The 576716-nt window shown below is 40.2% G+C and overlaps 15 protein-coding genes and 4 long non-coding RNA genes across 31 annotated transcripts in view; 11 read left to right on the forward strand and 8 right to left on the reverse strand.

Moving 5' to 3' along the window:
- Positions 1-2641: 2641 nt before the first annotated feature.
- LOC131139551 (uncharacterized) lies at positions 2642-23210 on the forward strand. Its single transcript, XR_009132257.1, has 6 exons — positions 2642-2770; positions 12822-13016; positions 14784-14924; positions 17743-17850; positions 20436-21009; positions 21757-23210. It is a non-coding gene; the product is annotated as an uncharacterized LOC131139551 (long non-coding RNA).
- LOC131139549 (ribosomal protein S6 kinase alpha-2-like) lies at positions 18869-35661 on the reverse strand. The gene is made up of 22 exons (XM_058089252.1): positions 35199-35661; positions 32512-32628; positions 31497-31578; positions 30441-30521; positions 30138-30217; positions 29010-29116; positions 27792-27829; positions 27563-27705; positions 26604-26674; positions 26305-26393; positions 25927-25991; positions 24549-24651; positions 24224-24369; positions 24012-24134; positions 23302-23391; positions 23021-23179; positions 22745-22906; positions 22008-22084; positions 21749-21866; positions 21589-21645; positions 21374-21454; positions 18869-20567 (listed from the first exon to the last, which is right to left on the reverse strand). Exons 1-22 carry the CDS (start codon positions 35301-35303, stop codon positions 20418-20420), a joined length of 2244 nt encoding a protein of 747 aa, XP_057945235.1. The 5' UTR covers positions 35304-35661; the 3' UTR covers positions 18869-20417.
- Positions 35662-37625: 1964 nt separating this feature from the next.
- Positions 37626-41811, reverse strand: rnaset2 (ribonuclease T2). Its single transcript, XM_058089058.1, has 10 exons — positions 41677-41811; positions 40749-40820; positions 39986-40040; positions 39657-39706; positions 39382-39439; positions 39213-39277; positions 38968-39081; positions 38826-38871; positions 38679-38753; positions 37626-38590 (listed from the first exon to the last, which is right to left on the reverse strand). The coding sequence occupies exons 2-10, from the start codon at positions 40811-40813 to the stop codon at positions 38411-38413; spliced, it is 708 nt and encodes a 235-aa protein (XP_057945041.1). The 5' UTR covers positions 40814-40820; positions 41677-41811; the 3' UTR covers positions 37626-38410.
- A 2321-nt stretch (positions 41812-44132) lies between these two features.
- Positions 44133-67802, forward strand: myom2b (myomesin 2b). Its single transcript, XM_058088953.1, has 39 exons — positions 44133-44204; positions 45604-45707; positions 48278-48335; positions 48524-48678; positions 48771-48857; positions 50336-50424; positions 50492-50539; positions 50625-50789; positions 50907-51068; positions 51186-51327; positions 51482-51681; positions 51919-51972; positions 52073-52200; positions 53545-53728; positions 53807-53981; positions 54049-54170; positions 54247-54434; positions 54517-54643; positions 54780-54958; positions 55358-55472; positions 55657-55819; positions 55937-56043; positions 56702-56746; positions 57111-57247; positions 57518-57662; positions 58470-58532; positions 58979-59046; positions 60683-60796; positions 60939-61026; positions 62594-62632; positions 62996-63101; positions 63771-63837; positions 64151-64247; positions 64931-64967; positions 65685-65707; positions 65814-65869; positions 65959-66048; positions 67097-67222; positions 67357-67802. The coding sequence occupies exons 2-39, from the start codon at positions 45625-45627 to the stop codon at positions 67567-67569; spliced, it is 4245 nt and encodes a 1414-aa protein (XP_057944936.1). The 5' UTR covers positions 44133-44204; positions 45604-45624; the 3' UTR covers positions 67570-67802.
- Positions 67803-87964: 20162 nt separating this feature from the next.
- LOC131139316 (CUB and sushi domain-containing protein 1-like) lies at positions 87965-449402 on the reverse strand. Of its 10 annotated transcripts, XM_058088816.1 has the most exons (76): positions 448871-448988; positions 446374-447910; positions 349427-349643; positions 317083-317195; positions 254227-254421; positions 253408-253615; positions 243878-243990; positions 241648-241725; positions 234104-234185; positions 231401-231525; positions 226685-226806; positions 209402-209505; positions 208662-208774; positions 201632-201814; positions 201266-201451; positions 198936-199076; positions 197580-197701; positions 197400-197472; positions 196697-196835; positions 194346-194533; positions 193970-194158; positions 192343-192459; positions 191465-191680; positions 190842-191030; positions 189076-189245; positions 184362-184518; positions 182910-183101; positions 180130-180256; positions 179197-179408; positions 176100-176291; positions 170356-170494; positions 167524-167711; positions 165103-165297; positions 156474-156590; positions 156271-156384; positions 152429-152524; positions 150904-151107; positions 150436-150560; positions 149468-149564; positions 148261-148365; positions 144815-144933; positions 144641-144710; positions 143295-143411; positions 142763-142972; positions 140653-140841; positions 140058-140235; positions 135050-135195; positions 134836-134916; positions 133870-133983; positions 132315-132431; positions 131502-131573; positions 130576-130722; positions 128515-128703; positions 128235-128420; positions 127738-127935; positions 127465-127638; positions 126648-126821; positions 126248-126421; positions 123820-124008; positions 120535-120711; positions 118062-118247; positions 114286-114462; positions 112987-113172; positions 108026-108199; positions 107879-107945; positions 107550-107656; positions 106680-106753; positions 106383-106494; positions 106067-106246; positions 104515-104577; positions 102688-102849; positions 101602-101714; positions 99122-99209; positions 98771-98897; positions 98002-98064; positions 87965-95387 (listed from the first exon to the last, which is right to left on the reverse strand). In XM_058088816.1, exons 3-76 carry the CDS (start codon positions 349429-349431, stop codon positions 95228-95230), a joined length of 10491 nt encoding a protein of 3496 aa, XP_057944799.1. In that variant the 5' UTR covers positions 349432-349643; positions 446374-447910; positions 448871-448988; the 3' UTR covers positions 87965-95227. The 10 variants fall into 10 exon arrangements, with proteins under 10 accessions (XP_057944799.1, XP_057944795.1, XP_057944801.1 ...); XM_058088812.1 differs by lacking the exon at positions 446374-447910 and having other exon boundaries at positions 448871-449402; XM_058088818.1 differs by lacking the exons at positions 446374-447910; positions 448871-448988 and adding an exon at positions 445909-446358.
- LOC131139320 (uncharacterized) lies at positions 204299-211236 on the forward strand. Its single transcript, XR_009132224.1, has 3 exons — positions 204299-204439; positions 210842-210953; positions 211125-211236. It is a non-coding gene; the product is annotated as an uncharacterized LOC131139320 (long non-coding RNA).
- Positions 218394-221088, forward strand: LOC131139319 (uncharacterized). The gene is made up of 3 exons (XR_009132223.1): positions 218394-218539; positions 219245-219332; positions 220313-221088. It is a non-coding gene; the product is annotated as an uncharacterized LOC131139319 (long non-coding RNA).
- Positions 440381-449351, forward strand: LOC131139318 (uncharacterized). Its single transcript, XR_009132222.1, has 4 exons — positions 440381-440527; positions 447076-447182; positions 448393-448533; positions 448879-449351. It is a non-coding gene; the product is annotated as an uncharacterized LOC131139318 (long non-coding RNA).
- A 22949-nt stretch (positions 449403-472351) lies between the features above and the next one.
- chs1 (chitin synthase 1) lies at positions 472352-485563 on the forward strand. Its single transcript, XM_058089784.1, has 34 exons — positions 472352-472398; positions 473478-473613; positions 473681-473866; positions 473949-474150; positions 474322-474482; positions 474600-474675; positions 474746-474864; positions 475027-475218; positions 475414-475508; positions 475591-475687; positions 475786-475907; positions 476051-476146; positions 477394-477558; positions 477634-477781; positions 477917-477982; positions 478071-478246; positions 478362-478420; positions 478661-478861; positions 478947-479115; positions 479179-479294; positions 479378-479557; positions 479647-479751; positions 479834-479951; positions 480086-480167; positions 480267-480499; positions 480629-480726; positions 481408-481489; positions 482162-482315; positions 482476-482580; positions 483659-483769; positions 483882-484019; positions 484128-484207; positions 484284-484350; positions 484821-485563. Exons 1-34 carry the CDS (start codon positions 472352-472354, stop codon positions 484893-484895), a joined length of 4257 nt encoding a protein of 1418 aa, XP_057945767.1. The 3' UTR covers positions 484896-485563.
- A 388-nt stretch (positions 485564-485951) lies between these two features.
- Positions 485952-493519, reverse strand: ddx21 (DEAD (Asp-Glu-Ala-Asp) box helicase 21). The gene is made up of 16 exons (XM_058088823.1): positions 493351-493519; positions 492373-492612; positions 492147-492266; positions 491937-492012; positions 491377-491555; positions 491166-491283; positions 490642-490827; positions 490205-490350; positions 489821-489970; positions 489492-489653; positions 489284-489403; positions 489101-489174; positions 488794-488953; positions 488389-488523; positions 488009-488053; positions 485952-487625 (listed from the first exon to the last, which is right to left on the reverse strand). The coding sequence occupies exons 1-16, from the start codon at positions 493429-493431 to the stop codon at positions 487338-487340; spliced, it is 2280 nt and encodes a 759-aa protein (XP_057944806.1). The 5' UTR covers positions 493432-493519; the 3' UTR covers positions 485952-487337.
- A 3169-nt stretch (positions 493520-496688) lies between these two features.
- On the forward strand, positions 496689-505456 carry LOC131139817 (globoside alpha-1,3-N-acetylgalactosaminyltransferase 1-like). Its single transcript, XM_058089721.1, has 11 exons — positions 496689-496922; positions 500384-500425; positions 500662-500820; positions 501610-501642; positions 501774-501908; positions 502476-502584; positions 503195-503308; positions 503403-503519; positions 504006-504139; positions 504366-504443; positions 504521-505456. Exons 1-11 carry the CDS (start codon positions 496858-496860, stop codon positions 504666-504668), a joined length of 1134 nt encoding a protein of 377 aa, XP_057945704.1. The 5' UTR covers positions 496689-496857; the 3' UTR covers positions 504669-505456.
- Positions 505457-506045: 589 nt separating this feature from the next.
- On the reverse strand, positions 506046-507731 carry psmc3 (proteasome 26S subunit, ATPase 3). The gene is made up of 2 exons (XM_058088781.1): positions 506752-507731; positions 506046-506493 (listed from the first exon to the last, which is right to left on the reverse strand). The coding sequence occupies exons 1-2, from the start codon at positions 507694-507696 to the stop codon at positions 506155-506157; spliced, it is 1284 nt and encodes a 427-aa protein (XP_057944764.1). The 5' UTR covers positions 507697-507731; the 3' UTR covers positions 506046-506154.
- On the forward strand, positions 507701-511597 carry tbp (TATA box binding protein). Of its 2 annotated transcripts, XM_058088784.1 has the most exons (9): positions 507701-507849; positions 508213-508397; positions 508888-509047; positions 509135-509312; positions 509467-509554; positions 510084-510175; positions 510311-510478; positions 510565-510659; positions 510843-511597. In XM_058088784.1, exons 2-9 carry the CDS (start codon positions 508347-508349, stop codon positions 510920-510922), a joined length of 912 nt encoding a protein of 303 aa, XP_057944767.1. In that variant the 5' UTR covers positions 507701-507849; positions 508213-508346; the 3' UTR covers positions 510923-511597. The 2 variants fall into 2 exon arrangements, with proteins under 2 accessions (XP_057944767.1, XP_057944766.1); XM_058088783.1 differs by having other exon boundaries at positions 508888-509312.
- Positions 511598-512006: 409 nt separating this feature from the next.
- On the reverse strand, positions 512007-514491 carry pdcd2 (programmed cell death 2). Its single transcript, XM_058088782.1, has 6 exons — positions 514202-514491; positions 513308-513416; positions 513149-513205; positions 512723-513052; positions 512267-512481; positions 512007-512191 (listed from the first exon to the last, which is right to left on the reverse strand). The coding sequence occupies exons 1-6, from the start codon at positions 514379-514381 to the stop codon at positions 512012-512014; spliced, it is 1071 nt and encodes a 356-aa protein (XP_057944765.1). The 5' UTR covers positions 514382-514491; the 3' UTR covers positions 512007-512011.
- Positions 514492-514843: 352 nt separating this feature from the next.
- On the forward strand, positions 514844-524117 carry rhoua (ras homolog family member Ua). Its single transcript, XM_058088785.1, has 4 exons — positions 514844-515380; positions 516972-517030; positions 517593-517781; positions 518263-524117. Exons 1-4 carry the CDS (start codon positions 515122-515124, stop codon positions 518545-518547), a joined length of 792 nt encoding a protein of 263 aa, XP_057944768.1. The 5' UTR covers positions 514844-515121; the 3' UTR covers positions 518548-524117.
- Positions 524118-532827: 8710 nt separating this feature from the next.
- ppm1g (protein phosphatase, Mg2+/Mn2+ dependent, 1G) lies at positions 532828-541221 on the reverse strand. Of its 2 annotated transcripts, none has more exons than XM_058089075.1 (14): positions 541203-541221; positions 538899-539035; positions 538693-538762; positions 538420-538505; positions 538204-538333; positions 538017-538128; positions 537506-537711; positions 537238-537422; positions 537029-537175; positions 536331-536433; positions 535787-535918; positions 534907-535036; positions 534228-534327; positions 532828-533923 (listed from the first exon to the last, which is right to left on the reverse strand). In XM_058089075.1, the coding sequence occupies exons 2-14, from the start codon at positions 539007-539009 to the stop codon at positions 533720-533722; spliced, it is 1716 nt and encodes a 571-aa protein (XP_057945058.1). In that variant the 5' UTR covers positions 539010-539035; positions 541203-541221; the 3' UTR covers positions 532828-533719. The 2 variants fall into 2 exon arrangements, with proteins under 2 accessions (XP_057945058.1, XP_057945057.1); XM_058089074.1 differs by lacking the exon at positions 541203-541221 and adding an exon at positions 539326-539487.
- Positions 540175-542428, forward strand: mis12 (MIS12 kinetochore complex component). Its single transcript, XM_058089077.1, has 3 exons — positions 540175-540267; positions 540450-540890; positions 541214-542428. Exons 2-3 carry the CDS (start codon positions 540501-540503, stop codon positions 541478-541480), a joined length of 657 nt encoding a protein of 218 aa, XP_057945060.1. The 5' UTR covers positions 540175-540267; positions 540450-540500; the 3' UTR covers positions 541481-542428.
- Positions 542429-554490: 12062 nt separating this feature from the next.
- Positions 554491-561542, reverse strand: LOC131139441 (delta-like protein D). Its single transcript, XM_058089073.1, has 12 exons — positions 561139-561542; positions 560710-561012; positions 560035-560095; positions 559401-559658; positions 558249-558309; positions 558009-558139; positions 557763-557932; positions 557455-557671; positions 557163-557342; positions 556342-557080; positions 556013-556250; positions 554491-555929 (listed from the first exon to the last, which is right to left on the reverse strand). Exons 1-12 carry the CDS (start codon positions 561190-561192, stop codon positions 555924-555926), a joined length of 2418 nt encoding a protein of 805 aa, XP_057945056.1. The 5' UTR covers positions 561193-561542; the 3' UTR covers positions 554491-555923.
- A 9020-nt stretch (positions 561543-570562) lies between these two features.
- fam120b (family with sequence similarity 120 member B) overlaps positions 570563-576716 on the forward strand; it is a 12088-nt gene continuing 5934 nt past the window's right edge. For both annotated transcript variants that reach the window (XM_058089631.1, XM_058089632.1), the window contains exons 1-11: positions 570563-570640; positions 570871-570984; positions 571700-571890; positions 572053-572186; positions 572443-572565; positions 572989-573180; positions 573253-573511; positions 573783-573966; positions 574050-574154; positions 574349-574521; positions 575785-575877. In XM_058089631.1, the coding sequence (XP_057945614.1) occupies positions 570873-570984; positions 571700-571890; positions 572053-572186; positions 572443-572565; positions 572989-573180; positions 573253-573511; positions 573783-573966; positions 574050-574154; positions 574349-574521; positions 575785-575877 (1566 nt within the window). In that variant the 5' untranslated portion in view covers positions 570563-570640; positions 570871-570872. The remainder of the gene's footprint in view (positions 570641-570870; positions 570985-571699; positions 571891-572052; positions 572187-572442; positions 572566-572988; positions 573181-573252; positions 573512-573782; positions 573967-574049; positions 574155-574348; positions 574522-575784; positions 575878-576716) is intronic.

Below are 576716 nucleotides of genomic sequence, written 5' to 3' on the forward strand. Positions count from 1 at the left end.
GCACGCTCCCTCTCATGCTAATCCAATCCACTTGAGGAAGTTTGTCATGTTTGGCCGAAGTGAACTTTGCGGGACGAGCCGGGATATCCAGATGGACAGTACGGCGGCGCCAAGCTCCTCCACGGGCAAAGGATGTGTAGTCACACAGAAAATGCAGTGTGATCTCAAAGAGGGATTCTGCGAGGGGTCTCCTAATGCGCTGTGAAAAACCTGTGAGGGAGGCAGATGCAACATGTTTCGCATCAGCACGCCTGACAGCTCTTTACTCAAACCAGACATGAGAAAGTCAACACGCCTCGTGCCATTTTGCATTTGACCACACCGGGCGTTATTATTTATTATTATATGCTACTAATCATATGGAGGCAAATGCGCTTTAACTGTTCACTTTCATTGGACCTGCAGGCATGCTGTCTTAACATGTTCATTGCATTGCATCTACATAAGTAAGTACATAAGTAACTAGGGCTCAGCGAGTACACCGCTATCTGTATCAGTATCCTGGGCGGGGCATAAGAAGGAAATGGGCGTAGTTTAACCGGAAATTGGTGGGGCTTAAATCTGTACATTATTTTAAGTCCGAAACTGACATGGATTGATGACAACTTTCAAATTTTATTGTTTATTATTTAGCTATATGTGTACTGTGTATGTGTGATTCATGCAAACATGGCAATTAATTGTTGGCTGTAATTTTCTCAAAAGTACTGATTTCAGTATTAAAAGCTTTCCAACTTACTTTATATCCCAAGCTAAACTAACTGAAGCAAACAGATGAAAAAAAACAAAAACGTCAGTGACTGATGCACAATCGTGCCCAATGCCTTATGAAATGTACGTTATGAAACAAGTTTAACTATAAAACAGTATAACTATAAAACAAATACATTTTGCAAAAAAAATTGTAGGAGGGTCGTACATCCACCCATCCATCTTCTTCTGCTTTCCAAGGTTAAGATGAGAAGCAGCCTAAGATGAGAAGCCCAGGCCTCCATTTCCTTCCCCAAGGCCTCCTACCAGTTGGACAGGCCCTGACCCCCCCCGGGAGGCATCCTGACCAGATGTACAAACCACCTCATCTTGTTACCTCACCTGTTATCTACCAGATAACTTCCATCCATCCATCCATCCATTTTCCTCTGCTTATCCGGGTCCGGGTCGCGGGGGCAGCAGTCTTAGTAGGGAAGCCCAGACTTCCCGGTCCCTGGCCACCTCCTCCAGCTCCACCAGGAGGACACCAAGGCGTTCCCAGGCCAGCTGTGAGACATAATCCCTCCAGCGTGTCCTAGGTCTGCCCCTGGGCCTTTTCCCGGCTGGGCATGCCCGGAACACCTCACCAGGGAGGTGTCCGGGAGGCATCCGGACTAGATGCCCGAGCCACCTCAACTGACTCTTCTCGATGTGAAGGAGAAGCGGCTCTACTCTGAGCCCCTCCCGGATGACTGAGCTCTGAAGCTCATGACCATAGGTGAGGGTAGCGACGTAGACTGTCTGGTTTTGACTTTCGGATCTGCTTATTTGAATACAGGAAGTGATCAAATGCATTGGTAATTGATGTGAAATAGACCGTATTTGGAACACAGATTAATTTAAAAAGAAAAGCAGATTGACACTTTATTGCCTGGGTACCGACCAACATGGTAGGACGTGCTTTAGTATGTCCAAGATACATGCACGTTAAAAAATAGCCAACAAGCCATGTGGAATTGCGCTGTATTCCAATGTAACTTCTATGTTCAAATTAAATTAAAGCGTTACCGTTAACGCTGATGCTGAGAATGGAGAGTATGAATCTTTTGCACAAGCATAAACATATTATTTATAACTTGAATGACCTCATGTACAAGCAGCATAGAAGATGGATAGATGGACAGATGGATGACCTTATGGGTCCCTTTTTTGCAGGGCCATATCAGGTGCAATGAAACTTCACATTTTGAGTTTCGGCATATGTAATGTTCTCAAAATGAAGCAATTTTATTCACAAAAATGAACGTCTATGAAAATTTGCATTCTATAGTCGACCGAAGTTCTCTTAAGCCTTTCCAGACTAACAGACCTCAATTTTCTTAGCCAACGAAACATTAGCATGCTTATTGCGCTCGCCGATTATCCCAACTATGTACGGTACATTAGCAAAGTGCGCGATTGGCCAACCCCCCGCCTGCACAATCAACAGAGAGCGTGAACAAATGATCAGCCATTAGCAGGTCGGCTGTGAACTGTGAAAATGGGCTCTCACACCAATGACTGCAGGAGGCCTCGTCGCGCGCGCGAGCCGACTGGCCCTTCTAGCAAGGCACCGCACTTGTTGTTGCTCCACACACACAGTAGAAACACATGAGGGGGCACGAGCTGCCCTGCCCAACGTAATGCAGTGGAACACACCGACTAGTGTAGCGTACTGAAGCCCAGTCTAGTGGAGGGCTGTGTGCAAGATCATAGCAAGACTTCTTGCTAGCATATGCTTGTGTTTAATGCAGCGACCTGCTTCTGCATGGTGAGTTTACACATACCCTGCAGTGAAGGTACCGTGTGGATGTGTGTTTAAGTGTGTGTGTGTGTAATATCAGTAATCAGTGTACCTCAAACAGACTGAGTATAACTAGGCCTGGTGCGGCAAGAGGGCTGCAGACCTGCAGTTCCCTGCCGGCACATGTTGACTTTATCAGACGCTGCACTTTGACCTGGATCTTTGTGTGTATGTGTGTGTGTGTGTGTGTAAGTGTGTGTCTGGGACTCTCTACCTTCAGCTGAGCTACAAGTTAAGGTAAAAAGCAAACAGGAAGTGAATGTCTTTGTACTTTGGGAGGGGTGGGGATCTCCTACATGCATGCGTTTCTTTGCAAAGAGTGTGCATGTGTGCGCATGTGTGTGTGTGTATGACGGTGATGATTTAAGCAGTACTAGTATGGCTCCTGTGAACAGGATGCTCTTAGAGTAGGCAGCATGTCAAGGGTAACTGAAAATGATGGACATTGTAATTATTCTAATAATAATTATTACCATTTATTTGATCTGTGTTTTATGTAATTATTACATAATTCCAAATACATAATTCCACTGTTTATACTAGTACTATAAATAACCATAAAATGTATGATATGGATGTATATTTTTTTATCTTGTATTGTATCTTATATTTGTTTTATTCATTCTAAGGGAAATTCAGATTAATTCACTTTGGACTTTTTCACATATCCATAAACATTCATTTCTATTTGGTTGTTTTTTTAGTTAGTTAACCAGATTATAAACACATTTTGTAAAACCTTTTGGCTTGGTGAATAGCAGTAAAAATATGCACTTCTTTTTACAATTGTAAATGAAAATACTTTTAGGGAATAATGCTTATATTTTAAGGAAAAATGTCAAACTTAAGCATGAAGTGAGGGCAGATCCAAAATAGGATTGTTTGGCCTTGTTCAGAGTCCTGTGCCATTTTGTTTTGACACATATTTAAAGTGAGAGCGCTTGAATTTTGGGGGTTCAATGCCTTGCTAAAAGGCACCTCAGCATAGTCGAGGAAGCAAACTAGCGCCTCTCAAGCTGGCAGCCATGATGACCGTATTTCTAGAGTCTGTCGTCCATGGAGTTGTGGAAAAGTTCTAAGAACTTCCTTGATCACTTTAAAAGTATCATGCCTGACACACGTGCATGGCTTCATCATTCAGGTTAGGCTTACAGGAAACAGGCTGTGTTTTGTATTCCAGAGCCAAAGATGGCACATTAGTCATGACAGAGAAAACAACGGAAATATGAGCGTGAACAATTTTCTTCTTTATTGACTTTGACAGTGTTGAGGTTCAGAAATGAATCAGGCATGGCAAGCAGGATAGCGCCATTCAACCTCGTGCTTATGTGCTTTTTTTCCACTTTCACACCCTGCTCTAATTTCACACTGTGGTTGCGTGATGGCTCGTAGTCGTGTCTCGAATCAGTGGACCAGTGGACCAGAGCGGACTCTGGGCTGCTTACTTGGGGCCCACAGCTCACCGATATGAGCTCCGTGCAGTGACGCCTGTGTGTGCATGGCTAATTTGGTTGTTATTGCCGCTTCCAATGGAGGCAAAGCGTGTTGGTTGGCGGGGGCCAGGTTTTAGTTCCACTCGCTAGTCTAAATGTGCACACAGAGACTGATGTGAACTCCCTCTGGGTTACCCCCCCCCCCCCCCCCCACCAAGCCCCTCACCCACTCCTGAATCTCTTTCGTGACCCTTTGACAACATTAAAATAGGTTGTTTCATTTCATTGATGGAGATGCTTACGCCTGAATGACAGTGTTTCTATTCTGATTGGTGCACATTGCATGCACTGATGGCTTTACTTTGGATGACAAACAAGTGCTTGTTAGCCATACTGTCAACACAGAGACAAAGAAGGGCAATACAACACAGGCTTCAGCCAAGCCAAACTATGTTTAAAAAACAGAACCACAAAAAAATGATGCATAAATATAGTAAAAAGTAATAGTAAAAAAACTATTGGGCATCACGTTTGCACATCAATACTACAGCCAGGAAGTTGTGGGTTAGAATCCAGCGCACTCTGTGTAGAGTTTGCATGTTCCCCCTGTATTTGCTTGGGTTGATCCCAAACCACCTGGACAAAAGCACACACAAAACACAAACAGTTAGTGGTTTGGCCATAGCACCATAACAGAAAAGAGGCAAAAATGTCAGTGACTATTTTTCAAAGTCAAAGCTGATGTGTGTGAATATCTTGTTTTGCTTAAAACACAACGGCAATCTCTCTGCTTTCATGGATGACTAAGAAAATTAAACAGGATACACTGAAAATAAAGGGGCTGCACGGCGGTCGAGTGGTTAGCGCGCAGACCTCACAGCTAGGATGCCCAAGTTCAATCCCACCCTCGGCGATCTCTGTGTGGAGTTTGCATGTTCTCCCCGTGCATGCGTGGGTTTTCTCCGGGTACTCCGGTTTCCTCCCACATTCCAAAAACATGCTAGGTTAATTGGCGACTCCAAATTGTCCATAGGTATGAATGTGAGTGTGAATGGTTGTTTGTCTATATGTGCCCTGTGATTGGCTGGCGACCAGTCCAGGGTGTACCCCGCCTCTCGCCTGAAGACAACTGGAATAGGCTCCAGCAACCCCCCCCCCCGCGACCCTTGTGAGGATAAGCGGTAGAAAATGAATGAATGAATGAGTAATAATTGTTGTAGTTAATTATACAGTCTTAGCTTTTCTGTGGGTGACAGCTGGAGTAGCCTCATGTGAAACAAGTGGAATAGGTTTCCAGTCCGCAAGTTAACCAAGCTCCCGATCTCATTCCACATCACAGTGTATAGTGGTGTATATAGGAATGCTAGTTGTCACAAGCCTAGAGCACCCTGTTGCGGCTGTTGATGGTATAGTTCACTCCTTTGCTCATGTCAGTCAGTATGAATTAACATTTTAAAGCATGTATATATATTTTGATGGATGCAGTAAGTCACAGCCAGGGCCAGCCAAACTATGGAAGAAAGTGTGACTTATCGTTCGGAATATATGCTACATACTGTATCTGTATGTAGAATACAGTTTATGGAGAATATCCAGTATGGAGGGATGGAGGGATGGATAGACTGCATCACAAATATGACATTTATGGAATATAAATTTTATATAAATATAAATTTTGAATAAAAATTGTCTGACAATTATTATAGTTGGATTGACTTGAAATGTATCAAAAATATGTTTTTATTATTTTTCTTATTTGTATTTTTATTTTCTTATTTATTTATTTTTCTATTTGTCTCAGTGCGCTCTTCAAAAAACCTACTGTAACTTTAGGGTGCTTGGCCGAATCCCCACCAAATTTTGTACACACCTTTAATGGACTGGCAAGCGCATGTCTGTAAAATTTTGAAAAACATGGCCGCCATCAAGCAAAACGTAAGATGATTATTAGTGATGATACAGTCCAAAGAGACTTTCACTTTATTAATGTTACAGTCCCTCAAACCAAATCACACTCCCATCATCACAGTGCTTCTCGCCTTATAAACAAACATCTCATTAGCAGTTTAATACATCTCACACACAAATAAACGCATACATATTCCAGTCTCACTGCTCACTGCAAATGTCCTGTCTCCAGGATGCGCCCAGTGACTGTGTGATGTGGACACTGTGTGTGTTGTCGCCAACTAATACGTGCGCTTGCAGCAACTAATGGTTGAGCTTTACCATCAAACTCTCACACTATAGGCATTTGTAGATTGGTGTTCGCGTGATGTGCCATCAATTGGGGATCATCATCATGCAGAGGCAGGCTTGGATTCGTGATAATGAGGAACGAGACTGGATGCAACTGTGAGACAAATCCTGGATGCATGTGCTGTAAAGTGTGAGCACTTCTAACTGGATTTACCTGATTTGTGCCGGTTTATGACCTAATATGATACAGCAGCCAGCCTCATTATGAGACCTAAACATGTTTATGTGTGTGCGTGTGTGTAAGTCGACCGATCAGGGATCTCTTGTTAGAGTGCTTAAACACAACAAGAGAGACTGCAAGAAGGAAGCCGTGCAGGGCCAGCTAGTGTTCCATGCTTACTTGGGTGTAATGACCCATCAATGGTGACATCTTGTTGCATCAACTTCTGCTTCCCTTCACTTGTCTGTCTGGGCCGGACTTGTCCCTTTACACCATCCCTCTCCCCTTCTTGCTCCCACTAAGCCATTACCTGTATTCTGTCCTCTTTGTATACCTCTGTTAACAGATTGAAAATCAAACATTTACAAATCATTCTATCATTGTTGTTTGGTCTTTTTTCGATGGATGGATAGCATATTTATGGAAAAACATAGCGTTTCCAGTGGAGCACATGTATGTATTATAAAGCGGTGTATCGTCAGGGCCAGCATAGCCTAAATGCTATCAGAAGCACTACATTTAGAACTTAAATTCTAGTATTTGTTATTCCCAACAATCTATTTTCATTTTGAAGCATGTCTCTTGGCTGCACTGCGTGCAGTATCAGTGTATGTTTGTTTTTTGTCCCATCAGATTTCAGCTTCTATGTGTTACCATGTCTAAACGTCTCAAGGCCTTCACAATCAGTAGTGCAGGCCTATGTCACTTAAACACTATTAGCTATAAGGCTGTTTCTTTAACCAGTTAGATTTCAGGTTCCCTTCAGAGATCCAGGGAGTAGGTGTAAACCTATGCCTAACACTCAAAGTTACCAGGGCCCTTGAATGCATTACGTGAACAGCATAGCATTCTGTTCCGACAGGACGTAAGCAGGCTCTCGGATGCATGATGGATGCATGATTACTGTTAAAAACATCATTTATTGTGGGGACATTTTTTCTTTTGTGCTGGTCTACACACAACATTCTAGGAAGATCTCCCTTTACGCTATTAGACTGTGTTTGTTTGTGGGCGTGGGCATGGGTGTATGTGTGTGAAGAAGCAGCGGAGAGGGAGTGGGGTCAGCTGACGAGTTGTCTCACTAGGACACTGAGGCTGACTCGCCTCAGGGTCTGCTCTGAGCTCCACCTCTGACAGGCTTCATACTTATTGCTCAATGACATTCCATGTTTTCTTTTGGTTTTGCTGTAAGATTGATTCCCCACATATGTTTGAAATATCTCCAGAGCCCTACAGCAGGGTGACCGCCACAGTGGCACACATGGAGGCAGCCAGAAACAGAGGTGGTGCTGCAGGAGCTGGGGTGGTTTGATGTTCATAGCTAAAATTTGAAAAGGCAATGAGCCGTGCAAAATCAGACCATGACTTATACCTCAAACTGTAAAGACTGGTCTCCTATAAGTTTATCCCGAAGCATCTATTAAACTGCTGTAGCGATAATACTATGCGGTATACTTAAATATCAAGAAAAAAATTCCATCATATTACATTAATTAATTTGTCATTTTTATTTTCAGAGATTATGTTTTAAAAGAGTTTTAACAGTATTTAAGAGTTGTGAAGTGTGCACATGGATTCGGTATGTATGTATATTTACTGTATGCTACTTGTGCTTGAGTTGTTGCGGGCGGAAAACAATAGTCAGTCTCATCCTAAAGTGGACACAAAAGATGGCGTCATTGTAGTTGGGAGGGCGAGGCGAGGAGCGGTGAGTTGCAGAGAGTTTTAGGTGTCAAAATATATTACATTATTTTACATATTATATACATATTATATATTATAATATTACATATTGTATATTATGACAGCACTAATATACTGTATACATAGAAGGAATAATTAACACCATATTCCTTCTGAAAAAATAATACAATTTGTCAAAAGCTAGAAATGATATATTTTTCAATATTTTGTCTTTTTCATAGCAAAATGTTGTAATATTACAAACAAGTTGTGCTTTTAAATGAAGTTGTTTTTAATTAAACAGTTGGCTGCACGGTGGTTAGGGTTTAGTGCTCAGGCCACACAGCTTGGAGATTCGAGTTTGATTCCACCCTCGGGCATCTCTGTGAGGAGTTTGCATGTTCTCTCATGTTTTCTCCGGGTACTACGGTTTCTTCCCATATTCCAAAAACATGCTAGGTTAATTGGCGACTCCAAATTGTCCATAGATATGAATGTGAGTGTGAATGGTTGTTTGTCTATATGTGCCCTGTGATTGGCTGGCGACCAGTTCAGGGTGTACCCGGCCTCTTGCTCGATGACAGCACCCAATGACAGCTGGGATAGGCTCCAGCACGCCCGCGACCCTTGTGAGGATAAGTGGTAGAAAATGAATGAATGAATAATTAAACAGGAAATGAATCATTTTATAATGTATACATCCACACACATCTACCCCAAATGTAAAAATATTGATATTGTCATATGAGAACCTGTAATTTCAATGTTATTTTTGTAACTTTATTAGTTTCTTTTTGCTGTAACTCTAACACTACTTTGCAAAACAGTGATCGTTCATGGGAAATGGCCGTGATGCAAGACCTAATACAACACAAACAATGTTGGAGACAAGTTGACACACTATGAAGGTGATGTTGATGAATAAAACGCAATTTTTCTCGGATTGTGCTGATGTGTGAGTTTGGGAAGTTTTCTGTCCCTCTGGCCTGCCTCCTTGCATCAGGCTCAGGTCTCTCCTGAGGTGTACCATAATTGTTTAGAGCCTTATGATGCCATGTTCCCCTTTATGATAATGGTTCCGTGGTGCGATTGTGTTCACATCCGGCTTTGTTGTCTCTGAAGTGAGGTGTGAGAGAAGGGGGGGCACAGATCCACTGTTTTAACCACTTTAATGCAATTTAACAATGTCACGTATTCTTTTCACGTTTCATTGGGGTCCTTTACGTGTGAAATTGCGGCGGCCTGAGCGATACGGGGGCGCAGCAGAGGCGGGGTCATGCTGAAGCGCCAGATGTGGGAGGGCGAGCGCAATTAATGGCTACACATTGTTCAGTGGCTGTATGCGCACACCTTCAGTGAATTAAGCGGCACTCTCAGGGCGTGACTGTTTGAATAACGCGAATGAGGGGTGAACCCTCTCGCTCACAGCTGAAGCCAAATGCAGCCATTGCATCCAATTAGCTTATATGTCCTCAAATTACATGCTTAACTAGTCGTTTTATTAGTTTGCACAAATTGTTTGTCATTGGATATGCTCTGAGTCGCTCAATTCAACACTTTGTACTTCTTCGGTTTCTAATAACTTGATATTGTGCAGCAGTGGGCTTCATCATCATGACATTTTTTGCCTTGACATATTCAGGTGGACAGTCGGTTCAAATGGCAAACCAATTATGGGAAGGACTATTAATGAGGTCTGTGTGCTGCTGTCACTTTGGACCCCACACAATGCGGTTGAGAGCTGAGGTAATGCTCATTATTGACAGTCGTGCGACAGACACGATGAGCATATGGTGCTCTCTTACAGCTATTAGCAAGATCATAACATCTCTTCATCCTTATGGAGGATGACAAGAACATCAAGTGTTTTTCAGTAATAATGACTCTATCAGGGCGAGTCAAGTCAATTGCATCAGGGCCGCATTTTCAGAAAACTAAGTGATAAACTAAGAGCCTTCACTATTAGTCTTAGATTCTGTTGCAAAAACACAAACTTCAAAGATTCTCTCTGACTGACATAAGCGCTCTGCTGTTTTGAAGGACCTCATGCAAATGTACACATCAAAGATCCTCTACGTGGCTCGTCACTCCCAAGTGTTGAACAGGCCACGTTGAAACCAAAATATGCCATCAAATGACTTGACACTCAGAGCTTTTCTTCCTGTCACTCATGCACACGCCAGTCATTTGGTGATTCAGACACCCACTGGAAAAAAAGTGGTTGACTCGATACTGCTCACCGAAGGAAAAGCTGTAAAGTCGATACTGACCATCGCTAAAAAAGCAGGCGTCGCTGTATTTGCTATTGAAGCATCGGCTCATGATGATGCAATGCTCATTCATTCATTTTCTACCGCTTTTCCTCACGAGGGTCGCGTGGGTGCTGGAGCCTATCCCAGCTGTCTTCGGGCGAGAGGTGGGGTACACCCTGGACTGGTCACCAGCCAATCACAGGGCACATATAGACAAACAACCATTCACACTCACATTCATACCTATGGACAATTTGGAGTCGCCAATTAACCTAGCATGTTTTCGGAATGTGGGAGGAAACAGGAGTACCCAGAGAAAACCCACGCATGCACGGGGAGAACATGCAAACTCCACACAGAGATGGCTGAGGGTGGAATTGAAGCCTGGTCTCCTAGCTGTGAGGTCTGCGCGCTAACCACTAGACCGCCGTGCCGCCCATGGTCAAAATAATCAACTTCAATTGTTCAGGTATACCTAATGAAATGTCCAGTGAGGTTTGTATGAAACATAAATATGATCAGATGAAATTGTTTTTAATCTCGGTTAAATTATGCAAATTTCAAAAATTTTTTCTCAAGTTTCAGCTGACTCGAGTCATCATTGACTGACCCCCACACGGTGCCAGCGGTATTGATGACAATCCAGGGCCTGTCCTAGCCGTGGCCCTGGTGTCATCTCTCCAGATTCCTTCAACTCTAGCCCGACAGTACGGCACACCTCTACCCTCCACCTGCCCCCTCATGTCTGGACGGAGGAGGGAGTCAGGTGGGGGAGGCAACAATGGTGGTGGTGGTGCTCCCCCCGGGGCTGTCTGCTGGAGCGAGGTGACCCAGCTTGTCGCTCGATGACCTGTGAGAGGGACGTTATGAAGTGTGAGTGGCTGTCACCCTAACTGCTTGTGACAGCACGACTCCCGGTGCAGCTGTGCCAGGCCGCCCCAGCCAGAGAGCCAGTGTCTGTGCAGGGAGGCTGTGATGGCTGACGGCGTGGGCTGTGGTGGGGTGCTGACACACAGGAGTGGTCTGGTGCGGCAGGAGAGGGAGGTGAGGGTGTGTTCAGGGCCCTTTTAGTTCTCATGGTGTAATGACTTCTCCGTTGACTTTGAAGCTTAGAGGGTGGCCTTGAGGCCTTGCCTTGTCAGTCCTGCCTCAGTTGGGCGGTTGGACATTGAGGATTGAAGGAGGAGGTTAGGAACCAGATAATGCCCTTAAAAACCAGGAGGGCTACACACATATGCATAACATTAGCATTCTGTTCTGACAGTTCAGTCGCAAATGGTCCAGGATGCTCTAGATCAGTGGTCTCAAACACACGGCCCGCGGGCCAAATGTGGCCCGCAGGACACTAGTTTGAGGCCCCCGCCTTGATATGAAAGTTTAATGTTAGTGCGGCCCGCGCAAGTTTGATATGGATGCTGTATGGTATCATGTACCCACAAAACAATATTACGTTTGATTAATGTTCATGTTAAAGGTTAAATAACTGTTAATAGTTATCCTCCCTATCCGTGTGGAAGTGGTAAGTTTTTGGCTTTTTAAGTTTAAAGGAAATAACTTGGAGGCTACCATTTAGGTCGCTAGCCCTCTAGTTTGCGAGTTAGCATGTGTCTCAAGACCCTGCAGTTGCGCAATATGTTGTAAATAAAAAGAGTATAAATGTGACTATAGTCGTGTTTTGTCATGTCTACAGGGCTCTAATAATGCTTTGTTAATTTTAATCAGAAAAAAAAATAATTTGTCCAACCACCAACTATATGTGGTTTCTTAAGTTTTTATTATTTGCCGTTTTATTAATATTATTATTATTATATTTATTTATTACTGATTGATTGATTTTCTTTATTCTTGATTTGTTTATTTATTTTATTTCTTATTTCTTATTTTGTGTAGAAAAATAAAAATTAAGATATTTGAGAACTGGAATGTTTTATCAGAGCTTTTCTTGTAGAAAATCGAAACCAAAGCAAAGTTTAGTCATTTTTCTGTTTTTAATAAATATGTTGGTTTTTTTTGGAAAACCTGATGCGGCCCAGCCTCGCCCAGACCCTAGCTCCAGTGGCTCCCAGATAAATTGAGGTTGAGACCCCTGCTCTAGATTAACTTCAAAGTGGATTTTACAATGATGCATTACACGACAATGGTTTATCATATAGTCATGTCATGTATATCACGAAGCAGTTACATTTTGGCTGCATCTCCGGTTCATGACCTTTATGTTCAATTTTCCTCACAATTCAGGTTTACAGGGTTCCATGTTACAACTTGCATCAAACTTGACTCACATCGCAGTCTACAAACGGAACTGACTCACAACCAGAACATCGTTGTCTGTCTGTGATTGACAGAAGATCAGTGCATAGCGAATACCTCATCAGTCATCTAGGATTGGCCTTTTTGGAAGTGCAATTTTTCAAACCCCTGCTCTGCATCACTAAACTTTGCACCTCTGTCCTTCTGTCTGCGTCCCGCTGTCACGGCTGACCTGCGTCCTCTCTCTGCAGGGTCTCTCCTGGTTGCGCCCAGCTGGCGCCCCTACGAGTGGGCTGGGCAGAGGCAGGAGGCTGTGCCAGCTCTACTGGTGCAGAAGGGGGCACACCAGGCAGACAGGCCCAGTGTCAGCAGCAGCAGCGGCATCGACTATCCCCCTGGCTACAGCACAAACATATGCCGGCGTCCTCCATGTTTGTGTATATACAGTATGTTTACTACTGAAGCCCAATTGCGTGCACACCAGCATCCGTGGAACAATGCCAAATAGGTTTGAGCCGACTGGGACCGGGCGACTGGGACAAAATGAAAATTGAATTGGAAACTTGCTTACACACTTGAGAGCAGCTTGAGAGTGTTTACAAGCTAATTCATGCAATATATTATTTTAGTGCATGTAAGCACTAAAAACTGTGACAATCCAGATAGACAGCTTTATAGATAGAAAGAACAGGGAAGTACATTGTTTAAGGTTGTTTACACAAGCATAAAAAGACGCTGCTGATAGCGATTGGAACGCTATTTGACAAACTTGTTCCATTTCTGAATAGTATAGTCAATTTTCTTTTTGTATTCAATGCAGCCATTCAATCCATTTACAGTACTTTTCATCTTGTTATATTGCTGTTTATTGAATGTGGTTGTGTACTTCAGTGTCTTGCTGAAAACTATTTTCCAAAGGAAATCATGGAAATTAAATTACATTACATGTTAAAAGGTTATACATTGAATAATACAACTTTAATTTTCAAGTGTCGTACAGTGCAAAAAGATGTTAACCACTAATTATATAACACGTGCAAATGTACTGTAAATAACAGTATACGTACATTGCTTTTTCTGATGTTCGCTTAACTCCTCATGTTGTCTTATTTCGTAATAAGTGTCACTAAAATAAATTAGGGGAATTAAAGTCAAAACTCAAAGTCAAATGTTCTTGTTCTGGTAGCAAAATATCTCGGCTATTTATTATTACTTATGTATGTACAATAAGCAAATTGGTCATAGATAGTGTCTGGTATTTTCCGTTTTAGTAAGCACTTTTGACTTTGATTTCAGAGATTTAATTTGTCTTAAAGTGCCATATTTTGTAGTATACACGTGTATTTGTGTCACTTTTAATGCAAACAAATTGATGAACTGGATGCATTTTTCCTGCCTGGTGGCACTTGTGCCCCCGCTGCCCACCACTTCAGCTTGACCTTCTTCCTGCTGCAACTTTGTTAACCCGACGAAAGCTCCCTGCCTTGACGCCATTGGGGTCTTTGCACCTACATTGTCTGTGTGGAACTTTAAAACTTATGAACTGAAATGTCAGGAAACAAGCACCCAAATGCTTCAAACCATATTGAAATTCTCCAGTGCTTCTGCAAAACAAGTACATTTGCATAGTCTTTGATTATATTACAGGGTTCATGAGTGTTCATCCAAACTTCCTTATTTGTCCCTCTGTGAATGTGTGTGTGGTGACCTCTTTCACACAGAGAGACCCCCAATTGTGCTCCAGCAGACAGCCGAGCTCAGTCAAGCAGAGCCGGCATGCTCACTGGCATTTCACACGCCCAAACGTGTGCACGTAAACACACATGAGTACCATTTATCTAGCTGGGGTCACATGTGACACATACAGAGGATATGGGGGCTCGGATATGGAAATAATGGTTGGGGTCTTCGCCTTTAGAAGTGCTGCACTCAAATCCATCTATTTTGCCACCCCTCAGAAAAGATGCCAGGCAGACTTCCGCTTTTAAACTTGTACATCTTTTAAAATCAAGTCACAGCCTAATTGATGCCACCCATGCAGAAGCTGTTGTCGTCTATTTTCACACACACTTTTTGAGGAGGTGGGGTGGGGGGTGGGATGTGGGGGGCGGTCTATCTACACTGTCTCAACTCATCCAACTGTGAGATGCTCCTTTCCCCTTTCCCCATCCTGCCAACATCCCACTAATGGTGTTTCTATCTCTTCTCCATAGGAGGCAAATGAAGCTTTTAAGCAGGGTGGAGGGATGTGGGTGAGAGGAAGAGCGAGAAAGGGGGCGGTGGTGGCTTACCACTGAAAAGAATAATTGACTTTCTGCGGAGCGTCACTTATCCTCCATCAACACCTTTGACTGGTGAGTGCATGTGTGTTTGGACTACAAGATAACATCACCATATTTGCAGCAATTTCAGCAGAAATATCAAAGTGATTAATTTTTTTCCATCAAATTAATCACAGGTGGCAAATTAATTAATCATGATTAATCACCCTTTGCAGATTTTATATATTTACAATTTTATTTCTTTACATTTTATATATTTGTATGTATTAATAGGGCTAAATGAACAGAACAATTAAATCATGTTAAAAAAAAAGTACAAAAACAATACAAAACACTATGTATAGTAAGCAATTCGGAATGCAAGCTACAAAATCCACGGAAAGCACAGTACCGAGACCATACTGAGACTGGTTCGAGACCGCAGAATTTTATGACTTAAAGAGAAGACCATCGTCATTTCAGAGGTATCATCGACTGCAATGCACACATACATACATACATACTACACATCTCCATTTCCTGTGAAACAGTCTATCAACGTGTTTGGGTATTGAGGGTGTTTCTGCGTGTCTAACATCCATAACACTCATTTCTGGTTCAAGTAACAAACGATAAGCCTTCAAATGCGCTGTACTATGGAGGTAAACATAGCACATGTCACCAAACACCTTATATGGCATCCTAACCATTCATGCTAGGTTAATTGGCGACTCCAAATTTTCCGCAGGTACGAATGTGAGTGTGAATGGTTGTTTGTCTATATGTGCCCTGTGATTGGCTGGCAACCAGTCCAGGGTGTACCCCACCTCTTGCCCAATGTCAGCTGGGTCAGCTTGGGTTTTTCCCCGACAAAAATTTGTAAAACTGATGTTCAGTTGTCCATTAATTTTTCTATAGTCATTATTTTTGCATTATTTTCTGCACATGTTTTGTGTTATCATTTTGGGTGTCTAGAATGGATTAATTGGACTTTTCTATGGGAAAATTTGTTTTGGTTAGAGTTTGTTTTGGTTTGAGTTGGACATCCTGGCACAGCTAATGACATTAACCAAGGCGCCACTGTCTTTTTTGGATTCATTCATTTTTCTCACCTTCTTATCAAAGTGCTGCTGACTTTGTTTGGCTCAATTGTGAGGTACTTTGCAGCCGTAATCAATAAGATAATGATTTTGCCGCTTCCTGGAGTCCATAATGCCCTTAGCATCCAACTATATTGCCAAATGGGCCAGCTGTTTGCAGGTATACCTTGTATACCAGGTACATAGGTATACGTATGCACACATTCTCAGCTTATTCCACAAACTTAAGCTCATATCTGGATTTGAGCCAAGCGTCACGCATGAGGATGTACATAGAGTAACATAACCCCCACCCCCACCCGCCTGCTGTAAACACCACCACCACCCACAGCTGCACACCCTTCTCCTGTCACGGTGATAATCTCTTTGTCACTGGCCGTCTGTTACACATTTGAACGTCTGATTCGGTGAATGTCCGAGTGGCAGGTTTGACTTTAGTGCCACAGGATGTCTTCAGCTGTGTGTGTGTGTGTGTGTGTGTGTGTGTCTGTGTGTGTTTGTACACCCAGTGCCATAGGTGGTGGGAACTCCATCCATGTCAAAGTGTGTATGTGTCCAGCTAGAATGTTAAACAAAGGACAAAGAAAGATCTCTTGTAAATGTTGGAATTTGTTGTTATATTTTCTTCACAAATGTACTTTAAAAGGCAGCTTTAAAAAGTATTTCTTTTTGCCTTACCTTATGCAAAATCATCACAGTTCCACATTTGGGCAAGGCAGATTTCTGTCCCCAGTGCACCAAGCAAAGGCTATTAAGGCATGCTTGGATGAGTTGGTGTGAAGGAGCCCCTTTGGGATGACCGAGAACAGATGATGAAAATACACCAGACTGGAAGCTGTCAAAGTGGAGACCAAGTTCATGTTGTTTTCCTGATGGTGTGAGGCACAGGTATCCCAATACTTTTGTCCATATAGTAATCCCTCATTTATGGCGTTTGTGTGTTACTATAAATGTGTTCCCTAGGCAACCAGCAAGAGAGGAGGACAGAGTTTCATTATTGTGTGGGTAGCCTGTGTTTTTTTCATTCCTTCAATCATTTTCTACCGCTTATCCTCACGTGAGTCGCGGGGGTGCTGGAGCCTATCCCAGCTGTCTTCGAGCAAGAGGCGGGGTACACCCTGGACTGGACTCATATAGACAAACAACCATTCACACTCACATTCATACCTATGGACAATTTGGAGTCGCCAATTAACCTAGCATGTTTTTGGAATGTGGGAGGAAACCGGAGTACCCGGAGAAAACCCACGCATGCACAGGGAGAACATGCAAACTCCTCACAGAGATGCTCAGGGTGAAATCGAACTCAGGTCTCCTAGCTGTGTGGCATGCGCGCTAACCTCCTTTACCAAATGAGTTGATTTGATTAATATAAAATATGTTGATGCGGTGGCGTGATTAACATCGGAAGTATGAAAGACACTTTAAGTGGCGGGTGAAAGTTTTTGTTTTTCTTCAAAAAGCTCCTTAGCTCCTTTTCCTTCTTTTGCCTTTCACCCCGGCACCCCCCACCCCCCCACCCCCTTGCCTGGCGACACCTTCTTCTCTTTGCTGGATCTGTTGTTTGCGCTCCTCTTGTCACTCCACTGCAATCATCCTTGCAGGGGGCCTTGTCATCTCTATCTACTCATATCCTGCACTCCCTTTTTGCTTGGAGCACTACTGCACTTAAATGTCAGGCCTGATGAGTCGGCCACACCCACCTGCCACATCAGCTCAGTGCCTGCTAAAAGCTTTTATGGAGGAGAGTGTGAGCCTGGTGGTTGATACAAATTAAAGACTTTCTTGTTCCTTTTTTGTCTCTTTTGAAGCAATGCAGGTACTGAAGAGAACAACTTCTGGAAGGAGAAGGAATGTGAGAGATGGAGTGGGACTGGCTGCCATCCAGTGGCTTCATATAAGTACATCGATGACCACTGGTAATAAATATACAGTTCCAAGATTATTCATAACAAGGCCACAAGGGGCTAGTCTGGCTGGAAAGTGTGTTTTACTTCATTATAGGTTTTTTTAATATGAGGTTATTCATATTCTTTCTCAATATATTGAGAAATATATATATATATATATATATATATATATATATATATATATATATATATATATATATATATATATATATTCTTATATATAAGCAGTGTTGTAAATAGTAGCTCAAAATCTTTGACATTGTGCTAGAAGTCACCAAGATATAATAGAAATGGTGGAAAAGATTATTATCGCCAACATTTGAGATAAAATGGTGAATGACCTTAGTGATTTTCACTCATATTTTTAAATCAACTTAATAGGCTTTTGTCACCTAATTTTACATAATGATTTTCATGAATAAAAATTAACTTCTGACACGTAACATTACAACTTTATTCTTGTAAAATTATTACTTTATTCTCATAATATTCAGACTTTTTCTCGTTAATTTACAAATTTATTCTCAACTTTGTTCTTGTAAATTTACCACTTTATTTTCAAGAATAAAGTCAGACTTTTTCCTCGTAAATTTGCGTAAATTTACAACATTATTCTCATTATTCTTGTAAATTTAACACTTTATTACCAAGACGAAAGTCGTAAATTTACGGCTTTAATCTCATGACAATGTTTAAGACTTTTTTTTCCTGCAATGTGGTCCGATACTCTGTCGTAAATTTAGGCCAACGTGTGTTCATTCATTGATTCATTTTCTACCACTTATCCTCACAAGGCTTGCGAGCGTGCTGTAGCCTATCCCAGCTGTCTTCGGGGTGAAAAAGGCACATATGTTCTATTTAATCTATTATTATTATTATTTAATTACTTTTAGAATATTCAAAAACAAGTAAAACACATTTCCTGCATTCAAGTCCAACAGCTTTTTATGTTTTACATGTATTTGCATCATCTGTGTTCTATTTAGTCATCTCCCACCCTTACATACAAACATGCTAGGACACATACTGTGATGATTCCTATTCCCAATCATATTCTTTATTTGTAAAACTTTGGCATATTAACCAACCATGTCAATGATTAGCCAGGTATAGACAGTATTTACATCCATAAATCAGTGCACAACACAGTGTCGTATCGCATATACGGTCTGCACGCACAATATTTACAGTCAGAATGCTTTCTCATAATTGTACACTATACACAATGTAACCTCGTCCAGGTGATTTGGCGCCGTAGTATGTACATTCAAAATAAACTATTTACAGATTTACCTCCAGCATGAGTTTTACCAACTTATGTTTTACCAACATAGGAGGAAAAAGCAATGCTACCTGACTTGGCTATGCAGTGCAAATGGATTCATCCAAGTTATATCACTTTTGCTATATCGCTACTGATTAAACATCAAAACACGATTATTGGGTGGAGGTCAATCTACTTTTCTACGGAGACTTTGCACATCAAAAAGGTGCTACTTCAGTCTTACCTCGTATTGTTTGATTGCATTCTCTGTTCTGTTTGTATATACATTTCTGACACAGTGGTTCTCAAATGTTTTGTCTTTCAAAAGCTACAAGCAAACAGATGCAGAAATGGTATAGCCACGGTACTTGATCGCACACGCAGATTAAGATTGAGCGTGGTGTGCACAATAAGAGCCATGCTGTACCCTACATAATCATTTTAACATGTCATACAACATAAATAACCGTACTGCTAAATTGTCTATATGGGTGACTATGACCTCTTGGTAAGACTTTTCGGCTGCATCTATGGGAGGACAAATACAACTACAAATACAAAACTATTAGATGATTTTGCACATGGAGAGCAATTAGACTGCCATGGGACTGTTAAGACTGTTCACATTGACATGATATTTACATTTACAACATGCATGTATCTTTAGAATTCAAAAGACTGATTAGATGAAACACATCATGATTGACACGGTTATGTAAATATACTGCAGAGGAGAAATGGGTGTGTCTAAGTGTGATCCTAACTGATCCAATGAATACGGTCTGATGAAAAACATACTGTATCTCACTACAAGTTTAATAAAGCCATGTACGACCAAACAAGGGTAAAACTACTCTGAAGTCTAGTAACAGAGGTTAAAGGATTCATTGAGTTCACCTTACTTCCTATGTTATTTCCTGTACGTTTGTTTTTGTCTGACCTTTTGGAACGGATTAGTGACAAATACTGAGGTCACTGGACACTTTATTAGGCACAGATGCACGTCTCCGGAAATCCTGCATTATGTGTTTAATATGTTGCCCATCTTGTGCACTATAGCTAAACCAATGTACCCAAAATATTAGATGTAATGCAGTTCAACATGCTCACCACAATAAACAAAATCAGATGATGCAGCTCTTGGAGAGAGTGTACCCAAGAGCATAGTTTTTTTTCTAATGACAACTGAGAGAGAACCAGTGGATCTGACAAAGGCCACTGCAACTTTAGGAACCAGGATCTCCAATTCCAGAGGCAAGCGTGAATAATAGAGTTATCCTCTCGAATTAGGAATAGTGTTACTTTCTTTCATCTACCCCTTTTCTTTTAGGTCTGAATCGATGACAACACTTCCAACTTTCTTCATTTCCCGACGCTGGGCGAGGCCAGAGGACTGTACAGGCTCCAGGACTGGGGTTGGAGCACAGCGCCTCAAAGCAGAATAGGTGGCAGACAGCGCCCCCTGGTGGAGATTACAGAATATTACATGCATTGCTTTCATTATTCAATAAACAGCAAACACCGCCACCTCATGGATATACTGATAAAACAAGTATATTATGGTTGTTGTTATTGTCATATTTTCAATATTATTATTATTGGATTAAATTACCCGTGTGTGCAATATCTCGGCGTTGCTACGTCCCAAAGTCACGTGATGGGTGTCACCAAATCACGTGACAGTGCGCCACCAATCAGTGCGGTAGGCTATCCGGAAAAGATTACATACCGGTAGCCGTGAGAGACACGCTTGGAAAGAGTTGCTGCAGGTATGTCAAAGTTGTCGTTATTTTTTCACTATCTAAAAGTCTAAACAAAATGCTTGTGTGGTCGGAGTATCGGGGCCGTCCACCGGCGCCACACCGCTTTGAAAGGAGCAGTGCTTTGATAGAACTACGGAATTGGTGAGTGTTTATATCCTGTTGCTAACTGCATTAGCAGCGTTTTTACCAGTTAGCTTTTCATATCAAGCCTGTTCTCTCCATGGAATCAAACTACTGGTTTCATTATACAACAAACTTATTGTGGTCTGAGGTATTGTATAGCCCATCTTTTGATTATTATAGTGAATCATTTCATATGGCAACTATTTATTATAAGGGAATTAACTTGCAACTGTCCATGTTTTAGTACTTAAGTCAACTCTGATAATGCAATACACATGCTATGTTTGGCTTCTGTTAGAATTAATAGTTAAGTGCATGGAAAATACCAAACACAAACATTTAATTTGATATATTTTTGCATTCTTAAGCAATTATGTCTGACCTTGACAGTGAGTACATCTTGTCTAGTGAGGACTCTGTCAGAGAGCTGGTCTCTCTCGACAATCCAGGGATGGCGAAGGACCTAAAACAAACAAAATAATAATACTGTATTTTTTATCATGTACAGGTGTACATAATGGGGTATCCAGGGTTTGTACAAATATCATATGTATATTTTATGTTGGTGAATATTTGTAAATAATTCATAAAAAGTACCTGTGGCGCAGTTAGGCGCTGGTGAGGGTCCACATGGAGCATCTTGGTCACAATGTCCTGTCATACATATGGGAGATGCTGTAACAGGACTGACTAACACTAGTACTTGTGTGTCTCAATAATAGGACATCCTGCGTATGTATTAATATATGTATCTAACCTTGGCAGCGTCTGACACCAGGTCCCAGTTACCGCCACTGATGATAAATTTCCCACAGCCAATTTGAGCCAAAATTTCCTCTGCTGAGTCATCAGGACAGCTGGCGAATGGACTGAAGCTTGAGGTAAATAGAAGAAAATGGGTGAGTGTGGCGAGGCATTCACAACATTTGTCCACACATTTCACTTTATACATGGGAAGAACCATTGTAACCATTATATTTGCAAGCTACGGGTCTGTCATTGATTGTTAAACTAACCCAGCAATGATGGTGTAAAGCAGGATACCCAAGCTCCAGATGTCACATGCAGCATCATAACCTTGCTTCTTCAGAACCTGCACACGCATAAACACCTCTAGTCATTTATTTATACTTCACTTTTTTAGGACACTCATTATTATTATTATACAGATTCATGAATTTTGAATAGCCACACTGAAGATCCCACTGACATCCCCATCAGCAGTGTAGTTGATCAACAGTGACCCACCCTGCACTTTGCCCATTTTTGGTTGGATTTCAGTGATTAGGAACATAGTTCCGGTTAGTAGCTAGGGCCATTTAAGTAAAGGGTTAGGCTGCTCAAAACAATGTGTTCAAAGGATTAATACATTTTTATAATTGCAAAAAATCAGACCTCACAAATGGCTTTCTCTCCCGCCATATCACTGCGCAGTGCTTCCATGCACGGATGATGGTGTTATGACTGCACCTTCTCGCAATACATGCACAACAATGGACAGGCGACAGAGTGCAGTGCTACAACAGTAGAGGAGGTAATGCAGAGCGATTGTGAGGTCTGTTTTATTCTTTTGAACGCCTATTGTTTTGAGAAGCCAAACTCTTTACTTAAGTAGCCCCATCAGCTAACCGGAACTATGTTCCTCATTGCCAAAATCTGACCAGAAGTACACTGATGATGGGTTGTCAATGTCATGTCAAAACATCTAAACTATTCCTTTTAAGATACTAAATTAGATGTCTTTTTAATTTACCTCTGGTGCCATGAATGTCGCTGTGTAACATGGGGTCATCAGTAAGCCATTTTCAGCCCTCAGCTGTTTGGCAAACCCAAAATCACATATTTTGAGGCATTCTGAGAGTCCTCTGTCATCTGAGTAGCGAATGTTGCTGGGTTTCAGGTCCCGATGCACAACCTAAAAAATAGGTGTTTAGATTTTTTTTTATGGCAATCAAACGTAAGTGGTCTGCACTGCATCCTTTTTATCTGCAGTCCAATGAAAACAATGCAGTTTTTGGCTCAGTCTTACCCCCTGGGAGTGTAAATATTCCACAGTCTTGGCCAGTGTGCAGATGATGTCTGATGCGTCTTTCTCTATGAAATTTGGCACCGTCAATACTCGGTCCAGCAGCTCACCTCCTCTCAATAAATCCTGAACCAGGTACACACAGTGGCCATCATCAAACACCTGAAGATGGGAAGACAAGCATACATATACAAAGAAGTAAATAAACAAATGTTTCTAAACAATTTATGATGGTTGTGTCAATTCATGTTCTTTAAAGTTACTGTCATGACGTTTTAACTCACATCTTTTAGTGTAATGATATTAGGATGCTGTCCATATCTTAACAGGATCTCAATCTCTTCAGATGGATCTTTCCTTGATTTGTCGATGATCTGCAAAAAATTAAAACACACGCACAATGGCAACTCTTACTCACATAAGTAGACTTTGTTAAAGTATAAAATCAAAATGATATAATGATAAAGAAAATGGTATAAATAACAAGAGTTGTATCAAAAATGTTGCTTGTACAAAGACGACAACTCAGTCGAGAGCACTACATCATACCAAAAGAGGTTGCTAATATTGTGGTTACCTTGGAAACACTGGCGCAGTATACCATTCTACAGTATTAGAACAATCAAAAATAAATGAATACCTATTTGTGCAGATGGTACCATTATGTCAAATTAAACTACTAATAAAGTTTTTGTTCCAGCTTGTGTCTACACAGTTACCGTGCTTCAATCAAACTACGGTGTGGGCCAAACAGGAGGCGTGTGCGTTAATCTCGGGTCCAGAAAAAAGCTAAACGAACCTTCAGTTAACGCGTTAACTTTGACAGCTTTGATTTTTAATGCTTGAAAATGCTTAACTTATAGGCAAAAAATGCAAAATTTGCTGAAACATACGTAGGTTTTGACTAATAATAGGCGTGACAGAGTGAAGCTGCAAAATTTGTACAATGAAATGGCAAAGGGCGACTGTACATCCTAATGCAGAAGCCTACTACCTTCACTGAATATTCCACTGCAGTAACTCTGTGAAGACATCTTTTGTAGACAGAGTTGGCTGGCTGTCCGACGTCCTCCTTTAGCTCATAAACATCACTGAAGGCCACATCACCACGGAGATGCTGCAGAGACACACATCATCATTACGCCTGCAGTGACGATAAGAGACAGGACTTAGGAGGTGGAGTAATCGCTTAAGTACATTGTGTACCTGTGCCATTGGGATTATGGTGTTCCCCTCCTGGCGAGAAGGCAGTACGCCGGTCACACTGTGCTCCTGATTTTGATTTGTGGCAACAAAACTGAAACCACGGAACAGCTGGTGTGTGTTTGCACTGGGTGGGATGCCAGGAGAGTCTGAATTGGTAAAGATGTGACATGCACACACAATTAATATAGCAGGCAATTACCTTTTCATAAAAGCTTGATCAGTCGCTGAACATTCACTTTGTGACTTGGCATATGCGTATTCTTCAGCAGAGTCATACTGTCTCCCCCTAAAATACTGATGTATATTGTGTGTGTGTGTTGGTTACCAGTAGGTGTTCTAGACGTGAACTCCGGGTCAAAGTGAAAAGTATCCTCTGGTCTTCCAACTGTTGGTTTGAATGGCGGCCTACTTTCCTTCCTATACAGCTTCTAAAGAAACAAAAATTATGATTGTTGTCACTGAACATGAACAAATTTAACCAGAACTTAACCATCCATTTTCAACATCACATTAGATTTACTGCAATACTAAATTTGGCCTTTAAGTGTCGCTACTGTTACGTGTTTAAAAAAAAGAGTTAAAAAAAGCTTTATAATGCCTGCAATTATCGTTTCTGCACTTTTATATTATATAGTACACATCCAGCATTCAAAATGATATGGTACACAAAAATGATGCAATAACCTTGGACATCAGAACAATTGAATGCAGATTAGCACCACTCTCAATAATAGCTTGTCACACCAAGTCAGCATAACAGCTTGTGGGAGTGGACTTTATCAAAACAATCAATGATAAGACTTCAATTTAAAACCTTTTTGATTCATCTATTCATACGAAATATTTTAGTGCCTTTTATGCCTGAGCAAACCTCGTGCTAAAAAGGTTATTAAAGATAAGAGGATTAGTATGGTAGAATATAATTTGACAAAACAGGCAGAAAAGGATTTAGTTGTATTATTATTTGTGCCCATCTGAGCCTAGCTGTGTTATGCACGTGTGGTCCCACTACCATATATATATATATATATATATATATATATATATACATAATTTCCTTAAATTTAGTCCTTATCAATAATATACTGTAATACTGGTGTGTATTTCCAACAGTAGTGAGTGTCGGTTACAGTGGTGTGAAAAAATGTTTGCCCCCTTTCTGATTTATTTTTTGCATGTTAGTCACACTTAAATGTTTCAGATCAAACAAATTGAAATAGTAGTCACAACTGAACACAAAATGCTGTTTTTAAATTACACCTTTTATTATTAGTGGAGGAATATTCTTTGCAAGATTGTTGTAATTCAGCCACATTGGAGGGTTTTCCAGCATGAAGTGCATTTTTAAGTCATGCCAGGTTTAGATTTTTTTCTCAGTTTATCACAACGTTTCATTTAAAAACTGAATGTTGTTGTGTTGTCATTGCATTTGTTTGATGATCTGAAAACACTAATTGTGAAAATAACAAAAACACAAAGGGAGCAAAGTTGGTGGTTTGGATGCTGTTCCTGTTAGCCACTGTAGTAATGTACTTTGCTTTAAAACCCGTTTATAAATATGGATTGCCCATTTTATGCAATTGTACATGTTTTTACATGCTGCTTCGATAAGTGTATTAAATATCCTAACATGATATGCATGTATCATGCTAACATGATATGCATATGATAAAATGTATGCCTTTTTAAAACTGCATACTCACGTTCCAGTTGATCGATGCAAAGAAGCAATGACTTTTTATTTCTTCCACTCCATCTGGCCCTGCACCTGTGAATAACACATTTGTGTGAACAGTGAACCAGGCAAATACCCATACTACTGTATTGAATACTACATGAGGGTTCCCTTATACCTCTATAGATGATAGGTAATCTATTTCAATTGTATTTGTAGTTGATATATCATGTGACAATAGTGTAAAATAGCATCTCCCACATTGACACGGGGTTCAGGTCTAGATGATGCAGCATTTACTTTATTTGACCTAAAATTACCTTGTATCCAAAATGTGGGAACAGTACAGTCATTCTGAATGTACTCTAAAGACTTATTACTGCAGTGATTTCAATGTGTACAATACCGAGACGGTTAGCAGGGTTCCTCTTGAAGAGTGCTCTTAATAGACTCTGCACCTCTGGACTAAGGAATTGTGGCATTCCCAATTTGGCCCTGCAAAGCCATGACAAAAAGCATTCTTATTTATGCATGCATGTTTAGGTAGCAATTATAAGTAACATTGTTTGCTTTTGGTCAAAAATCACAAAGACAAAAACACCAAATTATCTACGTAACACTAGCAAAAATAAAAAAAATCAATGTACTGTATTATTATATTTGCAGAAAAACAAACAAATTTCAGCGAAGTTGAAATCATCTTACTTTAGAATAAGAGCCATTGTTTCTTTACGATCTTTCCCTTGAAATGGTAATGATCCTGTCAGCATCTCAAACTGCAAAACAGATACCAGATCAATTATTAGAGCTATCACATCTTTTACTTGGTAAGTGCTAATCTATGTGGTTTGAAATGATGACTAATTCAACTTTTATCTAAATTCAGGAACTTCTATCCATCCATTTTCTATGCCACTTATCCTTACGAGGGTCGCAGGTATGCTGGAGCCTATCTCAGCTCTTTACAGGCGAGAGGTGGAGTACACCCTGGACTGGCCGCCAGCCAATCTCAGAGCACATATAGACAACCATTCTGCCTGAGCTTGTTCTGTTTATATTTGTAAATAACTAATTTTGATGTTAAGCAACCACTTTTCTGCATTGTTTACGTTGATATAGGTCTTTAGATATTTGAGCTGTCGCAAAAACAAAAAATATTTTTGTCAAAGTTATGCTTGAAATCTATGTTTTCACAAAAAGCTGTTTTCCTCCCTTTTCTAGTCAGGAACTGATATGATGGCACAGGTTTATTTTCCCAGCTTGTCCACCAACCCTCAACCATAGCAGCTCTCCAATGCTGGTCCTAAGCCCGGATAAATGGGAGCGTTTTGTCAGAAAGCCCATCCGGCATGAAAATTAAGCCAAATCATGCGAGTGACTCAACCCCTGATGAGAAAAGCCGAAAGACAACCGATATTCTTGTCATGAGCCAGCGGCACATGGTGATGACACTTCTTCCCAGGCCCTGGTGTGGCCGTCAGTAAATGTTAACCTCCTTTCCAAAATGAGTCAAGCAAGCCGCTGGCCAACACACAAGCGGATGTACGAAGGTGACAGGACATAATCTGCCAGATATGGTAATTAGGCATCTTTTCTGACACAAAGAAGGTACATTGAGGGTATTGAGGGTCAGGATCAGGTGTAAATGTGGAAACAAATCTTACCATCAGCACCCCAAAAGACCACCAGTCTGCACTTTGTGTATGACCCCTTCGGTTGACCACCTCTGGCGCCATATACTCTATTGTTCCACAGAAGGAATATGCTCTCTTATCATGGTCAATGGCTTCCTTACTCAAGCCAAAGTCTGTGGATGGACAGAGAGAAAGAGGCCAAGTTAGGAGATGGATGAGGAACACACTTTAGAGTTAGGGAGGGACATACTGTACGTACCAGTTATCTTTATATGTCCTTCTTCATCCAGAAGAATACTGTTGAGAATCATCACAACGGATATATTAATGAATTACATAAATAAGTATTGTGTGAATGATAAAGACTTCTGCCAAGGAAAGGTGCTGGATGCACAGAAAAGGGAAAAACGTGTTCTTGTCTCACATTGGGATTTTAGCTGATGGGCAAAATTAAGCAAATATTGCCAAACCCTTTGGTGAGCTACTCAAAATCATCTGGCAAATGCTGCTAGCTCGTGAGCTGCTAGTTGGAGACTGTTGAGCAAAGGGAAGTTGAACTATGTCCTGAGCTGTGTTTCTTTCGCATAATGGACAAATTATAACATTTATTCGATTAAAGGGGACCTATTATGCTCATTTTCGTCCTTTTGTATTGAGCTGTGGACTCCTATAGAACAGCAAACTTTCTAGATCTTCCACAATCTGCACCTGCTCCAGCTGTATATAGTATCATTGGATTCCATAACGGTCTGTTTTAATTTATTCCATCCACGGCCCACCTCCAGGCACGACCACTCCGCTTTGATTGGTCCCACTACGAAGCTCCCGAGGACTTCCGAACTACTGCTGAACCTCACTTTCTAATTTGTCGTTATAGGAGTTGATAATAAATTAATAACCCCTTTGGAGAGCTACTTGAAAAGTGGCTACTGTAGCTGGTTGGATACCCCAGACTTACAGTGTATGGCCATGTATAGACTACAGCTTGTACCTGGGCATGCTCATTCAGCCGGTAACTTCTCACAGTGAGCCGGGGTGAGAAAAAACTGTCTGAAACCAAGCGTTTAGAGCCTTGCCGAACTTCTTTCTGGGCTCACTTCCAAATGTGCAAACCTCATTATCTGAAACTTTGTCATCATTTAACATGAGAATACTACATTCTAACTACATTTATAGGTTCGAAAAGTGGAAAAAGCATAATAGGTCCCCTTTAAGGAAAAGTCAAATGCCCATCCTCCTTACATTGCCTTTCATATAAATTGTCAGGCTAGGTTTTTTTGCATATCCCTGCTGGCAGACTGACAATTTGAAAGGGCATTACCACCTCCATATTTAACAGATTTATTCTCTGGTCTATGCTACACCCCTCAACTAAATTCTCAGTCAGGGATTTAGTATTCCTGCTGACATGACAGAGCTGGCAAAAATATAACCTCCCTGGCTGAGGTCAATAAAGGAGAACCAAGTGAGTTTATACTTCTCAGGTTTGAGGTCCCTGTAGATGATTCCCAAACTGTGTAAATGGTCCAAGGCCAGTGCCAACTCTGCAAGGTAAAATTTCACATCTTCTTCTGTGAACATTACCTGGAGGAAATAAATAAATTCAAATGCAAAAATACTTGCAGAGAGAAGCTACAGTTTCCCTCCTTCCTGATTTATACATGTTTTCAGGTTTGTCACAGTTAAATGTTTCAGATGACCAAATACGGGCCGCACGGACGAGTGGTTAGCATGTTGGCCACACAGTCACGAGATTGGGAAGACCTGGGTTCGGTTCTCCGCTTGGGTTTCATTCTCATTTGGGCATATCTGTGTGGAGTTTGCATGTTCTCTCTGTGCGAAACTCTGGTTTCCTCCCACATTCCAAAAACACGCATGATAGGTTAATTGGCAACTCTGTAATGGCGGCCATTACACTACCACCACCATATTTTACTGTTAGTATGATGTTCTGGAATGCGGTGTTTCTTTTACGGCACATATTCAGCTTTTGTCTCATCAGACCACAGGCTGTTGCCTTGCAGGCCGTTTTTGCTCAGCGTCTTTCTTACGGTGGAGTCATGAACACTTAATTGAGGAGCACAGTTCTTTGGATGTTGTTGCGGGGTCTTTTGTGACCTCTTGAATGAGTCTTTGCTGCACTCTTGGGGTAGGTTCACCACTGTTCCATGATTTCACCATTTGTGCATAATGGCTCTCGCTGTAGTTTGCTTGATTCCCAAAGCTTTATAACCTTTTTCAGACTGATAGACCTCAATTAATCTCAGTTAAGTTGTTGATGTTTTAACAGGGGGGACAACCACTTTTCCACACAGGCCCATGGAGGTTTGGATTGTTTTTCTTCCTTAATATTAAAAGTGTCATTTAAAAACTGCACTTGGCGTTCAGTCGTGTTGTCATTGACTAATTACATTTTTCTGATCTGAAACATTGAAGTGTGACAAACAAAAAAATAAGAACTCAGGGAGGGGGCAAACCACTTTTCACACCACTGTATATCATAGTCTTGTGATTGTTAGACAATGTTAAGTCTGCCTACAACACAGAACTTGAAATGTACTGTAAAGACTTGACATGCTTTAAAGCTGACATATACCAAACTTACCTCTTTTGACAGACGAGTGAAAAGGTCTCCCCCTCGGAGAAAGTCTAGGATTAGATAGAGCTTCCCTTCTGTCTGGAAGGCTACACACACACACACACACACACACACACCAGATATGACACATTGGGGCTTAACAGCTGTGTCGGGGCTTTAGTATAATCACTGTTATTTTCAGCATGTATTTAGAGTTGAAAAGGTGAAAAGTGAACACGTTCCACCTTAATGTGGTACACCGATGCAAGGAAAGTACAGACCTTTATTCGACTTCTCTTATTCTCTTAACATTCTTAACACCAGACTTACCATAGTGTAGTTTGACTATAAATGGGTGGTTGACCTCTGCCAAAATATCTCTTTCCATCTTGGATCGCACACGATCTCGGACTGATGAAATGACATGGACAGAGAAATTTGTTTAATCACCTTTTAGTTGTTAATATCAAAGTGGAAAGCCTGTGATGCATGTCTCTTGCAGGATGAAATAGCATTTACTTGAATGAAACCATAATTAAGATTAAATACAAAATAAATACAAAAACACACTCACGATACTATCATAGCAACAGTCCCCTTGACAAGACAAGCCCACTTACATTCCAAGGGGTGCAGGTTAAGAGGATTAAGGATAGTGCAAAGACACAACTCGACACATGACAATGCTGGCTTATTCATTCACAATAACGCTGCTCCATCATTGACAATAATCCCATTCAATACCAGTTTATCTGAATAAAAAGTACAAACTAACCTCTTTTACACAAATCCCTCACAAAATGTAGGGCACGCTGAGTTCAGATAACCATGGAAACTAGATAATGCAATGATTTATGTATTCTGATCTTTCTTTAAGGTAAACTGGACATTTAAACTTCTATTTTAACGTTTTGTTTCATTACCATTTCAAATCAATGACAACATGTGCCTATAATGCAGTTAAGTGGCTCCTCGCACATTTGTAATTCAGCATTCATGGCCTTCGCAGTCTTCTGCTCACAATTTTATTTGTTATTTTTATTTCTTCTACCAATAATAGACAAACACTAGGGATGAGGCCGATATTCGTTACAAATGAGTATCTGATATGGGTGTTGCATAAGACATTTGCTGTGCTGTGCATCAATGGTGACTTACCCCGCACTTGGTCCCATAAGCCCTGTTTAACTACCCCAATAACTAATCAGAACTATGATTCTCATCACTGAAATCCGACCAGAACTAGGCTCACAGGACTAAGTGTCGGGTAAGTCACTTTTGATGCACTACACTGCTGATGGGGATGTTATGTCATCTTAGTGTATTTCCACAAATTTCAGTATTGAGTTTGGTTGTCCTTAGTTCACAAAAAAGTAGCCAATTTACCTTTGAGTGTTGCTTTCTTTAAGACTTTCATTGCGTACAGTTGTCCTCTGTCCACTCCTCTGATCTTTCTCACCAGAAACACCTAAAAACGATTGAAGCCATCCATCAGTGTTGTCATCATGTCTTTATGTCACTTTTAGATGTCATGAGTAGTAGTTTTAAATTAACCTGAGTGAGAAATAACTAAGATATATATACTGCAGTAAGATAGAACAGTGTTTGTTTACAATTCCTCACGACGCCACCATTAGGCACAAGTGGGTGGAGTTCCCTATTTGCTACCAGCAAATGAAATGGATTTTAAACTTCGGACTGTCTAGTCTCTACTCTTGGATCGGATTCGGGATCCAACACATGTGGCTTCATGTTAACAGTCGTCATTTTAAAATTATAAATCGACGTTTATTATCAACTCCTATACCACTGGCAGCTAGTGGCACAAATGGGAACTTCTTTTTAATACTTGCTAGTGTGACCAACCACAGTGGAGTGGGCGTGCCTGGAGAAGTGTCGTTGGCGGGAACTACAAAATCCATAGAAATACAACTGAATAGGTGCAGATTCTGGAAGAACTATAAAGCTTTGTGTGCTGGTTATGGAGTGTAGCTGCTCTATAGGAGTCCACAACTCGATACAAAGAGCTAAAAAGTGAGCATAATAGGTCCCCTTTAATAAAGGAGCATTCTGATAGCATTTCTCGTCCGTGTGCGACTCAGTTGGATTTTGCTAATTCAAACCGAATAGTAGGTCATAGAAATTGCCACACAGTCCATTTAATATTACAATAGTGTCATCATAATGGCTCTAACAGCAATGGTACTCATCCTCTAGCCACTAGCCTCTATGAAATTGCAACCTACTGCACGGTCAGTCATGCGAGTGGAAATGCCTGCAGGTGGGAGTTAGCATCTGGCCTGCTGTCATAGACTACACCGTGTCTTGTTTCTGCTTGTCTTTTTATTCTTGCTTATCGCATGGCTTTCTGAACAACATGTGTGCAGTGTAAAACATGTACCTTGCCATAGGATCCCTGGCCAAGCACCTTAAGCAGCTGGAACTGAGAGGGGTCTGCTTTCTCAAAACCTTCCTTAACATGGTGGCTGATGTCGATCTCCTTTAGTATGCTTTCATCCTGAGGAAAAACAGACTGCTGTAGACAAAAGTATTGGGACTCAATGGAAGACAATACTGTTAAGGAGGTTTGAGCGTCACAGAGTTCCCAAAACCATAACAAGGTTGAGGTCAGGCTTCTCAAGTTGTTTCACACTAAACACTTCCAACCATGAATTTGTGTACCTCGCGTTGTATACTGTATACTATACTATACTGTATACTATACTACAATTTCCCACAAAGTTGTAGGTCTACATTTGTCAAAAATGGTTTGTTCAAATGGAGAATTAAGATAACCCCTGACTGATTGAAATACAGTGGAACCTCAGTTAGTGTTCGCCTCGGTTAGCCTATTTTTTGGTTAATGTCAAAGATTTACGCCACAACTTTGCCTTGGTTTACATACATTCTTTGGTTAGCATACAACTTGTTGTGTAGTTAGTTCACTGTGCGTGTCCAACAGTGTTTTTAATATTTGTTTCCTTTTTATCACAAAGCATCTTTTTTGTTAGCATATAGCTAGCCAAACAAAATGGAAATCACAACCAAAAGTTGTTACTTTATGATACCCGTCTAGAATGTCACCAGCAGTTGATTTTCCAAAAATATCAACCCAAAACATGATTTATAGTTTTACAGTTATAGTTTTACATGCATAAAACAATTATAAATTCATTAATGACCACCATGCCTTAGCTGTCCCCTAATTTGAACTGCCTTGTCCTTGTGCTTTCCGGTGCTGGTTTCCTCATATTACCTTTCAGAGTTGAACAGCTGCATCCGTGTTTAAGTCCAATCAGAAGCTGTAGCAATTCTACATTTGATCAAACTACTTAAGATTTGTCATAGCAAAACAAGCAGATGTTGGGATCTGACTGCCCTCTTAATCACTAAGTGTTCTAATTACAACTTCATAACACACCTAAATAAGTAGAGGAGATCCATGTCAACAATATAGCGTCATGGTCCGTATATTTAGCGAGTAGAGGTATGGATTATAAGTGAAAGACAGGAAGTGTTTCTGCATCATGCATTTATTTGGTAATTAACAAGCGGTCAAGTAGGTCAAGTAGCTGATGTACAGCCCTCCAATCTCGTACTGCAGTGCAATGCAAGTCTTAAAGCTGCATAAACCCCTCCACAATACAACCCAACCATAGTGTCCAAGTGTCCAAGTCCAAGAAGACAGAGCTTGGACACAATGCTCCATTGCCTGAAACATGTATGGGTGTGTAAAGCTTTAATTGTATTGTTTAGCCTGAATTGCTGGGACAAGAAACATTTCAAAATGCACATTTGTCCAGCCATATTTTGTCATTGTACATTTCTTAAAATTAATGTTCAAATCCCATTTTATCGTTTGTATAATTTTTGTCCATTAGGAATTACAACTGTGTTTGTATGGTTGTTTGTCCTGTAAATAAAATGTATCACCACTCAGCAAACACACTGAGGTAGCAAATTCTGCACTGGTTCTGGCAGTTCTTGTAAATTTTTGTTGTACAAATACAATTGACAGCCTAGTATCAGCTGTTGTTGTACTACTCTGAGATGACTGCATTTATTCCCTAATTGGTCAGTAACAGTGACTTCAGACAAATAAGCATGGGATTTATGGATGCTAATCTGCAACTCTGGCCTTGCCTTGCAGGATATCTGTCCATCCAAGTCTCACATAACAGATGCTGAGAGGCAGCCTGATAGGTAAACAAAATTAAATGCACGTCTCAGCGGAGGCGCAGTCAGACACAAATCCTCATTTGTATCCCATTACATGAAAAGTGTTTCTTCTATTTATATACCCCAAAACACAGTGAGCCACAAAACAGCATCCTGCCACTCTATGCTGCACTGGTCTCTCTTGAGCTATAAATAGACCTCCCGTGCTATGGCATCCACTGAATCAATCTGTCTGCATCCATTTATCTATCAAGCCGCCTGCCCGCTTGTTTGCTCCTCTTGTCTGATTGCATTTCCGAGAGGCCCCTGCCTCTCTCTCTCTCTCTCTCTCTCTCAGGCATAGGGGTCAGCCATTCTTCTGAGGTGTCCTGGAACCTTGGCAAACTACGACATCTGTAACACTGCAGTGACCTCACGCCTCATTCCACACCAAAGCAAATGACACACATCCAAAATACCGCAGCACTACTGTGCTTGCTTTCCTGATCAACATGAATTTGGTCATCTTCAACAACATGCAGTAGCTAAACAATTATAAAGCACAAATAACTGCTGAGTATCATTTGTTGACATTGTCATAGTTGTTCAGTCAATTTGAGAAATAGGGATTTTTTCCTTAGATACTGAAATTATAAGTTACAAAGTTTAAAGTCCTATGAGAGTACAGAACGGAGGAAATATTATTGAATCGGTTAAACTAAATGAGCCTACTTGTACTCTCCAAAACTGAAACCAGCGTTACCGGAATTGAAACGAATCAATGATATGATGGGATCATAGTTTAGGACTGAATTGTCCATACATCTCCTAATACATCAAGTAGGTGTTGTGTTTAAATGTTGTGTATTGCCCCATGTGTCTACGTCACAAATTCTGCCATGCATTTAAAGCCTGACAAACGTGACCCACCTCAAGATGACAGAAACCCGTTGTGTTCTTGTTCCTGGCGGCCTTGTTCTTCAGGTAGATGGAAAACCATCTCCGCACTGTGAATTTTCGCGTGCTGGTATCCATGACAACGATCAGTGCTGCGCATCCATCCCAGTTGTGAAGGACATCTTGCTCTCCCGTGTGGATGTAAACAAGCACAAACGAGCGGATTTGTTTTGCCTAATTGCAAAGCGGTTGCGCTGCAGATCCCACCTTGACGCGTTCGGTGTGGCGTTTTAATTTCGCCATCATTTCACCATTCCCGCCCCATCGGCTCGTCTTCACTCGGTTTTGTTCGGCGCCGCTGTTAATCCGAGTATTGTCTTGTGTGTGTGTGCACGCTGTGCTGCAGGAAAGAAGAGGTGGCGAGTTAAAATCTGCTGTGCTGAATCTGTAAAAGGGTGCGTGCACACCATTCACGATGTGTTCATCCGCTGCCTCCTCTTCCTCACCCCCCCCCCCCCCCTTCTTCCCACCAGCAGCATGCAGCAACAGCTGGCGAGGTCACGTGGTGTCACCTTGTCTCCCTTCGCCATTCCTCTTTTAACCTCCTAATGATGGAGGGACACATTAAGTGCATAAAAAACATTGAACATAAAATTAATTCAAATGTTAATTCATTTAAAAAGCATTGGACATGAGAACAATCTTTAATGTGACAGTGTGTGACATAACGTCAATCAATTGTTCTCATCAATTATATTGAATCATGCAGAGCCACTGAGTGTGCGTGTGCATGTGGACAGATCTGTCAAATCAGCAGCTTTGCATAGCTGCAGTGTTACATAACCCCGGGTGGGGGGGGGGGGGGGGGGTATTTATGACAGCAAGGGGTAACTTAAGACTCATGCACTATATACCTGGGTCAAGTGTCCATGTCGCTGAAACTTTGCATTTTTATTAAATATATTTTATACCTACCCAAATTGAAGAAGCACAATTCCGACTGTTTTGTGTTTAACAGGATTTCGTACAGATTCAATACTGTTATGTTCAACACAGATCAGTTACCACTTTATCATATTATTATTCTTCTCAATGGACAATGCTAAATGAAAACTTAGTGGCAGCTTTTACAGCAGTATGGATTTACTGGCCTCTGAAAATAAGTCAACGCAGTCATTGTTGTTTAACTCTTCAGAGAACATGTCCACATTGTGTCCAAAATGTCAATGAGTACCATTGTTATCTATTCATTCATTCATTTTCTTTGCTGCTTAATCCTCATCAGGGTCGCAGGGGTATGCTGAAGCCTATCCCAGCTGACTTTGGCCTGGTCGCCAGCCAATCACAGGGCACATGGACAAATAACCATTCATGCTCACATTCAAACCTATGGACAATTTGGAGCTGCCAATTAACCTAGCATGTTTTTGGAGGAAATCAGAGTAGTCTTCCTGACTGTGTGGCCAACATGCTAACCATACAACCATTGTTATCCAGCACTGCCTTAATCCTCTTGGGTATGGAATTTACCATAGTTGCAAAGGTTGTCACAGGAATCCTCTACCACTCCTCCATAACGACGTCATAGTGCATGGAAAGTCAACTCGTAGATGTTAGACACCCCTACTTCTACTTTCCGCTTCATGCCCCAAAGGTACTCAGTGAATGTCTGTGGTCCCTTCTCAAAATTAATTTTTTGAGTCCTTCTTTGCCTGGATGGGGGTTCAGATCAGGGTATGTGGTCAATTGTTGCCAGATTGTAAAGCCCTTTGCGTCTCTTTTGTGACTATTGAAATAAACTCAACGTAAGTGCTTTTGGCAACCTCAGGAAGGCTTTGTGCGACTGGACTTATCATGTTGGAAAGCTCGTGTCTGACGTCAGCGTATACTTCTGTTGGAATTTATTGTATGGAACCAAATTGACCCGTTGGTCCCCCGACAGCACTCATGCAGCCCCAGACCGTGGCGTTACTACCACTTTGCTGGACTGTAGGCGTTGCCAGCTATTTTGTCAATGACTGTGTTGAGTCAGTTTGAGCGGGCAGTAAATCTTTACTGACACTAGAAGTTAATTTCTATGGTATTGTCCCTTGAGAAGATGTACTGTAATAAAACACTGAAATGTGAGAGGTGTCTATGTAGGAGGAGATTCAGGATTATGGACCGGGTATCTTTGTCCAGATAGGATTAAAGCACTGTAAGGCGATAACGATATTATTATCCATGCAAGCTGAGCAAAACGGCATCAGTGCAACTCTACACGCAGCAACCACAACCTTCTAATGAGATCCAATCCAAAATAAAGTCTGTCTTCTTCACATTGCCATGACGTATCCAAAACAGAAACCGCTTAATAAATGCTCAATAACAACCATATTGTTAAACTATCAAATAGTCACACTTATCTTATTGTTGCTCTTTAGGTAGAGCAGATGTACCAATGAAGAGCCAAGTCAGTGTAAATACATTTAATGATATAGACATGATTTGTTTTTTATGCAACATACACTGAATCAAAACATATTTTGACATTTAACAAAAATAATACACTGCAGGGATAATCAATTCATTTACACCACACGAACAACAGCATCAATAGTTATACTAGGCTATGACCGGGTTGACAAATGCTAAGCATTGTGAAGCTTCTCTGTATTCCAGGACAGACCACTTCACATTGACATGTGAACTTTAAATAGGCTTGAACTATAAAACAAAACACCTTCAATAAAAAATGGTGTATTTTACAACTACCATTAATTCTTAGAGCTACTTATTTACTTGTCATACACTCTAATGTTAATATTGTTAGCGTTAACGGCCTGAAAAGGCACAAGGTTTAAGATGAGCGACATGAGGAAAGCTCAGCAATAAGAATCGCTGAGTGTGAAGACCCTATTGTGCAATTATTGTAAGGAACAAAGGAAACCAAAAGATTTTCACATTGTTGAAATGATTTATAAGCTTTCTAAATTGGCAGAATAGTTAGTTCATCTTGTGAATATCATAGGTAATTAAATTTTTACTTTAAATAAAAAACAATTCAAATTACAGGAGATTGAAAGCGACAGAATCTGGTATAGCACTGACTGTTGCTTTTTATGGACAAACTATTACCAGAAAAAGTACAGTTATTATGACCAGGCTGTTTGCATTGCTCCTTGCTAAATTTACAGTACAGTTGAGGAGTAAACTTCTAAGAGAGTATACAATATGTGTGCAATAGTAAACACTGTTGTGTGTTTTCAAACAGGTGGATAGTAAACTGGTATGTCATGTTCACAGACACTGAAACCAGATCCTTTGGAAAATCTCTGGTCTTCAATAGAGAAGATCTCCAGTGAGAGGTGTTTGTCGCAGTCTGTGAGGGAGAAGTCGGGGCTGAAACAAATCTCAATCTGACCCAAAATCTGAGCACCGCTATTCTGTAGAACACACAAAAACAAAATATTCAGTTCAATTCTACAGCTCACAGGGACTTAAATGACTTAAAGTGTTATAAGATGATGATACCTTTGAGGGGTGGGCACATTGGATCTTTGGTTTGACACCATAGAAGTTCTCTATGACTCCTTCAATTTGGGAAAACTACAAAATGACACACAATGGAGACAAGCCATCTTTTTGATTGTAGTAGTGTTATTCTGTAGTAATACTTACTTTGTAGTAGTTTTCTGACGGAACAATATCAAATTTCTTCAGGATACTACAATAACAGAGACATAGTTGTAAAATGTATATGTATTAAAAAAGTTGTCAAGTGTGAAATGTATGAAAACAATAAAGAGGAGTGTTCCATTACCTATTCAAGTCCACTTTATGATACAGTTCCAGGGCCTTGCTGAAGTATTTGTGTTGACTATCAAGCGAGGGTGCTTTGGCAGCACAAGTGCCATGTTTGCTCCACTCATACTTCCTGTTGCAACAGAAAAAAACATTTACTATAGGCATTATAAACTGTATTATATCTTGAGCAAAACTAAAACTCCACGCCTGTGAATTAATTAAAGCTTATATAACCCTGGAGAACAAAATAGTGATCTCTACCAAAATCCAGCTGATGTTGGTTTTAGTAAGTCAGGCCAACTCTTCTCCATGTCTGGGAGCAAATCCTGAAAATAAATCAGAGAGATTTTTCTTTTTAGCAGTTATAAAAATTAATAAATTGAACGGCCATTTATAAAAATACAAAAACAGCGAAAGGACAATACACTACCTCTATTTCAGAAGAATTGAAATGCCATGATGAGTTGCAAAGATTCCCTTTGTCGGGCCTGCAAATGGCATTACATCCTCATTTACATCTATAGCTTCATGTGAACACAAAGATATTCCTTCTGTTATTCAGTGCTATACTTATACATACACTATTGGGGGTTAACTAAACGAATTAATGGCACACAAGTCTCCATAAGGTCCTCTCAAAATTAGAACATCCTTGTATATGGTTAAATATCACACACATACTTGCAAAAATCATACAGTACTTACCAGAACCCGTGTAGTGTCCAGTAACTAATGTTCGGGTGACAGTGCTCCATCTGAAATTCATAGCAAACATTCTTATGAACCAAAACAACAGGGATATTTCCGAGCAGACAATGCACCAATAGCACACGTGCCACATAAGGGTTAAAACACTTCCCTAGTTCTGGGCTGCAGGTTGCAGCAATCGAAAACACACTGCCTCGTGACTTAATGTCACATGACTTCACAATTTTTAAATGTGAGTCAGTAGCAAAGCTAATCCAAACAAGGATAGATAGATAAAGAAGGTCAATGATTTGCAACCATGTTAGGGTGAGCTTTAGGAAACTTACGCCACAGAAGGTGTTGGGCCAATGGTGAGTGAGGATGAGTTTTGTCCACATTTGTCTGAAACACACACAGATACACTTCTTAATGACTGTACTACTAAGACAGGAGTGTCCAAAGTGTGACCCGAAGGCTATTTGTGGAAACAAAAGAAAAACAGCAAAAATTTTAAAATTAACAGCAATTTTACAAAGTCAAAATATTAAGAAAAAAGTTATAGTCCAACAAGAAGAAGTTGGAATTTTAAGAATAACGTAATATTATGAGGAAATATAACATAATTTTAGTAGCATAGAGTTGGAATATAAAGGAAACACAACTTTTTAAAAAACTTATGAGAAACAAAGTCAGCTGGGATAGGCTCCAGCATATCCCCGCGACCCGAATGAGGATAAGCGGTATAGAAAATGGATGGACGGAGAAAGAAAACAACAAATAATGTTGTAATGTTTGGAAAATAGGGTTGAGAAAACATTGTATTATGTGAATAAAGTCACAAGATTACAAAAACAAAATTGCAAAAGATTATTTGAGAGGAAAGTTGTTGAAATATTTTGAAAATGGGAGGGAGGTGATAGTAATAATTGGCTTTTTCACCAAGTTGAGATGCATTTTTTTCTTGAAATATATACTTTACAAAATATCAAAGTGGCCCTTGCATCCTTTCATCTTTCAATATGTGACCCTCACTGGAACAAGTTTGGACACTCCTGTACTAACAGATAAAAAAAGAGCACTGCAAAAATGAAAGCATTTTTCTGCACTTACGGAGGCAGCATTGGGAAGGCAGAGACGACTGCCATACAGAGCAGGAAAGGATAGCCATGACTCATGTTGGATCTAAAAGAAAGATACAAGTTCATAATTACAGACGTTTATAGATGCATAACAGCATTGTTTACATTGTTTATGCATATGTATATTAGTATGTTGGCCACACAAGTCAGGAGACCGGGAAGATCTGGGTTCGATTCTCCGCTTGGTTCTCCCCATTCTCCCCAATGTGCGTGGAATTTTACTCCGGTTTCCTCCCATATTCCAAAAACATGCTAGGTTAATTGGTGACTCCAAATTGTCCATAGGTATGAATGTGAGTGTGAATGGTTGTTTGTCTATATGTGCCCTGTGATTGGCTGGAAACCAGTCCAGGCTGTACCCCACTTCTTGCCCGGGATTAGCTGACCCCTCCGGCCCTAGTGAGGAAAAGCAGCATAGAAAATTGATGTTGCAGTAGATGGGGACAGGACAGGAAATGGAAACTGCTGTAACTTGGGGGGAGACTGTTGTAATGAAAAAAACAACAACCTGAAAATGGTTATGCAATCAATATAATCACCCTTTTGTAATCAGCCTTCAGTTCTGAATCACCGCAATCGACAGTCACAACAACATGATGTTAAGTACCTCCCTGGCTGTGTCAATGAAAACGAATTATGTTTTCTAAATACTTCACAAGTCCAATAATGGCTATTCACTGGTTGGTGAATATGGTTATTTACTTCCAGCTGATATGGATTATTGACGTACTTATAACACTCTACAGTATATGAAAGTTTAAAGTCCAAGGAAAGTAAATCGACAACTACAGACTAGCCATTCTATCAAAAATGAATTCTTCTTAATCGCTGCAAACACACTAAACATAGTGCGTTCAATCACAATGTACATCGGTTGAACATAATATCGAGTACTTCACCTTTTCTAGCGAATTTGCTTCGTGGAGGTTTGTCGGTCAGTTAGCTCATGTTCACAGTAGCAAGTGAGACAACAGTTGCAGAGACGAGTTGTTTACGCCTTGCATGTACTTCCGCACTCTGCCTGCTGGTTTAGCCAATCACGAGCGGTGTTCATCTTAAAGTTGGTCACATGGTAAATTATGCGCAACTCTATTTGTTGTCCGACTGCATCTTAATAATACCTCTAAGTATGATGCATTTCTGCGTCACTGCAAAGTAAATGCCCATAAGATCTCCGTTTAAATATGTTTTATTTTGTCTTTTTAACATTATATACACACAGTACAATTCGTTGCTTTTTCATTTTTCCCCTGCATTGACTTTTCACAATTTCACGTTCAGACAGGCTTGATTAAATGTATGAATAGCTAAGGGGCTCTTATTAAATTAATGAGCCATTATAATCTAAAGCGAAAAATTAAGCTTGTCAGGAGAGGAGAAAAGCAGAATAATTCAACCACGCTACGTCTATGGGGAATGAAAGAAAATTACCACCACTTAGCTAGCACAGAATTTAAGCTTACCAACTTGTCACTGTCTGCCAGCAACATAATGCACTAAAAATATCTCGGAGGTTTGTTGTCACAGTGCTAGCATTTGGCCAACAGGGGGCTCTTTTTGACCACACTCAGGATTGAAAATACTAGTACTGTACAGTAGTTTCCATAAATTGTTGTCTCTTGTGTTGGGGACATTTTTTTTCGTAATTATTATAAATACCTACACGTTTTAGAAGGACCTTAATGCAACACATGTGAAATTTGTAATGCCTCATACTGTATGTGTTTAAAGTCTTTTTTACAGGGTATCCACTGTTGTCAGGAATAGGCCAAGTTGTAACTGTAGCTTGTTTTATAAATAAACACTGGCCAAAGTTCAGCATGCAACTCAGTGACTTAAGACATATCCGAGTTAAGATGAATAATTTGTGGAGAGATTTCAGTAAAGCTTAAAATGTTGTTAGGAAGAGCCAAGAAATTGCTATATTATATATTAATAAATAGTTAACAATGCCCTAAAAATATGTTATATGTCACTAGCAAAACACTAATAAAGCTGTAATATTTACTTAATTAAAAGTACATTTTGTCAGTCTTTAATTTATGAGAATAATGACGGAATATTCCAAGCATAAGCACGTGTCTAGATGACACGTGTTAAGATGAGGACTGTATCTGAATGGGAAGTTATGGTATAGAATGAAATAGTCTGTTATTTGGCCCATCATCAGTCCGATATTTGTGTTTGTTCCTAAGAAAGAGCTACAATAGTGTTTTTTAAAGTGTGTGGGGGGGGGGGGGGGGGGGGGGGGGGGTTGGCAGCAGCCTGAGAAAAATAAAGAAATATATGTATATATAACACAGTTGAGTAGGCCCATTTTTCAGTTAAAATGTAGCTAGGACATAGTTAGGAAGAAGAAGAGGACTGAGCTGATTTGTGTTATCTGCGGGTAGGCTCACTATCCTGCAGGGGTGACACAAGACAAAGACGATAAACAACATTACTTTTAAGAAACGTATAATTACAAATATTTCACAATATATAACATTCTATTAATATCATTTGTACTACATTACACTGTGTGTATGCTACCGGCCCCGCCTCCACCCACCGAGACAAAGAGACTGTATGACCATTGATGCCATTGTTCTATGGAACAAACACCAAGGTGCTGAAACCGATGCAAAGAGTGAAATCTCTTTCTGTTTGGCAGGAGAAAGGCGAGACACGCATGCACATTGCAATATATTAAGGCCGGAAAAATTGTCATTTATTGTGTGATTATAGAATTTATTTAGTTTTAATCTTGAGAGCTTGTGACAGGAGCTCTTGCGATCCCCCCTATTGACCTGTACTTTGCAAACCCCTGAACTACAATTAGTGAAATACCTACTTTTGTTGGGGTTTTATCATCTGACTCTAACAGAAATGTTTTAGCAAATATTTTATGATGTTACGATGTGATTAATATGTTGCATGTTTCAAGAGAAGGACAACAACTTTTGGTTTCAGACTGCGATTTTGGACATACAATAGTTGTGTGTTGAACTAACATGCCTCAAATAAGGAAATGAGGAAATGATGGCTCCCATACAAACTGTATAGGGCAGGGATGTCCAAAGTGTGACCCAGGGGCCGTATGAAGAGCAGTTTAGTTTTTTTAGTTTTTTTTTTTTTGCAGTACATTGTAAAAATGTTTTAATGCAATTTTTATTTGTTTTTTGGCCCTTAGGAAAAAAAAGTTTGCACACCCCTGGTATAGGGAAAACTGCGTTCATCAAATATATGACTGGTTATAGCAGCCCTGAGTCTTGAAGGTTCCTAGTTATATATAGGCACCTCTCGCTCCTTTTAAGGCCTCAGGGAGAGGCAGGTGGGGGTCCGTTTGAGACACTGGTGGTTTTGTTGGCCTTGTATTTGGTTTAGGCTGACTCCCCCTGTGGATTTGGGCTGACAACCAGAGTCTCTGCAAAGGAAATCTCAAGGGGTGAGCGAAAGTTTTGTCAAAACTTTTGAAATAATTATTTTAGAACAAGTCTTCCCCATATTTGGATTTCTAATCTGCTTTTTTCCCCCCACACTGGAGAGGAGCAGGTGGGATCAGGATGATGGGATCAGGAGGGAACAGAGTTGAACACAAGCAGTGGGTGTGATATACTGTAGTTGATATAATACTGCAGACATATGATAAACATCAATGATGAAGATGTTTTGACATAAACGTGCAAATCAGTGTTGCTGGCTAATTTAGGGATGTGTGTTTGGCATGCTGATCTTTTATAGATTTTGCTCCTGTGTTGTTTTAAGAGCTTAAAGATAATGTCTTGTCATTTCAAATTAATTTCACTGTGTTAATGGCATGCTTGGTGATTTATACATCTGGCAGGTTTGTACAGTTATAGCTAGGAAGAGGTTTACTGTTACAGAGCAAAAGGCTCAGGTGTCATCTGACGTTTGTATACTCTTACAGCGTTGGCCTCACCAAGTTGAAACACTGGCATGGCGGGAACATAATCTCACTTTCAGTTGATTTATATAAAAGAACCTATAGTTTATCTGCATGCCTGCTGGTTAGGTATTTCAATGTTTTGTGAAGGTGAGCTATATTTCCTCTCGCTATTGGAAGAAAAACTCAACATTTTTACCTCCCACTGCTGTTTGTGAGCCTAATGTATAGGGCTCAGATTTAGAGGTCAAGAGTGTGAAAATCGTATTTAAACACGGATGGTGTCCCCTCGCTTCAGAGGTGTGGAAATAGGACCGTGTCTTTAACAGTTATTTGGGATTGGGTAGACGAGGAGGATCCGTTCAAGTAATAATAATAATAATATACATAATATGTGGCTTGCATTGTGTTGCTCTGTTACCATGTGGAGATGTTGCAAGATGAGTTTTTCATGGTTCTTAGATGTTCACTGGTGTTGACTATGGCACTGGCTTCCATAAACCACATGCATCAAACAATGTTTTCATTAAGAGAAAAATAATGACATTCAAAGTCCACAATTGCTAAGTTGAGTTGAATTTAGTTTTAGGGAAAAAAAAAAAAGCGCCCACTCATCCCCAAATAGAAAACAACACTCCTGTCTTTGTTTATTTGTGTGAACACGTGTGTCTTAAGTGTCACCTTGTCATTGTGACGACTGCCAGTGGGACCGTCATGCCTCCGTGTGTCTGAATGTCTCATGCAAATTCCATGTTGGTAACACAACACTAGCCACTTCATTAGGTACACATACACTATAAAATCAGGTAATCTCTTCCACAATCTCCTGCTGTTGTCGATGTTCATGTTTATGGTCACGTGTTGCTGTGGCTTATCACAGACAACACTCCGTTGTGTGTTGTTATCTTGTAAGTATATGTGTGTGTTGCTGGTCCAACAGGTCAGTGTCTGCAGTGTCACCATGTCGGGGTGGATCAAACGAGGGAATTACAACCATGAGTACCACCATAAACAGAGCCAATATGTGCTGAAAGAGTACAGCAGGTACTGAATATGAGCTGATGCTAAAACACACTGTAATGCTGCCTTTGCTGTTATTACTAATAGTGGTTTTTTTTTAACAGTAGACAGCTTTGGTGTTACTGAACTTGCAAATGCAGCCACGCTGCACTGCAAGGAATGCATTTGCAGGTCACATTACAGTAATCCCTCTTTTATCTGGATTAATTGGATGATAAGATGATAAGTGAATTTCCACAAAGGATTTGTTATTTATATGTGGAATGTATTCATAGTTAGAGCATAGAAAACCTTCTGGTTTTAAAGGGGATGGACAACTGTATCTGCAAATGTTAGACCTATCTCTAAACCAGATGAATTCACTCTAAAGTATGTATGCACCAAGCTGAGATTGACTAAAGTCTTAAAGTGGATGTTATTGCTTGTGACAAGTGACACGAAGGCCACATAAGGACCCTGCCTTCTGTTAAGACAGCAGTCAAAACACCCCAGCCTACCCCAGTTAGAAAAGTCACTCCTTTTTGTCAAGAGTGGTTGTGTCCATTCTGACAGCTTGCATTAAGGAGAAAGTGAGATCAAGAGCTGCTTTTAACTGTCTGATTACCTCACGCCAACTCACGGCTGCCCAAACACAGTCATGTAGTTTCACGGGAAGAATGTGTGTGACTTTTGCTGTCACATTAATTCCCTGTGCCTGGAGTTGTTTCTTTGTGTCTTGTTTGTGATCTGCTGAGGGTCACGTCTTCGTCTCTTATTTTTGCTTCGGCTTATATTTTTTGCTTCTTTTTTAAATTCTTGCTAAATCACAGCCTGTCAGTGCTCTAAGCTGAACAACTTTTTTGGCTGTGGCTTTCTCGCGTCAAATTAATTTCCTTATGAAAACTCCAGTTAATGTGAAAGCCTCAATGGTGTCGGACAAATTACAAACTGTTCCAAAAAAGTCATTACAAATTACTTTCCCCAAAAGTAATTAAATTAACAACGGAATTGCTCCGTCATGTATGTAGTTATATAGTTACCAGGGAAAGTAATTATTGGTTATTATAATTCATCCACACAGCGTGCTTGCACCTGTTTGTTATGTGGCTTTTTGCACACCAAAATCTGTTGAATCATCTTCCCAACCTGTCATTCACTTTTTTTTTTTTGGCAATAATTCACATTGTCTCGGTTCCTCTGTTGATATGCAACATCACCCAGCTTCCTCTGTGCCATCACTGTTGCTCATTCCCCATGGCAACATCTCTGATTGTTATTATAGCCAGCTTTCAGGATCAACCAAATTCCCCAGACTGTTGAGCTTTCTCTTCTATATTTAAGAAGCAGCAATGGAATGACTTTTGCTGAAGGGCATAACAACAGTCTAGACAACACCTCACATGGAAAACACAGCTTCCCACTTTCGGCTCTGTTGGAAACACTTGGAGTTTAGCTCTGTGACATTGTAACATAGTCAGCAAGTAAACAGAAAAGGTATGTTTATTCATGTCGGTCAGTCACGTGACAATACAGATTATTATGAAGTGTATAAGAAACAATTATTTCTCAAACTTAATTGTTTTTGTTGTAAATTAGTTGGAAGAATGCATGTGTTTTCTGATGACACTGACAAAACAGTGCAACAACAAACTTAAGTATTTTCTGAACATCTTTGTCTTTTCTCACCTTGTATAGGGGTCATAGGTGAGCCAGTTTATATATATATATATATATATATATTGTTGGGAGTTGGGCAGGGGTTGTTGAAAGGTTCATGCCTTCTTTGCATGTGCATGGTTCACATTCCTTATGTCCTATTTTGGGGTGTTGGCATTCTAGTAGTCTCCTCACATTATTAACGGAAAAGCTGAATACAAAGCAGGTTTGCCCGCCCCTGCTGGGCCCCTCCAGCCGTATTAGCTGCCTTCTGAACCGCAGATGCAGCCGACCCCCTCTTCTGTGCCCTCGGCATCCCGGCGAGGAGACAAAATACTGGCTCTCGTCTGTCAGCTTGGCACCACTGCTGGAAATCACAACACGTGCTTCACGCATGGCGCACATGTGCGTGCTTCCACAGCCGAATTGGGGAAGTGTCGAGACTGACGTGCACCCACCACGTATGTGCTCACGGAGTCAGAAGTGGTCGCAGAAGGCACATGCGTCACACGTCATCTGTAGCCCGATGCAGCCCCACACACAATGGAAGTTCCTCCTGCACTAAAAGTTTTTGCAGGGTGCAAAACGTATATCAGTTTCACAAAGACAGAACATCCCACACACGACAATCATGCTTATTCTGGAAGCTGCAGTGGGGATGGAGTTGAATGGCGGAGGGGATCGCCGTTATCGATACCGTGCTTTTCCGATAGCAGCCCTAAGAAAAGTGGAAAAAGCACAATAGGTCCCCTTTAATGTTTCATCTTATACTACAAAAATGATGTTTTCCTTTTATTTATTAATTATTGATTATAATTATTATAATAATAATTATATATTTTTTTGCTGTGGTTGCTTGGGTCTGGGGAGTAACAGGATAACACAAAAACATTTCAAAGCTTTTCACTTGGAATTAAGAAATTGAGAAACACTGAATGAATGTTCTATCTGTTGTTTAGTTCTGAGGAGATGGTGGACAGATATGAATATAAAACACGAGCCCACATCCAGGAAGTGGTAAGAATCGATGACTGGCTTGTATCTGGACATGCATGTAGTTGTGATTGTGTCACTAAACTGATTTAAACAATGTGTTTGTTTGAAATGTTGCACCTTAAAAACATTCAAAATCCATCGTCTGGATAAGGAGAAGTGTGTGAACAGCGCACAGCGTGTGAATAATGTTGTATGATTATGCTTAATAGTTAAACATGAAGATGCCACGCAAATACGTGCGAGAGGAGCCAATGATCAGGGGGCCAGCCTTCCTGGTCAGACTCAGGTCTCACACAGTGTTTGAAAACACTCCAATCAAACTCTTTTGCACTGTGGAAGGCTTCCCTATGCCTATTGTGAAATGGTGAGTAAAATCTATTCAATCATAAACCAATAACATGATAGCATTATCCTGTCTCAGTGTTAGTTAGTGTGCCACTGTTTTATCAAATTCAGGTATAAAGACGGTGTGGTCCTGGATATGTCATCTGGGAAGTATCTGGTTGAAGCAAAAGCTGGAGTCCACTCTCTGGAGATTCCAAGGTACAGTGTATACACAAAATGTGATGACTTCTTCTGATGAATCAGCCGAGGTTGGTACCAATATAGAAAGTCATGCATTTCCAATTTTTTGTCTGATCAAACCATTTTTTTTACCATTTTCTTCACTCAGTGCACAAAATAAGGCGCATAAAGGCATGTTTGGATTAGTTTGGTGACAAATAACATGAGAACCCCAATTCCAACCACATTAAACACCTTTGTTTGAGTAAATGGAATGCCATCAAGGCTCCTGTAGCGCTATTCGGTCTTTTTTAATTTTGTATCCTTAAAAATGTCAATATTTTTTGGGATTGAGTTCAAATGTTAAATTGACTGATGACATCATCAGGATGTGAGTGACTTGGAGCCCCTCCCTCCTCTCTTGAGGAGCTCAGCTGTTCAAATGCTGACCTCAGTGTTACGTGATACCCCAAGATTCCATCAGCCATCTCTCTTTCTCACTCCCTCCAAGTAACCAATCATCTTTAGATCCGTCTGTCTGTTATGTACACATAGTTTTAGACAGTTGGTCAACGTGATTAAAATTAGCATTGGGAAGTAAGAATTACATTTTTTTCCAGTCATGCTGAATGTTTTAACCATGAATAATAGAAGAATGTCCAAAATAACTACAACTATGTACCTGTGTTTTTTCTTACTTTACTTGCTGCTGACTGGAATTCTGATGATCTGCATATACTAGGGGTGCACAATAAATATTGCACCCATCATTATCGGGCAGAAATATGACATCATACTGCTAAATCCCCCAAAATACCTCTGATAACCGATAAATAAGAGATTACCTGTATTGTGCTTTAGGTCCGTTAAAGTAAGCAAATCAGGCGCTCCTTTTCTTGTGCTCGTGACGTGTGCAAACTCACAAACATGGCGTCGAGCGTGATTTCCTCACATTTTGCCTGCTAGTGCCAAGAAATGTTCTGCAAACATGTTCTGTGATGCGGGAAACAACATTGAGCTTCAGCACATCAAACCTTATCATACTCCTGAAATGCGAGAATTGCTATGACGCCTGGAGCCCGGGCCTTGTTTCTATTGCCGCAACATTTGAAAAGTGCAAACAGGTTTTCCCCAGACAACCCATGGGCTGAAGCGGTCTGTGATGGAAATGATGGTGCTTGACAACCAGTCCATTACCATTGATGAAGATACTGGCTTTTGTCTGCTACTAAACCCCATGGAGCCACATTAGTGATGTTGTGTAGTGATTAGAGCAAATCTGCAGGTCAAACTCAAGTTTGTTTGAGTTGGTATTACCTCCATGTGCACAAAATACAGTTAAATCTACATTTTAAAAATGATAGTTAGAAAAAGTGATTGGTTATTGATATATCGGCATCCCTAGTGTATACTGTACTTTACGTACGAATTACAGATCCCTAAGTTCAATATTCTGAATGTGGAATGCCATTTTGGCCTTTGCAATTTGAGCATTGAGTTTACTTTTTTTTTTGCAGATGCTGCACTGACGATACTGCTCAGTACACAGCTGTGGCTGGTAATATCCATGGACAAGCCTCTAGTCAGGCTTCCATCATTGTGAAGAGTAAGTCCACATTACTTGTTCACTAGGACTTGGCTGAAATAGGTTAATTCTGTTTTTACTCTAATAGGGTACAAGCAAGAGGAGTTCTGTCCATACACATGGATACCTTACAATGGTACAGGCCTCAATTAACTGATTGGGAGCAAATTTGGAACCAAATTTCTTGATAACAATTGTCTTTATTCTCTTTTGTTTCACAGCTTCCGAGATTCCAAAAATTCATTTCACTAAAATCAACATTACTTTTGTGGATAAGTTCGGCCCGGTGTTTGCTTCTGAAGGAGAGTCTGCCACCCTGACTGCCACCATGAACCTGGAACCTAACTTGGCCAACCTGCAGCCGGAGGCACAGTGGTACAGAGATGGTAATTGGCTAATTGGCATGATCATATATTTCTTTAAGAATTAAATAAGTCCCCCTCCCCCCTGAGAGCAATTGCATTGACTGATACTTAATTGTATTGCTCTGTTTCCTTGTCCAGATACTCGTTTGTTTGATTCTAAATGGGTGAAGATTGAAACGGGTCGAGGTGTCACCACCTTGAGTCTTCCTAACCTATATAAAGATGACGAAGGCTTGTACACGCTTCGTATGGTCACAAAAGGAGGCACAGCAGAGCATAGTGCGTACGTGTCTGTTGCAGGTAAGAAAGGTGCCATTCATCTTACCAAGACAAAGCGAATGCTTTTCTACACTGTATAGACTAGACATGTTTTACCTACATAGAATGACCAAAACAATGCTGTCACTTTCTGTATAGACGGTCCTCCTCCAGTACCTGGTGCACCTGGTGCTCCAATGGACATGAAGATCCACGATGCCAACAGGGACTACGTTATTGTGTCATGGAAGCCTCCCAACACCACCACAGAGGGTCCAATCTTGGGATACTTTGTGGACAAGTACGCTTTTTTAAAGAACCATAAAGAAAATAAAATTATTCATCAGATTTCATGGGCTTCATTTGATTTGACTTTTATAGTCTTTCCTTTCAATGTACTTAGAAGAAATATTATATATTGTACTGTGATCATGTCTTCTCATTCGCCTTTATAGATGTGAAGTTGGAACAGAAAACTGGACACAGTGCAACGACCAACCCATTAAGATCTGTAAATATCCCGTGCCCGGCCTGTTTGAGGGACACTCCTACTACTTCAGGGTCAGAGCCGTCAACTCCCATGGAATCAGCAAACCGTCCCGCATGTCTGAACCCATCGCCGCACTGGACCCGACTGAGTTCGAGAGGCTGCACAGTGGGTTGCACTGGAATCGTGATGCCAATCATATGTATTGAAGACCACTGTCTGGGATTTTAGAATAGAATAGAAATAATAAGATACCACGAATAAAAAAAAAAATCCATATGGATTTACACCCCTGATTTATACCCGAATATCGACATACGGTATTCCTATACCCCATACAGTATTCTTTGATACTACGAATTATGTAACAGTGACAATAATGTCTTGTGTTCTCTATTTCTGCAGCTAAAAAACTCGGAGGAAGGCTGGACGTTGTGTCTTACCACGATGAAGTTGAAGGTGTGTTTTACTGCCTTTTAAGTTTTTCTAGATTAACTATTTGTAGTGTATTTTTGTGTACCTCCAATATATTATTATATTGATGCGTGTCTGTGTGCAGCTGAGGGAAAGCCTCCATGTTCTCCATCGGGAATTTATGCATCGGAAACTGACAGGACGTATGTTGTTCTGAGCTGGAAAGCCCCGGCATATTCCAGCAAGGCTCCCATGTGGTACTACATAGAAAAGGTGAGGCGGTTACCATATGGTGTATAGAAGATTCAAAACAATCCACAATATCAAAACTGACAGCAAGCTTGTTCATATCTGCGAGTAAATTCAATAGTACATGCTATTTAATTCATGCAATTGCTCCTTCCACAGGTTACAATAGTAATTTTAAGTGTATTGCCTGCAATTCTTATTTGCCCACTTAAAGGACATCTTCCACAATTTTTATGTGAGATAAGAACACATCTTCCCTTTTTCTCTGCGTTCTAGATAGCCGCCTCATGAAGGTATTGGGTTCTCACCTCCCTTTATCCCTACTTGTCCCAAAGTAGTCGCTGTCATTGGTATTTGTCATTAGAGGTAGCAAACACAGAACACTCTGTCTAAGTACTTGTTGACGGACATAGCATTAGTTGCTTTGCGTTTTGTGAATCAATATGCTCAGGAAAGAAGTTGTGGTAATGCTTGAAATGACCAGAAGATGTAATTATTACATGCTATAATCAATGTGTCTGTTACTACATGGTTACAGCATGTATACAAAATGTTGTTGGAGAGTTTTGGATGCTTTTTTTAGAGGATTTTGTAGGCAGAATAGCTTCTGTAAATGACTATTGTTAGTGGAAAAGCTTCCAGCATAAGACGGCTATCTAGAACACACATACCTTAATGAACATTTAAGATTACTTTTACCTTCAATGAAGACATGATTCTTTACCTGAGTGTTTCCAAAGACTCAATGTGGCAGCGAGACACATCATTGGGTTTTGCCATGCATCATATCTTGAATTCAAGTAAGTTCAATCATGTTTTTCCACCTGATTTATCAAAATACCGGCACTTAAAATTTTCTGTGGCTCCATTGTGGGTTATTGAGTTGAGAAGCACTATGGAATTCAATAAATAACCCATGGCAAAACAGGAAGGTGGTGTCCGTGTGCCACTTTGGGAAGAGTCCCATCAAAAATCACATCTTCAAAGAAGGTAAAAGTAACCTAAAATGTTAATTTACATGCATTTTGAATTGTTATTGCATGTAAAAGTATAACAATGTATTTTGTGTTAACATTTTTGGCTTTCAGGAATGGATTAGTTGGTTTTACATTATTTCTTATGGGGAAAATTGATACAGTTAGCATCTGTTTCGGTTACAGTCAGACCTTCTGGACCAAATTAATGATGATAACCAAGGTTCCACTATAATAAGTTATCGGTCAAGATTAATAGAATTCATGCATTGACCATAATTTCATAATGAAAAATTTAATAATAACAACCTTCAACAAGACACTCACTTGACTTCTCATTACAACTGAGAAGTTGTAAAGTTACTTTAATCATAATTGTGTCTTTATGTCACAGAGCATGGCGGACAGCGATGCCTGGCAGCGTGTTAACACTCAGGTCCCCATCCGCTCGCCCCGCTATGCCGTCTTTGACCTGGCAGAGGGTAAACAGTATAAGTTCAGAGTCTTGTCTGCCAATATGTATGGAACCAGCGAGCCATCGGAACCAAGTGGAGCCATCGAAACACAAGAACTTAAAGGTCTATAGATATTTTTTCCACACACCCACTTGAAGGACATTTGGAATTGTTGGGATTTTGTTCATTCTTTGGATTTAGGAGTGCCTTCAGCTCCTGGCCAGGTGATTGCAACCCGGGAAACGGACACCTCCGTCCTCATCCAGTGGGCTCCTCCAAAAGAACCCAACAATCTGATTGGCTACTACATCGACCAGTGTGTGAAGGGGTCCAAAGACTGGACCTCCGCCAACCACAAACCACACAAGAACGCAAAGTAGGTTTCCAACAAAAATGTGTGGATGACGCTGCATATTCATAGCGTACTTGATGTCTCCCTGCAGGTTTGTGGTTAGCGGTTTGACAACTCTAGAAACCTACGTGTTCCGTGTCCAGGCTATCAATGAGATTGGCCTCAGTGATGAGTCCCAGGAGTCTGCGCCACTTACAGTAAAGGCTGCCCTCAGTCAGTATTTCCTCCAATTACCATTATAATGAATTATGTTGTTTGTTTAGAATTCATTATCACGTCTTCTGTTTAGCCACGCCCTCTGCTCCTTATAAGATTTCTTTGGTTAACTGTGACGGACATTCAATGGTCCTGAGCTGGAAGAAGCCCCTTCACTCTGGAGGTACACCAATTAAGGAATATTATGTAGATAAGCGAGCCAGTGGAACAAGCATGTGGAGGGAGGTCAATATCCCACCGGTCACAGAAAGACTCTACAAGGTAAATGTGGTCGAACATGATTAGTCATTGCTTGAGCCTTTATTTCCAATCTGATTCATAATGGCACTGCTATCGCTGACAGGTGGACAGCCTTACACAAGGCGAAGTCTATCAGTTTCGAGTTCATGCGGCCAACCTTGCTGGCCTGGGACCAGCATCTCAACACTCGGCCGACTTCACCTGTGAAGCATGGGCTATGCCTGAGCCAGGTTGGTTGCTACGACTATACAAAGTATTTGTTTTACATGGAAATGAGCAAAGAAAACATGGACGGAAAAAAGGTCTCTTGTGAGAATAATAAACATTTTAACCGTGTAAATGTTGAATCTGTGTGCAATGCCGCAGGCCCTGCATATGATGTGACCTTTTGCGAGGTTAGAGATGATTCTGTGGTTCTTGAGTGGCAAAAACCAACCTACATCGGTTCTGGAGACATCACTGGTTATCATGTGGAATATGCAAAGAAGGGCACTAATGAATGGACCACAGCTAATGAGACAGCCACCAGTCAACGCTTCCTCAAGGTGAGGATACCTTTTCATAGAAATGCTTATTTATTCATTAGATGTTTGTTGTGTTGTATTAGATCATTTAATAACAACAAGACATTGACTGCCTTAGTCCCTTCTATGCAATCCTTGGTACATTTAGTTTTAATGATGAGTATAATTGTTTTCAAATTGTGTGACATGTCCACTGCTGTGACTTCTACCTGTGTGACACTGGCATCTAGTGAACAAAGCTGGCAATTACACATTGCTTTTGAGACCTTTTTTGTAAGAGGCAGAACATTTGATAATAGCAAAAGTGTCAGTGATTTACTAGCGCTATTACCTTATATAAAAGTGCATGTCCTATGTGTTAACAAAGTATCCCGAGATCCATTATTGAGCATCTTATGTCAACATTTTTTGGTGTCTTAGGTAACAGGTCTGGAGGAGGGCTGCACTTATGACCTCAGGGTGCGTGCTGTCAATGCTGCAGGTGTAGGCATGGCGTCCATGCCATCTGACCCTGTCACTGCCAAGGCTGTGCCAGGTAAAAACGAAGCATGCTGCAGTACTAGTAAATATTATAAGTTTTAGTAAATGTTGAAGAGCTACAGAAAAACACCACGGAGATGTTACAATAATGAAAAGTCACAGGAGGCGTTACTGCCAGAGAAGGACAATGCAGTCAAGGCACTCCCGGTGATGGTTGGGATTCTTTGTGTGTAATCCAGGCTCCCAGGAGGTGTCCTGTTGTGTGGATGAGAAGACGGGTGACATTGTTTTCACATTTGAGTCGTGCCAAATGAATGCGGGCTCTCAGTTTGTCTGGAAGAAAGATTATCAAGAAATCACCGATTTCTCCAAAGGAGTTTCGATTGAGACCGAAGGCAACAAGTAAGGTCTCACACACACACACACACACACACACAGAAATACACTCTTTGAAATCTGTAATGTGACTCATCAGTCTGTCTTTATCTGTCTTTGTCTCTGTAATACCCTTCTTCACAGAACCAAGCTGATCTTTAAGAATGCAGATAAAGAAGACTTTGGGACATTCTCTGTCTCTGTCACCAACACAGAAGGGGTTTCGTCCAGTTTTGCGATCAATTCTGATGGTACGCTATACATTTTTGTGTTACTACAAATCAGATATTTATAGTATCGTAACCTACACCAAACATTGAATTATTTTTTATAATGATTTGTGATGTAATTTATCAGATAGATAGAGGGGAAATAAACAAGCGTTCCAACGAGATAAGGTATATTTATGAAAGATTTACCATCAGAAGTGAGGACGCTGAGGTTCTCATTGGGAGTGACCAGGATGGATAGGATCAGGAACAAGTACATCAGAGGGACATTACATGTCAGAGGCCTTGGAGATAAAGTCAGAGAGGCCAGACTGAAATGGTTCAGACATGTCCAGAGGAGAGATAGTGAATATATTGGTACAAGAATGCTGCGTTTAGAGCTGCTCGGTAGGAGGCGTAGAGGAAGACCAAAGAGGAGGTTTACTGATGTAGTGAAGGAGGACATGAGGGTAGTTGGTGTGAGAGAGACAGATGCAAAAGACAGGGTTGGATGGAGGAGATTGATTTGCTGTGGCGACCCCTGAAGGGAAAAGCTGCAAGAGAAAGAAGAATATGAAAGATTTACCGTGAAGAAGTTACTTATGACCAAATATTGCACAAAAAACAACATTCTACTAAACACCCACATCAACTTTGCTAGTTGTTTTTCATAACATGAAATATGCTGTGTGTGTTTCAGAGTTGGCAAAGATGTTGGTACTCAGCTATGACATCAGACACCCAAGTAGGTTCCTTTGGACTCCTGCAATGTTTTTAAACCCGCATCTCTCCTTGTATCTTTGTCTTTCCTTGGTTTAAAAAAACATCTGTCCTACAATCCTTTGCTACTATTGTGTCTAAGTTTAAAAACAATTCTCTTTTTGGATCCCAACTCACCTTACTTGCTTTTGCATCACCTGTCTAACAACTATACACCTCTGCCCTCCATCTGACTACCCTCCCCTGCTCCCATCCCCTCCCTTTTGTCTCCTCTGCTATGAATGCTGAGAGATGCTGTCCTCAGGCCCCAGTGCGAGAGAAAGAAATGAAAGGAGGAACTATAATGCTTTTTAAAACCTCTTTTAAACATTTTCCTCTTTTTTTTTTAGTCATCCCACTGAAGTCAGAGTTGGCCTACAAAATTTTGGAGAGAGGCAGAATGAAGTTCTGGCTTCAGGCTGAAGACATTTCTCCCAAAGTCACCTACAAATTCTTTGTTAATGACAAGGAACTCTCTGGAGCTGATGTAAGGCATAGTTGTAGTGTGTGAGAATAGTTAACGAAAACAATAAGGAACAAAAGTATTAAAAAAAACACCCCTTGGCAGTGCAATGCAATGGCAATATGAGGATGATTCAGTAAGCTGTGCAAAATAAGGATTTACTCAGAGATCTATTGTTACAAAATCATTTCACAAGATAATTGTGTTCATTTGCAAGAATTTTGAATACAAGACAAAGACACATCCTTCATATGGTCGCCCTGCTAAAAAACAAGAACATTCTCTTCTTTGTAGCCCAACAAGATGGGCCATGACGTGTCTACAGGAGTCATTGAATTCACCATGGACCATTTCACTGAAGACAATGAAGGGACATACACCTGCCAGATTACTGATGGAGGCGGCACAGCACAGAGCTCTCTGGTTCTGATTAAAGATGGTAAGATAAGCCTGATGACGTACCCCATACTGATTTAAGTGGAGTTTTGATCAGTGATGAGAACCAAGTTCAATTCCACCCTCGCTGTGTGGAGTTTGCATGTTCTCCCCGTGCATGCGTGGGTTTTCTCCGGTTACTCCGGTTTCCTCCCACATTCCAAAAACACTCCAAATTGTCCATAGGTATGAATGTGAGTGTGAATGGTTGTTTGTCTATATGTGCCCTGTGATTGGCTGGCGACCAGTCCAGGGTGTACCTCGCTTCTCGCCCGAAGACAGCTGGGATAGGCTCCAGCACCATCCGCGAACCTCATGAGGACATGCGGTAGAAAATAAATGAACGAATGAATGAATGATCTTATATCTAAATGATAACTAAAATAATTCCCGGTCAGGTTTGCTATACAAAAGGCACCATGTACATGTGCAGTGTATACATAACAATATTTTGTCATGAAAACCTACGCAAGGAGGCTCCAGCACATATTCAAACTACATAAAGCATCAGCAACAATGGGGCAATTAAAGCCAAAAGGTGTCAATAATAATATGCTGCCCCCCCACATCCTTTTATGTTTCCATATGCAACCCTCACTGGAAAAAGTTTGTATACCCCTAACTTATACATTACATTAGTAGCTAAAGGCAAATTTGTTAGTATTCAAAAAAGAACATATAGAGAACACTGTGATCCAAATGGATATCCTTGATTTCATAGCGTAATTGTTGGAAAATGTCCACTCACTAAAAGGATGTTGCTATAGAGAAACGCTTGCAGACTTGTTTAAATGACTCTCCGTGTGTACAGCTTTCAAGGCTGCTTTGGCTGAGGCTGAATACCAGAGACGAGAGTACATCAGAGTCAAGGAGGGTAAGTAACATTTAGCGCTGTTCTTCAATAACATTGAACCTCACAAAAGAAACACAACGTAAGCACAGTAATAAAGTACATGCTAAGTACTGTACATAATGCTACAGAACACTGAGACCCAATGACCGAGACCGGTGAAATTTGCCATTTTATCCTATTTGAAACCTATTAGATATTACAAATGCACACACTTATTTTTGTCAAGTAAAATTGAGCATTATTGTCTTTATAACAGCAGAATTTTGATACAGCCCTTACATTTTCTGGTGCAGTGCACCAGTGTATAGGTGGCCACCCTTTTTGCATTAAAAAAATGCGAAATCTTTACTTTTAAATTATTCACATTTATTCTGCTACGCCTGCATTTGAGGCAATAAAGAGCCACAAGTAGTTAAATGTAATTATGTTTCATCTCTGAGTTTTTGTGTCCCTTTGCGCCGCAACAGGCCCCCACTTCTGTGAGTTCCTGTCCCTTCACGTGGGAGATGACTGCTCAGTCACACTGGCGTGCAAGGTAAACTCAGCCAAACTCAATTATTGAACATTTGCACTTGAAACAAACACACGGCTCACTTGTGGCTTGCTCATTAGACATTCATCTCAGGGTGGGTGCAGGAAATAATGATCTTTTATGATAAGGGACACACAGAGACTCACCAAAATTGTCCTGATCTTCGTTTTGCCTTTATGAGTTTGGTGTAAAAACAGCAGACGTACAGTATATTAACTCATTCAATACCAAAGATGCAGTTTTTATAAACCCAAACGCTCCATCTCAACAATGTATTTTACATCTTTTACCTATTTTTTTTGCAAAAGTGGTCATGACGCGACTCTAGTACATTTGGCTTCAGAGCAATTTGAAGCCATAAAAACAGCCACCAGGTGGCAGAAGTGCATTTGATAAGAGCTCAGCAGAGATTATAAGGGCGGAAGAAGAAACACACATGACAGAAAGGAGGAGCATGGAGGAGTGTAGTGTGCAGAAGGTTACGTATTGTAGAGAATTTTTAACACATGCACACACATGCAGTTCAGTTCCAAATCTGAAAGTCGTAAATAGTTTATTGTGTAATATTTGTAAATAAATTATTTTGAAAATATTTGTGTCAAAGTGAGTTATATTTGAAATGTCTTTTTTCACAAAAGGCTGGTTTTCTTTTTAGTTGGGAACTGATATTGTCCTGAAACTTACCTATGTTTTACTGCTTATTACTAAAAAACAGGAAAAGGTAGAAACAAACCTTTTTTTCTGATAAAAGATGGGAGTCTAATGTGTCTTTTGGTAGGTTAAAGGGCAACAGAACACATTTTGAAAAATGGTTGGGATTGAATGAGTTAAGGTAGAACAAATCCATGCACAAGAGAAGCAACTCAGCACAGAATGCATAAGCTTCCCTTCCAGCAGCTGCCATCCTGTAAAAAGTGTGATATTGTCTGTGATTAGTCAGCGAGAGAGTGCTACATTATTTAGGGTAACTAACTGCAAGTTATAACTCTACTGGGTGACAGGGCCGCCTTTTTCATCCCCATGACAGAGTGAGAGTAACTCCCCAAAGTGACTGTTAATGAACATTCACATACACTGAATTTAAACACACTTCAGTACAGTATGAGTAATACAGCCTGAGGTTTGGCTACATTAAAAGCATTAGAGACAGATTTATGTTTGAGAATTGAAGTGTAACACTTCTAGTTTCAAATTGCTTTCAACGAAGATGATGTTCACACCATCAAAAAAGCCTTAGAGAGGTTGACTAATGATCGAGAAGCCTACAGGATTTAATGCCCAAACTTCATACTTTTAATAAAGCGAAATGTACTGGTGGCTCACCATCAGACTCTGAGATAAACATCTCCATATTCAAACCAGCTATAACCAAATAAAATAAATGCGGCATACACATTCTTGTGGGTCGATAATGTTAAACATCCACTCTGAAAGCATTGACGATGCATGGATACAGTTACCTATATACAATATTTCAATATTTACAACAAACCTATTGTCATGCACCATATCCTGCTGTTTACTTTCTGTTTTTACAGGTTGTAAATTTGTTGGGCCTGAATTATTTACGCCCTCTGCTGCTTTCTGCCGTGTAGTGCCCCTAATGCTGTATACGTTGCTTTTGTGTTCTTCATTGTAGGTTGCTAACTTGAAGAAAGAATCTGAGTTTCACTGGTTTAGAGAAGACACAGAAATAATCCCTGATGTGAAGCCTGACCTGGCCTCAGGCGTCTGTAAACTGGCAATTAAACTGGTAAGTGTGAGTACAATGATACAGACTCTAGAAGTCACGTCTTGAGTAGGTTTTGCAACATTTGACGAGCCACCAGGGATTGTTTAGAAAGGAATATCTTCATGTCTCATGCATATGATCATTTCCTACCTCTGTTGTACAGTTCTCTCTGAAAACTTCAGGAATTTACAAGGCCACCATCAGTGATGATAGAGGAAAGGACATGAGTCAAATTGACATTTCTGGAAAAGGTAAACAAACTGAAATATTCATTGAATTGGTTAAAGAGAAAAAAATGAAATAATATTTATCATAATAAGTGCCTGCACTAAAATTGAGCCAGCTCATGAAAAAATAAAAAGGCTGAAGAACACAGCATATTTCAGATATAAACACTGCATCTGTGGCTATGCTGTTCACTTTAACTACCCATCCAATTTCAAATCCTGTAACTTTGAACTGCTGTACAAAAATAGCAAGAAGTGACAGCTTGCTCGCCCACAGGACTGGAAGCCTTTCTGAGAAAATATTATACATAGAAATGTATTTTTGGATATTATTTCCTCATGTATGTTTGAGGACTGTAAGACAGATGTGCCGTAGGTGTGACAGAAGAGTTCAAGGTGGAGGTGGGACTGCATCAGGGATCAGCTCTGAGCCCCTTCTTGTTTGCTATGGTGATGGATAGGCTGACAGATGAGGTTAGACAAGAATCTCCATGGACTGTATGATGTTTCCAGATGACATTGTGATTTGTAGTGAGAGTAGGGAACAGGGGGAGGAGATACTAGAAGAGTGGAGGTTTACCCTGGAAAGGAGAGGAATGAAGATTAGCATTAGCAAGACGGAGTATATGTGTGTGAATGAGAGGGACCCAAGTGGAAGAGTGAGGTTACAGGGAGAAGAGATACAGAAGGTGGAGAATTTTAAGTACTTGAAGCATGTGCAGGCAGGATGGAACGGGTGGAGAAAAGTGTCAGGCGTGATGTGTGATAGAAAAGTTTCGGCTAAAATGAAAGGAAAGGTATACAAAACTGTGGTGAGACCAGCCATATTGTTTGGTCTAGGGACAGTGCCACTGAGGAAAAGACAGGAAGCAGAACTGGAGGTAGCAGAGATGAGGATGCTGAGGAGTGACCAGGATGGATAGGATCAGGAATATCAAAGGTTGGCGATGCCCCGGACTGCGCTGCTCATGGAAAGTGCGCTGGCCACACCCCCTCGGAGCGGTGTAGGCTCGTCGCTGGGCAGGTATGCCGTGCCTGTGCCCGGTCTACAAAATTAAAGCCCCATGAATGAAGGCATGAAATCAAAATTGTGACGTGGTTAAGGATGACTGTGCTGATCTCTGTATATTTTGTTTCCCTTTGTTAGCACCATAAGAAAGCTCAAATTTCAGATTAATTTGTATTGCTTTGTACAACTGTCTATTGAAGTATTCACTGAGTATTTATTGTTGGCCAAAGCATATATACTGTATTTACTTAAATTAGGGATGCTCCATCAGGGTTTAATGCTGCAGATTTCGATACCAATCATGCATTAGTGAGATTGGGTAATACTGATACTCGTCACATGGATTAACTGAACATTTTTCGATTAATTTATGATGAGTGGCATCGGTCTGGGGCACCAATTTTAAAGTAATTATAAGTAATTATTAAAAAGTAAACATTTGGGCGGATTGTGGGAAATTATTTTTGTACTATTTGACACAAAACTGAATTTAATTTGATGCATATTTGGAGTAAGCTTAATGTAAAACAGCAGATATGTGACTTGACATTCTTTTTTTTTTCGTGTGTTTTATTGTTTTAGTATTTGATGAGGCCATAAACCAGATCACCCGACTGGCTGGTAGGTGTCCACCTTCTCCTCACAAACACATTGCTTTTTGGGATATGATGACCCGTTACTACTAAACTCAAACTGTACCTTTTTAGCTCTGGAAATGCTACCTTGAAGTCCAACAATCAGGCCTACTGGGTACAGAAATAGTAAAAATAAAAATGGAAAAAATAAAAGGGGAATGTGTCACCATTTGGAGGAGCATCAAAAATACTTTCTAAAAAAATGATGAGTCTCCTCATGCATGTAGGCTGAAATTGAATTACAGTCCCTCTTATGCTGGGGAAAAGTGCATAGTGGCTCTCACCAGTGCAGGAGTGATTGTGTTATTTTCAAAAGTGACCTCTTCGACCTCTTCCCACCACCCCGCAGGAGCAGCTGCACAGGAGCTGGTCATCCAATGCACGGCCACCGGTATTCAGCTGCAGTGCCCCATGAAGTATTACACCTCAGAGATGAACATCACTTGGTACCACAGGTAAGGCATCATTTCAGTGTGTGCCTCTCACCCCTCTAAGCCCATGACTGCAATTATTGCGACTGCTACAACAGAAATAATAAAAGCGGAGCTGATGATAACAAAACACGGGTTGTTTGGTTTTTCTCTTAAGTTGAAGCAAAAACAATACACTTTGGGAGGACTGTTGCAAATACTTTCATTATCCTTGTTTTTACGGCAAAATTGGCCTCTTCGGTGACAAAAATCACCACCTATCATTTTCTATGAAGAAGTGAGGATGTTTGTGCACTTACAAACACTCCACGGGGCTCTAGAGAATATGAAATGTGGAAACAGGTGGAAATGCAGTACGAGAGTAGGCTAGGGGGGGAGAAAAAAAGAGGGAAGAAGGCAGAAGGGTGACACGGGTTAGTGGAGGCTTTTCAGGTTATTTAATTATTCAGAGAACACAAATTACGGAGATGAGATTTGTAACCCCTGCTCACGCCTTCTGTGAGTGCACATGAGAGAGAGTGACAGATAGCAAGAGAGGGAGAAATTGCTATCCCTAGGCATAACGTTAGGCTGGCATGTAAACATGATTTTCTATTACCTCTGAAGTAGACGACACAACACTTGCATATAAACAATAATTGCGTACAAGCCCACACATCTCTAACCTCTCTCCCTCCTCTCGTGTCTCCACAGTGAGAAAAAACTCTCCCACAGCGACAAGATCGTGATAGGAGGAACCCCTACTATGGCAACAATGGAGGTATTAGCTTCTTCTTTACCTTTAGGAGAAGCCTTCAACCGGCCATTTGCATGGAAGGGCATGTGCAGAGGTTAAAGCCGGATGACCTACGGATGAACGAAACGGATAATGTCCTCCTCGTACATTTTAGTCTTCATTAAAGTTAATTAATTGAACGCCATCTTCTTTTTTTACCCTGTGCCAGAAAGTGTCATAATTGTAATTACCTGCCATGCGAATTAAGCATGAGTTATAGTCATACAGGTAAAATGAAACAGACTCTGATGAAATGATGTTGCGTGACATGTGGCTTAATGAACTTATTGATGCTCAGGTGATTGAGCCAACCGAGAAGGACAAAGGGAAGTACTCCATCGTGATCACCGACCCAGAAGACTCACACAAGCGCACACTGGACCTGAGTGGTGACGGTCAGTGGTTTGTGCTGCTTGTTTATTTAAATAACTTCACAGGGCCTGTCATGGTTAAACTAATGGAGGGGGTCATATTTGAGCTGGACCATATACAGTATCTGTGGTGGCGGAGTAAAATGTAATGTTTCTGATGTCCAGTTCAGGACATGTACGTTCTCCCAGGGAATACACACTGTCTGTCAAACATTTGTAACATTTCCTGAAATGTTGACTTTTCACAATTGTGTGCTGTTTTTTTGTGTATCATCATTACTTTGCTGAATCACTACTTTTGAAAAAAGTTTTCGGCGGTGCTCATGCGCTCAAATTCTTCAATCTGTTTAAAACCAAACTATTCCCTCACTAGGGCTTAGAAACCATCGCTTCTGTGCCTTTATGCATGTTAGTGTATGCTGGCTCACTTGGCTAACTTGCTGCTGGCACTCTGTGTATCCACTCCCTGCCTCCACGTACTGGGACAAAGAGGCTCAATATCTGAGAGGAGGGTTCACCCTCTCCATTCTTTCCACTGGAGCACCAACACACACAGACAGCTGCAGAGAAAACAAACATGCAAGCATGTACATATCAATTTATCAAGGCTGGCAAAATGATTGACTGTTGACACTTTCAGTTAATGCCCCTTGTGAGTAATAACAAATCATGTTGGGAATAATTTTTCTTTTTTTTTTTTTTTACAGTTTATGACAAAGCATATGCTGAGTTCCAGAAACTCAAGTAAGTCTACATTTTCAAATCTGTGCCAATGCATAGCTCCATACTGTATCAGCATTGTTTAAACTTGTGGAACCTCGGTTTTCATGATTAATCCATTCCATAGGGTCCTTTTTAAACCAAAACGTACGAAAACTGAAACAATGTGCATCTAATTCGTATTTAGTGTTATTAGTAGCAACTTATTTTGGTGGTTTATCAGAGTGGGCTACCTTGCAGCCGTGAAGCAATTAAAAAAAGCGGAGCCTTGTGGTGTAACTGTGTTAATTAGCAAAGAACTACTGTATATAGTTAACTGGTAATGATGTCAAAGATGGGCGACAAACCAAAGTGAGAATGACTTCTGGTTCCGGTGTCCATTTGAGAGCATGCTAACATGCGTTCATATTTTGTAATAAAGACGGCATACGGACACAGTTGGACTCATACAAGGTATTAATAACGTGGTAAGACTGAGTCTACAACTTGTGGGATTCTTTGAGTCCATGAAAACATATGTGGGCAAACGGACAAGTTTGTGTAAAAAGCAATGCTGCGAGTAGCCCATCCTCATCCCATATCTTTATTAATACTACAAGATTCAACTTGTCAAAAGGTATAATACACGTTTGTTATGCATGATATTGTACAATAATCAATGGGGGGTATGAGAACCGAGAGTTCCACTGTATATAAGTATATGATGTGGACTAAAAAACAGTTCCTTATTTGTGTGTTTAGGGCTGAGGCTTATGCTGAGAAGAGTGAGTGTGCATCCTTTCATTTTGTATACATTTTTTACAAACATTTATGGTATATTGTTCATTATAACAAAAAAAAAAAACACTTTTCTAAATGCTTTACTAACAGACCGTGGTAAAGTGATTGGAGGCCTGCCTGACGTGGTCACCATTATGGAAAAGAAGGTAACACCCGAGGGGCTGTAATATAGTGTTGGCCAGTATGTACATAAGTACATGAGTCTAAGTTGTATGTATGTGTTTGCCTCTTTTAGACACTGAGTTTAACATGCACAGTGTGCGGGGACCCCAAACCTCAGGTCTCCTGGCTGAAAAACGGAGTGGAGGTCGAGCGTGACGATCAGGTAACATAAAGAGACATGCTTCAAACACACACACACACACACACACACAAACACTGGCCACCATAACAAAACCAGCATCTTTATCAGTCCTTGTCTCGGACCACTTTAAAAAGCAAAACACTTTGTTGCTGCTTACTTGACATCAGCACGATATGACACAGTGTGTGTCTTTCGTTCTGAAGCTATCTTTTCAGTTTGAATTATTATTTCAGCAGTTTCTGTTGGATTTAAAGCTCGCAGTACACACTCTGTCATTTCTCTATTTCATTTCAAGAGCATAATCTAACTGGCTGTCTATTTGTCTATCTATCCATCATAATGCCGCACATAATAAGGATTTGTGTAGCTCTTAAAATAGTTAAGATTTCCACATCTTCAGATGCTGAGGTCAATACTATCAGTAATTGGACAAAACAAAAATAATAATCCCTCCTTTCTATACCTTAATGGCCTACTTGCCAACGTATGTACATACAGTGTGTCTCTAGTCAGTTAGGGGAGGTTCTCGCTATACCATCAATAGCATCCCAGTGGCTCCTGCCGGCTTTGAAGATTTAAGTTAGAGAAACAGCAAAGCAGGAGGCCCGTGAGGAATACGTATTGAAAGTTTGCCCTCGTATTTATTCATACCCTCACCTGCTAACAATATGCATCTAAAACAGGAACTTCCTTGTCCTTGGTGATGTGTGCCAAACATCAGGGATGCATCACCGCAACTCCGTGTGGAGTTTGCATGTTTTCCCCGTGTGTGGGTTTTCTCCCACATTCCAAAAATATGCATGTTAGGTGAATTGGAGATTATAAATTGTCCACAGGTATGAATGTGAGTGTGAATGGTTGTTTGTCTATATGTGCCCTGTGATTGGCTGGCGACCAGTCCAGGGTGTACCCCGCCTCTAACCCGAAGACAGCTGGGATAGGCTCCAGCACCCCCGCGACCCTCATGGGGAAAAAGCGGTAGAAAATGAATGAATGAATGAACGTATTTTTAATTTATTGTATATTTGTGATCCATATTAAAGATTCTTTGTTTGTTTTCATGTTCCAGTACGTGGTCTCCCTGGACCAGGGAAAGTTTGCTAGCCTTACAATCAAAGGTGTGTCCATGGAGGATTCTGGTAGATACTCCATGATTGTCCAGAACAAATATGGAGGGGAGTCTGTGGATATTGTGGTGAGTTTACACTCGGAAGCTAATTTTTTTTCTATGACTGAATGATGAGATATAGCGTGGTACAAACGTTCTATTTTTTTCCCTCATTATTTTTGCATTAGTGAATAATGCTGCAAATTTTTTGCATACTTCAGGTCAGCGTGTATCGCCAAGGTGAGAAAATCCCAGAAGCAAAACCAACGGTGACGGCGAAAACAATAATCCCTCCCAAACTGCCCATTGAGATTCCTGAAACAAAGACCCAGCCAACCCCCAGCCCTGCCCCCGCCGCTCATAGCCCCACCCCTCCCAGGGCAGCCCCCGGAAGAGGAATGAAGAGTCCCACCCCCACTCGAAGGAAGTTTTAATTAAGAACAAAATCATATCAACAATCTGGTGCTCATTTTTAGTGCGCAGTTTAGAAACTTTTATTAATGTCTTCAAAATGAAAGGAAGCAAATACTGTGACATTAATTTAGAGTGTCGGAGAATTCATGGTAATTAAATGATTCTTACAAGTGTGATAAAAAGCAGAAGTATGAAGGAAAAATAAAAAAAATAACTGCCTGTGTGGGATGTTTGAATTACAACCCCCCCAACCCCCTATTAAATTATTCAAATGGAAAATTTGTGTGATTTGAATAAAAGAAATAAAAGTGAAACTTGAAAACAAATATGATCTGTTTTGACTAACACCGCAAGCGGCACTGTCCTGTTGTTTTGTAATTTCCAAAACAATATATCATGATATCATGTAATTTCCAAAAGGGTAAAAGAAAAAATACAAATTTGAAATGCTTTGCACATGTCTTAATGCCTCAATGCATCAAATGCTTTAATTTCCCCTTCACAACACTTTGAAGACATGGCCAAGTGGAGATAGGTAGGTCTACTTTGTCCGCAGGGAGGCCCTGCCGTGGACATGATCAATGACTTGGCTCGCTCTCACAGTCACCCCACATGGTTTATACATGAAGCATCTTGGGATGTTGATGCATATCTCTGTCTCCAGTGTGTCAACGTGAGCTGGCGGCCTGCTATATTCATGAAGATGTATTTTCACACTTTGTCACGACCGTGCTTGAATGTTCTCACGGAAGATGTTAACACATGTACAGGAAAAAAGAGCCACTGTCACCTCTTCAATCCTGTCATCAATAACAAATATACTGTATCACACACCTTCACGCACAGTGTGATTCTGAGCTTTAATGAATAAGTAAATGAGAGCGCTGCAGGGGACACACTGCAGAAAGTACAGTGGAACCTTTTTTGCACTGTTAATTGGTTCCAGAAGGTCCGACTGTAACTGAAACATACTTTAACCAAATCAATGTATCCCATAAGAAATAATGTTAATCCATTCTAGAAAACCAAAAATGTTAAGACAACATGTTTTCATAGTTTGACAATTGGTTTTATACAATGCTAAATGCAAATAAATGACAAATAACGGCATAAGTAAACATTTAAGGTTTTACCTTCATTGAAGAGAGGTTGTTGCCAACACACGATGTAGCAGGAAGATCAACACCATCTCTCTGCTTTTTTATGATCATGGCTGCAAAATAATGCAAATGGAATCAAGGATATTTACATGAAAGAATGTGAAAAACACAATTTGAATTAAAGTCATAACTCATAGCAAAACATGACGGTGGTGTCCGTGTTGATCTCACTGCCAATCCTGTCTTTGTCAACAATCATGTCATCAATGAAGGTAAAAGTAACCTTCACATTGCTTTATGCATGTAAAACTATTATTGTAAAACTATAAAAATTGTGTGTCAACATTTTTGAAACATTTGTTACTGTGTTAGTCAGCAATGAACTACAGCGTCAACCCATGATGACATCATCGACCAGATCTGACTTCTGGTTCCTGTTTGCATGTGTTAGCAAGTAAATCAGCCATGAACAAGGACATTTTGTCATATAAAAAAACATAGTCGGACGGACACAGTGCATTAACAATAAGACAGGCCTTTTTGTACGGTAACTGGAAAAATGTGAAAAAAACACAATAACCGGGGCGTACGCTAGCTGACGTTCCACTGTATGTGTGAACAGAGCACACAAATAAAGACCTACAGAAAACATCGTTGGGTACATATAATGAGATCTACACTTCCTTTACAAACATATAATACAGTAGTACTGTTATCATTATTAAATTATTCAAAAATGTCCAATGAACACTGCAGCAGTTTTCCCATAGGAAATCATGGAAATCCAATGAATCCATTCCATACAACCCGAATATATTAACAAAAGATACATTTTATGGAGAACAATTATAACATTGCATGTGGACAACAATGTGAAACATTTATAAATGATGAATTACATTGACAACATTTAACATAGTTTTTAATTTTATTGGCGAGGATACAAATGCACCAAGAAGTAATATTGCTGTTTAGTTTTAATAATTTAAAATACTGGTTTCTCTAAGACAATGGACAGAAAAATACCATTGTCCCTGTCACATGAGGAACAGTAAAGCACTTACTATTAAGTAAGTACCCTATTACAGCCACAGGAGAGCATATTTCAATGATATTCTGGGGGTCTCTAATTAGGTTAAAAACATTAACTGTGGCTGGAGGCAACCTCTTGACAGGTCGTCTTTTAATTAACTTCACAAGATGCGATTGAAGTATCATGAGAGGTCAGCAGCCAGAAGCTTTATCTACTTTTGCATGCGCTTTTACAATGTTGGAAAAGAAACAAAACGTATAAAGATCCATCCATCCATTTTCTATGCCGCTTATCCTCACGAGGGTTGCAGTGTATGCTGGAGCCTATCCCAGCAAGAGGCAGAATGTATAAAGATAGTAGTGTCACTCCATATTGAGCATCCATATCTTTGGATATGACTGGATTGTGCAGCTGTACCTAATGTTGTGGTCTGCTGTTGAATAAACTCTATGCTTGAGCATGTCCCTGTTCATCTTTAAGCAGTATAGAGGAGAGGAGCCGTGCTTATGAAAAGATGGCTGATGAGGTTTGTGCTTCATTACAGCTGATGAGGAGGGAGCAACAGAGATGAGAGAGGAGGAGAAGGAGGAGGAGTGAAGTCATTGTTGGTGTGTTTGCTGCAAGCTGCTAATAAAAGGCGAGATATTACACTGAGCTGTCAGCTGTAGGACCGGGAGAAGGATGGTGAAAGTGACCAAAGTACGCTTAGCATTGTCTGGTGCTCATATTGATGAGGAGTTTAGACTGCAGACTTTAGCAAATTAATGTCAAAGCAGACCATACATGCATATATTATGCATATATGCGTGCATGTATGTGTGTGTGTATGTGAGAGAAGCACCGGGATCTGAATCATTGTGATGTTTCACTGATCATATGCTGTGAGATCATTTCCTTGACTTTTTCATTCATCTGCACATTTTAATCAACGTAATTACACAGAACCCAAATGTTGCCATGACAACCCGTTTCCTTATTCAATTAAAAAAAACTGAAAACTTGAAAAGGGACAGGGAAACCCAAGCGGCAGACTGTACACAGAGACACACAAACATAGCATAAGGAGGGGAGAGAGCACGTACATCAACACACACACACACACACATATATACAGACAGACGGCAGCTATCTAAATGGAATAGCTAGCCAGGACTGATAGCATGAAATTGTGTTTCCAAATATAACACCGTGTCATTGGAGTGTGTGGCTCTGTGTATGTATGTGTGTGTGTGGGTGTGAGTGTAGGGACGAGTGCATGTCCTTCTACAAAACTCCATATGGGGGCACTATTGCAACATGAATTTAAATCTCATAAATTTTGGATAGCCACACACACACATATCCACATCCACACACACAGGCGTGTCCTAATTAAAACATTGCTGTTCAAACAATGGCATAAAGTAGTAGCACTGACATTTTGTTGAAGTGCACACAGCCAATTTAAAAACATACACACACATACACAATGCCATTAGCATGGTGGGGGACAATTATTCTGATGATGATATTGATGACAACTGATTGGGGGATATGCACACAAAGCCGTGTAGCAGTCTTTTAGTGCATGTAAGCTTTGCTAAACACGTACAATGAGACAAAGCAGAGTGCAGAGGAATCCGAGGAAGAAGACTTAACTGTGTGCATTATATCGTCTGCAAAAAATATTACATACAATAGGGGTGCTTCGATTGATCGGCCACCGATCAGTATCAGCTGATACTTGAGATCTCGATACTTGCTTTTAAAGGGGACCTATTATGCTTTTTCCACTTTTCTGACTAAATGTGCTAAACAATGCCAAAGTTTTAGATAATGAGGTTTGCGCATTCGGAAGTGAGCCCGAAAAGAAATTTGGGATGGCTCAAAACACTGTGTTTCAAAAGGCGTGATAAAACTGCTCCTTTGTGATGTCACACAAAGGACTTCCTTATATGGGCATGTCAGTAAGGGCTCCCTCCGCCCTCCCCCAAGCGCTGCTCCTCTGTTTACTTGCTAGCAAAGCTACATTTGTTTACAATTCCTAACGACGGCATAATCAGGCACTAGTGGTTGGAGTTCCTGATTCCATACCAGCTAAAGAAATTGATTTTAATTTTTAATAGCCATTCCCCACCGCAATTAGTAGCCGTATTTGAAAACCTAATGCTAAAATGCTAAAGCTACTTACCATTAAGAGACATCTTGAAGTAAACTCTTTTCTGACAAACTTCGGACTGTCCAGTCTTTACTTCCGGATTCGATTCGGGATCCAAAACACATGACTATATGTTAAAAGTGTGCCTGGAGGCGGGAACCATGAAATCCAAACAAATACAGGTAAATAGGTGCAGATTCTGGAAGGACTAAAAGCTTTGTGTGCTGGTTATTGTGTGTAGCTGCTCTATAGGAGTCTACAACTCAATACAAAGGACCCCACCTGAAGTAAAAAATATAAATACAAAAGTCACACTAAACTTAGGAATTTGATCTTCCAGCGTATCATGCAAGACCTTACTCTTTAACCATTTTCTGGCCATTTTTCCAGGAAAGTTTTCTTCTGCGTCATCAGGGCAGCAGTGGCTCAGGAGGTAGAGCCAAGAAGGTTGATGGTTCAATCCTCACTCCTTCCACCCAGTCCTTGGGCGAGACGCTTCACCCATCTACTGCTGCCCACACCAGTATATGAAGGTTTGGGGGTGATCGGAGAGGCCATAGGTGTGACTTGGCAGCCATGTTTCCTCCAGTCTATCCCAGAGCACCTGTAACAGTGTGGAGTGAGAAGTAAATGAATAATGGCTCCGTGGCTGAATTTTTCCCATCCAATGAACAAAGAAAGAACAACATTTGACACTTGACCAGAATATTTCTATTTCTATTATTTCTATTATTGCTGTTGGAAATTGTTGAAATCATATGGAATCCATTAATCAGACTCATGCAATAAACTCACAAAAAGCAATGTGTGACCAAATTCCTTGCTATTTTCAGATAAGAGCATTAGTCATTTCAACGTTTCGGTGAGTTCCCTTTCTCTGCTACAGGGACAAAAGTTAATTTAGTTTTGATTCGAAAGTGACTCATACGCTGTATGAGCTTGAGCCATGTTGCCCTTGAATGAAAGAGCATCCTGTCCTCACAAGGAAAAATAACAAACAAACTGTATATCTGGAAACACAACCAACCAAAAAATACCATGATATCGTGTACAGAACAGGTGTCTAACTAAATGAAAGCCCACAGGCCACATCATTACATGATTGCACGATAAAGTAGAATAGTTAGTTCACATACTTCTTCAGCCTGATTGTACTTAAGTGGCCACAGTATTATATATAGCACTAATTGCACAACCATTGTTACTTAAGATGCCAGATTCCGACTCAAAGTAATTTAACTGTAAACGACTGAAAATGACACCACTTCAAAACCTGTCTGCACAAAATAATACCTCAAAGAGCCATAAGACAGTCAAAATGATCATTTTAAGTACAACAAAGCATACTAGAAAAACTATGCCCATTCCACAGTTGCAAACTCTTCCGGGTTGTGATGTTTTTGGTTTTATGATGACATAAAATACTTTTTGTACTAGAATGAGGATGATGTTCTTCGTCAACAATGATTTTATTAAAGTGAATAACCACGCCAAAACAACCAATAGTTGTATAGCTGCAGCAATCTCACTCTACTTTTAGCCATTAGGAGTCAGGACACATTCAAGGTCCTGGAGACGATCAGAAAGTAAGCATTTCAATCGGGAATGAACGGACACAAACAGATATTTAAAAAAAAAAGCTCATTCCCCCAGTCTGATATAAGAGAAAACATGAATAAAGTAAAGAAAATGTCTGTCCACATAAAAACTGGTTGCCATGTGCATTTTGTCCAGCTTCCTGCTGCATTATATTGGTATGCAATGTTGTTGGGATAATAAATATGTAGGCTGTTTACTTATTTACGTATTTGTCAATGCTGATATGACATTTCTCAACTCTGACTATGCTATTTTTTGAGACTGGATAATTGGGGCATGCCTTGTCATGTACACAACTTCAAACAATCATCCGTGTGTGTGTTCACCCATGATGCACAGGAACGAGTGTGGTACATGAATTAACCAGTTTACGTACGCTGGTTAAAAATACAAGAAGATTTTTTTTTTAACATGAAGAAATATACAAGTGTAGATAATATCTGGATGAATAATAAAGATACAAAGTTGTTGGGAGTGGAGGGTGGAGGTGTGCTATTGTGTTGGCTTACCTTACCTGTGACACATGGCAGATGGACACAGTAAATGCATAGCTGTATTCTCATATATCCATAACTGGTCAACATGGAATGTCAGGGTGGGTTAACACTTGTGATGTTTGGGTTAGTTAAAATGGACTCTGGCCCTCTTTCTTTGCTAGTACAGTTCATTTGGTCTTGGTCTAGTTGTGAATTCTGATGCGGTTCGGTTCACTTAAATTCAAATGTACAGAAATGACACATATGCATTGGAAGGGAGTGGTTAGCATGTTGGCCTCACAGTCAGGAGATCGCGAAGACCTGGGTTCAATTCTCCACCTGGGCATCTCTGTGTGGAGTTTTTCTGTGTGTGAGTTTTCCGGGTACTCCAGTTTCCTCCCAAATTCCAAAAACAGACTCCAAATTGTCCATAGGTATTAATGTGAGTGTGAATGGTTGCCCTGTGATTGGCTGGCGACCAGTCCAAGGTGTACCCTGCCTCTCGACCAAAGACAGCTGGGATAGGCTCTAGCACCCCCTGCCACTATAATGAGGATAAGAAGATGGATGGATGGCATTGGGAGGGCTGTCACTGCTCCTCTCTATCAATGTGTGTGTGCTTTAAAAGTATATTTTAGGAGCTTTTTGTGGAGTCTAAGCTTGTAAATACAGCAGAATATAAAAATAATTTGCACATTGACTCCAAATTGTCATTCTTATACCTTTTGGTGTGAATAAATGTCATTTGAAGGGAGTTGCATACCGTACCTTTAATGGGGGGAAAAAGGTGAGATCATTTTGAGGAAATGAGACTCCCATGCAGCCATGCAGCTCAATTACAGACAACATTAACCCAGGAGCACAATGCATATTCAAAGTCTATGTCTGAGGCCAAGTCTGCTTCTCACCTCTATCCGTCTTCCTTCTGCATTTGGAGTCCACTCTTTTTACATTCTCCCTCCCTCCTTCTTTTTTCACTCATTCTCCAATCACTGTGAAATTGCAAGACGGCTGGTCGGGGTCTTTTTCTGACAGAGAAATTTGGTTGCGATCGGAATCACACATTCCTTCGTTCCTTTCCCAATTTAAATGATTTTGCCGCTTCACGGGCACACCCACCCAGACAGCCACACACAAGCAAGCATGCGCGGACCCACACAGACACACACACACAATGACAGCCTTGCTGCTTAAGACATGCTTAGAATGAAAATACCCACTTCTGGAACCAAGTGGCTTTCAGTGTCATCAAAGCATGATTATTATAATTATCTTGGATTTCTCCTGTAAAGCCACCTGTTGCATTGTTAGGTAAATGTTCACATTTAATAAAACCAGTATAAAATGTTTTGCATTCACATAAATAATATTGATATTCTTATTGACACAGTTAGAGAGGTATTGGTGGAACATTATGTTTATCATTGTGGTAGTTTGCAGCCGTGGTGCCTTGACCCTAACCCTAATTGCAATCCCTGCCTCTAACCCAGGGGTCTCAAACTCACGGTCCGCAGAACTAAGTGGGGCCATATTTTGTGGCCTCCTACCGGATATCAAAGTTTAGTTTTAATGCGGCCTGATCTAGTCCCACAAGAGAAGGTCAGAGGCACTTCAGCCTGGGTAAAGTGCCCATGACACCAAAACATGCTACTCTTGTTACTTTCAGCATGAAAAATAAACATGAAAGGCACATTTCCTGAAAGAAATAGAGATTCCGCTGATGTTGATAATGATGATGATGGCTGTGTTTGCATGAGAGGTGAGGAAGAGTATGCTATATGATACATGGACATTTTTAGCCTGGTGACATCATAATATGCACATTATATGAGTGACTTTACTCCTATCACAGACTTTGAGTCATGCTGATGATTGTTTATCATTTCCTGTATGCCTTTATCTCTAAAAGTTTTCAAGATACAACCGTTTGAAATATCAAAAATGAATATTTTCTTGAAAACGGGTTAATTCAGTGACTAGTCCACGGTGGACCCTGTCTCTCGCCCCAAAGTCAACTGGGATAGGCTCCAGCATACCCCCACGGCCGTAGTGAGGATAAGCGGCATAGAAAATGTATATAGAAAATAGAAGCTGGATGGGTTAATTCAGATGTAGAATGTGCTGCATTTAATTATGCTGGAAATTACACCGAAAAAATTTAATTGACCTTAAATTACATGATGTCTCATTGCTCATAATAATGCACTTTAAAGTGTGATTCAAATGTTCCACTCCTATCAAAGAGACTAGTGTTACTAGTGTTAAATAGATTTTTAGACTTGTGTTCATATTCACACATTCAGTTCCTTTGTATGTTCATATATATATATATATATATATATATATATATATATATATATATATATATATATATATATATATATATATATATATATATATATATATATATACTGTCTATCTATCTATCTATCTATCTATCTATCTATCTATCTATCTATCTGTCTATCTATCTATCCCTGTCAATTATCTTTCTATTCATTCAATACAGTAAGAATTGACACATTTCAGACAGACTTGCTAATGGTGACTCATTATGATTAATTATTTTTAACACATCTCTGATTAAATTGATTTTCATCATTATTTTTATAATTTTTGTCACTTTAAGAACCCTCCCACCCGAAGTTTTCATTGGCTACAATGATTTCTTTATGATTGTATTCCAGTTTGTCAGCTTGTTCACATTTCTAATAGACAACATTCGTCAGTGGCTTTGCTGTTTTGGACTAAATGTGAAATATTCCAAGAATATCTAAGAATAAGGGCCAAATGCCAAATTGCTAGCTAAGCATGGATCTCTGTCACTGGTTGCCTTGCCTATCTTGCAGTTGATCTGTCAGTTTCAATAACTAAATCCATATATTTTTAAAAGATCTGGTTTACGAATCTTAGACTAAAGTTTCATGCCAGGACTAGCTAAGCAACGATCGCTACCGGTCTTGTATCTTGCAGTCTGCATAGAGCTGTCAGTGTCAATCACTGCCAAAAGTGTTTTATTGAGTAAGTACTTTTAACTAAGTTTTTTGGTGTCATTAGCACTTCAAAAGAAAAGTCTCTCTAATTGGGCGAGCAACAGCCAGCACTGAACTTGCAGTGATCTTGTCACACAGTGACATGAACAAAAAAACAATAAAAAAACAACAAAAAAAAAAACCAACTTGACAGAACACTACCCATAATCACTGTGTAAACGTAAAAATACAATCACAATGAAACCAATATTAAACCATTTTCTGTATTTACCCAAATTCTGCCCTAATAGTATACCAAACCCAAACCCTGACGCTAAACCCCAACCATAAACACAAACTCCACCTCACTCATCGAAAATCCCGATCCCAACTCCTAACCCTAACTTTAAGCTTTGCTATTATTTCATAAATAAATTGTGTTAGTTCTTCTATCTGTTCTGAAGGACTGCTACCATGGCAACATCCAAGCTAATCTTTGCAATGCAACTTTGCAGTTTCAGGATACTGATTGGTTGCATCAGAGTATATCAGGACACATCACATCACTTTGAAGCTGAAAAAAAGAAGAGCACTCACATGGTCATCATATTAGAGCGGCAGGTAGGATGTCAGTGTTCATTCCGAGTCTCTCAATTGAATCCTGGTCTCAGTTCCAATGAAACACTTCAGTCATCAATCAGACTATACGTTTCATTCAAATAAAAACGACATAAAAAAAGTAAGAAGCATGACAATTTGAAATAAACCAGAGACCACCACTTTCACAGGCGATGAAAGTGTGTGAATGATCAATCTGACTCTCAGAGATTGCTTTGTGAAGGTGCTACTGTACAATTGTGTGTGTGTGTGTGTGTGTAGGCGCTGCGTTTTTGTTCTTGACAAAGATTGGCCATGACAGGGGAAGTATTTGTGCGAGCAGTCCACACATGTACACAACACACACACACACACAGGCAGGATCATCTTATATATTTTCCCCAACCTCTGACATTTTGACAACCTTCAGAAAATCTACATTCATATTCTGTGCTTGAATATTCTGTAACATAAATTGCTAGAGAAATTGTACTGTAGTTTGCTACCATTCTGAGAAACACACAACAAAATGAGTTGTGTTACTTTGAAGTAAACTGCAGGTTAACAATATATTTCTTACACTGAGATAGTGAGAACGTTTTAGCAAAAACCTTTTGCATTCTGACGGACATGTTTTTCCTGCTCAAATTTTACAGCCATGTGCTTGCCAGTCCCTTAAATGTGTGCACCAAATTTTGTGATGATTTAGCTGAAAATGCTAAAATCACCATGAGGGTTTTGTAGAGTGCTGTGTGAGAAATTTCAAGTGTGGCTCATTGTCAGAAAAATACTAGTACAGGTTAGACATGTGCATGTTTTAGCCAAATGGTGGCTCTTTTGTATGCCCTTATATCAATGTACAGATATGCATGCACAAAAGGAGGCACATAAAGTTAGGGTAACGATTTCAATGCAACCTTTTATGATCGCTTTCATGCTTCTATACTGCAGCACCAAAGGGAACATCTGACATCTGTGTTAAACTATGCTTGACCACGCACTATAGATGCTGACTGGGAGAGGTGAATCGCCTGAGGGCAGTGAGCTATAAGTTGCTGGCCTCTCTGGTGTCAGTCTATGGAAGCTACGAGTATATAGTATATAAGTCTGCAGAGAAAGCATTTGCAGCAGGCAGGGAGCACGACTGACTCACTTGGTTGTCATGCATAGAAAACTGTCTGCCTCGAATGCAATGGAGCAGTGGTTTCCAAAGTGGGGTGCGCGTACCCGCAGGGGTACGTCTATAACAATGAAAAACAATTTCATTGAGCGCCTAACACTCAATATTACAAGTATGCAGACTTTTACAATTAACAACAATATACTAATTTAAGCCTCACCCATGTTCCGATTATAAATCATGTCCGGTTTATGCCCCGCCCATTCCAAGTCCAGATACAAATACAGGTAATTTAGCTGGGTGAAAAGATACAGATACAGATCATTGTGTACTCGCTCATCCCTCAGAAATATGTCTTTCAATGTTATTTTTTGCCCTGCTAACGCTAACCACTACACCACATAGTGGTGGACTTTGGAGCAGACACCTCGGGTTTGAATCTCCACTAGTAAGCATCATCGGTATTCGTCAGGAAGGGCATCCGTAATTTAAAGGGCTCAAGCTAAATGAGTATGCGGATCAAAAAGATCTGCTGTGGCGACTCCGTAATCAGGAAAAAGCCGAAAGAAACAAACATGTTATTTTTCGCCCTGTGATTTGCCAGCGACCAGTCCAGGGTGTATCCGCCTCTCGCCCAAAGACAGCTGGGATAGGCTCCAGCATACCTGGCATAGAGAATTAATTTATGGATGGCATTTTTCACTGTGAAAATAAAAAGATAAACACATGTTTTGGTGACTTGAGCACTTTAATACCAAGCAAATAATAATCGCTATGAAGACTTGTCGGTGAATGAGCGATGTGCCCCTCGTGTGTTTGACCTTCTTTCTTGTGGATGTAAGGCCAAGTTACAAAAAAACGGCTTTCCAGAGGTAAAAAAGAATATATGTTTTTTTTTAACTTTGTGGGGTCGTATATGCTGAATCATGAATATGCAGGCATCCATCGTTTAGCGACAGCAGTATAACCTCTAACCACCTCCTGGGCGGTGGTAATGAATACATCTTTTTTTTTTGTCTGTACCTTCACAATCAAAGCATTAGCAGTGATATGCATTACCTCCTACCAATTTTCAATTTTCTCAGCCAACCATGTAAGATGATAAAAGCTGTTTTGTTTGGCACCTGCTGGTCTCGGGCTCAGAAGTCAAGATGACAAGTGGCAAACTAACGCATTGCCTGCTGTCAAACGGCACAGAGCGAAACAAGAACAAAAAAGATGACTTGGAAATGTGGTTTTGCCTTTCATCACTGCGGGACAGATATGATCGATTAAAGCTGATATGGCTTCAATCAATCCCTTGATTCATTTTTCTTCACACAGTTGTAGATCAATGCGGTCAGTAGAGCAAGTTAACATCGTGTAAGGCTGGCAGTGATGCAAAATAAATATAAAAAACAATATAAAAATGAAAAAAAAAAAAATATCAATTCAAAATAACTAAAAATCAACCCAACCCTGACCCCCACCTCTAATCCTAACATCTATCTCTAACCTCTAACTCCAAGGTTCCACTGTACATTCAGTCCATCGGAAATAATTCGCTATTTGCGGGGGGTTCGTAATAACCCGTTTACATGCCAGTGCAAACAGGGTTATTCCTGTATACATGGTAATTATAAACAATCAGGATATCCAATCAAAATGGCGATGTACGGAGAACGTCACGTCCGCTTCTTCTTCCAACACCAGCAAGGCGTATAATGAACAACCCGGGACCTGTAGTACTTGTTATAAAGGACATACACATTTTCATATTCATCTTTCACCACATTAATTAGATGGTTAGTTTCCTCTTTGTTCCAAAAATGTGCAGTTTTGCGTGCCGCCATGTTTTCAAATTCAATATTTCCAACATTCTTTTCAAATGTAACACAAATCAATATTCCCTTGGATGGAGATATCCCGATAGGTGTATACATGACCCAATATTCAGGTTAAAAAGTAGTAACCCAGGGGTAATATTCAGGATTATATTGGCCGTGCACATCCGGGTTATTGCTAATATTCCGGGTTATTTGACTGCATGTAAACGTAGCTACTAACACAACAAAAATGCTTCCAGGACTCTTTTTGTGAAAGTGCCGCAAGCAGTAAAGTGTAAAGAAATGAAGGTCTTAGTCTGTAGTGGTCAAGCTCTGTTGTACGATCATTTCATCACTGAACTCAAAGAGGAGATAAAATGTTAGTGTTTGGTCCAAATGGAATTGCAGTGGATGTTCGGGCAGCAAAGGGAAAGGACACACACTTTTAGATGTGTGGAGATTAAGTCACAGTGCTGCACAAGAACAAAACCCATGACACCACTGTGTGTGTGTGTGTGTGTGTGTGTGTGTCATAATAACCCCCAAAAGGTGTGACACCTGACGCCCATATGGTGTAGGTCACTGAAAAAAACACTAAATGGACAAAGTATACAGCTTTAATCTAAAGTTTATAGCTAGAGCTGCAATCTAACTACCTGTGTGTGTGTGTGTATGTTTGAAGCCTTACGAGGTCACAGTGGCCAAACAAATGGTGCAACTTCTTTTTAATATGCTGAATTTAAAATGCCATAGATCGTGACCTGAAATATTAAGCATGTTTTTCACTTTTGAACATGTTAAAATATTTACAAAGCAAAATACAAGTCAAAATGTTGAATACACATCACAGATTTCCACGTATACAGTTCAACATGACCAAAAAATTGGTAGGAAGAAGCATGGTTTCTCTTTGTAAGAAGTTGCTGCCATGTTGAATATCCACCTTTGCATGCTGCTGCGGTTCAGCCGAGCACTGCGAGAGAAAAGAGAAAAGGACGGAACAAACAGACATACGAGTGTAGGAGAGTGGAAGATGAGAGGAGACTCAGGAGGCTCTGCCCTAAAGGAATCCTTCATCCGCTGTCACATGCACACACATACGCGACAAGAGACAGAGCCAGAGATAGCAAAAAAAAAAAAAATTAAAAAAATAATGCGGCAAAGCTGCCAACCGTGCAGGCTGCCAAAATGATAATCATGCCCCAATCCTGGCAATGATGCCAAACTGCACTGCCATTCTCCACTTTAGGCGACAGGCCAATACAATAAGTACATAATAGCATTTCAGTGTTTCCCCAAGATATGTTTGCTGGTCGTGTCAAAAATGTAGATGTGCTGCTAAAACTCTCACTTGAAAAAGATGATGATGAAACCGGAGTGAGCAAACTACAGTGAAGTTTAAACTCCAGGTAAAAGTACGACTCATTAAACCTGAAGTTGTCTAATCTGTGCTGGTGTTATCATCTGATTCACACACCCACTCACTACTGCTTAAACGTTTGTTTACAGTCATCCTGCCAGCGATCACTGTCTGATAATGTTCAGATGGGATAAAGATGAAGAAATTAGAGTTTATCTAATGTTTGAGGCTCCTGCTTCCATCTCAAAGAACGAAGAGAACCTTGTTAATTTTATGCCTCTTTTCCACACTTTCACACCACTGGATTGGGGTCTGATTGTAGGCTTTCATGTGTTCAGACTTTGTAAAGTATTGGCTGGGAGTGTCTGTGATGGGTTTGTGCAAATCTGACAAATACATCTTTAAATCTGAGTGGAACAGTTGCAGCCGGTGGCAAATGGACGCATCGATCACGTCCTTATTAGAGCGTTGGAACACCTCACCGTGAAAAATCTACAGGAAGGAATAGGTAAAGTAGTACCTTGGTTTTCATACTCCCCTGGTAGGGTTTGGTTTTTGGATAAAATAGTTGACACAAGTGTCTCAGTTTGTGTACACTGTCTCGGTTATGGTACATCCAAACATTGTGCAGAACAAAACAGTCATTCCTTTCATTCCATTTATTAAACAGGACTGGGTTGCAGCAAGAAACAAGAAAACAAATATCCCAACCACAACAAAACAACAGATATACACCTTGGGTGACCTTGGGTGTTCTGAAAGACGGCAACAAATAAAATGTCTTCTTTCTCTTTCAGCCTTTCCCATCAGGGGTCGCCACAGCAAATCAATCTCCTCCATCCAACCCTGTCTTCTCCATCTGTCTCTCACACCAACTACCCTCATGTCCTCCTTCACTACATCCATAAACCTCCTCTTTGGTCTTCCTCTACGCCTCCTACCTGGCAGGTCAAAATGCAGCATCCTTCTACCAATATATTCACTATCTCTCCTCTGGACATGTCCGAAACATCTCAGTCTGGCCTCTCTGACTTTATCTCCAAGGCCTCCAACATGTAATGACCCTCTGATGTACTTGTTCCTGATCCTATCCATCCTGGTCACTCCCAATGAGAACCTGACCACATTTCAACAGTAGTCAGCAAGCATACATGGATTCTACGTTCTTTTCTCTACAGCTGCAATGTCCTGGTGGAACAAGACTCATCACTAACTTCTCCACAGTTCAAAGGAAAGAAATCTAGATGTGAATGCAAAAAGTGTATCTTCAGTGACATCCAATATTTGTAGGACTTTATAAGGTTTGCCACCAGCTGCTTATAATTATCTGTCTTGTAGTTTCCAAGAAACTTTGATAAAAAAGCTAATTTTTACTACCGTTCATAAAATTTCTCTACATGCATGCATTTTGTCCAAATAATAACAAAACATGTCAAAACTCTAGACATATTACAATGAATGTATTGTATGTGAAGACACACTTTCAGATACAACTGGTTGCTTGTAGACACACTGTACCTTACCTTCTGATAAATTACCGTTACTTTGCATAAATTTCCTATTTTGACCCTATAGTGTATCTTGGAAATAATTTGCACTTCATTTGCTTGTAGACCAGTGACATTTTTGTCAGTATGCACATTTTGGGTTTGTATGGTATGGAGACTTTTAGTTAGAATTCCATTAACATTTTTATAGATGATAAATTACCATCACTTTGATAAAGAAGATGAGAAAGACTACTGAAATAAAAAAAAATGGTCACTTCTCCATTTCATTTGTTATTTATCAGCATTTAGAGTTGTTTTCTGCATGTAAATGCAACCAACCAGCCATGCTCATCGCCGTAGGCTTGATGTAAGGTCCTATGGCATGAGAGTCGAGAGCGCTCAGCGTTGAGCCAAAAGGTCTGACTGTCAACTTGACTCCCAACATGGCTTTAAGGTTTACAAAGTGATGTTTACTAACTTACAACCACACAGCTCGACAGGCTGACATCTGTTAGATAAAACTATTGTTAACATTTTGGGTGTCTGGATTAATTAGCGAATTGAAATTGTGAATTAATGTATTAATTAATCATGCATTGGTATCTAAAAATCATGTGAGTGGTGTCCAGTCATCACGACTGTGAACACCGTACTTCGGTTTCATTTGCCACTATTTCAGAAGTCAACATTTTACCGTTTTTTATGTGTGATAGAAGGCTGTAGAAAATGAACAAATTTGGAGAGCACTTTGACTTTGATTTGGGCGACCTTGTCAGGTTTCAGTATGAAGTAGTTTTAAAAGACTGAATAATTTTAAGTAGAAAAATATATATAGAATGTTTTTTAGTACAGTGAATGAATTTAATGGAATAACCAGTCGGGTGTGCAGAAATGCGTGATGTATTTACCTTGACAAATGTTGTCATTTTGACATGAATTGTGATGCTTTTCATATTTTCTGCATATGTTATCTTCTCAAATTGAAGGTGTCAGTGTTTCATAAACTTTGGAGAAACAGATGAGGTTTAATCCTCCCCAGTGGTGGCACCAAAGTGTTCATTATTCAAGAAAGAAACCTTTTAATATGGTGTCAATCAGAAAACTAATTGCAGTCATAATACTAGCAGTAGTCATAGTTTATTTAACTTCAACATCTACACTATGTGGAGCTGTGACCACTTTTAAAAGATTCTGTGACATGATCCATAAGTGATAATATGACGGGACATTTTCTCATCTCTTGTCAAGGATTTTACGGAGACGGAGTAAAACCCCAAAATGGATGTTCTCCTTGGTCGCTCTGGCATGAAATTGAAGAATTCTACATGTGTTGTGCAGCGTTTCCTACATGTGTTACCCAAATACAATTACTTGTTGTTCCCAAGTTAAATGCACGGCTATAAGCTACTGTTGTTTCATTCATGAAAGCCAACATTTTCTGTATCGCTTCAAGTCTGTAAATTCTGTTTTATTTCATCCAGACAAACAACTCCATTCCGGTTCATTTCCTTCCCAATGCATCTTAATTCACTCACATTTCATCTTAGTCCTGCAATGTTTGCCCTGAGAAAGCAGCTCAGAGCTTTGCTGTACATGGAATTAAAATTTGGAGCCGCTGTCCGTTATCCCCAAGCATGCTGACTGCTCGTGCTCTTCTCCGACAGATGCAATCTCTTTACTTGTTTATCGTCTCTCATTTCTCGCTGATATGATTTGTAGGTCCCAGGGTACGTGACCAACCTGGCGGTAACCAAGGGAACCGGCTGAAAATAATAGTGCTGGGGTAAAAAAAAACATGTTTTACTTACATTTCATTTATGTATGAATTCATGAAAAGCTGCGCTCAGGTGGCCTTCTCATATTAGATTACAACGACAAAATTGTTGAATGACAGCCTTTCCCACACATTAAAGGTGCAGTACGGAAGAGCCGAGGATGAGGTGTCACTAGTGCAAACCTCTTTAGGGTGAGATGTACCAGACATTATTGTGCATTATCAAAGCAAGAACAGTATTCTTTTGGGAAGTTATCCAACACATGATGATGGACACTGGCAAGTCGCAAATTTCATTCAAAGGATTCTTTTCTTACTTCAAAGCAAGATGAGGTTCAAAGGTGAAGTCCATAAACATCCATCCATCCATTTTCTGTACCGCTTATCCTCACAAGGGTTGCGGGGGGCATGCTGGAGCCTATCCCAGCTGTCTTTGGGCGAGAGACGGGGTACACCGTGGACTGGTCGCCAGCCAATCACAGGGCACATATAGTCAAACAACCATTCACACTCACATTCATACCTATTTGGAGTCACCAATTGACATAACATGCATGTTTTCGGAACACTGTATTCCTTTTAGTTTGAATTCTATGTCAACCGGTAGATGACCTAAAAGAGAATGTGTCATGAAAAGAATGCTCCCCAGACACAATTAAAAGGGTAGAAATCATTAAACTAATTAAATAAAAGAGAAAAAAGGGGTGAAATAAATTCCAGGGGGGCATACACACTCTCCCTATTTAAAAGTCAACCCTTTGCTAAAGCATAAACGTAGTTAGAACTGACCCCTGGTACATATCCTGTATGTTCCTTGGACTATAAGACTAAGACTTCTGGCTTGATCTACCATCTATCACTCTACTCTATTTTGATATCTTAGCCCAACCAGTCAAGACAGACAGCCGCGCCACAGAGCCTGGGTTCTGTTCAAGGTTTCTTCCCCAGAGGGAGTTTTTTCTTGCCGCCGTCGCCAAGTGCTTGCTCATGTGGTATCTGAGTTGGGTCTCTGTTCTCTGTATCTGTTAACTCATCTAAATTAGCCGTATCCGTATTTGGAGTGAGCGGGGCATACACCGGAAGTGGGCGTGGTTTGAATGGAATAGTATTGTTTATTATTCAGCGATATGTGTACTGTGTATGTGTATAAGTGATCCCTGAGACTTTATTCTTGAATTATTATTATTATTATTATTTAATGACCTGCATGATGTTGGTGATTCATGCAAACATGGCAAATAATCTGTCAGCCTTCAGCCATTGTCAGCCAATCAGTAGGACTGATGTAGATGTCCAGTTTAAATTCCATGAAATTGTATTCACTCATTCCCAACAATCTATTATCTTCATTTAGTAGCTTGTTTCTTGGCTGTACTGCTGCCAGTACGAGGATGTCAAGCTAATATGCCAAGGGTCTTCAGAATATGAATGGCTGGCCCATGTCACTTAAACTCTATGAGCAATGGGGCTGTTTCTGGAGCCAATCAGATTCAGATTAGCCTCACAATGTCGGGATTTTTCCATCCTCTGATTGGCTGAACAGAGCAAAACTGTTTGACAAGCCTAGTTACACCCACAATGGCTGACTGAGGAGAATTGACTCGATCTGTGGTACATACCATGTAATATATTTTGACTCTGAACTGCTCCAGATGATGTTGTAGTGTAAAGGTTTGGAGTTGTCTTAACCCCTTATATATCTGAGATGTTCTATTTGCGTTCATTAAATTTGGCTGAGCACCAGCTTCCCAAGCAAGGAGATCATAGGTGGAAGTTACTGATGATGATGACATTAGGAGCAGAAATGAAAATCAGGCGTATCTGTAACAATGTATTGTAAGATAAAAAGTTAAACAGGACCTATTAGACTTGTTCCACTTTTCCAGTCTATAAATATTGTTACAATTTTACATTTGGAAGTGAACTCTGAAAAGAAGTTTGTTCTAACACCGAGTTCTACTGTCGTTTCAATCTAGACTTCCTTATATGGGCTGCACTCAGTGTCCGGAAGTCCTCTGGAGTGCTTGGGAGTGTGACAAATCACGACAGAGTGGGCGTACCTAGAGGAGGGCAGGATGTGAAGTAAATTAAACAGATCGTTTGGGTTGGAAGCAGGAAGTCCATGGAAACACTACAGATAGAGGTGCAGAATCTGGAAGATCTAGAAAGCTTTCTGTATGTAGATGCTCTATAGGAGTCCACAACTCAATACCAAGTGCTGAAAATGAGCATAATAGGTCCCCTTTAATAATGATATGTACAATAATGGTAATGGTTATGTACAGTGTTGGAAATAGGCTGGGTGGTACAGTGGGTAACAATAGCGGCTTTTGGCCAAAGGCACCTGGGTTTGAATCACAACAAGGGTGAATGGGCATGGCAATAAATCATATATTTTTTTATTTTTATTTTTTTAAAGCACTGGGCAAAAAATTGTGCTGGGTGAACGCCACTGATATCACCCACTGTTTATTAGGCTCCTCTATGAAAACAACTTTTTGATTTTGTTGTTAATGCGGTCTTTCCACGAGTCCCTACAGATATTAAAGCAGCACAACATCCATTTTAAATTGAATGCAGACAGAAGCTGGAGCCGATCCACAGTTGAAGCCGTCTGTCAAAGTGCTTTCAAATCTCTATGGAGAAAAAAACACACACACACACACACACACACACACACACACACACACACACACAGGCACGGTCCACAATTAATCTTGTGTGAACATTATCACACTGTGTGAAGAGGATGGAACACCTGTGAGAAGTGTAATCATGCAAAGTCCACACAGGAAGGCCTCTGCTGCTTTGAGCCTGGGATGTCGCTGCTGTGCTTCAATCATGCACAAACACGCCGTCTGATTTGTTATTTAACATGCGCACTACGCTGAGAGACACAGTCGGCAGGCCAGTTTACACACGGAGGACAAAAGTTGTTGTATAAAAACTTTATTCTCAAATCTTCAAAATACTGTAGCTGTTAAAGTGTGAGTCTCTTTGACAACAGGTTATGAGGCTGCATTCACATACTGTATGCTTGCGTTATTTATGTCTCTCTCTGGGTCATACAAAATAATGGGTCGCAAACATTGCAATAGAATCCAATGGAACTGGAGCCTCCGTACAGTATGTGTCCCTATTCCCCTGGGAGGAACCACATCTTAGCTCATTTATACGGACACGGGGCATCGCTTTGGGGCCAAAAAGGTCATGAAAAAGCTCTCAGGAGAACACTTGTCTCTAATGCAGTTGTAGATGTGTTACTATTAGTTGATCTTTCACAGGAACACTGTGGAAAACTAGCTTAAAATATATATATATATATATATATATATATATATATATATATATTGTGCAAAAGTCTTTGGTCACCTCTTGCTTTGTGTTTAGACAGTACCATGAGATTAAATGGGATGTTCAGTAGTCCCTCATTTATCACTGTTAATTGGTTCTAAATCCTGACCGTGATAAGTGAATGTCAGGGGCGTTCAGAGTTGACTTTTAACAAGGAGTTGATTATGGCTGCAACAGTAGCCCATGTTCTAATTCTAATTATTTATTTTTGGATGATTGTCATTATTGTGCTTGTTTTCCAAACCGCATTAAAAGCTTGTTGCTGCAGTTATCAAGTCTGATGCTTGTGTGTCCCATCGAATATTATAGTAACATTACTGACATTTAGTGTCCAGTGTAGAATACTGTATAGCATAAGGTTTTTGGATGCATCTTCCAAATGCATTATATGTGTATTTTAGTTAATGTAATATTTTTATGCTTGAAAATTTTTGATTTAGGTAAAAATCTATAAGATTTGTTTCAATATGCATATTTTAAAATTAATAATAGGCTGTATTTTGTCAGGAAACAATATAATTTATGAATTAATATATGCAAAACATGATAATTATGAAAATGAAAGTTACATTTTTTTTCACTTTACCACTTTGTGTGTTCTAAATGCACCTTATAACATCATTTCCCACTTAGAAACTGTTTTAGGTGTAACGTGGTGTCAAACACTAATAGCTACTAATATGACAATACTAACAACGCCGCCTTGGTGGAGGTCTGCTCTCTTCCACTTACCGAATTAATGGTTATTCTCGCATTACTAAAACAATATACTATACTATACTGTATCTGTATCTAATGGCCGCCTAAGACTTTTGCACAATAGTGCAGAGCTGCAGTATAATGACCCCACTGTTACCACCATCACTGTAGTATTAATGCTATCATTATTGAAATTAAAAATGGAGGAAACATTTCCAGTGTTCCTGTGAAACATCACCCATTCTACTATGACATCTTCTCTCTGATCATTTGACATAAGTTATAACAGCTCTAAAAACATTTCATGTCTTTCCGTAAACAAGGTGTTGGCCAGCCTACATCAGTGATCATAAAAAGTACAGCATATTTATTTATTTATTATTATTATTTTTTTTAAAACAAACTCTCCATAAAAAATAGATTTCTGTACAAAAATGTCTCTTCTGTTGCAATTTCAAGTTGAGCAGCACATCACAATGGCGACAGAAAGGATGGTGACGATGGTGATGGTGAACACTGCGCCTCCTGAAGGACCTCCCCGGCTTTTAAAAAATACATATTCTGGGGGTTTGTTGAAACAATACAGTAGTAAATCTACTTCACACAAACAAGGAATAGTGTAGGAATAGTGTATGTCCCAAACAAAACGCAGAAATGAAGCACACAGGAAAAGTTTGGAGTGTCTGCCCATACCATTTGAAGATAAGAGAGCATTTCTGGAAATGCTGATTTTTCACCAGAATTCCTACTGTGGTGCAATTATGTTATTTTACTGGCATGCTTCTTTTATTTTGAAGGCTTGATTTTACCACCTACAGGATGTTACACTGATGTGTTTCCAAGCAGACCAGAAGCTGTGCTGTGTATTAAACAGGAGGGTCCTGGGAAAGAAGGGCACTTAGTAAGTTGTATGATCATTTGGTAAGGCCATGTTACACAACTGCACTATTTTCTCTATCCAGGATTCCCCTTTTGATTACAGTATACCGTATGATGAAGAAAGTCTAATACTGTCGTCCCTCGCTGCATCGCAGTTTGATTATTGCTCCCGCTGTGTTTTTCAAAAATTAATCAATGATTGCGGTTATGTGGTTGACTGTTCCAATGAAAAAATTCCTTGGGGAGAGGGCATGAATGGAAATGATTGAGAAGCACTGAATTAGCTTAACTTGCAAGTCCAACATGACATAGTGAAAAAGTGTTATTCTCCCATTCCGTGTGGAAGTGGTACTTTTTTGACTTCTTACTTTGTCCTTCTTCCCCACTCAGTTTCAAACCACTACTTAATTTGAAAAAAATAAAAATAAACTGGAGGCTAACTAGTTAGCTTCGTAGATTGCTATTCAGCCAGTGCACAACACAGCTAGTCGTACTGTTTGAGTGTGTGTCTACGTATGGCAGATTGATGTTAGATTCACTTTTGTGTACATCAATCAAATGACAAATATCATTGTGAGGATGTTGATCTGTTTTTTAATTCCATGCGATTGACCCACATTACGTTCAAGATACTAGAACAAGGCACGTTCCCAATGCTAACGGTGAGTTATTATGTCTTATTATTGCTTATCATGTCTACTATATTAGGTAATATGAGTACAAAGATTACTATAGGGGTGTTGTTTAATGTCTAGAGGGCTCTAGACATAAACAGGTCATTAAAAACAAATATATTTAATTATTAATATAGAATACTACCATTCGGAAATTCACCTATCACGGTGGGGCTGGAACCAATGAACTGCGTTAAAACGAGGGACGACTGTAACGATCCATTTGTCAAGTTAGTACCAGCCCACAGCTGGTTAGTGAAAGATAAAACAGAACTCTTTCATTTCATTCCATGTTGTTTGCTCATTCTGCATGGCCGCTATCTCACAGAGATCCCGGTAATAATTTCTGATTTTGGCTGCAGGCTGGAGACCCTATTATGGCACCAGTAACCTTTGAGGACGTGCACACACGCTCACTGTGCATTTAGCTCAATTCCCACCCAAACGTAACCTCTCACAGTGCAAGTTGAATCATTACATGGCAGGATAAAGAGGACTATAATAAAAAGAGTCTACATTTTTTGTGTTGGGCACACTTGGAGATCAGCAGCATGCCATTAGCAGTTCAAATTAGACCTTTTATTGTGGAACCCTTGCAGCCTCTTATTTCCAGGTTATATTATGCCCTCTTGGCTCAATGGGAAATCTCAAATGATATAATTAGATCAATTCAATGGGTGCACACCAGCATACAAAGAGTAACAAACAGCTATTTTGCTTGTCTTTAAAAGCTACTCTATATTGTCATTGTCACTGTGTCATTTGTTAGGGACATTTCAATGTACGATTTCTTCTCATTTTCCAGGATAAATGAAAAACCACTTCATGTTTTTCTTACTTTTTAAGATGAGTCTCCAGCAAATGGAATACTTATTTGTGTGAACTGGATTTCTCATGTATTGTTTGCAAGTTCATGACGGACATATTGAAGGTGAATTATTTATACGGCAACAAACCACAGTGTAAAATTAATGCGGACAAAGTCATGCAGGTTACAAACAAAAAATGCCTGAGGCGTAAACCTAATGTGAGAATGTTGTATGCGCATTGTGAAACAAGCCTGCAGACACTGGAATGCACACACTGACAGCAGTTTCATCTGGCATCAAAACCCAATGCAGCGCCTTTTCAGACACATGTTGTTGCATGCTGCAAAGTATTGTGTGGAAGTTTTGACTGATAATGCCAAAAAAAATCAGCTGAAGCTTGCATATTTTGCTGCAGTGAGCTTCCAGCATCACACGTCAAAACTTGGAACACACGATATTGTGCATGTTGTCTTTTTGTCTGATGAGCGACATTTGTGTAGTAATTGGAAACTAGCGCCAGCCAATCGTTTCTATTGTAGAACTGAAGATGCGATATACAGTGGAACCTATAAAGTCAAGATTTGGGAGGAAAATATGCCTCTAAAAACACAAGATGCCAGCACACGACTTGCATTTCCCTGTACTTTTATACGGATAGTTCAGCCCAAAATAATTCATTTTCCAGCCAAAATTTGAAGTGAATTTTGGGTAGTTTCTGGCTTGAAAATCCACAAAAAGTGTCAAAAAGTAATACCCCGCCACTTTACTGTTATTCAAATATGTTAGCCATAATATTGAATTACTCCAAAAAATTGGTTATTTAAGGATCTGTGTACATATATTTTTGCCTAAATGAAGCATTTTCATGCATAGAAATAGAAAAATTAAAAAAAATTCATATGTAAGGCATTTAGACATATGTAGCATTCTACCTTGGTCTTTCGCTGTCAGTAATGTTACACTGATTAGACAATAGCCACTGCATGAAGTACTGTACAGACCTCTGTAGTGAAAAATAAAAACAAGAAACTCTCCCAGTACTAACACGTGTGATTCCTGCCTTATTTTATGTGTTATATGCAGTATTTTCTTATTATATCAACTAATGAATGCAAAGTGGCTGTAGGGGTGTTATTTAATGTTGAGAGTGCTCTAATAATGTTAACAATTTCTAGTGGGTTACGTGTCTTGGCCTAGGCAAACAATTTTTAGCGTAATGACCTGGTGCCCGTGAATGCACCATGCAGGAGGGAAGGGACATTGAGTGGGGACTTAACGTGCCATCCTTCCGACATACAGCTGCAGATATCTGCTGGAGAAGAAGGCGCCAGAAAGGGACATCACCATCGGATGCTGCAGCTGACAGTGTGTTGCTCAAAATTGATTATGTTGATTCAAAATTTTAAAACACAATATTATAATAATAATAAAAGTAATATTGAGATCCTTCCATACAAAAAAAATACCGGTCATAAATTGCTGGACATTACAGGTTCCACTGTCTATTTTACTTCAGGCAGCAATAGTCAAGTTTCTGTAGCATAAATATGTAGTGATCCCATTTGGTCACCTTTCAGATTATCCTGTAATATTCATGACATCACTCTTTTAATTGGTACTTTAACCTGGAAGTGAGGAAAGTGTACTTAGAAAATCAAAACCTCAAGCTTTTTTACGTTACCTAGCCTTGTATTGATTGGGAAGGTGCAAAACACAATAAAGAGGTAATTTGCTCAGATAAATTGTACTTTTTAAGTGATGAAAGGCTGTGCTCTTTAAAAAGGTGTGTTGGGGTGAAAAAGTGCATTAAAAGGCGTGAAATACATGAGCGTAGTCAGGGACATTAACAACACATCTTTTTAAAGACTTTGTTGCTTCTGAACACTTTTGCTACTACTGTGTGGAATCAATGAGTTCACTCTGAGATATATGATATGTGAAGCATCACACTGTCTGCTATTTCGTTGACCTTTAGTAGCAGGTCAATATGAGCCTCCAGATCATCAACACAACAATGGTGCCAATATGACACACAAGAAGGCCGGAGGTCCACAGGTAAACTCACCACAATTTTCTTGGTGGGGTAGACTGTTGTCTACGGCGATAAAATATACAGGGCTGTAGCAGATGCTCACACCTTCAGCGAGGGCGGGGGCGTGAAATATAAATGTATATATACAAACACTCTGTAACCCTGTAATTACCCATCATTTAGTCATCTTTTTTTTAAAGATAGAAGCTTTGAATAAAATTTGAAGGACTCATTTTCCAAAACCATTTCTTACCCCAAAATTATTTTTTTGTTCATAATCCAGTCAGAAAAACACACTAGTGCAAAATTTGTGCGGTTTAAGAGTCTGTATAAAGTTTATACTTGGGCGGTCCCAGCAGCAGCGGATTGGGAAGTCCCATTGGGCCACTGGGTTTTGAACATAAGTTCATCGATATCTTCACTGAAGAAAAGTGCCAGAAGAGACAATCTGCCTCTGTTTCCATAGCAACCCCACCTTGTCTCTATCCCAGTCCACAAACAGAGAAGATCCTCCGTCCGTTTGTCTCATGTCAGTCACTCAAACCATCTATGAGAGTCTTGATCTGCTTTTGATTTTGTGGCTGAATGATACAAATATCACCTGGCTCTGGATCATATCCTCCTCCTCCACTAGAGACATGAAGATGTTTCCATCCTGGGTCGGCCGTCCTGACAGTTTAATGCCTCCAGGTCTCCTCTTGTTCAGCCAACAAACAGGGAATCCTGGCGAGTCCAAGTACGGACTGTTTGAAAGTGTGTGGATTTCTGCTTCCGCACTGTCTAGTTGTTGTCTTGGGACTGTTTTATGGCATCTAATTGGCAATTCATATGAGCTATAGGAGGACTGCTTCACATGTTAAGGATCATGGAAATGGGTGGAGACCATCCCACATGACCACGAGCACAAGGTGGACTACCTGTGCACCTTATGATTGAGCAATTTGAATGCACTGGAGACCTCACATCATAAGCTATGTAGAGAGAATTGTCACGTTTCTGATGGTTTAGCCTAATTGGGTGCCAGATATTGTAATAATACAATAAGGCATATACTGTAGTCAATAGTGAAAGATAGACAACTTTTTTGATTGTCCTGTCTTAATGAATGGGAACCTTCCAATAGTCTAAGCAGGCTAAAAAGGTTTTCAAACCTTTAAACAACCACTCCAAGTACCATTTACGTTCTGTACTTGATTTCAAGTCTGATACAAGTGGTCACTTTGTTTAGTCGATTTAGATGCCAGTGAGTTTGTGCACCTTGCAGCAAAAAAAAGGCCATCTAAGTTGCCATTAAATTCAACTTAGTCCTGTCTAACCCATTCTGGTGCCCAGTGGGGGAGCCAGTAAGCCTTTTACCACTGTGCACATTTATTTGGCATAGGGATATAGAGTTGGATTGGGGTAAATTCCCGTTGGAGGAAAGGTCTCCAAAGGCCAATGGAGAGGTTTTCACCTTTCTAAGTTGGAAGTTAAGAATCTCTGGACTTGCCTGTTTTCCCTTCATGTCTAACCCCCCTGACAAATGAACACATTTTTCAATGACATCACTGTCTGCTCCCATTATCACCTGTCAGACTAGAGGGAGAGGCGGTGGATCCTCATGTTGGGAGGAAGCAGAGGCACATGACTGGAGTGTATGCTGACAGCACGCCACCACACAGACTGCGCCGGTGCCATTCATTGTTTGTTTGTTTGTCCTGTTGGATTAAACCACACCGCAGACAGCCAGGGTGGACTGCTGTTTTTAGCTAGTGGTGGATATGATGGACTATACCACAGTGCATACTGTATTGAGTGTGGTGTCAAATCGAACGGCTTTAGCCTCGGTGGGCTTCATGTTCGTGTCATACATGGGGTTTTCGAATGATGCTTGACCATTGGTGCTTTCATGGCCCACATAGCCATTGAACTGGACCTTGGGACGGGTTCTGAAACAGACAGTAGGAAAGAGTGGCATTATGACATGATGGTATCGTATTCATATTCACTTCTCACATTTCAGCAACCATTTTTATTGCGCTATATCTTCTCAGGGCATAATAAAAAATGACTAAAAAGAGAGATTGTTGTTGTGGTTATATCTCGCAATACTACAGTCAAACATGGTGGTGGTAGTGTCATGGTCTGTGCTAACATTTGCTTTTTGTTTGTTTTTTTGTAGCTTGACACAGGTCTTGTAGCTTTTTCTTTCGACTTTTGTGGCAAGGACTCGCTTCATCATGGGAAATTAGAAGAATATTACTTAGTATCAAAATTAAGTGTTTCATTGTTGTTAGATTTTAGAGCAGTTAACTTCTTTTTACACTTGTCTGACAAGTAACAATGTTAAAAATGAGCTGCAACAGTTAGACACCGGAACAGATTAGTTGTAAATCACTCATTGGTCGCCAGTGGTAGCCAATCACAGGGCACATATAGAGAAACAACCATTCACACTCCAATTAACCTAGCATGTTTCTGCAATGTGGGAGGAGAAAACCCACGGGGAGAACATGCAAACTCCACACAGAGATGACTGAGGGTGGGATTGAACACGGGTCTCCTAGCTATGAGGTCTGCGCGCTAACCACTCGACCGCCGTGCAATCCTAGTTGTAAATCCACTGTTTGAAATGGAATTAATGAGTGTGTTTGAATCATCAAATCATCTTCCACTGCAGATGTAAACTCAAAACTGCATGTGATTACATTTTTATAAGAATTGACCAAGCATATGAAAATAATGGGAAATGATTTCAGTACAGCCAATTACAAAATGTTAAAATTTCCCTGTTACTTTTGGTGGATCTTCAGTTTTAAGATTTTAAATCAAGAAACCTTTGCATAGAGTGATGGTACACATTAAGATGCCATTGTAAAAAAAATACAAGGGAATACCTAAGAATCCAAAGATGCATACAATTGATCAGATGTTTTATTAAAGGTTATTTATCATGGTAGACGGCCTGATTGGTAGTAGGTGTCATGCCAGTCTACCAACTTCTTGCCTCAAAGGTGTGCCCATCTGCTCTTCATGTGCAGAGATGAAGGTGAAGTGAAAGTTGCTATGTTACGCAAAATTTGACTTCTCACATCTCATTCAAATCATGTCATTATAGAATGATTTTTAAAATATGTTTTTCCCGCAGCTCTGTGGAACTATGGAATTGCGTGGCTGAATCACTTTTTGACTGTGACCTCATTAAGTGTGTGTATATGTCTGCACACGCTGTTAAAATCCAACCCAAGGGAGCTACAACGCTTACCTTATGGCCTAAACCTATTACTATACACAAGCACACAACAAAGACTCCCCTGCATGGCAATAGTTCAAGTCGCTGCATTAGCTTCTGTTTGTGGCCCCGTGTGCAATACTTTAATTTTATTGCTGGGATGAAAAGCAGCACATGTAATTGCTTTGACAGTATTATAGGGTCTGCACAGACTTACAGGCCAAAGCAGGAGAAACTGCAGCAGACGCACTCTCACTCTAGGCTTTCATTAAAAACACTTTGCTATAAAATGCATAGATAAAACACTGGACTGTAATGCCAGGATATTGTTTCTGTTGGCTTGGCTTTATGAGAGATTGTTTTAGCATGCAAACAAGGATCAAGCGGCAAACTGGAGAGACACAAGGCCATTGGCACTTGTGAGGCAGCTGCATTCATGAGAATACATGAACTGTCATCTCACATTTTGCCAAGCTTCAAGCTGATGCAACGATGCCATTAGACCAAAATTATATACATTTCAAATGAAAATGCCCATAAAATGAGTATACGGTCTATTGGTGTACATTATCACTTAGAGTTTTCCTGTTCTTCCTGGATTTTGTACTCAAAATGGAAGCTCACAGTTCAGAGTTTTCCCTTGTTTTGTCAACCATTCAACCCATTGACAAAAAAAAATATACAAGTATAAATGTAGACGTCACCCCAAAACCCCCAAGCTAACCAAAGCTGCCCTACATAGTAAAGGAGGAAACACTTTAATTCTCTGGGCTAAATATCTAGCAATATTACTCATGTATTGCAGTGACTCAGCAAGCCAGGAAGTAGCAGCCAGTGTAGCTCTTGGTAGTCAATGACCTGCAATTGACTCCTCTGACATAACTTATCGATGATAATTTACAGGAAATAGGCCACATGTTGTTCGATAGGACCTCACACACAGGTGAAAATAAAATGTTGCTGGCATTAAAAGCTTTGAAGAGGCTTCTTAATGACATCATGCTGACAGAGAGATGACAATGAAGTCTAAGACAAAATAAAATTCACGATAGCTTCAAATAACAGCCGTTTAGACACAGTAGGGCTGCACATCTTTGGTAACATCAAATCAGTTTTTTTTTTGTTTTTTTTTTAACCATTAGTGGATTTTAACATTTTCCTTGGATTCTATTTCAAAACATATAAGCTATTGTCCTCCATTGTGCAGCCATACGTGAAAGCATGAAAAAAATCTTTGCAAACAAGCGATGGCAACATTGACGGAGGATGTGGCGGCGGGCGGAGTTCTGGTTGCCATTGGAAACCAGGTGATTGACAGGCGTCAGTCTTACCTGCCGCCTGGCCCCCAGGTATCTTTGGGTCTTTCATTGTCATCTGTGTCAGCAGACAATGTCCTGCATACAACCATCAGCTTTAACATCTGTACACATCCATACACACTGGGAGCTTGTCATTTAATAGTATAGTAAGTGTTTTTTATCCTTATTTAACATGCAGAAAGATCATACCTGGGAGGCTGAATGTGCTAAATTAAAATGATAAGCCGTTATGCTGGTTTTATTTCTTTTTGAGGTATGCTTTTATGAAATTTGTCTTTAGATAGCAATAGTATGAATTTGTCTGTACTTTCTATCTACAATAACCAAAGTTGCTGCTCACTGTTCACTGCTTCGATGGAGAGCCCTAAAATCCAATCCCGCTATGGTACCTCTTCCCAACATGAACAAAAATGTAGACATGCAGTAATTAATTAGCAGTCCGAGGAGACTGCCAAGTAGAAGCGTGTTGAAATATGGCAGAGAATAAGCTAATTTCAGGCAAATATATGAAATTACTTATTCAATTAGACAAAACAAGTTAGGGAATAGGGGTGCACTGAAGAGAAGTGATTAAGCAGTCAATGTAAATGTTGTTGTGCTTTCCAAATTACCATACCATTATATGCATACATAGGTAAAAATGGAACACCAACTGCCAGTTCAGGTATAAACTTTACATTAAATTCTGATTAAATCAATGTTGAATTAAGCATGATTAAAATTTAAAGATGCAGTGTTTTATTCTCAGCCGCCGTGCCTTCACATCGAGTGCATAGCTTACCTGTGCTTGTAGAGGTAGAAGGCGAATCCAGACAGGATGAGGGCGAAGAAAGGAACCAAGATGGCTGCTGCCACAGAGCTGCTGTTAGTGTACGGGTTGGATGGGTCTATGACTGTGGTTACAGGGCCTGACATCATACACACAAAGAAACCCACACTTAACTCAAAACATACTTTTCTGCATATAAACATTAGCAAAAATTTAGAAATTGATATTTGGTGTCTTAATTGTGAGTTGTAACACAGTCACATTTACGTGATGAATAGTACCATGTTTAAATCCAGCACAAACGGAACATATTCTACAGTGCAAATCATGAAATCGAACCTCTGTGGGGATATGCAGTCCTACCTTGCCTCATCAGATGGAACTTGCCAAAGTCTTTACTGTGAATATGCCCCTGGTAGACAAATGTTTTCTGGTCTGATTCTGCAGTCACCTAAGGAGAGAACATCAAGGAAGATTGGCTTTATGGTGCGATCATAAGTCAGAGCTCTGCAAAACATAAAATATACACACAAACAGGCTGTTTTGTGGCAATGAGAGAGGCTACACATTCTGGAGTATGATGGCATGCTATTATATTCTTTATGACATCATGCTGACATCAAAAGAATTTCATCAAAATATAAACCAATACATTGAGATTGCATTGTAGAAATATTGTCGGAAAATAGGTTATATACCATGAACAGTTTTTTTCTCTCCAACTCGTAGTGGTAATATGAGTACAATAATAAAAAATAGTAAAAAAATTGATGTCGGTTCATATTGGTATTGTTTTTTTCTGCCGATAATGATATTGGCAAGTGTGAGGTACGACACCGTGCTCCCCAAGCTTGCTACAAGATATCCAGAGTGTGGAATTCCTTTGGATTGTAAATATGCAATTTGCATATTGCAATTTGCAACACATTGGGTGAGGCGTCTTTCTTTAATGCTCTTAATCTAATAGCACACCTCGGGAAGAGTCACACGCAGCTAGCATACTAACAGCAAAATAACAAGTGACTGCAGCACTGCTGAATGAGTCCAGTTCATATACTTACACTGATGTTTGCGCCACATAGAAATGTGCAACTTTCAAAATTGTATAGTTACCAGCATTTTTACATTTATTTGTGAATTTATTAAAGTTAACCTGTCTTACTAGTACTAGAACGTTATTTTAGTTGAGTATTGATGATGTTTTGACTTTTGTACAGACAAAATGTTTCAAATAAATATGGCATTTACAGTATATCAGATGCCTGTAAAAAGGCAAAATTGAGCATCTCTAAATAAAATATCAGAAGTGGGTATAAATGCTGTCCAGGAAAAAAAAATCCTGAGAGGAATAAAGAAAATGTAAATGTGACACTGATGATATTAAGTTTATTCATTACGAAGGGCAAAAAAGTGTTGCTGGATATCATGCTAAAGTGATAAAAGGGAGCTTCTAATGCCTTTTTATATCTTATTTCATTCAGTGTAAATAAAAAAAGTAAGTAAGAGTTTTGTGATTTTGGCAAAATTCTTTATACAAGATACGTCTATAGAGCTACATGCGTTCACAAAGATAACAAAAGCTTTTTAGGAAACTACACACAAAAAACACACTGAAAAGATAATTAGACTTCATTGTATGCCATTGGAACTCGTTTGCATAATGTGACAGATGCAAGAACTCTCTGGAATTTCAATGGCCTTTGTGATGACCTGATGCAGGCACATTATAGCTAAATAAACTTCTAGTTTGTGGGGTCGGATCACATCACATGGATGCTTCATTGACCAAGATGCTGACCTACGACCCAGATTCGGTCCTAGGGCATCACACAATGGTTGCTCATTGCTCCCCAAGAGGATGGGTAAATGGTCATCCCAAATTCTTAACCATGATAAAGTGAGGGAATCAAACACACTTTTGCATAATATACGTATAAATTCTGTAGCTGTAACTCAATTAAATTTCTAGATAAGGCAGTAAGTAAGACGTCCTCCAAGGATGTCTGTCAGCATATTGTTGTTCTGTGTAATCACCTGTAAACATCACAAGAGTTTTAAGCAATTTTTCTTGCCAAGACTTTATATCGCAGGCCGGTGCAATGGCACGGCTCACGGTGTTTGTCTTTCTAATTGGCTGAAAGATGAAAAAGTTGGGAAGAGCTGGGGGAGAAAAAAAACAGGGCTATTGAAGTGGTTGTTGTTATGCTCGGCGCATGTCAACAATGATTACTTTGAGGAGGTTTGCAGTGTTGCCAGTGAGCTTGGATACAAGGCAAGGCTGAAGCCTTCGGCTGTCCCTAACATAAAATCCCTCCATGACTTCCAACATGCAAAACCTGTCCAGGGTGTACCCCACCTCTCGGCCAAAGGCAGCTGGGATAGGCTCCAGCACACCCCTGCGACCCTAATGTGGATAAGTTGCACAGAAAATGGATGGACTTAAAATGTAAACATTTATGGACAATAATAACCAACCTGTTGGGCGTATTACATGTTCATTGACAAGATTATTGATTATTATGGGAACAATTATTATGATTATTATTATTGTATTATATCAAGCTTGAGCAGACACAACTCACTGACAACAAGCTCTACGTCACATTGACGAAAGCCACCGACTTTGAAATGGCGTACATTTTGGAAGCTGTGTATACATGCATGTTGGGAGGCACGCTACATGTCCCCAGTATGGGGGAAATAGAACCCTTTACATGCAAAGAAAATGTTTGCCATGCATTGTACTTGATGATTAATTAAAGATCTTCCAAACATGGGGAGATGAAGTCTACCCCAGAATGTTAGAACAGTTTGTTTAAAAAAAAAAAAGAGATGTCTCTTACATATCCATCCATTGCCCAGTTGTCATTCTTAAACTTGTTGTAGTAATGCTCTGTGGGTCCTTTGACCTGGTAGACCTTCAAAAGAAGCTGGTTCTCCTCAGACTTGTAGGTACCTTTGGAGGATGGACAAAGAAGTTCTGTTAGCGAAGGAGAGGGGATGGAGATGATCACGCTTTGACGTAGTTTGGTTTGGTCTTTTGCTTGCATTGCTCTTTCCCACCACCAAGGCACTCAAAGAGCTTTGACACTGTTAGCATTTACCTACTGATGATGCAGCATTAGGGGGATCCTGTAACCTTCAGTTTCGGAGATGACCACACTACCATTTGAGCCATGCACATTACTGTCATGAAGTTGCACTGTTCAAAAGTAGTAATCACAGAGGACATGAATCGAAGGGATTATGTGGATATTTCTTTGCAGAGGCACAAAACCTGTCAGACACTTTATGGATTGCTCCAGTGGCCCTGAATATCATATCATTTAGCACATTAACAAGCAAGTCTCACGCCAAACCATATTGTTTGTGCTCTGCCAACTGTGAACACTCCTAAAAAAAAATCCCACGGTATCTATCGATTCTATGAAGCATCATATCACATCAGCTTCAACAAAGTGTGGAATAAGTGTGACTCAATGTGAGATCTACTAAATTGAGTATTAACACGTTGAACCTCCCGAGCCCCCATCTTCTTCATGCTGGATTGTGAAGTCATGTTGTTTATACTCTGTGAACTTACAAGGAGTTTTTTGGTTTAGTTGCAATTTTTTGCTCATCAGAGTTTCCTGGAAACTACAAGGCAGATAATTATAAGCAGCTGGTGAAAAACCTCCTGAAGTCCAACAAAGTCATTGGCTGCAATATGTCACTGAAGATACACTTTTTGCATTCCCATCTAGATTTCTTTCCATCGAACTGCGGCGAAGATTCAGTTTCATTAAAATATTTTCTTTCAAAATTCCCAATGAAATAAATACATAACACAAAATAACAATTCAAAAATATTAACACCATAGTCTTTTACACTAAAATCAATGATAAAACTTGATATTACAGTATGACATTCTTGAGGACTTTTGTATTACCAGAAAGTCTGATGGACACGCCGCTGGTCTCCAGTAAAGTGATGTTAACCCTTCCACTGGTCGCATTAAAGCCAGTCACTGTAAATGTGGTGACCTGTCGCTTGCCCAGATACTCGTAGAAACCTCTCCATTCTGAGTTGAGGGAGAAAACATCCACTGGAACTGTATGGGAAGAAGAAGAAACAACACCCTGTATTATTTTTCTTCCTTTGTGAGTTTGAGGAGCTTCTAATGCTACTGATCGCAATGTTATCTTTCTTATATTATAAGTCCTATCAATAATCATTAAAAAAACACAATCCTACAATAGAGTACCTGAAATACAGTACATCCCACGCCACTTTGCAGTTCGAACATCGCCCCCTCACTCGACCGAGTTTTAACAATTATGTTAACATTTATTAATACATAAATGCTCACTATTTTGTGGTTGAATATAGCCTATTATCAGTCAAAAATATGCACATTCAAGCAAATGTTATGTACTGTTGGCCTAAATTACCTCACTCAATCGCAGGATGCTGAGGATTTTGACCGATCTTTCAAGGAATATTGTATTCTAGGGCAGTGGTTCCCAAACCTATTTTTTTTGCAGCGCCCCCCTTTTGGAGATGGATTTACTGGATCACAAACTTTGGGTCATACTGATGACTTTTCTCATTTATAGCATGCATTTATGTGTAACCATTTTCAAGTGTAATAGCCATTTCAAATAGTAATATCAAAACTGAATGTTTTCTTGAAAAAAAATTCTGGCACCTAAAAAGGTTAATAATGCAACAGTAGTCAAAGGAGTCCCGCACCCCCGCCTGTCATAAAGTTGCGTTATCATTAAGTATAAAGATCATATTCTTGAAAATGCATAAGGATCTGCTCATATGAAATGGACAGTGATAACAGCATAAGCAGAGTAGTGGTCTCATTCCACCCCAATACAACCACAGAGATAAAAGATACAGTTGTCTTTTTTATTACTGTTTCTTTTAATACTTGCATTAATCCTTATATTATGTGTATTGCATGTGTTTCTTGTGTTGTGTGGACAGTTTGAGTGACTGAAGAGTGGTACAACACAGTACGATGCAGCACAGTTGTTCACTGATATCTCACTGGCCCACATTATGTCGTAATATTATCTTTATAAAGGCAGATTTTTTGATAAAGCATTTGTGTCTGACATCATTAGATTGCACAGGTGGTCAACGACCGTGTGTACAAAACAGAGCTAAATATTATTTTCTTGCAGCAAAAATGAGCAGTCCACAAAAGGTACAAGGACAATGCAATGGCAAACCCCTCTATGAAAATGAAAATTGTGATCTGCAGTATCTGATGGGACATTTAGAAGGAACCTCTTCTCAAATATAGTTTAATGTACCGTACATCCACTGAAAGCGTACACTGCTTGCTGTAGCCATCCATTAATCAGAAACCTTCCTAATTCAAAACTGCTGAGAGTTGCATTCAGGTTCCTTCAGTAAACCACATGATTCTTTGTTCTATGGTGCTAAGTCTCCTCACTGTCTCCCTCTAGATGCATATATTGATCACAAAAACCTTACTTCAAAACGTATTGCATACTATTGCACCTGAAGGTTTTCTACTTATTTATTGACATGGTTTGAGCCTCTGTATACTCCTCTCGCACGATAAATCACCAGCCTCTGAATGTGGGCCCACTACATTCTGCATCAGCAGCTCTCCTCTTGTGTTAAAAGTTTGTGGTTTTGAAAAACAGGAACTTAGCAAATAGTAGAAGTAAACAGGTAAAAGAAGAAACATGCATGTGCAAGTCACATTTTATTGTGTTGTGTGAGTTGTTGATACCTCGAATTTTGTTCTTCTGGATGTCTGACTCTCCTCTGCCTTTGGGATTGACTTTAACTCCAACTGGAATGTAAACATAATTTGGTTTAGTTGATTCTGTGGCGAAAGCAATTCCATGTGTGTCAAGAGAAGAGACCAAAATGATTTATAACAGGGGAAATTATGTTATGTGAATGATTGCGTTGTCAATTTGTAGTGACATTTGTCATTATGGGAGTTCTGCAAAAAGGAATGGAAGTACAATACAACACCTGGCTGTGTAAAACAAGTACATTATATTTTGTTGTGGTAAAGTTTCCACAGCCGTAACAGTGTTTACGAGTACATTAATAGCTTTATTCATGGCCACTAATTGAACAACTACTGTGTTAAATGGTTTCACAAGTGGCCGCTTAAGTGGTGGTTCTTTATCCTTTATAGCGGCGTGAAAAAGTCTGCCCCCTTCCTGATCTCTTGTGATGAATGATGCCCTGTATTTATTCTTCACTTGCTCTAGTTTCTCACTCTTAAGTATTTCAAATCAAACTCATTGAAATATTAGTCAATGACAACACACCATCACACTACCACCACCATATTTTACTGTTGGCATGATGACATGCCAGTTGTAATGGGACACATAGTAAAACTTTTCTCTTGTCAGACCACAGGGTATTTTCCCAAATGTTTTGGGCTCATCAAGATGTATTCTGGCAAAATTGAGATGAGCCTGAAAAAGCCGAATTATGTTCACTCGGCATGTTGCCATGTTGCCGTTAGTCAGATGCTGGTGGAATAAATTAAAACAGACCGTTTTGGCGGGAAGCATAAATCCAAGGAAATACAGCTGGAATTGGTACAGATTCTAGAAGTTCCAGAAAGTTTTCTGTGCGGGTTATTGTGTGTAGCTGCTCTATAGGAGTCCACAACTCAATACAAAGTGTTGAAAAATAAGCATAATAGGTCCCCTTGAAGTGTGACAAACATTCAAAAAGATAAGAAATCAGGAAGGGGCAAACACTTTTTCATACCATTGTGCAAGATAAGCTCACACAAGAGAGATGGATACAGTTCACAGTGAGAGCAAGTGAAGAATAAATACAGGACATCATTCAAATCTATGCAAATCTCAAAAGGTCAACAAGTACACATGCTTTAATCAGTCGCTGTATTCTGCTTAAATCAAGCTGATAAGGAGAAACAATCCCCTCTGCAAACCTTTTTTTTTATCTTTCAGAGAGATTCTTGTCAGAAAGCCGAAAAGCTTTTGTCTGCTTCTAAAAAAAGTAGTACGCATTTACTATCTGGACGTGTGTTTTTTTTTCAGCTCTTTGCCTAGCTCATTGAAAGGAACAGTAATGACAATTTGCCTGCAGAGTCTATCTGAGTGAGCAAGGACAGCTAACGGTTCTGAATAGTAACATTAATATAGGCACTTACCCTAAAATCACTAAAATAGCTGATCTGTGGTCAGTATGACATTCATAGAGGTCTTTTTGTAGCTGTAATGTTCAAGTAATACTACTATTACTAGTACTAATAATGTCTCTAGCAGAAGACTGGATTTAAATACCTTTACACAGTGGTGGTTTCCCTGACCATCTCCCATCACTTTTACATGTTCTGTGTTCCGATCCACCGGCCAGATAGAACCCGTCTTGACAGGTGTAGATTAGCGTATATCCCAATGTCGGCAGGTCCATAGAGCGAACATCCACATTACCGGGGGTCTCGGGCTGACGGCATGAGTGAGCTGAGTAATGGAAGAGACGCAAATGGTCATGTTGGACAGTCATTTTTATATCTTTTGATTTAATAAGCAGGAATCAAGGTTGACATAAAGCGTGATGATAGGACAGTGAGGAGTAACTTTCATGAAGAGGTCTCACCAATACATTCGGGTTGTGTTCCACTCCAGGTGAGATTTTCTAAACACGTTCTTGTGGTGGAACCAAGGATGTGGTAGTTCTTGCGGCACTTAAACGAAATTTTATTTCCAACCTAAATTGGACATAATAATAACATCTTAATTATAATCAGCAAACAGAACCTCCTAAAATAATATGATTGTTTAAGATTTATCGAAAGGAACACAAAGGTGAATACTTTTATAAACAATACAGAAGAATACTTTCATCAATAAGTCATTTAGCATATTATATAGAGAGCAGACTCTAATATCTGACCTGAAGGCCCTGAGCCTGGACTGGGATCCCATAGGCTGGTGTTCCTGGGTCCCGACAGCTGTTCAACGCCGGATCTACAGACACACACACATTTGACAGTATGTCCTACCTGAGAATGGCAGTTTTTGAATTAATCATGATTAATCACCATTTGCAACTATGTCTGTAGTATGTCAATTATTACTTATAAGACATTGCTGTACCTTTTGTATACTACAGTTTTTCATTTTTCTACTGTTTACAATAGACCTAACTCCTAAACATGAAACTAAAGCAACAGTTTATAAGATACAAATGTTAAGATAAAAAAAAATGATTTTAGAAATTGGTCAAATCTGTCAGATGAGGGAATTGACAATTTTTATTATGCATTCATTCATTCATACTGCTTATCCTCACAGGGGGTGCAGGCACCATTAGACAAGGGGCCCTGGCAGACACCTTATTAAGTAATTATTCAAAAATAAACATTTGCATGAATTGTCTTTTTTGTTTACCTTTATTTGTGTGACACAATTTTTGTACTAATTAAGACAAAGCTGAATTTATCTTGATGCATGTTTTGGGGTAATACTATGATTACATGGGAAATAAACTGTTCAAGATTACAAAATGAACAGACTAAGATAATACAAGCTGTGAAAAAGCTAAATACAAGATGAATCATTTTGTTGGCAACGCTACGTGACACAGCACACATGCAGGATTTGCTGCCGCATGATGATCGTTTTTGTGATTGGCTTCGAAAGGTGTCTATTGGCAATATGCCGATCACATGGTTTTCTTTACAGAAATGATCTGATATTGATCAGTGGCCGATCAATCAAAGCAAATTTTGGGTATTCTTCTTCGTTGCTATGTGGTTTTTACCTATACAAGCTGGTTGTTGGCCACTCCACATCCCATCAGCCTGACACTCTCTGGAGGCAGAGCCAACCAGCAAGTAGGGGGTCTGGCAGTAGAATCTGACCTCTGACCTATGAAAGAAATCACCCCACAACACAAACCTGTGATAAACAATAACAAAATACATCATACATCCTCCCCTACATCATTTTAAGCGTCCTGTACTGCTTCTTAACTCAAGAACTGCAGCGTCTTGGGTCTATAGCCATATAAAATCCAGTTGGCCTCTGTGTTTTACTCCCAATGAAATAGGACAAGGTAATAGTCAGATATCAATATTGTTTACCACTGACCGATAAGTAAAGATGCTCCCTTCTCTGAATCCTCCTCCAGGAAAGCCTGGATCACCACACAGAGCCGCTAGAAACACCAAACATGTCAAGTTAGAAATGAGTAAAAAAAAAAGTGCAAATATTACTTGTGAAAGCCAGCTAACTTACGCAGACACTGCGGGACATCTCCTGTCCACGTTCCATTCCCCTCACAGGTCAACACAGTTGGTAGTGACAATTGGTAACCATGGAAACAAGTGTAGCTAACACCTGATCCCCAAGAATGGTCTGTTCCTTGCACTTCTCCATGTTGCACATGAGGAGGTGGTCCACACTGGATCACTGAAAACACACGCACCACGTTATTGCATCACCACGTTATTGCATCACCATGTTATTGCATCACCGCAACTTCACAGCAGCTGAAATGGCATGGGTGCCTTTTGTTTTTGTGCAATTTAACCCTGTAATTGAAAGATAATGTGGTATATAAATGCTCGCATCTTGTCCAAAGAAAGTTAAAAAGTTAAAGCAGCAAAAGTCATGTAAGTAAAAAATAAAGATAGGAGAATTTTTGAAGGACTTAGAACTTACTATTATATTATCATGACACCGACACACCACTTGTATTAGCAATTTGCCGCTTGGTGCTTTCAAACATGCATGTGCATTAGAAGTCATAACAAGTTGATTAACACTGAAGCGTGATCACACATAAACGTGCTTATCACTAACTCCCAAAGATAATATCTGATAACCATCTGCAGGATCTCCAACATCTGATAAAGTCCCTGTAATTCTCATCTAACCAGGAGACAGATGGTTTCGCACTAGATTCATTCACACACACACACACACACACACACACAGGCACACAAGCACTGATATAATACAAAAATGTTAACGTATGCATACAAGGCAATGCAACCATAAGATGATACCAAGATGGAGCGAGATCAATGTAATTGTAGATATAAAACAATATCCCAACAATTACCACGCTAGTACACACACCCGCACGCCATATGGACATGTTCCTTCTCACTTGTTTTAATGAGTTCTCCTTCCCTTCCTTCTCGCCATTCTCTGTTGTTGTTTTTGTACTTTCTTCACCATCTTGCATTTTGACCAATCAATGTATATAGCTGTAGAATAATTGCCAGGAACAAAACAGAAATTACTACTTGTGTTTCTTTGTTTTCTACAAATTGAAGGGCTGTGAGGAGTCTGATGATGCCCCCCCCCCCCAAAGCTTTGCATCCAACACAACAATGCCAAGACTTAAAAAGGGTCACATCAATGCATTTGACAGCTCCTGTTTTGTCACTTCTACCTTCAAAACATATACCATGAATGCTTGTTTGCTTTGCAGATATTGTGATGTGATTGTAGGATCATAGAATCATCATTCCAAGCCTATAGTAACTATGTGTTTGTTTATGTAGACTAAAAGGGTGAATATTTGGCAAAACTTGCGCCTGTACTGTGTTGTAATTTGTTTTCTGACAGATACACATAGTGGTGCTGTACCATTAAACCCCAATGATTAACCCCACAAGTCATATTGACCTGAGATTTTACACAATGCTCTCTTTAAAACACTGTAATTTCAGAGTGTTTATCCAAAACACCACACAATTTAATATACATATTTGCTGTGTAAAATTTGAACAAGATCGGTTGAAAAACAAAGCTGCAAAACATCTTTGTAGTATCAATGACGGGATTTAAATTGGCCATAAATTATCAGAGGTGGCAAAAAGTCAGTGTTTTCACATCAAGTGAGTCTCTAGTTTGGTGCAAGTTCCAAATAAAGACATGAAAGTCAGAGTCTCAAGTCATTGTGTTCGATGGCAATATAAACATGGAACCTGGAGCCATTCGAGGACAAGGGCAGAATTGTCACCATAAACAATTTCTTTACATCGCAGTCACTTGTGCAATGACCGCTTAGTCGGAAAACCACTGTCCTCGGCACTGTCAATCAACAAGATTAGCTGGGAAATTCCACAGTAAATTCACCACACATGTATGCTGCAGATGTTTATTTGTCATCAACATCTCAAAGTGATCATGCAAAAAAAGTTTCCTTCAAGTAGCTTAGCATGTCAGTAAATGCCGAGTTCACACAACAAAAGCATCTGATTAGCATAACACTCATGTCGGAGAAAGAGGAAAACAAACTTACGCATGTCAATTTATCCACGCTGGCGAAATTTGTTTTTATTTATCGTGCCTTTAATTAATTCATTGATTATCGTGACATGCCTAATTGTGGTCCATGTTCTTCATTTGCTCAATGATTTTCTCTTTTGTTTCATTATCTTTTTTAAGATTGGCGCTCAAGGCAACATTATTATCCTGTAATACCATGATTGGATTGCACTATTCTCTATTTTCCTCCCTCAGGTGGTTAACCTCCTCTGGAAGACTGTCCTTCTGCTGTTTTACAGCTCCAATGGGTTTTTCAGAATCTGTTGTACTTATGGCGCATTGTTCGCAGTATGACCCAAAATATCCTGCTGCAGCTCTTTTATTTGTGCAATCCATAGACACTTGAAGACATTTCATAGTGAGAGTTCCCCATGGGTCAATGGCTGAGATGGTATAAATGTCGCCCCGTCTTCCTGCTTCTTGGGTGGCCCCATGGCTGTTAGCAGCTCTGTTGGTGGTAGCATTCTTTCCAGGGGTGGCCTTTCCGGGGTATGTGGACCTGAGCTCTCCGTACCTGAATCTAATAGTTTTTTCTAGGCAATGTTGCGATGCAACCGCTTCGGCAGTTAGCCGGTTAGCTTGCAAGGATTTGTTTGTTTCGACAAGTTCGTACTGTACCTCTCGCCTGTTGAAATAAATTCAATTTCTGGTTCTATAGTTATCATCACACTTGGCATGCTTTTGCATCACAAGTACCCTTCTGTAGTCATCCAAAAATCTATTTAGAAGCTCGCCGAGCTTATGTATGAAAGTATAAAAATTCAAGATTTGTTGAGTTACAAATTTGACTAACTTTTGGCTGTACACATTTAGTGATTACTCTGCACTTGTTTGTCCTTCAGCAGGATTACACAAGAAATAACCTTCAGTGATTTTCATAAAAAAAGGCAATTTATACTGTGGCAGACTTTCATTAAATTCTATGAAAAAATGACCTAACACCGAACATGGGCCTATCTATGCTCTTAGTTATCTAATGTTTTTTACTGCCACGCCCTTTCATCCCTTTAATCCCACAAACCCTTCACATATACAGTGCTCAATTCCTCCTCTTCGTCCAAACTCTCACTTGATTGATTTTCCTTGTCAGTCGACACGTTAAAAATGCCCTTTTGAGATTCTTTATTAAACCCAGAAGGGGAAATTTGTTTTTTAGGTGCACGCACAGACACACACACACATGCACACACACACAAACATAGGCGCTGTTTCTGGAAAGTCAGATGCCTTGCTTCAAGGCAACTACAGTATATGCTAAAAGGATGAGGAAGGAAAATGCCTCTTTAGTAAGACGGCTCCTGCCTCCCCATTTGTGTACATGTATGAGAAATCTGCTGTTCCAAAATGGGATGAAATGAAAAAGTGAGGATTGTTTGAACAGCTTTTTGCTTCCCTGAACTTCCTCTTTCTGCTTGTTCTTCCGCTCTCCTTCTAATTTTGTATTTTCGATTTCCTGCCTCCCTCTCATTTCGATCACCTATAGTACATTCCGCTTTTGTGTTTCCCCTCTCTGTGCATCTTCTCTCTGTCGGCTTTCTCGGCTTTTTCATCTTAGTTCAAAGCTGCAGCATCCAGCTGGAGATTTTGTGTTTGTGGGATGAAATGGCAGGGAGAGTTTTGGGAACATTCCTTTTAAAGTTGTTGAGCACTGCGGCCTAAACTCTAAATATGAACTGGTATAAAATCTCAATCTCATTTTAGTTTCATAGATTTTTTTTCCGAATTAAGGTGGCTCTGGAAATAACCCAGAACTTAATTTGTTAATTTGTTAAACTGGGCAAAGTAGCCCGGGAGAGGGAAGTCTTGGCCTCCCTGCTTGGACCCAACCTCGGATAAGAGATAGAAGATGGATGGATTGGACAGTATTATTTTACTACGCGAGCCAACAATAAAAAGTTTTAACTTCACTTTATCACTAAAATACCATTGCATAGTCTTTATCTGGTTATAGGATTGGTGTTCCCACTTTCAGTTTCTTGTTATATTAGCATAGAAATTGACAGTAAGCTTGATATGCATAAGAGTATCAGACATCAGGCAGTTTTAGCAGCAAAAATGTAAATGTAATCTTTTTCCAGTCATCACTGTATGCTGTTTGGGTATATTGTACTTTTCATATTCCTCTCAGTTTCTAACAATAGGGTCTGTGTTGACGGTGATGCCGCTTCTACCAAAGTGAAAGATGGAGGAGACGGATGGAAATTTGATGGACACCTTTGGCAGCAAGTCGAGGTTTAATTGCATCACAGTATGATCAGCATTTGTTAAACATGCAGTGCTGACAGTGAAAATATCGTGATGTCTTAAAATGGAGAAATTAGTTCCAAAAAGTCAAAAATGTTAAAATAAAACGTCTTTACGGCTTTACAATTATAGTTTCAAATACATTTAAATGATGAATTTAATGGACAAATATATATATACACATATTTTTAACGTTGATTCTACCTTCAGGAAGAAATGAATGCTCATGTTTGCCACAAGCTATTGCTTGCTATTGTTTCTCACCTTCTTTCTCAAATCTAGCATTTACAACTTTCTTTGAAGGTAAAAGTAACCTCAAATATTCATGGATGCCTTTCATTTGTCATTCACTTGTATTGGCATGCATTTTGAACGGTTTTATGCATGTAAAGCTATAATTGCAAATCTATAACCACGTGTTTTGTGGTAAAATGCTTGAGACTTGCGGTGTAAATGTGTTAGCGATAGAAGTACAGAGTCAACCGCTGATGACATCATAGACTGGTGACTGAGCCGACACCAGCTTTTCCTTGTATTGGCAAGGTGCTAACAAGGACATTTTGACATTAAGTTGCACTCAGTGTATTAAAAACACAACAAAACGCTAACCAGAGAATGTAAGCAAAGAGAGACAACATTTTGGAATATCATCATTTTAGTTAATTAATTACCTTTACAGCTGGGTTTGGTTTGGTTCCACGTCCCGTCTTTAGTGCACCGTAAAACACTGTGTCCCATTCCAGGTGGCTCCATCAGGTGACCCGGGTTACAACGGTAGGCCACCGTGTGGTTAAAGGTGAACTCGCGTCCCAAATAGACACCGTTGGCTATTGGCCCCGGGTCTCCACAACTGATCACTACAGGAAGTGGGAGAACATCAGGTTAAAATGGCTTCATGATTAAATGTATTTATTTTAAGTTTGGGAAGGAAACAAATGAAAAATGTTGGCCTTGAGCCTTCTACTCAACTTCCTCACAGGAACTTCTTAAAGGGGACCTGTTCTACTTTATCCACTTTTCTCACCTATAAATGTAGTTAGAATGTTGTATTCTCATGTTAAACAATGTCAAAGTTTCAGATAATGAGGTTTGTGCATTTGGAAGTGAGCCCTGAAAGGAGCTTGTAATGGCTCAAACCGCTAGGTTTCAAAAAGCATGGTAAAACTTCCCCTTTGTGATGTCACAGAGGAGCGGACTTCCTTATATGTAAACTCTCCGCCCCAATCTCTCCTCCTGTTTTACTTTTGCTCAGGCAGAAGTTATTGGTGATTCCCAGCAAGAGAAAAAATATTTTCATCCATTGGCTTCTGAGTTCCACAGTACCATTGGCACCTGTGATAAAGTGTGTCCGACAATGAGCACTCTTCCTTGGGCAGACGAGGTTGCCACACTTCCGGCTTCTCCTGAGCTCCACTGCACCAGCGGTGCTACGTTACCACTCTGACTTCATACATGTTAAGTCAGGGCTCTCCAGCCAGTAGCTCATGAGCTGCCAATGGCTCCTAAACACTTTTCGATTAGCTGTACAAAGACTTTATTCATTTATTATAACTCGTACACCCACTACATTAGGAGAGTGGGGTTCTTTTGTAGTTAGGAAACACTTAGGAGTGTGACCAATCACAGCGGAGTGGGCGTTGTGGGTGGAATAAATTAAAACAGATCATTTTTGTGGGAAGCACAAATCCAAGGAAATACAGCTGGAATAGGTGTAGATTCTGGGAAATCTAGAACGTTTTCTGTGCAGGTTATTGCCTGTAGCTGCTCTATAGGAGTCCATAACTCAATACAAAGGGTTGAAAAATGTGCATAATAGGTCCCCTTTAAGCACACGCATACACTCTCCTCAATTCATCTATCTTCCTTTTTTTTTCCCCCCTCCCCCCTACCCAAACGTCTTGGGTCTCCTTTGAAGCAGTGCTGTCTAAAACAAGCGACAAACCAAAGATCAAGTCAACTCTATCTCCTACCAGTGCAGTCTGGAGGTTGTCCTGTCCATGTCCCATTTGTTGTGCAGTGTCTGGTGGTCAGGCCCGATGTTTTGAACCCTTCCCAGCATGCGTAAGCCACCGAGCTACCAAAAGTGATGCCATCATTGAAGACGATCCTACCATGGGCCGGGGTGCCGGGGTTGCCACAAGATACAGCTGAGAAGTGAAGACAATCCACAGTGGCGATTAATCATTGTGACAGTGTCAGCGTACACAATACTGTCTTGCTGTCACTCAGGGCAGATCATCTGTGTTGTCTGCAATAATGAGATTATCACCAGAGCCAGCTGGAAATGACAAAAACAATGTCCTTGAGGTAGTAAGGCTAATTAATAATAATGGGTTGTTGGACAGATTCCCACCATTGCATAGCAGACAGTGCAGTATTTTAAAAGTGAGCTGGAGGCTAACACACCAACAGTGTCCACAGGGGTTTGTAACTGCTCCTTGTTGGGTTATATCAAACACAAATACATTTTGTCACACTCAATGATGTTTTTAATATTTTGGTTACACACGTATTACCCAGTGTAATTGACATAATAACAGAAAATGAGCCATTTAAGACATACGACGTGTGTTCGTGTGTGTTGCTAAAAATGCCAGGGAACCTGAGTGGCGGGCAGACAGGGGGTTCAGACTGCCTCATATTTGTATTTTAGTTCATTTAGCCATTTTTATGCTTCAGTTAGACAAAGTATATGTAAAATTTAATTCCATATGCATAGTTTTTGACAATCATGAAACAATATGATCTATAAATTAACATTTTTTTGATAACAATTTTAAGTGAGATGTAGCTAGGGATGACTGTATATCAATTTAATCACTCCTCTCGCCAGTAATTAATGATAACAGTCACCTTGCATAACATAAATAACCAGAAGGTCTAGAGCTACTTGACCATGCAATATAAATAATCCGCAAAGTCAATGCCCACATGTATGCAGGCGTGCAGCATTTGCCATATAAATATTCCTCCCACCAGTTATTGATAATCACCACCTAATTTCACACAAGAGAAATAAACGGGATGATTTAAAATAGTAATTTCCCTGAAAATCAGTTGGGTTTAATTAAAACACATTTGCATTATCAAGTGCCGAAACATGCGGATTTAGTGCACATATTTTGAGTGGGCCCAGTAGGCGACAGGGGAGGGAGGGGGAACCCTGACGAAGAAGCGACCCAGAATGAGTGCACCCTTAGTCATTTGTTATTTTGTGGGATTTCCTACATGTATCTTGAAGAAATGTTGGTTCAGGATGACATTGTTATCACCTTGACTTCTTTGGGATTGCGTGCTTTAGCTGATCTTATAAATCCAGATTTTTTGATTGAGCTCATGTATGTATGTGAGGAAAACAAACACCCAGCAAATGCATTCAAATTTCATTCTGTGCATTTCATTCTGTGCATTTGATGCGGCAGTGCACTGGTGCTATTTTGTCTGCAAGCTTTGCAGCTGGTTATCCTTGCTAAGATCATGCTGTGTGATAGAGGCATTAACATTGTTTCTTTGTCTTTGCAGGGTAAACAAATGCCTTGTCTAATATTTTTTCAGTGAGGAAAATGTTTGGATATTTGGGCCTACTTTGTGCCGTTCAATTAGAAAACAACATTTTTCAAAGCGGACACAATGCTCTTGGGACAACTATGGCAACTGGAGATCCATGGAGTCACACTGAACATGAAAAGAACAGTGAAGAATTAGCAAGCCACCACAGCGCATTCACTAATGAGAACATGCCAGCCAACAGCTTTAACAACTGAACACCTATTGATGGGAAACATCAATATGTGGCACATCAAGGAAGGCTGTCTTGCTGTTTGTGTATGTGTGTGTGGTCTGCCTACAGACAAGAACAATATTGTGTACGTGACTGGATGCATGGATCTGTATGTCTCAGTGATTGATGCCATAGTCTTTCTGATTCAGCTTTAAACCCCATTAGCTTAATGAAAACAGACAAAAAAACTTAATGTCACCAAAAGAGATTCTTGGGTAAAATTGCAAGCAATATTATTTTATTTGTGCATTTGTTGTGATAAAAAATGGTGCAGAAAGTGGGCTGGTTATCTATCTATCCATCAATCTATCCATCTATCCATCCATCCATCTCACAACCTACTGGGGTAAACTTCAGCAGTGTTTTATTCAGATTACATTGTCAGTGAGAATAGGGAATTAATTCTGCTTCCTTTTTCCGGGTTCTCCACAGGCTACAAGGACCCACTTTAATTTCCTCTAAACTCTCAAGGGTTTAAGGAGGCTCTTTGAAAACTGCTGTTGTGTAGGGATCCCTTTGTTAGCACAGGGTGGGAAATCCAGTGCAGTCAGAAGCTGAAATCCTCCGTATCTAGGACACACACACACACCTCAGTAGTTTTTCTTCTGTTACACTCTAAATGAGCATCAAGCTTCTGCAGCTTCATGTCATATGACCCGATGCATATCACATGTAGTTACTATTATACAGTAGTTTGACCCTTTGAAAGGATTCCTCAACAGATTTATGAATCTGTCAGAAATTCTGTACTCATTACACAATAATGTACAGCATATACAGCAAGAATTATAGACTTACTATGACTAGCATGCCAAGTGGCTGGATGCGACTGCATTCACCAAAGAGGGGATTAAGTTGCTCAACTTGGGAAGCTAAGCTGATTTATTTTTACATACTGTACATTTCAGAATAATTAAGTCCATATTTCATAAACGTCAAGCGGTTTATACAAAATTTGCACTCCTTCATATTTTGGTGGAGTATTTAGAAGAGCATTTAACCAAGACTGGCTTGACATCCAAAGTCAAATATTAAGAAAGATAAATAAATGATGATGATGATAAATGCTGCTTTAGCAGTGTCTGCTGGCCTAAACACCAGCAGAAGCACTGACCTACATTTACAACTTAAATTTGAGTATTTGTTCCATATTAATTACTTTATTGAATTGTATTGATTATATATAACATGTTGCCATGTTGCCCTGTGATTGACTGGCGACCAGTCCAGGGTGTACCCCGCCTCTCGCCCAAAGACAGCTGGGATAGGTTCCAGCACCCCGCGAGGACAAAGCGGTAGAACATGAATGAATGAATGAACAAATGTTGCCATGTCAATCTAATCTGTCCAGAGCCTTCAGAATCAGGAGGGCTGGCCACACAGCTAGGAGACCCGAGTTCGATTCCCCCCTCGGGCAGTTTGCATGTTTTCCCCGTGCTTTGGTTTTCTCCGGACTCTCCGGTTTCCTCCCACATTCCAAAAACATGCTAGGTTAATTGGCGACTCCAAATTGTCCATAGGTATGAATGTGAGTGTGAATGGTTGTTTGTCTATATGTGCCCTTTGATTGGCTGGCAACCAGTCCAGGTTGTACCTCTGTACTTTTGTAGTCATTCCCAATTCTCATGCTTCACTTTCTTACATTGCATTTTACATATTATTGATGCTTTGCATAATTATGTCTTGAGAGTGGATTGGGTCCTGTAAGCTCCCACCAAAGTTCCCTGGTACAAAATCCACCGCCTTCCCCTGCTGCATAGTAATATAATTTCTCACATACAAGTCACATGATTGAGTATCAGGAAGGGAAAATATGTCTAAATAAATACATGCAGAAGAATAGCATTCTGTATTTGCCACAAGCAAATGTTAGGTGATTCTATAATAAGCCCCCGTCGGTAAAGTGAGAGTCTTTCACATCACTGCAGGTCTGCTGTGTAAATGCTTGCTGCTGTGCTTGCTCACCTTGACAAACGGGCTGCGTTCCACTCCAGGTGCCATTGTGGAGGCACGTCCTCTCAGCGGAGCCAATCAGATTGTATCCCGCCTCGCAGCTAAAACGCAGCAGGCTCTTGGTTTTAAACTCCTCTCCTCCTAAACGGTTACCGTGGGGAGGGACCCCCATGTCTCCACACATCCCTGGACTCAAACCTTTAGTGAGAAAGGATAGTTAGCGTTAATGTCCCTAGCATTCCGACAGTCTGGAAAGGTGCAGACCCACATGTACACATACTTATATTGCGAGTGCTATTTTGATTCATCCTTGGTGTACACTGATAGTAGATCAGCTGTGTGCTATTGAGTTTGCATGTGTTTTTATACAAAGGAGCATTTTGTATATATATTAAATTTGGCACAAAAAAATACATTAATGACATTATGCCAAAAACATGCATTCAATTAAACTCAAGTCAAATAGTACAAAAATTATTTCATGCAAATAAAAAAAGGCAAGAAACGAACAAAAAAGCAATCCAGCTGGCCAGTCTTGCCAACTAGGGTGTCCATTATTTATTTTTCAGGGAGTTTCAAACCCTTCGTGAGACTCCCACACAAACTAGCATAACTTTGCATTTCGGCTAGGCTAAAATTGTTCTAGCAGTGAAAGCGCCGAGCGTGTCACAACTTTAGGAGCTTAAATTCCACCGGTAGGGATTTGTGAGTTTAAGAGCTCCCACCGCGGCGCCGCGCATCTCAATGAGGTTCTCCAGCTGCAGGATGGATTCTGCCCCGCTGAGCCTTCTGGTCCGAGGCCAGCCGAGCGAGCTTATTAAGTTCCGGCTGTTGAGACAGTTGACGCTGGCTTTGGAAATGATCAGTTGTAGTGTTATGAGGTGTGCATAATAGCTGTACTTGACAACATAAGTTTCCTACCTCCTTGGTCTTTATCCTATACCTCACAAAGGTAAGCCAAGCAGGATAAACTCTTTCTTACTTTCATTAAGTTATCTCAAAGTTTTTCCATTTGGAGATACAGGTTCTAATGAATATAACTTATTTTGTTGAATAGTTACTGTACAGGGTGACTAAAAAACAAAATCAGCATGCAATATTTAAAAAACGAAAAACAATAGAAAACTCCAACTTGGATATGTGTGTGTGTACATACCTTCAAGTTTTTATTTCATGTTCAAGTGCTCAATGTGGCAACCAGCACGGACAACATCAAGCCAATATGGTCCACTGTGTTGATTCACTGTTATTTGATCTTTCATGTTATCGATATTTGCACCACCCCATTGGCATCTTGTAGTGCCAGCTTCTCTGACCGTAAACGGGCCTCAGTGGTGGATTGGTAGGAAAGCTGCTAACGACAGCACTCTCTGGGCTTGGCTTGCCAGATCCCTGGACCTCAACGTTAAAGGCAAACCTATTGTGATCATTTTTTAACTCTTTGTATTGAGTTGTGGACTCCTATAGAGCAGCTACGCACAATAACCTGGAGAGAAAACTTTTTAAATTTTGCAGAATCTACACTTATTCCAGCTGTATTTTTTGGATTTGTGCTTCCTGACAAAACAGTCACTCCGCTGTGATTGGTCACATAGGAACAGTTTTACCACGCCTTTTTAAACCGAGCATTTTGAGCCATCCCAAACATCTTTCAGGGCTCACTTCCAAATGCGCAAATGCATTTTTTAACACAAGAATACAACATTCTAAATACATTCATAGGTCAGAAAGTGGAAAAAAAACACAATAGGTCCCCTTTAAAGACACCACTCCCAGCAAATATCGATGGCATGAAAGATCAAATGACAGCTGTAATCAACACGGTGGGCTGTGACATCCTGAGGTGCGTTTGCGAAGAATTCTGTATAAAAATATTTGATTGGGTACCTTAGATAAAGGAGATACAATATATCCAGAGCACGAACGTAACTCTTTGTTGTAGTTTTGAATTGGTTAAATTATAATGCATAATAAAATAAGACTTAAAAAGCCCTTTCAGAATTTTGTGGTCTCGTCTGGTTGGTATGCTACTGGCAAGCAACAAAATCAAATACAGCAAATATTATGAGCAAGAGCAAAGGCCTCCTGCAAGTATATCATCCCTGCCAGCATTACCCTTAGTGTTCTTTTCCAAATTTGATTTATTCTATGTTATCCCGCTTTTTGGTTCATTTCATTGTTTTGATTATTTTTAGATTTATGGGCAACTTTTTACAATGTGCAGATAAACTCGCTCTGGACTTATTTTTTTGTTTGAGAAATGGTGTTTGCTTTGATGCTATCATCAGAGCTGACGATATAAAGCACATTTCCCTTCTGGCATTGATTTGAACGGCTGTGCTGCTGGGAGAAGCAGTGACCCGGTGAGATTTCTGTGCTATGCACACAAAAAAGACTATGTCTTAATGTTTGGATTTTGTAACCAACTAAATTTGAAAACTTCCCCACAGCTTGAGATGAAAAGTATACAACTGAGTGATTTTACCCGTGCAGTAGGGCGGCGCCCCACTCCAAGTGCCGTCCTCTTGACAGTGACGTGTAGCATTGCCCACCAGCACACCTCCTGGCAAACATGAGTATTGCAGCACAGAACCGTACGTCCAGCTGTGCGTCCCAGACAAGACCACGCTTGGTGGCAAACCAGGGTCACCACAGGAAATGGCTGGAGCGACAGAGAGAGGTTGAAAGGAGGGTAGGGGAGTGTTAATGTACACGGGAACGAATCCAAGTATGGATCGCCTCTACTTCTGCATTAAGTGTTAGCGCTGGGTCGCTGCCGAAGGGAGGAAGAGGATGAGGTTGACAGGGGGGATTGTATGGTTTCTGTATGTGTGTGTGTGTGTGTGATAACTTTAATCTTTTCTTTTATAAATCACAGGCTGTTTGGATCAGAAATTTCAGTTAAATATATCATATAGCAGACAAACACAGTGATAGAAGAGAACTGAAATGAAGTTTATATGATTTACAGAAAATGTGCAATAATTATTTAAACAAAAGTAGGCAGGTGCCTAAATTTGGGCACCCTTGTTTTATGGATTTGAATATCTTTAACAATAATTATTGGAACACAAACTTTGTTTGATAAGCTCATTGACCTTTGGCCTACATACTCAAGTGAAACCAATTCCCAATTGGGCCAATTGCAAGTTGTTGTCCTCTTTGCGCTTCTCTGAAGAGTAGCACCATGGTAGCCTCAAAACAACTGTCAAATGACCTGAAACCAAAGACTGTTCAACACCATGGTTTAGGGGCAGGATACAAAAAGCTAGGTTAGATATTTCAGCTGTCAGTTTCCACTCTAAGGAGCATAGTCAGGAAACGGAAAACCACAGGCACAGTCCTAGTTAAGGCCAGGCAGTGACAGGCAAAAAAAAAAATCTCAGATAAGCAGAGATGAAGGATAGTGAGAACAGTGAAACTCAACCCACAGACCACCTCCAAAAGACCTACAACATGATCTTGGTGCAGATGGTGTCACTGTGTATCATTTAACTATGCAGCTATTCTGGGAGAGTCATGCAGAAGAAACAAGGAACAAGTACAACGTTCCGGAATGGCCATCTCTGTCCCCAGACCGACTGTAAATATTATTGAAAATCTGTGATGTGATTTAAAGCGGGCTGTCGATGCTCAGAAACCATCAAACCTCACTCAACTGGAGATGTTTTGGAAAGAAGAATGGTCAAAAATACCTTGAACCAGAATCTGGATCCTCATTGGAAGCCATAGGAAGCGTTTATTTACAAAAGGACAATTGACTAAATCTGTTGGGGTGCCCAAATTTATGCACCTGCCTACTTTTGTTGAAGTAATGATTGCACAGTCCTATAAACTTCATTTAACTTCTCATCTGTCACTGTTTTGGTCTGCCATATGATATATTTAATTGAAATGGTTGATCCTGACAACCAGTTATAAAGGAAAATCTTGAAAATTATCAGGCGTGTCCAAACTTTTTCTGCAAATATGTGGCATCATATCGTCATAATTCAGTGGGAGCTCTACAGCTCAATACAACGGAAAACACACTCCTTGTGTGGCAACCAGGGTAACAGCTGGTTATCTCAGTGCTTCTCAAAAATATAGGTGTCCAGGGGCAAGGGGCTAATGTTTGGTCTCTACTTGCTAGCTCAGATGACAGAAAACAGGTTTAGTTCCATTTCAGAGCTTTTCCTTTGAAGCACTATAAAACTGAAGATACAGAAATAAAGCATCAATTATGACTTACAGTACATGGGATACAAATAATGTCTCTGACTTTCTACTTAAAAGAACACATTTAAACAAATGCCCTAGCTCAATGCTTATTTCCATTGGAAATCCCATATACCAGCTCGCAATTAGCATTACCAATTTACCAATTGCCTAAAGTTTCTCCTGGGACCATGAGGAACCAATAACTTGCCCCAACCAATTCTCCCTGGAACGGCAAATCTCAGGCAGTAACCTATTAGTCTTTGAAGAGGTCTACTGGAAATCCTTCAAAGTGTCAAACATCAGACAACAAAATCTTCTATTTTCATCTCCAATCTTTGAAAAATTGACATTTTACAGAGGTCAGGTAACACCACTCTCTGGATGACACAGATATGAAACTGCTCTCCATTTTCTATTTCTGCCAAACAATTGGCCCTGCAACACCAAGCCAAAGTCGGATTACTCCATCCTCTCCTTTCCCCTCGGTCACCCGCCTCATCCCCCCCCCCCCCAATTTTGTGATAAGACCTTGTTCCTGGAATGTAATGCCCCATGCTCAGAGTCCACGTCTATCTTGCCCTCTTTGTCCCATTCCTCATTTCTTCAACCCTGCGGCTGTGTTCTCATTCTGAAGTCTTGTTGGCCTTTCAGAATTAGACATGTTCTCTTTGTTCCAATCTACTTTAATCTCGATCACACTTTCATCTTTATCAGTCATGGTCTTTCTTTTTATTTATCATTGTGTCTTCTCGTACAACACAACACAATCTCTAAACATTGTATTTGTTTCAGTGTAGACATTTATTCAATTAATGCATTAGCTTATATTAATGTTAATGAACTAAATCAAAGTGCCCTGTGAGGGTCCGTTTATACATGGAATCATACAGAAACGTTCATGCTAATGTGTATTTGTATTTATATGAATAGATTTTGATGTTTAATCATGATTAATCCCATTTTGTCCATAGGTAACTCATAATTAATCACATTTAATCACAGATGAAACAAGTTTTTTTATCTGTAATATGTAGGGATGTAAATCTCTTTGTGGTAAACAATTTGATACGCAAATACAATAACTACATAAAATTTCATGTAAATATGTCAATTTTGGAAATGTGGGCCATTAGTTTATTAGATGAATAATATACAGTTGGAAATCCTACAGTTTTAGTGTTTAATGCGGGCAGTGTTTTGTCCCACATTATTTTACAGTACTTGAACAAACTTTGTCCCACGTTGCACAGTACTACAACAGTAGTACTACTACTATACTGTAATTTTACCCTTTTTCTTCCACCTCACCTTTGGTTCCAAATGCTGATACTATATGTGGGAATGCATAAAGGTAAGATTTGATAACCTTATTGTGCTAATGGAGGCGGTTGATTTGCTGTGGCGACCCCTGAAGGGACAAGCCAAAAGAGAGAGAAGAAGATGATAATGGTATAATGGATAATGGATAATGGTAATGTTTGTTTGGTGCACAACTTATCTGAAAAGCAAAGTGCAGGCTCGTACTGGTATATGGACAGAGGACATTTTGGACACTCCTATCTATACTCACCCAAGCATCGAGGGGTGGGTCTGTCCCAGCGTCCATCATGTTGGCACGTGAGGACCGCAGAGCCCAGCAAGTAGAAGCCTCGTTTACAGTGGATGGCCACTGTTACGCCGTAGCTGAAGACTTCTGGATAACGTAGCCCCGACTGACGAACACCATTCTCCACATGCCCGGGGTCAGAACAGTTTACCACTAGAGAGGCAGACAAATGAAAATGTTGGAAAGTTACTTGTGCAAATTATACAGTGTATCAAATAGGTGTGAGATTAAAGATTAAGATTAGGATTGTGAGTATGACAATATTTCTGGTTTAGCAAATATCAGTTTCACAATAATAAATACATGAATTAATCACATGATCAAAAGTACAAATTTAACTTTAAAGAGTTCTTACATGACCGGTAAGTACATGAGTTAGTGTCCATTCTTCCTTCATCAGTCTAAAGGCTTAATTTCAGTCAAAAAGTTCAGTTTTGTTTTCTACTTGTCACCAGGCGGCTGACATTAATGGCCATTTACGTCCATGGGGACATGGAATATGGATATAAGTGTATGTGTGATGGCACCCAAGGGGAACAAAGAAAGTTTCAGCATCATAATTGACAGATTCTGATGAAAGGAGAGAGGTGGGTGGAAGGAAGTAAAAAAGAGAGGGAGATGCACAGAGCAAGCATGCAGGGATAAATCCCTTCAATGAAAGACCCATGTGAGCCACTGTGCTGTATCAATCTGTCCCTGTGACCGCGTGGAATGCCTGAGCGTGTGCGCGTTTTAACACATCATAGCTGCTACACCACCATGATGTCCATGGAGGTTGGTAATGTAACAACCACGCATGGTTAGCTGAGAATGTATCCCTGGAAATGTGCTTAACTGTGTTTCTGTGCGTGTGTGTGTGTGTGTGTGTGTGGATTGTGAACTGGCCACAACATTAGATACAGCTGCACAATTAATGAAATCCAATAACAGGAGCTGAATCAAAAGTTCTGCTATAGGAAATCTAATAATGCTCACTCTGAGCCAGCAGAAGCATATTATGCAATGTGTCCTAATTTATCAATACAGGGAAATTATGATAATAAAACATAAAATGGGCTAACTATATGTTAATATTGTAAAAAAAAAAACTATAAACACTAATGTGAATTCTACTTTTCAAATGCCACCTTTACACTAACAGCATAGCAGTGGTGTGGAAAAAGTGTTAACCCCCTTCATGATTTCTTTTTTTTTCATGTTTGTCAGACTCAAACGTTTCAGATCATCAAACAAATTTAAATATGACCCAATGACAACACACCTGAACACAAAATTCAGCCATTAAATGAATTTATGATAAAAAAAAGTCCATCCAAAGCCATTTCTGATGCTTTGGGACTCCAGCAAACCACAGTGAGAGCCATTATCCTCAAATGGTGACAACATGGAACAATGGTGAAGCTTTCCGTGAGTGGCTTGCCAACCAAAATTACTTCCAAGAGTGACCCCACAATAACATCCAAAGTGCCTCACTTGCTACAGTTAAGGCCAGTGTTCATGACTCCACCATAAGAAAAAAAACAGCCTGCATAGCAGCATTCCAAGACAAAAAACATTGCTGAACTAAAAAGAACATTAAGGCTCATCTCAGTTTCAGGCTCATTTTGCCAGATAACATCTTGATGATCCCCCTAAAAATACTCTCGCAAGCCTACCTCTGACTGGCTCAAGAAAAACAAAATGAAGACTTTGGAGTGGCCTAGTCAAAGTCTGACCTGAATCCTGACCTGAAAAAGGTACTTCATGCTGGAAAATCCTCCAATGTGGCCGAATTATAACAATTCTGCAAAGATGCGTGAGCCAAAATTCCTCCAGAGCGCTGTAAGAGACTCACTGCAAGTTATCACATATGCTTGATTGCAGTTGTTGCTGCTGAGGGTGGCCCACCGATTTTTGGGTTTAAGGGATAGTCACTTTTTCGCACAGGGCCATGTCGGAATGGATTGTTTTTCTCACTTAATAAAATGTTTAATTTAAAAACTGCATTTTGTGTTCAGTTGTGTTGTCATTGACTGTTGCATGTTCTCCCCGTGCATGCGTGGGTTTTCTCCGGGTACTCCGGTTTCCAACCCACATTCCAAAAACATGCTAGGTTAATTGGTGACTCCAAATTGTCCATAGGTATGAATGTGAGTGTGGATGGTTGTTAGTCTATATGTGCCCTGTGATTGGCTGGCGACCAGTCCAGGGTGTACCCCGCCTCTCACCCGAAGACAGCTTGGATAGGCTCCAGCACCCCCGCGACCCTCATGAGGAAAAGCGGTAGAAAATGAATGAACGAATGAATGAATGAAACATGCAAAGATATAAGAAATCAGGAAGGGGGCAAACACTGCTGTATATGCATCCCAACACAATCATTTGTAAACCGTTAACTGTATATGTTTGTGACCTTTGCAGACTGGTAGGGGGCTGCTCCACTGGCCGTTGAGTCGACACTGAGCACGTGCATTTCCACTCAGGAGGTAACCTTTATTGCACGTGAAGTTGACGACATCGTTGAGGTTAAATTCGCTGCCGTTCGTCCGTCCATTGGTTGGGTTGCCCGGGTGACCGCAAGTGATGGCTGTGGTTAGAGAAGGCAGAAATGTTTGTCACTGAAAGATCAGTTGTAAATCCAATCCATCCACTTTTTTCAAGAACAAGTAAAAGAGCAGAATTGCCGTGTTTGACTAATGAGTTTATTTTTATGGAATATTTATTTGTCTTGGTAACTTTTCAGCTTTTCCCACTGTGTAAAGGAAACATAGATAATTAAACACTGTTGTGTATTTGTTATAGCATGTACTTACGAACACAAACAGGTGTTGCTCCAGACCACCGATGGTCTTGTTGGCAGATTCTGACTGATGTGCCAATCAGACGATATCCCAGCATGCACTGATACACCACTGTGTCGCGGTAACTAGAACCATCGCCACTAATGTGCCCATTGACAATAGGATCTGGAGAGTCGCAGTGGCCAGCTAGAACAAAGAAAAAACATTTAAAAACTAAGCAAATAAAGGAGGTGTTTTTTGTTAATTTTGTTGCTATTGTAGAACAATAATCTCAGAATAAAAAAACAATGTGATGGCGAGCGTGCCCCGAGCTTTATTCACACATGCAACATTCAGGATGAATCTCATTATTGAAATCACTTTGACTCATCTCTCGTCAGTGCTTCGAGGAGATATTGAAGCATTAAGTAATAAAATGTCTCAGTAGTACAGTAGATCATTTGAGTTAACTGGGGCATGTGCATAGATTATCTTGTTCTTGGCTGATCTCATTTCCATGGTGCTTACCTCGTCTTTGACACCTACAACAGCTACATGTATGCGATATGGAGAAATGTATTGGGACTCCGAACCATCACATATACAGGACGTAAAAATAGAAGATGTAAGGTTGATTTTAAAAGCTAACCCTACAAAGTTATATAGGTACCGTCATAGGCGATATTTTATATGTCGATAATTTACATATCTTACAACAATTACAGAAATACAAAATAGGTGTGTCTCAGTACATGAACCATTGTAGTTTTAGTAATCAAACATTCCGTTTCATGGGAGTACTGCTTGTATACTCTATTTCAGAAAATAAACAACCTAAATTTTGACGTACCAAGACATCTGGTCTCGGAACCACTCCATAGCCCGTTAGCTCCACATTCTCTGACATGTGACCCCACCAATGTGTAACCATGGTTACACATAAAGATGGCAGTAGCTCCGAATGTAGTCAGTGTGCCCAGTTTGGTGCCAAAAGGTGGAGAAGGAAGATCTCCACAGGACAAAACTACAAAATAAAACAAGCACAATAATATATAACAGCAGTCATTTCTGATAATTTCAGAATAATAATGACTACAATCAGAATACTATTTATCTGACTTACTCTTGCATGTGGCTGGGCTATCAGACCCCTCCCAAGTCCCGTTGGCAAGACAGCGCAGTGTCCGATGTCCCGCCCCGAAAGAGTATCCTGCGATGCATTCCAGCATGACCACAGAACCGAATTCTCCCAGCATACCAGACAGAAGACGGTAGGTCATGTGATCTGACAAGGTGCCCTCAATGCTCGTACAGTGGATGGCTAGGGAAAAAAAACATGTAAGGTCATTGAATAAATGCAGTCAGTTCATTTGTAAGATCTTTGCATCGAGCTGCACGAGTGGTCAGCATCCACTCTCTAATTCTGCATGCGCTTGACTGTTGGTGTTATGTTACATACTGTACTGTTGTTTATCAGCGTAATTAATTCTGTTTGAGCAGCTTAAACTTACTGCTATTACAACATCACTTCAATTTCTGATGTGTTGTGAAATGCATTTGTGAATGCAAGCATTAAAAATAAAACTTCCACATAGATAAAATTACAGCAAGTATACTTACGGAGGCATCTAGTAGGGGAGGCAACATTACTCCAACTGCCATCCTCCATGCATGCAGCTGTCACTGGAAGACTGGGGTCAAGGTGGTAACCATGGTTACAAGTGTAGGTCACTTGACTGCCCACAGTATACTGGTAGGCATGGAAGCTGCCATTGCCTGGCGACTGAGGGATCCCACAGGAGATGGCTGCCAATCACAATTACAGTGTTGGATTATCTAACGTGATAATTTGGCTGATATGTGATGACCACTTAGAAGCATTTATATTCATTTATATTACCTTGGCAGAATGGTGGAGGTGTATCCCACTGGTAAAGCCCATTGGGGTGGAGTCTACAAGTGGAATTCATAGAGCCCACCAGACGGTAACCTTGGGTACAGTAGAACTGAAGTCGGCTACCTAGGCGGAGTTTGGTTCGGTTGGTCACGCCCCCATTCACTGGGAGATCATTAATACTACAGTACGCAGCTGAAAAGAAAACATAAATGAAATAAAGTTAACTTTTTATATTCTTACAGCATTTTTGATGGTTTTTGGATAGTTCATATTTATTTTTGGGGTGTGGGTGGAATGACTCACAGAAAAACAGATTCCGTAATCAACAATTTAATATGAAATATTCATCCTTCTATGAAGTATTCTTTTTCAGTCGCTCGCAAATGATTCATATGACCTTTCGTCTTTCACTGCCGTCATCTCCTTGAAAATACATCTGCTCTCTTTGCACCACAAATTTTATATCTCATTACAACGCTCCTCTCTCCAATGTTGTTTGGGTATAACGGCCTAATCATTTAGTTGCTAATTAACAATCGGAACCACACCTGGAAAGAGCCATTATAATAGTATGTGATATTTGATATTTTTATGGTAATTTTAACACATTCATAATTACGAGAAAAAAAAATTACGTCTCTTGCAGCTTTGCGGTTCAAAGTTTGCGGCTTCACTTGATCATGCTTTGTAAAATATTTATATATTTTATATGTATATATATATATATATATATATATATATATATATATATATATATATATATATATATATATATATATATACATTCAGCCTATTATTATTCAATATATGCACAACAGGCACAATAATCCCTCATAAAATTTCCTAATAAAAACAGCTGTCACTGCAGTGACCCATGCCGAGCTAAAACGTAACTCTGGACCCTGGACATCACTTCCTGTCTGCCCAGCGCTCAGCTTCTCTCGGAAAAATATTAACAGCAACACACTTGAGATTGATTTTATTTATGTCTTAAATGGCTCGTTTTATGGCTCATTTATTCTCACTATGTCTACTATATTGGTTAACATAAGTGTAAAGGCCCCTTGGAGATGTTCCCAAGTCACGTCAACTGACTCCTCTCCATGTGAAGCAGAAGCGGCTCCACTCTGAATCCCTCCCGGATGACTGAGCTCCTCATGCTATCTCTTAGGGTGAGTCCAGCTACCCTACGGAGGAAACTCATTTCAGCCGCTTGTATCCGCGATCTCATTCTTTCTGGTCACGACCCAAAGCTCATGACCATAGGTGAGGGTGGGAACATAGATTAACCGGTAAATTGAGAGCTTTGCCTTCCGGCTCAGCTCTCTTTTCACCACGACAGTCTGGTACAGCGACCGCATTACTGCAGACGATGCGCTGATCTGCCTATGGGCCTCACGTTCCCACCTTCCCTCACTCGTGAACAAGACCCCGAGATACTTGAACTCGTCCACCTGGGGCAGCACCTCATTCCCAACCCAAAGGGAGCACTCCACCATTTTCCGACTGAGAAACATGGCCTCTGATTTGGAGGTGCTGAGTCTCGTCCCAGAAGCTTCACACTCAGTCCCAGTAAACGCTGAAGGTCACAGCCGGAAGAGGCCATCAGGACCACATCGTCCGGAAATAGCAGAAATAAGATCTTACGGCCCCCGAACTGGACTCTCTCGACGCTTTGGCTGCACCTAGACATTCTGTCCATGAAAATTATGAACAGAATCGAAGACGAAGGGCAGCCTTGGCGGAGGCTTGACCAAGCTCCTGCTCTAGTTGTACAAGGACTGAATGCACGTTGTGGTGCACCACCAATCCCGTACACCCGGAGCACCCCCCAGAGGACACCACGAGGGATATGGTCGAATGCTTTTCCAATTTCACATGTTTATAATATTTCTTTTGTGGTTTTAGTGGCATGAGTGACGCATAGCGTTGTAGTGGTCTAACACCATGCATTACAAGTTCACATAGCAAATACTATATTGTTCTGTTAAGACAATGCAATGCTTTGTTTGTATTTTGCATTAGTGTATAATACATTATACATACTGTATGTACTGTGTGTACCTGAGTATCTTATCTTGAATCCCTTTTTGTTGGTTGCGTGGTCAGTGGACCAGCGTAGGTAAAGCTGATTGGTTTTGGAGGTGAAGTTGAGCTGAGACGAGTGGTTGCCACTGAGAGCCACAAGCAAAGGGCTCTGTCCTGAAGATCCTGCAAGGAACACATGAATAAAACATGCCATGAGACGACCGCTGGAGGCACAGTCAATCCTACATTTCGGACTGCATGGATAGCTGCATAATTTGTTTTTTTTCTACTTGTGTATCAGTTCCATTATTCTCGTAATCCTGTAATAATACCAGCACAGGACTGTGCAACCCAAAAAGGGGTTGCAAGCTTGACAATAAGCATCTCATGTAGAACATTCTAAATGGAAGTCATTTTTACGAGTTACTCTTTTGGAACTTGACCTGACCTGGGACATAATAAGTGCATTAGGGACTATTTTAGATGACTGAAAAATGATGTAATTGACATACAAGGTCATATCAGTTTGATCACTGTATGTTGATACCCCTGCCTCCGGTTGTGATGGATGAACTGGTACATGGCTGTGGCGTTTTATCCCAGTTTAATATATTACAGCTCCTGGTAAGAAGCTTTTGAAGCATTCCAAACATTAGGTTTTGAACAGTGACATTAAAGTAACGTATGAACTTCTTGAAACATTTTCAACCAATGTAAACACACACACACACACACACAAATATTCAAACAACAAATGTGTTCTGCAAACTTTCAGATTTACTGTTATGTAACAGACTTGGACCTCCTGGGGGGAAATTCTGCACACTGCAAATGAGAATTAACTGCTGTGCATCTTATTAGCAGTGGTGGTGCTTTTCATAAACAAATAAGCGTTAAGGAAGCATGTGTGTATGTGTGTATGTGAGAGAGAAAGATAGAGATTGAGGATGGGCTTTGCTTACCGTCAAAAATTTCCAGCTCGTCAAACTGTTTCTCACTGTGAAACATTTCAACATAGATGTTGATGACGTAACCTGAGAGATGAGATACATGAAGTTGTATACATATTTAGTCAGTACTTCACTAAGTACACATGCACATAATATTATTATACGAATTCTGCCTTTACTGAGATAATAATATTGAGTGTTGTGGACAAAGTCTGAAAAGCATTAATTAGCAATATGTTGATCATTATTATTTCACTGGCTTGGAACTAGAGATGCTTGATATTCCAATAATTGTGGAGCACAATATCATCACTCGCACACTGATATTAACGGCTGAAAAACTATTTCAAAATATCATACTATATTATTTATTCGGCTGATAATACTAATAAATTATCAGACATCCCTACTTGGAACTTTCCTTCAAATTTTGGTGACTTATTAAGCTACATATTTTGAGAAAGCAACAGTACCAATTTTGTTGTATTTCATTGTAAACAATAGCAAGTGTAACAGACATAACACAGCTGAGTAGTGCAATCAACACTTTAAAGCGCATACAGATATAGACAAAATACTCTTGATACAAATGCAATCAGTCAATAACTACATCAGTGGGTTTCCTACAGCTGCAGTTATAAATGCCAATGTTTCCTGAAGCGAAGCTAATGCGATCCCGGCAGTTATTGGCTTTTGTAGACCGGCGGACGAAAGAAGGTTGAGCAGTTCATTTGTGGTATGTGGTGTGTTCCATTGCACTGCAAACAGTATTTATCTTGTGAAGGCATACTGTACTTTGCATTGTTTCAGCAACGCCAACTGTACCTGGAAGCATTCGCAGTAGCCAGGAGCAAGTTTGGCTGTTGGGGTAGTTGCTAGGAAACATGGGACTGAGTATGACACCTGATGATGAAGATCGCTCCTCATTGGCAGGGCACTGGGCTGGAGGAAGTAAAGCAATAAGTAAACATAAGCATGGTACAAGCCATTTGAGCTGTAAAAAAAAACAAAACAAAAAACATCACATCACAACATTTGTCAGCTTTCCTGAGCTTCTTTTTACACTTCATTCATGGCTGTCCTCAGTTTATCATCTCACTCTGAATACTTACACAAACCCACTCAAAGGAGATCAATATTTTTTACTAGGTTTGAAGTGCAAAGTGCATCTAGGCAGAGTTCTTAAGCCCTTTGTGAGAAGTACACAGGATGTCCCGCCAACTGTCTTTTTGATGATTATTACAAAGGCACACAGAAAGAGGAGCTGAACTCTTAATTGCTCTTGAGAAGCCCTTAAGTGGCATGTGTGTGTTATTGTAAGAATGCAGCCTTTCATGCTTTTTGCTGCTTTTTCAGATTGCTAAAACACAATTGTGCATAGTAGACTCGTTTCATCAAAACATTTAACACAATTCACAAAAGCACACACCCGAACTGTCCTTCAAATTAAGCATCTAACACATACAGCATGATCAAAATCGGCAACAAACAACACACACTTCATTCATGTTACCAGATTTTCACACAGTTGAGCATAATGAAAAGCACCCTCATCTTTAGTAAGCTTGGCTATAATACTAAAATTGTTCACAACACAGGTAATGTCTTCCCTTGCCAGACATGGAGGTAAGGAAGCACCTTGAGTGGCTGAATGGCACCCGCATTAGTATGATTATGCCTCTTCCATACCCTGAGCGACATGCATGGACACAAAGGGCTGCCGGGCATATTCCTTCCAGCCCCCAAACACTTTTCGTCATTCCCAGCAGCTCACATTTCCCATAACCATAAACATAATTCACCTGTTTCGATACATACCTGATTACTCAAAACAGTCTTCAAAAGCTTACACAAAAATGGCCAGGTAAATCATTCATTATATTGTATGTTCATTCAGCACACATGCTCTTAATATAATTCACTGAAGTTACCATAACTTAAACACCTCTCTGATGAAATCCGTGTCAATCTCGTTCATCACGTGGTACAAAGGCGGGCAAGAACATGAGCTGGTCAGTGTGCCTCCAGTGTGTAACAAACACTCATGATCAAGAACCACATGGAACAACAAATGCTATCAGAACTGCATATTAGCAGCTAAAAACATTGCAATGACCTCCAACCTTCAGCCAGAAGATGGAACTAAATGATGATGACTCCTGCATCCTCCCACGGTCCAAACACTGACTCTAAATTGTCCATAGGTGTGAATGTGAGTGACTGTAAGTGTTCTCTGAGGACTATTTCAGGCTGGACCACACTTCTTGCACAAAGTCAACTAGGATAGGTTCCCCGCTCCCTGTGGCTCACCTGTGACCCTAATGAGGACAAGCAGTATAGAAAATGGATGGTTCAGAAGTCACAAGAGATTCCGTCTTACCTTGACAAGTTGGGGGCGGGGCCTCAAAGAGTAAATGGGAGTTGAGTGTACACATGAGCTCCGCCTTTCCGACCAACGTATAACCAGGAAGACATCGATAAGTCACAATATCACCTTGAAAAATAGAGAAATATATAAATGTAATGCTACATTATATATTCACAAATGGTGCTTTAAGCATTAAAGATGTATGCCTACAACATTACAAAAACAACAACAGGTTACCCTTGAAAAAGATCAGCCTGAGCGATATAGAAAATGAATGACATGCATTGAGCTGCTTTGGTGAGTGTTTGCTGTGGAATTCAATGTAGAACATTACAAAGTTGTCAACCTCCACCCCCCCAACTAACTTTTATAAGTGCTTGAGAAACAATGAAAATGTTCCATAATGGTTGCAGTCATAATTATATGTTTTTCTGCTGGGAGATGATGGCATATTTTGTAGAAAAAGACTGTACTATATAGCCGTAGTAGAGCAAATTGATCTTGCAGGAGATTTACAAAATGTCAGCTTTTTCTCCCCTCTAAATTACACCTACGGTTGATCTAAAAGGTCATGGAAGCTGAAAAGCAAGAGGCTCTGAGCACATTACATAACACGATACTGAGGGAAAATGAAAAACCTTGACAGGTGATTATTTCCCCCCCAAATTGATGTTTTTCAAAACCTGCACACATACTTTTTTATCACACAAAAGTCTAGCATCTATTTGAGCATATACGTCGGTGTTATATCTTATTCAACTTGGAAAACAATACATTTCAAAGCTGAGCATGTGACAAGGTTTAAGATAGATCATGTGTAAACAATGCAGCCAAAATCACTTGTCTGGAATGCTAAATGTTTTACAATCGAACAAGCAAATGCCAAGACCTTCAAGATACGATCTTACCCTTTGATTACTTTTCCCAGCTGCATTACAATACCAATTGATTAAATATGCATTTAATCTGGATTAATACCTATTAGGAAGTCTTCGTCCTCATAGATTATGTCTGTGTTGTTCACTACAGGTGGAGCAGGGCATTTCTTCAGACGATAGGCTAGAAAAAAAGCATACAGTATTTTGATTAAAGAATTTGAATATTTTCCATAAAGTAACTTCACCTGGAAAAAAAATAGATGGCGTCCCTTCAATTGAATAATTGTAAATGTAAAATGTGAGTGTTTGTGTACCATGAAAGTTGAGTATGAAGAATCCACCAGTGGAAAAGTCAGAGTGAAAGCGAATCAGAACCTTGGAGCTGGAACTGTAGGCCGATTCTAAAGCTGTGTTGCCGCTGAATACTCCCAGCTGAGGACTGGACGCATCTGGACCGTCCCTGCATGAGGACCAACACATGTGATGAAGGCAATTAAAACTCTATTTAGTCATGAAGCTTGTAACCCAAAAAAATCTGATGATACAGATTCATTTCCACACCACAATCTAAACAAAAGAAGAAGGCACACTGCAAAATAAACGACTGCCAGACGCCATTTAAGTATTATTACCTCGTCTTACATAACTTTAATTTGCTGCCATTCAGTTGCACTTGCTGTCCAATTTTAACATTTAATTTACTGCTGAGTAAGGAGAAATAAGGAAGTGAATCAGCCCCACTAAGAATTACAAAACGAAAAGCTATTATATAGTTTATGCAAGAATTCATCGAGGTTTGAGGTGGCAGTGATTTGTTTGCTTTATCACCATTTTCAACTATGTTAATCAAACAAAAGCCCTTGGGTTGAAGGCTTAGCTTCGCTCATTAAATATTTAATGTTGTTGAAAGGTTACATTTTGTAAAGTTCCTAAATGCACCTTTTTTTTGGTTTTTAATGAGCATGCCTTTGGATTAAACAAGGCTTGTAAAACTTTAATTCAAAAAGAGTGCCCGGAATCTCTTGGCTGCTCAATAATTCAAGGTCTTCTGTAGGTGTTGGAGCTCATTTAGTGAATGAAAATGTACTATTTGTCCAGTTCAATCCAAATTGAATACTGGAGCCTTGAGTGCTTCTTAGTTTTCTGCTTAAACTCACTCACATACACACATACACACATACACACACAGTTTTTACTGTGCCTCCTCATATTTCCAACAATGTAATTTTCATTGCCATAAAACATTCTTTGGTGGCTTGTATCTATAATTCATACTTAAATATAGAAAGTGCAGAAATTATCCTGTAGCACGGTGGAATCATGCACTCAACTTGAGATGGTTACACTGATCTGTTATCTACTAGCTACCGCATGCTGTATGATACAAACTTGTGAGCTAGTTTAACTTTGTTTGTCCATCCATCCATCCATCCATCCGTCCGTCCATCCATCCATCTATATATATATTCAAAGATGTCTGACTATGCAAAATGTACAAAGAGTTAGAAAACAGTAACAACAACGCTCACCTTTGTCAATAAATAAATAAATAAATAAATAAAAGTGCAATATCTGAGTAGTATTTACATATTGCAATAAATGATGAATGTCATCTCTTTTGGCTTGGAACAATTGTTGGAAATGTCAGGATATGCACTATTGTGCATATTTATGTCTAAATAAATGGAAGCACAAGCAGTATGGCAATGGTTGGCACTGATTCAGTCAAATAGAGTATGTGCTGTGTATGTGCTCGCTAATAATCTCCGTCTATCGCCCGTCGAAAGAAACAGTGTGGTGCCATTCAGCAGCAAGCCAAACACAACCAGTGGGCGACGACAAGGAAAGTTTGGCAATATTCCCCGACAACCGGATGCAGCTGTTACCAAGGATACCCGTGGGTATCATGGTTATGGCGGGCCGAAAAACAGCAGGCACACATCAGTGAGATATGGAGCATACAGAGCATAGCAATGCACAAGGCGGGACATTTTACGCTCGTATGATTAATGAGAACGAGGAACAAAAGAGGGTTGGTGAAGGAAGAAAGCAGAATAGATGCTAAAAAGGGATTGCATAAGAAGCAATATCAAGTTGGAGCAGCACATTTTACACACTGTACTTGAACTTGTACCAAATTGAAATTACTTGTACCAGAAATTAAAGCACATGAGATATATGACATATGATTTAATATAAAGTAAGTTAAGCAAGAAAAAAAACTTCCACACGTCCACTTCCAAGGCCAAACAATCCTAAATACAAAAATGTCAAGATCTATAAAGTATTCAAGGAGAAAGACAGAAAAAAGTTGGGGTGTACGTATGTGGTCTACAATAGTGACGGTCTACAAAAAACAAGGCCTCCTTATCTAGCTCTGCATGCATTTGAAAATATTGGGTGCATTATGCAACTGTTGGTGTGATTTCACTTGCTATGCTGTTGTTTACTCATCAGCGGAATTAACCTGGCTGAGCAGTTTGCTCCTTACTTTTATTACAACATTGGTTCTGTTGCTGCTGTGTTGTGCAATACACTTGCCAATAAATGATCATGTAGTAAAATGAAGCTGTTTTCCCTTCAACTTTCTCATGCACTCTGACCATTTACTTATAATGAGTTTTCAAATTTTAGAAATAGTAGTCTCTCTCCAATTATCACTTGCTTCCAATTAACGCCCTCTCCGCTTTGTGGCTTAGGTAAATAAACACCCTGGCTATAATTAGAGCATTCACCTTAAATGTAATCAGTCAATATAACCCGCTGCCTCAATAGCTTTGTAGCACAACAGCAAAAATGTTACCTCACCTACTTTATCTTGGTGTCAGTGCTCTTCCAGCAGACATTTGGTATAAGCCTCAACACAGCATGAGAGGTGGACCATTAAAAGTAGCAAACATACGACTTCACTGTGTCCCACTGGGAGCCTTCAGTAGTGTTCTGAATGCATCATTAAATGCAACCTCAAGCTTTGTAATGTTTATTTTATTCCAGGGGCAGCAAAAGTGGGCAACATTGAGAACAGATGCTGTAAAAGCTTGTTTTAATGTCATGTAAATGTATGTGGAATGTAGTACATGTTTGCAGAGTATCTTTTGTATGTGACACCAGCAATGATCCGCCTTGGTTTTAACAATTGTGACTCAATAGTTATTTGTTGGTGTTGGTAGTACAACAGTAGTAAAAAAGTCTTTAATGAGACGGTGATATAGCAACATTAGACCTTTAGATCAGCCTGTCTGCATCTAAATGGCCCGGAAGGAAAACGGTTTCACTCCAATTCAGCAAAAGCTCCCTTCGCTTTTGTGTCAGACCCACTTGCTTCCAAATATAGTCCTAATGAGGTGTAGGTAGATTGAGCTGTGCAATCGTCCATCTTGTTTGCACTAATGTCTCATTATATGGATATATTTTGCACTATGTGGTCTGATTTTATAATTTTGTTCCCAGCACTGTGGTGCCACAAACTCATGCATCACCGAAATCCATTTGCAACTGCACACTCACATGTTATTAGGTCTCTCCATATATGTACCAATAGACTGTGAAGGTTGGCCAGATTGAAAGCAAGTGCTCTTCAATTTGCCACTGCATTTGAACTGCTCTCTTTACAGCTGGACTCTAAAGCCCCCAAATTAAATGGCAAGGCCAATTCTACTAAATTTCACTTTCATTGCAAGAAATTCACCAAAACAAAAAGGTGCTGCGGGGCACTGTGCAACTAATAAGTGAGAATATTGTCTTGGGGTGACCTAAACTTGTCAGATGTAGCCAGGTCCCACTGGATTTGGGAGCCCAGCTCCAGCACTCCTTTCATTACATTCCCCACTCCCCGCTGAATCTGATCATTACTAGCAGGGTTACTGAGCCCTCTCTGGACTCACTGGCTCTGCTATGGCCGCTCCACTGAGTCAGATTAAATTGGTCAGTGGTCCCATTGTAAATGCATTGCTCTTTCACTCCCAGTATTACAATCCGAACCCCACATTGAATCCCATTACACACCTACAGTAGAACCAGGGTGTGCATAAACCAGGGTAGATATTAGGAGGGATTAGATCGGACAAAGAACAGCTAGTATAATGAACCTCATCTTCTTACAGGTCATAACATTTTGTTTTGGCGTTGAGCTGTACTGCATCATTCTGAGAAAGTCGCTAACATTAGGGATATGTTATACACATGCCTCTCAGTATATAATAATAATAATAATAATAATACATTTTATTTATAGGCGCCTTTCAGGACACTCAAGGTCACCATACAGAGTTGTTAAAATATATAAAACACAGTTAAAATTATGCACATATATATATAAAACACATACATAAGATGGCACATAAAATGGCAGAATTTGAATTACGGGATAGAGTAAGCCTGTCTGAATAAATACGTTTTAAGCTGGTGGTTTGAAGGTGGTAACCGAGTCTGAAGTTTTTATGTGATTGTATAGTATCTGACTGAAGTGAGTACATCCCCTTATTTCATCCATGATATTATTGTATTGAATGAAAATAACAAAGAGTAGACGGTGTACAGTTCAGAAAATAATATCGATTTTTAGTCCTCAGAAAAGAACTCAGCACAACACAAACCCGCCACTGCCTCCACCTTGCCTGCCCGAGGAGGTGCACTCATTGTCGGACACACTTTGTCAGAGGCGTTGCTGGTGCTGTGGAGCTCAGAAGTTTTCTGTGCGTTCTAAAGATATAAAAACAGCTAAAAAGAGAAAACTAAGAATGCACATATTGGGATGCAAATATTACGCCTATAAAGTCTATTGAAAAATGCTTAATAACACCAACAATGCTTCATTTACTCTACATAATGTTTGCTGCATATTAACCAAGCTAAAGCGACATTGTTGAAAAAAACTGACAAAATCAATTCAGTATAGATGCACATAATCACATCTAAAATACCTATATACATCTTTAGAATGCACAGAAAAGAGAAAGACGCGTGTTCATGTCTCATATAAATATTGCAGTTCCCTTTAAGTACCATTCTAGCTATCTTTGTAGGAGTCAAATTCTTGGAAGAGCCCTTGTATTGCACATGACCAGACTATGTATGTGCACCTAATGAAGTGTTCAGTGAGTGCGTATATAATAAAAAGCATGCCGTATGTGAGTGAATAAGAGAGAGTTTGAAAGCACATATACCGGTGTAGTAACCTTGACATCCCACTGATGTTCAGGGAAAAGGCACTGCTCAAGTACCTTGTTTACCAGTCAGTAATGCAATCAGTCCAAGTAATAAAGGATGGCTTTGGAAAAGGAATGTACAGTATTATATTTTTATATTTCTGTTTGGGCTTACCAGACAGCGATGTAATCAGTGACGGGCTCTGTCTGCAACAAGGTGAAGTTGATGTAAACGCCGTGTCCGTGGGGAACGGTGATGAGCCAGCTACAATCTTGGGAATTGGGGTATTCAGTGGGATACTGTGGTGAATAAATGGTCCCATTTTCAGCCGTCACATTGTAGCCACACGGAGCTGGAAAGGCAAATGATGTATGTATTATGAATATCCAGCTGGGAAAATACAGTATTTGTACAAATTCCAAATATATTAACAGTCCGGAATTTGTAAGGTAGGTTTAGGTGAAAATAAATCAGAAACAAATAACATTAAGAAAGCTTACAAATTAATTTCTATCACAATGAGGGAAGTAAGTATTTGTTCCAATGAAAAAGGTGGCTTAGTACTTGGAGAAACTATTGTCAGATGTTTCAGTAAAACACTACATTCACAACAAAACAAAGAAAAAAGATTGGCCCATCTCATCAAAAAGAATAACAAAAATGGTGCTGCTTTTATAGCGAGCCTCATAGTCATCCATGGTAATTTAGTGAAAAGCCCATCTCCGACCTCAGATACACTACTTCAGTACATCATATTTATTTTCCTTACCTTCGCAGCGCGGAAATGGGTGGTTCCACTTGCGGTTTGTGCCATGCAGACATGTCAGGACTGGATGTCCAATTAAAACATATCCAGGGTAACACTGGAATGTTATTGACTGTCCAGCGGTGTAGTCACTGTTGATGATGTCACCATTGGCGAAAGGCGAAGGATCCTGGCAGTTCTGAAGTTGATAAGCTAAAAGACAATAAAACCAGTAAGTCCATAAAATAAGCAGAAATGTAATATGCATATAATGTATGCTATTTTAAACTATCTCACACAGAAAGATACTTTATATTAGCTCAAATAATGTGATGGACGTATCGACAGGAGTGGAAGCAAATTGCATCCCATTATAGGCATCAAGAGAGTGTGACTGGCCTTTCTAAGAACACAACATGAGTTGTGTCATTAAAAACAACAGCAGACGTTTTAGAAACAGACACCTGTGGTTTTAGGCTGAGGTATTTGAGTGGACTGTATACGAGGGAAGAGATGTGTACTGGAAGACTTGTGCTGCCACTTAGTATTTGCTCAAGTGCCAGACATCCAGATGGAAGATGTCTCAAAGGATACTTCACGATGACAGGACTTAGTTCCTGTGCACCGCGTAGTCTTATACAAATACATAAACACCATTTTTTAAAAGGTTATTCAAGAAATCAAGCGTTAAATTCAACTGGTGGGAAAACTGGTGAGTTAAACTGGATGGATTATACAAAATCTTAGTTTATTTAAAGAAGGATTCAAATCCCATGAACAGCATTTGTGATCTTTATTCATATAAATATGCACCAACAAAAGCAAGGCACCTTGGAGCTAATACTAGTGATGGAAAATGCCAATGTTTTAGTTTTAGATGCCCATGCTTATCCCAGTAGGGATGTCCATGTGAGTACTCTAGTCTATAAAAGTGTGGAAAGGCATTCAAACCGACAAGTCATTTTTGGATTGCAAATTCATAAGAATCTTAATTAATCATGTTGTTTGTAGACATAGGTAAGAATTCTTCCTAGAATTATTCTTAAAGAATAACATAGTGAAAGTCCCATTCCTTATTTATTATTTTATATTTGAATCACAGAAAACATGTTTATTGCTTTCTATATGCAGTTTCTAGAGCCCTCTAGATACGTAATAACAACCCTATCGTCACCTTTACACTCGTATTACCCAGTGTAGTAGATACTGTATAATAAAAGTAAGTATGCTCTTGTTGGCCAGAAAGTGACATTGGGGGTTCAGAGTTGAGTTTGAGCTTGGATTTTTAATTACAGTAACTTTGCTGACAAAGAGTAACCGGTGTGGAATGTTGTATTTTCCGCACTATAAAGCACACTTGCTTGGGCTAAGGTATTTGCTTTAACTGTTGTCCGAACTTTAGTGAAAGCTGGCATCATTGCTAAACAGCCACCTGACAAGGAGGGAGTGGCAAGGATTAACTACAATAGATCAATTAATTGTCATTATACCTCGCAATTGACAAAACAAAATCATAGCAAATCGCCATGATTGTATGGGATGCTAATATTAACTAAATAGGATACCCGAATGGCTGATAGAGACATGCACGGACGTGAGCACTGACATAAATTACAGTGACAGGACCTGACTGTTTCAAATTAGGAGGAAAACAGACACGGTTATCTCATGCATGTAAAAGTGACTGAGCTTGTGTGTACAGCCCGTCTATAGTAATGCTGGCATGCAGGCCCTAAGTGCATTATTTTGTGGCTTTGATGAGAGGCACTTGGGGCTAAGAGTAAAAAGCATGCCAGACAAGATGTCAACCCCTCATGAGGAGCTTTGTTAACAATCCATCCCTTTTCATGATGAGAATAAAGTCATAAGGTTCTATGAGCATTTTTTTTTAAAAAAGAACTGATCAAAGCTTCAAATTGTTCAGCATACTCTCCATTTGTTGGAGTTGGCAGTGGCATTTGGATGATAATCTATCCCTAGAAGTTGACAAAATCATGCAGGTGATCCCTAACCTGAGTTCAGTGAAAATAAACAGATGGTTCAAATAGATTAGAAGTCAGATTTTGTTTAGAAGCCACTTACAAATAAAAACACATTTCATATGAATCTGATGTGTGATCAGAGTTGAAATCACCTTGATAAGTGAGCTTGAACCCCAGTCTGTTCTCTGAATGGTCGCTGTAGAAGTGAATGATGGTCTGGTGAGTGGTACTGAGCAGAGGGGGTGGGAGCTGTGACCCAGTGAACTGTCCAATAAGAGCCGAGCTGTGCTGGGGTCCTGCCCGCACTTCCAGAAAGTCATGGTTGTCCTCAGATGAAAAGTTCTGGAACTGGATATGCGCTCCTAGAATTAAAAACATGTTGTTTTGAATATTGACAGTATTTTCTGTCAAATGAAATTCGGCTTTATATCATTATTAAATACAATGCACTGACGTTGGTAGTCCAAGAGGGAATACATTTCTTGCACACATATTCCAGGCACACAACCAGATGTTATCAGTATCAAATTTGAAACATCACACATCATGTGCTTGCTTCTAATTAGACACGCGATAAAGCTTTTAATAAACCATTCGTCACTCCTGCAGATTTCACACTATAATAAAACTATGCCAACAGATGTATTTAGTGTCACATCCTCTATTGTAGCCAAACATACTTACCATATCCCGTCGGCAAGATGATTTGCCAGGTGCAGTCCAGGTTGCCTGGATAGTTGCCAGGGAAACCCGGACTCAGGATGACTCCAGTGACCTCTGACAACACCTTGCCACAACGAGCTGACATAAGAGAAAGTAAGGGTCGTGTTAAAAGAAGCAACACATGCCGACTGTAACAATATTACAGTAGATCCAATTACAATTAATATCCCCATAAAAATGTTGCCATCCCTCCCAATCCACCTGTAAACCATCCTGCCAGCTTGATGTTGACGTTCTCCTCAATGAAACGGATAAATGAACATTTATGGTTACTTTTACCTTCACTGAAGACCTGTTCACAACAACGTGATGTGGAAGTGAAATCAACCAACACTTCCTGTTTTCATTCACGTCAAGAATCACATCTGCAATGAAGGTAAAAGTGACCTTAAACGGATTAATTGGATTTGCATATTTCTTTTATTTTGTTTATTTTATTTGGTTAACATCCATTTCGGTTTAGAGTTGGGCCTTCTGGAACAAATTGATGACACTAGCCAAGTTGTAAAGATTTTCCTATTTCAGTCACTTTAAAAAAATGTCTGGTGGTGGTTGGAGAGGCCTTTGGTGCAAATTAGCAGCCTCGTTTTCATCGCTTTATCCCAGAGCAGCTGTGGATACAGATGTAAATTCCCACCACCGGTATGTGACTGTGGAGTGAATGAAAAATGGGACCTCTGTGTAAAGCACCATATATCCATCCATCCATTTTCTATGTCACTCACTAGGGTCGGAAGGGGTATGGTGGGCCCTATCCCAGCTGACTTTGGGTGAGAGGCAGGGTACACCCTGGGCTGGTCGCCAGCCAATTACCAGCATATCTAAAATACATGTTTTTTTTTAAAGTGAAAGGAAACCAAAGTAACTAGAGAAAACGCACGCCTCCTGATGTACTGATCATGTGGCTAACCACTAGTCCACTGTGCAGCTGTAGAGCTCCTGTATATAAATCCAGTCAATTCTTTATTTTACTTATGAATTATTTATGGGTTTATGGATATTTATTTAGCATGTTGAACGAATCAACGGGCACATCCATTCACGTTCACATTCACACCTCAGGACAACTTAGAGTCACCAATTAGTCTCACATTAGTCTCGCATTTGGGACATAGGGGGAAATGAGATACATAGAGATCTTCTAGTACGGTATATCACTGTGCACAACCTAGAATCACCTCAATTAAATATTAACTGTGCTCATTGCTTGCATGTCGTGCTCGCTCACACCTATGGTACACATTTTTTTTACACCATTGTATCATTCATCACATTGGCCTACAGAGAAATGTTGATGTGTGTGCTACCAATGCAAAGTGGAGGCGGGTAGTTCCATCGACGCACAGTCCCAGGCATGCAGGAAATATGAGAGTGACCCTAGAAGTGTGAAAATGTGGGGAAAGAAAAAGTATTTAATTAAGTTGGAATGTGTTCATATCAAGAAGGTATGTTGTGTTTGGTGGTGTCAGTGTATGTCTTACCTGTAAGTCGTACCCAGGCTCACATGTGAAGGCCACTACCTCATTGACCATGTACCTGTCTCCTGTTTTAATGCCATTTGCTGGGATCATAGGCTCTGGACAAGTAGTCAAGCCAACCGCTGCAACAGATTTAAGATTAAACAATTTCAATGGTATACATTCTCATGACAATAATGACATTACAACCTTAAATCAAAGCTCGAATCACATTGACTTAGCTTGAAATAGCTGAAATAGATCATTTGGTTGTGACTGTCAGAGCCCTCTTGATTTAAGAATGTTTTTTATTGTGATTTTCAAAGCTGTTTCTAGTATGTAGTTTAGTTTCAGCTACAGTAAAGGTTTTTTTTTTCCCAGTGAGCCATGCCTGCGCCAGGCCTGAGCTGCCATTAAGTACCAGCACTTACAGGTGTTTCTGTTCTTGGCACCCTTCAGAACCCATAAGTGCGTGACAACGTCTTAACATAGTGGTTCTCAATTATTTGAGAACCACTGCCAAATACAACAAAATGAAGAGCAGTGAAGCATACATGCGTATTCAAGAGTCAAATTGCATGTTGAGCACAACAAATTCATACGTGTTGGCAGGTCTGCATTCATAAATAATAAAATAATAATACATTTTATTTGTATAGCGCTTTTCAGAGTACTCAAAGATGCTTTACAGTAGAGAAAAATAAATAAAAATAGAGTTGAGTAAAAACAGTAAAAGATGCACTAAAATTCAATATCCAAACATTAATTCAGAGCTAAAACAAGGCTAAAAGCGGGGCGGGGCGCAGCAGTCAGGTATAAAAAGTTAGACATTAAAACCAAATTTTGGGTTTTAAATTGTTTTTTGAAGGAGGGAAGGTCGGGGCAAGCACGGAGTGAATGGGGCAAAGAGTTCCAGAGGGTGGGGGCAGCAACGGAGAAGGCTCTGTCTCCCCAGGTTCATATTGAAAGCCCTCCGTACTGCTCACACCACCTGACAGTTGTGACCCCCCAGGGGGGGAAGGCAGCCCCAGTATTTGAGGAGCACTGTCTTAACTTGAGTTCAAGTAAACCAGTTTAAATAAACATCCATAACATCAAACGTAATCATGAAACAGCAAAAAATGACATTTCCATCCCAATGCTAAATGATTCTCTCGAGAAAAACCTTTATATAATATAAATTATAAAACTGCAATTAATTTGATGAAAACTACAAGCGGCAGTATGAATTCGACACTGATGTTTGTTAGCTTTTTAATCAGAACACGTTCCCTCCTTTTGAAAGCATTTCTTAAAATGGCTTTTGGGATAAAAATCAAGTCAACCTGGCATAATGACTGTGAACATGACACAGTACTCCCAACACAATAAAGGTCTAATACATTCTTAATAAGTTTGACAGCAGCAGCCCTTTATCAAATAGCACCAGAAAAAAAGGTGTGAGTTTGTGTTTGTGTGTGTGTGTATGTGTTCTATTGCGTGGTTCAATCCCAAACTTCCGCGGGAGACTGCCCCGGAGTGAGTGGTTACTATGGCAACACTAGGGTGGAATAAACGAAGGAAAGGTAGAGAGAAGTGAATGCTTGTGTGTGTGACTGGTCTTGTTTGTTCATCATCTAGCTGCCTACCAGCAAAACAATGTGATCCCGCTGAGCTCATACACATAAACACAGACAAACACATACATGTAACGTATGCACACAAACACATGCACACACAAAGGCCTTGGGTATTTATGATGACATTTGGGAGCACACGAGCCGGCATGCGAGGAGGAATGAGCTGGAGGAAAGTTCTGTAGGATGGAGCGCAAGTGAGAGAGCTGACATGAACACAAACACGCCACAGTCAGTGTATTATTAGGCAGAGCATCAGCAGGCTGTCGTGACAACTGATCAATGAAACTAGTCCATTTGGCTGACCATCACCCTCTCACTCTCAGTCTCTCTATGGAGGGATATAAGCAGTGATACCATTTAAAATGCTGACAGGACGACAATGCATCCCTCTATGGACGTTCGACAACAGCCAAGCTGTGTCAGCATTTTACTCAAAACTGACAAGATTTACTACAAAGAGTCTTAAGTCAGCTAAAAATGATGGGGATATTAGTTCATTCATTCATTTTCTACCGCTTATCCTCACGAGGGTCAGGGGGGGTGCTGGAGCCTATCCCAACTGCCTTCGGGCGAGAGGCGGGGTACACCCTGGACTGGTCGCCAGCCAATCACAGGGCACATATAGACAAGGGATATTAGTTGTGCCCCATTATTTATTATTGTACTGTTACTCCTTTGTTTTGTTATTTTAAAAACATCAGAATTGATCTTTAATGACTGAATACTAAATTGAGTACTATGGTCACACAAAGAAATGGAAATAAAACGTTGTATATGTGACAACTGTGTACAGAGAACACAAACTCCACACATAGATGCCCAACAGAGATTCAAACCCAGATCTCCTGCTAACCACTTGACCACCATGCAGATAAATGACAAGTTTCATTCATTCATTCCTTTTCTACCGCTTTTTCCTCACGAAGGTCGCAGGGGGTGCTGGAGCCTATCCCAGCTGTCTTTGGGCGAGAGGTGGGGTACACCCTGGACTGGTCGCCAGCCAATCACAGGGCACATATAGACAAACAACCATTCACACTCACATTCATACCTATGGACAATTTGGAGTTGCCAATTAACCTAGCATGTTTTTGGAATGTGGGAGGAAACCGGAGTACCCGGAGAAAACCCACGCATGCACGGGGAGAACATGCAAGCTCCACACAGAGATGGCCGAGGGTGGAACTGAACCCTGGTCTCCTAGCTGTGAGGTCTGCGCGCTAACCACTCAGCCGCCGTTCCGCCCTAAATGATTATTTATCATTGTTTATATTTATCAAATGTTTATTTTAGTACATAAAAAAACGCAAAAGCAATACCTACAATCGAGAGAAAAATTTGTTCAGGTTAGCACCACAGACTTCACAAATACATGCAGACATCCCCCCACCCCCCAAAAAACCTCTAACACATCCTGACAAAAGGAGACATGCTCATTGATCTAGAAATGATTTTAAGCTGAAAGAACTACAACGACCTGAAAAAGCACAGCCATGACCTGACAGGTGTATGTGTGTAATTGTGTGTTAATATTTGCAGCTCAAATGTTGTGTGTGTATGCATATATCTACGAGCATCTCCTCTTCATTTGTGTATTATGACACCTGAACATGCATGGTGAGAATCTATGTGTCATACGTCTACATAGCTTGTCTTTGTGTACCCTTAGGCATGTGTGTGTTCCTCTACAGTACCTGTTCAGGTCACTGACTTGTTATTTGATGTTGAAGGTTTTGCTCTGTGTGTGTGTGTGTGTGTGTGTCATACGTCTGTGGGTGCATTAACCCATTCTGGAAAAAAGGGACATTTTATCACTCAGTGTATCACTGAGCGTAGAAAGCTTTAACTTACTTTTATACTCAAGGTGAAAACCTGCAGCAACAACACTAATGTCACTCTGAAAGTGCAAGAGAAGCTGATTGGATGTGGAGTTAAGGAGGGCGGGAGCTGTTGTTCCTGGAAGAAGAATACAAGAAGAAAAGCGTAAATTATTGAACTTAGGACTAATTATGATATTACATGAACAATAACATACACTTGCACAATGAAATATGATCTAACACCAGAGCTGTAACAAAAATCGTGCCTTGACAAACACGATGCTTGGATTGATGGTATTAATTCAAACTACTAATTACTGTACTGACATTGAAATCAAATTGTTCATTAAGAGCAATACAAGTACTGTTGTTATTGTTCTATTATTATTGGTGGTGGTGGGAGTAGTAGTAATATGGTGTTTGATGCTGTTTTACACCACTGCATGCTACAAACACAATATCAATATATTGTATTGATTCTCATTTGATTATCTTGCTGCTGTATATCGAACATTGCGGCTGGGGACTGTAGAATAACATTAATAGTGATGATTAAGATGACCAGTTGGGGTGTGACGGGGACTAGAATGTCAGCGACCCCTAAACCTCCGCAGACAACTAACATCTTCTTGTCCCTATATGAGGAAACTCTCATCAGTGCTCAGTGGCAAACGCTCAAGCACTATGGTTAAAGTGGGCAGCTCCCCAGTGTGCCTTGTGAAGAAGGGCACAGTCATTTGTGTGCTTTTGTGTATCGTGTGTGTGTACGCTGCCCTATGGGCGGCATGTTTCATGTGTGATAGGTTTGTGACAGGTATGTGCTTGGGGCAGGTCACAGGGGGAGCTCTGCCGGGAAATTGTAAAGGTTAGATCATTCTTTATCCCTCCCCGTTTTCTCTGTCTCCTTCCAGCCTTCACTCAAAATACAAGTGAAGCTGTTCTTTCTTTTCTCCTCCGCCTTGCAGCGTTCACAGAGGAAGACTTCTAAACGCATCAAAAGGACATTCAAGATAATATCAGATTTCTTGGTATTACAACTCATCTGTTATAGATCTCTGGTGTGTAGCGCTATGAGTGTGCATGTGTGTGCTCATAGTTTAATAACTGTCATAGCTAATTCATCAAAGATCCTTTGCTGTGTGTGTGTGTGTATGCAGCTATAGTTTAGGAGCTGTCATATCCCATCCATCATAGACCGCTAGATGCCTGTGTGTGTGTGAGTGAGCATATTGTCATACCAGAAAATGACCCTAATTTAGGAGCCGTCATGTCTCCTCCATCGTAGATCTCCAGAGAATCCCAGTTGTGCTCTGTGGCAAATGTTATCACTTGGATCTAAACAGAAAACAATACAAAATATACATTTTGTATAAAGGGTTTCCAGAATTGTTTAAATGCTAAGAGACAAACATTCCCACTAATGCTACTGGCAACAACTGGTAACAATGCCAGATTGGTTATTCCTTCCTGTTTCCTGAGAAGACCCGGTACTGTGTTATGCGTCATTTATGTTCGCCCTGCCCTAGGAGTGCCCACCAGTCACCTGTTCACTTCCATTGTTGTTTCTGTGTCTCGTTCCAACTGAAGCAGTACAGTTTTGGAAGTGGTAAGCAGACCGCTCCAAACTGTGATGATGTTATCAAAGTATAGCAAAGGCGAGACAATGCAGTGGAAAATATAATACGGTGGTTTTCGGTTTTTGTTATTAACCCGTTCCAAAGGGTCTGTCTAAATCCGAATTGTATGAAAACTGAAGGCTTTTCTAATAAAGACGCTACAAACACAGTTGGATTCAATCAGTATTGAAACGCAAGGTTCCAGTATACCCGTGATCCTAATGGGGATAAGCGGCATAAAAAATAGATGGATGAAACACAATTAAGACTATAGCAATTAACACAATAGCTTTTCGTCCGGTTACTCCCCACATTATTGACATTGAGAGCTACAACACACACTCAAAAAACTGTGCTCAAATATTGGCCAAGTTTACAAACAGAAGAGCAATTTAACTGAAATTTAAAACATTATTCAAAAAACAAAAAGATCTGTTTTTCTCTCTTTTTCCATTTTGTCCAAAAAAGGGTTTTGGCTAAGACGGTTGATCATATGTATGTGGTAGGCTTATATTTAATGTGAATACTAATATACATATACTAATAGTATTCGTTAATGCAATACAACACAATAAATGAAGCAGCATCACCTGTATCCCAGCCCCTTCGCTGACATGGATTCTCCACAGACAGTTGAGACTGTTTGGGTATGGCTCCGGATAGCCAGGAGACAAGATGGTGCCACGACGTTCGGTCAAATTGCCGCTGCAGGGAACTGAATAGGAAGCAGAAATGACAGATTTCTCAATAAGGTATAATGTGACCTGATTTGAAAACTCAAATGGCACCAATAGAAACAAGGAATGCTCTGATCGATCGGCCACTGATCAGTATCAGCTGATTTCCATGAAAAGGAAATAAATGATCGGTATCAGAATCAGCAGTATGGAAGCCTGATCGGAGCATCCCTATTGAAACTGTAACCATAATGATAATCACATTGTTAAAGTAATACCTGACAGTGTTATTCAAAACTGAGTAGCAGATGAAGATTTTTTCATTTTGTCTTATATTGATTGTCCTGCTATAACATACAACATACATCATGTCATCCTTACCGATACAGCTGGGCGTTGTTGCATTCCACTGTGCCAGAGCTCCCGGTACAGCCCGGCACCGGATTGCGCTTGATCCCTTCAAAAGATATCCTGGACTGCACTCGAACCGGACCACCGATCCAGCCGAGAACTCTGACCCAATTCGCCTGCCGTATCGAGGCTCTGGCACCGAGCTACACTGACTGTCACTGGTCCGAGGCACAGCTTCGGTAACGATAGCAGCATGCAAAGAAGGAACAAATAGTTAATGCAATGGCGCTCATCTGTTGTTTACGTATACACTTTATACACTTTTTAAAATGTACTTAATTGCAAAATATAAATAAATTGATTTTAAATGTGTTATTCTAATCGTATTTTTGTTTAGAATCAGGTGGTAGTAAAACAATTTTGACTGATAGCATGGTTGTAATAGTTTTTTCCTAATTCCTACAAGTTGTATAATGCAGCTCTTCATAGAGCAAGAAAGAAAATTTGTTGAATTAAACAAATCCCACCAGACACTTCATGCTTCACTATACAAGGCTGTGTAACTTTTCTCAGCCAATCAGTGAAGAAAACTGAGTATAACAATACAAAAGCAAAACACTTTATGAAATAATGGAATGGATTAGTAAATAGAACATTAGAATACTGTGAAATGCTTCACTTTTGAAGGTCCAAAAAGTCTAATTCTAATCTGGAAAGTAATCCAAAACCACTACAGAAAGGTCCCAAGCCTTTAAAAAGTCTTAGGTTGGCTCAGACATGGGAAAGACTGCTGATCTGACAGTAGTGCAGAAAGAGATAGCAAAAGAATCTGGGTGTTCTCAGAGTGCCGTCACAAAGCACATGAATGGCCAGTCAAGTGGAAGGGAGAAGTGTGGAAGAAAACTGTGGACAAGCTGAAGAGATGACCGCAGACTGGAGAGGGCTGTCAGGAAAGGGCCATTCAGAAGTGTGGGGGAACTTCATAAGGAGTGGACCGATGCTGGACATGGGCTTGAAATGTTCAATTCCTGTTGTCAAACCTCGCCTTAATAGTAAGCAGGTCTGTGAGACTGGTCTGTTGCTCAGTGGTCAAAAGTCCTCTTTTCTGATGAGAGCAAGTTTTGCATCTGATTTGGCAACAAAGATCCCAGAGTCTGGAGGAAGACTGGACAAGAGGACTATAGAAGATGTATTGATGTGTTCAATACATTCAGTGTTCAGTGTTACGTTTCCCCAATCTGTGATGACTTGGTGATCCAAGTGAGCTACTGGTGTTGGTCCTCTGTGATTCATTAAGTCAAACATAACCATATCAGCCTAATAGGACATTTTAGAGCACTTCATGCTTGCTTCAACGGAACAGCTTTATGAAGATGCATTAGGCATCATTAATTACAACTTCAAAGGTAATGGAATTACAAACTTCGGTGCAAACCATTCCGGGCCACGATACAGAAAATGCAGACTTTCCTTAAGCACTCTCAAGTGAAGGACACACACAAAGAGAGACAAACTTTTGGTATAGGAAACCCATTGAAAGAAAAGGCTTTGTTACCTTGGTAGACAAAGTGAAAGCCCTTAGCTGATTGACCACTCTTGGCGTTGAAGCGCAGCATTATCTGATTGGAAGTAGCCAGTGGTAACGTCTCTCCTGGAACACACAAATCCAAGAAAGGCATGTTTCAGCTTTAGTGGGTTTGCGGACATCTGTAGCAACTAATTGTAACAGCAGGACCAGTTTCATTTGAGCGGAATTCTCCAACGGGTAATAATTTGACCTTTTTTTTCATCTCTCCATCAAATTGTGTACAATCAAGATCTAATTTGATGCTTGACAGGATGAAGTCTGCCAACACTTGTAGCTCTTCATCTGACATCTGAAAGTGACTTCTCCTTGTCTCTCAATATTTCAACCCAATCCACAATAAAAAGATGCATTTTTGTCAAGATGCTCAATATATTACCAATATCCAATACATTTAAATATTGAATTGGTGATAAGTGAATTGAACGAGGTTTTCTCCGGGTACTACGGTTTCCTCCCACATTCCAAAAACATGCTAGGTTAATTGGTGACTCCAAATTGTCCATAGGTATGAATGTGAGTGTGAATGGTTGTTTGTCTATATGTGCCATGTGATTGGCTGGCGACCAGTCCAGGGTGTACCCCGCCTCTTGCCCCAAGACAGCAGAGATAGGCTCCAGCACCCCCTGCGACCCTCATGAGGGTAAGCAGTAGAAAATGATAGAATGAATGAATGAATTGAACTAGAATTCCTTATTTATAAAATGAATATTTTTGTAGAGCCCTGCTTACACCCTTCTAAATATGGGTTTTAACAATATTAAAGCCCCCTAGACAAGAACTAACACTCCTATAGTCACCGTTACATTTACATTACCCACTATAATAGACATATTAAGAGTAAACAAGCCCAATCGCAGGGTTTATAATAACTGTAGATAAATTATATAACAATCATAATAAATAAAATATATATGTAATAATAACTGATGAAAAGGTTAATAGTTAACTGAAACATTATTCAATGTTGAGTGAGTACAGATAATGTAGTATATATAGTACTCACAAAAAGGGATATGCACAACGGTTATGTTAGAGAACAGCAAGATGTGTGTTAAATACTAGGAAGTACATCTTTGGGACTTTGTCATTTAACAAGTAGTTGGCAGGCTGAAAGAGCGTGAGCACCCCTGCCCTACACACATTTACAAGGTAGATATACACACACATACCAAGAGTGATAAATGAGACAAACATGGCCTTGTGTGGCTGACATTTAGAAACATTACCAGCCATGTCAAAACATGTGTTATGTTTGTTGAGTGCAGACAGGGTTTTCTGTGTTTAATGTACAGAATTTGACCTGTGTGTGTGTGTGTGTGCGTGCGCGTGTGTGTGAGTGCACACTGGTGGCTAATGAAGCGGATAACAGTAAGTTTGTGAAGCCTGGTGTGTTTTGTTCTTTACTTTATACTTTGGCCAAAATGAGAATTTCACTGGTCTACAAGCAAAATGCTTCCCGAAACAAAAGTAGTGATTTTTTTTCAGGTCATCAATAAAGAAAAAGTAAGTCAGAAATGCAGATTGGCTATCGTTTTTGTGTCAAAATGGGAAATGCATGCAAAATGAGGCAAAACTGTAATCTATCAGAAAGTACAGTGGACAATGTAGAGTTTTGACATCCAATGTTTTGTTTTTATTTGTAGAAATCTCTCTCTTGGAAGTGGACGAAATGAATGCATGTAGAGAAATTTTATGAACGGTAGCAGAAATTGACTTTTGCATCCGAGTTTCTTGGAAACGGCAAGGCAGATAATTATAAGCATCTGGTGGCAAACCTCCTGAAGTCCTACAAAGCCCTTGGCTGCAATATGTCACTGAAGATACACATTTTGCATTCCCATTTCAATTTCTTTTCATTGAACTGTGGAAAAGTAAGTGATGAGCACAGGGAACGATTCCACCAGGATATTGCAGCTATGGAGAAAATATACCAAAATATACCAAGTGGAATCCATCTCAGGGATGACCCTGCTGGTTACTGTAGACAGTATTAGTAGACAAAAAGCAAAATGCCAAGATACCGAATAAAGGAAACTTTAGCTTGTTTTTTTTTATAAGATATTTAATCACCTGATGGCTTACAATATTTCTTGACGGATAAAGAAGTGCAACTAAAATATTTCCAAAATATAAATATTATTTTCAAGCAAATATCTAAATCTATTGTATAAACAGATGTGATTTTTTCGCAAAACAATATCACTAAACAGTTACCAATTGAATTTCAGTCCATCTTATCAAAATACTTTTCTCTTGGAAGCAGATTGAGTCCAAATGTTTGCAGAATCGTGTTTCCAACAACAACAAAAAAAAAACCACTTCCTTCAGACTAACTTTGGTAAGCCACAGTTGGAAAGAAACATGAACATCAACCTCAACCTCCATTAGGCAGACCAAAAACAATCATAGAGTGCAGGAAAAATCAGAAATAAGTTTCTTTGTTGACATTAACGAGTGTAACATTAAACACATGCAAACAATAGTATAAAATAGCGTTTTACTACTGCAGCCCCCCCCCTCCCCCATTAATTTATTGGCTATTGCAGTTTTTCCTGTATTAAAGGTGCCCTGTTGTGCAAAATCCATCCGTCCGTTATCCATCAGATTGTCTTTCTACATGGTGTACACCAATCTACTTTAGCATGGTAGTTTGGTCAAATTTGACTGCAATATTAGCAAGTAGCTCATAGAGGCAAGTCATATATAGCAGATAGCAGAACTGTGATGAAATTGCCGCATATGGACACCAGTGGAGTCTTGATATGTTGTGTCCAGTACAATACAGCACTGCTACATACTGCTCTGCAACAGCGAGACATCTTTGCCATTGATGCCGTCTCATAAAGATAAGCCATAATGGATTCTCACTATATACATCACTGCCAAATAAGCTGTGATAACAACTTCTGGTGCTGTGTTCTCATGATCCCCAAGAGCGGCTTTCTTGCAGACAATTTCATTATATTCTTCGTGCAAAGATGTGCTGGGAAACCTAAAGTGCAGAACTTGGATTTGATTTTTCTTCGAAGATCGTTTTCACAGCTGGACTGTTTGAGGAGGATTTGGGTCGTGATAGAGATCAGTAACAAAAAGGTGACTTCCTCCATCCATTGATTCAACGACTTTTGTTACTGTTTGGTTTGGCAAAATAACATTATGAATAATTACGTAGTATATATCATATTGTATGCATAAGAACTCTCACCCAGCACAAAATAAATTGCACTGGTGAGAAAACTTGATTTTAGCCTAGACGTTTAGGTGTACCTCAATCCGTCTTGCACCTTCGTGTTTTAAGGTAGAGAAGTCACATTAGTAAATACCTCAAGTCAATTTTAAGAGCAATCTGGCAACCCTGGAAAATTTGAGGCTTATTTTAGGAGTGTAATAAAATTGTCAAAATTGTCACACTTCCTAAAGTGTTATGTCACGCCACTGCACTCGAGAAAAAGAAGCCACACAATAGAGCCAATCAGTACTTCAGTCTCTCAATCCTCCTCATTCCCATACCCGTACTAAGGACCAATAGCAGTTCCTGAGTCTAACGGGAGAAGCAAACAAGAGCGCAGATTAATCATTTCACCAGCCTAATTATTGGACCAATTTTTCACAAACTTTTTTAAAGCACCCAAAGGCCAGAAAGGAGAGTAGAGCAGCCTGGTGAAGGATTTCAGACATAGCAAGTTGTCTCCCTGAGGTGAATTAATACGACATTTCTCCAGAATTGGCATTTAATAAGGATAAAAATGTACATGCTCTGCCATCATTTTACTTAATAGTATTCTCTGTTGTAATCTACTTCTTGTCACCTGAATGTGATCCTGCCAGGGAGCTTAGCAATCGTGAGTTCTCATTGGCTCCATCAAACAGCTCCACAGAGTCGTTCATTGCAGTCTGGAAGACGGCAAACTGACCGAAAACAACTGGAGGGGGAAAAGCAGAACAGAGGATGAGACCTTTGCCAATTGGGACTATTGTGTTGGTAAATCACTTCATTACAATATGAGCATACCAAACTGTGGTGGCACAGTGATGTAATAGGGGCACATTTGTCTGGTGGTGTAGTTTAGAGGGTAGTTTGGAGATAGGACCACTCCCTCAGATCCGCCATATTGTCCACCGCATGGTGCTGCAAAAATACATAGAAAGATCATATAAGGATTGGGCAGGTGGAAAGAGCACATTAAAAATCACAAAGGACAACATAGTACCCACTTTCACCACATGGTCATTTATTGACCAGCGTACTGCACAACTCAGCAGCAACAGAACCAATGTTGTAATAGCAAAATTAGCAAAATGGTAATGAGCAAAATGTTTAGCCGGCTGACGAGTGTGAGTTTCACAACAACAGCTGAGTAGCAGAACCAACATTTAAAAGTGCATGCAAAGGTAGATTAATCCAAGTGTTCAATATACATACAAGAATACAAATGTAAGGCATTTAAAAGACGCATTCAAATACGTTGACATTGTATTCCACACTGGTCACGAGGTGTAAGAAATATGACTGTACTATTCGGTGAGACACACAATCTCTAGACTTAATCACAGGAACAACAGTCTTTTATTGCAGGTTTAAATCATTTCCCAACAGGCACAATAATCCCTAATAAAAACACAGGCTGGGTACTGTTGCGGCTGGAACCCACAGCAAGATTAAACTAAACTCTGAACCCCCGATGTCACTTTGTGTCAGCCGAGGGAGCACAATCATAACAACATTGGAGTATGAGTCTTACCTATGTCTTAAATGGCTTATTATGTCTACAATATCGGGTAATACGAGTGTAAAGGTGACTATGGGTGTGTCAATTCACATCATATGGCTCTACTAATGTAAAAAAACTGTATTTACAAGGTAGTCAACTGGGTTTTCTAAACACAAAAAGATTCCATGTAGAAATAAGGAATGCTACTGCATGGAAGTTAACTGATCTCGGTTCTACTGCCGGAAATAAAACCTCAATTTTATTACAGTATATCCGCACAACCATTAATATGCAACTGACAAGTACTAAGTCTTTTTCAGCACTCAGTATGTCCTTGGTACACAATTGACAGCATGGTCAAAATATTATATGTACAAGCCTTCTATACGCACATGATGTTTTTTTTGTTTTTTTTAAATATGCAGAAGATGACATATGTTCCTCTTTTTGTGTGGTTATTAGGAGGACAATATGTATACTGTGCCGGGCTATTTTCCAGCAACAGCCAAGTATGAAGAGCATAATAAATTAGAGGGCAGTTTATTTTGCTGCTGGCCCATGGCTGCACGCTTCACCACCCTTGAACACCATGGAAATTGCATTCACTTCTATTCATGTAACTTGGTGGAAAGCGGCAACACAAGTTTAGCAAACTAATTAAAGAAAACACATTACATTTTTGCAAAAGATGTTAACATTGCATCCTTCTAGATTTGATATTCAACACTCTACACGGTGCACCTTATTTCATGTCAGCTAGTGAGGCAATTCCATTGCAACATCAAGAAAAGAGGATTTCAAAAGTTGTTTCATTTTCCATGCACCAAAGTGATATTTCTCAGACACAGCTATAGTAAATGTTTTGGAATCTCAGACAAACCTCCGGCCGCGACAAATCGCTATGTTATGGACTTGCCTTCACTCATAATCTACCCATAGGTCACTGGATGGATTATGCAACCACACTAGTGAGTCCAATCCTAATTTCACACAGACAACCAGCAGAAATCAGCTGGGCAACCCCGTGTATAGTTGTTTACAAATGTGAAGCACATAGCATTTGGATAACACACTGAACACTGATTTTATAATAAGCTGCTGAAGAAATACCTCAATCAAATATGTTTCTGCTACTATATAATACACTTGATTGAATGAATATTTTTATTTTTCCACTATATTTCTGAATCCTAATTATTGGTATGGTGTGTTACTTATTTTGATGTTTTCAACCGATGTGTTGTTAAAGGGCTTTATAAATAAAGTTGCTATGGTGTGGGCAGTTTGAACGTTTGAAGTACAACACAGTCGACAATAAAACTAGGATGTTTATGCTTCGGGTGACCAAACATCCCATTTTCCCAGGACATGTCCTGTTTTCATGTCCAGTCCTAGCTGTCCTGGCTTTCTTTTATAAAAAATGACTATAAATGTCCTGGTTTTCAGTGAATTGAAAACGTGTGATTTAATCCACAAGAGGCTGCTCTGTGGATGGCTTTTTGAATTGGTTCTTGCCAAAAAGCCAAAGAAAAAGCAAACCAGATGCACAAATCTAATCCACTTGCTAAGTTGAAGTCTGGTAAAATCTGGTACGATACATTTAAGGAAGATGTTTTTAGTGGGAAACACAAGACCCAGTGGACTTCAAACCAGAACAGGATGCATTACCGTAATAACAAAGCCAAAAGAAAAGCGTGGCAAGGACTACAGTACGGTATATCTGTTGGCTAGAATGTGAGGAAATGAGACCTTCCTGTGCATACTCCCCGAGAAAGTCTGCTTTTTCAAGAGGCTCTGTCTTCTGAAATTGTATTTTTAATCCTTTGCTCAATCAATGACACAGTTAAATAAATCTATGATGGTGAATCTGAAATTGTCTGCCACTTGGTGAGTCTTTATTAGACATAAAATAACGCTGACAATATGATTTTATTGGAATGGTACACACAGTGGGTGATAAAAATGGACATTGCACCTTACTTTTTAGCTAATCAGTCTAAAATTGTATTTGAGCATAATTTGGTGACCAAAGTCACCTGGGATATGCCACAGCTCACCCTCGACCATAATGAATATGTATAAAAATGGATGGATGGATGAATATTATAAAATATATCAATATTAAAATATAATATAATTATGGTGAAAGCCATTTCCCTCCATTCTGAAGTTCCAATATTTAAGAAGTATAGCCACTCTAGTCCACCAACAATTCTCACAATGAAATATGTATTGATGAGTATTGATGATCAGAAAGTGAGCAAAGTTAGACATGGCCATGAGTGGATGGCACACCAAATTATCAAAGCATATTGAACTCTAAAGTTGTCCCATCTATTTATTCATCATCACGCTCCATTATACTACAATAGTTACTATTATTACTGTATTTACAATGTGTCAACGGTTGTACCTCATCAATCATGCATACACTATGTGTCATTTTTGCATTAGATGTATGTTTGTGTAGAAAAAAAAAATGTCTCAGAGAAGTATGGATGTAACAAGAATGTGGTTGTAGTTTGCATTGCACAGAGTCAGCTGGGATAGGCTCCAGCTGATAAGCAGTAGAATGCGAATGAATAAATGCATTAGTGAGGGCACCAAGCACACAATAGCCATTAGTGCCGGTGTCCTTGAGGGCGGAGATCCCTCAGCAACTAAAAACTTTCAAAAGCAATGATAAAGAAATAGACCTTGAATGAATATATTATTCAAATGCTTCCATTCTACCACATACAACACTTGATAATATGAATATGATACATGTACAGTGGATCCCTTTTTTGCTCGGGGTTAGACTGTAGGCTGGATTTACTCTACAAATGGTGGATTTATGATTTAGTTCTCATGTGGTCCAAATAAAGTGTAAATAAAGATGGAATCATTTCAATATTGACAGATGAAAACAAAGACTGTTTTGTTCTTGTTGTTCAGTCGAGTAGTAGTTTAACAGTATTTTGGGGGTATGCACATGTGAGTTGCCCCAAGTGTTTAGTAAAGTCAATCATAATAATGTCATATCACACATGGGTAATAGAGCAAATTGACAATCAATAAAGTCTGATATAGGCACAGAGACCTGCTGTATTAATCTAGTCTTAAACGTGCAATAATTTGGAACTGTGCAGGGCCCTGTCCATGCACTGCACCTGATCACTTAAAAAAGCATTCGGAAAATAACATCTCTGCACCCGTGTGAGGTTATCATGATTTTAGCATAAGAATGATGCTCACTTGGAAAATACTAGTAGTTGAACACAGTGGAAAAAATACCCTGTTAAAATTGGTTTTGTTGCTATTTGCAAGAGAGCTGTTGCACGCATTGGCCTCCCCTGCCCCACGACGCTGTCCTGCTTCCAGTTTGCTTCATAAACCAAAAGAGTAATCATCCGCTCCTCTTGATCCTCTGCACTGAGTGATATTTCTGCATTGATTCTCACTGTGCTGCTGCATTTAAACCCTCCGGTCTGGAGGTGTGTTCTTGATCTACCCACAATCCCCCAGTGGTGTTGCTGCAGGCTCAGGTGTCAAAAAGCCTCCACACAAATGTGCTTTGATCACTCACGCTCACACACACACACTCAGTCAAACACACACACATACACACACTTTTGAAGACTTACAGTCTTTCAATCTGCAACAAATACACTTTTTCTCTGGTGCAACGTGAACATGGTAAAAGGAAAAAGTCTAAAAATGTCCCAAAGTGTTAGAAGGTTATGTTGCAGCACCTCCTGCAGTTTTCTGAAAACAAGCTAATAAAATTGTTATTGTGCCTTCAATTTTCCTGGGATTAGATTCATCACAGGAAAGAAAATAACCTCAAACTCTTGAGTGCTGCACACCCACACTTCCACAAACAGCCGGCAATTATTACTGTCACAAAATAATGATGAGGTTTGTTTGAAAATAAAGCACAGTCAGTTAAGCTCCATGAAAATAAATTAAAAAACAGTGGCTATATCACCCTCACGAGCCAATGCAGAATTTTCCATAGAAAATAATAGAAATTAAGATTACCTGCTATTGCGATACAATCTATACTGCTTAGCTCTTTGTGTAAGATACACCCTGGACTAATTACACTCACCTTCACACTATCACCAAGTTGCCACAAACCCTACACTGGCTGCAAGGAAGTCAGCCAAGTGAACAACTACACAGTCACTCGACGGTAATCTTATATACAGTAATCCATCGTTTATTGCGGTTAATTGGTTCCAGATGTGATCGTGACAAATTAATTTTCATGAAGTGTGATTCCTTTGTTAGAGATAGATGGCTATAATTTCGTAGACCAGGCACACCTGCCTTGTGCCACACCTACGCCACGCCAACGGGGTGTGGCCTGCACACTTGCAAATTTCGTGAGCAGTGCAGTCTGGTGCAGCGCCGTGCACCCAAGCCTCCATCCCTCCCACGGGGAAGTGACAAAGAGGCAGGAGACAAGGCGTAAGATGGTTTAAAAGCTGAGTTTTTTTTTTTCTGGCTGAGTTTTCACTTCTAAAATGTTGCTGTCAGGGGGACAGGCCATTTTTTTAGGGGGACCTCTGCCTGTGAGGTTTTGGTGATGTGTTTGCACTGTCCGCCTGTCAGCCAATTTACCATTACGCAGGCTGCGCTTCGCCTGCGCCCCTCAAATAGACCAGGTCGGAGCTGGCGGGCTCTTTTGTCACAAAATTGTCACTGTGCCAAGCTGTGGACTCCTCTCCTGGTGCACCTCCATGCCCATCTCAGCGCAGTCCAGTCTACCAAATTACCAAATTGGCTGCGAGCAACAGCAAGCGATGTCAGAGGTACAGAGTGGAGTTTTATCTTGCCGTGGGTTACGGCTGCAACAGCAGCCCGTGTTGTTATTGTTAATATAATAACAATTATCACTACTATTATGAATACATTTTGGTAACACCTTACATACTGTACAATTTGGTTAAATATGCATATATTTTGACTAATAGTAAGCCACATTCGACCACAAAACAGCATGGTTTATTAATTAATATGCTTGAAAACCGTGACACCAATAAATTAGAAGGGCGCTGTGGCGAGCGATGACTATGCATGCAGTGTCGATGCATTGACACTCACCCAATAATGCACAGACACACAGCTATGTATAAACCTTCTATGCAGGAGTCAAATTTGGGCCGACTGCTCACAAGGCTACTCAAACAGTATTCAAGTATTCATAAGTGTACATATATGTACTGTAGCTGTATGTGTGTATGTGCATGTGTACCCTGCCTCTAGGCGGCACTGTATAATAGCTCCATCTTTCTTTCCCTCTCTCTCTCTGAAACACTATACAAAAGAAGAGGACGAGAGAGAGAGAGAGAGAGAGAGAGAAGCCCATCAACAGTCACTGAGAATTCCCTCTTTCTTGCAACAGCTCTTAGTTACCATGGGAACCAATAAAAGAGCATTTTGAGATGGGAGGTGTGTGTGGGAGCGAGAGCAGCAGAGAACAACACACAGCAAATCAGACAGACAGGAGCAGCACAAGAGTGAGAGAGAGCGAGGATGAGAAGTCGTTGCATGCAGAGGGAAAGAGGAAAGGTGGATGTGCGAGGGGGCGAAAGGCGAAGTGAGAGGAGATGGAGGGAGTGTAAGTGGAGCTGTATTATTTAAGGGGGTCTCAACCTGTCTAATGAGCTTGGTCTAGGAGCCCCCAGGAGCTGGCCCAAGACAGAGTGACGGAAAGGGAAAAAGAAGTGGCCAAAGTATGTGGTAAGAAAAGTAATTGTGGAGAAGGAAACAAGAGAGGGAAAAAGAAGGAAGGAAAACAAAAACCATGCATTCAGACTTATATCTGAACAATCTAAGGAGACAAAACATACTATTTCTTGGACCACATCACATTGCAAGTCTAGTTAAGGAAGTGATGATGACTGGCCATATAGGGAACACTTTGGGTCACCGGTAGAGCCTGCCCCTTCCATTTCAATAAAGAGGGAGTGGGAACCACTACTGTAAATGTAAACCAACACACTGTTCTACTGTTCATCACACACGGTGACTACAGCGGCCTTAAGGGACAGAAAAAGACTAATAATGGAAAAGTTCAGTTGTGCTCGCTCAGTGAAGCCGTCTTTAAGTATTCTTTATTAGTTTTCTATGCTGCTTAATCGGGTATGCTGGAGCCTATCCCAGCTGATTTTTAGGACTGGACTGGTCACCAGCCAATCACAATTGTTTATTATCCTTTAGTTAAAGTATTATATATAGTATCCGTTTGTCTACTGCACAGTGTTCGTCAGTTGTTTTACATTTTATATATTCATCATTCATTCATTTTCTATACCACTCGCGGGCATGCTGGAGCCTATCCCAGCTCTCTTCAGGTGAGAATGGGGTACACCCTGGACTGGTCGCCAGCCAATCACAAGGCACATATAGACAAACAACCATTCACACTCACATTCACACCTAAAGACAATTTGGAGTCGGCAATTAACCTAGCATGTTTTTGGAATGTGGGAGGAAACCGGAGTACTCGGAGAAAACCCACGCATGCACGGGGAGAACATGCAAACTCCACACTGAGATGGCCGAGCATGGAATCGAACTCGGGTCTCCTAGCTGTGCTAACCACTTACCACCGTGCAGCTATTCGTTATTCTAATTGTTGTATTTATTCATCTATTACTCATCTATTAACAATACAATTACACATTTTTTTTTCTTTCTTTCTCATGGAACTGTGGAACATACAATATTGTTGTATGCATTGGAGTCAGTGTTTTTCTGTATGTGGCAATAGTACAAGAAAAACAGCGTCACTAAATCATATTTGTACTGTCTACTGACTACAGTCAATAACGTTTTTAGCGCCGGTCTGCCTCTGGTGGCCAGTAATAGTAGAGTTCTTTGGTTTGGCAAACCTTGTGGTATTCTGTGAATAACCCATCCTGTGATGACAAAATCAATACTGTTTGATATTTCAATAGTTCACTCCAATAATATCAGCTAATCAGCTGAAATCTGGTGAGTGAAATGGATCAATTTGGAGAATAGTTATTTTACATTGACTGGAAAAGCGAAACAACAAAGAACATGCCATAGCGTCTTTGTCCTTGTGAAGCATCCTTTTTGTGTGTGTGCTTTGAACTACAAATGACAGTGGTTTTGTGTCTGAAAGAGCTGAACAGAAATCTAAAGTTGGTAAGTGGTGATATTATCTCGATAAAACGTTGATGGATGTGAACATGAGATAAAACCACTTTAGTTATTTGCTGCTATTCTCAAGTACCTTCCCCCTCCCTCTTTGACAGCCTATCAGACTTTATAAAACACAGCGGTGGCTGAGATTTAATTAAAAGTGTTTTATTGTGTTCATTTTAAAATCCCTCCTTTATTGCTACCCACCACTGATTTGTGGCTCTTTCATATTTGTGACTTCGATGCTCACACACACATGCACACACACTTCATATGACAAATACAGTGCAAATGGACATTTGGCAGGTGCCACTTCTTTGGCTCTGTCAGCCATTAATCAAATAGACAGTTGTGACAGTTTAGGCTTCCAATCCTTGACAGGATCTGTCTCCGATTTATACTCACACACACACACACCACATATGCACACAATAAAGCACACATCACTTGGACCATAATTTAGGAATATAACACCAGAATAGGGACAGAACACAGACAATTGCATGCACTGCACCAACATAGCCATAAGCTATATGCAATAATAAAGATGTTTCCATATATATGACATGGTAAACAATAACCATAATAATAAAGTTACATTTTATGCACTGTATATATCTCTGTGTTATACTTCATCCAAATGTGTTTTATGCTGTTGAGGTCAGGGATATCAAGTCTCATCCAAGCATGACCAAAGCATGGAATTGTACATAATGTCTTGGTAAGACAAAGTGTGTAACAATGTGGTTGTGCATGAATTAGCCCTACCTTTACAGGACGGTAGAGCCTTATCCCACACCGGCTTCCCATCACGCCCCATCACACAGGTTATGGTTTCCCCGCCCATTATTGTGTAGCCATGGTGACAGTTGTAGGACACCTGAGATCCCAGTTTAAAATCATGTCCGGTCCGACTAGCGTTCATAATGTTACCAGGATCAAAACAGGCCTCCCTCGGTTTTTCTGTAGAGAAAGGAAAGAGACTTGAGAAATGAAGTTGGGGTAGAATGAGGGGACTATAACCACTTTTGTGTCAAAACATTTTAGAAATCAAATAAAATCAAACAAAACTGTGTCTGTGACAATGGTATACTTAAATGTCTTCTTGTCCAAGACTTGACTATACTGTATATTATGTAATTAGACCGGATGCTATAGTATCTAGCCAAGCTTTAGATATACATATAACTGACAGAGGTCCACACCGCATGGACCGTTTCATATTAAATGGAATTCATGAGCAACCGCCAATGGCGTATCAGGGGAAGAGATGTGCTTGATGTTGCAGTAGTAACAGTTTTATCAAAACCAAGCGACAGGTCTTGACTAAAGAGGAATAAAGAACACTAATGGAGGCTTTCATTAATGTAAATCATGTTTTACTCCTCTCCTGATTGAGTTTAGCAAGCCAGCACTATGTAGTTTAGTCTGTATTTGGTGATATGATTAGATGTGACAGAAACAAACACTTTATATGAGATATGCGCTCTCTTACATTTCTATGTTGTCATAGAAGAGGAAGGGCCTAATGGGGGTAAATGACAAGAAGCAAGAGCGATGGAGTAGAAGTCAAACAATGTCAAAAACTGTCAAAGTCTAAATGACTCAGTGTTGGCCCGGGCTGTTTGCTTTTCCCATGAAGAATGAGAAAAAAGAAAATGGAGAGATGGGAGCAGGGGCTGGTAGGCAAGACGCAAGTGAAAGAGGGAGATGATTAAGGTTGCATTTTAATTAGAGCGATGGCAGATGAAAGGTAGTGAATTAATGACAAAAGTACAGAGGTGTGAGGTGTCGTGGCGAGACAGACAACAGAGGGGGAGATAATCGTTTTTAATTACAGATAAATGGAGTGAGAGGCACACATTTTTTTATATAAAACTTGACAGAGGAGATCTAGTCTGCAGTCAGGCAGTGAAGTAATAATCAGCTTCACTTTGACAATAGCTGTTAAATCACCGGCAGTCAAGCAGCTTCTGTAAAACCAGGATGAGTCACAATCTGTGGAGGCAAACAACTCATGGGCTGACACGGAACATCATGCCCTTTCAGCTGAAAAAAACCTCATGATGTGAGGCTGAACTGAATAGAGTTGGCATCTTAAAATATTAGCCAGTCTGCAGATAATACCTCCCCATATTGATATTTAAATCATCACCATATATAAACACTCATAATGGTCAAGGTAGGATACAGTGCATCAAGTCAATGACATCCACAATTTAAATGCTAGTGAATGACAACACAATTATTGGGGGGGGGGCAAAAAATCCAAACCTATATGGCCCTGTGTGAAATAGAGATTGCACCGCATTTCACAAAAAAAAAAAACATCATGCCAACAGTAAAATATGGTGGTGGTAGTGTGATGGTCTGGGGCTGTTTTGATGCTTCAGGACCTGGAAGACTTGCTACAATAAATGGAACCATGAATTCTGCTGTCTACCAAAAACGACCATCTGTTCCTGACTTCAAGCTGAAACTAAGTTGGGTTCTGCAGCAGGACTATGATGCTAAACACATCGGCAAGTCCACATTTGAATAGGTGGAAAAAAATGACTCTGGAGTGGTCAAGTAAAAGTCCTGACCTGAATCCTATTGAGATGCTGTGGCATGACTGTAGAAAGTCGGTTCATGCTTGAAAGCCCTTCAACGTGGCTGAATTACAACAATTCTGTAAAGATGAGTGAGGCAATATTCCTCCACAGTGCTGGAAGAGACTCGTTGCAAGTTATCGCAAATGCTTGATTGCAGTTGTTGCTGCTAAAGGTGGCCCAAGCAGTTATTAGGTTTAGGAGACAATCACTTTTTCACACAGGGCCATGCAAGTTTTGATTTTTTTTCCCCTTAATAACAAAACGTTTCCTTTGACAACTGCATTTTGTGTTCAGTTATGAGTAATAATTTTATTTGTTTGATGATCTGAAGGGGGCAAAAACTTTTTTAATACCACTACCACAAAGTTGCAGTAATAAGCCAGAGACTTAATTATTTTGTTGTACTAATTCTAAAGATCTAACAGATTCCTGAAATGGACTGTGTTTGGATTGCAAAGGCCCACTGTACCAGTAGTGTGGTACTCCAGCTGTACTATTAGGCAGTCAGTATTCTGCATGATACATCTCAGCCCTTACCAATGAAATGTTAGTACTATTTGAGAAAAAGGCAATGATGCAACGACAAAGCTTTTACCTCTGAACTCAATGGCAAAGCCAGACATTCCCAGAGAGGCATCTGATCGAAATGCCAGGAAGAGACTGTTACCACTGCTCTCGATGCGCTCGGGGGCCTGGTTACCTTGGAGACTCGCCAGCAGTGGCCCATTAGAGTTTTCTCCCTCATAGATGTGCAAGAAGTCATAACTGGGCTCCATATTAAAACTGACAGAAGCAAAACACAGACAGAAAATTATGGTTAAAACAGACACTTTCATACAATATAATCTCCTTGCCATCACGTTGACAGTGACGTGGTCAGTGGAGGCATGTTAAGATAAAATATATATGAATATTTCCCCTTAAACTATATTATACATGTATGTTCTGTATGCTTCTAACCCTTTAAAATATTGAAAACAACTGACATTGCACATTTCCTGATCAAATACAGAGAGGAAACCTAATATGAGGCTGACGCAAGCGTTTCTTGGATGCTCATCAGAAGGTGATCATAGCTTTACAACAAAGTATCAGAACTTTTCCTGCAGAATGATAGCGTGCATGAACTTCATATACGGAACCTAGGTGAAACCACAAATGAGGAGTCAGTGCCTCACCAGCCATGAACCTCACTGCACGTCACTGAATATTAGTAACATCAACATTCTAGCCAAATCTGTGATATTATGAGAGGCTCATATCTTTCGTTTAGTATTGAAAATAATCCAACTCAAACCTATAAATGGATGTAAATAGTCAGTCAATTTGTGCACATTTACATAGATTTGAGCAAATTTACATATAAATTATAATATTAGCAATAAACCCTGACAGCAATTACACTATTTTATGTCTTAGCAGCCACCTGCCATGCACACATGATGAAACACACAAACAAAATACACACAATACACATACTACATGTTTACTTTTGTTCTGATTCCCCACCTGTCAAGTTAAGCCAACCCTCTCTCTGTTTGATTCAAAGTCATGTGTCGTGTCAGGTGTAAACGCAAAGTGGAAGCAAAAGCAAAATGTTCCACTGTAAGCAATATTCCTATGTCCACATTTTTATTCTGTTGATGTGTTATTGATTTGAATTTGACAGAGGCCATCACTGTCCTCAGTGAGGTCTGAGCTAGACTGAGTGTCATTCCAGTCCCAAGTCGGAGCAAATAAATAGGGGTGTCACGATACACTCAGCTCACAAGACAATACACCGTACTGGGTTAATGAAAACGATATTTCAACATTTGTTTCGAAAACTACAGTGACAAGATCCTCTGGTCGGTGGATCTTGGCAGTACGGACCGGTGTCGGGAGATTTTGGAGGACTGGACATTGATTCAATGCAATGTAAAAAATATTTTTAAATGATTTAAATGATTAAACATCACCAACTTCCTCACAGAGTGCAGCTAATGCAATATGCACAGCACACCTTTCTTGATAAATGATTTGCACATACTGGTAATTTAAATTCTAGCTTGATATTTTTGAACCTTTCATTTAATGGGTATTGGCACATTTCTGACAACATCATCTGTTATCGGATAATACCTGCCTGTAATCACCTAATGCAATCATTTGCAAAGTTAACGTAAGCCCTGTGAATGCTAAGGCTCTGTATTCATATCTGATTTGGAAAGAGCTTAATGGAACATAAGCCCTTTGGTAGTGACAAAGCATTAAAAGCGATCCATACCAATACATTTTTCTTGAGCGCCACATTCTTAGTATAAATGTCATAAAATGAAAATGCAGACAGAGCGCTCACATTCAATAAAGATCAAATCTTAGCATAGCATTCCAGTTACAAAGGTCAGTGTACTCATTACATATGCTAATTTAGTCATGGAGCAATGGATTTCAATAACATAACACCACCGAGGTTTTGCTGTAATTAGTAAAAAAATAAATAAATAAATAACAAAAAAATATATATATATATAGTTTGAAGGTAAAGATTATACTGCTACAATTTTGTTACAGTTATTTAGTTTGTATCGGTTGTATGATTTCTGACGAAACATTTGAGAGAAAATGTGTTTTGATGTCGTTGAGCTTAGAAAAATGTTATGTTTGTTTTATTTCCTTCAAAAACAAATTTGTCTCATTACTGATAGAGGTCTCTTTCAGCTCAAATTATCCAACACAATTCTAATTACACATAGGAATTCAATACTGCAGTACACACCCTATTCACAAAACAACAAATCTAATTAGGACTTCTATTACAGACTCGCAGAAGTGAGATGAGACATGCCACGCCACTCCCACAACATTGTATTCACTCCGTTTCATTAATAATTATCAGGAACATAGACATTTATTGCACAAGCTGAAATCATCAGTAGGTGAAAAAATGATATTTTGGGGTCAAGGAGGGATAACACCTTAAAGAAAAGAATGTTTTGATCAATCAGTGAAAAAATGTAGTCAATTCACCAAGGACCTGATCAAAAAAATTCACAACAACTGCTGGCATTACAAGAACAAGCGAGATCTTTGGTGCACAGTCTAATTTTACTTCACATTTCAACCCAGCCAATTTTGGTTTTAAAACATTGAATGTCGCTTTCATCTAAATCGAATGTACCTGTGCATCAAAAATTCTTAACAATTCCATTCAGAGACCAAATCTGAGGACGTGTTAATATTGAAAAGAAACCTAAAATGGAGCTAAAAGGATATGCACTCCTATTTAGGCCTAAATATTTCAAGACTAAAATCACATGTTTGAAATACGAGCAGAAGTGTTTCTGCAGACACAGAATTCCACTTGCAGGTGGATAGCTTAGCATGCATGTGACAGTTACATTTTTATTAAAAGCCACCATGGTCACGGATATTTTGGGTTGCCTACCTTTTGAAGATGAGCGCAATGACAAAGTCTGGGTTGACTCGGATTCGCCAATCACACTCTTTCCCCGGAGGGTAAGGCTGAGGGTAGTTTGGAGACAGGATCACTCCAGAAGGACTGCTGACGTTACCTCCACAGGTTGCTAGGGAGAAAACCCCAAAAATAGAGAGATGAACATTTGGGCCTTTGGAGCTGCAGGGAGAATCACCCTTGAGTGAGCATCCTCGCCCGCAAATATTAGCACAGGAGAGAAAGGGTTAGGTACTGATGGGAGGTGTGGCTGCGGTTGCTGAGGAGAGAGAAGAACACCTAGTGGATGACTGATATTGCTTTCACAGATGCACACAGCAGGTAAAAAGAACAGGCGAGACAAAGACTGTGAAATTTTGAAACGGATTGTGGCTGGTCCAGCAGTAAAAAAAAAAAAAATCCCCCTGGTGGTCCTGTTATCCTGCAACAACAAAATAAGACAATTATTAGCACCGGCGATCAATTCAGGCACCATTGCACAGACAAGAAAGAAGACTTGGAGAAGAGTCCTGGAGAAGCGGGTGGGTTTGAATGAATTAGCAACGGTGAAGTAGAGACAAACAAAGGACTGAACCACACACAGACAAACACTTCACTATATAAACTGGTGTGTATAATGCTGCTCCCGGGAGATATATAATACCACAAAGAAACAAAGACAAGACACAAGGTGATTTTAGCTGTGGAAAGTCAGTGGAGGAAGAAAGCCATGTTTGCATAAAACGTAGGAATCGCAATGATGCCATAATACGGATGAAAACCATGCACAATGCCCCAGTGTTCCTGAACACTAAGCATAACTAAACATAACTAAAAAAACATTACATTAAAACATTGCATACAAAAATGCACTTTTGTACACATTGTTTCTTTGTGGTGTGTACTTGTTTGTTAAATATTCCTGACTGTACACAGAATTGACAAATTGACCAAACATCGGATTGCAGTTTTTATATCATAGACTGCATACGTCATAATATTGAAGTGATTTTATGTTTTTATTACCTCATGCAGTTCGGTACTTCCTTCTAGTAGGCTGGACCAGTAAGTCTGCACAAGCCTTTCAGAAAACTTTCTGGATAATTATTTTTCTCCCCTGCACTGACTCTGCCATCCTGCATTTGATGATTGCAGAAGGAAATACAGACTGGGAATAACTTGTTTATTTCTGTGAGGAAATCAAGTGTGTCAGAGGGAGTTGTTGAGACTAAATAAAGGAAAGCACACCTGAGAGTTGGAGGGTGGAAAACCAACCGCAGAAGTGGAGTGTTAATGCAATGTGGAGTGGGTTGCAGAAATTAACTGGGCACTTGGTAGCAGGTGGCTTGGACGGTGATAATAATGATACTGTATATTAAAAAAAATAGACAAACTAGGATCTGACAGTGAGCAATGATCTGAATTGTAGTTTTCGAACAGTGGATTTCAAAGTGTAGGGTGGGCCTCTCCTGGAAGGTATGAGAAAACCTAAAGCCCGAACAGAATGCATGCGGAACCGAGCGGACCTTCCCAAGCACGGTGCATGCTAATCTCTAAATTCACTACCATGTGGACTCTGCTGTGTGCATTGGTGCAACCACTGGTGTAAATCAACCCATTTTGATACCAATCTGAAGCCATCCTGTGGAGCGATGCCACCCGTAGTGTAAAAATAGCGGAGCTCTGCACCCATTAGATCACAAAAAAATTCTGATGACATCCGAAAGTACCTGAATTATTTTCTGCATCAATATCTATCATGTCCTTCACCAGTATAGCATAGTCAATTTTGAGACAGCAAGCACCTTTAGGGCGTACTCACACTAGGGCAACCGTTCAGTGTCTGGGCCCACTTAACACCTAAAAGACTGAAGGTTGAATCGTATGAGTGCACAGGAGTGGCCTGGTTCAATTCCATGCTCAAGCACATACACTTGCGTGGCGTAGCAGAGTTATAGAATGACCGGATTGAGACTTCATAATATAAATACACAAGACTCCAAATGAGCTGAAATTAAACAGTTGTGTAATTAATGTCCTCCACACTCCAAACTAATGATAGTAGCAACATTATACAAAATATATACTGTAATCAGAACGACTCCAAATAAGGCTGCACGTAGTTCACATATTGGGAAAATTTGTTGCAATACAGCAGAATCATTTAATTAATGTAATTAATTAAATTCATTAATGTACTTAATTAAAGCACACTCAACAAAAATATAAAAGTAATACATTAGTTTTCAATCCCATCTTTCCTGAGCTGAAATCAAAGAGGTAAAACTTTGTATGTGTACAAAAAAGGCCTATTTATGTCAAATATTATTCACAAATCTGTGTAAATATGAGTCAGTGAGCACTTCTCCTTTGGCGAGATAATCCATCCACTTCCCAGGGGTGACATATCAAAATGCTGATTAGACAGCATGATTATTGCATAGGTGTGCCTTAGGCTGGCCTCAATAGAAGGGCACTCCAAAATGAAGACAGGTCGAGACCCAGATGAGGATGACGGGCATGCAGATTAGCTTCTCTGAGACAGTTTCTGACAGTTTATGTAGAAATTCTTTGGTTCTAGTTGCAAAATGATCTGTTGCAGCAGATGTCTGGGTGGCTGGTCTCAGACGACCTTGGAGGTGAAGGTGGTGGATGAAGATCCTGGTCTTGTGTGGTTACACGTGAGGTTGTGAGGTTTGGATTTATTGCCAAAATCTCTGGAATGCCTTTGGAGACGGCATATGGTAAAGAAACAAACATTTGTTTCACAGGCAACAGCTTTAGTGGATATTCCTGCAGTCAGCATGCCAATCGCATGCTCCCTCAACAATTGCAACATGTGTGGCATTGTGCTGTAAAATACAAATGCACATTTTGGAGTGGCCTTTTATTGTAGCCAACCTAAGACACACCTGTACAATAATCTGCCAGGAGGAGATGGACGAAGTGGCTAGGGAGAGAGAAGTCTAGGCTTCCCTGCTTCGGCTGCTACTCTCATGACCCAATACTGGATAAAGGGTAGAATATGGATGGGATGGATGAAGAAGTGCTCCCTAACACAGATTTCTGAACTTTTTGAATACGCCTTTTGTGTTCATAGAAAGTTTTGGATCTGAATTTATCTCATGAAACATGGGAGCAAAAACAAAAGTGCTGAGTTGATACTTTTTTGCGTGCAAATTAAGTAAAGGTTTATTAAAGCTGCATTGTGTTCTCTATGGGGCTCACTGTGTCACACTTTGGAAACCCCTGCTATAGAAGAGTTCTATTCACTGCTACCAACAATAGTTTTCCCTTCACTGCAAAGATCATCATCATCATCATCTTCCTACCACGGCTTCTCAACTGCCCAGAATGAGTTTCAGGTGGGGCTATGCATATTCATTTCCTTATAAATCTATGATCTCCGAAATCCAATTACAATGTACTCAGTGCTGTTTACTTGAGCAACATATAAAAGTGATTGCACAGCTGACAGTTTCTCTGTGGAAAAATTAAAAACGTGCACCATTCCATTTGTGCTGAGATTTATCCCACCTATGAGGGACCCTGTCATCCAGTAATCCCTCAAAACCCAATCCAACTCACATCAGGTTCCAATCTCACTCATGAACATTGATAATGGAGCTTTATCTGTGTGACATAATGCTAAAACTTTAGTCAGTTTGAGCTTCACTGCATGAATTTGACAGCCCACGCTAAAAATCACGACCAATAGTCAACTAAAAGAACCTCACAAATTAGAATGCAATTAGATAATGCTGGCAATTTCTTAATTTGGAAAGCTACACATTTATATGTGGCACAACATCCTTCAAGAAGAAGGTAAAGTTCAAACTTTGTAACTTAAGAATGAATAGACAATAAATGAAACAAGCTCATTCAGCAAGTCACAAGTCACGTGAAAGGAACATATTAGAAGTATACATGGAAGACGCCTTACTCCCTCCTTTCATTGCAAATTTCATATTTTAAATCGTGAGTATAAAATAATTCCACAGTGCAGACATACTCAGGTAGCAAGCTTTTTGCTGCGTGGTGCACATCATCACTTGCACGTCGATATTATCATTAGCGGCAGAAACGCTGTTACCGATATTTCATTTTTACATCAATATCAGTCAGCCGATATCATTAGAAATCCCTATTTTTAATTGGAGTTCCTTTTAGTCAACAGTTTTAATCCATGTAAGACTGTGATCAAAATGTCAGGACACAAGTAGAAAAATGACTCAATGTGGAGCGGAGACAGCACATAAACTAATTGTGTGAGAAAATGAAAAATTTATCTTCCCACAGCCCCAGCTTCACCAGCCCATATTTCAGTAAACAAACATCACCTTGGACACTTGAGCATAAAACTGGATGAGATCTATAAAAAAGAGCATCTGTAGCAAATCTGCAGGGTTGTGGGGGCCTGCTGATGAGTTATTTCAAGTCACTGCTTCTCCTCCTGACATATCTTAAGATCCACATTCAGGCAGCAAAAATAAGGGCACATTTTGTTACTGTGGAGTCTGTTTTCAAGAGATTTTGTATGGAATGGAATGTACTAGAATTGATAATAAAAGTACAATATATATGTTGTATTACTTGAAATTTTAAATAAAATTGGCATGCTCTGACTAGATACAATTTGAAATTCTGACAATATGGAACGCCAATGTCTTAAAAAAGGACAGATCAGACTTGATTATGGCATTGGGTTACTCATCGTAGAGTATTTGCATTTTTACTGCAGCATGTATACGGTACATTCACCGTGTTTTTAGAGGTCGCACATGCGCAGACACAGAAGGAGACAAACTAGGAACACAATACAGTGTTTATTTCTGCCTTCATTCTTAAGCAATCATGTTGCACTGTTACATAATGTACTGTAAATTCTGAATTTGAGCGACCTGAATATATGCTGCAAAGAGATTTGTACATATATAGAAAGACACACTAAACCTTGCAATCCTCCCCACATTGAGACGTGAGATACGTTTTCCACCGAAGTTCAACAGCTGTCGTGGTCATAATTCGCCACATGTTCAAATTTACTTGAGATTTGAGAGATGAAAACATGATTTCTGCGTAAGAATTCAAAACATATTAGCATCTACTTCAGTACTTCCTGAATCAGCACCCCAAACATCATGGGAACTGTAGTTCTTGTATCCATAAATTAGCTGCAGGGTTCAAAGTGTGTGAAAAAGGCAGAGTAGACCTTTAACCTTAGCCTGTGATATTGGAGACCATCTGGCACAGCAACATAACACCAGTCAAAGGACCATCCCGCTCGCAATGTTCACACTTATGGTTTTCTTGATATAGTAAACAAAGTAAACAAAATGATGGGTTGGATATGTAGGTTATTTTCATATTGTGCTATATTTACCAGCTGCAATCCCACAGATAGCCTATAAAATATACTTTTGAAGAGCAATGATGTCACACGTGCAAAGAGAGAGCAGAACCAGAGACACATTTTGTCCTACATATTTGGAATTAATGAAGGCTTCATGCTGTTTGGCTTTTGGCTGGTCTAGCGTTCACATTTGGGATCCAGAGTTCACTGAGACCCATGCACAGGTGGTATTGGGCTACTTGTTTGATGCAGGATTCGGATAACATTGAACAAACAAACCGTACTCGCAAATCGACAAACTTTACACTTAATTTACTCGATGTTTTTCACTCATCTTATCAAAAGAAGACATTTTAATTCATTTCATTGAGTACTGTACACTTACCCATGCATGTTGGAGGATCAGGCTGCCAGTAGAACCTGTTATCCATGCGGACACATGTGATGGTATCAGGGCCTTGGAGGTGATAGCCAGGGTCACACTGGAACGTCATACTGTCACCGGGCTCCTTACTGTCCCCATATCGAGAGCCATTTACTGGGATGCCAGGGTCATTGCAGGTTGTTGCTGTTGTGGCTACACAATGCGAGACAGATATTGACACAGGGACACTCCAACACAACAATATTATCTGTCTGAAAACAACAAACTACAATTTAGAGACACACAATAGTCCATTATGTGGTGAGTCCAAAAGGCTTCCAGTCAGCATATTGACAATGCAGAGGGAAATGTTGTATTGACTATAAATAACAGCAGTGACGCAAATTGAGATCCATTATAAGTAAAAAGGCCAACATCCAGTTGTAGTTGTATATATTTTTTTAATATGCCAAAAATATTGCTATAAAGTAATAACACCAGCAATTTGAATTGAATTCAATAGGAGCTTTAATACTCCCATTAAGACATTAAATTCAATCATCAGAGTCAATTCACATGATCTCCTTTGGGAACCTGATTTGAAATAAGAACAACTTGGAAGTCAACCAGCATCATGGGATGGATGGTGTGACTTTGGAGGTTCCAAAATGTATGCACTGACAATGACATTGATAAGCAAACTTTCATCGTGCAGTAAATCTAAAATATATGAATGTATTTGGTGTACTATTACATCTCACCTTTACTTTGTTAAATGAGCATGGGGAACATAAGGTGCGATTTACATAATAATGGAACAACCTCGCTTTGATTAGCATATTAGCGAGTGTCAATATTTATTGTTAACATGAGGAGGATTGGTGGTCCTGCTTATGAATATTCATCACTCGTCAAGACAATAATTAACAAAATGCATCTTAATATACGGTATTCTGTAGTCATTGCATGCAAAACACTTCTGTCCGCTTCAGGTTGATCCCTTGAGGAGGCCCGGACTATAGTGACGGGTCTGGTAGAGACATTGGTGATGACTATTTTTCTGATCTGTACACTGTGTATTAAAATATAATTGACCCAATTAGAGTTAGTTACTCTGTCACAGTAACAGAATATATGCGATCAAGAATACCAGTGCTAGTGTGGACCTGTAGTAGACTGAACTGGAGTAGACTGACTGTAACCACCTAAGCACTGGGTTGCTCGACTTCACTCTACTTTCAGACGCTCCCCTGCTGGGAGCCCTAAAGCTTATTGACTGAGCCTTTCTGCAGCATCTCTCTCCATCCTCACCAAAGCTTACTTCCTTACATGCTTAAACTATGTGGATGCCTACGCAGTGGCACTGTTGTTCGAACAAATCCAATGCATTTTTAAGCGAAAGATCTGTGCCAAGGCAGGAGGACACTTTGACAACCTTCCCAGGCCTCACCATGATGTCCCCTGTGGCTTGGCCTGGGTGATGGCATGGTGGACCATGTTTGTTGGTAAGAACTTGGATCTATTTACAATTAAAAAAAAAATTGCTGCAGCCATTAGAGTAGCCTCGAACTCGAGCTCTGATCTGACTAAATTGAATTATGTTTGTATTCTACCTTGCAGGAACAAATTGCCTCAAATCAGTTATTCTATGTCCAAACAAACTCCTGGATTTACCCCTAAAATATACAGATGTCTCTACATATATGTCACTACAAAAGCATATACAGACACATAGTAGAAATATGCCGTATATATAACTAAGTCTTTGCAGCCACTTTTATTAGTCTGTTGTCTCTGAGACAGCTTGACTCGGTTTTTAATGTACTAGGATGGCAGTTGATGGGTTTCTATGTATGGATTAAAATACACCATGGGGGAACAATTATGTGGGAGCAAAGTCCCCCAAAAGAGAATTTATATTCCCATTCAGGCAATAAATTCATCCATCTTCCCCCGCATTGCAGGTCTAAGTGCTTCATTCCAATTCATTGACTATATCTGTTTTTTCCTATGAACTGTACTGTATTATACAATTTAACATGTGCTTTCGAGTGACACATAGCCTAAATCGATGTGTTTACATATGCTGAACACTTGAAACTTGTGCAAGCTTCCAAAACGTACATTTGCAAGGCACTTTTTTTCCTTTGCATCATATGGGGAAAAAAAAACAAGACCGTGGAAATTGTGTGACTTGATTCCTGCCTAAGTCTGCAGCAGTGGAGATGAAAAGGGAGGTTGCTCATCATAGGGACACAAACAAAAAGCTAGGTTTTAGAGACTAGGGAGTATATTTTTAGTTACAATAGATACCCTTCAAAATTTTCCATCTGTGTGTGTCGCCACTGATGCAAGCACCCTGACTAGGTACTAGTGTGTGCCTGTAGTTTTTACGAACACAGTTATTGCGAGTGTGTTTATGCGAGTGAGCTGACATGAAAAAGTACAAATACAATGGTCTTGACTGCCCGTCTATTTTCTTACTTGGTGTGCTTGTGATTGATTTTTGCTGCCACAGTGGATTTCAGAGACACGGAGGATGATTGTAAAAGGACGGGGCAGAGACATTTTTGGGTTGAATGGCTCAAAACTGCAAGGCCATCCTTGCACTGAAAGGGCAAGTTATTGTGCAGGTTACATTTTTTTTTCATGAGGACCAGAGTATTAGAAGGTAAAGAAATATATGGTTCCATTTCTTGACAATAAGCATGTTTCACACATGTAATTCCCGCAACCCTGGACAGCAAAATTATTCATACCCCGGCTGAATCCTGGTGACTAATTATAATTGAATTAAAAAATATATGGACAAAATATAAATAGGTGTATAAAGAAGGTGTACTTTTATAGGAACCTAAATGGCACATCTGTAAGCTCAAAGTTTATATATATACTATATATATTCAGGAAATCCTATTAAATTCTGTGTTAATTCCGGATTATTTGCATTTAAAAATAAATCTAAACATCACATCTACAACAACTCAGAAGGCCTGTGTAATGACAGCTGACGGTGTTGTTTAGCTAAATTAATTGTTAAGTCAATAATTGGCTTCTTATTGCCTCTTGATTTAATTGAGCTATATAGAGTGTGACTTACCACCATTTTTTTACTTACTGGAGAACTGGATGGAAAATCCCTGCTTGCTGATGAAGTAGTCAGCATCAAATTGAAGTGTGAGTATGTTGAAAGTCGAGTGGATATCTTCAGGCAAAGCTGGACCCGACCACTCTTTCAAAAGGATCCCTCCATCCGACGGTCCAGATGGTCCATCCCAAACTCTCAGGGTATCATGGCCAATCTCAGTGTCGAAAACGATGAAGTGGAGACTAAGGAAGAAAACAACATAAACAATTGTTCTTTATTTGATAGTTTCCATATGAAGTCATATCCATGATCAAATGCACCAAAAACACACACACTTAGGAAAAGTAGATAGTGACATACTGACTAATATGATGTACTAACCTACACAGCAGTGCCTTTGGCAGAAAACTCTTATCTAAAATTAATGGCTACAATAAAAACCTGACAGTCTTGTGAATTTTGAGGAGCAATGAAATTTGTTCGGCGAAACTCATCCCCAAATTTTGCCCACACTTGCAAGTACAGTGGGTTGGGCTGCCTAACGGATGATCACATCGCGAGCCTCACCACACCCTGCAAAGTGTTCATCCCCAAATGCTGCACCTACCTAAAGCTTTTTAAAGCTCCAACCCGGTGAGACATTTTTGCAGGGTGCAAAACTTATATACAAAGACAGGAAGTCCCACACACATGGTTGTTTTGAATGCTGCAGCGGGGGCGGAGCAAGTGTAAAGATGACTATAGGGGTGTTATTTCATGTCCACAGGACTCTAATAATTGTAAAAAAAAATATTTAGAAGGTTGTCAACAGGTTGTCCGTGCTCTAACTACAAAAATGTTCTCTTTATAAATAAGGAATCCTATTTTGTGGAATTAACTTATTACAATTGGGTTGGGAACCAATTTGCAATAAACGAGCGGTAAATGAAGGATTAGTTTATTTCCAGCTTTCCTGTTAATTACCTGATAGTCTTGCCAGTATCAGCCTCTATAGTCCAGGTGCAGTGCAGGTTGTTGTCATATGGGGCAGGGTATCCCGGGGACAAAATCCGTCCAGACACTGCTCCAGTTATGTGACCTCCACATTCAGCTGCAAGGACGTAATCGTCATAAACGTAATCGTCAAACATCACTTGAATCACCAAAGTGTGTGATTTACAGCTGGTACCAACTCTTGCTTCTACTTGTTTCACAGAAGAAAATATATCTTAAAACCACGAGGGAGAAAACCACAACGGTTGTATTGGATTACAGTAAACAAACTTTGCAGATGCTTTTGCTGACTTACTGCCTTCTTGGTTGTAAATCAAATTCTAATCCATCAAGACAATGTTTGAAGTGTTGTGAACAAACATTACCTCTTTTAAGATTAACAACTAAGGACAATAAGGCCTATAAATCCTCATACTTTGAATTGTTAATACTCATTCTTATTATTGTCTCCAACAGATTACTGGTATCAATAACTTTTGTCTCCAAGTCTTCTTCTTAAAGCCATATTAAGCTGTTCAACTCAATAAGAGGCTTTTCCTTTACTTTGTTATAAATTACCAAGAGGTGTGAAAGTTGACTTAAATGAGAAACAGTATGGACAGGCTTGTATCATAAAATCAACCTTGAATTGCTTAAGCTCCAGCTTTAGACTTCCAAGGTTGGCGAATGACTAGCTGTAGTATCTGTTATTCTTCTAAAGATCTCCCACGAGTGTCGCGAGTCCAGGCATAAAATAATGCTCAATGCGCAAGGGGGAAGTGGTATTTCTTGTTATTGTTATTTTCATTCCAGTGAGCAGTTGAATATAGCAGCAAGTAGGAGAAAAAGACGGGGTGGTAGCACAAGGGGCATATGGTCATCTAATGAACCAGCAGATCTATGAAGATAATTAATCTGTGTCATAACAGTCTGCATTCTGCAAAGCAACCTACTGTATTGATTGGATAGGAGTGGTTCCAAAGACAGGTGAGTGACAGGCACTCACATATACAGTTTAAGACCATTTCTCTCCTTTGCTAAATCTGAGAAAGTAGGGTAGTGGGGATGGTATAGAAAGCAAAAGCGCCTCATCTACATGGCAGTACAAGCAGACATTGTACTGAGCCAGACAGACAGGGAGAGAGACAAGCATAAAGGCAAAGTGACAAATGACCCACAAGAATGACAAAGGAGGAATATGCAGTGGTAGCTGTAGAGGTATTTAGCCCAGGGGCCTGCCAGCTAGTATTCTCCTGGCTGCCGGCTTACCTGAAATAAGGCAGCAACAAAGCAGCTGCAAATTAATGACTATGAAGGAACACGGGGACAAACACACACACACAAACACACATACAGTATATTAGCTAACTGCATGCACACACACACATTATTTTATTCTTTGTAGTTGCCATTAGCAACCAAATCAGGCCATGTCCTGCCTCTGAGAGCACAGGTGTGCAAGCAGGTTAGAGAAAGACAATGTCTGGTTTGGGATTTGGGAATTCCAAATTAAAATGTTCCAAGAGCCCACACAGTTCCCCCCGCAATGTTGGAATGCATACAGGCCTTACTGTGTTGAATATGCACATCCAAAGTCAAGTCAAACTTCATATTTAATAGTCAGTGAACTTTGAGTGGCTACTAGAGGACACGTGTGAATAGTCATTGTAGGTCTCCTTTGCCAAATAAATCATAGCTGACTTGGTTGATGAAAATTACAGAATTAAAACTTACAGTAGTCAAGTAGTCACCAATTCCGGTCTGAACTATTGGAGCGCGGTATCTATACTATATAGATAGACTATAGACTGTACTATACATCCTGATCGACTGGTTTGATGGCAACCACAGTTGATAATGTGTTGACAGGACCCTAAGAGCATGCTGTGCAGGAGGCTGTGTTGTATACAGAGATTTCTGCAGTGTCAAGGGATCAAAAATGTGATGTGTGTCTTGGCTTAGTCAAAGCTCGTGGGCACAGTGTTGTCCATCTCAGTTACTTCCGCTCTGTGTCCCATTGCTTGGTCGCTTCAGGCCCATACATCCGACTTGAATGATGGGTAAAGTGTGTGAAGTGTGTCTCTGCACCCCACCAACAAGTGGGACTGAGCAAGCCAGACTTGGCGAGGGGGAAATTCCAAGCTTTGTAGTGCCAAACTCTCTTGTGATGAAGGTAGATGCTAAGAGCAAGGCTTTACTCCAGCATTCAGGGGGGTCTGCATCAGTAACCATATAGGAATGTGTTACATCTGATAAACAGTAAGCTATTAAAGAGGCTGAGAGGATGGGTTGAGAGCATTTGTGGTCAAAGAGCTTCATCTGGAAAACTATCAGATGAGCAACACACGGGTCAGTGCCTGAAATGTGTGGTCTTGGTCACACAGGGCAGCATTCAGCATTAAAGCACAAGCCCAGAAGCCACTTGATAGAAAAATGCTAATGAACAGTGACAATTGATGCGTTGGTGCCCTTCGGTCATTTGGTCATTTTAAACTCTCATTTGGCTCATGGCTCCCTGGAGTATCAAACCTTCTAAAATCAAGTATAATGCGGCACCACAACCCATTCAAGAAAAACACTTGACGCACCAAAGTTGATTTCTAAATGTCTAAATGTGCTGCCTGTAATAAACATGTCTTTCTTGGTAGCCCCTTGGACCGACATCATAATCACTTGCTATATTTATGTCCCGATAGTACAAATGTTGTAATGATGTTGTAAATGTAATGTTGTAAATGAGTTGTAATAGACAGCTTAATTCATATACTAACCAATACAGGATGGAACTGGTTTGTCCCAAACACGTCTGTCCCCACTAAGACAGGTCAGTGTACTGCTGCCATGGAGACTGTAGCCAGGGTTGCAAGAGTAAAGGACAAAAGTGTTGGCGTAATGGCCGTCATCCTGGATTTTGTAGCCATAACTGGGGACACCAGGTTCCTCACACCGAACCAGGTCAAAACCTAAAAGAAGACACAAGTTCATATTTGTTTTTTTAAATAACAGACTCAATACATGCAATAGTAATAATAGTAATTGATAACAAAAATAACAAATTCTGGACTATAATCCACTACTTTGAACCCTGCGTTTAAACAATGATGCAACTAATTTATGGCTAAAAGTACGACAGTTCCAATGATGCTTCAGGAATTCAGGAAGTAGAGAAGACCGCTAATGTCACGTTTTGAAATCATGGGCAGCGATCATGGTTTGATATAACAAATCTTAAATAAGTTTGATCAAGTGTAGAATTGCTACAACTTCTGCTTGGGCCATGGCAGCTGTTTAACTTCATTGAAAAAAACATCGGAGCTGATGAGTGATACTAGGAACACCAAAGTAGGTTGGATTGCAAGGTTTAAAGTGTGTCTTTCTATGTTACAACGTTCTATGTTACATATCATCTGCATGGACGGAATTAAATTTATTCAAACCCTGACTATGGAGAGATGTGATAATAAGCAAAATAACTTCTATTTTTAAACAGACATACCGTAGGCTGTTTGGCTTTTAAAAGCCAAAATTTGGGCAAAAATGTTGGTTTATTGTCATTTTCTGTCAGGTACACACACTGTCCATATCTTTTCATGGCAAAGGCAGAAAAGCTTTCTCTTTTTGCATGCAGTTGGATTGTTGAGCCTGCCTCTCGCAGTAGGACTCAGCTGGGTACTCATTTTAGACGTTTTTTTAGTTTTTCCTCAACTTGCCTCTATTTCGGTTTGTATCTAAAGTTGCTTGGTTAAGTTGTTTCATAGACATTTGACAAGAAAGAGCTCATGTTGCGTTGGTCATTTCAGTTTTTTTTTTTTTTTTGCTTCTAATCAGCTGGAAAACAGCTTGTAGTACTGAACGTGGTATAGCCTTTCTTAAAAGATGCTCTTTAATCCTGATAAAAATGTGTTTGTCTTTTAAGAATTGACATCAGATGTCTGCTAGCTTACAAAGCACTTGCACTTTGGTCCCAACCCTCAGCAGAAATCGCTTGCAAATCTGAGAGCTTGTCTTTTTTTGCCTGTCAGAAGTGAAATAAATTGGTATTTTGCTGACTGTGAAATACTATCCTCAAGAGTTTTGTAGTACATGACATTTTTTTTTCCAAAGGAATCACTTGACCATAGCGCCAAGCCAGCTTCCCAGTAACTAAGGAAAAAGGATACTTTCTTGGAAAAAAATATAAAGCAAATATTGAATTCAGGTTTCAAAACTACATTTGAACTCACTTGTGTATGTAAGGTGAAAGCCTTGAGTGGTTCCTGAGGCGTTGCTGTTGAACTCCAGCCACAAGTGATTGGAGGTACTATTGAGGACGTGACCCATCATGACTTCAGAGGTGAAGTTGCCAAGGAGACGAGATGAACTGTTCTCTCCATCATACACCTGTCAATCAAACACATAAAAATCTCAGAATGTGTCCAACTGTGAGCAGTGGTCATGAAATCACTTCAATATAAGCAACCATAAACAGGAAGTACGGTGGGCTTCCTTTAAAGACGGTAGCATCTATTTGCCATTCAGTCATATTTTTCTTCTTTTTTTGTTCGTCTCCTGTTGTCTGTCTCCTGAACAAGAAATGGAGATGACATTTGTGAGAGAGGCATGTAGGAATTTGACTGCCACTCAAAAGGGAAGTACAGTGAAGCCTTGGCTGGCATTATTCATTTGTTCCAGAAGGTCCGACTCTGACTGAAACAAATGTCTCACAGAAAAAACTTATTCCATCTTATTTCATAGAAATTCCTTTGATTTTAATTTATTCCGCTCACAGCGCGCCTACTCTTCTGGGATTGGTTGTAATCAGCTTGTAAAGCTAAGGCACGCTCCGGTCCGGTTCACTGTGATGTCACATAGACACCACAGGTCAGCAGCATTCACCATATGGGGTGCTGTTTTTAACTTGAAATTTCTCACACAGTTCAAAGCACCCTCTATAACTTTAGGGCATTTAGCCGAAACGCCATGTCTGTAAAATTTGAGCAAGAAATAGTGGTCTTCTAAACTTAGTAACTAATATCCACATAAGTCATTTGTCTAATTATTACAACACCTTGGCGATATATTGGATGCATTGTTAGCATGCCTTCCAAAGCATTTTGAGCAAAATCAATAGCAGTTGACACAATTGTGATTTACAGTGACTGGCTTTGACCATTAAGTGTGTGTGCAATTTTTCAACCTTTCCTGACTTTGTATATGGTCGCAGTATGCCAAGTAATAAAATGCCCTTCATCAAAATCCAATCCAAACTTCTTCTTGGGTACACAATGTCTTTCTTAAAGTAGTCAGTTATAGGGGACATTGTGACAAGAAGTGAAAAAAGATACACCCGAAGTATAGGTGTGAAAGAGTCAAATAGGTGAAACAATAGCGAGAAATCGATCAATGTAAGACAACTTGCCAAAAGTTTTTTCCTTCCATGTTCCTCACTTCCAACACAATCCCATTTCCTCTGTCACTATCCCCTAATTTTCCCTCTCTCTCCCTCTCTGACACCGTGTGCTTGTGTAAAACTCAGTATGGTTAATGAAAAGCCCTGCAGCTCATAAATCAACATGTCACCATCTGCCACCCCGTTCCCCCCACTGTCTGACGGACTATCTCAACTCTTTTCGCATATAACAATTCCAGCACTTGGTTTATATCTTAATCGTCCTTTTTTAACCTCAGGGTTGCGGAATCAAAGCGAATTTGGTCTAGCACTTTATTAGCATGTGTTGAAAATGTTAGGGTGAAAAGTTAGAAGAGCTGCAATGGCCTCCAGCTTGATGGAACTGTAAAACAAAGGGCTTTTGTTGGAATTAGTCACCTTGACCTTCTTATTAATGTTTTTCTTGCCACAGTATCTCTAAAGCCGAGGCATCTTGCTGAGGGATAACTGTACGTTTTTATTTTCTTATAGTCATGTATTTACTTAAATAACAAATCTTTATCTTCTGTCATCAAGAAAGAACATGTGAGTCTACATTATGTCTTGCTTTTTATGATTATGTCTACTATATTGGATAATATGAATGTAAAGGTGACAATAGGCGAGTTCTTTCATGGCAGTCGCCGTGTGTGACTCGCCAATCCCAAAGCATGAAGTGTGAAGACATTATGAGGATTTTCCGGCATCACAATTACGGATAATGACGGGCAGTACTCCTTTCATGCTAATACTAGGCAAAATGCATTATGCATAACAGATACTCATCTACAAGGAGTATCCGGCTCATCCCTACTTTATAGTGTGACCCTGTAGTGCCACATTATATAATAATGGCGCATTATGGAAAATGTCATACATTTTCATATAATTATGTAATAACACCCCATTTTTAATAGGCTGGCATATTTTGTAACAGAATTCATGAATGCATTATGTAAAAGGCGTTGGTGCATTTTGTAATAACTTGTTACACACTGCCAAAGTTATTACAAGATGTGGATGAGGCACTTTTTTATTACAATATGCGGCAATGTTTATTACAAATGTGTTCAAGAGTTTTATTATTACATAATGCAGCGTTATTACATATTTATGTATTACATAAACAGACACTAATGCCACGACATATAGGTAACATGATGGCACGTCAAATCCAAAATATTTAATGTAGACCTGAAAAGTAAACTCGCATATTAGGACAGCGGTAGTAGTGTCTCTGTTTAGGCTGCTCAGTACAAAATGGCAACACCAACAATAGGTCATAATTGTCATATTTTTTGTCATTGCCATTGTCATAATACAAGAACGAAATGCATTCTGTAAGTAAGTTGCTTAAAAGGCTTTATTCAAGGTATATTGAAGTAACTACTTTGCCACTCCAAATCAAGGTTAAGGTTTTATTATTTTCTTATTTTACTATCACAACTGTATGGCAGATGGGAATAGTGAAATGTTGATTAAAACAAATGCCTGTGAAGTAAAAAAAAATTGCTTTATTATGCCAACATTTTTGTCTTCTGGAGAAAATGAATTTTATTTTCATTATTTATTTTGGCTAAACAAACAAATCATTCATTCAGCAGCATGTTTAACCACAGTACTGTATACCAACTGTGCACCCAAATGAAGGGCCGTACAAAACAAATTCTATCAATTTTATAAATAATACCATTGAATGTAATAGGATATTCTTCAATCTTTACTTCTTCAAACTTTGCTTTTTTAAAATGCTTGTGGAATCTGTTTACCTTTGGAACTCATTCATTCCCACTCAATGAGCTGCCTCCTTCCAAGATGTACAGAAAATATTATAATAGTGGAAGCTATTATGCAGTTCATCAGATCTATTCATGTGTGTGTCTGTTTGCCGCCGTGATACCTTCCCATAACAGGATCCCATTGCGAACAATTTTTTTTTTTTTTAAGAATCACGTTAAGCCTCTTTAAAAGCCAGACAGAACCCCGCTAATACAATCTAACCACATACGCCCTCAGTCAATGCTCCAGGCCTAATAGTGATAATACAATCCAACCACATACTGGCTTAACCATGCCCTCAGGCCTAATACCGCTAAGAGACATTGTGAACAGAAACGGTTTTAGATGGTGTCTGTCGTACAGCGTCACAACTGTAAAATAACTCTTTTAGCTTCTCTTAACACACACTTCACATTGGCAACAGCAGATGTGTGATTAATTGCATGCCTTGAGATGATTTGGCATGTTCTGGTGAGGGTGAGCAACTATGACAAACAGCTGTCTGATTGGATTTCAAAGCAAACTAGCCAAATTGTGTTCAGAGGGTCAACAGCAAAAAACTGATTATGTTGTGCCATGTTTTGTTTTTTGTTTCAGCTTTTGTAGCTTTTGTGGCACAAAAGTGGGTATATGAGCAATTTGGCGCTCATTCAAATTTAAGACAGTCTGCATTCCACTGCACGTAAAAAAGTAATATATATACGTATATATATATATATATATATATATATATATATATATATATATATATATATATACTCCTCATTAAAATATTTTAAGTCAGCAATTTTCTGTAAGCAAGCATTAAAGTGAAATAGGTTCACCACCTGATATGAAAAGTTAAAGAATACAGCCTTTAAAAGCCAAAATCTTGGCAAAAATGTAAATTCAATGTCATTTTCTGTCAGGCATTCGTATTGTCATAATCTGTTGATGCCAAAGGCAATAAAGCTTTCCCTTTTTGGACACAGTGAGGTCTCTCGCAGCGGTTGGACACAGTAATTTGAAACTTCTTCAAAATCCTGAGGGTTATGGAACAAAAAAAAAAAAACTCAAGTGGTAGACTAAAAAAAATGTCACCAGCCCCGGAGCACGAGGATCCGATTGTCAAGTCACAAGTCTGTCAAGACACGGGGTCATCCTGAGCACAAATGAAGGTTGTTAGCGGTGCAGAGGGCAATTTCAATAACGGCATCTGTGGAAGAAGGCTTTTAAGAAGAAAAAACATCTTCAAAGGCCTTGTCTCCTTCACTGCGTGGAAACACGGAACACTGAAAGGTGAAAAAATGTTTGATTCTCTGATGAGAATAAATGTAATCTTAACGGCTTCCAACGTTATCGGCTTGAAAAGGAGATCCCACCTGAGATGTTTTCCACACAGCACAGTGAAGGGGGCACAATCATGCTTTTTCCTTCAATAGAACAATTAAGCTTCAGGTTGTGCATGGGCGTCAAACGGCAGGTGTTGCAGGAGGCAACATGAAATTGAAATTTTTCAACTGGTCTTAACATGTTGAGCAGGAGTGTATATATATGTGTGTGTGTGCATATACAGTATATAGTATATACCATAGTATATAACATAAAACGTGTAATTGTGCAAATAAGTATGTTTGTGTAAAAGTGTACATACACATACATGTACATTTATTTGCATATAGAACATTTTGGTCCTGACCTGCATTCTCTCTGTGTGTGACTCTGCATTGAAATGCATGTATTTATGTGTGTGCATGTGGATAGACAAATACCCTGAGATAGTCTCCATCTTGCAGAGAGAAGCTCTCGGCTTTCAGCCTGATTCCTTGTCCCTTCTCCGTCGTGATGCGATAGATGCACTCGTGGTTATTGTCGTAGTTGGATGGAAAGTTTGGAGAGACAAGAACACCTTCTGGTCCCAAAGAGGTGGCTCCACACTCAGCTGGAGCGACAGAATAAAATGGGCAGACATAACATGGATCAAAGTCAGTGCAATTTCACCTTATTATCTCTGAACAGACACATATTTGGTCTGGCTTTGTCCACATTGTGTGAGGATACCAGTGGGCCAACACAGTAGGCAGGGAGGAACACACAACACAACCTGACCATGGTGATGAAAAACAACCAACCACTTGGAGTAAAATGTCCTTTCCAGAAAAGAATAATGTGCTGTGGCCTATAGTAATGTACACTAAACATATCCATGGGGGAATATAACAAACAAATCTAGAGTACATACTTTATATATCCAATATGTATGAATTGAATATTTCGGAGTATAGAAGGAGGATAGAATACCTAGCTCCAAACTCCTAAATACATTTTTTTTACATTATTAGACCCCCCCAGACATGAACAAACAGCCCTAAGCACCTTTTTACTTGTATTACCCAACACACTAGATAATAGCCATTTAAGACATAAATAACACTCGTGCTCTCGTGTGTTGCTATAAATGTGTTCCAAAGGGGAACGGAGTGGCAGGAGGACAGGAAGTGACATCAGGGGTTCAGAGTTGAGTTTTAGCTTGGTGTGGGTAACGGATACAATAGTTGTAGTACTCCTTGTTTAAACAAGGATTATTGTACCTGTTGTGAAATCATTCAAATCTGCAATAAAAGCCTGTTGTTCCAGGAATCAAGTTTGGTGTGTGTCTCATCGAAAAATGCAGTAACATTACTGACAATTTTTCCTATAGCTCTTGTATTGGATCTCATTAGAATGTCCAAATGTTGTGGCCAGGGAGTGTAGGGATAGCACATTTAGCAAACAAGTGCGGGATATGTCTTGGTATGGAGTACAAATACCGTAGTATCAAATACAAATACTTTACAGGCAGGAAAACAAATGGCATTAGCAGTTATAGAAGATGACAAAAATACATCATAGTCATAATATTTAAGTAACTTTCAACAAAGATAACATATATATAACATATGTAATATTGTGAATAAAGTCAAATGGAGAGGGGGTGGCAGGCAGAAATAATGAGAGAGAACTGAATCTAAACAAGAGCCATTTAAGATTATGCGTGGAGAAATTAGGATAGGGAAAACAGGAGTAACAAAAGTATTAACACATTTTATATTGCTGGTAATACTCTAATGATCTCCCTGAGGAGTGTCTGTGGAGAGCAAGCGGGATAATGTGAGGGACATTTACAAAGTGGATAAACCCAGTCAATATTTTAAAGTAAACCTCTGCGTACAGATCAGTATCCAAACAAACAGTGAGAATAAGATCAGGACCTTTACAAGTTTCACAATAAATACCTCAAATAACCAATCATGCAGACTCTACATTATTATTCTGCCACTTCCAAAAGGCCCTATATCAAATAATCAAGCATAAAGTCACAATGAGAAGAAAGTGGCAAGCTACCAATTTATCACACGGTGGATAAACTGACATTTGAACTGAATGCACCAAAAAAAAAAATGTTGATTGCTGCTGGATAGAACTAAAACAGAAATGCTCAGTTGTACAACGATACAACTTTGTCTTGATTTGGTTTGTGTACACTTGTTTGTCTCACCTATACATCTAGGCAGTGTGTTGCTCCACACTCGCCTGCCTCCACCGAGGCAGGTGATCTTGCTGTCTCCCTCGAGTCGGTAACCGTGAAAACAAGAGAAGGCCAGCGAGTCACCGACTTCAAATCTGAATCCCGTTCGTCTGCTGAACGCTGGTACTCCTGGATCCTCACAAGGCTCCAAGTCGTATTCTGTACAAAAGCGCACAAAAGTGTAAAAAACTTGCCATGCGCCCTGACTGTTGAGTGTGCTATTATTTTTCAGACAAATATACCACACCATGACATCGTTATTAAATTCTAAAGTTTGACCCCATAAGTCAGACAGACTTTCAATTTCTCACACAGCTCCATGTGCTCTACAAAAAAAAAAAACACCGCTAACATTTCAGTGTTTAACCGAATCATCTAACATTCGGTGGACACCATTAAGGGACTGAAAAGCAAATGTCTATAGAATTTGAGGAAGACTGGTTATAAAACAAGTAAATCATCTTTGCAGGGGCATAGGTGGGGCTTTGCAACTCATATTTGTATTAAATATACATGTCTTCCAACCCATAGCGGGTGAAACACATGTTATTCATCTGACAAGACTGTTTATACAATAAAAAAAGCTATCTTACCTGAAAACGTAATATTAAATCCTTCATAACTCATGGAAAAATCGGATATGAATCGCAGCTGGGCACTGAAATTCCCGAAGAGCCCCGCTTTAACGCTCGGGGGCAGCACTGAGCCAGTTAGTCGAGCTACTGGAACCAGGAAATTGCCGTCCTCCGTGATGGACAGGTAGTCGTGGTTCTCCTCCAAATGGAAAGTATGGAAGACAAGGTGGACTCCTGGGAAAGTCACAGTGAAGTAGAGGGATTGACGTGCAGGTGAATGGATGATTGGATGATTGATGGAAAGAGCCAGACAGAAAGTACATTTTAGTGGATACACACCAGAGAGCATTTATACACATACATACATTTTTGGAAAGTTAAATCAAGATATATGATACACAATGCAAACTCTTACAGGAAGAAGAAAATACCATGTGAAAGTGAAGCTTGACATACTCTTAACTTTCTTAACTTAAAGGTGCAACAACAATTCTGCACTGGAAATTATATAATTTGCAATAAAGGCAGTATAATTTACCACAATTTAAAAAAAGATCCAGTCAAGAAGATCGGGGGGATAACTGAATTCAAATTCTGCCAAAGGATTTTCCCAGTTGCATACATTATGGTTATTGATAACCACAAATATATACAGTTTATTGCTTCAAAAAAACAAATGAAAAATATGAGTCCAGAGTCAACAAACTATATACAGTATATGTGTATATGTGCATATATATATACATATATACAGCATATATATGTGTGTGTGTGTATGTGTGTATAATCCTACCTCCTACCACGATAAATGAGGCATGACTGTATCTTCTCAAGTTTGATAGCACCCGTGTTTTTTTTTAAGCAAGTGAGATAACACTGTGTAGGTGTCTTCTTACCTTTACCATGAGATACCTCTATGGTCCAGGTGCAGTTCAAAGAATTGGGATAGAAGTCAGGAAATCCCGGTGAAAGAATGGTGCCCATTTTTCCATAGACATATCCTCCACACAGCGCTATGGAAACACAAACATTACTATGTTTAAAGCTTAAAGAAAGTGCAATCAAGTCAGTTAATGTCATATTTCTCCAAACCAAATGTTTCTTTTAAAGGACCATAATCAAGTTGAATTTGACTTTATTATATGTGTAAAATGTATAATTGCTGGACCTTTGTGAACCGAGCACAGGGCTGACATGGTTGATATTAAAATAATTGCAGGAAGGAGAGATCATTTTAAAAGTCATAAAAACTTTTTTTCCAGGGGATGCACAGAGGCAACTGGAAGAAGTCAGAAACAAGGAATTTACAGGAAGATGGGTTTGTGGAGCTTCGGAAATAAATGAAGATGCTCAAACGGTACACATGGAAGACATGGAACTGCCATTGTTCTGACCGCCAACAGACTGGAGCATCACGCAACACTCGCTGGCACAGAACAATAAAGGATCTGCTGTTGTATTGTTGGAAGGTTTATTAGAGTTGAAGTGCTAATTAACTCCTGGTAAATCATATACATTGTATTACCTACAGTACTGTATATCTGAGTGTTGAAAGAAGTGAGTGTTGAACTTACATATTACAACTCACATATTTTATCCAATTCTGTTGAAGTGCTTCAAATAACAAACACACTGCACTGAATTGATTCTGAATGTTTAACTTTCATACAATGCTTCAATTTTCGAGCCTTGAGAAATCATCATTTATCAATCAAATGAACATATTACAGCGATTTTATATGGACAGGTAAAACAGAGCTTTTTTAGATCGTATTATAAGAAATGTGTGATATTTTCTTGTGTTTGTAACCATATTTAACTACAGAACAAGTTATTGATTCTTGGGTGTTTCATGCTGTGGTAGACACACATTTGTGTACCTTATTCATGCATACGGCCATTAAAAACAACAACACAAACATCCATGATGTCTCCAGGGCTCCATGTAAGTGAGGGCTGATATTGAAGATAATGTACATGTTATTGTATACCTAATATCTCATTAAAATAGGCACATGTAGACAAACAACCATTCACACTCACATTCATACCTATGGACAATTTGGAGTCGCCAGTTAACCTAGCATGTTTTTGGAATGTGGGAGGAAACCGGAGTACCCGGAGAAAACCCACGCATGCACGGGGAGAACATGCAAACTCCACACAGAGATGCCCGAGGGTGGAATTGAACCCTGGTCTCCTAGCTGTGAGGTCTGCACGTTACCACTTGAACGCCGTGCAGCCAGCAAATAGGTAAATAATAATAAAACATGTTTGGGTGGACTAATGAAGACATATCTTAAATGCACCACCCACCACTACTGTGTTTTATGTCTAACTCGACTTATATGACGGTCATAGAAACTGAACTAATTCATAATATGGTTTTGCTTTTTACCTCAGCAACATAGCTCTGACAGCATGAAAATGACTTCCACCAGCTGTCTCATCATTTGTTTACTAAAGAAAGATCATCTCTCTGCAGGTCTCCAAGAGGGGCAAAAATCATTGCAGCATTCTCACCATCACAGCTGGGAAGAGCGTGACTCCACTGATGATTTTGCTCACAAACAATGGGCTCCTGATCACTCAGCGTATATCCTAGGTCGCATGTAAACGAGACGCGAGAGCCGATGGAGAAGCTGCTGCCATGGCGACGTCCATTGACCGGTATACCAGGGTCAAGACAAGAGTCAGACTCCATTTTCACACCTGGAATTCACATCACACGTGCATAAATGCCACAGAGTCAAGAGGGTGTGTGTGGATACGTGCGCATACATAACAGGGTTGTCATTACACATTTATGAATATACGATTTGAGTGCAGCCTTCATATTCTGTATGAAACGTTTCTCATTGCATGTCTGCTAACTTGTTATCACTCAGCCAATCCTTACTCTCGTATCTGATGCTGAAGCCTGTTGCTGAGCGACTGTTGTCAGTGGTGAACAACAGGAACAGGAAGTTGGATGTAGAAATCAGGAAATGAGGTGCCTGGGTGCCGTGGTATTCCCCAATCAGGGGGGAGGAGGATGAGGGGCCATCCCTGATTTCTAGTGTATCATAGTTGACTTCAGTCTGGAACCTGGGCAGCGACACAAAACAAGGCAAATGCAATGTTGTGGAATAGATCTTTAAACATCAAACTCCAAGATGACTTGTGTATGCAAACATTTTAATTGCACAGCTAACAACTGAAGCAACAGATGAGTACTTCCATGTTCAACCTGCTTATTATTTATCTAAGTGATCATCAACATATTTCAGTTGCTGTGCATGAGAACATGTTTTCCCTCACTTCCTGTTTTCTTTCAATTCAAAAGGCATCTTTTTTTCCCTCAAGAACTTTCTTGGATTAAAGTAGCCATGCCTTCTCCAACCTATCATTATTGGAGAATAAACATTATAGGGATAGGGTATTATTTGAACACAATTAACTATTGGCAGAGATAGAGGAGATAAAGAAGACGCACAAAAAAAAAAAAAAACCCACAAGCTGCAATTTAAAATAACTTGAAAATATTCGTACAAAACTAAACAGCAAAGTTGTGTTGTGTCTGCACAACAGATTTGCATAAATGCAATCCAACACAAATTGAATGCCTTATAGGCAGCAAGGGTGATGTGGCCTTTATGTTTAAGTTCCAAAATAGATAGATTTCAGCCACAGCAATTTCATGCTATGCTGCTTCTGCTTGTGGCTCATTGCCAGAAAGAAAAAGTGAAACTCCATCATTAATCATTTACTGCAGCACATACTACGTTTACATTTATCTGACCATCTCATAGCACCTGACTAACTGAAAGAGTGACTGACTCAACCAAAAAACTGCATTTCCCATAGAAACTGCATGTGCATGCAGAGAAGGGGTGCCAGCTAACGATGGCTGAAGCGGAGGTTGCGACAGTTTGGAACTCGCCCTGACAGAATCGGAGAAGATCTGAGGCGGTCCACCTCTTAGAGGCACTGCCACAGAGAGCTCCGCTTTGACTGATGATCATCCCAAGACCCGCGGCAGACTAACTCTCCTGATGTCACTTCATCTTTGAACGGGGGCTATTATGTCATTTCAGTTGACTTCATATACAGTGGTATGAAAAAGTTTGGGCACCCTTGGTCATTTCCAGGATTTTACTTTATAAACAACTCCTTGTTTGGATTAGCAATTTCAGTTAAATACAGAACTTGTGCAATAATTATTGCATAAATTTGGGTCCCTTTGTTGTTTTATTGATTTGAATACCTTTGACACTAATTACTGGAACGCAAAATTAGTTTGGTAAGCTCATTGACCCTTGACCTGCTGACACAAGTGAAGCCAATCATGAGAAAGGGTATTTAAGGTGCCCAGTTGCAAGTTGCATCTTCTCTGAAGAGTAGCAACATGGAAGCCTCAAAACAACTGGTTGTTCAACATCATGGTTTAGGGGAAGGATACAAAAAGCTAGCTCAGGTTACACTCTGAGGAACATAGTGTGGAAATGGTTAAGGCCCGGAGTGACAGGCCAAGAAAAATCTCATATAAGCAGAGGTAAAGGATGGTGGGAACAGTCAAAGTCAACCCACAGACCAGCTCCAAAGACCTACAAAATGATCTTAGTGTTGATGGTGTCACTGTGCATCGTTCCTATTCAGTGCACTTTGCACAAGGAGATGCTGTACGGGAAAGTAATACGGAATAAGCTTTTTCTGCGCACATGCCACAAACAGAGTCACTTCAGGTATGTTAAAGCACATTTGGACAAGCCAGCTTCATTTTGGAATAAGGTGTTGTGGACTGATGAAACTAATTATTTAACATATAAATAAATAATTATTTGGACATAAATTCTCTCAACAGGATTTAGGTCAGGGGAGGCATCTCATTATTATTTCATCTTGGAGACTTTAAATATTTTTTTCATGTTTATAGAAAAAAAACATTGGATTATTCAGTGTGCGCTGCAATGTCAGTTAAATGTCATTTTTGTCCCTTATTGACTTATTCAATTTTATACAGCTTGGATTTGGAAAATGTGCATAAAAAAGGTGATGCAGCCAAAATAGTCACTTGCCTCATACAGCATTTCTGCACACAGTGTATAGTTTAAGGAAAGAAAAGTAATGCAATGTGTAAAACTCACATACCACAGGACTACTACTATAATTAGCTTTTTTCTAAATGTCCCTTGCAAAGTGCATGCAGTGCAACAATCACTGCAAAGGCAACACCAAAAGAAATGTGCCCCGATGGCAACAAAAACTTACCTGTCAAAGTGTATCTTCACAGCGTGATCAGGCAGGGCTTCTATCACCCACTGGCAGTTGAGAGAATCTTTATAGAAGGAAGGCCATCCAGGAGACAGAAGAACTCCAGCCGGAGCAGTAAGATGGCCCCCACATGGCGCTACGGTGAGAAGAAGGAATACGCAATTCATTTTCTTTTCTTCTTTTTTAGTCTTGGTATCCATTTTTCATAACCACAACAAATCAATCCAGTTTATTTAAAATCTGTAATCCTTTCAGAATGTCTAAATTGTTAAGGAACACATTCAGATTCATTAAATAATACCACGCTGAGTCTGACTAGTTCACATTCAGGCCTAAATAATTATGGCTTGATTATTGGTGAGGAAATCCATATTATGTATGTTTCAAATGATGCCAGAATGGCTTTTTGCTTCTTTGCAGCTCAGTTGGCTGCAGGCAGTAACATTTAATCCCCACTCAGTAGAAATTCCATTTTGAAATAAAGATATTAACATTTGTATAGTTTGCATTACACATCAAAATAGATGATATTATGAAAACATATTCAAATGTGTTTTCATTGGATCTGAATTCAAAATGAGAGCATTTCATAATGTGTGAGTTCAGAAGTCTGGTGAGAAACGCTTGGTGACACTATAAACTTTTCCCAATGATAATCCATTACTCATGCATGTCACAAACAGAACGGGCGTGTGTTTACCTTCACAGCGTGGTACTGCCGCAGACCAAACAACATTTCCATCCTGAATGATGCAGGTGACCTGGTCTGACCCCTGTAAACATTTATCTATGATTTAAGAGGCTCCTCATTGCCATACAGGAATGCAAAAGTCATTCTAACATAATATTGTTTTTTTTTTAATTGTGTCATATCAATTACCTGTGTTCTAATGAATCCTTGGTCACAACGGAAAGCCACGGAGCTGCCAAGCTGAAATTGGTCGCCATATCTTTGACCATTGACAGGGACGCCTGGATCGTGACACTCATTCTGGCCAAATGCTATAAAGACATCAATAGAAAATACGATCACCTATTCAAACTCAAAATTTGAGTTCAATACAGGAATTAAGGCTGCACGGTGATAAGTGGTTAGCATGCAGGCCTCACAGCTAGGAGACCCGAGTTCAATTCCACCCTTAGCCATCACTGTGTGGAGTTTGCATGTTCTCCCCATGCATGTGTGGCGAACAAATCATGACTAACTGGTATTCCATTAACTATAAGTTTATTATATTGGTTTTCATTTCCAGTAGTTTAGAGCGGCACTGCGAGCTGTTTCTAATATTGTGTCTACATCGTGTATCTACAGGACAGAGGCTACTGTTGTTTTACATCTCATTTGTGGTTTTGTTACATTGTAATTAAATACAAATAACGCATTTGTAATTTTAAAATATGGGTATGGCAACTCTGTCATGTTTATCTTTATTTTCTCTCCATTCCAGAGATTAAACTGATCCCACCAAAGTCTACATGCAGCCATCGGATGTGTCTAAGGTTAATTAGCTACTGATTGAGAGGAAATGAGACGAGAGAATACAGGGGGAAAATGCTATTGCATCAAGTCATGTGTACTGAAAAAAAAAATCATAAATCTACATTTATTATGCAAGGTATGTTTGTAAATGGATATGTGTACGTATCTGCATGTATGACTGCATATGTGAAGGCTAAAGATAACATCAACTGAACACACACGTCATCTTTGCATCAAGGTAGTTTTGCATCCAATCTGAGGAGTCCAAAACTCTACTGCTGCCAGTTTTAGCTGTTGAGGAAAACTTTTGTTTATTTTCCAATTCTGTGCATGCAATGTTGTCACTGAGTCACTTTTCTGTTTCTTTTTGTTGATGTCTTCACATCCTGAACTTGTGTCTGTTCTGTCATTCACCGGTTGCTGTTCACCCGTTCCTGATCTTTGCCTGCTGTATTGGATTTTTATTTGCTTTTTATTTTTTTGAGTTTTCAGCCATGGAGCACACTTCTTTTCTCCCGCTGCTGCCTGTCAACTTCAGTGAAGTCTTTGTTCTGCTTAACTACTGCCTCCATGTTGTCTTTCTACATTCGGGTCCTTTTTCTGATTCTGTGACAGATCCTACAAAAACAAGTCTAGGTGATAAGGAAACAAGATGCTGAATGTAAAATGTACCGAATGAAGCAGGACTAATGTGAAACATCAACAAGTTGATGATAAAAAGGTGTCTCAATGTAGATCAAAAAGAGCGACACCTACTTGTATAGCTGATATTGAAGCCTTTGCCGGTGTTGGAGTGATCCGACTGAAATTCCAGTCTCATTATGTGTCCGTTTGAAGCGATTTGGGATGGAACATCCTTTCCAGAGAATGTCCCAAATGTTGTTGGCTCGGATACACCTGACAGAGAAGTTTTGATTGCTCAGAATACACTCGTCAATACGCTGAAGTCTAACTTAACCAAACAATAAATAACAAACAAGTAAGAGAAACAATACTGAATAAAGTCTGCTTTTGAAAAGAGATCATATATCATATATATATATATATATATATATATATATATATATATATATATATATATATATATATATATATATATATATATATATATATATATATATATATATATATATATATATATATATCATAATATATCATATTTTCAAAAATGTCAGACACTATCACTAAACTGCTTGTAGCACTGGAATCATGAATGTATCTGTACCATGAGCGAACCACGTATAGAATGCACTCCACAGAGTGAAATCTGAGTGATTAATAATTGAACATACATGCCTTGTCATACATGGTCCAAGTCTCACACATGTATTTGTTTATCCCATTATATTTTGCTACACTAATTGGCTGTTATTCAAGTCTGACATCCGCCCATTGAGTGAAATGTATACAGTATGAAAGCACTCTGCAAATCAGAATGATTCATTCATGGTTCATCATCCATTCAATGGATAATATCTCATCATTAGACAGTGACAGTCGAGCTGTCTAAAGATTAGACACTAATGTAATGACTCGAGCTGGATATACAGTTTTCTTGTATACTTCGCCTCCATACTGTAGTATGTCCATTCATTGCATTCTGTGTCCATTGTCCATACAATCAAGCACAATAGCTAGTTTGAGAAAGTACATTTTGGATCGATTAAGTCATGTATAAGATAAAACAAACGCTGAAATGAAACTGTCATTTTAGCCTATGACATTGTTTGTACAGTACTGCAGACAACTGATGCTTGTTGTCACATTTGCAGGTTGGCATGACCTCAAGAAGCACAGGCAGGAACCTAGTGCAGGTAAAGAGTATTTAATTATAAGAGGGTTGCAACGCAAAAGAGGTAAACTGGCATTTGGCACAAAAGTCACACAGCAACAATGGAACAGACCTACAGCAAGCTAGAAACAAGCAATGCACCCACACAGAGAGACGCTACTTGCAGAAGTAAATAATCACAGAAAAATTCCAGAAAGGAAAGTAAAACAGAAAACAGAACAAAATCGGAAGTAATGCAAACTGAAAACTGGAACTGAGGAACTTTGGTTTCCAAAGTGCATATGCCGAGGGACCAGTTACGCCTATATACAGCATCCTTACTTTACCCCATTGAACACTGGGTGCAATTTCCGGGCTGTGACTCATTGAGGGACCTGGCTCAGGTACCAAAGCACCAGACAGGCGTTGGTGGTTCACAAAACAGGTTAGAGGGCTGACAGCAGTTTCAAAAGATGCTGCATTTGAATACATCCTCAGAAGACTGACAGTAAAGGGAACGAGATGTCCTGATCATTAGAGCTATAAATGTATCCTAGAAAATTCTGTCACAATGACAGGAAGTCTTGTACAAAGTATTCATCATGTGCTCGGAGACCTGAAACGCATGATGCTCCTTAAGCCCGTAAAGCGTTCACTGTATACCCATTTAATGAAGCAAAAATAGCACACGTCTTCCCAGCGGCCTGCGCACATGTACCTACGAGTCTTGTGGAACATCAAATGTCAAATACCTATAAGCTCAGAAAGGTTTGACTTCAGCCATCAAAACAGCATTCTGCACTTTTTGTTGCTGTTTTTTTTATTCTGAATAAATGACCATTCTCAACAAAAGCGTTGAGAATAGAATATAGGACATAAGCAATACAGAAGGACCCAGGATCTCTGAAAAATCTCCAAATCGAGGAGAGCTAGTGGCCAGTGAGCATATGGATGACCTGACCACTGTTGCTGACATCCCAACACCTACTGAAGGATGCTGCAGCCTCACCCCAAGTGATGCTACACAGTTTGACCAGTCCCTGTTCCCCTGTGCACAACACCAGGCAAACCTGAAAATACTGCAGCCGGAAAATAACATTTTCTGCTCAAATGTGGCCTGCAGGGTCTGCAAGCTCCTCTTCTACATGAACGCAGAGTATAACTGCCTTATTAGTTATTAGTCCTGATGTTATGTTTATTTGTTTTTCCTTCTAAGTGGCAAAAATGGCCACTTCCTTGAATTGTACTTTTATCGTAGTACATTAGCATTATTTTTTAAGTGACCAATATGGTTACTGGCTTTAGCGCTGCTCACCTTCGTCTTTGACCACCAACCAGTCAAACTGAGGCTCCAGGTCAAAGTCTGAGAAGAGCAGATGGATGCGGCTCCCTGGTTCCGAAATAATCAACCACACGCAGTTGAGGTTGTTGCCGTATTCCTCGGGATAGTTTGGGGATAGCACGGTTCCAGACGGGGCCGTGAAGTTGAAGAAACATGAGACTGGGAGGACAAAGGACAATAGGGAAGAAATGATGTTAAATAAAAAGGTAATTAAGTGAGAACACAGACAGAGAGGAAAGGGGATGCAAAGGGGACATAGAGGAATGCTTAAATAAAAACTCAATTAATTTTACTGTTTTAGAGCAGAAAAGCAATTTAAAAGATAACACGACTACTTACAGACACAGCTGGGTTTATTACCAGACCACTGGTTATTATGCTGGCACGTGATGCTCCTCTCGCCGACCAATTCAAACGCAGACTGGCAAAAGAAGGTCAGCACATCCCCGTGCTGGAAGCCATCGCCGCTACGGCGACCGAACACCGGCACTCCGGGATCGCCGCAGCCACCCTTTTCAATCTCTGTGACACACAATAAAAAGAACACTTTTTTAACACAGATAATTAATGCCAACATGCAAGATAGTGACATTCTGATAAGAATTCTTCTTTTCAGGTAACGTAAGAACAATGAAGGAAGGAAATGTAGGGATAGTTTACCATTTGTAAGTCTGTCAATGGTACATAGTACAACATAATACAATATATAATACAATATGCTGAAACTTCATTCGGCACTAGGCTATAGTCTCTCCACTGTAGAGTCTACAGTGTATTTATAAAGGCGGTATTAGCTTCTTCTCATAATTCTCTTCGATCGTCATAAGAAATAAGACTTCATACAATACAATTGTATAAGAATGAATGAGCTGATGCTTTTTCATGTTGAAAAAGGTCTTCAGAGGTTCATTTAGGGTTTCGGATTCGACTGACTCCTCTCCATATTTCCCCGTGGAGACTTCATGGCAAATCAGACTCGGAACTCCTTGGAAAATAGCCAGAATGTGCTGTGAGGTCATATTTCTGTGCAGTCGCAGATACAAGAATGATGTGCTAGGTACTTTACCTATGGATACTGTCACTGCAACCTGGACACTGTTTACTCTACATCGACATCTCTCCAGTCTACAGTCTCCTGGTAGTAGTCAGCGAGGACAACTTCAACAAATATACAGAACTGGATTGCAAATGGTGTATAGTACTTCAAATAACTGCAGCTATATAGCTGTCAAAACCAAATAGTTTGTATTTTAGAATCACTCACTCATTTGGGAGTGTGAGTTAATCTCTTGTTTGTCGTGGTTAATTGGTTCAAGACATGACTGAAAATAGGAGTCCTTATTTATAAGTGCAATATTTTTGTATTTAGAGCATAAAAAAGCCTGTTTATGCATACAAATTGTTCTAAATACAGTTTCCAACATTAATAGAGCCTCTGGACATGAACTAACACCCCTATAGTCACCTTTACACTCCTATTACCCAACAAAGTAGAAATAATAAGCGTGCATAAACCATTTAAGACATAAACATGACTTATAAATCTATTACATAGGTGAGCTATGTGGTGGGCAGAGAGGGACTTACATCTGTGGTTCAGGGTTCAGTTTTAGTTTGGCGTGGGTTACTGACGCAACAGCAGCCAGTTTTAACCGTGATAGACTGAAGCTGTGAATTCTAATCGGAAAGTATACATGCAAATTCCCCTGTTTCACCAAAAACAATTTCTCCCCAAGAAAGTAAGTCACTTTCACACACCACTTACATAGAGAAGAAATATACGGGAATCAGACACACAATCTGGAAAGGGTGTGGCACTTTAGGAGGCGGCATATGCTGATTTTAAGATAAAAGTAATACGCAAAGTAGTCTTCAAACAACTGCTAATAGCATCTAAAAATATGATACATTGTATTTCCAAAAAAACGTTGAGGTACCATATGTTATGAGTGCATTCTGCATAATAGTGGAGTGGGGTTGACCGAAAAAAAGCACACACACTGTCCACTCATATCATGTCGTTAAAAGGGAAAATGAGGTCCCGCTCTTCAAATTTAAGCAATAGCTACTTTCTTTAGAAGAGAGCTGACAGCAGCCCTGATTGGCCTGTCGACAACATGACATAAACACTGCAGGGGACACCAGCAGCCAAGCTAATGTGGCTATGTCAAGGCAGAGAAAATGGGCTGATTTTCTTGTGTGTGTGTGTGTGTGTGTGTGTGTGCGTGCGCACTGCAAAGCTAATGAACATGATAGAACCTTTAAGAGGTCCGTTCTGACATGTTCCTTCTACTAGCTAAGCTGTCGTGAGGGACGTTGCAGAGCAATTTAGCTTTACTTTTGAAAGGCAAAACAATAAGTGGTCCAACAGGATGATGTTTATGCCAGCGAATAAAGGATGGAGGATGTCTGTAAGTGTTCTTTAAACACATGAGATCTCACTCTGGTGCCTTCCTTAAAGAGACTATATGCAGTGAGTTCCTGTTGATGTACCCCCCACTAGGGTTGTGGGGTATGGGTGGAGCTAATCCCAACTGACGGTGGACTGGAAGCAGCTAGGGTACACCCTGCATTGGACTCCAGCCAATCACAGTTTATTTATTATTATTTACTTACAGGGACAGTGAATATTAATACCCTTCTTGTCTGTAAAGAACTTTGAATTACCTTGTGTACGAATGGTGCGCTATAAATAAACTTGCCTTGCCTTGCCTAATTGACATTTCCATCAATATGCCAGAATTAGCCAAAATAATTAGCCAATACATACTGTAGCATTATAAGCTAGCTGTTGTTTTCTCATGTTTCACATAAGGATTGTGAATGATGGGCAACATTCTCGAAAAAGAGCAGTTCCCCTTTAAGGGTGAGTTGTATACAATGCCTTTAATATAACTCCTATCCCTCAATTGGGTCAATATATTGTGGTTTGTTGGTGCCAGTTCAAGATTAGCATGGTAGCGGTTGGCCAGCAATCACATTCAATGACTTTGGAGACTTTTTTTTCCCATTTTGTCCTTCCTTAATGGGAAAGGGTTTTTTAATCAGCTGATATTTTTTGGCATTAAAATGTGACATTATACCGGTCATCTTGTAACACATGCTCCACCATGCTCCTGGATTAGCTTTGGGCAAATACACCTCAAGGTGAGTAGTCACAGTGTGTGCAAAGGGTAGCACACTGTTAATGTGTGTGTGTGTGTGTGTGTGTGTGTGTGTGTGTGTGTGTGTGTGTGCATGTGGCAATTGTCTATTTCACTCATTATCTTTCTTCAGTTTTGTTCTCCAGTGTTTAAGTGATTCCTGTCTTTTACTTTCTTTAAAGAGTTTTACTGGAGCGCATCATCTGAATTTGCATCTCAATGCAACACTTCATGTGTCTTTTCCTTTTTTTGCTCCCCAATACGTGGTTATTATGCAAAGTATTATACATAAATAGGCAAAGGCATACAACATGCAATGCAGCTGATGAATTTAAATATTATGCAGGAGGAAAAGGCATTGATGAATACTTCAGCAAGTTTTTGGAATACTGTTTTGGGTGTTTCAATCTGGTTAATTACAAATGAAATACGGTCTACTTTCTCACAATTCCACACACATATAATTTCATGTTCATAAACACAAGTTTAAAGTGATTACGCCTGTCAGGATAAGATATTTTGCTGGACGATAACTATCCTACAAATTATTGCCAATGATAAATTATAATATTGTCAACATTACTTTTAGACAATTTTTAAATGAATATTATGATAATATATGGAATAATATTGGGAGTACACTGTGTCAAAACAATTTAATTTCTCAAGAGTATTCAACATTGTAATTGGAATGTCAAGAGTTTCTAAATACAATAAATAAACAATGTAATACATCAAAAAAACAAGCAACATAAAATGTCCTAAAAAAATCACAATCACAACCAAAAGCAAGAAAAAATAGAACTCTCTGAAGAGAGACAATAAAATGCATGAATACTCCGGTTTCCTCCCACATTCCAAAAACATGCTAGGTTAATTGGCGACTCCAAATTGTCCATAGGCATGAATGTGAGTGTGAATGGATGTTTGTCTATATGTGCCCTGTGATTGGCTGGCGACCAGTCCAGGGTGTACCCCGCCTCTCGCCTGAAAGAGCGGTGCAGAATCTGGGTGCTGAGCAGCTGAAGAGCCGAACACTGAAAGTAGTCATCTTAAAACGAGGAGTCGCGAACAGGGCAGCGGATGATGAACGAGTGAGTGAGCGGGATGTGGGGGAAGATCGGTTTTAAAACCACTGTTTTAAACAACATGGATTGGGAACAAAATGTGCATTATTAAGTGAGGTTTCCAGCAAGTGGTTTATGTATAACTAATGTAAAGACTAAATTATAATTACTATTAATTATGCCAACATTAAGTGAGAGCTCCAGACGAAGACATGCGGTGCTGAAAAAGGGGTAAAAATGCATTATTCACATTGATGCAGCCTTCGCAGGCGATTGCCTTCAGCCTGAAAAGTTGGCAGTCACAGTCCACTGAAAGCCTCAGTTACTGTAATGTGATGTGTTTCTTTATGATGTTAACGCTGTCTCTCTCTCCCTCACACTCAGTTGTGCACACACAAACCTACAAAGTTGCAAAAAATGTGTAAGGTTATTCAGCGGCACACATGCTGCAAGTATATACACCCACTTGCAGAGTCGAATAACTCTCAGGGTGTTACACGGCTCTGGGTCCTTAAAAGGATGACATTATAGGATGTGACAGCATGGCAGGGGCACAAAAGGAACACCAAAAGCCAATTGTTTAGTTATCCTGGGGGGGAAAAACACAGGCTGCAAGTATATCTAGAAGCCATTAAGTATCAGCATGTTATTTGTTTGCTTCTTTCTTCTCCTTTCATGTTATCACTTTTTGTACATTCCGAAAGTAAATACTTAGTCTGTCCTGTCTGTCTCCAGTAAATCAAAAGTGCAACGCATGCAAAGTTTACACCGGACTGTGAAGGATAGCATAATACCTCGCTTCTCGCCCCAAAGACAGCTGGGATAGGCTCCAGCATACCCCCGCCACCCTAATGAGGATAACCACCATAGAAAATGGATGGATGGAAACAAACTGAGCAATTCCTCGATTAGCACAATTCATTACTTCCACACCAGCCTGTGATAACTTCATTTCTGAAGTAGGATTCATTAATAAAATTGAATATTTTCAGACTTATGTCATAAAAAAGCCATGTGCCCTGTTTTAAATATGTTTTTAGAGCCCTGTAGACATTAACTAATACCCCTATAGTAACTTTACATTTGTATTACCCACTATACCAGACGTCACAAGAGTAAATAAGACAATTAAGCTATAAATATGACTTGTGATCATGTGTGTTGTTATAAATGTGTTCCATTGGGAACTGAGGAGTGAGAGGACAGGAAGTGATGTTGGTGTTGTGAGATAATTCAAACCTGTGCTAAAAGCTTGTTGTTCTTGTGATCAAGTCTGGTGTTTGTGTGTCTCAGTGAGCATTACAGTACAATTACTGACACCTAGTGACCAGTGTGGAATGAAACCCACAGTGTTATGTGACGTTCTTATACAGTGGTATGAAAAACTTTGGGCACCCGTGACAATTTTACTTTATGAATCACTGGTTGTTGGGATCAGCACTTTCATTTGAATATATAGCATCATATAGCAAACAAACACAGTGATAGATGACTCACCAGTAGGGAAAATGTACGCAAACATTTTTGCGTATATTTTCAACACAAGTGGGACACAGGCTAATCAAGGTTCCTATGTATTTCCTTATGCATTTTCCAGTCATTTTGCGACTGCTATGTGAGCCATGCAGCGTTCAAACTTTAGCTGAAGTGAACCGAACAGCACCGCATTTCACCTTCACATCAACCTCTCAGGTTGCGTTCACATCATACATCAGAGCAACCACACCAGAGTTGGAGTTAAACCTAACTAAACATGACAGGTGTGAACACAGCTTTAGACTTGTATGAATATCACTCTTTATTTACACCAATCCCGCTACTGTGCAAGGTTACCTGCTCCCTGCACAATGACAATAATAAAGTCATGAATCTAATTTCATGTGTAAATCTAATATGCATGGACAAGAAGGTGAGTCATTCTGATGCAAATAGATTCAACTCAACATTTTAATTATAAACATTGGATTTATAGCATCTGAAGAAGAGAATTTTTGATGGAAGAAACCTGGCTTATATTATCCTCTTCACTCAATCTACTCAGTCTCCCTGGTGATATCACTCACTTGGACGAACAGACTTCTTTAATTTGTTACTGTGACATTTGAGGATACGCGGCTATGGATGACAAAAACAAACACATATGCTAATTTTAGAGGACCGTGCTGGTGTGCCTGAGCCCTGGAATATGTGAGTGTGTGTGTGTGTGTGTGTGTGTTTATAAAAAATGAGGTTACCTTGCCTACCTCTGGTCTATACAGTACCTGGATTCTTCTTGTGTACAGTAGTCCTGCTAATACACAAACAGACATAGAAACACCCACACAGCCAAACACCAATATAAACACTCTTGGTGTCAACTTCAAACCAGAATTAACCAGAGTTAATAAAGAGCAAAAAGGACAACATATGGAAGAATCCATGCCACACACACCCACACACCCACAAACTAAACCATAATACACACTTGATACTAAGCGAGCGGACTCCCTTGCCGAGTGACTGAACCTGGACCATCAGTGAATCAAAGGGTAGCAAACCAGAACCAAGAGCACAAACTTGATCTCCTCCATATACTCTTCCTTGACTTATGTGAGATATCTTCTCAGTCAATTTGTCATTTTGTCCCATTCTACCAATTCCTCAGTGTTCCTGCCTGCCTGCCTGCCTGGATCCAATTACCTCCATCTTTTACCTCGCTCACCTTTTCTGTCACTTGTATTCAATTGAGCTGAATCAACTTACTTGCTGTAGCAGCATGCTAAGAAGTCATATTTAATCACAAAATGCATGGTGCGTCCTATAAATAATGAACGTTTACACAAACTCGGACATCGTCCCTTCTCACCCTCACGTCCTCTTCCTGTCATGTCTTTATCTCTTTCTCTCACTCTGTGTGAGCTTGTGCATAATATAAAAATAACCAAGCAAAACGATCAACTGATTGACTCATAATTCATTTATTACCTTCTTGTAATTCACAGTTACAGGCACACACAAAAACACACACCCAGTCACACACTCAAGAGGGGGAAAACAGGGTTGTGTTTACGACTAAATAAGAGCGTCAGCAATAATGTGACTTTCACACTCCATTATGTGAGCTTGTGTGTGTGTGTGTGTGGTAAACAAAAAGGTTCAAGGTGTTTCATGAGGACATACCGTCGTATACTGCCTTGAACCCTGCAGAGCCGATTGTGTCATCTGACTGCAGATGAAGCCACATCTGATTGGACAAGCTCACGATGATGTCAGGTACACTGGAGCCAGTGAGTCTACACACAGACATACACAGAAATTATTAGGATGAAAATAAGAACTTAAGGACAGTTTCAGTGGATAGAATGTTTTCCATGACTTGGCGACTGATAAACACCAGCCACCTCGTTAGGTATCACGGTACATCAACACAAGATAACGTGGTCCAGTTGATCGTTTGGTCAATGGTCAATCCAAGTGAAGACAATACAAGTTTTATGATGATGCCACATTGATTTTGACACATTGATTGTATCTAAGAACGCCCAATGTGCATTCATGCTCCTTCAATAACATTCTCAGCTACAATAAAAATGGGTACACTGTAATAAACAGAAAGTATAAACTACATTACATTCATTCATTCATTCATTCATTTTCTATACCGCTTATCCTCACGAGGGTCGCGGGGGTGCTGGAGCCTATCCCAGCTGTCTTCTGGCGAGAGACGGGGTACACCCTGGACTGGTCGCCAGCCAATCACAGGGCACATATAGACAAACAACCATTCACACTCACATTCATACCTATGGACAATTTGGAGTCACATGCTATGCATATAAAACCAATACACACAATGTAGTTTAGTGAGGAGTTTTGTTATTTTAATGTCCAAGTTCAGGTGTAAGGACGAGGATGCTTACACGTAAAGTACCCGTCGAGTGTCTCCTATCTTCCCTCCGTCCCCCACGGTTAGTGTATCGTAGCCTCGTTCCAGGTCAAACTCTTCAAATGACAGCTTTATGACCTAGAAAACACAGAGAAACTTTTTTAAAAAAGTACATCTGCTGGAAAAAAAGCATAATAACAAATGAGAGGCTTGTTAAACCTGAGACTAATGACACGAATAACACCGCCTAGATGACAGAAAGAAGTACAATCTTTTGTTTCCGGCTGTGACCATTTTCTGTTTTTCAATTAACATGACAAATGCAATCCAAATAAATTGACAGTGAAATGTTTATAATCCAACATAATGAAATAAAACACTTGCTTTTATTTGGCAGACTGCTCTTTTACATTCATAGTTCCAAAAATTGCTCCCGGGGGAGGGGGCTCCGCACTCTTCACTGTGCACCCTCCTGCTGTCTGAGCCTGACAAATCGACTGCTAAATGCTTTACTTGAAGGCACATTGGTCACTTCAGTTGCATGCATGCTGCACTGGATCATCAATCTACCATGTACTCTAAAATGCTGTAATACTGCTATTCCATTATTTGCTGCTTGTCCATTATTTATTAGTTGTAAATCATATCACAGAGAGCATGAACGATGGGGCATTTCTGCTGTGTTCAGTAAACCTCAAAGAAGAACTGGTCTCAGCTGGAGCCTCTGGTGGAATGGAGAACTCCAGTGAAGAATGGGCATGAGATTGTGCATGAGAATCACAGTGAATCACACAGCACTCAATAAAATCTTATTAGAGGTAAAGGAAGAATGTGTAGTGTACGCAGTATAGCTGTGTGTTGTATTTACTCTGCTGAGCTTAAGATGCATTTACTCAGATAAACAAGTCAACATTCCAAATGATTTTTTTTTTCTTAGATGAGAATAATACAGTCTAATAAATAACAAACCGCAAACATTTTGCTGGCTTATGACACTCTGTGATGCTGCCTGTGGCCATATTTATTCATACAATAATGGCTCCATATAATGTGTATATGATGCAAAACTAACAAAAACAAGGGACTGTTTATTTTTTACACATATGCTTGTTTTCAGGCCGTCATCTTTTCAATCATGAACGGTGAGGTTCATGGCTGGTGAGGCACAGTGGAGTTAACAAAATGTTAATGTAGAAGAGAAAATATTCACTTTGGTTAAAAACATGCTTTTAAATAGTCTTCAAAGACCCATTTATTGATTTTTTTATTAACTGAAAAATATTTGTGTTCATACATTTTATCTGCGTAATAAGTAAATGCAACCTATCCTTCTCGAGGAAAAGCTCTGAACCTTTGTTGTAAAAGTCTGATCACCTCATGATGAGCTTGCATGGATAATTCTCCATCTTGGCAGTCAAATTCATTCATTCAGCAGAGCAGTAAACTCTTTTGCAATTGACCTGCTGCTTTCTAGATGGTGCTGCTGCAGTCAGAAAAGAGATGCTGGCTTTTCCTCTTCATGGAAGGATGGCAGTGACAAGCGCCTTCTTGCTCATGCATGCCCCCACCCCTTCAGGATGAGAAAGGTACTCTATCAAACGCCTCCCCTATGACATTTCTATGATCATGGCAACACGGTTGTTGTTCCAGTAGTACAGCACCGTCATGTGTGTCAAAGATAATATTGTGTGTGTGGTCAAATATTTCTTATCTTGTGTAAGGAGAAGTCCGTCTTCCAATGAGTGTTTCTGTTTCAGGTTGGATGCCTTTCAAAAGGGCTAAGTGAAGTGTTTTTACATTGAAGTCATTAGTGAGCAGCAGAGCGGCGAAGGGCAGCTCAATATGCCGTTAACAGTTGTTAAGAACACAGTGAAGTCCCAGCCTACAGGGGTGTACATACACCACTGTAGATCTCTTGGGGCATGATCACAACTTGGGAAAATAAAAAAAAAACAACAAAAAAAAAAAAACAACAAAAGCTTCTCCCAGTATCATAGCCTCTTGAGACAAATGCTTGATGAATGGCTGTGTTATTTTTTTATGTTACAAGCTAGGTTTTCTGCAACCTTTCAGTTTGTTCCAAAAAAACACAGCGGCATGTAGCAGGTCAAATAAAGTCAAATCAACCAGTGAGGGATTGTTATTTCACAGTTTATCGCTGCCCTGCAGGCTCAGCTACAGACAAGGTGGTAATGTTTCATTATCCTGCTCAGTGGCTTTTAAAAAAATACACATATGCTATCGCTTAGGCAGACAGTCCTTCTTAAAGATTGGCTTTGAGGATGTTCAAAGTGTCTACCGAAGGAATTTAGTATTATAGGTAATGTAACTTGTTCATTTAAATTCCTCAACCAAATTGTCAGACAAAAAATATGTTCCCCAGTTTTCGCCAATCCTGGCCTTAGTTTCTCGCTGTCAGCTTCCATAAGCTGAAGCTTGAGGTTCAGTGGAGATTTAACAGTGGGAAGAGCGAAGAGAGCAAACTCCTCAACATCAGATAAATGCTCAGCAACCTCACACAATTAAGCATGTTCTCATTACAAGCATAATACAGTTGGAAGTCTAAATTTTTAACTTTAACCTTGCATATTTGGCCAATTTTATGACATTTAAATGGGAAGTTCAGGTTCCCTTGTAGTCAATGAGCAATCGCCACTGCTCAGAAGATCCATCCATATGGTACTTCCAAGTAGCCTGAGATGCAGCATCATTCTAAGTCATCACAATGCAACATAATCGTCCTCAGGGTCACCATTCCATTACATAGTAACGCTAATATCATACTTGTATGCATATTTATACATCTGATTGTCTCTCATATAAGGCAAGCATGAAGGGTCTCCTTTAATGAAGGTTTTATGACTAACTGAAGAGGAATTCATTTATCTCTTTAGAATATTTGTCAGAGGCAATCCATCAAAGCCCAAACTGGGAAAACATAAGAAATAAATAGTTTTTAAAAGCTTCAGTGCACAATACGAACAAGAGGCTTAAATTAAAATACCCTAAAATGACCTACAGCTGCCCTTCAAAGTGTAACCCTTTCCGGGGAAATTTTCATTTGCATTGCACTCTGATCCCACTTTTATTTGTATGTTACTGCTCACTGCAGCCCAAGAGAGTCCTATAAATCCTCTTTACAGTTAGTCTGGCAGACACAGTGAAATTTACAGTGGATACAAAACACACCACAAACAGAAACCAGCATAGTGAAACAGTGCCTGTACTTTACTCATCTCTAGTAACGGGCTTCTCTTTGTCTGAACTTTATCGTTCACAGAGAGGTCACTGTTTGGCAAGGTTTAGCTGGCTCAAGTTTAGCCACTTTGCAGAGAGCAGAAAGTGACCCTGTACAGATGGCCGGGCAATCACCAAGATAACAATTGTTATACAATCACTAATTAACCCTGCAGCAGATTTGAATGTCACAGGATCATGTGGAAAAATTGAATCACTAAGGAGACGAGGGTGATGGAATTCCCCTCAGTTCAATTCCTCATTTATCACGGTTAATTGATTCTAGACCCCCATTTAAAGCTTAAAAGTAGAGCTCGTGAGGACAGAAGCCATTTTTATGTTTGGAGATTCTTAATTCAGGCAATAAAATACATAACTTTTGCCTAAATATGCATACTTTTGACTAAAAAGAAGCTGTATTCAGCCATGAAAAAGCAGGATTTATGCATCCATTTCCTACACCCCTTGTCCTCACTATTGTTGCAGATATGCTGAGGCATATCCCTGCTGTCTTTGGGCGAGAGGCAGGGTACACTTTGGACTGGTACAGTATGATTTATTAATGAATATACAGTATTTTTGAAAAAACTATGATGGAATAAATCAGTGAAATTTGAACTGTTATATGACGAGGGATGGCTGTACACGCTCTGGTCAATATTATTTCTTACATCCAATACAAGGACTGCAGTTTATCCCACAATATTCATATCCTGTGGTAAAATCATCATACCGAGAGGTGTTTCTAATAATTTAGTAAGCCTGTTTACGAAAGTTGGAGTTGGCTTGTTGGAGCAATATTACAGGCAGCTCACAACTGATTCAGTAAAGAACGGTATCAATTAAAAAAAAAACAATACTGCTAGTAATTGCCCATTTATCGCAGTTATCTGGTTCAAGACCCAACCGTGGGGGGTGAATTTCCGTGAAGTAGCATCCCTTTTTTATTAATCAAATATTTTCTTTGTTAGCACATACAAAAACTGTTTACAACAATCTATATATAGGTTTTACCATTATTAGAACCCTCTCAACATGAAATAACAACCCTATAGTCCACATTTACACACATGTCACACAATACAGTGGATGTCATCAGAGAAAATATGCAATTTAAAAAAAATTCAACTTGTGCTTGTGTGTGTTGCAACACAGAAAGTGTGACAGCAGGGGTTCAGAGTTGAGTTTGAGTTCGTCTTAGTGTGTTTTGATCAGCTTGCCTGATATATGACAATTTGAATGTCATATTTGTCACCTCGTACTTCGGTACGAGGCGCATTATTCAAAAAACAAAAAACAAAAAAAATAACCCAAAAACCTTAAACTGTATTATGGAAAGCAGGAAGTGAACAAATGTAACAGTTACTGATTGTAAAAGTACCAGATGGAGGGGTAGAATTTAATAAGCTTTGCTTCTTCCTACTCCTTTTGGACCTGTGGAACTGTGAACTGATTATGTGATGCACTCAATTGTAATCTGATGCATGTTCAAATGAAATAAAACCATTACCATTACCATATTTTTATTTCACTAGATTTAGCCACTGCTATGTGTATGCGTGAAAATGCTTCTGAGGCAATATCATAACACTAATATGCCGTATTGTACCTCGGAACGATATTATCAAGCAATACATTTCAGCCACGGTGTGGTGAGGGACGACATGTATACTATTTTCCATAGCCCAACCAAAAAAGGCAGAGTTTCTTGTAGAGCTCATTTTGGATGGTGCAGATGTAGCTCATCTAACTTAAACAACCAAATCCAACAAAATATCTCATCAAAGCACTGAAGACACAGTGAGCGTAATTTACATCCGACAAAAAAAAGTGGAGTGAAACGGGGGGCTTTAATGTAATGGCATTAAACGCTAATCACAGTGATTGACATTCATAATTGACGACCAGTGTCAGCAGTCAAGCTGGCGTATTCAGCCGATGTCACCTCAGTGGAGACAAAAGATGAAAGACAAAAAGTGAAAAGTGAAAGTTGATTTAAATACCTTCAGATTTTTACCACAGGAAACAAAACTGTATGATAAAAGATTTACTTTATAAAGCATAAGTGCATTTGTTGTAAATGCTGCGACGACTTCATTGTGTCTCAGCTGTTGTCGTGTAATCTGACATGTGGGATACATGAAAAGCACAAGCCCGTTCTGAAATAGGCCAGCATAGAAAGCATGAGCTGAACTCTGCACAATGTCCAGATGTTTCATGTTTATTTGGTGCGGACTCGCCCCGGGGTGACCTTTGTTTTGAATGGTGAGGAAGCAAATGGCTGCTGTTTAGTAAAATAACTCTCTTGTCGGGATGATAGGGCACCTTGGAGTGCTATTCACTGGAATGTTTTGGAAAATAAAGTCTAAACAGTCTCAGCATTTGGTGGATAACACACCATGGAAACCACATTTCTAATTGTGATACAAAGGGAGACCAGCAGACATTAGAGGTTTGAATCACAGACTAATTTATCATATTATGCTGATAGTTTGCCCTTGATTATGACTATGCAGTTTCAGATCCAGACTATGTAAGCCATAGTCATTGTTATTTTTAATGCTAAACACTCCATCCCTTTTTTTGAACACTCACATTTTCCTTATTTCCATTTTTCAGTCATTTTTGATTGAGTGAGACTGCTACATAACCCGCCACGAGGCCAAAGAACATAACTATTCTCTATAAAATGTATTTTATTTTTTTGTTAATATTGTCCCGAGACCCGAGTTCGATTCCACCCTCTGCCATCACTGTGTGGAGTTTGCATGTTCCCCCGTGCATGCGTGGGTTTTCTCCGGGTACTTCGGTTTCCTCCCACATTCCAAAAACATGCTAGGTTAATTGGCAACTCCAAATTGTCCATAGGTATGAATGTGAGTGTGAATGGTTGTTTGTCTATATGTGCCCTGTGATTGGCTGGTGACCAGTCCAGGGTGTACACCGCCTCTCGCCCGAAGACAGCTGGGATAGGCTCCAGTATCTCCGCGACCCTCGTGAGGATAAGCGGTAGAAAATGAATGAATGAATTAATGTTAATATTGTAGAGTCGCTGGGAGCACTTCCTGCTTCCCAGCAGGCTTTGCTCAGCTGTTGTGTAAAAAAAACAAAAAAACATGTTAAATCTTATTGTTTCTCATCCCTGTGGTATAAGTAGTTGCCGATTGCTGCATAGCATTTCTCACTTTTTGTGGTTTCCCCTGTTCATTCCCAGTATGCATTTTGGTTTGGGACTATTCCCTGCCCAACTAAAGACCTACTTGTTTTCAAGAAGCTGACACCCCTTCAAACTTTTCCTTACCGATTCGTTTGCAATATTTCTGTGTTTCTGGAACACATTAATTGGATTTACTGGTCTTGGTTTTTATGTGTTTCACTTTTTGTTGAAACTTTTCGGATGATGATATGGATGTGATTGAAAGTTGTGTCATACTGACAAAATACATTTTTGAATTGACTTGAAAATTGGCCTACTCATGTTTGTACTCATACATGTACTTCATGGTTCAACATTAACCGAGTAGCATCCAAACAACATATATACCCCCTTCTCTCCTAGAACATTTCTGGGTGAGGATATGATAGTGACAGACAAAGCAGGTAATTCAGTATATTATGTTCTGTCAAATAGAGTGAAAACCCAGAGTAGCTAAAAGGTTTGAATTGTGATAATGTGCTAATTAGAGCGTTATTTGGGAGTATCATGCCATTAGTGAGTACTGGGACTGGGGATGATTATTTATTTCACAACTAGTGATGTATTCTGCTCAGTCTATGCGAGTAACGTCCAGTTATGTGTCCTTCATGTTGTATCAATTGCAGTTTTGCCAAAAAAAATCTTGCATCATTTCCACAGTAGACAAAAAAAGAATCCCCAAATTTACCAAAGAGGGACATTAGACCCTTCAAAAATTGTCATGAAGTTCCAGGTCATAAAACTGCATCCAATCAGCCACTCTCAACCACACACTTGATGCACTGGTGATGGCACTTAGTGTATTTAATGGCATGGAACCAACACATCCAAAGACTCCACCTTCCATACAAATGTAAAGGTAAAACTAGGACATCACAAACATGTTATTTCCTAATAAATAAAAAAAAAAGTACACACGTGGATTCAATCCTATGGGCAATCCAACTCCAATGCACCAAACATGCCTGTTTTTGAAAAAGGAAGAAACCCCACATGTCTGAGCACTTTTTAGTTTTTCTTCCATTGAGACAGGTTCAGAGAACTAATTTAAAAATATATATTCTACACAATTACTAAATCAAACAGAATGACATTTGTCATTCGACCCGAAAAGGAGTGGAGTTAACAGCTGTCACTCACTCACATGCACAGGCATACGGCCGTATGTGCATGCACGTAAAGATACTGTACATGAAGTCTTGGATAAGCTATCGACACTTAGCAGTCATGGCTATTCAAATATTCCATATTTGAATGCTAGCAGGGCAGCACGACGGTCTAGTGGTTAGCGTGCAGACCTCACAGCTAGAAGACCAGGGTTCAATTCCACCTTCTGCCATCCCTGTGTGGAGTTTGCATGTTCTCCCTGTGCATGCGTGGGTTTTCTCCGGGTACTGCGGTTTCCTCCCACATTCCAAAAACATGCTAGGTTAATTGGTGATTCCAAATTGTATGAATGTGAGTGTGAATGGTTGTTTGTCTATATGTGCCCTGTGATTGGCTGGCGATCAGTCCAGGGTGGACCCCGCCTCACGCCCAAAGACACCCCCCGCAACCCTTGTGAGGAAAAGCGGTAGAAAATGAATGAATGAATGCAAGCACCCTCCATTGCAGTCCCTAAGACAGCATTATGGAGGGAATAACACCCATCCCGCTGGGAGTAATTCCCTCTTTAAAGTCAACCTACAAATGTTAATGTACAAATGTAAATATTAGCAACTGAAATTAATCACAAATGAGCTCAATGTAAAGGAATTAGCGTAATTTCTTTGCTTATCTACAACTTCAGTTGATGATTTAACGTTTCATAGAATTAAATAAAATATATTGAGTCTTCTGTTGTTGGTTCACTGACCTCAATGTTTGCATTAAATCAAACCTGACCTAATGTGTCCTGACTTTTTGACTACGATGATGAAATAAATGACCCATGAATGAAAGTGACCAAATGTGTAATAGTAGAAGACCACACACACACACACACACACACACACACACACACACATTCATCATGCATTCATCATGAAAAAAGACAGCAGTGATTAGACATCTAATGGGTTACGCCTGTGAGCAGTCAAGCATGTCTGAGACTTAAACAAAATGATTATCTTCTTGATACTGCTGAATCCAATGGCAAACACTAACACACAAACACACCTCAAATTATTATTTTTTTCCTGAATGTACTTTTTCTGAAAACCACCTAAAAGTTAAATATTGACCCATGTTTCAAACATATTCTCTGGTGAAATGAAAGGTAAATATCATGTTCTGTGTTTTTCTCGAGTTCTTCTTTAATGTCTCTTGTGGTTCCTTTGACTTGTGGCCAGTCTTCACCACACTTATAGAAAGCATGCACACCTTCATGCAATTGGTCTTTCATAGATCTCACTTTCAGTCTGCGTATGTAAACCCACCTCACGTCACGCCCTCTTCACGCCTCGGCTTCACCATGAAAGGTCAAAGCAAAGTGACTCATCAATACGACATCCATATTTAACGACCCTTGATTGCAATGCTCTGTTGTTCTGAATCATGGCTCCGTCTATTGTCATAACACGGAGGCGTGGCATGCTGTGATGTAATGGTTGACGAAAGTTTGCAATCCAGACAACGACCTCGCAAAGAATCAAGCATAGCATCGGTGCGGTTGGCGTAGTGATGACGCAACTGACTTTAAATTCAGTGGACGAGTAAGGAGGGCACTGGATCGTTCTCCATGCCACACAGATCCAAAAGGTTATTGGACATTCATACCTGAACTTCCTTCTTGTTATTCCTTGCCTGGTTCCCTCCAGCTACTGCTAATGTTTCCAAGGTTGCGGCAATGCAATATTTTTCTCTTGACCTCATCAAATTCTCTATTTTTGTGACCCATTAGTAAGCTTTTCATTCTCTTATACTTTTATTATTTCCCCTTTGCTATTTATTTCAAGGTGCTCTTGAGTTAGCACCATTGTATTTCTGCATGTGTTTCTTTCTAGTGGTACTTGTATCTCAGTTGCCGCATGTTAGGGTTCAAGTTTAACAAAATATTTAATAACAATGTCAAATATTCTGTGCTCAACAATGGTGAGTGATTTTTTTCCTTGAGCAGAATGACACAGCAGACCAGCAACCCGGCAGCTCTACATATTGACTGTTTAAACTTTTAGGTTTTAAGCAGCACAAAGACGTAAAAACACACACACACAAAAAAAAAAACAAAGGCACATTCCCATAGTGTCATTTGTCTCTGTCTTAGCATGCTATTGATGAAACAAGTCATGTGGTATAATAGTCTGTTCAAGAAGAAAAGGGGAACAGGGGACAATGGAATTCAGAGGAAAGAAAAGCGAGGTCCACAGAATGATGATTGTTATTCATCTTAATACATGCTCATTTCCTTTCTGTGAATACTTTATTATCTCCTCTGGCCTTTTCAGCAATGTCTCTCTCTAACAGATCACACAAGGTCCAAGGGAGAGTTTCTTCCTGGGCAACACACTTCACAGTTTTTAGATGTGCTTAATCATCTGGCTCAAAGCTCAAGGTAATTCTTCACAGGATTTTCACAGGACATTTGTTGCACAATGTGTTATCATTATAATCACCAAAATGGTAACCTTGCACTTACTGATGGGGCTAAATCTCCTGCTAGATGAATGACTGTTGAGTTTAGTGAATATTTTGAGACTAGCAAGGTTGGATGTGACACACGCTGTGGTAATTCTGTGTTCCGTGTCAGTTTGGTCCAGTCCAGAGAAAGAAAATCTTACCTGTGAGACACTATGGCAAGAACATTGTGTTCAGTTTCAACTGACACTGTTATATATGTATTATTTCAATAATTCTGACTGTGGATGTAGTTCCTTTGTAGTGTTACATTGCACTGCATCATGCTGACCGGATTGTTCAAATATTTTGCCGACCATATTTGGCATAGAAAATGGATGGATGCATGGTATATACAGTTACATTACGGGTCAAACACTTTCACTCTATATAGAGTTATACCACTATTTCAGGGTTGACTACAGATTATTATTAGTCAAGATATTGAACAAGTTATATATGGTATTGTGGCCATGACGTGTCAGTAATGTTTTACGACATTAGATTTGATTACTACATGCCCAGCACAATATTGTTCTCCTCCCATTATGTGTGGAAGTGGTAAGATTTTGGCTTCTTAATTTGTCCGTCTTCCTAAACTTGTTTGAAAAACTTTCTTACGAATAAGTTTGCAATGAGTAAATCAAAGAGGCTAACTAGTTAGTTGTGTAGCTTGTTATACTAGCTGTCATTTGTGCCCCTTCAGTGATCCTGTAGCCTATACATTACAGTTGAGCAATGTGTTGTAAACAAAGAATAATGGGAGTGTAAAGGTGACTATAAGGGTGTTTTTTATATCTACAGGGATCTATTAATGATAAAAATGACATTTAGAAATTTGTCTACGCTCTAACTATGAAAAAAAATAATTTATTAATATCTTAACAACTGTAATTATTCTCACCCTTTGCCTTAAAGCTGAAAATGGAGCTTAGGTGCACCCTAATTCCACAGATGATCCTTGGCATTTTTTCTGCAGTCCACTTGTTGTAAATTCAATTGATTGGACATGATTTGGAAAGGCATACACTTGTCCTCACAGTTGATATGAAGCCAAAGGAGAAGGGATTGTCTCCAAGCAAAAAGAGGGTACAGACAAAACGCTTCTGCTTTGAAGGGCCATATGAGCACAACAGTCTCCATCATTTGTAAATGGAATACGTTTGTAACCACCAAGACGATGCTCTAGCCTGATGACACAAAGACTGAACTCTTCCATGTTAATGGAATGCATCATATTTGAAGGAAATCAGGCACTGCTCCTCACCGAGGTAACAGTATAGAGGATAAGGTGAATGCAGCCAGGTACACATACAACCCGCATGAAAACCTGCTCCAGAGCACTTGACCTCAACTTTGAACCGCCTGACTAAATCACAATCAAAATTTCAAGTTGAGGTGCAGTCGAAAGTTGCTTATTTTCTGCAGTGCTCAATCACTGCCACATCATAAAAAGCATGAAAAGACGATAACTGTACAGTCATGAAAAACAGTGGCAAAAAAGTTACACTTCCGCTGCAAATCATTGTACAGGATGAAAGTACTGTTGATACCAGAGCCACGCAATACAACTATAATATTCCTGTACGATTTGTATGTCCTTCCCCTGCAGATTTTCATAATCCTTTAACATTTAAGTAAAAAAGGGTGACTGTGCAGAAAGAGGGCATACGCATAATAAAAAAAAACAGATATATCTAGACTGTTTTGTTGAAATTAGTGCCACGTAATCTTCTCGACCTAGAGCTATCTATCAAATCACGGCGGTATGCTGCAGATTGCTGTTTGTATGTTTCTCATTGAGCCGTAGCGCCATCAAGGCCAGAAAAGCTGAAATTTCTTTTATCCTGAGACTAATTTGACGGGCCAGGTGTGTATCCACTTTATTTTTGAAGGATGATGGAAAGGAGGGAAATATTCAAATGACATCGCCGTTTAAGCCTCAAGCGCACCCTGAAGGTTCTGGCAACTTCCTCCCATTTCTATCAGTTGTGATGTCCACCTCCTGTCCCCGCCCCACTGAAGAAACCAATAGGGAGATTGTCAAGGGCCTTCATTTTTATTCAGTAAACATTCATGAGGCTCTCTATCCTCAAGGTCCTCTTGAAAATACAGCAAGTGACTCATTGTTATCTCAAGCTCATGCTGCCAAATTAAGGACGTGGTAGTGCACCGCGTGCACCTGCTGCTGTTTTGTCAACAGCAGTTCACCGGCGTCCATTACAATTCAATCAACTCAGCCCAACCTAACACCCTTTTGTAATGGCAGCAAACTGTAATGACAGCAAAGAACCACACGGGCCTACCACATACTGGACATGCTGGAAATACCAATGAAGTCATCAACACAAGATACAGTGTTATTCACAATGCTGTTGGTGGTGGTCATGGTTCAGTGTTGAGGATGAATAAAATATGCATGTACGTACTTGCCTGTGTGGTTCCTTTATATTTTATTTCATTTATTTCATTCAACACTAGCGACTACCCTTCTCTTTGCCTTTTCATGTGAGGAGTGACATTCCGCAAATGTCACCAGCTGCGGTGCTTTAGCTAATAATCTGTCATTACAAGTACATTGCTAATGCGTTGGTATGCCGAGGTAACAGACATAGCAAATTGCATCAATCACGACCAAGGTTGCTCAAATAGACATATTTAAATGTCTGAAGGGGGGGGGGGGGCATACAAATTTGAATAGTTAATGGAAAACTGCTATTTGTTGGAATTTTGCCCATCATTCATAATCCTTATGTGAAACATGAACAAATATTTTGTTCCACTTTTCTGTGCATTATAACGATATGTTGTCAGATATAATGCTGACAGCAAACAAGCATTTTGTTGAGTCTTCATAGGAAAATGGAGAGCCAGTACCATCCAATCCGAGTGAGGTGTCAGATAAATATATTTATTGTGTTATCTGCTACAGTAACAATAGCTTTAGCTTTGTGAATATGTAAAATGGAACACCGTTGACGTGTTTTTGAAGGTTTTTTCTCAGGTTTTAGCTTCAAAATAGGCAGGTCCCATTATGTGTATTGTTAACTAGCTCATACTAACTAGTTTAGTCTCAGTTCAGTCAAGCTCTCTCTGCTGTTGCTTGTGTTTATTATGTCAATTTCCAAGCCTTTGTATTGAGTTGTGGCCTCCTATAGAGCAGCTGATAACCCGCACAGAAAACTTTCTAGATATTCCAGAATTTGCACCTATTCCAGCTGTATTTCCTTGGATTTGTGCTTCCTGGTCTGTATTAATTTGATTTATGTGATGTATTCCATTGTAACCTAATGCATGTTCAAATCAAATTAAACCACTGCAGTAACTATTTATTTCAGCCACAGCCCGCCTCCAGGTACGCCCACTCTGCTGTGATTGGTCACATGGCCAAAGTGCTTCCTAACTACAAACAAACCTCATGTTTTACTGCTTGAATTTAAGTTTATTGTCAGTCAGGCCAGGATCACACTGACTCTGTTACGATGTCGTTGTGACCGCCGGGAGCTTTCCGCAAGATTGAAATCACTGTTGTCAACTCACACTAGCCATAATTACCATGACGGTTTGGACGATATCTATCAACATTGTACACTCAAACAACACACAACAAAATGAAGCATTAAAGTCAGTCATTAAAGTAGCTGATATCATTCAATAATTCATAGAATTCTAATCAATATGGCAATAAAGCCATATCCGGAAAGCTGAATCGGCAATCAGATGGTGGAGTTTGTAACAGTGAGAGACAGGAGGACACTGGACAAACTGTTCTCCATCATGGACAACCCCACCCACCCACTCCATCGAAGCGGAGGGCAGCGGAGCTCATTCTTTAAAACACTCCTTGCAGTTCCGTTCACGCAGACTTCCTGACTTTATTCATTCCACACGCCATCCAGTTCTATAATACCTTACCTGTCTGTAAATGATGATCCACCACATTATTGCATTGTACTCTCTGCCCTCCCTTGTATAAAGTGTACATTTACTTGTGTTTACCACAAGAGTGACTCAGGAGCGGGCTTAATATCAGATGATTGATATCATTAGAGGGTTGACATGCGACCCAGACTAATGCTGCCATCGCTGTAATGGGCACCCCTGATATAACATATATTTTTCCATTCATACACTGTATAATTTAAAATTGTTTCAAATTATATTAAAAAAAAAGTGTGGCGGCTTTTATTTTACCGTGTCACTGCACCACAGTCAATTACATGTAACGGAAACCTGACTTGTATTGGTACAGAGTGCAGTGAAGGGGTGCACACTAAATTATATTTACCTATTCTGAGACACCATACTCCATCACAGCCTCAATAGATGGATAAACTCAATTTGTGTCTATCATCAGTGAAAACATCTCTATTAAGTTCTCCAGCCAACCATGTCACATGGAAATTTTTTGCTGCACACGTACCTTGCATGGAATAAATAGCTACTTAGCCTCACTTTTCTCATCTATACTTTCAACCTCCTTTTTAAAAAAAAAAACTTCTTTAAACTTCAAATGAGCTCCGTGCCATGTTGCTCTTATTTTGCTTCCCCGCTTTCTATTCACGCTATGTTAAAATATTACATTTTAGACATTTCGGGCGTGAGAAAATGAGGCAAGTACATGGGGACATGGATGGAAGCGAGCGGAGACCGAGTACAGCAGAGAGGAGATAGGATACGTGATCAGACATGAACAGAAGATAATAGCACCAGGGAATCTGTGGAAAGATTTAAGATGTTGTACCGCAGGTCTATGAATTATTCATGTAGATACAACAATGACTCAACAACAAAGCTGCTGCCTTCACAAAAATGGGGAGGTGTGATGACCTTGCACTCAGCAATGGAGAACCAGAATGAAGCCCAAACAGCACTTGGTTCCCCACATGTGTGGGCAGTCCAGTCCAGTGGCGTATCTTTGAACAAATGCATCGACATTTTCTTAGAGGCTTATTCAATCCTAGCCTTTTATTAAATAGGGCATTGTCTACTGATTGTTTTATTATTTTTCTTTGAAAATACAGATTCACAAGAAACAATATTAGACGTACCCTTATTATATCTGCATAATATACAGTCCATAAAGTATCAAGTAATTCAAGTACTTCCACCAAAGTTTGGGATGGCTCAAACTGCTCGGTAAAACTAGAGGTTTGTCACGCACGAGCTTCCTTATAGTATGCCTATGCACTTTTAGCATGATACGCTTTCTGCCCTCCCTCCACCAAGCTCTGCTTCTGTGTTTACGTTGGTAGCAATGGCTCCTAGGAAGTGTTTTGTCAGGTGTAAGAGAAAGCTACATTTGTTTACAATTCCTAACGACACATACGGCACAAGTGGTTTGGAGTTCCTGATTCCTTACCAGTAAAAGAAAAAAAAACAATCTGTCAACGGCATTTAACATTGGGCTGTTTCATGAACATGGACCAGACTGACGCCTTTCCAACGTTACTTGGTGGTGTGGATGAGTCAGAAGAACAAGCAGTAAGTCACAATCAGTGGGTTCGGCAGCTAACGGCACAACACCGGATGACCAACCATAGTGGAGTGGGCGTATCAGAAGGCGGGCCATGGGTGGAATAAATTAAAACAGACTGTTTTTGCGGGAACCACGGAATCCAAAGAAATATAGCAGGGATAGGTGCAGATTCTAGAAGATCTACAATGCTTTATGTGCTGGTTATCGTGTGTAGCTGATCTATAGGAGTCCACAACTCAATGCAAAGGGCCGAAAAATAGGTCTCCTTTAAAATTTATTTTTTTTGTTATTATATGTCACTACAGAAATACGGAAGGAGACTTACTGAATGAATATTAATGAATATTAATTAATTGAAAATAATTCTGAATAGAACAGTTCAAATTACTTGAACGGTTTTTGAAATGGTCCCTTATGTGACTGTACATGTTTGATACACTACGTGTCTCTTTTTCTACTGAGCGTCGCATTCTGAAAAATCAAAGGCTGTGTGGGGTCACATTAATATTTGTATATGTAGATTTTTGACTTTGAAGTGATCTGTCCTGTTCTGTTATTTATTCTTATTCTATTGACTTATTTTTTTAATATAATAAAATAAATAATATCTTGCTTTGTTTAATTGTTATATTTACCCTGTGGTTTTATTTTTAGGACATTTTTGCAGAGCTACTGCAGTTCCCTTTTCACAATTACATAATCATAAACATAATCATATCATGGTAAACCATGTCCACCTAATGACCCTAATGCTTCGTGCTGAGAACGGCCAGAGAAGGGACCATCTGACTCACTCCCCAATAGGTATTCTGTCAAATGATGCACTGAGGATACTTTTATGGTCTTCCGTGCAAGAGAGAAGCCTGGTGGCTGCACCTCACCACCCTGTCAACTAAGAAGGAGATTCTCCTTGACACCCCAATAACACCCCGGGATGTCTTTGGCACAGCTGTCATGTCGATGAAAAAGATGTGTGTGGACAAAGAGAAGGATGATCAAGCCTTAAAGTTGTGTTCACCAAGAAAGTCATCCATCCTCCCCCCTTCAGACCAGCTCCAAACTTTTGTCCAGGTTGAGGCACAACCACCCCATGGACCACCATCACCCTCACATGCATGCATCTTCTTGGTCTCCTTGGACATCTTACTCCCTGGCTCTACTCCAGCAAATGCTTCATTACCCAAAACAATACAAGAGTTTAGTGTATGGATGACATCCAAGAGGATATTCTAGTTCAGTAGACAATGATGGACATGAACATTCTCAGATGTGATTCAGACCTCGGTCATATTGAGAAAAAAAAATCAGAAACTCCATGACATGAATATTGTTGTCGTCAAAATAGGCCCAGGGATACCTCATACGTACAGGTCTATACAAACACCACACCCATCAAAAGTAGAGCTAAAAATAGACCATTTGACAGGGAAACAATGGCCAGTGATGGTAGCTGGACCAATGCAGACTAATGCTTTTTCAACCAAAGAGGGAACACAGACAGTCCAAGCCAAACTAAATAGTGAGTACTAAAAAGTAATTTATGTAAGTTATGAGAACACCTCTGCAGGAGCACAATTGTATATTTATTGGGCTGCAGCATCAATGTAAGATCAATAAGCTAAAATACAAGTTATAGGAACGTCAAAGACCATAAATGAAGAAGTGTTTATTGCCCGTAACCAAGTACTGCACAAAGGGAAAGTTTAAAGACAAGAAATAATTCAAATTAAAGAAAACTACTCAAAATGCATGACATTATACCATATATGATGAAACGGCTTAAGGCCAATAAGGATTGGGGTAACACTTACCTTTGCAGAGTCCAATGCAGTGATGACCCAAACACAGTGAGCATTGTTTTCATATTGGACAGGATAATTAGGAGACGTTATGATCCCTCTGGGGCCCCGCAGGTTGCTCCCACAGGTACGTGCTGCAAGGAAAGTAACAGACATGTTTTTAGACATATTCATACAGACACCGATATAGAAACCGAGCAAAAGATATGGGCAGAGTGGTAAAGATAGACTGCAGTAGTGTGAATGTGGACACTAAAAGATACATTATTGGCAATCATTATTGCATGCTGCAGAGATCCAGACTGCTCAATCAAACCAATTCAGTAGAGTATATTTAATCAGATATTCGTCAAATATAAATGACAGGTTGAACAAAGGCATGCCTATTGTAACTAGTGACTGTGTGATCGAACAGAAAAATCAAAAACTTCAGGTCATAAATAAACTTCTTGTGGTACTTAATCTGGCTAGTATTAGTTTTCAGCACCTCTGTGACCCGGATGAGGACAACAATTAAAAAAAAAACAAAAAAAACAAAACAAAACAAAAAACACAGGCTACTTGCAGCCGTTATCCACACAAAGTGGAAACTCAAACCCGAGTCCCCAACAATTCCTATCCGCCTCTCTTTCGGGCCCCCTGGGAAACACATTCATAGTAATACACACAAGGATGAGTCCTATTTATGTCTTGAATTGTTTATTTACTCTTATTATGTGTACTATATTGGATAATACTATATTGGATAAAAAAGGTCACTACAGGGATGTTAGTTCATGTCTTGAGTATTATAATAATGTGAAAAACCATATTAAGAAGGTCACAAACAGGTAAACCAGGGATTACTGTATTGCCGTTCTTATTTGTGCCATAACAATGACAATACAGATTTAAACATTTGCATGAAAAAACATGAAAAACTACAGTCTTCAATAGAAACAGCTTAACGATATGTCTCTGTGAAAAGACAGTGAAAGAAAAAGAGAATAAGGTGATAGAGGAAGTGAGTGATGTAGGAAGGGCAGAAAGGTTAGAAAGAGACAGAAAAAAAGCCTGAAAGAGAAGAGGACCTAAGGATGACTGCTCTGCCTGTTAATTAGAAAAGAGAGCTGAAACACACTGTGGCTCACAGACACGCGCACACACGCACGCATACACACACAAGCACACAGAAACACATTAATGGCTATTCATTCCAGAGATCAGCTTCTAATTAACAGTTAGGTCTCAGAGGAGAATAGGGAAAGCTCATGGGTTTGAGTCCCTGGAGAGAGCCAACACCAGACACACTCAGCGGAGCAGTACAGTGCATCCTCATCTTGTCTGCTTGTGTGAATGCATCAAAGCATACAAAACACTGTGCATTAAAAGTTCAAGTGATAATCCAAACAAGTCAATTAATCACAGGCTGTCTCCATGTGGTGATCGGGTTCAAGAGGAGTGGGCAAGGCAGGGAGGGAGCTGTTCCTAAGAACTTTGCAGAGGGAAACCTGTCATCAATGACAGATCCAGTGAACAGTGAAACATAAACATCAAGGTGTACTGCACAATATAATGAAATGCAATACAAGAACAGCATCAAACAAAATCATGCTCAGTTTTGATTAACATAAACACTTTTTAGAGAGATATTAATTCAACTATGGATGCTCCTATTGGGGTTTTATGCTGCAGACGGGGCAGAGCTGATCAGTGCAAACATGTATCACCTGCTATCAAAACCATGCTTTTTCACTGATATCGGCCATTATCACATACTACAGTGTTAATTGGCCCTGTACCCTAGAAACCGCCCATGAATGATACGGGAAAAGGCCGAAATGATACTGTGTCAAAGCCCAGGGCAGTGATACTGATAAAATATAGAGTTTAACCATGTCCAGTATCAGCCCCCGTTGCTGTCCACTCAGAGCGCGCTGCTCTGGTATCGTGCCCGTGAAACAACCAATCAGAGAACAGCACACTTAGTGCTTAGTGCACAGTGCTTAGTGCCTAGTGCTTCTCCAGTCACCAAAAAACCCAAACTTGATTAATGGAACTTTAATTGTCAGACATTGATAAGATAAGACTGTTGATAAAATATTATTGTTGAAATATTTTTGCAATTGTTGTGTTTACACTGTTTAGATATAATACATGTAATAAACTGAACATTTTCTGGAAACAAAATGGTCTTTTGATTAAATAGTACGTGATAATAAGCTCATGATTAAATAGTATGTGATAATAAGATCATCACATGGTTTGTCTGGTATCAGGCCAGTATCATGCCCCCAAGTGTCAGTATCAGCCCGAGACCGAAGGTCGAGGCCTGGCCTGATACCAGACAAACCATGTGATAACCTATAAATATCGGCGGCTGATCTATCAGAGAACCCCTAAATTTATCATGTAGTTTGGATTGGAGAAATCAATTGAGTCACCTTCTTCTCGGTGTAGTCAGTGAACAGTTTATATAGCAGATAGAGTGGTGTGATTTCTTAATGTGTTGCATGTTTGTAAGAACATCCACCAACTCCACCAGTGATCATAGAGGAGTGGAAGAGAATTCAATTAACATTTTATGCCCAAGAGAATTAAGGCAGTGCTAGATAACAATTGTACTGGTTCTCACACTAAAATATGGACACTTTGGACAAAATTTAGACAATTATGTGCTTTCAGCTATTTGGACAATAACAGCTTTGTGTACAGCTGTGAGAACATGTGAGAATATGATGCTTGCCCAACACTTTTGGTAGGCGTACAATATCAATCAAAAGTAAGAATTTGGGTGTTTTTCGAGGAGATAAAACATTCCTCATATTCATTCATATCTGTCCCTGCCTCGCGTTCCCTCCAGCTCCTGAGAAGAGTGGCTGGTATCATGAGGGCGGGTGCGTCTCAGCAGCCACACACTGACTTAAGATGAGACAGAAACTAGGCCCACAAACACACACAAACACACATACAGTGTAATACAATGTGACAGGGATCTTACAGTATGTGTCTGAGCATAGGGACGGCCTGTCCGTCAAACACACACAGCTAAAGGCAAAGACTGCTGCAGAGGTGTGTGACACCATCCTTTGGATACATGCTGTCAATGTAGGCGTGTGTGTTTGTGTGTGCGTGTGTGTGTGTGTGTGTGCTTTGTGTATATGCAAGCTGTCTGCCTTTTCATTGTAGAGCAATAAAGGCAACTGAGTATTGTCAGCAAGTACGTGGGCAGTGAGTGTTCCTGCATCATTTGCTCTGACGCTCACACAGCCACCGGTATAGTGCGATCATCAAAACACACACAACACATGTACAGTAAATGATATGATGAATCTATCATATTGGTGAAACAAATAATGTCACTGCCAGTCTGAAAAAAAAACATGACATTAAATTCCTTAGAATGCTTATTCCATAGTTCAACAACTACTACAGATATTTGTGATGCTATAGGTCATACAAAGGTTGCAAATCACCCACATATACTGTATTCGCTGACAACATATGTAACACTTGAACATCTACTTTGCATGATATGCACACATTAGGTCAATGGGTCCTTATGCTGTAGAGCTGTATTAAATATTCAGCTTTCACAAAGATAAGGAGCAGTGTTGATTGACACTGTTAAAGAGCTATTCATCTAAGCATATGTTTATTATTGGTTGCATCCACGTACAACAGCACTGAATCACACTGTTTTGTTCTACGATGCTGCATACTACAACCAGTTGTACAGTTGCTTCTTGGATCACCATTATCTTAAACTTGCCACCATAACTCCTGCTCTACTGTTTACTAACTTTCCAGATACTTTTTTTTTCCAGAGGGTCTCTGAGTCACGGCTGCATCCCTCCAGGTCACTAGTGTCTGTCAGTGACAGGAATAACAACTCTGACTCGCTTGGGCAGAGGTTGTTTGGCACTGCCTTTTGGTTTGCATATATAAAATCGCCCAGACCCAGAAAATATGATGGCCTGTATTTTCCAGATCTTTTTTTTTCTAATGTATGTTCTGGTCAATATCATATATCAGTCGAGTGTGGGGTTTACTCTTTTTGTTATAGAGGTGTGGTAGTGAAATTCATTCATTCATTTTGTACTGCTTTTTCCTCACGAGGGTCGCAGGGGTGCTGGAGCCTATCCCAGCTGTCTTCGGCGAGAGGCGGGGTACACCCTGGACTGGTCGCCAGCCAATCACAGGGCACATATAGACAAACAACCATTCACACTCACATTCATACCTATGGACAATTTGGAGTCGCAAATTAACCTAGCATGTTTTTGGAATGTGGAAGGAAACCGGAGCACCCGGAGTAAACCCACACATGCATGGGGAGAACATGCAAACTCCACACAGAGATAGCCGAGGGTGGAATTGAACCCTAGTTTCTTAGCACCCGGTAGTGAAATTGTGTTAATTTTTATTAGGTATGAATATGAGTGTGAATGGTTGTTTGTCTATATGTGCCCTGTGATTGGCTGGCGACCAGTCCAGGGTGTACCCCGCCTCTCGCCCAAAGACAGTTAGGATAAGCTCCAGCATACCCACAACCCTAGTGAGGATAAGCAGCATAGAAAATAGATGGATGGATATTAGCTGCTGTTAAATTGGTTGTGGCTGGCTGACAAAAGGCATACAGACATACAGTAAAATATTGCGAAGAAAGTACTAGCTATCCTAGTGTCAAGTAGAGTATATCATGACGTCAATTAAGGTTGCAATGAGATGACAGCCATGAAAACCTACTTCTGCAGATGGGTCTGTGGTCACTCCAGGCAGCGAGTGTGTCCGTCACTCTTTGACAGGTGATACTTTTGGATCCTTGAAGAACGTAGCTGTCATCACAACTGAATTGGACACTGGAGCCGACTCTATCAAAACAGTAAGGAGGCTTGTCAATGCGAGGCAGCTTAACAGTCATACTGGTATGCTTGTTGAAAGTCAAAGAGAGATTATAGCAACAATTACAACAATGTCCAGTATGAATACATGTCATGATTTCAACAAATGACTTTTACGTCCCCGGTGAGGATAATTTCACATAAAGGCAATGCAATATTCTGCGTTCTTCTAAATTGTTTTTCTTTACTCTCTTATTTATTTATTTTTTGTTGGTTGTCCTTTTCCTCTGATCACTCATGCTTAGGACACCCTACTGTCTAACATGTGAGTGGGGCATTCAGCCATGCAAGCACAAGCCCACATAGTGTCTTGTGTATAAAGCTCATTGTCTCTTCCCTGCCGAAAAACACAACAGCCAAGCACTTCCTGGTTGTTCAGGGGATCCGCCCCGTTGCTTTACACTGTATTAGTGTGCACATCCTTCTGTGAACATGCAGAGCTAAATCCTTCCTGGACTCTTTATATGCAAACTACAGCCATGAACTGACTATTGAATTTTCAGCAGGAGTGTTTTCAAATAAGATGTTTTCCCCACAGCTGGGTCAAAAGAAATATGTCCACATAAAAATGCATCTGTCAGTCGTCTTTGCAGGCAGTCAACTGAAGCCAAGGCAACAGGAGGCGCTTTCACCTTTAGCTATTTACCTAAGGAAGCCAAGAGACATAATACAAATGCAGTCGTCCCTCCCCCCATTAAATTCCACGGCTTCACGTTACCATGGTTTTCCAAACATACAGTCATTAATAAATCTTGCTGTTTCATGGTTGAATACCACCAATAATTCCTCCAAAAATATGCATATTTAAGCAAATGGTGTGTATTGTTTGTCTGGGTTAAGCATTTTCAGGGTTATAAATGGCTAAATGTATTAAAATACCAATACAGTGGAACCTTGGTATTAATTAATTCCAGGAATGTCTGACTCAAACGGATTATCTCCAATTGTATCTACTGTACTGACAGATATGAATGTAAATGTTATTTCATGTTGACAGGGTTCTAATAATGTTAAAAACTTAATGTTGAAGATTGAAAATAGATTTCACAACTCCAAAAATGTTCCACTTATGGAGAAATAATCCTACTTTGCGGGAATTCATTTATCACGTTTGGATCTGGAACCAATTAACAGTGATAAACGAGAGATTATTGTAATGGAAAATTGATAATAAATTATATGTTATTCATTTCCAGTCAACAAAACAATCCGTCTCTCCCATGTTTTGAATGTGCACAAAAGGCAAGTTTTTTTGGGGGGGTAATATGAGGTTACATTTCATCTGAAGTAATGTTCTTCATTCCCCCATCCTGTCCTTTACTTTAAGTTACTGCATCTCAGCACATGATAATGATTCCACACAAAGAGCCCCTACCGAATACGTCCATGATGACATGCAGATGCACACTTACACAACATGCACACACTGTGGTAATGACCTTTTCAAAAGCTCACAAACTCCAATAATAGCCCAATTACATTTGTGCAGCCATAGTAACTAATGACAATGAAGAACAGCAGGAGCTGGACACTAAAGGATTATTGTCATGTGAATGTTTTCGGCCTAAAAAGAAATAAAACAGTTGTTGAGTTTCTTGTAATTACAAGGAGGGCTGACAAAAACAACTGGTGCTGCTGTTAAAAAAACACACCATTTTTTTTCCCTCTCTATGGAAGGATGGCAGCGACAAGCACTTGATCAGGAAATGTGTAAATTCAGTCATTTTTACTCACAAAAAAGTTAAAAACGATTAGAATCACACAGAAAATGCACTTATATGGAGAAATATGGATATTTATTTATGTCTGTGTTAACTTCTTACCACATACTTGTGCATGTGTAATGACAATAATTTCAATCCTATCCTATGTTATGTAATCATTGCCTTGTTTTTTTTCATCATGACAGGCTCGCACCTCCTCTGACCAGACGTTACTGCATTACCCTTTTTTGCTGCTATTCCAAAAAATATTAAGGTCAGCGGAAGGCCTCAGGTAATGATAATGTTTTGCACGTTGTGTACACCCGTTACCTCGGCCATCTCTTTAAAATCCGTATTTCGTATTTCAAAGTAGTAGTTAATATGCAGTGCATATTATCTTATATCACAATATCCTTTTATACATTTGAACACCTTTGGATGCAGCCCAGCCATGTGTGAGGTGTGGATGCATGTGAATGAGATGTAATTGGCAGTATATCTGATGAAACAACATGAAATAAAACCTGAAGTTAAAGCAATACAAAATGGTAGGAAAATGGTAAACCTATACATGTTGGACATGTTGAAATTGTTCATATGTACTTCAGTGTATCTTTGTCAAGAATGTTCTAAATACACAAAACTAACACCGACATCAAACATTTCTGTAGTATAATCATTTCTCAGGTCTGCCAAGGGAAGGAAGATGACCTTTATGCAATATTCATCACCTCCACATTATACGGTATGTCCTGTATATAAGAGAAAATGCTCCTTGTGTAGATCAGATCAAGAATATTTGGCCTTCCAATGGATATTTGAGATTAAATGCAAAGGGGACTCACTGGAAGGCGGATCCCATTCTCTTGCCATTTTCTGGAATTCCAGGATCTGGACATGCATCTCCTGCTAGGCCGCTTTGACTTACTGAAAAACAAAGCGGGAAAGAACAAACGTGTTATGCTTAATTACACACCTTAATCATATCTGCAATGACCAAGATGAGCATTGCTCGTTAGTGATACAGGCTTTTTGAATATTGTTCAAACATGTAATGAAAGTCAGGTGCTAAGTGATAAATGGACTAAGTTCAATGGAATTGACATTTTTACATGACTAAATCAAAATCCCAAACACAATCAACAATAAATAAACAGATACCCAACTTAGCAAGAGCAGCATGGGAAGCTACAAATGACTAACTCAAAGCAAACATGGCGGGAGCCATCAGGAGGCGTGTGTTCATCAGGCAGAAGTCACGGCGAATATGGAAAACCTGCTGTGTTGGAGCATACTGTATGTGAGCGCATTTTCTCATATTTTAAATTCATAATACACTCCATGTTGTCGTGTATAAAAGGAGGAACACGATTTATTACAAATGATGTGTTGGTTTTGGTGATGAAAGGAGAAATTGGAGTAAATTATATTTAACCTGACAACATGTGCAAATCTTTTTTTAGCAGTATGTTGACAAATAATTGAAGGAAAATGACAGATATTACTAACATGTTAGTAATGGCTGCAAAATATGAAAACAACAGTGAGTCAGTACGCACAATGCCAGAACCACCAGACAGAATCCATTTGTCATTCCCATTGTAGTTACACATAGCTGATGAGTAACTCCCCGCATTCCTATTTTTTCCACTATGTTGTCATTGCTAAAGGTATATAGCCATCTTAAATTAGCCTATAGGGACAATGGATGAATTATATGTATATGTTCATCAAATGGGCTATTCTGTAATGGTGTCCCTCTGAAATATTGATATTGAATATTGGTCGGATTTCAGTGGATTACATCAGCCTGCATCTACAATCTCAACACTCCGATACAAGTCATCCATCCCAGACTCGGCGCCAGCACTGCTATCCAGCTGCAGCACTTCTATTTAGCATGCAGAGCCCACACAGTCACAACAACGGTGTTTTCTAGCATGTTTAGCAAGGAGTGGGAGTGATGCCAGCTGTGTGGAAGTATTTTTTTGTTAGCGTTAAAAATATGCATTGCAAAACTTATCATACGAGGTTCCAGTGGTGGTACTGAACCGGGGAAGTTGTATGCAGAAGCGTCACTTTCCAGAGCAGAAAGTCATTGGCTATAACAGAAAGCAGTATCTGTCAATAGTGAATCATGTAGAGTTTAAACCGGATGTTGGTAACTGGTAACATTTTTCTCAATTTTACCAGTTTTAAGACCAAATTACAAACAACAAATAGAATATCAGTGTGCATGTGTAAGGTTTATAATGTCGCCTCATTTGCCTTTTCTCCCTCTAGCATCAGCTCAAACACACACAAAACAGGGATTCAGAAGTTTGGGGAAATGATGAGTGAGTTTCTACATTTGTGTTGTGTACTGTTTCGAGCACTTTGTATGTGCGCTTGTGTGGGATATGATGCAAACAGAACAAGCTGTCTTACAGCTCTAACATGGTTTTGATCTTTTTTCCAAAAACACACATCACACACACACACACATACCATCCTGGAAACACACACTCTGGCCAAGTGGCATTCATTGGCATCCTTTACAAAGGTTCCTTTTGCCAAAACAAATCCAGCTCATTCAAACAACATGAGCTATAACAGAGACAGAGCTGGGCTGCTGTCAAAATTCCTCAAACTGACTTAATCCAGTATTTGCACTTAAAAGACCATTCAGGGCTGAAATACGAGCTTATGATGCATAATGTCGTTTCTATATCTTCAAAGTGTCTCCAGCAGACCTTTCATCTCAACAACTCAACTTATTTACGGACATTCTAAAAACATATTTAAAATTTTCTCTTTGGTGTCCCGATGAATGAAATCTTACACTTGACTGCTGTCTATTTAGGCGCACGGAATGAGCTCATCCTTCCATTTAACTTCGACTAGTTTGTAAAATTAATCTATCCAAATAATAGAATGTACAAGACCATTTAGAGAAATGTCTTTTCAATTATCGCTATGACAGTCAGGTTTGACTTCTTATTTACCTCTCATTGGCTGGCAAATTCCTAATTTAGCCACCGTGAACTTTTGTAACTCGTTAAAAATTCCACAGTGGAACCTTGGTTAGCGTATTTTCATTTTTCAAATGTAAAAAAAAAAAAAAGTAAATATTTTTCCTTGGTTTGCATACATTTCCCAGTTTGGGTTTGCATACATTTCCGAGTTAATGTACGATACGGCGTGCATCTTGTCATGTCAAGCAAAAGTATAATTGTTTTTGTGTTGTGTGTTTATATTTTTGGGTGTCCGGAACAAACGAATTGTATTTGCGTTATTTGACATAACAGAACTCCTGTAACAAATGAATGACTAACCGAGGTTCCACTGTATTGCCAACATAAAAAAATTAGGTTAACAATGGAACCTAATACAGAAAAGCAAATGGAAGATTTTAATGTTGTTGTTTTTTTTTTTTTTAGTTTATTTTAATTTAATGGCCCATTAAATTGTCAAATTGTTTAGCATGGGGTTCTCTTATTTATTGAACCATTTAGAATTACTCTCAGACTTAATTAATTCAGTATGCTGTGAAAGGAAAAAAATGCACTTCCACACTCCCTGGAGCAAAAATAAATACAGTGACCAGCCAGGATTGAACAGTATTTGACAACAGGCATAAAGAGATTATGGGGCTGCTGCCATCACCATTAGCATCCAACACAGCAGGATTAAAAGTGGCAAGTGTTTTTTTTTTTTTTGACCGCATCATTAACTATTAGTTTTGGCTATCTTGGGTATTAAGGACTGTGGCACATACATACTCCCCTTCTTTTAGGCCATCTTTTATTTTTATATTTGTCATTTTTAAGACAGCTCTGTGATTGGCTGGCCCAAAGTCAGCTGGCATAGGCTCCAGCATACCCTCCTAGTGAAAATACATTTGTTTGCATTGACACATGGTCACATGGTTACGTATGGCCAACAACAAAATGTGTATCATTGCGTATACCTAGATAGATTGTTGATTTTTATTGTTGGGCCCTTTGGAAGTCAACCTTGTGGTGCCTAATGACCGGTGCTGATGCTCACCCTTCACATTTGTTTTCTTGTCTTCCGTTACCAGGATGGATTTCAATACTTTAACAGACTAGGTGGTCATTTAGTTAATCTCAAATGAAACACTGCCACGTGGAATAAGTTCAATTAGGTTGTGCATAAAAGTTTTATGCCTTTTCTCTATTAGCTCTCGTTCAGTCATTGTGTGCTCTGTAATTCACGCAAATCTTACAACCCACTGGCTTCAAGTAGCTGTAAAAACGACTTGCATGGGGAACATTAAAATTTCACATCCACCAAATTGCACCATCGTTATATACAGTATAGCCGCTTCCTGTATATATGCAATAAGAAAGATGCTCAAAAATGACTTTGCAATGGAAATTGCCATCCTGAATTTATAGCTTTATTGGAATGTTGCAAACCTTCACAGAGTAGTTTTGGCACAATCATAACACACCAAAAATGACAATGAAATATGCTTTACTTCCTTAGCAGAGGCATCGGAGATCAAACTTTCTGACAGATGGGAAGGAGCGAGGCAGCGTGGGAGTGGAAACTGTCGTGTGAAATTGTCCGATACGTGTTGCAGGTAAGTGCTTTTGAGCTGCTCTTCAGTTCGACGAACAGATGAAGAGAGTCATGTGTGAAGTGTAGTTTGTTGATTTTCTCTCTCTAGCTCAATGCCTCTTACCTGCTCTGTCATCTATTTCCCCTTCACTGTCTTATGCTCACAGGTCCATCAACCCAAAGACTAAAGTCATTTTCCCCACAGATATCAGATCTAGAAAGTCATATCAAATTAAAAAACTGCACTTTTAGGGAGAAATTGGCCAATATTCCACAATCCTTGTGTGAAACATGACCACATATTTATTTCCTTTCTGTGCATTCTAATTAGATAAAATGAGTTTTTATGAGCAAGCTAACAATGCACGTCATTGCGACTTACCTATTTTGACTACAAAAACCTCTAACAATGTTTTACTGTTTGACATACAGTACATACATGCTGTGATCACACATTAACAAGTACATTGACAATAACATGTAATACTTAATACAGTATTACCTAATACAGTATATTGCCGTTTTTTGATGATTTAAAAACATTACCGAAACAACTTTCCGAGGCGCATTGATTTAGCCCAGGAGCTTACACTACTTCCTTCAACAAAAATTGAGATCTAGGTATCCACTCTACCGTCCGATACTTCAGAGTGACGCCGAGACTTGCGGCTAGTGAGGCCTTGTGTTAGTTCACCAGATAAACATAGTTTTTCATGTTAGCTGCTACAATAACAATATCACTGTAGCTTGGTTAATACACAAGTCAGCTATGTACATGGAGAACTGTTTTTTTTTAGTTCTTTTAGGTTTTTTTGTTAGGGCTTTAGTGTCAAAATAGGAACATCCCATGACGTCTGTTGTTAGCTGGCTCATATTGACTCTTCAAAATATTTTTTTCTCTTGGTAGAACACCCAGAAAAGGAATATAAATAGGTATGTGTTCATGTTTTGCACAAGGATTGTTATAATTGGCAAAATTCCTTTAAGCACAGGAGTTATCACAAAGACTAAAACTATCTAGAGCACATTTAAAAACTTTATTTTAATTATGCAATTGTGTGTAAAATTAGAATCGCTCCAGCTCCACAATAATCATATACTTTTTGCATTGAGGTAACTATAGAGATTACATAACAAAATTGGTCACTTTAATTTTCAACCTTTAATTGTCTCTCACATTTGTAAAGTGCCTCTTTATACTTCTTCATTCAGTATCCATACATAATATGATAAATAGTGAGCTTGGGTATTATTCATTAACACACCCAAACATGTACATTTACTCCCATGTGTGTTTGCATATTGGACCGTCCTTTAATGTTGGCTTGAGGCCATTATAGGGGGTCTGTTAGATTATGATTCATATGCACTCCATTCTCTAGACGACAAAAACTCATTATCTTCAGCCTCTGCTTCTACGTAATGATTATAAATTCTTTAAAGACTGCACATTCTTTGCCATGCAGCAAGAATATTACCACTGGGAGAGCTACAGTGTTCAAATACTGGTTCAGGACAAAAACATTGACTTTGGCCTCTGTTTTACAGTGTTTTAATGATGCTTTTTTCTTTCCCCGTGGCTTCTATGCACCATGTTGGGGTAACCTGTCAGAACCTTCGACCCAATGTGTGAAGCATTTTTTTTACACAGTTTGGTCTCCATTACAGCAATGCTGCTATTTGTTTTAATGAACATTGGTCCCAGAGTGAGAAATTAAATTCCTCATTTTGGTCCAGGGTTGAACAAAGCTTGAAGCATCCCTGGACAACGTATTTAACAGTTGTTATCATGGTTCTTTGGCGCCACATAATTGTTGCTGATCGCAAAGCATGTTCTCTTCTGTGCAGTTGTAATTTAGCACAATGGCTACTTTGGGGAATGATTTTAAACACATGTGCAGGACACAATGGAGATCACCCTAATTTCACTTAAATATCAAACGGAAATCCTCACAGACCAATGTTCCGTGAGCTATGGGCCGCGCGTTTTACAAGTCATAAGGTTAACTGACTTTTTGCAGCTTTGCTGTGCTCAGTTAGTTTTAAACATTAGTGTAATATATATTTAAGAGACATCCTGAGCCACTTTTCTGCAAGTCTCTTGTCCATTCTTCTGTAATAAATGTACTATGTAGCCTAAGGGAAACATGCAAACCGAGTCATGGCACAAGGGTATATGTGTGCTTGTGTGATGTGGATTCTTCTCCAGGCATCACATCATTGATAAATATCTAAGCCGTACAGGCACATGCACACACACTCACACACATGCTAATACTAATGATAATTGCAGCAGCACATGCTTGACCGAGCATGTAAATGGTTAGATTTATTGATGAGAGTTTTATGATGAAGGTGAAAGCCAAGGAACAGTTTGGGTATGAGCTCGGCCTTCCGTAAAATCTAAAAGATGCATCACATAACCTGAGTACTGTCGGGCAACAGTCAACCATCCAACAATATGATCTTATCTAACATTAAAATACTATATGGATAACTGTTTTGAATTTTGAAAATATGGTTTTCAAACATATAATGTATTAATTAATAAATCATGCTGTTTTGTGTTTGAATATGGCCTAAAAAAATTCCAACAATTCCAACACCATACTTCACTTTACAAAACTTCATTCTCCACAACTCGAACGAGGTACGTTTACGGACACTCAGAACATCACAACATCTTTTTTTTTTTAATATATGTATATGTGCTTATCAAAAGACAAAGAAAAACAGTAAGTGGATATTCTTATCATTCACCTCAGCAGTCTCAATGGCACTCAATTTGTTGCATTTCATCATGTTCAAAAAGCCCAGAAAATATACTCCAAACATGTGAATTTTACTCCAAATGATGTGCTGTTATTACATGCAAATGTCCTATCATCCTATCAGTCCTGTCATTTATCTTTCTGTTTGCAGAATACAGTAACATTTACAGTAAAAGAGACATAAATCATTTGTCAAAATTGTGATTAATCAGGATAATTTGGCAATTGTGATTAACCTGATTAAAAACTAAAATCTTTTGACAGACCTATTTCGAACATGATACAAAAAGGTTACTATTTACTAAGGGAGTACCGTGTCTTTTTAAAAAACTGTATTCACAGACGTAGCCCACTCAAGCTAGAGGTTTTAAGCGCTGTTGGAGAAATGCACTCTCTCTGTACTCTTGCTCAGCTATTTTTTGTGTTTCCTTTTACTTTGCATTTGCTGTTTTACTAGTCTGTCAAGGCTCCCATTGTGTCGTTATCACAAACTACATCCAGCTCATTTTCACAGAAAAAAAGCCTTAAAAACCCCACTCTGCACCACCTGCACAGCACCAAATGGCAAAACAGACTTATTTATGGACAAGCTGGTGAACATTGTGAAGCAGTCTGAGGTCTGATATTTCCCCCAGGAGGTAATAGAGACCATAAATGCAGCTTAGGGAAAGGTAATATTGGACTTTCTTTCACTGGCTTTAAAGGGAAACAGCTCCATTACGAAGGGTGATGTTGCAATTGCTGTGCGTGTAAATAGGTTACCATTTGTGATCACTTTTGAAAAAACAAGAATATAGATCCATAGATTACTCACATCCTGATGGGCATGATGGCAAATTATATTTTATATTACAGTATAGTATATACTGTAGAGTATATATAGTAGAGTATAGTAGAGTATATATTTAGCCTTGCATAATGTATAATTTTAAAATATTCTTATGTATCATAGAAATATTAGACTAACCAATATTTGCAATATTGCAATCTATTTTTTTCTTCACCGGATTGTAATCAGAAGTGAGAGCATGTGTATGTGTTTGTTTACTTACAGACTGCATTTTTGTGGCTGGAGTCTTTACTAGGCATCATCTTCACGCCTCTGGACTTCAACTCTATCGCTTTCTTCACTGCAAAAAAAAGAAGAAAGAATAAAGATTATTATTAATATTATAAATCAAACTTTGTGAAGCACTCCTCCACTGCTGAGCCAATCCGAATCCAAACTGCAACATATAAGGTGGTGTTATTTTGGCCTTTGCAAGTGTTCATAAGATGCAGTAGAGTTCTGCCGCAAACTACAACCACAATAATAAACATATCAGCAAACTTCTCGGACAGTATCTGATAATACCGAATCAACATGACTATTGTTGTAAAAAACACATCTTTAGGTAATGCAGGTGTTCTGAATGATGCCAGTATGATTGTGCTTGTGTATTCCAGCAGCAGGAAAAGGAAATTAGGACATACAAAAGGTTGATAAGTTTAAAGGACAAGTCAGGGCAAGCAAGGAGGAAAATAAAAGGACAAAAAGGAAAGGAAATGAGCATCATTGGAAGACATTTCATTTATATTATTTTTTGTGTAACCGTTTTGCAGAGAATAACACACAAGTCTTCAGTGCAACCAGGCTGCATTCCAATCAGAAATAATTTATTACTCATATGGACATTCACAAAAACATTGGTGGTCACAATGAAAACAGAAAAAAGTAGTGTTTCGTACTGTATTACGAGTTCAAAATAACATTCTGAACTATTCGGATATGGTCTAATGTGCCAATTATCTCTATCCACGCTCTTAATAAGAGGATATGTCATCTTTGTCAAGCAAACCCAATGTGGTCATTTAAGGCTTCTGTCCCTAGAAAACCTCCAATTATATAAACCCGAACATGTGCTGGGATGCTTCCTGGTCATCGGGTATTCCATGTGTGAATAAAAAGAGCCAGCTCCCATTTACTTCTGGCGTTATCCTATTTGGATTGGGAAAAGGAAATGTCAAAGCATGGTGCAAATACAGAGCACATCCCTGGCAGGTGTGGAGTAGACACAGTGTGGCCACATTCTGAACATCCAGCCAGCCAGTCAAAGGTCATTTGACGTTTGTGTGCCAACTTCAATAAGCTGGGAAAAGCAAAGACTACAACTACTGTCCTCAAGTCAGTAAAATAGACTAAAGTTGATCCTGATTTAGTTTTTATGAAATTCATAAGACAGCAGTTGACACATTTGAAGTCTCTGCATGCGCTTTAAAATGCTGGTTGCACTGCTCAGCTGTTTGTGTGAAGCTCATGCTTTTTACACTTGATGTTTACGTACTGTTGTTTACAATTGACGCAACAATATTATTAATGCACTTTGTTACTTAGCATTTACAACATTGGTTCTGTTGCTACTGTGTTGCACAATACCTTTGTTAATAAATACACATTTGTAGGATCTGTCCACACCAGAACATTCCTGTTTTTTGTGTGTTTTTTTTTTTTTGGCGGGTTGAAACACACCCACACAGTATCAGATCAGTAAATAGTCAAGTCCACTTGGGAGCGGATTACTGTGGGAAAACAATGTAATACATAAGACACGCTTACATGTAGCGCTGTAAACAGACACACAGACAAAACCACGGGACACACTAAAATAATAGAAAGAAAGAATGCATGTGCACAAGGGTGGTCGCCTTCCGCTTGTCTAGGCTTTACGACAAAGTGAAATTACTTCTGCGAGTCACTTTGACAGAGAAAAAAAAAAACATGAGGAGAATGTTGACTGGGAGTCATATTAGTCAAAATATCCAAAAATGATATTGGTTATCAGCAGCGGTACACAACCGCCATGTCCATTATGGTAGTCCCCATTGAGTTACATGGATACATTTGATTTGCCTTTAGCCTATGCATATCTTCACTTTAAACGAGTTTATCTTTCAAACCGAGAGCCTCATTGATTTTGAATGATCTTAGAGACAAGGAAACAGACAGAAAAAATTGCATGTCCCTTGACCCTTTTCTACTGAACCTTTTCTATTAGAATTCTCCAGAGATCAATCGATAATAGTCTGGGGATCACTGTCCTATATCAAGTAAGACCCTGATTGATTTTGTTGAAGACAAATGTACATCGTTCTTGTCTTTTTAATTAATGGTGTGTTTTGTTTTTTCCATTCTTAGTGACTGCTAATGTGTGATCATTTTGGAGGAACACATATTTTGTCTTGGCTGATACAGTTGAACTTCCAGATCAAATACATAAATGAGTTGTAGTGTGTTTGACGTACCTTGGTACTGAGCACTGAATCCTTTCCTTCGATGGTTGCTGTCTGAGGTAAAGTGTATCCTTAGCCAGTTTTTACTTGATATAACTGGGGAGGGCAGGGTTGTACCAGTTAGCCTGAAAGTGAACAAAAAAATGACAGATAATTTGATAATGAACTTGAGATTTGGTTAAACAATTGAAGTGTACATCATCAAGCTGGATGAGCACTTCTCTTTCTCTTTCAAGACAGATTCAGCCTGAAGGCATCGTTTACAAACAGAGACGCATGTCCAACACAGAGAAGAGTGTTATTTTGAAAGAGCTGGACCTCAAACAGGATAAATGTTCTAAATTGAGCAGTTAAACGGTTAGATTCATGCGTGATCCTGAGTCACATAATTACCAGCATTGATCAAAAGCACCAGGTCCACCTGTAAAATTGAATAACAATGTAACAATACATGTATTCAGAGCCTTTTTTTTTCATTGCTGCGCCTCAGATTTGGTACAGCTGCATACGGATATCGGACATTTTTAAGTGAGGTGCAAGAAGTGTGGGCATTGCATTGCATTGTACCGCCACAAGCCTGTGGAGTATGCCTAAAAAAGCCAAGGCATTCAGTATAGGCAGTATATTGACCCAGGTTGGATTAGTTTTAGCATATTTAATGCACAAAATATATTCCCACATGCTTAAATTTCTCTGCATGCTGGATATTTATATTTTTCTTGAGAATTGTATTCAATGGAGAATTACCTGCCAGCAGACTGCAGGTACAGTATGATTCAGTACAGTTATACATCACTGTAACTTTAATAAATGCTATATAACTATTGAAATAGTATTGACGTAATACAATGTCAGTCAAACGTAATCCTTCGATGCTTCATTGACATGCTTCCACAGTTGGAAAAGAATAGGAATAGCAAAGTAGTAAAGATAGTAAAAGTAGTACAAAATAATCAAAGTTCCCATTCTTCTAAAGCATCACCACTGTTGGTTGCCGGTGGTAAGTCTTACATCAGCTTCAGCTAGTGTAACATTTCCTTACCAAAGGCAACCCAGGCGGTCGTGAGGAAGAAAAAGAAAGAAAGAGAATACAGAGAAAAAGGAGAATGAAATGAGTCAAAAAATGAAAACTGATGTACTGACTGCATGCTACCTGAAATTCAATGTTCTACCACCTGCCTTATAAGAGTCACTGTAAGTGCCCTTTAATAATACTATAGATAGATAGAAGAGAGACACAGATAAAGAACAGGTCAGAAATAAAGTAGGTGAGGTCGTTTGAAAATATTAAAAGAACTTTATTGAGCGCTTATCGCGGGAGATGCATAGTTGAGGAGGTTATCAGCTCCAAAACAACAGAAATGAAAGCGACAGCTGAAGAAATCTGGGATAGAAAGTATGAAAATACTGAGACCAAAGCACAGAGCTGCCACTGTGGATGCCTGAAGGCAGCAGGAATCTAGTACACAACGACTCCAGCAATGTTATCTCCCGAGTCAATAAGCAGGCTTTATCAGTTTGATATGAGACTTATTTTTTAGAATCTTTGTGCAAGCTTTTCTAGTAAAGACTAACTAAATAGCAGTTTTGGTAATGGCCTAATTGTCATGGTCATATAATAAGTGCTCAACACGGGAAGGTAGAGTATTTTTCACACTGCACATCTAGAATGGAAAAGAGGTCGACAATAGACATCTTTCTGTTTGGACCAAGTGCAGCCCGCAACATGTTTTTTTATTGGCCCGTGGCACATTGTAGATGAAAAATTAACCAAAATATCCATCAAAAGTGGAGGAAAATAGGGCAAAAACTTTTTAAAGGGGAACTGCACTTTTTTGGGAATTTTGCCCATCATTCACAATCCTTATGTGAAGCATAAACACATATTTCCTTCTCTTTTCTGCGCATTCTTGCGCAAGAAATCAAGTTAATATGAGCTAGCTAACAATGTCTGTCATGGGAAATATCTATTTTGGCGCTATAGTCCTTAAAAAAATGTGAACAGTTTTCCATTTACATAACTGACTTGTATATTGACCAAGCTATAGCCGTATTATTATCATAACAGCTAACATGAAAAAACTATATTTATCTGGCGGACTAACATGACGCCTCATCTCAGCGTCATTCACAGACGGAAGAGCTTTCAATCTCGCTACAAAGATTCAAGAAGATGCTGGTTTGCCGTCAGCATTTTTTACGTGAGGACTGGAGCACAGTCTTGTGCTGGAAGACACAGCCATCCCAAGGGGAGCGGACATCGTAAGTGTTGTCGCTGTATCTATGTTGCTGTGGTTGATGGAACTAGCATAATTATGTGTACCAATGCGCCGAGAAAAGAAGTTACACTGTTTGGTCACAAAATCTCGACTGCGCCAACCTGAAAATGTGGACACCTCCCCCTGGTGCGCCACCATGGCCATCTTGGCGCAGCCCAGTCTACCAGATTACCAAATTGGTTACACACAGGGGTCCTCCACCCTGCACCACGTTGCGCTGCGCAAATGTGTCATATATTCACATCATTGCATGCATTATATGTAATATACAATATACTAATCTACATTTAGATGTAAGAAATGTTTATTAGTTCAGTTAAGTGTGACAATCAAAACAAAATATTGTTGGAATACTATTGAATTGTATTGTTTAAAAATGTCATCAGCGGGTCAGATATTAGGGATTTCTATATATTATAATGTTCTGGACCTCTGCACTTTTTGGGACTTTAACTTGTAATTGTGAACCGCTGCTGTAGAAAAAGAACAGCTATGCAGTGTTATATTTATACCTTTATAAAAATAGATATTTGTTTCATCTGCTGCTTTGTGTTGATAGAACAAAAGCATCCAACGTTGTCGAGTGCGTGTTGTTGAAAAACAGCCATCCACCAACACGACTATGACTAGTGCATGGAAAGAGGAAGGTGCTGCACGTGACTCAGTCATAAGTGTTTGATGTGTAAATCATTTGTTGTCGTACACCTGCTGAGATGCATCCTCATTGCTCAGTGCCACGGTTTGTGCACCAGAAAATTCCTTCAAATTATATTATGAATTTGGAAAACAACCAGCTGGCTCGCTGCAGGCCTCCACTGTGAGCTTATTTATGTCAGTGTGATATAGTGGAAAATGAAAAGTGATGGAGGATTCTACATGAACATTATGCGTCATAAGACATGTGATGTGTTTAAACAAACTAGCCTTTCCAAGGCCGCCTGATTAAGGCTCAAATTACAAAATTATACCGTGTTTCTTAATCCCTACCTAAAATTATCCTGCAAAGCACACTGATATGTCAGGATTTTCATATAGCAGCTCCTCAGTCACTCGAAAAAAAAAATAAAAAAAGCAACCTTTAATGATGTTGCAATGATGAGCCAAAAGTGTCAGGTATAATGAGTGGAGTGCAAATAGCACAGAAGTGGAGTTACCATGTTAAAAACAGCAACTCTATAAACAAGACAAAGTAAGTAAAGACAGGAAGTGGGGGGATAGACATGCTGCATCTGCTCCATTATTCATTCAGACTGACCAGCTGCCTGAGACTGGAATGAGGGGTAGACAAGAGGTCAGCAAGATGGAGGAGGAGGACTGAGAAGAAGATGCAAATGAGAGGTGACCAGAGATGGATCCTGGAGGAGAGCAGTGGAGTGGAGGAAAGCTGGATAATGATGTGCAGGTAAAACAGGTTTCGGGCAAAACAACAACAATTGCCTTGGGCCCAATATTTTAAGAAGAGGTGTAGGTAGATGAGCAGGGAGAACATGAGGCAAGAAGGTGAACGCTGGGGAGTGGAAATCCACTTAAATCAACAGTAGAGAGAGAAAGTGAGAGGTTAACCTCAGGAGTGAGGTTACAATAGCTGTGAAGTGCAAATGGCCTGGAAATAACAAATACCTGCTTATAGAAAATGGAGACAAATAAGTGAGAAAAAATGGAGGATGGGTGGGAGGTGATGTGGGAGGAGACAACAGAAGGAGCATACAGAACAAGGTACAGTATTTCCATACCTATTGCTACATTAATCTCAGAGATTAGCTTCAATGGTGATCTGCTAATTAGAGAAGTATATTACTAGCCTGTAGGTACTGTTGTTTTGGACACTGGCCGTCATGCTGGCTGCATCAGCTTACTGGAAGCACTGTCTCTTTAAGTGTATTTAAGGCACTCATTGTAAGTCCCTGTGGACCGGAGCTTCTTGCTGAGTGACAAGCTGTACAGACAAAAACATATTCCTTGGGTGCAAGTCAGAAAGGTGGGTGAGAAGAGACAGCTGCTAATACTGATATACCTTGCGTGGAACATAGTGTGCCAACAAGCTTGTCTAAAAAGTGTCCAAAAGCTAAGAAATTCTAGGAAAGGGACACTGCAGAAAAGGGAACACATTTGAAAATGAGAACACATTCAATGGGCAATATGTGTCATGCTTAGGCATGCTTCACTGGTCTGTGTGAGGATTGGATGATTGCAAGCACTATGTCCCCAGCATGGTTGTGAAGTGGGCTTAAGCGGTACACATTCTCATGCACAATCACAGGCATAAATGGTCAACCCGGAAGCCTTGTATAACCAATACAATCATCCACCTCACCAATTCAACTATGTCTTCTCCATCTGTCTCTCTCACACCAACTAACCTCATGTCCTCCTTCGCTACATCCATAAACTACGTCTTCCTCTACGCCTCCTACCTGGCAGCTCTAAACGCAGCATTCTTCTACCAATATATTCACTATCTCTACTGTGGACATGTCAGAACCATCTCAGTCTGGCCTCTCTGACTTTATCTCCAAGGCCTCTAACATGTAATGTCCCTCTGATGTACTCGTCCCTGATCCTATCCATCCTGGTCACTCCCAATGAGAACCTCAGCATCCTCATATTTGCTACCTCCAGTTCTGCTTCCTGTCTTTTCCTCAGTGGCACTGTCTCTAGACCAAACAACATAGCTGGTCTCACCAGTTTTGTATACCTTTCCTTTCATTTAAGATGAAACACTTCTATCACACATCACACCTGACACGTTTCTCCACGCGTTCCATCCTGCTTGCACATGCTTCTTCACCTCCTTTTCACATTAGCCAATGTTCTGAACTGTTGACCCCAAGTACTTAAAGTTCCTCACCCTCTGCATGGCGCCATAGCGTATATGACATTAATGCGCCTCATTCGGCCATGGTGGGCGGCTTCTCCCGCCGTGTGCTCATGCACGTTTCTCTCAGGTCATGACAGCCAAAGGTGCCGTTTATACATGCAATGTAAATGTACTGTATAATCAATCCAACCCCATCTATTAATGATAATCACCACTTTCCACAGTAGAAATAAACAGAAAGACACACAATAAGCCACAAAGTCAGGAAATGTGCAGTAATGCAGTGTTGTATGTACAGTTGCTGATACATGTATAAGTGCAAAACAATATGGCTGACGTTCTAGTTTGGATAGATGTGAAAATATAGACTGAACTTATTAATGTAGTTTTTTGTTTTACAATGGTTGTATCAGACCAGTTCGGACATCTCAGGTTTCAGCCTTGAAAGTACGTTTCCTACTGGGGAGTGCACTATTGTCAAGGTGCTTTAATAAGCGTCTCGCTCTTGGCTCAACCTAACAAATGTGTATTTTATCCACTTTAAGTCACATACAGATATTTGTTTCTAATTTTCTCCTCTTGTATTTTGGACCGCGATAGAATGCCCGTGCTCTCGTTTCTGTGAGACTATCAGGTCTCACAGCAATCAAGTTGGTTGAAATGGGGAAGTGGCTGCTGATGGGGTTGTGCATGACTTTCAGCTGTTTGTTATTAACAAGGAGGGACAATCTGCAACGGGTATTAGTTTGGTATTTCTTCTGTTTGCAGATGATGTGGTATTGTTGCTTCATTACCCTGCAATCTGTGTGTGATGTAAGAATGAGAATGCTCACATCCAGCCTCATAATTGACTTGAGTTTTAATTGAGAATGGCAATCTTGCAGCAAAAACTGTGTTCACATAATAAGTTGTTTTATGCAGACTTGGAATTAATGTATATTCTGTTTTGAATAAAAGCCTACCATAGGAAATATGTTGAGGATAATACCTGCATACTATGTTGTATATATTGTCTAGGGGGTCACATACTATATTATGAACAATAGTTTCAACATCTGTAGTAGAAAATTAATGTATTAAATGGGAAATTTAACTTTTTAATTCATGCAGAAGTATAGAAGGGACCAAAATAGATGTGAATGAGAGATTCCATCAGGTCTTTCAAATCATAAACTGCTGTTATGTAAAAACTATTATACTGCATTATATGGAAATATACAGAGTCTTTACAGAGCCCTGCTGTAACGGACAGCAGGGAAGAAAATATGATTAATTGGTCTGTGTTTCACTCCTTTGATGTAATGGCCTTTAGCCCAGTAAGAAGCCATTCAGTGGAATAAAGTGGCAATGCAAAGGCTTGGAAGAAGAGGAGATGAAAATGGCGGTGAAAGAGAAGAAAAAGAGGGGGGCAGGAGGAAATGCCGGAGGAATGTTGAGTTTGATACCATGCATTCATGTGAATAGGATGTTATTATTTCAGCCAAGATCACAGTTTTCAACTAATTGTGAATCACATGAATCCAAATAAAAACATTTTAGTTTAGTTTAACCTGACATTAAAGGTCCAATACCTCCTTGTCTCCAAATTAAAAATTTTTTCAAACAAAATATCCTATTTTACATGACTCCATTTATGTTAAAAGTCTGGTTCCATACAGGCTAAACTAATAATGAATTTCTCTTAGGATTGCTATGCTCAGAGGAAAAAAAATGTTTTGGGGTCAAAATAATGCTTTAAGGGGAGGTGGGGCAAAAAACAGGGAATGATAGGATATGGTATAGGGCATATTGTTCTGACAAACATGTTCCAGTTGAGCCAAAAAACAAAAAACACTGGTCCCATTACAATTACTTCTGTGTACACGCCTGCATGTGTGTGTATGCAACAGCGTGTCCATGTGTGGCAGGCAGTCAACTTGACATTGAACCTGCCAGCTAGCAGACAGAAACATGAAACAGGAAATTGCTTTTGGGACAACCAATCAGAAAAAGGCTCCTGATAAACAGGAACAACCTGTCAAAGAGGTACTGTCAGGTGTCAATCATTCTCACAATGACCTGCCCACATCCTTCAGAGAGGGAGTCAGTCATGTCTTAATCCCATGCCTGGAGAAAAGCACTTACATGGTACCATGGAATCATGCATGGCAGAAGTTTATTACACAGCATTGTATATGAGACTGTAAACAATAACATATTGTTTTTTGTTAAAGGGCAACTATTATGCTCATTTTTCCACCCTTTATATTGTGTTGTGGACGCCGATTGAGCAGCTACACACAATAACTTACTCGGAAAAAGTTCTAGATCTTCCAGGATCTTCACCTATTCCAGCTGCATTTCCTTGGATTTGTGCTTCCCACCAAAACGGTCTGTTTTAATATATTCAACCCACTCAACACACCATTTTATAAGGACATGGACTTATTATTCAGTTATTGAGAAGAATGCTACACTATGTGTATGTGAGTGTATATGTGTGGCCACGTAACACTGGACCAGCTCTACACCGTTGCAAGGTGAATGGCAGGTGCATGGTAGTGTGGCCAATCTGTCCACTTGTGTTTTGTGGACTCGGAAAAGGTATCGGACCATGTCCCATGTCGGAGTATGGGGTTGGTAGCATGCTACGATGTGACATTTGGTCCTTGAGCGGAAGCCTGGTGTTTCACCTTGCCAGCAATAAGCAGTAAGTAACCTGTTCATAGTGAACGTTGGCCCCTGCCAAGCTGCCCTTTTCTCATCGGTTGTGTTCATCTGCAGTAATGCAATCGCTGTCATGGGCAGTTGCATGATGAAGAGAGAGCTGCACCAGAAGGTAAATCTTTCGATTTACCGGTTGAATCTACGCTCCTATCCTTTGGTCCATGTCACTGAATGGGCCTCCCGAAGCATCCCGCTTCTGCGCTGCAGAGGACAGGGCGATAGCGATCTTTGAATGCTATGCTGTCTCAGATAAGCCATACGTGTGTGTGCATGCATATGTGTGTGTGTTGTCAGTGCCTCCGGAAAAAGAGCAACAGCTCAAACTGTCAGCAGGCCACTTAAGACCTGACACTGACATGCAGACATACACATAAATGGTATCATGAGAGCATCACACTTGATGTATGGCTGGCGACAGGACTAAATATGCAATTATTCGCCGATCCTTTCGTTGCCATGTAGCACCATCCTCTTGAGCCTCCTTCACGCCATTCATTTCTCTGTCCACCAATCAATTCCAATCTCTCCACACACAGTCATGAAATACTTCTTTCTGTTTTCAACGACAATGTCTCTGGAGACTTAACACTGTGAGAAAAATAAATGTAAGATTCCAATATAGTTACAGTTACACAGCATGTTATGGCCCGCCTCTGCCATATGGACGCAAACACCTGGCCTCATGAATATTGATGTATATTTACTGAATGAGATCAAATGCCATGTCACCTTAAGCAACTGGGAGGACGTTGCTGAAAAATGAACATAAGCCTCAGATGAATGATTGCATTGCAAAGGAATACAGTGTTGACATTATAAATAAAAGTTGAAGATTTATAAACTGATTTAATCAATGTTCTCATGAAAGCAATTTATTTTTTATCAGTGGAACACAAAGTAATTTGTCTTACTGAAAGAAGGCGAGGAAAATGTGATGTCACACAAGGCTAATGAGGTCCCTTGGGAATGGTGGAATTTCTGCATGTCTGAAATCGATCGATGATGTATGAACAAACTCTAAAATATGTCTCAATTGAGTTTCAATCATTATAAAGACTACCAGTGCTGTTTTATCAACACAAATGGCCCTGCAGTCATCTTTGTTGTTGACACAGATGGACATTACAGAGAATTGTTTATCCTTTATACAAATCCTCAGCAACTTAAAGTAGAACTACACACCTGCATGCTTAACTATCAGACGTTTCGCCTTCACTCAACATGAGGTATGCATTTCAACTGTGTACCATTTTTTTAGTAATAAGTAATAAGCCAGTAATGAGCCAGTGGAACAGAGTGCCGATTTTGAAACATGGCCATTGCATTTTGGAGCAAAATAATTATTTGCCACCTTCCCTATGGGGTTTTAACAAATAAGGAAATTGGAAGGAACCACATGCAGCCAAACAATTACAGTGATTCAGAGCCTAAGCAAAAAAAAAAAAATTCTGTGCAGAAAGTAAATGACTTATTAGTCAAAATGCATATTATTAGAATATAATCTATCCCTAATGAGGACTAGCGACATAGAAAATGGACAAATGGATCAGATGAGTTTGCTTATGCTTTACAGCAACCCCAGAGCCTTTCTGTCATACGGTGAGGAACACCCCCCCCACCCCCCCAATTTCATTTTAAGAGTAGGACCAGGTTGTGAGTGCATTTACATAGTCTAAATGTCAAAATCTGTCATGTAATCATTGTGTGTAATTTGGCTGTGCACATTTTTTTTTACTCACCATATACTGGGCGCCTCCGTCCCACTGATTTCCAGGAAGTCATACTTGTCTTCCAAAAAGAAGTCATGAAAGACAAGCGCTATTGTGTCTCCGGGTTCAGCGAGGATTGACCACGTGCAATCCAGATTGTTATCATACTCTGCAGGGTATCCGGGGCTGGCTATCGAACCCGCGGTGCCCCGTAATGTGCCGCCGCATGCCCCCTCCGCTGGAGAGAGAGAAGAATGAGAATGAATTAATGAGATGATGCGATTGCTACAATAACCAAACTAAACTAAACTACACCAATGTCAGTGAGGTATAGAAAAACATACAGTATATACCACATACTGTATGACACAAATGTGCATATAGGAAAAATGATCACAGTTCAAGTCCCATAGGAAAGTAACCAGTAAGAGATTTGTAAAGAGTAAATCATTCAACAGAGATTGTTCAAACAGAACCCCACACGAGTTTCTTCTTGTGTGCAAACTAATGAACCATTACAAGGGACTTTGTGGGAGGATTTAGGGCTCCATGTGGTTGGTTGACACTGGTTTGTTACGTAGTTTAAACAAGGTCTAACCAACTATAATTGAAAGTAATCAATGCCCAGGGGGCTCTCACTTTCCTCCCGCCTGTGACCTCATGATCAGGTCTTTCTGTTCTCATGACCCAAGACATGTATTTTTTATACTGCTTCTGGCTTATTTCTTTCTGAAGATATACAGTATTTTTTTTTCTAATGGATTACCAGCAGGTAGGAAGCTGCTTTGGGAGATGGTGCAAGTGCTCATATCAGTCAAGGGTGAGAAAGAAAGCAAGAAAGGTTCTTACCTCGACAAAAAGGTGAAGGGAAGTCCCACTGTGCCCCACTGCCTGCTGATACAATACATGTGAGGATATTATGTCCCTCCAAGACGAAACCCGACTCGCAGCTGTAGCGGATTTTGTCCCCGATGTTGTACCGTGCACCATGAATGACTCCGTTTGGGATGAGTCCGGGGGTGCCACATGTATGGCTGGGCAGGACTGAAACATAGAAAGAGAAAATGATGTTATCGTATCAAGAGCTTGAAGTAAATTGAGCAAATAAACCGAAAAACAGTTATATGATGTTTGAACCTCTCGTGAAAGGGGTAAAGTGTTAATTATGTCAATATGTATCATATTTAGTTGTGTGTAGAAGGGAAGTATTTGATTTGTTTCGCCCTTAACGAGTGTGTGTTGCTGCCAGTTGTTGGATGACACTGTGACAGCACCTACAGGGAGCTCATGGTCTAACTGGGCCAAAAATCAATCTGAGGCTGTAGCCAACATGCCTCGGCTCCACAAAGAGGGCAGCAACAGAGTCGCTGAAGTACCAACCTGGAAAAAATCCACCAATTCTAACACGGTGCATTGTGTGTGTGTCTGTGTGTGCTTATACAACTGGAGCGTGTTAACTTGTTGAGTGTGCCTTATGTATCGAAATGCTCTGTCGTGTGTGAGTGAGTGTGTACAAAATACAGGCTGTCTATATATAAGAGATGCTCAGTTTAATCAGTTTGTGTAGGCTGTTCCAATTAAATGCTGGCATGGTAATTAGACAAAGCTTCACCATGAGACCCTGAGAACTAGGACAGGAAAAATAAAAAGACGGGCGAATGGCGACGAAGATAAGTTGACAAAGAGGCAGGAGGAAAAGCGGACCAACAGGAGAGACCAGAGATGAAGAATGAGATGAACGCAGGCGATAAGGAGGACACGGCTTTATCAGGCTTTATCAGGAGTGAAGTATTGAAATTAACATATATAGTACCAGTTGGTTTAATGACCTTTTTAATAGCAGTCATTTTGATTGATCATCCACAACAAGAGAACTGAGTACCGCCTCTCGAGCGATCTCAATTTGCTTGCACGTGAACTCTTTAGATCTTAGAAGGTTTTTGCGAAATCTAAGTTGGTGCAGAATACAACAATAACAGACATATTCAAGCTAGTAGATGCCATTTTTTGTTTGGAATTATGCTATGAAATATGTCATGGAAACAAGGGGTGTTTTGATGCAACTTTCCCACATAATATATCGATACTGTAGCCTTGAATGATGATATTGATTTGATATCAGCAAATCAAATATGCTTTTATTACTTATTTTGTAGTGTACAATTGTATGAGGGAAAATTTGACCCATCTGGGGTATAGTTTTATCGACAATGTTGTGGCAGCTAGGCATAGCGTATATAAATCCCACTTTAGCACATGCTGATGTTGTGATTCCGTGGGCTCTATCCATCTCCATTGTGGATATCAATATCAGATCAGGACACCCTTAATAGAAATGGACCAATCATGACCTGACTTGATGCAAAAGTTACTTAGTGCGCAGTATTTGCTCCCATAAGCTAACCTCACCAAAGTGAGGTATCTTTTATACATGTTTAGTCCAATCCAACAATTTTAATGATGTTTTTTGGATAGTCCTGTATATACTTACAATTTAGGCTAATTGACTTATTTGTACGAAGTCATGCAGCGGAGTTACTCACACTCAGCTGACCACACCATCCTTTGTGCCTGCACCGCCCCAACAAATTCAAAGCCCTGACAGCACCGAGTTGAAGCTCGTATGAGACAATAAAAGGACTCATGTGTTTCAGCCAAGTCATTAGTCACACGTTGGTGACCATACAGCCTTGCGTCTGCCAAACTGCTGTGTTTTAGGTAGCCCGTCGCACTAAAGGTAGTTTCTAATTCATGTCTGACTGACGAAGTCATGTGAAAGATTCAGGGAGGCAATACAGTATCTCAAGTGGATGAGGTGATCACTGACACGCACCTCCATCCTAAGCATTATATACACATGGAAGTCAGTCATAGACAATCGCCATTGTGTTTCTCCAGTTGTTAAGTTTGGTATATTTTCCATGGATTCATCTTTGCAATTTTGCTAATCTTTCCCATTATTATTAACATTGGTACGCCTCTCGCCCGAAGACAACTGGGATAGGCTCCATCATGAGGATACATAAAATGGATGGATGGATTGTTACACCAATAGAACTACATCACTAGCACTAACTACAGTAACACATAACACATCAGCCAGTGACTACCTTCACCAGAATCAGAATCAGAATCAGAATAAGAAAAGGGTTTATTGCCAGGTATGATCAAACACATACTAGGAATTTGTTTTGGTGAAGTAGGTGCAGACACATCTATTAAAAAAGAATGAAAAATACAAAATATACAGAATATACAGTATGAATATATGTACACAGTCTGTTTTTTGTTTGTTATTCCGGAAGTGCAGTCTGACTCTAATGTTAACGCCCTGCGCTCACAAGCCTCAGGCCGCTACCAAAAGGTAACCCTGTTGATATTGGAGATATTGGAGCTGCTGCCACTGCTGCTGTGGTTTTATTTGTGAGTTTGGAAAAGTTAATGCTAGGTGTGGGCATTCAACATTCCACGTTGCTATTTGAAAAGACCAAAATACGGGACAATACTGCAAGTATTCCATGTTGTTATGAATGTACCTGCTTCTACATGGTAACGGTATGTAAATAGGTTGTTTTAATCGCGGCCTTGGTGTCCCATTACGTCTAGTATTGAGCTGTTTTCATATCCTTACAAAGCACAACCAGACTTAAGATAGACATGTGCCTCACATAAGGATTTTGGATGATGGACAAATGTTTTTGTTTTTTGTTAAGTGCAGTTTTCCTACTGTTAATCACCAAATTCATACCCTGGCCACATTTTCTTTAACAATATGTTAGAACACTTCTGATTCTGTCTGGTGAGAATGACCAATGCACTGTTTTGTGTTAGACCCTGCAGGTCATGCACAGCCCGAGGAAACTTCATTGTGATGCAATGGCGGTTCGTAGTGAAGCAAGAAGTAACTGCTGAATGTGAGGAAAGGACTGTAAGACAGATAAAAGCAATTAAGTATGAAGGGAAAAGAGGCCAGCAGAAAAAAAGGAAGTGAGACCGGGTTTTATAATACTATTATTATGACTATTATTAATGTTATTATTATTATCATTATTAGTATTAGTATTACATAGATAGCTGCCTGTAACCCTTCCATGCTGTGTGTGTGAGTAAACCAAACAACGCCTATGAAAATACCAGCCTAATCTGCAGTACTACTACACTGTTCTTTCCCTTGGTATAAACTGACAAATAATAGCCAGCCATATGCTAAAAATAGAAAAACAAACAACTTTTTGAATATGCTGTTATGGAAGTGCCGAGACAGTTGCCGCCGGTTAAAAGCCAACCTGATGTGTTCTCTCTTAATGCAGTCTCCACCACACAGCCTACATAAAACGTCCATTCTACATAAGTAAATCTGTCAAAGCCATTAACAGTTATAGCCTTTTCAGGGTTTTCGGTGCAGTCGTTAGTGGTGGAGTTGAAAGCAATTTGGCTCAATCATATTCATTCATTTATTTTATATACAACTTGTCCTTCTTAGGGTCACGGTTGAGCTGGAGCCTATCCCAGCTGACTTCAGGCAAGAGGCAGGGTACACCCTGGACTGGACACCGGTCAATCACAGGGCACACAGACAAATAATTTAGACTCATATTCAAAACAATGAACAATCTGTAAGTAGCATAACATGCATTTTGGGAAACAAATGGCAACAGTGAACATTTATTTCACTGAAAAGAATGGCGGCAGAAGCATGCAGAATACCTTTTGAAACTGGAAAGATGTGCAGCAGGTTAGGATGATCAAAACCAGAGATGGGAATATGCTCATGATGGACAAAATGGAAATAATCATTCTCAGAACAAATGCATGTAGAAAATGACAAAAGTTGTGACTGCTATACGTAAATGAGGAGGTTCCAGGTATCAGTAAGACAGAATAAGACATATTGTAGATAATGAAAGGATGCCTGAAGAATGGAGAGAGAGTGTGTTAATGCTGACAGTAAGAGTTGTGGTAACTACATGAGCATGAAGCTGAGGAACCACACAATGAAGCTCTGGGATACAGCAGTGGAAGAAAGGCTAAGGAAAATGATATACTGTACATTAGTGAGCAACAGTAGGGGTTCATGCTGAGAAAGTCTTGATGGACAAGTACAAAGGACAGAAGGAGTTACATTGTATTCGTGGATTTAGAAAAAGCGTGTGATAGAGTGCCGAGAGAGGAGATATGCTATAGCATGACTAAATTAGGGGTGACAGAAGTATGTTAAAGTTGTAGAGGACATGAATGAGGGTCAATAAGTGTCAGTAACAGTTTAGGTCTAGAGGGAAATTGGACTGCATCAAGGATCTGTCATAAGCCCCTTTTTGTTTGCTATGTTACTGGAGAGACTGACATGCTGCGAACTTTATTGCTCCCACCTATTCAAGGTAGATCAAAGATGAAGAAAAGGTTGAAAGATGGAGGAATGAGTTGAACAGGTGGAAGAATAAAGGTAGAAAGATAGAATACATGTGTGTCAATAAAGGTTATCAGGTGGAACTGTGAGGTTGCAAGGAGTACTGGTGAGGACTGTGGAGGAGTTTATGTACTTGGGGTTAATTGTTCAGAGCAACGGAAAGTGTGGCAAAGAGGTGAAGAAACAAGTGGAGTGGGTGTAAAAGAGGAGTCAGGAGTAGAAGAGTGTCAGGAGTCTTTTGTGAAAACAGAGCATCAGCAGAGAGAGATCATCGAGGACGGTAGTGAGACCAGCCCTGATGTATGGTCTGGAGACAACAGCTTTGACCAACAGACAGGAGGTCGAGCTGAAGGTGGCACAGCTGAAGATGTTTAGATTTTGTGAAGAGTGATGAGGATGGAAATAGAAATAACTTAGAAATAACCAGACAAGTTCAGAGAGGACATACTGAGATAGTCTGGCTGTGTGAGACGGACAGAATACGTCTATGTTGGCAGACGGATGCTGGAGATGGAGCTGCCCGAAAGGAGAAGGGGAAGACCAAAGAGGTGTTTTTTTTTTTAATTTTAGACATAAACCACCAGAATCACCATGACTCCATGAAGATCAAAGATATTTTAAATCCTGAAAGATTCAAAGCAATCGACAGCGAGCAGACAACCGGTGTATTTTTCTCTTGCAATGAGTCATAATTAAAGTGGGTAACAATTAAATAACATAGTTGAAATGCATCTGCATCATCCAAGTAATCTGCCACAAGCCAAAGTTGGAGCAGATGTTGTATTAAATATATCCCCTCCTTTGCTGGCAAAACACACAAAGTTCATGTTTGGTTACCCTGGGCTGTAACGTTAACACCATGCAGAACCAGAACAAATGTCAGACCGTGAGCATCTTTTCCCAAACTGGGATTTGACCAGATGTAAGAGGCAATTTATCTTTCAGAATGATTAAGACCTTGGCAGACTGGAGCATTGCGACAATCTCTTTATTGGCTTAGCAAAAAATACCTCTTGAAGAAAATCTGCCACCTGACAAAACATGAGGAAGTCAACTATCAGTCTTTCTTTTGCGATAAAACCACTGAACACTCAAGTGAAGTACCAAAATACTACTGCATATCCTTAAGATTAGCATTACTGCGCAGTGACCTATAATACAGGTGATTTAGCTGTATTTAAGACAATATTTATATTGTGTTAGCATTTGCTGGTGCTAACTTAACTGTTTAGAATATCTGTGTTTGTACAAACTTGACTGCAGACTATCAAAGAATATATAATAGTGTCTAACATTTTATATCTGACTGTTGTGCCCCGCCACGCTTTTACTCATGTTTTAACTGTGTATTGACGAATGAATGTTGTATTTTGGTGTGCCTTCTACTGTGTACTTGCTTTATTCAACTCCATTCTTCTGTAAAGTGTCTTTGAGTATTTTGAAAAGCGCTACAAATAAAATGTATTATTATTATTATTATTATTATTATTATTATTATTATTATTATTATTATTATTATTATTATTATTATTATTATTATTATTATTATTATTATTATTATTATTATTATATTTGATAGTGCTTTGATAGTGAGTGAGCTAAAAATTTCAACATTTGCCAGGAGTTCAATGAGATAGCATCTCTCATTGGATGCAGGACATAATCCATTCACACCGCATGTATGTGCAGAGATGCTGGAAGGATGCCCAAGCCCTACAGCTAAAAGGACTCCTCGATATCAGTCACGCTGCCAAGGTGTAAATGTATTAGCGTTTTCACTGAGACCTACCGCTGCTACATTATATCTCTGACAGAACAAACATGAAAGGATCTCCTTGCGTCCTTCTCCACCTTTAGCATGAAAGTGTTATATGGGGTGTGATTTTAACATTTTTAGTGCTACCACCTGTATCTAGTATTGTCAAATGCACAGCTCTTTCAGTCTGCAAATGCTATATTCAAGACATGATGGATGCAAGGTATTGAACTGGGCTCTTTAAATGCAACACCATAAGGCAACTTTGTAACACTCGGAGGCCTAACGTGACACACAATTCATCATGTCCTAAAAGGAGTAGGAAGAAACACAGTTTCTTTAATCTTACCCCCTCCTCTTTCTGCTGATTTAAAAAAAAAAAAAAGTAAATAAATGCATGAATCAATACCAAATAAAATAAATGAACACAGCTCACAGTTTAAAAAAAAATAGTGACCAGAGTGGCAATAATAATAATAACAATAAAATAATAAATAATAACGACAGTCCTGTGGTAGTGTTTAAATCATCAAAATACGACATGGTACTGCAACTATTACATATTATCATCCCTGCACTTGTTAATGCACGATAAGACATGGATATCAAATGATGCAACGTTGTCAAGGTTTATTTTGCAGGGCTTCATAGTCGAAATAGGTGTATCCCAATGACAGCATTGTAAGCTAGCTGAAATTAACTTGTTTTCATGTGTTGTAATACACAGAAAAGTGAAATATTTCACATAAGGATTGTGAGTGATGGGCAAAATTGGTGAAAATAGTTTCTAGTTGTGATGTGGGGAGGTGTCACTAACAGCAGTAATGCAATTATTTGGCGTAACAATGTTAATAGCAATAATAATAACAATATCACTGCAGCTTGGTAGGGCATTATGGGCGGAATAGGTGAGTTCCATTGCATGTGTCTTTCTAGCTGTGTTTACAGATATAGAATGCACAGAAAAGAGAAAGGCATGTGTCCATGTCTCATTCATGGCTGTTACTCTGCTACTGTTAGTAGTATGCTCACATACAAAAAAGCAGCCCCAGTGAACGAATATCATATATATATATATATATATGTATAGACTTTACTGATGTTGTCCTTTGCCTTGGATATGAAAAATACAAGAAGGATGTTGTGACATCTACACCTTCACACTGCCAGCACTTAGCAAGGGCCCAGACTCCCGTGTGTGTGTGTGTTTGTAGCACGTTCGAAAATTAGTGCCCTCGAGGCAGCCATTGCAAACAGTCCCTTTAACATGCTAACAGCATGTATGTGACAAAGCTTGCAATTTGTACCTGAAAAAAAAAACGAAAACACAGCAGCATTGGCTGCACTGATACTTTACATCATCAAGATTGATATTTATAGTAACTTCTTTAAGTCAGATCAGAGAAAGGCTCCTGTATAAGAACAGAGGCTTGTATGAATGCAAGTCCATCCATCCACCTTCCTTTCAGACCCCCCCCCCCCCCCCCCCCCCCATCGCTCCATGAGACCAGACCAGCCCTGAGATATAGCCCCTCCAGGATTTTTGAAGTCTGCCCCAGGGCCTTCCAGATTGGACAACTCCTCAGCTTAGGTCAAGTCAACTTTGGTAGGAGAATATTTATTTTATTTTCCAGTTAGCAAGGTTTCCAACATGAACTCACAGCAGTGAAAGTGTGGATCAGTTAAAGTGTTGATTTCACACTGACTATTGAATCGCAAGTGAGATGGTAAAGGAAGCAAACGGATTTAACGCCTGCAAGAAGCACAAAGCCAAAGTTTGTGTTGTAGCCTCACTGTAAATGTATTTCACTGTCCGTACAGAGGCTTTCCTATGTTCCCTTGGTGCAAATATATTAGCGAAGTAAGTGACATTTCCAGCAGTGCTTCTCATCAATCATCTGCTAAACAAAGTAATCACTGTAGCAGCCACAGTCTGTTAAACACCAACCCTGCACAGCCTTTCCAGTGAGAGTGCCGAGCTGAGAAAGGGTCACTAATAAAGAACCCAGCAGTGTTGTGATGGCCAACAGTGACCACGTGTATATCAGTGAATTACAAGTCAAAACATTTATTCCATGACAGAGTTAGAATCTAATTATCCCTGTGTTTCCAATCAGTGCTTGAAATTAACACTCTGTAACCGACTAAATGACAATGCATTATATGCTAATGCAATTATAAGACCTTGTGAAAAAAATGTTTTCAAACAATGTCTAAACATTTAGTCACAATAGTTATCCTTCATGTACACTGAGTTAGCATGGAATCAGACCTGGTGGATATGGATGCTTCCTCTGCACTTTTGATTAATGTAGGGATTAAACACATTTTGAAATAGTATGATTCACTCTTTGGACCAGCTGTCCAGGTGATATGCTCCCTGCATGGCATGCCATAATTGGGTAACGTCATGCAATCTCAAACATATCAGGTTATAGAATGACATGATGCATCGCTTATTAAGTTGTAATTCAGGAAAAGTTGAAAATATTGCAGCAGCAAAACAGCCTGATAGCAATGCAGGTGTCATCCCCTGGTTTTGATGTTAAAACGTGCGTACACTGTTTTGCATCTTATTGATGTACATATATCATTTTGACACGCTGTATTTTCAAGACTTTTTTTTTCACAGTTTGGCTGGTCCTGTGACTTATAGTCAGGTGTGACTATATATCAAAATATATGCAGTATTGTATATAATTGTTTTGCCTTTACCTAAAAGTGGGGTGGTGGTTGTTTTTTTTTTTTTTTTGGTGACACCGAGACACAAACATTGAATGATAGAGAGCATACTTAACTCTTTTTTGTTATGGAATACTTTCTAGTACACAATTGCCTTGGAGACTGTGCCTGTAACTAATGTACAACTATAATTATACGATACTGCGTGGATTTTAGACAGCAGTGTTGCTTAATTAAGACACTAATTATGTCTAGTTTGGATATTGCAGCTGGTCCACTAATTAAATAAATGATTTTGAGTCATCCCCTTGCATTTGTGAATAGAAACATCAGAACAGCTTGCGGACATCCTCAACCTTTAGTCGGATAGGCGAGAGGACGCTATATCTCTTCGCAAAACTGCAGCACAAATAAGGCAATATTTTAGAGGTCCGCTGTTACATATTGAACATGTATATGCACAGAATGGAATACCCATGGAGCTCCATGATGAAGCCATAAACCTTGGGGGGGGGGATAGAACTGTTCAAGAATACCAAGGCACTACGAGATTAAATTAAGGTACTACAAGATGATAATGTTGTCTTGTGTGCTGCTCTTAAGGAGGTTGCAAACCCAATGGAAGAAAATAAAGGTTCTGAGAAAGACTTGGGAGTGGATCTGGACAATAACTGAGAGTGAATAACAATGTAAAAAAGGAATGTTGAATACAGGATGTGAACAAATGTATTAGCAATTAATGTCAAACGGAGATGGGGTGCCTGTAATGACCAAGTTAGTGTTGTTGCAATTAGCTAGCTTAATTAGTGAAGCTACAACGCTCTGCCGATTTATATTTGTATGTTTTATTCATGCAAAGACTTTTGGAAAGAAAGTACCTTAAGGCACTGTGAATGATTAGAGGCCGGGCTTTTTTGGTTGCTTGAGCATCTGCTTGGGATGTTGAATAGAGAACCCTTCACTCTCTTATCAACTGCCATGTGCTCTCTGACAGAAAAGAATGAATACTCGGGGCTTACATCAGCTTTCAGCCACCATGATGACAGTGACAAGCTCTTCTTTTCCCTGAAGGGTTTCCAATAAAATATATTGCAAGTATCTATTTCTAAGGGGTGTTCACTCCATGAGGACTTGGCTCTGGGAAGTTGGTTTGAGGGGCTAAGAGGGGTTATGGGTTTGAAACCAGCTGTGGACCAAACACATAAAGGCGAGGGATGAGCGAGTACACCATCTGTATCTGTATCTGTATCTGTGTCTTCACACTTAAAAGTCCGGTACGTTTGATTAGGCACTGATCTGAGCCAAGGCATGGCACACTTCACCTTCATTGGAACGACTGGAAACGGTAGGCTAGGGTCCTGCACCAATCAGAAAGTCAGGGAACGTGCTGGGTTGAATCCAACATTTATGCAACTTTGGAGGCATTTGTTTTTGCCAAAAAGTTAGGTATTTTCTTTACTTTTTATTTTGTTTTTGTTGAAGCTCAGCTGACAAGATGATGAAAATTGCAAGCCTTTGAGAGAAAAAACAATATATATATATATATATATATATATATATATATATATATATATATATATATATATATATATATATATATATATATATATATATATATATATATATATATATATATATATATATATATATATATATATATATATATATATATATATATATATATATACAGTATATGGCATTGTATTTTTCCTAATGGCAGCTATTCTGATGTGTGCAACAAAGACATTTTTGGGCAATGGGCTCCAGAACAGTGGTTGCTATGGAAACAGTGACCTAGCCTGAGGCTAAAGAGTACAGCAGGGGACAACCTGGGGAAACATCAGTCAGCCTCACTAAAACCACATATAGAAAAGACAATGAAAAAAAAACAACATTAATTTGCATTTAAAAGGAATGGATTTAAAACTGAACATGTGCACTAAAGTACATGTGCATAGAGAATGAACTTTGTTTTATTGTGAGCTGATCCAAATTTTAGGCTTTTGAAATGCGGATTAAAAATATGTTTGTGAATATTTGATAACTGTTTTTTTTTTAAGAATCCCATTGTAACAAACATGGAAACAATGTCCATGTTCTTTGTGTGTACTTTGTATGGACATCACAAACAAAAAGGCTTAAGGCTCCATAAGCCCTCCAGCATAACTTCATACTTTCCCAGCATTGGCAGACAGTATCACAGAAGACAGGAGTGGGAGATAAAACAGCATCTACACTTTTAAAATTTCATCCCTCCCAACTGTCCCTTATCATTCCCTCTCAGCACAGACCTTGACTACACACCCCCTTCAATCTTTGTGACTCCTGTCAGTATTGCTATGAAAACTCTGACCCGGGCCACAGTGAGAGTGATCTGCCCTTAGGCTGTGCTGTTGGCTGAGGGGACAGTGACACGCAAACAATGCCATCATCCAGGACATAGCATTGTGTGGGAATGCAATCTTGTGTACGCACTTTAGACACATGCAAAACCACCTGAGGTCCAGCCCATGCATCATGTATCATGTATCAAAAAAGAATAAAACAAAAGAATAAACATATTTCATTGACACTGACAGATTTCATTTGAACATTTATATTTGCACTACACTCTCTTACTAGATGGTGCAAGTGTACCTAATGTTGTGGCTGATGAGTGTTTGGCTCAATGTGCATATTCAATCACTGTGAGAAAACTTGCCCCACAGCAACAGATTATTGAGATATTACACGAGCAATACATTCATTAGCCTGACAGATTTATGTAGAACAGAGCAAGATTTACAACATTAATGACATGAGCTTGGAGGTGAACAAAGTAGAGCAGATCAATACAATGGCAACACAAGTGTGCCTTGCTCCCATGTTTAAATAGACATTTATCATCGCTGCCTCTGTTGCCTCAAGCACCTTTTGGTCTCCTTCACGCACATAAACATGCATGCATGTGCACACAAGGTCTAATGCATCTTCATTTAGTCTTGCTGTCCTCTGGGCACATTTACATCTGTCAACTCACTTTGCAGAATGGATGGATGGGCTTGTGTGTGTGTGTGTGTGTCTTCACACTGCATGCATATGCAAATCCATTTCTCTTCCAATTTGTTTTTGTAATAGATTTAAGGATGTTTGCATTACTTTGTCTTTGTGTATGCACCTGTGAACAGATGCATATTTGCTTCTAACTCTGTCTTTAAATCCCACTACTAGTGCTTGTGTGTGTGTGTGTGTGTGTGTGTGTGTGTGTGTGAGAACGAATGTGTTCAAAACAGTCAATTGCCATAGTAGGTGACAGTTTGTGGTACCCTAGGCAGCTTAGAATTGTGGGAAACTGGATGTCAGAACTATTCATGTACATACTCATACTCATACTCACTATTCATGATGGTGACACAACACACGCACACACAAAAGTTGCATTTTGTTTGTATCCGAGAATATCTATGTGCGTAAACAACAATAAAGGATGAGTCTGTGAGTGTCTCTGTCTGTGAGTGAGTGTCATCTTCCATTTGACCTCCAGATGGCCCAAACATTACAGCTCCTACCTACTCACCAACACCTCATTCCTGTAGTTCACCCTCATCATTCTCAGCGTACTGTCTCCAGTTAACACTAGAACCGTCCCTGCCTGCCCCGAACCACCTCCGACATACGACTTCACTAGTCTGGGATATGAGACACTGGGGCATCATCTTATATAGCATTTTTAACAGGACACATAGGGATATAATAGTAGAAATGCATGGAAGAGTTGAGTTATTTCTGTTGGGTTTCATACATTTTGAAAAGGTGTGGGCATGCCTGTGTGTGTGTGTGTGTGTGTGTGTGTGTGTGTGTGTGTGTGTGTGTGTGCTCGTTTAGATGTTTATCCATAGCTTCCCGGCTGGGCCAGCCTGTCTTTTATATGTCTGTGGGTGTTAACCATAAAAAAAGGTCAGCCCTGTTAAACCTACCTACTTTTTAACTCTTAACACTTTCAAGTTCAATTGATGTTTTGATAGTTTCATATAAAAATAATCCAGAGACATTTCATGTAGACCCGTGTGTACTATTGTATTGTGTCTGTGTGTGTGTGTGTGTGTGTGTGTGTGTGTGTAAGTGTCTGTTGGTGGATGTCTCCTCTGGATCAATATGTGTTGTGTTTGGGGAAATAAAGAGCCCCTTTAGGGCTTTCTGTGTTATAACTGAGCCCTCTAAGGCAGCTATATTTAAGTGTTCCAACGTATTTACAAGATAAATGGATGACTGCTGTGGTGAAGAGTGTGTGTATGTGTATTGGATGATGCATCCACGCACCTACAGTCTCAAATTGTTCAAATGCCAATAAAGAAAGTTGCTGTGTCCCAGATTCTCAGATTTGCATCACAACATGAAGCCATAGAAGAATGGCAAAAAACTAACAAGAAGAAGTATTGACTGTGTATAAAGTACAGTACAGCATGGAAACAGAACAAAATAAGATTACCAGGGAGTGTTTGGTCACTGAACTCACCATCTTGCCAGGGCAATAAACATAATTAATGCCCTCATGTTGTGTCATCTTCTTTAAATGTTGACATCATCTACACAGACAATTTTTGGCATTTTGATGTGAAGACTTACTGTAAATAGCAGGAGTTCTCCAAATATCATAATAATAAATGTAAGCAATTTCCTCATTGTTAGATAAAATGTTATCAAGTCCTGCCTTGTGGATCATGAATAATAATATTATGAATAATATATATATTATATGTATATATTATGTTATTATTAGGGTCATTATGTATTTGTTTACAGACTTGAACATAGAGTTCGATTCTACCCTCGGCCATCTCTGTGTGGAGTTTAAATGTTCTCCCTGCGCATCCTTGGGTTTTCTCCTGGTACTCCAGTTAACTCCCACATTCCAAAAACATGCTAGGTTAATTAGCCACTCCAAATTGTCCATAGGTATGAATGTGAGTGTGAATGGTTGTTTGTCTGTATGTGCCCTGTGATTGGCTGGCGACCAGTCCAGGGTGTATCCCGCCTCAATGGGATAGGATCCAGCACCCCTGCGACCCTCGTGAGGATAAGTTGTCGAAAATGAATGACTAACTTGTTTGTAATATTTTGGTTGCTTTCTAAAACTACACGCAAATATTCACTGCACTGTTTTAACCATAACCAGATCAAGCCAAACGAGACTACTACTTTGCAGTAGAAGCCAATTAAAAACATCGGCAACCTAATCATTTATATTTATATTAATGTACATGGTACACATTTGTCTGGTCCAATCAACAATGGACTGAATCCTGTCCTCACATTTCCATGAGGCACAGTGGAATGATAATGACAGCTCGTCCTTTTCCAACAAAAACTAACATATGTCCAAAAGATATATCACACTTAAATTATAATGTACAGACTATCATTGTTCATTATCCAACCGAGGCGGATGCTATAAATCATCTCTACATAGGCGTGGCAGTGTGTACACTCTTCACGTGGAAAAGGAAGACATCTGTTAAAATGACTGTGCTGCTGCACTATTTAGACATTTACAATGAGGATCAGTGTTTTGTTTTTGTACCTGAAAACAATGAGTCTACATTTATGTGTGTGTGTGTTATGCAGCAGTCAAAATCATCTGAAAAGATTGATGATGTGAGCCTGAAGCGTGGACGTATTGGTCATTCAACGCACCGTGATTTACAGCTTTTTACAGGGTTTCCATTTAAATACTGCTCTGTTAAGATTAGGGGTGACCCTATCTGATATGAATATGGGATACTGATCTAAAACCTCTGATATTGGCACTCCCATACAAGCAGTTCATTCCAGACTCTGAGCCAGCACTACTATACTACTACTATACTACTACTATACTATTATACAGCAGCATCAAATTTCAGCATGCAGGAACCCACATGATCACAAGATAACATGTTTAAAAAGGACAAAGAGTCAGTCGTGTGGATTTTCACACCACTACAGCTTCCTGAAACATATACCGCTTTTTGAAATATTTGCAAAGCATGACAAACTTAACAGTGGTGAATAATGTTGGATTGAATCCCTTCATTGAGCATGTTGAGCTTTGTTACATTATTCCTATTGCCAATGAAATGATACAATAAACGCATCAAGAGGGCTATATTTTTGTCATAAATATTGTGGCTGACTATTATTCTCTGTTTCAATGATATCAGTTGATCAGCCTTCTGTTAAGTTTTTCTAATCTGTGCTGATATTGGATCAATATAGGTATTGAAGATAACCAAGGCTGCAATATCGGAATTGAAAAAAGTTGTATCAGGACACCCAGTTACCATGTAAAAATACGCATCTTCCTCTTTCACAACAAACACACGCACACACACACACACACACACACACGCACACACAGTGTTCCAAGTGCAACGACCCAACAAATGCTAATGAATGAAGTAAGTCTAATAGTGAGACAAGGCATAGTGGGATAAATGACAGGTGTAATCAGTCACTGTACTTCAGCATGAATGCATTACAAACACATTCAAAGACAGACACACTCATTGGCATATGACACACACACATACGTCTCTCCTTCATTCACCTATTCTCATACACACATGTACACAAAATAATCATTCATTTTGTCATCAACCTGTTTGTTTCACCCATCCATCACTCAGTAGAGGCATAAGGGCAGCTGGTGCAAAGGAACAAGAGGGACGGAAGAGAAGAATGCACTGGAGAACCTGAAGGAGCATTAAGCCTAAATAACAATGGGAGCGTGAAAGCAAAAATGTGAGTATTTACGTTGCCAAAAATCACAAGGTGAGATGCACCGAGGAAAGAGGTTTTGATAATACTGCAGTATTACATGTTATCATCACCGTATGTGTTAACATATGATCACAGTGTGTACATATATCAAACAATGCAACCTTGCTACAGTTTGTTTTTGTTTTTTCACAGGGCTTCATAGTCGAAATAGGTCGATTCCAATGACAGCATTGTAAGCTAGCTGAAATTAACTTGTTATGATGCACAGAAAAGGGAAACAAATGTGTTCATTTTTCACATAAGGATTGTGACTGATGGGTAAAATTTAAAAAAAAAGTGCAGTCCCTTGTTAATTGAATGTTCTTCAAAGAATTTAGAAAAACTTAGCCACTTTAAATGGCAAGGTCTGTCTATCAGACGTGGCTGGCACACCATCTTCCAAATGTTTTCAAAATCAGCCAAAAAGGTAATCATGTTATTGTTTTTATTCAAAAGCCAGCAAGAAGCTGCACGAAAGGAGTAGGAGTGGATGGGAAGTAGAAAGTAAAGGAGTGGGAGGTTATAGAGGGCATACTGACGGAACGTTACAGGTGATTAAAGGTATTCTTATTGATGGGTGGTGGTGGTGGTGGATCCATCAAAGTAACTCAATAAAGCACCAGCTTGTCTTGACAATTCACATGCAGGCACAAAACAAAGCAAAAGTGAACACATTCCAATCAACAGCACCCACACATACACACAACGCCTCTTATCTTCTTCTGTAGATGACATAACTGACAACATCTTTCGCGAGACAGAAAACAAAAGATGGTGAAAGTGAATGGGAGGAGTACCACCCATATAAACACTAATAATTATATCCATGCTAATTAGATTTTAGAGCCCTGAAAACTAATGATATTGGGCCCCATTAAGCAGTCAATACTATGCCATAATATTTATTGAGGGCTGCTGTCTAAACAGGGAATGGGCCAAATGTCCTTATTAGTCATTTTAAGTATCACCACCAAGGACTATTCTTTGTAATAAGCTACAAAGTCAACTTCATGAAACAATGCACCATCAACCACCACCGAAGGGGTATATATTTTATTATATATAATAATGTTATGTTTTTATTCATTATTTTTTCTGTTGTTCTGAAACATTTTAATGTCTATATGCATCTAGATTAAATTGGCAACTCTAAATTGTCCATAGAGTGTGAATGGTTGCTGTTTGTGTATATCTGCCCTCTGATTGGCTGGCAACCAATTCAGTCCAGGGTGTACCCCGCCTTTCGCCCAAAGTCCAACATAGAAAATGTATAGATGGATGTGTCTAAAACATTGTGCTTATGTCTCATTAAAAAAAAGAAAAAATCAGGACCAGATGATCAGGATGCTACGACAGGTGGTCCTAGTTTTACGATGTTCCGTGTGACAAGGTTTTGTGGTTATGAACACATAAATACTTCTGGACAAACGTTTTAACTTTAACCACCATTGTTTCCGAACCACAGCAAAATAAAGTGAAAAGTAAAATTAGACAATGTAAAATGCTAGGATAAATCATAAAGGATTTTTGTACATGTGCGGGTATGAACGACTCGGTTTTAATTTAAGTACAAGTACAAGTTCCCTTCCTTTCCTTTCTTTTCTAATTTAAATCCTAGTCATAGGAACAGGACACATTTGTAGACCAAGCGATTTGTATGCAGGTAAGAGTGAGAATCTATAAAGGTGTATATTTTCCCCGTTGGGTCTGCAGCTGATAGCAACTTCCATTCAGATTCATTTAGTAGCACAATGTACTAAATATAGCAAATAGTATATCTTCTTCTTTCTCTTTGGGCTTTTCCCTTCAGGGGTCGCCACAACAAATCAACCGCCTCCATCCAACCCTGTCTTCTCCATCTGTCTCTCTCACAGCAACTACCCTCATGTCCTCCTTCAATACATCGGTAAACCTCCTCTTTGTTCTTCCTCTACATCTCCTACCTAGCAGCTCCAAACGCAGCATCCTTCTACCAATATATTCACTATCTCTCCTCTGGACATGTCCGAACCATCTCAGTCTGGCCTCTCTGACTTTATCTCCAAGGCCTCTAACATGCAATATTCCTCTAATATACTCGTTTATGATCCTATCCATCCTGGTCACTCCCAATGCGAACCTCAGCATCATCATCTCTGCTACCTCCAGTTCTGCTTCCTGTCTTTTCCTCAGTAAGTATTTTTTACCTGCCAGACTTGACTGGATATGGCCATTTGATATTGAAAAACATCAAGTTACATAAACAGCTGATCCTCTCAAATGCTGCTGATAAGTGAATCACCCAGGTATTTGCAAGCAGAAAGAGCTTAGTCCCGTACACGGACATTCTGACATCAAATCAGCATTTGCAAGTGCAACTGTATGAGGAGATTATTGACTATCCCTGGCTCTCTACGACTGTAACTCTAAAACTGGAAAGTTATCTCTTTCTCTAGCTTGCACGAGTGTGCCTACATAAAATTCTGATGGGGCCTCATATGACATCCACCCACCAACACACAAAAAGAAAACAACCCACCAGGTATTGCCCGATATACAGGGTATTTTGTAAGTTTAGATGCTTCACTTTGTCAGTATTATGTGGTGGACTGATTGAGTGGAATGGATTTTGTAACAGATTGATACTTCCTCCTCAATGGTTCATGTCTTGTCAATTCTTTTCTTTAACGTACATTGTTATCATATGCATCACGCTGAATGATGGATGGAATCCAACTGCATTTCTGATATTACGATTAAGCAGCTTTGACTTTTCGGTCAGTCAGAATATTTCAAAGTTTTTTCAAAGGACTAGATTCTGTCGTGTTTCTGTAGCCTTCATGAAGGTTACTCAAATAAAAGTAGTCTCACCCTCCCAGAGAAGATGTCTCACTTGTGGTTATACTGCAGAGATACTAAGCAGCAATAAAGTTACACTGGTGATGGTTGAGCTCAGTACCTTCAACCAACGTTTCACTCATTCTTCTCATGCTGTTAATTAGTACCAGACAAGCCAAGTAGCACTGCCACCAAATCAAGCAGCCGAAAGTCCATGAGTCCTCATTCCATTTGCTCTTCATTAAATTGCACAGCTAAGGATCAGCTGTTCAATGTTGACAATGGTGACTGAAATGGTGTCTGGATTCTGTCAAGAATGGGACTTTGTCGTCAGATCGCAGAAGGCGGATCATTTAATTAGACAAATCCCACATCTGTAAATATTGAACCAAACATTGGTTACTGGCTCTGAATTGCATTGGCACTCAACAATAATGAATAACGTCTACACAGAGATTTTAAACCAACAATGTATGTTATTCTGAAATTAGCCAACAATCACAGGAAATTAAGCAAATCGAAAATGGATATATTAACTTATCAAATTATGAGCCCTTGATAAATTGACATAAATGTATGAACATCTGCTCCATCTCTCTGTGGTACATGGGCTGGATGACAAGAGGGTTCACTCTATACATGTGTCTGTCTCCATGATTCTCCATGAAATGAACACAAGAAACAAGAGAGTGAGCATCTTCTCAACTATTACACCTCTTTGTGGAGGCGGCGACTACACAGAGTGCTAGCAGTTAGCAAGCAGATGAGAGCAAGAGCAGAGAAAAATAAGAAAAAGTAGATTGCTGCTTGATGGACTGAGGCGCATGTTGGACTGGGTAACTGTCAAACAGAAAAGGTTTGACTTTTAGCAAGCTGAAAGAATCGATAACTACTGTTGACACAGGATGGCATGGTGTGGTGTGTGAACAGAGTAGCTTATAGTCATGAACCCACGGAGGATTATAATCGACTACTTGAATTCACGCCGAGCTGTATGAAGTGTTTGAGAGTACTTTGGATCCACATTTGTGTTTCTGGCTGATTGATTTACACTGTTGAACAATCTTTAAACGTTCAAGGATTTTATGAGAGGTGTTTTTCATATTTTTTTGCGGCAACATCCCCGCTAGCTTGGATATTTGTCAGTCTCCTCTACTACCTCCTTCCCTGTAGGGTTCTACATCCCTACTGGACCAACATGACAGTGAAGGTGATGTATTTTTTTTTTTTTGTAAACATCTGCTCCGCACAGATGGAAGGCTGATGAGGTACCAGGGATCACAGGTCATATTCATAGAAGGCTGCAAACTGGCAACATATTTCCCTCGCTATAAATCAAACATATTCATACCTCTGACTTTTTTTCTTTATATCTCACTGGTCTACAAGCAAAATGCTTCTAGTGAACTTTTACCTTGGTTTAAGTCACTAATAAAGAACGAGTAAGTCAAAATGCAGATTGGCTATGGTTTCCAAGATACAGTATTTTGGTCAAAATGGGCATTTTTAACTAAATAAGGCAAAACGGTACAGTGTCTACAAGCAGCCAGGTCGAGTTGAAAGCCTGTCTGCACATTCCAATACACTCATTTAAATATTGAGAGAGTTTTGATCTAATATATATCTTTTGGAAGTGGGCCAAATGCATGAATGTAGAGAAATTTTATTAAATGTTTCTTGGTAACTACAAGGTAGATATTTATAAGCAGCTGGTGGCAAACCTCTTGAAGTCCTACAAACCCCTACAAAAGATAGTTTTTGCATCCCCATATATACTATTTCTTGCCAAAGAGACCAGTGTCTTTAATACCATTGCTTGGCAATAATTGTGACATTTGCTTTATATCGCCTTTGAGCAATGACAAGCTTTATGAATTGTCTTGGTCACACACACATTATTTAACCTTCATCCAGGAAGTGCACAAGTCATTAGGAAGTATGTGATGAATGATCAAACATCTTACTGTTTGCAACATGACTCAACCTCCACCTCTTTCATATGTAGTAGCGTGCATGCATAGCTACACACATCCAAAAGAACAAAAAATGCCTTTGTACACAATGCTAATTTAACAATGACCTGGTTAATGAAGGGAAAGAATGGATGACAGCACTCCTGGCCAGTCTTTTATCCTTTTGTCTACATAATTTCACTTCCTCTTACGGTTTCCTCCATTAACAATGTCATCCTCCGCCCTCGCTCACTTTTGTGCTATTTCTCAATACACAGCTCTCACATTAATGCAGTCCACCACCTCCTCACACACACCCTCCTTTCTGAGTCCACATTAACCTTTGAAAGCTTTACCTCATCTCTCCATTCTTTGTGGCTTCTCCATCTCTCCTTTGTAAACTGTCTCTACATATTAGCCGCCTCTTGACATTTTTGCATTCGTATCACTTCATCTCAACTTCTTACCTTTAAAGCGCATCGGAATAACCCCGTTATCTCTGCAGACCTCATACATAAGACGTCAGTCTTTCAAACCGTCATTTCATCTTTTTATGCATCCATCATTTTGTGTTGCACATTCAGCGTTCGGAATGCCATTTCCATAATATCCCCACAGCACCTGTGCATCACATGTATTCCATTACGCGTATTTCATTATCCTCTTTTCCGTTGGCGTTCCATTCTGTAGATCACCTGTCGCATGAGCTGATTTCAGTTCAAACGTTTGGCATCTAAATGCCTTTTTTAGTCAGAGAGCTTTGGTAATGCACTCTATGCACTATGTGTATTGAATGCCACGGTGTTAGAAAATGCAGAAAATCACACATGCCGTGGCTAGTATTATAATTTTGCCGTCTACTTGAAAGGCTTGTAATCATGATCCCACAGTACATCAGAATTGCAGTACGCAAAGAACGAAATGTGTAGCTTATTTTGCTTTATTTGTACATGCATTCGTAATCAGTTTATTCTGTTGAGAACATTCGGTACGGTCCAGAGTTCCCACATTCAAGGAGAGATGGGAAGTATAATTGCCTCATGATATAATTACGTCTCTACACCGTAAATGACAGTAATGGACAATGATCGTGAGAGCTTGAGCTTTAAAGATGGAAACCCTCTTCTTCCTGTTTAGGAACATGTTTCCGTCAAAGTGAAGTAACTGGTAATTACAAGGAGATGCACTGTTCGGCACATACTGGGAAGCGTGCTGGAACTCCTATTGATGCAAACAGTGGAACCTCGATTTCTGAGATAATCTGTTCCAAAAGGTAGGACGAAAATCGAAACGCACACATTTCATTCATTCATTTTGTCTTCCGCTTCATCCTCACTACGGTCGCAGTGGTATACTGGAGCCTATCCCAGCTGACTTTGGGCGAGAGGCGGGGTACACCCACCCTGGACTGGTCGGCAGGGTACAACAATCATTCACACAACCATTCACACTCAAATTTAGAGTCGCCAATGAATCTAATGTGCAAAATTTTGGACATCTGGAAGGAAATCGGAGTAGCCGGAGAAAACGTGTGCGTTGCCAAAACATGCAAATGCCAGACAGAGATACCTTACGGAGATTCGAACACAGATCTTCCAAACATGGAAACAACATGCTAACCACTTGAACCAATGGAAACAAACCATATTATACCACAAAATAATGCAAATCAGACAAAAATAGTAACACAAAACACATTTTATGGAAAAGAATTATAGTTTGACATGCAAAAAAATATATGTAAAATACATATCAATGAAATGGAGGAGGGACAAGGACAGAAGAGCCACATGGACACTCTTTCATTCTAGTCCATTACAAATGTAACTTTAAAGACTGGATGGTTCGAGCTGTATAATTGCTCACTTTAACTTTAATGTAAACTTCAGAAGCGAAGCAGAAACAATCGTCATGAGACACACTGGCCCAGCTCACTATCTGTAATGTGTCTGTCCCTCTACAACGTGTGCTAACAAGGAACCTTTAATTGACGCGACCATTGTACTTTGCTACTTCTTCTCACCTTTTTTATCAAAGATCTGAGATCTGTACTCAATTTTAAAAAAGCACAGACCTGAAAGCTGAAAGCACTCAGAAATACGAAGTGCACTTGAACACCTAATCAGCAAAGGGTACCAGAGTGTTTAAGGAGTAAGAAACAAGACAGAAACAACGTTATTCATCATGTTTATGCGTTTTAAAATCAGAGCGCCTACACACATATAATATAGATGCTTCAAGTATTACCTGGCCAGAATCAAGAGAACTACTATCTATTCTTCAAAAAGACTGAGTTACCAACACATATGTGGACAACCAGGATACTCCTGTACTTGCACGTTTGGTGGATTCATGGGAATCTATTAGAAGCATTTATTCTAAACATAAAACAGTGCCTGTCAGCATTTACACGCGTTCAGTGAGTGAAGGACATTTCCATTCTGTCCTATGATTAAAATACAAATATGGGCCTGATTTTAATGAAATGAATGTGTATGTTAATATATGTGTGATTATTCAGGGAGAAATTCCATGAATAGTCTTAAAATGAAGCAAGCTGGAGTTTCTCTGTAATTTGTAAGGAACCCACACGCTGTTTTGTATGATTAGGGAAATGAAATCGATTACATAAACAAGCGTGGGAATGAGACACATGCATAAATGTGAACATATACTGCAGGAGAAATGTGGGTTTCTCTGAAAAAAAAAAAAAAAAAGTTGTGTTCCCCCTGAGGTGGTGCACAGCGGCTGCAGGCTGTGTGGAGTCGTTTGGAGTTAACTGGATCATAATGACTAAGAGCGTTATTAAGCAAAATAATTTAACCAAGATTGGCTAAGCTGCGTAACTGCTTTGGATGAGAACAGAAAGAAAGTGTTAAAACACTTGTAATATCAATTTTCACCGACTGAACTGAATTCCACACAGGCTTACATTTGTTTAGTATTGACTGACCTTTGAGTTTAAAAATAAACAGTGTGCAGTGCAGCCACAATAGTAAAATATTGCAACCTTTGCAAATGTGACAGTCAGTCCCTTAAAGGCTATGTTTCACCTGAGTGACATAAGGAAAAATGTACAAATGATAGAAAAAAATGTAAAGATGTCCCAAAGGGCAAATGTGTGAGGCTATCTCTTCATACTTCTCATTCTGAGCATCGCTCCTTTGGGATTTGAGCGGGATGAGGTGAGGTTTTCATTTTATGTGCAGGAAATACCTGCAATCTATTATAAGTCATTCCTCTGGAAAAGGAAAATATAAGACAGGTAGAAATTGTCTACCACTGCCTGGTTAACTTATTTTTAATACTTAGGGCTACTGAAGGCATATTTATAGATTTTTTGCAACCAGAACGACCGACCCTGAATGTTTTTTGTTTTTTTTTCACTTTTTTGTGAGAGAGGCAAAAAGAGGTAACAAAGGTGCACAAAACCTTGTTTAGTAGCAGAAGTGTATTCTTGTCTATGTACGGTATGAAAGTGCCCCACAGCAAGGAAGGAGTGGAAAAGCTTGGAGGACTGTCGCGCGGAGAAGGTTAAATTTCAACGCGTGCACACACTCTTCAGTTCCACATGTGAAAAAAATGATGAAAGACATGTTTATATACTGCAGGCCTAGAACACAATATTCTATGTGCCTTGAAAAATCAGTGAAGATCATCTAAAATGGTCGATACTGGAAGGCATGCCCTTTGAAAAATATCAGTAGCGAATGAGTTAACAGTGTGACATTATTTGTATGTTTTATTATTATTAACTAAACCTATTGTTACACATCAATAACAGCTAAACACGTTGAATTGAAAATAAGCGACACTGGAAGGGATTATTTCAATGTTAAATACTCTCCATGAGTGACTATATTAAATAAAACAATATAGTCCTACAGACCAGAACACACTGAAAAGGTAACATCCCTGTGATTTCCCATTGTTACGTCTTTTTCATGTCTCTTAGCCAAATAAAAAAAGACATTAGAAAGCATTTACTTTTACAGGACGGGGTAATCCGAGATCTTGGTTAAGATTAATGTGCTGGAGTGCTCCTTTAAATGATGTTGCGCTGTTATTTATCTTCCTACTGTAGCTGCAGCCTGTGGTGTGATGTGTTTTGTGTGTTTGTGTGTGTGTGTGTGTGTGTCATGGAGTAAATTTATTTAGATTAAACTGCATGGCCATCTTGTAGCCTCTTGTTGGTGTTCAGCACAATGCTATATTGATTAATAAGCATTATTCCCCACAGGGAAATGCCGATGCTATGATGGAAAAAGTGTGTTGTTCAATACCACAATGATAGGAAAACACAGAAACATTAAGGGGAAATGTCAGTAACGATCACTCAAGTCGGAATGTCTGGCATGCCCAGTGAAAGCAACCACATTAGTGATATGTAGTTTTACTATTTTCTATAGATGAAATATAGGGATTGACGAATGGCCTATGAAGGAACCGGGTTAATTAAAATGAGTCAGATGAAAAATAAGAGAAGCTTCAAGCTACAGTCAAGTGCCATTACAGAGGCTCACCTTTAAAGTAGTTTGATCTCACAAGTCCATTTATCAGCTGCCTCATCTATTAAACCTTTAAGACATACTAATAAATGTGGTAATGCTCGAAATTAAGAATTTGTGTATGACTCGCTACACTACGAGTGGCAGAAAAAAAAAATTATATGAAGAAAGGCGTAATAGGTTCAAGTGTTCAAGTGACACGGGAGTGATGGTGTCAACATACTGTATCATAAAAGCTACCCATAGCAAGACAGAATGTAATAGAATGTAATGGATGACTTTTTTTAAATTTAAATACGTATGTAAAAAATAATGTTAAAAATAAGTTATCAGTTTTAGTTCTTATAGTATATCACAAAAGTGAGTACAAGTTAAAGATGGCACCCCATGTCAAGGCCAATGAGACCAAGATAAACCTATTAGGTTCAGAGTGTAATCATGTATGATGGCAAACATGTACTGGGAAATATTGAAGCAGAGCAACATGTCCTCCTTTCGTAAACTGAGCCGCAGGGCGGAATTCAACATGATAAGGTCACCAAACACATGATGACCGCTTCCTTCCTACAGAAGCTGAGGGCAGAGGTGATAGACCGAAATTCTATTGAACATCTGTGGAGCATCCTCAAACTGTGGAGCATTGCAAGGTGTCTCACATCCACCAGCTGTGGGAGAACGTTAAAGGATTCCAGGTGACGGTCTAATGAACTCCATGCCCAAGAGAGTTAAGGCAGTGTTGGAAAATATCACCATCCGCACTAAATATTCACACTTTGTGCTCAGCTGAGACACCTTCATTAATTAACTAACTAATGAATGTCCATTGCCATAGTAGCTGGACGCTGATTACTTTAAGTATCAAAGTGTAGTTTCTTTAGTGTCATCACATGAAATGACATATAATGATATAATATTTACAGGAATGTGAGCGGTGTGCACTTATGTACTGAACATTTTTTGTCTTTACATCAAATTCATTGGAAATAAAAAGCTTCACTGTATTTGCATATTTTCCTCATAGGAAAAAATGTTTCAAAATCCAAACAAATTTGAGGTTGACCAACTTTTTCATAACTCAACAGAATTTATCTTGCCAAAGAAAACGTATGTGACCAACTAATGCAGCAACTTAAATTTAAGACAATAGCTTTGTCTGAAATATGACCCAATACCGTCAGAACTTCAGTACCTAGTACCCTGTGCAGTTGAAGCAAATAAAGCCTTGGGACATTAATGGAGGGAGTAGTGTAATTACCTCAAGATGTTGATGAAGTTCCTTTTACTAAAAGTTTTGTCGTCCATGGAGGATTCTTCTTCGCTGGCTGCAGGCGAGCTAACATTAGTGTCTGCCTGCTGCAGGGGAACTGGCTTTCTGACTATCAAGCATCTCTCTTCAGCTTTTGCATGTAGTTTGTGTTTATACAGACGTCTAAACACATCCCCCCGCCCCACCCCTCCCCAACCCTCCCCGCACCCGCGGTTGTTGCCCTCCTCGGCTGAGCCACTTTGGATTACAAACATTGCTTTAAGTGTTGTCTGCATTTATTTTTTTTAAGTGTAGCTACACTTATGACTGCTTTCAACTGCTGTGAGTCACGGTGACTCACTGTGCCTTGAGAGGTTACCCAGATATGCTCTTAGGTAAGCAAGGATGAATTACCTCTGCCAAAGAAGTTGTGTTTTCGCCATTGTGTATTTGTCCATTTCTATATTGAATACAAAAAAAAACCCACCACTGACTATCATGCATTACCAATAGTGGTTTCATTGTACAAAAAAATGTCTATATTCTTCACAGTTTGACCCCAAAAAGGGAAGTGGCATGCAGTCTCAGGACGCCCCCCTTTGCGGTACCTGACCATGACAGCACCTGTAGTGTGCAATACAGCTTGAACATCACTACATCACTCTATTATGACTTTTCAAGCAAAAAAAGTGTCTAAATAAGGAATCAAGATGATTGACATTATGAATGTCAGTTGGCGGTGTCAGTTATTGTCCGATGAGACGAGGCCCAGTATTGATCACCAGAACAACATTATTTCAGTCTAAGTTTAAATTATCTCACAACCGGCACAATAATAATAACATCATAATCACAATAATATGGGCAACTGTTGTGGCTATAATCCAGGTAAGTCTCAACCCAAAGCCCCCATCATCACTTCCTGTCCACATGTCTGGAAGACATTTCTAGCCACACATACAAGGATGGCTTATTTTCTTGAATTATATCTACGATATTGAGTAATAAAAATGGAATAGTGACTATAGGGGTGTTATTTTCTGTCTAGAGGTCTCAAAAAATGTAAAAAAAGAAAAACATGTTTTTTTTTAATGGCATGACTAATAAACTATTGCATTTATAATTTACCTGCTAAAATTCACTTATGGCTAGCGGATTTTGTCAGCATCACTCACAGACGGACATGTGGATACCTAGCTCTAATTTCGCTACGAAGACTCAACAAGATGCCAGTTTGCTGTCAGTGTTTTTTTCCTGAGGACTGGAGCATACGTCTTGTGCTGGAAGACACAGCCATCCCAAGGAGAGCGGACATTGTAAGTGTTGTCGGTGTACCTATACTGCTATTATTGACGGAAGTAGGGTAAGGTAAATGCTTGATATGAAATCAATGTGTGAGAAAATGTTTTAAATCATCAAAATACGTCAAGTTACTGAAAGTATTACGTTAGCATCAATATACGTCTTGCATGATCACAGCATGTACATCAAATGATACAACGCTGTTTTTTTTGGAGGGCTTTATGGTCGAAATAGGTGTGTCGTAATGGCGTGCATTGTTAGCTAGCTCACATTAACTTGTTTTATGGCGTTATTATGCACAGAAAAGGGAAATAAATATGTGTTTGTGTTTCACATAGGGGTTGTGAATGATGGGCGCAAAATAAAAAAAGTGCAGTTCCTCTTTAAGCCTCTGCGAAAGGTCTTCACACTGAGAGGTCAGGTTTAACAACATCTTCACTGGTGTTTGGTTGGTACAATGAAAAGTTACTCAAATCAATCTCACCTTTAGTCATCTTCATATTATATTATGTCACAAGGATTCATTTAAGAATAAAAGACAAATGGCATCCGCTCATACATTCTGACAGCCCATTATGAGGGATGGCCTGATTCTCTTTCTTCGAACTCCCTCTTCCTGTTTTTCTTCCCTGTCTTTCCTTCTAGATAGCCAGATGACTTCAGAACAGATTGAACAGAATATTAATTGCCTTCCTAATTTATGTTAATGTATGCTAATCTACACACTCATCGACTCTCAACGGGCTCATTATCCAGATCATTTAGAACAGCTCGGAAGACATTCAGTCAGCATGACCCTGAAGGTTGCCAGTTCAATTCCCAACGAGTGCAGCCTAGGGGCTTGGCAAGTCTATTTAACCCTGCATGAATGACATAAAGCTCTGCTCTTAAAGTGGCTGAGAGATAGATACAAATATCACAGTGGAACAACCGCACACTGTAACCACATGCAGAGAAAGACTCCATTCATAGAAAATGTCACACACAAGAGAACTCTGATGAATGTGAAGGAAATCAACTCATAAACAAAACGAAAAGGTCTGAAAAGTTTCAGGCCTGCAAATCACTGAAGTGCTTTCATCCACTGCAACATTTAATGATTTATTTGACAGTACTGAGGAGAAAACACAGCATGACATGTCATCTTGAGCTCCACGGTGTACCCACTTTAAAACAATCACAAATATGCCTGAACTATGTGGAAGAAAAACACATTCAAGCTGAATAGAGCACAACAGGCCTTCACAAAAGTGAGTATATTCCATTTGTAAAACCAACTTTCATTTTATTTTATTGTCAAGGGGCAATACTATAGTAAATCATCACTACATATAGTCAGTGTACAGCTTGGAAAGAAGTATGGATTCACTTTTCTTGATTTACAATCTTGATCACGGGACATTTTATATGGTTTGACTGCCAGACTGATGGTGGAAACAGGCTGCTGCAAATGTAAATGTTCAAAGTAAAATTAATATGTTGTTGACTTGATGATATTAACTTGTTAACGGGTCTAAAACTGGGCTCAATTACTGGCTAGCTCATATATTAGGTGATGCACTGCAAGCTTATTCTATGTCAAGCTTCATGCAGTCACACTTTTCCTGTGCAGCTGCCAAATTGAGGCCGCGTGAACAGGTGGGCTTGAAACTCATTTATGACAGGTATGTGGGCAAACATCCCTTTCGCCGACCAGACGAGGCTCTTGTGGAGAGAGTGTCAGCGTGTTCTTGAGCATAACGCTTAACTGCTAATTGCTCCTGATGTACTGCTTATGAGAGGGCGGTGAAATGCTGCAAAGATCTCCACCTTCCATTCACCACCTTCTATTAAGTCTTGTCGTGACAAGGAGCCGAGGTAGGTTCCACTTCAAGCACATCAAAGTACTACACTGGCGACCTCTGACACAAATGTACAAAAGTTCCCAGAGACACACTCAAACATCATGTGGAAAGTGATAGCCATGTTAGTATGACAACTGCAATACTTCACTTAAACCTACTAGACATAGAACATAGAATTTGTGATTACATTTTTGCATGTTTGTCACACTTGGAATCATCAAGCAAATGTAAATATCAGTCAGTGACAACACAATTGAACACAAATCGCAGTTATTAAATGAAACATTTTATTATTTAGGATTATTAGGGATTGGAAAACCTAATAACTAAAACTAATAACTGGTTGAACCACCCTCAGTAGTAACAACTGCAATCAAGCTTTTGTCATAACTTTGTAATGAGTCTCTTACAGCGCTCATATTTGCAGAATTTTTGTCATTCAAACCACATGGGAGAGTGTGAGTGTAAACTGCTTTTTAAAGGTCATGCCACAGGATCTCAGTAGGACTCAGGTCAGGACTTTGACTAGGCCACTCCAAAGTCCTATTTTTGTTTTTCTTCAGCCATTCAGAGGTGGACTCGCTGGTGTGGTTTGGATCATTGTCCTGCAGCTTCATTTTGAGGTCAGGAATGGCTAGTTGTAGACAGCAGAATTAATGGTTTTCTATGGTTTCTTATATGACAATGACACAAACTGGGTAGTTGTGTTTAAATGTTACAAATTGAGTTAATAAACAACTAGGAAATTGTTTGGAGTTGTTGCAGATGTAATCTCAGTTCATTATATTCATCTATGTTGGTGATTATATGTATAGTGCTGATGCCAGGCACTCATACAGTGGTTTATGCAAATTAATAAATAAATATGATCGTGTTCTCAAAAGTATTCCAATTTGGGGGTGTGGAAAAAAATGTCACATGCTCTACGGAAAATTCTCCATAAATAAAACAACACATACAGGCGACAGACTGTTGTTCAGTTGGAGATCTGATGACGCTCACAGCAACACACACACACACACTTGCAACACAAAGAATGAGAACAGTTTGGATTCATGAAAAATGTATCTGAATTTTACAGATATCATGCTTGCCTGTGTGTATATGTGGCGTGCGTGCATGTGTGTGTTTGTTTATGTGAGCTCTGCACTGTGCTTGATAAGATCAAGCAGCATTGAAACAGAAGGGAGCATTGGAGTGAGACAGTGTTTCTGCTGGGGTTTTGGATGATGGAGGATTTGATGAAATCCTGTTGCTCTGCATACATTTCTTTTTAATCTGACAAAAGTCTTCTTGCAGAAGCAAAAATAATGTCAAATGTTAAATTACGAAGGTGTAAATGTAGTGGACAAAAACAAATACAGTGATGAAAAAAGTCAATGTGGTGATCCAGAAAAGGGATAGCAAGTGTAAAGAAGAGTTTAGCTGCCAAGTGCACTATTCCACATACTATTTTTATCCTTTTTCCTATTGATTTGTTTTGACTGGCTTCATACTGTGGCATTAATTTCTTTTGAGATTACAGGACTTTAATGAGAATAAGGCTAGTCAGTTTGTCTATGCAGTGCCATCAATGTTACAGCGCTCTCATATGTACATATACATACAATACTACTACTCTTTTGAACGCATATTGTCATGGCAAGCCAAATTCTTCACTGAAGTGGCCCCACCAAAATCCAACCAGAACTCAGCTCACAGCAAAAAGTACAAGGTAAGTCACTTAAAGGGGACCGGTTATGCTTGTTCCACTTTTCCGATCCATAGATGTTGTTAGAATGTTGTATTATTGTGTTAAACGACGGCAAAGTTTCAGAGAATGAAGTTTGTACATTTGGAAGTGAGCCCTGAAAGAAGTTTGGGATTGCTCTGAACGCTCAGTTTTTATTATTATTATTATTTTTTTTTATTTTAACATCAACTCACTCTGATGTCACAATGACCTGGGCTTCCTAATATGGGCATTCCCGGGTAAAAGAGGTTGGAATTCCTAGCCAGCAAAAGCAACATATGGAAACATGAGCGAACATGGACGATACGCCAAATTGTTGCTGAAGCCTGATGTCGTTACTTGGTCATGTGGAAGAGTCAGAAGCACGAGCTGTAATAATTAAATTTATCAGTGTCCTAATTGTGTTTTTTTGTGTTTTGTGTTTTTTGCCTTCGGATCTACCTGACTTTTTTTGGGTTGTCCCGCAAAAAAAAAAAAGTTTAATGATCAAATTTACACTAGCGATGTTTAAAGATTGTCTGCGCTCAATAAACACAGATCTACGTTACCACTTCATTCATTTATTACCAACTCCTAAACCAACAAAATTTTGAACTTGGGTCCGGCAGTAGTCCGGAAGTCCTCAGGAGCGCTTGGGATTTTGACCAATCACAGCGGAGGCAGGCCGTGGGTGAAAACAAAACAATTTGGAAAGCCAAGGGAAAACAGCTAGAATAGGTGCAGATTCTGGAAAATCTAGAAAGCTTTCTGTGCAGGTTATCGCGTGTAGCTGCTCTATAGGAGTCCACAACGCAATACCCACGTCGAAAAAAATCTTCGTCATAGGAAGCCTTTATTTACCATTTATTTTATTTATTTTTATTAAGTTTTTGGTGGTAAAGCTGTCCAATAACTGCTGTGTGTATCGACACTCATGACAACTGTGTTTCTAACACTTTAATGAGAACACTTTCAAATTATTCATATCCTCCTGTCTATATATCTTTAATACACACGCTCAATACACACACAAAGGTTTGTCCTGTCTTTGGGCTTAAACAGGGATTGTCAGGGAGTCATGCAAGGTTTCAACTCAGGAACGTCAAGCGAAGACGTCAGATTAACGCTAGGCTGGCTGCACAAGATAGCATATACACACATACAGGACGCTATGCACACACGTACAGTATACTGTACATACACACGCACAGACATGCATTTGCTAAAACCCAGATAGAGTGACACATCGGACAGGAGTGGATGGCAGGGAGGGAGAGAGTGTGTGTGTGTGGGGGGGGGGGGTGATTTGAGAAGAACAGCTGGGAGAAAATGTTGCAAAAAAAAGCAATGCTGAAGTGGATGCAATAAAGAGAAAAATGACACATAAGCAGGGCTACAATCACTCTAATTACATAATATAGTGTAGCTAATGCTACTCCTGAAGAAATGCTGTGCAGTTATGTTGTCAGGTGGCGTTTATATGAGATGTATTATACTGATCATAGTTGAGAGGGAATGCATTAAAAGTTATATACGTACAATATGTTGCATTTTTTGTGTGCAAGCAGTGTTTACTACAATACTGACATCCTACAGTATGTTGTCTTGTTGAGCCATGTCGCCTCAGGTGCTTTATTTATACAGTTGATTGATAAAGTTGCTTAATTTATACAGTTAATAAAGATGTATACATAATGAAGTGTGCAACTCTTTTGTTATAGGTCCAGATTCTAGAAGATCTGGAATGTTTTCTGTGTGGGTTATTGTGTGGAGCTGCTCTTTAGGAGATTACAATACATTGCATAGGGACGAAATTACCATAATAGGTCCCCTTTAAATAGTTAACTGTATTTTCAACAGACTTAATATATAAAATAAAAAATAATCAATTAATCAAAACTAAAGAAAAATATTCAGCCCATGTTGAGCTGCCAAGTAATTACAATGACAAAATCCGAATGTGATAAAATTTAAACTCTGACCTGTGTTCGACACAATAGCAGCCCACCAGAGATTGCAGGCTTTGGGGAAATAAAGCTTTGAGTGTCTGAAATTTGGACAACTTCCTTATAACATTATTATGATTAATGATGTCTGGCGACAGTCGGAGGACAGTCGGTCATTTTAATGACATCATCTGAAGGTCAATTTTGTTCTCGTTCTTCCGTGTGTGTTATTTTTTTGGCTCAATGCAGAACTGCCCATGAGATATAACCTAAATATCCCTTTCACATCTGCGTGTTGTTAAGTCTTTGATCTAGTGTTGCTTTTCCACTGTGCAGTACCAGCTAAGCTCATCTTGTGTCTGTTTCCACTTTAAAATAGTGTCATTGTATCGACTTGTAGTTGCAATACATATTGTATTGTGTTTTTATTCATCAGGAGTACGACAATACTGTATAATCAAGGGGATTCCATAAGGGTAAAGTAACATTGGCGTGTGTATTTATTTTTGACATTTACAGTCGAGCTGATCTTATGTAAATACTGACTCCATTTAAAGAGTTATGGTTTAATTTATTTTGCTCATGCATACACTTTACACTGTCATGTTAACATTTCCACTTCCTGCCATCTTTCGTGTTGTACTATGATTGTCATTGAATCTAGTATGTATTCTTCAATGGAAACGTGTCAATAGGAACTATTTTGCTGGCAAAGAAAACATACTACAGACGGATTGAGCTGCACAAATACCTTACCTATACATGTGTTTATGTACGGAGTCTCGAATCGTTGCATCGATTCCTGTTAAAAGCGGTACTTGACCTCTCTTTCCCACCTACTGGCTTTCTGTCTGAATATAGAAAAGCTGGCAGCAATGTGCACATTAATATTAACATGCTCCACGCAACAGTAATAACATTTGGTCATCACAAATTCAGCACTTTCTCTGGAAATCAGTGAATCTGATTTTCAGTCACTAACATTCATAACCTTACCTGATGTTTCCCCTTAACTACAAAACAAACTTTTCTTTTTATTTGACACATGATGTCACTCTGCGCGTGTGCGGTTGAATAATTGAAGTTGTGGGTGCACTGGGTCGCAGTTAGAATAGTGGCAACGTTTGCAGTCGAGCACTTGATAGTTGACCTCTTTAACCTTCCAGATTGAAGTCTAGATAAATCCTTGTCACTTCACTTGCCTAGCCGAAGCTGCCACAGTCATTAATATTGCCAACTGCCATTTACGTCAAAGTGCCTTTCCAGGTATTTCAAGACAATGTCATGTTGAATTTCTTCCCTTCTGTTTGAAATTTGTTACATTTTGGGGGAAAATTTTTTTGCCTGTTTTTTTCTTCTGCAAGTTAATTGCTCGTCACTCTTCATCCCTGTCCCTCCCAGTCAGTCTCATCCACCAAGTGGACAGAAATACAGTTTAACAAGTGAAACACTGTCATCATGAAGAGTGCAGACAAGAGGCAGCAGTGGAAGTGGAGTGGAAAGTAGAGTGGAGAGTAGTTCCTCTTGGCCTCAGCCGGCAGTCCTGTCTGGACATTCAGCCTCTCAAAATCACTTTTACACATATTTATGCCTTCCTTCCATTTACATTGTGATATAAAAGCACACACAAGAAGGGGAAGATGCTATAACCTTATGACGCTTTGGTTCTATTGATTATTAACATAAGGCCGCTGTGGACCTAAATTATCCATTTCAAATGGCACGTACATGTGCTCTTTAAGGAATGTTCCTATTTATATGCCCCACAGTGCACTGATTGTATGGCAAACGGTGACTAAGAACACACACTCCTACACACACTTCCTACATCAGTGATTTCCTCTGGAATTTCACCTAAAACTGTTTCTGTCACTTCTGTTTGACGGCTGCACTCATCTTTTCTTTTAGTAAACAAGTCTAGCTCGCAAGTCTGCATGCAAAAGCGGCAAGACTGCCGCACCAAATACATCCTTATCTGGTGTAAGGGGATACAAAAGAGAGAAAGAGAGTTTTTTTTTTAAATCTTGTGAGACTTCAGTATGTTAAGTATCTAAAACAGGGGTGTCCAAACACTGCCTGTATGGCTATGGTGAACTATTACACCCATCTCTATACGTTGCAGTAATCACGTTGCAATCTTAAACTTGCTTCGTAACCGATTTCCCAAACGAGCTGTATGCGTCTCGATGTGTCACTCCTGGTGTTTTTTGTTTGTTTGTTTTTTTTTGCCTGCTCACGTTGGCTGATGAGATAAAGTCGCTTGAAAAGCTTTGCTTCAAGTACTGAACACTGTGTTTTTGAGAAAAAATACAGTGAACACGGCTGACAGATTATTTTCTTATTTGCCATTATAGCATGTTTGCATGAATCACCAAGTGCACACAGATCATTAAAAAAAGGAATTAAATAAGTCTTACAGATCACTTACATACATGCACAGTACACATACAGCAGAATAACAATAAATATAGCAACTAAATGCATGTCAATTTCAGACTTAAAATGATGTAAGCCCCACACATTTAAACCAAGCCCACTCCTGGTTTATGCCCCGCCCACTCAGAGGACAGATACGGATACAGGTAATTTAGTTTGAAACAATTGAACAAATGCAGATAAAGATACTGGTGTACTCACTCATCCCTAGTAGGTAGTTTTACTGTAGTTTACATTCTAGTTTACTTTGATGTAGTAAACTTATTTAGAGTACTTTTTTTTACAATGGGAATTTATTTATTTTCAGAGTCATCCAATGTATGTGTAAAAATGATAAAAAATAACATAATATAATAGTAATCATACATACATTGTAACAACAACTTTCATTTCACTTCCCATTGCTGACATACAAAAGGCATCTGAGGTCCACGCATTCTGAATTTAGTTTAATTTTGTAACTTTTTAAGTTTCCTCTTGCATCCTTCCTTACTGGCTAAGATCCATTTTGGTTTCAGTGAGTCTGATAACAGCAGATGTCTTAGATAGACATCTCTGGTTTGCTGACTGGATGGAATTGGATTTGTTGCACGAGCAGGCAGAAAACAACCAAAGTAGCACTGCCTGGTTACCACACACACGCAAGCACATGAACACACACAACCGGAGAATAATCCTTCATTGATGTCAGTAAAGGCCACAACTCAACAACTTCACCAGCAAGAGACTATTGGACTTCTGTGTGTGTGTGTGTGTGTGTACATGTGCTTGATGTGGTCAGTGATTTTGTTGCACTCCAGTTGAGGAGAGAATTTGACTGCTGATGCTTATTGCAGCCCAGGGTGAGACCAGTGAACATTCTGAGTGTGTGTGTGTGTGTGTGTGAGTCATTGTGTGTGAGAGAAAGTAACATTTGGATGAGCAGGAAGTGACCTGTACTACAGACAGGGAATAGCACAGAAAGTGACCACATAAAACACACACACTCACTCATGCAGTAAGACACAAGACGTATTTCATGGTAAGTCAAAGCTTGGGTTGAGCTGCAGAGTAAGACCTGCATAACAATTATTAACAATTATGTGTTTATTTTTTCATAATCTCGAGACAGGATTGTGGTGACTATGTTAAACTCGAGTTACTTGTTTATTTGTTTAAAATATCAGCATAAACTAGCCATCATTCCACAGACGTGACAGTTCATTCAGCCCTCATGAAATAATCTAATTGATGCTCAGGAAATCACAAAAAAACAGTATAGACATGGAGTTCACTGGTCGAAGGAATATTGTCTACACTAATATTTCTAGCTCTTGAAATCAGCTGGTTGCCGCACATATCAGAGAAGACAGAATGTGCAATCAGTGGAACGCTCGTGTGGTTCTAATTTTGGGAGACGCTCTTGCCAGCTTAGATCTGAGAACAGATTGGTGCTAAAACCATAAGGGAGGCCCCTGAGGGACGTAAGTATCATGGAGAGTGCATGTTGACAAGCTGATACAATCTGAGAGGAAACAATCAGCTAGTTTTGACTGAGACCCTAGTTATGGTATAGCATGTTTATTTCTTATGCTACGTTCACACCGACGCCGAATGTCGCACTTTGAATCGGCCACGAATTTGGCGTCATTTTTCAAAAAATCTCACGATCTCCTCAGATATGTTTATGCTCTGTTAAGCTCTGTTACGCAATGGAAAATTTAGAGATCCTAACTGCATCCCGCCTCTGATCCAGAGCATATATAAAGATGCAGCAGATCCATTGATCCTTTGAACCAAGCTCTGTTAAGCTTTCCTACGCTTTGAGCAAAACTCTGATAAGCTTTGTGACGCTTTGATAAGCTTTAATATGCTCTCCCCGCTTTACGCAATTCGTGACAGATCGCCTCAAATTTTTAAACAGTTTAAAAATTTTTGGCGCTCTTGCCGAATGTCCCGAATTGCTCAAACCTTTCTTACGCTGTATTACGGTCTTTACGCTTTCATTAAGCTTTGTTACGCTTTGCCGCCGCTTTGCTCGCCGATTTAATTCGCCATCGATTCGGCGTCGGTGTGAACGTAGCATTACAGATATGTGTAACCAGTTACATAAAGGAACATCACATGGTTACATTTGAACAAGACAACATGTCTGAAAAAGACTATGTCTATTACTGATAATCACTTCACACCATAACTTTTACTTCTTGAGTTAAAATAATGACACAATAAATCTTGTGCAATGTTAAGGGAATAAACACAATTAGAAAAATGATACATTGGGAATTAATTGTTACACATTATATAAATATTATATAAAACATTGAGGATGTTGATTTCAAAGCTTGAAAGTCTTAGGTTATGTCTTTAATTTCCTTGCAACGTGCTGTAACCTTCAAACAAGAACAAGAACAAGAACTCTGTTTTTTTTTCTGGTCCTCCATTTAACTTGGTGTAGAGTTTGCAGTTGGCGCTCCAAGTGCCTTGAATTTTCCCCTTAATAAACATACACTTTGCAAATGTTGCACTGAGTCAACTGCTCTCTTTTATGAAGTTAAGACACAGTCTGTACCCAATTCTTCACTGGTGCTCACTGGTTTGTTCTTCATTGGTGTTCTGGACATATTTGCGAAACACATTCAAATTGCAAAAGAGGCGACATAAAAAGGCAAGAGAGTGGAGGACAAATACTATTGCCTTCATGTCTTCGTCCAGTTCTACCTTTGTGTGCTTGTGTGTTTTGATCAACCAGAGAGGCGACCATGCAGTCAGCATCGTTAATGTCTCTGACTGAGAATGACCCCCAAGGCTCGAGCAAGGACATATGCGTTAGGGAGAGCATGCCAGACAGAGGCAGAGGATGAAGAAGACAGTGGCGAACAGGCCATGTTCATAGCTATAAAATGACTATTTGAGACTTTTTTCATTATAATTTTTATTTATATTTTTATATAAAATTTTGGTAAAAAAATTCTCAGCCAGCGTTTCCTAAAGTGAGCTTTTTGTGTTACATGTTAAAACATGTAATGACCACATTTCCACTACCCAAGTTGTGCCAAGATTGTCTGCAGAGTAAACACGGTGCCCTCAGGTCCGGCTTCTGAGCTCCATGGCACCAACGGTGCCTCTGACAATGTGTGTCCGACAATGAGTGCTCTTCCTCGGGCAGATGAGGTGGATGCAGCACCCTGGCATCCTGGCTCTCCTCAGCTCCACAGCACTAGCAGTGCTTCTGACAAAGTGTGTCTGACATTAATTGCTCCTCCTCAGGCAGGCGCGGTGGAGGCAGTATTCCGGAGCGCTTGGCAGTATGAGCAGTCACAGCGGTGGGCGGAATAAATTAAAACTGACCGCTTTGGAAATCCAAGGAAATAGAGATGGAATAGGTGCAGGTTCTGGAAGATCTAGAAAGCTTTCTGTGCAGGTCATCTTGTGTACATCTCAATACAAAATCATGCATTTTTATTTGTGGGCTTTTGTATAAAGTGAAATAAGATAATGTTATTGTCCTTTTATCGACATCCAAACAAGGGCTGATTATGCCAAAATCATCAGTCAATTTGAAATCAGTGTTAAAAAAAAAGACTGATTTCAGTCTGACTATCCTGTTCATTTATACGGAGCATCCCACCATGGCTTCTGTCTGGTCTGGTCGAGAGGAAGATGCAGCAAGGAATTAAAGTTTCAGCACACTGAGTTAAATTAAAGATAGCAAGATAAACCTACTGGCAGGAGAGCTGCTACCGCCCAAATAGGGTTCAACCCAGCATGTTAAAGTCAGGCATGCAACAGGCAGTAATCTCAAACAAACATTTGGGCCTTCTTGCATGTAATATTATTTACCCCCACCCATTATTACATCAATTCAAAATTGTGTAAGTATTCAAAAGGGAAATAATTCAAATGATTATTGTTTTGACAACATCATCCATACCTTTAAGATGAAACTTTGCTTATATATTATTGTGAGGCATCGTCTGTCTATCCATAGCTGTATGAGCCATTTGCTGTTGCCAAACTGTTGTTTGATTTGAAACTAAGGCATGATTTGGCCCTGACCTCTGCATAGCTGGATGTCCAAAGTTGTTTTTAAGAAAATTGGTCAAATGTAACAAGGTCTGTGATACAAGAGAGAATCATTATCTTTAAAGCAACACATGTCCACATCCCTTAGTATATACCATCACAAGTGAAGACCTGTCGTGAACTCTACCACCAAAAACATGGTAAAAATGGCTCATCCTCCAAAGAAATGAATAATGTGAAGCACATCTTTAATTCATGAAATGCCACTCCCACGGACACTGTTTGGGTGTTGTAATTTGTCATTTTTGGAATGCCATGTTTAAATGTACAGTGACAAGGTTAAGGCAGCTTTTCCAAAAAGTATATGTCCTCAAGATTAGCTGCAGTGCGAGCTCTGAGACATTTAGCTGTGCATCTAAATAGACCATGGATGTAAAAAACAACTTATCTTAACCTTACGTTCATCTTAACCATTACGTTCTGTTCGCCTTTCTTTCAGGTCCCCTAGGAAACACATTTATAGTAACACATCTTATTTGCTTTAAAAGCTCTAATTACACTGGTCAACACATTTTTGGACTTGATCTGTTTCTGAAATAATGTGACTAAATCTAATTTATTTTGAGATGAATAATAATATTTACAGCTAGGAGACCCGAGTTCAATTCCACCCTCGGTCATCTCTGTGTGGAGTTTGCATTTTCTCCCTGTGCATGAGTGGGTTTTCTCCAGGTACTCCGGCTTCCCACATTCCAAAAACATGCTAGGTTGATTGGCGACTCCAAATTGTCCATAGGTATGAATGTGAGTGTGAATGGTTGTTTGTCTATATGTGCCCTGTGATTGGCTGGCCACCAGTCCAGGGTGTACACCGCCTCTCGCCCAAAGACAGCTGGGATAGGCTCCAGGACCTCGCGACCCTCGTGAGCATAAGCGGTAGAAAATGAATGAATGAATGAATAATATTTATATTTTGAAAATATTTTAGTTGCACTTCTTTATCTGTCAAGAAATGAAAGACACCAGGTGATTGGAAAAACAAGCTACCGTTTAACAACAAAAGTAAAACAACAAAGATCTGAACACTTTTTGGCTTGTGTCTTATACTCGGCAGTAGGGTCATCCCTGACCACATTCCAGCAGCAGTCAGCAAGCATCGATGGATTCCACTTTCCCTGATATCTTTTCTCCATTGCTGCAATGTCCTGATGGAATCGTTCCCCATGCTCATCAGTTACTTCTCCACAGTTAATGGAAAGAAATCCAGAGAGGAATGCAAGTGTATCTTCAGTGACAGATTGCAGCCAAGGGCTTTTTAGGACTTAAGGAGGTTTCCCACCAGCTGCTCATAATTATCTGCCTTGTAGTTTCCAAGAAACTCTGACGCAAAAGTCAATTTCTGCTAAACATTTTATGTCAAAACTCTGTAGACATATTAAACTGAAAGTATTGGAATGTGCAGACAGGCTTTCAGGTAGAACTGGTTTCTTGTAGACACCCCATATGTTCTCATAAACTAAAATGTTACCCTTATTTTGTATACATTTCCTATTCAATTTTAATTAAATGTAAATAATTTTAATTCAATTTATTTTAATTACATTCCCCAATTCTGCATCTTGGATACTCAAGCTAATCTGGACTTCTAACTTACTTCGTTATTAGTTCCTTTATGTAACTTATTAGTGATCTAAATGTCACTACTTTTGTTCCGGAAACATTTTGCTCATAGACCAGTGTTTCAAAAATATCACATATATAGATAACAAAAGCTACTTCGTGGACATTCACTTCCGCCCGGGAACCATGAACCGTGATAAACATTACTGTCGTGACAACGACCATAAGAATAATTCACTGACAATGCGAAAACATCCAATTGGGTTACAGGCATGCTGTCATCAAAGCAACATTTTTAGAGTGTTGCAGACTATTTTTGGCACTCCAAAAAGCATATTTTATTCATACCAGCTTGGTGTTTAATTTTCTAAACATGGTGCCATTCCCCTTTGGTTCACAGGTATCACATCAAACCACGATTGTTCTCTTCTGTTATTATTTGCAAAAATGTAGACAAGTAGATTGTCACAGACTAGTGAGTGAATAAACACAATATCGAACAAAATCTATTTTTTGTAGTTGACATGTTCATCGTAAAACAGAAAATGTAACTTCTTGGGACACGGAAAATGGTCTGACTGAAGAAATGTTGACTATGAATTAATTGAAAAGTACACAGCAACAAAGACAAAGCTCAAAATGTGTGACACTGATGGTATGTCTCTACACACACCTTCAAACACTCGCCATCTCTGTCAGGTGTCTTCAAATAATGAGTAGTTTTATTTTATTGTAGATTTATTATGCAGTGATTCATTTTACATGATTTCCTCTAGGACAATTTGACAATTGTCATGCTTAGCATGTCAGGATATCGAGGGTTCAAATCTCACATTCCAAAACATATTCACGTTAGGTAAAGTGTAGACTCTTGTGTTGTGATTGGCTGGTAACCAGTCCAGGTTATATCTGACCTCTCGTCCAGAATCAGATGAGAGGAGCTTACCCATCACCCGAATGTGGGCAAGTGAAAAAGAATGGGTAGGATCATTTTAAATCAGGATAATTTGGAAGTCAACCTGAAGCCAAAAAACAGATTGTGTCCGCCTTCTAGTTTGACCGATGCTGTCATTTTTAATCAATCAATTTCAATAGTGTTCTTGCTTTAGTCTCCAAATATCTATGCTATCCACATATAAATGTTTTCAGGTCAAAAAGTATTATATCGTGTCAGCCTCTCATCCAAAGGGAAACATCCTGGGTGCACTGAAACTGTATTTTTTGAAAACAGCTTTCAGAGTGGGAAAATCTGAAAATGTTGGCCTGTCGTTTTTGTATTGACGGCAGAAACAATGACTGTTCGCCAGCCAATGAAAGGGCACACAGAGACAAACAACCATTCACACTCATATTCATACCTATGGACAATTTGGAGTCGGCAATTAACCTAGCATGTTTTTGGAATGTGGGAGGAAACATGCAAACTCCACACAGAGATGCCCGAGAAGGGAATCGAACCCGGGTCTCCTAGCTTGTGGCCTGCGTGTTAATAACTCGGCAGCCAACATAATATCTGAATATTCAAATGGACATGACACATGTATTTTGCTGTTATTTTCTCCATAATGTCTCATAGAAGTAATTCCACTTTGCTGTGAGTCTAGACGAGCCTTGAAAACCGGAAGACGGTGATTTATGTGCATGTGTTCTTTCTTCTTTGAATTTAGTGTGTCACATGGTTCTGTCTGTGTGTGTGGTGTGTTACATTGTTTTCAACCAGTGATCCGTTCCCGTCTGGATGCAAGTCTTTACTAATCTAGCACAGTATGGACACACATTTGTTTTTTCCAGCCAACCACAAAAAAAAAAGAAAATCCGTTCCCATGTGGACAGGGCCTAAGGGTGATCACTACAGCAAAGTGCATATGCCGATGTAACCTATGACCTCAGTTAACCTCAATCAAGTACATAATAACCCTTCAGGGATTGAAGTGACTCAGAACAATATGCCCGGTTGACCCTTGTAAAGAAAAGTGTACCGAGTTGATCTTTGACCTTAGATGCTGCATGAGAGGTTGCACGACTCGTTTGCTACACATGAACCCTCTGAAAGTCATTTAACACTACATCACCAGTCCATGCTTCCGCTTACTGTGATGACCTTCAACTGTGTATCAGCACAAAAAGGCTTAAAGGGGACCTATCATGCCCATTTGTCCACCTATTGTATTGAGTTGTAGAGCAGCTACACACAATAACCCGCACAGAAAACATTTTAGATCTTCCAGAATCTGCACCTATCCAAGCTGTATTTCTTTGGATTTGTGCTTCCCGCCAAAACGGTCTGTTTAAATTTATTCCACCCACAGGCCAATGTGCTTTCTAACTACAAAGGAACCACACTTTCCTAATATAGTGGGTATAGAAGTTGACAATAAATGAATAAAGTCTAGCTGATTGATTGATTGATTGTAAAGGAGCTACTAGCAGCTCACGAGCTACTTGCTGGAGACCCCTGACTTGCTGTGTAAGAACTGGTAACGTACCACCGTTGGTGTGGTGAAGCTCAGAAGCCGGACGTGTTACATTTCTGCCATAAACGTAACTTTGATCCGTAAACACAAAATGCGCACAAGAACCAGTTACAGCACATGTCCACTCTGCAACACAAACTAAGTTAGTTTAAGTTAGTTAAACATTATACACTTCATTATGGCTTCCAAGTTAGAGTGCGCCACATAAAAGGAAAGCAGTCACCACGGAAGAGAAAATGAACATAATAAATAGCTCTGCCGCTGTTTTGGTCCCAAAAAACTAAACTGTCGTGACCCTCATTAAGTATAAGCATTATTGAGTGCTAATGAATGGCAGAGGGGTCATGGATTCTGTGTGCTGTTACAAGTAAAGGTAGCAAAACAACCACAGGAATAAACAAAATGTGTACTTGTCTTTGTATTCGTGTTTCATTTAATTGTTAGATTTTATATTTTTTATTACTGTATTTTATATGTCCTTCATATGTTCGGTACAGTGTGAGTGACTAAGGAGTTAATTTCGTTATAAAGTCCAACTTACTCAAAAACTCAATTCCCATCACAGTCTAGTCACGGAACTCGTTTGTAACCCGAGGACCACCTATATGGAGCAGAAGAGGATAGATCCAATTTAAGTAGATCGCATTAGTGTCTACCTACTTGGTGACTTACCTTCCCTCCTACCTCCACACTAGACATGCACTTCATGAGCTGAGTCATGATTTGCAAAAAATAACAGTCCGTGGCCTGACAGTGTGAAGACAGCTTGGTAATAAAGTAGGCCCGTTATCTTCAGCCCATTAAGAGTTCCTTGTGAAAATAAACTACTAGGTGATGGAAGACGGGCAGTGGGATGAAGAGAGAGTGCGAGGGGCGGATGGCAAGTTACGACTCCTAGCGATAAGGGATATAAAAGAAAGCAAGAAGTCTGCAGGTCGACAGCAGCTGAGTATCTTTGCTTCATATCACTCGCCTCTCTCATTATCTGCTATTTATTGGATAATGAGCACAATTAAGCCTGTTTTTTTTTTTCACTGCCGTATTAAGTCGAACCCATAAACCAGGCAGCATGTGACATCTGTTTGCTACAGATGCAGTTTGTGATCGTGTAGGAGAACTTCTGTGAGGAAATCTTTCTTTTTGTATTTGAGGCAACTAACAGGCACAGCGAGTACTCAGAGGGCACAGTGTTAGCTTGCAGCTACAGCAAGTAAAGTGAAATAAATCAGGTGCTGTTGTTAGTTGGAAAAACTGAAATAAAAGGGGCGCACGAGGGAACTGCAGTTATTTTGCCCATCATTCTCAAACCTTATGTGAAACATGAACACATATTTATTTCCCTTTTGTGCATTATAACAGGAGACACCTATTTAGACTATGGCTCTGACTCAGCAGCAGCATAGCTACAGTGAAAACACTTACAATGTCCGCTCTCATTGGGATGGCTGTGTCTTCCAGCATAGGACCTGTGCTCCAGTCCGAAAGTGACGGCAAACGAGTATCTTATTGAGTCTTTGTAACAAAATTGAGAGCTAGGTATCCACTCTTTCGTCTGCGAATGACGCTGAGACCAGCAGTTAAGATAAATATAGTTTTTCATAGCATATAGCATCACATCAAATTTGTTTTATATATATATACTTTAGCCATCTGAGGAAGAACATTAATTCTCAGGGGCTCTATTCGAGAATTGATCATTTGTAATACTACAGTGGAAATCCTGCCCAGCAAGTGTCCATCATGTTCTAATCTCTTGGGATCAGACCGCTGACTTGACTATCAGCAAATATTCATTCAATATTCATTCATAAAGTCTTCAGTTGGATCATTATCCATCAGTCATATGAGTTTAGGAGCATGCGCTGAATAAAGATTCATCAATCAATAATCACCAGTAAGCACAACCCATTCGCAGCCAGACATGTTTGACACACCGCAAACATCCCATCATCCTGATGCAAGTTGACACCTGTCTGACTTTACTCTTCATGAATACATATTATTGTTACACTTGTAAAATCATCACTAAAAATCAGTGATTAATAAAAAGTGATACTTGGGTCCTGAATGTAAAATGCAATGCAATTATCCTTTTTTTCTTTTTGCAAAAATAAAATAATGTATCATTTCTCTTTAAAATGTCAACCTCATTTTAAAATAAATAGCATTTTTTTTTTTGGAAGAATCCAAAAGGTTATTTGTTACTTTTTATGCACCACAGCACCTGAAAATATCTCTCAAAACGTGAAGGAGCATTAATCATTTGGTTTTCAGGAAGCCTAAAAATCTGATTACTGCAAGATGTCCGTGGCTTGTGAACTAATATCCACATGCATGTGTTCTAGCCATGAAGTATTATACATATTGTCGCAAATAATCAGAGTGTGTCATATTATTTTTCAGCTTTGATGTTTTTTTTTGTTTGTTTTCTTGAATTTTGTTTGTTTGTATTACCTTTACTTCCCCGCCTCTACATAAAAAAAACAACTTGTGGCAGTTGTGTGTGCACGTGTGTTTGTGTGTAGCCTGTCTGTCGTGTATACATCTCAGTGTGCATGACAGTGAGTCCACCCCAGGGTGAAGTATCTGCATGTGTGTCTACGCGGTCTATTTTTAGACACATCTCAAACAGAGTGCATCTTGGGAAAAGGTACAAGTTCAACCAAGTGAGTATGATTCTTAAAAAAAAAAAAAGAATCCCTTTTCTTCTGCTTTCACTCGATTTATTGCTCTTTTCATTCCTCCTGCTCCCTCCTGACTAATCCTCTCATTTGTATTTTTCTTCTTGCGAGTGTCTATGACTTATGTCTTTGTTGATTTCCTGGTGTTCCATCGAGGAATGAGCATTAGAAAACATCTCCTCAAATGGTTCATCAGGAACACCAACAATCAACTATTCAAGGTGCTGTCTGCCTTGGTTAGGTACTGCATGGCAGGGCGCTAACCATCAAATATGTATATTCCTGGCCTCCTCCTGCTGCAAGGCTCGCCTTACACAACATGAACGCATGTGCATTAGACAGGTTTGTTGCTAACATTAGCATTTTGGCCAAGTATTAATGTATAGTCTATCATAACCATGCAACCACTCCAAATTGTTGGTTGCTTGTCTGAGACTTCTGTTGTGTTTGTGCACATGCAAAATATAGTTTGGCGCCCAAGAGGGACCGCATCGTTAATTAATCGCTTTTGATTTTCAAGTTGAGGAACATATTAAACATACTAAAACTTCATCTGTTGATTTCTCATAGAATTGTGTGTGCTCGAGGACAGTGAGAGTAAAATATCTTAGCATGACTAATGTGTACAAACATCCTAGAAGTTCTTGGCCCTTCTCCTGCACTAAAATGCATCCCCATTGGGGCTGCAGCTATTGAATATTTTACCAATTGAGTATTCTGCTGAAAATGTTGTCGATTAATCGAAAAAAACATAATTTTGCTTGGTTAAAGAGCAATAATAATTTCATAAGAAAAAATAAAACATTTCACTACATAATGAATGGTTTCATTTTACTGATAATCGTTTCATTTCTTAAATTGACATTGTGCATAGTTTAACTGGTGGCTATTTTTAGTGCTATATATACTGTATGCAATTTAACAATTAGGCCGGTAAACAGCTTGGTGGCTTCAGCCTGCGACCATTCCTCCTTCATGCCAAACAACTGGGTACTTTCCATTCTTTCCATCAATATAGAGATTCTCATAGTACATTTAAATATTCTTCCATGCTGTATTTCAGAAAGGCTGACAAACTCCTACACTTCAGAGGGGAAGGAGCACATAACCAACCCAAACCCTGTTCCAAATAAGATTAATTCTGCAAATTCCTGATGGACAAAGCTAAGCTAAGAAGAACATCCCATAGGATTTTTGTAAATCGTCCACCCCTTGCTGGTCTTCAGAATCAGAAGAGCTTCTTGAAAATATGAAACTCTTTGACACTTTTGAGTTTTACTTTCTGAGGTGTTTGGTGCATCATCTCCTATCCAGTACATGCTACCGATTCAGTTACCTCTGGCCTACTTCAAGGTATCCTTACCAAGGACGCAAGCCAGGAATTTCACACGCATCTTTCAGCAACCAACATGTCCTCATGGAAGAGTACCCCATTTGCCAGACTCTACACCAGGAGTGAGCTAGATTAATTTCATCCACCAAAGCAGACAAAGCAGCAGGGGTTGATGGTATCCATCCTGAGTTCCTGAAGAACCTTGACCACAATGCTCATGCCTGGGTTGATTCTCTCTTCGCAGCCATCCAATGCATTTGGGTTACTCCAAAAATCTGGAGAAAGACCAAGGTAATCACCATTCTGAAACCAACAAACCAAGTCTCAAAAAGTGGCAGAGAGTATGGGAAGAGACTGAATTTCTTAACCAAGATCTGATTGAAAACCCAACATCAAAACCACCTCGCTTTGACCTTCCACAGAAGCAGTGGTTATCCCTTAATAGGATCCACACAACCCTTGCCAGGAGAGCCCATCGTATCCACCAGTGGAAGATGAGAGACAACCCAGAATGTGATTGTAATGTTCCTGATCAGACTGGGCTTCATATTGTGCAAGACTGCTCTCTTAGATGCTGCCCAGGTGGATTTATCAATATCTGCATATGTCATACAATAATACGAAGAAGAACATACTTTGCCATAAATCTGTGGAAAAATAAATTTGCTAGTGTATATTATTAGTCTGTAGGTCTTGCTAAATAAATGACAGACTTCTTCCATAGCAACCTGATTAAGCAAAGCGAAAATAAATTATGCCCATAGCATTTTCCAGCCATGATGTGATATGCTTTGGATCATTAGCCCTTCCGTTTCTTCTCCAAAGTTTTCTCTTCCTATCATTCTGATACAAGTTGACCTTGCATAGTCAATCTGAATTTAGAACAAGGACAGTTTTTAAAGGACAGTTTTCTTGCCATTTACAGGTCAAAAGTTTGAAAAAATATATATTTTCTATTTTAATACCCTCTCACATCTGTGTGGCTCTCTATATTATTTTGCTGTATTGTCATCAGTATCTGACTAAACTGACAAAAATATGTGTTTCTATTTTAAACTACTTTGGATGTAATTCTAAAAAGACTTAAAAAGCTTCATAGTGTTTATTCTCTTTGGTATTCTATGTCTGCCCTCTATTTTTCACTGCAAACCCTCCTCGTCTTTCGTTCTCTCTCTCTCTCTCTCTCTCTCTCTCTCTCTTTCCCTCACTCAGCCAGAAAAGCGTTTGGTATTCCAGGATTGTCTGCCCCTTGTGCTTCTCCGCTTCACTCTACTCTGCTGCTCCACTCTGTCTTTGCTCCTCTTTTACTCCTTTTCTCCCAACACCTTTGCCTGTATGCATCATGGTGTATCATCCTTGTTTCTCAACGTTTCTCTCCCTCGTCTTTGCCGTCTCACCCCACAACCCGCTTTTTTTTTAACATCCTCTGCTTCCCTTTAAAGCATGCATGCAGAGGCATTTAGCCCTGCCAATGTACTGTCAGCCTCTTGATATTCCACAGAGCAAGTCACACGTGCTCATCTTACATACATGCACACATGCCTTATTATGCATCTACTGCATTTAATTTTCTGCTTCATCTGCTCCAAGCCAAACATATTCTTCACATCATAAACACTCATAATCGTGTGAAAACTTACATGTACACAAATCTCTGTGTATTATGCACATGTGAACTTTAATGCAGACATGCACGATCGGAATTTACACAGGAGAAAATGCGTGCCATGGTTTTTACACACTGCTCTGGGCGGTATAGTTGTGGAGTAGTCAAAAAGGGCTGTCACTGATGATGAATCTGAATCTATAGCTATTTGAAAACGTACTGCATGTTAATTCATTGACATCACTGGTGTTCAGTGAAAAGCATTCAAAGTGGAACCACATATTTAGTCATTAACCATTCAAAAAATTAAGATGAAAACATGTGAGAACCTACAGCTGGGCAATATGGACCAAAGCTTATATCCCGATATTTTTTTTCCCACACACTCAATCTGCACAAAAGTCGAAGCCAAATGTGTGCACGTTTTTATTAAAATGTAAACAATCTTTTAGAAAAATAGCCACTGAAATAAATAGTATATTCTCATTTTTAAGTAAATATAGAAAACATTTAATCTTCAGTGTAATCGGGCTGCACTTTCTTCAGCCAAGTTAATACTGTTAGCGCTTTCATCTCACTTTCCCTATGATGACAGACAGTAAACATGGTTGATACTGTCTTTATACTGCAACCTTTATTGTGTCTTTTTCGCTGTTCACTTCCGCTAAGCAGCCCCACTCCTCCTCCGTATCGCCGTGGGGATTTTGGATCGCTCTGCATAGTGAAGGGGTGCTCAAACCTAACAGCTGCTCCTGAGTATAAACAATAGAGCAAGCGCCGAGCCACAATCTTGATATATCGGACAGGCCTATGAGAACCAAATCACATTTTCTTTATTTTTCAAATAAATAATCTAAATCCATTGAATCTGTTCCGAAAATATGAACACATAATCTTTCATGCAGAAAACAAAGCACAATATTTTTTCCCTCGTGTATAGTGATTAATTAGTTACAGACCCTACTGTGATGAATTAATTTCCAATATAGGGTTGAATGTTAATAGATTTTCGTAGTTAGAGTGTAGAAAACTTGAAGTTCTTGTTTTAACATTATTAGTCAAAATTACACTCCAACTATTCCGTTTACATGTTGCTCAAATTTCTTGCTGCAGGGACTCGAGACTCACGCTAGCTAGGGAGTTAGTGAGCGACCAAGCAAACTATAGTTGGTTTATTTGAAACTGAAGGAGCCAAAATCTTGGGAGGAAACACTTTTTTCACTCTATCATGTCGGACTTATCTTTGACATCATGTTGCTGCATTCTAGACTTCTAGACCACAGACTAGTTATGAATATACCAACAGTACTTATGCTGGTTGAAGCCAATTAGTGGACTCCATGTGGCTTCAAAGACACAATTCATAGAAGATCAATCTAATAAATTGTCAATTAGTCAATTATTATCCTCAACCTGAGTATTATGCAGTCTTGGTTCATCTCGCCACTTGCAAGTACTTGGTATAACAGCTATGGAGTCTGTCAGCAGCCCTCTATTAGCGCTTGACTAAGACCTGACACAGGAGAATAACCTCAATTTGAAATTTGCCAAGGGAGGGATGCCCGAGATGTCAGATTGTATATGGATAGACTATGGAAGCAAGTCTCGGACTGAACTTGATAATAAGACTCTTCCCTTGGATGGGAGCTATGTGTTAAAGATTTAAGGTGTGAGACAGAGTCACAGTTAGAAAGCCAGCAATGAAAGCCAAGTGAGAAAAAAACAGAAAGCATGTACAGGGAAAAGTATACATCTTAAATAATTCCAGGAAAGTATTTTGTTTCACCAACAAATTCATACTGATTTGATGGGTTTGAATATCACATAAACAAACAGGACAAATAAAATGGGGACACACGAATATGGAAATATGTTTTGTATATACAGTATGCCCTCCAATCCAAGGCTATTATAGTAAAACAAGTGCATTGCATAATCTAATAAGTGGATCTTCTTTTGTGAATGGGAAATACTATCATAATTTAAATTAACATGGACATTCACTAATTTGCCATTTTTAGGGTTCAGGTCTATCAAGTCGACCTTGTCCTAACCCCAATGAGCTATCCCGAATGGTTCTCTGTGACTTTGAAAATACTATTTCCGGAGGAATATTGCCCAAGAAAATCAATAGTATCACAGCATCTGTAGCCTCACATAATCTCCTTCATGCATCATCAACTTAAGTGTTTAACGACAAGTATGGCTTCCCACTCATTCGAGTGGGAGTCCCAAGGTTCAGTGCTCCATTTCAAGTGGGGCCAACGGCATCGCAGGGCTGAATCGAGGCCCAGGGTGCTGAATCAATGAACCGACCTTGAACCTAATTGCCAGGCCATGAATGAGACATTATCTGTTTCCCAAATAAATGGCTATAGCGTTTCATTTTCGCATTTAAAATTCCCAAACATGACCGACACGCTTCAATTGCTCAAATTATCAATACATGTATGTAATGGGTGTCAAAGAACATAATCATAATAGATAACCGAATACTATCAATACAGAGTGAATTAATAATAAGCGTCCATATCTTAAGACACAAGATACAGGGCACCCGTTTGTTATTCAGAACAGAGCTATAAATAAATCATGTGGCACAACTCGGCTTTGTGAGAATCTTACAGAAGAGTTGGACCAATTCCCGTCTTTACATTTCATTCCTTGTCCAGAAGAGGTGATTGTTTAAGGGTGCATTTGCTCCAACAGTGAAAAATGATGTTTTGATTGGAAAACATACACGGAGTAATGCATGCATTAAACATATACAAATATATACAATTTATAAGCATACATGTGTATCCAATTTAATGATTGCATATAAGGACTGTTAACAAGGGGGGCGCATGCTATTTTAGACTTGGAACACCATGGAGAGATTCCAGTTGGAAAATCATTTAATCATCTTTATTCTGCAGGTGGATGGACTATTTTAGCAATATATATTTGTCCAAGGGTGGCATGGCGATCGAGTGGTTAGCGCGCAGACCTCACAGCTAGGAGACCAGGGTTCAATTCCACCCCTCGGCCATCTGTGTGTGGAGTTTGCATGTTCTCCCCGTGCATGCGTGGGTTTTATCCGGGTACTCCGGTTTCCTCCCACATTCCAAACACATGCTAGGTTAATTGGTGACTCCAAATTGTCCATAGGTATGAATGTGAGTGTGAATGGTTGTTTGTATATATGTGCCCTGTGATTGGCTGGCGACCAGTCCAGGGTGTACCCCGCCTCTCGCCCGAAGACAGCTGGGATTGGCTCCAGCACCCCCACGACCCTCGTGAGGAAAAAGCGGTAGAAAATGAATGAATGAATGTTTGCCCAAAGGAGGGGGAATTTGACCACTCACTGTGCAAGTGTACCTAATGTTGTGGCCAGTCAATGCCACAGTAAATCTGTTATGGTGTGTACTGCCAACTGAAAATGAACAACATTCTTATGTTGTAGGTAGCTCACATGTTTTACGATGACTTCATGGAATAAAAAAGCTACCCCTGATGTATAAGTGACTGACGTAACACAAGCCTGCATAGCGCTGCCTTGTCAAATGTTAGGACAAGTTTATCAAGTAACTGTAGATACAACCCAAAATAGAGACAAGCTGAAGAAAACCTAATAAAGGGTGTAACCAACGCAACATGACATCCTAAATGCCGGTCTCCTTATTCTGCCCAAATGTTTACAAAGTTTACCTAATAATGGTAAAAAAATATATAGACATGTATTTGTGAAATGTGTTCTATTAAACCACTCTTGATATCATATGCCTGCTGTTGGTGATGTTCTTATATTTTTGGTTGAATGAAAATCTAATTTTGATCCAGTGGCATGCAACAGCTTTAAGTGTGGTTATGACATTTATTATGATAATAAACTTAATGGAGTTCTCCCCTACAGTGCTGATTCCCAATAGGGGGCAGCTGTCTGCGATAGCTTTATGAATTTGGCCAGCGACCAAAAGTTCAACAGGTTTGATTGTCCTGGCATGGGGGGTGAATGATCTAACCTCTGTAGCCCATGTCCGAGGTGCCCTTGTGCAAAGCACCTCTCTTAATTGGGTGCTGGAAAGCTGCCCAAGCTTCAGTGTCCGATGCTGTATACTTGCTGTGATGGGTTAAATGCATCAGTCATAATTCATTTATGCATGTACGTGACAATAAAAGGTTCTGACGTCCTTGTGATCAAGTTTGATTGCTTTGACTTATTGTCTTATTGGATCAAACCAGTCAAAAAAAAAATACTGTATGTAATATTTACTTTGCACAATCAGCAAGAGGCAGGGTTGATTACCACTTCCCCCTTTCGCTACAAGTGTTGGCCCAGACAACACAGTTGTCTCTCGGTCACCTCTGGCATCCCGACATGACCACACACACGCAGTAGGATGTTTGACATTGCAGCCTTGATCGATGTAGCCGACTACCGCTTGCATCAGTAACAACACAGTTACGTGACATGCCCCTGCTGTGCACCGTCTCCTCTCCTCTGGCATTGCAGTCAATACAAGTTAGTTGTGCAACTGCTGACCAACACAAAAACACACTTATACAAATACAAAGCAGAACTTGACCATCAAAGGTGACAAATGTCTTCCATTTGTTATGTTTGCTCTAAGAAATGTCCTCCAGTAACTAATACAACATGGGCTTACATTTTACGTTCGGTGTCAAGAATACTTATGCACTGGATGGAAGGTCAATGCTGAATGGCTCAACTACAGAGGGGAACAGGCGTCTATTCGGCTGGATTAGCACTAAGTGGCACAAATTCCGAGGAAAATGGGATGGAATTGTCTATTCTCTGATATGAATCAGGTCTCTTCTAAATATGGATAAAAATCCATAATGAATCAGTTATATGCTAATGTGATTCTGACGCCAACATGCATGTTGTATTTATCATGACGTCATCAAAATAATTGATGACCTGCACAGACACAAGGATGCCCAGTAAGCATGAGCGATAGTATATCAGAAGTACAGTAAAAGCATTAAATATAGCCAATATATGGTACATGATTGTACATTGAAATTATGCACCTTTATGTTAGACACGCATGTACATGGTAACATATTGACTTCAAGAGAACGATACACCCAGCGATGGAGTGGAGACCACTATTTGGGGCAATATGGCAGGTCCTGCACTAGCAAGAGGGGAATCCAGATGGTCATCACGATAATGACTGATACCCTGCTGTAAGGACACATTTTGCAGAACTGAAGCAAATTATGTTCCTGATGTTCCATGCATCATGACACTGCTGGTTTAAGCGTTTTCATGGGAATTACACACCTTAAAAGGCACACTTGAAATGACAAAATCACACTGTGCGTCTTTATGTGCATGTGTGTGCATGCTTCAATTTTTCATTCACATACATATGCAAGTGCATTCTTCCTCACCCATACATCAAAGTACTGATCATAACAGTATTATGTTTACACCAACCACTTCAAAGAGTTAATATCATATTTGTGTACATGTGACCGCTTGCATCAGTTCACACGCATCCTCCAGTATTCCCCCAACAAGCTAATCAAGAAGAGCTCCACGTGAATTTATTTTCCCCTCACACAGATGGAGACTGTGCTGCTGCTGACAAATCTACAACCTTAATAATTCTCTTGCCTAATGAAGGTTGTCGCCATTGTGAATCATTAAAAGCTTAACATGGAAAAGTAGCATTTAACTGCAAGAGTATTTAACGAAGGTTTACAAGTAGCCAAAGCAATACTTTTGACACCTTTGCTACATGGGTAAGATTTATAATGTTAACTTTACATAACCTTTACTTTTCCATCATAGGTTATGTTATAGGTGACTACAAGTTGTGTTTATACTTGGGTTGTGATACAAGTTTGCAGGAGGCCAATTAGTACAGCGGTTCTCAAGTGGCTTGGCCACAGGACCCACCATCATGCATTTATTTTGTGTTCTATGACAAAATGAACATGGAGGCTACCAAAAGGCGACTGTCTTTCATCAGAAAAAAATAGTTTGTTTCTACCTTTTTTTCCACAGTTTAATAATCAGCAGTAGAACATAGGTAAGTTTCAGGCAAATATCAGATGCTGACTAGAAAAGGACAACTCAAACACCTAAACAACTATACCAACATAAACAACAAAAGTATTTTTTTCCCTCAAAATACTTTATTTATAAATATAACACCATGAACTATTTACAATTTTCACACTTGGACCTGAACTATGTGTGTGTCCGTGTGAAGGTGACCGACTATGGGGGTGTTATTTTATTTACCTTTCATTATTAAAGTATTCCATTTATTAAGATGGAATCCTACTTCACAGAAATTAATTTACTACAGTCGACTCTGGAACCAATTAACCACAATAAAAAAAGAGATGACGGTATCGTAAACTGACTTATTCTTAGATTCAGAGTCAGGTGATCGTTGGAATTCATGACGACAAACCCTACTTCCACAGTAATAGTAGGGAGCGTATTTAAATATTAAAATATGAATAATTGATGCCTTAAGAAGTGGCTGACCGGAGACTGTACCTTGAATAAAATAATGTAGTAGCATGTGACACTATTGCAAAATACCTGCCTTAGAAAGATACTACTTTGTCTACCAACATGCCGTATATTGCCATCCACAACATCAAAAACAGCCATTTAAGTTGTGCAATCTTCTGTCACTGCTATTTGCATCCCACTGAGATTTGCTAAGATGAAACTCTGTGAAATAAAGGCGCCACTAAGAAAACTATCTAGCTGGAGGGTTTGGAATAAACTCCAGATGAAAAAGCTTTCTCTCATGTGAAACATCATGTTGAAGGACCCCTCAGCTGGAAACTGCAGTCGTTTTTACATCTCGTCCAAAAGTTGTGAGTTTACGGAGCTCTTGCCAGCATTCCTCCAAAGCTCTGCATCAAATCAGTAAGCAATGGAAGCTGATAATAGGATGTTAATGAGTCCATGCATAGGGGTGTTAAAAATAGATGAAAATAAACCTAAAAACCAAAAACACAATATTGATTAAAGGTACCATATTTTACTATTGGAAGTATGTTGCCCAAAATCTAGGTTTGATGCTGGAATTTAGACAGTTTAAAAGTGCTTATAGTCAGCTACCCTGCTAGAAATTCACCATTTTGTATGTCTGTAGATTTAAAGGGGACCTATTATGCTCATTTTCCGGCCCTTTGTTTTGGATTGTGAACTCCACCAACACAGAGAGCATTCTAGACCTTTCAGAATCTGCACCTATTCCAGCTGTATTTCTTTGGATCTTTGGAATTGTAAACACATGTAACTTCCCCTTACAACCAAAGAAACACTTCATTTCAGCCATTGCTAACAACGTAAACAAAGAAGCGGGTTGGTGGCAGAAAGCATATATGGTCTACAGTGCATGCCCATATAAGGAAGCCCACCTATGTGTGACATCACAAATCTCCAGTTTCTCAACACCCTCTGAAACTGAGCGTTTTGAGGTATCCCAAACTAATTTCAGGGCTCACTTCCAAATGGTCAAACCTCATTATCTGAGACTTTGGCATCCTTTAAGATGAGAATACAGCATTCTAACTACACTTATTAGTCAGAAAAGTGGAAAAAGTATAATAGACCCCCTTTAATGCTAAGTTAAAGGCCACAAGAAGCAGTTTTATGCACTTTATACATACAGACTGCACCTGTCCAACATAATAGATGCCATAAATCAGATACAACAATGTAAAATCAAGGACTGAGACAGGAGGAGGAAAACATTAGTGATTTACTGTGCTAACATTACATTCACATGTTCACAGCAACATTATGGTAGGTTAGCCTATTCATTGAAGAAAATTAAATAATCAGATTTGCAGCTCAGAACAGAACAACAGAACATATCCATAATAAAGAATTTATTATGGATATTACGGGTTTGCATTCATGACGTCATGAAATGTCAAAACTTGACCACAACTCCTCTCGAACGTGAAGCAAATAAGTGAAGGAGATGATGGATTTTGTTCATGTTTGATGCTCATAAGCAGACTTTGAGGACACTACAGTAAGAACATCATTGAAAGGTCACATGTGCATAATAGGAGACCTTTAAATAATAATAAGTAACCAAAATGTTTAAATCTCTTTTAGTCCAGAGAATGTCTGTATGTATGTGTGTCCTTTAATTTCACCATGAATCCTCTCCCAGTAAAGAAAACGAGGTCCACAAAGGTACGTATGTGTGGATGAGTTTGATGTCAAAAAACATGTGAGCAATGACCTGAAGCCCCTCAAACACTACTGGTATAAAATACAAAAGATATGATGAGCAGGCCTTATATCAGGTCCAAAATCATTGACCTTTGATGTCAGTCAATTGGATGTTAAAGCATATGTTTGTCTGTGGGTTGGGAGCATGTCTATGTGTATGTGTATGCTTTATACACGGCCCTCAACAGGGAAGGAAACACAACTGCTGGAATTGAACAAACAAGAACATACTGATATGTGTATGTGTGTATGCAAAATATATGAGCGTAAGAACGTAATGCTTAGATGGTTTCATCTTTGTCTTTTGCTTAAATGCGGTAATAGAACTAAATGGTTTGGGTTTTCCTCCTTTTCCTTCCCACTGAGACACACCCTAAAACCCCTGAAACACATCATGTTCACAATAATCAACAATTTCTAGTTAATAAGCTTGACTAATTCAGCCAGCTGTCTTTTCCCCTTTGTTGTCCAAATGTAAAATGAGAATTATGAAACATCCGTGGTGGAAATGGCAAATTAAATCACATTTACCCCTTCAAACAGCTATTAAATGATATTGGACAATTAGTCATTATGTTGCATTATGTCCGCTCCTTATATGACTGGTGCCACATCTTGGTCCACAGTAAGTCAGGCTCGTTTCCAGTGATGGTTGGACTCTGCCAGGACTGTGCTTTTTCACCGATTCTGATCATAACTTTTCAGGACTGAGTTTCTCGGCGTAGGCAGCCAATTACAAAGTGGGTAGGATGAAAATACTGACTGGTCGCCAGCCAATCACATGGCACATATAGACAAACAACCATTCACACTCACATTCATACCTATGGACAATTTGGAGTCACCAATTAACCTAGCATGTTTTTGGAATGTGGGAGGAAACCGGAGTACTCGGAGAAAACCCACGCATGCATGGGGAGAACATGCAAACTCCACACAGAGATGGCCGGGTCTCCTAGCTGTGAGGCCTGCACGCTAAACACTGCTCCGCCGTGCAGCCCACCACCACAGCTTCAAAAATCTTAGGGGAAAGCCTGCATATTAAATAAAAACGGACACAGCACTGAGGTGTGACCCATTTAAACCATTCCATTTTTTCCAAGGGTTGTGAAAGTGCAGAAATATGTCCTGTGTCAAAACATCTTTTAAAAGACTAACAACACAAATAATGTCTTAAGTTACACAATATTTCCTAAGTATGGGACAGTCCTGGCACTGCCTTTGCACTTCTTAACAAATGCTCAGTGGAAGTGCTGGCACTGGTCCTTGTTGCTAAGCGACAATTTGAAGCTCATTTCAAGCAAGTCATCTTTTACTAAAGGTATAAATATTTATGTTTTAGCTTTTGGCACTATGAGGATGAAACAAGCTCTCAACTTGGGACATTTTTACCACAGTGACGACATAAAAGCAACATATATGAGCATTACAAATATACAACAATCATTATCTTGTGATATAAATGTATTCTCCACCAGCTGTAAAAGAAAGAGACGACGTGCTAAAGGAGATGGGAGGATTACACAAATCCCCACTGGATCTTTTGATCCAAACCCTCTTTTACATCACGATACAAAATAGCTCTTACTGCTAAGTTTGATGTCGATAATGATGATGACATTCATAACATTTTCCTCCTCTGCTGAATTAATATTTTGTCTTATCCCTAATGTAGTTGGATTACAGACAGATACAATCCCCTCTGTGTGCCTCCCTAGTGTCCCCAGTCATCCCTTCTCACTTTAAATGTCTCCATTCACACCTCTCTCCCGCTGCTCGCCTCTAGCTTTGGGGGCAAATTAATTGATGATTATCATGTCTTTGCAGGGCGAGTTTGCAAACTTGGCTTTTTATCAGTGAGCTATTGCTCTCCTCCACTTATAGCTTCATTTCAGCCACGCATCCTTACTGTGGTCTTCTTTTTTTCCCCCCTCCTTTATGTACAGTACTTCTCTGAGGTTATTCAGTTTGGTTTCCTTTCATACTTAGTAGACTTTCATTTAGTGTGCACTGTGGGTTCATTCTACATCTTTTCAAGGAGATATATTTATCTCCTTTGAACATGTCGTTCCACAGATTAATAGATATCAGACATGTTTTGGTCACAATATCCCAAGGTTCAAGAATAAGAGCACACTTAAGACCATTTATAGTTGGCACGTACAGTAGGTTTTTTTTCTGGCTGTGGTGGCTATGCCAGTGACTGCCAGGAAAGAAACTAGGAAAAGCACTCAGTAGGGCACAGACGGGAATGTCTAGTAATCCCTTGTTCATCACAGTTAATTGGTTCCAGAACCGTGATAAGTGAATTTCCGTGGCGTTCCTTATTCATAAAAGTAATATTTTTTTTTTATTTAGAACATAGAAAACCTGTTTATGACCTTCTAAATGCATTTTTAAACATTATTAGAGCCCTCTAAGCATGAACTAACACCCCTATAGGTGGCCTTATACTTGTATTACCCAATACGGTAAACATAATGAGAGTAAATAAGCCATTTAAAGACATAAATAAGACTTGTGCTGTGTTGCTATAAATGTGTTCCTTAGGCGAGCTGAGTGGCAGGTGGACAAAAAGTGATGTTGGTGGTTCAGAGTTGAGTTTTAGCTTGCTGAGGGTGAGAGTGAATACACAATAATGATGATGATGACGAAATGCACTTGTTTCATACTCATATTCCTAAAAAAAATGCATTGCAATGGATACCCGTTTATAAAGAGTATCCGGCTCATTCCTAGTTTTCACATAGAGATGACACATCACGGGTCGACGCAAACTCAGCCCAGAGACAACACAACTGCTCATCCAATTTGTCAGCCAAGTGGGAAACAGCACTGTGGATGCAGCCCGAGAACCCTAAAAGTTTCCCCCTGAGATCACAACAATTTCTTTTCCACTAGGCTATGCTCTCATCCACTGGTGCAAAGTCCGTCATCATGGACTAACTGACTATGTCATGGGACAAAGGGATGGAGGATGCCTTCTAGAGGAAGCCAGAGAAATACATAGAGGTTTCAGCTGCATGCACACAAACTGACTGGAAAAAACCCACACCTACCCAGTGGAAGCTGACGGTAAAGGCTACACTAAAACCTTTTGGATAGAGCTTTGTCGAAATGAAATGGCTTTGAGGAAAGAAGGGTTCTAGTGTAGACTACAGGGACCAGTGGAGCAATGCACCCAGAGATGTTCCGGGATTAAAGGAGTGAAACATTTGTGAAGGGTGGTGTCTGGCTGACAACCCCATAGCCAGCCTAATAGCACTGGCGTAAATGTGACAAGCGGAAGTGTCCTACAATTAGTCTCACCTGCACTGTAATTGGTTTCCCCGTGTTAGTTTTATACACATATATTGGATGTTTCCATTAATTTTTAACTGAACAAAGCATGATGTTTATGGAAAAATTAAACTGTATACAGATGTCAAAGTGTACAATATCATTTCAACTATATCACTTTTAATTTCACAATAATCTATTTTATGGAATAATCAATTTGTTTCTCTTCTACAAGCTCAACCTGCTGTGGACAAATGCTCCACAAAAAAAAAAAAAAACGCGAGCCTGCTTTAGCCTCTTGCCCCACGTGCTCAAAATCTAAGCTGACTTCTGACTGACACATGCACACAACGACCTACTGAGTAAGTGTGTATATCTGATCCTCTGAGTTTGTCTTTGATATTTAGATTCCATGACTCATAGATGAAGTACATGTGTGTGATGAGTGTGTATGTGTGTCTGTCTCTCCAAAAGGTCAGACCCAGCATTTCAGTGCCAACAGGCACACAGACACGAACCAGTCTTCCGTAAAGAAGGAGGTCAACACACAACAAGCACCGATAACAGCAGAATCACATCCCAATGTGGCAACGAGGAGCAAGCAGACAGTAAGTAAATGTATACACTCACACCAGCTCCAACTGATACTGAGGAGACCAAGACAGCAGCAGTGAGCTGCAAGTCGCCCACACAGGATCCCTGACATGGGCAGCTCTTTTTTTTTTATTTTTTATAAATCACCAGCAGAGATTAGGCGTACTTTCATCTTCTAGCCGAAGAAAACGCAGCTTGTTCAACACATTTTTATCAAGGTGTTGTCCCCTGTTTGGCTGTGTTGAAGATGGACAACCCAGCAATAGGCAGACGGCACTTTACAATGAAATCACCCTAACCACACAACAGTGTTGGGCAAATGACTAATTATGAGTAATTTGTTATAGTCAACGGTTATTTTCGCAAAGAAGTAATTCAATCTGTGACATAAAAATTATCATAAATGTAATTAGTTACCAGGGAAAGTTGTGTTACTTGTAATACTTGTATACCAGGTATATGTAGGGATGTAACTGTGTAAGTGTCGGGTTGAAAGATGCTTCGCAACAGTTACGAAATGTGTACTGTATGCTTCCTATGTACAGTATGTTCTTGCCTATGACATCAATATGTCAAAGTAAGATAAGATATGCCTTTATTCGTCCCTCAGTGGGGAAATTTACATGGGGGGGGGGGCAAAGGGGGGCAAAGGGGGGGACAACACTAGGAGAGGGGAGGGGAAAAACTCCAACAACTCCAAACTAGACTCTTAGTGCCTGAGCAGTGCCTACTCTTAAAGTAGTGCCTGTACTTCCATCATTAAAGTGCCTGTTGTAACTCGACGGACCTTACCTCAACTCTGGCACTGCTTGGCTTTGCATGAAAATATACTCTACCTTCAGCCAATCATCATTAATGATATCACCCCTTATCAAAAAAGCAATCGGTGTACCGGTACCAGTGTTGGTAATGTTATTATTAATGCCGTTACTCCCGACAATGCCAATGAACGCATAACCACCCCAAGACTGTTACCTAAATACCCGTCTACCTGTCTTAATGTAACCAATGTGTTCATTTGGGTTTTAATTTGTTTATTTTTTATTTGATTGGATTTTGTGGTAGATTTCATAACATGTTTTTCATGAGAAGTCTTTGTCATTGATGTGATGCCATCATCCCCTGCGTCTGTATGGTTGCATGCACATACCGTATGTGTCTTTTTGTCCGGTTTACAGAGACTGCACAAAAAATTCTGCCTTTATAAAAATAATAATGTTCAGTTTTGCATGACACTAAGAGGGATGTTCATTTAATATTTGTTAACATGGCAGTAGTTTGCAGTGGAGCAGCTATGCACAGCTGAGAGCTGTTTCTAATACTATGCTGACCTTCTCTTGAAACTAAATTAGGTCACCAAAATATGTGGGAAAAACTCATAGTGTCGACTCAGTCAAAAGGGATCGTTATTATCTTCAGAGAGGCAGAATATTTTCTGCATTTACCAGTTGGACCAACTTTAACTATAATATGCACAGTTTAAATCATGAGCTTACCTTCATATACAGCTTTGAAGCCCTGTGCACTGACGGCGAAATCGGTGGTAAACCACAAGGCCAATATAGATCCACTGCTGACTAAAGGAGAAGGCAGCATGAACCCCGACAACCTAAAAGAAAGTGCAGAGAAATGTTGGGAATTATTTTCAACACAGCAGGACGACAAGTTCAAAACGCCAAAGTACAAAATACACTATTTGAACTAGTGTGTTTGAAACCCCAGTTTTAACCATTTGTGTGCCTGAACTGCTGTTTTCTGTTTTCAACAGCTTTTTAAGATGACACCTCCTGCTGTTTCACTGTCTGGAAAAGAGAGTTTAAAAAGCATGGTGCGCAAGGTGAAGAAGTTCCGGCTAGATATAGTCGGATTCACCTCAGCGCACAGAAAGGGCTCTGGAACCAGCCATCTTGAGTGGGGCTGGACTTTATTCCACTCTGGTGTTGCAGTCAGTGATAGGCAACAGACAATTATTGTTGCATCATAAGGTGGCCGAAGCCTGTCGTGCCAATAATCTCAGAACACATCAGTGGACCAGTGGTAAGGGATGCCGTTACACTGACAAAGCAGTGCTATTGGGCCTTTTTAAGAAGGGGGACTGTAGGCTGTGTTCCAAATATCATTCATAGGATCACACTTCCTGGTATGGTCTATTCAGTGGTTCTGGAGAGGATAATTCGCCAGCTAGTTGAAGTTCGAATTCAGGAGGAGCAGTGTAGCTCGTTTGCAGCAATGGATTCGCACCTGAAAGGTGGAAGAATGCTGCCCATACTGTATACTGTATGTGCTTAATGCACTGTACATTGATGTCTAATTACAGTACCTCTGTTATCCCCAGTAAGTTGCAATCAGTGCTACTATACCTCTAAGTAGTAACTGTATGAGTGGCATTCAAGACACAATTGACCAAAATTGGTTTCTTTTAAAACATGAGGCTCTTATCCATCTATTTACAGGGAGGTGGGAATACGTTACCGCTAGTCATAGTACGCACATTAAGACAGTTGAAGTGGCTCCGGCTGTACATTCTGAAATGGATATTATCCTAAATATGCTTGCTAGAATGCACCTGATCATCTACACAAGCAGGAATGATTTATGGTTATGGTACTGTATACTGTAAAATACTGGCATCATTGCACTTCCATATTATTGAATGTTTTCTTAAAAACTCCAAGTGTAAGGTGTATTGATTTACCATCTTATTGCATTGTTTTTCTTAAAGGCAATTGTGTTCTGATTCTGTTTCATAATTATTTAGATTTAATCAATTTATTAAAGGAAATGTGGACCATTGTGACAATCGTAACTGCACATTTCTTTGGTCTACATGGTGGTCACCGGCAAACAAGAAAGAAACACTGCCACACGGAAAAACACAAAAGACAGTCCAAAAATACTAGTTGAACAAATAAATTCCTTGGCCTCAAAGCAAGGACAAAAGAGATGAGTAAAAAGAGATTGGGGGAAGTGGGGGTTGGTGAGCCACAAACTGAATGACAACTGTACAGGGAGGAAATGCACAATGGACACAACCAAGGAATGTTATGAGATGGCAATGCTTTGCATTATTTTTTCTCAGTTGTACTGGATATACTGTATTGTATATCATACTAATTGTTTCTGTCATGTTATGTCACATACATGTCCATGGCACGTCCATATACACAAAGTAGCTCATCTTTGCCAAATCACTATCCGCTGTCTTGTGAAATGCACCGTGTACATTATCAAACGAGTTTAAGATTGCAAGGTGCATACTGCCACTGTGCGACTGTCCAAGTGTACCTAATGTTGTGGCCAGTCAAAGCAAGTTACCGTTACCACTGTCCGTGTACTGCTAACTGAAAATTAACAAAATGATTATATTGTAGGTATCACGCCTGTTTTATGATGACTTCATGGAATAAGACAAAAACACAATTCAAGTATAGTACTGTTGCATAGTTGGTCTATGGATAGGTGGTCGCTGTGTGTGACTGACCAATCACAGAGCGTGAAGAGTGAATACATAATGAGCAATACGGATATTGACAAAATGTACTTGTTTCATACTCGGATCTGGCAAAAATTAATTATCCGTAACAAATACCCATTTATAACCAGTATATGGCTCATGTCTAATAGGGACCCTTTAAAACTATATATCATATAAAATATTATATACAATTTACATAATGTGTTTTTTTTTACTGTATTTTCAGCACAACCAATACGGGGTGCCAGAAATGTCACTTAAAGGGGAACTTCACTTTTTTGTGAAACATGAAAACATGTTTTATATTTTCATACTTTGCCTTTTCTTTGCATTATAACATAAGAAAACAAGTTAATATGAGCTAGCTAACAATGCACGTCATCGGGACACACCTATTTGGACCATGAAAACCTCTCACAACATTGCATCATTTGATATCCATGCTGTGATCATACAGTAAAAGTACACTATGATAACATGTAAAGTTGCAGTATCTTGCTGTATTTTGATGATTTAAAACACTACCTTCTTTTCTAGGCGCATTCTTCCATCTGTGAATAACGCTGAGACGACCGGTTAGCGGGGCATTGTGTTAGTCTGCCAAATAAAACTAGTTTTTCATGTTAGCTGCTACGATATAATAATATCGCTGTAGCTGTGTTAATATACAAATCAGTTATGTAAACGGAACACTGTTGGCATTTTTTTAGATGTTTTTGTGAGGGCTATAGTGTCAAAATAAGTATTTCCAATGGCATATGTTGTTATGTAGCTCATGTTAATTCATTTCTCTGTGCTAGAATGCACCGAAAAAAGGAACAAAATATTTGTTCATGTTGTTCATGCATATGATGATCAAAATTCCAAAAAAGCACATTTCCCCTTTACAGTCAAATGAAAAAACGGTAAATAAAAAAGCAGAATGATCAGGCGTCTACTTTTTTCTGGGATAAGCCAGATGATTTGTCTGCTAAATGTTGGTTTGACAGTGAAACGCGCGCGCACACACACACACACACACACAAACACCCTAGTCAATCAGGTAATGAGCAGTAATCCACTGTACAGATGGGCCAACTTGGCCGTGTCATTTCTCTCTGTCTCGCCTTCTTAGTTTGTTGCACTGCACACAGCCTCCTAATCAGGACAACACATTGATCCGACAACTATTTGACATTTATTCAAGTGTAAGAGGGCTGGCTTTAGAATATGCGACCGATTATGCCGTCGGTCAGCTTGTCCTGCCAGTCATCCAGCTTACGCTATGAGACAGCCGCTCCGTGAGAGCTGTCTTTACAGTCAAATGACCAATCAGCCAGCTTGTCCATTGCTTGTCCATCCCTCGCTCTGTCTAACAGCCCATGAGACTGGCCTTTTCTGTCATGTAAATATAAAGATATTCCTTTACTGGATACATTATATGTACAACTTTATGGAAATCATTTAGGGGAGGATTATTTTCTGGCTTCTAATGCACCAACCAAGGTCCATAAAGCACAGCCAGCTGGCCAATGAGGCAACATAGGTAAATGCTAAGAGCACCCTGGTCGCACAAAATCAGAAAAAAAATTCACCTTACCACGTTTTTTGTATATAGTTATTGCATAATGTAAATTATGTGGATATTTTAATTGTCTGGTGTTGATTGTTGTGTTTCTCATGGATCACTGTTGTTATTTAATCATTTATTTACATGATTTTTATTTCATGGTAAGGGTACTTTTAGTGTATTTCATATTTTATTACATTCATTTGGCTCGGAGATCGTTTATGATTGTTTTTCATTGGCTCACGGCACATTGTTGAGATCAATTCCATTTTTAAAAACAGCAAAAATGGGAAAAATTGAGCAAATGTCAGTGTAAAGAAAAAAGTAGACATTTTGATACTCATAACTAATAATAACACAATGCAAACATTTTATAAATATTACTGGCTCCTTGCATCCTCTTGATTTTTTTTTTTTAATGCGATTTTAATATGCGGTCTTTGGTGGATAAAGTTTGGACGCCCCTGGGTCTCACAGAAAAACTTGAAAATCTTGATAAAAAGTCTTTCCAAAAAACGATAAGCTGCTATAGCTGCCAGAGGGAGGGAGGATTTGTCTATATTGTGTTGCACAGGCAGTACTGCAGACAACATCTGTCTTATTTAAGCAAAGGAATTAGCAGCATGTCAGTTCTTTTTTTTAATCCAAATTTAAAGTACAATTGCAGCAAATTTGTTTAAGCAGAATACTGGTGAACCAACTGACAACAGGGTGAGCTTCAGAGCCGACATTCTCATTTTGAAATCAATGACGCTTTAACAGCTGACAGAGAGAGAATAGTGGCTAGTGGAGTTCAAACACTGCAAAGAAAAGAAGCAATCATTGCATGATCGCTGGCAGGCTCTCACCTGTCCACACGGCCATTGATTTCAAGGGTCTGGAGAAACTAGAAAGAGGTTACCCCTCTAGGAAATCCTCATAGGGAGAGGTAAACATGGACTTTTAATAGCCCGGCAAAAAAGAAAATAAACATTGGTACTAAATGTTAGCAGTAACATAATATGAAAGGATTCCTGGCTGGTCCACCAATTTTGTACACCACAAATAGGTGACCATAAATCACGATGGCAACAACTGATACTTGTCTATCTGTTTGATGATCTTCTGTTGTCAAGCTAGTTGTTGGCGACTCCAAATTGTCCATAGGTATGAATGTGAGTGTGAATGGTTGTTTGTCTATATGTGCCCTGTGATTGGCTGGCGACCAGTCCTGGGTGTATCCCGCCTCTCGCCCAAAGTCAGCTGGGATAGACTCCAGCATACCCCGGCGACCATAGTGAGGATAAGCGGCATAGAAAATGAATGAATGAATGGATAGTTACGCTTCAGTTAACTTTTAAATAAACGTGTTGCTCAATTTTGGTGCAAATTGGCCATTTTAATTTTCAAATGAGATTTTCATAAGGCTGCAGGTGATGAAAAAAGCTGGGAACCACTGACATAATTGTCTCTTACGATACAAATAGCCAAGATGAACAAGTTACCAAATGGTATTCGTACTACTGTGACTATCTGGTTGCAAGGTGAAAAGGTCTGTCAGTGTGATTTCAGTAAAAGTACAGTCTAAAATATCAGTTACTTGAACTGCGTTACGTTTAAATTGAAGGTATGAAAGGTGACATTGCTGTGAGCTAGATATACAGTACAAGAGACTAGATATACAATACTGTATGTCCCAAGTGAAAGTATTAGTTTTAACTAATCAATCTGAATATGTGGTTCCTTTTGAAGGTCTCTCTGGGGTAACTGGCAGTTTATCTGTGACATGACACAAAGCGAATGGATGGACAGCATGTGTTTGTTGGTGACAACTGACTTTGACAAAAAAAGGAAAAACATGAAAAGGGGTCAGCAAAAAAAAGAAAAAAAAAACCCTCTTCAAACACCTAAAATAACATAGCCCATTTAAGCAGTGGACTAGAATAAATAGTAACAAGATGAAGTTCAACTGGCGGAGATTCATGTACAAACTTTTAATCTGCATACAGATTGTTATAAAACTTTGGCAAGACTACTGTTAATTTATTTTTGGAGAACAGCTAGGCGATACATACAAAAAAATCAGGGCGTCTCTCTTTTATTGTGTTGATCCAGCACTCCAAGACATTTAGTTGCTACCACACTAACCTATGTTTGAATCCTAGTGATGAATACAACTCTAAAAAATTAAAATATTGACATGGCATACAGAAAAATCATGTATATAACATAATAGTGTACTGTAAGCTGTAGTAGCTGAGGAGATTCGCAGGTTCAGAGTCGCCTTTGCGCATCACCGACTGTGATTGGCTGGCGACCAGTCCAGGGTGTACCCTGCCTCTTGCCCGAAGACAACTAGGATAGGCTCCTGCACGCCCGTGACCCTCGTGAGGATAAGCGGTAGAAAATGAATGAATATTACAAAATGCTGCATAACTACATAGTGGGGTGACATTACGACATAATGCACCATTATTACATAATGCAATGCTACAAGTGTTGAAGCACACATGAATAACGGCCGTGTGCTCACATGATTGTCTTCTCCCTGTCGTGTCCCAATCATCTCAAAGAGGCAGACTGTGCTTTATGATATAAAAGAGCAACCCTGTACGACACCACATGTCATACAGGCCATATGCTACGACAAGATGCCATAAAAAAGAATGGAGTACAATCTTTGTCATATGTCGTGGAGAAGTAGCACAAAACAGTCCAAAAGTCAAACACAATAATGTATCAAATGCATAATTTTTTTTCACCAAAGGACAGGATGTGAGGGTCCACCGGTTTTGTACAAACTTTTTTTTATCATACACTGTATCCAAACCCATTTTATACCTGGCACGTAAGGGCATGAAATTACATCTATTTTGCCTTGTAGATTCTTATGTTACCTACTGAGATATAAAAGACAGGAAGTGGGGGAATAAGTACACAAGATCATAGATCATAGATCAGCGTGGCAGCGCCGCTTCGGGGTAATAAGGAGTTAAGTGTCTTGTACATTTGATGTATATGAAAGGAGTTTTAGAACCCCAGTGAGTCCCTGGTGGTGTCTTCAACAAACACACAGCAGTGCATGCAAGCACCGAGAGTACATTTGAACCAGGACACATGCGAGGAGACATCAATGATATTAAGTTCTGCAAAATGATGATACTGTAGTTTTAATGGCATTGTTAACTGACTGGTTGCAAATTTGAAATTTGAAATGTACTTGTTAGCACGTCCTTATTCTTAAAAGTCCTATTAAACCTATGGCGTACAGGGAACATGCTTTTTGGTGTGTATGTAGCTTTAATGGGAACTTAATTGGGAAGTAGTAAGACTCAAGTGTGATTATTTAATTTGAGGTATTTTAAAGAATATTGTGATTGTGCACTTTATCTTTTATTTTCTGCTGTGTGCTGCTTATAAACTCTATATAAAGTATATATAAAGTAAACTCTACATTCTATGTCATTTCTAACAAACAAGGTATCATCACTTTCTTGCCGCAATAGTCACCGAATATAATTACTTTGAAGGTTAAACCTTAAAGATAGGCTTTTTCTGGCTTTGCAGACACTAAATTAAAATTGTAGATGAACACATTTGTGTGTGGTGATGCGGTGAAATGACATTTCACTCCATCACCATGCAGAGCATTTATTTCCAAGTTTTTAATCTGAATATCCAACTGGTATCATCTAGATGTCCGCATCCATAGCAACAGCCCAAGACCGCGGGCATCTGCAAAATCAATCAGTCATGATTCAGAGGTAGAAGGGAGTTCAAATGTGGCAAGAGGTTTAACTGCACTTTGTGAAAGTCTCACTCTGCCTGGCAGCATGAAGTTTGTGGGTATCCACACTCATGGCCCAACATCTTTTTGTCCTTCAGACCGGACTGCTTGATAAATCGACTTGTTTTTCACATGCACCTGTTTGTTTTGTCTATAGAGGCGCAGTGGACTTCATACAGCTAACGCCTCCTGAACTTCATTAATATCACAAACAAGTAAGTTATATAACATGCATCTGTCACAATGTCCAAAAGCAGCAGACGACCGTGGTTTAACTGAAGTGTATCAGTCTGCACAGGACATTGGTTTATAAAAATAAATGAATAAAAACAAAATGGAGCTTGGCCCAAAGCCCAACACTGGCTCTTTTCCATAGCTAATGTGGGTGGGACACTAAAAAAGTTGTGAATGTGAGAAATGGATACGTGCCAAAAGAAGGCACTGGCAAATGTCTGTATCCATAATCAGCAAACTGGTTTACAAAAGACTTTTTTAACTGAAAATAAATGAAAATTGGTGTGGTGGCTTCCTGTGAAAATAGACGATGATCACGTGTGTGTTCATATTCGACATGTGGAAGTGTGTCAAAGCAAAATAACAATGGCGAATAAGCTTCTACAATATTGGTTACATTTACTATATCACTACTGTGTTAAGTCTTTATTCACATATCACATACCCTAAATACTTCTATTATGGCTCTATTCTATTTACTGCCATGTCTCCTATAGTTGCCATGTGCATGGCCTTAAAATCAACCAACTCTAATTAGAGTTTTCTTCAATGTAAAGCGTCTTTGAGTACTCTGACCCTTTGTCAGCGGTGTTTTTTTGTTCTTGAGCCTCGTGCCTTGTCTTTTACTTTGGCCTAGTATTAGTGAGTTTTATTATTATGAGTGTAAAGCCATTTAAAGCCGCCATTACAATGCAATGATAAAACAAAAGCCACAACAGAAAATATCGACTATATCGGGTAATAAAAATGCAAAGCTAACTATAGGGGTGTTATTTCTTGTCTAGGGTGCTCTAATAATGTTAAAACCTTATTTAGAAGATTGTAAATAGGTTTTCTATGTTATAACTACAAAAATAATCCAGTGATTATGAAAGAATCCTACTTTACGGAAATTCACTTATCAGGTTTGGATCTGGAATCAATTAACCACGATAAACAAGGGATTACTGTACACTTGTTAATGAATGAATATGGGATCAAAAACCTTGCGCATGTTATGGAATGTGGTCAAACCAGGAGCACCCAAAGAAAACCCCACAGGCATGGAAAGAATATGAAAGTGCCACACAAAGAGGCCCCAAAACTGGTTGTTCAAAGCCAACTGGGGGCCTCCTTGTAGGTATATATCAACTAGAGAATTAATTTGTTCATTAGTGTTATGTAATGTCACTGCTATTACTGTATACACCCTTGTGTGCTCTCAAAATTACTGTTTTGAACATCCACTGGGCCTATTTCATCATCTCAATGATACCCAAAATACCCAATCGCAACTTACTGTAGTCACCACCCATTAATACATAAACTATTTAAATGCATAAGTGCACAGAGCCTAGATCATTTTTATGTATTTTTTAAACCTCACACATTTGTACCATTTACAATGCTTAAAGCAAAAGAAGAGCATCCCGTATTTACACCAACCTTGAGCCTTCATTTTAAAGGGGACCTATTGTGCTGCCCTTTGTATCGAGTTGTGGACTCCTATAAATGGAGCTAAACATGATAACCAGCACACAAAGCTTTACAGTTCTTCCCGAATCTGCATCAATTCAGCTGTATTTCTTTGGATTTCATGGTTATGGCGAAAACTGTTTATTTTTTTAAATGTCCGCGTTTAACATACAGACATATGTGTTGGATCCCAAATTCGATCGGGAAGCAGAGACTGGACAGTCCAAACTTTTTCAAAAAAGGGATTACCTCAAGATGTCTTTCAATGGTAAGTAGCTTTAGCATTTTACCATTAGGTTGGAAAGTTAATGTTGGAAAGGTGTTGGCTGGTTCAGCTGCATAGTGGTCCATGTTCACAAAACAGTCCAGTGTGAAATGCCATTGACAGATTAAAATCCATTTCTTTCAGAAACTCCTACCACTTGCCTGGTGGTGGCGTCGTTAGCCATTTGTCGCAAGTAAACAGAGGAGCAGAGCTTGAGGGAGGGTAGAGCGCTTCTCCGACTTACAGACACGCCCATATAAGGAAGTCCACCCCTCTGTGACATCACAAAGGAGCAGTTTTACCACACCTTTTGAAACAGAGCATTTTGAGCCATCTAAACTTTTTTCAGGGCTCACTTTCAAACGTGCAAACCTCATTATCTGAAACTTTGGCATCGTTTAACATTAGAATACAACATTCTAACTACATTTATAGGTCAGAAAAGTGGAAAAAGCATAATAGGTCCACTTTAAGTCACTCACTCTGTCAGAGCAAAATAAGCGTCCATGCAAGTGCTTTTAGAAAAGCAACCTTCACAGCAGCATGCAGGCACACAGTATATACTTGCATACACCTGCTAAGCTTGAAACACGTTTTTAAATGTGTCAAACACTTCCAATGAAATACACCCAATAGGGACACAGCCCAACACAGCTGTCCAACTGGAAAGCATCCATTGTAATCAAAGGAAGCTGCAACGTTGATCATGTGAGACACACCTATCCACACTGCAAATGTATTTTTTTCCTCCTCTCTCTATGCTGCTTTGAGGCCCTCAAGGCACAAACTTGGCAAAAACTGCAAAGAGCTACAAATCTGTTCAAGGCAGGGCATCTGCGCAATGTTCTGTTTTTCATTACATTTAAATGAATTGCATCAATGTGTATCCACAACCCAAAATGATCTGGTTAATTAATTCAGTACAAATTAATAAGGCCTACATTTTGAAAACCCTGATATAATAACTTGGCAAAAGTCAATATGCATGCAATGATGCTGAACATGTGGAGCAATGCCGGAAATGTAAACAGAAGTTATTTCCCCGAGTGTGCTGTTCAGAGAAAAAAAATGCAGAAAACTTTTTAAATATTAACAGCGATGGCCATGATGAAAATAACACTGGGGACGGAGTACAAAAACAAACATCCTGTTACTTTCAATTTTGGTCAAGTTTGACGTTTTATACACTGTCTTACGGTTTAAGCTAGTTTGTTAGTTGGCAGCATCGTAATTCCTCAATTATCGCAGTTAATTGGTTGCAGAAATGTAAAAACACAAACTTCCACAAAGCAGGATTCCAAAATAGAGTTCCCAAGACATGAACTAACACCTGTATAGTCACATTTACACTCGTATTGTGCAATAGACATGACAAACAAGTTATTTAGGACATAAATAAGCATACATGCTTGTGTGCGTTGCTATAAATGTGTTCCTTAGGGGACCTGAGTGAGTGGAGGATAGGAAGCGACATTGGGGGTTTAGAGTTGACTTTCAGTGGAGATCATTGTGCCTGCTGTGAGATAATTCAAACCCGCAATAAAATCCTGTTGTTCTGGCAATCAAGGCTGGTCCTTTTGTGTCTAACTGAACCTTACACATTAACATTAACAAGTGGAGAATACTACGTCACCATCTTTAGTACTCTTGTGTCTTTTCAATGTCTTATATTTGTATTTTAGTTTATTTAGCCATCTGTATGCTTGAAAATGCTTAATATAGGAAAAAAAAATCCTTAAATATGTATATGTTTTGACAACTACTAAGCCCAAACCTGAAGTGGTGAGGGATGTCCGGGGCGACAGCATACGCATAAATAATTATGATTAAACATTTCAGTGACAACATCATGATTTCTACTTAGTAGTTCACCCCAGGTCCAAAGTTAGCAAAGTCTTGTGTAAACTCAACTTAGAACACACAGTTAAATCAACAGAAACTTGTTATTTAGAGTTAAAATCATCATATAGACTGTGGTACCTTTTGGTGTGAATAGTGTTTGATTGTTTCATAACCATCCTTGTGCCTTGGCAGACTGCTTTTATATTTTCCTTAATGAATACAGTTATATACAGGCTTATATACATGTAACAATGTGAATACAAATATTACTTTGCACATATAGTAGGTAAAGTGGCTAAGCATTGGCTCCTCCCTCCTCATTGTGCAGGTATATGTTATGTCATTCGGTATGCACAACATGGATGAATCATTGTGTCTGGACGTGTGCAGTCTCTGCACATATACTTTGTGTGTACTGTCTGACTGTGCTTAGATTGTGTGTATCTGTATTCTTTCATGTGTGTGTGTGTGTGTGTGTGTGTGTGTCAGAACACAATGAAAAGCATATAATCCGGTGCTATGGGCAATATCAACAGAGGAACGACTTCACTAAAGTAGGGCAAGCTTCTCTTCCACACACACACACACACTTGCACACCCAATCCCAGCATCACCGGTCCACTGTGTGGGGAGGGCGAGCATTATTTGACAAACCGTTCAAATGAATTATCTTTGCTTCTGAGAGAGAGGTGAGGAAAGGAAGGATTAGAAGGAGGGAATGAACATCAGGAGAACCCCTTTCTCCTCTATGTGCTGTACTCCACCCTCATATTAGTCCTCTGTGTGTCAGCTTTGGGTTAGACTCCCATGACGTGTCCTCTACACACAGTTTCCTGTGTGACAATATGTACAGGTGTGCGGGTGAGCATCCGTGCACCCTTCTGACAAGGTGTGAACATTTACAAGCCTTTCCAGTCAAATACTGTACATACACCCGGCAGCATTGGAGAAGGGCACCTTTCCACACATGTTGCCGTGTACTTTATATGTACTTTAGTGCAAACACAACCACAAACATGCAAACATGTCTGCGTATCAAAATGATTAAACACCTTTACGGTGATTTCAGCGGTGCTAGATTAGCTGACAAGACCCTCGCGGCAATGAAAAATACACAAATAACTGCTTTTTTAATTTAACGCTCAGTCCCGACAAACGTTAAATGAAACAAATGATGATAATACTTTTCAGTAACACCCCGAAAGGGCAAATACCGTCATTTTATTCAACCTTAAAATAACCATAGTGGGACTGCTTTAGGGCATATGTAAATGAGGTCGCACAACTCACATTTAAACCAAATTACAGTGTTTTTGAAAAACATGTCTGTAAAGTTGCTTAAAGGGGACCTATTATGACAATTTTTCGGCCCCAAGAAGACAGGTTGATTTAATCACAAATCATCGTTTCAGTCCTGACAATTCAGTAGTAAAACATTGTACAATGACAACACTTAGGTCAGATCATTTATTATTTATATTATTATTATTTGTTGCAATCCCAAACGACCAGTTTCCATAACTTGGTTCTGAATTAGTTCCTTCCCACTTTCTCATGTGTTCCAAATTATTATTAAAATGAAAAATATCTATATATGGATAATGTGATAACAATTTTTTTTGGGGGGGGGACAACATCTTTCCAGTTAGTGCCTGCTTCCATAACACCCAGTCACTGTTTGCAGCTATGGTATGCCCCCCCCCCAGTTGATAATAGTATGCAACAAACGTTGGCTTCAGATTAATTCAATTAGCAGTCCTAAATTACACCAAAGCTCAGTTTATCTTTTTTTTAATGCAGTCCAAACAAATCTATGCAACAATCTATGAATTTTCTCAGAAGAAGGTTAATGTGTTTATGTGTAATTATGTAGAATATCATTATTGAACCTCATACATCCTGGAATATCCCAGCAGCTTTTACAGACAGCTTGGAGTCTGTAGCTCTCTTTAATTAATGGAGCTGCCAATAAAGACTACAATGTTAACTGTATGATATCAATAAAATACACACAAAGAGTATGTGAAAAACGTATTTAATCTGATTTGTTTTGAAGGTATGAAACATGACTCTTCAGAGGGAATTCATTCTCTTTTGTGTTTCAGAACGCAATGAGCAGTGCACTCCTGTTTTGAATGATTCGGGTCTAATGGCCACAGCGTTATCAGGACCATTAGAACACTTCAGATGGGGAATCCAGTCAGCTTGAAGGGTGTAGATACTACTATGAAATGTCTATGGATTTGTAGTAAAATTTGAGGTTCCAATTATCCCAACAACATTTCCTTTGGTGTCTATCTGAATTGTACTGCACTTGGCATAGCAACAATTCAAATCTACATGCTCAGCAATTGAGACTAAATTTATGAGGTAATTCATTTTGTTAACTACTGAAAATATGTTTTATACTGTACATCCCAAATATCTCCAGAAGGATCATTGGCTGACAAAATACATAATTGCAGAAAGCTTTTGTGCATACAGTGTAGATGTAAGATACAGATGGTGTTGTCAAAGTTTGCCAGTGTTATGAGGGAAAAAAAACTGAAACTGAAATTAATTTTAGAAGAAGCAATCTCAGCAACTACGCTTGTCCAACGTTATATGAATGTTATTGGATAGTAAAAGATTTACTGTCATTTTAGAGCAGTCGACAAAATTGAGCCCACAAATGCTGTGATTCTCAGATGGTTATAGGGAATTCATTTAGATTGGAGTATAACACTACCTCCTTAGTCTGGATATGTATTCATATGTTAAAGTATTTAGTTTCAACAGCATGAATTATTACTAACAGGGGACACTGTAGTCCATTCAGATAAATAGCTTTAATCCTGTTTTCCATACAGATGCGGATAAGGACAAATGCAGCTATTCCACTGCACTGGCTCAGGAATATTTATTGTCATTGTGTGCTACAATGAACCATAGAAGCTCAGAGCCCTGTACTACTATTTTTCATTTCAAACATAGTACCATGGGAATGTGAGAAAACCACGCCTCACCGAACGCATCGGTGAGAACGGTACAAGAAAAAACAACGGGTTAGAATGAGGATCTCCTGTATGTCTCACCTATATACATATTGTCATGAGACATATATTTAATATATAAAATATGTTTCCCTTTGTGGTTTATGCTTTTTAAGTGTGCAGGGGTAGGGGGTACATGACTTCCAGTCAGATGTCTGAAGGGGTGACCAACTGTGAAAACTTTGAGAACCGCTGCTTTAGATGACACTAATGTATGACAACTTTTGGCCTTTGAAGTGTAAATGCGGTCAGATACAGCTTTGCTATGAGAACTGTCCAATGCGTTGAGCACACAACATATACCCAACCCAGACTGCATAAGCACATATATAATTAAAAATTTTGGGCTGTCATGAGCCTTACTGTTTATAACCTCAATAGATGCAATGCCGATACTTGTAGTATACTTGTATTCTAACACAAAATAGCTTACATTTTCTGAATCACTGCTTACCAGCCAATCACAAGGCACAGTCTGGACTACCTGGAGAAAGCCCGGACATGCATGGAGAAAATATGCAAACAGACAGAGATGCTGCAATGGAGATTCTAACCCTCAAACTCACAAACATTGCATTTGCAAAGATTGCAGCATAAGGCCGTGTTGCTTTAATGTTCTGTTGTAAAGAAACAATACTCTACTTAAGAAAGCAAGGCAACATCAGAACTCACAATGAGCTTCCACATAGCATATTACTCACGGTGTCTTAAAGAAAGTGCTAAAACATCACTCAGCACTGTAATAAGAAGATAACAACAAACAAGACACTACCAACGAATAATGCAGAATAACCAACAACTATGCAAGCGCTAAATATGTAACAGTACAGCAAAGCACACTGGGAAACAGGAAGAGAGCCTGCATTGAGCATTGAGCATATGTACGTCAACATCGCCGCCATAATCAATGTGCTGCCCTGTAAGTAAATACGAGTAAATCCACGGTTACACTCCCAAGTGCTTAGAAGGACTTCCAGTGTTGTGCCTCCAGCTGCGAACCAAACTTTTGTGTTTATAAACAGGATAGGAGTTGATTTTACAGCAATATGTGTTGAATACCGAATCTGATCCGGAAGTCGAGATTGAACGGTCTGAAATTTCTCAAGAAAAACTTACTTCAAGACGTCTCTCAATGTTTAAAAATGTGTAGCTTTCCCTCACACCCGAAGAAACCCTTCCATTAGCCATTGCTAACAACGCAGAAGCAGGGCTTATGGGAGGGCAGAGAGTGTATCTGGCCTACAGCACACGTCCATATAAGGCTTTCAGGGCTCACTTTGGCATCGTTTAAGATGAGAATGAAACATTATAACTGCATTTATAGGTCAGAAAAGTGGAAAAAGCATAATAGGTCCACAGCAGTGATTCCACCCACAGCGGGCGGCGTACTCCTCCAGCTGTACTGTGGTTCTCCCCACCGAACTGCAGCATAGCGTATCCCACATTAATGGGCGGCTTCTTCTGACCAACACTGTGGTTCTCCCTATGTCCGTGGACGCATTGCCCGCCCACTGCGAGTGGCTTCTCCTGCTGTACCGCCGTAGGTACCGTAAGAAGCCAGTACATCCATCTTGCAATGGAAGTGAGTGGGCTGCACGAGCCTCCGATGATACCCACACACGTACGCCTCCGGTGAGTGAAACATACCACAGCCTTACATGAAGCACAACCTCTGACTACCATACTTCCTCTATGTGCTGGCCATGGCCAAAACATTTCTCAAAAGTGGTAACACGTAAGTCAGGGTCAAATTGTTTGTGCTTCTCATTTATACATTCACACACACACCAAAAGCAATGAATTAGATCTTCTCAGATGGTTATTATATTGACCCCACACAGCTATAGAGCAAAACATAGTGACTTTAACTAAAAATAAATCAAATTTTCTAAAAAAAATAACCCAAATCAAGGCACGAGTAACACAAATTTTCTTATATAAAATATGTTAAATATTATCTTCTCAGAGATGGGTGGAGTAGCCAACAAAACAACTGTACTCATTTAAGTGTATTGTTATTTTACAAAAATTTACTCAAGAAAAAAAAAAAAATAATATATATATATATATATATATATATATACATATATACACACACTAGGGCTATCAAATCAAATGATAAAACTGTTTCAGATGAATAATTTTTCATCATGAATAATCACCATATGTCTGCAGAATGCCTGTTTTTACTGTATTTTCTTGAAAGATGAAAGATAAAAGGCAGGCCAGGATCATAATATACAGTATTTGTACGTATTAACGGCTCCAAATTAACTGAAAACCACACACATACACACTCAGTATAATTTCATTCTTTTTCCATCACTATACTGGACTCTATCTTCCCCCATCAGCCATTTTTCAATTGCTCTCTCTGATCCATATCAGTCTATTTGATCTCTCTCTCCCCTCTCTCACTCTCTCTCTCTCACACACACACACACAGACCAAACAATAAAAATTGCATTATTATCATGTCCATATACCAGATATCAGTACATTCATGAGACATTTCCCAACACGTGAGCATTTAGGTGACATTGGTTCAAAGTTATTCAGTATTTCAAATCATTGTTTCTCACTTCAGGCTATTTCTATTTTGTATTTTGCTCCCTGTTATGATTCCCTTGACCCTGGAGTCTGTTCTTTGCTTGGTGTTTGTTCTATGTTTGTTTGTTCACATGTACTTACGTCTCCTACAAAGCTTTAGGTTAGAAAAAGGTCATAAAGGTTGGGTCACCTTTCAGTAGGACATAATCACCATGGTAACTTGGAGTGTTGTGCAGGCTCGTGCGTTTATCTAGTGTTATCTATCCCAATGGTTCCTTCACTAACCAAATATATATATATAAAAGATGAGGAAAAAGCTTCACAATAGGCCATTCAGTCATAATTTGCCCTCAGGAGCTCTTAGACAAAGATGCGGTGGACATGCACTGCCGGTTGTTTGAACCTCTTGAATTGTATCCACACCAAAAAGGCAACTGTAGCGCTCTTGGCCAAGGCCAATAAGCCGGGCAGGAGAACGTTCAAGATGCCATCCCTTCAACTTGCCAGCACCCACACATCGACCTTCTCATTTTTTAAGCTCCCATCACCACTGTTCTTTTGTAACAAAACCACACTAACACTTAAGCTTTGCTTCAATTACTTCTGTTTTGCTTCTGTCTCATTTTGTATTTAAAACTGACTGAAAAATTTAGTGCATTTTTTTTTCATATAAACTCCAAGGTTGTATCCCATGTAAGAATTTAGGATTAATAAGAACTTATTTTTAAATACTCAATCTAGGTGTGTCTAATGTGACAAATGATCCAGTCAGATCCATCTGATTTAGCAGCTGTCTGTCAAAGACCATGACTCATGTCTACTTGCAGATCTCACATTTACTTTTAAGTTAAATCGTCAAAGACCGGACAGGCTGCAGGCTGAAATATGCAAAGTATGCTGACTCATTGCCTGATATTATTTTTTTGGAGACTGTAACCCACTCAAACAGCATCCAACTCATGGAAACCGTTTTATGTTACCTTGAAGTAAGGATGTTCTGATCAGGATTTTATGCTGCCGATATAGATCCCGCTAATCCATGTGTGAAATCGACCCATACCAATACTGACACCAGAGTTAAATGCTTAAATGTACTACTTACTATATTAGGGATATATATTATTATTTCCTTGCCAGAGCTACTTTTAAAAGTGCTCCCAAATCCAAAGGCGGTAGTCATCTCCAAATTTTGCCCACACTAGCAAGTACATCGGGTTGGAACCGGAGATTCAGTCGCTGCCTGACAGATGATCACATCGCGAGCCGATATGTATTGGCCGATACCAATCTGTGGCCAATCGATCGGAGCACTTTGAAGCACTTTGACGGAATTGGTTGGCTTAGTTCAATATTTAGCTGGTATGGGGTTTAGTGTTCATAGGATGTCAAACAATTCAGAATTTAACCAGAATCTTAGGAAAAAAATATGGTTATATCTTTGTTGTTGTTCCTTTTTTGTAACTGTTATTCCAAGAAAAACACACATTGCATGTATTGCATTTATAAATTGGTAAATGCAACAAAACAATGAGTATCAACGGGCAAATTGTTTAACCTCAGAGGTTACACTGCACTCAAAGCCTTTCCTTTCTTTTGGTTCGCAGTCCATAGATGAAAAAGCTGGTGTCTCTTTGGTGCAGCTGTACCTTGCACACGTTACTGGTAGAGTAATGAGAGAAAAGGACAGCAATATGCAGGAATCAAACATATGTATTTTTAAGGAAAACTCACATATAATAGCCCCCTGAAAACCAACCTCAACACCTACACACACATAAGTCAACCACTGAATAGAACGTTCCAATTATCCACAATACTGGCGGCCTACACAAGCAAATTTGACATTTCAAAACACCCACCATGGTGTAATCCAGTTCCCAAACATTCAGAAAATCTGCATATTAAACCTCTGAATGTTTTCAGGAGTCAGAAAATAAGCAAACAATCATAGTTTGTCTGAAAACATGCCAACAAGTTTGTGCACTCTATTGGGGAGTGAGAAACAAGAGCATACGTCAGCCGCATGACAGATGGGAGAGAATTGGATGGTGCAAAAATAACACCCTGAGCTCATATTTATGGATTCCCTGACAAACTATTATTGATAGTTTTATACATCTCTTGTCCAGATATTCCAAACTATACAGTCACTATTGTTCTCCAGGAAAGAATACAATTTCCAGTGGCTGATTTTGAATCAGCATCCATGAAATGTAGTGAGCAAAGTCAATGGTAATTTGTGTTTAGTATATTTATTTAGCTTTTGTAACTATGTGTCTTGCCAATAGAAGTATACAGTTGGAAATCCTGCTTCAAATGACGCCCCATTTCTAAGGAACATGCATTTGTAGGATGAGAAGCACGAGTGCGTATGAGTGCATTGCATCCATATAAATTATGGCAAATTTTCACTATCTATGCCAAACAATTTAATACTGCTGTTCCCCTTGTTCTGGTTTCCAAGTGCACAATCAGGTGCTTCATTGTTGTGTGATGTACGTATCTCCATCACAGGACAAACAATGCTTGAGACTAGAGACTAGACTAGAGACTAGACTAGAGCTGCCCTACTTAGCCTGACTGGTGTGTGTCCCGCCTAGTCTTTGCACATGAACTGATGATGCCTGCTTGGATGAGAGGCTAAAACAACAGTCCAGTTGTGATTGAGTCAATGCTCTGAGAACACAATGACCTGGATGAATGACAATATCCGCTGGATATTTCTGAACATTTTGGGTTTGATACCCTCAAAATGGTGCGGATGGATCAGAAAGTTGCAGATTACCAAAACACAAAGACAAAACAACCTCATAAACCACAAGCCTGTGCCTATGTCCAACTATGAAAGGTAACAGGAGAGACAAAATCTTGGAAAAGGTACCAAATCAAATGCATTGAAGAAAATCCTGGGACCGAACTCCCATTTTCCAAGATGGCAATACTTGCCCCACAGAGTAGTGCTTATCAGGGACAGCCTCCAGGAATTGGAATTACAAAAAAAATAGAGTGGCCAGCTCAGCTTTGCTGTGCCAACACAGTCTGGTTAGCTAACTTGAGATGAGTGAAATGCCATACCGGAATACCGTGTGACCTGTGTATGGCTCCATAGACTACAAAGGTGTTTGACCATTAAAATTATAATCATGTTAGTGATAAAACTTCAATAGCAGAAAAAAACAGTTTGGCATAGGCAGTGAAGATTGTACACGGGCAACACACGGTTGTTCTGCTCAACCCACAATTGCAAGTTCCTTCCAAACGAGACATTAGCGGATATAAACAGGCTTTCCAAAGGCTTTTGTATTTATTTTTTTTTGTGACTTAACTTTATGTCGTTTTCCATTTTAATGTAAATAGCTGACTACTACTTTGCATTATATTTGTATACATTCATAACATGATTGTAGTTAAATATCTTCAGTGCCTACTTTTACTGTACTTTCTTACATACTTGGTCATCTTTTCTTTACTTAGCTAGGTTAGCTATTTTATAACTTTATTGTATTGTAAATTGTTAATATGTTTATCACAGATTTTTTTTCATAGAGTGCTCTCACCTTTTCGCACAGCAAATCCATGCAACGCACAAAATACAATCCAACCTGAACTGTAAATGAAATAAACACATTTATTTTGTATCATTTTGCAATGCAACAAAAAGTGGGAACAATATATAACACAATAACGAACAATGATAAGATCCATATTTCTGCAGCCAATCAATTCATTAACAGTGTGTTCCATAGTATATGCTACTGCTTTGCTGGTTAGCATATAGCGGATACTGCAGCGGAGTCAAGAGACAAAAGTGCTGCTTGAATTATTATTGACTTATAAGGGTTGCTTCCGTGCAAAAACACACGTTTCCCGGGCTCAATACAGGTGTGCTGATTTTAAAGATAGACAAAAGGTAGATTGGTCTATACTGTATGTACGTATATGTAGTTGCAGCAAGACTATCCCGCAAACTTTGCAGTCACTTTTTAAATAACATTTATTTAGTTGTTGTAAGCCCTTACTAATCATTACCTACATAAAGTGATGGCTTATTTTGGTGTTAATTTACTCATGCTGTGCTCTTTTTGGTGCTTTTTTGTTCTGTTTGATGATCGTCGTTTGCAGTGTTGACAGTTCCCTCCAGCAAAATTGATTTTTCCATTCATTTTGTCTTTTGTAGCAGGACAAAAAGCCAGAGCAAAATCATGCCAGAAGAATAAAGATGGGAATCTTGACCATTATTGAAGATGATGTTGCCACCATCCACCATTAAGCCCAAATATCAAGTTATTTATAGCAAATGTGCTGTTTTTCTAGACTAAGTAAGTCACCGTCCAACTGCCTTTGCTCTCTTCTTTGGTTTAGTTTTTGCTATGGAAAGAAAAAAAAACACAAACACTCTTTGGAAACCCTTCACCTGGAGCAAACCCATTACTTCAAGACGTCTCTCATTGGTAAGTATTAGCATTTTAGCATTGTCTACAGCAGCCGAATATGGCCACCAATTTCCCTGAGGGAAAACCAAAGGGATTAATAAAGTATTCTGTCTGTCTGTAATTGTGGTGGGAAACGACTATTAGCAACCCCGCTCCCAAGTGCTTTTGCTCCATGATTTACACCAAATAAACACAGTTAGGACATTGATAAATTGTTACTTACTGCTAGTTCTTCTGACTCTACCACATGATCAAGTAATGTTGAAAAGGCTTCGACTAGTGCTGCTACATACTGACCCATGTTCATAAAACAGTCTAGTGTGAAATGTCGTTGACAGAATAAAATGTATTTCTTTAGCCGGTAAGGAATCAGGAACTTCGGCCTGATGGTGGCGTCATTAGGAGATGGCTTTGCTCGCAAGTAAACAGAAGAGCAGAGCGCTTATCTGCTTATGGACTGGCCCATATAAGGAAGTCTGCCCCTCTGACATCACAAAGAGGTAGTTTTACCACGCCTTTTGAAACCGAGTGTTTTGAGTCATCATTTCCAAATGCGCAAACCTCATTATCTGAAACATTGCCATCGTTTAATTAACGAGAATTCAACATTATAACTACATTTATAGCTCGGAGAAATGGAAAAAGCAAAATAGAGACCCCTTTAATGAATTTCTGAAAAAAATTCATTAAGTGAGGGAGCAATAATCAAACTTCAATATTACAAGGGACGACTGTAGTCATTACTTTAACTCTTGCTTCTTGAGATTTTTTTTCAACACCTTCCATTCTTTTCACACAGATGAACTAAATGTAAAACACAAAATCTAAGCAATCAAAATATTGCAAGTGTCAACGTGTAAAAGTTTAAAAGTTTGGTGTTAATATGTGCTAATAGCCGTGTTGAATTGTGCAAATAAAACCATCTTATGTTCCTTAAGGTAATTTGTAAGCATATCTGAATCAAATAAATCATACCATACTGTGCATGTAAAAAAATAATTTAATGGCTCAAGATTAAAATAACTCTAAAAGCAAGTTTTTATAGAGAAGAAACCTCCATTTGGTAATTTTCTCAGTGTAAATTATGAAAACCTGATGCATAGATTAAACAGAGTGCGAGAAAAGAAGACAACATCACATGCTTTGCTCTCTGTGAAATGAAAGCGTTTCCTCTCACTGCTTTGAAGTATCTGTAAAAATAAAGAGGAGGCTTTTCAAACTGTGTTTTTTTAACATATTTATTTATTTTTATTTTTACCAGTCAGCCTTTCTACCTCGATGTGTTTGAAACAAACACATATATGTCTTTTCTTTGTGTATTTCCGGGGTGTGTTGATTTGATATTCACAAAAAAACCCAAAGGGAGCAAAAACCAGAGGATAAATCTGAGCTCAGATGTTCTAAAAATGACAGGCAGCCATTCAGTCAGTCGGTTAGTCAGCCAGTCTCGCAGCGTGGAGAAGGAGAGCGCCAGGGGCGTGGTGTCTAAATGCCTGTGCGCATTACGTCGTATGATGTATAAGGTTTTGAAATGCAAAGTATGAATCAATTGCTGTGCCCACAGGATAGTTTTAAATAAGAGGGTAGAATTCAGGTTGGTACTATGGACGTGGCGGCGGCTTGTAAACCCCTCCCCTGTCACGGCTTCATTTAAAAAGGGTGTAAGAGTGTCATCGCCTATTTATTTACTTTGCGTTTCCTATTTGTTCTTGGCTCGAAGCTTTCTGTGTAGAGTTTCAGACTTCCTGGGGGTTTGACATTTCAAAATTTCAGAATTTTTCCAGACTCAGCAAAGAGATTTGTATCTTGAAATTAGCATTTAATCAATGGTACTGTACTTTTTGGGTTTTTTTTTTCGATACAGTTATTATACTACAGTGTCTCTATGGATTTTCTGCCCTGGGGGTTTGACATTTCAAAATTTCATACTCAAAATTTCAGAATTTTTCCAGACTCAGCAAAGAGATTTGTATAATGAAATTAGCATTTAATCAATGGTACTGTACTTTTTTTGTTTTTTTCGATACAGTTATTATACGACAGTGTCTCTGTGGATTTTCTGCCCTTCCAAATGCCGATCTAGAAATTTAAATGTCTTCGTAGTGAGGAATCAGAGTGGCTCCATTTAATTAGATTTCCCAGTGAATTTGACTTTCTAATCCATGTAAACTGACTGTCAAGTTAGCGGCACATTTATAGACATGTTTGTGCGTACATCTGCGTGTGCATGTGGAATAAGCAACTTATGCAATCAAAATGGGGCTTTCATACGTCAACAAGACAACCTTGAGACAACTTAAAGTAAATCACAGCAGCATAGCACAGCCACAGATTTCTACAAATGAGATGTCAAATGGTGTCTCGGGTCCTTTTTACCTTTATTCTCTACCTTCTGCATTCTATGACTTGATCACTACCTCCTTTCGACTTTCGTGTCTCTCAGCATTAACAGTTGTTTGGTGTGGTAGGAGGCCTGCTGACATAAATATTCTCATCAGTCCTACATTCCACTGCTGCTGAATCAGTTCCACGCCTGCTCCGGTGACCCTCCATGCTGCGTCATTACAACTCTTCACATTTAGGGATTGAATGCTATGCTCGGAACATTAACAACTACGGTCAAGAAATAGTCTATTTATTTTGCTAATTATCTAATGAGCAATTTATCACTGGACCTGGATGGAAGAGTTATACAATACATCTCCATCTCAACACAACACATTTCAGCAACCGTGTTGCACATTGTAGGACACATTTCTCATTTTAAGGGTTATTTACTCATTGACTCTATAGTATAACCTTAATTTTAGAATGGGTTTTACTTTTGGATGATGGACTTTGTTTTATGAGATACCCGCCTACGTGTGATGCCAGCACTTTTTTGCAGCTTGTATAATGGTATGGATTTACCTTCTGCTGAAAATCATATATATATATATATATATATATATATATATATATATATAAGATTGTCTCTTGTCAGTCAAGCATGGCAGTGGTAGTGTCATGGTCTGGGGCTGCATGAGTGCTGCTAGTACTGGAAACATGAAGGGAGACAAAGTCCAACCTCATGGCAGTTTTCCAACATGATAAAGAGCCCAAACACACCTCCAGGTTGAATATGATGGAGTGGCCAAGCAGCCAAGTCTCCAGACCTGAACCTGACCTACAACAGTATGCATGTCTCCAGCATCCATGCTCACTTTCCTGTTCAACTGTTTAACATAATGTGGAAACTGCACTTAACTTTGTGATGAGCTCGTGACAAGTGGAAGCAGCTTAGAGAATTATCAAGAACACAATACGACACAGGCAGACGGACAGAACTACCAAGCGCGCAGGGACTTAGTTCGACTAGCTTTCAGATCCTCCTTGGGTGTGCATGCATGTGTGTGTTGTGCGAGTCCTGTGTTGGCCCCGGGTGTCTTTGTCTGCATGCTTCTGTGTCTCCCTCCTCACCCAAACATCCTACCTTCATCCCTCCCCTCTCTCTTCATGTCGCTCCTTGCTTCCCTAGCGGTTGTCTTGGATTAGTTCCATTGCCTGGTTATCTAGTGTTGGCCTATTTTTCACAGAAAAGTGTGGGTTTTACACTGTACTCAAAGGGAGGGGGCAGTAAAAGTTTGACTGTGCTAGGAACATCTCTGAAAAAGCTTAATCTGGAATTGCAATCAGACATTCGGACAGATATTAGCCATTATTTCCTCACTGTCTTTATTCTACTCCCTGCAGCAAAGACAATGCTTAACAGGAGCCGAGATCCGAGAGAAAAAAAATCTAATTGAGCAAGTCTCAATGTGAGTGACGAGGCTAAAGTTTAATGTACAATACCATGAAATTAGAAATGCTTTAGTGGGTTTTGTGCAGCTTAATGATAATTATTCCCACAAGCTCCAGTAGACACAGAGGCTAAATATGTCTCCTGTAGCTTCCAAGTCTGTGTTCAATCTTATTCGCCGTGCAAATTAGGAAATTGACAGTAGATTGTAACCTTAGCACGGCACAGATCATACAATTTATATTGAAACATTGGAGGAAAATCAAGCTTTTTGTGTCACTTATTCCAGGTATCAATGTTTTTACGTTTTACAGTAGTTAGCGCAATTCTACACTTAAAGGGAAATGCGAGGCACATCTATGACCTTTTATTACACCTTCCTTCTTCATAATTAAAGTTAAATGAGTATTTAATCGTTTTAACATATTAAAGGTATGGTTAGCTAATTGTTAAAAATGTTGTACTTGAAACATGGACTGTAAAGCTATTAAAGGTTTTACACTGGCAACCATTTGTCACTATAATGCTATAATTAAATTTCCATTATTTCCTATAGAAAAAGGTTTAATATTCACACAAATTGGAAGCGGAATAGATTGAACCTCAGAGGCTCTGCTGCACTGCTGGGTAGCAACCACGTGACCGAGATGCAGACATTTATACATGCAAACCAGCATGTGGCGCCAAATGACATCTTCTCAGGCATGTCGGAGCTTTTCTTCCTGCCACTCAAACATGTGAGTGACCTGGAAAGAGGCAGTCACAACACATAAAAATAGTCTCATAAAAGATGATTTACTATGCAAAACTATGAATAAATTGTAATCAATGAAGGAGAGACAAACCACTGTCAATCACTAAAAAATATGACGTCTAATATTGCAGTGAATTGTGGTGATTGGATTTCACTTCTACAGCACTTTTGTACCTTCAAGGTAGTCAAAGTGCTTACCACATTTAGGAGCAATTTGGAGGGGCGGAAGAGGGGTGTCCAACCCTCACCCCCACCCCCCACGATAAACAATGATTCTTAAAACTGATTTCTCGTGTCAGTTGGTTTTTGATTTTGTCTTAAAATCTATATGTGCCCTGATTGGCTGGCGACCAGTCCAGGGTGTACCCCGCATTTTGCCCAAAGACAGCTGGGATAGGCTCGAGCACGCCCGCGACCCTCGTTAGGATAAGCAGTAGAAAATGAATCCTCTTATAAAAATGAGTCCTCTTATAATTAGGGTTCCCTTCTATTGGGGTAAATTCTCATAGTTTTAGTAGATGATCTAAATCTTGTAATCAATACAAATTCAATGGTGATAAAATGCAGTAATTCATGACTTACAGATGAATATTGCTCCAAATAAGCTGTCAGAAGCAAAAATCAGGTGGTAAACAACACTGGTTCTCGATGTATCAACATCATTTCAGTGCAGGTAGTTTCTTTTTTACAGATTGTTCCAATAAGCTGTATTTAAATTACTGGTTACTGCAGTTACCTTTATGGAATATAATATTTATATTATTATATACTCAAAATGAAAGTGTCTCTTGGAAAAACAACAATTTAAAGACTGATTCCTTTTTTACTGCATATATAAAGGCGTATCCACCGGTAGCTTGAAATGGCTATACAAGATTCTAAATCACTTGGATTAAATACAGCGTTACTTATTACCATAAATCGCTGCTCTCCATAATTAACTGTGTCATCGAACACGGTGCTTCATAGACATGTACATAGATACCATTACACACACACACACACACACACATCATTGGAAACATCTTTCTCATGCCATCATTTTCACATTGGGAACTTACATGTGAATATATTCACTCTTCACGATAAACCGTGGCTCAATGTGTGACACAAACTAATCTTGTCCTTTCTAATTAAGACTACTTCTACTGGTGTCCAGGCTGGGCCACCAAAATTATAGAGTTCATAAAATAAGATCTGACACCGTCCTCATTACCAGACTGCCATCATCATCACTTGCTAATTCAGACATCACCCGTACTGTATGTCTTATTCTAAGCATTACTATCACAGCCGATACACAAATTACTATACAATAAAGTCGATTTTCAATGCAAACTATGTCAGCATAAAGTTTACCAACAGAAATACTCCAACTTGAAGTCACCCCTTCAATAATTCACTGTGGGAGAAGTGTGAGCGGTGGTGGCAGTAAAAATTGTCTACGGTCAGCTGGATTTCACTCAACTGCATTTGATGTGAGTGGGGGACAAGCTTTCAGAGTGGAAACGCAATTGAAAAGTAACTTTTTAAACATCTTCCTCAGCATGTTCCACTTTTTTTTTTTTTTGCAGCCTATCCACACTCGGCATGCTCGGGAAAATCAAAGTTTCACATCAATACGGCACCTAAAAAACCTTTGGACTTCAGTTGGATCAGGTACTTGACGACGGACCCTCAAAAATGGCTGTTTGCTGGTGGCTGTTTTCCTTTGGACTGCAGGTGGATCATGATTAATTGACTTGCTAGGAAAACAAAATAAAGAAAAGGAAAAAATTGTAACAGACTGGGTTGATTTTTGCAGTTGCTTCCTAATAGCCATTGGTCTGGGAAGAAGTGGCAGGTGAATGTGGGTGTGCACGGTTTTATTAAATCACACATCTATTTGTTGTACCAGTGGGTGAAATGTTCAGGTTGCAGGGAGGATGTGGTGTTTAATGAATATTTCTGGATCTTGAAATATCGACCTGTGCATGATTCTTGTGTTTGTCACTTCCTCAGTGTTTGCTGTATGGAAGTTTTTTTTTTCAGTTTACAAAAAAACAAATAAGAAATAAAGATATTCACAATGTTGCAGTCATTCATCAAGATGAGTGGGGTGAAGTCAAATTACTGCTGCTGATACACAGCTGGGGCCAAAGAGGAGCAGCATCAGATGTGCTGTTAAGTCCGCTCGTCTTTGCTATGGCAGAATTTCCTACCAGTAGGTCTGAGGGCAGTCGGATGTCTGCAGTAGCCTGATATATCTGTGCTGTTCTTTGGGAACCCTGGCAAAGCAATCAAGCTACTATTGTTTGCATTCACGTAAGCACAAATGATGTGTTTGTGTCAGTCTTGGTAAGAGGCGGGCTTTAAGTCCGACATGCTTTCACACACAAACCGATTAAATAAGAGAACTCAAACAGAGCTCAGATCACATTTGCCTGAGATATATGGAATTAATGTAAAATAATGTTATTTGAATAAGTTCATTATGTTGGTAAAGAATAATTCAGATGAAATTTGGTTTGACATTATCGGAAAGCTGCATATTTTTTTGTTTTGTTTTAAATTTTGCCCATCATCCACAAGCCTTTTCTGTGCATTCTAACAAGAGAAAACAAGTTAATATGAGCTAGCTAACAATGGACGTCAATGGGACCTAACTATTTCGACTACAAAACTGTCTAAAAAAACCTGTAACAACATTTTATTGTTTTATATACATGTTGTAGTCATGCCTGAAAAAGTACATTGATAATAACAGTATCTTGTCGTATTGTGATTATTTAAAACATTACCGGAACTTATTTCCTAGGTGCATTGATTTCACATGTCAGACTTCTGTTAACAACAGCAGCATATAAACATCGACGACACTTACTCTGTCCGCTCTCATTGATATGTCTGTGTCTTCCAGCACAAGACCTGTGCTCCAGGACTCAGGTAAAAAAAATCCTGACAGCAAACGAACATCTCGTTGAGTCTTTCTAGCAAAATTGCAAGCTAGATAGCCACTCCTCTGTTTGTTACGCATGTCTGTGATTCACGATGAGACTAGCGGTTAGCAGGCGTTGTGGTCCTCCGCCAGATAAATATATATCTTCATGTTAGCTGTTACAATAATAATATTGCTGTAGCTTTGTTAATATACAAGTCAGTTATTATTTTTATTTTTTTTTGGTTAGGGCTTTAATGTCAAAATAGATAGCAAATTGAGATACATTTAACTGCTTTCTTTGACTTTATTTTTCACTCCAAATTATTTGAGTGTTAGCTGATCATACTGAAAATAAAAACAATGGACAGGCGGGAGCGCAAAGTGATACCATGGCACAGAAAATAACAGTGTGGGGTCTGACTTTCTGGAATACCCAAACCCTTCACTTAACTGTCCCCAGCAACTAGCGGGAACTACTTCCCTCAGCACCAAAATCCGACCAGAACTTAGCTCAGGACACAAAGTGGGGAGTGAGTCACTGTTGACGGACTTCACTCCTTATGGGGGAGTTATACAACTGTCAAAAAATCTGAACTATCCCTTTAAGTGTTGCACAAATGTCACAAAAAGCCAAAGAGAAAGAAAGGCACACTCTGAAATCAGGTTTGAATGCGTGGTGGGCTGAGGTCTTGAAAGTCTTTCTGTTGTATTGTATTGCGGTATCTGTTGACATCTCACACAGTTCCAGGAATGTGTGACTTTAAATTTGAACAACCTCAAGGGCATTCAATTCTAGAGGTCCCACTGTGCAAGTCATCCAAATTATCAAAAGCTGTCCCAATGCATGCGCCCACAGGCATTTTTTTTTGTATCCTGAAATGAAAAAGTATAAACCTGAGGCTGGAAAAAGACCACAAGAAGAAAAATATCAAGCAAATAAATCCTAAACTGTATTTACATATAGATATGGACATGGCCTTCATTTCTGTTGTAGGTTTAAATGTACCCCGTGACATGAGGATAAGCGCCATAGAAAATGGATGGATGAGTTTAAATGGAAGCTTTGAAATGACCGAGGCTTCTCTTTTTTGACATCTTGAAACACCTGTAAGTGTAAAATAACAAGAGTTAATAACCAGAATGGAAGGGATGCTTTCAATGAGAAAATAAAGTGGTGTCAAGGAAAAGAGCATCTGCAGGAAAGGATGTAGAAAATTGCTGCAAGGGGCAAAGCGCAGGTGAGCTGCTGGTAGTACTCATTGTACCGTTGTCGCCACCGAGCTGTACTTCACTCACTGGAGGCTGCTGGCACAGCTGTCAACTGACCTTGTGTAAGGTCAGCACACATCAATGATTGGGGCAAGCGCTCAGCATAATTACTGTTTCAATATGAAATAACAACTGGTGTAGGGCTGCACGGCTAGGAGACCCGAGTTCAATTCCACCCTTGGCCATCTCTGTGTGGAGTTTGCATGTTCTCCCCATGCATGCGTGGGTTTTCTCCAGGTTTTCCGGTTTCCTCCCACATTCCAAAAACATGCTAGGTTAATTAGCGACTCCAAATTGTCCATAGGTATGAATGTGAGTGTGAATGGTTGTTTGTCTATATGTGCCCTGTGATTGGCTGGCGACCAGTCCAGGGTGTACCCCGCCTCTCATCTGGGATAGGCTCCAGCACCCTACGCGACCCTCATGAGGATAAGCTGTAGAAAATGAATGAATGAATGAACTGGTATAGGTCACTGGTGTGTGTGTGTGTGAAAGACAGGAAGAAAAGCTCTGACTTGCTTGGCATGTCCTTAATGGTTTGCATGTAATACTGTAAATCTATGTATGCTGAATATAAGCCGATCCATCGTTTTCAGCTGAGACGCGATTCACCTTTACATGTCATGGTTGTCATTTGTCGTTAATGTCAGCCTATGAACTACTGTGAAAACATCTAACTATGACCATGGATTTTTCCTCACGTCTTTCAATGTGAGGAGCACAGGGTCCATTTATAGCTTGTACACTGATTAAGCCGTCTATATACTATTAGTAGAACATCCGAGTGAGTGACGTGTAACTGCAATGAGGCATGCAACAACAGCACAGTACATTCACAATCAAGATCCCAATTTTCACTTTGTGGCTCAGTAAAGACAGCAGTCTTTTTATTCCTCTCTGGCAAACCAATAGATAGGCATTCTTCTCACACAGCCACATAATAAAGCTGCTGGATATAACACTTTAACAAAAAAAAAAAAAAATAACACCACTGTTTTCCAAAAAAAAAACTGCACCACTAAGCTCAAACACTGTGTGCTTTCCCAGCTCGTCCCTCCTACACACAAACTCTGTGATGAATAAGCTCCCCACAGTGAGCCAACTCTGGACGTTGCTCTAACGACCCTCCCTGCACTGCAACAAATCACCAAATACTAATGCTGCCAGTTCAGCAATGCCTTATAACTTGTTGGGCGTTATGGCCTCAATGTGTTAATGATGAAAACATTGGCACATTTTTGTAGTTTGTTTATCCTATATGGAAGAGAAGTGGTCACATCTAAAGTGTAATCATTCCAAAGTGTAATAATTTTATTAATTTATACGAGTACACAATCAGCTAAATATTTCTTGCCATTTACAAATATTAATGAACTGTTATTTTAAATTTTCTAAATTTTCATGAATCAAATTATCTTATTCCTCATCGCAAGTTCTTAATGCAATTTTATCAAAACATCCTTGCTAGCAGCCCATTAGCTTACTACTACATAGTAACAGGAACCTGAACTCAGCTCCGTCATCCGTCTATGATGTCATCAGCAGTTGATGCTATAGTTCCATGTTAACTAACACAGTTGATCATGTACAATTAGACTAATTCCAAATGTGTAAATGGCAAATTAAAGGGAAAAATAAACATTTTAGGTCATTTTTGAAGACAAATTTGTTGAAAATACACAATGTGGAAGCGAGAGCAACACAGACAACAACTTCATGTTTTGTCATGACTTATGTATAGAATTCAGTAGCCTTCCTCACCTTTTATCAAAATGCTGGCACTTGTAACATTATTTTTATAAAATAACACATTCTGTGTTATTTTGCAGCAATGATCAAAAATCAAGTAAAGACTGAATTTAGAATGAATTTACCTCATGGTAAGACAAGAATGTGGTGTCTGTGTTCAATGACGGTATCCATTTCAGTTTGTATGTGTTTGTATTTTAAAGTGTTTTCTGCATTTCAAACTATAAAACATGTTTTGTTTTCACATTTTTGGAGGGAGTTTCTGAAACTGATTCATTGAGTTTACATTATTTCCGGGTTTACATTAAAATTAATTCAGTTACAGTACATTTTGGTTAATGACACGAGCCAAGGTTCCATGGTAGAGTGAGTTTTAGGATTTTTTTTTGTTTGTTTTTGATTGTTAAATAAAATAGATTTACATTTTTATTTTGACTTAGTGTGCCATGACTTAATCCAGATTGCAAAATTTTGTGTTAGCTCTATCATCAGTGGTTTTTAACCTTGAAAAAATCAGCACGATGTGTGTCCTATAGTAAATATTTGCTTTAAATATGCATTCATATTTAAGCTGATCATAAATTGTGTGTCATTTCCCAACTGAGATACTGCATGCATGAAAATCAACATACAAAATCAAGCTTTGTTCAGAAGGAGATTGTGTGCAACACAGAATGTGAGAGATGACACCTTCTATAAGGTTAGAGTGACAGCATCAACACTGAAAAAGATCAGACTAAAAAGAAAAAAATAAATAAATTTTTCTAACCTCATTTTTAGGTTCCCAGGCAATGGTTGTCCATCATATACTGACACGATATCAAAGTCTTCCTCTAGTGCCAGCGTGACGAAGGTGAGCTGGATCCTGTTTCGCTCCCCTGTTATTATCAGCCATGTACAGTTGGCGTAGTTGGGATAGCCATGGGGGAAACCGGGTGATTCTATCGTCCCGTTCAGGCCTTGGATTACGCCACCGCAGGATTCAGCTGAAAGAAAAACATAAACACATCAGGATGTTTTAATTTCAGATGTTTAGTCTTTACATTCTTTAATAGGAATATAATATATCATTTTCATAAATGCGTATTCTGTCCTTTATGCACTTAACACATCGGCAGGCCATGTCACAGCACGACGTAACATACAGTTAATTACAGTTGAATAACAGAACATGAGTGCCTGATGTATTTTGTAACCTTTAAGTTTGACACATGATAAGATCTCATAGTCTTGTGCCAGATGATAACATGCTGTATGGTACGTACTGCAAGATTTCATTCAATTTTAATGTATGTCAGTCAAGCATGGAGACGAGGCACGCCTTTAATAAAAACGAGTGCTAGGAATAGTGATTTTATTCAATTAATCACCGATTGATTGATTGAAACAAAAGTGAGTGCACTACTCAGTTGCAACCAGCTGAGGCGCTATTGTGATATATGCAAATAGGCAGTTTACTCAGACAGTGTTCTATTAACTACAGCGCACTGCTTATAGTTTACTTTACTGTTTGGACACAATCCTACTAACATGTTGCTGTTCCACTTAAAGTCTACATGTGTTAGTAGCTTACTAACTCCCCAAATAAATCAAACAAGAAGATGGCGTTTCAATCACTTGTGGACTCGGAATGCTAATTCGTAAAACAACACAAACAGCAAAGCAACATGCTTCCTTTATTAATTGTGTCTAATCCGTGCCAACAACCCAAAACAAACATAAGCAAAAATAGACTCACAACAAAATCTGCTACAATTGTGAGAGATCATTATCTCTGCCGACCAAGGAGCTGCCAATCACTCGTTGTTTGCTACTGTACAATGCACGAATAACAAAACCTGATGAGACTTGAAATCAGAATGGAATCAGATTTAAAATAGTTTAAATTTGTGTATGCCCAATCAGCTGGGATAGGCTCCAAATCCTCCGCAACCCCAAACAGGATAAGCGGTGGTATTTATACACAGTAGGACAGGACGGAATGTTGAGTGTTTTGAACCTCTACATTATATGTGTGTCATTCAAGATACAAATATATATTAGAATGCAGCCTCCATGCTATGTAATATGATGGGCAAGGTCGTTCCATAAAGTGCAGAGAGGAAGGAAAGGCAATTAATTAGTAAGAAAATACTGTACATTAGCAAGCTGACAAAAGCTTTGCGTGTGTGTGTGTGTGTGTGTGTGTGTGAAAGACAGACCTGCTGCTAAACAGCAAAGCCGGAAGAAAGCCTACAAAAGCTAATTGACAACAATTGAATTATGCAATGTCACAGGAAAGACAGTGTGCCGCTTTGGGTTTGAACACTTGCCTGCTAAGGGATAAATATCAGTAAATGAGCCGTACCAACACATGCAAATGTCAAAACAACAAATAACAACAGGATAATTAAGGACCAATGTGCCTCCAGCATTAACAAAGTACCAACATTTCTGCCTTGCCCATCTCCATCTTTCATTTCCCACTACTCTCTTTGTACAACTTTGTACAGCACTGCAAAATACAACACGTACAGTACATTAGTTTGAGTGTGTCAGCTGTAATTGTTTGGGAAATGTCAAAGGGCTATTGATTCATTTGCCTTTTATTTTGAAGAAAACAAGCTCTCTCAAATAGAAGTGACTAATGTTTCTTCAAGAACAAGAGCCACTCGACCAAACGCTTACAAGATTTCCGGTAGTCTTTCCTTCCACATGCAGCAGATGTTGGTGCTTGTCTGAAGCAACACAACCCTCACATAGATATAGACTAGCCCAAGTGGATAAGTTGGCAGCAGGACTAACAACAACACACATGCACAAAGCGTATATAGTCTCACACACAAATAAACATCAAACCATCTGGTGTGTCCAGATTCATTTCAGATTGTTCTCCACTGTCTTTCCAACCCAATTCACCTCTCCCTCTCAGCGCTTTTTATGTGTGTCTTTCATTGCATCTCCAGTTGTCTCCCTCTTCTGCGCACTGCTGTCTTCTGCTGCCACATTCCCAGCTTTGAGCAGATGGGATGAGTAGGATTTAGCAGATATTTGCATCACATCACATAACATATTGGAGCGACATACTCCAGCAATATACTGAAGCGTCTTGGTGAGTTCACCCCAACTGGATTCTCGTGCTTCTGAATACCAGATTGTCTAGTGGCTGAAAACCATATGGTCGGTTCAAATAAGAGCAATGAGCAAGACACTGAGTCCCAAGTTGGCTTGTTGGCACACCAAAAAGGACCCACCCAACCAGTCCATTTTCTTGATAGAATGGAATATCTGAGGTCAAACGCAATCCATTTTTGGGATCCATCCATCAATCTACTTCCGCTTATTTGAGGTCTGATTACAAAGGCAGCAGCCTAAATCACTTCCCTCCCCTGTTACTTCATCCAGCTCCTCCCGGCTGATCCTAAAGCATTCCCAGGTGACTTGAGAGACATTGTCTCTCCAACCTGTCCTGGGTTTTCCCAGAGGCCTCCGACTGCTGGCAAAACGAGAGTCGAATAAAGTCTGAACCCTCTTGAGAAGACGTTATCGTGAGTCTAACTACATCGAGCCAGAACTTCTCCACCTTGCACACCGGCTCAGGCTCCTTCCCCAACATAAAGATTGGATCCCCAAGGTTCCCGCCTTCACCCGCTACCCCACTCACTCTGCACCCGAACCTCTTGGGACCCATGTTACCTCTTCGGGATATACCTGGCCAGGCCCCATGGGTGCAGGCCCAGCCACCGGGCAAAATGAGGAATTATGACATCAGTCATTGACAGTGTAATGACTATAAGGGCAGCAGTAATGTTATAAGGGTATAATGACTGTTGGAAAAATTGCTTGTGGTACTGAAAAGCGGTGCTTTTGAGAAAAATACAGTCAACAAGGAAAAAATAAGAATAACAGAGGCAGATACAAATATTAGTGTACTTGCTAATCCCTACTAGTTTATGTGTATGGCCATGCAGGCATGTGTGTGTTCACAAGACAGATGTCACTGACAGCCAGAAAAGCCACTCCCACTTTTCTGGCCCAAACTTTACTGTCACACGTGTGGAAATGGTTAAATAGAGTTAACCACCATAAAATGTAAAACTAACACTACTGTACATACAGTAATACCTCAACTTTGACAACCAGAGACATTGTCCATGAAAGCGGTCCAAATTTTGTTGTAACACAGCCAAAACCACAAAAAATAGTACAAAATGTTCTTGCAAATAATAATAAATCATGCAAAGAATGAGCTATATTTCCACCAACACCACTGTCACGCTGTGCCTTGCACATCCAAAACACATCCTGTATATATCTGTTATCTGTTTTGTCACAATTTAAAGCAGTCAGCCATACTATTGATGTAAAATGTATAGGAAAAACATGCCCTGCCATTGGCTGGCGACCATTCCGGGGTGTACCCCACCTCCTGGCCAAAGTTAGTTGCAATAGGCTTCAGTATACCCCAACGACCCTAATTAGGATTCAACGGCATAGAAAGGGATGGACAATAGAAAAACCTTGTTTCTCACCAAAATGTCAAAGAATCATTTGTGTTGTTATCTTTTGCTAAAATGTTTTGTTGCTTCTTCTTCTTTTTGCACCTTTACACAATAAAGAATAACAATAACATAATAAAAACAATAGAAAAAAAGAATTAACATGTATAGATTTGAAGGGTCTCCTGTGTTCCGAGGCATGTCAATAGCACATTAAGATGGCAGTGACATGAATGGACATGCATGTTGCCAGTCATGGAAACAGCAATTAGATGTAATTTATGAATGCACACAACCATCCACTATGTCAGTCTTAAAAGCCCCACATTGGTTCATGTTGCTTTGATTTATATCTCATGGGCTTGTATTTTTTCTGTCATTTGTATTCTCTTGAATATGCGGTCTTTTATGTCGTACATACAGTAATTCTGTATACTGCTGCTTTTAGTGGAGAGTGAAAACATTCTACCTCATTAAATAAGGGGTTCAGAGCAAAGATCTACATGTTTGTGAGATGCTCTCTTTGAGCAGAGAGGTGGAGCACTGGAGTAGAACCAGACCACAAGGTCCCCGGCTCATAAATCAAATGCCGTCCCCCTCGTTCCACGGCACACTGGGCCACAAATCAAATGCATCTTTCTAAGTTACGCCGTGTAGAACTATTGACTGCAGCAATTCACTGGCACCATGAAAAAGCAGGAGGAGATTGTGATTTCTGTTTGTCTCTCTTTTTTTTTTTTTTGGTTCCTTTACCACAACCATCTCTTCCCATGGTGCACCCCCCCCGCACACACACACACCCTCGCCCACCTTCTTGTCTTTATCTCAGAAACATTGCCACAGTGCCGCTTTGTCTCTCTGCAAATCTCAATCTTCACTATCTCCACATCCCTCATCTATATGCACCCTGCTTGTCATGTCGGCAGGATTACCAGCAACCATGCATCTCTTCCTCCTCTCTTCCTCCTCCTCCACTTCACACATACAGTACATCTTCTACCTTAGTCTTGTACTCATTATCTCATGCCCTAGCACTCTTTTTACCGCTGTCATCTCAACATTAGCACTGCTACATATTCCCTATAATATCATTACTTCTCAACCTTGTGTCCGATTATTATTATTATTATTATTATTATTATGGCAATGTCATATTGTTTCCGTCTCCTGGTGAGTATTTCTGTCCTGTTGTATCCCCTCTTATCTTGCTGGAGTGTTAGCTTGTTTTCATTCCACCCACTCACTTCCTATTTTTAATCCCACAAAGACCAAATACCACAACCCATCTGTCTTCCTTTCTCCCCATTGCCATTTCTTGTGATCCCTTCCAGCCCGATGTCAAACAAGTGAGAGCAAATACGGCTGTACTTCGATTGAAGCATTGGAGGTAATGTTGAATTGGGTGGGTGGGGTGGGGGGAGCGGATAAAAGCACCCCTGTGTCAGGTTAAAAAAAATTATATTTCACACTTTTCACCCGTTAAAACTTCTCAAAATGATACCTCATCCCTTGTACTAAAACAAAGCCAATTTGTTTGATGCAAAATGAATATGCTTCATGATAAGTGACACCATTAGTCAAATCACCATGACAACCAAGAGAAGAGACTTGTATCACTTCCTGTGTGACACTCACACACACACGCGCGCACACACAGAAAAAATCAGGACAATGTCCAGAATACTAATGTCCAAAGATGATCAGCAAAAAGGAAGAGGAGATAAAATAGATAGGTGAAATGGATGATGTCTGCGTATAAAACACATGATCAAAGAAGCAATTAAGAGTGAAGTCGGAATGTGTGCGGGAGAGAATTGCATGTGATTGCGTGATACCCGCATTTGCATCACAGCGCGTCTGTCTGGGCAACAGAAAACACAAGGCTTCATTTTTCTTCATTCTTACTTTGTGAGGGAAAGACACCACCCTGTAATCAATCCCCCACCAACCTGCATTTCAATGCTTGATGTTTTGAATGACGAATGAGGATGGCTCCGAGTGCTCGATAACAAAAAAAAAAAAGTACAGACAATGCAAATGCAAAACAACTTGAAGAAAAACAATGATTTGAAAGTGCAGGTGGCGTCACCGTCATATCACTGCTGCTTCCAATCGTAAGAGTGGAGAAAAAAATATAATGTGTCACAAAAGGCTTTTACTCAACAAAAAACAAAAACACTGAAACCACTATTATTGTCTCTACAGGCTTGATTGTTCAAGGTCTGAAACTCTATAACTCCATTATTTGTATGTGCTTCACCGGCCTCAACACAAGCCAGCGAGCTTGTTTGTTTGGTGCTTTGGGAGCTGCAGTCATCGCAATGATGGGAGAACACTGTGGGCGGTCTCATGGCGTGATGCAGAAGTGGAGTGCGGGACCTATACACGAGGTGTGCAGGCTCGCCGTTTAAGAGGTCACGCAGTAACAATAACCTACACGACTGCGCCAAAATGGAAGTGTGATACATGTGGTTATTTGTCAACACCTACACGGTGGGAAACCTGAGCAAACACATTTAAAGTTCCCAGTGAGGGAGCTCAGTAAGACATCAGATGAAAGGTTGCCATAGGCCTGGAAAATGATGACAAATATCCATCTGTAGGCTTTTTCTTTGCTGAAAAATATGTGATGCACGGTGGACTAGCGGCTAGCATGTTGGCCATGCAGTCAGATTGGGGAAAACCTGGGTTTGAATCTGTGTTTGGGCATCTCTGTGTGGAGTTTGCATGTTTCCCAGGGTTTTATCTGGGTATTCCAGTGTTAGGTTAATTGCAGACTCTAAATCATCCATAGGTATGAATGTGAGTGTGAATGGTTGTTTGTCTATATGTGCCCTGTGATTGGTCGACCAGTCCAAACAAGAAAAAAACATAGTGTAATATAAAAATAAATACAGAGTGCTGGCTAGTTAATAACTTGAAATCAGCATAACTAATAGTTGTCCCTGAAGCAGCAGTTTTATCGTAAGAGGACAATTTGACTGCCTTGACAATTGAGATGCCTTTGTGAGGCAAGTGCTGATCTTTCTAAAACCAGCACATTGTCACTGTCCTATGACAACCTTGGAAGTCAACGTCATGTTTGTTTGTTTTTTAAAGTGTTTGTCAGTATTCCCCATGTTCTGTCAACACGGCATCGCTAAACGACTTATAAAAACATACCTGGCACTCTGAGGGGCGCCACTATCTGACTTCTGACACCTTTTGCCACCAGAAGTGTCAATCAAACACATACTTTCACCAGTGAGCAGACAAAAGATATTCACAACACATTTCCAAGACACAATAGTCCTTTTAATAAACCTAGTGGGGAAACGATGGATAATTGAACCTCGCATTTTGATCTGATTGATATTGTATTTATGGATGAAGTACAATGAAGGGAAAAAATGGCAGAATTACATTACAATTACTGAACGGTGGACGAGTGGTTAGCGCAGGCCACACAGCTCGAAGATCTGGGTTCGATTCCCCCTTGAGCATCTCTGTGTGGAGTTTACATGTGCATGTGTACCCGTGCATGCGTAGGTTTTCTCCGGGTACTCCGGTTTCCTCCCACATTCCAAAAACATGTTAGGTTAATTGGTGACTCCAAATTGTCCATAGGTATGAATGTGAGTGTGAATGGTTGTTTGTCTATATGTGCCCTGTGATTGGCTGGCGACCAGTCCAGGGTGTACCCCGCTAACATTTGAACTGAATGTAATAATATTATTCTCTAAAATGAAGTCCCAACAAGGTAGTAAGTATTGGGAGTTTTGACATTTGGCACCAAACAAGTTAGACCTTCCCTTCCCCGTTTGCTTTTTAAACAGTCACAGTATTCATCCACTCACACAATAGTTAATGGGATATGTTGTCATGAAAGGAAAATAACTGTTCATTCACACACACTGATGACGCGGCACCGAGAGCAAAGGGGGTGCAGAATCTTTCTCAAGGATACTTCAATGAACACTCTACCACACAATCCACTATGAGTCACTCACATGAATTGTTTAGCTCAGTTTTGTTTGTTTTTTTTACAGCGACCCTCTGATTTCATCAGCTTTGTGGTAGGTTCATTCATTCATTCATTTTCTACCGCTTTTTCCTCACGAGGGTCGCGCGGGTGCTGGAGCCTATCCCAGCTGTCTTTGGGCGAGAGGCGGGGTACACACTGGACTGGTCGCCAGCCAATCACAGGGCCTGTGGTAGGTTGTTGGGGGCAAAAATCAAACCTACACCAAGTGTAGTGACAGATAAAGTCATACTATTTATTAAGCTGCTAAAAAGCTGCACACGATACCAAAGTACAATTCTTAGTTAGGCCCGCCATGCTGTTGGTACGTGAAAAAAAAAATACTATACTCTGTAGGCTAACAGCCTTATCTTGAAAGCTGTGGACTAAGGCGATAACTCTCAGGGGGCAATTCACTACAGCAGATCCCTTCCTGTGACCCGAGCACTGTTAGCATAGGACATGACTTACATTACCACAAGTGACTGAGGAAGTTTTCTCTCCTTCAGAGTCTGAGTCTCCTGCAGTTGATCCTGTCAAAACCTCTCGGCTTTAGGTTTTCTCGACAGCGGGGTTTTGAGTCAATGAAGGGGAAACACACACATACACAAAGCCATCAAAGTGGAAAAGATGTGCCAATGAAAGTCACTGATGCCTCAATGGCTTGGCAGTGGATTGGCTAAAAGGAAAAAAAACAGCAGTTTGCTCAATTTTTAACTTCCCCTTGGGGTGAGCTAAAAGGAAAAAAAGCATATGAGTTGCATTCTTAAAAAGTCAACCTGTAAATTTGATAGAGAGCGAAGAGTTGACGAAAACACACACACACACCACACACACATCATTCCATAGAAATTTACTGCAGCGTGTTAGGATCTTCTTGGGTCAAGGCTGAGTAAACATGAAATCCGTGAAGTCAGCAATGTGCACGTGTGTTAGTTGTATCCATCCTCACTTTATACAGTAATGTGTGTTTATGAGTGTGTGTCTGCTTGCCGACTGTGGAGTGCAATAGATTCTTGTGTACAATCTGCACTGCCTCTGGTCAGTATTGCCTCACTCACTCATTTTTCTGACGCACACACACACACACACACACACAATCACTCAAAAGCCAAAAGTCGCACAGTTTAATCATTTTTCTGCTTCATGTCGTTTTCGCTGTCTCTAATCTTCTCCTCAATAAACTTATTTCTCCCTGACAGTTAAATCAATTGCTTGTTTCATCTAACAATAATGTTTTTTTTATTGCGACGCAATGTTTACTTTCTTCTTTTTCTCTGAATAGAACATCGACCAAAAAAATAAAAACCGTGCTATTCTTTTTTATTGTCCTTTTAAAGTGCCATATTGTTTTTTATTGCTTTAAAGGTGCTTTCATTTAGTTTTTTTTTTTTGCTTTTGCTAAAATATCTTCGCAATGGTGATTGATCTGATCGTGCATGCTTTGTTTACTTGCATCAACATGGGACAAAAATAAGTCTCCAAATACTGTGCATGATGTCAGTCTCTCTCATGTTTGTATTTGTCTCCCCCCTTATTAGTTTTGGTAAAACAGGAGATGGTAAACGTTTCAAAGGGTCTATTTCAAGGGAATATGAAAATAGAGAATAACAATGTTGAAATAGAAATGTATTTAATATTGTGGGTACTAAAACTGAATATACATCAGGAAAAACAATATAAAAAGGATGTGCATCCAATTAAAATGTATCATAGAGGCAACAATGATTCTGCCGCTGATGCACAATACTATCATCGCCTCCATATCAGTATTTTTACTTTTACACATTTTTCCATGCTGTTGAATGAGAGTGCATATCTTTAAATTAATCTGAGTATTTTGTACTGAATTTCGTTGTATTGTGCAGGTAAATGATAAATGAATGCATCGTGCTTTACCAGTAAGGATGATCTGAACAGGGTTTATGCTGCCAATTCTTATCATCCAGGACTGATTACTGGGTTAATGATACATTTTTCAATTCATTTATATGGCATGCTATTGGCCAGGGATGCCATATAAAGAGGAAAATCCAGGTGACACACAGGTGATCAACTTGTACATTAAAGCCCATGGGCTTATGCCGATACTGATAGGTGCCGATCGATCAGATCACCAAACTCACCACATTTACCTACTGACAATACGTAGAATCAGGACCAACTGAGGGTTCAGTATGTTGCCCAAGGACACTTCTACATGGTCATGTGGTTGGGCTGTAGGTTTATATCTGCCCAGCTGATTAGTTTTTGGTGGCAACTGTTCACTCGTAATAAGGTCAACTCGTAACAAACCATTGCATCATAATACGGACCTTAATGAAAGGTTTTAAGAGCTGAAATAATGTAGGACAACATGATAAGCAAAGTAACTGCATCGTAACGTCGGAATCATATTTTGATTACCAAAAAACACACACTTGGTAATAAATGAGATACTTAAATGATACTTGGGAGTTTACGCTACAAGTCCATGTGATGTCATTGGCACCCCCACTCGACACTGAAACATATGTCCCAGGTTTGCACACGGTGTACTTATCCTGACTGGGAGGGTTTAGTAATTTTTTTACACTTGTGCTCGGGGATTCACACTAACGCTGCTCAAATGGCTGTCTCCCCCCTTTGTGAGTGTAAGGACAGACAGATAGCCCGAAAGTTTATTGATCCCGAAGGAAATTCTAAGACAGCCGCCCACACACCAGCCTCTCAGGGATTACGTCACATGCAGCAGACTGCACTAATTCCAGTCAATTTTATCTCCCAATGAAAAACAATGAAATCCATGGCATTTTCATCACTTTCTAAAGAAAAAAAAACAGGACATTTTGTCACCCCATTAAACACAGACATGATATATGAATATGGTACGACCCCATGAGTCTGTTTGATTGTCTGTCTAGAACTCATAGGCTCACAAATCTGCACAAAAAACCTTGACCTCCACCATGTCAGTTTTTGACATGATCGTTTTCGGTAAGTCCAAACAACCAGAAAAAAAATTCCAGCGCTCAAAGTCACATTAATGTCAAACAGGAAGAAAAGTGGCCATTTTTTCTTCATGCTGAGTTCCTCAGGTCACAAGTAACAAGGTCAAAAATCAGTTTGCAAGCCTTGAAGCCTGTAATGGCATGTAGTTTGGAACGGAAAAAGGCCAGTGAGAGACTGAAATAATTACCCTGTAAATTATTTAGCGTCCTTTCTCCAGTGAATTAATTGGGTTCTGTCAAATCAGGTATTTACCTAATTAGTTACACCTGCAATGGTGCGGTTTTGTTTTTTGTTTTAGCCAGACTTCCACTGGAGGCGAGGCTGACTCAGCAGAACAGGAAAGAACATCCCTGTGTCACTGTCTCTCTGCGGAGGTCTACTTCCTGTTTTACTTAAACTGTGTGGAGCTTCATTGGTCTCTATGGATTTTCTGGGGGAAGGGAAATGGAGAGACAAAAGATGTGCAAGAGAGACTGAGATGCTCTGCTGCGTGATTTGGTTAAGAACTGTGTGTGTGTGTGTGTGTGTGTGTGTGTGTGTGTGTGTGTCCCTGTGAAAACACAACACACACACACACACAAACTCAAACACTGTCTGCGAGTGCACAAATGTGAACACGAACAAATGTGAGACAGGACACAGGGACATATACACACATCCACCACATCTATGCCCACGGTATGGTCATGGTTTAGTTGATTTCGAACCTGCTTAACAATGAAGTACATCACAGTACGATGCAACAAGAAGAAACAGAGCATATTTAATTCAACCCATTTCGTCATGTCTCAGCAGTTACCGATAGTCTGTCCACTTCCTGTGTTTAACATGTACCAGGGACTAAAAAGTGTAGAAAAGTACCATACCCTGAGGCTGGATTTACTTTCTTGTGATGGTGTGTGTGGATACTACAGAATATGAATATAATTAGCATGCACTAAGATGCAGATGGGAAGAAAAAAAAGATCAAAAGTGAGATATTTCTAGAAATTAAAAGTGACACAAAAAGACAACAAAGAGGTAAGGATGGCATTAGACTGCATAGAGCAAAAGAGAGGGAGAGCGCGAGAGAGAGAGATAAAGAGAATGTAATAAAACGAGAAGAGGGGGTAGGTGCAGCTCTCTGCATTTTATATATTGGCCCTTGGGGCTCTGATCCTCTATATGCTGCAGTGTGATTTGCTAGTCATCTGTGGGGACGTTGATGTTTTACATGAGCTTGCAGGTTGCGCTGGCAAGGTGTCACACACATATGTACACACACACACACACACACAAGTTAATTTGCAAGGAGGTGGACAAAGAGGAGGCTGGGATAACCAGTAAGCAGGGAAACAAATAAGAGCAATGAAAGCATCCATTGTTTTTGTCACACATGAGACGGACAAAGTCAACAGCAGGAGGTCAGACAAAGTGACAAACAAAATAATCAATGGGTCAAATAAAAACACTGTGTATATACATTTCTGAGTATCCATTAACATTCTAATATGTAACAAGGCATGGGGTCAATAAAAGAATACATAAAGGTCATAGAAGTGTGAAATGCTTCATTACGACTGCATGGGAAACTCCTTGCTTATGATGTCATGCCCGCTGTGCTAATCTTGAAGCACTGCTTCGTCAGCATGAGTTGTTTATATTTTTGTGGGCATCAGCATTGAAGCCCTGTGAGGTCAAACAATCTATGTTTACAATAAGTAGAATATATATTTATGTATACTGGCAGTTTCTCACCGTTAGATTACATGTGTCAGAAAACAGATTTCCAGTCCTAACAAAAGTGAGTTATAAATGCAGTGTGTGCCCCCCCCAACTACTCTCGCCCTCAGTCAGCTGTAATTGTCTGGATAGGGTGGACAAAACGACATGAGTTGAAGCTTTGTGTCAAATCATGCATCAAGATGACAGACCTCCAAATTTGATTACATTCTCCATTGTATGACATGTACCTCTCAGCAGCCGTGCTGTAAGCCAATTTGCTTGCACCATGAGTACAATGTCCAACCTGCGTGTTGTTATTCAAAATGGCACTATGACCCCATGAATCATGCAATGGCAAGCTGAAAAGAGAAGTCAACGCGACCTCTCAATAGTCCCAAATTTAAATCCCGCCACATTTCTGACTACATTTTGTTTTTTAATTTTGTTTTGGTGGGCTCGAGTATGACATACTCAACAACTCAATGTAGCACAATATCAAACACGTGATTAATGCTCCCAAAGAGAGTTGGTACTTACTAGTATGTACTTTAAAACTACTGGATTGGTGGATGGATAGATGGACTTGATCTTTATAATAATAAATACTGTCAACTTTAAAAAAATAAAGTGAGTAGTTTACAGAACTAGGACTGCACCCATGTACAGTAGTGCAGTCAGGTCATAGCTTATACTTCACTTCAAAACACTTCTTTAACACACACTTTGTCTGGTGACTAAGTGTGGAAGTATGACACATCTGAGTTTTATTCTATCCTCTTTGCAACACAGCAGTTCAAGAACAAACATTAAAAATATCGCTAAAAAACAATAAATAATACTAAGAAATGTCCGCGCAAGTCTTTACTGCCATCTCATTGAGTGCTGTGTGTGTGCTGGCTTACTTCTGCCTTTGTCCCCACATACTGATGTGACACAGCCCTCCAAATAGCTGTCTTCGGCAATGCCTGCTGGTAACTAGCAGCTCATAACCCAAATTTTAGCTTGCAGCTGAGAGATGGCTCTTATCCAAAGAACACTCATTAGTTGGGACACTCATATGCCAAGGTGCCATTGTATAAATGACAATAAAAAAAAATACCTGCAGTGCTCCAGCACATTCTCTGACTTCTTCAGTTCCTTCAACTGACTCTAGCCAGTAAGTGGCATTTGAAATTTGACATACTGCGGTGACAACTCAACTTACAGCGACAGTAAATAAAAAAATAACTTTGGTTTCGCCGAGAGAACCATCCGCCAGGGCCTTAAAGGAGAAGAGCACATTTTGGGGAACTTTGCCCATCATTTCCTTTTTCTGTGCATTATAACATGAGGATGAATAAATATCAGTTGTGCTATTCTGGTGTCTGCCATTAACCTTTTATCCCTGCCTTTTATATTGGTGTATTTGAAGTGTACTGTATGTGGAGGTGGGTTCAGCATTTACATAATTTACATCATATGCATGCATTATTAGGTCACAGATATTTAACACATTCCGACATATGCAGGATCATTTAACCGATCGGATGATGACTTTTGCCTTCAACTCTTGCCACGACAACATAATGCCATCAACCCTGGTTGTAACCTTTAGCGACAACAGTAACCACTGACTAATATTCTGTTAACAAGACAAAAATGTCAAAAAGGACTGGAACTCTGACAATTAGAGGGCATGAAAGTTCGCTGAAAAATAAACGTACTCTGGAACCTCAGTTTTTGCCATTACTGTAATCTGTTCTAAAAGGTCACAATACCGAAACATGAAAAACGGATAAAATACATAAACTATATGTATAAATAACAAAATGGTTAGGATAAATTCCACAGTTATTGGCGACTAGTTTGTTCGGCACACTTTTTGGCCATACGATAACTGAGACAGTGTACATAAACCAAGACATATTTTTTGCAAACAAATTCCTACCAAAACCAAAGTTTCACAGTACTGCATTTATGTATTTACCTTAACTCAGCATGGACTTTTTTGTAATTATGTTAGTCTCACTGGGCTTAAATATTCTGTACTTAGACAATCACATTTCTGCTTCGACATTGCTTGAAAAACAAGAGCCAAGTAAAACCCAAAGCAGCTGGCTGCAACCTCACAATGAGTCTGGTCTCTGAGGGCTACGACTCCCGAGAAGCACGACATCCTGTCACCATCGCCTCAGCATTATGCATGAGCCTTTTTCTCCATATTTCATTTGCATACACACACTCACACACTTTGAGAGAGGCACTGCTGTTAGTGTTAGTGGATGTATCTCTATAAATGTCTGTTACAGGACACAGAAAGCATTCTGACCACTTAAAGCACAAATAAAACCCAAAGTGTGAACCTGATGAATTAGAAACCAGTCAGGTTCACTTCAGTAAGAAAGAAAGTATGCAGTTGGAGCTTGAAATGCAATGAAACGCAATGCATTCAGGAATGCATTTTTATTATTATTTTTAATTTTGAGACTTAAATTTACCATACATAATCATGAAGTGTGTTTCACAACAATACATGATGTGGCGATTAAATGTGATTCCAATCCATTTCAAGTCCTGCGGAGTAACCACCTGTTCATCTCGGACGGACGCTAACTGGAAATCTTTAAGTGTTCTTTTATGCTCACCTTCCTTTATCTAAAACCATCAACTTTTGAAGGGCAGCAGCGGTGCAATGTGAAACAAAATGTGATTACATAATACCGGCAGACGTATTGTTCATTAACACTTGGGCATCAGGTCCATGTTTACAAATTGCACATGGAATAAACAGGAATATTTATTTATAAGTGTACTGGCAGTGAATGCAGAGGCAGCAAGAGGAGCAGAATAGCAAATAGGTTTACGCAGCCACATAAATTATTAGATTCATAGGGGTATAAAGCCATTGTATATTTTAACGATTATTGATAGTGAGCGAGAGTAAAATGAGCAGGAGCAGAAGAGCTAAAGGGAGAGATTGTGGGAGGGATCAATGGATGGAAGACTGCTACTTAAAGAAATGAAAAACTGACCGTAGATGAGTTATGAAATGCCACTGATTGAGAGGACAGAGAATGGATGTAGAAAGATAGCTGCACACACACAAAAATCATTATTTTCTGTCTACGAATTACTTTTACTTTAAAAGAAATGTTTACATATGTGAAGGTTCTAACCCAGTTATCCTAAACAATGACTGTAAACAGAAGTCATGCTTTTTTATTATTAGTTGTTACAGCCGAACCTCGCTTAGCATACTTGTGTGTTTTTCGGTTAAGGTAAAAAATTTAAGGCAACATCTTTTGACATGTTGACATTTTCAGGTCAACGTACAATACGATGCGTGTCTTGTGTTATTAATACACTATGTGAATCCAACTTTGTTCTTGCAACTAACGAAGTCAGTTCCATCGTCCATCTATGCTGTCACCAGAAGTTCTGTAGTTCTTCACTAACTAATACAGTTACACCACAAGTCTCAAAAATGTCAACAAAAAACACATTTTTATGGTTTTGCAATTATAGTTTACTATGCATTAAACCATTCTAAATACAAGTCACCCTTCGTTTATCGCGGTTAACTGGCTCCAGACTGCAGCAATATTGATATTCCCTGTGATATGCACCGTCCAAGTAGTCCAATCCAAGCACATACAATGTAAAGCAGATGTCGGAGATGCAGGAGATGGTGAAGAAAGTAGTTTGTGTGTGCATGTGAAAGAGATTTGTCCCCTTCCGCACCATCAATGTCAACCAGATTCTTCTAGACTGGGCTGGTACCTTGCCTTGCACAGGTCTCCCGAAATCTGGCTAATTCCTTTAATGCACCAAACCAATGTGTTTCAGTCACGGCGGAAGCATCTGCAACAGCTGTCAAGCCGGCGCCACCCACACACGCAATGAGCATGTCATGTCATGTTATGTCGTGTCATATAATGAGCACTGGGCCTATTTCAGAGATTTCGTATGTTGCTAAACCACACAAAATCCCACAAGGACTTGCGAGAACGTCAGCAATGGTAAATTTGTGGGACAACACATATTAGATATAATTTTAGGTTTCCAAATATTAAATATACAGTATAATGGATATTGATACGACTAAAGCAATTTTACAGCTGGGTTATCCGTTCCCCCTCTTTGGCTCATTCGCATCTCATTGCAGGGAAAGGGTGGGTTGCAGGCTTAAGAAGGGATGTACGCTAGTGTTTCACTGTAGTGCTTTAATGTACTTATCAGAAAGAGTTTGAAATAATATCTGAACTACTGAGATCAAGGGATTATTGGAGATGATTTGGTGGACCTTGCTCACGTTTGGAACATCCCAAATCGATAGTTGCAGGTAAGTAACCAAAGGCGGTCTGCATCCTGAAGCCCCTCAACGGCCATCTCCTCTTCCAACCTCTCTTCTGACATCTCCGCTTCAACAGCTGCACAGTTTGAGTCTTTATCTTTCCTCAGAACTAAGAAACTGTTTTTTTCTTGGGAGTCCACATCTTCCCGGTCTTGTGCAGAACTCAAAAATGGCTAAGTATCCCGAAAAAGCTGGAGAGCGGACCAAACTGAAGGCAATACTGCAGACTGGCTGGTACGCATGTAATGAAAATGACACATGGAGGATCCTCTTCTTCAGTTGGCATCATGAGGAGCTTGACTGTGGGTATGAAGTCATCGCACTTGAGCAGGATGTGCAGCATTTTTTTCTGTGAGAACCGGTCAGGGTAGAAGCAGATCTCTGTGGAGGATGCATGTGGGTCCCTCTTTCGTCTCTGGCCTCAGCATGTAAATCTCTGGCAAATTTGACAACCATAGACACTTCCCTTCCATCCATCCATTTTCTATACCACTTATCCTTACTAGGGTCGCGGGTATGCTGCAGCCTATCCCAGCTGTCTTTGGACTAGTCGCCAGCCAATCGCAGGGCACATATAGACAAACAACCATTCACACTCGTCAATTAATCTAACATGCATGTTTTTGGAATGTGGGAGGAAACCAAAGTACCTGGAGAAAACCCACGCAGACACAGTGAGCACATGCAAACTCCACACAGAAATGTCCAAGTGTAGAATTTTCCCCGATTTCCTGACTGTGTGGCCTACATGCTAACCACTAGTCCACCATGCCGCTCACTTTTCCTCGTCTCTGTACATTTTGGACAAATTCTTAAGCTTACATGATGTCACATGACGACTAAAACTGAGTTTTGCATTTTGAATGGCTAATTGGTAGGAGGCCATTATTTGAGGACATGTTTGTCGGTTGTAATGGTCGTCCATCTTTTTTCAGCTTTAATGGAATTTGTTGGACATTTTTTATTATTATTTTTATTTTATTATTATTTTTAAAACCATGTTTTCACAACATATCACTGAAATATGTCACATTTTACATTAAATACATGATTTGGTCTGTCTGCGTGGTTAGAAAAACAAAAGCAAGAACCCTACAATGAAGCTGGATACATTTAAAGCCAAAATGACAGAAAAGACCAAAAATGTTGTTGTATTCCAATGAATCAGTCTTGACTTCCCCACAATGCTTTGAATCTCCTCAAACTGAACAACTGTGGGTTTTCAAGCAAGAAAGCAATTTATCATCAAAGGCTGTCAACGATCAACCTACTTTGTATCATAAAGTAAATTTAAAAAATTCCAGGCAACTTTTTTTTGGAAAAATATCCACACCCACTTTATCTCTACTTTTCAGCTTACACAATCTCAACTTCCTCAACTTTTAAGATGGCTTTGCCTGATACACGTGTGAGTGGATGTGTGCGTATTGATAATCTCTCCACAGCATCCTGTTCTTGTCGCTCTATTGGCTCTAAGTTTGGAGGCTGCCTTATCCGCAGTCACTGAGCCAGGACGCCGGGCGTCCAGCTCCATCAACCACCCAGCAAGTCAGTCAGCCGTCAATAAGCCTGTCAGCCAGTTATGTGGTCCGTTAGTCAAGCGACCTGGGAGCCAATCAGTCAACCACTCTGACAGCAAGGCGGCCAATTAGTAAAACCTTTGAGCTGGTCACTGGGCAAGTGATGCTTTGATTGATGGCTCGGATTCACGAGTACGGCCTTCTACATTTGATAATGATCTCAACTTGCTCAGAACATGATGTTTTGGACACAAATAGATCATTAGTGCTACACACTTGTTGCTCCCTTTAATAAGGCTGTAAAACATAACTAGAATGGCACTCAGTCAAGCACAGGCACAGATGGCTCAGGCAGAACAACCCTATATTGGATCAGCACCAAATTGTGCAGATATCCACATCCTACATGAATCGTGTCATTAAGATTGATGCGGAACTCCACAGAGAAATTCAGGAAAATGTTGAAAAATGGCTCAAAACGGAAAAAAATAGGATACAGAATATAAACTCCACAATGTAATACATTGTTGTTGTTCCTCAGGGAATTATTAAATAGCCCTTATGTATGTTTTCCTGCTATAACACACAGACAATAACACAAAATACTGAAATTGGAATGATTTGGCATAGGGTCAGGAACAGGAACATCCATCCATTCATTCTCTACTGCTTATCCTCACGAAGGCCTGGACTGGTAGCCAGCCAATCACAGGGCACACATAGACAAACAACCATTCACACTCACATTCATACCTATGGACAATTTGGAGTCGGCACAGGAACATTTAGTATTTGAACTTCACATGTAAAAATAGGGCTGTAAAAGATGACACGTCCTCATCACGAGGCATTCACAGACACTCAGAAAATCACTATAATATATTTATTATGCGTGTATCTGTGGTCTAAATAAATAGAAATTCAAACAAAGTTGAATTCATGACTGAGCAAGATCTACAAGCAAGCAAAAACGTCAAGACATTCAGATGTGTGCTTTACTGAATGGCTAACCTGAGGAGCTAATGTCTAATGTCTAATGTTCTTCTTCTTGACAGAGTTCGTTCTTATGGAATGAGGGTCTTGAAAAAAAACCCAAAAGCCAAATAAAAAGCAAAACAGACATGCAAAGTAAATATGTCATTGATAACTGTGGTGAATCTTTTGGAACAGATGTTGCAATAAAACAACCAAAGTAAAACCAAAATAATCCAGAAATAATCTTTTGATGCTTCCTGACGTGAGCTCATGGGAGATATATTATCATTCCCCCCAAAAATGACCACTGTTTTTGATGGGAAATTGGGCTTAATCTCCAACCAACAACAATGGAGCCATCCGTTTTAACTCCTTGGAGGAGGAAATTAATGTCTGTGATGCTATGAGTGGTAGAAGCTGAGCTAATTGGAGAGGCAGTCAGAGCGTGAACAACCAAGTGGGAGCATCTAACATGAGTGTTTGTTTCATTTGGTTGGACAGCTTGTTGACAGCGTTGCTTTATTTTTTGATGCTGTCAATAATTCATTTGGAGCAGAATGCAGTTTGGACCACAAGGCCTATTGAATTATAGACTTTGAACAGAATGGCTCCGAAAGTACAATGGTTGCTGAAACCGTGTGGGCATGTGAGTTGGTTTGTCTCAGTTTAAACTCACGTCTGCGGGAGGCGTCAGGGTGTGCACTACATCTGCCTGCGACTGTGTCGGGGGTGATGAGGACAAAATAAATCATGGATGGCCTAAAATGCTGTCACTGGCCTTGAAGAGCACATTTATTATGCAGGCTGTCAGAAGCATGATGCATTAAAATCCCATACTGATTCTCAATTTTTAGTGGCTAATGTGAATGACAAGAGAGAATGTGGTAGCATGTAGTTACATTTTTGACTTTTTTCCCACATAAGAATGGTGATTAAGATAAAAAAAAAAAGAACACATCAGTTTACAAAATGTTCATGTTATAACAATGAATTGTAGATGTTTGGTCATGAGTTTAACAATTTATGCAACAGAGAGAAAAGTGTTCTCACAACAATTTAGTATAAAACTCATCCAAAAGTGTATTAGAACTTAACTATTTTTCATTGAAATGCAGGGAGATATCGCATCCTCAGTCATACTATGTCATAAAAATCCACAATCCATCATTATTAAGTGAACCAATAATATAAACAAAGCTATTTCAAATAACCTATAAAATGTTTTTTATTTAATTCCAGGCTCAATGAGAACTGACTAATTTTTGCTACATTTTATAAATTGAAAGGTAAAATAAATTGCAAAAACAGCAACTTTTTTTTTTTTAAATAACCCTAAAACATCGGTTTTCTAGTAATTACTTGGCATTGTTTTCTTTGTGAAAATATATGCAGAAGCCTACAACATATTTGGCAGTGGAAAAATGAAATTGACTAATAAAAAAAAATATTATTCAGATAACTGCCTAAATGACAGTTTTGTACTAAGTTCATAAGAACATAAAAAAAGATTCTTATATTGGAGCCAGCAGCGCGACATGCTCATGAAGCGTAGTACAGCAGAAACATATACATCCTTAATAAGACTGGACCATCTGGAAGACTCTGTATCAGGTTGGTGTACTAAAATGCCCTTTGGGCCGACACCCTGTTTCCCCTTGTTTTTGATGTGTATTACCTTGCATGGACTTCTTTCCTCAGCTGTAAAAAGCTGTTCTTTGGACAGTAGCGACTGCTGGTCTTTCAAACGGGGAATTCATTGGGGTCTGACATACATTTCATATGATTTTACCAAAACTGTTTCCTGCCAAAACGGTCACGTGGTATCTTCTTTCTCTTCAGGCTTCAGGCATCTTATCCTTCATCAGTTCATCAGTCATGCTGAAAGACTAGGTGGGACACACACCAGTCAGATTAGATAGGACAGCTCAAGTCTGAGAGTCTGGTGCAAGATTCTTCTTCTTCTTCCTCTTTCAACTTTCCGAACAGGGGTCGCCACAGCAAATCAATCGCCTCCATCCAACCCTGCCATCTGCATTTGTCTCTCTCACACCAACTACCCTCATGTCCTCCTTCACTACATCCATAAACCTCCTCTTTGGTCTTCCTCTACGCCTCCTACCAGGCAGCTCTTAACACAGCATCCAACCGAACCATCTCAGTCTGGCCTCTCTGACTTTATGTCCAAGGCCTCTAACATTTAGTGTCCCTCTGATGTACTCGTTCCTGATCCTATCCATCCTGGTCACTCCCAATGAAAACCTCAGCATCCTCATCTCTGCTACCTGTGTGACGTGATGTAAAACTCCATAATGCTGGGATTATGTCATTTACTCACAATGCAGGAGGACCCCTGTCTCCACACTAATCTGTGTGACTGTGTTGCATCATGGGAAAACACTCCTCTGGCTGCTGTCAGTAAAAATCAACGACCACAATGCTCCATAAACTTCAAAGACCATTTTAAAGAGACTATCAACTTATTGAATGAAACAAATGTATTGGCAGTGGTTAATGTGAATGTACAAGCAAGTTATTTGTGAAATCTGTAATAAAAAAACATTAATTCAATAATATACAGCTTATTCTATTCATGGTCACAGGTGAGCTGTGACCATGGAGCAAAGAGTGAGCATAGAGATGTTGCAATAAAGATACGACCCCCAAGACCATTTATTTTTTGATGACTTAAAGGATGAAAAGGTTCCCAAGGCTATTGTGAGCTAAATCCTAACATACGTATTACATTACATGTTTAATGTAAAAATAGAACAATAAACTCCTGATCAAATAAAAAATATAATCAAAAGCCTCGTCCCCTTAAACGCCACGACATTACCAGTTTGGAATTTGCACGAGAGCACCAAACATGGGACACTGAAAGGTATAAAAAGAAGTTTTATTCTCTGAGTAGAAAAATAATAAATTTGACTTTCTTGATGGCTTCCGACATTACACTGTGGAGAGGGCACGATAATGATCTTGAGTTTTTTGTACATCAATACTACAATGGAGGTTGTGCAGGGGCGTCAAACGGCATCTAGAGGGTAAAATTGGTCATGACTTAATACTCTTGTCCGTCTGGTAAGGACTGAGTTTTTCAACAGGACAATGCTGGAGTTCTGCAGTTGAAGGACTTCTACCAGATGAAGAACATCACTCTTTTGGACCATCCTTGGTGTTCCTCTTATCTACTGTAAATCCAACTGACAACATTTGGGATGGTTGGCAAGGGAGCTTTACTAGAATGGACATCAGTTTCAGACAGTGGATGCCCTCCGTAAAGCCATCTTTACCATCTTTATTTCTTTTTTTGGCATGTCGAAACTGTACTTAAAACCTACTTAAGATCCGACAGTCCATAATGTAAATGTTTGCAGTTTTTCAACTTGTCTTAAATTTTTGATCAGGAGTGGATTGTTCTATTTTATCATTAAACATGTGTGCTTGCTCTCCATGTACTCTAGTTTCTGGTTCAAAAGCTGAATGTTTGGTTTTGGGTCACAACAATATGGTCTTTGGGTCGAAAAAAAAAGTGTGTCTTTTGAGTGTCTTTTTGCCCTGTGGTTACTGGCATGTGAAATCCACTTGTCCTTGCTGTAACTGTATGTGAGCTGCAGACGTCGCACAGCCAGCTCTCTGTCTCTAATAATGCTTTTAAAAACTAACATGAAAGAACAGAGTTCTGAGTGATGATGACATCAGAAGTCCAACCATTTATTTATATCCCAACAATAGGCGTTTGCCTACACCCTTACAGTGCCAGCCACGTAAAGCCCTATTATCTTTTTGCAATGAATCACTGCAAAGTGAGTTTGAGTAACAAAACTGGGTTTGGAATTTTAATTTGTGATGGCATAAATGTATTAACTCCAGAACAATGGAGATTGTGAAAAGGAGGTGAAGAAGTGTGTGCAGGCAGGATGAAACGGGTGGAGAAAGTGTGGCGTGATGTGTGATAGAAGAGTTGCAGTTAAAATGAAAGGAAAGGTTGACAAAACTGGTGAGACCAGCCATGTTGTTTGGTCTAGAGACAGTGCCGCTGAGGAAAAGACAGGAAGCAGAACTGGAGGTAGCAGAGATGAGGATGCTGAGGTTCTCATTGGGAGTGACCAGGATGGATAGGATCAGGAACGAGTACATCAGAGGGACATTACATGTTAGAGGCCTTGAAGATAAAGTCAGAGAGGCCAGACTGAGATGGTTGGGACATGTCCAGAGGAGAGATAGTGAATATATTGGTAGAAGAATGCTGCGTTTAGAGCTGCAAGGTAGGAGGCGCCAAGGAAGACCAAAAAGGAGGTTTATGGATGTAGTGAAGGAGGACATGAGGGAAGTTGGTGTGAGAGAGACGGATGCAGAAGACAGGGTTAGATGGAGGAGATTGATTTGCTGTGGCGTCCCCTAAAGGGAAAATCCCAACGAGAAAGAAGAAGAAGATAAATGTATGAACAGCCGAACTCTGTAATCTGGTCTGGGGACATATGGTCCACCTTGAAAAATGTCATTTTTAAGTGTTGTTTAGTGATTAGTCCTAAAACATTGTGAAACAAAGGAGGCATTGATCCATCTTGTATTACTCCTATAACCTTGGGGATTATTTTTTTCCTTCTAATTTTAGCTATTTGCAATTATAGATATTGAGCCGCGGGGAAGCACTGGAGAGCGTGTGAGTTGTGATAGTGGCTCCCCGGAGCTACTGCTGTAATATTGGAACCTGATTGCCCATGAATTTTTTTCATCAGACATACAAATTAGAAACACTTTCTTTGCGTGGCACCTTACATATAGAACCATTTGTCTTGGTGATAAACAGGTGTGTAGATGCAGTAAAGTAAAAGTTTTATTTTATTTTTTTTTTTAAAAAGGGCACACGGGAAAGTTAATCTGGATAAGTCTACAGTGGAGAGTCACATGGGAGCCTTGAGACAGTGTGATAGTTGTGTACATTTGGAGTGAAGAGCAACATTAAGAAACGTTAATCTGCAGTTGGAGAGTGCTGCACTCCAGGGGATCTAATATCCCTCTAACACACATATTCACGCGTGCACATACACATGTAACAGAGTCATAAGTGGGCGGGGGAATATGTGAAAGTGCAATCCAGTGTTACAGCCATCTAATTCTATTTGCAGCAACAGAAAGCTGTTTTTGGATTTGTGGGTACACTGCAGAAAGGGAAGGGAAGAGGATGTCTGCTTTAGTGTGGGTGAGAAACAACAAGACTGAAAGATGAAGGTCTGTGCATGTGTGTGAGACCATGCAAACATTTGAGGAAAGTTTTAAACAAAATAAAGTAAATATCAATGATTTCTTTGATATGTGTTCTTAAGGTGGTTTCTCGGTTGTCTTATCAAGTGTTCACGAGACAAGTTGTTGTTTGAGTTTGGAGAACTGGTTAGTTGCTGTATCAGGATGCTATATTTCATAAGAAATGCATGGGAGTACACCATAGTATATCCCATTCAAGGACTATAAGAGTCAAATATTTGCATGCTACCTTGTAATACACAAGATGGAATGTTTTTCATGTTTCTGCATGTTACCTTTTGTATAACAACTGAATAAATTGCCTGATTTCCTGAGGAATAGATAACACTGCAAGGCTGCAACTAACAATTATTTTCTCAGTCAATTAATCTGAAGCGTGTTGTTTCGATTAACCAAATCCATATGAACCCAGCACAAACAGTTTGTCATTTGGTTCTCAACATATCAGAAAAGAGGCAAAAAGTTTAGTCATTTTTGCAGCCCTAGCATACCCATAGGTCCTATCGGTTAGAGATTCAACATGCCTGGATACACAAGAATTAGTTTTTCTTAGTGAAGTGCCTGTGAATATTGCTATTCATGCACGTTATTCTTCAAACTCTTTCCAACTCTCTATTCTCAGGGCATTTAATCGATCACGACTGGACTGTTCAGGTTATCCTAGAAGATGTTTTGACACTCATACGAGCAGGCTTCATCAGTTCATGCGCAAAGACTATAGGTGAAATACACACCAGTCAGACTCGATAGGACAGCTCAAGTCCGAGAACCTGGTGCAAGATTCTTCTTCTTTGTCTTTGGGCTTTTACCTTCAGGGGTCGCCACAGCAAATCAATCGGCTTCATCCAACCCCGTCTTCTGCATCTGTCTCTCTCACAGCAACTACCCTCATGTCCTCCTTCACTACATCCATAAACCTCCTCTTTGGTCTTCCTCTATGCCTCTTACCTGACAGCTCTGAATGCAGCATCCTTCTACCAATATATTCACTATCTCTCCTCTGGACATGTCAGAACCATCTCAGTCTGGTCTCTCTGACTTTATCTCCAAGGCCTCTAACATGTAATGTCCCTCTGATGTACTTGTTCCTGATCCTATCCATCCTGGTCACTCCCAATGAGAACCTCAGCATCCTCATCTCTGCTACCTCCAGTTCTGCTTCCTGTCTTTTTCTCAGTGGCACTGTCTCTAGACCAAACAACATGGCTGGTCTCACCACAGTTTTGTATACCTTTCCTTTCATTTTAGCTGAAACTGACTCCTTCTCCACCGGTTCCATCATGCATGCACACAATCTCAATTTTTCTGGACTGTAGACCCAAAGTCCTTACAATTATCCACCTTCTGTATCTCTTCTCCCTTTAACCTCCCTCTTCCACTTGGGTCCCTCTCATTCACACACATATACTCCGTCTTGCTGTGGCTGATCTTCATTCCTCTCCTTTCAAGGGCAAACCTCCACTCAAGATACAACCTATTTATCCTCTAAAGGAGGAGGCAGGTCCAGACTGGAATGGTTGGGAGAATCTTAAGGTGACGTTTTATAAGCAAGAAACATCCCTGATCCCAAAGATGTGGTCAAACAGCAACTAAGAAGAGATCACGCTGCCCCAAGAAACAAAATCAAAAAGGATGAAAGGAAGCCCCCCACCTGTGAGAGCGTAGAATGGACTATATGAGTCAGAGCATCGTGTGCGGAACAATTGCTCAGTTTGCCAAGATTGTCTCCCTTCTCAAAAAAGTCCTCTCAAGATTGTACAGTTTTGCTTTAATCAATCTCACTATTGAATTGGATATGTACAACCGCTTGGTGAGGCCTGACAAGAGAAAAAACACGCTGAGGAGTGATTCTGGTGATTCAGAACCACCCATGTGTTTCTCCCTTCAGCATCCTCCAGTTGTTTAGGATACTGCACATGTACTGAATATGCGTGCCAAGCAGTTCAAAAAAATGGTTTTAATAATAATAAATGAAATGTCAAAAGACTTTGTATGTAAGCGACAGAGCTGCACATTGAGATCTTTTTGACCTGTAGCCAATCCACTGTATGGCTATGATCACCTGACACGCTATGCTTTCCAACGGACTAAACTACTGACCCCTCATTTACACATAGAGGCGATGAAATGATGTGCCAATTGTATCTTTGTATTCCAGTGGGCGGGATGACGGGCATTTGTAAATAACTTAGATAAAATGGCAAAGAAAAAGTTCAAAGGCCGCAAAAACATTCTAAACGGAGGTGTGCTGTGTGTGGTTTAAAACATTTTAAAAACATTACCTTTTCAAGAATACTGTATAAATGTTTCATAAACCATATTTTACTTCTGAAACACTTTGAAATGTATCACAGCAGAACGAAATGAAAAGGAGACGTTGTAGATGAAAAAAGCAGAGTGAAGGAACGACTGGTAATTGAGAGTGTGGGAGACCGCTGGCCTGCATATTAAAACATATTGGAAAAGTTTTTTGGAGGGTGACAGTTGGAGGGGGGGATTTAAAATAAAAACATCCTTTCTTAAATAGGACAAACCCTCACAGAGACTAAGGCACAATCTTTCACATTCGTGTTTAAAACTTTAAATCAAAATACATTTGATTGTGTTGACTGTTTAGTGCTTAATGTGTTATTCAACACTTCAACTGTTAAGATGAAGACAGAAAGCCTTGAGATTGAGAAAGTGAAATGTGAATTAATCCATTGAGCATGCATTTGTTATTAGTACAGGAGGTTTCACATTTGATATGACATAATAAAATGTAAAACCAGTGCAAACTTTGCATGTGTTGTGACTTGCCAATATTGCTTAGTCGACGACCTTCTGTTAGCACATTGCTTCCAAAATAATAGTGTGTGTGGGGTTAGGATTCAGCTTTTGATGGTTGCAGCTCAGTAACACAATCAGTTTAACACAATCAACAATCATTTCCACAAGACAATTTTTTGCTATTGCAAGGCCTTCATAATTATTCACAATGATTCACCCACTGGTGACATGCACTTCACCGCCAGTTGTTTGGATATTTAGGAAACTTTATACTGGAATAAATGTGCACCATACCAAACTGAGCCAAACAGAACTGCTGGATGCAAGCAATCCTGATTTTCTGTTGTGCTTTAAAAAAGCTCCCATTCCTCTTAAATCAATAAAACTGCCCTTTTTGGGGGGAATTTTGCCCATCATCCACAATTCTGATGTGAGACATGAGCATACGTATTTCTCTTTTCTGTGCGTTCTAAAGATACAAGAGCTAAAAAGTGTAATGGGACACAGGTATTCTTAAAAAAACCTCCAAAAAGTGGCAACAACACTCCATTTCTAATAAGACCTGCATATTAACCCAGCTACAGCAACATTGTTATTATTATTGTTATGCCGAAGAAATATGTTAATGGAGTAGTGACACCTCGCCACACCACATCTTCACTACATACTCGTTCGGCACATAGGTTTCCCATCCCTGCTTGCAAACTTTCAAACATTATATCATCTTTTATTACCAGCTACTAACATTAGCAGTCATTGAATGTACATGTACATTAAATCAATCTGTTATTGAGTTACCAAAAATATATTTTACCACTACATGCGTGAAAAACATCGACTACCTGGCTTCATATGTACATCACGTAACAAAGTTGTGGGATGAAACAAAACTTTTCAAACTCTACTCAATATGTATGACAAAGTAATAGTTGGGTACAAATATGTCTGACAGCTAACTGTGCATGCAGCTTTGCACACATTCAGCCCATCTGTCCCCCAGTACTGAAGTCAAGGATGCTCGTTGACAAGCTGACTTATGCTGCTGTCGTCTGTGTCTAACTCTCACTCTCTCTCTGCAAGACATCACAAGTAATGACTTTTGGTCCAGATGTCCACTTCACCATAGTTTGCGTGTTAATCAATGTATAGAAAAACGTTACATACAGCATTTATGGTGGATAAAAATGCACCATGACGCTGCTGTCTGCAGCAAGCAGAAAATGATCAGAAGATTTAGTGCCATAAAATGTGGCAGGAAAAAAGACGTCATTAAATGTCAGCGATGACGATCTCTTAAATCCTAATATATTTTTATGCATTCTTTAATATACATACCATAGTTCCTCAAATAGTGACCTCCACGGCAATAGACAGTCTGTTAATCATCGGCTGTTACATCCCCTTAAAACAATACATGTCCTAACTATTTTAATTATTATTGTATTAATAATAATAATAAAGGCCGGTACAGCTAACTAAATAAACACCCCTGCCACTAAATGAAAAAAAACACTTTAATTGAAACAAAATCTCATTGATCTGATCTACTTAAAAGTAAGTGGTTTTATTAGAAATAAAAGCAGCAAGTTATGATTTACAAGAGCCACTACAAACTGTGAACTAAATACTAATTAGTATCATTCATATTTCTTCAAAGCCCTGTCAATCATCAGGTTTTCAAAGCATCACAAGGCTTTCATCAAGATGATGACAATGTCAAGAAAAAGAAGAAAAGAAAAGAAAAGAGAAAAGTCAGTGCCAGAATTGACACAAATCTTTCTTGAGGTCTGTACTGTATATGATTAGCACATCAGCATATTAGCAACACGGCAGCACCATGAAGAAAAGACGGCCTTTGTCTTACTATGCACCGCATTTTCACATAAAATTGAAGATAATATGAATATACCACCGCTTTACTAGAGAGAGACATGCCAAGTAGATCATTTAAGAATTTGGACGAGTGACTGACAACGTGACGAGGAACTACAAAACTGCAGACTTTCTCTGATGGTATTGATGGCCTCTGGAAAAAATGGCTAAAACCTGACTTTTTTGTTTAATGAGGCAAAAAGAAATGCCTCAAAAATGCATTTTTCTTATTTCATGAGACTTGGCAGAGCACTTTCATGTCACTTTTTTAAATTATTAGTCTAACTTTTACACTGTACATGTAATACCATGAGTACAAATGTTTGGATTGATAGATACTGTAAGTAGATACTATCAGGTTTTCCTCTTCTATCGCACTTATGCTTCATCAGTCTGTCTCCACACGTTGCCGTCTCTTAACTACTGTGCCACCATTCAAATACCATCATTACAGCTCATAAAGCATCTATAATCTAGACCATAAAAGAGGATGAAAAGACTACACTGCCATATTAAACACAGCATGGCAGCATGTGGCGTGCCCTTTAATACGTGCAGTCATACAGCATCCAAAACTAGAGCGAGTTTATGAAGTTACAATATTCCCCTGAAGCCACACCAGAATGTATATGCAATATTTTGCTTTATAAAGAATTAATATAAATAATACATACACAGCATTCCCTCGTGAATCACTTAAGTAAACAGCACCTCAAATAGACGCCTCCTTTGTTTGTTCCTCAGAGTGCCACCACTAGTGCCATGTGATAGCACTCATTTCCTTATGTATTATTTTGCTTATGTAGTACGCACTATGCTAATGCACACTAATGATTTCAGTCTCGCTGTGAGAAAATATAGTATACACGTGTGTATAGGCCACTCCAAATTGTCCATAGGTATGAATGTGAGTGTGAATGGTTGCTTGTCTATATGTGCCCTGTGATTGGCTGGCGACCAGTCCAGGGTGTACCCCGCCTCTCGCCTGACGACAGCTGGGATAGGCTCCAGAATACCAGCGACCCTAATGAGGATAAGCGGCATAGAAAATAGATGGATGGGTCTTTGCATGTTTCATACTTTCTACCTACTAGAAAGAAAACAAAAAAATGTAAATGTATGTGAATCATTCTTTTTACTTATGTTTTTCCTTTTTGCTGTAGTAGCTACTGTATATGTCATATGTCATATCTGATGCACCCTAGAATCTCTAAACTTCAGCAATGACCCCAAGTTTGTTCCCCAACCTTCTGCTTTTGTGTTTCTTCATCCTCCTTTCCCTTTTTGTAGCTTCCTCTTTGGCTATTGGCTCCTATGGTGACACGTCTCTGATGTTCTATTCTGTTCCTATGGTAACTGACCTACAGTTGAAATCCTGCCCTGTGATCTTTGTGTTTGTGTGTGTGCGCATATTTGTTAATGACGAGCACACTCAAAAACAGAGGTCCATAATTAAACATCACAAAGCAGATTCACAAAAAAAGAAACAATGACGTGTGCAACGGCAGACTGTAGTACAGTAATGTAGGTGAATGTGTACATTGAAACAAATAACATGTAGTCGCGTCCCAACACTGAGGAACTATTTAAGTTTAATTTCCATTATGACTTCCAAGGCAGTGAGACAGACTAAAATTGACATTATAAGATGCTCAGTGGAGATATCAACATAGGTTGCATGCTCAGTCCAAGCTGCTGAAACACGGAGACTGTCATTAAGGATGAAGATGGCATCTTTGGACATGTGAAAGGATCTGCTCCTATGAAATGGACAGCGATAACAGCATAAGCAGCGTAGTGGGTTCATTAGTGAGACTTCCTCCTCCCCATTACCCCCTCATTGCAACACCCCTGTTTTTGTGTAGCAGAATAAAACCAAAAATACACGAATGCTTTCAAAAGCCGACGTTTCCCTACCCTGTCTACCCTGAGAATGACACAAATATTAATTTTCCATAAAGTGCTGAAGCAGTTTTTTTTTTATAAAATGGCAATTTGAATACTCTAAAATGTTAGGAGAAGTGATAAGATGAATGGCAATGAATTGCAAAGTCTCTCCAAGTCATGAAAATGATCTCCCTGAAAACATGATTTTCTGCTACAAAAAGAGCAGCAGACCTCATCGTGATTAACACAGGTGAGTGTGTGAGTGAGGACAGAGACTGAAAATGACTCTATCCTGCTGATGGACTTAGAATAACAGATTGGAAGTTGGAAGGAGGGCTGTGCTTCAAATTGTTGTTTTTCCTCTGTTAACTCTGGTAACCTGCAAGGAAAGCCGTGCAGTCATCATTTCTTTGCACAAAAAGGGCCTGTGAAGCCCTTTTTAAGGATATTGCTGCTGGTAAGATTGCAACCATTTATCAGACCATCAAGAACGTCCAGGAGAAAGGTTCAATTGTTGCGAAGAAGGCTTCAGGGCACCAAAGAAAGTCCAGCAAGCATAAAGACGAAAAGTTGATTCAGCTGTGGAATCAGGGCACCACCAGTGCAATACTTGCTCAGGAATGGCAGCAGGCAGGTGTGGTGCATCTGTAGACAGGTATTCTACAAAAGCTACAGGGATTGGTCTCCTGAAAGCTAAGGTGATGTCAGTTTTTTTCTGGTGAATCCTCTTTCCGATTGTTTGTACAATCTGTAAAAAAGCTGGTCCAGAGAAGAAAAGGTGAGCGCAACAATTATGACAAGTATGTTAGTTACATTTTTGATAAATTGTGAAATGTGTTGAGGAGATGTAAACAAGGAGGAATTAACATGGTCTTGATATCTAATGTTTAATTGTTCATAGTTCATATTGTGTTACAGGCGGACTACCCAGCATGCTTTGCGGCCATTTAGCTTGTTAGCTTTAAAACAACAGTCATTGAAGAAAGACAGGGCACTCCCTGTCTTTTGCCTGTTGACTGTTGTTTCATGACCTAATATGACATTTGCTTTTATTGCAAATGTTGATCCAAAATCAGAGAAGAATGTCAACATCAAGCTAGATTTTTTTTTTTACCATTACAATTACTTGTGGTTTTCCGCCATTAGAGCAGAGATGGACTGTAATACTAAGGATCAAGCATTGCCACTATTGATGCCCATATCTCTGCTATATAAAATATATATGCAGGCCAGCATTTCCGAAGGGTGACACATTTACAACGATGCAACACCCATATAGGGATTTCAAATCCGGTGTCTGCCTCAAGGGCACCGTAGAATTGTTTTGTGAGCGACCACCTTTCATTGCTTTGATTTCCACAGACTTTTCAGAGGCAGGGATATGGCAGAGGGCCTGGCACAGACACAGGGTGCTAAGCCAACTGACATGTTTGTGATTCAGTGCCTTGTTCAAGGGCACTTTAAGAGTCTACCCACCAACCAGCCTTTTTTTTTTTACACACAAAAGCAACTTCCTGAACTGACGATGAACCCACAACTCAGCATTTACAGTTATATGCTGCTCTATTTTAGAGGTTTATGCCTATAAAGACTCACATTCTGCTTAAAATGGAGAAAATACAACACATAATGGGAATAAAAGAGGCCGAATTAATCACCATTCGTTTTTTTGTCCCGTTGGTAACACAGCAAATTGTGTAGAATATCTTTCAAAAAAATGCACTATATTGTTTTGGCACTATTTCTCATCAGAATGAGCACCACAGCACCTGTGAAAGTTCAGCTTGACACAAAAGTCAGTATTTGGCATCAATTCAAAGCAATTAGAGATAGAACATTTTGTTTTAATATATTTAACAAAGACAAAAAAGGGTTTTTTTCCACTTAGCCATGAATTTAGTTGTTGTAGATGCATCGGTGCAATACCCATCCATCCATTCTCTATGCCGCTTATCCCCACTAGGGTCACAGATATGCTGGAGCCGATTAGGGTGCAATACTTTTTGAATTAAATTGCTCAGATTCAATACGAAGAGTCGATCAAAAATCACAACCAAGCCAAAACTACAGCAGTCGTATATTGAAAAGTTGATATTTAAAGAATCGAAAAGTTGATATTTAAAGAAAGAATGAAAAAATGCACATTTCCCCAACAAAAAAATGTACATGTGGGTGGGAGGTTATGTCCAGTTCGGCCTGGAGCCTGAGTTTTCGGCCTGAATTTTGGCCCCCTATGTGACCGAGTTTGACACCGCTGACATAGACTCCGAACAGTCAGTGTTTCACCAGCTATGAACCACCAGTTTCCAGTCATACAGTATCATTTATCAACATTTTTTTCATACTGAGTCACAAAAATTAATTTCTTTTAAGCATCAGACTTTGAATTGTACAAGAAATGTATCATCACAAAAGTTCCTTTGATCAGGAGCGACACTTCAAAAAAAAAAATAAAGAAATGAATGTGACACATGCCAAAGAAAGTTTTATGGACGTACATAATGATTGCCTTGACGTGTGTTTATTTTTTTGTGTCAGTTAATTGTTTAACGAGGCGTCATGGGCTGTAGAGGCGTGGTTAATGTCTGATATGCTAATTATCACCATGGAAACACCATCACAGCAGGAGGCGAGAAGGCAGTGACTAATGGCCCGCTCATCTGATACCCCATTCAATTTCACCCTTTTCTGCCGTTTTTCCTCCTATCATGCCGCCATTTTTCGCTCCCGTCTGAAAACCGTACTCTTCTCTCCGCTTCAGCGTCTTCCCAGCTGTCGGACACTTCTGACTCCTCTCGTTCTCTCTCTCCGTGATCACTCAGTCCCAGTCTCGTGTTCTCCTTTCCTCGCTTCTCTTTCTTGGTGATTTTGAAATGAATGTATTGCAGTGCGAAGAGAGGCGAGGGATTACACAACGCTTCACATATAGTGATAACACATACTAACTGTTAATAATGTATTAAGTCAATCTTTTAACCACCACAAATATGTCTTTGTCGCTTTCTCTCGCTTCATTAAATGTATGACGCATGTGTTCAGACACATTCGTATGTCTCCGTCAACATGACACGACAAGAGAGACTCTGAAAGGCTCTCTGGAGTATTCATAAAAACACATACACGCATGCAATGCTATCATACCTCCTTCTTTTTAACTTTTTTTATCTTCAGCAATGTGACTCAGCTTTTTTTGACAACTGTCAACACAAAGGCATATGAGACGAGAGGTAAATTGCTAGGATGCTGCACATCCAGACAGGAAACATATCCTATTTTATATTGAGAGGATGTTGGGAAAATAGACTTTGCTTGAAAGTGAAGACTCACAAAGCTCAGCAAAGCCTTAATGAGCAGAGTCAATAACTTTGTTAACTATCATGACAGATGACGCTAATTGGGAAAAGCATACCATCACAAACAAACACACTTTCCCGGTACCTTCCCTTATGTTTTAAGAATGACTATGAGCTCATTTGTGACATCTACTTTGCGCTTTTGTTGATATTTTGCAATCTGCACACGCTTGGCTCTCGCCCCTTCCAAGCTGTGAAGCTATTATCAATTTCCCTAACCCCTGTGATGTATTCATTATGTGATGGATGTGTTTGGCAGGAAGCCACTCTTGTTACTTGTTTACAGCTTCCCAAGATGGCAGAAGAACACAAGTAAGACATTTTCAGGGAACACAGTTGATTCCTTAAGTGAAAATGCACACTGCATGCTTTCATACTGTAACAGTAACCACACTATACCGCAACCCACACTAACCCACTGGTAGATGTTGGCCACCTTGCACTCCTCTACTTTCCCTCCGCTTGAGGAAGGCCAAAAGGTGCTCAATTCAGTTCAGGTGGAGAGATATACGCCGTCACCGCCGCAGCACCTTTATCTTTCTCAGCAAGGCACTTGTCACCTTTTTTGGAGGTGTGTTTGAGCTTGTTGTCATGTTGGAAAACTGCCATGCAGCCCCGTTTCCCAAGGGATGGTGTCTTGCTCTGTTTCACAATGTCACACTGCATGTTGGAAGTCATGTTTCTTGAATTGAACCACAGCTCCCCAATACCAGCACCACTCATGCAGCTCCAGACACTGACAACAGCACCACTATACTAAGGTTGTATATAATAATAATAATAATTTAGTATATAAATTGTATTGTGTATATAATAAAGAAGCCAGTAAGACATGAATAAGACAGGAAGTGACGTTGGGGGTTTAGAGTTGAGTTTCAGCTTGGCTTAAGTTTCTGCCACAATAGTAGCCTGTGTTTTTATAAGTGTTTTTATTGTACCTGTTTTGAGATTTGAATTCAAACCCGCAATGAAAGCCTGATGTAGCGGTGCTTGTGTGTCCCAACATTACAGTAAAATTACTTTCAACTCCTGACCAGTGTAAAATTACTACATATCGTGTCTTTGAATGCATTTTCTGAATGCCTTATATTTGTACTTCAGTTCATTTAGCCATTTCTATGAAAATGCTTAATTTACCCTAAAGATACATAACATACGTACTAATAGATTGCAGTACACCACAAAACAGCGAAAAGAAATTTGAAGCGCATCATCACGAGGGATGGCTGTACCCACTTTTATGAGGTACTGTATCATTTTAACAGATATACAGTACATATGCTGTCAAGAACCATGCTAAAGCCCATACAGACAAGAACCAAATTACATTCTTCAAGAGACACAACATGTTTGTGTTCCACAGTAAACACAGCTTACGTTCAATTGATGAAGGCTGACAACTTAAAACTCCAACAAGGCCACCCTCACGCAAGCCCTCTCATCAAAACTCTTCAGAGACAAACTGCATTAGATGTGTTCATTACAGCATAATTAAGTGAAAATGTGTGGCAGAGGACAGTGTCATCTGAATGAAACCATCACTGATTAGCCAGTGAGGAGAATTAGTGGAAAATTGTAAACCAAAGAGCTGACAAAAGTCATGCGTGAGTAAAGCATTTGAGATCACATATTGTATATGAAGCATACAGTAAAATATCTGAAAGCGTGAAAACAGCATATGAGGTCAACAAGCTCAAATTTTGGGTTGGCTTTGAAGGCAGTAAGGCTCTTGCCATCACAGAAATTTGAAATTCGTATAAAATGCAAACAGGACGAGCTGGAATTAGAGCAGATGGAAGGGAATGGATATTATAAGAAAAGAATAGACTAAAGAAGAGGGAGTATGGAGGCCAGTCGAATGTTTTGCATTAAGAACAAGTGAGCACCATTACTCCAAGCAATCCAATAACACGTGATATGTGCCACTTACATGCTATTACGTGATGCCTCGTGTTGCCTTTTATCCTTGTGATGTCCTCTAATTTGTAGGCAAACCATGTTTACAACACAGCACTTGGTTAAGCCTTCTTTGTACATGCTAAATCTTTCTTTTCCGGATGTCCCATAATGTCATAATATGCATAGTCATAGGCTCTGTAATTTTATTACTAATTCCCATAATGCATTGCTGTACTGCTATTTAAATAGTTGCTACTATTATTACGTGTAGTATTGGTAGATGACTTGTAGATGACCTACTGTATTTACTATTTACTTAATATTAATGTTATATCGTTTGTTCATCTGACACCATGGTTACGTTCATGCCCATTCATTTTCAATGGGAACATTTTCACAGGAAATTTAAAATTACACTAAATGTGGCAACATTTTGAAAAATCTGACTTGGTAGCACATTTGTCCCGAGTGAGCTGAACATTCTGGTGTTGGATTTTCATTGAAAATATCATTCATTCATTCATTTTCTACCTGGACTGGTCGCCAGCCAATCACAGGGCACATATAGACAAACAACCATTCACACTCACATTCATACCTATGGACAATTTGGAGTCACCAATTAACCTAGCATGTTTTTGGAATGTGGGAGAAAACCGGAGTCCCCGTAGAAAACATGCAAACTCCACACAGAGATGGCCGAGGGTGGAATTGAACTCGGGTCTCCTAGCTGTGAGGCCTGAGCGCTAACCACTCATCCGCCGTGCAGCCATACAAAATATCAAATTACACTAAATGCGGGACTATTTACAAAAGTCAGTTTGATGTTAATGTTATCAATAAATCAGAATTTCTTGTCTCATCGTTGATGTTGGAGTTGTTTGGACTGGTTAAGAAATGGAGGAGTAGTTTGTGGACAAAAAATGAGGCGGAATAAAAAGAAGTAGGAAGAAGAAGAGGAATAAATAGATAAAAATGTCCAACCCATAACCAGCGATTCTCAAATAGTGGATGGGGCACGGTGAACTGTCAGGGTGCCATGAGGAAGGGAGGACTTTCAATATTAGTGCAGACCTGCCAACATGTCGAAATTTGTGTCAGCATGCAATTTGAATATGTTTCACTGCTCTCCATTTTGATGGTTTCAGTTTGGAAAAGAGTATGAAAATGTATCCTGAATAATGATTGAATAAGTGTCTCTTTAACAGAAAATCTGCAACAGTACTTTGTTTACCTTTGAGTAACATCTCTGCGGCACAGCACTCCTTTCTTCACAACTCTCCCGTCAGTGAAAGATGTTGTGTTACTTATATCCATGTAATCCTTGTTGAAGTCTCATTTGCACGTCGCTGTGCTATAAACAAATGTGCTATCACTCTCAGAAGTGATTTTTATTATTATTTTATTATTAGATTTTTATTACTGGATGCTACAGTTTCAGATTGTAGGAGACCCAGTGTCTTGGCACTGGATTCTGGAGGAATGAACACATATTGGTCCATCTTCCATATGCTGGAGCCTATCCCAGCTGTCTTCGGGTGAGAGGCAGGGTACACCCTGGACTGGTCGCCAGCCAATCACAGGGCACATATAGACAAACAACCATTCACACTCACATTCATACCTATGGACAATTTGGACTCAAACCCTTTTGACTTTTAAATGTTCATCTTTCTCCATCAACCTCTTACTTTTAGCAAGGCATGGTTCTATTAGAAGATTAGCGGCATAGAAAAGGAATAGACTGATGGCTCACAGCAGTAAACGATTTCATTGGCTCATTTTGAGTGACATCGCCGCTTTTGCTTTCACGTTAACCGTAAAACCTGATGTAATTACGCAGGCAAACTTGAAGACGTGATTGTTAAAAAGACAAATGGGGCAGCAAGATCAACACGGACAGCACTTTTGTGTTTTGCTATGAATTACAGTATTTCTTGAATTAAATAGTGTTTCATTTAAATGCTGACACTTGCAACTTTCTTTGGCTCATTTTAAGGAGTTATTTTGCAGCTATGATGGAAAACAAAAGTAAAGACCTGAGCTGAGAATTCAAGAAATAACTTATTGCAAAATAGGAAAGTGGTGTCCAAGTTCATCTATCTGCCAGATTGTCTTGGCCTCACATCTTAAATGAAGGTAAAAGTAAGCTTAAGTGTTTCTTTATCCCTTTAATTCATCATTTATATACATTTTGAATTATTTTCTGCACGTAAAACTATATTGGAAAACATAAAAACGTGTAGGCGGACGAATGGTTACCATGTAGGCCAAACAATCAGGGGATTGGGAAGACCCGCCTCTCGCCCGGATACAGTTGGGATCGGCTCCAGCATACCCCTGACCCGGTTGAGGACAAGCGGCATAGAAAATAGATGGATGTGTTAACATTCTTGGCTTTCTGGAACGGATTAATTTGATTTACATTATTTCTTATGGGAAAAATTGATTTGGTTAACATACGTTTGGCAGTCAGACCTTCTGGAATGGATTAATGACGCTAACCAAGGCTGCACTGTATTTGCAAATGTATCTTGGCCTGAACCGCTCAGCTGCTGAGCAGAAGTTAAAAGCGCTGTTGATTGTTATGCCTTCAGCTGCAGGCAGATGGTCTCGTTCAGCTCTGTTATGTAACGGCTGTTGAGAGCGGCACGACTCAGGGTGCCAATGCCACCCAGCTTCTGATGGCCCTCTCTGGCTGTAGCACTGCCAGGAGGGTTGGCCCCTCTTATTATATTAACCGCACACCAAATTCAGGGGGCAAAATCATAATTTGTATTGTTATGCATTATTTCATTTACACTTTGTAGACTAGTCCCATAAGGCCATGTGGCCCAGCGCAACAGAAAACCTGTTTACAATTTTCGAAATGTGTATTTTTCCCACCATTAGGACCCTCCAATGGCAGGTCACATATAGACAAACAACCATTCACACCCGTGGTCATCAATTAAACTATATTTTTGGTTTGTGGGAGGACCGAGAGAAAACCCATGCAAACCGCACACTGAGATGCCCAATCGAACCCGGATCTTCCAGCTCTCTTCACTGTGTGGCCAACATGCTAACCACTAGGCCTCATGTAAAGAATGAAAATGAAAAATATTCAATCATTCATTCATTTTCTACCTGTCTTCAGGCAAGAGGCGGTGTACACCCTGGACTGGTCGCCAGCCAATCACAGGGCACATATAGACAAACAACCATTCACACTCACATACATACCTATGGACAATTTGGAGTCGCCAATTAGCCTAGCATGTTTTTGGAATGTGGGAAGAAACAGGAGTACCCGGAGAAAACCCACGCATGCACAGGGAGAACATGCAAACTGGCAGAGGGTGGAATTGAACTCAGGTCTCCTAGCTGTGAGGCCTGCGCGCTAACCACTCGATCGCAGTGCAGCTCTACGAAAAAAAAAAAAAAAAAAAATATATATATATATATATATATATATATATATATATATATATATATATATATATATATATATACAACCATAAAAAAGGTAAAAAAAGGTAAAAAAGTTGTATTAAAGTTTTGTGCGACACAGCTGCCAACACTTGCACTCCATGAGTCCCAGTTGTATTGCATTTTCAGAAAATACTGCATCAATTAAAGCACAATGAATTAATTACTAACACTCAAACTCACAAATTTCAGTATAAGTGTTGACACAATACCTTATTTCCCAAGATTATTAACAAGCATATATTCAAATAAGTTATGCATTCGAGGCTCATTTTGATAATGAAGGCAGCAATTATTTGTAATTTCTCTTGTGCCACATAACCCGCACAATTTAAGGAATCTAATATGGTATTCATGATGAGGACCTACATTAGAAGTTGTATTATTTTGTTGTGCAGTTGTGTTGGGTGCTGTAATAGCATTTGGGTCAGTTCAAGTCATTCCCTTAAAATGGAACTTACTTTTCTGATTTGTCAGGCAAGCGACACGTTCAAACAAACAAAGTGCGGCAGCACTCACTCACACACACACACACACACCGCTGTTCTTCTCCATCAGTCAATCCATGTCCAAGCATTAAAGCAGCACTTGGGTGCTGAGAACCATCAGCATTTTCATTGCTTCCTCCATCTGTTGCTGCTAATTTTGCACTTTAGTGTGTTGCCGGAACAATGAGGTCCTCTCTCATTCTCTTTTCTGTTTATAGGAAAAATCACTAATGGTGTCTTGATGTGAGAAGGATGCTGAGAAAGCATGTTAGTTGAAGGAGGCGGTTACTTTTATTACAGACAAAAACAGGCTTATTAAAATGTGCAAAGACACAAATATGGCAAAAAGGAACGCATCAAAGCATTTTTTTTTTAGGTGGACCAACCAAAATATCCCCATAATAAAAAGTGGTCACATGCAAACACTGAAAGAGAGCGTGTGCGCACACACACACACACACACACACACACACTGAGTTAGCCAAAAAGCAGTACTCAAAGGAAGCCCAAAGGAAAAACTAGATTACTGGTTCTTTCGCTCACTTCTTTTCTCTCTTGTTCACTGGTTATCTGTCTTTTTCTCCATCTATCACACACACTCACATAGACACACACCTCCCTCTCTCTCTCTCTCTCTCTCTCTCCGCCCTCGGCTACATCATGATAATAAAAGCAAAGGAATACCTTAGAGTTTCTAGGCCCTCTATTTCTCTCTTCCCCCTTTGGCCTGCCATTATATCACACACCCACAAGCACACACACACGCAAGTCCACTCACCGTGATACATACAATACACACACACACTATATTAACTTCTGACTGAATTACAATTTGACTGATAGTGCCCCTGGGGGCAAAGTAATGATAACTCACCTGTACTGTATGTATGTGCTTGTGTGTGTGTGTGTGTCGAGGGGGAAACCTTTCCTAAGATAGGTAGAAGGTGGCAGGATTGACTTGTATACGTGTGTGTGAATGTGTGTGTGTGCGGTGACTATTTCTCAGGGTTACAATCACAGAGGAAAGAGCTAACCTGAAAGGCTGAAAAGGACATTTAGAGCCATGCTTCTGCTGCAAAGCTCTGCAATGCAAGCACAGGTGTCAGGAGCTAAACCCTCGGAGCACAAGGGTGTAGTTTGCCTCACTTTTCTCATATTTTCCACATTCTCTCCTTTGTTTCACACCCACTCTCTCTTCCTTCCTGCCACACAAACACAATTCTTTCATCTTTGCATCCATATAATCATGGGTGCATCTCTGGATAACTTTGAAGTGATCAGAGCGAAATAAAACCTGTTCTATTTCATATTTCAAAATATCTGGTGAGTAAATCACAATGGCTTTATATGAGCAGGCTTGCAGTCATTCTCTGTTACCATAATACAATATAGACAGATATACAATATTAAAATTCAACGCAATACTGACGTGCTCACCCTTAATCTTTCTTCATTTCTTTGTTAGATATCACTGCATGAGCTATCATCTCGCCTGCCTGAAGAGGAGCACTCATTGTCGGACACACTTTGTCAGGGGCACCGCTGGTGCAGCGTTTACTAACTGCAGACAATCTTATCATAATATCAGTACAGGAAATGTGGTCATTATATTTTTTTTGCTGGACTACCCGTCTTCCAGACATCGGCGAGCACTGTGGTTCTCTCCACCTGCGTGGATGCACAACGTGTCCAACATCAACGCACTTCTACGGGCGAGAGCGCGCTTCTTTTGGCTTCAGCAACAATTTGGCGGATGTTTCCTGTTCATGTTCACAAAAACACATTTTTGTCTTGCTAGGAATCAACAACTCCAATAACTTCTTGCCTCATAAACAGAGAAGCAGAGCTTGGGGAAAAGCGTGGAAAGCTTAGCTTGAGGGAGGCCAGAGAGCGAATCTCGCATACAGTGCATGCCCAAATAAGGAAGCCTGTCCATCTGTGACATCGCAGACCTCCAGTTTTTCAACGGCCTCTGAAACCAAGCGTTTTGAGCGATCCCGAACATTTTTCAGGGCTCACTTCCAAATGGGCAAACCTCATTATCTGAGACTTTGGCATTGTTTAACATGAGAATACAACATTCTAACTACATTTATAGGTCAGAAAAGTGGACAAAGCATAATAGCTCCTTTTAAATATTAATACCATGGGAAATACTATATGAACAAAAGTGCTCTACCATAACTGCTGGACAGATACACAATTACTGGAAATTGGAGATTGGCTAACAGCACAAAATAACTGCTGAGATCGAGGAAGGCAACAATGATAAGCACTCAAAGGCAGAAGAGCATACAGTAAATAGTCATAAATCCAAGTGAAAGCTCACCAAATTGTTATTTTTCTGACACATGGGTACTACCTATTAAACCTATTGAAATGTTCCCATGTCTTCACTCATGACAAAGCACCCCATTGAAACGCTGCTGCCCCATGCAGTTTACAGTAGCAGGGGCCTTGTTTTGGCCACCAAGTTGCTTCCTGGTAGTGCTTGAATTAAATGAAAAGCGACAGACTGCACAGCTTGTACATGCAGCTTTTATGGGGAAGCTTTGTAATGTCTTGTTTTATAAGATACACTAGCACATATTCTTTATGTGAGAAGATACTTTTCACTACATGAACAACAGAATGTGAGTTTTTATCCATCACTATTTGAGAAAATACACATTTACGGAATACATTACGGAGCGGTAGAGTTATTATGGGGTAATAGAAGTACCTTGACCAAGCGGTTCCTCCTGGAAAACAATCTGGTATAGCACTGCTTAAGTGCACTCTCAGTACAAGGGCTACCAACCCTTGTGCCAATGATCAACTAGCTTACTGGAGCACTTGTGATATATGAGCTGACTTGGCTTTATCCCTAAATTGCAAAAGAACAGTGCAGTAAGACCTGCTTCTGGTAGGGCGTAGTTCTTCACACGGGTTTCCAGCCATGCATGCTCTCTCCACTTTTCTTTTAAATACATGAAGTATAATCTTTTTCCCATGTTTTTACCACCCATGATACCATTTGATTAGCCTGATTTGGACCTCTCATAAGCAGGGACACCTGAATTAGCTATCATTTGCTTTTGCATGATATAAAATAAATGAGCATTTTCTTAAGAACTGTATGTTTTACATTATATAATAATACATTTCTATAAAAAATATACATTTAGCGTTGTATTATGCCAATGTGTTTTTTTTTCTACAAGGTGTTTAAATAAAAAAACTCCAGTAAAGGCTCAAGTGAATTGGATGTGAATTGGACTAGGAGAGATAACACCACAGGAGGTTGTGCTTGATCTGCGATGCATTCGCTGATAATCCATCCTGTCAGGTAATTTATCACATATTCCACGGTTTGATGGCATTTTCTCTTGGGGCTAACAATGAAATACACATAAAAACACTATTCTGATTCATGTGTTATTTGCCCATTTAAATGTGCTTTTGTCAGTAAACTGTTTTTATATATGAGCAAATTCATGCCCCAGTGGAGTGGAGTGTGTTTATTTGTGTGTTTGTGTTAATACTGAAGAGAGAAGATCAGCCTTCAAAATAAAACGGCAAACTATAATCACAATAGCAGTGGGTTTTGTGTCACGGAGATTTAAGGGAAACCATCACATTGTTTTAGATTTCCTTTTGGAGTGAGAGGATCTCATGCGTAAGAGCTGCCTTAAGGTGACCGGCCATGCTCCCTCTGACTGGCCCACACCATTTAATTCATGACAACGGCGGTTTGTTTTGGAGGAGAAATAAACTGATGGTTGGATAGGCAACATCAATCAGTCAAAACACAGCATAAACATTCAACAAATGGACGAAGAATCAATCAATGTGCAAATCCAAAAGTCGATCAAGGGTTGGAATAGACTCCTTACTCACCCCCTGAATCTACTTTGTCAACTTACCAAGGCATTTTTTACCAAATTCTACGCTTCAGACTCCAAAATCTTGTTGAAAGTGATTCAAGAAGGCCACCTCCATATTTTATTCCATTTTCACTTCCTGACACCTGACACCTTCATCAAGTAGCGAGTAGGACTCACTTACTAATGAAGAGGGTTCACAGTTAGATGGTTAGAATTCAGGTTCCAACATCAAATAACATGGAAAATATTTAACATAAACATACACACACCATGCCATTGTGTCACAGTAAATCAGACTGTCACTAAGCCCAATATATCTCCATTCCTTCTGATATATTGGGAGAAAGATTTAATTACATCACACACACTCACCACAGGTAGAGACATGGAGCTGGATTCAATTATTATACTCTTTCCCACAGACACACACACACACACACACACACACACACACAGTCGCTGGCAGGGAGCAGTAGACTTTAATTGTAGCAACATGGCACTGCCAAACTAACCTCAAAACAACTATCCACACGTCAGGAGGTACATCTCTTATCTACATGCGCAAATATATTAACCAATCCCCCCCCCCCCCCCCCAAAAAAAAAACACTGGCACACACATTCCCATATCGTATAGACAGCGTCCCTTGCCATTTTGAGGGTCAAATTTTCTGACTTGACTCTAGCATGGTTTTTAAATAATATACTATTTAATTATTGACGTTGTTTTGTGATTGAATAGGGCCTGTTATTAGTAATGAAATACCGATTAAAGCAAATTGTACCAACTGTTTGCAAAAACTAAGCATTTTCAAGCATATGAATGACTAAATGGACTAAAATACAAATAAAAACCAGAGTATTCTACGTTGATCACTAGGTGTCAGTAATTGTTCAGTGAGACAAGCACCAGACTTGATCCTGCAACAAGCTTTTATTGCAGGTTTGAATGACCTCACAAGAGGCAATATAATAATAATAAAATAATAGTCATAATCATAAAGTGTTATTTATTTGTTAAATGCGGTATTTTCTGTTATTATATATACACTCTGTATATCATATATACAGATTCCCACTTGGCAGCCCACTCTCCTAACTGTTTAAGAGTCCTTGTAACGATGTATAAAGTCAACTAAAACTTATCTTTACTACGAGCAATAGGAAAAGCAAACAAGTCCATGAATACAAAAAAACAGTCCCCCGGCAAGCACTCCTTTTATATGCTGGTATTGACCCTGAGTTCAATGATTTAATTGTGTATTATATTCATCGATTGACCTGGGTTGGAATCTGTGCTTGGGCATCTCTGTGTGGAGTTTGCATGTTCTCTCTGACCGTGTGTGCGTTTTCTCCAGGTACTCCGGTTTCCCTCCCACATTCCAAAAACATGCTAGGTTAATTGGTGACTCCAAATTGTCCATAGGTATGAATGTGAGTGTGAATGGTTGTTTGTCTATATGTGCCCTGTGATTGGCTGGCGACCAGTCCAGGGTATACCCTCCCTCTTGCCCAAAGACAGCTGGGATAGGCTCCAGCACAATCGCGACCCTAGTGAGAAAAATGGATGGATGAATAACAACACAATAGACCTGTAGGTTATTCATGTGCTCATCAAAGGGTTTAAGCATGCTTCAATGCAAGCTGCAACAGTGTTGTATTTTGCTGTTTTTTTCAATAAAATGCTTTCCAGAACCTACCATGATCAGCGATTTTCTGTCTGATTTCTGTATGATACATTATTGATACATGGAATATTTCCATAGTTAGAACATAGAAAACCTGTTTATGATGTTCTAAATACAATTTTTACCGTTATTAGAGCCCTGTAGACATGAAATAGCACCCCTATAGTCACCTTTAATCTTGTATTACCCAATGTAGTAGATACAATATAGAAACATAAATTGAAAATAAGCCACCTTCGACCTGCAATTGGTTGGCGACCAGTCCAGGGTGTACCCCGCCTCTCACCTGATGTCTGGCTGGGATAGGCTCCAGCATACCCCTGCGACCATAATGAGGATAAGCGGCACATAAAATGGATGGATGGAAGCCACTTTAGATGTAAATAAGGTAAGATAGAATCACAAGTTAGCATTTCCTGCAATCGCTTTTGTCTCTGCAATATGTTACTGACACCTAGAGAAGAGTGTAGAATACTACTCTGAAAAGTGTTATTGCTGCTGTTTGGGGTAAAGTAGGGGCTCATAATGCACTTCACTTCTTTAACTTTAACAACAAGCAGAAACACATGCATTGAACATTCACACAGGAGCTGCTGTCAGCCACTTTTTACACTGCTAACCTGCTGCTAGCACTCAACGAATAGTCAACTCAAGCCAGATGACATCACACTGGTCACTTCTCAGGCCTTGCCTCTTGAAGTGTATTGCCCTGCTATATAAGGTATTGTAAGTAAAATAATTTATGCTAAAATATAGCTGAACATATTCTGGTATATTATGTTCACTAATGGTGCAATCTTTGTTAGTGAAGGTTATTTAAATCCTTCCACAGCACAAGATGCTCATGTTACCGAGTGTCCACATTGTGGGTCCTGGCAGACGTAAAGCAAACTAACTGATTGACTCACTGGCTAATTTGAACAGATGATCAAACTGTGGTCTTCCAGAGCTCAGTTTTCTGTTGTGTCTAAAACTGGAAAACCATTACATATTTTTGTCAACGGTTATCACCTCCTGCATGTTGATTCTGTCTCAAAGCTCAGCTCAACAACTACAATTTGTGCGTGAAGGAGAGATCTCAAGAGACGACAGCAGAGGAAAGGGGGGGGGGGGGGTGAGATGACTGGAGAGGGCATGATCTGATACATGTAGTTCCTGGAACATCATCATTAACCCCATCATCCCTTAGCCTAGCCCCAACCTCTCACCCTAGCGTTAATGAGGGTGCTCAAAGAACAACACCAACACAGCAATCTCAGATAAGCCACCAGAGAGGATAATCTATGTCGAACCAAAAGGCAAGCGAGGGAGGGCTGCAGGGGAGAGATGATAGCATAAAAGCAAATTCACCCTGAAGGCAGCACTTGTGTACTTGTAGATGAAAAGAACAATTTGCTAAAGCTTTGCATCTGATAGTTAAGTGTTTATGTCATTATGGTGGCATAGAGCCACCGGTCACATCATAAGGTACACCTGCAAGCTAAAGTTGCTGTTATGTATTATTATTATTATTAATATTATTAAAGGACACATACACGTACTTTCATGGCTGGTTTCCACACATCCCACATGATTAACTAGTGGGACTTGACTCATTGTTTATATTTTGTGTCTACATAAAACATGGAGCGTCACGGCGGTCTAGTGGTTAGCGCGCAGACTTCACCGCGAGGAGACCAGGGTTCAATTCCACCCTCGGCCATCTCTGTGTGGAGTTTGCATGTTTTCCCTGTGCATGCGTGGGTTTTCTCCGGGTACTCCGGTTTCCTCCCACATTCCAAAAACATGCTAGGTTAATTGGCGACTCCAAATTGTCCATAGGTATGAATGTGAGTGTGAGGTTGTTTGTCTATATGTGCCCTGTGATTGGCTGGTGACCAGTCCAGGGTGTACCCCGCCTCTTGCCCGAAGACAGCTGGGATAGGAAAAAGCGGTAGAAAATGAATGAATGAATGAATGAATAAAACATGGAGTTCCAAACTGCCAATTTGTGAGCGTGGACAAAGTTGCACTGTGCATACCTGCTTGTTGTTTCTTCCACTTTATTAATTCTTTGAAAATACAAGAAGACAGAGTGTTAAAAATGGCACTAACGAGCACAGATGTACTGTTTCCTGTTTCGATTAGGCACAAGAACAGATTGTTGACAAAGGAACTGAGGACAGAGAAAAAAAAGAGGTAAATGAGGATGTTGGAGGGCAGGTAACAAATGGAGGATTTGTGTGAACAAGGCGAACAAAGGGCAGGTGAGCTGATCTATGAGCTGAGCAAAGGTGCGTGTTATCAGTATGGGTATCCACCCCACACTTAAGCCCTCAAAATCCCCTTTAGTAGTGAAACGGAGAAAAAGACAAAGACGCTGAGGGAGTAAGAGGGAGAGAGAATCCCCTGCTCCAGTAATTAGTCTGCGGAAAGTGAGCCGGACTGTAATTCGGTCAGTCAGATGGATGTCTGCCCTCCAGACATTAGGCTTAGCCATTATCTACACTCGCTCCTCTGCCGTCCATCTACGCATCTCCCCTTCTGCCTCCACGCCTTATCCATCCTTGTACCATGTCCCACCATCCATCCATTTGCCCCCTTTTCTCCCACCCTGTCCCCTTGCCACTCCTCCACACATTACAAGTGCCTCATCAGTTATGCCCTGGCTTTGCATCACACTTCCTCCATGTAACTGCTCTCTCTCTCTCTCCGTTCTTCTGGCTGTCTAGAGACATAATAGTTTGAGACAAACATCCTCTTCCTCTCCAAACGGTGCCGCTACCACCTTGTATACACAAAAGTATTTGGACAGCTGAGCACCAAGTTGTGCTGTGTTGATCATGACGTTTAAATGCTAGGGTATCCTACCCAGTGACCACCGAGGCAAACATGAAGCTTGCCCCCTAAGAGGTTTATTTTGCGTCTTATATTTTCAAGTATACATTTTCAGGCAAGTGCTTGTGGGAGATAACTCTTCAACTTCTGGACTGCTGTACACAAAAAGTTGAAAATGTGTCAAAACTTGCACCCCGATTGTGTTGCCTGTGATAAATTTTTTTTCTGACAGATACACTGCATGGTGTCACTGGTGTTATTAAAACCCGAAGTTTGACTTGAAATTCCTTAGACCACTACAAAACAACCACTGTCAGGTGCTGAATCACCACATGACAACTTTAGGGGACTGACAAGCATATGTCTGTACAATGTGAGCAAAATTGGTAAAAAAAAAAATGGCCACCATCAAGAAAAGGGCTTTGCAGGACCACAGGATGGGCTAAATGTCCAGAAGTCATTTACTATTTGTCTAATGATTAGACATTTTGGAGGATATCTGCATTACATAAGCCTACAGTACATGGTAGCACATTTTGCAAATAATTACTAGCACAACCCAAAAGGGACGCCACAAAATGTGTCAAAACCTTTCCCAAAAAGTGTGACAAACTGCCAATGCTTAGATTTACAGACGATACAAGTTACGTGTCCCATTTGCGTTCCTTCGTCCTAAATTTACCCAAACTCATCTTCATGTACATTGTATGTGCATGGGCATAAAGTTGCCTTCCCTGAACTATTCCTACAAGGTTGGAATTGTCTAATTTGCAGCATCAAGCGAGTCTACAGAGTGACACTGCAAAGACTGCAACATATACATTGTGTAGGTCACTCTGGGACATGCACACCAGCCTTCAAGCTGCACAGCTAACAGGTATAAAGATAGCACCTCCCTGCTTCTCCTGTCCATTCATGTGTTCATTTTCCTTATCTTTCTACCCTCCAGGCATTAGATGGAGCCTATTATCTTTACTCATTGCCCCACTGCTGCACACATACCCATTCGCTCCACGCAGTCCCTGTCACTTGTCCTTCCAGACATTAGATCTGAGCCCATTATCAGTGTCCTTTCGTGCTTCCAATCCATCCATCCATCCATTCATTCATCCTCATGTGCCCCCTTTTTCTCACTTTACCTGGTGTCCCTCCATACCTCCAACAGCACTCTTCCCAACTTTCTCTCTAATCGCTTATCTCTACACCGGATATTATGTCGACCCATTATCTACACTCCCACCGTTGCTTCAGACCATCCATCTAACCGTCGCTCACTTCCCGCCCCGCGTGTCCACATCTCTCACCTCTTGATAGAGTCACCCATTATCTGGGCCCATATTTCCATCCATCCATCTATTCTTTCATACATGCAAAGATTGACTTTTGGACAAGTAGCAATTAGTAAATGCACACAGGTGACGATGCAGGTTTAACCAATCAATACCTAAGTAAATAGCGTGACATCGTAGGGGTGCCGTTTCATGCATCAATGAATTCAAGTTGAAAGTGAACAATAAAGGACATCGGTAGTTTGCCGTCTTTTTTTGGCCACTTGGCTCTGATTTATTAAAAATGTTACATTCTTACAGTTCCATTATCATTACCACATTACTGCAATATGTCTGGCTTCAATGTTAGGTTAACTCATTCAATACCAAATATTTTCTCTGCGGAAAAATATAATTTTCTCTGGTTTTTGGTCAAAATCAGGTGTTGTTACTGAAACCTTCCTGTTTTACCGATAATTCATAAAGACCGAAAAAGGCTAAAAACAAAGTCTAAAGTTTCAACGTTTGTGTAGTCCTACTCTCTGGATCTTGAAAGTTTAGCAAAAATGGACAAAACTCAGTATGGAGCTTCTCTGAAAATGGCTGGCAGTCAATAAGTTAATTGGTGACTCCAAATTGACCTTTGGCATGAATGTGAGCGTGAATGACTATGTGTACCCTGCAATTGGCTGCCGGCCAGTTCAGGATGTACCCCACCTCTCGCCTGTAGTCAGCTGGGATAGGCTCCAGCATACTCCCGCGACCCCAGCGAGGAGAAGTGGCAAAAAAAAGAATGGATAGATGGCTTCAACACCAGTTGATATCCAAACAGAAGGTTGCCAAATCAAACAATTCCATAAGTAGGACAATTCACTGGCTTGTAATAATATTAACTGTTGTCATGGCAACATCACGTTACCACATCCAATACGTTGCTTGTCTTTATGTTAATTGTGGTTGTGCTGAACTTGATTGAGAAAGGAACTTGGCAACTTAAACCTATAGCCTTTCTCTAGAGACCTGCCCAAGACGACAGTGGGCTTAAAAAGTTAATTACACTTCAATACTGTAGAGAGGGCCCTGAAGTAAAAAAAAAAAAAAAAACATTAACTAGCCTTGCTTTAATTTCTGTTGTGTAACCTCCTTATAGGGCAAGGAACCATATCTGGTAACTTAAACCTAAAAGGGACCTATTATGCTTTTCCACTTTTCTGACCCATAAATATTGTTACAGTGTTAGATTCTTGTATTAAAATTGCCAAAGCGTCAGATAATGAGGTTTGTGCATTTGTAAGTGAGCCCTAAAAGACGTTTTGGATGGCTCTGCACACTCTGTTTTACAGTTTATTATAACACTGAGTTCTACTCATGTCAATGCTTCCTCATACAGTATGAGAATGGCCAGATATACAGGAGCCCCCCCCCCCCTCTCTGTTTAGCTCTGTTCACCGTATTAGCAATGGCATGCAGGAAATGTTTATTCTGGTGTAAGGAAAAGATGATTTTGGTTAGTTATTCCAACGGAGGCAAGCATCAGGCAGAAGTGGTTGGAGGTACTGATTGCAGGCTAGCAATAGAAAAATATGCTCATTTGTCAACTGCATAAGGGACTGTTTTGAGGACTGCCAAATTGTTGCTGAGGGTCAACACCTTTCCAACCTTACTTGGTTGTGTTGAAGAGTGACAAGAGTAAAATGAGCTTGGCAGCTGTCCGGAAATCCTCGGGAGCTGGGGAGTGTGGACACAGCAGAGTGGACATACCTGAAGGAGGGCCGGTGGTGTAAATTAAACAGACCTTTTGTATTGTTTTACTGACTACAAATTGACCTGTCTTTTTTTTACTAAATATGTTTAAGACAAAATTATGCCATGCCGTAAAAAATGGATATATTTCTCAGCTGATAGTTGGTTGATGAATTTGCTTAATTGATAACCATTATCTTAAAATCTACTTCAATACTCCATCTCTGTTTGCTAATTTGCTAACGACAGTTTCCGAGTGGATCATGGCTGCATGTCTCCAGGTGTGTGTGAGTGAGTGACAGGAAGAAAAGCTGTGGCTCTCTTACAGAGAATCCCTTTGGGGTTGTTTATCTCTGGATAAATACCATATTGCATTCCAGTCGGACTATAATTAATGTCAGTAAATGACATTATACTGGTAAATAACTATTGGTTTATATATTATAATCAGGTCGTGCTCAAGTACAGTAAATAAGGTTAAGGCTTAATAAGGTTAATAAGGTGATTTTCATTTTAAGTATTTTCCTGCCTGTTGAGGTTTTGTTTAATTGTTTCCCTTACATTATATTCCCCAAAACTAATTTTGCAATGAAACACTCTAATGTTTGTAATGAAATCTTCCACCTTCCCTGGTTCATATTTGCCAAAGATGAGTACATTCCAGCATCGTAAACAGCCGTACAAGCATCTTGAGTTTGCAAAGTATGCCTCAAAGAATAATAATAATAAAAATAATACAAATAACGATAAGAATTAGTTTGCAGGGTTTCTCTCTCCCTCCATTTCAACTTCTCGAACACACCACAGCTTCACCTCAGGGAGCTTTAGTGGATTCCTGCTGCTCTCGACTAAAGCTGTGTTCAATTTGCGTGATAAGAGGATCAACACATATACAATGCATATTCATGAAAATACCCACAGTGTTTGCCCCACATCCGGAAAACACAAGCCAGAGGTGAACTCAGAGATCGGAAAGTTTTCCCATGTCCACAAAAGGCCTCTCTCTGTCAAATATTTTTAGAAATCAATCTACATCTGTGTTAGCAAGATTATCCATCCACGTCACAAGTGTGGAATATCCTGATTCGACAGGATGATTTTTGCAAAGGTGTGCCTTTCGCTGGCTACAGTAAAAGGCCACTCTAAAATGCGCCTCTGTACTCTATCGAGACCAAAAAATGTGTTTATGCCTCGTGAATTTGACCTATGATGCCAGCACAATGTTGACTGTGCTTTCATTTCTATCGCTAAGGAATGGAAATGCAACTTTGACACCAAAATAAACCCATGAATGAATAAACAAAGGGGCCGTTCTCTGTGATGGATTGCGTATATTAAGCAACAATCAAGTTTTATCAAGCGGGTTGTAATTGAGTAAGGCTTTTAAATGAAACCAAAGTCTGACTGGAAGTTCAGAAATTAATTGACAAAGCATCAGCTTGTTTTGTAAAATGGTGGGGTGTAATTTCAGTAATTCATCATTTGTAGTCAGTGGGATGAAACAGTCACGGCGCTTAAAGGAGGAAATGTTGATGTGTTTGCTTACTTATCTCAAATTACAAAAGTTGCTTGTATCCGATAATGACAGACACCATGTTTTTTTTTCCCCTCATTTCAGCCCCCAGCTCATGTCGACTTCTCCTTCCTGTCAGCTGTCCCCTCCATCACTGTCAACCTTCTCATTATTTATTCCCTTCCTGTGACCTTCCCTCCATCCTCTTCTCTGGAATCACTTCTTAACTGTCTTTTCCCATCCCAGTCTTTTCCTTCCTCCTTTCTTTGCCTCTCCTTCACTTTGCCATTCATCTTGTTGCCTTTGTCCTCTCCGCCTCATCCTTTAGTTTCTCAGTGCCCTCATCCTTGAAGTCGATCATAGCTCTGCTTTTTACGACTCATCCTGTTATTTTGGAAGAGACACACAGTCTCTTCCCAAAGCACTCTTTTTTTTTTTTTGACAAGCCACTCTTCGCCTTTTCTGCTGTTGCTCCTTTATCTGTCCTCCACTCTCCTCATCTAATTCATCTTTCTTTCCTCGCCCCTTTCACAGGTTAACAGTTCCCACTGCAAAGGGAAACAAGGTTTAAAAAATGTGATCTGTATTCAAGCTCATGGGAGACTAACTCCTGTATATGATTTTCACTTCAGTGCTATTATTTTGCTCTTTTGCTGAAGCTGACTGAGCGTGCACCGCACTCGCTCATGCACACAGTCATTTCTCATTGCAATTCACTAAGACTTCGCTGTGATCATCACAAAAACAACTCAGGGTTGTATTATCATTGAATTTAGAGGTCGACATGATTGATATCAGCGACCTCTGAAGGCTAAATGATTGGTTACACTTCAGAAACAGTGCAACAGTAAAGTGCAGACCTCTGCCAAGGTCAAATAATCTGAAATTAGAAAAGCACTAAAGTGTTCTCTCTACATAAACATACCTCAATATACCTTCCCTATAATTTGTCATTAAGGCTCATGCATTAGTCATTCATTTATATTCCACTGCTTGTCTTGCCCAAGGTCACGGGTGAGCTGAAGCCTACCCCAGTCCAGCAATGTCTCAAGGCAAAAGGTATCGTTCTCTCTGAATAGGTATTCATGGAGACTTAAGGAAAATGTTGAAAAATACTATATGCCCCAAACATGTTCTGTGTGGTATGGCATAGTGTATATACGTATTATATTACTAAAATAAAGTTAAAAAATTGAATGTAAAAAAAGTAACATAATGACAAATGTCTTATTGATAAAAAGATTTTATGAAGATTTTATGTGTACTTTGTCACAGGGCACATATAGACAAACAATCATTCACACTCAGTCACTCACAATTTGGAGTCGCCGGAATTTGGAATGTGGGCGTACCCAGAGAAAACGCATGCACGCATGGGAAGAACATGCAAACTCCACAGATACGTAGATGCATGAGCAGGGAATCGAACCCGGATGTGGTTATTGTCATGCTAACCACACAAACACCGTGCAGCTGGCTTTTTCAAGAATAGTTGATGAGAAAATTTTATATCATGAGACCAATGTTATAATATGTATTTTTGAGGGGGAAAATGGCTCTCAACAACATTGTTAATCATCATTAATTAAGCAATTATTGATTTTATTATAGACTTTTATCGATTTTATTGGCGACTAAGACGTCGGATTATTTTTGTGAAGGAAAAAATATTCTTAAGTATATATTTTTTTACATTTGTAGTTTCTGTTAGTTTTAAAACTTTATTATGAGCACAGTGGCTGTTTTCTATTATGTATGTAATAGCACCAACACAATCAATGAATCAAAATTTGACACAAATGCACAGCCATAATGCACAAACATTATTTCATCCCTCTACTATTGCTTTGACAAGAAAAACATTACCTTTGTTAATGTTGCAAGGCCACTGGAATCATTCAAATGACACACTGGAAAATTGTGAGAGGTTTAATTGAGGGCTTTGTTCTGATAAAAGTCTGCGTTCCAAAGCATACAAAGAAATATTTGGCGTCTCTGATGTGATTTACATGGATGCAGCTGTGCCATACTCTGAGGCCACTTGCGGCTGTTTATCACAATGAGCTCAGATTCATTACAGGTGACACTTTTAGAGCACATCATTGTATCCGTGGAGAAAAGAGAAAATATTGCCTCCTGTTTACTGACTATGTTGTAGCTTTCAAACTGCATTTGTACTTGTTTTTTTTTAATTGGGAACAATACAATTAGGTATTTAATAAGAGAACCAAGACAAGGCTTTATTGATTTATTTTCATCCGCCTGTGTCTTAAATTGTTAAATGTTTCATTAAGTTATGCATGGTCACACACACACATTCCAGTAGGTGGTCCACATCGTAAAAAAACATATTGTACAACATGAGCAAGCCTTTGGAGTATACTGTGTGTACTATAAATACATGGACCACCTAGCAGGCAGAAGCGTTGTAAGTGCTAGTCTGGGTCCGTAGGTGTAATTGTTTATTTGAGCACAGACGTGTGTCACGCTGTGCAAGCTTGTTTCGTTTGACGACAGCACCAGGGCACACGCTCAGTCTCATCATGGGCCGGGTTGCCATGTGATCCGCAGTCTGCGTCGGAAGCTAAGAACCTTGTTAGTGGCTTGCTTGTAATTTATTAGGTTACATTGCAGGGGTGGCCTATCGCCTGCCGGCACTTGTTGTAAATTCCCCATAGCCGTTAACATTAGTGTCAGTGTGGGATTATGTATTGGGCACGTTGACACGGACACCAGCACCCCGTCCTGACCCTGAGTAGCAAAAAGGAAGAATCGAATGTTGATGGATGGATCTGCTTGGTGTGGACACACAATGAGAAGGAGAGAAACACAATTTTGAAGAGGTCAAAATCATTTTCATTCATTCATTTTCTACTGCTTATCCCCACTGGGGTCGGGGGCATGCTGGCACCCATGGTGCCCATGTACACCCTGGACTGGTCGCCAGCCAATCACATGGCACATATAGACAAACAACCATTCACACTCACATTCATACCTATGGACAATTTGAAGTCACCAATTAACCGAGCATGTTTTTGGAATGTGGGAGGAAACCGGAGTACCCGGAGAAAACCCACGCATGCACGGGGAGAACATGCAAACTCCACACAGAGATGGCCGAGGGTGGAATCAAACTTGGGTCTCCTATCTGTGTGGCCTGCACGTAAACCACTCGACTCCTTCACCGTCATAGCACTGTATCTCATCCTACCGCTTGTCCCTGTACCTTGTTTTCTCTACCCCCCATCTCAATTCAACACTCCAAGGGAGACGGTCGCCCCACACTGAGTTCTGTTCACAGTTACATTCCCAAAATGTAAAAGGGCTTCCTCATATGGGATTGTGTTGACTTTCTTTCTTCATTTGAAGAGCTTACTGATCATAACCTGATTGAATGGGTCTCGCCTGTAGCGCCATTACCAGTTATGGGAACAATGATTGATTGGGCCTTAACAATTTGGTGTGTAGAATTGATTATTAATGCATCATGTCTTGAAGCAACAGAGGCAAAATGGAGTGCGCTGTCCAAAGAGGCACAACATGACCTCACCTAAGGCCTACATGTGTGAAGACCACCAGTTTACAACACTATCATTTAAACAGGACAATAAGAGATGCATTGTCCCATCCATCGGTGGATAAACAAGTTTGTAAATACGCGGGACTTGAAGAAAAATGTCAATAGATGGTAGTTACATGAGACGGGGATGTTGAACTTTATCTTAGTCATTTTTGGGACATCATCAGTAGTGTACCTTAGAAACGTGGGTGTTTCGGCTTTTCAACACTAGACCCCCTCATCAAAGGCAGTCAACTAGTTAGCATGCAGACCAGTAAAGTTAGTTATTACTGCATTACGTCAACTGTGTCATTACGTCACTCTTTGGCTCATATTTCTCTACATAAGCCATCAAGTTTAAGGTACTTTATTTTGATTTATGTGGCACATAATGGACGTTCAATAGGAAGTTTAGTTGTGCTTCAGCCTCCACTGTCTGCTTTGTTTTTATATAGCATTCAAGTGTCTTGAAATAAAGATATCATGGTGGCAAACCACACTTTCTTGTCATTTTTTGCTGACAGTTACACTTATGGCATTCCGTGCGTCATAAAAAAAACTATTTATCACTAAATTCATTGCTGATTTTCTCATCATCCAAACAATTTTTCAGCTCAATTAAAAGAAATGTAATAAAATGACCATCCCTGGTAATAACAGAAACTACTAAGGCTTTTTGTTATGACAGCATTAGAAAAACATCTTGTAGTACATACTAGTTTATAAAATAATAGTTTTACTTTAACTCCTCAATGACGGTGAAATGACTTGTTTTATGAGTGTAGAAAGTAACATTGCTAGTTCAACTGCCAAAGTATCCTTAAAGTATCCTTGATGCCTTGCTTTCATTTTGTACAATTTGACTTCCACAACACTGATAAATGGCCGCTATTGTATATACGCAGCTATTTCCATTTTTCACAATTTTACTTAGACACTTCTAAATGGCCTTAAAACAAAGCTCAATGAGCTACCTTTTAGAGTTAGACTTTATTTTTCACAGGATGTAATCTTATGTGCCAAAAAATTGGGGGTGACATTTTTACTTCAGCGGAACGCATCAGCGGAGAAGAAAGAGGAGAGAACGTGCAGGTCTGTGACACATCCAGTCGACTGGAGCCGGCACAAAAAACGACCTAGTGATGATCAGTTGATGCGGCGATTTGGGACAACCGTTTTTTTTTTTTTTTCGTCACGGCATATTAACACGCAGATACTTGAGCAAACCATACTTACTAAAGCATGGCCACATAGTTATATTTACATCGGCACTCGATGTTCACGGTAAATGGTGTTTTGGCTTTGCAGCAGTTCACGAAAGACAACTTGCGGTCTTTATTCAAATGAGTTCAGCCGAGCTAGGAGACAGAAATAGATGAGTGAAAATGAGTGCAAGAGAAGGTGTGAAGGGAGAGAGGAGGAATTTAGAGAACAGACAGGAAGCCACAAAGCCTTGCGTCTTTGGCTTAATTTAACCTTTTTATGTCAGTAATCTCAAATATGCATGTGTGTGCGTAAGAGACATTAGGTCCCTTAATCCATTTTGACACGTACTTCGGACCCTTCCAGCAGCCCTCAGCTTACTGTCAATATACTTGCATGGCAGCCAACAACTAGTTGCATGACAGTGCCACCACATGAGTAGTCCATGGATTGTAATAAAGTTCTTTCTTATCGGACCTGATGGCTCCAGGAAACATAGTTCACTGTAATGTTTTACTGAAGAAAACAATGCATACTAGAGTAGATCAAAGGATCAATAAATCACTATTTTGAATGGAGATTCTTCCATCCAATATATGTTGTACATAGCAGATTAATGTTACCAAAAGGATTAACTTCACACATGTCTTTTGTGTGTTGTTTGTCACGCCATAATAGAAGTGATGAATTCCAGCCGCATCTACATTTATACATTGTAATATCTGATATTCCCACAGAACAACACACTATAAACCTTGCAATCCTACATACTCTGAGCATCACTTGTTATTTCCGATGAGTGATATGTCTTTTTTTTATCAGAGTTCAACATCAGCCACAGTCCAAGTAGAAGCTTTAATAATTCTAGACTTGATCAAACTTACTTCATATTTGTCAGATCAATAATCAGTAATCGCTTACATGATTCTGTCGCTGGCTGGAGTCCATCCCAGCTGACTTCAGGCCAACAGCAGAAGTACAGACATGCCCAAATAGAGATAGGAACCAATATCTTCCAGATCTCGCGACTATGTGGCCAACATGCATAACACTAGTCGACCGTGCAGCCCTAATTCCAATTCACTACGTCTTGAATCTGCGCTCTTAGCATCATGGGAACTATAGTAGCTATAAATTAGCCGCATTATTGTTTAAGCCACAGGGTTCAATGGTTGTGTGGAAAAAAAAGTAGCAGTTTATAGTCCTGAATTTAAGGTAAGTAACAGTGTTTACTTGTGTTGATGATATAGCTCCTATATGTCTTCATGACTATTTAGGGACTTATGTATTTTTGTTCCATCATACTTTACTGTGCTCTCATTTTATAGGGCAACCATTCCTCTGAGGTTTCATTTAAGTTTCGCTCTGTGTTGCAAAAAAGCACATAGTTTGAAATGAACTGAATGCATCCAACGCATGTTTTTTTTTTTTTTAACACCGACTGTATGCCATGATACGCTGTACACATACAGTATGTAGAGGGAAGGAACAAGAGCTGTCCAATAAAGGCTGTAACGCTGACAGAAAACGGTAAAAGATGAAGCAATAAATGAAGCACATCCCTCTTTTTCCTCACTGTCCGTCAAGTGACGTGCCGATGAATTGTTGGCAACAAGCCAAACAATCCCAGCCAGCTCCGAATCACCATCAGTTGTACAAGCGCTGTATTCAAGGTCGGAGAAAATGGGTGAACTCCCCCTTAAATACCAGGTATACATTAGGAGGAATTACAGCTAATGTAAAGGACGAGAACGCTGGTTATATCTCTCTTTTTTGACCAATCCACGTGTCCTTTCTGCTTGTGTCCTTTATTTTCAATCTGCTTTTGCACACAATAAAAATCCTACTTTCTATCTGGGTCCACACAGGAGACAGATTCACAGTATTCAAATAATGTCAACTACGCATCTAAGAATAGTATGGACTTTATTCTATCTCCATGCACACATTTGCATTTTCTAGCCCTTCACTATTCCCTCCACTAGTTGATCAAGAGGCTTATTTGCCAGCAAGTCAAAGTATAGCTCTTTTTGTCCCTGGCATGTAGGCTGCACAGTAAATGTGATGGCCTTCACTTGTGAATGTGTACACATGCATTCATATGGATAGATGTGAAGCCAATGCCACTGAGGTTGGCTTTTTTTCTTGTGTGTTGCTTTGAGCTATTTGTTGTAAATCTCAGCTTACTGTCAGGCCTTACAAGAGAGCCTCTCCTCTAATGAATGCAGGTACTATGTAGGTATATTTGTGTATGTCTCATTAGTCCTTTTCCCTAAATGTATATTTGCCTCTGCATGCCAACTTTCATTGCTATTCTTTTTCCTCCCAGGCTCTTTCTATCCTCCATCTTTTATTTCTCCCTGCGCATCACCTTTAGCCCAGCATCTCCAGGCCTATTTGCACTTTCCAAATAGGACTGTCTCAGCTCATTTTCCAACTCTAACTAGCGTAATGAAGCAAAATTGCCTCTGGATGCAGTTGGATAGACTGACAACCAATCAGAGGCATGCAGCAGAGCTTTCCCGTTAGCATAAGTTTCATAAGAAAAATGTACAGTAAATTCTGGTCTATTAGCTACATTTTTTCTTAAACTGGAAAACCCTCGGACTTATACAGCGGTGGGCTAATTTATGGCTAAAATCTGCTGACATCTCATTTACTGCAGAAATGAAGTAACTGAGGTAATGGTAGCTCTTTCTTTGGTAGGAGCACATCAGAGCATAAACAACCAGCTTGTCAACCCAATGGGAATGGCAGGAGATCAGTATACGTATAACAGTATAACAATGTAACAGTCTGACTCAGTGTCATCTTAAAAAAAAACACTTAACGAAACACAGCAACATAACACTCTAAATTGTTACCTGAGAAATATGCAAACATGGAAGAATAAGTTTAGAATGAAAAAGGCAACTCTTTTAAAGTTTGCACTACATCTAAACAACGCATTCATTGGGCGCTGCAATGATGTCAGCCTCCCTCTGGGCTCTGGCTCCTGTGGCTCTCTACAGTGGACAGAGGCAGCATTGCAGGACCAGCCATCCATTTTCTATGCTGCTTATCCGCCAAAGACTGAATGAACAGCAAATTTATTTAGGAAAACATAATTTATTAGTATGAATTTGAATTTATTTGTTTAATCACCCCATATTTATTACATCTTTTTCATCATTTTTCGGGATCAGTACCTTGTTGTTATTCCAGTAAATTCATTTATTGTTGTGTTCAGCCTGACTTGAGCCTTGTTCATTTAGAAGCTTGATTGGTTCCATGAATTGATAGCCTGGTTTCCGTTCCACTGATAAATAGCTTTGTGATGAGCACATGGTTTTATGTCATTTGACAAGGCTGAGATTTTTCAACTGTAAGTAGGTCATACATGGTTATTGAATAAAAAAATAATAATCCAAAGTATGATTACCATTTGAGTGGCAATATTTGGATGGGCCCCAGGCCCCTTTGCAGTGGAGCGCTTGGGCCCTGAGGTGAATAAGGTTAAGAACCCCTGACCTATACTTTATAAATTCTGCATGTTTGGAATCATGGTCCCTGCTTTTGCCTGAAGAAAAGTGACAATAGCAATTATAGCAGTGCTGAGCCAAGTAGATAGAATGCAGTGAAGAGGGGGGATACTGAAAATAACCAGAAATGGAAATAATAAACTAAAGCCAAATGCAGCTTCATGATCATAAAGAATCTTCTCCATAAAGGTTTCTGCTTTTTTTTCCTCCCAGCTTGGTAATCACATCTAAAATATAGCACAGGATCTGCATACAGTGTCACACAGACTGCACCATGTGTGTGTGTGTGTGTGTGTGTGTGTGTAAGAGAGAGTGTGTATGTGAAGATATAAGTGCATGCTTACAGTTCATTTAATATTCTCTTTTATTCACTCTCCCCTTCTTTCATGTCAAGACGCTGTCAGATTGTGCATCTGTGAGTTTCTGTTTTTATATGCCTTCCCAGCTCTTCGCCATTCCTCCTCTTCTCTCTGTGTGTCCAACCACCCCTTTCAAAAAAAGAGGAAAAAAAAACGTCCCTGTCTGTCTTCGCCTATGTCTTGTTCTCCATCCCTTACTCTCTCTCTTCTTCTCTGCCAACATTTCCACCACACTGACAAAAAGACCACTGGAGGTTATTTGATAGGTAAAAATCTCACCTGGAAGGAAAGCTAATAGTGTTTGTGGGAGGGAGCATCAAACTGAGACGGCTCGTTTTTATATCCATAGCATCATCTCCGCAGGTATGTCAGACTGAAATGAAACAGCCCTGTGAAAGCCAGAATTGATTTGGCCAGTGCTGAACACGAATGCTAAAAATTGAAATGCGTGATACAGAATAAATGTCAGGAAAATACGGTTTGCTATTGCACTTGAAAAATGTTTTGTGTCCTGAATGTCACACTGACTTGCTATCTGCTCAGGGCTTGGAGGCCTCTTCTCTCCAAAACCAAGTCCTCCACATGCTTGATTCAGATATCCTTGGGTGTCTAGGCCTGTAGGTTTGCCCTTCATCCTCTCTGATGGATCCCCCCTCCCCTCGCTATGTGGTTTCCGATATGAACTAACATTTTGCCATGTATAGTCAGACTTTTTCTTTCAAAGGCGTCTGTTCAAGTTGTATTGATTCGTCTCCTTGCATGCAAGTTTTATTAAATCCTACCGCTCATTATTCTCAAAGAACTTGTCTTGTCTCGTATCTATTTTGAAGGCAGCAGCAGGTTATCCCTTGACAGTAAAAATGACAAATATGCTGTCATATTGTTATCACACGCAAATAAACTACAACAAACACCACTACAAATGTGAATGGAATCTTTAAACCCACAGTAAGGAACTATTTAGATCCGTACTTTACAACAACAGTGGTAATGACTGCGGTAAACACACATTCATAAAGGAACAACTAAATGGTTACAATCTATGAATGCTATTATTAGAATCGATACAAGTGCAACTGTAATGGCTCAAGCTGGCAGCACGCAGGCCTCACAGCTAGGAGACACAAGTTCAATTCCACCCTCAGCCATCTCTGTGTGGAGTTTGCATGTGCCACGCGTGGGTTTTTTTTCCCGGGGATTCTGGACTCCTCCCACATTCCAAAAACATGCTAGGTTAATTGGCGACTCCAAATTGTCCATAGGTATGAATGTGAGTGTGAATGGTTGTTTGTCTATATGTGCCCTATGATTGGCTGGCCACCAGTCCAGGGTGTACCCCGCCTTTTGCCCTCGTAAGGACCCTCGAGGATAAGCGGTAAAAAATGAATGAATGAATGATACAAGTGTGAACATAATATGCGGTGTCCAGGAAGGTCCACCAGTATTACTGAAAAGTAAAGTGTAAAAGTGACTTTGGGATGTTAGTTCATGTCTACAGGGCCCTCATAATGTTAGGTCCTAAATTAGGTCCTAAGTCCTCCTCTTTTAATAATCTCCAATGAGACATGGCGGATTCCCTTCATAAAAATGTTTCTTTAATGTATACATAATGTATACACGTCCAGTTTTGTTGTTAAACGCTTCTTTGCCAAGAATCCTTTGTGATTATATGCAAACCACAATCTAGGTGGAGGCTGGCACTCTGACTATATAACTATTATGAGTCATGATGATTTGTATGCTTACTACATGTTGTTGTTTTATCCTCTTTGGGGTCCTGCCAATAGCATCCATCCAAATTATTCGAAGGTACTTTGGATAATCCATTGGCAAAGATTTCCTTCTGGACTCTTTTATAGAGAAAACTTTGCCAAGTGTAGTCCCCCAGTATTATTTATGTAGCTTACATCTTGTCCCTCATGTATAAATATTTAGCACACAGCACTATTGTTATGAATACATGTGAACTGTCAAGTGGCTGGTTGTGCCCTTGAATGCAACTTTCCAAGTTCACCATGTTAGCGATATAAAACATCCTTTTCTAAATTTTAATAATGATTTTGGCGTGCATGAAAAAGTGGAAAGGAACATTCAGTGACCATTCATTATCAATAACAGTATTTTGCACAACACAGCAGCAACAGAACCATCCATCTGTTTTCTATGCCGCTTATCCTCATAAGGGGAGTGAGCTGGAGCCTATCCAAGCAGTTCACGGAGCTGGCAGCTAGGTTAGTAGCTAGTAGCCCCGCCTCCAATGAGATGAGCGCCCACTCTCTTTGTTCATTCCACTTATAGAGTGAACCCTTGTCATCTCGCCTGTGGTTCACAGAGAGAAGAAAAACACAGAAGCAAACACACATACATATATATGTACATGAATATCAATTTATTGAGGACGTCATAATTATCAACCTGTTTTGTTTTTAATCATTTGATAAGTAGATTTATGAATTATCGTGACAGGCCTAATGAGGACATAATCAAAATAGATGATAGGCACACTACAAAAGGTGGAAAGAAATCTGGTATCGTATGTTATGCATGCACACAGCCTGTAAGGTGGCACAGGCACGGCAGGGTGCATCATTGTATAATTCATCCACATGTGAAAACACACACACACACACACGACTCCACTGATATAGTTCCCATACCTCAAGATGAAATGTGTGCATTTTAACAAGGCCATTGTTGCACTGCTCTGCTTGAATATTCCTCAGAGGCTCAGCAAGGTGCTTACAAGCTCAAACTTACACCGACTGGAACCAAGAATTACATTTGTTGAAAGTGATCAGGTTAGCAAAGATGAAGTTTACAGATATGGTGGACCAGGACACAGGGGTCGAATACTTTTTTTAAAAAGTGTTACAGTACATCTCTGAAGTGGTTAACTTCTTTTTACACTTGTCTAATGCAAAACAAGACTACTTAATAGGCATATAGCATTATTTAACAAGTGTTTTATTATAGTAATAGACTCCCTTTATTGTCATTGCACAAAAACACAGTAGTGAAATTGCCAACGAAATGTCGTTGCCTGGCTCCCATATAATAACAGACACAAAAGAAGATAAGTAATAATAAATAATAATAATAATAATAATAATGTGGAGAATAAATAGATATAATAGACACCAAATATGAACAACATAATGTAAAGTGCAGCGTGAACAGTAAATTGCCCAAATAATTTAAATAATTAAATAAATAATAATAATGTAAGTAAGGTAGAGGGGCTTATTTGGCATTCAGCAGTCTGATGGCCAGGGGGAAGTAGCTGTCTCTGAACCTGGTCGTCCTACAGCGGATGCTGCAGAACCTTCTCCCCGATGCCAGGCGAGAGAACAGTCCATGCTGGGGGTGTGTGGGGTCAGAGCAGATCCGATGGGCTCTAGATACACACCGGCTGTTTGCTATGTCCTTAATGGGGGGGAGTTGGGTCCCGATGATCTTCTCCGCTGTCCTCACCACTCTCTGCAGTAACGTCCAGTCCGAGGCCTTGCAGCTCCCAGACCAGACGGAGATGCAGTTGGTCAGCAGGCTCTCGATGGTCCCTCTGTAGAAGGTGGTAAGGATAGGAGGGGAGAGGGAGGCTCTTTTCATCCGCCGCAGGAAGTGCAGTCGCTGCTGTGCCTTCCTCGCCAGAGCGGAGGTGTGGAGTGACCAGCCGAGGTTGTCTGTGATATGCACCCCCAAGTACTTGGTTGTGTTCACAACTTCTACGGCTGTGTCGTTGATGCTGAGTGGAGTGTGGCTGGGTCTGGATCTCCTGAAGTCGACGATGATCTCCTTTGTTTTGTCAACATTCAGGATCAGGTTGTTCGCCTTGCACCAATCCACAAGGTGTCGCACTTCCTCCCTGTAAGCCAGTTCGTTGTTGTCCTGAATGAGGCCCACAACTGTTGTGTCGTCCGCGTACTTCAGGATATGGTTGCTGCTGTACTTGGGGCGACAGTCATGGGTCATTAGGGTAAACAACAGGGGGCTCAGAACACATCCCTGGGGTGAGCCGGTGTTCAGGGAGATGACACTGGATGTGTTGTCGCCCACTCTGACATACTGGGTTCTATCTGTGAGGAAGTCAAGCAGCCAGTTGCACAGGGAGGTCTTGAGGCCCAGTGGCTCCAACTTGCGTACCAGGTCCTGGGGGATGATCGTGTTGAATGCTGAGCTGAAGTCCAGGAACAGCATCCGTACATGGGTGTTTTTCTTCTCCAGGTGCTCCAGGCTCAGGTGGAGAGCAGTGGAGATGGCGTCTTCAGTGGAGCGGTTTGGCTGGTACGCGAATTGGAAAGGGTCGAGTGATGGGGGGAGTATGGAGGTGATATGGTCTTTAACCACCCTCTCGAAACATTTCATAATGGTTGATGTGAGTGCAACGGGCCGAAAGTCGTTCAGACATGTAATGGATGGTTTCTTGGGCACTGGAATTATTGTGGCGGACTTGAAACACGGGGGGACTACAGCTTGGGCCAGTGAGGTGTTGAAGATGTCTGTGAGCACGTGGGCCAGCTGGTCTGCACATTCCTTGATCACCCGTCCTGGAATGGCGTCTGGGCCTGCAGCTTTCCGCACGTTGACCTTCCTCAGGACTCTCCACACAGCAGCAGTATCAAACTTGACTGCCTGTTCATCGGGGTGGGGGGTAGCCTTCCTCGCAGGGTTATTGTTCAGAGCCTCAAACCTTCCGAAGAAGTTATTTAGCTCATTGAGGAAGCTGATGTCGTTCTGGCAGGGTGCAGGTCTGGCTTTGTAGTCAGTGACAGTCTGGATGCCCTGCCACAGTTGTCTGGTGTTGCCGGGGTCCTGGAAGAAGCTTTGGATCTTCCGGCTGTGGGCACGCTTTGCCACTCTGATGGCACGGTTCAGATTTGCCCTTGCTGATCTGAGTGCCATCACATCACCAGATTGAAACGCAGCATTGCGTTCTCTTAGTCTTTCACGCACCTCCTGAGTCATCCAAGGTTTCTGGTTGGCCCGTGTGATGATCGTCTTGGTGACTGTAACCTCCTCCATGCACCACTGTATGTAGCCTGTTACAGATGCAGCATACTCCCCCACATTGGTGTGTTGGTTGTATGTTGCAGCTTCTCTGAACATGTCCCATTCGGTGCACTCAAAACAGTCTTGCAGTGCAGACATAGCTCCCTCTGGCCACACCCTCACCTTCTTCACAGCAGGCTTTCCCCTGGTGAGCAGGGGCTGGTATGCTGGAATTAGCATGACAGATCTGTGATCTGAGGAGCCAAGGTGTGGGCGGGGGACGGCTTTGAATGCTTCCTTGATGTTTGTGTAAGCCAAGTCCAAAGTATTCTCACCTCTAGTAGCAAAATCCACATGTTGGTAGAAATTCGGAAGCACCGTCTTCATGTTAGCCTGGTTAAAGTCTCCAGCAACAATAAACACGCTGTCCGGGTGTGTGGTTTGCATGTCACTGATGGCAAGGTAGAGTACATTCAGGGCTTGCTTGCAGTTAGCATCAGGTGGAATGTAGACGGCAACAATGGTGACGCTGGTGAATTCTCGGGGAAGGTAGAAAGGTCTGCATCTCACAATCATAAACTCAATGTCCACACAACAGTGACTGGAGACCAGGGTAGCGTTGTTACACCAACTGTTATTAATATAGATGCAAACACCGCCCCCGCGGGTTTTACCCGTGAGTGCATGGCTCCTGTCAGACCTGAATGTCGTGAGCCCGTCCAGACTAATGGCGGAATCCGGGACAGATGAGTTGAGCCATGTCTCGGTGAGGATGAGGATGCAGCAGTTTCTTGTCTCCCGTTTGGTGCTTAAGTCCAATTTCAGGTAGTCCAATTTGTTTTCCAGGGAGCGTACGTTGGCGAGCAAGACTGATGGAAGTGCTGGTCGGAACGGGTTCGCTTTTAGCTTAGCTGTAAGTCCACCACGACAGCCCCGCTTCTGCTTCCTCTCGCATCGCCTTCGATGTCTCCACGGGCGGTCTGTACTGTGATCTGTTATTCCTAACTGGCGTAGCAGATCAAGGCTTTCAAAGTTTATGGGCTTCAAATTGCAGATTTTTCTCAGACGAAGGATAGCCTGTCTGTCGTATACTATTCTTGTACTGTTACGCTGGGCATTTGATGCTGAAAACACTGATCTATGTGGTGAAATTATTGATAAAGTGTCTGTATTACCAGGAGCCAAAGCAGCCGCAGCCGGACAGGGCGCCGCCATCTTGGAAAATATCACACTAGTGAACATCTTTCCCCACTTGTATGCCAGTTAAGAATGTTACTCATACTTTTAGATACGTGAATAATGTATGAAGTTCATTTGGCAATTAAATTATCATTATGATCAACTCAGGAGGAGGGGAGGAGCTCCTGTAAAAGTTATGAGCAAAACAGCATGATTGACCTCATTACACAATTGCCAGAAATAAATATTTGGCTACACGTTTACTGTTTTTGTTGGACATCCGTATGTGAAATTACAATCATGGGTGCACATATACGTATATACACAACATCCATACAATGTATGGTTCAACATGTTTGTATTCAAGCAGTCTTCCAAGTCACATAAAAGATTGAATGCCTCTCACATATATTTTCCTGTGTGACATAATAGTATACCAGCAGATAAAATATATTGAAAACATGGCTTGACTCTCATTATTACTGCTCCTTTCCTCCCCTTTACTTCATTATCTGCCAATATATTCCTGTCACCCTCATCTATCCCCGTCTCTCTTCGTCCTCCGCCACACATCACAAAGTGTCAAGTCACTGCAAAGGGAGGTGAGGCAGTAAGAGCTGAACAATTCTATGTCTTTGGCCTGATTGAACTGATCTTATTGATTAAGATGTCTGAGAGCTTCTGCCTACCAGGGCTCCAGACACTAGCTTTCCAGTAGCTCCACCTCCATTTCCTCTTTGGACTTTTAATTGGCTCATTTGCTTAAAAGACAAGCACAGAGTAGCTTGGTAAATTATAGATATTGTACTGTGTATGTGCAAGGGGTTGTGTGTGTGTGTGTGTGTGTGTTTGTGTGTGTGTGCTTGCAAAGCAGTGCCTTAATGCTAAACCATGAAATACTTCTAACAGAAAAAATAGGGATAAATACATGATATATTATTATACATTATTAGGGGCACCCCAATCGTTCCGCCATCGGCCGATATCAGTGATAAAAAAAACACTGTATCGATACCAATACTTGCTAAAAATCCCAATCCCCACCGCCAATCAGCTCCAAACCCGCTGCACCATTCAGAACAACCATGTCTGCCGTGTGTGGGACTTCCTGTCTGATATAAATTTTGCAACGTGCAAAAAGTGCCTCAAATATGTCTCACCGGTGTGATGCTTTGAAAAGCTTTAGATAGGTGCGGCATTTGGGGGCGAGCACTTGGCAGGGTGTGGTGAGTTTCAGGCTCACGATGGGATCATCCGTTGGCAACGGCTATAAAGACCCGGAACCAACCAGCTGTACTTGCAAGTGTGGGCAAAATTCGGGGATGAGTACTGTCTCAGTACGGACTTGATAGCATGCAAACACTATGCAGCACTTTCAGCACGGGAGAACCTTTCCTTGTGTTCGGGGCTGCGTTGAGCAACGGATGACGTGTGATGCACGTGCCCCTCTGCAACGTCTCTGCACTCCCCCAGTTCGACTGTCCTATGAGCGCGCATTTGTGCCACACTTGAAACACGTGTTGTAGACAGTGATTTCAGCAGTGGTCCCAAGCTGGCGGATGAGAGTCGACTGCATCTGCGGGTCAGAAGGCAGGGGATACGGATGGAGGGGCCTAGCAGAGGTGGGCAAACCTGCTTTTCATTCAGATTTTCAGTTAATAATGTGAGGAGACTAGAAATAAATGAATTGTGAAACACAAAACATGAGTTGTGGATACGACAACTATTTTTAGTATTTTAGTCTGCGGCATCATTTGGGAGCCCAAGCTAAACCTAATTCGGGGGCTCTCCATATCCATTTTTTACATTTTTACAAAATGTGATTATGTAATTTAATAAATTTTTTCCCTGCTTTTGACATCGGTTAGTTATCTGTCAGCTTAAGGTCCTAGTTACAGAGCCATGTTTACATACCACCCACAGAACTATTTGAAATATTAATGTTTATCATCTTCTAACAAGTGTGAATATGAGAAAATACGATTTCCTGAATTAGATAAAGTCCTCAAAATCCTTCCGGAGGATTATTATTACCCAACAAGTCAATCATATCAACGCTTTTACTGTCATTAATAAGAACATTAAAATATTGAACGCGGTTTAACGCTTTAATGCTCACATCTTTGTGATGAAAAGTGCCATTCTATGCATTCTTCTCGGGTTAATACTGAAGTAGCAGTGCTGCTGTAGTGACACCTTGCGTAGTTTTTTTGTTTTTTTTTTAGTATTCTCCATTAGCCTTCGCCTGTTCTCCGCTCTACTGGGGTAGCTCTATGTTAACATGTTAGCTTGCTTCGCTCCCATCTTTTGGACATGGAATGGTCCATTGCATGAGAAGAATCAATTAAGTCTAAAACAGTAGAATGCACTTTAAAATTTAAGAAAAAATTAAAACGTTTTTATGAGACGTTTGTGGGCCACTGGAAATCTCAGAGTCCCAGGTAATTGCCTGTGTTTGCCTGATGGTCACTTCCCCCCTGATTTTAGTTCATGTAGGAATTTTTTTGCTTGAAAATGCTTAATTTAGACAAAAAGACGTACAATTTGCTTAAATGTGCTGATGTTTGGAATTCGTATTTGGAGCTCGTATTTAACGACAAAACAGTATGATTATAATTGAAAAGACTATAATTGAATGATTTGGGCCATTTTTTTTGATTGCATCATATTAGGAGAGTATGTTGCATTAGAAGTCCTAATTTTATACCATCTAGCTCGATAAATGTCCAATTATGGAGAGAATGTAATGCTTAACATTCCATACCATTGCCTACTAAATTCTCATTAAGAACACTGGTGTATGTTTCCTCTAATTGCTCCTCTAGCAGTTTGTAGCAAGGCAGTAGTTCACATGTTCCGACATACAGTATCGTAAGCCAGCCCAACTGTCAGATGTGCCATTTTCAGGGCTGAGTTACCTAATTAGATGGAGTGTGTGTCATATCTACTGTGGTGCTAGTTAATGGCTTGTGACAAATAATAGTAAAGTGCTGGCTAAATGGCCACTTTTGATGGAACGAAGACATTAAAATGGAATAGACTACTTGGGACAAAGAGGGAAACTAACATGGACTGGGGTACACATGCAGTATAAGCCACTTCAGTGGAGTACGTGGGAAGTTGTGCAATTTGGTGTTCAAGCAGAATTTTCGGAGGAAATATGCCTGAAAAGTAAAACAGAAAATGGGATCTCTTACAGTCATCACATGAATCACAACGAAGTGCCTAACAAATACATTTTAAAGTTCTTATTAAAATGCAATGCGTGTACAGGTACAGTAAAGTAACACTTTTTCTCCCCATTCATTTAAGAATTCAAAATACTGTCAACAACCTCCCACATGTTGTGATATCTGACGGGGCATTTATTTAAACTTTTGTGAAAATTCTTCCACGGTCTGCTCGGCGGTGCTCACAAGCAACCCACCACTCTCCCTCATCCCCCTTTTCATGCACTGCGTACCACCAGCCCGGCTCCTCTGACCCCCGGCATCTGACAGACAGGTGATAATGGTGTTTGTGCAATCCCCTGATGTTGTTTGTGGCTAAATGACCCACAACATTAGCGCCGCTGAAAACGGCGTTACGTTGCTACTGGTTCGACCTCTCCTAAAAAAGCAAAAAAACTCACACCGGGATTTCAAAAGGCTTGAGATTGGATCTACGCGAACAAGATTTTCAGAAAAGTACAATGAAACGATGTCAATGTTGCATAAACAAAACAAGAAACATATGTAGTTGGAATTTCATGAGTGACTACATCTTTCTTAATCACAAGCAGAAGCATTATATTTTTAGTAGCACTGTGTGCGGAAAAGTTAGCCAGATTGTTACCAATACATAAATGTGCTTTAGCATTTCAGACAATTTCATTATATGGTTTAAGGTTTGTAGCTTTTCACACATATGGGAGGCCATTGAGGGCAAAACATTAAAAAGCTACACACACACACTGACAATTTACTCACACACATACCAGTTTTTGCACCGAAACAGGAAAAAACACAAATCAAAAATCTGTACACATTGATAATGGGTACACACACACTGTGAACAAAGGCTAAGCACGTTCAAATACACTGCTCGGATTTTTATAATAACCTTTATTATTATTATTACTTTTTGCTCTCTATGAATGCTCTCATTTCTGTGCACACACCTGTATCCTGCCGTCTGCTGTGAAAAAATAATTTTAAGTAGAGAGTTTACATTACTAACATATAGACAAGTTCAGGAGATTTAAAAGTACTCTTGTGAATGCAAAGTTCCATCTCCATATACGCACTAAACATTATTGTCGGTCCTTGGTGGATCCATGTACTGTCAGAGTGCTGTTGGTTAACAAATGCTGACTCTGCATTGTCGGATGGAAGGTAAACCTCCTTTTAGTGTATCCAATCTATGCATCCGCCCTAGCTTTATGTTGCTGAGTTGTACGATATTATCATCATCATCATCATCATCAAGGATGGGTTGCAACTGAAAACATTCACATATAGTATGGTAAATACTTTATATGTAACATATTTGGTCTTCTTACCACTTATCTAAAATGTTGCAATGAGTCACATCGTGCTATTCAATCCTTCAAGTGTATGTCTATAAAAAGACATTTTGCACTCTAACTGCAGTTGCAATTTAATGCATGTGGGCAGCGCCAGAAAATGACTTCCTGGCATGAAAAGACGTATTGCATACAGGAACAATTTCACTTTTATATCGGCTCCATCTGCTGTAAGGGCTATCTTGCACCACAGAGAGCAGGCTGTTTTATTCAGACTGGACACTGACTGCGTTGGATTCATTCTCTTAATGCTTTACTCATAGATGTTCTCGACATGGATGAGGTCAGCATGACACCCGTGACCTTATAAGCTGTTGGAAAAGCGGCAAGGTGTGACTTAAGTTTACATACAGGATTGGCTCATATTAGCTGAGCTGTTTATGCACAGCAAACATAGTGACAAGGACCCATCATGCAGCATGCACCGTCTAGCCAGCGGTGACTCTTATCGTGTGAAGAAGGCTTAACACAAAAAAAGGCTTTACGTATTACTATTGAAAAGGTAAATTGTGTGTACCAGCAAGCAGACGACATGCACTTTTTGGGCTGGAGGAGATGAAATTTGTGACATCATTTCAACAGTAATGGTGAGGGAAAATGCTGTTGATGCAACACAAGTTACCATAAGCATTTGTAGAACAAATTGTGCGCAGTCACAACTGAAGCTGTGTCACAGAGCGGCCGCCTTGAGGGAAAAGAGTTAAAAAACGTACCTGCTTCGCATACATATGGTCTGCCCAATGCAACACGTGCACATGCATGAGTTATTATGCTAATTTTTCATCCCTTTTGTATTGAGTTGTGGACTCCTATGGAGCAGCTACACATGTTATTGCAGATTTTATTCATCTCATAACCAGCAGACACGGACCTGAATACCATACAGCTATGAGTGACCTATCATCTTACTGAATGAAAATGTACGGCAATTGTATGTAGTCATAATAAAAACATATAAATATCTGTTCCTAAACCATAGTATAAGCTAGCCACCAGTGGTGCTTTTTTATATTTTTTGGTTGAACAAAATGAAAACATGATCAGGTGACATATAGCAGCTTTCAAAAATGGTACAGAAATAAGGTGTTAAAGGTCCCTTTCCAGTCATAGCGACGTGAAAGCTGTTTGTTGAAGCCTTTGATCACTCATTTTCCTGAGAGCAAACAGGACTACTTCAAGCAATTGTCATTCAGGGTTATGATTACTAACAAATGACTCATTCAGCCTTCCCTTTGGTCTTTCCCTTTTATTTCTTGACCCTTCACCTCTCGGTTTTGTTACAAAACTAAATACGGTGGAAGCATAAGTTCTTTAAGTACTGTCAATTTTTTAAAGCAATATAGATATAGATATATGATATTAATTATTTATAAATCATACAATTATTTTAGTAAAGTTATATATCATTGAATCATGAATTATGCTTAATGCCCCTCAGGTCGTCAACATTTCCTTGTCATTTTAGATATAAGGAGAATGGGTGTTTTGAACCTACAGCAGTTTGTGAACATTCTTGTCCTTGGTGGGATTTGTGTCACAGACTTACAGCAAAAATGTGTCATATGTGGTGGGTGTTTTTGTTTTGAGTGCGTCTTGATCGGCTATTGATTCATTAAGACTACGCCCAGTTTTTGTGAGCTCTCTGGGCTCCTTATGAACACCGTGCAATAAAAAATCCCACAAAACTTCATAGAAAGGAGGCCGATGGGCCAAGGAAAAATCTGTGACAGGATGCAGATATTTTCTTTTGTTTCTTGCTTTGTTAACATTAAATAGTAGTAAGAATTTGCAGAATTTTTCAGTGAATAAATTAATCTTAGGCTGGAATTACACAATATGATTCAAGTGACAAGATTTCTAAAAAACAATAAATAAAAGTTGTACATGCAATAGCAGCGTAAAAGGAAAGAAAGTACATGTAAACAGCGATACTGGATATGGTTCACTTGAAAATACATGTAAATAGACGGAGCCAAAACACTGATAAAAGGCACTAAATGGGGCACTCAGTGTTGAGTGACAAAATCGGACTGTAAAGGCAAGACGGTGACGTGAAATCACATCACTAATCTTATGAAATGAGGATCCACCTGAAGGAGGCTAGCAATACGAGAGTCTTGTCAACAGCATGTGAATCACTTTACATCCAAGTGAGCCCCCCTTATCATGTATCCTCCTTATCACGGTGCTACAAGGGCCAACCGGCTGAAAATATCCTGGCAGCTGTCATGATGGTACACACAAGCGTTTGTATAACTCAAGGTAGGTTCAGATTGAACTACAGTTGTCCCTCACAACATCGCCGTTGCGTTATCGCTTAAAAAAAAAAAAAGCATTATCCTGTCAGTGCCCCCCACCCCTCTCCCAGAGAGTGACCACCACTGAACACACCCACACGCCTTGCCGCTATCCAGGCACCCACCCTACCAACCCAGCACATGCTACACGCTTGCCCGCAAGCAGCAAACATTGTGTGACATGCACCTCCGAAAAAATCATTGAGCGGATCGTTAAGGCTGACTGTTATACCAGTCCCAACAAACTTTCTCTCTCCTCTAAAAAAAAAAAAACACCATCGCTTGCCCGAGGCAGGAAGCCATCAAACCAAATAGTTGTGATTTGCTTGCAAAGCCGAAGCCATGTGCCAAACCCAGACAAAAAGTCTTAAAAGCAGTTAGATAGATTACACAAATTCATGTCATCATGTGAAAAATTTAGGAAGTATAAATTAGGATGCAAAAATAATTAACAACAGTTCATTACGAGAAGCCGTTCTGATGTTTGACTCGACAAAGCAGGCTGCTGCAAGTTCTTTGAGGCCATCATGTTACGCTGCCGATGAATAAAGGCTACACACGTTCACTCTGCTTTTCTTTGATACGTTTAAAAGAAGCCTGATCTGTTGCTTGTCACTTTTCTGAATTAATGTCACAGAGTGGATGCACGGCGGGTCGCTAAATCTCCGGTGAGGATGAATTGTAAAAGGGAAAAAGTGAAGAAGAGAAAAGAAGGCAACAGAAAACATGATCACATGAGGATGACAAGACGACCACTACTCAATGACGGCTATTAAAAGAATAGGCTTTGTTGTAGTAATCTATCACCAACCACGGGGGGTGTACTTTTAATCTAGGCAATGGTGTGCTGAATATTTGGGAAAGCATTACTGTCGCTATCATGCACACAGTCCAGGAGATACTAGGTGTATACCCGATCCTTTTTGCCATGCCAACATGCTCTTATCGTCAACATTTCACCCTTTTTACCATCGTAATAAACTGCCTCACATTCGACATTAAGAGGAAGTTAGCCCTCGACACTGCTAACATTATATTAGTAAGGTATATTAGCTTTAATCTAATTGATTTGATTAAGTTTACCTACTCGAGGTTTTTCCACTCCATCCGGGAGGAGATGATGCAACTCATAACATGTGCTGTTGTGGTATGGAAGTGCCGTCTTACAACGAATATACCTCACGCTGTTCAACTCGCTGTTTAGCCACATTTTCGGTCTTTTTTACATTTTCTTTTCCTTGTCTTTCGTTGCCTTGTCATCGTCTCCCACACCTTCAAACCTCTGCTTCTTCCTTTGTTGTCTGTGTGGGTGACTGAAGTGCAGAAAAAAAATTATGTATTACTTTTTGTAATCTGAGTACTCAAATTATTTTAATAATCATTGCACCCGCAATGTTTAATATCATATTTAATGCGAGGGCTGTTCATGGCAGACATCATGTTGTTGTCATGACATCAGGCACCTTGCAGGGCACATTCCAGATGAAATTTATGCCTTATCATATCATATCCCCTCTCAGACATTGACCAATAGACAAGTGCTTCCATAATGGGAATGATGATATTTCAGATCAAAATGATATCTTCACTTTTGTATCACAGACTTATGGCGGCCAATTTCCCAAACTCGGAAAATGTCTCACGGTTCTTGTAAGTGGTCAGTGTAAAAAAAGAAAGATCCTACTTTTATGTGAAATACCTTTCCTAAGTGTTTTTTTTTTTTTTTTTTCTGCAGGCCACGGGCATTAAGCAATTGAATCTCCCAACAGCAGATACCACTGTACAGATAGCATATTGTGCTGGTTGTGTCTGAAAGCTTTATAAAGGCTCTACAGGACGGCTATTTGATGCTAAGACGTCCAGCATGTCAATAACACCCTCAAGTTACCTATGAAACCTATGAAAAGAGCGCGTGTGCGCGCGTGTGTGTGTGTGTGTATAAGGCAACACTCACATCTCTCGAGTTCTAACCTTTCTGTTTCTGTTCTTTCCATTACCAGCTCAAGGAAAGTGACTGAATGAAAAAATGTATCTTTTCATACCTAGGTGCTGCTAAATTGCTGTTGAGCGAGGTAATTGACGGGTAGCTTTTGGTTCTGGTTAAACCATAAATCATCTTTAGATTTGTACTAGAAGCCTATTGTGAAAAGCTATGAGAGTATCAAAGAGAAAAGAAAACCAATTGGTCAATTAGTCAATTGCCACAACTGAGAAAACACAGATCACAAATCACAGAAGACACTACACTACATGTCCGAATGGAGCAAAAGTATTACGTTTTTCATGAATTTCCTGGTTGAAATGTTGTGTAAGCAGAACGGATATACACGGATACAGTGACGAAAGGCAGGTGGTGACATCACTGCAAGTGATGCGTGTGCCTTCATGTGACTGGTCTTTGCATAAATGACCCTCGCGTGGATGTTGGCAGTTGTAAAAGGTCACTCCTTATGATGTCATTGCTGCTCTAAATAAGTTGAATAGGAAAATACTGTATATGAACATACGTACATGGCTGTCTTCCGAGCAATAGACTAGCTGGACAGACCTTCAATGGAGTCAAAGCCAAAATAGGAAAAAATGTGAATGACAACGCCAGCGTAAACAGTTTTGTTCTGTAAGGTTTGCTGTAAGCAGCCTCCCTTGCTGATGCCATTACTGCTGTGCCTAGCGTGGATTACAAAGTGTGCAAAGTGTACAAAGTGTGCTCCAATTTCGTTGTACATCTTGTATAACGACAATAAAGGCCATTCCATAGGTATTAACCTTGTGGGACTAAAGGTACGTATGCTTTCTGCAGGCGAGTTTGAAAATATGATGTTGATGTGGAAGCAAAAATGTGTATGTGCAGTCAGGAGTGTCATAATGAAACTTGAATATTACTTTAAAGGGTACCTAGAATGCTTTTTCCAATTTTCTGATGTGTACATGCTGTTAGAATGTTGTATTCTCATGTTAAATGATGCCAAAGATTCAGATAATTAGGTTTACACATTTGGAAGCGAGCCTTGAAAGAAGTTTGGATAGCTCTGGATCTTCCTTATATGGGTGTGCCCGGGCACAAGCTATTAGCTGAGTGGGATCAATCACTGCACAGTGGGCGTGCCCAGATGTGGACCATGGGGGTAATCAATTAAAACAGACCTTTTTGGAAATCCAAGGCAATACAACAGGAATTGGTGAAGGTTCTGGAAGATCTAGAAAGCTTTCTGTGCGCGTTATTGTGTGTAGCTGCTCTATAGGAGTCCACAACTCAATAAAAAGGGATCAAAATGAGCATAATAAGTTAAGCATTATAAGCAAGTTCGTCATTGCTCTTTATGAATTAGCTGCAAACAAAGCTGTAGATCAGATGCTAACTGTATCCAACTCTTGAGTGTCTGTGATAACTGTAAAACAGTAAAGAGAAGCATGTTTTCTTTTAAATGCTAATGCTGGCAGAACCACAGAGATTCACCTATAACTACCAAAAACATTACATAAGCGCAGCAAGATAACTAATCAAGCTCAATCATGAATAACTTTGATTAACATATCCATCACACAGAGCAGATTGAACTGATACAAAAACTGGCCACCAAGCCAGACTTTGCAAATTGCTTCCCTGGTGAGATGTGCTGGATCCCCCTATGGAAGTGATGCACATATCAAACCTGGGCTTTACGAAAGGAACATGCTGTATTTCTACTGCTTTCACTGAATCATGGGACAGAAAAGCAGTGCTGAGGTGACACTGAGGAGTGCTTTTTAGATTTGATCTGAAAAAATATACCGGAATTCTCCAGTGGCTATGTAATGAGGATGTCACATAAAAAATGCTAATTGGGTTGATGATGTGTGTTTGAGCATGCTGTGAATATGAGTCAGAGGAACTCTTCTTTTCACCAACAGAACAGGTAAAAGGACGCTGACGGTATATTTACACAACAACTAATACAAACAAAAGCAAGTTACGGTTATTCTTCTGACATTAATTACAGCAACAAGCTCTGTGGGAAGCCCATGAGCAAGTAAGACCATTTGCTTCTTTGAGGTCGTAGAGGAAAAAAAACAGAATTGTAGATCTGTGGTTTGGAGTAAGAGGGCCGCACGGTGGACAAGTGGTTAGCCCACACAGTCAGGAGATCGGGAATACCTAGGTTCGATTGTCCACTTGGCATCTCTGTGTGGAGTTTGCATGTTTTCCGGGTACTCCGGTTTCCTCCCACATTGCAAAAGCATACTAGGTTAATTGCAGATGCCAAATTGTACATAAATGTGAGTGTGAATGGTTGTTTGTCTATACTGTATGTGCCCTGTGATTGGCTGGTGACCACCAGTCCAGGGTGGACCCCGCCTCTCCCCCAAAGTCAGCTGGCATAGACTCCAGCATACCTGCGACCCTAGTGAGGATAAGATTTGTAGTAAGAGGCAAGGCATAAACTCTTATTCAACTTGACATTCTCATATTGATCGGCGCAAGATAAAATACAATTTCCCAAATGTCAAACCGACTATTGACTACTTTCAAACAGCACTTTTAGTCACAAGGTGTCCCAATCATCAATAGTTCTTTTCATTGTGGTATGGATACAACTTTACTTAAGGTGAATTAAAAGACAAACAAAAAAATGGCTACATAATGTTGGAAATATCATGAAAAACTGTATATATTGCATGTGTCCTTAAGATAGCATTCCCTAAGTCCAGAACATGATAGTAAAAAAACACACATTATAATAGTGTACTAAACATTTTGTCTCCACCAAATCACTGCTAAAAAAAAAATTCTAGTACATTTTCTAGTACAGTTGTCCACCACTTCATATTTAAAAAAAAAAAGGAATTAATACGGTATATCATACTTTTGTGGTTGAAAATAACCAGTTATTAGCCAAAAAATATTTATAGTGAATTGGAGTATGTATGTTTTGACCTAAATGAAACCTTTTTAAAGCTTAAACCAATATATAGTATTATAATATATATATATATACTTACAATATAATATATAATATATAGTATAATGTTGCTGTAATGTTTGGCGAGACACACAAGCACCAAACTTTATTACTGGAGCAACAGGCTTTTATTGAAAGTTTGATTTCTCACTATGTTCCGATCAGGGTTTTATCCTGCTGATACCGATCCCGATAATCCACGAGTGAAATCGGCCAATAATACAGATCACATACATGCAGTGTACATTGGTTTGTACTGTGATTCCAGTAAGTTGTATTGAGGTCGTCAGACACCATCTACTGGTCAGTTCTTGCCAGTGTTTAGCTACTGTATGGAAGCTGCGCAAAGTGAGAAGTGCTTTTTTTTTTAGAGAGTTTTCGTTTACGTGGAAAGGGTTCTGGGTCAAGTTTAATCAGGTTGTGGACATCTGATGTAAACCATCAAAGCTGAGAGGTATATGAGTGCAGTACCTTCTATATGTTTATAGTAAAAAGGAAAAGAAGTTGCTCAAGCCATCTATTAAAGAATATGTATTTACCTAAACTCGTGTTTAAACGCATCATATCACCTTCAGCAATGTTGTGTAATTGTATAAAACTTGTAAATAACCACATGCCACAAAAAATGAAAGTATAACGCTCCAACAGAACATATTGGATTATGACTTAATTATATGGCAAGAGAGCACACATGGTAATCTAATGAGTGATATATAATTCAGCAGTACTGCAGAGGGGTTGTTAGGGAATAATTACAGCTTCACAAAGACGAGCTTGTTGGTGTGCTGAGTCACCACCAACGGATGATTTTTCACGCCGTTCTCCTCCTCCCATTATGTGAGCATAAATCTCAGGTAAAATCTCTACGCTCTAATTAGTCACAACTTTCCAGTCAAAGCGCATTAGTGAGGACAGCAGACACAAAAGGGGGACTGAGCAAATCAATGGCAGCGACACAAATACAATTGCCTGTGTTATATGTAACACTGCCACAAAGTCATTACAGCATCGGAAGGATTCCGACACAGAACGAGCTGACCCTCTTTTGCGGGAGTGAGGTGGAAAAAGACATTTGCCGAGTCGTAGGAGGAAGAATGAGATAAATAAAAAGGTAAATAAGTAGCATGATTGGGTATTTGGGAGAAAGACAGAGCAATTGAAGTGAGAGAGGAAGGAAGGAGAAAAAGGACAGCAGCTGAAAAGGATGAGCCAGTGAGAGAAAGATCCAGATAGGAGGAGAGGAAGATGAGAGGAGCAGGGGGAGAACATTCTATCAGATGTGAGTGGAGGAAGTCATTTAGTTAAATTTAGCCAGCGTTTAGAAAGGTCTGCATGTCCCCTAAACAGCTCAGCACAGCTAGAGGATGCCAAAGGATGACTGCTAACGTCCACGTGACCGTATGACAAGGGGAGAGGAGAGGAGACCAGATAGCAGAGTGGAAAGGAAAGGAATGAAAGACGATAAGTAAGAATGAAAAGGAAACGGGAAAGAAAGCAACAGAGAAAAGGGAGAGATGGGAGAAAGGAAAGAAAGGAGAAACGGGAAGGATAGCAAAGAAGAGAAAAGGATAACAAATTGAAATAGAGGGAAAGAAAACACAAAACAAAAAGGGCGAAAGTGCAGTGGAATGTGAGGAAAGCAAGGAAAAGTAAAAGAATATAAAATATATAGTAATACAGTTAAAGAAAATCTAATGAAATACATTCAATAAAAGGAAAGGAATAGGAATTAGGAGAGGAGAAGAGCTGTGTGACACCTCTCACTGTTGTGTCCTTAGTCAGTGCTGTGACGTCAGCTTTTTAACAGCATTGGTGTCAAATCTGGCCGCCCTCCTGTTTCGAGCACAAGAAGAGCCTCACAGCAAGTTTATTATAGAGAAAATGTGAATGCATGTACTTGATGTTGAACCCTTGTGTAAGACCCGAGGATTACCACCTTTCTAAAGATTGTCAACCCATCCCTCTGAACACGATTCCTTTATATTTATTTCTATTTACATTGAAAGAAAAGAAAATATAAAGGGGCTTAAGACAGGCATGTCAATGAAGTGTTGTTTATTGTACTCCAAAACAAACCACAGAGGAACGCTTAAACCAAATCCACTCTTAGATAGAAATGGCAGCAGGTTCACAATGAATTATTAATTCAAATAGAGGCAAAACCTGAAGTTTTACTGCTGTTGATACATAATCGGAGAGTAATGTATGCAAAGCCTAATGTAAAGGACAGCCTTGGTTTCTCAGGTTAGCAGGCATGACCTCCTGTGCACAGTTGCAAATGACAGATCACCTTTGCCTGAGACCGTGTTAAAAAGAAAATGACTGGAAGGGGTATAAATACATGAGGAAGAATTGGCTTTAATGAGAGATGTGGCCTAACCACTGTAGTAATTATGCCCAGAGCAAAGTGGCAAATCACAGCAAAGAGAATAGGCACTCCATTAGGGCACGGTGTTTTAAAGCCATGATGGCAACCTAACTAAGCAGATAGAAAACACAATCACCATGCATTGCAGTCCGCACCATGCTACAGTTACACAACAAGCTACTATTTGATATGAAAACATCCTACCAGCATTTGGAAGCATCCATCCATCCACAATCCGATGATGACAGCAGGACTACATCATCCGCAAAAAGCAGAGACCCAATCCTGCAGCCACCAAAGCGGATCCTTTCGGTGCCCTGGCTGCGCCTAGAAATTTCCACCATGAAAGGTGACAAAGGGCTGCCCTGGCAGAGTCCAACCTTCACCGGAAAGGAGTCCGACTTACTTACTAATATGGACTAAGGTTTGGCACGGATCATCAAGGCAACAAACCGCCACAATCTGGCAACCTGATACACTATAATAGTAATAGTATCACTTCTCCAGGTCCACAAAACGTACGTAGACTGTTTGGACAAACTCCCATGCACCCTCATGGACCCTCCCGAGAGTAGAGATCTGGTTCATCATTACAAAACCACCTCTATATACAGCAGAACATCCTCTGAAATTAAGAACTTACCAGAAAGGCTGAGGAAAAGGAGAGCCACGACCAATCCAGGGGAACCACACCTGATCTCCAATGCTGCAGAGTCATGTCAACCAGAGTCAAATGTCGGCATCCTGGGCCTTAAGCAACTCCGGCTGGATCTCTCATCCAAAGAGGAACATTTGGAAATATGTGTTAAATTTGCTAGCTAATTTTCTGATGGGAAATAATAGGCAGAAAATGTCCAGGGTGAAACGGTCTCTTTGTCATAAAAACTGTCATAAAGCCTTTATAAACTTTACAGGCCATGTTTTAAATAACTGATTAAAAACAGCAGGCAACAGAGTCAAACAGTAACTAGCAGGACAAACAAAATTAGCAGGATTACACTGGAAAATAATGAAAAACTGAACAGTACAGGGGTGGAACATCAACCAAGGAAGAATCCATTACAATTCTGAGAACATCTGGATAATCTGTGCCTGATACAAGAATTTATTATTACAATTTGAGTTACTATGGTATCAAACAGCCCACCACTAAGAACCCTAATGGCAACCCATTTTTTCTTGTTTGTCATGCTCCATGCACAGGATCGGTGCACAGATGGACAAATAAACACAAATATACTCTATTTTTTATTCAATTTTGTCAACATTTGGTGGAGGTCTTCACTCTAATAAGTGACATTCGAGCATTGCGAAAAACAAATCAGTGCTGGTCAAAAGTAAAGATATCTTAACTGCTGTTAAAATATTAAGCCAAAAAATATTTCTGAATGATGTGCACAGACACCAGTGGCTATTTATGTATCTGCATAATATCTGCTCAATATAGAAAATTCATTCATAAAGTCATTCATTTTCTACTGCTTATCTTGTTCAGGGTCACAGGTGATCTGGAACCTATCCTAGCTGACTTTGGGCCACACTCTGGACTAGCAGTCTGTGGCCTGTCAACCACAGAGTTATTGGGCTCACAATAACATACACTTAATAGCCAGAAACACAACAAAATACATACAATTTGTCATAAAGATATCTAATCATACTGTGTTTGATCAACTATTGCTATTTCATGGGTGTTGGTGCATAGAGGGAACATAAGGGTGCTGAAACCTGCTTTTGGCACGAGCATCACACTACAGCTCAGGCTAAGTCATAGGCAGATAATGGCTTATTGTCTGCCTCCCTTCAACCATCAACAGATTAGAGGCATGTAGACACACAGGCTCTCCCTCTCTTGCTATTTATCTCCATATCCTCACATTTCTCCCCTCCTACCCTACGTACTCCTCTTATCTCATTTTTCTTCGGAATAACTCATTCCATCAACCCCAACCTTCCTCCATACATCCAAACAATGTGACTCTTTAACATGTCTTCAGTATAGACATCTTCTTCTCTCACTCTACTAGTCTACCAGAAACACATATAAAGTGCAGTGTCAGTCCAAATGCCAGCACATCAACATATTTCACCCAATGCATGCATGCCACATGATGTGCAGCAATAATAATATTTGCATGTGCCATTTAGACAATGAAAGGTGAGATTAAAGTCGCAATGATAGAAAGAGCAAGTTTTTTTTTTTATTAATGGAACAGGAGCATTGTGAGTAAAGGTGATAAGGACTGTTTTTGAGGATTTTAAGGCCAGAGAGAAAGTATACTTATACGACGAGGGGATAGAATGAAGAAGGCAGTCAGTCCAGACAGGGCTACTTGTGACAGGAAAGTTACTCAGCTCAATTAAAATGCCAACAGCCTAATCAAAAGCACTGGAAAGAGCATAGAGAAAGCAGGAGAGAGAGACATCCAGTGTTAGCAGGGAGGAGAATAAGCCAAAGTGAGGAGGAGGACGTTTACAAGAGGGGAAAGAAAAAAGGATAGATGGTCGGCCGGGTGAAGAAATCGACAAAGGAGGTAGAAGAAGATTTAACACGGGGAATGATGAGTCATGAAGAGGAAAGCTGTAAAAAAAGAAAAACAAAACAGTTATGGGCGGGAAATGTGGTGAGAAAGAAGAATAGAAGTGTTTGCTTCAAGGAGGTACCACTTTAAAGCAAAGAGCCCACAAAGTGTATAGAAACAATCCATCACAAAGACGACACAGTGAGGGGACAACACACTACTGGGTTGTCTGATCATCCCAAGTAAAGTATTCCTCTTTTGTATGTTTAGTTTTCTTTTGTTTGTTTCTTTTTTTAAAAAAAGATAAGCACATTGTAACATTAAAAACTATTTACTGTGTCACTTTATCACTCTTGTCCTGTATCCGTGTCATGTGTCATGTGTCATGTGTCATGTGGTGTTTGCCAACATCTGCTGTCTGTTTGCAGTACCGCTGTTTGGTCTCCTTGGGCGGAGCTGCAGGTGCACACCTGCCTCCCATCAGTGGAGCTTCCAGGCTTAAAGTGCAGCAAAGCATGTCCTCCTCCTCAAGTCAATCCTGCGAGTGATTCTGACCCAAGAGTGGGAGCGGTCCTATCTCTGCGCTCCCCAGTCAACCAGAAGCTTCACCCATGGGCATTCTTCTCACATCACCTCGCAAGTCACGATAACATGTTTAATGGAGAGCTGTTGGCCATCCTGACATCCATGGAGGCACTGGCTGTCGGGCGTGGAACCTCACCTCATCAGATTTGCCCGAAGACTTAACTCCAATTGAGCATGATAGGCCTTGTTCCTGACTCATTTCAACTACAGACCAGAGACCTGGTTCCCAGACAGCCAAATTCCCACTCCAGAAACCCTGCCGGGGACAAAACTCATCCAGAACCCATGATACCCCAAGGGGTGCCCTCCTGACAAGATGTTCGTTCCTGCGGAACCAAGGACTGCGGTGCTGCAGTGGGGCCAGGAGACCAAGATCGCCTGCCATCCAAGTAGTTGTTGCACCCATTTGTAATTTCTAAAAAAATTTGGTGGCTCTTGATGAGCTTCAACATCAAAGAATTTGTTGTCACTTGCTCCGTCTGCTCCCTTTGAAAGTCATCCCATGGCTCTCCTGTTGGTCTGTGACGGCCCCTACTCATCCTGTCCAGGCCATGGTCCCACAACGGGCTGAACTTTGTCATTGGCTTCCCTTGTTCCTTGGGAAATGTGGTGGTCTTCCAAGATGGCCCACTCCATTCCCTGTCTAAGCTCCCTTTTTCTTCTTCTTCCCTGGAGGCAGCCCAGCTATTGATCAGATAGATTTTTTGGATCCATGGCATCCCGTCAGACTTCGTGTTTGACAGGGGTCCATAGTTCATCTCACAAAAGTGCTTGACGCATCGGTCAGCCTATCCTTGGTCATCATTCGCAGGCCAACAGCCAGACGGCACAAGCAAACCTTCGAAGCCATGCTGGGCTGCATCTGCCACAGACACCCTTCTTCCTGGCTCTCCCATCTCCCCTGCATGGAGTATGCCGTCAACACACTCCTATGCTCAGCCACAGGTATGTCTTGTTTCAAGATTGGCTACGGTCTCCAACCTCCTCTCTTTCCATCCCAATATTCAGACGTAACGATCCCTTCCATTCATTTCCACCTGCAACGCGCCCATCATGTTTATCGGGACACCCGTGCTGCCCTTTCACTGACTGCTGACTATAACCACCAGAGGGCCACCTGGGAAAACTATGAACCAGAGAAATGTTCCTGAGCGTCTTATAAAGTGGGGTCGGGGGTACTTTCATGTGCACACTCAGCTGGTGTTTGCTGCTGTCTGCTGTTTGGACACCATGGGCCGCTGCACCGCTGCACCGCTGCACTCCTGCATTCCATCAGTAATCACCAGGGGCCTCATCCATAAAAATGTGACAAAAAGTCTCCATACACCAGAAACCCAAAATGTTCATATGGACAAATATATTCAGACCTATAAAAAGTGGCGTACACACGCATGCAATTTGCAGTTCATAGATTACACCTCGTGTAGAAGTGTGCATATGCAACGCCTCAGGTTACGCCCCTTCCACGCCTCCACTTCACCATAGAAGGTAAATGCAAATTGACTCATGAATGTGGCATCCATATTGAAGAGCCTTGATTGCATTGTCATCACGGCGGGTAGGAAGATGACGAGGATGAAGAAGCAAACTTTCACAGAAATGGAAATACTGGGAAAAGCGTCATATTTGGAAGACACAGCAGTGGCAGAAATAAATTAGGCACACATTTCCCTTTTTAGTGAGCATGGTTCTACATTCCACCCAATTGATACCACATATTAGCTTAATCTAAGCTTAGCAAGATCTGCTTCATTTAAAAGGTGACCGCAAAGGGGGATAAGTTATATCAAAAATTAATTGGTGTAATGTCAGATGGCTATACATAATGATGACATTAACACTATCTAAATATTAGCTACATTATAATGGTAATGGTTTTATTTCATTTGAACATGCATCAGATTTGAATGCATCCCATAATGAGTTCACAGTTCCACATGTCCAAAAGGAGTAGGAAGAAGCAAAGCTTCTTAAATCCTACCCCTCCATCTGGTACTTTTACAATCAGTAACTGTTACATTTGTTCACTTCCTGCTTTCCTAATATAGTTTTTTTTCCTCACGTACCGAAGTACGAGGTGATATGACCATCCAATGACATAATGGGTACCATAGTAACTGTCAATATAGTGATATGTATAGCACATCATGACTGGTTCAAGACTCTAAGATAATTATTTAATGAGGAGCTAGTGTACTTACATGTACACATGTAAGCACAACAAAAGAAAACTATCATTTGTGAAAAAGGAAAGCATTTACATAAGTTTACACACACAAATCCACACAAATAAAGGTCATAAATGTTGCTACTGATGACATAACATAAGCATATGCTGAAGAGATTTGGCGGGCCGACCAATGGTCCGCCAATTGCGATCCATTCGATCTAAATCAATTACTACGTCGTGTCTGTGGAGTTATTTCTAGAATGTTTGCATTCCTTGTGTTTCTTATCGCGCTGTGACCCCATCTGAAAACAAGTCACTCCAAGTTGACTTTTCCCAAAACACGAGTTAAGAAAGGCAGAAGCATGTGTTATTTAGCCATCACTTGTCAGACACGAGTAAGCATTGTTTAGATGTAATGGTCTGTAAAGGACGCCGTAACATCAATGTGTATACAGCTGAGTGTTCAGGTGTGAGGGAGAGAGATCTGGATGAAAAGACAAAAGATAAAATGTGATTTTTTTTTTTTGTCAAGTCATTTTGTGGGCAGTCTCTTACTTTGGCATTTTGATGGTTACAAATAGACCTTGTCTCAAAAAGACATTTTGAGCGTCAGCTGCTTTAAAACCTATTATAAAAAAAGCCTATTTGCGTAAAATCTGTGACCTGTGATTGACTGCCGACCAGTCCACAGTGTACCCCTCCTCTTGCCCATTGTCATCTGGAATAGGCTCCAGCATACCTGCAACCCTAGTGAGAATAAGCGCCATAGAAGATGGATGCATGGATGGATGCTCTTTGCATCTTCATCTCTTCCTTAACCTGCGTCTGTTACCTGCCTGCCTGCCTGCCTGTCTGTAGCTCTCCATCAATCTCTCCGCCTCTCCTTTCCAGGCTGACAGGGTGATAATGCTCAGGTTTTCGACATCAGCGGGGCATAAAAACCTCGAAAGCTTCCAGTTTAACTGACTTTTACTGATTGCTTTTATTCTTTAGGTTTTGCAGTAGTCATTCACTATTTCAACTTGGTGCAATTCACTTTGATTCAACTCTGTGTGGTTTGCATTGGAATGGGAAGATTTGATTTCAGTTTTATCTTTGTTTTGTATGTTGGTAAAAGTGCATGACAATTCAATTCAATGATTGTGATGTCTTGAGTGCACATGTCTGTCTTTTTATGTTTTTTTTTTAAACCGGTCTGTCACAGGTTTGACAGTAGTAGCTGAAAATGAAGGAACAGTGCCTCTCCTGGTTGCAGCTAAGTGCATTCCATTTGGCCTCAATTATGCTTTTTCCTCTTTTCTGACCTACACATGTAAGAATGTTGTAGTCCCATGTTAAACAATGCCAAAGTTTCAGATAATGAGGTTTGTACATTTGGAAGTGAGCCCTGAAAGAAGTTTGGGATTGCTCAAAACGCTCTGTTTGAAAAGGCGTGGTAAAACCGTTCCTTTGTGATGTCACAGAGGCACTTTGGGAGTGTGACCAATCACAACTCATTCATTCATTTTCTACCGCTCATCTTCACAAGGGTCGCGGGGGGGTGCTGGAGCCTATCCCAACTGTCTTCGAGCGAGAGGCGGGGTACACCCTGGACTGGACCAAAAATGTGCGGGTTATTGTGTGTAGCTGCTCTATAGGAGACCACAACTCAAGACAAAGGATCAAAAAATTAGCTTAATAGGTGCCCTTTAATATTTCATTAACCAACTCAATCAATCAATTACCCATGAACCACTTAATTATGATAATGAAACAAATTCTCAACAATTAATTTAATCCGTTCCGAAAAATTTAAACTCAGGATATTTCTTGGAACACACAACACCCCCCTTCCCCCCATTTTGATTGAATTTTGTCTCATTTTCAAAGTAAGTGACTGCAATAAAGTATCCAGTTTAACAACTGCAAGTGCAAAGTACATTTCTTGGCCTGTGAAACCTTAAAACCAATTCCAGAGCCTTCTTGTAAACACAATTAAAAGAGTTTTCCCTCTCGCCTCTCCAAAGTGCGCAAATTCCTCAGTCAGTCACGTAGCCAGTCTGTAACACAAGCAAGCGATTCAATCAGCAAGTCAGTCAATCAACTTAACAAGCAGTCCATCATTTAGCCAGTAAATCTGTTGAAATTCAGCCAGTCAGACAGGCTGCGGGACTCTGCCTCTTTCCCTTAGGGCTCCGATGCGGTGGCACAGTGTACCATGGGACCTTTTCTGCGTAGGTGCTGAGATGTTAGTTTTCACAAGCTAACATATATTAACATCCTCCTGCTTTGTTTCCCTTGTCTCTCTTGCGCCCATCCCATAATACTACTTTGCTTTGTCTACCACACAGTGTTTTTGTTTTTTGTTTTTCTGCTGTGTCCTCACATTGTCGGTGCAAGACTGCTAGCGACCATTACCGATCATTAAAAATGGATAGACTATGAACGAAGCTACTAGAAGAACGATAGCCTGTGGCTTATACATTTATACAGAGACGTACAGTACACACACACACACACACAATGTGCCAACTAATGCGGGCATGCATTGAAAGGGCCACATTACACCTCCAACAATAAACACTTATTTAAAATGAGCAGAACGTGTTATGTAAGGGTGGAATTAATTCAATTCACCTTATTGACGATGGAAGAGATGAATAAATTGTTTATCTTATTTCTAATGAGATGTTGTATTGTGTTGTTGATCAGAATAAGCTTACATGGTAGAGTGGCTGTAGCTAAAATTCCCATACAAACACAGTAAAAGGCAATCAGAGAACGCATTCTAAGAGGTTGTGCATAATATGTAGTACTCTATATCGGTCACTAGGTGTCAGTAATGTTACTGTAATGTTTGGTGAAAACGAATAGGCTTTTATTGCAGGTGTGAATTCTTGCACAACAAAGATAATAATCCCTAATAAAAACACAGGCTACAACCCAGGGAAAGCTAAAGCGCAACTCTGAACTACTGATGTCACTTCCTGTCCGCCCGTCACTCAGCACACACCACCAGTCCTAGAATGGGTTATTTACTCTTATTTTGTTTGCCATATTCGATAATATGAGTATAAAGGTGACTAAAGTGGTGTTATTTCATGTTATACAAGGTCACTAACAGGTTTTCTATGTTGTAACCATAAAAACATTCAATTTATTAATATAGAATCCTACTTTGCAGAAATTCACTTTTCCCAGTCAGGTCTGGAACCAATAAAGTACACTCTAACGGCATTGTGTTAGAGGGCAATGCATCTACTTGTACTTGAACTGCACACACACATTTCTCTGCGCACAGTCAGGCTGTTGTAATCAAACACCACACACACACACGCACAAATTTGTACTGAACATTCACTTTCAACTTGTAGCACTACATTAATATGACGCACAACTTGTGTAGCAACATCTTGCATGGATGCACTCGGAGCAGAAGATGTGAGCTTAAAGCTCACGCATGGTGTTTACACACACAAAAGAGCACTCGAGCATCAAACAATTCTAGAACTACTCCGTGCCAACACACACACACACACAAACAGATCCGATCCTGACCCTCAGCACTTTGCCTTTGAAGGCCGAGACAAACACTGACACTGCCTGTCCTTTAAGTGATTCATCTGCTGTCTAAGTTTCACCTTTTCTTACAAAGAACACTAACAACACATTTTGCAGTCCAGTGAAGCAGATAATGTGAGAGACAGCTGCACTAAAATACTGGACAATTCAGGTAAGTGGAGTGCATGGATATTTAATTTTTTTAAAAAGTCAACGGTTGAGTCTACGGAAGGGCTTTGGATGATGGGAAGTGTTTGTCGATGACGGAGGGCCGCCAAGATAGAGACATAATAGTTGGAAACAATAGCAATCCTCTGCCAACCTGGAGTGTAATAATTACTGTAGCTGCATGTATTTCTGTCTGCGTGTTTCACAGTCTCGCTTTCTTTCTAAAATCACATTAATGGATGAAAGTAATTCTGCTGCTGCTGACTCATTGCTTTGAAATGGAAATAAAACTCATTGCCTCCATATGTGGAGTGGAGACACACACACACAAACACACACAGTCTAGGTGTGGTGCAAAAGTGTTGCACACGCGCACACACAGTATGCCCTTAAACCGTGCGGGGAAAAGCTGAAATAACACTAATGTGACATTAACAGACATATTAGCCTGCTTAATGTTAGCCCGCTAGCCAGCCATTACCCGACAGCTTACATAAAATGCCACACTAACAAAAAGGCGAAGAAAGACGGCTAAAGTAGCAAAAGTGCTTCATTAACAGACACTGCAACCCTCACGTTAAACTGCACCCGACTCTTAAAAGCTGCAGGGATGATACCACCTCACACACACAAGCACAATGCATCTGAAGTGTCTTTGGGCCAAAGCGCTTACTCCCTATCACATCCTAGCAGCTGACCCCCATGCTCTCATTTCTTGATGAGTAACAACCAAATTACTTTTATCTATGTTATTTTAGCAATGCAGCCCGAGGACATGTTACAGTGATAAGGGTATCTTTTAAAGCATCTGACCTCATTGACAATTATGGCATTCATTTGCAAGCTAATGATGCAATATTACACCTTCAACAGCATGCAATTGATACGGTCATGGAAAGAAATATTAGACCACCCTTGTTTCTTCAGTTTAGCCCTCCATTTTAATGCCTGGTACAAGTAAAGGTACATTTGTTTGAACAGACATAATGATGACAAAAATAGCGAGGAGATATCTAGCGACTTCCAAGGCCAAAAATGAGCGCAATGGGTCCCCTTTGAAGAAAAAGATGTTGCACCCGAATGCAAACCTTGTCATGCACAAGTCTCCCGTGGTGGCACAGAACCAGGGAAATTGAATACGACCAATCCCATCACGCATTTGAAGAAGGGTTTTCACGCCACCACTGTTTGACAGCGTGATAAACAAAAAGTCAAAGGCTGTAACATAAAAGAACCAGCTCCTGACACTGGTGAGTAATGTTGGGTTTAAACCTATGATTGGGCACATCGAGCCCCACTATATGATGCCTCTATACACTATACAAGGGAGTATAACTACACAAGTAAAAGTGTATTTTTCACATACCTACTGTTGTTGTATAAAGTCGTCCCTCAAATGGTTCCAGACCCGACTGCGATAAGTAAATTCCCGTGAAGTAGTATACAATATTAATCAATTTAATATTTACAAAACCTGTTCAGAACTATTAATACAATATATATAATGCAAAATAAAAATTGGAAGCAAAAATGTACCACTTCCACACAGAATGGGAGAACTTTTTTCACTCTATAATGTCGAACATACAATGGCTGACTACATGCAGTGTGAAGGTAATGTAATGTAATGCTATGTCTCATCAATGAGTCATTATTGATGCCCAGAGACCAGAATACCACATATTTTGCACAACACACTTGGTGTTTAAAATTGTTGAAAAATAATACAATATGCGACCTTTGATGGTTGAAGCCCAATGATACATCCATATATAAACTTAACTTTATGCAAACAAAATAAACAAGTAAAACAAAAAGATTATTTATTCTCATAAAAATTACTTGAATGGAACCGCAAGAAGCAAAGCAAATAGTTATGAAATATATAGTATTTTTTTTCTCCATTATGCATTCTGTGCTAATTTGTTGTGCTTATGTTTGTTTCATTGGACCCCAAAGTTATTCCAGATGTGGACAAATGTTTACCGTTAAGCTATTTGGATGATAGATCGCAGCCTGAGCGGAAGTCTTAACTCTCTGAGTGCCCTCCTAAGTGTTAAGCATTAGTTATTTGTTTTTCTCTGACCATGCTAATTAATCACCTTAAAGCACAAGCATCAAGTGAAGGTAATGTGTGCTACTTGTTCAAATCTACACAATACAGATGGGGAGCTAATGGAAGGTAGTGATGCAACATTTGCTCCAAGCTAAAGTGGTCTTGACGTGTAAAATGCACATGTACAAAACATACATTATATTTGAATGCGGACCAGTGACTTTGTGTACATATACATATAAAACTCCATGCTAACATTTACACTCAAAACCAAAACTGTATTCCAAAAAGTATTGCGACCATCAAAACTGCAGTGGAAATGATGGCGCCTACTTTATTAAAAATTGGTAAAATATACCATAGCTGTTGATGTTCTGGAACAATTTATCAAATTGAATTTGGATATTAGTTTTCATGGGTATCTTGTTGCCACACCGAGCAATCTTTCATTATGAACGCCAGTCGAGAGGTTCATTTCATGCTTATTTTTAGAGCTGGCTGAGTAATCCTGTGTTATGAAATAACCCTCAGCTCCCACCACAGTGAGGCGTCTGCACCAAAAAGCAACAGAGAAACAGCAACAAAATGTTGTGTTAAAAAAGGGCAGGAATTAAAAGAGAGGCACGGGTCAATTGCAACGACTTTATAGGGTCTTCATGTGTGCTTCCATTTTACAGTTCACCTGAGATCGATCAAATTTTGTCAAATGCTAGAATCCACAATTTCCAGTTAACTTGTAAATGACCACAATATAACCCCTCGGGCTACCTTTTACTCTCCCAGGGAAGTTGGAAAACTGCAGTTTAATCCAAAAATGTCAAATGACACAACTGCCATCTTCTAATGTCATATGAAATATACATGCTCTACAATTCCATTTTTTATCCTTGTCAGATACACAAGAAAATCAACTGGCTGTCATGTACCATTGACTGCAAACATTAAACATTGATGAATTGATCAACAGATGCGAGAGAGAGAGAGAGAAAGAGAGAGAGAGAGAGAGAGAGAGAGAGAGAGAGAGAGAGAGAGAGAGAGAGGGGCCGCGTCTGTTGAGCCTTCTTCAGGTCACCTCGGTGGATTTCTCAACAAATCTGAAGTATAAAGTCCGAATGGCATTACTTAATTCCAGGCATTACTAGCAGAGCAGCGCAAGATGGAAAAGTCATTTGTGATTAATCGTGTCTGCTGAGGAATACATTTTCATTTTCTCCTTCACTTTGTCTGTCCCTCTGCCCCAACATCTCCTACTTGTTCTCGCTCTCTTTGTCTTCTCTCTCACACACACACACACACACTTGCCCTCCTCTACCATCTCTTCCTACATTATAATCTACTGTATGTAGGCCATGGCTCTTTTAAAACTTCTGACAGAGCACTATCTCATTTGGAAGCCAGCATGAAGCAGCAATATGTCTCAGAGAGCCCTTTGCCATCACAAGCTCCATGTCTCACATGCATATTTGAGATGTAGTTACTGTTCACTTGTTTTATATCAGTGGTATTTGGGAAGTACCTCTTCATCAGATAGAGGTTGGGCTAATCCCCACAGCTCCGAAAATTATGCTAAACTGACCTTTTAATGATGTTCCACTAGCGATATGTGTCCCTAGAGCAGGGGTGTCCATTATGTCGCTCGCATGTGTCAACCACATCCCAAACGTAATAAATGAACTATATGCATGGTGAATGCTAGGTAGCTATTTTGACTGACAAATAGCACTACCGAGGTTATGTACACAACTACTGAGGAATTAGGTATAATTAGGTATAATTATCTTAATGTCAAATTATTGATCATCAACTATTGTGACGACCTGTGAACTTTGAAACTGTGAAATACTAATAACATTTATTATTTACTAACACGTGGCAAGATTTCTTGTTTAGTAGTATTGTAATTCTACATTTGATCAAAGTTACTTGAGATTTGTCAGATCAACACATGCAGATGTTGGAACTGTTCAGTCTGCACCCTTATACCGGGTACCATGAATCATCATGAACAGTAATAACACATCATACATACATTTATTTATGTATAGAGGAGATCCATGTTGTCAATATAGCGACATGGTCGCTGTATCAGAAAGTAGGGCTGGGTTAAAAGTGAAAAACAGGGCATGTAACAATTTCACAACTTTTCATCATTATTATTATTATTATAGAGTTTGTTTATTATACAAGAGTTTGTTGTGCCTTTCCAAAGAAAATGGGTCTCACATTCAAAACCTTGTTATCATTTAAATAAAGCTAGTTCATAGATGCATGAAGTACTTTATGCCAGTATTATTTTCTTCATATTTCTTCTTATTTAATGCATACAGTGCTATTGACATAGTGGTTTATGTACATTTTATTTATTATATAGCTGTCTGAAACACCAATTCGCTGCAAATGAAAAGGTGCTGTCTGCGCATGTTAAGTTTAAATATTGTGATTTATTATTAATTGGTTATGCTAACAAACTTCTAGTAAGGCAGGACTGCACATTCACAGTCACACCCTCGAGCAAAAGTAACCACACTCTTTCCCTACGACAGCAATACTTTCATGCATGCTCAGTTTTTTCCTCAATGTAACCTACAGTTATTTGGGGGAGTAGTTCTATTTAATTCCCATGTTTTCTCTGAGTGTTTCCCATGTATGACATTAGTATGCCAGTGTAACCTAAACACAAGGGACAACATGCAATGTCTTGTTGTTTGGCATTGACTCAATGTCAGCTATTGTCACTCAGCATATGTGTGTGTTAATCTGTGTGCTGAAGGTCTTGGTCTACATGACCTCATGAGGGTAAATATTTTGAAGCATGGATCGTAAGTGCAAATGCAAAAGTCGCCAGTCAACTACAGGGCAAATACTGTACAGGCGAGCATCCATTCACACCTATGGAGAATTTGGCTTCGACAAATTAACCTAACGTGCATGTTTTTGGACAATGGGAGGAGGCTGCATTTATCACCACACCAAATTCATTCATTTGGTCGAGGGTCGTGGGGGGGTGCTTTGGGCAAGAGGCGGGGTACACCCTGGACTGGTCGCCAGCCAATCACAGGGCACATATAAACAAACAACCATTCACACTCACATTCATACCTATGGACAATTTGGAGTCACCAATTAACCTAGCATGTTTTTGGAATGTGGGAGGAAACCCGAGTATCCGGAGAAAACCCACACATGCACGGGGAGAACATGCAAACTCCACACAGAGATGGCCGAGGGTGGAATTGAACCCAGGTCTGTGCGCTAACCACTTCTGTTGTCCACACCAAAAAGAGCAATGGCTAATATTTTCATATGAAATTATGTCTAGTACGTTTTACCTTGATTGAAGTTCTTGTTCTTATCTTGTCATTGATCTTTCTGTGAATAAAATACTGAGAAAATGGACCAACTGTCTGGTTATCCAGCATATGCTTGTCTCAAAGAGCCATGCAACATAATGCAATAGAGTGAATTTATTTGTGTCAATTCTCGCCCAACGCTAAAAAATCCAATTGTCCTTGAATGCGCCGTTGGCTGGAAACGAATGAAACAGCAGATTACAGAAAGGCTTTGAAGGCATCACCAGTGATCTTACACAACCGTAATAAAATGGCCAAATTAGACACAAGTGAGATGAATTACACCGTCCAAGTGATACATATAAGTGATACGAACGAATATTATGTCGAAAAACACAGCAATAAACAGTTGAATTAAGTATCAAAAAACGATTACTTTGCACAGGAACTCAACATTACACTCCACTTGGGCAATTGACTGGGCCATGAAAGAGGGAAACTTACATTCTCATGGACGTATAAAGATCGCTGAAGGGAAACGTGAGTGTCCACATGAACAGGAAATGACTTTAATGGCAATAGAGATTCTGTGTTCCTCTGATGGCTGCCACCTGCAGACTGATGAGGGCGATGGTCACACTAACGCGAGGTGAGTGGAGCCACGCCCCATTTAGGAGGAAATCGTTATTGTGGGATGCCGATGCGTTCAGAGTGTTCAGGAATAAGTAAAACATAAAACTTTTGAACCGGCGTTAAAGGAATAGTTTGGATTTTTGGACATGAAGATTATATTTAGTCCTTTTCTTTCATTTGATCTTTATGTGAGTATGTAATTTAGGCCATTTAGGCTTTTATCCCACTGTTACAGTTACCTGTCATCTTAAAGGGGAACTGCACTTTTTAAAATTTGTAATTACCTATGGACAATTTAGAGTCATGCATGTTTTTGGGATATGCGAGGAAACTGGAGTACAATGTCATGTATTCCATTGCAACTTGTATGCTCGTGTCAACCATTACAATTATCATAAAAGAAGTGTCAATACACTCACATCTTTATGATGAAAAGCGTCACTCCCTGCTTCATCTCTAAAACTACTGCATCCAAGGCTGATGCTCACAGTAGCAGTGCTGCTGCCCTCGTGTGTCTACTTTGTTGACACCTTTTGGTAGTTTTGATCAAATCTGATTGTTTTCCTCTCTCAGGAAAACTCCAATGCCAATCAGTTTGTTTCTCTCTTGTCGAGAAATAAGATGACCGTGCTTCTCCATCACAGAAGAACCAGACCTGGGCTCACGGCACCAAGTGTGGGGTAAGTCATCATTGATGGACTACATTGATGATGCAGATGTCATAAAGCTCCAGCATTTACACTATTAGTAACAGACAGATAAATACCCATCACACATTTGAATTGTTTTTAATGATACATTCAAATACATATATTGACAAAATATATTGATATCTGCAAACTCCTGCAGCCCCCACCCCCATATTTGAATGCCACCAGTACTGATTTTCACAGTTGAAGTTTCTTGACTTTTCATAACATTTTAAGTGACATTTCCACACAATCAATAATTAGTTGTGTCTTGGAATTTAAAGTGCATCATCATCCACATTTAAAAGGCTGCCCACCATCTGGGGTTTGAGGACATACAAAATAAATTATTGCCATCACCACGTCTGTCTTTCCAGATGCCTCTTTCCCCTTTCATTTATTTTAACTCCATCCTTGTGTAACTTAAATAACAAGGAGTGGCGGCACAGCTAGATTGAAATATTTTATCGGTTATGCTGGAAGCTGACATGTTCATTATGAGGCTTTTCAGTGGAGATACAATGTGCAGAAAAACATGCATGCACAGATTGGAGATAAATCACACATGAATGAAGAGCAGAAGTTACTTGATTTCTAAACAGTTCAAATGCACCATCAAAATAGTGTAGTCAATTCTCTTTGAACCGTGGACATGTAGCAAGGGCCCCGCAGGTCCAGAAATGAGCCTCTTGTCACCCTTTAGTGCCACCGTAGTTCTCCTAAAGACAAGTCAGGATATGTAGCAAGTCTCATTTGCATACACGTGCAAGGGAAAACTAAATCAGCTTGATAAACAGTGACCCCTAAACAGAATGATGTCAAGTTGGAACTTAAATTCTAGTCCTTGTTTTGTTTTCTTTAAGCTCTTTGGACGTTTGCACCAACATTTTGCAACCACCTCTCATATATCCATAATTAGTTTAATTAAAGACTGACTGAATTTTGTAGATGTAAGGATATCAGGGAGAATAAACGCAGCACAACATACAGCATAAAGTCAATTCACCAAGAGAAGCATCTTATTCTGACAAGTTGGTGCCTGTGTGTGTGTGTGTGTGTGTGTTAGAGAGGGAGGGGGGGTGACAGTGACAGGCATGAGGACAGGAGTGGATGAGCTACAAAAAACAGAGAAGCCATTGATAAACACAACTCAGCTTGCTGCACCAAAAAAGGAGAACGTTAACACTTTCCTCCCTCTCAGCTGCATGCATCCTTGTTGGTCACCAACTTCCCACCAGCAACACAATCACCACCAGCAGCAGCACTGCAGGCCTGCTGACACAAGGTGCACTCACAGAAGCATCTCCACGGCAACCAAGGCAAACTCAAGTTATAAGCTTGAGTGAGTGTGAGATTTTTTTTTTCCCTAAATGTTTTAATTAGACAGATCTCATCTGTGTGCATATTTGTGGTGACAGCAAACACACAGAAGACTGAAGTCATCCATGATTTATTGTTGAACTACTTGGGTAGATTTGAGGACTAAAAAAATGATGGCTGCAAGTTGGGCATTGCGCACATATGCACATGCACGCTATGGTTCCTTTTGGTTAGAAACTCGCTATGCACTAATTTGCACACACACACACACACACACACACACACACACACCTCAAGTTAGGCACGATCTCGCTGAGGCTTACGCGCTCACATACGCACACACTGACTTCTAAACTCACCCCTACAGGAGGAGAAATCCCCGACGAGGAGCCCGGTCAGGAGGAGAAGCCAGAGGTCCCGTCTTAGTCTGGCCATTTTCCTAACGGTCAGCCTCCTCCTCTTCATCATCATCATCATCGACCTCCCCAAATCCATCATGTTGCTGTTAAATAAATCCAAGCTGGCTTCAAGCCTTCCCCCCACCTTGCCGCTCTGCTTGACTGAAGGGAGCGGAGGGGGGTAAGAGATGACGGCCGCCCCCCCTCCTCCTTTTCTTCTTTCGTTGTTATATCTTTTCAATAAATAAAATAAAACACTAAACCAAAAAAAAAAAATGACGCCGCCACCCGAGGATCAATCGCGGATATTCCAGGCGCACATGTCTATGATGGAGGAGCTGTGTCGGACTGGCGGCGTGAGATGCAGCGCGCCACTGGTGTGAGATGTCATAGCAGAGGTGGAGGAGGAGGAAGGATGGAGCGACTCAGTGAAGGTGAGGAGAGGAGAGAGATGATGCTCGCTAGGTCCTCACAGCACACTGAGCAGCGACGACTGAGAGGCAGGAGAGAGAGAGAGAGGAAAGGGGAGAGGGAGGATAGGAGGGAGGGAGACAGAGAGAGAGAGAGAGACCTGTAACAGACTTTTATTGGCCTCGGTTTTTGATGAGTGTAAGACTAACATAGTGATGCCAATGCACACAGTAGATCCTCAATAAATAAAAGCTATTTCACCTGCTCGTGTCAAACCTCCATGGATATTGGCACCTTCACACTTCTGATACATGAACAGGAAAAGTCTTTCTTTTGGAAAAGTTTATCCCAAAGAACAAGTAAAAAGTCTCAAATATTACATAATACACTCTGGATCAGGTGGTGGTAGTCTCCGAATCTGAACTTTCCGGGTTTCGGGCAAGATACCGAACCCCAAGTTGCTCTCGATGCTGCGTCATCAGCAGATAAATGTGCTAACAGTGTCAAAGCATTTTGAGTGCCTTGGAGGTGGAAAAGCGCTATACAAGAACATTTACCAACGACTAAAAATAATGATATAGCATATAGCATATAGCACACACACATTGTCCCAGGAGTCCAGTTCTGGCCGGAATTCCTTCAAAAAGGCCAGGAATACAGTAGGAGACAAATACAATGATTTTTAATGCACGTCATGATAATTCCACCAGAACTGGACTCGTGGGACCAAGTGGGGCAGTAAGTCACCGTTGATGTACTACACTGCTGATGAGGATGTCATACAACTTCCTGTCAGAAACTTCTAAGTATCCCTTCAATAGTTGCAGCATGCATGTACGAGTACGAATCCCTCACTCGAAGTATGTACAGTGTGGGAAATAGGAAATGTATTTTTGTCAGTGGACCTAACAATGCTTACAGTAAAACATATACATAAAGTCTCACCTAAATTGGACAGCGTATGTGACGTGCACATTGTCCGATGACCTCACATTCCCAAAACAACATGATGTCCCCTGGGTCACATACACTTGAAGGACTTTACTTTGTATGGTAGATTGTTTTATTACTATTAAGAGGATATGAAATATATAATGATGTGAAAAGGGTGTTTCTGATTACGTGAGCGTACTGTAAAGATCACCACAGCAACCCCCCCAGATACAGTAGTACCTCAGTTTTTATTATTAATTTGTTCCGGAAGATTAAACAAAAATGTAAAGGTAATAAAACCAAAGCAATTTTTCCCAAGAGAAATCCATTTCAAAGTAATCACAGCTTTATATGGCAAAGACAATGTGAAATAATTATAAATGATAAATGAATGGTACATATTGTTGATGCAGACTTCCCATACATCCTGGCGAGATTGAATCCAATAGTGTTCTCACCTTCTTAATTAAAATACTCTATTTGGCCCCATTGCAGGTTATTTAGCAGCTGCTTTCACGAAAAATACACAGAAACACAGAAATGTCTTAATGTATGCCTGTGCATTAACACAAATGACCAGTGCCAGTTTGCAATATTCACCGACTCCCTAGAACACACCAACTCCCAACTTCCCGATCAAAATGCATCACATGTCTGTTTGTGGCCACAGGCTTGTGCACTATGCCCTCCACTGGGGGATGTTGTGTGTATTTCCCTTTAGGAGGTTTGTACAGAAACCTCCTGTGGGAGAAACTAGGTGTCAACATACCTAACAACACTAAACCTTGATTGGCAACCTTCAACAGTCATCTCACATAGACGTGCAGTGATAAAAGCACACCGTGTTCCTCTGTTAAAAAACACAGGAAAGTAGGAAAATTATGGGTGCGAAAGGATGGAAAGAGTGCAGACAGGAAAAGTGAAAGGTGACAGGGGAGAAACAGTAGGCTAATGGGGTATATAATGTGGAGGAGCGGAGGGAAGGTGGGAAGAAAGATGTACAGTCTACAAAGAGACAGTGTGGCGAGAAGAACATGGGGAAACATGACAGGAGGGAGTGGGAAGAGCGGATAAAAAATAAGGATGGCTCCTCGAGGGAAGCAAGAGTGGAAGTGGTGGAGGGAGATGGAGGTTATATGATAAGGAAAGAATGGCCACAAAATTAGGTGGACAGTCATTTAACTGTGTTTGCAATCGTGCTCCCGCTATGATGAAGTTAAACTCCAGTGCAACTACTACAATAGCAAATATTACTGCATTGATGCAGCACTTGTGCATGTGTACCTAATGTTTTGTTTAGTCAGTCAAGATAGGCATGGTGAAAGAATAAAAAGAAAACGCCATGTATGTACATGCTCAACATCGTCGTCATCCTTCAGTTACCACATAAACACCACTCGCATTTCCACGGTGAGGGCCACGAGCCAGGTATTGATCCACCATCTCTGATGGCATGTGTGGAGGATAACGTTAACCAGATTACAATGCTACGAATACAACATGGAGATTTAGCCCACTGAGCCGTCTGGTGGCGGCGGTGGCAAACGTCAATTGTGAGTCCAAACCAGTCTGTTATTAACAGGGATTAACAGCAGGTATAAACTTCCAGTCAATGGGTGTAAATTACAGGCAAAATTGTGCTCCATCTTTAACTCACTCTGTGTTAAGGCTAAAGGGTGAATACACTATCAATGCAGGAAGTATTACATAGGTGTTCATTTTTGCAACCTTCTTCACCCAGCATAATTCAAGCTTCACATATCTATACTTTTGCACCACTGGTAACAATGTGTTGCACTTTTTGATTCATAACAATACACACATGCTGCTGGAACATGCCAACATTGAATCAGAACTATAATCCTCATTTATCTGCAGGCCTTAAAAACAGCCTGCTGAATCCTCAGGCTGCACGTTTCAGGCTTTACACACCGCAGCAGCTTGCCGTTTATTCTATTATTATTATTACTATCTCATCACGGATTTGTTCTTAATCTGCCGCCATGTTAATCCACAGTGTATTTGTTCCACTTGGCAACTTCCGTCCAATTCCCAATGAGTAGTTAACCATCTCAACTTTGATACCACAGCCTGTGTGTGTGGGGGGGGTTCAGATATTTTGCAGCATTACTGTGAGTCATCCATCAAGCTGGTTGCTCTTTCTGTACATCGGGCCTCTGTAGTCATCTTATGTATTTTTACTTTTTTTTTAAATGTATGTCTACTAGTGGGAGGCATTGTAAAAGCAAAGAAAAAGAAACCTATCATCAAGTGTAGAGGGACATTACCAGATGGATAAATGGATAGATGGATAGATGGATAGATGGATGGATGGATAGATGGATAGATGGATAGATGGATAGATGGATAGATGGATAGATGGATGGATGGATGGATATATGGATAGATGGATAGATGGATAGATGGATAGGATAGATAAGTTAGATAGATTAGATAGTTAGATAAGATTGATAGATATCAGCACCATGGAGAGCGTTTTACTTTTGCTAAGTGTAGTTATGCTGCCATCCACTGGTTTTAATGGTCATTGCATGATAAAGCCATTTAAATTGTACAGGTGGAGAGCACATCATAGCAGATAAATGCAAATATGGCAAAGAAAAAAACGCACAAATTTAGACTGATCTTTTTTCTTGGGCTTGGGAATTCAACTTTTCATTTCAGGGAAAATCTTTAAAGTCCTACACAACATCAAAGGTCGAATCACCGTAATGCCCTGCATGAAAGAGATAAATTGAATACACATTACATATACATAATATACAAAATTATGACATCCAAACAAATCACAGATTGACTACAGAAATGTTGATAATATTGTTTCATCATTTTCTAATACGGTATGTATGTTGTATTGTTGCATCATAGGTTTGGATAGATTAAAAAAAAAGACATGTCCTTGTTCCAGAGCAATGCTAACCTAACCTTACTGCAGAGTGTGGAGGACAAATGACTTCCAGTGATTTGTTTGCATCGACATTAACGGAAAACAAAAGCATTTTGCAGAGGGGAAAATGCTGCATAACGCTGCAGATCTATTTGTTTTCTCTTTGACCTCATTATGCAAAGACTGAAAGTACACACAGAGCTAAACTGTATGACTTTTTAATGAGAAAAAAGATTGGTGGCATTAATGCCGCAGTGTGAAAGTTTTCCATATGAGTTTTGCCCCTTTACTTTTTTCCCATTTGCATTTCTATTTTTCAACATGTATTCTATCACTGGAAGGTCTACTCCAAAGGTATATTCATTAAAAGTGATCCAGGTAACCTTTTTTTTTAAAGAATGAACATTATATTCCCAACATCCCTCAAAAGCCACCATATGGTCATAATGGTCAGTTTGAACACTCAACTGCGGGGCGACAACTGCCTGTCATTCGTTTTATGACTCGGGCTATTTTCTCAACTGACCAAAACAAATTTAATTCTGCTAAATAAAGTCCAAATAAAATACACAGATGTTCTTATAAGCACTACACAATAATAACATTGCAAAGAAGCCACAGTAATCCATAGATTAGAGCAGCCAAAACCAACATACCTTCATATAGATATGTATGTATAATGTAGGCCAACATAACATAATTATACTGGTTGTCATGGCACTGACATTTAGTTATTCAACCATCTAGCTTGCAGCCTGACAAAGCAACAGCGGGTTTTAAATAAAGATTGAAAGCGTTTTCCAATGAGAATTTAGCAGCTAGCTGTGTGAAATCGCCTTCAAAATTATTATGAGCATTAAGGGCTTGGGGTCTGATCATTGGTCTCCATTTTGATACTGACTCCAATGGCTCCATTGACTCTAATTGGTGGAAATATTGAAATGCTCTAACTACTTTATACTTTGTTTGTCTTTTTCTTTCATGACTTTCAATCGTCCAAATTTTTTTATGGTTGATTGGAGCATCGGACAGGACATGACCACCTTGGCACCAGTGTTTACCTCCTCAGATAGCACCCCCTACTGGATAAATTGTGTTACAATTCTACAGAAAACACGAAATGTCATTTCTGGGCGGCACGGTGTTCGAGTGGTTAGTGCAGCTAGGAGACCAGGGTTCAATTCCACCCTCGGCAATCTCTGTGTGGATTTTGCACGTTCTCCCCGTGCAAGCGTGGGTTTTCTCCGGGTACTCGGGTTTCCTCCCACATTCCAAAAACATGCTAGGTTAATTGGTGACTCCAAATTGTCCATAGGTATGAATGTGAGTGTGAATGGTTGTTTGTCTATATGAGCCCTGTGATTGGCCGGCGACCAGCCCAGGGTGTACCCCGCCTCTCGCCCCGAAGACAGCTGGGATAGGCTCCAGCACCCATGGACCTACATATGGACCCTTGTGAGGAAAAGCGGTAGAAAATGAATGAATGAAAATGTCATTTCTCTAAGATTGTCACATAAAAATATATAAAAACGAGCAGATATGGGAGGGGTATACTCACGTTTGTGACATACTATAGGCAGATAGATATTTTTTTGTTCTGAAATCTCTATGCGTAGTGCTGATATTTGATCTGACTGAAGTCGACTCAGCGCAGGAGACTTAATTGACTCAATTTGAGTTGTCACAGGACAAGAACACTGGCACATTTTAATGAGCACAGGTCTCAAGGTGAGTGGGATAAAACAAGTTTTAAGAAATCTCGTGCAAAAAAAGAGTAAAATGTTGAAGTACAGGACTGAATCAGAGACGTCCTCTGATGAAAACACGAGGCCCGTCTGGAGGTGAATTATCTTCTTTGTGGAGTGTATATAAGTGTATTTTCTCTCTGTGTGTTTGTCTCTCTGGGATCTAATAGAGAACACACCTGTTCTCCTTTGAGAGCTGAAAGTCAGACATGATGAAAAAAAGAAAGAAGGGCAGAGACGATATAAGAGACAAGGGAGGCAACAGAACACAAGACGGAAGGGGTCGGGAACATGAAACGTGAAACGTGAAAAATGTGGCAGGATGATCAGGGCTTAGGCAAAAAGGAGAAGGTAGGAACACAACACGCATCTCTCACTATCAATTGTGTAATGCTGGCTTTTGATCAATTTCTAAAGGTAAATGCTATTTTACTGTGAAAGTGTTGTCTTGTTTGATTGCTTGTGTTTCCTCCTTGTAATAAAACCCAGTCAAGGGTCAAGACCAGTGACAGAACCTTAGCTCTGATTTAAAAAAATGCAGAGTCAAACAAACGCAATAAAACAAGAAGATAAAATGAAAACACAAAGTACAGCAACGGGAAGCAAATGTTAAAAATGCAGAGAGAAAAATGAAGAATTAAAAAAGATGCCAAGCTCTAAGTTAAGGGCAAAAAGTTCTTCTCCAGTCCTGTAGGTGGCGGTAATGACTTTTTCTTTCCATCATGTCTAATATACCAGTATGCAGAAGTTTGTAATTCATCTATTCATTCATTCATTTTCTACCGCTTTTTCCTCACGAGGGTCGCGGGGGTGCTGGAGCCTATCCCAGCTGTCTTCAGGCAAGAGGCGGGGTACACCCTGGACTGGTGGCCAGCCAATCACAGGGCACATATAGACAAACAACCATTCACACTCACATTCATACCTATGGACAATTTGGAGTCACCAATTAACCTAGCATGTTTTTGGAATGTGGGAGGAAACCGGAGTACCCGGAGAAAAACCACGCATGCACGGGGAGAACATGCAAACTCCACACAGAGATGGCCGAGGGAATTCATTTACCATATATCCATTTTCCTGTTTTCTGTTATGGGGGGACTTAAAAGTGAAAGCACGTCTTTTCTGGCATCCTGCTGTCTCGGGAGACAATGGTAGTGCCCCGGTAGGTCAATAATCAGGTTTGTCGAGAGCAGCATCTAAGGTGACTCAGCAGTCTGATTCTGGCATGGCAGACTCCGCCGCAGATGTGGCACACCTGGCTCCTCTGTCTCTGTTTTCTACATCTTCTCTTGCTTTCCAGCTGGAGGTCCATCTTCTCCTCACCCCTAACCTTTCACAAGGGGTCGGTGTACACTCAGCTCCCATGCACACTGAGAGCATCGTGGAGCTCTACGCATCCAGAGGAGCGATGCCGCCAGTGTGACATGGCTCAATCTAAAACGTAAATGTTTCTTAATCTTCATTAAATCACTATTCATTACACTGAAGCCTCATTAGGGCTCGGCCACTTAACTGTCGGTGTGTGAAAACGTGTGATGGATGAATGTTGCATGATAAATTAAACAAGAGTCGTAACTGCAAGATAAAAGGTGATAGCTGGAGGCAAGTCGGGATGTCGTTATTATTCTGTCTAGACTTTAGTACTAGGCGCCGGCCTCTCAATACTAAAATTAGTTTTATTTTGATGAAGTGATGGCCAATTTAAGATGAACAAATTAAGTTTATTTGAAGTTAAAAACTGAAGAAACAGGGTTAGCCCCTCAAAGCTGAAGCACTTGGGAGGTTTTCTTCTATTGTGTGGTGTTTTGTTGATGTTGTGTTGTGTTGTGTTGTGTTGAACACACACCTGAACTAAACAAGATAGACGTAACTGAACACGTGTGGGTAATCATGGCAGAGCAGGAAGTAAGTGCAAAATAAGAGGATCCAAACAGAAACTAATGCCCAAAAAGAGAACATAAACTATCATGCCGGAACCTACACAGGGTGTGACAGAGATGCGCACATACCTCACAACTAGGAGACCAGGGTTCAATTCCACCCTCGGCCATCTTTGTGTGGAGTTTGAATGTTCTCCCCGTGCATGCGTGGGTTTTTTCCGGGTACTCCGGTTTCCTCCCACATTCCAAAAACATGCTAGGTTAATTGGCTACTCCAAATTGTCTATAGATGAATGAATGTGAGTGTGAATGGTTGTTTGTCTATATGTGCCCTGTGATTGGCTGGTGACCAGTCCAGGGTGTACCCCGCGTCTCGCCCGAAGACAGCTGGGATAGGCTCCAGCACCCTTGCGACCCTCGTGAGGATAAGCGGTAGAAAATGAATGAATCTATTTTACACAATACACATAATTTCCTAATAAACCACTTGGGAGCCAAAAGAGCTGGTTCTTTTTAGTGAACCAAGCCAAAAGAACCGACTCTCAAAAATGACACGTAATTTCCATCACGTCCCCCGTGATTCAATAAAAAAAAGCTTCCAGATGAAAACTGTCTGTTCTGTTCTTCGACTTTCTTTTCTTCCAGCGAGCAATAAAATGAGTCCATAGTGACTTATCAACCTTGGAGACACTGGCTGATTTTAAATCCGACATAAACTCCCTAATTAGCTGAGGGGAGGAATTACTATCAGGTATAAAGCTGGTGCTCCCTGTTGAATTATTCTTGCACCCTGTAGGTTTTACTTTCTATTTTGCTTTATTGGTGCCAAGCAGGGGGGGCACTATGACTAAAATTTCCATGCATTTTTCAACAGAGGATTGATGGTGTTTAGTACTTTAGTCAAAAACTGTTTGAAAGTCTATTCCTTTATCCTTCAGAAATATGCAGTGTGTTTCATAGATTCATACTTTAAAATTTGTACAATATATTGTTTTAAACTAATGTTATGCAGCTCCAGACTATTTTGTTTTAGTTAGCAGAGGGGGTAAAATTGCTCTTTTAAAAGTATAGATTAGTGACCCCTGCTGGGGACAGACTCATCACTGTCCGAGATGAGCCCAATGAGGGTGGTATCGTCTGCAAACTCGATCAGTTTGACAAACTGAAAAGGGAGAAAAGTAAAGTACCCAGCGCTGGGGGCATCCAGTGTTGATAGCCAAAGTGTCTAAGGCAGCCAGTCTCCCCCAGCCAGACATATTCTGCCTTCAATCTGTCAGGAAGTCAGTAATCCACCTGCAGATGGAGCTGGGACAGTTTGCCCTGGAGCAGAGCAGGGAGGATGATGTTGTGGGCCAAGATGAAATCCGCTACCAAGATCCTGACATAGGTTCCTGGGGAGTCCAGATACTGAATGATGAAGTGGATCTGCCTCATTATATCAATATTCATTCATTCATTTTCTACCACTTATCCTCACGAGGGTTGAGGGGGTTGCTGGAGCCTATCCCAGCTGTCTTCGGATGAGAGGCGGGGTACACCCTGGACTGGTCGCCAGACAATCACAGGGCACATATAGACAAACAACCATTCACACTCACATTCATACCTATGGACAATTTGGAGTTGCCAATTAACCTAGCATGTTTTTGGAATGTGGGAGGAAACCGGAATACCCCGAGAAAACCCACGCATACACAGGGAGAACATGCAAATTCCACACAGAGATGGCCGAAGGTGGAATGGAATTGAACTCGGGTCTCGTAGCTGTGAGGCATGTTTGCTAATCACTCGATCGCCGTGCAGCCTAAAATAGAAATATAATTCTTAAATATTATCAACTAATATACGTATATCTTTTAAAAAATGTGATAAAGTGAGGCCACAAAATTCTAAGCGGGGACAAAATGAAAAAAGAAAGAAGTTATGATGTTTCAGGGAAAAGGAGCCGTATTAGAAGACAATAGAACAAACTGGAAAAAAACATCCCAGAAAAAGCTCTGGTTTAAAAAAGCAATCCAGGATGAAGAAGAGGGAATCAGGAAGGTGTAGAACAAAGCGTCTAAAAGAAGTTCATGAGAGAAGTCAACCCTACAAAACAAGTACCATGGCTCCCTGCGTTAAAAAGCCAAGACTCTCTGGGGAGGATCCTCGAGAGGGACAAAGTGTGAACCGGATTTACTCACAATGACAAGGTTTTAGGGGGGAAGGGATGGAGAAAGATGCAAATTGGGATGCTATATGAAAGCAAAAAGGGAAGTGCAGCGGGAACGAGAAGGGAAGTGATGTGTAGGTTGACGTGCGTGCCTGTGCGTGTGTTTGGGGTAATGATGGCGGTAAGCGCTTGATGGGAAAATGTGGTTAATGTTGTCAAGATAAGGAGGCAAGGAGTGGCACCAAGGAGCTTTTTACATGAAGACGTGGCTTTTAATGTGGAGCGGGAGGTGCTCGATGAAGGAGAAGAGGATGATGGAGGAAATGAAGGGAAAGGATGTGTTGGGGGGGGGCGGGAGGGGTATATTGTTTGAGGTGAAGAGCCGAGAGTATGAGCACACACAACGTGCTATTGACTGAAGGCTTTCCCTGTTAATTGCATATTCGCCGTGAATGCATTTCCAATAGCTGAGCGGAATGAGAATACCTTTCACTCAGGGAAATGAAGGAAAGCGGACATGCAGGAGTAAACCTTTCAGGACACTTTGAGGAAAACATATGGCAACTTTCATAGGGATTTGTACAAAAGAACAAATAAATGAATTATTCTAATGACAGGAATAAACTTAATAATATTTATTCAACTTAAAAGCAGTTTTCGGCTGTGCAATATGTTCCCTTACTACCCCGAAAATGAACCGAACTGTGATGATCTGACTTGTGAGCTGCTTTTTTGTGCAAAACCTCTTCTTATTTTGGCCATGCTAGCATGTTTCCCCTATCAAAGCTTACTTTTTGCTATTTACAGTGCATACGCTATGGCCTTGTGCTAGTATTTGAGAACAGGACACATATAGTCAAACAACCATTCACACTCACATTCATTGGAGTCAACTCCGTGCGGCAAGGTGGATCTCAACGCCCGCCTCTTGGTCCCAAGGCCGAGGTGCGGTGCACCTGTTTTTGAACGTTTCTCCTCCTTAAATGGACAAAAATAAGTGTGTAAGATGGAAGTCTTCTGCATACAATATTTGTATTTTTATTTGTTTTATATGAGAAGTGTATTTATTGGAGAATTAAGCATAGCCCAAATAGTGAGGACAATACATGGGTCATATTGATGCACTCGTAATCTTGACATAAATCAAATCAACTTTATTTGTATAGCACTTTTCCTGCAAAGACATGCAACACAAAGTGCTTTACAGAATTAAAACAATTACCACAATTAAAAGGAAAAAACAAAGAAACAAAATAAAGCCCCTCCTTCCCACCCTCCATACTAGACACACACACACACACCCACACAATGACACAATCACACACAGTAGGGAGACATGGCATGGCACTGAGGATCAAGGAAACGCCACCTTTGGGGCCGTCCACACTGGGAGGACCAGCACCCGGGCCCCCCGACTCCGACAGACGGGCGGACCCCCACATTAAAGGGAGGAACCCCCAGCCGGCGGGGTCGAAGGGACCCAAGGATGGCACCCCCTCAGCAGACCCGACACAGCCCCCAGTGTGGAGGACCCCCCCCGAGGAAACACTGGAGTTAAAAGCTGAAGACTAAGAGCATAAAATAGGACTAAAAAGATAAAAACATAAGAAAAGTTTAAAAATATTAGTTAAAAGCCTGATTAAAAAGGTGTGTTTTCATGGACAGGCAGAAAGCATGTTTTGTTTGTGTTTTGTTCATAAATCCACACAAGCTCTTTATCCATTTGACCTCAATTGCACTTTGTTGGACAACCATTTAGTGACGGCGAAAAGACGAACGTATGATTTTGTTTTTACCAGTGTTGACACGCCCGGCATGTGATGTTTGGGATGAATTATTTTATTTGCATGATGAGATCATCATGATGCAGCGCAGACGAATTTACCCCAAACTATCAAGTCACAGCTGAACCAAATAGACTCAATGGGATGGATTTCAACATGCAGATAGCAACCCAGATCACGATCCTTCCCTCTCCTTTGGATTTGCTCAAGAGGAAGTGAAGTTCAACCCGATAAAAATGTTTGACCCTGCAGTTGAAGTTGATGAAACTCAATCAAACCGTATGTGACCCAGCAGTAATGGCTGTTTGAAATGATTTGACCCTTATTAAAAGAGCCTCTGACCAAAATTGTGAGTGCATGCTGTTCTGTGTCTGCCTGTTTTTAGTTCAATCAGCTTCCGCCACCTTTCTATTATGGCTGCACGGCATACACACAGCACACACACTTACACTGTTTATGCAAAAACACACAACAATGCCCCCTTTAATCTTGCAAGTCCTGACAGGCCACACACACACACATACACACACAGGTTGGAGATCAATTTCAATTCTCCAGTTAGGGAACAAGTCAGCAGACAGCCTTTCATCTCCTCAGCTTCTCTCACTTCCTCTCACTCTGCACACTATTGATCTGCGTCACCCTCTTGCTGTCTTCTTCTCCTCTAACCCCTCTCTTTGGTCGACTCGTTCACTCCATCTTTCACTGATGTCCATCTCTGATCTCTGATCCCTTCTACGTCTCGTGCAGAAGACCGCACACCTTATTGAGTCGGGTTTATTTCCAATCCATGAAAAGTTATTGACCCTCCAGCACCATCCCTTGGCAGAGGGGTTCTATGTGGAGCAGGCATCATCTGTATGCTTGTCCATCTGTCTCTTTGATCACCAGTCCAGCTGTCCTCTGCACGTCGTCCACACATGCAACACACCGTCTTACATTGTAGGATTCCTCATAATTGAAATGGATTTTTTTTTTCTTCTTCTTTATTTCGAACATCATCTAAAGCACAACAAACCAAACATAAATCAACACAAATAAAAATACCTATGTATAAATAAACTTACACATGTTCGAAAGGGAGTGGGAAGAAGTCAAGACTTATCTAGTCCCGCCCCCCTAACCACCCAGATTCCAACCTCATCCCAACAAAACATATACATATTATTCCTTGTCTACAAGAATGAAACCCCCACATCCAACCACCCTCACCCAGCTTGAGGCACCCAACTACGTGCCAAGAGTAACCAGTTAATTACTAGTCATTGTATCGTACATAGTATACATACATAGTCCAGTACAAAAGAAAAAAAGAATGAAACCACTCCAACTATACAGTTACCACACCAGTCATCACAAGCTAACATGGATATAAAAAACATCAATGTTATGGTATTGTTTCAGTGAGATTAAAAAATAAATGTGAGAGAAAAAACAAAAATATTCTTTAAAATACCTGAAATTAAATAATCACATTTGAGTCTTACTACTTCCCTTTTGTCACTGCTATCCCAACTACAGTGTTTTCCACTTCTATTTCCTTTATTCTGTTATTTTATTATTAATCTTTTTTAATTTGAGCATCTACGTGTGGTAATACCCAAGTCTCTGTTAGATTTGGGCATCATTTTAGGTGGTAAATTGTCATCCCTGTGATGTTTACTCGCAGCAAATCCTCTAGATTACCTATTAGTCAGAGTGCCTTTTTTCCACACCACCCAAAGGGATTAACGTGAACCGCACTCCCATCTGCAATTGTCAGGAATAAAAATGTCAAACACCTTCGTCTCAGGACGCCAACTTCAAAAATTAGCTTGGTACGAAAGAGTCACGGTGTCTGAAGGTGAAATGGAATGTTAGTTGAGTTATAAATGTGAGACGAGACTTGTTTTTTTTATTACCAGACAAGGAAATGAGGTTGATTATGTGACTGAATGTCTTTGTTTGTGTCAAGCAGAGATAAGAAATTGATACTTTCTCAGTGTTTCACAAAATTATCACAGCACCCCGATTTTATCCATTTTCTATACCGCCTATCCTCATGAGGATTGCGGGTATGCTGGAGCCTATCCCAGCTGTCTTCAAACTGGTCAGCAATAATAATCTTTTTCCACATTGTTCCTATCAAGCATTTCTAAAATAAGAGTAAGACTTGGTTAACAATGGAGGTGAAAACAGTCTTTCATCAAATTGAAATGAATCATCTAACACGGGTCAATAAACCATCATAGAGATCAATATGAGGCAGCTAAGTAACCTCCTTAACCTCCTCAGGAGCGCACTGCAATCATGTTCTTATTGGATCTGTTTATCAGAAAGCAATTTACACTGGCAAGTCAATGGCTAAGAAGTAACAGTGCGTAATGATAAAAAGGTAGTTCCATCGCATATTGCCTTTCATAATGTGGACGCTGAAAGCATTTCATACGGGGGTTTATCGTGGTGATTTTTGCGGGTCCTTAATTGAATAGAAGGAAATGATTGGTTTGCACTGCGGAGAGAGTGGATTATTCATCAGGGTGACTTAACAGCATGTTGGAAGCATGGAATGAAACAGTTTGACATTTACTGAAGGCATAATGGAGCCTCTATGGATGTAAAAATTGAAACAAATCATTATCTAAGTCACCTAGGTTACATTATGAAATTAATAATAAAAACTATTTATTGCGAGGCATCACAAAAATATTGTCACTGCAGGTTACTATAAGGGCTTCCGTCATGTACTCTCAGCCAAGTACCAAACATAGACAAGAGACCTTGACAAGGAAATGAAATTAAAGTTATCTAGTGTACATTTCAAGAAAGCCAAACTACCGTAAATGCTCTAATAGAGGCCCTGTTTATTTACCTTAATTTGAAGCAGGCCATAATTGGAGATAGGGATGGTGCTGAATTTTGTCAGCACTGATTCACATGAAATCAAAAGGTACCATATTTAGGTGCCAAAACGGCAGTTTCCGTAGAGTGTCATGGCGCTGCTCTGAACAACATTAAATTCACAAGAGAAGAAGGCAAAGCCAGAGCGAGGGGGGAATGTTTACACCGAGCTACAGATGCTGAAATAAGTCATTTTTAAGTATATGGATACAATAAAACTTACCTGTTTAATAAATATCAGTGCTAATTTTTTCCAGATAGGGAAGGCAAGAAACAAATTTGTTAAAAGTTGATATTTCGAGAGATAAATATCATAAATTTAAAAAATTAACAATTTATCAAATATCAAATAAGTCATTATATATAACAACTTAATTTTTGATACTTCAAATGCAGCTACTGCCATGTTCTGGAACTAGCACACGCTAAATCAGGAGGTTGCCTTCAGCCACAGCTGTGAAGGCCAATGTTTTTTTTACACAGTGCCAATTAGAAACCATGATGGTTATTTGCAAATATATTGCATTTAATTTACATCTCTAGGTACGCCCACTTCGCTATGATTGGTCACACTCCCAAGCGTACCCCCGATGACAGCCCATGTAAGGAAGTCCAGATTTCATTGATGTCAGTAGAACTCGGTGTTACAAAAAAAAAAACAAGCATGCAGAGCTATCCAAAACTTCTTTCAGGGCTCACTTCCAAATGTGCAAACCTCATTATCTGCCGCATTGGCATCATTTAACACGAGAATACAAAATTGTAACAACATTTATAGGTCAGAAAATGCATATTAGGTAAGTAAATAAAAGGCAGAAAGAAAAGTTTCATCAGTATGCAAGTTACCGAGGGTATTGTTTAGACAGCTTTATGCTAGAGGTGCCTTGTCTTTAATAAAAGTCCCAAAGTAATCAGGAGTATATCTATCAGCAAGCAGTCCTGCAGGAGAAGCGCTGCTCCCCAGTGGAGTGAGCCAGACCAGACGTTGCAATGAAACAGCTGAGGAAAAAGCTCAAACTGAGGTAGACTGAGGACAGGAATTAAGAGAATAAAAACAGGGGGACGACGTGAAGGGGGGAAGTCGGGCGGTAAATTGACTTTGAGGAGGTTAAACTCTTAGTGTATGCCCAGAACAGAGTGATTACAAGGGGGGAATAAGAAGAAGGGACACATATCTCATTAAGGAATGGAAGGCATGGTTAGAGGGTGACTGTCCATAATTTCTAGCCTTTTCTTATTTGTGTTGTTAGACAAGCTAATTGAATTAGCTGCTAATTAGCCTGTTGTGATACACAAGTCACCTTGACCAAAACTTACAGTGGACTAATAATAGACACACAAAAGGAAGGACATGCATCAACAAACAAAGGCTATGAAAACTCCATATAGACACACACAAGCTAGAATCGCTGGGAGTCTGACAATTACATTTTTCATTCATTCATTCATTCATTTTCTACCGTTTTTTCCTCACGAGGGTCTCGGGCGTGCTGGAGCCTATCCCAGCTGTCTTTGGGCAAGAGGCAGGGTACACCCTGGACTGGTCTGGACTTGCCAGCCAATCACAGGGCACATATAGACAAACAACCATTCACACTCACATTCATACCGATGGACAATTTGGAGGCTAATTAACCTAGCATGTTTTTGGAATGTGGGAGGAAACCGGAGTACCCGAAGAAAACCCACGCATGCACGGGGAGAACATGCAAACTCCACACAGAGATGGATGGATTTGAACCCTGGTCTCCCAGCTGTGAGGTCTGCGCGCTAACCACTCGCCCGCCGTGCCGCCCACAAACCAACCAGCAAGGCGTAAAACAATACCTCCCACCTGAAAAAGCCCAGAAACCTATTTCCATGTCCGTCACAGTGCACCACCTGGCCATGTAAACCATGCCACTCAGTGCATGATCTCCAGTCTGAGCGTCAACTAAACCCTCTGCCACCCTTTGCATGGTGGACCTGTGCCCTAACACATAGATCATTCCGTGACACCTCATTGAGCCTTTTCTGTGAGAATCATTATGACAGATGAGATCGTTTGCAAATGCAACCGCAATATCAAGTGACTGCCAGTGGTCACAAATGAATTATGGGATACAGAGAGGTGCTCGGATAATTAATGGTGAGCATACGTGTTTCCACATGTACTTCATCATTGGACTACTGCAGCAGCCAGGGACTATTTCTGAAAAGTAACAGAATACTCTTAAAATGTAACAAAACTTTGATAACAACTGAATACATAGAAGAAATCTGATATGAAGATATACTTCAATTGAAATATGTGCTGAAACGTGAGTGGCTTACTCACTTCTATATAGATACTATATGAATTTAGTGACTTTGAATTTTGAGTGCTGTCATATAACTGTATGAAATATAAAATATTTTAAGTGCACAAAAGTACAACAGGGTAAATTATCTGTTACGCTGTCTAATGTTGTATATGTGGTACTTATATAGGAATATATAGGCAATGTGCAAGAAATTAGAAATGAAATAATATGAGCATATGGTATAATATCACTGCTGCTCTATTATAAACATACAGTACATAGACGTGTGAAGCCAGAGGCGTGTCAACTCTAATTCAACTTTCAGCCTGCGGGTTTCCATCTGATTACCCATTTTCATTTTATCCTTGTTTTTCCCTGGCTGACTTCATTTATTCAGTGGGTCTACCTTTCCCTTCCTTTGTTTCACAAACACCTTCTCCGCTCAGACAAGCCCATACTTTTCCTGTCATTTGGATTTAATTGCTTCGGGCCATTTTTAATCACCTGCCACCTGTTTTGGTCACTTCCTGTTAAATGCCTACGGTGGCCGAGAAGTGCAAAACTCTCGGAGGTTGGTACATTCCTTTTCTGGGTAATGTTGGTAGTAAAACATTTTATTTTATTGTACCCCTGTTACGTATATGCTCATTAAAATATTTGATGGACTCCTGTAGTACATGTGTTCCTTCCGTCTGGAATGTACCATTTAACAACTCCTCGGAGCTGACTGGTCCAAACGTGATCATGGAAATGACCATTGTTTAAGATAACTTGTCAACTAGAGTGGCACGGCGGACGAGTGGTTAGTGCGCAGACCTCACAGCTAGGAGACCAGAGTTCAATTCCACCCTCGACCATCTCTGTGTGGAGTTTGCATGTTCTCCCCGTGCATGCGTGGGTTTTCTCCGGGTACTCCGGTTTCCTCCCACATTCCAAAAACATGCTAGGTTAATTGGCGACTCCAAATTGTCCATAGGTATGAATGTGAGTGTGAATGGTTGTTTGTCTATATGTGCCCTGTGATTGGCTGGCAACCAGTCCAGGGTGTTATCCCAAGTTTCATTCCATCAATACAGTCACCGCAACATCAATGTATAGCGTCTCGCAAAAATTAAATGGCAGGGCTTGACAATAACGATGTACCGATGGCCCGGGGCAAGTTAAAACAAAATTTGCGGTCCACAGTCCGCATTTTACCCACACCCGTTCTTGTTCGCGATCAACCAATCAGCGATCGTTTGACTAGGAAAACATCCATCATGGCGTCCCTGCCAACATGGTCTAATTCTTCAACAACTTCTGAAGAAAAACACCAAAAAGTGATGAACCAATGCCTCCTAAACAAGTATTTTATTAGCGGCAGCAAATCAAATGATGGCACAGGTGAGTGAATCACATTGCTGTGACAATTTGAAGTCATCACAATGAAACACCACCCATTAGATCCAATACCAAGTGCCTCATTTTGCACAAGCTACAAAATCTAGCGGTTCCATTTCTCTGTGTATCTTTGCTTCACAAATTATTGTTTGAACATTCAGCATTTTTTTCTGGATTAAAAACACTTTACTAGTACACAAATGTGTCCATTCAATAATGTTTCATTGTGGTGCACAACTTATAAAAGGCAAAGTGCCTAGAAGTCTCTTGACAATCCAGATTTTCATGCAACATCATGATCTATGGAGGAAAACAACCACAAGAAATGATAATCATTTAATCTTTATTTGAGATTCTCATGTGATGCCGCAAAAATTATATGATATCATTATGGCAGTCTTGTCATTTTACATAGGGCAAGTTCGGGCAAGTAGTTCTCACCTTAAGGATTCCCTATGGTCAAGTCATTTTTGTTTTTAATGTAGAGCCCTGAATGGGATCGTATTTTATTGAATCTGTCTTGATTGTGTGGCAAATAAGGTTGTTATTATAGGTTTCAGTAAAGTCATGTGACTATCAGACTACACAAAACCCTACAATCATTATATACTGGACCCTATCACAACTGGAACAAACCGGATTTACAAGAGCACTTGAATTGCGGGTGCTATAGCGTATGCATTGGAATGGTCAGGAGAGCTATCATAGGGACAATTAGCATTTGGAGAGGACTTAAAATGGGATGCTTGACACTAGATCCCTTAACATGAATACTGTCATGTATGAAGGATATAGATTGGAGACACCAAGCCATTGTGTAAAATGAAATGTTTGTGCATGCATGATTCCTAGTGCAATAATTACATCATCAAAACAGGGCAAATTTTATTTCACAACATTTGAGATTTATTCCCACAGAACATAAATATACCTGTGGCCTGGAAGTAATGTTAGTTTCCTGCTCGGGTTTATGAGCAATTTTGTGATTATTTTATGGTCTCTTACTAAATTAGCCTGCATCTTTCTCTGGCAACTGAAGAGGAAAATACTGCCTAGTGAGCGACAGTGGAGAGGAGACATTTAATCATGTATATTTTGAGTTTTGGTCAAGGTCAATTACAGCCATAATGGTGGATGTAAAAGCCTGACCCTATTACTCTGGGGTTCCTGCAATTACAACCCCCCCCCCCCCCAGACTAAAATTTATGGCATGTAATGAAGCATATTTTGAGCAGTTATTAGAGTGTTTTTAAAATAAGCATTCTTTGTCAACAACTAAATGACATGAATGAACTGCCATTAAGACCAATGTGTGTTGTATAGATGGATGGATGGATGGATGGATGCTGTGCTCTGCAAATCACTTTACCAGAAAATAAAACAAAAAAATAACATTTGTAAAATAAAAATAATACAAAATACTAATAATAATTAACAAGATAAGTCTAGTCCTGTGTGTTTTTATTGCTCGCCCTCTGTTGTGTTGAAAAGCCACATGGTGTGGGGGAGGAATGATCTCCTCAGTCTTTCGGTGGAGCAGGACAGTGATAGTAATCTGCCACTGAAACTGCTCTTCTGTTGGGAGATGATGCCGTGCGTTGGTTGATGCTGGTTGTCCATGTCCATGATTAACAACTGAATATTCTGAGATTATGATCGTATCAAAGCTGTCGTATTCCAGCCCAAAAGGCTTCCACGGTCTGACAGGGGAGCACAAACATCAGAAACCATTAACTTTTGGTCAAATAAAGCTGCAAGTTTTAAATCAAAAGGAAATATTTGATTTGGTGTTAAAATGATCTGTATGCAGCCTTTGGAGAATTATCAAGAAATTCCATCTCGGGAGTTTAAAATTGCACTGCCAGCTTCTTTCTCTGTGAGTGTGTCGTGAGTAGTTATTCTTAACACAGAGTCCATATGGCACCTAATTATAGCTTAGCTCTGAACAATTGAGGGAGCTCAGAACAGAGGCAGGAACAGCTACCTTGTTACTGACCTTTCTGTATGTCTGCTGTGTAAGAACAATGCCCATGGTGGCATCACCAACAACATCTCACAGAGTGTCCAAGTGATACCACTCGGAAAATCAAATGTGGTCAACTTTTGTCGGACGCATTTTTCCAGCATACGTTAATCCCTCGTTTATCACCCGACTTTGTCCAATGCTGCCACAAATAAGCGTACACTTTTCCAATTCATTGTTGTTACTTTTACAATCAGTAACTGTTACATTTGTTCACTTCCTGCTTTCCTAATATAGTTTAAGGTTTTTTTTAATTTTATTTTAATTCACATTATAATTCCACTACAGCCCTGGCAAAAATAAAGCACTCAGAGAACATGACGTAGTACGTACAGTACATATGCTTAACGTCCTCTAGGGCTGTAAAACAACATTCACCCATTTCTCCCCAGGCTGCACCTTGGACACCCCTGGTGTAAACAGTTTGAGAACCACTACACTACAGTAAATAGTTTTTCTATTGTAGGGTCACTGTTAAACTGAACCTCCATACAGCGAGGGGAAGATACCACCGTCATGTCGACCATATGGCCTGTTGATTATGCACCAGCAGCGCATCCTAATGAGGGTCTACACCTGACAGAGACAGTCTTTTTGGTCCACACTGACAGACGTGCACAACAGAATTAATACTCCTTGTGCACCCATGTCTTCACACATTCAATCACATCAACTATGCCAAATCGACGCTCCTCGATAAGAAGCACCAAAGTTAAATTCATGGACAAATATTGCAGATCCTCCAACACACTTAACCGTAAAAAAGCAAAGCGTTGACAACAGCTGCAGCCACAGCTCTGTAGTGACACCCAGTGGTAACACACTAAACACTAAACACAGTCGACAAGGTCAACCCACTGAAATGTTTTAGCCTTGGCACGGGTTCCATTGATACAAAGCCAAAGCGGTCATCTTACAATGTTACAATGAATTCCCAAATGGGAAGAGTAAAAGCTGACAAACAATACAACATCAGAAAGCTACAGCAAACAAGCAGCCTAAGATTAAGTGTGAGAGAATAACATGAAGTTCATACAGGGCTATTAAATAAATGTCAACAGTGAAACCTGTCCCTATGGTGCTAGTGGGGCTTAAGGTGTGCTTTATAGCTAGAGAGAGGATTTTTCCTGAAGACGCAACACCTTCATTGTTTGCGTTTTGAAACAAGCATTCCTACAAATAACATATACATAATCTGTTCCGGTATAAAACTGTAATATTGTCAAATTTGGAATAACATTTCATTCATTCATTCATTCATTTTCTACCGCTTTTTCCTCACGAGGGTCGCGGGGGTGCTGGAGCCTATCCCAGCTGTCTTTGGGCGAGAGGAGGGGTACACCCTGGACTGGTCGCCAGCCAATCACAGGGCACATATAGACAAACAACCATTCACACTCACATTCATACCTACGGACAATTTGGAGTCGCCAATTAACCTAGCATGTTTTTGGAATGTGGGAGGAAACCGGAGTACCCGGAGAAAATGTTGAGATTTAATTATATTGTTTTACGTCAAAGTTGCATTTGTTTATACAGATTTAGCCTTTTTGTTTAAAAATAATATTTATATTTTGAAAATGTTTATGCTGCACGGCGGTCGAGTGGTTAGCGCACAGACCTCACAGCTAGGAGACCCAAGTTCAATCCCACCCTCAGCCATCTCTGTGTGGAGTTTGCATGTTCTCCCTGTGCATGTGGGGGTTTTCTCCGGGTACTCCGGTTTCCTCCCACATTCCAAAAACATGCTAGGTTAATTGGTGACTCCAAATTGTCCATAGGTATGAATGTGAGTGTGAATGGTTGTTTGTCTATATGTGCCCTGTGATTGGCTGGCGACCAATCCAGGGTGTACCCCGCCTCTCGCCCAAAGACAGCTGGGATAGGCTCCAGCACCCCTGCTACCCTCGTGAGGAAAAAGCAGTAGAAAATGAATGAATGAAAATGTTTAAGTTGCACTTCCTTATCTGTCAGGAAATAAACAAGAAATATCTTAAGACTTCGGGTGGTTGAACATCGTATGAAAAACAAGCTAAAGTATCACTTTAAACAACAAAGTTCCCTTTTTGAATTCAGGATGGGAATAGGAATGTCCTGTTATTGTGAGGAGGGAAGGTCCAGTAAGTATTTATGACGGTGCCGTATAAAATGTCTTTGTTCACGATCATCGTGAGTTGAGAGTACTGAGCCATGAGTTGGCTCAGTTAATTAAAAACTACAGTCGGAGAAAGGGCGTGTATCCGTGAATATGACCTTTGTACCTCTTTATGGCCTCTTCCATAAAAGCAGGAGAGATTACTGAGATTTTGTTTGTTTATTAGTCATGTATAGTTAAGTCATCTTGGGTGGTTACGGTGCAACCTTTTACAGCAACCCTTACATCGTTATCTAACAGTATTTGTCAACGACACATGCACACTTGCTGATACATTCAGGTGGAACATGTGCGCACTGGTGAGTTCCATGAGGAAATATTTCATTCTTTTTTAAATTGTTCAATTTTTTTCAAATTGGAGGATCATTTGAATTTTGTACACACATTTGCTCATGAAGTTAACTCATTTAGTTTTTCTTCGGGCACTGAAGTGGATGGGGAGCTAAGGAATACAAGACAACAAGCACAAAGGAAGGTATACTTTGTCTTCTCGAGTACTTGTTTAGTATTTGTGTGTCATTGTTTATATATTAATGTGAATATATATGTAAATCTGTTTGTATCTCTTTTGTTTGAAACTTCTATGTAATGCATCAGAGAGTGAAAACACGTATAATATCCTGACTATATTTGTACAAAATGAAACTTGTATGATTTGGGTACTTTTCTGAACAATTATGATACAGTAAATGATTATATTGTGTGAAAAAAGTGGCCACTTTCTATAGAAAATCATAAAAGCCTTATATACTGCACGATATATGAAACAACTCAGCGTTCAATGTGTTTTTTTTCTATTTGTTTTCCATATGGGATATTACAGTTTCAACAGACATCCCTCCACCTTCTATCACTGGATGCATGATCTTCATATTGGTCACAACAAGACAAGACTAGACAAGTAAGATGGAAGACATCAAACACAGAGGAAAGAACCGACAGGAAAGACACAAGTAAGACATCATTTCTACTTTGCTTTAATTAGCCAAGAACATTGAATGGATTAACATAATGAATCTATACACACACATATATATACGTATATATATAATTTTTGTAGATGGCAAGCTTTCAGCCTAATTAGCCAACTTGATTAAATTCATACAAAAGAGGAGGAAAATTGGTCTCGCTGACATTTTCCTCTTAAGAAGCAGAAATCCATCTTTTTCTCTAGAGGGTTTGATTCTTGCCCGGTGGTCTCTGAGAGGCTTTTTGTTGTACAATTTGTCACACAAATTGGCTGCATAGATGGAGAAGCAATACTTCTGGACAAAACTAACCTGAAATCTGTCAAGTTGCTTTATTTATATGGGTGTTTTTTTTTAATATAGTGCACTACAAAATAAATTGTAAATTACATTTATTTTCAAACTTACACTATAGGGACCAAAATGTACTTTAATAATGTTGAGTAATTTAATTTTTTTGTTGTTGTTGTTTTATTGCAAGCTACAGCTACTCTGATATTTACAAGTAGGGTTGAATGATTATGAGTGTAACTGTATATGCCATATAAAACAATTTACAATTAAAAAAGGAACAAATTGTGAAGTCTTTTTTTGATAGTTATACAGCATTTATAATATTTTTTAAAAAATCATATAATGACAAGTTTGGGTTGACTTAATCATGTCCTTCTGCTGAAAGGGCCATGCACTGAAAAGCAGGAAATATTGGCAACTACATAAAACTACATTAAAACCATAATAAAATATATGTCGTCATGTTTAAAGGAGCGCAGAAAACAAGGAAACAAAGTAAAAAAAATCATATCAATGTAGCAAGTTAAATGCCTGTGAAACCTGAATCACACTTTCCATTTTGTGGTGTCAAAGGTCAAAACTTAGGTTTCAATATATGGAAAAGTATGTGAGTACCAGTGGAAATAAAAAAAAACCCAACCCTTTCTCTATCTCTCTTCTCAGGTTACTTTGCCACAGACCATTCAGTGCAATAATGATAATAACTGTGGTTATAGCATGAGATTAGATTATTTGTAAAATGGTGTTAATACAACCTGTGTGTGATCCAGGGAACGATGGGATCCATTTCAACTCAATCCAATAGGAGCTGAGAAGGAACAAAAAAGAAGGTGCTTCCAACTGGCCCAGTACCTCGTGGCCGTTATCATCGGTTTATGTGTTCTGGCCAGTGCTGTCGTTGCCAAGGTATGATTCATAAATGACGTCCAATCATCAGTACATACAGGGAACATATTTTATTTTGGCCAATCAGGGTTCTCTCCTGGTGCTGTCAACGTTGTCCAGTCCAACCTCCATGCGCACTCCAAGGGAAAAACAGTTCTACATGCTGATGCTGGTGTTCTGCCTGGTGTGTCCAAATGTCCTGGTGTTCATCAAATCACTGTGGAGGTGTGCCTTCAAGAGCTTCGTACAACCCAACTTGAAGACCATGTCATTTGTACGTGACGTTTATTACATAATCTAGACGTTTTGTATTTAAAAAGAAAGCACAGCGTTTACTAACTGGTTTTATTTTGCAGATCTGTGTCACTGAATGCATCGTGTCACTTGGCACTGCAACCCTTGTACTCGTGGTGATGCCTCAGTTTGACGTATTGACGAATCTGTTCATCAGCGGGGGTGTCTGTATTGTATCTGCAATTCTTCAGATTATTTTCCAACTGCAGGCAGAAACCTGGAAAATCCTATTCCCAATCTGCTCCATCATTCTAACAAGTGCTGGTAATTTTAATCTTGGCTGTTTTCAAATATTCCAATAAGGTACAACAGGCCCACAAGGTCTTATAACTGAGCATCTATCGCCTTGAACCTCCAAGTCCATAGACCAACCGGATTTGTCAATGGAAGTAAAGCCAAAAGTTGTTTCTCACTTTCATTCATGTTTGCCTACAGGATACTGCCTGCTCGGAGTTGACTATTACGTCCGCGTCTCATCGTATGTGGATAACCAGAGTCCCGACTGTTTTGTTTTTATAGCAATTGGAATTTTCTCCTCAATCCTAATTTCTTTTTGCTGGTGGGAGAATCCAGTGCAAGCTACAAATCGCATTCAGGTAAAATCTGTGTTTCCAAACGTATGTACACGTCACAGTTTCATTGAAATGGCATTATCCACATAGCGTATCAGCATATCATGCTTTATTTATGTTGTGTTTTGTATTTTCCTGTAGGATACATTGTCAGAACTGGATGGTTTCAGGGACTTTGTGTTCGTGATCAGCAGCATTCTGAGGATAATTGTTATCGGTAATTGTCTGCCTGTGACAAAATCTTAATAAGTGATTCTGTCTAACTTACCAATTGTTATCATTTGTAGGGGCGGTATACCTGTTGTACTATGCCGTCATTGAAAAATCCATCGTCTGGGATGACTTCAACTTACGGAGTGTAGACTGGGAATTGTTACAGATCGGACTGGTTCTGTTTTTCTTACAGGTAGGCGGACATTAAAAATACATATAGATATATACCCTTTATAATTGGATATCAATATTGAATGAAATGGACATAAGAATCAGTAAAGACTGATTAATGATAGTCTTGATGTATTATTATTGACTAGGCTGACATTAATGAGCCAATTGTCTCCTGCTTCAGGCATTTTGCTCGGCAGCGTGTCACTGGTTTGGAGTGGTGGCCTGTAAGATTCATGCTGTCAGGATGAGTTTTGCCCTGCCCTTATGTTGCACAGGTCCTTCAGTGCTACTATTGGGGCTGATCCTTTTCATAACCCAAGCTCAAAAACTGGATGGAGCGAAAGAAGGGAGTATCCAAGGTGAGTCTTTGACAGTCAAAAGGCCAAGCACATTTTTGGCCATGGCTAAAATTGGCTGATTTGGTTGTATGCATTGCAGGAATATACAGGTATCTTTGGTATGTTAATAGGTTAAATTAAATTAAAACAAACGTGAATGGTTCCCCTCAGTTCACGTGTTAATGCACTATTTTATCCAACTACTTAAAATGTGTTTTTCTATTGCAGAGTTTTGTGAAAGTTTGTTCTTCTTAAGCCAAAAGAACACAACTCCTTTGGTCTTACTTGAAATCACCAGGAGCATCTGCCGAACGTCACTTAACAGGTACCTATACATTCATATATATATGTATAATATATTGTATTATTATTCCATTATGTATAGTAAATGGTGATTTCATTGACAGCTACTACTTACAATGGCCTTTTTCCATGCTGGCACTCGAGGGAGTATGCATGTGGTCGGGTTTTGTGACGTGCACGTACTACGTATGGAAGATCAAGGTAGATGCCAATACACACTTGGCAATTGCCATGTAAATCTGAAATAATACATCACATAGATCGCACATCTGAAGATATTTTTCTTTACCAACTCATAGGTCCAGCGAATCGAAAGAACATCTCAGCTGTTTGTTCGGCGTCTCTACGAATCTGCTTTCATTGACTTGTCTTTGTTACTCAACACCAAGATGAAGGTGGCTCGGGCCCGGAACCAAGAAAGGTAAAAAAAACAAAAAAAAAGTTATTTGCTATCAACAATTTGTCGGCAAGAAGGAAACAATACTGATAAAAAAAAGGACTGTCTGGTCAGTCATTTACAAGTCATAACATAACAGTTCTCCTGTCTCCTCCTCAATGCTGCAGCCAAGACGACATCCAGAGCTGTGTCATCTACCTATGTGCCACCATGTGGCATGAGACCTATGATGAAATGCTCAAGATTCTCACCTCCATGTTCAGGTTTGCATAGCAACAGCACATTAGAACACTGACAATCAGGTATGAACAGTGGAACCTCGGTTAGCTCCATTAATCCATTCCAGAAAGTCCAATTCAAACCAAAATAATGTAAATCCAATTAATCCCTGTATTCATTCATTTTCTATACAGCTTATCCTCACTAGCGTCACAGGTATGCTGGAGCCTATCCCAGCTGTCTTCGGGCGAGAGGCGGGGTACACCTTGGACTGGTCGACAGCCAATCACAGGGCACATGTATACAAACCAGTCACACTCACATTAATTTGGAGTCGCCGATTAAACTAGCATGCATGTTTTTGGAATGGTTCAAAATATATGAACAGTCTAAGGAATTTAACCTTTAACTTGGAGACTACTTTACTAAATACCAATGATTAGTATCTCACATTCACAGTGTCCAATTTTACAAGTAATGAAATTAGTTGATAACATTCACACTGCACAATTCAATAAAGATAATTAAACATAATTCTTCAAAAGTTGGGTACTTAACCTGAGCATTCAGTAGACACACAGTTCATGTATTATTCAGTTCATGTATCACATTCGCAGATTTAAAAGAAATGAAAATGATTAGGCTGCATGGTGGATGAGTGGCTAGTGTGCAGGCCTCACAGCTCGGTGACCCGAGTTCAATTCCACCCTCGGCCATCTCTGTGTGGAGTTTGCATGTTCTCCTCATGCATGCGTGGGCCGGTTTCCTCCCACATTCCAAAAACACGCTAGGTTAATTGGCGACTCCAAATTGTGCATAGGTATGAATGTGAGTGTGAATGGTTGTTTGTCTATATGTGCCCTGGCGACCAGTCAGAAGACAGCTGGGATAGGCTCCAGCATCCCCCGGGACCGTTATGAGGCTAAGCGGTAGAAAATGAATGAACGAATGAATGAAACGGAAGGGAATTTGTATAACAGAGTTCATGACACGAAGCAAAACCATCAAAGATGACGGTTGTTTGAGACGTCTATTCACCAGGTAATCTTCGCCACGGAAGAGCAAGAGTGACTCAGGAGCTGACTGATGTCATATGACAAATCATATAATAGTCATTTATGTGATCGACCCAAACTACTTTCGCCATCGACCGTTAGCTCTTGATTGAATAACGGGCACCCCGGATTTAACATTTCTACAGTGAATGATCTATCCATGATTGTTTACTATCCCAGACATGCATGCAAATGGGAATCTTTGGACCCTGGTAAAAAAAATTGTTTATTTTTAGGTTGGACCGTTACCGGGGTGATCCAAAAGAAGAACATAAGGACTGTTTTGATTTTGAGTGTCACATTTACGTGGATGACGCCTTCATGACTGAAAAAGACACAGGGAAGAGGCTGGTTAACTCCTATGTGAATGACTTAACACAAGTTGTCATTGAGGTTTACAGGTGAGGTCTTGCCTTCCATTCAAGCATGCGTACAGTACATTTCTTTCCATCTAAACCTTTCATTCAAATATTCAGGGTTTTTACCAACAAAGAACCAGATGATGTATCCATTGTGGAAACTCCATATGGCGGAAGACTCATGTTTGTTATGCCCGAAGGCAACATGCTCTACGTTCACCTGAAAGACAAAGGTCTTATTAGGAACAAAAAAAGATGGTCGCAGGTATGTGTTGCCGACCTAAAGGCTCAAGCGACTTTATATCGTCAGATACATGTTAACACAACTACCGTTGGGATACGATATTGGTTGAACCACAAAAGGGTCAAATTGTAACTATTTATTTTGGTGTGTTTTTAGATTATGTACATGTATTATCTTCTTGGCTGGAAGGGGTACATTTCTAAAACGCCACAGAAGATCAAAGTAAGATTTTTACTACTTTCATGTAATATTACATCATGGTTCATGGATAGTTTATGCAAATGAAACAACACTCTCTTTATGTATTGAGCAGCAGAATCACCTATGCAGAGAATCTTTGATCTCTCTGGATGGGGAGATATTCTTCATGCCCCAGTATGACAATGACAACAAGAGAAGATTCATCTCAGATGAGAATGTATACATCCTGGCTCTGGACGGAGACACTGACTTCCAACCTAAAGCTGTCATTCTACTTGTAGACAGGTCAGTATTGGACAATTGTATTCTATAATAGCTTGGGAGGTGATTTCATGTCATATTTTAAGGGATATTTTGTTTCTTTCACCCATTTGGATTGCATATTTACCTTCATTGACAGACTGAGGATGTATGAAAATGTAGGAGCAGCCTGTGGGCGAATCCATCCGACCGGAATGGGTAAGCGAACATTTGTATTCAATTATTCTGCAGCACAACAGATCAATCATAATAGACAAGTCACTTATGGAAAAACATACAGCAGCAGTCGACAAAATAATTAGCGACTCGCAGTGAGGAATAACAGCAGAGCAGTAACAAGAAACCTAATCCATACATGGTTTTCTGGGGGGGCCTTCAGAGGGACCCACCAATACAAAGTTCATCATCTACATTTTAAGCTCTGTGTCTGGCCATCAGGTCCCATGGTGTGGTACCAAAAGTTTGAATATGCAGTCGGTCACTGGCTTCAGAAGACAGCAGAACATGTGTTTGGATCCGTGCTGTGCAGTCCAGGATGTTTCAGTCTGTTTCGAGCATCCGCCTTAATGGATGACAACGTCCTGAAGAGATACACGACGACCGCAACCAGAGCTGCAGAATATGTCCAATACGACCAAGGTCCAGATTGTCCTTTCCTTCATCGGCTCCTTGCGATATTCAATCAATGTTCAATTCTTCAATTGAATTGCTTCACTTTTTCCAGGAGAGGATCGTTGGTTGTGTACGTTGTTGCTGCAGCAGGGGTGGCGTGTGGAATACAACGCCGCATCTGACGCTTTTACTAACTCTCCGCAAGAATTCAAAGAGTTTTATAACCAGAGGAGACGATGGGGACCATCGACGCTGGCTAATACACTGGACCTGCTGCACAGGTCAGTGCTTTTTGTTTTTCCGATGTTTTCATTCAGATGAATATGAACTCTTTTGTACTGCAGTGGCTCAGAAACGGTGAAGAGAAACTCCTCCATATCCAGACTTTACATTTTCTACCAGATGTTTACCGTTGGTTCTTCTATTCTTGGACCAGCCTCAGTGACTCTTATGGTAGCGGGTAAGTTGTCAAGAAAGCCATCTAATTCGTCCATTTGCATGATATATCTATCTTTAGCTATTCATCAATGTTCTTTTCTTCAGGTGCTTTCCAGTTTGTCTTCCAACTTGCTGGTACACTTTCCATCATCATTGCAAGCATTCCTCCCGTGTTCTACATCATTGTCTGTTTCGTTGCCAAGCCAAACAATCAGATAACAATCGCTGGGATTATGAGTGTTCTGTATGCCTTCCTCATGACAGCATCGTTATTTTCTATAATCGGTGAGTAAATGTCCGGATCTTGGTGAGATTCTAGCTTGTTTTTTTAAGCTTACACATTATAATGAACTCCACCCTCCCGTCCCAAACAGGTGATATGGTGGTTCAGGGCACATTTTTAACCCCGACTGGTGTGTTCCTTGTTTCCATGACGATCATGTACTTGGTGACTGCTATCCTACACCCTGAGGAGTTTGGTACATACAATAAATATTAGATTATCATCAGCACTCTCTGATTTGTGTAAAATGATGTCATGATATTCTTTTTCTCCTCCAGGGATGATTGTCTACGGCCTGATGTATTTCATCTGTATTCCCAGTGGCTACCTTCTGCTTACCATTTACTCACTGGTTAACATGCACATTGTGTCCTGGGGCACCAGAGAATCCAATAAGTAATGCACCAATAATTATTCATAGAATTATCTCATTTACCACTAAACTTATGAGTACAAACACTGGTTTAGTATGAAGGATATTGGGCATGCCGACACTGAAGGTCTGTTTTTTTTCTGCTATTTCATCATAGGGGGGCAACAGAGGTGAAAAAGAACCATAATGTTTTGTGCGATAGAAACTGCAAACTCTGTTGCTGGGACATGAAGCTGCAGGTAACCTGAACACCTGCTGACATATTATCACATGTATGCGGTGGATGTGTATTCATGGACCGGTTCATTCATAGCAGTTTTTTGCTTTATGATTGACAGATAACCCAGGAAACAGAGAATCTGATCCTTCAACAAATCACAAGACAAACTGAACAGCAAGCCCCTCCCCTTGCTATCACAAACCAGGAAAATAGTCAACCTGCCGCTTCAAATGTGGAGCCACAAGCTAGACCGGATACCAGCAAAGAGACTGATGAGCAAGGGGGTCGGAAACTTCGGACTGAGAAAGAATGGATGAAGTTGAAAGTCTTTGACTCCGTGTCCAGTGACAGGTAACTTTAAAAATGCCATTCCTGCCATAATGGCATCATTACATAATAATACATCATAATTATAGTACTCGTTGAGCCCAACTGAACTGTTAAAGTTGCATGTGTGTGTGTGTGTGTGTGTGTGTCTAGTGACAGTGACAGTGATGAAAAAAAGAGTATATCAACAACTGCATCTTACGATGATGATTACGAAGATGGCAACCAGGCCACAGAACTTCCTATGAGTGGTAAGAAACCTTTTTAACTGAGACAAAATCCAAATTGTGCTGGAAGAATGTATTATTTTCTGGTATGATTTATAAAATTTTCATATAAGGTATATGTGTTATCTTTGTAGCTCCTTCTAGGGTTTACACATCTCAACACGTTTGATTGTAGATTGATTGTAGCATGGGGATGACAATTGAGAGTTGAATATAGTGATTGGGATTTATCCACACGGGAACGTTTTCAGGTCAAAACGGAAAAGTATTTTAGCCTTTCAGCTTTTCATCCACATGGGAATGGCGGTATTTTTTGAAAATGTCTTTTCCATATGGACAAGCAAATTCGCAACGGTTTCGCAACAGTCGTGTGACCAGAAGTGAGCTTTAACCACAAGCCAAGATTTCCAGTGTCACGACTCACATTTTCATTTTCAGCCATTCTTTCTTCTTCTATGGTTTGGTGTGTCATATAGTTCCGACCACATTTCTGTTTACAGCGCCACATGGAAGTGTGCCTCAGTTATCCGTTCCCGTCTGGATGCATCTATTTACTAGTGTGGACAGCCGCCAAATTGCAAAACTGCTGCAAAACTATTATTATTAAACCACATTAGAATGACAAATAGCAAATGTTTGTTGTCCATTTTGGCACCCTATTGATGAAAAACACTGGTGTTTGTATTTGTGTGCGTGTGTTCTTAGACTGGGTGAGTCCAGTGAAAGAAGAGTTTTTAAAGAAGCTGACCTTTGCCAACCTGAAGAGGAACCTACAAGAACAAATACGGTATTGAACAATGCAGAACATGACTGTAAACCATTAACCATTAGTAACATGACTGACACCCAGTGACCAGTATGGAATACTACATCTCATTTCCAGCACCTTTGGATGCATTTTCTGAATGCCTTAAATGTGTATGTATTTTAGTTAATTTACCCATATGTATGCTTAAAATGCTCATATAAGCAAAATACGTAACATTTGATTAAATATGCCTATTGTATTACTAACAAAAGTCCATATTCAATCACGAAACAGCATGATTGATTCATGAATATATTTTGGAAAAACGTTTTTACAACTTCCAACGCGATACAATATTGCAACCTTGACTATCAGCCGATACTAATATAAATCCGAATATTAGACTTGATCAAGTGATATTACTCAAACAGAGAACAATATTTAGCAACTGACTCATTTACTCTTTTAATAGTTTGTATTGCAGTGCCAATATTGGACATGCAGGCCAATATAATGCGATTCTCGTTTGATATCAGCTGAATATCTGCTATCAGTACATCAATATCAAATTGGGACATCCCTAGTGAGAAGTACACCCAGGCAGGAAGGAACTAATAATTATGTTCCAAAAGCCTCCAAAAACATCTAATCGGTTGAACTAGTTAATTGGGCCGATGTAGTCACATGTTCTTGTTCTTTTCCTAAACTCAGGTACTCTCTCCGCGCCAAAAACCTACAAGACGTGTGTGAGGATTTGGTCGCCATGTTAACGGACACACTCAGTGGAGAACTATATGGAGTGGGACCAGAGGATGCTCTGACAGAAAGCCAGCAGGAGGAACTGCAACAGGCACTGACCGAGCAGGTATAGTAATAACGATAGCTACTGTAGAACCATTACTTTGTAAAACCATGCCATTTCTAAAACTAAAAAATGCCAGATTTGATCCATGTATTGACGTTATCATATCAAATGTCTTAGCCAGCCAAATATAACCCGATGAACCAATTGTGTGTCAACATAGGCTCGGCGCACCCTGAAAACCAGTCGCATGGAACGATTAGAGAAAAAAGTCCAGAGAGCCATTCAGAAAACTCTGACTGCCCCTCAGGTGCAGAAGCTAGATGAGGTAAGACACTGATTCTTGAGTTGGTCGGTTTCTTAATCACGCTGGTTTGTACCAAATCAGCACTCTTGAGGTCTCCATTAACCCATATAATTCCTACTGTATCCGTGACGAGTTCACAGACATGCGGAAAGACAACAGAACTGGAAACACAGCAGACTCACCACACAGTGTAAAACCATAAATCCATTTTCTATAATGCTAGTGAGCTCGGATCCTGAGCATAAACTCCCTCCCCGCCAAAACAAATATATACATATAACCACAAACACGATCGGTCTGAACCAAAAACTACTAAAATATCATTGTGAACATGACAACCCCCCCCCCCACACACACACACACACTAACTTAAAGGTACCAAATACCACCCAGAAGTGCATACAATTCAATTCCCAAGCCTTACTTACTTAACCGTTTAAAGCCAATGTCAAAGGCCTTACCGTTGGCGAGCTAATGCTAACAGGACCAACAGGAGAACGCAGAAGTAAATAGCTACTAAATGCAGCCCAACATAATAATCTCCCCGTCAAACTCCGCTATTACTGGTAGTTGAAAACAGCATATGAAACCCAGTTGAGGTGAAAGGTAGAATGTTTACAAAGCAAAATACAGATGCAACTAAGTTCAGCTTCCTTCCGCGCCGCAGCGACTTGTGAGGGGCGGGCAGACTGCTCTGTCTCCACCCCCGACTGCTGAACACCAGTCACTCATTGGCTGATACGGGCATGCATTGCGATCTCATGAAGAAACTCAGCTTTCTGATATGTTTTAATTGTTGTGTTTAATATAAACATTTTAAAAGTATTTGTTCGAATTAATTATTCATCATTATTCGTCATTATTCCTGCTATTCCAAATACCGTATTAGGGTACGGCTCCATCCCTATAGCATACACTACCTTCTTGGAGCACAGCACACAAAAACATACACTTTTCCCGGAGTTGTCTTGAACGCAGCATAATCGTAGGATTGGACAGTAGCGGTTTAGGGGGAGATTGGTCCCAGGGGAGAAATTGAGACCATGTTGGCTAAGAATTTCCTGGAAAAACAAATACATGTCTTTGTATATGCATGTAGGATGAACAGGACTTCTGGAGCAAGTTGATTGAGCGCTACTTGAAGCCCATTGTAGACACTAAAGCTCATCTGGACGAGGTCACCAGAGAGCTCAAATCTCTGCGCAACAAGGTCAGCAAACGTCACTTCTGGTTATTATCCATGTCAAAGGCACGTCAACATATCGAAAACCAGCTACTTAATAGATTCAGTCAAGAAATCAAGTTTTCCCATCATTCCATAGGCGGTGTTCCTGTATTTCATCATCAATGTGCTCTGGGTGGTTGCAACTTTCTTCCTGCAAGCCATTGGGAATGACGTCATCAGCATTAAGATTCCTAAATACTATTCGAATGGAACACAATCTGGAGAGTTCCTCAAGGTTGGCTCACGAGCGCACACACACACACACACACACAAAACCAGGACTGACATGTTTTAAAGTAGTAAAATCTGATGCAAAACTTAACTGCCATCTTCACGTTGACAGGTGGAGCCTCTCAGTTTGATGTTCCTGCTGTCTTTTGCCATCCTTCTCCTCATTCAGTTCCTTGCCATGTTATATCACAGGTACGCATACATTTTGTCCCCGGTGTGTTATTTCTACCTGAAAAAGGTACTGCTTGACTTTGATTTTGTTCTACAGGGTCTACACATTGATCCATGTGGTGTCATACCGCAGTACAGAGAAAGACTACAAGTTGAAAGACATTGTAAGTAAAAAAAAAAAAAAAACTCTTTGGGCAGACTCACTCGTGGCCATTCCATATCATTCCAATCAGCTGCTCCTAGTGGTACTTAAAGTGAGTGTATGCAGCTGGTGGAACCCGCTGCATAGAGGGCAAAAGTGCAGCAACTGTGGAAACACTGAGTTGAGTTGGATTGGAAGGTTTATTGTGTGTGCAAAGCACTTAATGTGCCGTTCTAATGCTGTCTCCAGCACTGCCACTTATGTATGTTACAACATGGACACCTGTGGCTTATAGACAAATGTATATATTAAAAACATTTATTTTTTATTTAGTGAGTGAGGCTTAATTCAGGTGTGCTCAATAGTCCAGAATTTACAGTACAATGGCTATATAATGCAAATTATTTTTATTTTAAAACTTTAAAATATGACCAATAACTAATTAATGGGCAATTAATCTGGTCAACTGTGTGTTTCTCTTTCTGTGTCCAGGATGATGATGATGATGGCTTGACTCTGGAGAACCCGAACACCAGTGCACTTAGCGTCACAAGTGATGACTTTTAGATTGTATTTGTTCTGCATGTGTCACTTGTCATCATTCTGTTGTCTTATCAGAAGCCAAGGTCTAAAGGTGTTTTAATGCCCTCTTGAGATATACTGTAGTTTCATCTGATATGGCATACAGTATAACATACTCACAGGCTCACTCATGTACTGAGTCATGGCCTGGTAGCAGAACAATAATAACTCTAACTTCCTGGTTGAATTTGTATCAACATTTTCTTGGGCCTGCATGATGTGAAGTTACTGCACACTCAATCTGATCAGTGCGCTCCTGAAAATGGACTTAAAATGCAACATTTGCACATAAACCAAAGAATTATTTATGACTTTGTACTGTTAAATGTAGTCTATAATTGCTTTCATATATTTTGATTTGATGGGACACTAAACAATGAATTGTGTAATACATACATTCGTTGCGTTGAAATAAATGCAATTTTTTTTTGGGTCCGATATGAAGTTGGAATTACTTCCTTCACCTTATGCTTGTGAATCTAGTTTGCAATAATTGTAAAGTTCTGCAAGTGCTTCTCTTAATGCAGTATCACACATGACTTGAGTCGCAAGCAGCTAAAATAAAAAAGCGACGTGAGGAACAATTCTTACAGTACATAATTTCATACTTGTGCCACATAAAATGTAATTGCTTTGTTGTTGAGACAGTATGTTCAAATAAACAAGACCCCTTTTCTATAACTTATAATGCATATTGAAGTATTTGTCTTATTTTACAACAGAGCGTTTGTGAAATACACCCAGTGGCATCACATTCAAATAAGTGTGAAGCGTGTGTTCATTACATGAGATGTGTGACCTAACATTTTCAGAGAAGAAGCGCTGCCAATGTCGATATCATTACTTGAGTTATGGTAGCATTTTGGTATATCAGCTAAAAAAATGAAGCATTTTCACACTTCAATCAAGGTGCCTGCAAGGATTTGGCCTTTCATTTTTAATTTGATGTTATTTCACATTACTTTCTGGAAGCAACATTCAAATTTTAGGTACACGTACTCACATTGACTACATAAATAAACACACACACACACACACAACCTTAATTGACCATTTAATGGACACACTCCTTTCAAATGAAGTCAGTAAAAAGAGCGAGTTGCAAAGCAATCATCCAAAACCTTGGGGAGAATATTGACCTGAGGTAAGGTACATAGCAAACAGACTCCACCTCGAAAAGGTTGACAACCATGATCACTCCTCGCAAATGTGGTGTGGGTGGAGATGGTGCTTCCCTGTTGTCCCCAAATGCAAAGTAATAAAAACGTAATCCAGCACAACTTCCTTCTACAACTTTGGATTTCAGCAATGTACTGATCTGAAAGGTGAAAACTCAGCATGTCAATCCGTGGGTTGCATAGAAGTCTGTCATAACCGACGGTTGGCATTGGTCCTTCATCTTAAAAGGGATAGTTAAAATTTTTTGACATGAAGTTGTATGACATCCCCATCGGCAGTGTAATTATCAACAGCGGCTACCCCCCCCCACTTCGTCCGATGAGAAGCATTCAAGTAGTCGCAATGATGTTACGACTACTTGGTGGGGTCACATAAGTGTTTTGCTTCTCAAAACAATATGCGGTCAAAATACATTTGCATCATAAAAATGTGATCCATAAAAAATGCCAGACATCACAATTCATCACCAGTCTTTTTCCCTCCCTTCATATCACTGTGCTGCCACCTGCTGTCAATTGTTGCGCACATCTTATCTGTTTCAGTCTTTACTGCTCAGATAGTGAATTGGTGATTTGCTGCAAAACGTTATAAGCTGGTTCTTGTCTGTTCTGAGAACAATATACGTATAAGCGACATATTACCTCTAATAGCTAGTTCTTACCTGGGGTGCCAATATGGCAAGACAATATTCCCTACTAGGAATGACCATGACAACTCAATGGTTGAGTATATTGCTGTTACAGCCCAGATAATTACAAGTCCACACCATTTTTTAAATACTTTGTTGTGACAATACCACTGTAGTTATCAATTTAAAACTCTTGCAATACAAAGGGAGTGAAATTGTGATTTTTGATGTCTGACTTTTCGGTGGGTAATTTTGTGACGCAAACGTATTACTCTTTTGAACGCATATTGTTTTGCGAAGCTAAACGCTTTACTTAAGTGACCCCCAGCAACTGGGGGGGTTCACTGCCGATGCACGACACTCCCGATGGGGATGTCACGTCATAAAAAAAAAATCCAAACCATCCCTTTAAGAGTGTAAAGGTTTCTCAGGAAACAGCCTTTGGCAGCTTAATGTCAGAGTAAAGACACTGCTCATATTGTTGAATATGAGCTTTAAATACATTTAATGAATATCTGACATTGTATCATAAAGGAGAGTTCCGCCCGCTAATCCTCACTGAGAGCCAATAGAAAACACCGCCAGCCCACAGGCGTGACAGCCAGTCCCAGGTTGGCACCTCAGTAATCAAACGCTTGGCTGAAGTTGCGTTTTTGTCCACTACTCCTGTTGCCATAACCACCGCTGCCTCCCCTGCCGCCGCCACCCCTGCCGCCACCACCGCCACCGCCTCTGTGGAATCCATTACCATATCTGCCACTTCCCCCAAAACTGCGTCCCCTTCCGCCTCCGAATCCTCTTCGTCTGTTACCAAAGCCTCTGTCTCCTTGATTACTGTACTGCCTCTCCAGCTCAGGGAGCTCTGTGGCCACTGTCAGTTGCCAACGGCGACCATCAGTCCAGGTGTCCTATTGAACAATCAAGCATTGAGAGCAATTTTTATGAGACAAGGTGTAAACAAAATACTTTTTTTTTTTTAAGATGCCCCATATGAGTGATGGAGCTGGTCTTCTATTGGCCTGTGATATATTCTACAGACAAATGTCAACTTTATAATGGTAAAGTAGCAATATGTTTTTGTTGATATTCATGTGTGCATCATAATGTACATGTGAACAATATTCTGCCGGATACAAATGTAAATCAACCACAACATGCTGATGTGGGGTGTGGTCAAATGACCGACAGGATCTTTTGTACAACACATGCAATTTGATTGATGTAATGTTCTACAACAGTAGCTCCTCCAATGTCACCAGAAATTGAACATTTTATCTTCAAATGTCCTTACCTGAATTTCCTTGACTTTGTCAGCCGGGACGTCAAAACAAACTCCCTAATGGAAACAGTCAGGTTAAAATGATAGCTTCATTACAATTCAGTTAGTTAATCTGTACCAGATAAGAAATTATGAGACAATTAGGTTCACTTCAGAGAACATCAAACAGCTAATAGCTATAAAATGCTATTCTGAAGTCTATATTGGAAAGAAACAGTCTCCTCTCTCAACATAAGGACTACAATAAAGCAACACTTTAAGCCTTGAACATATCCTTTCCTGATGTCACAAAATAAGGTTTAGGGTCTTAAATTTTAGGGTTGTTGTCAACAAACAGCTACTGTAACCTCCAGCTAACTGTTAGAATAGTCATTTAAATCACCAGTATATACCATTTTGCCTTTGAGGAAGTTCATTCTATGGATGTGGCTTTTAATGTCCTCCCCAAGCTGCTCTTCGATGCTTCGCCAGACATAACCCAAATTCTGCAATTCCTGAGAACATGCCAACTGCAGAGTGGTGAAACCCTGAGAAACAACAAAAAAAATCAGTTGAGCTAAACAGTCATGTTTAAAACCTGCAATATTAATAAACATTCATTAGGGGTGCAACGACCCCTCAGTTTGATATATCTGTTTAGGTTCAACACGAAAAAAAATACATTGCCTTTTTAAAATTTGAATTGTTGCACCCCAAATAATCATGTGAGGATTGAAGGGTTGCAGTCTCTGTTAAGGTGCAAGCTCAAGCCAAAACTTGCAGTATTCTATTTACATGTTTGCCCATGTTTAACTTACAGCGTCTGAGCTGAGCAGTGACCTCTGCTCTATAGTTGTAGCTCCAGAAATGTGTGCCAAGGCAGCAGCCAGTGCTTCCACTGCTCCTTTCGTCTCTATCAGTTTCTCTGCAGACTCTCGGAAGTATCCAACAGCAGCAGCTGGAACTGAGTCCAGAAACCTGGATGGGGGGGGAAAGAAACAACCTGACAATTCCACATGACGTAGCATCATATTCCAGCACACTACTGTGATACAATAATGCATATAGTGAATTGTTTGACTGCAGAATTGCAACATGCTCACCAACATTGTGTCTCACACATACCTGAGTGCATCCTTGCTTGATGACTTTATGATTTCATTGGCTGTGGGAACTCCGACTCGTTTGAATGAGATGCCCTGCAAAAATACCAAAAACACCATATTGAAACGGTTTACGTTTTTGACATCAGCAAAAGCTTCTCCAAAAAGTTGTTTTGATATTTTGGGGTTTAAAGAGGACACATACAGCTCTGTCTTCCACATAGCGCAGCTGGTCCTCTTCATTCCTTTGACAGAAACAGATGCAAACTCCGGTCCTTCCAGCTCTGCCAGTTCGACCTGAGCGATGAATGTATGACTCCACATCCTGATGAGTATTGATAACACACAAGCTCAATCATAGGAGAATAAATCCATGACCGTAACGCCAAGTACAGAATATTGCAGTGTCACACCTTGGGTGGAGAACACTGGACCACAAGGTCAACTTCAGGAATATCTAACCCACGGGCAGCCACATTGGTGGCCACTAAAACCTCGAACAATCCTTTCCTGAATCCACTCAATGTTGTCTCTCTCTGTTTCTGAGGGATGTCTCCATGGAGGCATTGGGCACTCTGGAAAGATGTCACACAGCACAACATAAATGTGGCAATTTTCAACTCCAATGCAAATGATGTCAGTGTTTCCGTATGCCAGTTGCCTAGGACGACTGCTTTGGCAGCAAGTCAACAGCTCTTAGACGTTTCAGTGATTGCCGTTATGGGCGCACATATGGCTTTACCTGCTTGATGGATGCATTGATGGCAAGTTCACTGGCCTCTTTCTTGGTCTCACAGAAGATAATAGTTCTGCCGTGGCTTCCACTGTACACTTGGATCACATCTCCTATCACCGCTGCACGCTGGGACCAGTGGCATGATATGGCCAGATGCTGCACAAAGTGAAAAGTGACCATTACTGTTTCCATGAGGGAGAATCTATTCAAATCAAATCTCATCTGAAATGTATCCGAAACACGAGCATACAACATTCTACCAACATTAATTGGTCAGAAAAGTGGGGAAAAACATAATGGGTCACTTTTAAAGTGTTAACCAAGTACAACGGCCACCCTTAGCCATGATGCTTGGAAACTTGCCCTTCTACTATTTGAGCACACACTTACTTCCACAGTTGTTGCGGTCTTCTGTGTTTTCCTGCCAATCAGGTCGATATGTTTGCAATCTGGTCTCATGTATTTCTTGGCCACATCATAGACCCACTGGGGGCAGGTGGCCGAAAAAAGCAGAGTCTGGGGATTGGAGTCACCATCTGAAGTGGAACATGGCCATAAGCATAAAAATGGGCACGTTGTCATTGCGAGGGAAGAATGAAATCAATCGTTTTTAAATGGGACACAAATTGCTACAGTACCTCTCAAGGTCATACAATTCTAAATTCCAGGCAAGAGACTGTATTCAATCTTTGAGGTTACTCTTTATTCATAATATTCATGAGAAACTACTAAATAGTTTAAACTGTCATACCCTGACAGAAAAATGTATTCAGAATTTAAAAATAACTGCTTCAAACCACATTTTTCAGAAACCAAGTCAGTGATACCTTTTCCATAGGAGGCGGCTAGAATTTCTTCCACTTGATCAGCAAATCCCATGTCCAGCATATGGTCGACTTCATCCAGAACCACATGCTTCAGTTTACTGAGGTCCAGTTTATGATTCTGGATGTGGTCTTTGATACGGCCAGGGGTTCCTACCAAAATATCGATCCCACTACGGATAGCATCAACTGCAGAGAAAGTAGATGTATGTTTTTATTCAAATGACATCCAAAAGTTACACAGTTCACATTTTAACTACTTAGAATACTGTGCGAAACATTTTACAATGTAGGAATGTTAACATGCTTTAGTTTCTAAAAGAGTAGTATGTGAATATCGATAATTGGAAATGTATGCAGGTTTACAATTTGGTTTTGATCAAACTTAAGATCACTCTGCTTTGGAAGATTTCTGGCCTAAGGGTTGAGTGCCATTGTTGGCAATTTCAGCTCTGTCAAGCTCAATTTTGTGTAATATATACATTTGGAGATTTATGATATATACACAATTAAGCGCGTAAACTCACTCTGTGGGTTGTATGAGCTGCCTCCATAGAAACAGCAGATGGTCAGTTTCTTGCAGATGTCTTTAAAGTCCTTAGCGACCTGGATGGCCAACTCCCTGGTGGGAGCCATCACCAACACCTGCAGACAAAGGAGAGAAATCTCAGTTGATAAAACTGGTTGTGATCTAGGACATCGTAGCATAAAAATCATGTGTTCAATAAGTGTGCAGACCTTGGGAGGACGGCCTCTTGCCCGCGTCACTGAATCCAACTGCAGCTTCTCCACTAGTGGGATGGCAAATGAGAAAGTCTTTCCTGTTCCTGTACGGGCTTGGGCAAGTACATCTTCTCCATCATACACGGGGTCAAATGTTTTGACCTGAATGTCAAACAGGTAAGAGACACCACGAGCTGAAAAAGGAAAGATAGATTTGAATGTGGGAAAGATGATGGACTGGCATATGGAGACAAACAAAGAACGAGGAGCAGTGTGTAATTCAGCAGCTCATCCACAGTACGTCATAACAGCTCAACTAAAGGTACCAGTATATAAACACTGAATAATATTTTGAATCACATTTGTGAACTCCACATGGTAACTTAAATTTAGAAGATGCATTCAAAATCTTTGAGTGGGCTATCAAAAGACTCGAAATCTAGTCATAATAAATATGACTGAAATATTATTGGCCTTAGTGTAATTTTTTCCCACAAATTTCTGGTTCAAATTATGGGAACACAAAGTCGCAACAACTTTTTGGTGTGGTCTGCAAAAGCAAATGGGACTGGTACCTTTGAGCTTCTCAATGGTGCATTGAGAGATTCGGAAGTTGGAGAAGGCCCCTTCTTTCTGCTCAGGTGTCTCTTCCTAAACAAAAATCAGAATCACCAAGTCAAAAAAGTGTGAAAACCAATGACAAAAAAATGTTATTGACCTATATAAGAGACATAAAAAGCTCTGAAAGGCTGACATTCTTATACATGATTTTTTATTTAACTTACTTTTTCACTGTCAGTGTTTGAGTCATCACTTGACTGAGATGGTGTCACGTTGGGAGTCTCAGCTGGTGTTTCCGGCATGGAATGTCCATTGATTTCAGTTTCAGCAATTACACTCTTTATCTAAAACCAAGACAGTAAAGCCAGAATGAAAAGCGTTACAAATAAGCTTTTTCACAGTGCTACAAAGCAACCTGGTAATTTTTTAGAAGGATAAAACAGCTCTAACCTTCTTATCTGCTTCGGTCCTCTTCTTTTTTTTCTTCTTTGGTGGCTCAACTTCATCAATGTTGCCATTCATATCTGTGGCCTCATCGATGTTCTCATTTGTTTGGTCCTCTGCAAGCTTTTCTTTTTTCTTTTTCTTTGCCCTTTTAGGTGCCGGTGGTTCACAGTCCATATCTCCCTCTACCTCCTGCTCTGCCACAATCTGCTTCTTCTTGAGTTTCTTGCCATCCTTAGATTTGCTCTTTATGTTCAGGAAAGAAGGACATTTCAATATGTTACAAAATGTTTTGATAGCTTTACAGAATCGTATCGCGCAGGTCACAATTTGTGAAAATGAAAATACACAGTACCATTACAACTTAGAAGCAATCAATAAAGCACTGGTTTAAATGGATGTTACTTAACATAAGTTAAAAGGAAAAATTACTTTTGTACAGGATTTTTAAATTTTTCATACACATTATTAAACCAGCTGAAGTCGAAAACGAAAAATAATGTAAAGTAGACATTAAAGACCAGTATATAGAAGCCAGAATGCTATAATACTCATGTAAATACGGTGTTTTGTTTGCATTTGCGAGTCGCCCCCAGATGACGCCAAGACTGAACAAAAAAACCAGGATCTCTAGTGTTTGAGAGTTTACCCCAGCCTTTTTCTCTTGCTCAACTTCCTGTGTCCACATAGTGTACAGATCTGCTCTCCAAGCACGTGGCCTTCCCGTGTGATGTTCTTGCTAGGCTGTGCTGCTAATGTACAACGCCATCTCGACGGAGCGACAAAATTATGGTCTCAAAACTGTTCTTAAACCCAGTGTACACAACAGATACATAACCGTACACAGTAACCTTTTTGGAAGAGCATGTCACCCTGTCTAATGCCGCTAATCCAATGTTTTAACATAGCATGCCACATTATCAAACATGGAAGCAGCTGAAATAGGAAGGTTTTAAAAGTCACCCCGAGTATCAATCTGATTACCTTTGAGACCTTAACATCCGCAACGGCCTCCGTCTCTTCTTCCATGGTTTTGTCAGTTTCTACGATGACTTTTGATGGCATTTCTCCTTCAGAGTGGAACCCTTCGATTTGGACACACAAGCAAACGCTTGGACACGCGGATGGAAAAGAACGTGCACAGTGCGCATGCCCGAGAAGTCGAGCGAGTCAAGCATAGAAATACATCCACTAGATCGGCATGAGAGTTTGGAAAAAATGTATACCACATTTGTTAAATGTTAAATGTTTTCAAAAAATGATCAACTAATATAATTACACAAGGTAGTAGATGTGAAAATGTTTGACAACAAACCAAAAGACCAAAGTTAGTCTTCAGAGCAGTTCGTGTACGCCAATAAATGTCCACCAGAGAGCGCTCTGTGACTTGTACAGCTCTACAAAGGTGTGTTCTAAGATGTTTCTCAACTTTTATTGAGACAAAACATAAAATTTACACCAACAGACAAACAGGTTGTTCAATGTTGTATAAAAGCTAACTATGGAGGTTCATGGCCATTATGTATGTTCAAACATTTGGTCAGTCTAATTTAACGGTCTGCAGCTGACTCGGCCAGTGGCCTACCCGGGCGACGTAGGCCAGAAGTTCGGAGGCTCCGCCTCCAGCAGCGAACCAGCCTCGTGAATTCAGACGGTCACACTTCCGGGTTGTGTCACGTGTTCTCATGTTTACTGTGACGTCATGACAGAATGATATCTGCCTTCAATTGAGTGTAGAGTCAGAAAGTAGTCGTAACATACGTAACTAAAGGCAAACAAAATTGACATTATAGAAGGAAATGTGCGACTGGTCAATCCCAGAGCTAAAGAGTGAATACATAATTAACATTTTCTTTGAAGAGGAATACGGATAATGACAAAATATACTCCTTTCTTACTCATATCCAGCAAGAATGCACTATCCAAAACCGGCTCATCCCCATGCGCTAAAATTCAGTTTTAATGCCTAACCTCCGATGTGAAGCCTTTTCACTTCCTGGTTGTTGCTGAGAATGGATTTCTATGGGTGCTCTTATAAAATGCACTTCTGACACATTTTGGCCGTTTTTTCAGCTTAAAACTGCATCAAACATGATCTCTTCTATTGTGGAGTTCCATCATCACCTCTTTATTGGCCTCTTGAGCAAAATTGCAACAAGCGATATTACTGAATTTAATAAGCCATTTCAGCAATCGGGAAAAAGCTGATAGAAACAAAAAAAAGCAAATACTGTATGGCGCCAACAGTAGTTAATACTTATATACGAGGAGATGGCGGACATCTACATTCTGCTGCCTTGTAGTGAGACATGTGACAAATATGGTCCCTTGCCCTACTTTAGAGGGCCACCTTGGTTGCTCTGTCACAGGTCACTGTATGATGTGACTTCTCAGACTTGAACATGTGCTACGTTCACACTAAACTGGATGAATCATGGTGATCAATCTTTATTGATTTGGGTGAGACAAGCAGCTGGTACAACATATTTGCCTTCAGGTATTACAAGAGCACAGCACATCTGCTTTCAAAATAATTCAAGTAGATCCATTTCAAAATAACACTTGGACCACAGAGTGAACCAGAAGTGTTTTATAACAACTATTTAATGGCGCACCAGACAGCAGTTGCATAATATTATGACTTCTCATAATAAGGGCTTTTTCTTCCAGCATTACTTATTATTTATTCCTGTGTGTCCCTTTCAACATATACCTGGGTGAAGTTGAAATAAAAACTGACTCAAGCTACCGGGTTAATATTTAACTTTGGCTTGTATTCCCAAGGCTGGGTCTGTTGTCTGCTGTTTAAAATCTTAGTGATAAGTAAAGCTAGCTGTTGAATCCTTATTATATGGAGTGGACTACAAAACAGGGACCTTTGAACTATACCTGCATGGAACAAAAATAATGTACTTTTTAAAACAAACAGTATAAAAATATCTAATAATAACAATTCCTAGGCATTATACTGCTGCCGGAGCTCTGGCAGATTTAACAGCATTAGAAGATTCTCTTGTAGTGGAAAATCCACTTATTGTACTATCAACACAAAGAAAATGACCTGACTCCATATACTTACAACCTTATACTAACAATTCAAGTACTTTTATCAAGCATAATGATGAAATATCAGCGATAAGTGAACACGCTATCACTAAAGTCAACAGTGAAGATAGACCAGCTCAAGATCAAGTACATATGCATGAAAACCAATACATATTTTCACAAGGTTCTTGAAGAAGAGGAATGCAAGGTTCCTGAGGACAGCTATGTAGATGATATCATGAACATTTTGTCTATATGTGCCATGCGATTGGCTGACGACCAGTCTAGGGTGGAACTAGCCTCATGCTCAAAGACAGCTGGGATAGGCTCCAGCAATCCTGCAATGGTTGGATGGATATTGATGAATGAATCATGTTGTTTTGTGGTAGAATCTGTCAAACTGTACATATTTTATCCTGAATTAACTATTTTCAAGGATAAAAATGGCTAAATCAACTAAATCACACATATAAGTCATTCAGAAGATGCATTCAAATACGCTGTGAATGACATGTAGTATTCTACACTGGTCACTCGGTGTCAGTAATGTTACTGTAATTTAATCAACTGGTTCAAACGAGATTAGCTGTGGTCATGGCCAGTAATGGTCCATGGTCAAGTTCTGATATGGTGTATTTTTATCTAGCTGGACATTATCCAGCTAACAGTGCTGCCAAAATGTCCAGAAAAGGGAGAAAATACCAAAGCCGCTTCACAAATCACTGGTACCACCGTGTCTTTAGCGCCCCTAGTGGTCGTGACCACTGGTCCGTGCCAAAGACTTGACGCAATCAATAAGAAAACTAATAATCATAATCATTATTAGGGATGAGTGAGTACACCGCTTTGTGAGACTGGTCACCCATCTAAAATATATGTTTTCAACTTCCCAATTGCACCATGAATGATGGACAGCTGAGCTCCTCTATCTGCGTCTCGGGACAGGCGATCGCTGTGTGACGACTGGCCAATCACAGAGCGTGACGAATGAACGCATCATGAGCCTTTATTTTAATCACGTATACAAATAATGACGAAATGTACTCGGCAAAAAAATGATTTATCCGTAAAGGATACTCGTTTATAGTGCGTACCCGAAAAACTAAAGAAAATTAGTAGACTTGAACATAAAAGTCAATCAGTTCAAAACTCCAATGGTACGTCCAATAAACACGAGGTGCGGCCGTTTGTCGGGAGGGAGGGAGGGGAGAGCGATAGGAAGTGCTCGCCATCCTCCAGGTGTCTCCTCTGCCTTTTATGGAAGGGTGGTCCTTTGTTGCAGCCAATCCGTGAAGCCAACAGAGACAGAAAAAAACCCCTGCATGCAAATCGTACTTGGAACACTTCCCTTCCTATGTACCCACTTCCTTGTGCCACACCGCTTGACTGGAGGTCAAACTGTGACTTGTTAGATTTTTATTGTTAGGTCACGTCACAAGTGTTGAGATGTTTCGCTCTTTTTCAAGGACTAATGTTTTTGCCATATTGGTTTCTGTTTTGCTTTTTTCCGGGTGAGTCCTCCTTTAAATTCTTTATGTAGAAGGTTATGCAAATTCATAGAGCTTTCATATGAAGTTGTTCACATATTATGAAGAGAATTCAAATATATAGAATACAGGTGGATCTATTTTCCTTTCCAGGCTCTCCATACCGTTACAATATTTCGCTTTTCAATGTAAACTTTATTACTGTCCATAGCGCAACAAAAACAACAACAAATCCCCAATTACATTACAAATACGGGTTTGTGTTAAATGAGACAGCCCCAGCACATTTCGAAATTGCTTTATTTACACGATTAAACATGAATTCGTGAATATGTGATAGCAAATTAGGTAAGAAGTGTCATTCTCATGGGAATAAATGGTATTCCATTTACACTGTACAAGGTTCATAGTGTCATCATTTGAAACACCATACTTTCATGTCACACAGGAAGTGAAAAATTACAGTAAAGGTGAAATATGTCAACATAAAAGTCATGGTATGAATGAATTATTAACACTCGGTCTATCATAATTCAGCTAGAAGAAGCTTCTTCTAAACACATTAATCTCTGAACCTGCTTCTTCCTCATCAAGGCTCTGAAGCATGGCTAAAGCCTCCATAACTGTCATTTTTTTGTCTTTCTTGGGTTTAGAGTGAAGGAAGAGTAGGTTGTCCAGAAACTGGAAGGTTGGCAGTTTGATCCTCGCTCCTTCCACCCAGTCACTGTCGTTGTGTCCTTGGTCAAGACACTTCACCCATCTTGCCTCCAGTGCTGCCCACACTGGTGTATGAATGTGAATGAATGTTTGGTGGTGGTCAGAGAGATGGTAGACGCAAATTGGCAACCATGTTTCTGTCAGACTACCCCAGGGCACTTGTGACTACAGATGTACACTACCGCTCAAAAGTTTGGGATCACTTGCAAATGTCTTTGTTTTCCAAAGAAAAACACATTTCATGCATTTCACCAAAAAAAAAAATCCTATTTCACAAACATTTTTATCCATTTCACAAACAATTTAAATTTATTTTCAAAGAACGATCTACATTTTTGCATAGAGGCCTACTATCAACAACTGTCAGTCCTCTGCATAAATCTCCTGGTATGGCTGCTAATTCAAGTTAATCATTTTATAAGGCTAATAGATTATTAGAAAACCCATCTAAAAATCTAAACTAAAACTAAAATCTCTTACTAACTAACTAAAGTCTCTTACTACTCCCTTCAGACAGCAGCACAAACTGGGTCTAACAAGGACAGCAAAAGGAGTGGGAGGCCCCGATGCACAACTGTGCAAGAAGACAAATATCTTGACAGCGTGTAGTTTAAGACAAAGACGCCTCATAGGTCGTCACCTGGCAGCTTCACTAAATAGTACCCGTCAAACACCAGTGTCAGTCAACAGTGAAGCGGTGGTTTTAGGATGCTGGACTTCATGGCAGGACTGCCTAGAAAAAAAACATATCTCAGACTGGCCCAAAAAAATTCCAAGTGATCCCAAACTTTTGAGCGGTAGTGTACATAACCACTTACTACCAGTGTGTGACTGAGGAGTGAATGAATAATGGCTCAAATAGGATTAAATATAAACTCTGCTTCCTCCTACTCCTTCTCAGATATGTTGAATTGTGCAGATGTAACCACGGGATATTCCTCAATATAACTTGTTACACATGTCAGAAACAAATAAACATACCATACCATACCATTAGTATCATCAGTATTCAACAATACAATAGGAAAAGAAACATAACAGAATATTTCCATACTGTGCAGTGATCTTTTACATGTCATCATTGACTGTATTCATTCATTTGGAGTCGCCAATTAACCTAGCATGTTTTTGGAATGTGGGAGGAAACCGGAGTACCCGGAGAAAACCTGCAGACTCCACACAGAGATGGCCGAGGGTGGAATTGAACTCCGGTCTCCTAGCTGTGAGGTCTGCGTGCTAAACACTCGTCCGCAGTGCAGTCTCATTTACTGTAATATAATTTAATTTAATCTTAATATTAAATTTCTTTTGCAAAATGTATGAAAGTAGATTTTGGTGAAGGTATATTTATAAATGTCCATTCTCCATGTCTTGCATCTTCAACTGTAACAAAACAAGCAATCAAAAGTTGCTCTCTTTGTACTTGTTTTCATTACAGTTGATGTTTAACCTTTTTTTCCTCACTGCGTAATAGGTAAATGAACACGCTGCACATGTGCACCATCGTGGGTCATGTGTGCATGTGATGCAAAATAGGACCTTGTTACTTGATAATGATTATTATGATACGTTAATAAGTAAATCAATGAAAGACTCGACTACAATGACTTAATGATCACAAAAGAAAAGTGTTTATTATTGTAATAGTCAAATTTGTGCAATCCAGTGGCACACTGAGCATCCCCTCTGAGAATGTAATGTGGTTTTACTGGTTTGCGCCTCCCCGACTCTCCCAAAATGAGACCTTTATGGACTATTTACTCTCTCACTGTAGAAACTTAAAATCCTTTCATTTTGCCTTTTAAAGGGATAGTTCGGATACCTGTACCAGCTTTCTTTGGAGGTCATTGTGGGCTATTCCTGAAAAGCGTGTGGTATTTGCGAGGTAACATAGTAGAAATTGGGGGGGGGGGAAGATCACTGCAAATGAAAATGCCACAGCCTCTGTGTGGGAATATTCCATTTCAAAACTGAATGAGAAAGGTGAGATCATCAACACAGACGAACTGACGGACTGATGGACTCACCTGAAAAATATCATGACCAAATTTTCCCATCTGGGAAAAACTACACATCAAGATGTAAAGCCTCACTGAGACGTTTGATCGGCAAATTAAATACATATGGAATCGAACAAAAGGTTATTCATTCACAGAAAGTCTAGTTTGCTACATCTAAGAATAAAAGCTGCTCTTTATACATATGAAAAGTTAGCATTTTAAGAAATGCTCCAAATGTTGGAGAGTCAGTACGAATTGCCTGTTTGAAAATACATGCCACAATCTGAACCTGAATAGATTGGATGGTGTGTCATCAGAAATACTTGGTATTCCTCACGTAGTTACTTTGCCAAGGTCGAGGACACAGCAACGTCTCAACCAAAAAATGCCTCCAAATGACCCATCAATATTAATGTGAGTGTGAATGATTGTTTGTCTATATGTGCCCTGTGATTGGCTGGCAACCAGACTAGGGTGAACCACACCTCTTGCCCAAGGGTCAGCTGGTGCAGGCTCCAGCATACCCGTGATCCTATGAGCATAAACGGCAAGGAATATGGATGGATGGTAGTAGGAGTCCACGCATCAAAGTTTTTGGACACAACCAGAAATCCATTCATCCATCCACTTTCTATACCGCCTGTCCTCACTAGGGTTGCGAATATGCTGCACCCTCTTTGATATTTCTCGGTCGCTGCTTAAGGTGTTGAATTTTCAGGCTGCTGAATATACACCCAAACATGACTTTTTATTGTTACTTCTTCACAGAGCTCTCTACATCTACTCAGGATACTCTCATTCAGACATCAGGTAAGCTCTATGTACTGTGTTAATTACTTTTATATGTGTGAAGGCAGTTAAGGAGTTAATTAAATTATACCCATAGTTGATGTGTAACATAAACAAATCAACAATTGCAGTGTGCAGTGGAAACTGTTTAACTCATCCTGTAATTGTTTTATTTATTAATCCAGCCCTGTAGTAACTGTAATAATGTCATTGGTTTGTGCACTAACACATCAATAACGTGTGTATTTTCTCTTCAGTTTATTCCAGTCAAAGGATTTTTCCAAGACAGAGAGCAATGCAATAATAACAAACATTGTAGAAGTAAAAGAAGATTTAAAAACATCAGGCTGTGTGGTCAAAGACAATCTGAACAACTGTGGGAAATGGAGCATTGGAGAACTAAAATCTGAAGTTGGGTGAGTAGAATAGTACACAGACGTGTTCAATGTGGTAATGTCAAATGCTTGTCCGTAAATTGTCCGTAACTTCCCCAAGTGTACAGAGAGAACATACAGTGCAACAGACATTAAAGATGAACATGGATGAACAAAATTGGATTCTATTTTGCAAGAAGGAAATACTACAAAATAAAAAAAATAAATAAATAAAATAAGCTGCCATTCTTATTCAACAAACAAACGATGTACCTGTGGAAATCTAACCTTGAGTGGGATACGTCAATTGTCGTTGAAGTATGTGAATAAAAATGAAGCAATTAGCGCTCACAATTACGACTGTACCTCAACGCCTCACGGTGCGAGTAGGAAGGACACAGAGCGTCAAGTTCTTTATTGCTCTGTGTGCATCATAACAGCAAATAAGTAAGTTTGAATGATTATTTTGTACATTAAGAGTGTTTAATCTTGAAGATTTAATTTATGGCCTGTCCCCGAAAATGAGGCATTATCGTTCGTTGTATTTTTGTATTTCGGACAGTATTAAGAAGGGTGTAGCGGTTCTTTTATAGTAGTATAGGGACACCATGGAAATATTCCAGTCCGATAATGGGCATGCCGTACTCAACAAGAAGGATCAAAGCTAGCAAACTGCTGTCAGTGCAGAGCTAGCTGTTGCTAACAATGGTGCATTCAGTTGTATCACGTAACTCCTCGGGCACAAGTTGCCACTCCATTAAAAAATGAATGAACTAATAGATGTTGTTCAATATGAAAATGTGTTCTAACACATTTTCTCATTTGTTTTAGATTGAAGTATGCTCAGCCAAACACCCTGAAAGGGTAAGCAATTCTAATAAAGCTGAGTACTTGATGCCCGCACATCCACTGAACAGACAATGCTGCATGGAGACCACATTACAAATTGCACCCAGCACAGTCATTGTATCTGTAAATGTCTTTGCTTCTCTCAGACGGACTGATGTGAACTCAGTTACAAACTGGAACGCTCCCTTGGTTTGGGAGGGAACTTTTGATCCAGTGGTGATCGACTCCATCTATAAACGAATGGACCCAAGAATTGCTGTGGTGGTATTTGCTGTTGGCAAGTAAGTAGAACTACAGAGGAACCTTGGTTAGCGTCGTTAATGTATTTTCATCCATCTGTTTTCATCAGAAAAAATGAAAATATGTAACTCATGTGACTATAAGAATGGGTTTTGTGTTAGCCAATCATTCAATCATCCATGAAATAAATTTGCCAAAACCGCTACCAATCACATAGATTAAGGGTACATGTCTACATTCATTTATGATGAGTGCTATTGTGATAATCATCTGATTCTCCAATGGAGTTAACATAATCGACTCACCTCCTTGCCTCGATCTGTGCCATACTTGCTGGCAAAGACGGTCATCGAGTCTTTGGTCCAATGTCTCCCTTTGTTCTGTATGCCAGGGTCATATTGCTGCCCCAGTCTCTCTTCTGGATAACATTGTTGCAGGTGGTACATATATTCCCAATATGGATTCCGCTGCGTCAAAAGTGTGATTCATTCGTTAATCAGGGCTTACACTAACTGAGGTTCCATTTCATATATACCATGTGTGTGTGTTTTGTCATGCTTTCTTTATTTTAACTAACTCTCCTGGTTGTCTTCCCCACATGTTCACAGATATACTCGCTTCCTGAAGGGGTTCTTAGAGTCAGGTGAAAAGTACTTTCTGGTCGACTTCAGGGTGACGTATTATGTCTTCACAGACAACAAACAAGATGTTCCTCAAGTGAGAGGATTTCTTATTTGTCAATTCAACTCAACTGTTTTTTATTATTATTCCAAAGATGATGATTCTAACCCAGAGGTTCCCAACCAGGATATTTACTCTTGTACTATGAACCTCTGCACGCAAAAGTCTTTGTCAAAAGACGCACTTTTATGGTGTTGCCCTTAGTATTATATTTCTGACAAATGCTCCAAATGGGTGCGCTGTTATTAAACCCCAAAGTTTGGCACCAAAAGTGACTTACTCTACAAAACACCTGCTGTAACTATAGGGTGTAAAGCAGAATTACCATGAAATCCTCCATCAAGCAAAGGCTGTACTATCCAATTTCATTGTCGAAAATGACACTGATTCACCTAAATGTGCTCAAAATGTACCCTGCCTCTCACAAAAGTTAGCTGGGATAGGCTCCAGCGTACCAGGTGACTCTTGTGAGGATAAGCGGCTAAGTAGATCGATGGATGGAGGGTGCTCAAAAGTTGCAAGGACTGGGCAAAGTTTCAGTGCCGTGCATAATTAGTTAGGATTGATACACTGGAAAAAATGGTTGCCTTTGTTGTTTTTTGAAACAATGTGACAATGTTTGAAATAAACCATTACTATTGCCCAGGTTCGACTTGGCAGAAACCGGAACATCTCTGTGGTCTCAGTGCCCAGCGCCAATCGCTGGCAGGAAGTGGTACTTGGAAGGATGAAGTGGGCAACCATGGCCATTGATAATCACGTCAGACAAATTTTGACTTGTAAACCACATCACATCCAACTCTTTGATTCACAATTATATTTTACAAAAACTACTGTCCAATCACGTGTTCCAGATACGTAGCGAGGCCGACTATCTTTTCATGATGGACATCGATAGCGTCTTCCACAACCGCTTTGGAGCTGAGTCCCTCAGCAGACTCTCTGCTGTGCTTCATCGTGGCTACTACAAGGTTTGTTTACTAGTTTTCCTTCACTCGTATGCTGTGGCGGTTCTAGCTAGCTATGGGTAACATGGGCGTTGCCCAAGGTCAGCATTCTCTGGGGGGTGCCACAAGAATGAGGGGAAAAATTTTCATTTCAAAAACAGTCACTTCTGCATCAAGTCAGGATGTGTGTCAGGTAAATACTACTGGTATTAATTACTAGGTGAAAAGGAAATTACAACAGTAATTGCTCAAACATAAAACAAATTTTATTAATATTGTATAATGAATAAATTGTGGGCCAAGAGTCTCAAACATGTTATTTCCTACAAAAAAAAACGTCTTGGCTGATACCATATTATGGATGTGATAAAACAAGGTAACTTGACTTGTGTGACCTGTGATTCATTTGTTTTATGTCTGAGATGCAATTGTGTAAATAATGTATAGAGGAATCTTAGACCAATTGAGAACATCCTACATACAGTAATTTGAAATCATTTCTCTCTTCAGAACACCCATCGGGATCACTTTCCATATGAGCGTCGGCCACAGTCCAAAGCCTACATTCCTGCTGGGGAAGGAGACTATTACTACACAGCAGCGGTCTGGGGGGGGTACATGGAGGACATGTATAAGCTTGTCAAGTAAGCAACATTTTCCTGGATTAGATCATTGGAGCGGGCTTTGTGTTTGTTTGTGTGTGAGAATGCATGTCGCGGTGTATTTATGCTGGGAAGGCGGGGGATAATTGAGTGCGGAAAGACTGATACAGATAGTTAAAAACAAAAGAACTTCTGGCGTCTTCTTCGTGCCACTGTACAGTCAACCATAACCTCCATTCATTAAATGCAATTTATAACACCTCACCAGGCACTGTTACACCCAAGCTGAGGAGGATGCCAAAATCAACATTGAGGCTGCGTGGCAGGAAGAGAGTCACCTCAACAGGTAACTTAATACACCTCCCATTTATTTCATCATGTTTAGGTGTTCTTTTGCAATGCTTTCCTTTTAACTCTCTACAGATACCTGCTGTACAACAAGCCGACCAAGGTGCTGTCCCCTGAATACCTGTGGAGTGACTATGACGCCGTACCAGCAGACATTAAAGTGGTTAGAGTCTCCCAGTTGGTTAAGAACTATAAGGAGGTGCGGCCCAATGGTGGACACTGACACTGTGCAAGGGTATGAATCACTTGTACAGTTTACAGCACCATGCACATGTTTTGAACACACAAAAGGTAACATGATTACCTGAGTCTACTGTGTGTATTTCAAGGTTACTTTTAATGGAGTTCCATTCTCCAAGCTTTCCGCTGACATTCCTTATCCACACCTCCAGGCTCAACAGCAAAATTAATTTGGACATTTAATTAATGTTTTTATTATGTTGTGTATCATTTGCTGTGATATTAAACATACTGAGAGGTGTTTGTCATATGTTTCTCATGTGTTGTAAAACCTTGTGGCGAAATACTGGTTCTCAGTGTCATGCATTGCAGTTGTATGCCACTGTAAACAACCACATTTAGACATTGTTAAAAGCATCTCCATTGGTACAGCTGTTGTATCGGTACAGCTCAATTGGTACAGCTTTGATATCCAGCAAAAGCCGCACATGGTAAAGTCCAAATGGTGTGGGAGCCTTCTTGATATGTTTTATTTTGTAAAAAGTCTGAAAAAATGTTGTATTTGTATTTCAAGTCAGCAGTGAATTATTGTTAGTACCAACATTGCAGCTTTTCCTCTCTACTGGTGTTTTTTCCATTGTTATTTGTTTCTATAATGTGCAGCCTTCAACCACATACGATACACCAATAGAAAAGGTGTATTTTCATTTGCAACTTCGAAGTGATTTTCTTGCACACAGTTTGCACTGTGTGCTTTAGTACATTATACTGTGATTTAGACATTCCTGAAGTGGTGGGCTTTGTTTTATTAAATGAGATATTCACATGTGGTGTCATTTGTACATGGAATTTTTGACCTAATGATTTAACCAAACTGTCATTCATTTAGGTAATTTTATTGAAATGTTAAGCTCTAATTTGTGTTTGCAATGTAAAATAATCAGAAAAAATTGACAGCAAACCTCAAACTTGTGTTAGTGGCTGAATTGCGCACGCTGAAGTTCATTTGCATATAGCATTTAACACTTATATTTACATTTAATAAATTGTATTTAGATGTCATCTTTAAATTTAGATTTAAACATTTAGATTTATAAAATAAAAGTGCTGCACAGCGGACAAGTGGTTAGTGCGCATCACAGCTAGGAGACCCGAGTTCAATTCCACCCTCAGCCATTTCTGTGTGGAGTTTGTATGTTCTCCCTGTGCATGCGTGGGTTTTCTCCGGGCACTCCGGAGAAAAGTCCAAAAACATGCTAGGTTAATTGGCGACTCCAAATTGTCCATAGGTATGAATGTGAGTGTGAATGGTTGTTTGGCTGTATGTGCCCTTGTGATGGTACATGTGTTTGTAACAGTGCTTTCACAGTTCAATGTATAGTGAATATGAGCTTCACAAAGTCAAAAAAACAATGCTCAACATGGTTTGAATTTCTTTTAATTAAATGAAATCAAATGGGCTGTAACAAATGTTTCGCATCCCACAACAATTCCCATAAATCATACACAAGCATGAACCTGCAGTGTTCTTAGGCATAGTACTGCAAGTTGGCCTTCTTCTTGGCCTGCACCTCCAGGATTCCCTCCATGTAATCCTCGTGATTCAGCTCCGTGGCTCCACGTCTCAGCGCAATCATGCCCGCCTCAACGCACACGGCTTTGCACTGGGCACCGTTGAAGTCATCGGTGCAGCGCGCCAGCTCTTCGTAGTTGACGTCAGGACTGACGTTCATCTTGCGGGAGTGAATCTGCATGATGCGGGCTCTGGCCTCTTCATTTGGCATGGGGAACTCGATCTTCCTGTCCAGACGACCAGAACGCAGTAGCGCCGGGTCCAAGATGTCCACTCTGTTGGTGGCAGCAATCACCTAGAAGTAGGGCCATGGATATTAACTTATTCTATCACTATAATAAAATATAGCTAAATATGTGTACTATTTTGGTTAGATCTATGATCTCACCACAGTAATAAACATGTTTTTAGAATAATCAGTGACTAAGTATTATTATATATGTAAAGGCATTATTTCCGAAGGTGCACCACGAAAGTTTAAGTTCAGGTGATGGACTGAATCTAGTGTAATCAATACAGTATTTTAGTGCGATTGTGTCTGGGGACACTTTACCTTGACCTGCATGTTGGGTTGAAAGCCATCCAGCTGGTTGAGAAGCTCCAGCATGGTCCTCTGAACCTCCCGGTCACCCGCCTTCTCGCTGTCAAACCTCTTGGTACCAATGGCGTCCAGTTCGTCAATGAAGATGATGGATGGGGCTTTCTCTTTAGCCAGCGCAAAGGCGTCTCTCACCAGCTTGGCTCCATCTCCGATGAACATCTGCACCAACTGTGGACCAGCCAACTTCAGGAAAGTTGCTTTTGTCTGAGCGGCGCAGGCCCTGGCAAGAAGTGTCTTCCCTGTTCCGGGTGGTCCGTACATGAGGACACCTTTGGGGGGCTGGATGCCCAGGTTTTCAAATTTTTCCTTGTGATTCATGGGAAGGACGATGGCCTCCACCAGCTCCTGGATCTGCTTATCCAACCCGCCGATGTCACTGTACTGCTCTGTAGGGCGCTCGTCCACCTCCATAGCCTTGACTCTGGAGTCATACTCGGTAGGCAAGGTCTCCAGAATCAAGTAGGAGTCCTTGTTAACACCAACCAGGTCTCCCGGTTTCAGCTTCTCCGCGTCCACCAGCCCAATCACCGGCAGGAAGTAAGTCTGCCGAGTGGATGTCTTGATGACGGCGCATTTTCCTTTTCTCTGGGAATCCAGGTCCACGTTAGCCCCGTCCTCCTCCTGGTCATTGGGGTCCACATCCAGCAGCTCGATCACGTTGGACACTAGGTAGGGCAGAGTTTTGTTCACCTTTATCTTCTCCGTATTTTCCTTGATTTTATCCTTCATTGCTTGCAATTCGTGGGTCACCCTCAGCACCTCGCTTTTCATTATCTTTATCTCACTGTCGAGAAGACGTGTTCGCTGAACTATCTCCTCTGTGGACATTTTTAACACCTCTTCGCCGATTCCATCTTCTACTTCATCCCAAACTGATTTGTCACTCAGCGACGCCATCTTGCTTCTGTCTGTTGTGACCTTTGACACACCGGAAAATAAAGCTTGCTCTTCCGGAAGTCACTGAAGCGCTGGAGTTACTCTGAAAATGACACGAACTACAAGCTTATTGCATTAAATTTGTATGGGGGGTTGTTGACAAACCGAATGAGTGTAAGTTGCAATTTTTATGTGTTGTTGCATTAACGTGCTGATATTGCCGCTCACGTTGTTTTCTCTTGAGTGGCGGCTGCAGCACGTTTGATATGCCGTTAGCCAATGCACTAGCTAACTAGCTAACACTAGCTAAGCGGTCAGCTAATGCATCGTTGCTTTTATTTTGCGTTATCTGAAATATTTTACAAACTAGCTGATTAATTGTTCTGTCTCCACTTTGTACATAAATTATACAAAAGTAAAAATATGTAGCCTTCGAAGCTAAATGCTGTGGTTAGCAAGTTGTGCGTACTAGTACTTTTTCCGCGCCACATATCTGCTTTTTTTCATCTCTTGCTTTTCTCCTTCTTTTTCATGCAGGGTTTAAGTTCCAGCAAGAACCAGGTGGATATTGGTTGGCTTTATTAAGAAGATATTGTTTCTCCTGCTGAACACACCAGCGTGTGTGTGTCTGCTCCCCCTGTGACTGTAAACTAACGGGACAGGTTCGCGCAATGGATCAGAACAACAGCATACCAGCCTTTCAGGGACTGGCCTCCCCTCAGGTAACATGCATTTCTCATATACACCAGCTTAATTATGCTGAATTTCTGTAATGCTAACCGTGCTAGCTTGGGTGAACTCACGGTTTCCTGTTGTATTGACCATAATAATGCTGCCACAGCAGAAGTTTGTGTGACACAGGCAATGTCATGTTGTAGTAATCTAACCGTATCACCATATATTGGGGTGGCATCTTGAAGTTCCCAAGATGAGACGATACATGAGATTGGGTTGATGGGTACAATATAAGACAAGATTATAAGATTATTTCTAATTTCTATTACACTCCTCTGCACTCTGTGTATGCTTGTGGCGCCACCTCCATGCACAAACACACTGTGTGACTGACAAACACAAACAGGATGGGTAGTTTACAGTGCTGAGGAGAAAGCACTGAAAGGGAAACAGTTTAGGAAATCTAAACCGCTTAAATAGGCTGTGTGGAATTTTTGTTTATCATGCAATTTGTAATTTTATGCTATGTTTTTACAGGGTGCCATGACACCAGGTATGCCGATGTTCAGTCCCATGATGCCATACGGTTCAGGCCTGACACCTCAACCTGTGCAGAACACAAATAGCTTATCTATACTGGAGGAACACCAGAGACAGCAGCAACAGGCGGCTCAACAAGCACAGCAGGCCAGTGCAGGTAACTTTAATCCCTTCCAGCTTCTGAACACAGTAGTTTTCATTTCTGATTTTGCTGAAGTATTCACCCCCCCATCCCCATCCGCAGGTCTTCCGGGAACATCGGGGCAGACTCCTCAGCTCTTCCATTCCCAAGCAGTCACAGGTTCCACCACCACTGCACTGCCAGGGAATACCCCGCTATACAATACTCCACTCACCCCCATGACCCCCATCACACCAGCCACACCAGCCTCAGAGAGCTCTGGAATAGTGCCACAGCTACAGTATGTTTCATAAGTGATCTAGGTAGAGCTAGGATATTTACTAGGCTATCATATCCTCCCATTGGTCAGTTGCAGAAGGAATACATTACATTACATAACAATCCATAAAAGTCACAAAAACCAACTAGTCTTTTTGCCTCTTCTCCATCATTAGAAACATTGTGTCGACAGTCAATCTAGGCTGTAAACTGGACTTGAAGACCATCGCACTGAGAGCTAGGAATGCCGAGTACAACCCAAAGGTAAATAAATCTTGCATCAAGATTTTTCCTGCAGATTGACTCATCTAGTGGAACCCGCTTATGTTGCCAACCTGACTATGTCATACAAATCAAGTCTCAGGCCACAGTCGAAATATTTTTAAAAAGCGCCTGTCTGACGGGATCGTATGCAGCGAGTTCCCCAGCTCCCCAGAAGGAGCTCATGTTCGAACGTATTGCAGGTATTATATCCGCCCTCTTTCTGCATTGAGTACGCAAACTATAGTTGGTGCAGCACGTACGCTCATTGCATGCTAATGATAGCAATATGACTAGGTTTAGTTAATAACCTCGCCTATCACACCCACACGATGACTCCAAATTGTCTGTTGATTCTGTAGACTAGGCTAAAGTTTTATTTGGCTCACACAACAATTTTTGAGGAAGTTTAACTTCGAATTGTGACAAATTCTTGATTTGCCAGTCCACAGGTGTCAAATTAAGTGGGTTCCACTGGAGTACCATACTGTATTTGACTCCATGTTTGAATTGCTTTCTTGCTGTGTTGTAGCGTTTTGCCGCAGTCATCATGAGAATACGAGAACCCCGAACCACTGCTCTTATTTTCAGCTCTGGGAAGATGGTCTGCACGGGAGCGAAGAGGTCAGTCAGAATGTAACCCAATTAGAGAGAGTATGTGTTTTAGTTACAAAAGACAAGATAAGACGATAGCCTGTTTTCACATCAATTTTACTGATAGAAATACACACATAAGTAAAATATTCTCATGTTTTGTAGTGAAGAGCAGTCAAGGTTAGCGGCCAGGAAATACGCTCGTGTCGTGCAAAAGCTGGGTTTTCCTGCCAAGTTTTTGGACTTCAAGATTCAGAATATGGTGGGCAGCTGCGACGTCAAGTTCCCCATTCGTCTGGAGGGTTTAGTACTCACACATCAACAGTTTAGCAGGTACTTTAAAGTGGTCAGTAAAATGATACACATTGGATTCACATGGCAAAAGTTGTACTTCATAAATATTCTTTTCTTTCTTGCAGCTATGAACCGGAGCTGTTTCCAGGATTGATTTATAGAATGATCAAACCCAGAATCGTCTTGCTCATCTTTGTTTCCGGGAAGGTCGTACTAACAGGTAGGGTCATCAGTCTCTCCGCCTTGGAAAGACACTCTCACAGCAGTCATCCAATATACTACATATGTCCAAAATCTAATGTTGATGCTGGAATATAGTCAGTTAGAAATGCTATGTGTGGATGTTCAAATCCAAACCAAATGTAGAATCTTCATCAATCTTTTCTTTTGCATTTGTTTCAAGGTGCAAAGGTGAAAGCAGAAATCTATGAAGCGTTTGAAAACATCTACCCTATCCTGAAAGGTTTCCGCAAGACCACGTAGAAGTAACTCCCCCTTCCCCAAATGTGACCCTCATTTGTGTTTTTTTCTAAGTTTCCCTTTATAGGTTAACTGCTGTATTAGCAGTTTTATTTTTTCTGATCATCAACATGGCTATGTTTTTAGTATAGGTGTTCCCACTTATCTCCAAGTGTTTATTCATGCTCTTGTAAATACGTTTGAATGGAAAAGCCGTTTGACAGTTCTTATGGCTTTTTTTTAAGCAATGGTCAAAGTTTGATATTCTATTTTTGTTGATTTCTGCTCAATTTGTTTCGTCCTTTTACTGTTAGGCTCTCAACTCAACTGGCTGATTGATTCATATGAAGTTTTCAACGCTTTGTGTAATTGAGTTGTATCGAGTGCCACACTATCATGATAAATGATTTTAGCAGGCAAACATTCACAGGTTAAATTTGTAATGGCCAAACCTTTTTAACTGAATGTAAAGGTGATTACTCACATGACCCCTTTCTGCACCCTCTCCATTTTTGTTTTTGTCCATTTTATGAAGAGTTGATGGCCACTCTTGTGTCTGCACTTGACCAGAACATGTCCTTCACATTATTTTAAATACCAGAAATTGCTCTTAACGTTGTTACCAAAAGCAGCTGAATGTTTTGATATCCAAAATTTTATTTGTTCATGTTCTGCACTATGCGTCAATAAATCTGTACATACAGACTTCTGCTTCAGGTTTTTTCATTTTAACTAAACATTTGAACAGCTTTCTCACCATTTAACCCTTCAGGTAAAGGTGATGTTAAATACTTTGAGGTTGAAACACGGGATCTTAACTAGGATGTGAATCCCAGGAAAATACAGGAAGGGAGGTGTATTTAAATATGGGAAAGGAAAGCCCCCCAACCCAATCATTATTTCAGTGAGCTGTACTCCACTAATAGTATGGGGAGCTGGGAATGTAAGTCAACCATTAGGAAGTAAACAAACAGTGGTGTCTCATTTACAGTATCTCAAGGACATTAAAACAGCTCCCCATCAAGTCCATGTCAACACAAATATCTAGTAAGAATATAGTGAGGAGAAATGACACTGTACAGACTCAAATGGAGACAAAGACGATTGGGACATTTATGGCTGTTTAATTTGACTTTGCTGGTCTGAGCTGAAGTCCTGCTTCCATATGAACTCGGGGCAGTATTGGTCGTCATAGCTACAGCTGACAGAACAGGTATAAATGGCCAAAGTCCCCCAGTCGATGCTGTCTCCTCTGGAGTCCACACACAGACTGTTCAGCAGCTGGGGCATCACCTAGACGTGCATACACACACGACACAAGGGTAAGGGACTTGGGTGGGGGTTAATTTTTACATTAAAACATCCAACCTGGAATTCAAAAATCCTCTTGGCGCCACAGGTGCATGCTGGGATGTCTGTATCTGAAGGGATGTGCTGTGATGACACCCACAGTGGAGAGCCACCTCGACTGTAACGCAAAACCTGGTGAGGCTCAGGAGCAATCTTCCTTTTAAAGTGCTGGAACGCTTTGTGTTCCTCAGTCTCATGCAGGGACATCTCTTCCAGGTCTGTCTCTGATAGTGCTGAAAAAGATATGTGTGAACAAGTTAGTAAGATAAAAAAGAAAAACGCTTGCTTGATTGGAAGTCATATTTTGAGGTCAATACTCTGGTGACATCGGTGGTGGTTACAAACTAGCAGCAAACAAGACATGGATGTGTACTATTTCACTGCAACCAGCATTGATGTGTTTGTGGTCAAAAGAACAACATCATATCTTATACATTTTAAACCTAAGATTTTCCAGACTACAACAGTATTTACTTTCTGCTAAGGAGGAAAAGTCTGCACTCGTCTGACTGATGGCCTCATCTCCTTCATCCCCCTTATCCTCCTCTTCCACCTCAGGCTCTGTTAAAAGCTCAAACTCCGGGAAGAGAAACGGGCAGGCCGACGTTTCTTTGTGGCCGCTGCAGCACTCCTTCTTGTGCGTGTTCTTCCAGTGGAGCGTCTGGTGGTGTTTCCCGCAGTATGTGACTGTGTGGCAGCGTGAACAGGCTTTGTTGCCGGGACAACCGCACACCCAACACAGTTTAACTCCTGATTTGATCAACACACTTTGGTTTTCATCGAAGTGGCAAGGGGGTTCATCCTCTGCAAATATGGGAAGGAAACACACCAATTAAGTCCAGGTCAAATCTACTTCAATAGTGGACTACTACGACTATATTTCTCCACTTCTACACAAACCTGCTGGTGGCTCATAGGAGTAGAACTCATTCATCCGAGGCAGCTGACTTCTAAAAACTGTAAGACAAAACAATGCAGTCAGAAAACATGACTGACGGAGGTAAGCGGTAATAGTGAAAGTAAACGCTTGTGGGGCACGTCAGTACCGCCTCCAGGTACCTTTCATACAGCAGCTGTCGGTGCGAGCATAGCACTCAGGAGTTTTACAACAGAACACAAAGAGTGTTCTGTGGAAAGTTCGGTCATGACCAGAAATTGGAGCGTACACCTGAAGGGAAAGATTACATAGTCATTACATGATGAATAACTGTGGAGGATATGAACAAATTAGCAAAACTGTGAGTTATTACTTAATGAAGGACACGGTATCAATGGGGCTAATACATAGTAGTGGTTCACCTTCTGTTCCTGTTATCTCTGTCCCTAATTTGATATTTGGAACCCCTAAATTGGCATGACAGACATATGGCCCATTGCTTATCTGTCAAGTGTCTGCATTGCTGTAACCGAGGATTTTAGGATCCCTGCTGTCTTCACATGAAAGGGTCGTTTGACATCATATTATCCTACTTCCACTGAAAAGTGAAACGATCCCAGCTAGTGTGTTTTCACAAAAAAATAGTACGTGATATTTATGGAGCGTAATGAGGAGTTGCCAAAAGCTTGTTAAACGTAAATTGTTGTATCCCACTGTGACCATTAGATGGCAGTGTTTGACGTGAGCACTCACGCGCTACGGTGATGTTTATGCTCTTATTTTTCTTTTTCTTCGTCTCCACTGGAACCGCATAGGTTCTCAATAAGTGGTGACGCCATTTATTGACACAATTCAGCACTTTCATGACTGATTTTATGTTGACAGCCAAGGCATACACTGGTGTCGACCAAGTTATGAGTATATGCTAAGTTACCATGGCGATAATAGCTGCTTTAAAAGAGAGCTACCTTCGCTGAACAATCAAGTTCTGTGAAGAACGACACATGATTAATATAATAGCTGAATTGTAGATTAGAAATTGACACTTAAAACCCACTATGTAAACCCCTACTAACCTGCAACATAAAGGCCATCGGCAGACGGCATGTCTCACACTCCAGCCCGGGCAGTGAGGGCAGGCCTCGTAGGCAAAGCCACGCCGGTTTTCCCCCGACTTTACTGGGGAACTGCTGGGAGCAAAGCCGCCAAGACTCTGCGTCCTCCAGGAAACCCAAGACGACCTCCGGTGAAGACATGGTGTGTATCAGCAACTGTAAGTAAACATTTAAACTGTAAACGTACGCTATACAGGAAATTGGTGCTTGTCAACACGTTTTCCAGTGCGGGAACACGTCCGTGTAGAAACAACTAGCAAGTCATTCTACAGTTCCATGACCAAAACTCAACATTGATTCATTTATGCTTCCATTTCCTGTGAATAGAAATCTGTTGATAATAATAATTACATAATAACATACTTTAATTCATTCTTATTATTAATATATATTAAACTGCTGATGGACTATAGTGTGAAATTGTCACTAAAATGTGAGTGTTGATTATTCTTTCAGAAAAATGTGAAACAAACAAAAAGCTTAGAAAAGTTTGTATTTAACAAATCACCTAAAAAGAACTTAACACAGGCGGGAATGATCTATCTCTCACCCTCTCTCTCTCTCTCTCTCTCATACACACACACACACACACGCGCGCGCGCGCGTGCATACATGATGATGTCATTTGAAGGGGAGTTTGGGAGTCTCTCTGGACAGGACCAACACTTCCATTGAATGGCCCCTCTTTCCAATGGGACAGCCGCCATGTAGCTTAGAAAGGACACGCTGTTGTTTTTGGCGACCGAGTTTCAGTTTTAGCCGCCTAAACACGGAAGGTAGAGGACCATCCAAAAGAAGTCCCTGGAAGATAACAGAAAGAATGGACGAAGCGAAAAGTGGCAGTCGTCGCAGGGACTGAGCCTTCCTTAGAGGGCGGCTCCATGTCCCCGTCGTCCCCGTGCCAGATGCCTGCGAAGACGGCTGCAGTGTCTGGAGCTCCACCCGTCCCGCCGAGGAGGCTCTGTGGTCGGGACGGAGGCACGGGCAGGACGAGGCGGCCCGGGGCTGGAGGAGCGGAAAGGCGGGTAAAGTGTGTCCTGGTGGGGGACGGAGCTGTGGGCAAAACGAGCCTTGTGGTCAGCTATACCACCAACGGTTATCCTACAGAATATGTCCCCACTGCTTTTGACAACTTCTCGGGTAAGATGATAGTTCTCTGTCTACTTTGAACCAACTAATGCTACTGTAGTAGCATAGTTGTTTCTTAGAACATAACGACGAAACGCCAGTCAAATACAAATAAATATAAGCCATTCAAAACTCATTCACTGACGTAGTATTCTACACTAGTCACTAGGTGTCAGTAATGTCACTGCAATGTTCGGTGAGACACAATTACTAGACTTGATTGCAGGAACAACAATCTTTCATTGCAGGTTTGCATTATCTAGTATACCTAGTAAAAATATGTAAGAAACAACAAGATGAAACTCAAATCTGAACTCCTGTTGTCACTTCCTGTCCACCACCTACTCTGCTCCTCCAGGGAACACATTTATTGCAACACACACAAGCACAAGTCTGATTTATGTCTTACTATGTTGGGCAATATGGGTGTAAGGTGACTATCGTTGAAAAATGAAAATTTATGTTAAAAAAGAAAATCATAAACAGGTTTTCTACACGTTAACAATGAAAATATTTAATTAAAAAATAAGGAATCCTAGTTTGTGGAAAGTCACATACCAGCGTGGGGTCTGGAACCAATTAACCTCAATAAACACAGGATTAGTGGATACGTATATTGTGGCATCGCTGGTAGCCCTTCCTGTTTACCAGCATGCTTTGCCAGACTGTTTTGTAAATAGCTGCTAAAGTTACGTGTTTGCAGTTAACAAAGTTGTTTATTATTCTCCACTAGTAGTGGTAGTTGTCTCGTCTATTTATTAACCTGCTGCATGTTAAGTTGCTGTGTGATAATTTGAGTTTTCTTTCTTTAGTGACACTGTGAGTCAGACTGTTATGTTGAGTAATGACCTTCTGTGATTTACGATGGGTTGACAGGCTCATTGTGAGTTCCCTTGTAGTTCCCGAATAAAGAGCTACCTCTTCCTCACTGACTGGAGAGCCCTACAATATAACGTAACTTAAATTGTAAACAAATAATTAACTGCAGTGCACAAAACACTTTGTGAAAATACAGTTACCAATTTAAAGCATCCTCTTTTGGGATAATTTTAGACATTTAGCATGTCTGTGTATATTTTATTATTTTAAGTTCACTTTGGTGGTTTAAGACCGGGTTAAAATTAGTATTTATGAATATTTTAATTTTGCATGGGTTTAGCAGTGTTTATATTTACATGCATTTTGCCTCTGCATTGTCCTGCAATTTGCTATGGCAATACGTGTCATTTATGTTTTTAGTTTTCTGTTTATGTATAAATTATGCACTTGGCATGCAGTTCATGACCGAAAATGTTACGCATTGGCATGAAATGACTCTCGACAAGTGGAAACGTGGCTTTAGGATTGAATGTTGAGCAATAAAATGCATAAAGAGGAAACGGAAGCAAGAAAAATAAATTTATTGAAAACTGCATTTAAACTTGTTCATTAGCTGGCTTTACTGTCATTTTTCTGTCAGACATTCACACTGTTGTGACCTCCTGGTCAAAGGCAATAAGGCTCTCTCTCCTTTTGATTATTTCCTGACAAGCTGCTTACAAACCAGTAGTGCAAATTGTTTTTAGATGTTTTTTCAGTGTGTGTGTGTTTGCGTGTGTTTTAGCGGTGGTATCAGTGGACGGGCAGCCAGTCAAACTTCAGCTCTGTGACACAGCTGGGCAGGTAGGCAAACTCAAAACACACACACACATTCTACAATACTTCCTGTAGCTTTGATTGTAATGTCTCCGAGAGGAAATCACATATCTGTCTTTGCTTTGTTTGCTGAGCCCATTCAAGTAATTCAACATACTACAGATGTCTTAGATGTTCTCATATCAGTTTAAAATTTAAGATTTGGGGCTTTACTCAGGAAACAAGATGATGATGATGATGTGTGTGCTTTTTGCCAGGAAGTAATTCTCTGGACTCACATTTGCAGCTGTTTTCCTGACTTCAAGTATCAAATAGCATAGCAGCGAGCCAAGTATTCACTGTGATTAGCTCAAAGAGGAGTTGCGCTAATAGTCATTACCCTCACTTATCAGTGGTATCGAATGTGTGGACTGAATAGACACAGAGGACAAAGACAATGAATGTCAATAAATAGATTAGCAATTGACCACTCCTCTTTCTCAAATCCCAAATGTTGTGCTCATCTCCTCTTCCTGTCCTTGTCAAAACACTCCAACAAAGAACTCCCCCACTCCCACATCTCATTGATGCTGTCTGGGTGTCTCCCCAGGATGAGTTTGACAGGCTGCGTCCGCTCTGTTACACCAGCGCTGACGTCTTCCTGCTGTGCTTCAGTGTGGTCAGTCCCGTCTCCTTCCAGAATGTCCCGGAGAAGTGGGTTGCGGAAATACGGAGGCACGCCCCCTTCGCACCACTAGTCCTTGTTGGGACTCAGTGCGATCTCAGAGAAGATGTCAAGGTCTGAACAACTTTATTCATTTGACACCAGTTATTGGACTTATTAGTTGATGTGTTGGGGTTAGAAATAGGAATATTTTCTTGGTGGACTATGAGGGAAATTAATGAGCAATTAAGTGATTTCCCACCACATTCGACCATTTTCTATACAGCTTGTCTGGTAGAGCTGGAGCCTACCACAGGTCACTATTGACAATTTAGAGTCTACAATTAGCCTAACCATTTGGGATGTGGGAAGAAGCCAGAGTATCTGTAGAGGAGTCAGTGAGAACATGCAAACTCAACACAAAAATGTCCAGAGATTCAAATCCTCTTTCCCCTGACTGTGAGCATGAACTGATGAAGATTGCTCAGATGAGAGCCGAAACGTCTTCTCGGACAACCTGAACAATCCAATCGATTCAATTCATCTGGATGATCGAGAATCGTGACAGGCATCTGTTAATAGAGATGATATGACAAATGTGTTGTTCACTCTACAGATTCTAATAGACCTGGCTAAGTACAGGGAGAGGCCAGTGGACCCAGCGGATGCCAGGGACTGTGCGGCTGAGATTGGCGCTGTGGCATACGTGGAGTGCTCGTCCTTAACACAGAAGAACCTGAAAGAAGTGTTCGACACGGCCATCCTAGCCAGCCTGCAGAACCTCAGCTCCCAGAAGCACTTGAGAGGGAAACAGAAGCGTAGAGCAAAGAAAAGGCAGACGCCTGACAAAATGAAGAGTTTATCCAAGTCGTGGTGGAAAAGGTACTGCTGTGTGACATAAAGGATGGACTTTGGGTCCTCTGACACTTTGTCTGCAACCTGGCCTGGTCTAAAGGAGAGGGATGTTGGGTAGAACCTCTTCTTGTTTGAAACCAAAGATATATTTGTCTTACAGCACATTTACCACATAACTCCAATCAAAACAAGAACAAGAAGCAAAGAAGCTAGAAGACTGATATTTTCACTAGGAAGTAAAACATGTTGAATCTATGTTGGAAGAGTGTGAGCTGACAGGACTTCATCTTCTCTTTCTGTTGTTTTACTTGAGGTTTCATTCAGTCCAAAGAGAGGTTGGGCAAGAAAGCCTCATTTCCACCAGGCAGTATGGTTCAGTTCAGTACGGTACACATTTTTCTGCATTTCAATTGGAACGTTTCCCAAAATCCCGTCCAGCTTTCTTTAGGATACTGGTTGCACTGGTACTGGTAACTACAATTAGATGGAATAGGGTGGAGCTCGATACTATGCTGTCCACTAATTGGACAGGACTATCAAATTACAGTGGGATAGGAATGGATTACGTTACCAAGAGAGGAGTTAGCACCATTTGTGTTTTCATATATTGTGAAAAAACAAGACAATTTTCCCATAGACAAACAATATGAACAAAAACTTGATTTACTCACAGAAAAAATGTAAAATTGTTATAAATGACGAATGGATGGAATTTATTGTTGATACTAACTTCCTGTATACATCCTGGTGAGATCAAATTTAAGTGTTTCTCATGTTCTTTATGAAATTGCTGGCAATTTTATTTGGCCCTATGGCAAGTGATTTAGCAGTCACACGCAATAAAAACTCCACAGACAGCAAGCCAGTAATATTTTACATACCATATAAGTACCCAGCACAGCTATTACCATCCCACTTTGAATTGAAATATTAATTACTTGGGATTTGCTTTGTCCAAATCAAGAGATTGCATGATATGCTGCTTGTTCATTGGAGGCAAAGTTTGCAGATAGTCACATATCCACCGGCACAATGTTGCAATCATGTGATCTGTACTCCATTTAAGTTTAGACTCAGAAGTAGATGAGGAGAAGGTGAGAATTCATCACCCATTTAATTTGGAGAAAATGTGTGTTCGCCACATTAGCAGTTAAGACTATTTTTGACTTTTTTTTTTTTTACAGAAGATGCGGACGTAGCAGAGGCAGACGTACATGTGTATCTAACACTACTGCCGTTGTCACATATTCTACACCACTGCAGTAGTCTCTTCACTTGTTCATGTAGTCACCTGTGAGATGAATCAGTCTTATTGTGTATGAGGAAACGATATCTGCACCCTCATCTGCACACAATGACGTCTAGTCAAGATAACAGCAAAGCTCCTGCTTGTTGGCGTGCGCTATGACCCTGATTTCCATCCATTTTGCTGTTTGACTTTTTGCTTATCGCAAGATCAACATGATTTTTCAGTCGCCGGGTGCTGATTGTTGAGGCTTCGGGCACACGCAAATGAAGAATTCACTCAAGTATAAGGGCTGAATTGGACACAAGTATTGGGTTATTACCAGTGTACCACTCATATTAAACTTAAGTCTAACCTTAACACATCGGTGTTACAGCGGTGCTCAGTTCCAACACCGTACTGTACATCGCCAACGTCTTCTCCACACCCACACAAGCACTCACTGGAGGTGCACCCACAGACATCAGAACTCCAAACATGGACACAAAACACATGCAGGCTAAAAGTAGAGTAAAATTTCATGGTATGCTCTCAATGGGACACGCCAGACAATTGAAGGTTTTTACACAATACAGTAATTACTTTCCCTGGTAAGTAATTACATTTATGAAGGAATCATTATAAAACATTTTCGGGAAACAACCTGCCCAACACTGCTCACACCAACTACAGGAATTGAAAACACAGTTAAGGGGTGGTTTTTGGTTGCCCTTTTGGGAACAGATTAGTGCCTTCCCCAAACTCAGTGAATAATGAAGATGTGTGTGTCTATACTTTAATCACCTTCTCCATGTTTTGTAAATTTGCAGGACCAAAAAAAAGGAAACACAAAGTGAGCCACACCCTTTTCTGTACATTGTTGTAACAAAGTCAGAGCAAAACCCTCATGAATTGTATCTTTTCTGCAAGGTCTTTGACACTGAATGGGCCTTTGTGTCAACATCAGAGGGTGTGGGCGACCCTGACACTGCCTAACTGCATCATCAACATGTTTTTTTTAACACATTTTCTAGTATTCATCACAACCTTGGGGTTGTAGTTGTATTCTTGAAAAGGTCATTGCATTTCCAGAAAAGGCAGTTATCCCATGACTCGTGTCAATGCCAGGATAGATGAGGATACAAAAAGATGCTACAGTCATCATTCTGTAATTCTGCTCTTTCTTTTTTAGATAGATGGTTGTGTTATTTTGCACTCATTATAAGGAAGAGTGCATCCCCTCAAGAGGACATAAATCAGCCTTACTTACTCCATTAACATGCTGAGGTTAACTTAAACATGTTTTTTTATTTTCTTTTTGCTGTGCCTGAGCCTCACACTTTGAAAGGAGTACTGTATTGTTTAAACCCATTGTTACAAACCCAAGATTTACTCAGTCACACTTGTATGTCAGCAATAACAAAAGGCACCCTATTATGGTGTCTTTTGACACTAATCCACCAGCTTGGCCACAAGATATAGATCAATATTTTTATGTGTGTGTCTGCCTGTAAAGCTGTGATGGTGATGGAGCTTCTTTTTTTTTCTAGCCATACAAATGTTCCAGCTGCCAGTGATTGAATGGATCCACTGTGTCCATTCTGATAGCAAGTGCATTGTTTGTTAGCAGGGAAAGTATTCACAAAGAGGCCTGTCTTGCAGTTTGTGTTGTCTCCAGCAGCCTAATGGTGTATGAAAAAGTAGGCCAAAGGTCACACAGACCCTCTTGTTCGTTGACATTTGAGTTAGTCAGTTTGTGTTTATGGTTTTAAGGAGTAGGAAGTATCCCGATATAGTTACTACCATGAAAACAAATATATTGCATCTTCTTTATAAGCTTATTTATCAGCCGTTTATTTCATGCAGATCCATATATTATATGTGTGTTTCAATTGTCCCTGCATTAATTTTAAATGAACTCGAATCAAAGATGATTTTTTTGTACAAAGGTTTTATACTTTGAGAAATAAAGCACATTTGCTATAATACATTCTTTGTTTACAGTGATAGGCGTGGCAGTGTGTGTGTGCTTAAATTTATCACCAGGATGCGTGTCTGCGTCATGCGAGACCACACTCTGCAGGATTTATAACTAAGAGGCCTCTGTACTTCTTCACACCGGAGAAGGCTCTTCATCATCAGGATTTACAGTAATGACTTGCAGCAGAAAATATGAATGTACTTGCAAAGTGTTATTTGGCGATAAAAGGCGTTATTTGATATGGTAATATGAGCCATAGAACAAACACAGCATAAATTGTTATTCACTGTTCAGTTGTGCTAGTTTATAAAGGTTCTCAGTTGCCAACGTGTGATGGGAGAACTTTTGAGAAGCACTGGTCGAGATAAAATATTACAGTTATGGATGTACGATATTGGCTTTTTTGCCGAAAATGTATACACCGATATTGTCCAATTCTGACTTTCCGATACCGATATGTGTAACATGACATATCTGCTGTGGTGGAATGAATGTGTTGTGTTGTATACAGCATTTTTCAAATATTGATTTCATGATTGGGAAAAAATCTGATACGGATATCAACGATATCACATTTTTATGCTGATATCGGTCCAATAATAATAAGTACCGCTAATTATCAGACATCATTATCAGACAAATGATTGCACAACAAACCAAAAACCACGTTTATTTGTACTTCTGAAGGTAATTAAGTTGTTTTACTCACTTTTTTTGTCTCTCATAAGGTTATGCTTTTTTCCTGCAGCATTTTACAAGAAACTGATATGCAAATTAGACGATGACATCATGTAGCGACTTCTAGGACAGCTATAAGCTACTTTTGTCACTGAAAAGTTGGCAACAGTACGACAAAGTGGAATTACTTCTACGAGTCAAGACAACAACATATCAGGAGAATATCGACCGGGGTGAGTCATGTCCATCGAATATTCTGATATTATGTATTTAGTAACTAGAATGGAGGATGACGATATAATGGGTGGTTCCATTAAATTATATATCTGGGTGGTGTACAGTGACTCGAATGGTGAAAATAATCTAATGACTTCTTCCTTAGACCATGCTCCACCCCGCTAGAAAGTTTTGTGTGTTTTTTAATATTTTGCGTAATCCTGCGTCCAATAGGTGTACTACTATTTAGTTTTTTAATACCTTAGACATAGCACTACTACATTAAAACAACAGTGAGTTAGGTAACATTTAAGTTTGGCTTAGTGATAACCAAGCACAGCAACAACATCATGCTCAGCCGATGCGTATCAAGCGAGATCGCTAAAATGGGAGCCATGTTTTGGGGGGGTGCAAACACAAATACACACACAACCACAGAATGTCAGCCAACCCTCAAACAGCTCGAGTAAACACACTGACCGCTGCCAGCAAGGGCCCTCATCAAGTTATGCAAGAGCTTTATTTTGAAGAATGTCATGTGACACTTGCTGAGTCGCTTGTCTCTGTTCCTGCTTGGATGTAGTGTGGCAACGTGTTCCGAATGAATTCTGTCTGGGAAACCAAGCTGGCCTCTCTGCTTTGTAGATAAGATGTTCAGCTGGAACTTTCCACCCTGTGTCTTCTTAGCAGGATAGTTATACATACATGGAAATGTTATACAAATAACAAAGTTACAAGTTATTTTTCTTAATCAACTCCAATACAGCACAATGTAGTTGAATACTGTCTATTGTTAAAAAAAAGGCATTTTGAAGCATTTTCAATACAGTATAAAAATGGCTAAATGAAGTACAATGCAAATATAAGGCATTCATAAGACACATTCAAAGACACTGGTATGATATGTAGTACTCTACACTGGCCACTAGGTGTCAGTAATTAAGTAGTTCAGTGAGGCACACAAGCACGAGACTTGATCGGCGGGCTTTAGACTTTATTGCATGTTTGAATTATCTCACAAAGTGCATAATAATCCCTGATAAAAACAAAGGGCTACCCACCACTACCCGCAACCCGCCACTCACTTCCCCTAGGGAGCACATTTATAGCAGCATACACTAGCATGAGTCTTATTTATGTCTTAAATGGCTTATTTACTCTCCTATATTGGGTAATATCAGTGCAAAGGTGGCAATAGGGTTGTTGTTACAAAAAACATATTTAGAAGATCGTAAACAGGTTAGCTGTGGACAAACACAGCTAATTTGCATTAAAGCTACAGACACAAAAAAACAACATCAACTAAAAGCACATTTAAACTGTCTAACTGCATCAGTAATACCTACATTAAGTACACTATTGTGGAGAGACTTATTGAAAAAAATCGATGAAAAATAGTTATTTTGGACTCCAAACTGGGGGGAATGTGTTTTACCCAAATATTTGAAAACAATGGAGTTGTTGTTTTGAATTGTTTCCTCAATAAAAAACAGATGCACAGAATGCATACAGAAAACTGTGTGTGTTTGTCGCCTGTGTGTAGAATGAAAACATGAAATGTTGACGTATATACTGTCCTGTATATATCGAGGAAGTGAAAGTATTTCTTCCCAAATATTTTCCCCTTATCAGTGTTCCCTCCCTATGATCTTCCCGTCAAACTCCTCCCTTTCTAGAAACCATCACATCAATATCTTGTTCACTGTCACCTTCTGACTGAGTGGGTTTTGCTTATTTGTGTGATCTCATACGGGTTTTGCATGTGTCTTCAAATTTCACACAGCATGTCATGTGACATTTACTCAGTTGGAGAAACATTGTGACGTCTCTTCCAACACATCCCCCCCACTATGTGGATGACTAAAGACAGCTGACCACTGTGTTTACTTAAGCACGTATAAGTGCAGCACATACTGTAACACTACAGACAGTGTCAGTGTGGAGATCCACTTCATTGACCACATGCAGAAAACAAGAGTGCAAGAACAGTTTACCTAAACATACCAGTTCAACGACCCAGTTCAGAATTATCTGTCATAGATGATAGAAATTCACAAGCAAAAAGACAGAACTGGACATGGGTCTCCTGAATTCTACCAGTGAACCACCAATGTCTCAGGAAAACCCCAAAAGAAAGCTCAACGTATGGAATGGGAATAGAAACTGTCTTTGCGGAGGAATACTTGCTTTAGAGGTATTTCTGGAATTATTAAATCTGTCAACAAAAAAACAACAGAAGGTTTGGAGGCTCAATGAGCTGATGTCTTGTTGGTTAAGTTTAGTTTGAATATGAAAAATACACAAGTCAAACTTCCCCCCAAGTTATACAATTCAGACTTTTTTGGAGAAATATGGCTCTAAAGCACAAACGTTTACTCACCATTCATTCATTTCATTTCCACCTCTTTCAGTTCCACTGAGGGGCCACTAAGCCGTTCCCAGGCCAGCTGTGGACATGATCTCTTCAGGGTGTCCTAGGTCTTTCCCTGAGCCCCTCAGCTGTGCATGCTTGGAACACCTCACTAGGGAGGGGTGCAGGTGGCTCCTGGACTAGATGTACTGTAAGTCAACTGGCTCCTCTCAATGTGAAGGTCAGTGGCTCTACTCAGAGCTCCTCCGAGATGAGTTCTGACCCTATCTCTTAGGGTGAGTCCAGTCGAACCTACGAAGTAAACTCATCTCATCAACTTATCTTGCTCTACCTCATGACATGACCCTAAGCTTGTGACTAGGTGAGAGTAGCAATGTGGACTGGTAAATTGAGAGTTTGCCTTCAGGCTCAGCTCTCTCTTCAAGACCTCACTCCCAAGTGGAAATATGCAATCCACCCTTTTCTCGCTGAGAACCTGGCTCTTGTCACCCCTTAATGAGGAAGGAGCCTCAGCTCACTCAACATTGATTGAGAAGTTTCAATTAGACCTAGTCAGACTCTACGAGAGGGGCTTGAACTTGTTCTACTCTGGACTTGCCGTCACAGAGAGATGGTGACATGAAATGGTTTTTGACTGGCGTTTGTCCATATGCACAATGCAAGCTGAGAGTATGCGGTCTTTTTGTGGTCCATCAGTGGGATGCATGAGTGCATCCTCACTGGTGCCTTCATAGTTCTACATGGAGACTTCACTGCCCCTGGTGGCAATAACAGCCACCCTGATCTATATCCATGTAGTGAGCTTACTGGCCTCTGTGGTAACCACAATTTGTTCATAGTAAACACACCAGGTTCGGCCATAAGGATGTCCATAAGTGCCAACCTTTGGCGACGTATCATGTTTGCTATCATGTTTTGGACAGATAGATGAAGACGTAGCCTAAGTTATAAAATGATCACCACCACCTGATGATGAGTTAGAATAGATGGCGGGTGAGGATGATTGGCACTGAGACTGGCATTTGACGCAGTCTCCCATTCATCAAGTCTCCAACTTACAGAGCTTTGCCTGCACGCCGAGGATATTGAGTCAGGATAGGTCATATTCTGTGTCCCCAGTGTTGAGGCAGAGCTGAGGTCACAAGGTGGCTGGTGCCAGTCATGGCGGCAATCCTCAAACTCAATGTTGGACACCAGAGTTTAGAGGGGCCTTCAAACTGACGACGTATACAAAGTATGGATGACTTGTGGACTCCTGAAGCAGCTGACAAGTATCAGCAGACTAAGTGGCTTTGGTCAAAGCAAAAACTCAAGGGAGACAAGGGAGCAGGATTTAGCTACCCCTTTGCCCTGTTCAGTCAGTCTGGTTTTTGTGGATTTAGTCCTTTATTCATTTGTTTTCCTGTTCATTGTTTATTGCTGTCTTGTCATGCTGTCAGCTTAGTTGCTGTGACAATATCTCAGCCTATAGGGACTTAATACAACTTAACACAATTATTGAATACAGATGAGCAGCCAGAAAAGAAGAAAGCTTTAGTAAACAGGATATGTGATGCTTTGATGAAAACACATTTTGAGCAAGCAGAGAGAAGAAGAGAATAGTGTTAGTGTGTCTTTCCTCCTCGGGTCCATATCTGATTGGATCTGCCTTTCTTCATGTGTGCTCAGAGGAGAAGATAAAAGTTCAGCGAATGGACGCAGCTGTGGTAAGAGAAAAAAAAGAGCAGAAATGACGCCACGCAGCTGACCTCAAATGAAACACATTTGTGTGAACGGAGTAGTCGGCAGTGTTTTGACAGCAATTTTATGGCATAGTTTGTTTTCAGAATAGTATTTTATTATATTTAACAATATTAGCTCTTTAATATCGGGCAGGTCTTTTGAGAAAGAGACAGTGGTGGTGCCTGACTGGTCTAGTTGGGTTTGTGCAGGAATTTTGACATACATTAAAAAGAAAAATCTTTCTTATTGAACCATTACAACATTTCCCACATAATATTATTATTCTATTGTCATACCATTACAACTCAAAAATGTTAAAAGACAAGAAAAAAATTCACAGTTGTGGCGTAATGTGTGCACAGTGTATCACAACACCGTCGCCTTTATATGATCCATGCACTCCAGTTTGTCCCCAGCATGACTAACTAACCTATGCTAAAATCAAATACAATACAATTGTTACAATAGTGTTACAATAGTGTTACAATAGTGACGGTTTACAGACGGAGCAGTCCAAATAGAAACTGTAGTAATTCTAAACTTGATCCAACTTACTTAAGATTTGTCAGATCAAATCACAATCTCTGAGTAAGACTTCCTGAAGCTGCACTCTAAGCATCATGGTAACTGTAGTTTTAGCCACAAGTTAGCAGCATCTCCAAGACTCCCTATAGATCTCAGAGCTGGTTTGGGCATCACTGCGGATGCTGTTTTGGGATCACAAGACGATGTAGAAGACGAGTGGTGAAGTGGAGTGGAGTGGCATTTCCCCCCAATCACAAGATCTTTAACAAACATGCAAAACAATCAATTTCCAAACCAAGTTTCTATTTATGGTGTTACTGATGGAGCTGCAAAGTCAAAAACAAAACAGTGGATTGTGTGTTCCATGGTGACATGTGACCGTGGAACAGCTGCTCTTTCAATGGCACAATAAACGCATGTTGGTCACATTTCACTAAGTAACCAAATTGTCTCAATAGCAACGCTGAATGTTCCTTGGTGTAAAAGCTGTGAATGTGTGCAACAAAGTACCAACAATGACACCGACATTTTCGTAGTGTGGACCGTTAAATCATTATTATGACACTAAAGAGGAGGAGAAGAGAAGAAAAACGTACCTTTAAATGTAATGTCATGTCATTTTAACTTGTGAACAGTTGAATATCCTACCAGCGTATTCATTTTCTTTTCCGTGCTTGTGGTTCATAATAAGATTGGCTCTCCATTTTTAAGATGGAGGTACAGGTACAGTACTCTACAGCAGTACAGCGTAGATCTGTGACAGCGAACACATGAGAGAACGAGACAGTGAATAAAAGGCCAAGTGATATAATCTTATAGCAGAGCATCAAACATCTGCTTGTTATGTCTCTCTCTCTGTGTGTACTGTATGTACTCCTACCAGCAGACATGAGTTCAAAAAGGGAGGAATGTTTTTTATTGAATACCCACTATTTAACTAGAAATTAAATCATCCACTCCTATTGTGACGATTTGAATTTGACAGATCATTTCACAACAGTTGTTTGTTGTACAAAGGAGTGACAGGACTAAGATGAAAAATAGAACAAAAAATCTAAATCTTAATCATAACCTTACAAGAATAAAGTCAAGCTACTATGACAATTAAGTCATTTTTTTCCAAAAAGGCAGAATTTGACATAATATGGTGTTGTATTTTGGTTCCAGACCAGACCATGATGAGTGAATTTCCATGAAGTAGGATTCCTTATTTTTAAATCAAATACGTACCTGGAGCATAGAAAACCTCCTAAAGACATGTTTTGACATTATTAGAGCCCTATAGACATGAACTAACACCCCTACAGTTAGCGTTACACTCATATTACCCAATATAGTGGACATCCATCCATTTTCTATACTGCTTATCCTCATTAGGGTGGCGGCGTGTGCTGGAGCCTATCCCAGCTGACTTTGGGAGAGAGGCTGGGTACACCCTGGACTGGTCGCGAGTCACCAATCGCAGTGTAGTGGACATAATAAGAATAAATATGCCATTTAAGATGTGTGTTGACGTAAATATGTTTCCAAGAGGAGCTGAATGGTGGGCGAGCAGGAAGTGATGTCAAGGGTTCAGTGTAGTGTTTAGCTAGGCGTCGGTTCCAGCCGCAGTAGCCCTTGTTTTTATTGGGCCTTTTGTGAAATAATTTAAATTAAATTTATATTTATTGTTCTGGTGATCAGGTCTACTACATTTGATTGTCTTTAAATGTGTCCTTTGAATCCGTTATATTTTTATGCCTGAAATATCTTTAATTTAAGCACAAAAAAACTAACATTTGCTTAAATATGCATATCTGTTGCCTATATATAGGCCGTTTTTAACCAAAAACATTCTCTATTACCACTTTATTGTCATAAAATTTTGATTTTTTTCTTAAGTTTTAGTTTTTCTTGTCTTCTTTTTTTACAATAAGAAACCAGCGAAACCGATGTTATAGCCCTCATTAGTGAAAATGTAGCTACCACGCAACTCCACTCAGACTTCTTGGTTTAAAAACTGGACTGTGTCATCGGTTCAAGCCCACACATGTAGTAAACAACTATGTTCACTGTCTGTTCCCGGCACTTTATTTGTTGCTGGGTTTGCTGTGAGAAATAAATATGCGTGGCTGGCTGAACACAATGCTCATCCTTACACAACAATGACAGGAAGTGAGACAATGAGACCAGACAAAAGCCTCCATAAGGAATGACAACACTTGAGGACAAAATGAAGAGGAAGCAGTGAGGAAGAAAGGAAGCAAGGTATAGTTTCATGACACACTCATGAATACGCATGGGAAGTGTCTGGAGCTGACATGTTGCTCCATCCTGCCAGCAACAGCTGACATAGACATCTTATACTGTGTGTGTGTGTGTGTGTGTGTGTGTGTCATATCTAGGGTATACGGAAGAGGGATTCTCCTAATGCTCTTAAACCACGTTCAGATGAAGTCTTGCTCCGAATGTTCTGAACCCCCATTTCCATAACAGCATTGTAGTCAGGGTAGTCAGTCTCAGTCTCCAAAAAACATCCATCGCTATATCATGTTTTTTTCCAAAATTAATTATCACTGTTTCGTGGTACACTATGGTCGATTATTAGTCAAAACATATTGAAATATAATTGATATGTAGTATTCTTGTCACTCTGCGACAGTAATGACATTACATTACATTACATTACCTTAACGCTGCATGAAGTCATGAAGCCAGCCTGACACATGTGCCTATTTCGTGTGGAAGTGGTAACATTGCTGAATTTAACAAGCCATTTCTGCAAATATGGTGCCTCATGTAGTTAATGCTTTACACCAGGACATGGTGGACATCTGTAACGTCAATCTGAGCAACATTTCTAGACGTTTATAGACTTTGACCCTCTGTGTGCATGGAGGCAGTGAGTCCGCTTGCCAACACAGTACATAAGCAGCATATAGTACTATTCACCGTGTTCGGGGTGGCAGTAGGTTACATGGGGGCTTCAGCACGGGTGGTCAAAACACCAAATTGTAGGGACTAACAGGAATGTAAAAAAAAATGTAAATAGCCGCATATGTGATAGATCCCGCGGGATAATTCACAACAGAAAAACTGATAGATACAATTATTATATCATAGCAGCAGCGGCATTCAAGATCCCAATGTAAATTACAGTAAATGGCTGGGTTTACTTGAGAGACAAGGAAGAGTATCACAAGTGGATCTGACATTTTGATGAATCTGTTGGGTATGTAGAGATGGGGAATCTGACAAATTTGGAGTTTAGTGATGTCATAATATGCAAATTAGATTACTTAGATTAGATGAAATTACTCCCATCACAAACTGAGTAATACTGATATTTTTTTTCTTTCCAGTATGCCTTTTTCAAGCTGTAACCTTTTGAAATAGTAATGTAAAAACTGAATATTTTCATTTAAAAACTCTGGCGCTGAAAAGGGTTACGTTTAGAGTAATAAATTCAAGGCTAATGGTTAGCTTGTTAGCTCGCTAATTCGCTAGCTAGTTAGCTCGCTAATTCGCTAGCTTGCTAGCTAACGGCCATTTTGAGCCCCTGCAGCATAAAATGCTGGTGAGCAATGAGTTATAAGAATAAGAGTTTATAGTTTAAAAGTTTAAAGGTGTTATTTCTTGTTTACAGGGCGACGAGAAGCGAAAAGGTCAGGTGCTACAAAGGAGGTATGAGTGTATAGATTTAAGAACCCTCTCTAAAATGTGTGAACATTGCATGAAGATAGCAGGAATGCAGCTTGATTCTGTAAAAACACAGTATGGTAAGTCAGCTATTTTTGTTCCCAGCTGCTATTTAGACTGTAAGTCTGCCCGTGCTGGTATGTGTATGTGCGTGTGTGTTGAAGTTTGTGTGCAACGTGAGGGCACAGTTTCACAAATGAGAGCCAAGTTGACCAAAAAAAGACTGTAAATGTTGAGGAATGCTTCCAGCGCCCAACGACAACCTGCGATTGTGGTCTTTTTTGCACACTAAAATGTACTAGACACACACACACATATCTACAATTGTAGGTCTGGTTGGACACTTTCCTCCAGCAAGCATCAGTCAAGTTTAGGAGCCTGTAGACAGAATAACTCCCTCAACACACGCACGCACACAGCAGGACAATGTGGCCATTGAGTGCCATAGTAGCCATTTATAAAACTTTTGCACAAGAGAGACTTTTAATCAATACTGTCTTTCAGTGCCAGGAAATCTGAGTTTTAAACACATTTTTGGACAGTTAGCTTAAATTTCTTTGTTTTGAAATGGATGCCAGCCAGACAGGTGAGGGGTTTCTACATGAACAAAGGTGACTCAATGGGACCCACCACTAAAGCAGCTAATCTACTCTGGGAGGACAAAAACATCCTGCCTGTTTAAGACAAACGGAAGTGTGTGTGTGTTACTTTTTTAGAATCCAAGGACAGTAGTTTTCCTCTCTGGCTTTCTATTGTTCCTTATAGAGGGGAACAAAAAGTACAGAGGGAGGCTGTTTACGCTATGGCTCCACCTATTGTACTTTCCTTTTACATCTTTGAAATTATTTTATACAATTTCCTTTTAAGGCACTCAAAGAAAAAAAATGCTGTCATATATTGGCTCTCTATTTTCTGTGATGCCCCTCCAGGGGATTTTTTTTCACGCCTTGCCTGAATTGGAATACGATCAAGAACCTGATATATTTGTTTATTCATTTGTACAAACCATTGTATGAGTTGCTGGCACCAGCATTCTGCATATTATTTTATTCTGAATATATTTTTATTATCAAAACAGATGATAAAATGAGCGTTCCAAGCTAAGTTTATTAACTTCACAACATTTATGGCCACTCTAAATGTCCATAGGAATGAATTGGAGTGTGAATAGTTGTTTGTCTATATGTGCCCTGTGATTGACTGGTGACCAGTCCGGGGTGTATGCCACCTCTCGCCCAAAATCAGCTGGGATAGGTTCCAGCATACCCCCTGAACCTTGTGAGGCTAAGCGGCATTCATGTTTACAGTATTTTCTGGTTGCATGTGTTTTGTGTCGTGTGTGTTTTTCATTTTGGATCATTGCTGTGTTTGGAGCGTTTGTCCCGTCTGCCACCATAGGGATCTTCTGTCTCAATGAGGTGACCTTCCCTCTGCAGTTTCTGTTGCTGTTATTCAACCTCCTGTCACTCAAACATCTTTGCTGCCCTCTGCAGGAATGTCTATTCTAATGAACCGCAAACAAAAGTTAAGATCCCGACCTTTCACATCTCAGATGAGACATCACCAGCACATATTTTAATCTTGTACTGCTTCTACACTCCTATACGATTATTACCTCCACTAAGGATTTTCTGCTGCGTATTTTGAGTTCTCTGCTAAAGGTTGTGTCCTTTCATGGTTACAGATACAGATACAAAAGATACAAAAATAACATAACCGAAGTTATCTTGGCACCTTTTAATTATGTCCAGTCAGTCATATAATAGTTCAAATTTAAGGTTATAGTCAGACAAATTGAAAAACAGACCTTTGTCTGATTATTTAAAAAATTTATTTGTATGTACCATACTGGTGTCAAAAGAGGATGCACCAAAAATGTTACATTGACTTACAATTACTGTATAAAGAAAAAGCATTCTTTGTCTGAGAGAAAAAAAAAACAACTATGTACAGGGGGAAAGGGAGGCATGTGAGAAGAACCACAGTCACAAAGATTAATGGAATGGGGGAGAGGGGAAAAAAACTTTGATAGTTACATTGGACTTATAAATTGTACTCCTCAAAAACAAAATTGCCACCTTTCGCGGAGTATGTCATGAATGGACTCTGTTGGGGGAAAAAACCCTAAAAAATAAACTGTAGAAATTGTATTGACTTAAAATGTGTCCTAATCTTAAAAATAAAAAGTTATATAGGCTGTAATGAATGTTCTGGATGGACGTATTAGGTGTCGGGAAATAAAAAATATTTTCTTGCTTCCAAAAAAGTCAGGCAATTATTCTGCATTAGACATTTAAATGTCAAAGACAAGTAGGAATGAAGACAAAATGTGAGGGGGCAGAGAAGGAAATTGAATGCAGCAGTGAACTCAAACATCCTCTTGGTCACATCAAAAATGGTCACTGCTCTCTGCGTGCAGACCAATCACAACTTTTATGGCACTTAGCAGAGAGGCCCTGACCGCTTTATAACCCCAAAAGAGACAGTTTGTGCAGCTGCTTGGAGGGGGAGAGATAAAGTTGAGAAGAACAGAATCAGGAAGTATGCTCAAACTTCCATCTTGACAAAAGTGTGCAATAGCCAGGTAAAAAAGTTTTGCCGCCAGGAATTAACCTGCTACAACTGTAGCTTGAACAGAAAGACGAGCTACAACGGGGGTCTCTCTCATGCCTTTTCCAATGAGATGGAACGACAACATAAAGTGAGGTGCGCACTGGAGCTTTTGTCGATTCAGTTTTAAGGGTGAAGTGAGCGTTTGTGTGAGGTCGGAACTTCATTTTCTCTGCTGCGTCTACTTAAGTGAGCCCTGGTGACAGTTTTCTTTAGCTTTGCTCACTTTTGGCCTTTTTGCTGTCATTCCCGTTCTCTTCATCCTCCTTCTCTTCCGGGTGCCTCCTCTTCTTCGTGTCATCCGACTGGCTCTGAGCTGGGGAGGGGTGCGGCCTGAAGGTGATGATGATGCACGTCATGTTGTCACAGCCTGTCCCATCGCCAGATGTGTCAGGGGCCAAGCAATGGTCCAACAGCTGACCAGGGACACAACAAATTGCAAAGCAACCTTCATTAATTCTGGGTGGGTTGGTTGCAACAAAGCATACATTGAATATTTATTATTGTGGTTGTAGTTTGCAGTGGCTTACAACAGCAATTCATCATACTGAGAACATATGGCACCATTATCAGGTATCACTTTGACATTTGTTTTTGAATGTCCCTTTTCAATGCACTCAATCGTCATTGTAAAACATTTTAGATAACAGCACTTGTACTGAATCTCATTAGATTGACATATTGCAGCAAGCAATATTAGTAATAAATGTGTTTATTCACCTCCTCCACAATGGACGAAAGGGGTCTGGCAACGCCGCTCTGGTCTGGTTTGATCCTCTCACTGATGAAGTCAACCACCTCTTGGCTACTTAACACATTCCTGTATGGACAAATGTGGAATAGTGCTCAGCAATAGGTACAAGGGAAAAAAGTGCATTCATAAGTAGGGTGTCACAATACAGTCAGCTCATGAGACGATCGTGTTGATGAGTATTTCTATGTAAAACAGACTGCAGTAGATTAGTTTTATGTTTATGTTATGTTTATGTAATCTACAGTGATGCTTAGCGTATGCAACCAAGAAGTAGTGAATTTTCGAATTAAGACACTAGTATCACATGTTTTGATATAAGTCTTATGCAGTGATTGTGTTTTGATCTGTTAAATCGTAAGTAACTTTGATCAAACGTAGAATTACTACAGCTTCTGCTTGGAAAAAGAAGCCACGCATGGCAGGGAACACGAGTGCAGGTAGAATTGTAATATTTATAGCGTAAGGTTTAATGTGCGGTTCCAATCCTGCCTCCCACACACTGCCACTTCCATATTACTTATATGATCATTCACAGCTCCAGTTGCCCTGTGGTGCGAGACAGCTTTTAACAGGAAATATCATCGCTTTTCGATCTTGTGAAATCCCTGTTTACCAGAGACTATTTCTAAAGGTCCCAATCCTCACCAGATGCCATCGCAGGCAATGACCATGAAGTCGTGGTCCTCGTTGAGTGTGAGAACCTTCACGTCGGGCATGGACGAAATCATCTGCTCCTCAGGGGGCAGAACCTTGTTTCTCTTGTAGAAGTGATCACCTGAGATCAAAGATAGCAAAAAGCCATTACAAAACTGACCAATATGATCGATAATAAGCCGGGTTGATATTACTAGCTGATATTTTGCCATTTCACACAAGCATCGGCCCTTTTTAAAAATCAGAGCTCGACATCCATCTTTGATCTTTGAATTGTTGGTTGTTGCAAGTCATAACTCGCCGGCCAACCCTGATATCACATTTCAAAGCTATCTACTGCATTTCAGAAATGATTAGATAACCACATTTTCCTGTTCATTTTTAAAAATCATTTCATTTTTTAAAATCCCTTGTTAGCTAGCTCACGCAGCAGACATGGATTAATCAAACCAGGTGAAACCAATCCAGGATTAGTGCACGCATGCGGTTTCCTCAACTACACCCCGCTATTGATCACAGATTCACCATGGCAATCTTTCCCTGTCAACAGCAGAATTCCTCAAGGAGGCTTACTAGCAGTTAAAAAAGCAAATAAAGAGAAAGGCAACACCGCCACTGCCATGAGGCATAGAGAGAAAGTGTGGCCAAGTATTGCAGCAATTCTTTGACGGTACACAAATACACAAATCAGTGCGGCACTGAAAACATCATAGTCCAACTGGTAACGTCTATGAACCCTTTATTGCTGTATTAGCATATCCCCCTTACTCGCATGGGATCTCCTCACACAGCTAAATAAAAATGCATCTGTGTTGTGAACGTGTGCTGCTGATCCGTTAAACTACCTTGCCATGTATCAATATGTACATACCAATGGCTCTGGAGAGGTTGAGTCCCCCATTGACTCGTCCGTCCATGGTGACTTTGCCTCCAGCCTTTTTAATGCGAGCCAGCTCCACCTCATCCTCAGGTTTGTGATCGTAGGACATGTCCACAGCTTTTCCTGAGACCGAAGTAGGAAGTGGGGCATTACAATTGTTATAATGGCAGTCACTTATCACGGGCAATTTGGAATGCCAACTGTCGTACTACAGGGCTATCCACATGGAAACGTTTTCAGGTTGATTCAGCCTCTCATCCACACGGCAATGACGTTCTGGGTAACCTGTGATGCTATTTTTTTAAAACATCCTGGTACATACTACTAGAATGGTGTGTCATCTGGTTCCGTCTGTGTGTCTGTTGACATGTTGGTGTGTCTTGTGTATTACATCGTTTTGACTCAGTAATTCCTTACCATCTGGATGCAACTATTCACTGATCCAGGACAGTGTGAACGCAATTCCCCACCCCCCAAAAATTATCTGGAGCGTTCTCATGTGGACAAGGCCTACGTCAAAATACATAAACATTACCTCGCTCGGACACCACACAGCGAGAGTCTCCAGCATTAGCCACAATCAACTGCTTGCCTCGGATCAGAGCCACGACGGCTGTGGTACCGCTGTCTGAGCCCGGCTGAGGAAAGCCAACAAAAAAGGCAGACATAAACCCTTTGTAAACAACTTGCCAAAAGACATTCAGCATTTAAACAGTTGACATCATTGTTATCAAATCAGCTGTGTATAGTCAACAGAATATCATAATGTAGTGTGTGTGTGTGTGGGGGGGGGGGGGGGGGTACATATCGCACACACGCACGCACATTGTAATACCTGTGCTTGTGATTCAGGAAGATGTAGTCACCATGCAATTCAAACTGCATATGTAAGATATGTTTTGTTTACGCATGGGGGCAAACTGCGCGCTTATTTTGCAGGACAGTCACGGAAGTGTGTTCCATGTGTGGGTGGAATGTGTATTTACAGCTAAGAGAGGCTACTTTACAAAATAATAATTTAATTAATCTTATATATCCACCGTGGTGCTAAGTCATCAACTCGGCTTGTTTACATTTACCATTTCTACCGGTAGAAGTAATTCTTATCATGGGAAGAACATATACCGGTACATAAAAATATCGCTCAACCCTAATAAATATATCATATTGTGAGTTAAATATTATGTATCATGAGATTAGTGCATCACTCCAACCCTAGTGTATAAACAGTACCTCTTCCTTGCCGTCCATCCCTGGTAAACACATTCCCTCCTCATCTTCATCCTCAGAGTCTTCCTCTCCCTCTTCAGTATCTTCCTCTTCACTGCTGTCAGCCTCTTCATCATCTTCTTCTTCTTCATCATCATCTTCACTGCCATCCTGAACAAGAAGAATATCAGCTTCAACTGTCTCCACTAATTAAGTGGACAATGCTTCCTTACCTCTTCATCGCTGCCCTCCTCCTCTTCTTCCCCTTCCTCCTCAGACTCCTCACTGTCATCAAAGAACCTAGACTTGGAATCGCCTCCAGCTTTGGTGGATGATGAACAGGAGGGACCTGCATCTACCTCAGCCTTGCAGGCCTTTTCTTCCCCGTTGGCGCTTTTTGAGCCCCTACAATCTGATGCTGCAGAGAGAAAAGCCATTACTGTGGAAACAGTCAAATTGACCCACCCAACAAAGATGGTCTAAATCAGGGAGATGGTGTACCAGTGCTGCACAATTCCTCGGTAGCCGCTCTCCGACAGGCACGCAGACTCGAGCCACACGCAGCTGCTTCGTTGTCTTTCCCTGTACCGTTACTCTCCTCCTCCACCTCTCCGTTCGCACTCTCTGCCTTCTTGGGTGCGTCCTCACCCTCCCCTCTGTGTGCAAAGGACTCAAGAGGCTGGCCCGATGCCTTCTTAGCGGCCACACTGCAAGGTAAACAAGACAAAGAAGTCAGATGAGAGTACGAAACACAAACTTTGCTTCAGAAAATCATATTTTGAGGGAGTAGGAGAGAGAGCCTCAGAGGAGATGGTGAGGCTCACGGTGCCGCACTTGGACAACTCCCTGATCTACGTATATATGGAAATAATTCTGAATTCTAACAAGTTGAGCAGCATCCTGGAATGCATTGTGTGTCAGAGTCCAATAGGTGTCCCATATGGAATACAAGAGGATCAAGATGGAAAAACATCTCTTCTGAAGATTCCAAAGACAAAGACGTTCACTGTACCTGAGGGCAGCAGCTTGCTTGCTTGCGTTCCTATTCTGGCCGTAGCGCACAAGCAGCTCCTCAATGGTCATGGTGGCCTCCTCATGGAGCAGTGCTGCCTCCTCTGTGTCCACTGGGGAGCAGAAAAGATGTCAGAAAAGAAGTAATCGCCAGAGCTGACACAACGTGACCTCAATCTTGCACTTACAGTCATCCTCGTCTGCCACCTTTTTAACGGGCGCCTCCTCAATGGGACGCCAAGCGATCTGAGCCAGCTCTTTGATGACATCGTCTGTCGTGATTCTGCAGTCAATGGCTAGGAAGGCATCCTCCAGCGCCTGGCCAAAATACACACAAACAAAACCTCAGGACAACGCAACCGGAAAAAAATGCCACAGATACATTTTTTGGGCTCGCTTCTTGCCTTCTGCAGTTTGCCGTCTTTATAGGTCTTCTGCTCCTTGATGATATCAGGAAGGTACTTTGAACAGTAAAGAGCCACCTCTTCTCCTAAAAAGAAGGGCTATAAAATCTCAGTGACCATGATAGAAGGATGATATAACTAAACAAAGACAATAAGTTAATAATATTTTAGTATTGGGCTGTAGAAGTGCACTGAATTTACTTAACATTAGCTTGTGCGGGTGTGCCTAATGAGGTGCCCTATGAGTGGGGAAATAAACAACAAACGTCTTACCTCCATGTCCATCATACACAGAAAACATGGCGGTCTCCTCATCAAACTCCGGGATACAATTGTGAGCATCCTGTTACAAACAATCCCCCAAATACACAGTAAATCAACAATCGAAGGAACGTGCTAACACCTATACGTCCTCGTCCGTAACTCAACAATCTACACAAGAATCTCCATTTATGCCGCCATTTAGACGGTCGCCTTACCTCCATGGAAACACGCCAGCCCTGCATAGCGGAGAAGCCGTAGCTCATAGTGCCGTTGCCGCCATCAGAAGAGGTCTTGGTAGTGTTAGGTTGCGACAGATAAGCCCCCATGGTTGCCGGTTTCTCTGGCTTCACACCTGAAGGGAGAAAGGCAAGCAACACACATTTTGTTTAACTACATACGCAAAGCTTACCCCATTGGACGCTTATCTACCTTGTCAGGGTTGCTAGCTAGCTACCATTAGCATCAAAACAACAAAAAAGTGGATGCTCGTCGGCTAGCAATATCATCACTATGCTAACAAGAGCACAGCCGGCTAAAGTTCCATATCTTGACCCCTGCCGTATAAGAAGCTGCGTCCGAGACACATCATAGCTGACTATTAAACATAAATAAAGATAAATTGTGATTACAAATTGAGCTTACACACAAATCCAGGAGCGGACGATTCACATAGGAAAGACTACACGTGTGGAGGCGAAAAGCCGCTATCAACAGCCGAGAGGAGCACACACCGTGTCGGAAGTGCGCATGCGCTTGTCTCCCTTTCCTTCAAACAGGAGTGCCGGACTGCCTACGTCATACTGTTGGCTGTTAGCCAATAAGGTCACCATCGTCTTCTTCGTCTTCTTCCTCTTTGTCGTTTAAGCAAACTATGCTAGTGCAATACCGCCACTCTCCAGATATTAATTATTACTATGGCGTATAGTGTAAGTTCCCAAAGAAGAGTACACTTACCCCCAGTGTTGCACCAATTGCCATAGTGCTTCATGAATATAAATGAAAAACAATCAACACACAATTACGAATGTACCTGAACGCCTCACGGTGCAAGCACAACAAAGCAGAAAGGAGACAAGAGCATGAAGTTTGTAATTTCCCGCCATTCCAACATGAGCTGGAACCCACACAAATTTATCACAAGTTCCCATACTCTGAATTCTGAAAATCATTACTAATTACATTACTAGTGAGTGTGTACATATTATTACCCTTAGTGGGTTGGTTTATTCCACCCCCTGCAGTGCATTACAACCCATAAAAACTGAACTATAATCTCTTTTTCTTGATGCAAATTTGAAATCTAGTTGTGGCACCACAAATGTCACAGATACCATTCAGTATTGTACTGAGTTTCTGGTTGCTTAGATCCATCAGTAAAAATCTGAATATACCTGTATCCATAATGTCTGTCCATATGTGTCATAGGGGTACACAATCTTCCTTGTGAGTCTTATTTTTTTCACACAGGGGCATTAGAGGCATCAGAGTGAAGAGGAAAAATTGGAGAAATGGGCACTGTTCACAGATGGACCACGAGCAAAATACATTGAAACACCACAGCGATGACTAATTTCATTGGAAAATGTAACAATCCAGCCCTCTGTTTTTTAATTGATCTCACATGTGTTTTAAAAAAGAATGGTTTTAGCAATGCCCAAACACACAGTCACATAAGCCTCTCACGTCACGTATCCAGTACCAGTGACTATTTTATAATTTGCCGCTTGATGGCACTAGAGCTCAATTCATCGTTGCTTTCCGGTCAGATTTTGCCGAAGAAGAAGAAACAGCACGAAGCGGGAAAAGTATAAACAAAGATGGACGTCAGAGGAGACTCGTGTGACGATTCAGACATTCTCCCTTCGTCAACTTTGCAATTGTACGAGTCGCAGTTTTTCGGCTTCACTCCTCAGACGTGCATGTTGCGGGTCTACAGCGCCTTCCAGGACTGTTTGTGTGACATCTTGCCCATCGTGGAGAAAGAATGTGCCCGGCAACTGAGTAAAGGCAAGTCGAAAGCGACCGAAGAGCAGCTCCAAGTGCGCGCCAGGGAGTGTACTCTGAAGCTGCAACAGTTTTTAGGCGAGCGCTTCAAGGAACTGTCGGAGACAATGGAGGCTCTACTGGTTACTCGGTGTTTCTCCATACCGCCCAATGTTCTGCTGCCGGAAGATGACACCCACAGAAAACATCCTCCAGACACACAGGTGGGTCAACAACAGACCTCCAGACCGCAAACAGGGTGGGACATTGCCACTCACTACATTAAGTACGGGCATAATCCGATGAGTTACAATACAAGAGTTGTATCAACAAAATACCATTACAAAGCGATTGAAGTCAATTTGAATTCAATTTGAGTCTGATAGAGTCAGACTCCCTGAACAGATAATGACGCTACCCAAGTTTCCACTGTATGAAACCTGAATGGAACTGATCATTATTTGTTATTTTTAATCATTATCAATGTCTTTGGTGATGCTTTGGTTTGGAGATGACAAACCGTGCAACATTCCTACCCACTGTCCAGGAGATGCTCAGACTGGAGTCGTCCTTGACGGACCTCCACAGCGCTTACGAGGCGGAGGTGTGTGCCAGACAGGCTCTACAGGCCGAGCTGAAGGAGCAAGCAGACTTGCAGAAGCATCTGGATGACTTTCTGACGTGGATCAGAGAGCTTCAGGCCGCCTGGCTGATGGAAGGAAACAGCAGTTTCCGGGAAAGTTTCCAACTCGTGACTTCATCTGTGAAGAAACTGCAGGAAGCCATAGTGGAGGTGTGCAACAAAGCCCCTTGATGAACTAAATTTGATTGCTTTGAATGTTCCTCCCAAGACTTAGCAGTTCAATTCTACTCTTAAATGATTGACAGCAAGGTGGGAGCGGTAGAGGCATAAAATCATTGTCTTAATAATGTTTGGACATAATAAATCGGGTTTCTTTGTGCTAATGTTAACTGCACACAAGTGAGTTAACGTTTTAGTGACGCATGTTGTTGCAATATTCAGATGTCACCAACGGAGGGCGCAAGTGTTCACAATTTTTTCACTACTGTGAAGGATGCTGTTAAAACGACTGCTAAATCAATAGAAAACACACTTTCAAAATGAACTTGAAGAAAATGAAGACGAGCTTTATATTTTCAATGTTGATGTTTTTGAGAAGTGTGTTCCCGATTTCTAAACAAAAATGCACGGACTACACTAATGGCAAGTATAGTCCTTTTTAGCCACTAGGTGGCATCATCTACTTTCCAACACGGTAGCCTTGGCCCTACGCGACTGCCAAAATTAAAAACATTGCTTTTTATTCCCTTTTGCTTATTAAATGTGCTCTTTCATATGTTTGGTGTAATAAAAAAGGCTAAACAAGCTCATAATGGTATTAGCAGCATAAAGTATGATCAGACAGCTCGTTGTCAATCATTGTCAAGTAGAGCATATCAGCATTAAACTAGTGTCAGTGTTTTCAACTAGCAACGGTGTAAAACGATGAAAATGTGATTTATTTTGTGATTTATAGCCACCGCAACAGTTTGGAGAAAGTAAATGAACAACAACAGTTCAAGTGTAAACATTTGTTTTAGCCACAACATTCCTGGAAATGTGTGAGAGAGATCCAGATGGGACAGTGTGAGAATCAGCAAAGGGATTGTTGTCCTTTGGATTGGCAACATTTCTGGGTAAAGGTCTGTGCTCAATGGAAACAATTAAAGCAGATAGAGTTGGTATATTGTAGTTACCTTATTAGTGTCAGTATTTTGGTAGTGCAAGTTAAACCGGTTGTCAGAATGATGTACTGTATCGTAAACATACATAAAAGTATAATTTATAGGAAACTATTTTTTGTCAGGGTAGAATTTTTCTATGGATCAGTGTTGCAGACACCCAGTAGCAGAACGCAAGCTTTTAAATGTATTTTCTATCTAATATACTGTAAAGACACAGCTGTCTTCTGATCCCCCATGCAGCCTGTGTGTGTGCTGTTGCATGTATGAAGATGTCACCAGCGCAGCTGGATGCAGCTGTCTTCTGACTTGTGCTGGCTGTCAAGCAGTCTAAGAAGAAGACAAGAAAACCATCAGGCAACCTGTTCAAAAAGTGAAAGTGTTTGAAACTGAGGGGAATGTGGAGACAAAAGGTACAAACGGGGAAGGTTTTTACACTTAGTACACTTTCACACCACTGTCCTAAACAGTTTTTACACTCAGATTAGGTCGACATTATCAAAGCTGGTCGGGGAGGGGCAGTTTAGAGTTAAGACACATTTTGTCCATAGTCAAAAAAAAGGATAGGTTAACGTCCGAGACCTTCCGCAAATACTGAAAATTATGCTAATAATAGACACACCCCTAAAACCGCCTATTGTTTCCATTCTAAACCAGGGGTCTCAAACTCAATTTACCCGGGAGCCACTGGAGGTCGAGTCACGATACCTCAAGATACGATATGCAATGGCTCACGATAACAATAATCTCGATACGGTGATAGGGTTCAACTTAGATGGAAGAAAACATCCACACTTCACTTCCTGACTCAGGGACACCAAAAGTGTGTAAAGCACTTAATGTGTAATGCCTTGCCTTGCACACTGCCACTTATTACATTTTATTTTACATTTAAAACTTTCCCATTTGTACGTTGCTGATGGCATGAAAACATTCTTAATCTTTTATTTCCATTGGCAACCCTTCATATCCCATTGACAACAGTGTACTGTGTGTGTGTGCGCGTATACTCGTACCTGTTGGAACATCATGTGATTGCACCTCTGCATGTGAATGACTGCGTGTGTGTGAGAGAGGAGAGTGAAGACAGCATATGGACAGTGCCCTCCCTTCCTGTTGGGAGGGGAACATCATGGTTGTCTGTGAACTGCAGCTTGACCTGTGACCTCATAGGATCACACGTACACAAAGAAAGGGAGCAACACACACGTATAAAGCTGGATACCTACACACACTCAGCCGGCCAGCCAGCCAGCTGTCTCCAATGAGAGGAGAGTGACACTCAGCAAAGCAGACACAATTGTATTCTCGGGCTGCATGAATGAATGTGGAATTCCTTCAGATTCTGTTAAACCCACGTGTCACCCAGCAGGGAACGCTACACACACAGCAGACTTCTTCCTGTTCCAATCATCTTTTCCAAGTCACTTAAAACAGCTGTGAGGGTCTCGCAACGCTTCAGTGACCCAAAGGTCTTCATTTGACCTCATCTTGCCACACATGTGGCAAAAGTACAAAAAGACCCTTTTAAAGCTTACATTAATGATCCATGATAGATTCATTAAGAATTCTATCAATTGCATTTATTTGGTTGTTCACCATTGAAACAAATCAAAATCAAATCAACTTTATTTGTATAGCCCTTTTCCTGCAAAGACATGCAACACCAAGTGCTTTACAGAATTAAAAACAATTACCACAATTAAAAGGAAAAGCAATTACTAAGAAAGCCCCTCCCTCCCACCCTCCCTACTAGACACCCCCCCCCCCCCACACACACACACACAGTAGTAGAAGTAGTAGTAGAGACATGGCATGGCACTGAGGATCAAGGAAACGCCACCTTTGGGGCCATCCACACTGGGAGGAGCCGCAGGCCGTGCCATCAGGGGACCAGCACCCGGGCCCCCCGACTCCGACAGACGGGCGGGTCGAAGGAACCCAAGGATGGCACCCCCTCAACAACAAAATGGCATGCACATTTTTTGGTTGATTCATTTGTAGTTTGCAGTCTAAAGAACTAAACAACAGGAGACACACTTGCCGTAAGCTTTTGCCTACATGCACACAGCTCAATAAGACACTGGAATGGAGACAGGAGTTCAAAACCTCTAAATAGAGGTTCTCCCAATCCATTAGTCAGATTTCCATCTCTTCTCAAAAACAAGGAAAAACTACTTTCTTTTCAGTGATGCTGACTTACAATGAAATACAACTTTCAGTCTAGAACGTGCTTGTGTGTGTATGTGCTTGTGTGCATGTCATTCTTTCTCTCAACTCTTCAAACGCCCTCAACGACTAATCAATACAGGCAAACACACTGTGTTGACCCCTGACTTTTCAACTCATATGGGCTCCCAGGGGACTACAGACACTGCCTATATGTGGCATGTGGAAACTTCTGTGCATGCACCATTGGTCATCCATCAGTAGTCTTTTTCATGGGGTTAAGTGTTGGACAATCTAGCAAGCAAAACATAACTGGATTTCTCAAGGGAGGGGATAATGCTTGTTGGATGAGTCATTCTTAGCAGTATATATGTATACTGCCATACAAGCTGTACACTGACTACTCTAAAGTATATCCAATTTGACTTTCTATAGTATTGTAGTTATATAATACTGTACTGTACTAAAAATAGTTGCTAAATGTTAGAGGTGCATTCAGTTTTGCGAGATACTGTTTGTCATTCTGCAGGCCTTATACTTGTCAGAGTGCACGCTATTGATTGCAGAAACTGCAAGTTAGTGCATATATTCAGTGTATATAGATTATTATTAACTGGGTTGTTTGTAGAGATGAACCTTCAGCTGGCGAAATGTGTTCTTAGGTCAAGCTTGTACATCACATGCAGCGCATTCTCTAACCGTATCATTTTTGTCTCTCCTTTCACTCTCCATCCTCACTTCCCTCCCTCCTTCCTTCCACATCCAGCAGACAGAGGGCGGATGCAGGCAAACACTTCCTCTCCACGAAGTTACTTCCTGTCTCTGGGAATCCATTTCCTGTTCGCTCTGACTACAACACCTTCAGCTTCAGTGAGTGTGTGTATGTGTGTGTGTCTTTCCCTTTAAATAACAGGTATTGGCATGTGTTGGCTGTTACTGCACTCTCTGCATCGGTCATCATATACAGTATGTCACAAAAGTGAGTACAACCCTCATATTTTTGCAAATATTTTATCATATCCTTTCCTTGGACAACACTAAAGAAATGCTGATACAATGCACTTTCGAAGAGTAGAACTCCACATCATGGCTGGGCGGACCTGTCAACCGGACCCGCCACTGATCAGTGAGAACACAAAATGCTTTCACCATATTAGAAATCTCCCCAAATATGTCAGAGAAACTCGCTAGATTTGTCGCTAGTCGCTTTTGAGAAAATGTCTCCTCAAGGGGGGTTGGGATGTTGACAGACATGTTGGCAACACCGCTCCAGACTGCTGCTAGCTAGTGAGCTAACAAGGAAGCAAGTTAGTTAGCAAGCTTACCAGTTAGCCTCAAATGTATTCCTTCCAAACTTAAGAACCCAAAAACTTACCATTTCCACACGAGATAGGAGGAGAACCTTTTCACTCAATCATGTTGGACAAGCGATAGTCGAACCGCCATACTGCGAGGAATGTACTTTTGTGGTACTTTTGTGATGTAGTGATAAATGTGTGTCTTTTCTGAAGTTTGGACTGCAACATCTTTAAAAACAAAAGCTAGACTATGACAATGTATTTATTATTTAGTTACTTGTTCAGGAAAATGCATTGTTAGTCAATTGTAATGCAAAACTGACATATTGTATTGATGAACAGAAAGAGGGACAGAAGGAGAGAGAAAAATAAAAAGCAAACTTGGCAGGAAACAGGCACAGTTTCCTTTAGGGCACACACTCACACACACACACACACACAGTCTAGCTTCTAATCAGTGGCAGCGTTATCTGGAAGGTATTTATGCTTATTCAGAGGGTTGGAACCTAACCCACTGACACACTCACACTCTAACCCACTCTAGCACATACACACACATGGTTGAAGTTGTTGGTACCTGTACAAAAAAAAAACACAAGAAACTGACCCAAAAAAGTTAACATATAGAAATCAGACATTGCTTTTGAATTGTGGTCCAAGACAACTAAAAAAAAGCAAAATAATGAAACTGTCCTGGACAAAAATGATAGTGGCCTATACCTAATATATCGTTGATCAACCTTTTGAAGCAATTCCCGTAATCAGGAAGTTTTTACTCTCAATGAGACTTCTGAAAGGTATTTTGGTCCACTCCTCTTGATCCAAATACTTGATGGGTGCCTTCTCCAGACTGCATGTTACAAATGTTTGGCCACATTACATTTAAGCATAGCATGCTAGTGAGCAAACTAGTTGACTTAAGAAAGAAAATAAACTTAAGAAAGTGTTTCAAACAGAGTGGGGAAGAAGGAGAAAGTAAGAAGCCAAAAACATAGCACTTCCATACAGAATGGGAAGAGAACCTTTTATCACTATGTCATGTCGGACATGCCATAGCTGACTACATGCAGTATAAAGATAATCCAATGTAGTGTCAAGTTCCATCAGTGTTTTTTGTCATTACTGTCACCTAGTGACCAGGATATTACATATGACTTGTCTTTCAATATTTTTGATTAGTAATGGGCCATAGTCAACCATGAAACAGTGATCATCTATTAAGAGAGAGATGTTTGAAACGCCATGTAACAAGGGACAACTGTACTAATATAGACATAATATACTGTATTATACGTTTGTTATATTATCCTAGATTCTTATGCGTGAAACTGAGTGATAATAATTATAATTAATTTTTTTTAGACCTGCACATTGTACATTTTGGATTGCTTGTAGTGCATGACAGGGACAAAATATTTGCATCACTGCTAAATACAACATTTGTGAAATTAATACAAAAAAATAAAAAATTAAAGCAAAAAAAAAAACTTAAACCATATTAGGAAAGCAGGAAGTGAACAAATGTAACAGCTACTGATTGTAAAAGTACCAGATGGAGGGGTAGGATTTAATAAGCTTTGCTTCTTCCTACTCCTTTTGGACATGTGGAACTGTGAACTGATTATGGGATGCACTCAATTGTAATCTGATGCATGTTCATATGAAATAAAACCATTACCATTACCATAATACAACAGAATATCCAAATTCCAAACTTCAACTAGCTGCTAGCACAAGCTGCTAGTTACCTACTGTAGCTGCTACACACTTACTTGTTATTAAATTTAAGATGTTTGCTTATTATAAATCTTGAAGATGCCACTGGTCCTACTTTACTCAAAATTGAGCATAAAAAATGCAGTTATTGTATTGGACTTGATTGGATTTTGTCGGTGACGCCAATGGTAAACAATGTAGCAGAACAAATAAATATATTTTTTGTATATACAAGGCAATAAACAATATAAAAGGAATGTTTTTATAATTCCTATAAAAGAGTACATCAACTGTGGTACTTGTCACGGAATTTAATATTTGAGTGCAATCACCCAACAGAAGGCTCTGTAAGTAAGGCTGCTGGTGGTGTGTTTGTTCATTGTTGCTCCAGCCTCCTCTCTCCCATCTGCCGCCTAACATTAGCATGGAAACCGGACCTGGAGCATTTTCACACATACACACACTGGCCATTAATCAAGGAGTCAGACCCTAAGTCCATTCCCATACATACTCACCACACTGAAGATGAGGACAAAGAGCATACACACAGACGCAAACATCTAATCACAGAAACATCCCAATGCACACTTTACTCCGTCACGACCACACCTCTTCTTTCAATAGATACGACCTGGGCAACCCTTTTATTTTTTTCAAAGTCTAAGGGACCACTGTTCCCTAATGGCACAACACAGGGGGATTTGTTCTCATCAGCTGCCGTGCTGTTTTTTTATGATGTGAATGCGGTGTCTAGTTGATTGTGACATCTTGAATGGGCACATTGAAGAGTATCAAGCACAAAACACATTGAGTACATTACAGAGAGAAATGCTGCAGATGGTGAATCACGGAAAGAATGAATTAAGCTGCAGCAAGATGGATAAAATTAGGATATCTGACCATAAAGTACACAAATGAAGTGTTGGCCACCAATTCAGCATCTCTTCTTGTTCATCCTTACCCTAGATTGGTGAAGGTTTGTCTGCATATCTTAGCTCATATACTGTACCTTCATTATATGTACGGGAGACTCGCCTCCAGCAATGAGACGTAAGGATGAAGAATTTACATTTTCTCAGCATTGAAGGAAATCGTCTCACAGAGTAAATTTATTCCGTCCTCAGCCCCATCGCCATAAATCGGCCAGCCACTTTTGTCACAGCTTTGCCACTCCGCTCTGTCATGACTCCACCCATGAGGGCCTCGAGGGGGTCTCTTTTTTTTCGATGTGACACAAACGTTCATTTAGACTTGAGGAAGAGCTGTGGCCGGTGGTCAAAGTGCAAAGGTCAAAGCCACTGTGGTCTCGCCAAAAAACATGTTTTTGGCAGTAACGGAGAAATTCATACACTGATTATGACCACATTTTGCATTAATATCTAATAAAGTATGACGATGAGAGGGATAGCATTTTGTATCCTGAAGTTCAAGGGTCAATTTGACTGTGACATCATAATGTTATGGACTTGTAGGGACTCTTCATCACATAAAACCCGATTAAGTACTATGACGTTCATTTAAGTGTTGCCTTTATATACTTATAATTTAACTAACCCCCTGTCCTAGTCATTGAAAAAAATAGTAGGTGTCACAAGTCATATTTTGTCATATTAATTAATTAAAGTATTAAAAATAAGATAACAATGTTACTTGTTAGAAGTGTTCTCGCAAGTCAGTTGGTTTAAGTAACTATTGTTAGTCTCAGTCAAGTGTTGGAATTTCACATTGTATGAATACATGCATGTTTCCTAACATTATTGACATATTTGTTCAGATATGGCCTTGTCATAAGATCCACCGGTCGTCCATGGTTTCAAGAGAACATCTCACAGGCCTGAATCGTCTACATCAACGAAAAAGTGGAACACCTTACATCACAAGACAGGTAAGAGCCTCTACTCACCTGCTGCTCACTAAAACATAAAAAGACAAACTGTAAAGATGAAGAGATAGAGAGAGACATCTGCTGTCTCTCTCTCTCTCTCCCCTCCTGTGTGTCCTCTGTGGCAACATCTGCTTCCTTCGCTGCTCTTTCCCATCATGCAGTGGGCGTGCCCTTTGTGTTGCCTTGTGCAGCCTTATTGTTCTAACCAATCATTGTCCCCCACCAAGCTGTTCCCACGATGCACCAGTAATGACCAGAAGGCGCTGATGGGAGCTGGTGTCTCTGATGGAATGGCTCCTTCTTTACAACCACTTTAATCCCCCAGGGAGAGATGACAATAAACAAAACAACAAAAAAAAAGAAGAAAACAAAAACAAGGAGAACTGAGAAATGGTGTTTTGTTTACGATGAGCCTACCAGACAGTTGAGATGCTGATTGTGTAGCATTGGACAAAACGCAATCGGTAGTTATATTCTGCAGATATCCACCGAGATAGAGTGGGCAAAAAAAAAGCAGAGGAGGAGGGGCAGATCCAGGATCAGTAAGTCAACAAGAGAGATGGAGCTCTGGGAAAAGATCAGAGTCGAGTCCCTGGGGAACGGCGACAGATGAAGTCGCTGAATAAGCTGTCTGTCATTGTGCGACTCGGGCCGCTGTGGTCACTTGGTTTGTTCACATGCAACAATGGAGCATGGCTGAGAGAAACATCGATGTTTTCCCACAAGATTTAGCACCAAAAATCTGGAGTCATTGATGCTCTGCATGGGGATTTGACCTGGTGACAAATTGTGATGCTAATAAAATAGGAAAGAGTAGAGAGATTGTGATGACCCAAAGGCAAACAGGAAATGCACAAAAAGTCAGAAGATAGGAGATTAAGCAAGTAGACATTATCCCATGACATGGGACCCAATCAGTATAAAAATACATACAATTCATTTCTTTTTAGTCATTTTTCATTGTGTATTATGTTATTGTTTATACAATATAATATATATATTTTTCTGTGATGTAGCCCCTGTTTCAACCACATGAAAGTACCCGAAAAAGGTCTGGATTCTTTAGTGGTGTGTTTGTGCATGTCAGAGCTGATGTGTTGGGAAAGATTATTTGGGACACCGCACTTAAAGGGGACATATTTGCGGTGCGCGCACAGGGCGGAAAGCAGAGCGGAAGCAGTGCGCAATTGCGCACACACGCGGCTTCAAGGGAACATTGCTATTAGGCACTTTTAGTCGACAGCAGAGCTAGCAAGCAGTCAACTGGAGTGCGGTTTCACTAGAACATTCACACAATATGTATTTCTTTTTTACACAGTTTTTTTTTTAATGTTTTTAGTGAAAAATTTGCAAAAATTAACATTAGCATGAATCGGCCAGCTTTTGACTTATTACAAATTCATTCATTCATTTTCTACCGCTTATCCTCACAAGGGTCGCAGGGAGTGCTGGAGCCTATCCCAGCTGTCTTTGGGCGAGAGGCGGGGTACACCCTGGACTGGTCACCAGCCAATCACAAACAACCATTCACACTCACACAGACTCGATCTCCTCCATCCAAACCTATCTTCTCCATCTGTCTCTCTCACACCAACTACCCTCATGTCCTCCTTCACTACATCCATAAAGCTCCTCTTTGGTCTTCCTCTACGCCTCCTACCTGGCAGCTCTAAACGAAGCATCCTTCTACCAATATATTCACTATCTCTCCTGTGGACATGTCCCAACCATCTCAGTCTGGCCTCTCTGACTTTATCTCCAAGGCATCTAACATGTAATGTCCCTCTGATGTACTCGTTTCTGATCCTATCCATCCTGGTCACTCCCAATGAGAACCTCAGCATCCTCATCTCTGTTACCTCCAGTTCTGCTTCCTGTCTTTTCTTCAGTGGCACTGTCTCTAGACCAACAACATGGCTAGTCTCACCACAGTTTTGTATACCTTTCCTTTCATTTTAGCTGAAACTGACTCCATCTCCACTCGTTCCATCCTTCATGCACACGCTTCTTCACCGCCTTTTCACAATCTCCATTGTTCTAGACTGTTCACCCAAAGTACTTAAAATTCTCCACCTTCTGTATCTCTTCTTCCTGTAACCTCACTGTTCCACAATTTAATCCATCCATCAACCTTCTAGTGCCATGTCTGTTTGGGGACATGGGGAGCTTATTTTGGATGAAAAGCAGACTGCACAGGGAATTGGTCACCAGAAAATCAGCCGGCACATATAGAGACAGACAATCATTCACACTCACATTCAACCCGGAACCCAACCCACACTGCCTGCAACTGAAATCAGGCACTTCAATTTCTTATAAATAAAGTCGTAATTCAGACTGTTCAAGTTGTTATTCAAATGTGCAAATGTTGTAAAGCAGTGACATGGACAAGAAATCAGAGAAATTCTGTGGATCTTCATTGCTGCATCCACACAACAGTTACTATTTTATTTCAGCGGTGTTGCTTTATGTCTCAAGTGATGTCATTTGTCTATGTGCAGCTATACATAACAGTATTGCTGGAAGAAGTACGTATAGGCATGTAACATGCAGTACTATAGTTTACTCGGTATGTAGCCAACCTCAGTAATTGGTGGCCTGCCAAATTTCAAGTCTTATAGAAGCACGACTGAGATTCACCACAAGCCTTCAGTTTGCATTTTGGTCAGAATGAGTGAGGATATGTCCAAGAGAAGTTCAAAGAGTGCTGCATATGGCATATAAGCATATGGCATCCAGTGACCAGGGCTTTGTGTGACTATTGACACCAGAGAGAGGATGCGCGTGTGTACGGCTGTTCAGGGCGGCAGGACGGTCTAGTGGCAACAAAGGATGGACCCTAAGCCTGTCTCCTGTGATTTTCCAACTCAGCGAAAAAGCTATTGTTGCAGTGAAAAAAAAGTGAAGTTAAAAAGCTTAGCATGGTATGTGCTAACAACCACCCGCCGCTTGTGTAATACAAGCAAATACTTTTTGAGCGGTCACAGTCGCAGTCTTTGAGAGGCGCATATCCCGCTATAGCCTGCCTAGCAGCGCTGGCCCAGTGTGGAGAGTAGCTTGAATGATGTGACATCATGAGTCACATCATTGTGTCACACTAATGTATTTGTGTGTCGGGAAATTTCACACAAACATAAGCAGTTTTTAAATGGTTGTTATAGAGCGAATCTATGATTAATGTTTGCAGTGGATTCATTTGAAAGCACCTGATGTCACAAGTTGCTCTCAATAAAACCATCCTAAAATCATCCTATTTTCTAAGTGTACCAGTTAGGCCTTTGCACCCCGAGTGATGAAGTGGATGAACTTAAGTGTTTAAGCGTGTTTCCATTACGGGTATACTTCCTTCCAAACTCATGACATGGCGTCCGCACGTAGCATGTGAATGATGAGCTGTCTTAAAATCATGAAACATGAAGGTTGTCCTTCAGTACCTGTAGATTTCCATCCATCCATTTTCTATGCCGCTTATCCTCACTAGGGTCGTGGTTATGCTGGAGCCTATCCCAGCTGACCTCAGACGAGAGGCGGGGTACACGCTGGACTGGTCGCCGGCCAATCACAGGGTACATATAACATATGCATGCTAAGTTAATTGGCAACTCCAAAATTGTCCATAGGTATGAATGTGAGTGTGAATGGTTGTTTGTCTATATGTGACCTGTGATTGGCTGGCGACCAGTCCAGGGTGTACCCCGCCCCTCGCCGGAAAACAGCTGGGATAGGCTCCAGCATACCCCATGACCCTAATAAGGATAAGTGGCATAGAAAAATGGATGGATGGGTCTTCTTCTGAAACAGTGGGGCCGCCATGTTTGTTTACAAGTGGGCTCAAGGGCAGTTACAACAGGCCACACGTCACAGAAAAGGCGCAGAGATATCAGATTTATTGGTATGACAGTCCGATAGTAGATGCTCATATTTCTGTGAAACCTCTTAAATTAAAGTTAAAGGGCTACACCTTCATGATATGTTGATTGTTCTGTTTCAAATCCACTGGGGGTGTATAAAGTTGAAAAATTCAAATACTTCTGAATCGAACCAATAAAGGCTTTGTCCAACTTCTCATTCACATCTATATGAGTATTGAGGGGACTTCAAGTCAAATTATTTTCTTTGATGACTAATTCAACACACCCAGTGGTCACCAAATGACACACATACGCACTGATACACACACACACACACACACTCACCATCGTCAGGCTGGGAGAACCAGAACTAAATCCAGACTGTGGTTTCCCTCTGTAGCTATAAATATCCTCTTGCTTTAAACAAGATCTCACACACATATGTACCCTCCCATATACACACAGACAGACAGATACTAGGACAAAACATTCATTGACAAACCTGTCAAGAAACATAACTAATAGAAACATAGAGCTACTGTATGTCTGTCATATGCCCACACATACAGTTCACATTCACACACAATCAGACACGCATGCAAACACACAAAGAGATGACTCTGGTTTTGCAAATTGGTCTATGATTATGGGGTGTGTCTTTGTCTCATTTAGTGGTTCCACAAGGAGACAGTCTTCTGCCCTGTGTCTCTCAAACACACACACAAGTACCACGGTCCTATCACTTGGCAACAACAAATTGGTCTACTTGAATCTCCTCTTCATTCATTAATTCATTCATTTTCTACCGCTTTTTCCTCACAAGGGTGCGGGGGTGCTGGAACCTATCCCAGCTGTCTTCGGGCGAGAGGCGGGGTACACCCTGGACTGGTTGCAAGTCAATCACAGGGCACATATAGACAAACAACCATTCATACTCACATTCATACCTATGGACAATTTGGAGTCGCCAATTAACCTAGCATGTTTTTGGAATGTGGGAGGAAACCGGAGTACCCGGAGAAAACCCACGGGGAGAACATGCAAACTCCACACAGAGATGACCGAGGGTGGAATTGAACCCTGGTCTCCTAGCTGTGAGGTCTGCACGCTAACTACTAGACCGCTCTCCTCTTCATATATTTGTTTTAACATTTTACTCCACCTATATTAAAATGAATAACAGCACCCATGTGCCGTGTTGACAAACATTCCGACAACAGATGTACTAATATTTCCTCTTTTATTTTGGAAAAATATTGCGCTGTTTTCCAGTAATAAAAATGACAGGCTCTGTACATACGACTTCTCTCTTAAATACAACACAGTCACAGTGGTCTCAAGTGCCTAACACACACATACATACATACATGCATACATACATACATGCATACATACATACATACATACATACATACATACATACATACATACATACATACATACATACATACATACATACATTATCTGTCAAATAAAAATAAAAAACAATCCAAAACTTAAATTATAACACAAAATATCACACCAAATTGGAACACAAATAACATAATTAAATTAAAAGAACATCTTTGTTTCAATAATAAAAAATAACATTAAAAACACGAATCGTATGATGCTAACCACTGATGGGCAGGCAAGGAAATGGCGGCTAAATGATGATTGACTAACAGTGGAAGACACAGGTGTCAGTCCACCTTGTCTGCGCTCAGACACGCACGCACACGCACACCTCCATAGTGCAATGAGGTCTTGGCAGTTGGGACAACTCCTTCATAGCTTGACAAAGACACGACAACATCAGAGGTCGGGACAAACAACTTGAAATGATGATAGTGATTGATGTACTGGTATTACTTTCAGTGACTTTTTGCTTGGAAATTCCGCAATAATGATGTTTCTCAAGTCACTAACGTGTATCCACACCTTCAGGGGCCAGTATGGCCCAACAGGATCCATGTTGGATCGATTTGCAGTCACTACTGGAGTTTTCAGTTCTGTCAGTTCCGCTGAGAACCAGCTCAGCCGACACAGTCTGTCGATGCCGCAGAGATAAAGACGAGTAGTTGGCCCACCATTACCATGACTACACACTCTCCTCTGCAGCACGGCACAGTACATACAATGTCATTTATGACAGCTTTGTACTTTAATAACCATAGCACATAATAGCACTACAACACATAAGGTCTCAGTACTCCAATGGTACTACTATGTTCATTCAATCAGTACTCCAAGGTACTACAATTTCATATGTCAACATCCACGTCAATGCTCCCTTTTTGTCAGGAGACAAGGAATGGAATCCACCTTGATGCCAATATTTCAGTCCGGCGCTCTTGCAAAGTCCAACACTGACTCAAGTTTGTACAATGTCTGCACAATGTCTTCAGGTGCTGTGACGGTGAGAGCCACATCCTGGTCTGAGGTCAGCAATGTTCACTATTCACCGACTCGCACTGTCCTTACGGGCACCTTGGCTCCAAAAATCCAAATTCCAGGGAACAGCAGCAAACCGCAGGAGTAAAACCTCCCGGAGACAAGCTGAGCTGTACTGCTCAGGGCTAGCAAGGACCACTGGGAAACTGGTCCAGATGAGTATCATACCTACAAGACAGATCACGATCATAGTTTTAGAACATGTGAAAACATACTAAGACGGGCTTATAAAGTCATAACAGTAGTCTCACCTCTGTAGCGATTAAACACTCGTCTTTCTGGTCCAACATGACGTACACAGACTGGTACTTGTTGTCAGCACCAGCACCGCATTGGTATTCGATGTCACAGCTTGACTGGTATTTAATATCACAGCTTGATTGGTATTTAAGATCACTGGCGCCGTGTTGATTCAGGTCATAGGATGATTGACACTTGGTTTCGCTGCAGCTTGGTGACTCTTCTGCTTGTTTTTCGTCTGAGGCTTCACTGCAGGTCAGAGAACAATGCACATTAGGAATTGAACATTATTTAACTCCTTAATGAGTAGGATTTTAAAGTGTATTTGAACAGTATTTACCTGTTTTGTCTTTTTCTGAGCCTTTCCTCGTTATCAGACTCATCCAGCATCTCACATTTAACCTCAGGCCCGTCGTGCTCCTCCTGTTTGCCCAGCGACGCCTCCTCAGGCCTCAGCTCATGGACAAGGTTGTACTCCACGCTGGAGTAGCGAGTCTTAAAGCCGTGCTTCTCCGATCCACCGAGTCCATTAAGCCCACTGATCCCACTCAGACCACCAAGCGACCCGGTTAGGTCTGAGTGGTAATCCGCCTTTTTGTTGGTGTTTTTGATAGAAGTAGTCATCGCGGCACTCAGCTCCTTGTCGCTTCGGAGACAATTGTTGGTGGTCGTCAGGTTGTTCATTGTCTCGTGGCTGTCGCTATGGACGCTGTCGCCACGGTGACTGTGTCGCTCTTGCAGTTTGACACGTATGTAGACCACCAGCACAGAGCAACTGATGAGAATCACCAGAACGAGGAAGACGCCGGCGCACACGGCTGTCCACGGGAATCCGCTGTCATCATCGTCGGCATCGTCAAGAATTTCACTTTCCAGGGAGGAATAGCGTCTGTCCGGTCCATCCACCACTGGTTGACCTTTGGGGACCTCTGGTAAGAGGAACTGGCAGTTGTGTCCACCGTAGCCTGGCACACAGGCGCACACGTAGCGGCTGCTGCGTTCGTGGCAAGTGGCGCCATTGTGGCAGGGATTGTGAGCACAGCGGGAGATGGGAGAGCTGCAGTTTTTGCCGGTATATCCTGCAAAAGAAGTCTCATTTAGGAGTCTCTTCGTGGATATAAAATCTAACTCAAGGTAGTCAATATCAAGACATGCTCATACCTGGAGGACAGGTGCAAGTGTAGCCATTTGCCGCCTCCTGACACGTCCCGCCGTTCTGACAAGGAAACAACAGACAGTGTCCGGAGACGCTGCTGCTGCTGATGTCCTCACAAATGGAACCAGAAAACCCTTCAGGACACTGACAGAGGTATGAATTCACCAGGTCCACACATTCTGCACCTGCACGGGTAAAAAAAGGAAGCCATTTGTGTTAAAATCAGCGGTATTCCTCACGGCATTGTTTATGTGTTTGGCGATGTCACACTAATTGACAACTAGGAGGAGCACCTACCGTTCAAACAAGGATTGGACGAGCAGTGGTCAATTTTTTTCTCGCAGTTGAATCCAGCGTATCCCATGGGGCACTGGCAGAAGTAGCCCCCCTCAGGGTTGTCAACACAGCGACCGTCATTGAAGCAAGGCCCATCCGCACAGCTCGTGGCACTCAGCTCACAGTTGTTGCCATAGAAACCAGGTGGGCAGGTACACTTATACCCACCATCATGGTCCTACGGTACATTAGAGGGAATGTAAACATTGATGACTTCCACTCTTGTTTAAAAGAACTTCTTTCAGCATCTATTTTTGATTGGTACTTACAGAGCAACTGCCACCATTGCGACAGGGATTTCCGGAACATTCATTGACCTGGATCTCGCAGCTGGCACCCGTATAACCAGGTGGACAGGAGCAAGTGTAGCTGCCCTGGCCAGTGTTGGTACAGGTGGCGCCGTTGAGGCAAGGCTTGTGATGTGTGCAGTAGTTGAGATCTGAAACAAGGACAGATTATATTAAATACACATCTCTAACTTCTATTTTAGCAGGCCAAAAATCCGCACGACTCACCCTGGTTGCAGAAGAGACCGCCCCATCCCTCCTGGCAGTTACACTGCCAGGGTTGTTGGCAGGTACCATGGAGGCATCCCGGGTAACGAATACAGTCATCGCAGTAACGCCCGCTGAATCCAACACGACACCTGAGAACCGATATAAATCAAATGCTGTCAGTAACAAAGCCGGGGCAGACTCACCAAAAGGGGAGTTTTCTCCGAAATTCATTCAAGTGTCATTCATTTATCAGCTTACTTGCATTCTCCGGGTTTCTCACAGAAGCCATGATCTTCATCGCAGCCAGGAAGACAGATTGCTGCAAAAGAGAAGGAAAAACAAAAAGGTCAGTAAAGCACAATGTCACCTCCTTATCTATTTGATTGTTCTTCCCTCCTGCCATTTCCTTAACCTGCCCACCTGTCTTTCATTTTGTACTTTTAGCCACTGATAAGACATCTATAAAACACAGCTGCCGCAACGCAAAAGAGTCAAATGGCGAAAGCAGTTAAAGGCACGGAGGTCATTTCTGATAAAGACCACACAATTTGCTGGACTGTTTACCTTCAGGACTTAGCAACTATAGCCGCTTTGGACTCCAAAGGAGGGGGAAGCAGCCAACAAACCCCTCTCTAACATGGTTGCTCTCCAACACAAAAGCATCCCACACAAAGCCGCCTTTCTCCCCCTTGACTGTGGCTCTGAAGTCCCTTTTCTCACACTTTCCCCCTCCAACTCCACACCTCCACCGCCCATCTCTCATCCCATTCTCTTCCATCGTTCTGTCCTATTTCTCTTCCTCTCTCCTTCAGCATCCCTGTTTTCCTCCTCCCATCGCTCCTCTCCCCCACACCCACCACCACCACCACCACCACCTCTCCCCCAGGGCCAGCTGGTCTGTGTGTAGCTAACCACCAGACAGCTGCTCCATTGTCTCCTCACACCGAGCAGCTGCCCCCTGCACAACAATACACAGCCCTGCTTGGCCAATCATGGGCCCGGGCCACAACAATGCAGGACCCCCACTTGGCCAATCGGGGAGGAGATTTGGGGGCGAGGAGGCCCCAGTGGTCTAATGGAAGGCACGCGGCGTGTGAATTACTGAGGAGCCACTGCGGCTCATTAGAATGGAGGCCTCTGGTGCTTGGGGATAACTAACTGACGCCTGTTGCACACGGGCCCTGCATTCTGAGGGAGGGGTTGGTGGGGGGGTGGGGGGGCTCCCTGAACAGTAGCGACAGCCAAGTGACTGTTGGGGGAAGCTAACTTTTTAAACGACTAACGACTGGATGCCAGTTGAAGCTATTATCATGGGTCGGGCTTTGAGGCATTATCTACATAAGCTTTGGCGATTTCTATATTAACTTCTGAGAAGATGAATAACGATGTCCCCCCCATTTAGAGACTTACGCTCAGTGCAGTACTGTCCCTTCCAGCCAGAGTTGCAAATGATCTCGCCACGCTCTCCACAGGTGAAGTGTCCGAAGGCGTCATCTCTGGGCCGACAGAACACAGAGCAGCCCTCGCCGTAGTAGTGCTCATCGCACAGGAAGCGGTAGGAGTAACGTAGCTCTGTCCTGCCAGCTGTCTGCATGTCTTTGGACCATTCCTCTCCGACGGTCAGGTGACGCTGAGTGGTGATACGGCTGATAAGACGCTCTGGGTTGTCTGCAAAGGTAAAACACAGGAATACATTATTTTTAAAATAATATAAAACACATGATTCTAGCTAATACTGCTATATCTCGCAACCAGCCACTTCTCTTTTATCACACTCGTGGGTGGTTAGTCGTCATTAGTGCCGTGATAAGATAACACATGCAGGTGACACCTGCACAAAGTGGGCCTTTATCTTGCATCGTCTTCATGTTTGTCTCACCTATGCAGCACATTGACTTTATAGTAAGATGACCGCAATTTAACCACCATTAGCACAAAACGACATCAGAGTGGTGTTATTCTTTGCTAAAATGTGATACTAAAGAGGAAAAACAATGCCACTATTAGCCTGCTGCTGTCTTCGAGTTACACTGCTGCCACCCACCTGTTGCCAGGTCGTCCAGGGAGTCTGTGTGCAGAGCTTCAATGATCAGTGAAAATGTCCCCTAGGGGAGAAAAAAAAGGAGAGACAAGCAGAGTCAACAGCTGCCGGGCCTGCAGAGCTGCATGCAGAAGAAAAAAAAAGGGGGGGGGGTATTGGGGAGGCCTCCCATAAACTTAACAGCGGCATTGCCTATCTTGATTAGGGCCCTAATAAGGCTCACTATACCTGCTGCCCTTTCATGACCATGCTAGTGTCTCACTAGCGCACCGCAGCGAAGCAAACGAGGCGGAATTTCACGCTGCGCTGCCAATGATGTGCCAACTCGGGGGATGTTAAATTTCCCACCACGCCTGGTCGGAGGAGAGAGGCGTTTGGTGAAAACACCCCCCTCCTCTTCCACCGACACCCCCTCAATACCCCCCCAACCCCCTATCCCACAAACATACACACTCTACTACAATAGACCTTCTCACACACTCCTGACAAAGACCCTCATAATTTTGGGAGCATCTGCGCTGTGCACCCTTTGGAGTAAATATGTTCCGATTTAATTAAATCATATAAATATAAACATTAAATAAACCGTTATTTTTTTAAATAGATGAGGTGTATACGTCACCAGGAATTATATTTGTATACTGCCTGCGGATGGAGAATTCGACGTGAGGGACTCACCGGCCATGTGAAGCCGAAATTGAAACGCACTGGGTTGGTGAAGGTGTCCGCGTTGGTCTCCGGCACCTGGAAGGAGTTGGAGCCCAGTACGGGGGTCACTGCTCCGCCGTAGGTGCATGGGGGTTCGGGGGATACGTTGGCCTGGTAATGCTTCAGACAGATCCGGAAGAAAGTCTTGCACTCGCACTGCTGGTGGCCCGGCTGATGAGCCGAACCGACGGGGCAACAGTTGGCGTTTCCAGTCACCCCTTTCTTGTTGAGAAACTCCTGCAGTTTCAACTCAAACACCCCCGAGCACAAAACCTAAAAAATTGTAGCACAAATATTAAATCATTGAATTCAGTTTTCAGAACGCTAGAACTTTAAAAATGACACCAAATCGGTGCGTAAAAGCGCAGTGAATGCGTATTAATATTTGTGACACATTACCTGGCAGGTGAAAAGGGAGAGAGTGACAACCAAGGGCAGGCACAGGCGTCCCATTGTGTTGACAGCCCCTTCAAAATAAGCGCTGAAAGCTCCACAGGTTGCTGCAGCCCAACTCAAACAATCATGGAGAAAGTTGTATGTTGTCCTTTGGGTCAGAACTGTCACTTTTCCTTGTGGCTCGCTTCTACTTTTCCATACGATTTTGTTAGTTTTTTTAAAAAAATTAAAAATAATCCTCAAAATAATGATCCTCGGAGGAAATCCTCGTAGGAAATAATTCCAAATAGTCTTGCGTAAAAAAGCAGCTGGGCGTCCTTCTTGTTTTTCCCACTTGCTTAATGATAAAATGCTGGTTCCACACACACACAAAACAAGTTTCAAAAGTCTTTTGTGGTCTCTCTCGGGTTAACTGTGCGTGTGTCTGATGGCTCTCCAGTCCTGCGCAAGCTTTTATACCACAGGAGTACGCGCAGGGTAATAAGATGCAAATAAGCCCCTCTGCGCCTCTTCTTCTCCTCCCTCCACCACCACAAGTCCGCCCCGGAGCCACCACACGCACACACAAGTGTGTGTGTGTGTGGGGGGGGGGGGGGTGCACACAACTTTTTTTTAAGCCCACCCCCTCCTCTCTTTTCTCTCTTTCTCTCCAAAGGGACACGCCAAATGGCTATAGAGAGCTGTTAAATGTACAACAACCCCTCGCTTCCCCCCGGGTGCCTCCATCCTGCATTTACATTCCGACAAATTCTTGAGTCCATGAAAGCATCGAGCACACTGCCAGTTGGACCGGGCCTGATACCGAGGAGTTATTATACTGTAGCCGACGGTGAAGCCAGCCCGGTGCACCCCCGGGCGTTGGCCCATGATGCAAGCGTTCACGCCGGACCATCTGCCGGGCCACATTCCTATGGTGTTAGCCCTGCCGTGGCTTTCACATGTTCACACTCCGCAAGGCGTCTTTTAATGAGCTTAGCTTTGGACATTATATGTGCAGGTTAACACCTGTTAGTCAGTCAATGACCTGTGTCGTCATTCACCTTATTGACTGATGATGTTCAGCAAAAAAGTTGCGCATTGAGGCACCAAATACGCACGCATGTGCAAACGTCCTCCTCGCTGCATGTCTCTTTTTAGGTGAAGGCAGTAAAAAGAGACTTGGTGGCGTGTCACTCGCGTGGCTGTCATTAAGGGAATTTGGGTGGGTTGGTGGGGGGGTGTGGAGAAGAGAGGAGAGGAGGGAGGCACATACAGGGAGTAAAGTTTTTCTCTTTGTGCTTTCAGCTGTATGGTAATTGGGTCGGCAGCACCTGCTCTCCCATAATAATACAACACCAGAGAGAGGGAGAGAGTTTGATGTGTGTTTGATAATATCACCGTTGCTGCAATGCAACCACGGGACTTTAGTGTGATGTGTGTTTCCTCTGAGAATTTCCACGTGTTTGCATGATTTGTTTCAGTTAAGATTCACTTGATCGATGTTTTGGATATCTTCTAATGAACTTTACTTCACCTATCATTCATAAAATAGCCATGAATGCTCACTAAATTCCGACAAAAGCGCTTACATTGAATAAACTCACTACATGGCCACTTCATATGGTACATCTAATGAGATCCAGTAGGATGGCTGTATCAAAAAATACAGTTGCTCATTAGCCTGCGGTCAAACTTTTTTTCCACTAGATTGCATGGCTCTGCCAGAACATAAGTTTATTTCTAGATATACTTGTTTTATAGGTGAAGGTGTGTGTTCTCATAGTCCCATAGCATTGTGGGTATAACTTTATTACTATGCTTTAAAGTTCCACTACGGCTGGTGCAGACTTTGTAATTTTGGCATTATATTTATTGAATTAGAAACCTTTGAAATTGGGGAGTGTGTGCGTTTTCTCCAGGTACTCTGGTTTCCTCCTACATGTCCAAAAACATGCATGTCAGGTTAATCTAAGAATCTAGGAATCTGAATTGTCCATAGGTATGAATGTGAGTGTGAATGGTTGTTTGTCTATATGTGCCCTGTGATTGACTGGCGACCAGTCCAGGGTGTACCCCGCCTCTCGCCTGAAGAAAGCTAGGATAGGCTCCAGCGCGCCCGCAATCCTCGTGAGGATAAGCGGCATAGAAAATGAATGAATGAATGGGCACTTCAAAAGTTGGAAGCGGTATGAGGAAACAACAAATCTATAGTTAAGTAGTTTTTCTATAAGCAATGTTTCCCATTCTCAGGAGCATTTCCAATATTCCAATTATAGTTTAACTTTGGTTTCAGAATACATTTTGTTTTTTTGCAAACTCAAATGCATTCATACTTTGGTCCACTTGAGACAGACTCAGCAGCCATCTCTGCGGTTTGTGGTTGTTCCTTAACTTTTTTCCCTTTATGATGAACTATCTTAGTAATAACGTCCCAAAATCCATATTTAATCTAATGTTTATTTTCCTTCCAAGCCTTTGAGCTGGAGACAACTGCAACTGGATGTGATATCACGTGCGGCTGAGCAATACTGTATGTGCATTTGTGTGTGTAATTAGCATCTTTAAAGGGGACCTATAATGCTTTTTCCACTTATCTGACCTAAAAATGAAGTTAGAATGTAGTATTCTCAAGTTAAACAATGCAGATAATGAGGTTTGCAAATTTGGAAGTGAGCCCTGAAAGAAGTTTAGAATGGCTCTAAATGCTCGGTTTCAAAAGGCGTGGTAAAACTGTTCCTTTGTGATGTCACAGAGGGGTGGACTTCCTTATATGGTTCATAGTTAGGAAGCACTTTGGTGGAATAAATTAAAACACACTGTTTTCTATGCGGTTATTGTGTGTAGCTGATCTATAGTAGACAGCAACTCAATACAAAGGGTCGAAAAATGAGCATAATAGTTCCCCTTTAAGTGCAATACCAGCTGAGGCACTGTTGATTAAGTCTCAAATAGTTTGCTGTCTGAAGAAGTAACAACATGTCAGCTATGATAAATTGAACTCCATGCAGACCTCTGCTATGATGCAACTCCTCTGAGCAACATTATTCTGCTCAGTATAATACTGGCAGGGAAACAGGAGTTCAGAACATTTAGAGATTACATACATTCTATTGAAAATGGCACTTGATTACGGAAATTATGTCAAATCCTGAACCCTAATAATTATTGCTTTATCCATTTTCTACTCAGCGGCATGGCGGTCTAGTGGTTAGCGCGCAGACCTCACAGCTAGGAGACCAGGGTTCAATTCCACCCTCAGCCATCTCTGTGTGGAGTTTGCATGTTCTCCCCGTGCATGTGTGGGTTTTCTCCGGGTACTCCGGTTTCCTCCCACATTCCAAAAACATGCTAGGTTAATTGGCGACTCCAAATTGTCCATAGGTATGAATGTGAGTGTGAATGGTTGTTTGTCTATATGTGCCCTGTGATTGGCTGGCGACCAGTCCAGGGTGTACCCCTCTCGCCCGAAGACAGCTGGGATAGGCTCCAGCAGCCCCGCGACCCTTGTGAGGAAAAGCGGTAGAAAATGAATGAATGAATGAATTTTCTACTCTGCTTGTCTTCATAATATCACAGGCGCCAAATGATGCTGTCCAATTGTTAATAAGGCATACAGTATAACCAAAAAGTATGTGCCTGTAGTGTGCCCTTCATGCAGACTGCAGGGGCCTTTAACGCCATTATCCTTGCCTGACATGGCCCTTCTATGCAGATACCAGTAGGCTATTTAACCAGTTTATTTGATTCTGCAGCATTGTGGTGCACCTTACTGGCTTACAAAGGTCCTCTGTATCCTTTTACTATTTCACCTCACTGTCAGAGTTGCCCTGTGCATCTCTGCCCCTGCCTCGATATATATACTATTAGTCATTCATCACCATGACGTGGCACACATTCTGCAATTACGCCAGCAAAGCGTGACTGAAAAGCATGATAGAAGTACGACACCCCCCAACTAATACTCTATAATAAAACAACGTACCTCCACCCTCCTCGATATGTGCTACGAGGTTCTCTAATTGTGCACAGAGGCTCCACCCATTTCGGTCCCTATTAAGCGCGTGCATGTGCGCAAGGTTAAAAATTGTTTAACTGGAGATCGATTGTTTAACTGGAGGGCTTTGCTTTTTGTCCCCATGTGTGTGCGTGTTGCTGCATGTGCACGCGTGTGTGCGTGCGCGCGCGCGTGTGTGTGTGTATGTGTGGAACGAGGGGGCTCCGTGACACGCACGACGACAACAAAGGAAGAGGTCTTGCGCCCCGCCGCCCATTCATCCCTTTCTCTGGCCAAGTAATTCCCATTGATTCTTATAGAAGGACGAGTCGCGAGCCCCTTGGGGGAGAACCGTGTGATTTGTGAAGGGTCGCAAGGACAAGACACGCCCCTCGTCGAGCCTCGGCCATCTGCTCCCCCTAAACACCACAACACCAACTACCAAATGGCTGACCCCCCCACACACCCCTTTACCTCCACCTTAATTCCTCATCTCTGTCCAAATATTTACTCTCTATTACTCTCTATTAACTGAACCTGCCTGTATGTACAGTATTTTCCCTCCAACTTAGTGACATGCATTCTAATTATTATAGGAAGCAACCAGTTGCATGTTGGTGAGCTGCATCACAGTGGAGGCATGCAGTGGCTATGAGGTGGCCATATGGCTGGTGTGTGTATGTGTGTATGTGTGTGTATGTGTCAAGAAATGGATGGATGGCTGTCGTGGGAAACCTTGCATCATCACCATCACACACATACTGTTGCACGTTGCCTCTGTGACCACATGACCAAACTGTGATGGGCTTGGTGTGCCACTTCCTTTAGGTCAGTATGTGGTTCTTAACCTTTTTAGTCGCAGACTAATACTGTGGCCAACATCCAGCAACGTCCGAATGCTCCATAGACATAAATCATCCGAAGCCTGAAATACTAAAAAACAGGTGGGAAAATACTGCACATTTTTAAAGTCACATAAATGCTTCAGAAACAAATGAAAAAATACATCTAAATACAAGGATGAGTCATGATGTGCTATACATATCACTATATTGACACTTACTATGGTACACATTATGTCATTGTATGGTCATATCACCTCGTACTTCGGTACATGACAAAAATAAAATTAAAAAAAACAACTTAAACTATATTAGGAAAGCAGGAAGTGAACAAATGTAACAGTTACTAATTGTAAAAGTACCAGATGGAGGGGTAGGATTTAATAAGCTTTGTTTCTTCCTACTCAATTTGGACATGTGGAACTGTGAACTGATTATGTGATGCACTCAATTGTAATCTGATGCATGTTCAAATGAAATAAAACCATTACCATTACCAAAAATGCTGCACATGTCAAAACAACAGCACGATAGAAATGCTGCAAGTTCACTGACAAAATGGAAGTTAGCAAGGCTACCGTGGGCACCTGTGCTGATGTCCCCCTTTAAAGACAGGATATCCAGAAGAGAGTTGGCAGAATAAAAGATAAATTTTTCTTGTTGCCATATCAACACTTGGCTGGCTGACGTCCATTTCGTTGCATGAACACGCCCTTATCACTTTTTTGTAACAAATATAGCCACACAGTGGCAGAACCAGAAATTTTTCATTGGAATGGCCAAAGTGAGACCATTACTAACATAGGGGTGGCAATAAGTTGACCTTAAATATCCAGTGGGGTGGCCAGTGGGGTGGCCCCGGCCGCCATTGGCCACCACGTAGCTCTCCACTGCAGCCACAAAATTAGGTACATCTGTACAGTCTAATGGGATTCCACTCAAATTTGTTATTGTGGGGTTGTTACAATAGACTAGAGCTCTCTCAGCATCTGCATCAACTTACAGTGTGTCACACAGGCGAATAGACCCCTTACATTTCTGCTCATATTTTATTATATGTGTATAACACTATGACTAATGACGCTTGTATACAATGTACATTAGTCCGTGCACAGCTTGGATTACAGTGAACAGTTAACTAGATTTTTGTGGGACCAATAAAGGCATATCTTATATTATTTGCTGTTTCCTCAAAATAACTCAACACACAACCAACCCTTATCTTAAACTGTACAAATTGCACCCAATTAGTCGTATTTCCTCCTTGGTGTCATGCGACTTGTTGGTGTTACAAGCTCTTAGGTGTGAATGGGAAGCAGGCTTGTTAACTTTGGTGTTATTCTCTCACACTCTCTCATACCGGTCACTGGAAGTTCAACATGGCACTCCATGGCAAAAAGGAAGTGTTGCTCCAGCACTGTGGCCAAGACCATACAAGACTTTAATAACATGACAGCTTTCACTCAGAACAGGCCTCGCCATGGTTGACCAAAGAATTCAAGCGCACATGCTCATCCAAAGGTTGTTTGGAAAATAGACATAATTTCTGCAGCGACTGAAAGGACTTGGGGTTCACCCGGTCAGTGCTCAGACCATACGCTGCACCCTGCAAAGTAACGAAACTATAACTAATTTCTAATTTGTCCAAAATTGTTGATTTTTAATAAAAATATAAATGAAGTTGAAATACAGATTCTTATTAAAATGGTTAAAATACAATATTTGTTTATTTTTCCTATATAATAAATAACTGTCTGGGCTGCTCAATCTACTTCAATTGATGGCTCAAAGTCATTTGAGGTCCCACGAGACATCATATATGATATTTGATTTGAAACCAAAACATGGCAAAAACAAACAAAGCCCCCTGCACTGGGAACAAATCGCACAGTCCCCTGCTCTCTGAGATCCCTGCCCTGCGGCCCCCTGCCGGTCCTTGGCCTTTAGTCTGAAAACCAGTGGCCTCCAGCAGCAGGATTAGCCAGGCCAGCTGCCCAGAGAGACCCCAGGCCCTGGACGCTGACACAAGGCCTGACCCCAGGGTGGCTACTATCAGGGACCCTGAGGGGGATTTGGACAGCTCTTGGTGTGTGTATGTGTGTGTGTTGTTCATTGAGTTGGACAACTGTTGAGCCAACGCAGATCTGGAAAGCGGTTGTTCTTTGTATGTGTGTGCGTGCTTGTATGGTCAATTCTTTCCGGGGGTTAACTGCTGATCCAGTACAAATGGGAGGTGTGGGGTGGGGGTGGGGGTGGGGGGCACTCGTGTGCTCCTGGAACATCTGCCTCTGTTTCTCCTGAGTCAAGCTTTGGTCAGGAGAGGAGAAGAGGAGGGGGGCACACAGTGGGGGTGAACTACAAGGGGAGGAGATGCAAGAGGAAGAGTCAGGAGGAACAGGAGAAGGCAGATGACATGGACCAATGAGAGTTGACTATATGTGTGATGGCATACATGCCCACTCCCACTATTACATGTTGACACACACAAATAAACTGCAATGTCATCAGAATGGCTCTAAATAAGACCGGAATCGTTACTCACCTTAATTGGTAAAGTAATGGCCAGCTCGGTGTTGTACTGGTGAGCAGTTTCACTGTCTCAGTCAGGAGATCTGAGTTCGAATCTCTGTTGGAACATCTCTGTGTTTAGTTTGCATATTCTCTCTTAGCTTGCTTTTGTTTATTTTTTTTTCTCCAAGTACGTTCTCCCATTGTCCAAAAGCATGCACGTTGGGTTAATTGTAGACTCTAAATCAGGGGTCACAAACTCAATTTACCTGGGACTAGGGTCTGGGCGAGGCTGGGCCGCATCAGGTTTTAAAAAAAAAAAACAAAAAAAACCGCATTTATTAAAAACAGAAAAATGAATAAACTTTGCTTTGGTTCCGATTTTCTACAAGAAAAGCTCTGATAAAACATTCCACTGTTCTCAAATATCTTCATTTTTATTTTTCTACACAAAATAAGATCAACAATAAAGAAAATCAATGAATCAGTAATAAATAAATATAATAATAATAAAACGGCAAATAATTAAAAATTAAGAAACCACATATAGTTGGTGGGTAGACAAATAATTTTTTTCAGATTAAAATGAACAAAGCATTATTAGAGCCCTGTAGACATGACAAAACATGACTATAGTCACATTTATACTCTTTTTATTTACAACATATTGCGCAACTGCAGGGTCTTGAGACACATGCTAACTCGCAAACTAGAGAGCTAGCGACCTAAACTGTAGCCTCCAAGTTATTTCCTTTAAACTTAAAAAGCCAAAAACTTACCACTTCCACACGGATAGGGAGGATAACTATTAACAGTTATTTAACCTTTAACATGAACATTAATCAAACGTAATAATTTTTTCTGGGTACATGATACCATACAGCATCCATATCAAACTTGCGCGGGCCGCACTAACATTAAACTTTCATATCAAGGCGGGGGCCTCAAACTAGTGTCCTGCGGGCGACATTTGGCCAGCGGGCCGCGTGTTTGAGACCCCTGCTCTAAATGATCTATAGTTATGAATATGTCTCTTGTTGTTGACCAGCGAGCGCACTGCGACCCTTGGGTGGATGGTTAAGTACTTTTTGCAAAATTCTGCACCCAAACAAACAAACCTCCAACAGTAGAACTTGAGATCCCGTGGGACATTGACACTATTCAACTTATTAGACAACTAAGAGTGCAAATTCACGGGAAAAGCAATATTTATCATCAAATTTCCTGTCTTCACCTGTTATTATGAAATAATAGTTACAGTAATGATTATGAGATTGCAAAGGTAGAGTCATAGCACGAGTTGAAACCTCATCAGTCTTGATCATCAACATCTGTTCTGACCCCCTAATGCCCCTCTTTTGTCTTGTATTGTTATCATCCTGAAGTGTGACTAACACTGTTTTCTCAGTCATGTTAATGCTCTTCTGTAGTGTACAGTATTGATGACTCTTGTAGTCTGCCACATCGATCATTGACTATTCAAAAAAGGCACCATGAGCCCTCTGATTGACAACAAAATACCCTCATGCCTGATGTTGTCCGTTGGCCATAACTTTTCAGTGAATCGCAGAGTGGAGGCAAACGGGGGGAGCAGATTTACAACCCAGCTCCTCCCTTTTTGAAGATCAGTTGACTATGAGAGGTGGATTGCCCTCCTCGTCCACAGAGCATCTGGCTGGGGAACGACAGATGCTGACAGCTGGACTGACAGCCAGCATATGTCGCTTTCTTTATTTCTGCTAAGCTCAAACAATAGAGTGGAGGGGACGGGGGTGCATTGTGTGGAAGGTAGACCTAATAGCTTGTGACTTCAGAAAAGAGGCTCTATTCTCCTGGAGAGCAATTAGTCTGTCTCTGATCCCAGCCTGGAGAGTTTATGGGTGGACTGAGGCCACAAGACCACAATGGGCCATTCATATTCATGCCACATTATGAAGTTTATTCTTGTAATTGTAATCTTGTTGCATCTGTAGTTATTATAATTTATATTAAATGCGTGTTTGTATGTTTGCATGATGTTTCATATCTTAATTGGCTACACTCGCCACATCAGGACTGGGCTGCATATGCGGCCCACGTGCACTTTGTTTTGCAGCGTCATGACGTCACGCGTATAATCCAGGAAGTAAGAACGCGTCGGTACAACCAAGACAAGCTGCGTTATTGTGCCTAACGGACTTAAGTAAGTGGTTCGCTAAACACGATAAAAAGTGTAACGGCGACAACGTTTATTTATCATGATTTAGTTTGAAGCCGAGAGGACAGCGGCGCTGACGTAACTAACAGAAGGAACACATTGAGGTTGATGCTAAATGTTAGCATCAAGAGGAGGAGACGAATAGTAAACAAGTTGCATGATGTGAAAACGTCTCGGTACCCCCAAGTAACAGTTTTTCTGCTACCCCTCTTCAGAAATGGGAGTAAAAGGTCTTCAGTATTTTATGGAGCACTGCTGTCCAGAATCTTGTGTGACTGTCAACCTGAGAGACATGGCCAGACGACATCTTTCTTCTGACAACACGACCAGTTGAGTGTATTTATAAGTCTGGTTTATGTAGAACTGGCCTCTCATCATCACATCATGTTGTGGAATATATTCCCAACCATTGCAGCATATGATATGAGTCTGATATTTATAGGTTATCACATATTATCACGTACTATTTAAACAAAAGACCATTTTGTTTCCAGAAAATTTTCAGTCTATTACATGTATTATATCTAAACAGTGTAAACACAATAATTGCAAAAATATTTCAACAATAATATTTTATCAACAGTCTTATCTTATCAATGTCTGACAATTAAAGTTCCATTAATCAAGTTTGGGTTTTTTGGTGACTGGAGAAGCACTAGGAATATTTATAGTTACAGTGACATTTCCTGTCACATGCGCTGACATGTTGACAGAGCACAGACGGCAGCAAAACAAAGGCTGTGTGTTCACGCTCGTGCGCTGTTCTCTGATTGGTTGTTTCACGGGCACGATACCAGAGAGAGCGCACTCTGAGTGGACAGCAACGGGGGCTGATACTGGACATGGTTAAACTCTATATTTTATCAGTATCACTGCCCTGGGCTTTGACACAGTATCATTTCGGCCTTCATCATTCATGGGCGGTTTCTAGGGTACAGGGCCAATTAATACTGTAGTGTGTGATAAAAGATGTTATGCAGCATTAAGAAGGTACAATAATGATTAATTCAACGTTCATTTACAGTATATTTCCTTCTCTGGCAGGCCCCACACTCGTTGTGGATGGAATGGCCTGCCTACGCCACTGGTACACTTGTAAAGACTGGGTGTGTGGGGGTCAGTGGAAGGAGTACATGAGCATCCTGAGTCGCTGGATAGAGAGGTTTACTTCTGCAGGAATCAAACTTGTTTTCTTCTTTGATGGTGTGGTTGAAGAGAAGAAGAGAGCTGAATGGGTAAGGGAAGAAACTTTAAGTGTGAGCTTTTTGGTAGTGTTTACATCAACAGTGTCTGTTACTATTGTACCTGTAATGGGTGGTGCCTGCTTGATACACTCGGCAATACGCCACCTGTTCCAACTTTGTGTATAGAACCATTGTTTGATTCCCTCTTTGCAGGTGAAGCGGAGACGGCGAGTGAACGGGGAGGTGTCTGAGGTATTTCGTTACATTAAGTTACACGGAGAACAACCGGGAAAACATCTCTTCTGTCTGCCTTCTGGCTTGGCAACGTTCACGCGCTTTGCCCTCAGGTTTGTTTCAGTAAACTCACTGTACAAACGTCCCTCGCCACTTCATGGTTCGAATTTCACAGCTTCACTCCGTAACGGTTTTTCAAAAACATATTAAATAAATCATGCTGTTTACAAGCAAATACAATACAAGCAAATGTATTCTTTATATTTTATAGAATAATTGTTTCATTTCAAGTTTAATGCTCTCAACATTACTCACAAGTTATTGGTTGTTGGTTTTTACAAGTTTAATGTTTATTTATTTTTTTGGCAGGTCATTAGATCAGAAAGTGTTTTGCTCAGTGCAGGAGGCTGACTATGAAATTGCCTGTTATGCTCGTCGGCATGGCTGCATGGGCATTTTGGGACAAGACTCAGACTTCATCATCTATGACAGGTTGGTTTTTCTTATTTCAACAAAGTCAGCTAGGATAGGCTCCAGCTCATCCACAACCCTGAAAAAGGATAAGGAGTAGAAAATAAATGCATTGTGGAGAAACATAAATGGACATGAATAGAATTGTTGATTTTATTGTGTTATGTTAGGGTTAGGGCTCAGGAGGTAGAGCAGGTGGTCCAGAAACCAGAAAGTTGGCGGTTCGATCCTGCCACCCAGTCACTCAGTCTCCACCCTGTTGATCGGCACAAATTGGTAGCCACGTTTCCGTCAGGTTACCTCAGGGCAGCTGTGACTACAGTTGTACATGACCACCACCACTGTGTGACTGAGGAGTGAATAAATAATGTGTTCACTTCAATGTGAAGCGTTTTGGGTACCTTGAAAAGCACTATATAAAGCACTATTTTGTTCTTTTTACAGTTCTCCTTACTTGTCGGTGGCGAAACTGCACTTAGACCACCTCACCACAGTCCTATACGACCAACAGAGACTTTGCCGAGCCATTGGATTGTATGTTAGCCAGTTACCACTGCTGGCCTGTCTCCTGGGTAACGATGTGGTACCAAAGGAACGGATGCACACTATCAGGAACAATGCTATGTCTGTATACAGGTCTGTTGCACTTTGACACTTATGATCGCAACACCGCAAGTATTCAATACACAAAAACTTTTTTTTTGTCAGAAAAAAAAATGTTGGAGCACCCCAGGAGCTGATGGTGTTTGCTCTATCTGAGTTCATCAGCTCTTTGTGGGGCAGAGAGGAGAAAGACACTGGGCTTATCCCTCAGTCCCTGAACCTGCCTGCTGCAGACAGATTCCTCCTGGAAAAAGGGATTCGCTCCTATTTGCTTCCTGGGCAGGACACTCTTCAGCAGGATGACACACCTCCTCCCACCTCTGGCCTTGGCTTTGAGAAATACGTCAGTCCAGAAATATTAAAGGTTTGTATTATATAATACATACATACACTGATACAGTATCTTGAAGTGAATCCACCCATCACATTTTAGCAATAATGTTAGTATATCTGTAACTGTAACTGTACAGTTTTGACAGCAGTCCAGTAGGGTCAGACAAAAACTCAATCAATCATTCCTGTCAGAAATGATGTTATTCTAAACAAAACATGACGATCTAAACATGATTTACATGTGTATGTATTGGTATGGTGTGCACAGTACCAACCATGTTTCACTTTTTGACCTTTTATAGGCTTGTAGGGAACAACATGTGTCTGCCGAGGGTTTCATGGTTTACAATGTTGTGTGTGAGGGACTGCTTGAATGTAGTAACAGTCTGGAGGATGAGGAAGAGGATGAACTGCCACCTCAGGCTGTCATCTATAAGCCCTGCAGACAACACACTTATGGTCTGCTGCTGCTTAACGGAGATGATGGTAACATTGCTCACGCTAATGCACATTTGCACTCCCACGCACGTTCATCTTGAAGTCATTCTGTAAACTTGATATGTTTCTAGACAATGGAGCTGAGGAACCTCCAGCTATCAGAGAATGGTTTGTCTATCCAGGCAACCCACTGAAGGAACCCCACATGGTCCAGCCTGTCCCCGTGAACTTCCCATGTACTGTACCTATTTTAATCTTGAAAACAGTTGTTGTGTCCTTACCGAATGAATGCTCAGAGAAAAATAGAACTTTGTAGTTGCTTGACCACTGATTTGTGAGTGTCCACAGCTGTTTATGCCAAACACGCTCCATGCATTCATTGTTTCTGGGTTCAGAACCAAACACCCAAATCTTATCTGTTTATCTGTAGGTGAACCCCCGAGTCTACATGTTTTGTGGTTTGGTTCTGGACCTGACGTTTCCACTCTTCGCCTGACAAGCTTCTTTTCGATATTCGACTGTCAGGAGTTTACCGAGTGGTATGGAGTTGTTGAAGACTCTCTCCTTGCTGCTCTTTGTCTGGTTACCCACATTGCCCTCCAGGTAGTACTGACTTTAATTTTGCAGAAATGTAAAAAAAACCGTAATGATTGTTAATATCATCCCTTTATCCATCCATTTTCTTGCTCATTTGGGTCATAAGAGCAGCAGTCTGAGTAGGGATGACCAGACTTCCCTGCCTTTGGCCACCTGCTCTCATTCCATTGAAGGGATTAGAGAAGTGTTTTTAATATCCTTTCTACTAAGGTACTTTACATCAAATCATCAACCTGGTATTGTAATATGAAACATTAGGGCAATGCTACAAGGAAAATATAGTAACTTGTTCACTTTCTATATTTACCAGTTTTGTAAGGTGAATGAAACGGATGAGCATCTTTCATAGTTCAATTGTTTGAGCTTGTGGATAACTTGTTCATTTTCCACACATGTGTCTCTTATACTACCTCTTAATATTCAAACCAGTGCTTTGTGCACAGAAACGGTTACATAGCGCTTATTGAACTTTGTTTTAGTGGAAAAAAAAATCACAATATCACTACACAATATTCTGACTGACAGATGCAGATTCTGAAGTCACAAGCTAATTATAAATAATTGAATAACAGTGTTGTTGGTTTTTAGTGTTGGCCAATATAATGCTTGTGTTTAAAGTGGAATTTGAGTGATTGATGTTAACGAACTATGAAAAGACCAAATGTATTTGCTGACACTTTAGTGAGGGTTTAGTTTGGGCCTGACATCTGCGACAAACATATTACAGTTGTTCCCATCTTTTGTCAACATGTGATGTTAAACATTTGTCTGGCTTGATAACTGCCATTATCACCCAGAGTGACCAGTTTAGCCCCAGACACGTCAACAAATGCACTGATAAACACCCAAATACTTTATTTCTTAATTTACCACACATTCATCCTCTTACTTTGTAACTGCAATTTAATTGGACCAAAAAAAAACAACATCATAAGAAGGGGGCAGCTTGTGAGAGGATCAGTAAGACAAGTAGACGAGCAAAGATGAGCGGACGGGCCGACAGACAACAGTGGCTGCTGTTGTCTGACGGCCACTGCATTCACATTCGCTCGTCACTTGTCTGTTTAAATAGCTGGAGGGTTTGTTTGTTTTGAACACGCCACACACACATACACACACACTGGCTGCCTTCTTTGCTGCATTCAGCATTGTTACTTTCCCCTGTTGAGGGCAGACCAAACAGACCATCATGGAAGACACACAAAGGTATGTTTGAATTGGAAAAACCACATACTAAATCAAATGATATGTCTCGCTGTCTTTGTGCAGGTACCGTCTTTATGTTCAGAGGATGTGAATGCGTACCTGAGTCAGGCTGTGTGTCTGAGCCTCAAATCTCCACAGGAGCTTCAGCAGATCAAGGTCAGACACATGCAGGCTTATTACAACCAGCCCAGTCCGTGTTGAGTTTCGCAATGCATGAGCACAGTGGCTCTGTGCGCTTGACTGTAAACATGCAACCTCTTTTAGCAAACAGCTGCCAAAAGGTTTCCAGTTAGGGAAAATGAAAAGAAAAAAAAGCATGTAGCGAAAACACAGATAAGGTCCTGAATGGGGATCTGTTCGAGAAAACAAACAAAACAATTAGGAGTAGGCTTGTTATGTAAATTGTGTTATTTGCGTTGTTGTATACATTTCAAATATTTAGATTTACTGTTGCACTATTTTCTTTAGATAGGCTCCAGCATACCCCCGTGACCCTAATGAGGATAAGCGGCATAGAAAATGGATGGATGGACTATTTTCTTAAGATTTATAAAGTGATAAGATAAACATAAACAATATGCGGTGGTCAGATCATTAGACATAATATAATGAGCTCTATTAAATACTTAGCTTCAACAAAAACTGTATTAACCGGTTTTCATCAAATATTTAGTCAGGTTTTTTCGGTTCTAGTTTGCAGTAGTTTATCCCCATATCATGTATTAGCTACCTTATTTATTCAGCAACATGAGACGGTCAAAATAATTAATAACTAATGTACAACAGTGCAGTCCACAGTATAGTGGTTTGCTGCTCTTCGATGAGGCGGAGCTGAAACACAACACAATAATAGAAATAGACTTGGAAAGGCTGTCCATTGTGGCAGACGTGTGATTGTTACTGTGTAAATGTACATTCATTCAAATCACTGTCACTGTGTATTCACCTTAATGTAAAATGAGACAAACCATTTGCCTGTGTTTGTTTTTAAGGGA

Source organism: Doryrhamphus excisus, chromosome 12 (assembly GCF_030265055.1).
Source record: "Doryrhamphus excisus isolate RoL2022-K1 chromosome 12, RoL_Dexc_1.0, whole genome shotgun sequence".
In the NCBI taxonomy this organism is placed as follows: Eukaryota; Metazoa; Chordata; class Actinopteri; order Syngnathiformes; family Syngnathidae; genus Doryrhamphus; species Doryrhamphus excisus.

Coding starts and splice junctions, on each gene's coding strand:
- ddx21 (XM_058088823.1), bottom strand. CDS start 493,431: ATGCCATCAAAAGTCATCGTAGAAACTGACAAAACCATGGAAGAAGAG. Junction 489,175..489,283: donor GCTATGTGGAAGACAGAGCT/GTATGTGTCCTC, acceptor GTATTTTTGCAG/GGCATCTCATTCAAACGAGT. Junction 488,524..488,793: donor CACTGCTCAGCTCAGACGCT/GTAAGTTAAACA, acceptor GTTGTTTCTCAG/GGTTTCACCACTCTGCAGTT.
- LOC131139549 (XM_058089252.1), bottom strand. CDS start 35,303: ATGGATACCAGCACGCGAAAATTCACAGTGCGGAGATGGTTTTCCATC. Junction 30,522..31,496: donor AAAGAAAGCAACACTCAAAG/GTAAATTGGCTA, acceptor TCATTTCATCAG/TCCGAGATCGTGTGCGATCC. Junction 21,646..21,748: donor TGGTGTCAGACGCTGCCAAG/GTTAGATACATA, acceptor TATGTATGACAG/GACATTGTGACCAAGATGCT.
- tbp (XM_058088783.1), top strand. CDS start 508,347: ATGGATCAGAACAACAGCATACCAGCCTTTCAGGGACTGGCCTCCCCT. Junction 510,479..510,564: donor ACACATCAACAGTTTAGCAG/GTACTTTAAAGT, acceptor TCTTTCTTGCAG/CTATGAACCGGAGCTGTTTC. Junction 510,660..510,842: donor CGGGAAGGTCGTACTAACAG/GTAGGGTCATCA, acceptor ATTTGTTTCAAG/GTGCAAAGGTGAAAGCAGAA.
- mis12 (XM_058089077.1), top strand. CDS start 540,501: ATGGACGTCAGAGGAGACTCGTGTGACGATTCAGACATTCTCCCTTCG. Junction 540,891..541,213: donor AACATCCTCCAGACACACAG/GTGGGTCAACAA, acceptor CCCACTGTCCAG/GAGATGCTCAGACTGGAGTC.
- LOC131139316 (XM_058088812.1), bottom strand. CDS start 449,009: ATGATGGATTTGGGGAGGTCGATGATGATGATGATGAAGAGGAGGAGG. Junction 170,495..176,099: donor TGATCCTCCAACATGCATGG/GTAAGTGTACAG, acceptor TTTTCTCCCTAG/CAACCTGTGGAGGTAACGTC. Junction 152,525..156,270: donor CCTGGCAGGATCACATTCAG/GTGACAAGAAGT, acceptor TGTGTGTTCCAG/GAGAGACGTTACCACTGGCT.
- chs1 (XM_058089784.1), top strand. CDS start 472,352: ATGGAAGACATCAAACACAGAGGAAAGAACCGACAGGAAAGACACAA. Junction 479,116..479,178: donor ACACTGGACCTGCTGCACAG/GTCAGTGCTTTT, acceptor TTTGTACTGCAG/TGGCTCAGAAACGGTGAAGA. Junction 484,208..484,283: donor CTTGCCATGTTATATCACAG/GTACGCATACAT, acceptor TTTGTTCTACAG/GGTCTACACATTGATCCATG.
- LOC131139441 (XM_058089073.1), bottom strand. CDS start 561,192: ATGGGACGCCTGTGCCTGCCCTTGGTTGTCACTCTCTCCCTTTTCACC. Junction 558,310..559,400: donor GGGACAGTACTGCACTGAGC/GTAAGTCTCTAA, acceptor TCTCTTTTGCAG/CAATCTGTCTTCCTGGCTGC. Junction 557,343..557,454: donor GTCCAATCCTTGTTTGAACG/GTAGGTGCTCCT, acceptor TTACCCGTGCAG/GTGCAGAATGTGTGGACCTG.
- rnaset2 (XM_058089058.1), bottom strand. CDS start 40,813: ATGAGTCATGGCTATCCTTTCCTGCTCTGTATGGCAGTCGTCTCTGCC. Junction 39,440..39,656: donor TGGACACTACACGGGTTCTG/GTAAGTACTGTA, acceptor TGCCATTTGCAG/GCCCGACAAAGGGAATCTTT. Junction 39,278..39,381: donor TCAATTCTTCTGAAATAGAG/GTAGTGTATTGT, acceptor ATTTATTTTCAG/GATTTGCTCCCAGACATGGA.
- rhoua (XM_058088785.1), top strand. CDS start 515,122: ATGTCCCCGTCGTCCCCGTGCCAGATGCCTGCGAAGACGGCTGCAGTG. Junction 515,381..516,971: donor TGCTTTTGACAACTTCTCGG/GTAAGATGATAG, acceptor CGTGTGTTTTAG/CGGTGGTATCAGTGGACGGG. Junction 517,031..517,592: donor TCTGTGACACAGCTGGGCAG/GTAGGCAAACTC, acceptor GTGTCTCCCCAG/GATGAGTTTGACAGGCTGCG.
- myom2b (XM_058088953.1), top strand. CDS start 45,625: ATGTCGGGGTGGATCAAACGAGGGAATTACAACCATGAGTACCACCAT. Junction 48,858..50,335: donor CACTCTCTGGAGATTCCAAG/GTACAGTGTATA, acceptor TTTTTTTTGCAG/ATGCTGCACTGACGATACTG. Junction 51,069..51,185: donor TGCGTACGTGTCTGTTGCAG/GTAAGAAAGGTG, acceptor CTTTCTGTATAG/ACGGTCCTCCTCCAGTACCT.
- pdcd2 (XM_058088782.1), bottom strand. CDS start 514,381: ATGTCTTCACCGGAGGTCGTCTTGGGTTTCCTGGAGGACGCAGAGTCT. Junction 513,053..513,148: donor CTCCTATGAGCCACCAGCAG/GTTTGTGTAGAA, acceptor CCATATTTGCAG/AGGATGAACCCCCTTGCCAC. Junction 512,482..512,722: donor CTTTTCCTCCTTAGCAGAAA/GTAAATACTGTT, acceptor TATCTTTTTCAG/CACTATCAGAGACAGACCTG.
- LOC131139817 (XM_058089721.1), top strand. CDS start 496,858: ATGTTTCGCTCTTTTTCAAGGACTAATGTTTTTGCCATATTGGTTTCT. Junction 501,909..502,475: donor GTGGTATTTGCTGTTGGCAA/GTAAGTAGAACT, acceptor ACATGTTCACAG/ATATACTCGCTTCCTGAAGG. Junction 502,585..503,194: donor ACAAACAAGATGTTCCTCAA/GTGAGAGGATTT, acceptor ACTATTGCCCAG/GTTCGACTTGGCAGAAACCG.
- psmc3 (XM_058088781.1), bottom strand. CDS start 507,696: ATGGCGTCGCTGAGTGACAAATCAGTTTGGGATGAAGTAGAAGATGGA. Junction 506,494..506,751: donor AACCCAACATGCAGGTCAAG/GTAAAGTGTCCC, acceptor CCCTACTTCTAG/GTGATTGCTGCCACCAACAG.
- ppm1g (XM_058089075.1), bottom strand. CDS start 539,009: ATGGGGGCTTATCTGTCGCAACCTAACACTACCAAGACCTCTTCTGAT. Junction 537,423..537,505: donor CGAGGAATTGTGCAGCACTG/GTACACCATCTC, acceptor TTCTCTCTGCAG/CATCAGATTGTAGGGGCTCA. Junction 533,924..534,227: donor TTTCGTCCATTGTGGAGGAG/GTGAATAAACAC, acceptor GTCCCTGGTCAG/CTGTTGGACCATTGCTTGGC.